Source organism: Thalassophryne amazonica, chromosome 13, assembly GCF_902500255.1.
Source record: "Thalassophryne amazonica chromosome 13, fThaAma1.1, whole genome shotgun sequence".
NCBI lineage: Eukaryota > Metazoa > Chordata > Actinopteri > Batrachoidiformes > Batrachoididae > Thalassophryne > Thalassophryne amazonica.
Genome location: NC_047115.1, coordinates 83,301,215 through 83,877,930, shown reverse-complemented (window position 1 = coordinate 83,877,930; position 576,716 = coordinate 83,301,215). Strand labels below are relative to the sequence as shown.

The following is a 576,716-nucleotide window of genomic DNA, read 5'->3' as shown; positions in this document are numbered from 1 at the left end:
GTGTTGGGCCAGCAGTACCTCCTCTTCGGGCGGCCCACACAACAGGACCCCCCCCTCAACATCAACCATCATCACCATAAAAGCCTGGGAGAATCATCAGAACCCTGCCGAGTTATCAGCTTACCCGTCAGGTAACCTACTGAGCCGCTTTGTGCCATTCGCACATTTATTGCCTCTGATTTTTGAAGTCGTAACCTTTGGTATACTCGCAGCTTGGAGCTGGGTTTGTGGAAGTTGGAGGGAGTTGGCGTTTCCACTCCTCACTTCTCTTATCTTTAAGTATACTGTTGGTACTGCACGTTTTCAGTGTTCCTGTTTTCTGGGAGTGGTGGAGTTTTCCCTCAGGAGAGGAACTGAACTGTTTGCTGACTGTTACTGTGTGTACACACACCCACCTCTAACCTGTGTCTGTTCCTGCCAGCAGTACCAGATCTGACAGCTGGGAGCAGTGGCCACCTGGGGACTCGGGATTTGGCGGCTCCGGTGTGTTGCAGGTCTCCATTGGTGGTGGAACCTTGTGGGTCCCGGCTCTTCTCTGGATAAGGCGTCTCCTATCCTCGGGCCTGCCCACACGTCACCTTCTTATGGAACTTTTGATTGACAGACTAAAGCAGTATTTGACCTGTAGTGCACATTTGCAATATTAAATTGTATTTATTGGCATCTCTATTGTCCGTTCATTTATGCCCCGTGTGGGTCCGTGTCTTACACTTTCCCAACAGGGAACAATGAATTAAATAGACTTATGTTTTAGCTCAGCCAAATCAGCAATCAGCTCATGGCAGGTAGACACGCCCATTAGTGAAACTTTTCAAGCAAAACTCAAGTCTATTTAATTTTGTCATTGAGTTTTATGATTCTACTTTATTTCTCTTATTTATTTTTTGGGATATTTGATTTTAAATATATAATTATAAATATAATTAATCATTCATTCAATGGGTCTCCTTGCATTATAGACAACAAAAATAGCCTTAAAATTAAAGTAATACAGTTTAGCAAAATTATTTCTGCACAACATATGGCAGTCTGAACCACCAGGTTGCTTTAGGTAGAAGAAACCATCTGGATGAATTATGAAAACTTTTGAAGAATAAACAAAATTGTCAGTTACCTTCAATTAAACATCTCTATGTTGCTGACAGGGATACGAGGTCTGTCCAAAAAGTATTGTACCTTTTTATTTTTTCAAAAACTATATGGATTTGAATCACGTGTGATTACATCAGCCAAGCTTGAACCTTCGTGCGCATGCGTGAGTTTTTCCACGCCTGTCGGTTGCGTCATTCGCCTGTGGGCAGGCTTTGAGTGAGCACTGGTCCACCCCTCCTGTCGGATTTCAGTCCATAATCCGCGTGACGCCGACAGAATCTTCACCGATATCCAACTGAATCTATCGAATGGTTTCCAACTGCCTGTCTCTAACAGTTTCTGAAAAAAATTTCATGGAGCAAAGCGGCAGTCTCTCAGCAAGTTCTCAGACAAAAGAAATCCGACGGGAGGGGTGGACCAGTGCTCACTCAAAGCCTGCCCACAGGCGAACGACGCAACCGACAGGCGTGGAAAAACTCACGCATGCGCACGAAGGTTCAAGCTTGGCTGATGTAATCACACGTAATTCAAATCCATATAGTTTTTGAAAAAAATAAAAAAGTACGATACTTTTTGGACAGACCTCGTATGAATCTTCAACATCCACTGACAAGCTGCCGTGACACTCCGCCACAGGAAATACACCTCTGTTGGAAGCCTTAATGACATGTTGGAACATGTCCAGCTGTTAAACAATTTCTCATATACTCACTCCACTGAAAGCCATCAAAAGCCGCCTGGATTTTACAAATGGTTATCAACACGGCGGTGTTTTTCCTGTGCCGCTGCACCGCGCTGGCTGCGTCCCAACGCGCGGACCCGTCCGCATGTCTTTCATTAAAAAAATCTCCTTTAACAGTGGAATATCTGGATAAAATGCTGAAACCGACTTCTTCTGAAACTTCTCTGTTCTCTCACGACGTCCTGGATCAATAGAGCCTGAAATGTGGAGGTTTTCAGCTTGAAACAGGCTGACGACGGCGCCTGAGAGCGCTGCGCGACGTCTCGCACCGTGGGAAGTCCTTAAAGCGACAGTATCACCTCAAAATCTCTCATCAGCTGTTAAAATTTTCACCGAAAACCAGTTTAATTTTTCGAACCGTGTCCACTTCGATGTGTCTCACAGGTTTAGAAAAAATTTTGATCAAACAAAGCGCCAGTCTCTTAGCAACTTCTCAGACAAAGGAATTCCGACGAGGGGCTGGACGACTCCTCCCACAAGGAGTGCTCACAGGCGAATGACGTCACCGACAGGCGTGGAAAAACTCATGCATGCGCACGAGGGTTCAAGCATGTCTGACGTAAAAACATATGAATGAAATCCATGTAGTTTTTGAAAAAAATAAAAAGGACCGTTACTTTATTGACAGCCCTCGTGTATATATATATATATACATACACACTGTATGTGTGTGCATGTGTGTAAAAAAAAAAAACAGTGTCATCATTTTATACTATGGCTGTTAGTGGTGGTTTGATCCTCTTTTTGTATTCAGTGATAATCCACATAAATTAAAATTTGAATGACGACACCAAATTGTTTAATCACAATTTTTGGATGAAAATACAAAAAATAAAATAAAAATCTGGTTCTATGGCTCAACTGATATGTAACACGTTATGTAGACTAATACAATGCTGATCTATTTTCTCTCAACACAAGATTATATTATGTTGACTTTAACACACAACTGCAGCTGAAATCTGGTTTACAGTGCATCCAGTAAGTATTCACTGCACTTGATGTTTTCCACATTTTGTTATGTTACAGCCTTATTCCAAAATGGATGAAATTATTATTTTTTTCCTCAAAATTCAACACACAATACCCCATGATGACGACCTGAAAAAAGTTTAAGATTTTTGCAAATTTATTAAAAATAAAAAAAGAAACCCCTAAGAAATCACAAGAACATAAGTATTCACAGCCTTTATCATGAAGCTCATAATTGAGCTCAGGTGCCTCCTGTTTCCACTGATCATCCTTGAGATGTTTTTACAGCTTAATTGGAGTCCACCTGGGGTAAATTCAGTAGATTGGACATGATTTGGAAAGACACACCTGTCTACCTATAAGGACCCACAGCTGACAGTCAGAGCACACACTAAGAAGTCAAAGAAATTATCTGTAGACCTCCGAGACAGGATTGTCTCGAGGCATAAATCTGGGGAAGGGTATAAAAACATTTCTGCTGCTTTAACGGTCCCAATGAGCACAGTGGCCTCTATCATCTGTAAATGGAAGAAGTTCAGATCCACCAGGACTCTTCCTAGAGCTGCCCACCCGTCTAAACTGAGTGATCTGGGGAGAAAGACCTTAGTCAGGGAGGTGACCACAAACCCAATGGTCACTCTGTCAGAGCTCCAGCATTCCTCTGTGGAGAGAGGAGAACCTTTCAGAAGGACAACCATCTCTACAGCAATCCACCAATCAGGCCTGTATGGAAGAGTTTTTTTATACTAGTGTCTTTGTTTGTTCTGTTTGATGTCTGTCGGCTGTGGCGCCTACTGATTTATCTCATTGCTCTCATTAATTTGTTAATATGTTGGCAGCAGAGAAATATGACCAAATGCTCTGCTTCATCTTCAGGTGAGGGCAATCAATTATGTCAATATTTAGACAGGTGTTTTACATGGAGATGCTGTCTGACGAAGGGCTCTTGCCCGAAACGTTACGTTTATTTTTTCTTAAATCAAATTTTTTTTGTATTGGAGCACTGTGGCTGTGCGGATCATTTGGATTCTCTCTTTGATATATTTTTTTGGTCCTGCACGCCTTTTTGTGTGTTTTGGATGTGCGTGTCTCCACTGTATCACCTGTATGGAGGAGTGGCCAGATGGAAGCCACTCTTTAGTAAAAGGCACATGACAGCCCACCTGGACTTTGCCAAAATGCACCTGAAGGACTCTCAGACCATGAGAAACAAAATTCTCTGGTCTGATGAGACAAAGATTGAACTCTCTGGCGTGAATGCCAGGCATCATGTTTGGAGGAAACCAGGCACCATCCCTACAGTGAAGCATGGTGGTGGCAGCATCGCGCTGTGGGGATGTTATTCAGTGGCAGGAACTGGGAGACTAGTCAGGATTGAGGGAAATATGAATGCAGCAATGTATAGAGACATCCTGGATGAAAACCTGCTGCAGAGTGCGCTTGACCTCAGACTGGACCAACGGTTCATCTCTCAGTAGGACAATGACCCTAAATACACAGCCAAGATATCAAAGGAGTGGCTTCAGGACAACTCTATGAATGTCCTCGAGTGGCCCAACCAGAGCCCAGACCCGAATCTGATTCAACATCTCTGAAGAGATCTGAAAATGGCTGTGCAATGACATTCATCATCCAACCAGATGAGGTTTGAGAGGCGCTGCAAAGAGGAATGCGCAAAACTGCCCAAAGATAGGTGCACCAAACTTCTTGCATCATTTTCAATAAGACTTGAGGCTGCAATTGCTGCCAAAGATGCATCCAAAAATATTGAGCAAAGGTTGTGAATCCTTATGTACATGTGATTTCTTTTTTTATTTGTTTGTTTGTTTTGTTTTGTTTTTTAATAAGGTTACAAAAGAAAAAAAATCATGTTGTCATTATGGGGTGTGGGTGGAATTTTGAGGGAAAAATTTATTTACTCCATTTTGTAATAAGGCTGTAACATAATAAAATGTGGACAAAGTGAAGTGCTGTGAATACTTTCCAGGTGCACTGTAACTGAATCTGCTTGAAAGTTCCCAGATGTCATTTCTGAAAGTTTTTTTTTTTTGAGATGTTAGAAAACAGTAATGCTTTTCCCAAAAGAACATTTCAATATTCGTCACACATTAGTAACGTAAAGGAAAATATTAAGTAATATATAAAATATTAAGTAATTCTTTGCAAAATAAACACGAGTGCCCAGTGTGAAAATGACAATTATCTTGGCTGGACACGAGCAATGACAGCTGCACTGCACTGTGCGCTGCTTTGCACCGGGTAAAACATAGGGCCCCTAAATGTTGTCTTCTCGCTTTTATCTTTAATTTCTGAATTGGCTTCACTGCATTTTGTTGCATGTTAATTCCTCCTGCACCCCTTAGAGAGAGTCTGTCTCACAGTTTGAGAACCATTGACCCTGAGGTCAATGGTTCTCAAACTAAGCTACATACTAAGTGACAGAGCAACATCCAATGTTAAACCTAATACCCTGCCTTGTATTGCAAAACTGGGATATTCTTTTTTACACTGGAACAGTTGTGACGGAGTATTGTCTTAAAAGAGAAAAATCCACTAAGTATTTATGAGTTATGATGCATCCATGGCAACAATTTGATTGATGAACACTGACTATCATCAAAAGGCATTACTCCAACAGTTTAACCAGGCTGACAATGCTGTACGCATCACAGTGGACCGCTCTCTCTACGTGCAAGCAGCCACCAGCACAGGGTGTCGCAACAGGAGGAAGGTGTTCTGAGAGTAAAACAATTCTTCAGAATTAGGGCACACATTACGTGACAGACGCCGAGGGGAAGCGTGAACTGATTACACAGGCAACAGAGCCGGTGAATAATTCAGTCATCTTCAGATTTTTAGCAGAAGGGCTGAGAGGGGAGGCAGTGCCACAAAACCCACCAACCCTCAGAGCCACGGGCTGCTATTGCTCCTGTTGTCATCATGCACGTGGAGCTTCCTGCTTGTGATCCCACCACCTAGAAAATGATACGTGTCATGCTGTACTTGAACATTGCATAGAAACTCGAGCTTACTCTCGGATGCACGGGAAAGCGGGCACTCTCTGGAAACCTGCCGGCTCTCGGCTTCATTCATGCCTTGCTGGGAGGTTGCTACAGAAAAGAACAAGGGAAATGACCGGGGGCGGGAGGCATTTTGGGTCCTGCCGCTCGTCTCTGCCCCCGCTGTGCACTCCTCTGCTCCTGGCTACAACAGAGGAGAGGTGAGAGGGTATCTATTGGCACAGCACAAACACGGCAGCAGCCACAAACACGGCGACTGTCACTGTGTGGCGATGTGGCGCTAGCAGCTGCCGGCTGACGAGCACACAGAGCCGCACATGCTCAGTTTGGAAGAGGATTCTGGCTCCTCTGGAGTTTCAGGATCAGGTTCAGGCTCGGGCTCAGCTGGCTCGTCGTCAGTGGCTCCACCTTCAGCCTCCCCATCGCCGTCCCCACTAGCGTCGTCGCCCCCTGCCTCCAACTGTCCCTCCTGACACTTTTTCAACCTGAGACATCGGCAGACAGATGGAGAAACACATGACACACAAGATAATAACAAACAAGCAGGGGCACTCAGAGACCTGTGCCTCACGTCCGACACTCATTCTTTGTGATTCAGTGATTACCATCATAGACGGTTCTGTGTGGCCTTAACTTTCACTCCTTTATGTACAGAATAAAACCACTTTAACCTTTACTAACCCACAACACTTCTTCCATGTTTAATCCATACTGTCTTCAAACTGTTTAAGTTAAACAGTGACCTTGAGTTTGACCTTGCAAGGCCACCTAAAGTCAAAGGTAATGTGACTAATAGAAATGTGATTTATGATTTCATAAATGTGTCCCACAGTAACCACAGGCATGTCTTTAACCAGCTGCTTGAAATAGACATTGTAAAGAGCCCCCAAATGTTGATCTTTCTCTGACTTTGACTTATAACAAACAGATTTTTCTCAAAATCACATCACTTTGTCATTTGCCGAACCTCAGTCATTCCACCAAGTTTGGTGCAAATGGGATCAAAACTCTAGGAGTTATTTTGTTCACTTACAGATGGATGAACAGGCTCAAAAACAACGCCTGTGCATGTGCTGTTGCACATGAGTGTAATGAGCCTTTGTCACATACAAGTGTATGCAGCTCACAGAAGAACAAAATAAGCAGCTGAAACCATGGAGGTGCCTGAGTCTGTGCTGAGCAGAACTCTACATATTACGTCCTTTCTTGATATGTATATGTCGCAGACGTGACGAGCAAAGCTCTTCAGCATCTCACCAGGTCATTTAGGTCCTTCAGACTTTTTTTTTTTTTTTTGAGTAAATGCTTTGGTGGAGCATGAGCATGGCTAAAACCTTTCAGGTTCTGGGGGTGCAGCATCTAACTCTTCTTTATAATGTCTATGTTTGTCTACCATCAGTTTGTGGACTGAAGAGATTTTTTGTGCCATTTCCAGTTTGTGCCTTCATCTACCATCAGTTTGTGTTTTTTTTTTTTTTTTACAGCTTTTTATGACAACGGTTTGTGGCTTTTTTCCCACTGCAGAGATTTTTGTGCCATTTCCGGTTTGTGCCTTCATCTACCATAGGCTTGTAAAAAAAAAAGACCTTTAATTAGAGCAATTGCATAAAATAAGACTTCAGTGAGACTGCAGTAGCAAGGCTTGGTCAATAATAAATGAGATGATAATTTAGAGCATGGCTGAGCAAATATTGCAGTTTTGGAGGAACATATTCCTTGAAATGTGAAACTTGCAGCCTTTGATGAAGAACTCTACGCATTTCCTGATGTATAAAACATTATATGTTTAATATTTAGTCATGGCAGGGTGGGTCTTCTGCCTACAGCATAATTTACATGGTAATTAAAGGCTGTGTTTAAAACAGCACAAGTGAGCTGACTCAGGCACACTGTGTGCGTTCTGGTTTGATTTGATATTAGAAGTAAATTGGTCATTTCTGGGCTTTTTCACTGTTGATTTAATTCACATTCTGCAACAGCAGACAGAAGCACTCAAACGTTCCTCATCTTCAGCGTTCCCTCGGTGCGTTTATGCAGCAGTGATGCCTGAGGACATTTTTTGGTCTTAGCTCTACTTTCCTGCACACTTTGCTCCAGTCAGCTTAAGTCAATCAATCAATCAATCAATCAATTTTTTTATATAGCGCCAAATCACAACAAACAGTTGCCCCAAGGCGCTTTATATTGTAAGGCAAGGCCATACAATAATTATGTAAAATGACAGTGACCAGTGTTGCCACAGTTACTTGATAAAGTAATCCAATTACTGATTACTCCTTGAAAAAGTAACTTAGTTACTTTACTGATTACTCAATTGTAAAAGTAACTAAGTTAGATTACTAGTTACTTTCCCCAGCTGCCGACAACAACCCTCTGCCACCTCAACATGACAATGATACCTGTTTTGACAAAACTCACTTTATAGTCACCCTTTCTTGACTTCAATGAAAATCAATACTTGTTTTATAAAAAGTAAAATAATCTCCTTGACCTCAGATTTAACTGTTGACAGCACTGTAACAGTAAAACCTGAAATTTCTAACCTACATTGTTTATAAATGTAACTATTAAATTCTAACATTTTTCTAACATTTAAATTCTCTATAAACATTTTACTTGTCAAAATTATTATTTTGCTGCTTTTTAGCAATCCTGTGAATCACTAAACCAGTATTTAGTTGTATAACCACAGTTTTTCATGATTTCTTCACATCTGTGAGGCATTAATTTTGTTGGTTTGGAACCAAGATTTTGCTCATTTACTAGTGTGCTTGGAGTCATTGTCTTGTTGAAACACCCATTTCAAGGGCATGTCCTCTTCAGCATAAGGCAACATGACCTCTTCAAGTATTCTGACATATCCAAACTGAACCATGATACCTGGTATGCGATATATAGGCCCAACACCATAGTAGGAGAAACATGCCCATATCATGATGCTTGCACCACCACGCTTCACTGTCTTCACTGTGAACTGTGGCTTGAATTCAAAGTTTGGGGGTTGTCTCACAAACTGTCTGCGGCCCTTGGACCCAAAAAGAACAATTTTACTCTCATCAGTCCACAAAATATTCCTCCATTTCTCGTTAGGTCAATTGATGTGTTCTTTGGCAAATTGTAACCTCTTCTGCACATGTCTTTTATTAACAGAGGGACTTTGCGGGGGATTATTACAAATAAATTAGCTTCACACAGGCATCTTCTAACTGTCGCAGCACTTACAGGTAACTCCAGACTGTCTTTGTTCATCCTGGAGCTGATCAATGGGTGAGCCGTTGCCATTCTGGTTATTCTTCTATCCATTTTGATGGTTGTTTTCCATTTTCTTCCATGTGTCTCTGTTTCTTTTGTCCATTTTAAAGTATTGGAGATCATTGTAGATGAACAGCCTATAATTTTTTTGCACCTGCGTATACGTTTTCCCCTCTACAATCAACTTTTTAATCAAACTATGCTGTTCTTCTGAACAATGTCTTGAATATCCCATTTTCCTCAGGCTTTCAAAGAGAAAAGCATGTTCAACAGGTGCTGGCTTCATCCTTAAATAGGGGACACCTGATTCACACCTGTTTGTTCCACAAAATTGACAAACTCACTGACTGAATGCCACACTACTATTATTGTGAACACCCCCTTTTCTATGTTTTTTTACTAACAGCCCAATTTCATAGCCTTAAGAGTGTGCATATCATGAATGCTTGATCTTGTTGGATTTGTGAGAATCTACTGAATCTACTGGTACCTTGTTTCCCATGTAACAATAAGAAATATACTCAAAACCTGGATGAATCTTTTTAGTCACATAGCACTACTATTATTCTGAACACTATAAATAATATAAAGCGCCTTGGGGCAACTGTTTGTTGTGATTTGGCGCTATATAAAAAAATTGATTGATTGATTGATTGAACACTACTGTAATATACAGGAGTAGGTTTTAAAACCTACGACTAAAAACCTATGACTGAGTTAAGTCAGCATAATGAAGCATGATGGCGAAAATAACATGGGAAATCCATTGACCATGACCTTTGACACGTTTTAGGGTCATTATCACCTGATGGCTGCAGTGGAGATATCGGCTGTGTCCCGTTTCAGTCGCTGCACGCTTCTAAGGCTGCAGTCGTTGGCCACCACATCATAAGTGCCATGATTAGGCTGTCACATTTCAAAGGCTGCATGAATCAGCTGATGTGCAGCCTTCTTTCCCCCAAAACAAAAGAAACAACACGTCTATCCTTCATGGCCCAAACTATCCCCTGAGTTACAATTTTTTTTTTTTTTTTGGTTAAGACCAAAATGGAGGGATGGAAATGGCTGTGGTGAATACCTACTTTAAGAAAAGGGAGGAGCACAGGGTAACATATAAGAGTGGAGGAAGGTGCACACAGGTGGACTACATTCTTTATAGGAGATGCAAGCTAAAAGAAATCACAGACTGTAAGGTGGTAGCAGGAGAGAGTGTCATTAGACAGCATAGGATGGTTGTTTGTAGGATGACTTTAGAGGTAAAGAAGAAGAAGAGAGTGAGAGCTCAACAAAGGATCAGATGGTGGAAGCTGAAGGAGGAAGACGTGTGAAATTTAGCGAGCAGGTGAGAGAAGCACTAGTTGGAGGGGAAGCAATTTTGGATAACTGGAAAAGTACTGCAGATGTGGTGAGGGAGACAGCTAGGGCAGTACTGGGTATGACATCTGGACAGTGGAAGGAAGACAAGGAGACTTGGTGGTGGAATGAAGAGGTCCAGGAAAGCATAATGAGAAAGAGGTTGGCGAAAACGTTTTGGGATAGTTGGAGAGATGAAGAAAGTAGACAGGAGTACAAGGAGATGCGGCGTAAGGTGAGAAGAGAAGTGGCAAAAGCAAAGGAAAAGGCATATTGTGAGCTGTACAAGAAGTTGAATAGTAAGGAAAGAGAAAAGGACTTGTACCGATTGGCCAGACAAAGGGACAGAGCTGGAAAGGATGTGCAGCAGGTTAGGGTGGTAAAAAATGCACATGGTAATGTGCTGACAAGTGAGGAGTGTGTGCTGAGAAGGTGGAGGGAATATTTTGAAGAGTTGATGAATAAAGAAAATGAGCGAGAGAAAAGGATGGATGATGTGGTGAGAGTAAATCAGGAAGTAAAAGAGATTAGCAAGGATGAAGTGAGGGCTGCTATGAAGAGGATGAAGAGTGGAAAGGCAGTTGGTCCAGATGACATTCCAATGGAGGCATGGAAATGTCTAGGAGAGATGGCAGTAGAGTTTCTAACCAGATTGTTTAATAAAATCTTGGAAAGTGAGAGGATGCGTGAGGAGTGGAGACGAAGTGCGCTGGTTCCTATTTTCAAGAACAAGGGTGATGTGCAGAGCTGCAGTAACTACAGAGGCATAAAGCTGATCAGCCACAGCATGAAGTTATGGGAAAGAGTAGTAGAAGCTAGGCTTAGAAAACAGGTGAAGATCTGTGAGCAGCAATATGGTTTCATGCCGAGAAAGAGCACTACAGATGCAATGTTTGCTCTGAGAATACTGTTGGAAAAGTACAGAGGAGGACAGAAAGAGTTACATTGTGTGTTTGTGGACTTAGAAAAAGCTTATGATAGGGTGCCAAGAGAAGAGTTGTGGCATTGTATGAGGAAGTCTGGAGTGGCAGAGAAGTACGTTAGGGTAGTGCAGGACATGTACAAGAATAGTGTGACAGCGGTGAGATGCGCAGTCGGAATGACAGACTCATTCAAGGTGGAGGTGGGATTACACCAAGGATCAGCTTTGAGTCCTTTCTTGTTTTCAGTGGTGATGGACAGGTTGACAGATGAGATCAGACAGGAGTCCCCATGGACTATGATGTTTGCAGATGACATTGTGATCTGTAGTGAGAGTAGAGAGCAAGTTGAGTCTAGTCTGGAGAAGTGGAGATATACTTTGGAGAGAAGGGGAATGAAAGTCAGTAGAAGCAAGACTGAGTACATGTGTGTGAATGAGAGGGAGCCCAGTGGATTAGTGCAGTTACAAGGAGTAGAAGTGGTGAAAGTAGATGAGTTTAAATATTTGGGGTCAACTGTTCAAAGTAATGGAGAGTGTGGTAGAGAGGTGAAGAAGAGAGTGCAGGCAGGGTGGAGTGGGTGGAGAAAGGTGGCAGGAGTGATTTGTGACTGAAGAATATCAGCAAGAGTAAAGGGGAAAGTTTACAAGACAGTAGTGAGACCAGCTATGTTGTATGGTTTAGAGACAGTGGCACTAACAAAAAGACAGGAGGCAGAGCTGGAGGTGGCAGAGCTGAAGATGTTGAGATTCTCTTTGGGAGTGACAAGAATGGACAAGATTAGGATGAACATATCAGAGGGACATCTCAGGTGGGACGGTTTGGAGACAAAGTCAGAGAGGCGAGATTGAGATGGTTTGGACATGTGCAGAGGAGGGACCCAGGGTATATAGGGAGAAGGATGCTGAGGATGGAGCCACCAGGCAGGAGGAGAAGAGGGAGACCAAAGAGGAGGTTCATGGATGTGCTGAGAGAGGACATGCAGGTGGTTGGTGTGAGAGAGGAAGATACAGAGGACAGGGTGAGATGGAAACGATTGATCTGCTGTGGCGACCCCTAACGGGAACAGCCGAAAGACAAAGAAGGTTAAGACCAAAATGGTTGGTAAATTTTTTAGGACTTTTAGGCTCCATATATATAATCATAAATACACTCAACAAAAATATAAACGCAACACTTTTGGTTTTGCTCCCATTTTGTATGAGATGAACTCAAAGATCTAAAACTTTTTCCACATACACAATATCACCATTTCCCTCAAATATTGTTCACAAACCAGTCTAAATCTGTGATAGTGAGCACTTCTCCTTTGCTGAGATAATCCATCCCACCTCACAGGTGTGCCATATCAAGATGCTGATTAGACACCATGATTAGTGCACAGGTGTGCCTTAGACTGCCCACAATAAAAGGCCACTCTGAAAGGTGCAGTTTTATCACACAGCACAATGCCACAGATGTCGCAAGATTTGAGGGAGCGTGCAATTGGCATGCTGACAGCAGGAATGTCAACCAGAGCTGTTGCTCGTGTATTGAATGTTCATTTCTCTACCATAAGCCGTCTCCAAAGGCGTTTCAGAGAATTTAGCAGTACATCCAACCAGCCTCACAACCGCAGACCACGGGTAACCACACCAGCCCAGGACCTCCATATCCAGCATGTTCACCTCCAAGATCGTCTGAGACCAGCCACTCGGACAGCTGCTGAAACAATCGGTTTGCATAACCAAAGAATTTCTGCACAAACTGTCAGAAACCGTCTCAGGGAAGCTCATCTGCATGCTCATCGTCCTCATCTGGGTCTCGACCTGACTCCAGTTGGTCGTCGTAACCGACTTGAGTGGGCAAATGCTCACATTCACTGGCGTTTGGCACGTTGGAGAGGTGTTCTCTTCACGGATGAATCCCGGTTCACACTATTCAGGGCAGATGGCAGACAGCGTGTGTGGCGTTGTGTGGGTGAGCGGTTTTCTGATGTCAATGTTGTGGATCGAGTGGCCCATGGTGGCGGTGGGGTTATGGTATGGGCAGGCGTCTGTTATGGACGAAGAACACAGATGCATTTTATTGATGGCATTTTGAATGCACAGAGATACCGTGACGAGATCCTGAGGCCCATTGTTGTGCCATACATCCAAGAACATCACCTCATGTTGCAGCAGGATAATGCACGGCCTCATGTTGCAAGGATCTGTACACAATTCTTGGAAGCTGAAAATGTCCCAGTTCTTGCATGGCCGGCATACTCACCGGACATGTCACCCATTGAGCATGTTTGGGATGTTCTGGACCGGCGTATACAACAGCGTGTACCAGTTCCTGCCAATATCCAGCAACTTCGCACAGCCATTGAAGTGGTGTGGACCAACATTCCACAGGCCACAATTGACAACCTGATCAACTCTATGCGAAGGAGATGTGTTGCACTGCATGAGGCAAATGGTGGTCACACCAGATACTGACTGGTATCCCCCCCAATAAAACAAAACTGCACCTTTCAGAGTGGCCTTTTATTGTGGACAGTCTAAGGCACACCTGTGCACTAATCATAGTGTCTAATCAGCATCTTGATATGGCACACCTGTGAGGTGGGATGGATTATCTCAGCAAAGGAGAAGTGCTCACTATCACAGATTTAGACTGGTTTGTGAACAATATTTGAGGGAAATGGTGATATTGTGTATGTCGAAAAAGTTTTAGATCTTTGAGTTCATCTCATACAAAATGGGAGCAAAACCAAAAGTGTTGCGTTTATATTTTTGTTGAGTGTATGTAACTTTATAAGTATAGTGCTTAAAAATTATTACTAACCTATGGGTTACATCCACTACACTAGCTTGGTGAACATGTCAAGGTTGCCATGCGACAGAGGGTAGGAGTGACCAAATCTAAAGACCCAACATGCAACATGGTCACTGGGCCAGACAGTCATAACAGTTTCTTCTGGCCTCTGCTGTGTCTGATGGGCTGAGGCCTGAAGAGTTTTGTGGGACACAGCCCTTAGAAGGGTGCAGAACCTGAACTGGGACCATTGTGAGTTTGCACTTGGTGACCTTTGACTCCAAGTGCACTTTCTCCAGTCACAGCTGTCATGTATCTCTGTCAGAGTGATCATGGGAGTTTTGGTGGCTTCCTTCACTTCTCATCGTTGTGCACAGACATTTTCTCCATGTAACTGTATCACACTGTGTCTTCCACTTTCTGTCCTGTATCAGATCCAAGTGATTAGAATTGGGCCAACAGGTCTTTTTTTTTTAAACTGATCTGTGTTGGCATAATTAAACCGAGTCACTACATAAGGGTGTGTTTCCTCTTGCTTTGTTCCATATGTGCAGTGCTGAGCAGCGAGTCAGTGCTGCTCTGTAATTAGAGTCATTGTGCATGTTTTAAAAGCACATGAGCACTCTCCTTTACTTTAAATACGCAACAAGTATTTTAGTCACATATAATCAACAGTGCACATGTGCCTCATTCCATTTCATGAACTCAGTGATGAACATGCAGTGGGAACATGCAGCACTCTGTCAGTCTTGCAGTGGTGCATGTTTTGCTTCTGATGCACATCCTTCTTACCGGCCAATTAGGCTGCACTTTCCAAATAAAAAAGGTTTTTCTTGTTGTGATGTCCATTTTCTTACGTATTGTTCACAATGACTGTGCAGATGTGATGCCCCCCCACACACACACACCAGATTAAAGGTCTACATTTGAAGAATTTTAAAGATTCTTTTAAACATAATAATAACAATAATAATAGTAACAATTTATTATTATTTTTTACATGTATTTTAACAACTAAGACATTGTTCAATCAATATGATTCAGATTGCCCTCGTTTTCCTAATACAATTCTGTCCTAAATGGAGCCACATAAAAAACACAACAAAAAATCTGTTTACTTAAATTTAATTAATAAACAAAATCAATAAGCAGCTTGAATTGAAGGTGCCATTTTTTCTTCATACATGGCAGAGCTGCCATGTAAACTGTTAATATATTTTAAGTCTGACCCAGGTTCTCTATCTTTTGCATTCTCAGAAAACATTTCTCATAAATGTGTGAAGTTTTGAGTCACTGGGAGCAACACAGAAATGTTGGTTTCTCAGAATGCAAAAAATGAAGCACCATGTTCCCACACTGTCTGTTGTCCTACACGTGACAGAACTCACTAATACTGCTTTCTTCCACCTCCGTAATATTGCAAACATTTGTCCAATCCTGTCTATGGCTGACACAGACACACTGATCCATGTCTTTGTCTCTTCTAAATTGGATTACCAGAGTTTGGTAAGGTTAGACCTTACGCATGTGAAGCAATGTGAGGTGACTTTCTTGTGATTTGGCACTATATAAATAAACTGAAATGAATTATGTCTGTGTTGCTCCTTCTAGTGTTCCTGACAAGTTCCTGTTGGTGTTTTCTTACTTCTCACGATTGAAGATCATGAACTCTTGCTGCACCACTTCAAGGCACTCCTGTAGGTAGTCATTCTCCTGCAAGCAGTCAACACACACAGAGGCAACACCCTGCACATTAACACCAACATCACCCTCAATATCTTTATCCAAAGGCCAGAAAACTATGTGTGTGTGTATATATATATATATATATATATATATATATATATATATATATACTACAGCCTTATTCCAAGATGGAATAAATTCATTTTAGCCATCAAACTTTTGCTCACAGTACCCCATAATGACAACATTAAATTTTTTTTTTTTTTTTTTGCAAATTTATTAAAACTAAACGTACATAAGTACGCGTACATAAGTATTCACACCCTTTGCTCAATACTTTGTTGAAGCACTTTTGGCAGCACCAAGCTGTTGATGAGTTGCAGACGTTTCTGTGTTTGGTGGCAAGGAGAGAATATCACCACACAGCAAACATTTCAGAGTGGCCTTTTATTGTGTTCAGCCTAAGGCACACTTGTGCAATAATCATGCTGTCTAAGCAGCATCTTGATATGCCACATCTCTGAGGTGGGATGGATTACTTCGCAAAGGAGAAGTGCTCACTAAAACAGATTTAGGACAGATTTGTGAATAATATTTAAGAGAAATAGTTATTTTGTGTATATAGTAAATATTTTAGATCTTTGGGTTTAGCAAAAACAATGTCGGACTCTATAGTTTTCTCTGGGCCCCTCCCCAATCGGACTGGGAGTGACATGTTTAGCCGCATGTTATCCTTGAATTGCTGGCTGTCTGAGTGGTGTCCAAAAAAAAAAAAAAAATGAGGTGGGCTTCATAGATAATTGGCAAAGCTTCTGGGGAAAACCTGGTCTTGTTAGGAGAGACGGCATCCATCCCACTTTGTATGGAGCAGCTCTCATTTCTAGAAATCTGGTCAATTTTCTTAAATCCTCCAAACTGTGACTATCCAGGGTTGGGACCAGGAAGCAGAGTTGTAATCTTACACACCTCTCTGCAGCTTCTCTCCCCCAGCCATCCCCCCAATACCCCATCCCGTAGAGACGGTGCCTGCTCCCAGACCACCAATAACCAGCAAAAATCTATTTAAGCATAAAAATTCAAAAAGAAAAAATAATATAGCACCTTCAACTGCACCACAGACTAAAACAGTTAAATGTGGTCTATTAAACATTAGATCTCTCTCTTCTAAGTCCCTGTTAGTAAATGATATAATAATTGATCAACATATTGATTTATTCTGCCTTACAGAAACCTGGTTACAGCAGGATGAATATGTTAGTTTAAATGAGTCAACACCCCCGAGTCACACTAACTGCCAGAATGTTCGTAGCACGGGCCGAGGTGGAGGATTAGCAGCAATCTTCCACTCCAGCTTATTAATTAATGAAAAACCCAGACAGAGCTTTATTTCATTTGAAAGCTTGTCTCTTAGTCTTGTCCATCCAAATTGGAAGTCCCAAAAAACAGTTTTATTTGTTGTTATCTATCGTCCACCTGGTCGTTACTGTGAGTTTCTCTGTGAATTTTCTGACCTTTTGTCTGACTTAGTGCTTAGCTCAGATAAGATAATTATAGTGGGTTATTTTAACATCCACACAGATGCTGAGAATGACAGCCTCAACACTGCATTTAATCTATTGTTAGACTCGATTGGCTTTGCTCAAAATGTAAATGAGTCAACCCACCACTTTAATCATATCTTAGATCTTGTTCTGACTTATGGTATGGAAATTGAAGACTTAACAGTATTCCCTGAAAACCCCCTTCTGTCTGATCATTTCTTAATAACATTTACATTTACTCTGATGGACAACCCAGCAGTGGGGAATAAGTTTCATTACAGTAGAAGTCTTTCAGAAAGCGCTATAACTAGGTTTAAGGATATAATTCCTTCTTTATGTTCTCCAATGCCATATACCAACACAGGGCAGAGTAGCTACCTAAACTCTGTGAGTGAGATAGATTATCTCGTCAATAGATTTATATCCTCATTGAGGACAACTTTGGATGCTGTAGCTCTTCTGAAAAAGAGAGCCTTAAATCAGAAGTGCCTGACTCCGTGGTATAACTCTCAAACTCGCAGCTTAAAACAGATAACCCGTAAGTTGGAGAGGAAATGGCGTGTCACTAATTTAGAAGATCTTCACTTAGCCTGGAAAAAGAGTTTGTTTGCACTATAAAAAAGCCCTTCGTAAAGCTAGGATATCTTACTACTCATCACTAATTGAAGAAAATAAGAACAACCCCAGGTTTCTTTTCAGCACTGCAGCCAGGCTGACTAAGAGTCAGAGCTCTATTGAGCTGAGTATTCCTTTAACTTTAACTAGTAATGACTTCATGACTTTCTTTGCTAATAAAATTTTAACTATTAGAGAAAAAATTACTCATAACCATCCCAAAGACATATGATTTTCTTTGGTTGCTTTCAGTGATGCCGGTATTTGGTTAGACTCTTTCTCTCCGATTGTTCTGTCTGAGTTATTTTCATTAGTTACTTCCTCCAAACCATCAACATGTCTATTAGACCCCATTCCTACCAGGCTGCTCAAGGAAGCCCTACCATTAATTAATGCTTCGATCTTAAATATGATCAATCTGTCTTTATTAGTTGGCTATGTACCACAGGCTTTTAAGGTGGCAGTAATTAAACCATTACTTAAAAAGCCATCACTTGACCCAGTGATCTTAGCTAATTATAGGCCAATCTCCAACCTTCCTTTTCTCTCAAAAATTCTTGAAAGGGTAGTTGTAAAACAGCTAACTGATCATCTGCAGAGGAATGGTCTATTTGAAGAGTTTCAGTCAGGTTTTAGAATTCATCATAGTACAGAAACAGCATTAGTGAAGGTTACAAATGATCTTCTTATGGCCTCGGACAGTGGACTCATCTCTGTGCTTGTTCTGTTAGACCTCAGTGCTACTTTTGATACTGTTGACCATAAAATTTTATTACAGAGATTAGAGCATGCCATAGGTATTAAAGGCACTGCGCTGCGGTGGTTTGAATCATATTTATCTAATAGATTAAAATTTGTTCATGTAAATGGGGAATCTTCTTAACAGACTAAGGTTAATTATGGAGTTCCACAAGGTTCTGTGCTAGGACCAATTTTATTCACTTTATACATGCTTCCCTTAGGCTGTATTATTAGACAGCATTGCTTAAATTTTCATTGTTACGCAGATGATACCCAGCTTTATCTATCCATGAAGCCAGAGGACACACACCAATTAGCTAAACTGCAGGATTGTCTTACAGACATAAAGACATGGATGACCTCTAATTTCCTGCTTTTAAACTCAGATAAAACTGAAGTTATTGTACTTGGCCCCACATACTGTGAGAAATCTTGGAGTCATTTTTGATCAGGATATGTCATTCAATGCGCATATTAAACAAATATGTAGGACTGCTTTTTTTCATGCTGGACTATTGTAATTCATTATTATCAGGTTGTCCTAAAAGTTCCCTGAAAAGCCTTCAGTTAATTCAAAATGCTGCAGCTAGAGTACTGACAGGGACTAGAAGGAGAGAGCATATCTCACCCATATTGGCCTCTCTTCATTGGCTTCCTGTTAATTCTAGAATAGAATTTAAAATTCTTCTTCTTACTTATAAGGTTTTGAATAATCAGGTTCCATCTTATCTTAGGGACCTCATAGTACCATATCACCCCAATAGAGCGCTTCGCTCTCAGACTGCAGGCTTACTTGTAGTTCCTAGGGTTTGTAAGAGTAGAATGGGAGGCAGAGCCTTCAGCTTTCAGGCTCCTCTCCTGTGGAACCAGCTCCCAATTCGGATCAGGGAGACAGACACCCTCTCAACTTTTAAGACTAGGCTTAAAACTTTCCTTTTTGCTAAAGCTTATAGTTAGGGCTGGATCAGGTGACCCTGAACCATCCCTTAGTTATGCTGCTATAGACTTAGACTGCTGGGGGGTTCCCATGATGCACTGAGTGTTTCTTTCTCTTTTTGCTCTGTATGCACCACTCTGCATTTAACCCTCCACAGCATGTCTTTTTCCTGGTTGTCTCCCTCAGCCCCAACCAGTCCCAGCAGAAGACTGCCCCTCCCTGAGCCTGGTTCTGCTGGAGGTTTCTTCCTGTTAAAAGGGAGTTTTTCCTTCCCACTGTCGCCAAGTGCTTGCTCACAGGGGGTCGTTTGACCGTTGGGGTTTTTCCGTAATTATTGTATGGCTTTGCCTTACAATATAAAGCGCCTTGGGGCAACTGTTTGTTGTGATTTGGCGCTATATAAATAAAATTGATTTGATTTAGCTCATGAAAAATGGGAGGGAAAATAAAAGTGTTGCATTTATATGTTTTTTATATATATATATATATATATATATATATCAATCAATTTTTTTATATAGTTTTATATATATTGTAAGGCAAGGCCATACAATAATTATGTAAAACCCCAACGGTCAAAACGACCCCCTGTGAGCAAGCACTTGGCTACAGTGGGAAGGAAAAACTCCCTTTTAACAGGAAGAAACCTCCAGCAGAACCAGGCTCAGGGAGGGGCAGTCTTCTGCTGGGACTGGTTGGGGCTGAGGGAGAGAACCAGGAAAAAGACATGCTGTGGAGGGGAGCAGAGATCAATCACTAATGATTAAATGCAGAGTGGTGCATACAGAGCAAAAAGAGAAAGAAACAGTGCATCATGGGAACCCCCCAGCAGTCTACGTCTATAGCAGCATAAGTAAGGGATGGTTCAGGGTCACCTGATCCAGCCCTAACTATAAGCTTTAGCAAAAAGGAAAGTTTTAAGCCTAATCTTAAAAGTAGAGAGGGTGTCTGTCTCCCTGATCTAATTGGGAGCTGGTTCCACAGGAGAGGAGCCTGAAAGCTGAAGGCTCTGCCTCCCATTCTACTCTTACAAACCCTAGGAACTACAAGTAAGCCTGCAGTCTGAGAGCGAAGCGCTCTATTGGGGTGATATGGTACTACGAGGTCCCTAAGATAAGATGGGACCTGATTATTCAAAACCTTATAAGTAAGAAGAAGAATTTAAATTCTATTCTAGAATTAACAGGAAGCCAATGAAGAGAGGCCAATATGGGTGAGATATGCTCTCTCCTTCTAGTCCCCGTTAGTACTCTAGCTGCAGCATTTTGAATTAACTGAAGGCTTTTTAGGGAACTTTTAGGACAACCTGATAATAATGAATTACAATAGTCCAGCCTAGAGGAAATAAATACATGAATTAGTTTTTCAGCATCACTCTGAGACAAGACCTTTCTAATTTTAGAGATATTGCGTAAATGCAAAAAAGCAGTCCTACATATTTGTTTAATATGCGCTTTGAATGACATATCCTGATCAAAAATGACTCCAAGATTTCTCACAGTATTACTAGAGGTCAGGGTAATGCCATCCAGAGTAAGGATCTGGTTAGACACCATATTTCTAAGATTTGTGGGGCCAAGTACAATAACTGCAGTTTTATGAGTTTAAAAGCAGGAAATTAGAAGTCATCCATGTCTTTATGTCTGTAAGACAATCCTGCAGTTTAGCTAATTGGTGTGTGTCCTCTGGCTTCATGGATAGATAAAGCTGGGTATCATCTGCGTAACAATGAAAATTTAAGCAATACCGTCTAATAATACTGCCTAAGGGAAGCATGTATAAAGTGAATAAAATTGGTCCTAGCACAGAACCTTGTGGAACTCCATAATTAACTTTAGTCTGTGAAGAAGATTCCCCATTTACATGAACAAATTGTAATCTATTAGACAAATATGATTCAAACCACCGCAGCGCAGTGCCTTTAATACCTATGGCATGCTCTAATCTCTGTAATAAAATTTTATGGTCAACAGTATCAAAAGCAGCACTGAGGTCTAACAGAACAAGCACAGACATGAGTCCACTGTCCGAGGCCATAAGAAGATCATTTGTAACCTTCACTAACACTGTTTCTGTACTATGATGAATTCTAAAACCTGACTGAAACTCTTCAAATAGACCATTCCTCTGCAGATGATCAGTATATATATATATATATATATATATATATGAGAAAGAGAGCATTCCTCATTTGTCTTTATTGCCTTTTTTAAATGCGCCATAAATTGTTTGTGAATCTTCCTCAAATTGGATGTTTGGGTTGACACAAAATAGAATCTCATATTGTGGAAGGGTTGCAGGCCATGACAGCAGCACTGAAGGCTTCATAATTTTTTAATCTATGTAATAATGCACTATCTGCACACAACAGCAGTCATGTACAGTATGCACTGCTTTCAAAACCCTGCAATTGTTAAACACATATCCTTTTGAGGGAAAGAATCAATGAACGAGAGACAATAACAGATATTTTAATAACACTAACAGATGGTACCAGTTTCTCATTAGATTGTCCAATGATACAGTTAATGACATTTCAGCCAAAAAAAAAAAGATGTAGCCAGTAGGAAATGTACTAAAATTCATAGTGGCCCACAGTACGCTGTGTTATAAGTTAAAAATTTGTTCCTTTTGCACCTTTTGGAAAATCTGTCTCAAAATGATCAAATTTCAGGTGAAACTCAACTTTCACACCAGGATCTGTGAAAATATGACCTCTGAATTATTGCACCAACAACAGGAAAACCACTTGGGGTCAATGGGCAAGATCTGTAATCCCCAAGTTGCTCCTGGTGTGAAGTTGATTGAGCCCTTACATGGTAGCACATAGACCATGTGAATGTGTGTGTGAAAGGGTGAATATAGGGTTAGGGTTTTTTAATCCTTTATCAGTAGATCAACAACAGTCTAGTTTGCAGTATGCAAACATTTAGTTTCGTCAACAAAATATAATGTGAGATTTCTATTTTATTAAAGAAAAGGCAACTTAGTGAACGTGCATGATGCCTGCAGCTAAAGTGTTTGAAAGTCTGTCTTATAGTCACTACTGAGCTGAGAACAGAAATAATTCACAACTGACAAAAAAGATGTTGAGATTCAGAGCACTCTGTGGCTAAAAATATGCATGTTAGATGGTGAGCTGCACAGCTCAATCCCTCCAGAAGCCGCTGCTCCCATGTAACGTGCATGTTGAAATAAGCAATCAGACACGCACAGAGTTGCTGTGTATCATCTGTGCGTTTGTGTCCTCTTCACTTCTGCTTTAAGCACGTACAGACAATATCTGTCTGACATCATTAGAGTCTGGTCTGATCAAGGACACAAACATCAGTTTGTCTGAGAAAAAATACTTTGTGACATGAAAAAGATAAAATTAGTTTTTTGTTGTTGTTGTTTTTTTGCCATCCAAGTGAATGCAGGGTATTTAGCTGATGGAGGGAGATCTTAAATTCCATCTTTGCTCTGAACCTTCTGAACAAACTGGAATGTTTGTTAAGGTGATGTGCTGCATGTAAACAGCTTCCTTTGCTGAACTTATAAAGTGCAGATTTTATGATTAATTAAAATGTAAATGTGATAGTGACTAACATGGATAGTCTGCAAAAGCCTTCACTTAGACACTTTGGACTAGTGCCTGGGTCTAGACTTAAACTTAGACTCGTTTTCATTGTCATTCAGTGAAAAACATCACAGATGCTGTCACAGAACAAAATATCGGTGCACAGCCTGAATAAATAAAAGCACAGAATAAAAGTCCAAGGTGTGTGACAATGATAGATAGGGTTTAACACACAAAACAAAACTTTCGATAACTGTCTCTGTATCTGCATATACACAACACAACACAACACAACACACACACACACACACACACACACACACACACACCACACACACACACACACACACACACACACACACACACACACACACACACACACACACACACACACACACACACACACACACACACACACACACACATCTTCAACTGCTTAGTCCAATTAAGGGTCACAGGGAGCCGGAGCCTATCCCAGCAGTCTTAGAGCTCGAGGCGGGGTACTCCCTGGACAGGACGCCAGTGTATTGCAGGGCCACATATAAACAAACAAACAAACTAACACATTCACACCTGCATGCACACCCACATACAATTTAAAGTTTCCAGTCTACCTAACCTGCATGTCTTTTGAAAGTGGGAGGAAGCCGGAGCACCCGGAGAGAACCCACGCAAACACAGGGAGAACACGCAAACTCCACACAGAAAAGCCACAGGTGGAAATCAAACCCATGACCTTCTCGCTGTGAGGAAACAGTGCTAACCACTAAGCCACCATGCTGCAATAGTTAAATAAAGGACAAAGGATATTGCACATATGAAGATGCTACAAGGATAAAGTTGCTACCAGATGCTGAGTTCTATATCCTATATTGCACAGTTCTCTCTAGTGATTTGCAGTTAACTGTCTTTTCCAATACACAGAACTAGTACTACTCTGCGCTGCTCGGCTCGACTCTATCCCTTTTTTTTGCTTTTCCATTCGGGATAGTACCTGGTACCTGGTGCTTTTTTTGGTTATCTACTCAGGAAAGGTTCCAAGCGAGTGGTGATCCTCACCCCATCTTTGTTTGTGAGTGTTGTTAGAAGGAAAGGTGATGTAATACCGTGGTAAACATACCACTGTCCCAGCTTTTTTGAAAGGTGTTGCAGGCATCCATTTCAAAATAAGCAAATATTTGCACAAAAACAACAAAGTTTATCAGTTTGAACATTAAATATCTTGTCTTTGTGGTGTATTCAATTGAATATAGGTTGAAGAGGATTTGCAAATCATTGTATTCTGTTTTTATTTACATTTTACACAACATCCCAATGTCACTGGAATTGGGGTTGTATTTGAAATGGCAATAAACAAATTAAAATATGTGAAATACTAAGGGGCCAAATACTTTTGGACTGAACTGTATGCTATTTACTCACGCTAATGCTATATATGGTTTAAATTTTCTTTAATATGGTCCATCAGTAGTCAAGCACACCTTATCAACAGAATAAGTAGCAGTATATTACTAGTAATATGGTAATTTCTAGAAAACTTGCATCACTGCAAAGACTGAAATATTATCAGAACCCTTTTGGATGATACAATAACCAGAGCAGATAATGGTCCCACTTACAGACTGTGAATCCTTGCTGTTGTCGCGTGACCGGTTCTTGGCCAGCCTTTTCTTCTTCTTGTGAAGTGGACGTGACTCCAGAATCATCTCCTCCAGCTCAAAGGTGGGGTCGCAGTGAAGGCGACCTTTCTGTTGGAGAGACATGATAAAAGACTTAGACACACACTGGATCATAAATCAGGTACAGTTAACAGCATAGGCGGTGGGGCTTACATGGGGGAGCAACACCCAATTTCCCCCGAATTTCAGAAACCCACAGAATTGTTTAAATTACCGCACACATTTGTATAAACAGTGGTGGCGCCAGGAAATTTTTGTTTGGGGGGGGGGGGGGGGGGGGGGGGGTAAAAGTTGGAGGGCCTCCACATTATGTCATCGAACTGAACAATATATAGTAAATTGCTTTATAAATACCAAGGTATATTTTTTAGTCAGTCGTGCTCCTTTAAAATGTGGTACCAATGCACACACATCACTTAGAATGATTGCAAGTTCAGTAACACATAGGTATACAAACATTGCACATAGGTATACACACTGAATTCATTGAAATAGTGCTCAAGACAATCCATGGAATCAACCTTACACAAATCGTCTATATCAAAGATTTATTGCCAATTTAACACAATTTGTGATCTGCTAACTCCACCATATTCTCATGCGTGCCACGAGCTCAGGAAGTGGACGCTCATTTTAACCAAACAACGATATGCAGCTTCTGTATATTCTGTGTTAGTGCACAGTTGCGGCCGATGTGCTTGATGAATTCCTGCACAAAAATAGTTCCCAGATAAATTGTGATATATTCCTGTGAGATAATAAGTATATCTCATTTAAATCAATTAAAAAATTTACCAGTAATAAAATTATAAAGATAAGTGAAGTTTATGGAGGGTGATTTACAAATATCCTTTGATTTGTACACGTGCTTTGTGATCCACAAACACAAATTTCTGATTTGTAACTTGTGTGTGGGTTTTTACAAATAAATGTTTATTTGCAAAACTGAAGATTCTGTTTGTGAAGGGTGATTCAGCATTGGTGGATCACCAAACACACATTTATCACTTTGCTCAGTTACGCAATATTGAGACATTCTCAGCACAAAACTGCAGTTGAGATCCACAAATATGAGTCGCTATTCACATTATTGGCAGAATTATTGGGGGGGCCTTGACTCAATATTGGGGCGGCGCTTAAGCCCCCCCAAGCTCCCCCTTGGCGCCGCCACTGTGTATAATAAAGACCAATTATGTTCGTTACAAATTAAAAGAAATTTAGCGAAACCATGTAGGCTAGTCTATTCTTTATTCACTGCGTTCATGCATACATTGTCTTATCCGGGCCATGAGCAGCTGGGTGCCGACGCGCGAAACCGTCCGCACGTCTTTCATTACAAAATCTCCTTTAACAGTGGAATGTCCGGATAAACTGCTGATCCCGACCTCTTCTGAAACTTCTCTGTTCTCTCACGACGTCCTGGGTCAACAGAGGCTTAAATTTGGAAGTTTTCAGCTCGAAACAGGCTGACGACGGCGGCTCGGAGCGCGGCGCCATCCGGCTCCGTGGGCAGTCCTTAAAGCGACAGTAACACTCCATAATCTCTCATCAGCCCTTAAAATTTTCACCGAAAACCAGCTGAATTTCTTGAATGATGTCCACTCGGATCTGCCTCACAGTTTCTGAAAAAATTTTGATAAAGCAAAGCGCCAGTCTCTCAGCACGTTTTCAGACAAAGGAATTCCGATGGGAGGGGTGGACCAGTGCTCACTCAAAGCCTGCCCACAGGTGAATGATGCAACCGACAGGCGTGAAAAAACTCTTGCATGCCCACGAGGGTTCAAGCTTGTCCGATGTAATCGCACGTGATTCAAATCCATATAGTTTTTGAAAAAAATAATAAGGTCGGATACTTTTCTAATAGACCTCGTATTATTTGACATGAGATGTGGTGTGAATAATACATCAACTGGAAAAGCTACACAAATAAGAATCTGGTGAAAATCTGTGTTACACTGGTACATGTAGGTTATATAGCAATAATTAGAAGAACATTCTGTCCTTTTCCTTTCGTCTGCCAAGTACATCCACAATAGTGTGAATGTCCACCCTGTTGGACTGACCTCTTTCAATGCACAGAAGCCCTAATGCTGAGAGCCTATCCTGGCCCATAGTAGACCTCGTAGGCTTTGAGCCTTTTCAAGCATGAGAAAGACCTCTTTGCCATGTCAGTGTAATGTGGCAATGTTTCACACAGGGAATTTGATTTGATTTAAAGTTTTCAATTTCACACCTTCCAGATTGTGAAAAATGGCAGGTTTAGCCATTACGATGTCTTGATCCACACTGTAGAAGTCAAACACTACCTTGAAGCAGACTTCTTATTCTTGGTATTTTTTAATATATAAAACTTTTTATTTTCCTCACCCCAAATGCAAAAATATCTCAACCCATCTGCCCAAACTTTAGCAGTTTCCTGAATCCGGGCGGTTGGAGTGTTGCAGTTGCTTCCCCTGCACCCCACCTCCCAAGCCTGTGGTTAATGGCAGCAAAGTACATGCTGACATGCACGTACACTTATGAACACACGTGTGCATGCACCCAGAAATACAGAGAACTTGCTCTGGAACTGCCTGAAGAAGCGGACGTGCTTTTGCATTTTTTAGTTACTCCACAAGCCCATTCCAAACTAACATGACGGACTGCCTGTGTGTGCATTAGGATGTATAGTACATGTGTGTTTATGTAGTACGTTGACAGTTGCTTCGTACTGACGTTAGGAACAAATCCAGCCACCATCTTCTTCTCATGCACGACATCCCAGTTGACATCAGTGAGGTAGGGAGACGTCTGCATGTCAGACAGGCTTGAGAAACGATGCTCTGGGTTCACGGTCAGCAGCTAAAAGAATGTCACACACAAACATACTGCTGTTTACAACAGAGATCAAAATAAGGCATTTACTCAGCAGCAGTTGACAGGATTAGAGTCAGGGCAGTACAGAAAGGAGGAGAAGGCTGACTCACTCATCAGCAGCTGATAAGACACTTAGCACTCACAATCCATGGCAAAATGTGATATACTAAAAGCATGAATGCATAGAAAAACAAACCTCATTAAGGTTCCCCCTGGATATACAATTTAACTGAATGGATTTCTTCAAACATGTCCTAAGTGCATTTTTTTTTTACAAAGCAAGGAATTTGCAACACAGCAATTCTAAACATCCTAGTTTTATTTTGGATGTTTATATTAGATGCTTGTATTATTTTACTTTACATACAGAAAGAAAATAATTTCACAAAAAAACAAAAATGACCAGGATCAAAATTATTAGCCCTCTTAACAGCTGACATTTTTGTTAGCACAAAACTTTGCAATGCTCAAAGCTTGGACACACAGTATAAAATATAGGAATTGAGCTGTCACTTGAAAAAGCATCAAAAGAAATCAGTTTAGACTTGAGAAAAAGAATTGCTGATGCTCACAGATCAGGAGAAGAACATAGAAAGTTATCACAGCTTTTCCAAATGTCAAGAACTGGAGTGAGGAGTATCATCAATAAATTCAGAGATCCACATAATACAGAACAATCTTGGCAGAGGTAGGAAACAAAACATTTCAAAGTCCCTGGAAAGAAAACTAGAGATGAGAGATGTGTCTCAAGACCTCAAAACAACTGCCAAGACACTAATGAATGACTTAGAATGTCAGTAAGTGTAGTCTTAAAGAAGACAATCACTAGAGCTCTGGACAGAATTAATCTTTTGTGTGGATATAATTAATTATTTGCCACAAGCAACTATTGAATTTGAAACAACAAAAAAGTTGTGTAATTTCCAACGGTAATTGAATGCAGCATCAGCGGCAGCAGGAGCTGCTGCGTGTGCTTATCATTTTGTATTAAATATAACAATATGAGTGTAGGAATAATAATCCAGTCATCTGTACATGTGGCAACGGGTAGATGAATCAAAATGATTATCTAAAGAGCTGTTCTGGAAGGAAGAATTCACGTTGTGGAAAAAATAACCGCACGTGAGTCAATGCGCGTGTTCACACGCACTGATTAATTTACTGCTCTGATATATTCAATTATCTTTACACTTATATTTATATTTATTCTCCCTTTTGACAGTTCTATCCATCCATCCATCCATTTTCTTCCGCTTTATCCGGAGTTGGGCAGCAGCTCAAGCAAAGCCGCCCAGACCTCCCGATCCACACACACCTCCCCTCCTCACCACACCCAGCTCCTCCGGGGGAACCCCAAGGCGTTCCCAAGCCAGCCGAGAGATGTAGTCCCTCCAGCGTGTCCTGGGTCTTCCCCGGGGCCTCCTCCCAATGGGACGTGCCCGGAACACCTCTCCAGCGAGGCGTCCAGGGGGCATCCGGAAAAGATGCCCGAGCCACCTCAACTAACTCCTTTCGACGTGGAGGAGCAGTGGCTCGACTCCGAGCTCCTCCTGAGTGACTGAGCTCCTCACCCTATCTCTAAGGGAGCGCCCAGCCACCCTGTGGAGGAAACTCATCTCGGCCGCTTGGTACCTTTTGACAGTTTTCTGTTATTAATCAATATATATGGCATAGAACATAATACAGTGATACAGCAGTGACCACAGCGCACTTTTTTAATTGGAGGAAGACGGAGTGCACAGCGTGTCGACAGACAGTGTGGATTCTGATAATAATGGAGATGATCCCTCTTCTGTTCTGGACGAGGAACCAGAGCAGGTGGTCCACCGACGTGCGCACAGATCTCCACAGATTCTGTTTGCAGTTTCTCCAGGACTCAGGCACTATGAGCTCCGTCCCGGCGCCGAGTCCTGGAACGCAGAGATACAGACACACTGCTCCAGCTGTGGCTCCAGGCACGTTTCGTCGAGATCCTGAGCTTTGGTTCTGTTAAGTTCCTCTTTCGTGCCTTTTGCGCTCTTGCTTCGCAGACTGTTCGGTGATAAAAGCTCTTTCGTCCACCTTTTCTCAACGAATTGTGACTTTTTTTTACTTTTTCCCTTTGTTCAGGAATTGTCGTGTGCCATGTGACTGGGCCATTAGTTTTATTGATAAGTGGCCTTTGTTTTGGGGCCACTGTGGCTTGCTGATGCCGGGCGGCCTTCACCCTACTGGGGAAGGTGCCGCCATCTTGTCTGCAAACATAGATAGAGCTCTATAGGAAGGGTAACATTAGGACTTTACAGCAGTCATGGAGCAGGTGATTAGAGACCTTGCAAGGCTTATGATGAATGCGGATGTGGAATCCATTAGCTTAGCGGGGAAATTAGTGCAGAAAATCCACAATGGTGATAGTGCAGTTTATGTGGCAGGGAGGGAAATTCATCCAGTTGAGACTGTGGCCTGTCTCCGCAGATGTGTTAAAGATGTGACTTGGCGCTACACAAATGAAAATAAACTGAAATTTAATTGAACCTCCTCCTCTCAGCCCATGTCCTGCCCCCTCCTCTCCATGCAACAGCAGTCTGTTTAAACCTTGCCTCCAACACACAGAACATGCAGTTACGGACGTTGGAGAATTTATTCTTTTTATCACAGCTCTGCTTTTCAGATTCTTTTGTTTATGTTCAACTTTGTATTGAGATTTGAGACCAAATGCAGTTGAGAGAGAGAGAGAGAGCAAGAGAGACAGAGCTGTGTGTGTCTGTTCACGCTGACACCACACAGGGAGAAGTTAGGAAGAACGTGCATGATTAGAGAATCGGGTTCATTTATCCTAAAATAGTCAATCAGAAAAAAACACTTCCACTGCTGCAGGATCATCACTGAAATCCATTGATTTTTCACCAGATTTCTTTCTAAATGCAGCTGAAAATTAACTTCATGTTGGGTAAGTGAGAGGCATGAAGCACGGGTATGACAGCACTGTTCACTCGCCAGTGTTGAGTGGGCAAGCGTTACTGTCGGACCCCTGTCATGTCATAATATGGCCTTTTGACAGCCCAATTGATGGAAATCCGTCATAGCGAGGGAGAACTTTAATCCCTGTATATATCATACATCCTTTTATATCATAAATCATCATCAATCCTTTCCATGACAGGGGTGGTGACAAAGTGGTTAGTATGCTTGGTTTCAGTGCGGAAGGCTCCAGGCTCAAACCCCACCCCCAACATATTTTTCCATGTAAAGTGGACTTACGTCAGGAAGGGCATCCGGCATAAAACTTATGGCAATTCAACATACAGATCCACCTCGGATTTGCCGTGGTGACCCCGAGTTCAAACAAGGGAATGGCCGAAAGGACTCACAATCATCAGTCTTTTCTATCCTTCTCTCCTGACAGTAATTAAACATTCCAAACTGTGAATAAAAAATGTTATTTGGTGGCTTGTGAAATGTGGTATTCTTGTGACTTTGGGCTGTTTAAACCAAAGTCAAAAATACTGTGTTCAGTTTGTATTCTTTGTTGGCCTACAACACGTCAGCTCAACGTCACACACAATAATTTATCAGACATGTTCTTTTGGCTGCTCCTATTTGCTTGAGATCACCACAACAGACAGATCCATAGACTGATTTTATGCTGGATGTCCTTCCTGACACAACTTGAGCCTTACGAGGAACATCCCTGACATGACACTGCCAAAATGCTTCCCAAAATGATTGGCTCTTTGTTTCAGATAACCTCACTGCTACTTATACCACCATCCTGCAGGGACAGGACTCTTTATAGGATGAAGGCGAGTTATTCCTACTGCTCTTCACTGATTTAACATTTTAAAGAAAACATTTGAATAACTGTGCTGCCACCAAACTTCATCAGGAAAGAAAATTCAATAAATGTAAATTCTTTACTCACTGAGTAACCTGTAGGGGGCACTGTTCATCAAATCAGCCACTCATCAGGTTTCAATTAAAGAAATGCAGCAGCGGTTACAGCAGATGAGTGCCACACATGAATGGAGTCATTTACTGCAGGAAGGAAAATTCATGCAGATGCTGGTGTGCTTCAGTGGACTCGTTTCACAGATCAACAATACTGTGAAGTGGCATTTATTTCTGCCTGTTTATTTTCTATGGTCCAAGGCTGATTCAGTTTTCGGCTGCAGCGTTGGTGAGGTCTGTGTCAGTGGAGTCCAAACATGGTCACTGATCAGCAGCAGAGCAGAAGACATAAGCTCTGTCCAGAACACTCAGTCAGACACGGAGCACATCCAGGCACACATGGTCTGCAAAAACTCAACTCATTTCAGCTCACACTCACTGAAGCTTTCTTTTAAAAATAAGCCGATTGTTCCAGCACTGGCACAAGAAAATAGCAAAAATATATATTTTTATTTGACTGAAGCATCCAACTGGCAGCTTTTTACATGCAAGAAAAAAAATGTTTCAAGCTTCAATGAGGGTAAATTACTCATATAACATTACCGGCAGCACACACGTGGGTGATGCACAGACTTTATCTCACCCACTTAAATCTCCTTGGGTGCTCCCCTCCTTCAGATTCCCATCTGTCATTTATCTTCTCCTTTGCCCTGAGGGTCTCCATCACCATTGCTACAGATCAGGTCCCTCGATCTGCATCCTCTGTCCCTGTGGCCATAGACCCTTTTACTTCAGTCTGTCCCTGCATTAAAGTCTTTTAGTTCAAAATAGAGCTAAAAAGTAATCACTGATGCAATAAAAAGTAGTATATAATACGAGACATGTATAGAATTGAAGACAACACAAAAGAGCATAAAAAACATATTTCCCAATATATAACTAAATTGATTCCAAAGAATGTAGTTTTCAAATGGCAAGAACCCTTTTTCAAATGGCAAAGGTGATTAAAAAAAAATTCAAATGCAGAGATGGAGACACCCCGCCTGGATTATACAAACTTTTTACAATGTCACAATCAATGCAATCAAGAAGGATTAGCACTCAGGAGGCGTTAAAAATGCTACAGAGCATGTCAGACTGTGAATCTGATGGTGGAAATGTGGGCGGCATTTCAGAATGAAAACTTCGTCATCAATTCTTCAGTGGGGATGCAACTGCTCTTGCACCAGTAAATCCTCCCCTCAAAGATGCACCAGGAGACAGGCGGCCAAGTATGTGATTGAGTAGGACAGTTCAAACTCAGAGGCTACATCACATGAGGAGGAAGACACAAAGTATGGCAACCCCCATCGTAGCAAAAAACAAAAACGTTACTGATTTGAGCATAACACCTGGATCCACAGAGAAGGCGAAAGATGGCACTGTTTGGTTCCACCACAATGTGACTATTCATGGAACTCCACAGACAGCATTCAGTGGATCTGGAGGACCAACAGAGTTTGCAAAATGCAAAATCACGACTTGTCTTCAAAGCTTCCTGTGTTTGGTGGTTATCAGCATGTTGTTTACGAGAGACTGCACAGTCCAGGAGGGCTGTAGAACAAACCCCAGCTGGCAGATGAGCATCTATGAGCTGATGGCGTTCCTTGCAATCCTTTTCCGAAGGGCTGCCAAGGGCTATGTTGGTGCCATGTGATTCATGTGGGCCAACAGATTCGGCAACCCAGATATCAAAGCCATAATGCCCCGTAACCTCTTTCTTGAAATAAAGCGGTACCTTCACTTCGAAAACAAGGACACCCGCAAGGAACGCTTACAAATGGACAAATTTGCAGCAATTTCCGACATCTGGCAGCAGTTTGTTCAGAAGTGTGTGTTGTCCTACATTCCAGGGCAGCATGTTACCGTGGATGAGCAAATATTTCCATCAAAGGTTCATTGTCCCTTTCTGTAGTACATTGCATCCAAGCCTGACAAGTCTGGAATCAAGTTTTGGATTGCAGCAGATCTGGACATGAAATACATGTGTAATGCCATCCCTTACTTGGGAAAAGATCCCACTCATCCAACGGGAGAGATGCTGTCACAGAATGCTGTTTTGAAGTTGATGGAACCATTTATGGACCAGGGAAGGACTGTAACTATGGACAATTTCTTTGGCCAACAGGCTTCTTCAACAAAAAAAAACTCTGCTTGGCACCATCAATAAAAATCATTGAGAACTACCAGCAACTGCCAAGGAAACCTCAGGCCGCCAGTTGTACTCAACACAGGTGTTCACGTCTGGAAGTGCCATGCTGACGGTGTGTGCAAAAAAAGAAAAAAAAAGACATCTGTCTGTCTTCTGAGCACCATGCATTAGAAAGTGGAAATTGTGGACACCCGAAAACAAAAACCGAACAATTTTGTTGATTACAACCATTTCAAATGCGGTGTTGACATCATGGACCAGAAATTACGTAACTACTCCATGCGTAGATGGCCCATGGCTGTGTTTTACAACCTGTTGGACATGGCTGCCACAAATGCACATGTTTCATACACAGCATGTATCAAAAGAAAGTCGGCAACTGTTCATCCTAGAGCTCGCCAAGGAACTTCAAAACAGACTTTTACAGGAAAAGGCACTAGGGGAACAGCGCAAACAGCAGCATTGTGAGATGACAGTTTCAGAAGAAAAAGACACAATGCCAGGTGTGCATAGACTGCAATAATAACAGAAGCACTGAACGTTGTGTACACTGCCGTACACCTGTGGCAAATGTAGGAAAGACGCACCTCGGGAACGTGGAAACTGCTAGTTATGACAACTGTTTGCGACATTTGTGTGCTTTGTATAGTCTTTGTATAGTAACAAACCTTTTCCTTGGGAGAAATAAAATTTTATTTTCTTCCTGACATTATACCTTCTGTTTGTTGTTATTGCAAGATGAATTTTTTTTTTGTTTGGGCGGGGGGGTGCTAATCCCAGTTCTATGACATTGTGAGCTTAGTACAGTAAATTGCCATTGTAATTGGTGTTTAGCATACAACCAAATTACCATTCATGAAGGATTTTCATCAGAAATACTTCTGCCCTTCTTAAAATGACAGGCAATTTTACAATAAGTGTTTTTTTTATGAGAAATAGAAAACATATCTTGGATCAAATGATAAAAATAGGGTAAAACTGTTTGTTGGCTAAATAAAATATAAAATGAAAAATGGTTACTCTTAGTACATGAAATAAGATATAACCTCAATGAAAATGACTGTAAAATGAATAATATTGTAGGGGCAGTGGTGGCAGACAAACTGAGAAGTCACCTCCAGCTGAAAAAAATACTTTTGCACTCAATCAGACACGACAGAGGAATGTGGCCTATTGTTTATTTTGAATGTGCCCAGACAGGTTCACTTGAGCTGCATGTTAATTCCTCTACAAATTTTAGCATATGGGCAGGAATTAACATGCTTTGCAGGGGCAGGCAGCAGAAACAAAAAATCTCTGGGCCTGCTAGTGTTAAATGTTCGCAGACAAGCAATGTGTAAATGCGACGCCATGTTTTGGATTCCACAGTGCAAAGATCATCGTGTTTGGTTGCTTTACAGTGGTTGGTGGTGGTGACGCTTGCATTGTTTGTTGTTTTTTTTTTTTTTTTACTTTTCCTTAAATTTGGCACAACTGTGTAGCTAGACATGACTGTTCTGTTTCACAAGATCCTGACTGTTGTGTTTAACAGAAAAGTGTGTGTGGGTCTTCCAGGAAAGAGAAGGGCAACTTCATTTACAGCTACTGTATATACATCCACTCACTCATCCCGACTCCAACACAAACTGCTCCGCCAGAGGCGGATCCAGCCTTTTATAGGGGCAGAGGCCCCTTCCTGACCAGCACAAACCAGGAGAGCTCCCGTGGTGAATACAATGGGCAACAGTTTATGAAAAAGATATCCAGCTGAGGGATGCACATCCTCTTCAACACCATCTGTGCACCAACCTTCGTTTATATAAAAGCATGTTCTGCCTCCTCACTTTTCCCCAGAAAGCTCCATTATGCAGTCCGCACACAGCAGCTGGAAGCTGGGAAGGTGCAGAGCACTGTCAGGGATATGTTCACTGAGCCAGGTTTCAGTGAAACACAGTGTGACGGATCTCCCAAAGTCTGAGTTTCTTCTGGTGAGGAGCAGCAATAATTCATCAATCTTGTTCGACAGACAGTGTATGTTGGCAAGGTAGAAATACAGGAGCGCAGTGCACAGCCCCCGCTGCCTGAGTTTCTCGAGTGCGCCTCCTCGCTTACCCAACCGGCGTTTTCTGAAAGCTCCAAGCAGAGCTGCTGCTCGAAAAAGTTCCAACAGATGTTCCAGTGTTTATGAGCTCTTCTATGGAGTCAGAGACCAGAGGTGGCAGGCAGAGTGCAAAAAAAAAAAAGAAAAAAAAGAAGCACAAAACACACAATGTAAGAGAGACCGCAGCACTGAGGCAGGCCATCTGTGGTGTCATCTTGGTGTGTTTCACTCACCATGTTGTCAGAGCACTAAACTCCCTCTCTCCCCCATTTCCCCTGCTGCCCCCTCACACAAACTCTTGATCCTGACCCCCCAGTCACTGACTTCTTAGTCCTGCCACCCACCTAACCCACCTGAACATAACTCCAAGGATTGCTTTGCACTACATGCACTTTAAATAAGTTTGAATAAGCTCATCAATGTCGAATCACTGCTCAATTTGCAAAAGACATACTGCTACCACCAGGTACCTCACTGACCACATTCTGCTGTTTACCGTATTTATATACAGTGGTCCCTCACTATAACGTGGTTCACCTTTCGTGGCCTCGCAGTTTCGCAGATTTTTTTAGTGCAATTTTGCATGCTGCTTCTTTTTTTTTTTTAACAGCGCATTGTGGTTTGCGTCCTTATCAGGCGGGCCGGTCGCGGCACTGGTCGGCATCACCACGATTGCTCTCACTGCCTCCGATGCGCTTACCGAGTCTGCAGGCTCGGTAAGTGCCGCAGCGGGCCACTCACACCGCCCCACTGTCTGCTGTGCAGAGTTGCAGCCAACTCTGGCAACAGGTCCAGAAACTACGCTTGCTGTTTTGATGCGGAGCGTTCGGGCAGCCCGCAAGGATAGACTTCTTGTGGAAAAACCCACAGCGCTGCATGGTCTCGGTAACCGCAGCCACAGAGCTCCATGGCCGCTGAGAGAGGTTTGTATCTTTTTAATGACTTGGATTCTTTGAGGGGCCCGCATCCGTACCCAGCAACGGTAACACCGGAGGCAGTGAGCGAAGAAAGAGCACGCTTGTGACCCAAGGATGCTCCTCATCAGCTGCAGGACTGCTTTGATAGGACTGACTGGAGAACCTTTAACTCAGAGTACTGGCCGACATCAAATACTCCACTAACACAGTCACCGCTGAGAAACACATCCGGGTGTGTGCCAACTAGAAGCCCTGGATGACAAGAGAAGTCAACACCCTGCCCAGTCACCCAGTCGATTGAGGACGCCATAGCCACAGTACTCCACAGTACACCTGGAGACACACGGGAGCTAAGCCAGGATCCTTTTCATAGACTACAGCTTGGCCTTCAACACCATCATCCCATTCAGACTGGTCTGCAAACTGTCCACCCTCGGTTTCTCTCACTCCATCTGCCTCTGGTTAAAAGACTTCCTGACTAGTCGCTCACAGGGAATAAGAGTGGGCCCCCACATCTTCTCAGCACTGAGCCTTCACACTGGCTCACAGCAAGAGTGTGTACTCAGCCCACTCCTCTATACTCTCTACACCCATGACTGCACCCCATCCACCCAAGCAAGAACACTGCTGAAATTTGCAGATGACACAACCGTGGTTGGACTAATCATGGGAGGAGATGAGTCCACATACAGACATGAGGTGAGGAGCTTAACTTCATGGTGCACTGCCAATAATCTAGCCCTGAACACCACAAAAATGAAACAAGTCATCATGGAAGGACAGACCCGAACCTCAGTCCATATTCATCAAGGGAGTCAGCGTGGAGAAGGTCTCAGTCTTCAAGTTTCTGGGAAAATTACCTGATGTGAAAAGTGAACACAACTGTGCTGATGAAAAGGCACAGCAGTGGCTCTACTTCTTAAGAATCCTCAAGATCTACAACATGGCAGAGAGGCTGCTGGTGTCCTTCCACCGGTGCTCCATACACAATGTACTGTCATACTGCATCTCTGTGTGATTTACCGGCTGCACTGCAGAAGAGGACACATCGCTCCAGACGGTCATCAACTCAGCCCAGAAAATCATCGGCTGTGCTCTCCTCTTCCGAGAGGAGCTCTACAAGTCCAGCTGTCTCAAGAAAACCAGCATCATCCTGAAAGACGCATCCCACCCTGCACACCACCTCTGTGAACTGCTACCTTCACGCAGACGCTACAGGACAATAAATGCGCGCACAGACTAAACAGACTAGACAGACTAGACACTGTCATAACTGAGGACCTGAAATAAACACCTCCCACTCAAAAGACAATCCGTCCAAGCTCGTCTAAAAGCTGCGGGTCTCCACATTGTAACATGAGATATTTACACAGAAAGATGATAGAAAGATTTTTGAACTTTTAATTAAATACATACCATAAATGCTTTTTTCCTCTGAAGTATTACACGTAAATATTGACGCGCACATCATTCAGCGTGCACGCACAGTGTCCCTGCTTCACACGGAGAACTGAGTAATTTTAACTTTTTCTTTTTCTAACTTTCATCGGGTGCAGCCAGGATCGAATGGAGTCTGTCGTTAAATGAGTCGTTAATGAGACGCTGTGAATTTTTTGACTTGCGCCAAGACAGAGAACCAGTTTGGAAGCTTCACTAACTGATCTGATGGCGCAAAGTGCCAGAGAGGGACTTTTCTTCACTAAACTGAACAGGTAAGACCTTATATTGACACCGTGTGTGAAATTACACCAAATGAGGAGCAAAACTTTTAGGAAATCAATTGACAGCATCAATTGATGTACAGTAGTGTTCAGAATAAATAATAGCAGTGCTATATGACTAAAAAGATTAATCCAGGTTTTGAGTATATTTCTTATTGTTACATGGGAAACAAGGTACCAGTTGATTCAGTAGATTCTCACAAATCCAACAAGACCAAGCATTCATGATATGCACACTCTTAAGGCTATGAAATTGGGCTATTAGTAAAAAAAAAGTAGAAAAGGGGATGTTCACAATAATAGTAGTGTGGCATTCAGTGAGTGAGTTCCTCAGTTTTGTGGAACAAACAGGTGTGAATCAGGTGTCATCTGCTGTTGACGGTACAAACTCAAAACTATTATGTTCAAACTGCTCTTTCAGCAATCCTGCGAATCACTAAACTGGTATTTAGTTGTATATCCACAGTTTTTCATGATTTCTTCACACCTGCGAGGCATTAATTTTGTTGGTTTGGAACCAAGATTTTGCTCATTTACTAGTGTGCTTGGGGTCATTGTCTTGTTGAAACACCCATTTCAAGGGCATGTCCTCTTCAGCATAAGGCAACATCCATCCATCCATCCATCCATCCATTTTCTTCCACTTTAAACGGAGTCGGGTCGCAGGGGCAGCAGCTCAAGCAAAGCTGCCCAGACCTCCCGATCCACACACACCTCCCCCAGCTCCTCCGGGGGAACCCCAAGGCGTTCCCAAGCCAGCCGAGAGATGTAGTCCCTCCAGCGTGTCCTGGGTCTTCCCCGGGGCCTCCTCCCAGTGGGACATGCCCGGAACACCTCTCCAGCGAGGCGTCCAGGGGGCATCCAGAAAAGATGCCAGAGCCACCTCAACTGACTCCTTTCGACGTGGAGGAGCAGCGGCTCGATTCCGAGCTCCTCCCGAGTGACCGAGCTCCTCACCCTATCTCTAAGGGAGCGCCCAGCTACCCTGTGGAGAAAACTCATGTCGGCCGCTTGTACTCGCGATCTCGTTCTTTCGGTCATGAGCCAAATCTCATGACCATAGGTGAGGATCGGAACGTAGATCGATCGGTAAATTGAGAGCTTTGCCCACCTACTCAGCTCTCTCTTCACCACGATGGTCCGATACAGCGACCGCATCACTGCAGATGCTGCACCGATCCGTCTATCGATCTCACGCTCCATCCGTCCCTCACTCGTGAACAAGACCCCGAGATACTTAAACTCCTCCACTTGAGGCAAGGACACTTCACCGACCTGAAGAGGGCAAAGCACCTTTTTCCGGTCGAGAACCATGGCCTTGGAGGTGCTGATTTTCATCCCGGACGCTTCACACTCGGCTGCAAACTGCCCCAGTGCACGCTGAAGGTCCTGATTTGACGAAGCCAACAGAACCACATTGTCCGCAAACAGCAGAGACGAGATTCTGTGGTTACCAAACCAGACCCCTCTACACCTTGACTGCGCCTAGAAATTCTGTCCATAAAAATAATGAACAGAACCGGTGACAAAGGGCAGCCCTGGCGGAGGCCAACGTGCACTGGAAACAGGTTTGACTTACTACCGGCAATGCGAACCAAGCTCCTGCTGTGGTTGTACAAGGACCGGATAGCCCTTAACAAAGGACCCCAGACGCCGTACTCCCGGAGCACTCCCCACAGGGTGCCCCGAGGGACACGGTCGAACGCCTTCTCCAGATCCACAAAACACATGTGGACTGGTTGGGCAAACTCCCATGAACACTCGAGCACCCGATGGAGCGTGTAGAGCTGGTCCAGTGTGCCGCGACCAGGACGAAAACCACACTGCTCCTCCTGAATCCGAGGTTCGACCATCGGTCGAATTCTCCTCTCCAGTACTCTGGAATAGACCTTACCGGGGAGGCTGAGGAGTGTGATCCCCCTATAGTTGGAACACACCCTCTGGTCCCCCTTCTTAAACAGAGGGACCACCACCCCGGTCTGCCAATCCAGAGGCACTGTCCCCGATCGCCATGCGATGTTGCAGAGGCGTGTCAGCCAAGACAGCCCCACAACATCCAGAGACTTAAGGTACTCAGGACGGACTTCATCCACCTCAGGAGCCTTGCCACCGAGGAGCTTTCTAACCACCTTGGTGACTTCAGCCTGGGTAATGGATGAGTCCGCCTCTGAGTCCCAAGTCTCTGCTTCCTCTTCAGAAGACGTGACGATGGGATTGAGGAGATCCTCGAAGTACTCCTTCCACCGCCCGACAACATCCCCAGTCAGGGTCAACAGCTTCCCACCCACACCATAAACAGTGCTGGTGGAGAGCTGCTTCCATCTCCTGAGGCGTTGGACGGTTTGCCAGAACCTCTTTGAGGCCGACCGATAGTCCTCCTCCATAGCCTCCCCGAACTCCTCCCAGACCCGAGTTTTTGCCTCTGCTGCGACCGCACGGGCTGCGGCATGCTTGGTCTGCTAGTACCTGTCAGCTGCCTGTGGGGTCCCACCTACCAACAAAGATAAGTAGGACTCCTTCTTCAGCTTGACGGCATCCCTTACTTCCGGTGTCCACCACTGGGATCGGGGATTGCCGCCGCGACAGGCACCAGAGATCTTGCGACCACAGCTACGAGCAGCCGCATCGACAATGGAGGTGGAGAACATGGTCCACTCGGACTCCATGTCTCCAACCTCCCCCGGGATCTGGGAGAAGCTCTCCTGGAGGTGGGAGTTGAAGACCTCACTGACAGAGGGTTCCGCCAGTCGTTCCCAGTAGACCCTCACGATACGTTTGGGCCTGCCAGGTCTGACCGGCTTCCTACCCTCCCAGCGGATCCAACTCACCACCAGGTGGTGATCAGTCGACAGCTCTGCCCCTCTCTTCACTCGAGTGTCCGAGACACGTGGCCAAAGGTCAGATGATATAACTACAAAGTCGATCATCGACCTCAGGCTCAGGGTGTCCTGGTGCCACGTGCACTTATGGACACCCTTGTGCTCGAACATGGTGTTTGTGATGGACAAACTGTAACTAGCACAGAAGTCCAACAACTGAACACCACTCGGGTTCAGATTGGGGAGGCCGTGCTTCCCGATCACCCCCCTCCAGGTCTCACTATCGCCGCCCACGTGGGCGTTGAAATCCCCCAGGAGAACAATGGAGTCCCCAGTCGGAGAGCTATCTAGGTCGGGTACTCCGCACTGCTGCTCGGCCCGTAGGCCAAGACAATGGTGAGAGACCTGTCCCCGACCCGAAGGCGTAGGGACGCGACCCTCTCGTTCACCGGAGTGAACTCCAACACTTGGCGACTGAGCTGGGGAGCAATAAGCAATGCAATAAGAATCTCCATGACCAGTAAAAGATCAAGGACCGAGACATCGCCCGGTATGGCGGAGCGGAGTCCCACCCTGGAGCCAGGCCTGGGGTTGGGGCTCGCGCGTGAGCGCCTGGTGGTCAGGCCTTAGCCCATGGGGCTCAGCCCGAAAGAGTGACGTGGGCCCGCCCTCCTGTGGGTTCACCACCTGCAGAGGGTGCCATGGGGGTCGGGTGCAGAGAGGATTGGGTGGCGGTCAAGGGCGGGTGGCCCGGTGGCCCGGTCCATGCTCACAGCCCCTGGCTGTTGGGATGTGGAATGTCACCAGGCAACATGACCTCTTCAAATATTTTGACATATCCAAACTGATCCATGATACCTGGTATGCGATATATAGGCCCAACACCATAGTAGGAGAAACATGCCCATATCATGATGCTTGCACCACCATGCTTCACTGTCTTCACGGTGAACTGTGGCTGGAATTCAGAGTTTGGGGGTCGTCTCACAAACTGTCTGCGGCCCTTGGACCCAAAAAGAACAATTTTACTCTCATCAGTCCACAAAATATTCCACCATTTCTCTTTAGGCCAGTTGATGTGTTCTTTGGCAAATTGTAACCTCTTCTGCACGTCTTTTATTAAACAGAGGGACTTTGCGGGGGATTCTTGCAAATAAAATAGCTTCACACAGGTGTTTTCTAACTGTCACAGCACTTACAGGTAACTCCAGACTGTCTTTGATCATCCTGGAGCTGATCAATGGGTGAGCCTTTGCTATTCTGGTTATTCTTCTATCCATTTTGATGGTTGTTTTCCATTTTCTTCCACGCGTTTGTTTTTTTTGTCCATTTTAAGGCATTGGAGATCACTGTAGATGAACAGCCTATACTTTTCCCTTCTCCAATCAAACTACGCTGTTCTTCTGAACAATGTCTTGAATGTCCCATTTTCCTCAGGCTTTCAAAGAGAAAAGCATGTTCAACAGGTGCTGGCTTCATCCTTAAATAGGGGACACCTGATTCACACCTGTTTGTTCCACAAAACTGAGGAACTCACTCACTGAATGCCACACTACTATTATTGTGAACATCCCCTTTTCTACTTTTTTTTGCTAATAGCCCAATTTCATAGCCTTAAGAGTGTGCATATCATGAATGCTTGGTCTTGTTGGATTTGTGAGAATCTACTGAACCTACTGGTACCTTGTTTCCCATGTAACAATAAGAAATATACTCAAAACCTGGATTAATCTTTTTAGTCACATAGCACTACTATTATTCTGAACACTACTGTATTTCCACTGATGAAAAAGCCTGTAAAAATTCACAAATTAGCTGCATCATTGTAAAAGTCGCAGTGTTCAAAGTGTGTGAAAAAAGTAGTGGCTTATTGTCCGGAAATTACGGTAAAGATAGATCCATCACAGTGCAATATTCAGTGCAATATGGCTTCAAAACAATTACGTATATTTTCTTTTCAAAGAACAGAATTTGCAAACACCAGTATTACAGCAGAAGAAAAGAAAGTGATCGAGAGCCCATGCGTTTCCTCTGTGGAACCTGCATTGACTGACACTGGCCAAAACATGTGAGCATAATTCCTGTTTGGTAAAGTCTATGTGGCAAAACATTTACAAATTGTGATTTGTGAAAAATAATCCATTTATTTGAATTTGAAAATGGCAATAATTACATGCAATCATGAAAATTACCTTCCTCAAGAGAGAAACCAGATCTTTGGGCCAAGCCGTGCTGTACTGCACGCTGACTGTACTGAAGAGCTGGATCAGGGACTCCACTGAGTTACTGGCATGGATCTCATAGGGCCTCTAGGGTACACATGATTTAAAAACAAAAACAGATGAGGAAGAGATGGGAGTGAATGAGTGAATGTCAGAATGAGAACTTGTTTCATTAGAATGGATACACTGACCAAAACACACCACTTCAGTGTTAAAATATTACTCCTGGCTCTACCTGCATGTGTAATGATCTAAAAAAATACATACGAGGGCTGTCCGTAAAGTATAGGTCCTTTTTATTTTTTTTCAAAAACTATATGGATTTCATTCATATGTTTTTACGTCAGACATGCTTGCACCCTCGTGCGCATGCGTGAGTTTTTCTATGCCTGTCGGTGACGTCATTAGCCTGTGAGCACTCCTTGTGGGAGGAGTCGTCCAGCCCCTCGTCGGAATTCCTTTGTCTGAGAAGTTGCTGAGAGACTGCCGCTTTGTTTGATCAAAATTTTTTCTAAACCTGTGAGACACATCGAAGTGGACATGGCTCGAAAAATTAAGCTGGTCTTCAGTGAAAATTTTAACAGCTGATGAGAGATTTTGAGGTGATTCTGTCGCTTTAAGGACTTTTCACGGTGCGAGACGTCGCGCAGCGCTCTCAGACGGCGTCATCAGCCTGTTTCAAGCTTAAAACCTCCACATTTCAGGCTCTGTTGATCCAGGACGTCGTGAGAGAACAGAGAAGTTTCAGAAGAAGTCGGTTTCAGCATTTTATCCGGATATTCCACTGTTAAAGGAGATTTTTTTAATGAAAGACGTGCGGGCGGATTGCAGCGTCGGCTCGCAGCCGCCGCGACGCTCCGCCACAGGAAAAACACCTCTGTTGGAAGCCTTGAGGACAAGTTGGAACATCTCCAGCTGATAAACAATTTCTCATATACTCACTCCACTGAAAGCCATCAAAAGCCAACTGGATTTTAACAAATGGTTATCAATCAACACGGAGGTGTTTTTCCTGTGCTGCCGCGCGTCGGCTGTGAGCCGACGCGCGGACCCGTCCGCACGTCTTTCATTAAAAAAATATCCTTTAACAGTGGAATATCCGGATAAAATGCTGAAACCGAATTCTTCTGAAACTTCTCTGTTCTCTCACGACGTCCTGGATTAATAGAGCCTGAAATGTGGAGGTTTTAAGCTTGAAACAGGCTGATGACGCCGCCTGAGAGCGCTGAGCGACGTCTCGCACCGTGAAAAGTCCTTAAAGCAACAGAATCACCTCAAAATCTCTCATCAGCTGTTAAAATTTTCACTGAAAACCAGCTTAATTTTTCAAACCATGTCCACTTCGATGTGTCTCACAGGTTTATAAAAAATTTTGATCAAACAAAGCGCCAGTCTCTCAGCAACTTCTCAGACAAAGGAATTCCGACGAGGGGCTGGATGACTCCTCCCACAAGGAGTGCTCACAGGCGAATGACGTCACCGACAGGCATGGAAAAACTCACGCATGCGCACGAGGGTGCAAGCATGTCTGACGTAAAAACATATGAATGAAATCCATATAGTTTTTGAAAAAAACAAAAAGGACCTATACGAGGTCTGTCCAAAAAGTATCAGACCTTTTTATTTTTTTCAAAAACCATATGGATTTGAATCATGTGTGCTTGCATGAGCCAACCTTGAACCTTCATGCGCATGCGTGATTTTTTTCACGCCCGTCGGTTGCATCATTCGCCTGTGAGCAGGCTTTGTGTGAGCACTGGTCCTCCCCCCTCGTTGGATTTTCATTACGAGGTGGAACGATTTGGAGCTTTGCTGCATCAAATTTTCCAGAAACTGTGAGAGACAGCCAGGTGGAAACCATTCGGAAGATTCAGACGGCTTTCGGTGACGATCCTATGGGCATCACACAGATTAAGGAGTGTTACAACCGGTTTAAAGACGGCGCACAATGGCGGAGGATGCGCCACGCTCCTAGCGGCCATCGACAGGCTGAAATGACCAGATCATTTCCAAAGTGAACGCTGTGTTGATCCGGGACGTCATCTGACTACCAGAGAAATTGCAGAAGAGGTGTACATCAGCACTTTTTCGGCGCATTCCACTGTTACAGGAGATTTTGTAATGAAAGACGTGCGGAAGTTGGAAGTCTCACAGGACATGTTGTGACATGTCCAGCTCTTACACAATTCCTCGGATACTCACTCGACTGAAAAGCCATCAAAAGCCGTTTGAATCTTCCGAATGGTTTCCACCTGGCTGTCTCTCACAGTTTCTGGAAAAATTTGATTCAGCGCTGCTCCAATCGTTCAGACATTTTCCTCAAAATGAAAATCCAACGAGGGGGGAGGACCAATGCTCACTCAAAGCCTACTCACAGGGGAATGACGCAACCGACAGGCGTGAAAAAACTCACGCATGCACACGAAGGTTCAAGGTTGGCTCATGCAAGCACACATGATTCAAATCCATAAGGTTTTTGAAAAAAATAAAAAGGTCTGATACTTTTTGGACAGACCTCGTACTTTACGGACAGCCCTCGTACGAGTCAAAGTATATGGTTGCAGACATACTTTTACATACACCCTGGCTAAAAACATTCAAACCAGATTTTCCACTACTGCAGACAATGAGTTCTGTTAACAATGTGTGCTACTGTAAGTTAAAATGTCTAATTTACTTCCATATAAAGTTATTTAAATATAACAGTAGCATTTCATATGAGTTGCACACTCAGATTTTTCATGGGTCAACAGTTTGCCAGCAATGGGTAACCTCTTCCCGAAATTGATGCAATTAATTTTTAACGCAAAGCCATCAAAATCGTCCAGTCGTATTACTGCCAGAGTCTTCAAATTCACAGGGAACATTCTAGAGACACAGACAGAGATGGCTAAAGATGGCTAACATTGACTTATTTTAAGAGGTTAAAAAGGCACATTGTTTCCTATTTTTATGCTATATATCATGCCAATCTGTTTCTCTGGAGTTATTTACAAGACATCTCATGGATGTTAGCATGGTGACATCACTGGCTGGTCTTGCTAACTGCTAACTGCACTTTGTTTGTATAAATACAACCTCTTTGTCATATATTATGCAAAAGCTAACAAGAAATAAACACTTCTAAAACTGAAAATGCTTTTTTGGAACCTGATAACACCCTCTGGAGTGATTTACAAAACATTTCATGGACATCAGAGTGCATATGCGTATCACACACGGTCAAAGCTAACTTCCACTCTTTTCAAAAGCTCATGTATGCGCACATGCATGCCCTCTTGCAGATGCTGTTAAAACAAAAATATTGTTTATGATTGATTGATTGAGTTTATTCTGCAACATTAATATAAACATACAGAGGTGAATGTATCAGTGATACAGGGATAACACAATAAAGCATAAACACTTATTTCCATTGTGGTCCTTGTGAAATTATCACAGACAAAATACAGGGTTGAATACGTACAAATTGTACATAAGACAATAGGATCTTAATAACACTGGTCAACACAAGTTTTTCAACCGATTTTGGGTAATTTGGGGTCACTGATCCAAACCTGGTGTTACTGTTTGCCAATCACATTGCATTTTTGAGATATAAAAACAATTTTTAAAAATACTTTTGCCGAAAGTTAAAAAAACGTATGCTGCGTATAAGCACCCATATATGGAGTAATGTTTGCAATGGAAGGCAGCTACTCCATTAAGAATGCATTTCCAAAACTACTTTTATGCTTGCACCCTTTTTGAGCATTGACCACAGAATACAAATACTAAATAAGTGAAATATATTGGAAAAAAATACAATCTGGAGCATTATGCTCATCACAGGTAAAGCACCACTGAAAAGCTAATTTTTTCATAGTTTTGTGTCTTTCTCACAGAAGAAAATTTGCAGCTTTAAACCAAAAGCATGCAAAAAATACACAAAAAGGTAACACTGTCACTTTAAAACGATCAGTAGGGTGGGCTATACAGAGAAACTTGACCTGTATCCCATGCCTCATGCATTACATCTTCTTCTTTGTCATCATCATAAGTGGATGAAGATGGTGAAGAAGTAAACTCATCGTCATCAATGTCTGGGAGCTTGTTGAAAATGGGTAAGGGCATTTCATCACTGTGGGGAACTGGTCGTATAGAAGATATAGTCTTTGAGGGGGTAAAGTGAAGCAACCACAGATATAACAGAAAATATCTGGGTGACTGCAACACTTCCTTCACTTGAACATGTTAACTATGTTAGCATAAAGAATAATCAGGGCAAAGTCTTCACAAATTCACAAAAACCACGGAGATCGCTGAACAAACCAGCAATCAAGCAACCTGCCCATGGTGCGATTGGCCCACAATGCAAAAATAAGAGTAACGCACAGTGACTTGGAGAAGTAACTTATTCTGATTACTGATTTGGAAAGATTAACGCATTAGATTACTCATTACTGAAAAAAGTGGTCAGGTTAGAGCAACGCGTTACAGGCATCACTGCCCATCAACAGGGCCATTCCATCTCAAGTCACCCAGAGGCTCCCAAGTCACCTGTCAGTACTATGGTGTCAGTTTGATATGTTATTCCTATTACAAAGTGTAGCAGAAAGCTGGGATCAAACAACCAACATCTTAAGCTTGCATTAAGATGAGGCCATTGAATTTCTTCAAAGAAAGATAAACTCCATACAGCAAGGCCTGGTATATCTCCAGGTGTCAAAGAGGAGACGCTCTAAACCATGCAAGCTTGGATCTGTCAACAAACCCCCACCACATTCAGGGTTTAAGATTACCCAAACAGCATTACACACGGAGCTGTGAATTCTTATCAGCACCCAAAATCAGATGCAACTCAATTCCCCTCTCACATAAAAAAACCTCCACAGAAAGAAACTTTCTTCACCAAAAGTCCTAAAAAGAGGTTTTTCACACTAGACTCAAAAGAAAACAGCTCACTGATCGACTGCCCGTGATCCACCGATTATGGCAAAGTTTCTTGGGTTGAAATTGACTAAATATTATGTTTTATTCATCTCTGCTAGATAAATACAAATCTAACCATGGAACAAGACTGACTCCTGTGGGACTATTTGGGAAGGACAGGTGATTGATTTCCTGCAAGACTCAAAATCCTAACCACATTTTAAAAAGGAAATTTCATTTTATTGTTGTAGCAAAAGAAGAAAGAAAAAAAAGAGAAAAGGAAACATGTCACTCTTTTCTATTTATGCATGAAAGTTTTATAACTGATGTGTTATACTCTGTTCATTGGGGAATGTTTACTTAGTGTGTTCTCTTTTATATATATATATATATATATATATATATATATATATATATATATATATATATATATATATATGTGTGTGTGTGTGTGTGTGTGTGTGTGTGTGTGTGTGTGTGTGTGTGTGTGGTATATAATTCCAGGTAAACCAGTTACAAGATTTATTCTACAGGACTTGGTTTGGTTTCAAAGCGGAATGATGGAGCCACACTGATTTATATCTATACAACTAGACAAAGGAAACTCCAGAAACTACGTTACCCAGAATTCCCTCTCTTACTCTTTTCTCTTACGCTCTTACCTCTTTTGCTTCTTTTCTTGTCCTTGAGTCTAAAGATGCGCCTAGCCGTCAGTAGTAAATTTATGACTCTTTGTTTAAAGCTACGTGCTACTTAAGACTCATTCTTGTTTGGCACACCGACAAGAATTTACTTTATTTTTCCAACAGATAACTTTTAAAACCTTTGTCAAGTTAAACGCGCCGGTGCATTTAACGTCCTTTTTTGAATTTTCAAATTAAAACCTTTTTTTTCTTCAAACTCCAAATTCCTTTCACGAACATTTTTCTTCTAAAGTCAGCTATTGTTGCATTGAATTCTGATTTGACCAAGCTTCCAAAAGACGACGACGAAAGACGAATTTCTGATTTTTGATAGAGAATAAAGATGCTCAAACCTTTATTCTGACAAGCCATACTCCAGAGCGCTGCAGAGAAAAACATCCAGGTCAGCTGAGACGTTCAACAGCGACTTGAACTGCCGCCGCAAAATCACAGCACAATAACAAAAATCATCCCCGCCACTGACGAAACCGAGCGGGTCGGACCAGCAGAGCCTCTTTGTCAAGGTCCCTGACGAAGCTGTGTGGCGGACTGAACCAGATGATTCCAGCATCGGACCTCATGGAGACCCGCTGCACTGCGCAAAGTAAGACCGGGCTATGTTGTCTGATAAACAGAGTGGCTTTATTTAACTCTATTCAAAATCATTAATCTTCTCTCAGGTTAATAATACCAAAGTAAATTACCTGTTAAATTAGGACGAATCTTACTCCTAAAACTCCCGCTACGAAACCCAATTATCTGAACATCATATAATCATTGCTCATTGAATGTCATCGTCATTAAATTGATCACCGTGATATGTCCTGTTATTTAACTCCTGCCAGAGTTAAATAAATATCTTAAACGTGTGAAGTTGTCTGTGATTTTGTATGGTTTTACAGAGGGTGTCGGATCTGACCTGCAGAGCTTATCCTTTAGAAACTGAGACTGATTAATTAAATTGAGACTAATCAATAAATGAATGCTTAAACTAAAAGTACCTATACTTTGAACTAGGTGGTGCCCTGAGGTAAAATTATCCACGAGTGATAATTTTCAATATTCCAAAACATTATTATATTCATCCTGTGGCTTTGTTCCCACAGTATATTGGTGCAAGCCCGTGTGAGGCGCACTTATCAGGTCTGAACCTCTGTGAGTCATACAGAAAATACAGTCAATTAAGTTGGAAGCGTATAGAGCAACTTAATCTGTCCTTATTCAACTGTGTGCATGTGCATGAGAGAGAAAGACAGAGAAAAAGAGGAAAAAAGAAAGCGCTGTGTTATTTTCACATGAGAAATTCATGTTTAATGTGAGGCCTCTGTGACAGTTAAATTCTGTGAGTTTCCAGATTTAAACTGGTCACCCGGATACATATTGCAAAATTGCGAGATTCCAATTATTGTAATCACTGTATTCGTGACTCCAAGGGACTAAAATTAGCTACTTAACAGTCACAAAACTTGTGAGTTAGTCAGCACATTGTGCTCAGATTTTCCAGCCACGGTTTGCGTGAGCTGAGATTTTGATGTTACACTGAGCCTATATTCCAGAAAAGATTGCCAGTGGTTGCTTCCCTGATGAGGAGACGTCCTGGTCAAAAGCTTGTTTGAGAGAAAAGGGAGGGGGACCCCCGGGTCCACCATCTTGTGTTTTAAAATCAACTTCAATCAACTTTTTTTTTTATATAGCGCCAAATCACAACAAACAGTTGCCCCAAGGCGCTTTATATTGTAAGGCAAGGCCATACAATAATTATGAAAAACCCCAACGGTCAAAACGACCCCCTGTGAGCAAGCACTTGGCTACAGTGGGAAGGAAAAACTCCCTTTTAACAGGAAGAAACCTCCAGCAGAACCAGGCTCAGGGAGGGGCAGTCTTCTGCTGAGACTGGTTGGGGCTGAGGGAAAGAACCAGGAAAAAGACATGCTGTGGAGGGGGGCAGAGATCGATCACTAATGATTAAATGCGGAGTGATGCATACAGAGCAAAAAGAGAAAGAAACAGTGCACCATGGGAACCCCCCCACAGTCTACGTCTAAAGCAGCATAACCAAGGGATAGTCCAGGGTCACCTGATCCAGCCCTAACTATAAGCCTTAGCGAAAAGGAAAGTTTTAAGCCTAATCTTAAAAGTAGAGAGGGTATCTGTCTCCCTGATCTGAATTGGGAGCTGGTTCCACAGGAGAGGAGCCTGAAAGCTGAAGGCTCTGCCTCCCATTCTACTCTTACAAACCCTAGGAACTACAAGTAAGCCTGCAGTCTGAGAGCGAAGCGCTCTAATGGGGTAATATGGTACTACGAGGTCCCTAAGATAAGATGGGACCTGATTATTCAAAACCTTATAAGTAAGAAGAAGAATTTTAAATTCTATTCTAGAATTAACAGGAAGCCAATGAAGAGAGGCCAACATGGGTGAGATATGCTCTCTCCTGCTAGTCCCCGTCAGTACTCTAGCTGCAGCATTTTGAATTAACTGAAGGCTTTTTAGGGAACTTTTAGGACAACCTGATAATAATGAATTACAATAGTCCAGCCTAGAGGAAATAAATGCATGAATTAGTTTTTCAGCATCACTCTGAGACAAGACCTTTCTGATTTTAGAGATATTGCGTAAATACAAAAAGGCAGTCCTACATATTTGTTTAATATGCGCTTTGAATGACATATCCTGATCAAAAATGACTCCAAGATTTCTCACAGTATCACTAGAGGTCAGGGAAATGCCATCCAGAGTAAAGATCTGGTTAGACACCATGCTTCTAAGATTTGTGGGGCCAAGTACAATAACTTCAGTTTTATCTGAGTTTAAAAGCAGGAAATTAGAGGTCATCCATGTCTTTATGTCTGTAAGACAATCCTGCAGTTTAGCTAATTGGTGTGTGTCCTCTGGCTTCATGGATAGATAAAGCTGGGTATCATCTGCGTAACAATGAAAATTTAAGCAATACCGTCTAATAATACTGCCTAAGGGAAGCATGTATAAAGTGAATAAAATTGGTCCTAGCACAGAACCTTGTGGAACTCCATAATTAACTTTAGTCTGTGAAGAAGATTCCCCATTTACATGAACAAACTGTAATCTATTAGACAAATATGATTCAAACCACCGCAGCGCAGTGCCTTTAATACCTATGACATGCTCTAATCTCTAAAAGTGCTGTATTGTTCCAAAGGACCGCCGCGTCCGCCATTTTGTGAAAAAAACAAGCACGTTTTTAAGAATTTATTGTTGAGTGGAAAAGTTTGAAGAGTAGGAGTTGCCTGCTTCAAACCCCCTCTGTGTGCGAATCACGTCACGACGCGCCGACATCACGACGTCATCAACAGCTTGACGCACTGCCGTCAAACTGCACTATGTCACACGCACGACGTAAACAGTCACCATCTTAGTACGCCAGCTCCGATCGGCTTAGCGGCCCATGAGCGGTGTTGAAAGTCTTAACAATTTGCTTCATTAAGCATTACTTGGTGAACCAAGCTGCTTCTAACGGTCACTAACTGCATGAAACCTGCATGTTAATCAGTTCGTGTAATTTCGTTCAATCGATTTCCGCTGTCGACACGACGCGCGACAGTAGGGGCCTGCTAACTGAGCGTTAACACGCACTAGCTTCTACAGCCGTGCTAACGGCCCCTTAACCCGGATTGAACACTAATCAGCCATCAGAAAGCCAGAGGCAATAGCGTGTTAACAGGCCATTAGCTGCTATCAAATGCAGAGGCTCCGATCATTGAATTAACCCAGGTGCTAACCACCGCAGCTAAGTGCCTGACCAGTTAGCCTAGCTAACTTTTCAAAAACTATATGGATTTCATTCATATGTTTTTACGTCAGACAAGCTTGAACCCTCGTGCGCATGCGTGAGTTTTTCCACGCCTGCCGGTTACGTCATTCGCCTGTGAGCACACCTTGGGAAGGAGTGGTCCCGCCCCGTCGTCTGATTTTCATTGTCTGGAAATGGCGGAATGAAAAGTACTTTTTTTCCATCAGAATTTTTTCAGAAGCTGTTAGAGACTGGCACCTGGAAACCATTCGAAAAATTTATCTGGCTTTCAGTGAAAATTTTACGGGCTTAACAGAGAATAAGGACCGTTTCGGCGTGTCAGAGGACAAGTTTGGACATGCCTATCTCGGCTTTCAATGCTTACCAGTACAGTAAGTATCAGAGAAATTGTGGAGAGCTGGACATGTCCAAACTTGTCCTCTGACACGCCGAAACGGAGGTGTTCCGTTGTCTCGCTTCCAAAGCGAATCGGTCTTTACGCGCAAAGCCTCCGCGTGACTTTCCATGACAAAATCTCTTGCTAAAAGTGAAATCTGCTGGAAAATGGCTGATGTCCAGCTCTTGTGATAAACAGAGAAAGAGCACACGACGGTCTTGTATCCACAGCGCCATCCATTTAGAAATGGTCCGGTGGCTTGTGCCGCGTCGTCGCAGCTCGGAGCGCGGTGTGCCGAGTGTCCTTAAAGGGGTCCTTAAAGCTGTAGTAATAGTCCTTATTCTCTGTGAAGCCCGTAAAATTTTCACCGAAAGCCAGATAAATTTTTCGAATGGTTTCCAGGTGCCAGTTTCTAACAGCTTCTGAAAAAATTCTGATGGAAAAAAAGTCCTTTTCATTCCGCCATTTCCAGACAATGAAAATCAGACGAAGGGGCGGGACCACTCCTTCCCAAGGTGTGCTCACAGGCGAATGATGTAACCAGCAGGCGTGGAAAAACTCACGCATGCGCACGAGGGTTCAAGCATGTCTGACGTAAAAACATATGAATGAAATCCATATAGTTTTTGAAAAAAATAAAAAGAACCGTTACTTTATTGACAGACCTCGTATTAACTGAAACATTTATTATCAAGTTTTATCTTGCATAATAATTTTTTTTTTTACTTTTAAGTCGCTTCACCAATTCTAATTGGAAAAATTAATATTTTATTCTACTGTCTTGATACTAATCAAGTACACACACATTTAATCTTGTTGTTTTCACAACTAGCTAATGAACTTTATAGTTTCAATCCTATTTAATTAGGATTAATCAGGAGATCATTTAAATAACAAAGAAAAAAATTTATTGTTTATAACACTCCTACCTCATTAAAAGAACACCTCCTTCAGGAGTGATTTCTTTTTAGAGTGAAAGTGCTGAAGCATTACCAAAGTGTAACCAATAGCAATTCTAAACAGAGAATATTGGTGTTACATCACAATAACTAAACAAAGAAAAGTTCTACTTGTGTGTACATAACACAACGAATAACACTCCTCAATATTTTCCTTTGCATTCGTGTGAATTCTCCACTGCTGGTTTCACCTGCAGTTAACTCAGTAATCCCTTTCACACTTCTGCAGCTGGATCATCAGTAAATATTTTTATTATCACTCATCTTATTTTGTTGTCAATTCTTTATTGTTTTGTTTCCGGTGGACTCTGTCTAATCGTCATCCCAGTAAGCCAACATGGCCACGCCCAGTGACAACAAACCAAGAACTTCTACCGACCTGGAAAGCCAAGGTCATAGCGACTCAGGTGAGCTTTTAGAAGAGGTCTTATCCGACCTGACCGCTGAAATATTGCCTGGCTACTTGCATGACATGCAACAAGCCACGAGCGAAGGTATGGTTGCTGAAATGTCTGAACTCAGTCAGACAACAAGTGTATGGTGAGCTTAAGACATTGAAGAGTCATGCTGGAAACCATGAAGACATTTTGGAGCTGAAGACTCGCGAGGTGCTGAGTCGTCTGACAAATGCACAAACTCTCTTAGACGATAATCGAGAACGAAATGAGCAGCTCAATGCTGAAGTGCAATCATTAAAGCGCGAACGACAATTAAACTCCCAACCACCGGGAGACCCTGAACAAAAAGTCATGTGGAAAAGCGGAACGCAAATGTTCACCACCACAGACCGCAAGGAAGTGCGCCCTGAACCCCTGTCAGGACCCATGTCACATCCTCAGGAGTTCAAACCTCCTTATCATGGGTATTGAGAGACACCGCCTCTCCTTCCCACTCAGATGCGTCCTACCACAGTCCTTAATGACAGAGAGCTGGACAAGATTGCATGGCTTATTAACCGTTTTGAGCCAACTCCAGGAGGCTCCCCCGACATGTGCGTATTTAAACGACATATGCTATTACCTCAGGGATTTCACTCACGCTAGCACATTACATCTACCTCATCAAGCCTTGGTTCCTCTTGCTTGCCTCTACTGGTGGTTGGCTCTCACTGCAGTATTGTATCACTTCCTGTTCCGGAGCACAGCGGTGTTTTTCTGTATCTGTTAGCTGTTTAATCTGCGCAGTTAGATTGATCTAGTTATCTAGATTACGATTTGTTTCCCAGTGTAATCTTTACGTGCCTTAACTAAAGCACTCCTTCTGCTGAATCACCTCTAAATTATTTACACATTATTCACTTTGCATGTTTTTAGGAATCCGCTAGCTTAGTGTAGCTACTAGCTCTTAGCCGATTTAGCATGGCGGCTTCTCCTGTCTCTCCCGCACTTTTCTGCTCTGGGTGTGAAATGTTTAGTTATTCCTCGGCCTCCTTTAGCAGTAACGGTACTTGTAATAAGTGTAGCTTATTCGTAGCTTTGGAGGCCAGGCTGGGCGAATTGAAGACTCGGCTCCGCACCGTGGAAAATTCTACAGCTAGCCAGGCCCCTGTAGTCGGTGCGGACCAAGGTAGCTTAGCCGCCGTTAGTTACCCCCTGGCAGATCCCGAGCAGCCGGGAAAGCAGGCTGACTGGGTGACTGTGAGGAGGAAGCGTAGCCCTAAACAGAAGCCCTGTGTACACCGCCAACCCGTTCACATCTCTAACCGTTTTTCCCCACTCGACGACACACCCGCCGAGGATCAAACTCTGGTTATTGGCGACTCTGTTTTGCGAAATGTGAAGTTAGCGACACCAGCAACCATAGTCAATTGTCTTCCGGGGGCCAGAGCAGGCGACATTGAAGGAAATTTGAAACTGCTGGCTAAGGCTAAGCGTAAATTTGGTAAGATTGTAGTTCACGTCGGCAGTAATGACACCCGGTTACGCCAATCGGAGGTCACTAAAATTAACATTAAATCGGTGTGTAACTTTGCAAAAACAATGTCGGACTCTGTAGTTTTCTCTGGGCCCCTCCCCAATCAGACCGGGAGTGACATGTTTAGCCGCATGTTCTCCTTGAATTGCTGGCTGTCTGAGTGGTGTCCAAAAAATGAGGTGGGCTTCATAGATAATTGGCAAAGCTTCTGGGGAAAACCTGGTCTTGTTAGGAGAGACGGCATCCATCCCACTTTGGATGGAGCAGCTCTCATTTCTAGAAATCTGGCCAATTTTCTTAAATCCTCCAAACCGTGACTATCCAGGGTTGGGACCAGGAAGCAGAGTTGTAGTCTTACACACCTCTCTGCAGCTTCTCTCCCCCTGCCATCCCCTCATTACCCCATCCCCTTAGAGACGGTGCCTGCTCCCAGACTACCAATAACCAGCAAAAATCTATTTAAGCATAAAAATTCAAAAAGAAAAAATAATATAGCACCTTCAACTGCACCACAGACTAAAACAGTTAAATGTGGTCTATTAAACATTATGTCTCTCTCTTCTAAGTCCCTGTTGGTAAATGATATAATAATTGATCAACATATTGATTTATTCTGCCTTACAGAAACCTGGTTACAGCAGGATGAATATGTTAGTTTAAATGAGTCAACACCCCCGAGTCACACTAACTGTCAGAATGCTCGTAGCACGGGCCGGGGTGGAGGATTAGCAGCAATCTTCCATTCCAGCTTATTAATTAATCAAAAACCCAGACAGAGCTTTAATTCATTTGAAAGCTTGACTCTTAGTCTTGTCCATCCAAATTGGAAGTCCCAAAAACCAGTTTTATTTGTTATTATCTATCGTCCACCTGGTCGTTACTGTGAGTTTCTCTGTGAATTTTCAGACCTTTTGTCTGACTTAGTGCTTAGCTCAGATAAGATAATTATAGTGGGCGATTTTAACATCCACACAGATGCTGAGAATGACAGCCTCAACACTGCATTTAATCTATTATTAGACTCTATTGGCTTTGCTCAAAAAGTAAATGAGTCCACCCACCACTTTAATCATATCTTAGATCTTGTTCTGACTTATGGTATGGAAATAGAAGACTTAACAGTATTCCCTGAAAACTCCCTTCTGTCTGATCATTTCTTAATAACATTTACATTTACTCTGATGGACTACCCAGCAGTGGGGAATAAGTTTCATTACACTAGAAGTCTTTCAGAAAGCGCTGTAACTAGGTTTAAGGATATGATTCCTTCTTTATGTTCTCTAATGCCATATACCAACACAGTGCAGAGTAGCTACCTAAACTCTGTAAGTGAGATAGAGTATCTCGTCAATAGTTTTACATCCTCATTGAAGACAACTTTGGATGCTGTAGCTCCTCTAAAAAAGAGAGCTTTAAATCAGAAGTGCCTGACTCCGTGGTATAACTCACAAACTCGTAGCTTAAAGCAGATAACCCGTAGGTTGGAGAGGAAATGGCGTCTCACTAATTTAGAAGATCTTCACTTAGCCTGGAAAAAGAGTCTGTTGCTCTATAAAAAAGCCCTCCGTAAAGCTAGGACATCTTTCTACTCATCACTAATTGAAGAAAATAAGAACAACCCCAGGTTTCTTTTCAGCACTGTAGCCAGGCTGACAAAGAGTCAGAGCTCTATTGAGCTGAGTATTCCATTAACTTTAACTAGTACATTAACTTTAACTAGTAATGACTTCATGACTTTCTTTGCTAACAAAATTTTAACTATTAGAGAAAAAATTACTCATAACCATCCCAAAGACGTATCGTTATCTTTGGCTGCTTTCAGTGATGCCGGTATTTGGTTAGACTCTTTCTCTCCGATTGTTCTGTCTGAGTTATTTTCATTAGTTACTTCATCCAAACCATCAACATGTTTATTAGACCCCATTCCTAGCAGGCTGCTCAAGGAAGCCCTACCATTATTTAATGCTTCGATCTTAAATATGATCAATCTATCTTTGTTAGTTGGCTATGTACCACAGGCTTTTAAGGTGGCAGTAATTAAACCATTACTTAAAAAGCCATCACTTGACCCAGCTATCTTAGCTAATTATAGGCCAATCTCCAACCTTCCTTTTCTCTCAAAAATTCTTGAAAGGGTAGTTGTAAAACAGCTAAATGATCATCTGCAGAGGAATGGTCTATTTGAAGAGTTTCAGTCAGGTTTTAGAATTCATCATAGTACAGAAACAGCATTAGTGAAGGTTACAAATGATCTTCTTATGGCCTCGGACAATGGACTCATCTCTGTGCTTGTTCTGTTAGACCTCAGTGCTGCTTTTGATACTGTTGACCATAAAATTTTATTACAGAGATTAGAGCATGCCATAGGTATTAAAGGCACTGCGCTGCGGTGGTTTGAATCATATTTGTCTAATAGATTACAATTTGTTCATGTAAATGGGGAATCTTCTTCACAGACTAAAGTTAATTATGGAGTTCCACAAGGTTCTGTGCTAGGACCAATTTTATTCACTTTATACATGCTTCCCTTAGGCAGTATTATTAGACGGTATTGCTTAAATTTTCATTGTTACGCAGATGATACCCAGCTTTATCTATCCATGAAGCCAGAGGACACACACCAATTAGCTAAACTGCAGGATTGTCTTACAGACATAAAGACATGGATGACCTCTAATTTCCTGCTTTTAAACTCAGATAAAACTGAAGTTATTGTACTTGGCCCCACAAATCTTAGAAACATGGTGTCTAACCAGATCCTTACTGTGGATGGCATTACCCTGACCTCTAGTAATACTGTGAGAAATCTTGGAGTCATTTTTGATCAGGATATGTCATTCAAAGCGCATATTAAACAAATATGTAGGACTGCTTTTTTGCATTTACGCAATATCTCTAAAATCAGCAAGGTCTTGTCTCAGAGTGATGCTGAAAAACTAATTCATGCATTTATTTCCTCTAGGCTGGACTATTGTAATTCATTATTATCAGGTTGTCCTAAAAGTTCCCTAAAAAGCCTTCAGTTAATTCAAAATGCTGCAGCTAGAGTACTGACGGGGACTAGAAGGAGCTTGCATATCTCACCCATATTGGCCTCTCTTCATTGGCTTCCTGTTAATTCTAGAATAGAATTTAAAATTCTTCTTCTTACTTATAAGGTTTTGAATAATCAGGTCCCATCTTATCTTAGGGACCTCGTAGTACCATATCACCCCAATAGAGCGCTTCGCTCTCAGACTGCAGGCTTACTTGTAGTTCCTAGGGTTTGTAAGAGTAGAATGGGAGGCAGAGCCTTCAGCTTTCAGGCTCCTCTCCTGTGGAACCAGCTCCCAATTCAGATCAGGGAGACAGACACCCTCTCTACTTTTAAGATTAGGCTTAAAACTTTCCTTTTTGCTAAAGCTTATAGTTAGGGCTGGATCAGGTGACCCTGAACCATCCCTTAGTTATGCTGCTATAGACGTAGACTGCTGGGGGGTTCCCATGATGCACTGTTTCTTTCTCTTTTTGCTCTGTATGCACCACTCTGCATTTAATCATTAGTGATCGATCTCTGCTCCCCTCCACAGCATGTCTTTTTCCTGGTTCTCTCCCTCAGCCCCAACCAGTCCCAGCAGAAGACTGCCCCTCCCTGAGCCTGGTTCTGCTGGAGGTTTCTTCCTGTTAAAAGGGAGTTTTTCCTTCCCACTGTAGCCAAGTGCTTGCTCACAGGGGGTCGTTTTGACCGTTGGGGTTTTACATAATTATTGTATGGCCTTGCCTTACAATATAAAGCGCCTTGGGGCAACTGTTTGTTGTGATTTGGCGCTATATAAATAAAATTGATTTGATTTGATCAAGTGGACTTCCAGCCGCGAGGTCAGCCGGTTCGTTGAGCGTCAACCCGCCGAGGTACGACAAGACTTTGCTAAACTTAGCTTAGCATTAGAAAAAGAATATTCGGATCACCCCGTTCGGACAGGCCTAGCTCCCGCTATGGCCATCAAACAAGGCAGGCGCGAACCGCCCCAACAATATTACAACAGGCTCCTCTCTACCTATTTCAACACCCGAAATGAACCAGGTAGGGAAGAGGACCTTAATTTTAAAACATTGTTCCTTGAGATCATCCACCCTAACAGGAGTCATCATCTGGGAATCCTGGGAGATCCCATTTAGGCTCCCATACAGTACCTGCGTGACCTTGCTTGACCTTGAAAGGTTTCGCGAAACAAATTAAGAGAGAGGGTAAATCCGAGGACAAAATGATCTTCAGCCTTGAAGCACCTAGGCCTACCCTCGAGCTTGAAGGCACCTCCGGGGGGTCATTTAATCCTCATACTGGCTCTGCCACTACCTCCTCTCGACAGACGAAACCATTTGTTAGAAGCCGACCCAAGGATCGAGGTGGACCACGAGCAAAACCGCAGTGGTCCCCACAAAACCAAAGTGACTTCGGAACCAGAGAGGGCTCCGAAAATCTGGGAAATAAGTTCAAACCCAGACATTGGGAGAAGCCCACCACATGGGAAGATCACCCCGATGACAGACGTGAGTACCCAGGTGACCGATCCCAAGGATGGCAGGGTTCTAGACACCCACATCAGGGACCACCTGGACACAACAATAAGAGCACTTGGAACCGAGACTCCAGAGAAAGAGATCGGTCTAAGCACTCAGGTAAGTATGTGGACTCAAGCCTCCACCAAGAAATCTGGAAGATCATGAAAGGCCTCCTCCTAGGAATCTGAGGACGAAAAGGCCAAAAAGAAAGCTAATGTGCTGTGTGTAAACCGCATAGCTCCAACCACCCACCCGGTGTCTTCACAAACTCTGCCAGAGGCGTCTGAGGAAGACCTATACCGGAGTGTAGACAACCCGTTAGCGTCACCATCCCAGGACCCACGTCCTGAGACACTGTACCTTTCAGATGGGGACCAAGAACCAGGAGAGACCAAGTCTGGTCCTCCCAGTGCCATCTTGATAGTCCAGGTTGATCAGGACAAAAGATCATGCGCTGATCCAGCGTCCGTTATAACTGGACAACCACCCGTAAGGAAATTCTTAAGCAACCTCTCTGAGAAGGGGATTGCAAAGAAATTTTATTTGTCCCTAATCCTGGAAAACGTACTAAGACACAAGACTCTTCTGGACACTGCTGCTGATGTCACCTTGATGTCTACCTCACTGTTTAAACAACTGCAGGTAGTGGCACAGCAGGCCAACAGAAACCTCAAACTATCGCCGTGTTCGTTGGAGATCCAGCCCTACACAAACAACCCGGCAACTTTGTCCTCAATGACTCTGGTCAACATCACTGTTGGACCCATGAGTCTGGTACAGATAGAACAAGTCGTAGCAGCAGCAGATGCCTTAAAGAATGATGAGGAACGACGACGTCTAAGAGACCTACTCTATAAATACCGACCGTCCTTTGCTAATGATTCATTGGAGTGTGGACTCACCCACATTCACTCCAAATGCACTGCCCACCTTCGTGCAACAGTACAAAATTCCTCTGGTATCCTATGAACGTGTACAGGAAATCATAGATGACCTATTAGAAAAAGGAATCATAAGACCGTGCAACAGCACCTATTCAGCCCCTGTATGGCCGGTAAGTGGAGACTTACCATCAATTACTGCAAACTCAACCAACAGGTGTTGCTATCTCGATGGCCGATGACTCGGTTAGAGCAGGAACTTCCTAAAGTAAAAGACGTAAAATACTTTTCCACGCTTGATGTGGCCTCCAGGTTCTGGACAATCCCTGTCCATGAAGACGATCAACACAAACTGGCATTCACCAACCGCCAGTACACATTCACCAGGTGCCCATTTGGCTATGCCAACTCACCTGCAGAATTTAACATCTTCTTGAACAAGGCATGCCCCGATGCAAACGAGCGAGGCACTCTTATCTATGTTGACAATGTCCTAATGCGAAACCCAACATTAGACACACATTTGGATGAGATAGACAACATCCTGAGCCAACTCACGAATGCTGGTGCAAAAATCTCACTTTCAAAGTGTCAATGATGTCGGACCAAGGTCAACTATGTGGGCCTCCTTTTCGGACCAGACGGAGTGCAACCACAAGTTGGACGAGTCCAAGGGATCACCAACATCAAAACGCCTACGAACCTAGCAGAACTGCACAGCTTTCTGGGAGTGTGCAACTACTCCCGCCAATTCATTGAAAACTATGCAGATCTGGCGAAACCACTGACAGACCTGCTCAAAACTGATACGCCGTTCCTATGGGGTGAACCCCAAGAACAGGCCACGCAGGCTCTGAAAGACAAACTCTGCTCAGTCCTATGCCTAGCACACCCTGATTGTAGCAAAGAATTCCACCTAGAGATGGGATTCTCCAATCAATGCCTAAGCGCGGAACTGTGCCAGATGTACGACAAAGATAGGCAGTCTGGGCCGTGAAACATTTTGCCAACTATCTGGGCGGACAAAAAGTCATTGAAGAAACCAATCATCAACCAGTGACATTCCTTAACAGTCAAAGACTGCGAGAAGTGAGTTTGTTACTACAAACTCATGAGTTGCCTCGTGGTTGATGGCACTGCAAAGCTCTGACATGGAGGTGCGGTATGCACAAGACTGCAAAACTCCCCTAGGCACAGGGTTAGCTGCTTGCCAGTGCTGCACCGAAGACACACCGGCTGCAAACCCGTTTAACGAAGACGTGTCACCACTCGACTCCCCTAATCACCACTACTTCGACCAAAATGCCTGCCAAGGCATGATCACTGTGTACGTGGACGGCTGCTCATTTCACCATGAAACAGTCGCCCGGGCAGGAGTGGGGGTCACGTGGATTGACAACACACCACATGAGCCACAAAAATTCCAGCTGGGACCACAGTCCTCTCAGTATGCCGAAATTGCGGGCATACTCATAACATGCCAGTTAGCTGTGGCGCAAAATGTCAAAACATATGCGCTATGCACAGATTCGAACTATGCACGCCTTAGCTTCTTGTACCATCTACCCTGCTGGAAACGCAATGGTTTCACACCCGGCCAAGACAAAGAATTTAATGACTTGGTTGACACACTAGCCAAGCAAGGCGCTCTGGACGGCACGCCGTGGGCATTCGATGAGGCACTTTTGTCCCACCCACGCTGTATCAGTGGTGACTCGTGCCAGGACTGCTGCCGCAGACCCTGCCACAGCTCCCATCCCCACAACAGCCTCGGTCGCTCCAGCTTTCTCCGACTCCGACCTGGCTTCACTCCAGGCTCTGGATCCGGCCATAAATAAAATGGTGCTACAGCTCACTGATCCTCAAGTTCACCCACTCCCTGAGGATGATTCTGCTTCCGTCCCTGACTTAAAACAGCTGTACCACGCCCGAAATAACCTACAAGTGCTCTGTGGCATCTTATTCTATGCTTCCGAGGATTCCTCTTCACCTGCGTTAGTGGTTCCTCGTAACCACCGAGGGGTGATGTTGATGCATGGGCACGATTCGGCATGCGCAGGTCACAGAGGAACAAAAGCAACATACAATGCGATATCACAGGTGGCATATTGGCCAAAAATTCAGAAGAATGTAAGCGATTACATCAAAGGCTGCTTGGTGTGTTACCAATTCCAACCTGTGAACCCGATTCACAGAGCTCCCTTACAAAAAAGAGGTATTTCCTTCCCTTGGTCATATCTACAAATCGACTGGGTAGGACCCCTCACGAAGTCTGCAAGAGGAAACAAATATTTCCTCACTGTCACATGTGACTTCACCAAATGGCTGGAATGTGTACCGGCTCCGAACGATACAGCCTTGATGACAGCCTATTTGTTGATGAATCACATCTTTTCACTATTTGGACTACCTATCCGCATAAACTCGGATAGAGGCACCCACTTCACCAGCGAAGTCATGCAACAGCTCTGGCAAGTGCTGGGGCTTAAAGGCGAACTTCCACATCAGCCCCCACCCTCAGTCATCAGGACAGGTGGAAAGGGCCAACCGAACTGTGGTGACTATCCTGCGCAAATATGTGGCAGACACCCACAGAGACTGAGATGTGAAACTTCCCCTGTCTTCATGGCCATCCGGGCGACCCCTCACAAATCGACGGGGTTCTCCCCTTTTCAAATGATGACAGTCCGTCAAATGACAGTCCCCCTCCACCTGCTGTACCAGCCAGGTGAGGCAAACATTGTGACAGCGTATACGGCTCAACAATACATGACTGACCTGACTGAACATCTGAAAGCCACACTTGAACAAAAGTGCAGAAGGTCGAAAAGCCTATTATGATCAGAAGGCATCCCACCATGAGATACAAGTGGGGGACAAGGTTTGGTACTACTCATTCGGGCAACCCAGCCAGAAAACAACCAGGTTAACTCGCAAGTTGCTACCTGTTGGACCGGACTGTATTTGGTGACTGACAAACTCTCCGCTGTCATATACCAAATCAAGGTCAGCAAGGGTCAAAGAGAACCAGTTTTCAAGTGGGTAAACCGCAACCAAATTAAGCCTCACAAAAACCCCATGGGATTCGCCGGGGACGTCACAGTCGCCGATAGAACTTAAAACAACTCATTAGGTTGAGAGCACGCAAAGAAGGAATATGAACACCTGCTGCGTCCCAAACAATCAAATCACACCGATCAAGACAAATTAAGAAAATAACTAACTTCCAACAGGACTAATAAAACAACTCAGGTGATCTCACCAGCACCACCGTAGTGGGAGTGAACCACCACGTGAATTCCGTCCTCAACATCAAAAAGAAAAAGAGGCGACAGCCTAACACTCTATTTAAGAATCAGTCAGATAGCTTAAACTCTGTGCTATAAGCCAAAAAAGAAAAAGAAAAATCTCTAACACTTTTAAGACAAATTTCTAACCATGTTTGTTGTGTTTGCCAGGATGACCTGGCTCGTGACCCTGCTGCTCCTCAGCGCAACCGTCGCCAACAGCTCCCCAGACGTGGCTGAATTCGGACCAGAATCGGGCATCGTCCTGAAGGACCAGCCCGGCTTATTTATAACAAACTGCCGCCTGCACACACAGAGGGTGTTCATCAGGCTCGACCCCACAGAAGTGTACAGGACCAACTTCACCAGCAGCACAGTGAACCTGGTCTCCTGGGCAGGCAGCCGGTGGACCAAGTCTGTCCTGAAGCATGCTGAGGCAGACATAGTCCACATGCTATGCCAGATGGAGAAGTTCATGGTAATGCAAGCAGAACTGAGTGGACTCAACAAAAGAGAGAAGAGGTTCATTGGAGGTCTGCTAATGGCAGCCTCAGCTGTAGGATCCCTCTTCAGTTTCGGCTTATCAGTAGTTAACACTGTTACACTATCAACGGTAAAGAGACACGTTAGGGAGCTCCAAGAGGTAATCCCTGAAATACAGGCTCAGCTTAATGTACAGAGAGAAGGTCTTGAGACCATCGGACAAACCGTACGAGACACCGTGGTAATCCTTAACACCCATACCAATGTGCTTAAAAAGACCGTGGGTGTAATTGACCAACTAACGTCAGTGTTGCAGGAAGACTATGCACACACACGGTGAATATGCTCATGGCAGACATGACCAGGGACATCGGATCTTCCATTGACAGCCTCGCCGTCGGTAAGATTCCACCCTACATTGTCCCTTTAACCTTGGTCCACCAACTTCTCGAGTGCGCAACCCATAGCCTAGTCACGCAGGCTACAAGCTCACCTTGCGTACGCATTGGGAAGCTCAATCCCAATCTTGTAGACCCAGAGGATCTGGAAATGACGTTTCTAATTAACTTGCCGATCGTCACTACTGAAAACATCTACAGGCTCAAAAGTGTCGTGAACGTAGGTCTCTGGCAAGGAGACAATCACCTTAAGATCCACACACGACCCGTAGTGGCTTTCAACAATGCTAATCCTGAACTATACTTGGTGCTGAATCTCAAAATGTGCACTGTCACAAAAGACATCCATTATTTGTGTCCCAGCAAACCGTTCATTCGAGATGACACTGCCGGCATCTGCGGTCTCAAAACACTTACTGGGACAAATCGCTGTCCAACGACCATCACGCCGTTCCGCCAAGTCACAGACACTCAGGTAGAGATAGTAGGACAACGCTGGTTAGTCAACACCCCTGAAAAATCAGCCCTACTAGTGTATGACTGTCATGACACGTCGACTCGTATCGAACTTCCGCGAAAAACCTTGTGAGTCATGGTACCCGAAAACGCCCTGCTCTGTATTGGTGAGGTATCTCTCTGCCACCTACATCCTGACCAATACGAAGGAGCCATTGAAGTGTCCGACTTTTACAACCAAACCGCTATTGAAACAGACCAACAGACCCTGGAGAAAATCCACTATGAGGGTTCTCAAGTCATCGACGTGGCCCCAATAGATAAAACTTTGAAAGAGATTCGAAATCAAGATGCCAGACCCTACCAAGCCCTATCGTATGCTTGGTCTACTCCTGACACACTGTTGTTTGTAGCCACCATCGTCGGTTACTTGACTACCCTCGGCTTAGCTCTGTGGGCGCGCAGATATGCCAATACCATTCAGAATGGTATAACCAGGTGTTCTCGAGACCTTGCCAGACTAGCCCGACAAAAACGACGTGCGGCCGAACCGTCCGAGGATATTGAAGCTAACCCAAATTTGGACCAAGAATCTGAAACCAACCAGGTATCCGAGCTACTAAATTTTGATTAGCCAAACCTGCCATGAATAATATAAATAAATAGGTAAATGTAGGATGTGGTACCATAGTCGGACCACTTTAGCATGTAGTAGTCACCCTAAGCCACTCTGCTAGTCTGACACTAACCCTCCTCAACCTCACCGCCAGTGGAAGACATCACCCACCGACCGTCACAGCCTTCCTCATCTTGGAGATTCAACGTTGGAGACCCAAAGTCGAATCGAGTGGGGGAATGTAGCGGAAAGCTGGGATCAAACAACCAACATTAAGATTAACTTGCATTAAGATGAGGCCATAGAATTTCTTCAAAGAAAGATAAACTCCATACAGCAAGGCCTGGTATATCTCCAGGTGTCAAAGAGGAGACGCTCTAAGCCATGCACAGCTTGGATCTGTCAACAAACCCCCACCACATTCAGGGTTTAAGATTACCCAAAGAGCATTCCACACAGAGCTGTGAATTCTTATCAGCACCCCAAACCAGATGCAACTCAACTCCCCTCTCACATAAAAAAACCTCCACAGAAAGACAGTTTCACCAAAAGTCCTAAAAAGAGGTTTTTCACACTAGACTCAAAAGAAAACAGCTCACTGATCGACTGCCCGTGATCCACCAATTATGGCAAAGTTTCTTGGGTTGAAATTGACTAAATATTATGTTTTATTCATCTTTGCTAGATAAATCCAAATCTAACCATGGAACAAGAGTGACCCCTGTGGGACGATTTGGGAAGGACAGGTGATTGATTTCCTGCAAGAGTCAAAATCCTAACCACAAAAGGAAATTTCATTGTATTGTTGTGGCAAAAGAACAAAGAAAAAAAAAGAGAAAAGGAAACATGTCACTGTTTTCTATTTATGCATGAAAGTTTTATAATTGATGTGTTATACTCTGTTCATTGGGGAATGTTTACTTAGTGTGTTCTCTTTTATATATATACGAGGTCTATTAGAAAAGTATCCGACCTTATTATTTTTTCAAAAACCATATGGATTTGAATCACGTGTGATTACATCAGACATGCTTGAACCCTCGTGGGCATGCGAGAGTTTTTTCACGCCTGTCGGTTACGTCATTCGCCTGTGGGCAGGCTTTGAGTGAGGAGTCGTCCACCCGCTCGTCGATTTTTTTCATTGTTTAGGAATGGCTCAGAGACTGTTGCTTTGTTTGATAAAAATGTTTTCAAAACTGTAAGGCACAACTGAGTGGACACCATTCAATAAATTCAGCTGGTTTTCGGTAAAAATTTTAACGGCTGATGAGAGATTTTGGTCTGGTAGTGTCGCTTTAAGGACGGTCCACGGCGCCTGACGGCGATCTGCGCTTTGAGGCGGCAGCGTCTCGCCGTTTCAAGTTGAAAACTTCCACATTTCAGGCTCTGTTGACGCAGTAAGTCGTCAGAGAACAGAGAACTTTCAGAAGAAGTCGGCATGCGGAGTTTATTCGGACATTCCATTGTTAACGGTCATTTTGTAATGAAAGAACGTGCGGGCAGAGTCGCATGTCGGGCTGGACCCGACCGCGGGGGGTCGCGGCAGGAAAAACACCTCCGTTGGAAATCTTAACGGGCAAGTTGGAACATGCCCAAGCTGTTAAACAATTTCTCAGTTACTCACTTGTTGAAAGCCATTAAAAGCCGCCTGAATTCTACAAATGGTTTTCAACATGGAGGTGTTTTTCCTGTCGTGGCGCACACAGATTTGCCGAGTCGTCACGGAAACGACTCGGCGAATTTGCGCGTACGTCTTTCATTAAAAAAATGTCCTTAAACAGTGGAATGTCCGCATAAATTCCTCATGCCAGCCTCTTCTCTGTTCTCTCACGATGTCCTGGGTGAATTAAGCCTTAAATTAGGATGTTTTCAGCTCGAAAAAGGCCGACGACAGCGCCTGGAAGCGCTGCAGGACGTCCCGCTCCGTGGGAAGTCCTTACACCGACAGAAACACCCCATAATTTCTCATCAGCCGTTAAACTTTTCACAGAAAACCATCTTAATTTCTCGAATAGTGTCCACTCGGATATTCCTCACAGGTCCAGAAAATTTTTTGATGAGACGTTCAACAGCGACTTGAGCTGCCGCCGCAAAATCACAGCACAATAACAGAAATCATCCCCGCCACTGACGAAACCGAGCGGGTCGGACTGGCAGAGCCTCTGTCAAGGTTCTGTCAAGGACGAAGCTGTGTGGCGGACAGAGCGTCGACTGAACCAGACGATTCCAGCATGGGACCTCACAGAAACCTGCTGCACTGCGCATAGTAAGACCAGGCTATGTTGTCAGATAAACAGAGTGGCTTTATTTAACTCTATTCAAAATCATTAATCTTCTCTCAGGTTAATAATACCAATGTAAATTACCTGTTAAATTAGGACAAATCTTACTCCTAAAACTCCCGCTATGAAACCCAATTATCTGAACATCATATAGCTCATTGAATGTCGTCATCATTAAATTGATCACTGTGATATGTCCTGTTATTTAACTCCTGCCAGAGTTAAATAAATATCTTAAACGTGTGAAGTTGTCTGCGATTTTTGTATAGTTTTACAGAGGGTGTCGGATCTGACAGATCTGCAGAGCTTATCCTTTAGAAACTGAGACTGATTAATTAAATTGAGACTAATCAATTAATGAATGCTTAAACTAAAAGTACCTATACTTTGAACTAGGTGGTGCCCCGAGGTAAAATTATCCACAAGTGATAATTTTCAATATTCCAAAACATTATTATATTCATCCTTTGTTCCTACAAAAGTTATGGTGAAATGCCAAATATTAGGTCTGTATCTTGCAAACATTTGAAGTTACAGCCTTTGGAAATTTTTGTGAATTTTTCACATAGTCAAAACAGTGTTTTTCTACCAACTTTGCATGTTAATAATGAGCACCCTATATGCCTCACAGCTTTGAAACTGCTCATGCCAGGCTAACTTCTGGTGTAGAGGTTGGAGATGTTGAGAGTTTTGGTTTGTCTAGTGTGATCTGCCTTCCACAAAGGCCTCAAAATGGTAGAAAACCCAAAATTGTACATGTTGTTCATATCTTGATTAGTTCAAAATCAAAGAAATATACCAGCTATGGCTATAGAACTTTTTGTATGATGGCTTGTTATATAATAGAACATATTTACACATTTAAATGATACAGCAGGTTGTTTTAACAAAATTTATAGTCATTGAAAATATTATAATTCTGAAAAAGTGTCAAAATATGCCGATTTTCTTCACCCCAGATGCCAATGTGGACAGTTGACTATTATATTCATATTTTTTACCATATGTTCTTACATATCTCAAGATGATATGCTGCAAATATGGTGTTGTTATTGAGCTTCCTTCATGTGATTTTGTCATCAAATCAGAATGTAGTCGCAGCATTATTTTTTTGACAGCATCATAATAAACATGCAATTTGAAAAAAAAAAACACCTTACAAACTATCTTACTCACACATACAACCCCTGGCAAAAATTATGGAATCACCGGCCTCGGAGGATGTTCATTCAGTTGTTTAATTTTGTAAAAAAAAAAAAAGCAGATCGCAGACATGACACAAAACTAAAGTCATTTCAAATGGCAACTTTCTGGCTTTAAGAAACACTATAAGAAATCAAGAAACAAAGATTGTGGCAGTCAGTAATGGTTACTTTTTTAGACCAAGCAGAGGAAAAAAATATGGAATCACTCAATTCTGAGGAAAAAATTATGGAATCACCCTGTAAATTTTCATCCCCAAAACTAACACCTGCATCATATCAGATCTGCTCGTTAGTCTGCATCTAAAAAGGAGTGAACACACCTTGGAGAGCTGTTGCACCAAGTGGACTGACATGAATCATGGCTCCAACACGAGAGATGTCAATTGAAACAAAGGAGAGGATTATCAAACTCTTAAAAAAGAGTAAATCATCACGCAATGTTGCAAAAGATGTTGGTTGTTCACAGTCAGCTGTGTCTAAACTCTGGACCAAATACAAACAACATGGGAAGGTTGTTAAAGGCAAACATACTGGTAGACCAAGGAAGACAAAGCGTCAAGACAGAAAACTTAAAGCAATAAGTCTCAAAAATCGAAAAATGTACAACAAAACAAATGAGGAACGAATGGGAGGAAACTGGAGTCAACGTCTGTGACCGAACTGTAAGAAACCGCCTAAAGGAAATGGGATTTACATACAGAAAAGCTAAACGAAAGGCATCATTAACACCTAAACAGAAAAAAACAAGGTTACAATGGGCTAAGGAAAAGCAATTGTGGACTGTGGATGACTGGATGAAAGTCATATTCAGTGATGAATCTCGAATCTGCATTGGGCAAGGTGATGATGCTGGAACTTTTGTTTGGTGCCATTCCAATGAGATTTATAAAGATGACTGCCTGAAGAGAACATGTAAATTTCCACAGTCATTGATGATATGGGGCTGCATGTCAGGTAAAGGCACTGGGGAGATGGCTGTCATTACATCATCAATAAATGCACAAGTTTATGTTGATATTTTGGACAATTGAAAGGATGTTTGGGGATGATGAAATCATTTTTCAAGATGATAATGCATCTTGCCATAGAGCAAAAACTGCAAAAACATTCCTTGCAAAAAGACACATAGGGTCAATGTCATGGCATAGGGTCAATGTCAATGAGCAGATCTGATTTGATGCAGGTGTTAATTTGAGGGATGAAAATTTACAGGGTGATTCCATAATTTATTCCTCAGAATTGAGTGATTCCATATTTTTTTCCTCTGCTTGGTCTAAAAAAGTAACCGTTACTGACTGCCACAATCTTTTTTTCTTGATTTCTTATAGTGTTTCTTAAAGCCAGAAAGTTGCCATTTGAAATGACTTTAGTTTTGTGTCATGTCTGTGATCTGCTTTTTTTCTACAAAATTAAACAACTGAATGAACATCCTCTGAGGCCGGTGATTCCATAATTTTTGCCAGGGGTTGTACATACATACATGATTATATAGATACATAGTTTGAATATCTTTCTTGTTAAGAATTGGTAAAACATCTCTTATTTGCCTTGAAAATTGATTTTGAGTGATCTATTTATTGTTTTAAACCAGAAACTACAATGTAGTCACAACAATATTTTTTGGGGGAATCATGATAACAAATATGAAAAATTCACAGAAATTTCCAAAGGCTGTAACTTCAATAGTTTTCAAGAAACCAACCTAATATTTGGCATTTCACCCAAACTTTGGAATGTGATGAATGGCTTACTCCTCCTAGGCTATAGTGATGCAGGAGGCTTAAGTTACACTTCTATTTTGATGCCACCAACTTCTTCATCAATTGCTTGCTTTTGATCCTAAGGATCTGTTGGACCTGTGCTTGCTCACAGGGGGTCGTTTTGACCGTTGGGGTTTTTCTGTAATTATTGTATGGCTTTTGCCTTACAATATAAAGCGCCTTGGGGCAACTGTTTGTTGTGATTTGGCGCTATATAAATAAAATTGATTTGATTTGATTTAAAACAAAACCTCAATTCCTGGTTGTTAATTTGGGCCTTCTTCCTCAATAATGCAACATCTATATTGTCCCAAGCTTGTAATTTTTTGTGTAATACATTGTACACTTGCTCATGGTGCTGTGAATATTTTCAAGACAGCGTCTGAGGGAGAACCCGACTTGAAGATCTAAAATTGTGCTCTGGAAGCCTTGGAATAATGCTATACACCCGCCCCCCACCCCCCTGCACTGTAAAAATAAACAAGACATTGGTTCTACAGTTTGATCTCTAAAATACAGACAAAGGTTCTCCAAGTAACTTAGGGGAGGTGATGGTCTAGTGGTTAAGCACTGGGCTTGAGACCAGAAGATCCTTGGTTCAAATCCCAGGCTGACCGGAAAAATCACTAAAGGCCCTTGGGCAAGGTCCTTAATCCCGCTTTGAGCATCTGATGCAGATGGGAAAGCGCTATATAAATGCAGTCCATTTACCATTTAACTTCAGGGCAATTCTATGGTAACGGAATTACATTATGAGCTAATCTGTCATGGTTAGATGCCATATGTCCAGATTTTGCTGCTGTTATAATTCCGTTACCATAGAATTGCCCTTCAGTTTATGCCACTTTGTCGTTCAGAAGCATTTACAAGTCATTCCTTCAATTTTCGAAATCTTCAGTGCTGTTTAAGAGACACACATCTTAATATATAAATAGCTGACCCACAGAAAATGTGACATAGTGAATACAAACTGAAACAAATCTTTCTGGTATGTATCTATACAGCAAGAAACGTGTGTGTGTGGGTATGTGGCTCATATATCTCTCTGACTGTTTATCAGATCGACCTCAGTTTTTGGATATGGCTTGTGCACGAAGATTTGAACATTATGGGGATTAATTTTCAAAACCTTTATTTTGAATAACATTGTTATATTCGTACTTCCAAGATGGCGTGGCTCGCTGATGTACCTGGTAGCAAAGTTAAACAACGTCAGATAGTTCATGTTGCTCAAACTGTTTCACAATAAAACATTTAATCCCAGCATCCCAGCAAATACTTTTGCTGTCAGTGTTCCTTGCAATGGAGTTTAATTTGACAACACTGAGGAGACATTAGCTAAAATCTGTTTTTTGAATAACACCTACAAATTTCCCACTATTTGTGCAATGTTCCAGTAAGTACATAACCTGAATACAATATTAGCTTTTCCCATAATTTGTACAATGTTTCATTAAGTACATAAGCGGAATAAAATCTCATATTCGCTGTAAGATCAAGTTTAAATAAACTGTGTTGATGTTCAGTAGGTGGGATACTGATTTCCTGTTTCAAATATTCTCAATGTTCTGGTTAATTTTGTCTGACTCTTCAAATTACCTGTTTAATACGAATCCTTTTATTTTCATATAATTGATAATAAAACTGATTTTTAAAAACAATATGAAATACTATATTCAAATAATAATATAACATAAGTGCACCTCTTTGTACATCCCACCTTCAAACACAGCCTCATACGACCATCCACGAGAAATCTACTTAAGCTCCCAATTTTCTATAGGAATACAAACTTCCTACAGGCCCTGCACTAGAAATTTTTAATACAAATAATTTGTGTGCAGTAGGAGAAAAATGACTTTGAATGTTTGTAGCAAAGGTGTATGTAAACCTATGTCTGTAAGTATAACCTTGTTGACAGAGGAAATTAATACATGTTCAGTGAAATAAGTAAAGAATGAAGAAGTAGTAGTAGTAATGCCTATACAGGCCTGGGGGCCCATAGTGCCAGTGCTTATCCCTGGATACACAGAAGTGAATAAAGGCAATAATAATAATAATAATAATAATAATAAACAGGCTTTACCCATCCACGCAGCACTTCAAAGGCAGTCACGCCAAGAGACCACCAGTCCACTTCAAAGGAGTATCCTGTCCCTCCATTTACAAAGGACTGGAAGATCTCTGGTGCTGACAACACACAGACACACAAATCACTCCTGAAGAAATGAACATTTTAACCATTGCAGGCGGACATGCAGTGAGAAATCATGTGTTTCCTATTCAAAATGAAAAGAAACTGGCTATTTCCCCCAGCTGTGCAATTACAGTAATTACATGACTGATTTTATTCCAAATTATTCCTCCAAGAAGCATGAGCTCTGTCATTTCAATAATATAATTCACTCAAAATGTGCTTTTCCACTGATATGGAAAAATCTGACTTTCATCAGGCTGATGCATCTTGTATCAGGTGTATCTGATTTGAACATTCATTTTCTATAAGCGTGTTGTCTCGTACTGACAGCTGCTGTACTCTCCACTGTGCTCCCTATTTTCTCTAGTTAGCTATGTAGCAAAAACAAACTGACCTTCTCAAGACACAATATATAGAATATTTTCAATTACCAAATAGTTTAATGTATTACTGAATGTAAAATATAGACACCATTTTTATTATAACAGCCAAGTAGCCTGTGTGTGCTTGCGTGTCTATGGCTTTGATCATGGAGAAACTGGGGAGAGCTGATGTTTGCCATTTGGTATGCTTATGTATTTTGGGTGAAGAATGAATGCTGTGAAAACAAAGTTGATAAGAGTAGTATTTTTCAGATATGAGCTAATAACATTGAACAATGGATGTGCTGCAGTTCTCCATGGGAGTTCTGGGTTTTTGGGTTTAAAATGTTGCTATTGTGGTTCATGTTAGTTTAACAGTGTTGTCAGTGTTAGTGATTTATTGTGTTTTTGTAGTTTAATTGGTTTAGTCAGTTTAGTTAAGTGTCATGTTGTCGTCACCATGAGTGAAAACTGAAGTGTGTTTGATGTTTTCACCACCGTCTCTGTTTGTGGGTATATAAAAATAAAGGCACCTGGTTGCGGCAGAATGCAGAAAAGACAAAAAGCTCTGCAAGCATGTGTGTGTGCAACTTCAATCATAGAAAAATTGGGGAAAGACATTTGCAGTATAGTTTTAGTATGCTTATATATTTTGGGTCATGGATAAATGCAATGAAAATGGAACATTGATAAGACTAATATTTTTGGAGAAACTATGGATATTATTTAACAACACAACAATGGATGTTGATAATTACATTCTGGACTCATAGGCCATTCTAGCGGGGGTGGGGGTGGTGGTAAATCATCTACAGTATATATTAAAAATGTGTGTCATTTTAATTATTAAGTTCAATGCAAATACATAATATGTAAATATGTTAAAAATACATGGATGAGACAAGAAAGTGAAATCACTTATTTCCATTGGGGTCCATTTAAAAATCAAATGACAAAATAGAAGTAATAATAAAATAATAATAATAACAAGAAGAATGATATAATAGTGTGTATGAACAAGAACTTAATTTATAAATGCATTAGGACAGTAAGTTAACATTTAACAATTACATAATAATAAGGAAATAAAAGGGTTGAGTTCTTCTAAAAACTGTTTAGGTCTAAGGTCCAAAAAACATTCTGGACTCACACGCCATTCTAACTCATTATAGAAACTGCATAATTTATTACCACCCTTGAAAATGTCAGGTACCTATTTTATAAACGCCACCAAATCTAGAGCCCGTGGATCCCCACAGGCAACGCACTAGTTCTTCTTGATCAGTGGTAAGTGCTATGGTACTCAAATGGCCAATGCCAAAATGCAATAGTTTTTTTTTTTCTTCCCAGCAGTATTTGCACAAAGCGAGTGCAAAGTGAACTTACCCATGTACGGCTTGGTTCCAGCTAAGGCTGTGGCTCTCTCACCATCCTTTATTATTGTGGCAATGTTGAAGTCTGTCAGGTGAGCATGACCTGAGGAAATGCAGCCATAAAACCCATTAAAATAATTAATCTTTTATATGAATGTGCGATCCTGTGATCACATAAGACAAGAAATTATAAAAACAAACTCAAAGCTGACACAAACAAGGACATAAAGCCTGTCTATTCCTTCAAAGTGGACCACGTGTTCTGGCACAGTTCAAGTCAGAGTTTCTCTGACTGTACTGGAGGAAGAAAAAATGATGTAAATACGTACATTGGTTACACGTGATTAGAATGTGTTTAAATGACAATTTTAAAGACAGCTGTTATTTTTGAGGCATTCGGAGCACATGCAACCAATGTGCATATTTAAGTCAATTTTCCATTTGTGTGTGTGTGTGTTCTGACTTTGTCATTGTTATGATGTTTTAGGAGCCTGTCATGACAGAACTACTACTACAGAACAACTACTTTCTATTGTACAAGACTTTGCTATTCATTCTGACCACAAGCACAGACACACAAGTACTCCACAGGTACAGAACATAAAGGCACATCATAATAGTAACATTTCTGTCATCCACCTCTTGCAATTAAATATGTTTCCATTTTATGGTAAAAACCTTCTGGCTGGTTGCCTCCTGATATCTGTGTTTTGTCACTTCCAGTATTATTTCAGCTGTGAGAACAGCAGAAAATCCAAGCAGAACAAATTAGAGAGAAATGACTTAGTTAAAACAAATGCTGGTTGCAAACTTTGGTACCATGGAAAGTCCTGACTTTAGGTGAAAGGTCATCACTAGGGCTGGAATGATTAGTCGAGTAACTCAAATAATTCGATTACAAAAAATGTTCTGTATCGAAGCTCCATTTAACATGGTAATACATATGCCAGGTCTGTGTGTGGTGCTGTAACATCTCCAGAAAAATACAGAAGACGACCAGCGCATGTGCATAAGCCGTGTAAGAGCTAATCAATGTAGCACCAAAAGCTACAGCTTTCCAATGTGACACACAGAGTGAAGTAAAGCCTTTTAAGAGAAAGAAGGTCCACGCTGATCATCTGAAATAGCTTATACTGCACATTTAAAGCAAAGCAGTGTGTTTCTCTATTTTTAAAAAACACATGGTTTGGTCCGCTGGCTGCTCTCCGCTCTACGTGGGGAGTGGCTATTGACCTGGCGGCCGGATACCCACAGTCGAAGTTTGCTATTCGCCCATTGGCCGGCTGTTGTCTCTCTCTGCCCGGTGTGAGGGGCTCAGCACTCCCTCACACCGGGCGAGTCACAGTTCCGTCCCCGGCCACACTGACAGTCTCTGAAAGAGATCATCTCAGCAGAAGTGCACTGAGTGTTTCACTTTTTAATTTTTGCTCTTTTGGGCAACACACACGGTCAACTAAAAAAAAACAAAAAAAAAACACAACAGTGACTGCGAGTCTTACATGTTCAACCTCCAGCTGAAATGCATCTGCTGAATCACAGAGAAAGAGGGATAAAAAAAATATCAAGCAGAGACCCAGTCCACCAAAACAAAAAAACACCGTGGTCAGCCAAATAGACTATTTGTGCCTTATTCAGCTGATGATCGGGCAAATAGACATTTTGACACGGCTTTACGTCCCTGGCTACCAGGCGAATAGACTTGGCCCTCTACTTGCACTTTAACTCAGGTTTTCATTGACAGGATGCAGAGCGGACTTCTCAGTTTGGCTTCTGTAGAAAAGCTGCACTCCAGAGCCCAGTTCTTCACAGACTGTGCTCACGTTCACGTGCAGCCTGACTGACTGAGGATTACACTGACCACCTGTGCTTATGGTCCGGTGTCAGGAGAGTGCTGAGCTCCTGACACTGGGAAAGATCCAAAACTTGTAAAGACGTGAAAAAATAAATAATTACCCAGGAAAACAGAAAGGGATACACTAAATATGACACTATGCATGATGGCGCAGCAACATTGTGCCACTGATTAAAGAGAGCCCTGGACTGTTGTTGATGTTTAAAAATGCAAAAGTATGTTTTATCCAATTACTCGATTAATCTCCACAATAATCGATAGAATACTTAATAAAATAATCGACAGCTGCAGCCCGGGTCATCACTATGTACCCAAGCTTTGCTGTGTGATAGTGAATCACCAGCACCCGATGGCATGCCCAGGATGTAGAAGACGGCAAGTAAAAGGTACGCACTTCATTACGTGTAATGGCATCATACACGTCAGTATGTTCAGTGACATAAGCGTTTCAACGCCACCTTATTGGCAAGACAATAAGGTGATGTCCAATGTTTAAGTCAATAGGCATCAACATCTGTAGACATCAGACTGTCTTCTATTGAAAGCCCTGTGACACAGAGTCTGGCAGTATAATGTGATGTAACCATTAAACCACCCAAGTGGTACACAATAAGTTGAATTCTAACTAAATTTCCAAGTTTGCAGTTAATTATGCAGAGTATTGCAATGTGCATCATTTCACAATGTATTACAATTAATTGTATCATAACACATATCCCGGTCCTTGCTAATGCAAGCCCTAATCTTCAGTCTGGTGCTTTGGTTTGCATTTATACCACAAGGGAACTGTACTACAGCGGACTTGGAATTTGAATCCTGACTTCTTAGATGGACCATGCACGTGTTCACACCTCCCAAATCAGACAGAACAAAGAGTAGATGTGGAAAGCCCCCTCATTGTCTATTGGGTCATTTTGGCTACAAATTTTAATTTCTGTTTCCAAGACACATGTGTCATCTGTAGTGGCTTGCAGCAAAAGATCTGATTATAAGACCGCTTTAAATAAAAGTTAAGTGCTTCACATTTATCCAAATGGAAAACTGCCTCTCTTTTCACCAGGAATATATTTATGTTGGTTTAGTTTTTGTTGTAAGGTTAAAAAAAAAAAAAATTCTATGTTTAAAAGTGGAATTTGAGAGCAACATTTGGTACTTCAACATGATGGCGAGAACATTTGAAATGAATGGAAATTTTATAACAGTGCAAACATCTTCAACATGTATTTGACAGTTCTGTAACTCCACGGATTGGAGCAGGCTCTCAGACTGTTTAGGCCATGTCATGTGCAAACTGCCAGGCAAAAAGGCAAGAATTTGGCATCCTTACCTTGCTCATCCAGGAGGATATTGTCTGGCTTGACATCTCTGAAAGAGAAATTTACAAAATAAATAAATAAAATGCATAATAACAGCACAGTTTGCACAGACACAAGCATTCGCTCTTCCAATGTGTCTGACTGAGGACATATGGTTGTAAGTTCTGTCAACTTCTCCCTTTTTGCTCAGGGTCGCCACAGCAGGTCTAATATGAATCTGCATGTTGATGTGGTACAGGTTTTACAGCGAATGCCATTCCTGACGCAACCACACATTAATATGTTGACAATGGGCACGGCTGGACTTGAACAGGGTACCTCATATTTTGGAAGTGAGTACACTAAACACTTGGCCACCACCAAGGGCATGTACTAAATGACAAAGACTGTCCTTTAATTCTCATTGAAATCACAAACACTGACTCCAAAACATATTCAGTGAAATGTTCATGTATCTATCCCCTGACTTGTCTGAAGAAAACTGGCAGTAAAACTAATTATGCAACCCATCATCTTGGCTTTTATATTTTTGCTTAATTTATATCAAGTTGTAGAGATATGCTTGAGTTTAAGGAAGATATTTTCAAAATTTTTATACTGAGAAGCATGATGTACTTTTTGTATTTGAAATGGCATAAACAAACTAAAATATGAGAAATACCAAGTGGCCCAATACTTTTTTGTTTTAGATCCCACTCTAAAACAAGGCAGCATCAGCCACGGTGGCATTGCATGTGCGTGATTCATTTGCACTTTGAATGCAGAGTAGTGTAGATCTCCGTCCACTCTACTCCCAGTGATTTTGAGCTGCCGCGGTGGTGGAGCACACTGTGTACTGGCTGCTTGTGACTGCTTTGGGCCGGCAGCACTCGCTCAGTGAGAACAGAGACTGTAGATCAATACGTACATTCACTTTTCAGTCACCAAACACCAGAAAAGTCTCCAACGATGCCAGGAAAAGTAACTAGATTTGGCGGCAGTCGCTTTTGACAATGTAAGGGTTTGGACAGCCGGCAGATTTAGCGAGAATTTTGCCAAGCTGACAACACTACCCTCGTCTTTCAGAAAGAGGGCATGTCCGAGATGTGACACACAGAGCAGTCTGGCATAGTGCGCGTATCTCACAGACCAAGTAGGCATCCTGATATGGATGTCTGTAACACATATCACAGAAGTGTAAAATTAGTCATTTTAGAAATAAATTTTGTTTATTCTTGGAGAATTAGAAATATGCACATTAACAGAATTATGGAATGTTTTTAATTTAAAACCTTCACTGCATTTAACAGTAACTAGTAGAAATGATGCTGATACAACATGGGCCCTTAAATAGTTAGTTTCAATAACTAGAAAGAAATTATACAGCAATATATAGGAAAAATATAAAACCTTGTTTCCAATATAAATACTTTCTGTCAGGGTTTGGATTTTTTTTTTTTTTTTTTTGCTATATGTTTGCTTTGTTCTGTTTAGTTAGATTTGTGTGATTTTGTTGCATGTGATTTCTCTTGCTGGGTTTTTCCTTCTTGGGCTTTGTCTTTCCCTCTCTTGTCTGCCTCTCTTTGTGCTTGGTGATGGGCAGTGCACACGGTTTGGCCACACCCCCATTCTGGTGCTTTCCACACACCTGTTCCTAATCTGTATCTTATCACCAGGGTGTATATAATCTTCAGTGGTTTGCACTGTTTCCTTGCCAGATCGTTGTGCCTTGTGCCATTGCTTCCAGCTGTGTTCCTTGTGTTTTCCTCACCTTGCCTGCTTCCTAGTGTTTTTTGACCTACTGCCTGTTTTTCGACCATGCCTTATTGCCTGATGTTCCTGATTTGTTTGTTGATTTTGGAATGCCTTTTTGTTTCAGATCCTGCACATTCCTTCAGTAAACTATCTTCAAATTCAGAGATATGAGTTTGAGTCCTGCATTTTTTGTGCAGACATCTCTGGTTACCAAGCCTGATACTTTCTCATCCAATATACACAATGCAGTATTCATAATACAGAATAAACAGCTCCTATCCAGATACAACTCTGCAGTAGCAAAACCCAGAGGGTTGATGCTATCCGTCCAGAAATGCTGAAGACTCTGGGTGTGGAGGGAATGTCTTGTATGAGAAGTTTCTTCGACATTGAGAGGAGGTCTCGAACATGAAAAAAGGAGTGGCAAACTGGGATGGTGGGCCACAGATTTTAAAAAAATGGGGACCAAAGAGTGTGTGGCAACTACAGGGGTATCACACTACCCAGCATGGTAAAGTCTACTCAAGGGTGCTAGAAAGGAAGGTTTGGCCAATAGTAGAACCTCAGATTGAAGCGGAACAATACAGGTTCAGTCCTGGCTGTGGAACAATTGACCAGCTCTTCACTCTCAGAAGGATCCTGGAGAGAGCCTGAGTGTATACTCATCCAGCCAACATGTGTTTTGTGGACTTGGAGAAGGCATATGAACAGGTACCCTGGGAGATGCTGTGGGAGGTGCTGCAGGAGTATGGACTGAGGGGGTCCCTTCTCAGGGCCATCCACTCTCTGTACTCACAAAGCAAGAGCTGTAGTCAGGCTCCTCAGCAATAAGTTGGACTTGTTTTGGGGGTTGGCCTCCGCAAGGGCTGTGCTTGTCACCAATTATGTTTGTGATATTCATGGACAGGGTATCAAGGTGTAGATGGTGGGGAGGATGGTCTTCAGTTTGAGGGGCTCAGGGTCTCAACACTGTTTGGTTTTTGCAGATGATGTGGTCCTGTTGGCTTTATCAGCCTGTGACCTTCAGCACTCAATGGGTCCATTCGCAGCCAAGTGTGAAGCGGCTGGGATGAGGATCAGCCCCTCTGAATCTGTGGCCATGGTTCTCAGCAAAGAAACTGATAGATTGCCTACTCCGGGTAGAGAATATGGTCTTGCTCCAAGTGAAGTTGCTCAAGTATCTTGGGGTCTTGTTCACGAGTGAGGGGACAATGGAGTGTGAGATTAGCCAGAGAATCATCACAGCAAGAATGGTGTCGCATTCACTCTACCGTACTGTTGTGATGAAGAGGGACTTGAGCCAAAAAGCAAAGCTCTCGACCTACCGGTCAATCTTTGTTCCTACTCTCACCTATGGTCATTAGGTGTCATGACCATAGGTGAGAGTCATGGCTGAAAGAACTATATCGCATGTACAAGTGACAGAAATAGGTTTCTTCAGGAGGATGGCTGGTGTCTTCCTTAGAGATAGGGTCAGAAGCTTGGTCATTTGTGAGGGGCTTGGAGAAGAGCCACTGCTCTTTCTCGTTGAAAGGAGCCAGCTGAGGTGGTTCGGGCATCTGGTAAGGATGCCCCCTGGGCGCCTCCCTATGCAGGTGTTCCTGGCATGTCCATCTGGGAGGAGACCCCAGGGAAGACCCAAGACTAGCTGGAAAGATTATATCTCCACACTGGCCTGGGAACACCTCAGGATCCCCCAGCCAGAGGTGGTTTATGTGGCCTGGGAAAGGAAAGTTTGGGGTCCCCTGCTGGAGCTGCTGCCCTACGTGTCCCGATCCCAGATAAGTGGTTGAAGATGAATGAGTGATGAGTGAGTATCCAGTTACAGTAGTGCAGGAATGTGCCTGTACAGTGTGAAGATTGTGTGAACATCAGATCTTCTTAATTTTGTTTTTTCTTTAAGCATAAACGTGCCCAATTTCCTTCCTTTGAACGGACAGAAATTAATCTGCAGAGAGGGCCACGGGCAAACAATAAATGTTGACCTTGTATGAATGACATACATATACTCAACAAAATATAAACGCAACACTTTTGGTTTTGCTCCCATTTTGTATGAGATGAACTCAAAGATCTAAAACTTTTTCCACATACACAATATCACCATTTCCCTCAAATATTGTTCACAAACCAGTCTAAATCTGTGATAGTGAGCACTTCTCCTTTGCTGAGATAATCCATCCCACCTCACAGGTGTGCCATACCAAGATGCTGATTAGACACCATGATTAGTGCACAGGTGTGCCTTAGACTGCCCACAATAAAAGGCCACTCTGAAAGGTGCAGTTTTATCACACAGCACAATGCCACAGATGTCGCAAGATTTGAGGGAGCGTGCAATTGGCATGCTGACAGCAGGAATGTCAACCAGAGCTGTTGCTCGTGTATTGAATGTTCATTTCTCTACCATAAGCCATCTCCAAAGGTGTTTCAGAGAATTTGGCAGTACATCCAACCAGCCTCACAACCGCAGACCACGTGTAACCACACCAGCCCAGGAGCTCCACATCCAGCATGTTCACCTCCAAGATCGTCTGAGACCAGCCACTCGGACAGCTGCTGAAACAATCGGTTTGCATAACCAAAGAATTTCTGCACAAACTGTCAGAAACCGTCTCAGGGAAGCTCATCTGCATGCTCGTCGTCCTCATCGGGGTCTTGACCTGACTCCCAGTTCGTTCGACTTGAGTGGGCAAATGCTCACATTCCCTGGCGTTTGGCACGTTGGAGAGGTGTTCTCTTCACGGATGAATCCCGGTTCACACTGTCCAGGGCAGATGGCAGACAGCGTGTGTGGCTTCGTGTGGGTGAGCGGTTTTCTGATGTCAATGTTGTGGATCGAGTGGCCCATGGTGGCGGTGGGGTTATGGTATGGGCAGGCGTCTGTTATGGACGAAGAACACATGTGCATTTTATTGATGGCATTTTGAATGCACAGAGATACCGTGACAGATCCTGAGGCCCATTGTTGTGCCATACATCCAAGAACATCACCTCATGTTGCAGCAGGATAATGCACGGCCTCATGTTGCAAGGATCTGTACACAATTCTTGGAAGCTGAAAAGGTCCCAGTTCTTGCATGGCCGGCATACTCACCGGACATGTCACCCATTGAGCATGTTTGGGATTCTCTGGACCGGTGTATAAGACAGCGTGTACCAGTTTCCTGCCAATATCCAGCAACTTCGCACAGCCATTGAAGAGGAGTGGACCAACATTCCACAGGCCACAATTGACAACCTGATCAACTCTATGCGAAGGAGATGTGTTGCACTGCATGAGGCAAATGGTGGTCACACCAGATACTGACTGGTACAACCCCCCAATAAAACAAAACTGCACCTTTCAGAGTGGCCTTTTATTTTGGACAGTCTAAGGCACACCTGTGCACTAATCATGGTGTCTAATCAGCATCTTGATATGGCACACCTGTGAGGTGGGATGGATTATCTCAGCAAAGGAGAAGTGCTCACTATCACAGATTAGACTGGTTTGTGAACAATATTTGAGGGAAATGGTGATATTGTGTATGTGGAATAAGTTTTAGATCTTTGAGTTCATCTCATACAAAATGGGAGCAAAACCAAAAGTGTTGCGTTTATATTTTTGTTTAGTGTACAATTAAATGCATCATATTTACACCAATGAATATTCTAAATCTAAAACCAATTTCAAAATAATAAATACACTGCCCTTTAACAGTAATTTAGTCATTTCCAGAGAGCTTGTTAATTGCCAAGACAGAGAGACAACAATGGGAGTGTGGCCTGCGGCCTCATATTGGGTTGCCCTGCTTAAACATGTCTGTGTGACCACTGAAAGACAAGGTTAAGAAGGTTGGCTGCACTGAGGTCATGTTTTTTTGTGCTTTAATTTTGTTGCATGTTAATTTGTGCTGTAGAACGCAACCGCCGTGAAACAAATCACAAAATATCACTGCTTTGTTTTCCTACATTTCAGGATTTGGAAATAAAGAGTAACACCTTATGACTGCTGGGATTGGATCCAGCCCCTGTGACCCTTAACTGGAGTAAGCAAGTTTAGAAAAAGAATTAATTATCGTTAAGAAATTTAGTTCATATCACAACTTCACCATTATAAATGTATACCCTCTCTGAATTATCTATACACATTGGTATACATTTATATCTAGATGTGCAGATTGGCCTTCTAAATTTGTTTTTTAAAACCTCAAAATTCCACCAAAAAAGCGAAAACAAACAACCAAACAAAACAAACAAAAACCCTCAACCAAAGTGTCTGTTACTTTCAGATCAAATTCTATGCATATCCAATGGTTCTAAATGGCTATTTTATAGAATATACAAAATCACCCATGAATTCATTTTATAGAGAGACCAGACATGCTGATCTAACTGGGACACAGCGCGTGAGGTAAGCTCTGTTTCTGGACAAGAACAAACTGCTCACAGTTGAGCATTTTTAAGAATTTGAGTGAACGATGAAGACAAAAGAAGCTTGTACCAGCTCACAGTTTATTTAGCAGGAGAAAAGGACAGAAAAGAACAAAGAAAGGAGAGGGGGATAAAGGGGAAGGTGCTGAAAAAGAGGAAAAGAGGAAAGGAACTCTCTACTTTTACTCTCCTTACAGGACTATTTTTACCTCTTTGGGCATGGTGGCAGCCAACTGTTGCTAGGATACCAGAGAGCCTTCATCCTCCAGTTGGTGCAACAGAATAATTGTAGACTATTCTCTCATCAAAACGTACAGAGTGGAACAAAACTGTGTCGATGGGAGAAGGCGGTGGATACCCAGTGATCAGATACCGCTGTGATGAGCAGGCTCAGGCAGAACAGTGGATGTTCAGAAGAGGGGTGAAAAAAGACCTTTAAAAACCATAAATAAATAACATTAGCAAGACTGGCTTCCTGCTGGAAGCTTTTAAATGTGCATCAGGCATCGACACTGCCGTAAAAATGTCACTGGACTCCCCATCGTATTCAGACCACGGTGAAGGCCCCTTCACACAGCCCGAATGAGCGAACCCTGAAACATCAAGCCAACATCGGGAGGGACACACAGTCAAATCAAAATCAAATCAAATCAATTTTATTTATTTAGCGCCAAATCACAACAAACATTTGCCCAAGGCGCTTTATATTGTAAGGCAAGGCCATACAATAATTAGGAAAAAACCCAACGGTCAAAACGACCCCTGTGAGCAAGCACTTGGCAACAGTGGGAAGGAAAAACTCCCTTTTAACAGGAAGAAACCTCCAGCAGAACCAGGCTCAGGGAGGGGCAGTCTTCTGCTGGGACTGGTTGGGGCTGAGGGAGAGAATCAGGAAAAAGACATGCTGTGGAGGGGAGCAGAGATCAATCACTAATGATTAAATGCAGAGTGGTGCATACAGAGCAAAAAGAGAAAGAAACACTCAGTGCATCATGGGAACCCCCCAGCAGTCTAAGTCTATAGCAGCATAACTAAGGGATGGTTCAGGGTCACTGATCCAGCCCTAACTATGCTTAGCAAGAAGGAAAGTTTTAAGCCTAATCTTAAAAGTAGAGAGGGTGTCTGTCTCCCTGATCTGAATTGGGAGCTGGTTCCACAGGAGAGGAGCCTGAAAGCTGAAGGCTCTGCCTCCCATTCTACTCTTACAAACCCTAGGAACTACAAGTAAGCCGCAGTCTGAGAGCGAAGCGCTCTATTGGGGTGATATGGTACTATGAGGTCCCTAAGATAAGATGGGACCTGATTATTCAAAACCTTATAAGTAAGAAGAAGAATTTTAAATTCTATTCTAGAATTAACAGGAAGCCAATGAAGAGAGGCCAATATGGGTGAGATATGTTCTCCTTCTAGTCCCTGTTAGTACCTAGCTGCAGCATTTTGAATTAACTGAAGGCTTTTCAGGGAACTTTTAGGACAACTGATAATATGAATTACAATAGTCCAGCCTAGAGGAAATAAATGCATGAATTAGTTTTTCAGCATCACTTTGAGACAAGACCTTTCTAATTTTAGAGAGTTGGGCAGGCATGAATGCACGTGCATACACGAACATAGTGCAAGCAGCTGAGCATGTAGCATCACATTGCGCGCTGTTGTGGAGAAAAAAAAAAATAAAACCACACATCATAAACAACACCACGATTTCCAACATGTAATCCCTCTTATCGAGTGGACAATACAAGTATGATCCCTCTTTCTTCTGTATATGACCCATGGTGATAGACCAGCTGGCGATATGAATGTCAAGCTCACACGTGGGTAACGTGACATTCATATCTCCAGCCGAGTGTACACTGGTCTGACGGTCCATTTTACCTGGCACACCCTGTCGGCTGTGCGGCTGCTGCAGCCCGTCATGACATATGTTTTTATGTATTTACATGTGAGGACAGCAGGCTCACACACGCAGGTCATGTCCTTCAAAACACTGTATCTGTTCTCCAGTTGTGACATCCAGGTCCAGAGATCTCAACAGCAGCGACTCGCGCGGACATGCCATCTGTTCGTTCAGCCCCAGAACAAAGTGTCACTCTCCTTTTTGTTGCTCTGTGATTCTATATTTTAGTTATTTGTTATGTAATTGTGTATGTAGTTGTTGTAGTAATTATTTATACCTGTGTGTGTTCTATGCATTTTGACTCAGTGTTCTATGCATTTTGACCCAAAATGCAAAAGCTCAGCTCCTCACAGCTGCTTGACTGCTGCAAAAAACTAATAGTTAGGAACTAACATTTATGATTTTAGCAGACTAAAAGTTAGCAGAACAAAATTTAGCGTAAGCTAATTGGTCTGCTGATGACTTTTGAAGTTAGCTGAAAAGCTAATCCACTATCAAAAAAGTTAGCTTCGCTAATTAGCGGTTAGCAGAATAGGGTACTGTGCCCACCTGGTAACACATTTATGAAATGAAGGTCAGCCCTGACACTCATTGTTCAAGAATGGGGTACCGTATTTCATTGATTAAAAGATCGGCCGTTTTTTTTTCAAACTGTACTCAGAACGGCACCTAAACGGGCAGGGCACAAATCAAGACCAGTGATTATTAACAAAATGCTGGCTGTTGCTGGCACTGTAATACAGTGTTAAGTTTACACATATCTTGGTGTGACTGCTTTAGATCAGAGCTCTCTGCCTGGCTGCGAACTCTCCTGGAGCCTGACGTGCACCTGCTAAAGGACTGAGACCACAAGAGCTGTGATTGTCACCTTTATTTTTCCACTTCTTCCTCTATCATTAAATTAAAAAGGAAATTGCAGTTCACCCGCTGATTACATTTCGACTGATGATAAAATACATTTTGCAGAATGGCTGCAAATACGACTAACTTTACAACAAGGAGTAAGAAAAGACGCTCAAATGACCCACAATTCATGGAGGAAAATTGTACGTAGCATATCATTGGTTTGAAGGTTGACGATTACATATAGAGGTGGAGCTCATTGAGGGAGAAATAAATCCAGCAATAGCCACTCTTCCTGTGGTAAATTATCAAGACGCGACAGAGAACTTTAAAAGGGTCATGTGCACATCAAGTCATTACTGGTCACAGAACTGGACAAGCATAAATCAGGCCTTAGGATTTTAAGGTACACTCTGCAGTAGACTTAGACAAAATGGATTTTGTCCTTTTATACATATAATGGATTTTGATTATAATGGATAAAATTCGCTGGCCCTTCTTGTCTTTCAACTGCTCCTGTTAGGGGTCACCACAGCAGATCACCTGCATGTCCTCCATCCCATCCTTAAATCTCCTCTTGGTCTCCTTCTCTCCTCCTGCTGGTGGCTCCATCCTCAGCATCCTTCTCCCTATATAACCTGGGTCCCTCCTCTGCAATGTCCAAAACATCTCAATCTAACCTGTCTGACTTCTGACTATCCACCTGAGCTGTCTTCTGACAGTTCATCCCTAATCTTGTCCATTCTTATAACTCCCAAAGAGAATCTCAAACATCTTCAGCTCTGCCACCTCCAGCTCTGCCTCCTGCCTTTTGTTAGTGCCACGTCTCTAAGCCATACAACATAGCGGTCTTACTGCCATCTTGTAAACTTTCTCCTTCACTCTTGCAGATATTCTTCAGTCACAAATCACCCTGCCACCTTTCTCCACCCATTAACCCTGTCTGCGCTCTCTCCTTCACCTCCTACCACACTCTCCATTACTTTGGACAGATGACCCCAGGTATTTAAACTCATCTACTGTCACACTTCTACTCCTGTAACCGCACACGACTACTCACCATGCTTCCTTTATTCACACACATGTACTCAGTATTGCTCCTACTGACTTTCAATCCCCTTCTCTCTAGAGTATATCTCCACCTTTCCAGGTGGACTCAACCTGCTCTACTCTCACTACAGATCACAATGTCATCTGCAAACATCATAGTCCATGGAGACGCCTGTCTGATCTCATCAGTCAACCTGTCCATCAACAACAAGAAAGGATTCAGAGCCGATTCTTGGTGTAATCCCACCTCCATCTTGAATGAGTCTATCATTCCTAATGCGCATCTCACCGCTGTCACTATTATTGTACATGTCCTGCACTACCTACATACTTCTCTGCCATTCCAGACTTAATCATGCAATACCACAACTCTTCTCTTGGCACCCTGTCATAAGCATTCTCTAAAACCTTACACACAATTTAACTCCTTCTGGCCTCAGCTATATTTCTCCATCAGTATATCAGAAAACACTGCGTCTGTTGTGCTGTTTCTCGGCATGAAACACATTGCTGCTCACAGATGTTCACCTGCTTTTTTCACCAACCTCTTTCTCCTTATGCTTTCCTGGACATCTTCATTCCACCATCAAGTCTCCTTTTTTCCTTCCTATCCTGATGTCACACCCAGTATCTTTCTTGCTGTCTCCCTCACACATTTGCAGTACTTTTCCAGTTGTCTAAAAACTGTTCCCCTCATCCATGCCTCTCTCACCTGCTTACTCAATTTCACACAACAGTCTTCCTCCTTTGGCTTCACATCTGATCCTTTGTTGAGTTCTCACTCTCTTCTTCTTCACTTCTAAAGTCATCCTACAAACCACCATCCTATGCTGTCTAGCGAGACTCTCTCCTGCACCAACCACCTGACAGTCTCAAATTCTTTTACCTTACATCTCTTCCACAGAATGTAGTCCACATGTGTGCACCTTCCTCCACTCTTTGTCACCCTGTGCTCCTCCTTTTCTTAAAGTAGGTATTCACCACAGCCATTTCCACCCTTTTTGCTAAATCAGCTACCATCTGTTTCTCACATTCCTGTCCTTGATACCATATCTACCCATTACTTCTTCCAACTCCCCTTCACCAACATGCCAACTGAAGTCCGCTCCAATCACAATTCTTTCATGCTTGGACAGACTCTCCACCACCTCCTCTAACTCAATCCAGAATCTTCTTTCTCCATCTCGCAACCGACCTGTGTCTCCCCTGAATCCATATATGCGAGTTTTACTGTAGCAACAAATCACAACATAAGTTGCCCCAAGGCGCTTCACAAAGGGAAGGCCTAACCTTACCCACCTCCTGAGCAAGCCACACTGGCAACAGTAATAAGGAAACGTTCACACTAGGCGTTGTTTGGTTACAGGAAGAAACCTCAAGCAGACTAGACTCAGATCAGTGACCATACTAACAATAACAATTTAACAAATTCCAAAGTACAGCAAAGGTTTATCAATCATGCAAGACAGAGAGGCTGCAGTTAGCATGCAGTTCCTCAAGTCAGGTGGTCATATTCACCAACTGTCCAAACAAACAGTAAAAACCCCTGTCCACATGTGTCTAAATAGGTTGCGGTTGGCTTCTCGATAGAAAAAAAACTGCAAATGGCAAACTCATGGGATAATCACCAACCCCACCGAAATCTATCTGCAAGCATACATGGTCATCCTGGAGCGCTTTGCTCACCATCTGGCGTATCAACATAATGAACAAAATTTGGATGGTTCAAAATTTTTAATGCCGGAAAACGATAACTGGGAAACCCAACTGGGCAGTCGGCAAGCTTAACTGGCCATCCGCAAGTCCTGGGAGCTCTGCTGCAAGCTGACGGCATTAGATTTGTTCCAAAACACTGATACAGATCTGTACCCAATCTGTGTCCTAAAGCGCAGCAGCAGGTGAAATATTCCATCCGTGAAGTGGTAAGGTCACTGCTAGTTTCAGCTCCACCCCTTTTTAAGGCTTCAGATGCTGCTTGCTTCCCCGATTTCTATATGGAGCTCACCTGAAAACTGACGGGATAGAACAGGCTTAGAGAACATGGACCCGTGACATGAACTGAGTAGGATCATCAGAGAGTACTGATTCTTAGGACATCACCGAACCCCACCAGAGTTCACCATGTCCAACACAACCCTGGTCTAAAGGCAGAGATTTTTGTTACCTCCATGTCACAATGTTAAATACATAATATGAGATATCTTTCTTAAGCAGGTTCACAGCACATGAACATTCTGATTGTACACACGTGGATGTATATTATGCCAAACTACAATGAAACTAAAGTAAATCCCATCGGTTTTCACTCGGGGTCACCACAGCAGATCAGAGGTGGATCTGCACGTTTTACACCAGATGCCCTTAATGACAGCACCTCCGTATACACAGAGAACGGGCAGGGGTGGGTACTGAACAAGAACCTTCTGCACTGAAAACAAGTGCACCTAACCACTTAAATCAGGTGAGGCCAAGTTCGGTCCTCAAGAGCTACCTTCCTGACACTCTTAGTTGTCTCCCTGCTCCAACACACCTGAATCCAATGAAAGGCTCATTAAAAGTCTGCTAATGGTCTTTATTGGATTATTGTGTGGAGCAGGGAGACAACTCGATGTCAGGAAGGTCTCTCGAGGACCGAACTTGGCCACCCCTGACTTAAATAAATATAAATAGAAAATGCAAATCTGTTTCCTTGACAAAACAAACAAACAAAAAAAAAACCCTGTCCTCCCATTTAAACAAAAATGCACAGATTCCACTGCTTGTGGATTATAAAGGTAATGACAGATGATGGTAATCAAGAAATTAAGGATAACCAGTGGTGGGCACAGTTCCGCTAATCCGCTAACCACTAATTATCAAAGATAATGTTTTCATTATGGGATTAGCTTTTCAAATAACTTTGAAAACAATCATGGACCAATTATCTTTTGATAAGTTTTGGTCCAATAATTTTTAGACCGCTACATATTTTTGCAGATGGTGGTAAACAAAGCTTAACACTTACCAGACATTTACAAAATCCATAATCAGTTAAGTACCTACCTGTTAAAAATGTTTTGTAGTAGATGCGCAGTTCTATCCTCTGCAAACAGAGGAGAGCTGGTTCCAGAAGAAACTGCTCTATCCTCTGCAGGCAAGGAGAGCTAACAAAAATAAACTAATTTCTTTTGACCCCATACTGATATGCTGGCAATATCACCCAAGTCATCCAGAGGCACAGGTTTAACTTATGGTTAAAATTTTAACCAAACTAATTTTGGATAGTTATTAATTAATGTCACTCTGAAGTTTTATAAAGTGAAAATATCAGATATATGTTTTAGTTTTAAAGTAATGCACTAATTTTGACGGTTTTCAGTGTGGACATGCTGTCGAGAAGTGCATTTATGGGTATCGCATTACATTCACGACAGAAGAAAGCATCTGAGACGCTCTGATCAGGCTCCACACGGACAACAGCATTAAACTCTTGTATATGTGCCTAAAACTCTTGTGAATATATCTAGGTTTATAGACATTATTGTGTTTGTATGCATCTTAAATGTAGCAGACATGGATTATCTGGAATTTTGTTATGGCAGTTTTCACCGTCTCTACTGCCATCTACTGGCCAGTCGTGTTCATGGCAGTATGAGCGTGTTAACGCCAGAAAATGGAAGTGTTCTATTTACTTTGACACTGGTTATATCAGATGGTTATTTAATTAAAACTTGACATTTTTTTTGCAAATGTACGGAGCCCGCCTGGGGACATGGTGTTAAATTTTTTTAGCCAGATTATTGCGTTCCCTCGCAATACCTTTTGCATCCCTCACAATATTATTGCTTCCCTTGCATACCTTTTGCGTTCCCTTGCTCAGATAGCTTAAACTCTGTGCTATAAGCAAAAAAGAAAGAAAAATCTCTAACACTTTTAAGACAAATTTCTAACCATGTTTGTTGTGTTTGCCAGGATGACCTGGCTCGTGACCCTGCTGCTCCTCAGCGCAACCGTCGCCAACAGCTCCCCAGACGTGGCTGAATTCGGACCAGAATCGGGCATCGTCCTGAAGGACCAGCCCGGCTTATTTATAACAAACTGCCGCCTGCACACACAGAGGGTGTTCATCAGGCTCGACCCCACAGAAGTGTACAGGACCAACTTCACCAGCAGCACAGTGAACCTGGTCTCCTGGGCAGGCAGCCGGTGGACCAAGTCTGTCCTGAAGCATGCTGAGGCAGACATAGTCCACATGCTATGCCAGATGGAGAAGTTCATGGTAATGCAAGCAGAACTGAGTGGACTCAACAAAAGAGAGAAGAGGTTCATTGGAGGTCTGCTAATGGCAGCCTCAGCTGTAGGATCCCTCTTCAGTTTCGGCTTATCAGTAGTTAACACTGTTACACTATCAACGGTAAAGAGACACGTTAGGGAGCTCCAAGAGGTAATCCCTGAAATACAGGCTCAGCTTAATGTACAGAGAGAAGGTCTTGAGACCATCGGACAAACCGTACGAGACACCGTGGTAATCCTTAACACCCATACCAATGTGCTTAAAAAGACCGTGGGTGTAATTGACCAACTAACGTCAGTGTTGCAGGAAGACTATGCACACACACGGTGAATATGCTCATGGCAGACATGACCAGGGACATCGGATCTTCCATTGACAGCCTCGCCGTCGGTAAGATTCCACCCTACATTGTCCCTTTAACCTTGGTCCACCAACTTCTCGAGTGCGCAACCCATAGCCTAGTCACGCAGGCTACAAGCTCACCTTGCGTACGCATTGGGAAGCTCAATCCCAATCTTGTAGACCCAGAGGATCTGGAAATGACGTTTCTAATTAACTTGCCGATCGTCACTACTGAAAACATCTACAGGCTCAAAAGTGTCGTGAACGTAGGTCTCTGGCAAGGAGACAATCACCTTAAGATCCACACACGACCCGTAGTGGCTTTCAACAATGCTAATCCTGAACTATACTTGGTGCTGAATCTCAAAATGTGCACTGTCACAAAAGACATCCATTATTTGTGTCCCAGCAAACCGTTCATTCGAGATGACACTGCCGGCATCTGCGGTCTCAAAACACTTACTGGGACAAATCGCTGCCACCGACCATCACGCCGGTTCCGCCAAGTCACAGACACTCAGGTAGAGATAGTATGACAACGTGGTTAGTCAACACCCCTGAAAAATCAGCCCTACATAGTGTATGACTGTCATGACACGTCGACTCGTATCGAACTCCCCGCGAAAAACCTTGTGAGTCATGGTACCCGAGAAACCGCCCTGCTCTGTATTGGTGAGGTATCTCTCTGCCACCTACATCCTGACCAATACGAAGGAGCCATTGAAAGTGTCCGACTTTTACAACCAAACCCGCTATTGAAACAGGACCAACAGACCCTGGAGAAATCCACTATGAGGGTTCTCAAGTCATCGACGTGGCCCAATAGATAAAACTTTGAAAGAGATCCGAAATCAAGATGCCAGACCCTACCAAGCCCTATCGTATGCTTGGTCTACTCCTGACACCTGTTGTTTTGTAGCCACCATCGTCGGTTACTTGACTACCCTCGGCTTAGCTCTGTGGGCGCGCAGATATGCAATACCATTCAGAATGGTATAACCAGGTGTTCTCGAGCCTTGCCAAGACTAGCCCGACAAAACCGACGTGCGGCCGAACCGTCCGAGGATATTGAAGCTAACCCAAATTGGACCAAGAATCTGAAACCAACCAGTATCCGAGCTACTAATTTTGATTAGCCAAACCTGCCATGAATAAATAAATAAATAGGTAAATGTATAGGATGTGGTACCATAGTCTGGACACTTTAGCATGTAGTAGTCACCCTAAGCCACTCTGCTAGTCTGACACTAACCCTCCTCAACTCACCGCCAGTGGAAGACATCACCCACCGACCGTCACAGCCTTCCTCATCTGGAGATTCAACGTTGGAGACCCAAAGTCGAATCGAGTGGGGGAATGATAGCGGAAAGCTGGGATCAAACAACCAACATTAAGATTAACTTGCATTAAGATGAGGGCCATAGAATTTCTTCAAAGAAAGATAAACTCCATACAGCAAGGCCTGGTATATCTCCAGGTGTCAAAGAGGAGACGCTCTAGCCATGCACAGCTTGGATCTGTCAACAAACCCCCACCACATTCAGGGTTTAAGATTACCCAAAGAGCATTCCACACAGAGCTGTGAATTCTATCAGCACCCCAAACCAGATGCACTCAACTCCCCTCTCACATAAAAAAACCTCCACAGAAAGACAGTTTCACCAAAAGTCCTAAAAAGAGGTTTTTCACACTAGACTCAAAGAAAACAGCTCACTGATCGACTGCCCGTGATCCACCAATTATGGCCAAGTTTCTTGGGTTGAAATTGACTAAATATTATGTTTTATTCATCTTTGCTAGATAAATCCAAATCTAACCATGGAACAAGAGTGACCCCTGTGGGACGATTTGGGAAGGACAGGTGATTGATTTCCTGCAAGAGGTCAAAATCCTAACCACAAAAGGAAATTTCATTGTATTGTTGTGGCAAAAGAACAAAGAAAAAAAAAGAGAAAAGGAAAACATGTCACTGTTTCTATTTATGCATGAAAGTTTTATAATTGATGTGTATACTCTGTTCATTGGGGAATGTTTACTTAGTGTGTTCTCTTTTATATATATACGAGGTCTATTAGAAAAGTATCCGACCTTATTATTTTTTTCAAAAACCATATGGATTTGAATCACGTGTGATTACATCAGACATGCTTGAACCCTCGTGGGCATGCAAGAGTTTTTTCACGCCTGTCGGTTAAGTCTTCGCCTGTGGGCAGGCTTTGAGTGAGGAGTCGTCCACCCGCGCGTCGATTTTTTTCATTGTTTAGGAATGGCTCAGAGACTGTTGCTTTGTTTGATAAAAATGTTTTCAAAAACTGTAAGGCACAACTGAGTGGACACCATTCAATAAATTCAGCTGGTTTTCGGTAAAAATTTTAACGGCTGATGAGAGATTTTGGTCTGGTAGTGTCGCTTTAAGACGGTCCACGGCGCCTGACGGCGATCTGCGCTTTGAGGCGGCAGCGTCTCGCCGTTTCAAGTTGAAAACTTCCACATTTCAGGCTCTGTTGACGCAGTAAGTCGTCAGAGAACAGAGAACTTTCAGAAGAAGTCGGCATGCGGAGTTTATTCGGACATTCCATTGTTAACGGTCCTTTTGTAATGAAAGAACGTGCGGGGCAGAGTCGCATGTCGGGCTGGACCCGACCGCGGGGGGTCGCGGCAGGAAAAACACCTCCGTTGGAAATCTTAACGGCAAGTTGGAACATGCCCAAGCTGTTAAACAATTTCTCAGTTACTCACTTGTTGAAAGCCATTAAAGCCGCCTGAATTCTACAAATGGTTTTCAACATGGAGGTGTTTTTCCTGTCGTGGCGCACACAGATTTGCCGAGTCGTCACGGAACGACTCGGCGAATTTGCGCGTACGTCTTTCATTAAAAAATGTCCTTAAACAGTGGAATGTCGCATAAATTCCTCATGCCAGCCTCTTCTCTGTTCTCTCACGATGTCCTGGGTGAATTAAGCCTTAAATTAGGATGTTTTCAGCTCGAAAAGGCCGACGACAGCGCCTGGAAGCGCTGCAGACGTCCCGCTCCGTGGGAAGTCCTTACACCGACAGAAACACCCCATAATTTCTCATCAGCCGTTAAACTTTTCACAGAAACCATCTTAATTTCTCGAATAGTGTCCACTAGGATATTCCTCACAGGTCCAGAAAATTTTTTTGATGAGCGTTCAACAGCGGACTTTGAGCTGCCGCCGCAAATCACAGCACAATAACAGAAATCATCCCCGCCACTGACGAAACCGAGCGGTCGGACTGCAGAGCCTCTGTCAAGGTTCTGTCAAGGACGAAGCTGTGTGGCGGACAGAGCGTCGACTGAACCAGACGATTCCAGCATGGGACCTCACAGAAACCTGCTGCACTGCGCATAGTAAGACCAGGCTATGTTGTCAGATAAACAGAGTGGCTTTATTTAACTCTATTCAAAATCATTAATCTTCTCTCAGGTTAATAATACCAATGTAAATTACCTGTTAAATTAGGACAAATCTTACTCCTAAAACTCCCGCTATGAAACCCAATTATCTGAACATCATATAGCTCATTGAATGTCGTCATCATTAAATTGATCACTGTGATATGTCCTGTTATTTAACTCCTGCCAGAGTTAAATAAATATCTTAAACGTGTGAAGTTGTCTGCGATTTTTGTATAGTTTTACAGAGGGTGTCGGATCTGACAGATCTGCAGAGCTTATCCTTTAGAACTGAGACTGATTAATTAAATTGAGACTAATCAATTAATGAATGCTTAAACTAAAGTACCTATACTTGAACTAGGTGGTGCCCCGAGGGTAAAATTATCCACAAGTGATAATTTTCAATATTCCAAAACATTATTATATTCATCCTTTGTTCCTACAAAAGTTATGGTGAATGCCAAATATTAGGTCTGTATCTTGCAAACATTTGAAGTTACAGCCTTTGGAAATTTTTTGTGAATTTTTCACATAGTCAAAACAGTGTTTTTCTACCAACTTTGCATGTTAATAATGAGCACCCTATATGCCTCACAGCTTTGAAAACTGCTCATGCCAGGCTAACTTCTGGTGTAGAGGTTGGAGATGTTGAGAGTTTTGGTTTTTCTAGTGTGATCTGCCTTCCACAAAGGCCTCAAAATGGTAGAAAACCCAAAATTGTACATGTTGTTCATATCTTGATTAGTTCAAAATCAAAGAAATATACCAGCTATGGCTATAGAACTTTTTGTATGATGGCTTGTTATATAATAGAACATATTACACATTAAATGATACAGCAGGTTGTTTTAACAAAATTTTATAGTCATTGAAAATATTATAATTCTGAAAAAGTGTCAAAATATGCCGATTTTCTTCACCCCAGATGCCAATGTGGACAGTTGACTATTATATTCATATTTTTTACCATATGTTCTTACATATCTCAAGATGATATGCTGCAAATATGGTGTTGTTATTGAGCTTCCTTCATGTGATTTTGTCATCAAATCAGAATGTAGTCGCAGCATTATTTTTTTGACAGCATCATAATAAACATGCAATTTGAAAAAAAAAACACCTTACAAACTATCTTACTCACACATACAACCCCTGGCAAAAATTATGGAATCACCGGCCTCGGAGGATGTTCATTCAGTTGTTTAATTTGTAAAAAAAAAAAAAGCAGATCGCAAACATGACACAAAACTAAAGTCATTTCAAATGGCAACTTTCTGGCTTTAAGAAACACTATAAGAAATCAAGAAACAAAGATTGTGGCAGTCAGTAATGGTTACTTTTTTAGACCAAGCAGAGGAAAAAAATATGGAATCACTCAATTCTGAGGAAAAAATTATGGAATCACCCTGTAAATTTTCATCCCCAAAACTAACACCTGCATCATATCAGATCTGCTCGTTAGTCTGCATCTAAAAAGGAGTGAACACACCTTGGAGAGCTGTTGCACCAAGTGGACTGACATGAATCATGGCTCCAACACGAGAGATGTCAATTGAACAAAGGAGAGGATTATCAAACTCTTAAAAAGAGTAAATCATCACGCAATGTTGCAAAAGATGTTGGTTGTTCACAGTCAGCTGTGTCTAAACTCTGGACCAAATACAAACAACATGGGAAGGTTGTTAAAGGCAAACATACTGGTAGACCAAGGAAGACAAAGCGTCAAGACAGAAAACTTAAAGCAATAAGTCTCAAAAATCGAAAAAATGTACAACAAAAACAAATGAGGAACGAATGGGAGGAAACTGGAGTCACGTCTGTGACCGAACTGTAAGAAACCGCCTAAAGGAAATGGGATTTACATACAGAAAAGCTAAACGAAGGCATCATTAACACCTAAACAGAAAAAAACAAGGTTACAATGGGCTAAGGAAAAGCAATTGTGGACTGTGGATGACTGGATGAAAGTCATATTCAGTGATGAATCTCGAATCTGCATTGGGCAAGGTGATGATGCTGGAACTTTTGTTTGGTGCCATTCCAATGAGATTTATAAAGATGACTGCCTGAAGAGAACATGTAAATTTCCACAGTCATTGATGATATGGGGCTGCATGTCAGGTAAAGGCACTGGGGAGATGGCTGTCATTACATCATCAATAAATGCACAAGTTTATGTTGATATTTTGGACAATTGAAAGGATGTTTGGGATGATGAAATCATTTTTCAAGATGATAATGCATCTTGCCATAGAGCAAAAACTGCAAAAAACATTCCTTGCAAAAAGACACATAGGGTCAATGTCATGGCATAGGGTCAATGTCAATGAGCAGATCTGATTTGATGCAGGTGTTAATTTGAGGGATGAAAATTTACAGGGTGATTCCATAATTTATTCCTCAGAATTGAGTGATTCCATATTTTTTCCTCTGCTTGGTCTAAAAAAGTAACCGTACTGACTGCCACAATCTTTTTTCTTGATTTCTTATAGTGTTTCTTAAAGCCAGAAAGTTGCCATTTGAAATGACTTTAGTTTTGTGTCATGTCTGTGATCTGCTTTTTTTCTACAAAATTAAACAACTGAATGAACATCCTCTGAGGCCGGTGATTCCATAATTTTTGCCAGGGGTTGTACATACATACATGATTATATAGATACATAGTTTGAATATCTTTCTTGTTAAGAATTGGTAAACATCTCTTATTTGCCTTGAAAATTGATTTTGAGTGATCTATTATTGTTTTAAACCAGAAACTACAATGTAGTCACAACAATATTTTTTGGGGGAATCATGATAACAAATATGAAAAATTCACAGAAATTTCCAAAGGCTGTAACTTCAATAGTTTTCAAGAAACCAACCTAATATTTGGCATTTCACCCAAACTTTGGAATGTGATGAATGGCTTACTCCTCCTAGGCTATAGTGATGCAGGAGGCTTAAGTTACACTTCTATTTTGATGCCACCAACTTCTTCATCAATTGCTTGCTTTTGATCCTAAGGATCTGTTGGACCTGTGCTTGCTCACAGGGGGTCGTTTTGACCGTTGGGGTTTTTCTGTAATTATTGTATGGCTTTTGCCTTACAATATAAAGCGCCTTGGGGCAACTGTTTGTTGTGATTTGGCGCTATATAAATAAAATTGATTTGATTTGATTTAAAACAAAACCTCAATTCCTGGTTGTTAATTTGGGCCTTCTTCCTCAATAATGCAACATCTATATTGTCCCAAGCTTGTAATTTTTTGTGTAATACATTGTACACTGCTCATGGTGCTGTGAATATTTTCAAGACAGCGTCTGAGGGAGAACCCGACTTGAAGATCTAAAATTGTGCTCTGGAAGCCTTGGAATAATGCTATACACCCGCCCCCCACCCCCCTGCACTGTAAAAATAAACAAGACATTGGTTCTACAGTTTGATCTCTAAATACAGACAAAGGTTCTCCAAGTAACTTAGGGGAGGTGATGGTCTAGTGGTTAAGCACTGGGCTTGAGACCAGAAGATCCTTGGTTCAAATCCCAGGCTGACCGGAAAAATCACTAAGGACCTTGCCCAAGGGCCTTAATCCCGCTTTGAGCATCTGATGCAGATGGGAAAGCGCTATATAAATGCAGTCCATTTACCATTTAACTTCAGGGCAATTCTATGGTAACGGAATTACATTATGAGCTAATCTGTCATGGTTAGATGCCATATGTCCAGATTTTGCTGCTGTTATAATTCCGTTACCATAGAATTGCCCTTCAGTTTATGCCACTTTGTCGTTCAGAAGCATTTACAAGTCATTCCTTCAATTTTCGAAATCTTCAGTGCTGTTTAAGAGACACACATCTTAATATATAAATAGCTGACCCACAGAAAATGTGACATAGTGAATACAAACTGAAACAAATCTTTCTGGTATGTATCTATACAGCAAGAAACGTGTGTGTGTGGGTATGTGGCTCATATATCTCTCTGACTGTTTATCAGATCGACCTCAGTTTTTGGATATGGCTTGTGCACGAAGATTTGAACATTATGGGGATTAATTTCAAAACCTTTATTTTGAATAACATTGTTATATTCGTACTTCCAAGATGGCGTGGCTCGCTGATGTACCTGGTAGCAAAGTTAAACAACGTCAGATAGTTCATGTTGCTCAAACTGTTTCACAATAAAACATTTAATCCCAGCATCCCAGCAAATACTTTTGCTGTCAGTGTTCCTTGCAATGGAGTTTAATTTGACAACACTGAGGAGACATTAGCTAAAATCTGTTTTTGAATAACACCTACAAATTTCCCACTATTTGTGCAATGTTCCAGTAAGTACATAACCTGAATACAATATTAGCTTTTCCCATAATTTGTACAATGTTTCATTAAGTACATAAGCGGAATAAAATCTCATATTCGCTGTAAGATCAAGTTTAAATAAACTGTGTTGATGTTCAGTAGGTGGGATACTGATTTCCTGTTTCAAATATTCTCAATGTTCTGGTTAATTTTGTCTGACTCTTCAAATTACCTGTTTAATACGAATCCTTTATTTTCATATAATTGATAATAAAACTGATTTTTAAAAACAATATGAAATACTATATTCAAATAATAATATAACATAAGTGCACCTCTTTGTACATCCCACCTTCAAACACAGCCTCATACGACCATCCACGAGAAATCTACTTAAGCTCCCAATTTTCTATAGGAATACAAACTTCCTACAGGCCCTGCACTAGAAATTTTTAATACAAATAATTTGTGTGCAGTAGGAGAAAAATGACTTTGAATGTTTGTAGCAAAGGTGTATGTAAACCTATGTCTGTAAGTATAACCTTGTTGACAGAGGAAATTAATACATGTTCAGTGAAATAAGTAAAGAATGAAGAAGTAGTAGTAGTAATGCCTATACAGGCCTGGGGGCCCATAGTGCCAGTGCTTATCCCTGGATACACAGAAGTGAATAAAGGCAATAATAATAATAATAATAATAATAAACAGGCTTTACCCATCCACGCAGCACTTCAAAGGCAGTCACGCCAAGAGACCACCAGTCCACTTCAAAGGAGTATCCTGTCCCTCCATTTACAAAGGACTGGAAGATCTCTGGTGCTGACAACACACAGACACACAAATCACTCCTGAAGAAATGAACATTTTAACCATTGCAGGCGGACATGCAGTGAGAAATCATGTGTTTCCTATTCAAAATGAAAAGAAACTGGCTATTTCCCCCAGCTGTGCAATTACAGTAATTACATGACTGATTTTATTCCAAATTATTCCTCCAAGAAGCATGAGCTCTGTCATTTCAATAATATAATTCACTCAAAATGTGCTTTTCCACTGATATGGAAAAATCTGACTTTCATCAGGCTGATGCATCTTGTATCAGGTGTATCTGATTGAACATTCATTTTCTATAAGCGTGTTGTCTCGTACTGACAGCTGCTGTACTCTCCACTGTGCTCCCTATTTTCTCTAGTTAGCTATGTAGCAAAAACAAACTGACCTTCTCAAGACACAATATATAGAATATTTTCAATTACCAAATAGTTTAATGTATTACTGAATGTAAAATATAGACACCATTTTATTATAACAGCCAAGTAGCCTGTGTGTGCTTGCGTGTCTATGGCTTTGATCATGGAGAAACTGGGGAGAGCTGATGTTTGCCATTTGGTATGCTTATGTATTTTGGGTGAAGAATGAATGCTGTGAAAACAAAGTTGATAAGAGTAGTATTTTTCAGATATGAGCTAATAACATTGAACAATGGATGTGCTGCAGTTCTCCATGGGAGTTCTGGGTTTTTGGGTTTAAAATGTTGCTATTGTGGTTCATGTTAGTTTAACAGTGTTGTCAGTGTTAGTGATTTATTGTGTTTTTGTAGTTTAATTGGTTTAGTCAGTTTAGTTAAGTGTCATGTTGTCGTCACCATGAGTGAAAACTGAAGTGTGTTTGATGTTTTCACCACCGTCTCTGTTTGTGGGTATATAAAAATAAAGGCACCTGGTTGCGGCAGAATGCAGAAAAGACAAAAAGCTCTGCAAGCATGTGTGTGTGCAACTTCAATCATAGAAAAATTGGGGGAAAGACATTTGCAGTATAGTTTTAGTATGCTTATATATTTTGGGTCATGGATAAATGCAATGAAAATGGAACATTGATAAGACTAATATTTTTGGAGAAACTATGGATATTATTTAACAACACAACAATGGATGTTGATAATTACATTCTGGACTCATAGGCCATTCTAGCGGGGGTGGGGGTGGTGGTAATCATCTACAGTATATATTAAAAATGTGTGTCATTTTAATTATTAAGTTCAATGCAAATACATAATATGTAAATATGTTAAAAATACATGGATGAGACAAGAAAGTGAAATCACTTATTTCCATTGGGGTCCATTTAAAAATCAAATGACAAAATAGAAGTAATAATAAAATAATAATAATAACAAGAAGAATGATATAATAGTGTGTATGAACAAGAACTTAATTTATAAATGCATTAGGACAGTAAGTTAACATTTAACAATTACATAATAATAAGGAAATAAAAGGGTTGAGTTCTTCTAAAAACTGTTTAGGTCTAAGGTCCAAAAAACATTCTGGACTCACACGCCATTCTAACTCATTATAGAAACTGCATAATTTATTACCACCCTTGAAAATGTCAGGTACCTATTTTATAAACGCCACCAAATCTAGAGCCCGTGGATCCCCACAGGCAACGCACTAGTTCTTCTTGATCAGTGGTAAGTGCTATGGTACTCAAATGGCCAATGCCAAAATGCAATAGTTTTTTTTTTCTTCCCAGCAGTATTTGCACAAAGCGAGTGCAAAGTGAACTTACCCATGTACGGCTTGGTTCCAGCTAAGGCTGTGGCTCTCTCACCATCCTTTATTATTGTGGCAATGTTGAAGTCTGTCAGGTGAGCATGACCTGAGGAAATGCAGCCATAAAACCCATTAAAATAATTAATCTTTTATATGAATGTGCGATCCTGTGATCACATAAGACAAGAAATTATAAAAACAAACTCAAAGCTGACACAAACAAGGACATAAAGCCTGTCTATTCCTTCAAAGTGGACCACGTGTTCTGGCACAGTTCAAGTCAGAGTTTCTCTGACTGTACTGGAGGAAGAAAAAATGATGTAAATACGTACATTGGTTACACGTGATTAGAATGTGTTTAAATGACAATTTTAAAGACAGCTGTTATTTTTGAGGCATTCGGAGCACATGCAACCAATGTGCATATTTAAGTCAATTTTCCATTTGTGTGTGTGTGTGTTCTGACTTTGTCATTGTTATGATGTTTTAGGAGCCTGTCATGACAGAACTACTACTACAGAACAACTACTTTCTATTGTACAAGACTTTGCTATTCATTCTGACCACAAGCACAGACACACAAGTACTCCACAGGTACAGAACATAAAGGCACATCATAATAGTAACATTTCTGTCATCCACCTCTTGCAATTAAATATGTTTCCATTTTATGGTAAAAACCTTCTGGCTGGTTGCCTCCTGATATCTGTGTTTTGTCACTTCCAGTATTATTTCAGCTGTGAGAACAGCAGAAAATCCAAGCAGAACAAATTAGAGAGAAATGACTTAGTTAAAACAATGCTGGTTGCAAACTTTGGTACCATGGAAAGTCCTGACTTTAGGTGAAAGGTCATCACTAGGGCTGGAATGATTAGTCGAGTAACTCAAATAATTCGATTACAAAAAATGTTCTGTATCGAAGCTCCATTTAACATGGTAATACATATGCCAGGTCTGTGTGTGGTGCTGTAACATCTCCAGAAAAATACAGAAGACGACCAGCGCATGTGCATAAGCCGTGTAAGAGCTAATCAATGTAGCACCAAAAGCTACAGCTTTCCAATGTGACACACAGAGTGAAGTAAAGCCTTTAAGAGAAAGAAGGTCCACGCTGATCATCTGAAATAGCTTATACTGCACATTTAAAGCAAAGCAGTGTGTTTCTCTATTTTTAAAAAACACATGGTTTGGTCCGCTGGCTGCTCTCCGCTCTACGTGGGGAGTGGCTATTGACCTGGCGGCCGGATACCCACAGTCGAAGTTTGCTATTCGCCCATTGGCCGGCTGTTGTCTCTCTCTGCCCGGTGTGAGGGGCTCAGCACTCCCTCACACCGGGCGAGTCACAGTTCCGTCCCCGGCCACACTGACAGTCTCTGAAAGAGATCATCTCAGCAGAAGTGCACTGAGTGTTTCACTTTTTAATTTTTGCTCTTTTGGGCAACACACACGGTCAACTAAAAAAAAAAAAAAAAAAACACAACAGTGACTGCGAGTCTTACATGTTCAACCTCCAGCTGAAATGCATCTGCTGAATCACAGAGAAAGAGGGATAAAAAAAATATCAAGCAGAGACCCAGTCCACCAAAACAAAAAAACACCGTGGTCAGCCAAATAGACTATTTGTGCCTTATTCAGCTGATGATCGGGCAAATAGACATTTTGACACGGCTTTACGTCCCTGGCTACCAGGCGAATAGACTTGGCCCTCTACTTGCACTTTAACTCAGGTTTTCATTGACAGGATGCAGAGCGGACTTCTCAGTTTGGCTTCTGTAGAAAAGCTGCACTCCAGAGCCCAGTTCTTCACAGACTGTGCTCACGTTCACGTGCAGCCTGACTGACTGAGGATTACACTGACCACCTGTGCTTATGGTCCGGTGTCAGGAGAGTGCTGAGCTCCTGACACTGGGAAAGATCCAAAACTTGTAAAGACGTGAAAAAATAAATAATTACCCAGGAAAACAGAAAGGGATACACTAAATATGACACTATGCATGATGGCGCAGCAACATTGTGCCACTGATTAAAGAGAGCCCTGGACTGTTGTTGATGTTTAAAAATGCAAAAGTATGTTTTATCCAATTACTCGATTAATCTCCACAATAATCGATAGAATACTTAATAAAATAATCGACAGCTGCAGCCCGGGTCATCACTATGTACCCAAGCTTTGCTGTGTGATAGTGAATCACCAGCACCCGATGGCATGCCCAGGATGTAGAAGACGGCAAGTAAAAGGTACGCACTTCATTACGTGTAATGGCATCATACACGTCAGTATGTTCAGTGACATAAGCGTTTCAACGCCACCTTATTGGCAAGACAATAAGGTGATGTCCAATGTTTAAGTCAATAGGCATCAACATCTGTAGACATCAGACTGTCTTCTATTGAAAGCCCTGTGACACAGAGTCTGGCAGTATAATGTGATGTAACCATTAAACCACCCAAGTGGTACACAATAAGTTGAATTCTTAACTAAATTTCCAAGTTTGCAGTTAATTATGCAGAGTATTGCAATGTGCATCATTTCACAATGTATTACAATTAATTGTATCATAACACATATCCCGGTCCTTGCTAATGCAAGCCCTAATCTTCAGTCTGGTGCTTTGGTTTGCATTTATACCACAAGGGAACTGTACTACAGCGGACTTGGAATTTGAATCCTGACTTCTTAGATGGACCATGCACGTGTTCACACCTCCCAAATCAGACAGAACAAAGAGTAGATGTGGAAGCCCCCTCATTGTCTATTGGGTCATTTTGGCTACAAATTTTAATTTCTGTTTCCAAGACACATGTGTCATCTGTAGTGGCTTGCAGCAAAAGATCTGATTATAAGACCGCTTTAAATAAAAGTTAAGTGCTTCACATTTATCCAAATGGAAAACTGCCTCTCTTTCACCAGGAATATATTTATGTTGGTTTAGTTTTTGTTGTAAGGTTAAAAAAAAAAAAAATTCTATGTTTAAAAGTGGAATTTGAGAGCAACATTTGGTACTTCAACATGATGGCGAGAACATTTGAAATGAATGGAAATTTTATAACAGTGCAAACATCTTCAACATGTATTTGACAGTTCTGTAACTCCACGGATTGGAGCAGGCTCTCAGACTGTTTAGGCCATGTCATGTGCAAACTGCCAGGCAAAAAGGCAAGAATTTGGCATCCTTACCTTGCTCATCCAGGAGGATATTGTCTGGCTTGACATCTCTGAAAGAGAAATTTACAAAATAAATAAATAAATGCATAATAACAGCACAGTTTGCACAGACACAAGCATTCGCTCTTCCAATGTGTCTGACTGAGGACATATGGTTGTAAGTTCTGTCAACTTCTCCCTTTTTGCTCAGGGTCGCCACAGCAGGTCTAATATGAATCTGCATGTTGATGTGGTACAGGTTTTACAGCGAATGCCATTCCTGACGCAACCACACATTAATATGTTGACAATGGGCACGGCTGGACTTGAACAGGGTACCTCATATTTTGGAAGTGAGTACACTAAACACTTGGCCACCACCAAGGGCATGTACTAAATGACAAAGACTGTCCTTTAATTCTCATTGAAATCACAAACACTGACTCCAAAACATATTCAGTGAAATGTTCATGTATCTATCCCCTGACTTGTCTGAAGAAAACTGGCAGTAAAACTAATTATGCAACCCATCATCTTGGCTTTTATATTTTTGCTTAATTTATATCAAGTTGTAGAGATATGCTTGAGTTTAAGGAAGATATTTTCAAAATTTTTTATACTGAGAAGCATGATGTACTTTTTGTATTTGAAATGGCATAAACAAACTAAAATATGAGAAATACCAAGTGGCCCAATACTTTTTTGTTTTAGATCCCACTCTAAAACAAGGCAGCATCAGCCACGGTGGCATTGCATGTGCGTGATTCATTTGCACTTTGAATGCAGAGTAGTGTAGATCTCCGTCCACTCTACTCCCAGTGATTTTGAGCTGCCGCGGTGGTGGAGCACACTGTGTACTGGCTGCTTGTGACTGCTTTGGGCCGGCAGCACTCGCTCAGTGAGAACAGAGACTGTAGATCAATACGTACATTCACTTTTCAGTCACCAAACACCAGAAAAGTCTCCAACGATGCCAGGAAAAGTAACTAGATTTGGCGGCAGTCGCTTTTGACAATGTAAGGGTTTGGACAGCCGGCAGATTTAGCGAGAATTTTGCCAAGCTGACAACACTACCCTCGTCTTTCAGAAAGAGGGCATGTCCGAGATGTGACACACAGAGCAGTCTGGCATAGTGCGCGTATCTCACAGACCAAGTAGGCATCCTGATATGGATGTCTGTAACACATATCACAGAAGTGTAAAATTAGTCATTTTAGAAATAAATTTTGTTTATTCTTGGAGAATTAGAAATATGCACATTAACAGAATTATGGAATGTTTTTAATTTAAAACCTTCACTGCATTTAACAGTAACTAGTAGAAATGATGCTGATACAACATGGGCCCTTAAATAGTTAGTTTCAATAACTAGAAAGAAATTATACAGCAATATATAGGAAAATATAAAACCTTGTTTCCAATATAAATACTTTCTGTCAGGGTTTGGATTTTTTTTTTTTTTTTTTTTGCTATATGTTTGCTTTGTTCTGTTTAGTTAGATTTGTGTGATTTTGTTGCATGTGATTTCTCTTGCTGGGTTTTTCCTTCTTGGGCTTTGTCTTTCCCTCTCTTGTCTGCCTCTCTTTGTGCTTGGTGATGGGCAGTGCACACGGTTTGGCCACACCCCCATTCTGGTGCTTTCCACACACCTGTTCCTAATCTGTATCTTATCACCAGGGTGTATATAATCTTCAGTGGTTTGCACTGTTTCCTTGCCAGATCGTTGTGCCTTGTGCCATTGCTTCCAGCTGTGTTCCTTGTGTTTTCCTCACCTTGCCTGCTTCCTAGTGTTTTTTGACCTACTGCCTGTTTTTCGACCATGCCTTATTGCCTGATGTTCCTGATTTGTTTGTTGATTTTGGAATGCCTTTTTGTTTCAGATCCTGCACATTCCTTCAGTAAACTATCTTCAAATTCAGAGATATGAGTTTGAGTCCTGCATTTTTTGTGCAGACATCTCTGGTTACCAAGCCTGATACTTTCTCATCCAATATACACAATGCAGTATTCATAATACAAAATAAACAGCTCCTATCCAGATACAACTCTGCAGTAGCAAAACCCAGAGGGTTGATGCTATCCGTCCAGAAATGCTGAAGACTCTGGGTGTGGAGGGAATGTCTTGTATGAGAAGTTTCTTCGACATTGAGAGGAGGTCTCGAACATGAAAAAAGGAGTGGCAAACTGGGATGGTGGGCCACAGATTTTAAAAAAATGGGGACCAAAGAGTGTGTGGCAACTACAGGGGTATCACACTACCCAGCATGGTAAAGTCTACTCAAGGGTGCTAGAAAGGAAGGTTTGGCCAATAGTAGAACCTCAGATTGAAGCGGAACAATACAGGTTCAGTCCTGGCTGTGGAACAATTGACCAGCTCTTCACTCTCAGAAGGATCCTGGAGAGAGCCTGAGTGTATACTCATCCAGCCAACATGTGTTTTGTGGACTTGGAGAAGGCATATGAACAGGTACCCTGGGAGATGCTGTGGGAGGTGCTGCAGGAGTATGGACTGAGGGGGTCCCTTCTCAGGGCCATCCACTCTCTGTACTCACAAAGCAAGAGCTGTAGTCAGGCTCCTCAGCAATAAGTTGGACTTGTTTTGGGGGTTGGCCTCCGCAAGGGCTGTGCTTGTCACCAATTATGTTTGTGATATTCATGGACAGGGTATCAAGGTGTAGATGGTGGGGAGGATGGTCTTCAGTTTGAGGGGCTCAGGGTCTCAACACTGTTTGGTTTTTGCAGATGATGTGGTCCTGTTGGCTTTATCAGCCTGTGACCTTCAGCACTCAATGGGTCCATTCGCAGCCAAGTGTGAAGCGGCTGGGATGAGGATCAGCCCCTCTGAATCTGTGGCCATGGTTCTCAGCAAAGAAACTGATAGATTGCCTACTCCGGGTAGAGAATATGGTCTTGCTCCAAGTGAAGTTGCTCAAGTATCTTGGGGTCTTGTTCACGAGTGAGGGGACAATGGAGTGTGAGATTAGCCAGAGAATCATCACAGCAAGAATGGTGTCGCATTCACTCTACCGTACTGTTGTGATGAAGAGGGACTTGAGCCAAAAAGCAAAGCTCTCGACCTACCGGTCAATCTTTGTTCCTACTCTCACCTATGGTCATTAGGTGTCATGACCATAGGTGAGAGTCATGGCTGAAAGAACTATATCGCATGTACAAGTGACAGAAATAGGTTTCTTCAGGAGGATGGCTGGTGTCTTCCTTAGAGATAGGGTCAGAAGCTTGGTCATTTGTGAGGGGCTTGGAGAAGAGCCACTGCTCTTTCTCGTTGAAAGGAGCCAGCTGAGGTGGTTCGGGCATCTGGTAAGGATGCCCCCTGGGCGCCTCCCTATGCAGGTGTTCCTGGCATGTCCATCTGGGAGGAGACCCCAGGGAAGACCCAAGACTAGCTGGAAAGATTATATCTCCACACTGGCCTGGGAACACCTCAGGATCCCCCAGCCAGAGGTGGTTTATGTGGCCTGGGAAAGGAAAGTTTGGGGTCCCCTGCTGGAGCTGCTGCCCTACGTGTCCCGATCCCAGATAAGTGGTTGAAGATGAATGAGTGATGAGTGAGTATCCAGTTACAGTAGTGCAGGAATGTGCCTGTACAGTGTGAAGATTGTGTGAACATCAGATCTTCTTAATTTTGTTTTTTCTTTAAGCATAAACGTGCCCAATTTCCTTCCTTTGAACGGACAGAAATTAATCTGCAGAGAGGGCCACGGGCAAACAATAAATGTTGACCTTGTATGAATGACATACATATACTCAACAAAAATATAAACGCAACACTTTTGGTTTTGCTCCCATTTTGTATGAGATGAACTCAAAGATCTAAAACTTTTTCCACATACACAATATCACCATTTCCCTCAAATATTGTTCACAAACCAGTCTAAATCTGTGATAGTGAGCACTTCTCCTTTGCTGAGATAATCCATCCCACCTCACAGGTGTGCCATACCAAGATGCTGATTAGACACCATGATTAGTGCACAGGTGTGCCTTAGACTGCCCACAATAAAAGGCCACTCTGAAAGGTGCAGTTTTATCACACAGCACAATGCCACAGATGTCGCAAGATTTGAGGGAGCGTGCAATTGGCATGCTGACAGCAGGAATGTCAACCAGAGCTGTTGCTCGTGTATTGAATGTTCATTTCTCTACCATAAGCCATCTCCAAAGGTGTTTCAGAGAATTTGGCAGTACATCCAACCAGCCTCACAACCGCAGACCACGTGTAACCACACCAGCCCAGGAGCTCCACATCCAGCATGTTCACCTCCAAGATCGTCTGAGACCAGCCACTCGGACAGCTGCTGAAACAATCGGTTTGCATAACCAAAGAATTTCTGCACAAACTGTCAGAAACCGTCTCAGGGAAGCTCATCTGCATGCTCGTCGTCCTCATCGGGGTCTTGACCTGACTCCAGTTCGTTCGACTTGAGTGGGCAAATGCTCACATTCCCTGGCGTTTGGCACGTTGGAGAGGTGTTCTCTTCACGGATGAATCCCGGTTCACACTGTCCAGGGCAGATGGCAGACAGCGTGTGTGGCTTCGTGTGGGTGAGCGGTTTTCTGATGTCAATGTTGTGGATCGAGTGGCCCATGGTGGCGGTGGGGTTATGGTATGGGCAGGCGTCTGTTATGGACGAAGAACACATGTGCATTTTATTGATGGCATTTTGAATGCACAGAGATACCGTGACGAGATCCTGAGGCCCATTGTTGTGCCATACATCCAAGAACATCACCTCATGTTGCAGCAGGATAATGCACGGCCTCATGTTGCAAGGATCTGTACACAATTCTTGGAAGCTGAAAAGGTCCCAGTTCTTGCATGGCCGGCATACTCACCGGACATGTCACCCATTGAGCATGTTTGGGATTCTCTGGACCGGTGTATAAGACAGCGTGTACCAGTTCCTGCCAATATCCAGCAACTTCGCACAGCCATTGAAGAGGAGTGGACCAACATTCCACAGGCCACAATTGACAACCTGATCAACTCTATGCGAAGGAGATGTGTTGCACTGCATGAGGCAAATGGTGGTCACACCAGATACTGACTGGTACAACCCCCCAATAAAACAAAACTGCACCTTTCAGAGTGGCCTTTTATTTTGGACAGTCTAAGGCACACCTGTGCACTAATCATGGTGTCTAATCAGCATCTTGATATGGCACACCTGTGAGGTGGGATGGATTATCTCAGCAAAGGAGAAGTGCTCACTATCACAGATTTAGACTGGTTTGTGAACAATATTTGAGGGAAATGGTGATATTGTGTATGTGGAATAAGTTTTAGATCTTTGAGTTCATCTCATACAAAATGGGAGCAAAACCAAAAGTGTTGCGTTTATATTTTTGTTTAGTGTACAATTAAATGCATCATATTTACACCAAATGAATATTCTAAATCTAAAACCAATTTCAAAATAATAAATACACTGCCCTTTAACAGTAATTTAGTCATTTCCAGAGAGCTTGTTAATTGCCAAGACAGAGAGACAACAATGGGAGTGTGGCCTGCGGCCTCATATTGGGTTGCCCTGCTTAAACATGTCTGTGTGACCACTGAAAGACAAGGTTAAGAAGGTTGTGCTGCACTGAGGTCATGTTTTTTGTGCTTTAATTTTGTTGCATGTTAATTTGTGCTGTAGAACGCAACCGCCGTGAAACAAATCACAAAATATCACTGCTTTGTTTTCCTACATTTCAGGATTTGGAAATAAAGAGTAACACCTTATGACTGCTGGGATTGGATCCAGCCCCTGTGACCCTTAACTGGAGTAAGCAAGTTTAGAAAAAGAATTAATTATCGTTAAGAAATTTAGTTCATATCACAACTTCACCATTATAAAATGTATACCCTCTCTGAATTATCTATACACATTGGTATACATTTATATCTAGATGTGCAGATTGGCCTTCTAAATTTGTTTTTTAAACCTCAAAATTCCACCAAAAAAGCGAAAACAAACAACCAAACAAACAAACAAAAACCCTCAACCAAAGTGTCTGTTACTTTCAGATCAAATTCTATGCATATCCAATGGTTCTAAATGGCTATTTTATAGAATATACAAAATCACCCATGAATTCATTTTATAGAGAGACCAGACATGCTGATCTAACTGGACACAGCGCGTGAGGTAAGCTCTGTTTCTGGACAAGAACAAACTGCTCACAGTTGAGCATTTTTAAGAATTTGAGTGAACGATGAAGACAAAAGAAGCTTGTACCAGCTCACAGTTTATTTAGCAGGAGAAAAGGACAGAAAAGAACAAAGAAAGGAGAGGGGGATAAAGGGGAAGGTGCTGAAAAAGAGGAAAGAGGAAAGGAACTCTCTACTTTTACTCTCCTTACAGGACTATTTTTACCTCTTTGGGCATGGTGGCAGCCAACTGTTGCTAGGATACCAGAGAGCCTTCATCCTCCAGTTGGTGCAACAGAATAATTGTAGACTATTCTCTCATCAAAAACGTACAGAGTGGAACAAAACTGTGTCGATGGGAGAAGGCGGTGGATACCCAGTGATCAGATTACCGCTGTGAGAGCAGGCTCAGGCAGAACAGTGGATGTTCAGAAGAGGGTGAAAAAGACCTTTAAAAACCATAAATAAATAACATTCAGCAAGAATGTCTTCCTGCTGGAAGCTTTTAAATGTGCATCAGGCATCGGACAACTGCAGTAAAAATGTCACTGGACTCCCATCGTATTCAGACCACGGTGAAGGCCCCTTCACACAGCCCGAATGAGCGAACCCTGAAAACATCAAGCCAACATCGGGAGGGACACACAGTCAAATCAAAATCAAATCAAATCAATTTTATTTATTTAGCGCCAAATCACAACAAACAGTTGCCCCAAGGCGCTTTATATTGTAAGGCAAGGCCATACAATAATTACGGAAAAACCCCAACGGTCAAAACGACCCCCTGTGAGCAAGCACTTGGCAACAGTGGGAAGGAAAAACTCCCTTTTAACAGGAAGAAACCTCCAGCAGAACCAGGCTCAGGGAGGGGCAGTCTTCTGCTGGGACTGGTTGGGGCTGAGGGAGAGAATCAGGAAAAAGACATGCTGTGGAGGGGAGCAGAGATCAATCACTAATGATTAAATGCAGAGTGGTGCATACAGAGCAAAAAGAGAAAGAAACACTCAGTGCATCATGGGAACCCCCCAGCAGTCTAAGTCTATAGCAGCATAACTAAGGGATGGTTCAGGGTCACCTGATCCAGCCCTAACTATAAGCTTTAGCAAGAAGGAAAGTTTTAAGCCTAATCTTAAAAGCAGAGAGGGTGTCTGTCTCCCTGATCTGAATTGGGAGCTGGTTCCACAGGAGAGGAGCCTGAAAGCTGAAGGCTCTGCCTCCCATTCTACTCTTACAAACCCTAGGAACTACAAGTAAGCCTGCAGTCTGAGAGCGAAGCGCTCTATTGGGGTGATATGGTACTATGAGGTCCCTAAGATAAGATGGGACCTGATTATTCAAAACCTTATAAGTAAGAAGAAGAATTTTAAATTCTATTCTAGAATTAACAGGAAGCCAATGAAGAGAGGCCAATATGGGTGAGATATGTTCTCTCCTTCTAGTCCCTGTTAGTACTCTAGCTGCAGCATTTTGAATTAACTGAAGGCTTTTCAGGGAACTTTTAGGACAACCTGATAATAATGAATTACAATAGTCCAGCCTAGAGGAAATAAATGCATGAATTAGTTTTTCAGCATCACTTTGAGACAAGACCTTTCTAATTTTAGAGAGTTGGGCAGGCATGAATGCACGTGCATACACGAACATAGTGCAAGCAGCTGAAGCATGTAGCATCACATTGCGCTGCTGTTGTGGAGAAAAAAAAAAAATAAAAACCACACATCATAAACAACACCACGATTTCCAACATGTAATCCCTCTTATCGAGTGGACAATACAAGTATGATCCCTCTGTTCTTCTGTATATGACCCATGGTGATAGACCAGCTGGCGATATGAATGTCAAGCTCACACGTGGGTAACGTGACATTCATATCTCCAGCCGAGTGTACACATGGTCTGACGGTCCATTTTACCTGGCACACCCTGTCGGCTGTGCGGCTGCTGCAGCCCGTCATGACATATGTTTTTATGTATTTACATGTGAGGACAGCAGGCTCACACACGCAGGTCATGTCCTTCAAAACACTGTATCTGTTCTCCAGTTGTGACATCCAGGTCCAGAGATCTCAACAGCAGCGACTCGCGCGGACATGCCCATCTGTTCGTTCAGCCCACAGAACAAAGTGTCACTCTCCTTTTTGTTGCTCTGTGATTCTATATTTTAGTTATTTGTTATGTAATTGTGTATGTAGTTGTTGTAGTAATTATTTATATACCTGTGTGTGTTCTATGCATTTTGACTCAGTGTTCTATGCATTTTGACCCAAAATGCAAAAGCTCAGCTCCTCACAGCTGCTTGACTGCTGCAAAAAACATAATAGTTAGGAACTAACATTTATGATTTTAGCAGACTAAAAGTTAGCAGAACAAAATTTAGCGTAAGCTAATTGGTCTGCTGATGACTTTTGAAGTTAGCTGAAAAGCTAATCCACTATCAAAAAAGTTAGCTTCGCTAATTAGCGGTTAGCAGAATAGTGGTACTGTGCCCACCACTGGTAACACATTTATGAAATGAAGGTCAGCCCTGACACTCATTGATTCAAGGAAAGTGGGTACCGTATTTCATTGATTAAAAGATCGGCCGTTTATTTTTTTCAAACTGTACTCAGACACGGCACCTAAACGAGGCAGGGCACAAATCAAGACCAGTGATTATTAACAAAATGCTGCTTGTTGCTGGCACTGTAATACAGTGTTAAGTTTTACACATATCCTTGGGTGTGACTGCTTTAGATCAGAGCTCTCTGCCTGGCTGCGAACTCTCCCTGGAGCCTGACGTGCACCTGCTAAAGGACTGAGACCACAAGAGCTGTGATTTGTCACCTTTATTTTTTCCACTTCTTCCTCTATCATTAAATTAAAAAGGAAATTGCAGTTCACCCGCTGATTACATTTCGACTGATGATAAAATACATTTTGCAGAATGGCTGCAAATACGACTAACTTTACAACAAGGAGTAAGAAAAAGACGCTCAAATGACCCACAATTCATGGAGGAAAATTGTACGTAGCATATCATTGGTTTGAAGGTTGACGATTACATATAGAGGTGGAGCTCATTGAGGGAGAAATAAATCCAGCAATAGCCACTCTTCCTGTGGTAAATTGCATCAAGACGCGACAGAGAACTTTAAAAGGGTCATGTGCACATCAATGTCATTAGATGGTCACAGAACTGGACAAGCATAAATCAGGCCTTAGGATTTTAAGGTACCACTCTGCAGTAGACTTAGACAAAATGGATTTTGTCCTTTTTATACATATAATGGATTTTGATTATAATGGATAAAATTCGCTGGCCCTTCTTTGTCTTTCAACTGCTCCTGTTAGGGGTCACCACAGCAGATCACCTGCATGTCCTCCATCCCACATCCTTAAATCTCCTCTTTGGTCTCCTTCTTCTCCTCCTGCCTGGTGGCTCCATCCTCAGCATCCTTCTCCCTATATAACCTGGGTCCCTCCTCTGCACATGTCCAAAACATCTCAATCTAACCTGTCTGACTTCTGACTATCCACCTGAGCTGTCCTTCTGACATGTTCATCCCTAATCTTGTCCATTCTTATAACTCCCAAAGAGAATCTCAACATCTTCAGCTCTGCCACCTCCAGCTCTGCCTCCTGCCTTTTTGTTAGTGCCACCGTCTCTAAGCCATACAACATAGCTGGTCTTACTGCCATCTTGTAAACTTTCTCCTTCACTCTTGCAGATATTCTTCAGTCACAAATCACTCCTGCCACCTTTCTCCACCCATTCCACCCTGTCTGCGCTCTCTCCTTCACCTCTCTACCACACTCTCCATTACTTTGGACAGATGACCCCAGGTATTTAAACTCATCTACTGTCACCACTTCTACTCCTTGTAACCGCACTACTCCACCATGCTTCCTTTCATTCACACACATGTACTCAGTATTGCTCCTACTGACTTTCAATCCCCTTCTCTCTAGAGTATATCTCCACCTTTCCAGGCTGGACTCAACCTGCTCTCTACTCTCACTACAGATCACAATGTCATCTGCAAACATCATAGTCCATGGAGACGCCTGTCTGATCTCATCAGTCAACCTGTCCATCAACAACAAGAAAGGATTCAGAGCCGATTCTTGGTGTAATCCCACCTCCATCTTGAATGAGTCTATCATTCCTAATGCGCATCTCACCGCTGTCACACTATTATTGTACATGTCCTGCACTACCTTCACATACTTCTCTGCCATTCCAGACTTAATCATGCAATACCACAACTCTTCTCTTGGCACCCTGTCATAAGCATTCTCTAAAACCTTACACACAATTTAACTCCTTCTGGCCTCAGCTATATTTCTCCATCAGTATACTCAGAGAAACACTGCGTCTGTTGTGCTGTTTCTCGGCATGAAACCACATTGCTGCTCACAGATGTTCACCTGCTTTTTTCACCAACCTCTTTCTCCTTATGCTTTCCTGGACATCTTCATTCCACCATCAAGTCTCCTTGTTTTCCTTCCACTATCCTGATGTCACACCCAGTATCTTTCTTGCTGTCTCCCTCACCACATTTGCAGTACTTTTCCAGTTGTCTAAAACTGTTCCCCTCCATCCAGTGCCTCTCTCACCTGCTTACTCAATTTCACACAACAGTCTTCCTCCTTTGGCTTCCACATCTGATCCTTTGTTGAGTTCTCACTCTCTTCTTCTTCACTTCTAAAGTCATCCTACAAACCACCATCCTATGCTGTCTAGCGAGACTCTCTCCTGCCACCACCTGACAGTCTCAAATTTCTTTTACCTTACATCTCTTCCACAGAATGTAGTCCACATGTGTGCACCTTCCTCCACTCTTATGTCACCCTGTGCTCCTCCCTTTTCTTAAAGTAGGTATTCACCACAGCCATTTCCACCCTTTTTGCTAAATCAGCTACCATCTGTTCTTCCACATTCCTGTCCTTGATACCATATCTACCCATTACTTCTTCATCAACTCCCCTTCACCAACATGCCAACTGAAGTCCGCTCCAATCACAATTCTTTCATGCTTGGACAGACTCTCCACCACCTCCTCTAACTCAATCCAGAAATCTTCTTTCTCCATCTCGCAACCGACCTGTGTCTCCACCTGAATCCATTATATGCGAGTTTTACTGTAGCAACAAATCACAACATAAGTTGCCCCAAGGCGCTTCACAAAGGGAAGGCCTAACCTTACCCACCTCCTGAGCAAGCACACTGGCAACAGTAATAAGGAAACGTTCACCTAGGCGTTGTTTTGGTTACAGGAAGAAACCTCAAGCAGACTAGACTCAGATCAGTGACCATACTAACAATAACAATTTAACAAATTCCAAAGTACAGCAAAGGTTTATCAATCATGCAAGACAGAGAGGCTGCAGTTAAGCATGCAGTTCCTCAAAGTCAGGTGGTCATATTCACCAACTGTCCAAACAAACAGTAAAAACCCCTGTCCACATGTGTCTAAATAGGTTGCGGTTGGCTTCTCGATAGAAAAAAACTGCAAAATGGCAAACTCATGGGATAATCACCAACCCCACCGAAATCTATCTGCAAGCATACATGGTCATCCTGGAGCGCTTTGCTCACCATCTGGCGTATCAACATAATTGGGAACAAAATTTTGGATGGTTCAAAATTTTTAATGCCGAAAGCGATAACTGGGAACCCAACTGGGCAGTCGGCAAGCTTAACTGGCCATCCGCAATGTCCTGGGAGCTCTGCTGCAAGCTGACGGCATTAGATTTGTTCCAAACACTGATACAGATCTGTACCCAATCTGTTGTCCTAAAGCGCAGCAAGCAGGTGAAATATTCCATCCCGTGAAGTGGTAAGGTCACTGCTAGTTTCAGCTCCACCCCTTTTTAAGGCTTCAGATGCTGCTTGCTTCCCGATTTCTATATGGAGCTCACCTGAAAACTGACGGGATAGAACAGGCTTAGAGAACATGGACCCGTGACATGAACATGAGTAGGATCATCAGAGAGTACTGATTCTTAGGACATCACCGAACCCCACCAGAGTTCACCATGTCCAACACAACCCTGGTCTAAAGGCAGAGATTTTTGTTACCTCCATGTCACAATGTTAAATACATAATATGAGATATCTTTCTTAAGCAGGTTCACAGCACATGAACATTCTGATTGTACACACGTGGATGTATATTAGTGCATCAAACTACAATGAAACTAAAGTAAATCCCATCGGTTTTCACTCGGGGTCACCACAGCAGATCAGAGGTGGATCTGCAAGTTTTACACCAGATGCCCTTAATGACGCACCTCCGTATTACACAGAGAACGGGCAGGGGTGGGTACTGAACAAAGAACCTTCTGCACTGAAAACAAGTGCACCTAACCACTTAAATCAGGTGAGGCCAAGTTCGGTCCTCAAGAGCTACCTTCCTGACACTCTTAGTTGTCTCCCTGCTCCAACACACCTGAATCCAATGAAAGGCTCATTAAAAGTCTGCTAATGAGTCTTTTATTGGATTATGGTGTGTTGGAGCAGGGAGACAACTAAGAGTGTCAGGAAGGTAGCTCTCGAGGACCGAACTTGGCCACCCCTGACTTAAATAAATATAAATAGAAAAATGCAAATCTGTTTCCTTGACAAAACAAACAAACAAAAAAACCCTGTCCTCCCATTTAAACAAAAATGCACCAGATTCCACTGCTTGTGGATTATAAAGGTAATGACAGATGATGGTTAATCAAGAAATTAAGGATAACCAGTGGTGGGCACAGTTCCGCTAATCCGCTAACCACTAATTATCAAAGATAATGTTTTCATTATGGGATTAGCTTTTCAAATAACTTTGAAAACAATCATTGGACCAATTATCTTTTGATAAGTTTTGGTCCAATAATTTTTAGACCGCTAACATATTTTTGCAGATGTGGTAAACAAAGCTTAACACTTACCAGACATTTACAAAATCCATAATCAGTTAAGTACCTACCTGTTAAAATGTTTTGTAGTAGATGCGCAGTTCTATCCTCTGCAAACAGAGGAGAGCTGGTTCCAGAAGAAACTGCTCTATCCTCTGCAGGCAAAGGAGAGCTAACAAAAATAAACTAATTTCTTTTGACCCCATACTGATATGCTGGCAATATCACCCAAGTCATCCAGAGGCACAGAGTTTTAACTTATGGTTAAAATTTTAACCAAACTAATTTTGGATAAGTTATTTAAATTAATGTCACATCTGAAGTTTTATAAAGTGAAAATATCAGATATATGTTTTAGTTTTAAAGTAATGCACTAATTTTGACGGTTTTCAGTGTGGACATGCTGTCGAGAAGTGCATTATGGGTATCTCAGTACATTCACGACAGAAGAAATGCATCTGAGACGCTCTGATCAGGCTCCACACGGACAACAGCATTAAACTCTTTGTATATTGTGCCTAAAACTCTTGTGAATATATTCTCTAGGTTTATAGACATTATTGTGTTTGTATGCATCTTAAATGTAGCAGACATGGATTATCTGGAATTTTGTTATGGCAAGTTTTCACCGTCTCTACTGCCATCTACTGGCCAGTCGTGTTCATGGCAGTATGAGCGTGTTAACGCCAGAAAATGGAAGTGTTCTATTTACTTTGACACTGGTTATATCAGATGGTTATTTAATTAAAACTTGACATTTTTTTGCAAATGTACGGAGCCCGCCTGGGGACATGGTGGTTAAATTTTTTTTAGCCCAGATTATTGCGTTCCCTCGCAATACCTTTTGCGATCCCTCACAATATTATTGCGTTCCCTTGCATTACCTTTTGCGTTCCCTTGCAATATTATTGCGTTCCCACGCAATAGTTTTTGCATTTCCTCGTAGTAACCTAATATCATATTAAAACTCATGCCTATCAGAGCACATAGTGATTGAAATCAGGTGGGGGGAGACTGAATGCATATGTGCATGCGCAGACACAGCAGACAGCAACAGGATTTACGAGAGGACAGTAAAAAAAGAAAACAAACGTTCATAAGGCACACTAACAGGTATTGCTACTTACTACTACTGTTGTATAAATAAACTATATTTCATACGGAGTCTTACAGCTGTGCAAGGTGTAGCAACTTACTCCCTCATCTGTTGTGAATCCTGTTGCTGTCTGCTGTGTGTGTGTGTGTCTGTGTGCGCGCGCGCACATATGCGTTCAGTCTCCCCCCACTTGATTCCACTCACTGTGTGCTCTGATACGCATAAGCTTTAAAATGATGATAATAGGTTATTATGATGGAACGCAATAATCTGGGCCCCCCCCAAAAAATTAACCACCATGTCCCCAGGCGTGGTCTGTACAAATGCCTTTTTCTTTTTACAAATAAAAGATGGCATATTTTACAAAACAAAAGCACATTTATATATGTAAAACCCCAACACACACCTCACATTAACGTGTTGGTTTTTTACATAGAATGAATGAGTCAACCAATCAGTGTTAGGGGAGGCTCATTTACCCAGAATCCCTTTCGTATCTATCCGTGTTTGTTACAAAACTTCAGAATTAGTGCATTATTTAACATAAAAAGATATGTACAAATGACACAATTGACATTAATGGAGTTATTCTATCGGTATTAATTTTATTTTTAAATCCAAACCATAAGGCAGCACTGCTTTATTTTCCAAGACCTCTGCCTTACAGCAACGTTGTTACTAAGTAGAAAGTTGAGCTTTTGCTGCTTCTCTGCTGCAAGTTGTGTTATAAACATGAGAATAATCTTTTTGAGCCACTGCAGTCTGCTTTTAGAAAATATCACTCCACAGAGACAGCACTTACTAAAGTAGTGAATGACCTTTTGCGAGCAATGGACTCAGATACCACTACAGTCTTGGTGCTGTTGGATCTTAGTGCTGCGTTTGATACTGTGGATCATCATATTTTACTCAATAGGGTGGAGAATCACTTTGGGATTACGGGAACTGCTCTTGCATGGTTGACGTCATATCTGTCCAGTCGTTCTTACTGTGTATTGTGTAATGGCACCTCCTCTGATCGTAGGGACAAAGTTTGGGGTTCCGCAAAGATCCATTTTAGGCTCACTGCTTTTTTCCCTTTATGTAGCACCCCTTGGGAATATACTGCGGCGCTTTGGGATTCCCTTTCATTGCTATGCTGATGACACTCAATTGTACATGCCAATAACTGCTGGTAATCTCATTCACATAAAATCTTTGGAAGATTGCCTTGTATCAGTAAGAAGTTGGATGTCTAGTAACTTCCTACTTTTAAATTCTGATAAGACTGAAGTTATGGTTCTTGGTCCAGTGAGGTATCGGCATCAATTTGATCAGCTAGCATTTAGCTTAGGTTTGTGTGTTATACATCATACGGATAAAGTGAGGAATCTTGGAGTAATTTTTGATCCTACGTTGTCCTTTGATCTCCACATTAGAGACATTACGAGGACTGCTTTCTTCCATTTGCGAAATATAGCGAAGATTCGTCCCATCCTGTCTATGGCTGATGCTGAGACTTTGATTCATGCATTTGTCTCTTCTAGATTTAACTATTGTAATGCTCTATTTTCTGGCTTACCACAGTCCAGGATTAGGGGTCTTCAACTGGTTCAAAACGGTGCTGCCAGACTTTTGACACAAAGCAGAAAGTTTGACCACATTACGCCCGTTTTGGCATTCTCCCGGCACACGTTCGGCAGTCTGATACTGTGGAGACTTTTAAGTCATGTTTAAAGACTTGTTTTCCCTGTTTTATCATTAGTGTTATGATGTGTTTTTATTCTTGTATTCTTTTATGGTCATCTTTTTATTGTGTTTTAAAATTTTAATTCAGTTTTTTTTGTTGTTGTTTTATGTTGTGTGAAGTGCCTTGAGACGAGTTCGTCGTTAACTGGCGCTATATAAATTAATAAATTTGAAATTTATTGCTGTTAAAAGCTCACCCTGCATCCCACAATAAAGTGGTATATCTCTTTTTTTCAGGACAACCTGTATTTTCAGAATATATATGCCATAGTAGTGTTTTATAAGTGTAATAAAGGTTTACAATCAGAAATAAGAAAAGAAAAAATAAAGCGAAAAATAATTTTCACACATTTATTCAAAACACACAGCAAACTATAATAAACAACTATTTTGACACTTTATAAAGGTAAGTTGGGGTCTTGTACAAAGACTGTACAAAAATAAACGTTCAATTTAAATTTATTTTATATTTATATATTATATATATTATATTTATATATTATATTCTATATTATTATTATTACATATATTATATATTATATTTATATTTATTTTATTTTTATATAGCACCAAATCACAACAGAGTTGCGTCAAAGCGCTTCACACAGGCAACGTCTAACCTTACCAACCCCAAGAGCAACAGTGGTAAGGAAAACTCCCTCTGAAGAAGAAACCTCAAGCAGACCAGACTCAAAGGGGTGACCCTCTGCTTGGGCCATGCTACAAACATAAATTACAGAACAATTCACAGACAAATATACAAGAAATGCTACTGGCGCACAGGACAGGAGGATCGCCAACACGAATACAACTTCCATCTCTGGATGGAGCTGCACCACATGCATCCACATTCTAAAATAAACTCAAATGCACATTTTGAACAATATATGGTCTGTGCGTTTTGTCTTTATGCCACATCTCAAAGCAATTTATGTCTGCTATTACATAAAGCTTACAACACAAACTTTTTACCTAAATGGAGTTTGACTCTCTTGAAATGTGTTTCAACATGTAAACAACCTCTCTTCACATTTTGAGGCCCTGTTAACACCCCCCCCCCCCCCATTCAAATGCGTAATTGGCACTTTACGAGTGAGAGCGAGAGAGGCTTATTCAACAATATTCCCTGGCCAACTGAGTGAATCATTTTTCTCAGTGACAATCTTTGTTCGACTACGTGAGGTTGTAAGAGACCCTCTTACGCTGATCTCCTTCATTCATATGCACAACGCTGCACTTTTACGTATGAGCCAGCAGCCAGGGGGCTATTCAGACAGCGTTCACATGCCACAGAGTAACACATTACACCTAGAAACGATCTTTGGGATACCATGTGAGACTGTTCTGCCCTACGATTGGATATTGGAAAACCATGTGATGGTGAACCAATTCCGATTGGACACTCACATTGCGTACATCATCACACAGCTTCTATGAATACAAAGATGGTGGATGGCTGGCTGAAAGTCCGCGGAGTTAACTTTTCAGCAAAACAAAGTACGTTTCTATCTTATATCATTAAAAAGTTATTTATAATTTAGTAAAACGTGTACCTAGCCGTCGTATATGATGGCGTTGGCCCCAGAGGGTTAAAACTCAACATCAGCTTGTTAGTAGTTGCAAGTGTACTGGAGACAATACTGGAAGTTATCGGTTAGCTGTAACTTCCGATAATTTTTTGGGTGGTTTATCGGTTTAGCTTTATAAAAGATAACTTTTCAATTAGCTGATTATCTGTTATCGAAGCTAACTTTTTGGTTAGCTGTGCCCACCACTGAGCATAACTCCTTTTGGCCTGCGCTTTACTTTTCACTCAGAATATAAACAGTTAAAAGGTGTTGGACACACCCCAAATGTACTTCTATTATGAACTATAGACTCTGTGCTATACTGTCAGGGCAGAAACCAAAAACAACAAAGAGTGCCTGAGAGAGATGTGTGATAAAGTTGATGAATGTGAGGAGCCGCATCAGTACCATACTGCCCCTTAAACTGTGTGTGTGTGTGTGTGTGTGTGTGTGTGTGTGTGTGTGTGTGGTGGTAGCCCACAGCCACAGGAAGCACCACAAGCCCAGTGCTCCTGCCATCCCAGGTGTAGACACATGTCGCAAGAGGGCAGGAGAATAGTGAGTCTGAGCAAGGTCAGGGCCCTAGCAAGGTCAGGGCCCTAGCAAGGCCAGGGCCCTATCTCAGTATAGGTCATCAAATACAGACCCTAAGTCTGACAACTGATAGATCTTCCTCAGATCTTCCCACCAGGGTAAACACCAGGCCCTGCCTCCAAGCATCATCACACTACCTGAGACTGAAGCACCGGAGCAGACATGCACTCATGACATTACGAGTAAAAATAAGTAACTTACCATTAAAGTACTTCAAAGCTACAGTATGCAGGATTTAGTGGCGTGGTTGCAGATTGCAGCCAACACAACACCACTTTCTCACCCTCAGTTTTCCAAGTGTATAGCACAACTACGGTGAACATCTGACACCAAGCTACTTCCAAAATTATGTCACCTTCTATGACTGCATTGAGAACACCATCAAGGGATTAGGTGAATTTAGATAGATATTTGAAAATTGCATTTATTTAAACTCAGTGATATATGGAAAATCCTCAAATGGCTAGCTTATTGAAACACTTTTGAGTGCATTCAAAAGAACAGCTGCTGATGGCCTGGTGTGTTACAAAGTGCTGTCAACATCCACATTTCACAGTTCATTTTACATCTGCCAGTGTAAAAACTGGACTATCTGTAGTTGCTTAGCTGCAACATTTCTGCTTTTGCATATTCTGAGAAATCTTTTTTTTTTTCTACTTTGTTCAAATTTGTTATTAAAGCATTGAGTCTGGTCAAATTGAGGCTTGATGAAAGGACTTAGTTTGTGATTTATTACTAGGCCTATAGAATTAAACTGATAGTGTGACGATCTTTATATTACTCGAAGAAGTGTGCAAGAATTTAGGAGTCCACATGAAACAGCAGCATCACAATTTAGACTGTGGCAGGCTCCCACAGTCTCCATAATTTATAGGAAACCCTAGACTGAGTTTAGAGGGGCAGACTGAATTACATGTCCAGGAGAAAACAGCCAACTTCAGCATCAGTTTTAAAACCTTTATCTTTCATCAGCATTCTTCATCTAACAAAAACCACAGTAATGTCAGCTTGAAATAGCAATCACTAACATTTGGGTGGGGGGGGTGGGGGTGGGGCAACCACTGTCTTCTCTTCTTTTTATCCAATCTTTCTGGACTTTGTGCTGCACCCCACAAAAGGCCAGAGTCAGTATGTCCTCTTTGGCCACTGTACCAACATGGTGGTCTCCATGGCAGTGGTGAAGGAAGTGGGAGTTCCCATGTAGATACATAATTTTTACACAATGTCCACAAAAATACACTGATTTGTTGTCGCAGATTTCTGTCAATAAACACCCCTAAATGCTATACTGTAACTTTAAATATAGTTACAACACATACAGTTGTGCTCATAGGTTTACATACCCTGACAGAATTTTTTACTTTTAGGCCATTTTTCAAAGAATATGAATGATAACACAAAACTTTTTGTTCACTCATGGATAGTGGTTGTGTGAAGCCATTTATTGTCAAACAATTTCGTTTACTCTTTTAAAATCATAATGACAACAGAAACTACCCAAATGACCCTAATCAAAAGTTTATATACTCCTGTTCTTAATTCTGTGTATTGCCCCCTTTAACATCAATGACAACTTGGAGTCTTTTGTAGTAGTTGTCAGTTGCTAGTAGTAGTAGTAGTTGCTGATGGTAAAGTTGTCCATTCTTCTTGGCAAAAAGCCTCCAGTTCCTGTAAATTCCTGGGCTGTCTTCCACGAACTGCATATTTGAGATCTCCCAGAGTGGCTCAATGATATTGAGGTCAGGAGACTGAGATGGCCACTCTAGAACCTTCACTTTATTGTGCTGTAGGCAATGACAAGTCAACTTGTCCTTGTGTTTTGGATCATTGACATTTTGGAACGTCCAAGTATGTCCCATACACAGATTCTGGGCTGATGAGTGCAAATTTTCCTCCAGTATTTTCTGATAACGTGCTGCATTCATCCTGCAATCAATTTTGACCAGGTTTCCTGTGCCTTTGTAGGTCACACACCCCCAAAACATCAGCGATCCACCTCTGTGTTTCACAGTAGGAATGGTGTACTTTTCACAATAGGCCTTGTTGTTCCAAATGTAATGTTTACAGTTGTGGGCAAAAAGTTCAGTTTTGGTCTCATCGCTCCAAATGACTTTGTTCTCTGTGCTGTTTGGTGTATTGTAAGTGGGATACTTTGTGGCATTTGCATAGTAATGGCTTTCTTCTGGGGACTCAACCATGCAGCCCATTTCTCTTCAAGTGCGTCCTTACATTTTGAAACAGCCACACCATTTTGCTTCAAAGAGTCCTCTATTTCAGCTGAAGGTGTTTGAGGGGTTTTCTTTGCATCCCAAATAATTTTCCTGGCAGTTGTTGCTGAAATTTCTGTTGGTCTACCTGACAGTGGTTTGGTTTCCCTCATTTTCCACTTCTGATTAGAAGAGAAGCTTGAATCTTCGACTGGACTGGGTTGCTTGATGCGAGGACATTTCGCTTCAAATCGCAGAAGCTTCCCCAGCTAAAATTCTTGCTCTGGTAGTCTGACGTCTGTCTGACCCTGACCCTGTAGCAGTCTGCCTCTCAGTAGGAGGCGTCTGGTTAGGTTTAAAACTCCAGCTTTTGTGGCTTCTGTTTGTTCTTCTTCTACCAGAGCAAGAATTTTAGCTGAGGAAGCTTCTGAGATTTGAAGCGAAACATCCTCGCATCAAGCAACTCAGTCCAGTCGAAGATTCAAGCTTCTCTACTATGGAAACCACCTGGACAACTGAGAGCCTACACAGAAACATTCTTGATTAGAGTTTGAAGATAGCTGACTGGCATTCTTAGGTCCTTGGATATCTTTTTATACCCCTTTCCTCTTTTATGAAGTTCCCGCAGACACTTTGGCAATTTTTTTTTTTTTTTTTGCTTTCCCCATGACTCAGAAACCAGAAATGTCATTGCAGCACTGGATGAAAGAGGGTCTGTCAGGAGCCTAGAAACTCACTGACCTTTCATACACACACACTGATTGCAAGCAAACAGATCACAGCTGAGGATGGTTACCTTTAGTAGCCATTCAAACCTGTTGTTTCAATTTGTGTGCATGTTATCAGGCCAAAATCACCAGGATATGTAAACTTTTGATCAGGGTCATTTGGTTAGTTTCTGTTGTCATTATGATTTAAAAAGAGTAAGCATAGTTGTTTGACAATAAATGGGTTCACTCAACCAATAACCATAAGTGAAAAAAGGTTTTTGTGTTATCATTCATATTCTCTGAAAAATGGCCAAAAAAGTACAAAAATTCTGCTAGAGTATGTAAACATATGAGCACAACGGTATATATGTGCAGGCTGCACTCAAAATTATTTGTATGAGACTATTAATGTACAAATGTGCTAGTTTTCCTTTTTATTACACTGTGTATGCCATAACTCATTTATTATTTCATTATAGTGTTTATTTATAATGAAGCACACTGACAGTGTTATATACAGAATACAGCAGGTGCAGGATATAGGACAGCATTTGCAAGCCTTACTGTACAGACAAATGTGTTTACAATCCCACACATACACACAAACACAGACACACAGAGTGTATTGTTGTTTGAAGGGAGACATAAAGCCCAAATGAGGTTCTGAACAAGGTTCAAACTGTTTCTCAGCCTGGACTGGACTGGGTTGCTTGACGCGAGGACGTTTTGCTTCAAATCGCAGATGCTTGCTCTGGTAGTCTGACTTCTGTCTTGACTCTTGTAGAGAAGAATAAACAGAAGCCAACAAAAGATGGAGGCTTTTTTTTTTTTTTTAAACTCCAGCTTTTTAGCACTTGGTCTCCAAATGATTGGCTTGCCTCTACTTGGCTCTCACTGCAGTATTGTATCACTTCCTGTTCCGAAGCACAGCAGCGCTTTGCTGTATCTGTTAGCTGTTTAATCTGCATAGTTAGATTGATCTAGATAACTAGATAACGGTGTAATCTTCACGTGCCTTAACTAAAGCACTCCCTCTGCTGAATCACCTCTAAATTATTTACACATTATTCACTTTGTGTGTTTTTAGGAATCCGCTAGCTTAGCGCAGCTACTAGCTCTTAGCCGGTTTAGCATGGCGGCTTCTCCTGTCTCTCCCGCACTTTTCTGCTCTGGGTGTGAAATGTTTAGTTATTCCTCGGCCTCCTTTAGCAGTAATGGTACTTGTAATAAGGTGTAGCTTATTTGTAGCTTTGGAGGCCAGGCTGGGCAAACTGGAGACTTGGCTCCACACCTTGGAAAATCCTACAGCTAGCCAGGCCCCTGCAGTTGGTGCGAACCAAGGTAGCTTAGCCGCCGTTAGTTGTCCCCCAGCAGATCCCAAGCAGCTGGGAAAGCAGGCCGGCTGGGTGACTGTGAGGAGGAAGCGTAGTCCTAAACAGAAGCCCCCTGTACACCACCAACACGTTCACATCGCTAACCGTTTTTCCCGACTCGGCGACACACCCGCCGAGGAACAAACTCTGGTTATTCGCGACTCTGTTTTGAAAAATATGAAGTTAGCGACACCAGCAACCATAGTTAATTGTCTTCCGGGGGCCAGCGCAGGTGACACTGAAGGAAATTTGAAACTGCTGGCTAAGGCTAAGCGTAAATTTGGTAAGATTGTAATTCACGTCGGCAGTAATGACACCCGGTTACGCCAATCGGAGGTCACTAAATTAACATTGAATCGGTGTGTAACTTTGCAAAAACAATGTCGGACTCTGTAGTTTTCGCTGGGCCCCTCCCAATCGGACCGGGAGTGACATATTTAGCCGCATGTTTCTCCTTGAATTGCTGGCTGTCCGAAGTGGTGTCCAAAAAAAGAGGTGGGCTTCATAGATAATTGGCAAAGCTTCTGGGGAAAACCTGGTCTTGTTAGGAGAGACGGCATCCATCCCACTTTGGATGGAGCAGCTCTCATTTCTAGAAATCTGGCCAATTTTATTAAACCCTCCAAACTGTGACTATCCAGGGTTGGGACCAGGAAGCAGAGTTGTACTCTTACACACCTCTCTGCAGCTTCTCTCCCCCTGCCATCCCCCCAATACCCCATCCCCGTAGAGACGGTGCCTGCTCCCAGACCACCAACAACCAGTAAAAATCTATTTAAGCATAAAAATTCAAAAAGAAATAATAATATAGCACCTACAACTGCACCACAGACTAAAACAGTTAAATGTGGTTTATTAAACATTAGGTCTCTCTCTTCTAAGTCCCTGTTAGTAAATGATATAATAATTGATCAACATATTGATTTATTCTGCCTTAAAGAACCTGGTTACAGCAGGATGAATATGTTAGTTTAAATGAGTCAACACCCTGAGTCACACTAATTGTCAGAATGCTCGTAGCACGGGCCGAGGGGGAGGATTAGCAGCAATCTTCCACTCCAGCTTATTAATTAATCAAAAACCCAGACAGAGCTTTAATTCATTTGAAAGCTTGACTCTTAGTCTTGTCCATCCAAATTGGAAGTCCCAAAACCAGTTTTATTTGTTGTTATCTGTCGTCCAACTGGTCGTTGCTGTGAGTTTCTCTGTGAATTTTCAGACCTTTTGTCTGACTTAGTACTTAGCTCAGATAAGATAATTATAGTGGGCGATTTTAACATCCACATAGATGCTGAGAATGACAGCCTCAACACTGCATTTAATCTATTATTAGACTCAACTGGCTTTGCTCAAAATGTAAATGAGTCCACCCACCACTTTAACCATACTTTAGATCTTGTTCTGAGTTATGGCATGGAAATTGAACACTTAACAGTATTCCCTGAAACCCCCTTCTGTCTGATCATTTCTTAATAACATTTACATTTACTTTAATGGATCTACCCAGCAGTGGGGAATAAGTTCTTACAGTAGAAGTCTTTCGGAAAGTGCTGTAACTAGGGTTTAAGCATATGATTCCTTCTTTGTTATGTTCTCCAATGCCATATACCAACACAGTGCAGAGTAGCTACCTAAACTCTGTGAGTGAGACAGATTATCTCGTCAATAGTTTTACATCCTCATAGAGCACAACTTTGGATGCTGTAGCTCCTCTAAAAAAGAGAGTCTTAAATCAGAAGTGCCTGACTCCGTGGTATAACTCACAAACTCGCAGCTTAAAGCAGATAACCCGTAAGTTGGAGAGGAAATGGCGTCTCACTAATTTAGAAGATCTTCACTTAGCCTGGAAAAAGAGTCTTTTGCTCTATAAAAAAGCCCTCCATAAAGCTAGGATATCTTACTACTCATCACTAATTGAAGAAAATAAGAACAACCCCAGGTTTCTTTTCAGCACTGTAGCCAGGCTGACAAAGAGTCAGAGCTCTATTGAGCCGAGTATTCCTTTAACTTTAACTAGTAATGACTTCATGACGTTCTTTCCTAATAAAATTTTAACTATTAGAGAAGAAATTACTCATAACCATCCAAAGACATATCGTTATCTTTGGCTGCTTTCAGTAACTGCTGGTATTTGGTTAGACTCTTCTCTCTGATTGTTCTGTCTGAGTTATTTTCATTAGTACTTCCTCCAAGAAGTAGAATTCACCATAGTACAGAAACAGCATTAGTGAAGGTTACAAATGATCTTCTTATGGCCTCAGACAGTGGACTAATCTCTGTGCTTGTCCTGTTAGACCTCAGTGCTGCTTTTGATACTGTTGACCATAAATTTTATTACAGAGATTAGAGCATGCCATAGGTATTAAAGGCACTGCGCTGCAGCGGTTTGAATTATATTATCTACAGATTATAATTTGTTCATGTAAATGGGGAGTCTTCTTCACAGACTAAGGTTAATTATGGAGTTCCACAAGGTTCTGTGCTAGGACTAATTTTATTCACTTTATACATGCTTCCCTTAGACAGTTTTATTAGAAGCATTGCTTAAATTTTCATTGTTACGCAGATGATACCCAGCTTATCTATCCATGAAGCCAGAGGACACACAACAATTAGTTAAACTGCAGGAATGTCTTACAGACAAAGACATGGATGACCTCTAATTTCCTGCTTTTAAATTCAGATAAAACTGAAGTTATTGTACTTGGCCCCACAAATCTTAGAAACATGGTGTCTAACCAGATCCTTACTCTGAATGGCATTACCCTGACCACTAGTAAGAAATGTGAGAAATCTTGGAGTCATTTTTGATCAGGATATGTCCTTCAATGCGCATATTAAGCAAATATGTAGGACTGCTTTTTTGCATTTGCGCAATATCTCTAAAATTAGAAAGGTCTTGTCTCAGAGTGATGCTGAAAAACTAATTCATGCATTTATTTCCTCTAGGCTGGACTATTGTAATTCATTATTATCAGGTTGTCCTAAAAGTTCCCTGAAAAGCCTTCAGTTAATTCAAAATGCTGCAGCTAGAGTACTGACAGGACTAGAAGGAGAGAGCATATTCACCCATATTGGCCTCTCTTCATTGGCTTCCTGTTAATTCTAGAATAGAATTTAAAATTCTTCTTCTTACTTATAAGGTTTTGAATAATCAGGTCCCATCTTATCTTAGTGACCTCATAGTACCATATCACCCCAATAGAGCGCTTCGCTCTCAGACTGCAGGCTTACTTGTAGTTCCTAGGGTTTTTAAGAGTAGAATGGGAGGCAGAGCCTTCAGCTTTCAGGCTCCTCTCCTGTGGAACCAGCTCCCAATTCAGATCAGGGAGACAGACACCGTCTCTACTTTTAAGATTAGGCTTAAAACTTTCCTTTTTGCTAAAGCTTATAGTTAGGGCTGGATCAGGTGACCCTGAACCACCCCTTAGTTATGCTGCTATAGACTTAGACTGCTGGGGGGTTCCCATGATGCACTGAGTGTTTCTTTCTCTTTTTGCTCCGTATGCACCACTCTGCATTTAATCATTACTGATTGATCTCTGCTCTCTTCCACAGCATGTCTTTTTCCCGGTTCTCTCCCTCAGCCCCAACCAGTCCCAGCAGAAGACTGCCCCTCCCTGAGCCTGGTTCTGCTGGAGGTTTCTTCCTGTTAAAAGGGAGTTTTTCCTTCCCACTGTCGCCAAGTGCTTGCTCACAGGGGGTCGTTTTGACCGTTGGGGTTTTTACGTAATTATTGTATAGCTTTGCCTTACAATATAAAGCGCCTTGGGGCAACTGTTTGTTGTGATTTGGCGCTATATAAATAAAACTGATTGATTGAATTGATTGATTCCACGCGTCTTTTTTTTTTTGTCCATTTTAAAGCATTAGAGATCGTTGTAGATTAACAGCCTTTAATTTTTTGCACCTGCGTATAAGTTTTCCCCTCTCCAATTAACTTTTTAATCAAACTACGCTGTTTTTCTGAACAATGTGTTGAGCATCCCATTTTCCTCAGGCTTTCAAAGAGAAAATCATGTCCAACAGGTGCTGGTTTCATCCTTAAATAGGGGACAACTGATTCACACCTGTTTGTTGCACAAAACTGACAAACTCACTGACTGAATGCCACACTACTATTATTGTGAACACCCCCTTTTCTACTTTTTTTTTTACTAATAGCCCAATTTCATAGCCTTAAGAGTGTGCATATCATGAATGCTTGGTCTTGTTGGATTTGTGAGAATCTACTGAATCTACTGGTACCTTGTTTCCCATGTAACAATAAGAAATATACTCAAAACCTGGATTAATCTTTTTTTTTTTCCACTCATGATTTTATTTATTTTTCAAATACAATACAAAACAAAATACAACACTCACATGAACATGAACATAAACACATTTGCCCGGGCGGCGTCTTGTCAATCAGTTTCCTGAATACTTAAGCCATTTTTCCCATTTTTTGTCCATTTGAGCTTCCTGTAGTCTCCGTCTGTATGTCAGTTTTTCCATTAAATATATGTCTTCCACTATCGATATCCATTAGTCCTTTGTTGGTATGTCTATTGTTCCCCAGTTCCTTGTTACTGCCTTCTTTGCAGCTATCAGCATCGTTTTGATTAAGTATTTGTCACTCTCATGTATAGTTCCTTCAGAAAATTACATAAATAAAAAAAACACAGGTTCCAGTGGTACCTTATATCCCAACACAGAGGTCAAAACATCCCAAACATCTTCCCAAAACTTACAAATTTTTGTACATTTCCAAAAAATATGTGAATGGTCTACATCAATATCTCCACACCCTCTCCAGCATTTTTGATGTTTTTTTTAACTGTTTGCTTTTGATTCTTGGAGTGATGAAGAACCTAATGAGGTTTTTCCAGGCAAACTCCCTCCATGTCCGAGAGCTAGTTGTTGTGTGGTGGACCTTCCGCATTTTTTGCCATTCTGTGTCCCCAATTTTTTATCTGTAACTCTTTTTCCCAATTACATTTCACTTTGTTAGTTGTATTTTTGTCTATGTTTGTTAAGGCTTTATATAATGATGTTATTATTTCAGATTAGTATCCCCATATGCTTTTGTCATAATTTCAACTAGCTCACACTCTTCCATGGAGGAGGCCGCCTGTATTTCAGTTTTATGGAAATTTCTCATTTGAAGATAACGAAAAAAGTCTTGTTTCTCCAGTTCAAATCTCTGCATTAGATGTTGAAAACTGTCCAGCTGCCCATTCTTCTCCAAAACACACCACGCTGTTATCCCTCTATATGTCCCACTGTTTATAATTCTTGTCATATAAAGCAGGTTTAAAGTTTACATCATATGCTATCCATTTAAGTTTTGATGCACTTTCTGATGTTTGTGTTGTTTGAGTATTATAAAGAGTGTATGTTTGGTTATAGGATCTAGATAAGTTTTATTTCTTCTCAAACATTCCTCTATCTCCAATGATACTTTGGATGGGCTGTTTTAATATTATTGTTTCAATATCTTTCCATTTTCCACAGTAATCTGTTTTTGCACCAATAATATAGATATTTTATTTGTGAAGCATAGTAATATTCTCTTAATTTTGGTAATGACATCCCCCCTTTTTCTTTGTGCAGCTGGAGAGTTTTATATTTAACCCTAAGTCTTTTACCCCCCCCAGATGAATCTGGAAATAATCCTGTCCCATGTTGTAAATTGCAATGTAGTGACCTCTACTGGTAATGCTTGGAATAGGAATAAAAATCTCAGCAAGATATTCATTTTTACAATCTTTTACAAGTTCGTGAGCTAAAATCTAAAGGTAATGTATTCCATCTTTTTATATCTTTCTGTATTTCCTCTTGCATTTTAGTATAGTTTTTATTGTTAAGTTCCCTAAGTTCTGTGTTACTTCTACCCCTAAGTATTGATAGCTTTAAGTTTTCAATTGAGTTTATATTTATTTTTTATGTGTTCAGAAGGAGTGTGGTTGAATTTAAGTATTTGAGTTTTTGATATGTTAATCTTGTATCCAGATAAATAACCATATCTTTCCATCATCTCTATCAATTTGGGAGGTGATGTATCTGGGTGCTCAAGGAAGGCTATAACATCATCTGCAGAAAGTCCAATTTTATGTTCCTCTCCATTTATCGTCGCTCCTTTCAATCAATCAATCAATTTTATTTATATAGCGCCAAATCACAACAAACAGTTGCCCCAAGGCGCTTTATATTGTAAGGCAAGGCCATACAATAAATACGTAAAAACCCCAATGGTCAAAACGACCCCTGTGAGCAAGCACTTGGCGACAGTGGGAGGAAAAACTCCCTTTTAACAGGAAGAAACCTCCAGCAGAACCAGGCTCAGGGAGGGGCAGTCTTCTACTGGGACTGGTTGGGGCTGAGGGAGAGAACCAGGAAAAAATCATGCTGTGGAGGGGAGCAGAGATCAGTCACTAATGATTAAATGCAGAGTGGTGCATACAGAGCAAAAAGAGAAAGAAACACTCAGTGCATCATGGGAACCCCCAGCAGTCTAAGTCTATAGCAGCATAACTAAGGGATGGCTCCTTTAATGTCTTGATTTTGTCGTATTGCTTTGTGCCATGGTTCTATAAAAATTGCGAAGAGGCTAGGTGAGAGGCAATACCCTTCTCGAGTAGACCTATGAAGAGTACTGTTCAGTAAGATCACTATTTATTTTTATTCTGGCTGTGGGGTCTTTGTACGAGTATGTTGTTTTAATAATATTATTGATTTGTTATTGAAACCCATCTCTTTAGTGTCAATATAAAAATTCCCAATTAACACGGTCAAATGCCTTTTCAGCATCTATGCTCGTAATAACTAAATTTTTATTTTTCCCTTTGTGCCCGTTCAGTTATGTGAAGAGTTCTAATGTTGTCATGCGTTTGTCTCCCGTGTATAAATCCTGTTTGATCTTCGTCTATTATTTCTGTTAGGAAAACATTAAGCCTTTTAGAGATGATAGATTTAAAAATTTTATAATCTATGTTGAGTACTGAGATAGGTCTGTAGTTTGTGCAGTACTCCTTATGTTTATGTTTACCTGGTTTAGGAATAACCGAGATGATTGCTTCTGACCATGAAGCCGGCATTTGTTTTTCTTTAGAGTCCAATTCAGAGCACTGTGGAGAATAGGCTTAAGTTCCTCTGTAAAGATCTTGTACCATTCCGCTGGAAAGCCATCGCTTCCAGGTGACTTATTATTTTTTAGTGCTTTATATCTTTTTAATCTCCTCTCTTGTGATATCAGCTGTCAATATATTATTTTGGTACAGTCCAATTGTTGGTAAATCTAGTCTGAAAGTAAAGTAAAATTGTCTGATCTCATCCTCATTCGCAACAGGGGGTTGTGAGTAAAGCTGTCTATAGAAATCTACAAAACTCTTTATATTTTCTGGGTTGTAGGTTAACTTCCCATTTTCTGGTTCTTAATCTTATCTATTGTGTTTAATGTCTGCCTTTTTTTTTATTTCGCATGGTTAACAGTTTGTGGCTCTGGGGTCCTGATTCGTAGTAACTTTGTTTATAAAACACGTGCATGTCCTCAATTAAAATAGTATTTATTAGCTTTTAGTTTCTTGGATCTGCAAGTAGATTTCTTTTCCTTATTTTTCAGAAACCTGTTGTTCGAGTTCCTTTAATCTTACTGAACAGTTTTTCATATGTCTGCATTTTCTTCTTTTTTACCATGATGTTTTGGAGATAATGCTCCTCGAAGCACCGCCTTCATCGCATCCCACACTACTATCGGTTCTACCTCTCCATTATTGTTTTGTTCAGTACTGATTAATTTCTTTTTTTGTTTCTTCTACTACTTTTTCGTTGTTAAAAATTCCCCACATTTAGTCGCCATACCATCTGTCTTTTGAAACTATTAATATTGATTTGTATGTATAGGGCATTGTGATCTGATATATCGGCACATCCAATTTTGCATTCCGTCACTCTAATACATCTAGTTTGTTAATCAGAAAATAGTCTATCCTTGAATGTACATCATGGCTTGCAGAGTAATGTGTATAATCTCTTTTAGTGGGTTAAGGGTTCTCCATATATCTATCATTCCCATTTCCTCTATTGATACTTTTAAATATTTCGTTAAATGTAATTTGTTTTTCCATGTGCTTGTTGTATTTAATTTAGGGTTTAAGATTATATTAAAGTCCCCCCACAAATCCGTATTCTCTCTGCCTCTGCTGCTACTTTCACTAAACAATGATTTGAAAAATTGCTTTATGCTTTCAGGGGGGGCATAAACATTTATTAATGTATATTACCTGATTTTCCAGCCTCCCTTTACTATTATATATCATCCCTCTTTCCCTTTTATCTCCTTATCTAAAATAAATTTGTTGAACTGGATATCCGCCAACCCCTCTTACGGCCTGATGACTGAGAACTGTAAAATGTATTCCTAAATCCTAATTTTTAATTTTTTCGTGTCCTGATTATCTAGGTGAGTTGCTTGGAGAAATGAAATTGTATTTTTCCTTTTTTCAATTTTGTTAGAATTTTTCCTCTCTTAATGGGAGTACTTAGACCATTCACATTCAGTTTAAGAATTCTTATATTGTTGTGCATATTAATTTATTAATTTCTATAAAGAATACAGTCCTGGGCAAATAAAACAAAACAGAACAGAACAAAGAACCAAATCACACAACTCCCTGAACAAGAACTTCCACTTGTGAGTGGATCCTAAACCACCCTCTTCCCTACTGGTGGGTGGGCTGTAAGTCCCTCATAACCTTGAGGGTCTGCCCCTAGACACCATAATACACCTTACAGATGGATTAGTATTGTGTCTAGAAAAGTCCACATCTTTCCCCAGAGTCTCTCAGTCGGCATTTTTGTTCTTTAAAAGGTCATCACACTCCCAACAAAATAAAAAAAAGAGATCTAATAGTCTGATAGGGCTGTTACTATAAAATTATTGAATCAACATTATAAAATATAATAACTAAAAAAAATCGTAACAGTCCCCCTTATTTCTTCTTCTATTAAGGTTACACACCTGACACTAGCATAGTCTTTTGAAGGTTTTTACCTTTTTCACTTTTTTGTATTGGGTATCCTCTCATACTTCCTCATTCTCTCCCGTGCGCATTGAGCCATCTCCCGGTTAGATCCCCCACTAACTCGCTGCCATCCCGTCGCTCGCTGGCCGCCGTCACCGCCGTCAGGTGGGGTACGGGGAGCCCTTTCGCTTTCATTGTGTGCGTTGCATCCTCTGCGCTGTCGTAGGTCTTGACGCCGTCACTCTAGTGGATGCGTATTCTGGTGAATGGGGTCTGGAATTTATGCCACGTTCTTTCAGTGTCTTCTTAATGCCCAGGTATGTACGCCGCTTTTTCACTGAGGGGTAGTCGTGATCAAACTGGATTAACCTTTACGCTATACGTATCTTTTTCTGCCACGCTTTCTTTAGAATCATTTCTTTCATTTCAAACTTTAAAAAGTTGACCACAATCATCCTCGGATTGTCACCTGGGTTGGGTTTGTATGGTGGCGTTCTGTGTGCGCGCTGTATTTGTAGCTCAGCTTCTTCGGGAATATCTAGTTCCTTTTTAAAAAGTTTATGCAAGTAGCCTGGGTACCGAGTCCCCCTCACTGCCTTCTGGTAATCCAAAGATGTGGATTTATTTCTTCGTGATCTTGCTTCAAGATCTGTTAGCTTGTCCTGCATATTGCGTGTGTGAGTTAGCAGCTTTTTGTATCAAGTCATTAGCATCCACGTTCATGTCCTCCAGCTCTGAGATGCGGGTTTGAGCCTCAATTAGGCTCGCTCTCTGTTCTTCCAGCTCTTTGTTGCTTGCTTTGAATTTTTGTTCCATTTCGAGTCCAAGCGTGCTCATTTCTTCTTTTATGTCAGCTTTCAGTTCCTCACCAAGTGTGCGTAATTCGGCCCGGAAAGTTGTTGGAAGTTTATCTATATTTTCGCTAATCTTGGCTAATGCTATTTGCCAGTCCTCCCTGCTCTTGTGCTGCTTCTTGCGCCATGTTGTCCTCATGTTCACCTTCATCTTGAACGTTAGGCTCGTTCTCCATTACTTTGTTTCTTAGACGTCCTTTTCGAGTACCACTCTTTCTCATCACTATTGTGGCAGATTTTTATCGAGTTCTTTTAGATTTGTGAGGTTTTAGTTCATCGACTGCAGAGAGCTCTCACTACACAACCTTCTCCCCCGCCATCTTCCTGGAAGTCCCCCTGGATTTGTTTTTTTTTTTAACTTTATTTTTATTTAGCTTTTTTTTTCCAGAAAAAAAGGCAACAAATTACAAACAGTAGCTAAGCAAAACACAATAACACGTATAAAACACTATTAAAAGCAACAAAGGTTGAGAGCGTATAAGTTCAGTACTAGAGGTAATGAGATCAATATATATAATTATTCTTACAAACCATACATCAAGAATGAAACAGGTTGTCACCTTGTGTTTTGAGATACATGTCCCATTTTTCCCAGAGAGCATCGTATTTGTCATTTTGGAGTCTTAAACTGAAAGTCATGCGTCCCATGCACTAGATGTTTGAGATAATTGTTACCCATTGGTCAATAGTAGGGGGTTCCCCACATAGCCATCACCTTGTTACAGCCTTTTTACATGCTGCCATAAATATTTTTAAGAGGTATCGATCACCTTTGGGTAAACTTAAGTCCATATACCCCAAATAAAAAGACAAACATGTGAATTCAGTATCATAACACAAGACTTCTCTGACAGCACCACGAACACTGTCCCAGAAAGATTTAAGAACAGGACATTCCCAAAATATGTGTGTGATCCGCTGCACAACAGCCAAATCCCCTCCAGCATTTAGCTTCTGTCCCAGTCTGTTCGGACTTTGCTTTGGAGTTATGAATATCTAATAGAATTTTTCCATGAGAAGTCCCTCCATGTTTGTGAAGCGGTAGTTGTGATTGGTGTGTTAATTATGTTTATCCTTTTTCAGGGGTAATTACAATCCCTAACTCTTTTTCCCATTTTGCCTTTACATAATCTGTTGAGTGGCCTCTTAATTCACCTATGCATCTGTATAACTCTCCAATAATCTTTCTAAACAATTTTGTATTGTAAGCCCTAATAACATTTGTGTTACACACTGATGGGTTTCTTGGTAAGAGTCTTTTAATGTTATTTTCAAAGTAATGACGTAGTTGGAGATACCTGTAAAAATCTTGTCATGCAAAGCCATATCTGTCTAACATGGTTTTAAAATCTAGAAGTTCCCCATTATTGAGTATGAGGCACAGTGCTGTGAGACCTTGTCTCTCCCACTGGGTAAAACCTCCACCCTCTACAGCAGGCTTAAAGTCTGGGTCATATATGGCCACGTTAAGATTCTGATTTCTTCTGAATGTTGAGCTGTTTACTATTGTAGACCAAATTTCCAAAGAACACCTTACCCACTGATTCTGGATATCATACTGTTTGGCAGTCAGTGGACATCCTAGCAGGCTCTGCAGAGGCCTATCTAACAGTGACAGCTCCATGGCTTTCTATTTTGAAACATATTCTTGATTACATCAAAGCTCAAGGTCTTATCTGAGGCTGCTAAATAATAATCTTTAAGGTTTGGTAAGCCCATCCCTCCACTATGTTTCGGCAGCTGCAGAGTTCTGTATCTCACTCTAAGGACGTTGCCATTCCAATGAACCGAGAAATCACCTTGTCTCATTCTCTATCAATCAATCAATTTTTTATATAGCGCCAAATCACAACAACAGTTGCCCCAAGGCGCTTATATTGTAAGGCAAGGCCATTCAATAATTATGTAAAACCCCAACGGTCAAAACGACCCCCTGTGAGCAAGCACTTGGCTACAGTGGGAAGGAAAAACTCCCTTTTAACAGGAAGAAACCTCCAGCAGAACCAGGCTCAGGGAGGGGCAGTCTTCTGCTAAATTCTTCTTCTTCTCTAAATTGTTTATCTGGGATATGAATGGGTAGGGACTGAAACAGGTAAAGCAACCTGGGCAAAATATTTGTTTTTATTGCCATTATTCTGTTACCCAGATCCAGGGGCAGAGGGGTCCATCTATCAAGATCATCTTTTATGTGTTTGTTAATATGGGTGTAATTTTCTCGATACAACTGAGATATATCTTTAGTTAATGTCACACCTAAATATTTAAGAGAGGCAGAGTCCCAATTAAACTTGTACTTATTTTTAAGATCTGGAGATGAAATAAAGTTAAGAACCAAAGCCTGTGTTTTATCAATATTGAGAGTGTAGCCTGATAAAGTGCCAAAAGTATGCAGCAGATCCATTAATCTAGGAACCCCAGACGCCGGGTTCTTGAGGCTGACTAGAACATCATCAGCATAAAGACATATTTTGTACTCTGTCCCTCTTATTATAATACCTTCTAAGTCTATATCTTGTCTAATGGCTTGAGCGAGTGGCTCAATAAACACGTTGAAGAGCACCGGGCTGACCGGGCAACCCTGGCGGCAGCCATGTTGCAAATATATTGTTCTGGAGAGGCCCCCATTTACTTTGATTCTGGCCATAGGAGATGTATATAATGTTCTGATGATATTTATAAACTTCTTATGGAAACCAAATTTTTCCATAACTTTGTAGAAGAACTGCCATCCCACAGAATCAAACGCTTTTTCAGCATCCATGCTCAGTAAAATTGCTCCACATTTTTCTTTGGTTATATGCTCAATGATATGCAAGGTCCTCCGTATATTGTCCTGAGTCTGTCTGCACTGGATGAAACCGGACTGGTCCCCATCGATCAGGAAGGGCATCATCTCTTCCATTCTTTTGGCAAGAACAGATGCAAAAATTTTATGGTCCTGGTTCAGGACACTAATGGTCTGTATGCTCCGCATTCTGTTAAGTCCTTACCCTCTTTTGGAATAACTGAAATTCTGGCCTCCTTCCAAGATGGGGGAGAACTCCCTCCTTCAGGGTGTAATTGAAACTCTTTTGTAATAATGGTATTAATTGCTCTCTAAGTGATTTGTACCTTTCTCCTGGGAATCCGTCAGTCCCTGGAGACTTACCGGACTTCAAGGAAGAAATTACCCTATCAATTTCTTCAGAAGATATTTCTTTAATTAATTTATTATTTTGCATTTTGCCAAGAGAGGGCAGGTCCAGCTGGTTCAGGAATTCTTCAACCTTGCAGGTGTTAAATGTTGTAGGTTGGGTGTATAAAGCCTGGTAATATTTCTCAAATGCTGTTTGTATTTCCTCTAATTTATATTTTAACTTTTTAGTAATGGGATCTTTAATTTTATAGATTGTATTTTGTGTTTTCTGTTTTCTCAGCCTCCACGCTAGTATCTTTGAGGCTTTAGAGCCTGATTCATGTCTGTTTTGTAAATCTTAACTTTTTCTCTACTTCGTCACAGTATAACTTATCAATTTCTTGTTTAATTGGTCTCATTTGCTGAAGTAATTGTGGATCCTTATTTTTGCTGTGCTGTTGTTCGAGCTCTAAAAGTATTTTTTGCAGTTCTAGGAGTCTTTGAGTTTTGATCTTTTTAACACAAGCAGTTTCTGATATAATTTTCCCCTCAAAACTGCCTTTGAAGCATCCCACAGTATGACCGGGTTCACATTTGCATTGTCATTATCCTCTAAGTACATTTTAAGTTCGTTGTTAATTTTTTCCCTGAACCCAGGGTTATTTAGCATACTAATTTAATCTCCATGTTGTTGTTTTATTTACACTAAGTGCAATTTTAAATAGATAGCAGAGTGATCTGATGTCCCTCTGACTTATTTCACATTCTTTTAACCTGTGCCTTTCAGAGTTATGCATGAATAAATAATCAATCCTTGAGTAGGCATTATGTCGATTTGAGTAAAATGTATACTGTCGAACCTAGTTATGAAAATCTCTCCAGACATCTATCAAACCAAGGTCTTGAACTCTTCTTTTAAACCATTTTTCAATATTGGTGGTTTTCCTTTTTTTGTTAGATGTGTCCATCTTTGGGTTTAAAACCATGTTGAAGTCACCTGCACAAATCAGAACTCCTGTCTGGAGTGCGAATAGTTCAAATATTTTTAAAGAACGTATTACTAGCTGGAGGTGCATAAACATTTAGCAAAGTCACCTCTTTATCATCTAACTTACCTTTCACCATTATGAACCTTCTTTGTCTTTGGTTTCTGACAGAGGCTCAAAATGAACAGAATTTGGTATCAGGATAGCTACACCCCTTTTGCGCCCTGTTTTAAATGATGAGAAAGGGTATGTCTAAAACCCATTTTCTTTATTTTCTCATGCTCCTGGCTTGTTAGGTGGGTCTCTTGCCAAAATATAATTTGTGTCTTCTCCCTCTTTACCATAGATATTATTTTACTCCTTTTTATAGGGCTAGTCAAGCCATTTACATTGAGAGAAACAACCTTAAATTCCTTGTTATGCATATATGTACCAGAGTCCTCTCAATCTTATGCTCCCAAACCCAAACAAAGAACAGTTTCTATGAACAATGAGCACAGAATGGCTGCAACAATAAAGAAATACAGTAAATAATAAAAACTGGGCTTCCATCAAAGAGGCGGTCCGTGGACCTCTTGTGTAGGGGATGTTTTGACCACTAAGTGGCAGGGCCCCCTCAAGTCATTTATGTGTGTGGCTGTCATTCAGACTCTGTAGACTGACTACCTCGTTCTTAAATAAAAATAGGCAGGATTAAATCAGTTAATCTCCTCCGTATGTTGATCGTGATCCATATAGACACTTTAAAGATGGGGGAGGGAAAAAAGGGAAAGAGAAAAAAAAAAATCTGCTCACTGTCCTGTTTCAGGTTACCAAATAGGAAAAAAGGATAACTTAACACTCCTCGTTGTCTGCGCCGATCTGTCTGTTAAATCCGCGGATCTTGTCTCGGACCCTTTGCTGGTATTCACCTCCGGTTCCACGCCGGCCGCTCTTCACCTTCTCCCAGCGGGGGCCCGGTCGCGGTGCTTCTCGCTCTCCCCCTCAGGTCTCGTTATCGGGAGGCCCCTTGTTCGTAGATCCCGGGTGGCTTGGTCCGCACTGTCATGTCATCCATCTTCGTCGGTGTCGGAATCTGATTCCCTCTTCTTTCAGAACTTTCTTGATCGGTGTGTATTCCCTCCTTTTTTCCATCACACCTGTTGCGTAGTCATGGTCGAAATACAACCTTTTCCCATCCAGGGTTATTTTTTTCCCCCCGCTGCGCTGATGATCTTCTCCTTAGTGATGTATTTCAGGAACCTGACTACCGTTGATCTTGGGGAACAGTGTCAGCAGGTTTAGGTCCACCTACTCTGTGTGCGCGTTCGATGCAGAGGTCATTCAGACCGATGCTCTCACCCAGTTCAGTTTTTATAAAGTTCTCCACAAAGCGGAGCATTGAGGTCCCCTCAGCTCCCTCCTTGATGCCGTAAATCTGAATATTGTTGCGGCATGAGTGTCCCTCAAGCTCCGTAATCTTTGCTTTTAGCTCCAGCTGGGTTTTCTGCATCTGGGTTAAAACCTCCTGCACCTCCACGCCAAAAGTTTCCACTTCTCCGATGCGCTGCTCGGCTTCGCCTAGTCTTTTTAAAGTGGTCTCTATTTTCCCCGCAGTTTCCCCCAACTTCTGATTAATATCCGTTAACTGTTTGGAAATATTGTTTTGTAGACCAGACATGGCTTTAACCATGGTTTCATTAATGATGTTGCGGATAGAGGCTAACGTTACCATTTATGCTAGCATAGCCCCGTCGCTGCCGCTTGTATCTTCGCCGTCACCTCCTTTTTTTTTTACTTCTTAATGCCATTCCAAGACCCCTTTCTTCTCCCCCTGACATTATTGACCAAAAGACACTTTGGTTGTAAAACTCCTGGATTTAAGGGGGTTAATGGTAGATCAGTCAGGAGTTGAAAATTTAGGCTGCCATCTCCGTCATTGCGCCACCGGAAGTCCAAGTCCCCCTGGATTAATCTTTTAGTCACATAGCACTACTTTTATTCTGAACACTACTGTGTAATATATATATATATATATATATATATATATATATATATATATATATATATATATATATATGATTGTGTAGATATGTATTTATGAAACTGTGTTTATGTGTGCATGCGTGTATATATTTCTTATTTTTTTAGTATAAGGGGTGGGTATTTCTAAGCTTTGCTTCTGCCTTCACCCTTTCAGCCACACAGGATCTTTGTAAAGTTGTTTTGTTATGAGTTTTATTTGTTGAATTGTGTGTCGAATAAACTCATTCATTCATTCATTTAACTGAAATTTCTGATCCAGACAACCAATGATTTAAAAAGGAAAATCATGAAAATTATCATGGGTGCCCAAACTTTTACATACAACTGTATCAAATTGCTTGAAAGTGATTTTACGACTACTTCACTAATGGTCTTAGTTTGGAAGTCATGAAAAGTGAAAACTATGTTAATTTCAATATACATCCCAGATGAGGTGCTTTGATTTCAATGGATGCACCAGCTCATTTCGGTTTGCGGTTATAACCCGTCACAATCAACCGTGTTCCCACAATGTCTGCAAAAAACAGGGATGTCCCATCCAGAACATGTAAAAAATATTATGAATCTGGTAGATACAGCAAAGGACAAGGTGTGTTCTCCAGGGATGTGCAGGGCATGTTTGAACTTTGGACATCTTCAAAATACATAAAGCAATGACAGGGGTAAATCAGGATGCAGTAAAAATTTAATAAGGACGCATTAACCACTGCACTGACATATTAACGACTTAATTAACCCCAGTAGGTACTTCAGTGATAGTCCAAATTCGGCATGGACATGCTCACACAGCAGCTGCATGGGGGCTGCTTTATGAATGAAGTATGCTGATTGCTGTCCATTCTGCTGTATGCAGAAGAATAAATAATAAAATTATTACAAGTGATTAAATCAATAAATAAATATTCTCTCCAACTTCTTCCTCCAAATCCAAGTTGCTGCAGAGCATGCACACGTAATTTTGATAAGTACAGGATAGCTGTAGTGAGAGTGGGGTACGCGAGTGAGTGATGTGACTGTTGTAAGACCATTGCAAGAATCAATTGCATATGTATTGGCGTGATAAGAAATTAGTCGGAACGTATTAGATGGATTAGGATCGTGCATGCTGGATTAGTGGTTAACACTGTTGCCTCACAGAAAGAAGCTCATCCGATCGATTCCCACCTGTGGCCTTTCTGTGTGGAGTTTGCATGTTCTCCCTGTGTTTGTGTGGGTTCTCTCTGGGTGCTCCAGCTTCCTTCCAAAGAAATGCAGGTTCATTGGATTGGAAACTTAAAAAATTGTCCGTACATGTACATGTGAATGCGATTGTTTGTCTATATGTGGCCCTGTGACAGACTGGCGTCCTGTCCAGGGTGTACCCGCCTCATGCCCTGTGACTGCTAGGATAGGCTCCAGCCCCTGTGACTCTTAATTGGAGTAAGTGGTTGAAGTTGAGTGTGTGTATGTTAGACATTGTCAGAACGTGGCAGGACCATAAGGATGGAGCAGAGACTTAAAAACGGCACATCCATCCAACATCGCAGCTGTGATTGACAAAATTTGCAGAATACACTGTCACCGTCTTCTTCTGAGTGTGACAAGGCCCTTACAAAGAAAATATTCACAATGATGATTAAGCTGAAGGGTGAAATTAAAATTTGTACCTATGAATGTTCTGGCTCTGCAGGTAGTCCAGTGCCAGTGTCATCTCACAGAGGTAGAGTTTGACGGCATCCTCATTGAACTGGACACTCTGCTGCAGGTGGTAGCGCAGATCTCCACCCAACAGAAGGTCCACCACCATAAACATGTCCTCCTCATCTTGGAATGAGTACCTACGACCAGGTGGGGAGGAGAGGGGAAAATGAGGGGAGGCGGGGAGGAGGATATTGGGCTCAGTTTGGCAAGGACACCTGCTGTGTGATCAAAGGCTAAGAACCACACAAACCTACAGTACAGAGCATACTGCATTGTGTGCATAGCTTGCAGTATCTAAAGTACGTAACATGCACAAAATGTGCACAGCAAGCATCTGCAAACATGCATGCACCTCTATATGAACTCACAAGGGCATGCACAGCAGGAAGACATAACAGCATGAGCGACTTCCCTCTGTCGTTAAAGTGTAGGTGACACGTAATGCCATGTTTTCATTAGTATTTAAGGCTAAAATTAAACAGCAGTTTGAAATTTATCCTTTCCTGGTGTGCAGTTCTTGAAGACATAAATATTCAGATTTTGAACTGAGCACCACTAAAAACCAAGAGCTTCCCTGTGTGCCGACATTGGACAAGAAGGAGAAGGAAGTGGGGTCCGGAACGATTATCTGAATTTTCCCATTAATTTATGGATTTTTACAGGCTACTGACGGCCCTGTGGTTGGGGTCAAAGCTGCACCATGTTTTCAGTGTCAGAACGGTTATTTTTCGCCGGCAGAATGGCAGGTGGAACACTTATATTGACGAGGGTGCACTTGCACGGAGTCCCTGGCTTCTCTGCTCCACACCGAGACAAACCTGAGGATCTTCAGAATATTTTATTGTTTTCTGTCTTATGGGATAATGTTGTTGCATGCAGACTGAGATGTTATGAGGCGCTGGGAGTCTTTTTCTTGCAGCGCAAATCCGCTCGTTAACAGAGCAGCTTTGCGCAAAGCAGTTTAATAACATGGCATGACACCGGATCGATCAGCTGCAATAACTGATTACAGCTGGTGCTGGAACCCGGCACCAAAGTGGCAACAAATGGACTTTTCTTCATTGTGGTCCCACAGGTACTGGCTGGTTTTTATTTTTTATTTATTCCACATAAGCGGTGTGATGTGGTGCACCTCACACTGTTCCTCCTCGAAAGACACCGTCTCTTGCAGGAACTTTCGCACCGGGATTGTGCACACCTGCCCGCTGGTGCGATGTTTCATGGTGCGCTAATTCGAACCGTTTTGCACTGTTTCATTGTATTTGACCAAACTTTGCACTGTGTGAAGTGGCCCTTAAAGAAAATCTCACTGAAAGGGACAGGTAAGAAGACTATATATTTACTTCTTTTGGGAATGGTTTAATATTTAATAATAACGTATTCAAGAAGGAAAACAATGTTTATTTTAAAAATAGCTGATATTTTCAACCCCTTGTGTCATTTTTCAGATTTGAAATTGTTTCTAAGAAAAAAAAAAATCCACTCTTCCTCATCACTTTTTTCTAATTTCACAGATTAAAACTATTTTTTTAATCAGTTGATTACAACCAAGTGCTGGCAAAAAAACAAAAACAAACAAAAAACAGTTTCACCTCACGCCACCCATGCCGAAATCGACTGTATTATTCATTTTTTTTTTTTTATAATCACCAATGTGTGTTCTGACCTCTGCCAATATCGCCACTGTTGTCAGACTGAAGGTTTTCCTATAAAGTTTATTGTCATCTAAATAAGGCTCTAAACCATAAATGTGTCCCCACAGCTGCTTCAGAAACACCTTCAGACTGAAAAAACCCCCAAAAACAAACAAACAAACAACAAACAAACAAAAAAAAAACAAAAGCTCCACACTAGAAAAAATGTCTTCCAGACTGGACTTTATAAAAAAAGCTCCACACTAGAAAAAAAAATTGTCCGAAAACAGCTTGACTTCCGCCATGTTTACAATAGTTATGGTCTTGAATCAGCAGTCCTGTTGTGGTGATGACTGTATGGTCACGGCTAAGGGCTGAACGTGGCTGAAATCGAGTGCAGGCTTCAGACAGCTGTAGTTCATCCTTCACCTGTGCACTTAGCCTCGACTTTTATTGTTCAGGATTTTTTAAAATATCAACATTTCATCATTTTTTAGTGATTTGTGCACATTTTTTGGTGTCACATACACATTAAATCAGCAGCCTTGAGGATTTGCTTGAGCTGGTCTGTGCATAAATGTGCACTTGCTGGCTGATAGCAAACATGCATATTCCCTGGTAACACTCACTACAAACACATGCTTACTGGAAGAAAAGTAAATGGAGAAAATCTGAGTGATGCCAGAAATGGCACCTCTGTGCCTGATGTGACTTAATTGAAGGCTGTTTTTGGGTTGTGAAGTATTTTGTCAATCAGGCTCACTAATCACACACATCAGGGTCAAATAATGCCTCACAACAATCTGAGTGGAGATATGTAACAATTTCTACCATGAACGCTGATCAAAACAAAACTCACAAGAGTGCTCTCAAACTGTTTTTGTACAAAGGAAAATAATTTCTCCTAAAGGAAAAATAAAGTCTGGAAAATATTCTAATAGGAGCCAAAAGGAACTTCGCCCTGGTGATTTCTTTGATTAAACTCTGATTAATGCAGTTGGAGCTTCACCAGTTCTTTATTTCCCCGATAAATCTTGATAGTGTTAGGGTTATTTCTTTTTTAAAGTTGCAGGTTCCTCTTTATTGTCAGTCGTGAACACTCAGGGAACACTGATCGGTCCTGTTCAGCTAAAGTTAGTTCCTGCCCGTCTTTGCTGATGAATGAAAATGATTCCATTCATCTACAGACTGTCATTCTGCTGTCACCACTAACTACTACTGGGCTCTCTCTTTGGGGCATTTTGAGTTTGTAGACTTTGTATGGATCTCACTGATGAAATGTCTTTGACTTTCATGTGAAAAGACAGCCCAGCAGTGCATCAGACTGATTAATTTTAAAAAAGTCATAGTGGTACATTAGATTACGAGCCATACTGCATACCTCCAAGTGAGAAGCAGAGAGAAGAGTGGTGATACAGCTGAGACCATAAATTCACACACACTGGCTAAAAACACATACTCAATTTCCAAAAGGTACATTAAAATAAGAAAAACAAAAAACAAAACATAAAATCAAACCTCACAGCCCTCAAAGCTTTATGCTTAGAGGAAAAGTATGTCTTAAATGTTGCCTTTAAAATCTCAACAGAAGTTGACTGTCTTATTTACAAGTGGCAACTGTTTCACAAAGTTGGTGGAACACACCTACCATGCCACTCATGAAGGCTCATTTTTGAATCACCCTTAGTATATCTCTTCACCTGAGAGCAATTTGCCATAGAGGCTCTACCAGAGCATTGCTCTCAAGATCCCTGGATTCACAACCCCTCCCCCCACTATGTTAGGTGTGGACTCTATGGCCATGAGGACTTTCCTGTAGGATTCTAAGGCAGTCAGCAGAGTCGGAGGGTGTCCAGTTGGTGACCTCAGAATGCTCACTGCTTTTTGCAAATTATTTCTCTTATCATCAGACAGTGACGTATGATGCTTACAGGCAAAGTTTAAGGCCAACTGTGAAGCCACTGGGATGAGGGTCATCACCACCAATCTGAGACCATGGTCCTTTTCTTGGAAAAGATAGCCCAGGAGAGAGTTACTGTTCCAAGTGGAGGAGTTCAATTCAAGAATCTCAGGGTTTCTTCACAATGAGGATAAAAGGAGTGTGAGATCAATAGATGGACTGGTGTGTATCTGATGACTGAAAATACTGAGCTGAAAGTGAGCCATAAAAATCCGACCCCCCAGGGACAGGAAGTGAAGTGATGCCAAAATGGATGTAATGTGGTCACATTTTCTACTTCCTGTCAAGAGTCTGGCAGCAACAATTTGAACCAATTGGAGACCCTTAATGCTGGACTGCAGTAAACCAGAAAATAGAACATTTGCAAATAGTCCAATCTAGAAGAAACAATGCTTGAGCCAGGTTTTTTGTTATCAATCGGAGTAGTGGGGCATGCTTATAGCCAGTATTCATGCTTATAGTCTAGAATAGTATCATGCCACATGAAGTGGAATACTTCTAGTTTTGAACTATGCCATTTTTGTTCTAGACCTCTAGACCTATGCTTGAGGCCACGTAAGTAATCACTGAACCAAAGTGAGTGTGTTTTTTGGTGGTGGTGGTGGGTGGTTTTAATGTAGTTGGAGCAATCATGTCAAGTGTGAATCCTAATACACCTCTAATGTCCTGAATGATTTGCAGAGAGGGTTAGAAGGCTTATTTATATGAATGTTGAAGTCACCAAAAAGCACAATGTTATCTTCATCTAAGAAATCAGAATATGTCAAATCAGAAGTCACCGTACATAGGCCATACAGTGACAAAATAACGGTTGATTTTTATTCTTTGACCCTGGCAATATTAGTATCCTGGGTAGAGCAGAGCAAGTGTCAAATGTTCAAGCACCTATATTTAGACCCACAACAGCAATAGCTAAACCCGATTTATGAATAAGAGCAACACTCCTGCCTTGCTTCGTAACACAGGGACAGACTAATGTGTACGCCAGTGGGCAGGCTTCATTTAAGGGGAGGGGACAGAAGTAGGTTTAAGCTAGGTTTCACATAAACCAATCATATCTACAGTAGTGTTCAGAATAATAGTAGTGCTATTGACTAAAAAGATTAATCCAGGTTTTGAGTATATTTCTTATTGTTACATGGGAAACGGTACCAGTAGATTCTCACAAATCCAACAAGGCCAAGCATTCACGATATGCCACACTCTTAAGGCTATGAAATTGTGCTATTACTAAAAAAAGTAGAAAGGGGGTGTTCACAATATAGTAGCATCTGCTGTTGATGCTACAAACTCAAAACATTTTTTTAGTAATCCTGTGAATCACTAAACTATATTTAGTTGTATAACCACAGTTTTTCATGATTGCTTGAATCTGTGAGGCATTAATTTTTGTTGGTTTGAACCAAGCTTTTGCTGGTTTACTAGTGTGCTTGGGGTCATTGTCCTGTTGAACACCTCTTCAGCATAAGCCACATGACCTCTTCAAGTATTTTGACATATCCAACTGATCCATGGATATACCTGGTATGATATTAGGCCCAACACCATAGTAGGAGAAACATGCCCATTTCATGATGCTTGCACCACCATGCTTCACTGTCTTCACTGTGAAATGTGGCTTGAATTCAGAGTTTGGGGTCGTCTCACAAACTGTCTGCGGCCCTTGGACCCAAAAAGCACAATTTCACTGTCATCAGTCCACAAAATATCCTCCATTTCTCTTTAGGCCAGTTGATGTTCTTGTTTGGCAATGTACACCTCTCTGCACATGTCTGCTGCTTTAGACGTAGACTGTGGGGGGGTTCCCATGATGCACTGTTTTTTCTCTTTTTGCTCCGTATGCATCACTCTGCATTTAATCATTAGTGATCGATCTCTGCCCCCTCCACAGCATGTCTTTTTCCTGGTTCTTTCCCTCAGCCCCAACCGTCTCACAGAAGACTGCCCCTCCCTGAGCCTGGTTCTGCTGGAGGTTTCTTCCTGTTAAAAGGAGTTTTTTCCTTCCCACTGTAGCCAAGTGCTTGCTCATAGGGGTCGTTTTGACCGTTGGGGTTTTTCATAATTATTGTATGGCCTTGCCTTACAATATAGAGCGCCTTGGGGCAACTGTTTGTTGTGATTTGGCGCTATATAAAAAAAAAGTTGATTGATTGATTGATTGATGTCTTTTATTTAACAGAGGGACTTTGCGGGGATTCTTTCAAATAAATTAGCTTCACACAGGCGTCTTCTAACACACAGCACACAGCAGTTACAGGTAACTCCCGACTGTCTTTGATCATCCTGGAGCTAATCAATGGTGAGCCTTTGCTATTCTGTTTATTCTTCTATCCATTTGATGGTTGTTTTTCCCTCTTCTTCCATGCATCTCTGGTTTTTTTGTCCATTTTTAAAGCATTGGAGATCATTGTAGATGAACAGTGTTAAGTTTTTGCACCTGCGTATAGGTTTTTTCCCCTCTCCAATCAACTTTTTAATCAAGTATGCTGTTCTTCTGAACAATGTCTTGAACATCCCACTTTCCTCAGGCTTTCAAAGAGAAAAGCATGTTCAACAGGTGCTGGCTTCATCCTTAAATAGAGAACACCTGATTCACATCTGTTTGTTCCACAAAACTGACAAACTCACTGACTGAATGCCACACTACTATTATTGTGAACACCCCCTTTTCCACTTTTTTTTTTTACTACTAGCCCAATTTCATAGCCTTAAGAGTTTGCATATCATGAATGCTTGGTCTTGTTGGATTTGTGAGAATCTACTGAATCTACTGGTACCTTGTTTCCCATGTAACAATAAGAAATATACCTCAAACCTGGATTAATCTTTTAGTCACATAGCACTAGGTGTCCCGATCAGGTTTTTTTTGCCCCGATCCGATTCCGAGTCATCTGATTTTGAGTATCTGCCGATACCGAGTCCCAATCCGATACTTTAAAAAACTGAATGAACAATGAACAAATGCTAAATATTAATAATTTCATTTTAATCACCTTATTTTATTATTTATCACTTAAACAGTGCACTTCTCCTTGAGGAAGCTTGAACAATCAAGTAATAATCTACCAGACTTAAAAAATGTACAAATTTCCATGTTATTTGTCTAAAAATAAATGTCCAAGGTTCCTTATGTTAAACAAGAAATTATCTAATCTGAAAAAAAAAACAGGTGGTTTTAATTTATAGAATGAAAGGTTCTAAAGAACCATTTGTTGATTTAGCTATTTTAATTACAAGTGTACTTAACTTTTTAAAACAGTATTCAGAAATTTTGAAGTAACAAACAACAAAAAAAAAATTCCAATGATTTTTCTTCAGAAAACTGCTCTATAAATGAGCAGTCCTGTCACACGTTAATGTTTTGTACAGATCAACGGTTTCTGCACCAATCCATTTTGTAGAGATCAGTGGTTTTCTTCATTGATCCATTCTGTACAGATCAGTGGTTTCTACACCGATCCATTTTGTATAGATCAGTGGTTTCTACCACTAGTCTTCCATGTTTTGGCCACGACGCGTCGTCCTATTGGACAACACAAAGGTACGTCACAGCTCAGAGTGTCGAAAGTTGGACTGGATTGAACTTTGACTGCGTCAGCCTGCTGAAAAGCGGCAATGCGTGCTCCCGTCAGAAGCGTCAGTTTGTTCGGCTTTTGACACGATGCTTCTGACACATCTAAAAAGCAACACGTCTCATTGATAATAATGCTTTTAGACTGATTTTTGACGCTTCTGACGCGTTCAGTGTGAAAGGCCCTTCAGGTCACCCAACAATGGAGATCTGTGGAAGGGGTTGGGTTCCAAACAAAGAAAGGTGTACCTCCATTGAGCAGTTTAGGACCATCACTGCTTAATGTCGAGGGGAAGATATTTTTCAGCATCCTTTCTGTCAGACTACCTCCTAAAGAACCAGTACATTGACCCATCAGTGCAAAAAGGGGGAGGGGGGATCCCAGGGGTTCCAGGGTGCCTTGAACACAGTAGTGTGGCAACAGAATTGATCAGAAAGGCTCAAGAGAGGAAAGGAGACCTGGCTGTACTATGGCTGGACCTAGCCAACACATATGGCTCCAAACCCCACAAGCTAGTGGAGGTGGCATTGGAGAGGCACCATGTCCTGTGCAACATCAAAGTCCTCTTCATGGATAATTATAACAGCTTTAATGTGAGGTTCACCTCTGGCACAGTAACATCTGAGCGGCACAGACTGGAGAAAGGGATTACTGGATGTACCATTTGTGATGCTCTTTGCACTTGCCATGAACATGCTGATCAAGTCTGCCGAGCTGGAGTGCAGAGGCCCCAAATCCAAGTCCAGAATCCGTCAGCCCCCATTAGAGCATATAGCCCCACTGATCACCTCAAAACATGCACAAAGACTGTCTTGAGCCTCCTGTGACCAACTCCATACCACTCTGGTGATCACAGGCTGCTGCCGGCAACTGCAGAAATGTAGAGTGGCTCTCAAATGGACCAGGTTATGGTCCGTTTTGCCAAGCGGGGGGAGGGATACATATTAGCTACATTGCGAGTCTTACTGTCTCTTAACAGTCCACAAACTGAAACTGGGAAGGGATGTTGAAAGTGTACCATGGTTAAAATCCCCAGAGACGGCCATGAAAGCACTGTGGTGTAGGGTCTGCAGCCTTGCTGTTGCAGAGGTGATGTATGTACTGCCTAAGTGCGTCTGCTGCCTCTGGAATGTAAACAATTAGGACAATGACGTGGGAAAACACTCGGCAAATAATGATGAAGACTCACTGCCAACAGTTCAATGTCTGGGTTACACATGCTTCTTCACCATAACTGGAGTGTGCAACACTTGTTCACGTAGGCAGTGACTCTGCCACCTCTCTTTTTGCCACTGTTGGTAGACCCTGGACAGGACACCAATCTATCACAGAGCCACATATAGACAAACAAACACACATTCACACCTGCACGCACACCTCTGGTCAATTTAAAGTTTGCAATTCACCTAATCTGCATGTCTTTGGAAGCAGGAGTGGGCACCCAGAGTGGGTTCTCTCTGGGTGCTCACTCTACACTGTACCACATTTATATATTTAATTTCAATTTTTACTGTTGGTGATAGTGCTGCACGTAAGACTGTTCTTACTGCTTTTTTACTCTGTATTGTCTGGAAGAGTGAGAGTAACAGAATTTAAATTGTCAATATGTCTGCGTATGCATTGCAGAATTGACAAATAAAGTTGACTTGAGATGTTTGCCACTCATTCAAGTGAATTCTCTGGTTTTGACAAAAGGTCGGTTTTGTGGTATGCACAATATGTATTATCATTAACATTCTAACACTGAAACAAGTGGTCTCAAATTTACTTAACATTCAGCAATATTTTTCACTCGGAAACTGTAAGTAAATTTAACTGTATATATTCTCTCTTTTTTTTCCCAGGGGTGGTGGCCAAGCAGTTAATTGTTCTCTTGTTTCCAGGACAGAAGCTTCCCAGTTCCAGACCACCCCCTACCTGTTCTCCAGGTAATGTGGGTTGTGGTAGTAAGGGCATATGGGATAAAATTTTTGTCAATTCAACATGCAGATCCACCTTGAATCTGCTGTTGTGACCCCAAGTGAAATAAGAGAAGCCAAAGGGACTTACTTATATTCTCTTGTTTTTAATCAGTAAAGGACAGTCGCTTGTCATTAGAAAATTTTCCTTCAAATTTATGCCAGATCAAATACAGGCTGCCAGAGCTGGTTTGATTTAAATCAGCTGATTTAAACTGCTGTAAAAAAAAAATAAAATCATCAATTTTTTTTTTTAAAAATCTGTACTTAAAACATCACCGAAAATGAAATCAGCACTATTAATTAATGGTACTTGTCCATGTTGTATGTGCACCTTTATGTTTTAACATGTCAATAAAGATTATAACTAATGATATTATTTCAGCAAAACAAATTATTAAATTATCAAATTATTGTCTTTACATTTTTTCAATTTAAAAAGACAATTTAAATCAATAAAGTCTATTTAAAGGACATGTTGCACTTTTTTTAACATCTCAGTTAGCAACACAGCATCAAAGTATTCATGATTGTAAGACTCTCCGGCGGCGTATGCGCTCATAATTCATGGTGTTTTTGTTATTGCTCTCCCTGATCGAGTTAACAGGTGCATTTCTGGAAAACATCTCACTCCCCAATTCTCGACGTGTGATGTACATATTAGCAAAACATAAACCTCCTGATGACTGACAGACAGAGCAAAATGACTGCAGTTATGTCTGATAGTGAAGCTCTGGAGCTTTTCGTTGAAATTGATGGTTCGGATTTACGGAGGAACAACACAGTTCACCCCGAACTTGTAACTTTTTCAGAGTCTGTCGGTTTACCGGAAAATCAAGAAAGTAGAAGCAGCTCTGATTGGTCCTTCCAGGCTGCCCTACATGATTGATTCGATTGGGAAGGCAGTGGCTGAGCATCTCGGGGTTAACCGCGAGCATGAATTGCGGCCCTGGAAACCCGCTATGACCTCTGTGAAGACCACCGATGCATTGAGACCACTCTGTTCTCAGAACTGTGGAATCTTTCAGGCGTCTGCTAATCTGGCTATTCATTTGGCTTCCCCAAATACAGCTGCACTTCAAGGTCGCTGTGATAAAACCTCCTCAGACCAACACTTAAACCTCGCTCCCTGGTCTTCCCCCCTCCCCTCAGCTTCTCCACTCTGTTAGAACTGTTCAGGACTGCTCAGACTGCGCAGGGCTGCTCCCTCCCCCTCCAGGATTGTCGGACAAGGCCATTGACGACGCCAAACAGCTGCCTCCGGAGTGTTCTGATAAACTGGTCCTTTCAAATTTCGGTTGTCGTCCTGTGTCCTTGTTTTTGTCTCTGTTATTATTGTTTTTCTGTGCTGATGGGATTTTTTTTCCTCATTGCTGCTGTGTAATGCAGCAGCTATGAGGGTTTTTTTTTTCCTCCTTTTCCCTCGTGTTTTGCTTTCATATATATGTTTTATGTACCGGGCCGGCCTATGTGTTGTGTGTTGTGTGTGTGTTGTTTGTTATGGGTCGGTGTTGGTTTGCTCAGCCCTGCTGTTGACCAGGCAGGGATGTACATCTGGAGCTGGTCCCCGGTGCCTAATGGCGACTTCTGCTCCTACTGGCAATTAGGATTGGGTTAAATGCAGTAGACACATTTCATTGTGCAGGGAACATGTTCATGTTCTATATTGTGCATATGACAATAAATTTCTTTGAATCTTGAATCTATATATATAATATATATATAATATATATATATATATATATATATATACACACACACGAGGTCTGTGAGAAAGTAACGGACCTTATTATTTCTTCAAAAACCAGATGGATTTGAATCACGTGTGATTACATCAGACATGCTTGAACCTCGTGGGCATGCAAGAGTTTTTTCACGCCTGTGTTAAGTCATTTGCCTGTGGGCAGTCTTTGAGTGAGGAGTGGCCCACCCTTTTGTCGATTTTTTCATTGTTTAGGAATGGCTTAGAGACTGCTGCTTTGTTTGATAAAATTTTTTCAAAACCTGTAAGGCACAACTGAGTGGACACCATTCGATAAATTCAGCTGGTTTTCAGTGAAAATTTTAACGGCTGATGAGAGATTTTGGAGTTTTACTGTCCGCTGTAAGGATGGCCCACAGCGCCTGATGGCGATCTGCGCTCCGAGGCCGCGTCGTCTCGCTGTTTTCAAGCTGAAAACTTCCTAATTTCAGGCTCTGTGGACCCAAGACGTCGTGAGATAACAGAGACTTCAGAAGAATTTGGGGTCAGGAGTTTATCCAGACATTCCACTGTTAAGGAGAGTTTGTAATGAAAGAACGTGCAGGCAGATTCGCATTGTCGGGCCGGACCCGACCGTGGGGGGTCGCCACAGGAAAAACACCTCCGTTGGAACCTTAACGGACAAGTTGGAACATGCCCAGGTTGTTAAACATTTCTCAGATACTCACTCACTTTGTTGAAAGTCATCAAAAGCCGCCCTGAATTTTACAAATGGTTTTTCAACACGGAGGTGTTTTTCATGTCGCAGCGCAGAAGGATTTGCCACGTCGTCACGGATCCGACTCGGCAAATTCGTCCGCACATTCTTTCATTACAAAATCTCCTTTAACAGTGGAATGTCCGGGTAAACTCCTGATGCCGGCTTCTTCTGAAACTTCTCTGGTCTCTGACGACGCCCTGGGTGAACAGAGCTTTAAATTAAAACCAGGCTGAATTTCTCGATAGTGTCCACACTGATATCCCTCACCGGTCCTGAAAAAATTTGATAAAGCAACACGCGCCGCTCTCCCTGCAGCGTCTCAGATAAAGAGATTCCGACGGGAGGGAGGCCACACCTCACTCAAAGCCTGCCCACAGGCGAATGACGTCACCGACAGGCATGACAAACTCACGCATGCGCATGAGGGTTCAAGCTTGTCTGACGTAAAAACATATGAATCAAATCCATTTATTTTTTGAAAAAAATAAAAAGGACCCGCTTTTTTTATCACAGACCTCGTATATATATATATATATAGATATAGTATATATATATATATATATATTATATATATATAATATACACCACACACACACACACACACACACACACACACACACACACACACACACCACACACACAGTGAGGAAAATAAGTAGTTGAAACACCCTCGATTTGCAAGCTCTCCCACTTAGAAATCACGGAGGGGTCTGAAATTTTCATCTTAGGTGCCACTGTGAGAGACATAATCTAAAAAAAAAAAAGTCCGGAAATCACAATGTAGGATTTTTTAATAATTTATTGTATGTTACTAGCTGCAAATAAGTATTTGAACACCTACCAACCAGCAAGAATTCTGGCTCTCACAGACCTGTTAATTTTTCTTTAAGAAGGCCCTCTTATTCTGCACTCTTTACCTGTATTAATTGCACCTGTTTGAACTTGTTACCTGTATAAAAGACACCTGTTCACACAATCAATCACACTCCAGCCTGTCCACCATATCAAAGACCAAAGAGCTGTAGGACACCAGGGACAACACTGTAGACCTGCACAAGGCTGGGATGGACTACCGGACAACAGGCAAGCAGCTTAATAAAAGACAACAACTGTCATGAGTATTTATTAGAAAATGGAAAAAAAAAACCAAGATGACTGTCCGATCTCCCCGCGGTCTGGATTCCATGCAAGATCTCACTTTGTGGGGTAAGATGATTCTGAGAAAGCTCATAACTACACAGAGGACCTGGTCAATGACCTGACGAGAGCTGGGACCACAGTCACAAAGATTACATTAGTAACACATGATGCTGTCATGGTTTAAAATCCTGCAGGGCAGCATGGTCCCCCTGCTCAAGCCAGCACAGATGTCCAGGCCCGTTGAAGTTCACCAGTGAACATCTGGATGAAGCATGGGACAAGGTCATGTGGTCAGATGAGACTAAAATAGAGCTTTTTTGGAATCAACTCCACTTACCATGTTTAGAGGATGAGAACAACCCCAAGAAAACCATCCCAACCGTGAAGCATGACAATGACCCCAAACACACAGCCAGGGCAACTAAGGAGAAGACTAGACTCAAACTGTTCTCTACTCTCACTACAGATCATAATGTCATCTACAAATATCATAGTCAATGGAGACTTTTGTCTGATATCATCTGTCAACCACCTTTGCATCACCTTTGCAAACAGATAGGACTTATACTTCAGCCCTTCTCTTGGCACCCTGTCATAAGCTTTCTCTAAATCCACAAACACAAATGTAACTCCATCTGGCCTTCTCTATATTTCAAAATCAGTACTATCAGAGCAAACACTGCATCTCTAGTGCTCTGTCTCAGCATGAAACAATATTGCTGCTCACAGATCTTCATCTGTTTTCTAAGCCTAGCCTCTACTACTCTTCCCATAAGTTATTGCTGTGGCTGATTATCTTAATGCCCCTGGAATTACTGCAGCTATGCACATCACCCACATCACCTCCTCAGGTATCCTCTCACTTTTTAAGGTTTTATTCAGTAATCTAGTTAGAAACTCCACTGCAAACTCTCCTAAACATTTCCATGCTTCCACGGGAATGTCATCTGGACCAACTGTCTTTCCACTCTTCATCCTCTTCATAGCTGCCCTAACTTCATCCTTACTAATCTCTTGCATTTCCTGATTTACTCTCTCCACATCATCCAGCCTTTTCCATCTCTCATTTTCTTCATTCATCAGCTCCTCAAAATATTCCCTTCACAACACACTCTCCTCACTTGTCAGCACTTTACCATCTGTTTCCTTTATCACCCTAACCTGCTGTGGATCCTTCCTAGCTCTGTCCCTATGTCTGGCCAATCGGTACAAGTCCTTGTTTTCCTTCTTTCCTGTTCAAGTTCATGTACAGTTTGCTACATGCCTTTTCCTTAGCTTTTGCAGCTTCTCTATTTGCCTTAACCCTCATCTCCCTGTGCTCCTTCCTGCTTTCTTCATCTCTTGGACTATCCCAATGGTTTTTCACCAACCTCTTTCTCCTTATGCTTTCCAAAACATCTTTATTCCACCACCACGTCACCTTGTCTTCCTTCCACTGTCCAGATGTCAGACCAGGACCAGTACCTTACTAGCTGTGTCCCTTACCACATCTTTAATACGTTTCCAGTTGTCCAAAACTGCTTCTTCTCCTCTATCCAGTGCCTGTCTCACCTGCTCACTGAATTTCACACAACAGTCTTCCTCCTTCAGCTCCCACCATCCAATGCTTTGTTGAGCTATCCTACAAACCACCATCCTATGCTGTCTAGCTACACAATCCTCTGCCACCACCTTTCAGTCTCCAATTTCCTTTAGCTTGGATCTCCTACAAAGAATCCTCAGTCCACCTGTGTGCACTGTGCACCTTTCTTCACTCTTATAGGTTACCCTGTGCTCTTCCCTTTGCTAAAGTAGGTGTTCACTACAGTCATCTCCATCCTTTTTGCAAAATCAACTATCATCTGCCCTTTCCAATAAGGGTGCATGTTATATCTGATCCGGTTTAACCTGTTTACAGTATAAATTTGGCCAACAGAAGAGATTTGGAATCCATCCATTTATCACAGTACGCCCACAGAATTTCAATCCATGAAAATCCTCTGTGAAACGTCTGTGTGTGAACCACTGCTGCAGAGGAGGGGAGAGATGTTGAGATGTGTTATAAATGGTCTCACATCACCAGACTCACCAGAGAACTGCTCAAGCGGGAGAGTTGATTACAAAAATGGAGTCTGTAATGGACACCAGCTGCTCTGCTGTCGTACCCGGAAGCGGGTTAAAGATAACTTCAGCTTGCGTTGCTAGGGATGTGTCGCGGCTCAATTTGTGTACAAGGTGTTCTATCTTAGAACCTAGGGAGGACATAGCAGCCTCTTGATGTTTGGCTAATTCGGTGAAACCAGCACCTAGCTTGGTTAAGTGTCCTCCTGCTGTGCCAGCTGTTGGTTGTGTGTGCGTACAGCCAGACGGAAACGATAGGAGTCCACCGCGTCCATTTCTGGCCAGATCTTTCTATCAGGCTCAGAGACACACTCGTGGTGGACACAAATGCAGGACTCACTTCAGATGATTGGCGTTCAAAGTTCTTTACTGGTAGGACAGGCGTGGGTCAGTACACAAGAAAGCAGTCGGACATAAAGGAGATAAACCTGGCGCTGTCTGCATTGCTGGTAAGTGGGCTAGCCTATGACAGCTAGTTTTTTTATTTGTTCACTAGGCTAATGGGCCTTTCACACTGAATATGTCAGACGCGTCAAATGCGTCAAAAAATGGTCTAAAAAGCATTATTTTCAATGAGACGCGTTGCTTTTTAGATGCGTCGGAAGTGTCGCGTCAAAAGCCGAGCTAAACAGACACTTCTGATGGGAGCGTGCATTGCCGTCTGTCGGCAGGCTGACGTATCAAAGTTCAAACCAATCCATCTTTCGATGCTCTGAGCCATGACGCACCTTTGCGTTGTCCGATAGGAATGACGTGTCGGGCCAAAACATGGAAGACTAGTGGCAGAAATCACTGATTTATACAAAATGGATCGGTGTAGAAACCACTGATCTGTACAAAATGGATCGGTGTAGAAACCACTGATCTGTACAAAACGGATTGGTACAGAAACCACTGATCTGTACAAAACAAACGTGTCACAGCACTGCTCATTTATGAGCAGTTTTCTGAAGAAAAATCCTTGGAAATGGTTTTTGTTGTTGTTTGTTACCTCAGAATTTCTGATTACTGTTAAAAAAAAGTTTAGAACACATGTAATTAAAATAGCTAAATAAATCAATAAATGGTTCTTTAGAAACCTTTCATCTGTAATTAAAACCACCTGTTATTTCAGATTAGATAATTTCTTGTTTAACATAAGGAATCTCTGACATTTATTTTTAGACAAAATAACATGGAAATTTGTACATTTTTTAAGTCTGGTAGATTATTACTTGATTGTTCAAGCTTCCTCAAGGAGAAGTGCACTGTTTAAGTGATAAATAATAAAATAAGGTGATTAAAATGAAATTATTAGTAGTTGGTAGATTATTTCTATCACATTTCAACCAGAAAAACAGAAACTGTAAATAAATACAAATGTTTATTATAAATGCAACAGGAAATAATTTAACAATGACTGCAGTGATTGTAAAGTAGGATTTCTGTGACATAAACCTCATCATGAATTTTTTTTATAGTCATTCCACTTGTAAAATATGTAACTGCCATTAATGTTGTTATCAGGACATAGTCATTTATAAAATATGAATTTGAGCACAATAAGTGGAGAGCTTCTACTTGTGCAAATGTCTTTTGACTTTGATTCGAGGACATTTTTAATGATCTGTTCATTTATTGTTAAAATATAAAATGAAAGAGCTTTTTAAAAAAATAATAGAGTTTTGCCCGTAATCTACAGATGTCTCTTAATCTTGAGTCCCGTTGGCTGGTGGATAGTGTAGTTTTAAAATGACTGGAATTGGTAAGTGGCATACTCTCCGGTATTAGTTGCATGGTTGTCTTCATACTATACTTTTGTGCCACTGATTTGGCCTACAGTGGTTCTGTCATAGGTTGAAAAGGTTTCTGCAAAGTAAAGCATCTACCATATTTTCATTATTGTATGTGAATTTTCTGGGAGCTAGCTTCTGTCCTTCTGCCTAGCTGCTGTTTTAATGTAACTTAACATATACTAATACTAGCTTGTTTATACTGGGTAGGCTTCCTTATGGACCACAAAGCCTACAGGTTCCACTCCCCCGTCTGGACCTGATGATGGACTGTCAACTTCAACAGAGCTTGTGGTAGGAGGCGTGAGGCTATGCAGCCAGTCCATGCTCATGTAGATCGTGTGTTCTGTTTTGTTTTTGTTTATGGATCTAAACTGTACACAAACAACGTTGGGGCATGCAGATTTTATGAAGGGTGAATCTTGCAGCTGCTGAATTTAGCAGTACAGGCTCATATCCGGTACTAAATAGAGGGAGGAAAAGTGAACTCTTGCAATATACTTAGTTGGGAGGCAATAATCTGCTCCTTATTATTGTTAATAGAACTTCCATCCATCCATCCATCCATCCATTTTCTTTCGCTTTATCTGGAGTCGGGTCGCGGGGGCAGCAGCTCAAGCAAAGCCGCCCAGACCTCTCGATCCACACGCACCTCCCCCAGCTCCTCCGGGGGAACCCCAAGGCATTCCCAAGCCAGCCGAGAGATATAGTCCCTCCAGCGTGTCTTGGGTCTTCCCTGGGGCCTCCTCCCAATGGGACGTGCCCAAATCAAATCAAATCAATTTTATTTATATAGCGCCAAATCACAACAATAATTATGTAAAACCCCAACGGTCAAAACGACCCCCTGTGAGCAAGCACTTGGCGACAGTGGGAAGGAAAAACTCCCTTTTAACAGGAAGAAACCTCCAGCAGAACCAGGCTCAGGGAGGGGCAGTCTTCTGCTGGGACTGGTTGGGGCTGAGGGAGAGAACCAGGAAAAAGACATGCTGTGAAGGGGAGCAGAGATCAATCACTAATGATTAAATGCAGACTGGGGCATACAGAGCAAAAAGAGAAAGAAACACTCAGTGCATCATGGGAACCCCCCAGCAGTCTAAGTCTATAGCAGCATAACTAAGGGATGGTTCAGGGTCACCTGATCCAGCCCTAACTATAAGCTTTAGCAAGAAGGAAAGTTTTAAGCCTAATCTTAAAAGTAGAGAGGGTGTCTGTCTCCGTAATCCGAATTGGGAGCTGGTTCCACAGGAGAGGAGCCTGAAAGCTGAAGGCTCTGCCTCCCATTCTACTCTTACAAACCCTAGGAACTACAAGTAAGCCTGCAGTCTGAGAACGAAGCGCTCTATTGGGGTGATATGGTACTATGAGGTCCCTAAGATAAGATGGGACCCGATTATTCAAAACCTTATAAGTAAGAAGAAGAATTTTAAATTCTATTCTAGAATTAACAGGAAGCCAATGAAGAGAGGCCAATATGGGTGAGATATGCTCTCTCCTTCTAGTCCCTATCAGTACTCTAGCTGCAGCATTTTGAATTAATTTAAAGCTTTTCAGGGAACTTTTAGGACAACCTGATAATAATGAATAACAATAGTCCAGCCTAGAGGAAATAAATGCATGAATTAGTTTTTCAGCATCACTCTGAGACAAGACCTTTCTAATTTTAGAGATATTGCGCAAATGCAAAAAAGCAGTCCTACATATTTGTTTAATATGCGCATTGAAGGACATATCCTGATCAAAAATGACTCCAAGATTTCTCACAGTATTACTAGAGGTCAGGGTAATGCCATCCAGAGTAAGGATCTGGTTAGACACCATGTTTCTAAGATTTGTGGGGCCAAGTACAATAACTTCAGTTTTATCTGAGTTTAAAAGCAGGAAATTAGAGGTCATCCATGTCTTTATGTCTGTAAGACAATCCTGCAGTATAGCTAATTGGTGTGTGTCCTCTGGCTTCATGGATAGATAAAGCTGGGTATCATCTGCGTAACAATGAAAATTTAAGCAATTCTGTCTAGTAATACTGCCTAAGGGAAGCATGTATAAAGTGAATAAAATTGGTCCTAGCACAGAACCTTGTGGAACTCCACAATGAACCTTAGTCTGTGAAGAAGATTCCCCATTTACATGAACAAATTGTAATCTATTAGATAAATATGATTCAAACCACCGCAGCGCAGTGCCTTTAATACCTATGGCCCAGAACACCTCTCCAGCGAGGCGTCCAGGGGGCATCCGGAAAAGATGCCAGAGCCACCTCAACTGACTCCTTTCGATGTGGAGGAGCAGCGGCTCGACTCCGAGCTCCTCCCGAGTGACCGAGCTCCTCACCCTATCTGTAAGGGAGCGGCCAGCCACCCTGTGCAGGAAACTCATCTCGGCCGCTTGTACTCGCGATCTCGTTCTTTCGGTCATGAGCCAAATCTCATGACCATAGGTGAGGAACGGAACGTAGATCGATCGGTAAATCGAGAGCTTTGCCCCCCTACTCAGCTCTCTCTTCACCATGACGGTCCGATACAGCGACCGCATCACTGCAGATGCTGCACCGATCCATCTATTGATCTCACGCTCCATCCGTCCCTCACTCGTGAACAAGACCCCAAGATACATAAACTCCTCCACTTGAGGCAAGGACACTCCACCGACATGAAGAGGGCATGGTTCCGGTCGAGAACCATGGCCTCGGATTTGGAGGTGCTGATTTTCATCCCGGACGCTTCACACTCGGCTGCAAACCGCCCCAGTGCACGCTGAAGGTCCTGATTTGACGAAGCCAACAGAACCACATCATCCGCAAACAGCAGAGACGAGATTCTGTGGTTCCCAAACCAGACCCCCTCTACACCCATGGCTGCGCCTAGAAATTTTGTCCATAAAAATAATGAACAGAACTTGTGACAAAGGGCAGCCCTGGCGGAGGCCAACGTGCACTGGAAACATGTTTGACTTACTACCGGCAATGCGAACCAAGCTCCTGCTGCGTCATACAGGGACCGGATAGCCCTTAGCACAGGACCCCGGACCCTGTACTCCTGGATCACTCCCCACAGGGTGCCCCGAGGGACACAGTCAAACGCCTTCTCCAGATCCACAAAACACATGTTAAGAGTTAACACAGTCACTTTTTTTTTTTTGAGTGACTGTGACTTAAAGTTGTCTTATTTTCTGTTAAACAATACACAGTAGCTTGCATATGATACTTTTAGCTGGATTTAAACATTGTTTATTCCTGGTTTATGACCTGATTAAATTTCTTTGTTAAATTAGGTTTTCAGATGCCAAAAAATAAATGTATCTGATCTTTGTATTTTTTAATCACTCTTTTAGATTTACTGTTGTATACTGTATTTTGCAATTGGTGCAAATTACTTACTTACATTCTGACACATTTCTCACATTTATAGTGGCAAATATAGAATATAAATGATCAGATGGAAAGTATAGATCTATTTGTTGTGATGGTGTTAGAAATGTTAATAACCAGGGGCGTATACGCATGGGGTTGATGACGGGCAAAAAACACAATCTACCCACTTCAAAAATGTAGACTACACCACTGAGGCAGAGGGTATCAAAAACACGACAAGGCATTCAGATCACACAGAAAACACTCAGAAGGAAGGCATGAGGCTCAACAATCTGGCGGGGAACTAGTGCAAGCAGTGAAGCTTAAATACACCCAGTTGATGAGCTGCAGATTAGAAACAGGTATGCAGAAAGCTCAGAACAGGGTGCACCACCCACCACCAAGAGCGGGACAGAATAGGGACAGAAACAGCCCAAGCAGGAAAACCGCAGCAAGATAAATCACATGCAACAAAATCAACCAAACCTAACTAAACATGCCAGAGCAGACATAATGCAAACAAAACCCCAAATCCTGACACTTTTATTGACATATTAAAACATAAAGGTCCACATACAAGATGTACATGTGCCATTAATTAATGGTACTGATTTCCTATCTCAGTGATTTTTTTAAGTACTGATTTCTAAAAAAAAAAAAATTATTTTTTATTTTTTTATTTTTATTTTACAGCAATTTAAAATCAGCTTATTTAAATTATACCAGCCCTGGTTCTTTCATAACTCCAGAAGAAGATTAAGGATACTTTACACATCCATCAAGGAGAGCATATCCAGTGACCCTATGAAAATAAGCAGACTTGAACAAATCTCAGGAGAAACTGGTATAATTATACCTCTGTATATCAGTGTGACCTTGCTTGTTTTACCATAGGGAACATCTCTCCTAAGCCTACATAGCACAAACTTTCCCATTTTAAAACAGAAGAAGCTATACAGAGAGAATAGTGGTGTAAGCGGTTAGTACGCTTATTTATGACTTACAGTGCACTCACGCTAGACCGGCCATCTCGTACACTTCCCAAGCATGACTGTTTTACACACCCACTCTCCCATTGGCCTGCACTCACACTGGATTCCAAGTTCCAGGCTTGAGCACGTTTACGTCAACATAACGTGACATTTGTTTGGAGAAAGAGTCGCTCCCACATGGGGCTCAAGCTCTCGCCATCAAACCACCATGGCAACAGTCCTAAAAACAAACAAAGCAAAAAATATTCCACAAAAAACAGCCCAACACCAGAACTCAAAGAAGGCGAAAAATCAAAAGTGCTCACAGGCAGCAAAATATGACTCCCATAATACAATAATGGAGTACATTATTGAAAAGTTACTGACTCTGTGAATTATTTAATGATGTTTTTCAGTCTTGATGGCCTTTCATATGCCTAACATGATAAATTATGCAATACAGGTTCATCAGTCAGTTGTGCTGCATGCATGACAATATTTTTATGGAGGCAGCAGATGAGATTGTATTTTGCAGCTTTACTCACTATGATTCATGTTCATCAATAAAGTACCAAACCAGACCAGATTTCAATCATTATTGGGCAATTCTATGGTAACGGAATTACAATCTGAGCTAATCTGTCATGGTTAGATGCCGTATGTCCAGATTTTGCTGCTGTTGTAATTCCATTACCATAGAATTGCCCTATTGAATGAACTGAAGAGTGTGCTATTCCAGTAGTAATAATATTATAACATTAGTCATAATTGTTCAATGAAACAGTCGTGTTGGTGACGTGATGTCTGAGATCAGTGCTCGAACAGGGTTAACGATTACACTGCACGTGTACTGTCCCCAAGTCCACCTGAACTGTGCCTGAGGTCACCTCTGCAAGTGATGAGATGAGATATACTTTACTGATCTCACAGTGGAGAAATTATGTTTACACTCCAGTTACCTCAGACAGCAATTAGTCCACAATTATTACTTGTTTACCGTAATAATGGCACACATCAGAATTAAGGACAGCACATACACATTTGACATTGTTTATGTGCACTAAATTTTAAGAAGTCCGTTATCCGAATTGAGGCAAGTGGGTGAAGGTCACGCAGCAACCCTGAGTTGCACCACCGTCAGCTTGGGGGGGGAACGGGGACCAGCAGCAGCTAAAACCGTGCCGCCCCCGCAGAAGGGAAGGGGGGTGACGTGAGCAGATGCCAGAGTGGGGGTGTGTGATGGGGGGTAGGAGGGGGGCGGGGAGAGGGAGTGGAGCATGCTTCAGTCCTATGATAAACAGTTTAGAAAGGAGCCAAATAATCACCAAGGACTGAAGACATTCCTCTGGAGGAAAACAGTCAGGCAATTTGTCCTTCAGGCTTGATAAGCCTGCCGTGCTGTGGTGTGAGCAGTGAAAAACACTTTATACAGTTCCACTTGAATAACCAAAATCATGACAGACAAGCGAGGGGCCATGGTTCTTGATGCCGCCGTCTTGCCAATTTTCCGATAGATCAGGGCAGCACATAAGCCAGAAAGTACCAGCCCTGCTACCATAAGACCAAGTATGAATAAATCCTCGACATCCTCAACGGAGAAAGGCGCCAAGCATGCAATACGCCAAGACCCCCAGGAGTCGAGAACATAGCCCGCAGGATGCGGTCCATCTGGGCAGGTAGGATCCCCTGGTCCTGACCTTCTTGTGGAAAAGATGGTGTCAATAGCATTCAGAAACCAGCTGATCAATTCCATGGTTAATCCAATAGTAGTCCAATAGAACCAGTATCAATATAATTTGAGGAATTCACAGTCTGGTGAAGTAGGACCTTGAAGGTTAAAGCAGAGAGCAGAGATAAGGGTGGAGGAGATGCGACCGCCCTCGTCGGAGTCCCAAGATACTGTGGGTCCACGGTTAAGAGTGCTGTGCCCAGTCTCTCCTTAAACATACTAGATTTTCTTTTTTGGGGGGGGGGGGGCATGCACTGTACAGCTAGCCTAGTGTGAATACACTTAAATACAACATTTACATAAACTGTATGTACGAGGGCTGTCAATAAAGTATAGGTCCTTTTTATTTTTTTCAAAAACTATATGGATTTCATTCATATGTTTTTACGTCAGACATGCTTGAACCCTCATGCACATGCGTGAGTTTTTCCATGCCTGTCGGTGACGTCATTCGCCTGTGAGCACTCCTTGTGGGAGGAGTCGTCCAGCCCCTCGTCGGAATTCCTTTGTCTGAGAAGTTGCTGAGAGACTGGCGCTTTGTTTTATCAAAATTTTTTCTAAACCTGTGAGGCACATCGAAGTGGACACGGTTCGAAAAATTAAGCTGGTTTTCAGTGAAAATTTTAACGGCTGATGAGAGATTTTGAGGTGATACTGTCGCTTTAAGGACTTCCCACGGTGCGAGACATCGCGCAGCGCTCCCAGGCGCTGTCGTCAGCCTGTTTCAAGCTGCAAACCTCCACATTTCATTTGATCCAGGACGTCATGAGAGAACAGAGAAGTTTCAGAAGAAGTCGGCTTCAGCATTTTATCTGGATATTCCACTGTTAAAGGAGATTTTTTTAATGAAAGACGTGCGGACGGGTCCGCGCGTCGGGACGCAGCCGGCGCGGCGGCACAGGAAAAACACCTCCGTGTTGATAACCATTTGTAAAATCCAGGAGGCTTTTGATGGCTTTCAGTGGAGTGAGTATATGAGAAATTGTTTAACAGCTGGACATGTTCCAACTTGTCCTTAAGGCTTCCAACAGAGGTGTTTTTCCTGTGGCAGAGCGTCGCAGCGGCTGCGAGCCGACGCTGCAATCCGTCCGCATCCAAGGTGGATCTGCATGTTGAATTGGCACAAATTTTACGCCGGATGCCCTTCCTGACGCAACTCCACATTACATGGAGAAATGTGGTAGGGGTGGGATTCGAACTGGGAACCTTAATAATAATAATCATCATGTGATTCTATCAAGACCTGAGACACAACAGGGCTGGACACAAATGTTGGACTCAAACTCAGCTGCTTAGGGAGGACATCACAGTCTTGATGTTTAGCTAGTTCACTAAAGCCCACACATAGTGTGGACAGCTTGTCCTCTTGTTGCGGCAGCTGCTGACTGTGTGTGCGCACTGTCATATGAAATGGGTCAGAGTCCACTGCATCCATGCCAGATTGTTCTATCAGGCCTTGAGACAAGATAGGGGTAGACACAAGTGCTGGACTCAAACTCAGGTGATTGGCATTCAAAATTCTTTACTGAAAAAAATGTGTGGTCCAGTACACAAAAAGCAGTCAGCTAATAGCAAATGTAAGCAAAGCATCAGGCAAAAACAACAACAACAACAAAAAACAGGCAGGGGGCTCAAAAAACAGGGCTCAGCAGTCGAGACAGAAAACACAGAAGACAGGCTGGAAGCGAAGGCAACAAGGCAGAATGATCTTGTGGGGTAGAAGGAGGAAAGAGAGAATTAAATACAGAGAGTAATGAGCTGGTGATGAGGAACAGACGTGAAGGAAAAATTCAGAGCAGGGGCGTGGAAAGCAGAAGGGAACCACCCACCAACAAGCACCCAAGTGACATACAAGAAAATGCATTAACCAAAAATCCCAAGTGGAAAAATAACAATCATCACACAAAGACATCAAAAATACACATCCAGACAACAGAAATACCAATCCTGAGAGTACCCCCCTCCCCCCCAAGAGCCAATTACCGACAGCACCCAGTAGCAGCAGGATGCACCGAGTGAAAGTCCTGGATGACAGCAGGATACAAAACTAAGCGAGAAGGAATCCAGGAACATTCTTCAGGACTGTAGCCCTTCCAGTCAACCAGAAACTGTACACCCCGACCCCGGCGCTGAGAAGCCCGGAGCCACTGGATGGAGAAAACCAGACCACCACTGACGAACCGGGCGGGAGGCAGAGGCTTGGCTGGAGGAAAAGCGGGCTAGACTTCACAGGCTTGATGTGACTAACATGAAAAGATGGGTGAACTCACATAGCTCTCAAGAGTGTTAGGCAAACGCTGACCAGATTAAACACCTTGGCAATAGGTAAGGGTCCAACGAACCTGGGAGCAAGCTTCTTATGAGACCCTTGAAGAGGCAAGTCCCATGTAGATAGCCACACCGACTGTCCTTTGGCATAGGCAGGAACAGATGATCTTTTGCCATCAGCGGCAACCTTGTAGGTGGCGGGCGGGTGGAGGAGAACTTGATGGGAACACTCCCAGGTTCTCTTACAATTCCGAGTAAGGGCCAGGGAGGATGGCATTGAGGAGTCACAGTCTGAAGAAGTAAATAGAGCAGGTTGGAATCCATACACAACATGGAAGGGAGAGAACCCAGTCGAAGCAGACAGTAGACTGTTATGTGCTACATCAATCCAACTTAACTGGGAGGAACATGTGGTTGGGTGCTGCAAAGCCAGGATGCGAAACCCCTTTTCCAGCTCTTGATTCAGTCGTTCTGCCTGTCCATTAGATTGTAGGTGGTAGCCTGAGGTAAGACTAGCCAAGGCGCCGAACAACAGAATTCCTTCCAGACGCTGGAAATGAACTGTGGTCCTCGGTCTGAGACAATGTCCTGCGGGAAGCCATATAATTTTGAAAACATTAGTAACAAGGCCTTGGCCGTTTCCTTGTCAGAGGGGAGCTTACGAAGAGTGATATAATGGACCATATTTGACAGTCTATCTACAACAGTTAACACTACTGTGTTGCCCTTGGAAATGGGAAGGTCAATCACTAAGTCCACTGCTAAGTGGGTCCACAGCTGTTTAGGTACATGTAAAGGAAGAAGCTGCCTTTGGAGCCTCTGGGTGGAGGATTTGTGAGTCGCACAAACCGGGCATGCTTTAACATACTTTTAATTGTCAGCGTGCATCTGAGGCCACCAAAACTGACAGCTATTGACAGCTATATTCGTCTAACTCGGGCGAATAGCTGTCATTTTGGGAGACTGGGCATGGACGTCGGGCCTCTTGAAAATGCATACCGCCCTCCAAAAGCATGTTATTGTATTAGTGTGATGGCCTGTGAAAAGAAACTGTTCCTGTGTCTGGTTGTTTTGACGTACAGAGCTCAGTAACATTGACAGAGGAGAGGAGTTTAAACAGAGTATGTCCAGGGTGTGAGAGGTCTGCAGAGATGTTATCAGCTCGCTTCCTGGCCCTCATCTGGTATAAGTCTTGGATAGAGGGCAGGCTGACTCTGATGATTTTTTTTCTACAGACCTGACAGTTTGTTGAAGTCTGTGCCTGTCATGTTTGGAGGCAGAGGGAAATCAAACAGAGATGGAGATACACAGGGAAGACTGGATGATGGATGTGTAGAAGATGATGAGCAGCTCCTGAGGCAGGTTGAACTTCCTGAGCAGTCGGAGAAAGTACATCCTCTGCTGTGCCTGTTTCCTGATTGAGTCTATGTGGGCGGTCCACTTCAGGTCTTGGAAGATGGTGGATCCTAGGAATCAGAAAGTGTCCACAGTAGGCACAGTGTTGTCGAGGATGGATAGGAGGGGTAGTGATGGTGGGTTCCTCCTGAAGTCTACTATCATCTCCACAGTCTTGAGTGGGTTTAGCTCCAGGTTGTTCTGGCCATGCCAGAGAACCAAGTGTTCCCCCTCCTTTCTGTATGCAGCCTCACCACCATCCTGGATGAGTCCAATGATGGTGGTGTCATTTGCAAACTTCAGGAGTTTAACAGTGGTGCAGTCGTTTGTGTAGAGAAGAAAAGTGGGGAGTGCACACAACCTGAGGAGCGCCAGCGCTGATTGTCCGTGTGCTGGATGTGATGTTCCACAGCCTCACCAGCTGTGCCCTGTCCATCAGGAAGGTGGAGATCCACTGAAAGGTGTGAGCTGGCACAGAGAGGTTCTGCGATGTGTTGACTCCTCCCACTTTTGCACACGGGACACAAACTCAGGATCTACGGCATGGGAGGAGGACCAGAAGGCCAAAACCCAGGCTCTGGCTCTGTGGTCAGAGAATCCTATTAGCAGTTGGGGAGTGAGGTTTACTGACTACTATTGCACAGCGCTTCCTGCTGGCCTCCATCACACGAGCATATCATATGTTAACGAGGTCAAATATCACCATGTTACAATGGCTAAAAGAAAGACTGGATCCACTTTTTGATCTCGATCTGCAGCAATATTTAATACATTCTTTGTTGCTCGAAGTTTCACTCTTGCACCAAGTTTCATGAAAACTGGCCTGGTAGCATTTGTGCAATATTGTTGATAGACAGGCAGACACGTGGAACCAAAAATATTGCTTCTTTGAAGGGACAGTGCAAATTCATGTACATCACCATACAGTGAAGTAAACAAGCCAGATTATAGCCATCAGCTAATTTCCATTTGTTGTCCCACAGCATGTTTTTTGATTGTGGATGTTATGGTTGGAACCATTTTACACAAGGACTGGACCAGAGGATGTAGACAACGATGACACAAAAGAGCAGTTAAAGATACAATGTGCTTTAATGATCCAGGGTGACGGTGAAAAGACAAAGTGACCAGGCAATCCCATGTGACTAAATTCCAAAAATACCACAAATGACTGGGAGAGAATAACTGAAGAAGAAATAAGCAAAACACAGTTGCAAAAACCACAACAGGGTGCAAATATTTATGAACAGCATGGATTGCTGTAGATGAACGGGACAAGTGACTGAACAGAAGACTGACACAATCCACTGCCAGTGAGGAGGCAGACAGGTGAGACTTGAATACAAAAGACAGAAACGCTGGTACAAGGGAGGAAAGTAAAACCCGAACATGAAATGCTAAACCAAAACATAACTTGCCCAAAACCGTGAACACAACTAGAAACAAAGAGACAACATGATGTAAAAATCACAGAGTTTGCATAACATTCAGTGCCCAAAAACCCGACCCCGTTAACGTCATAAGTGCACACAGAGAAATAAAAGCGGGGCATGAACTGGGACCAAGTACACATGAGGAACATCTGAAAATCTACTTGAAAAGCAAAAGACAGAATAGAAACAATAACTAAGGAGGACAGTAGTCCTCCTTAGTTATTGTTTATCCTCACTAATTTAGAAGATCTTCACTTAGCCTGGAAAAAGAGTCTGTTGCTCTATAAAAAAGCCCTCCGTAAAGCTAGGACATCTTACTACTCATCACTAATTGAAGAAAATAAGAACAACCCCAGGTTTCTTTTCAGCACTGTAGCCAGGCTGACAAAGTGTCAGAGCTCTATTGAGCCGAGTATTCCTTTAACTTTAACTAGTAATGACTTCATGACTTTCTTTGCTAATAAAATTTTAACTATTAGAGAAAAAATTACTCATAACCATCCCAAAGACATGTCGTTCTCTTTGGCTGCTTTCAGTGATGCCAGTATTTCGTTAGACTCTTTCTCTCCGATTGTTCTGTCTGAGTTATTTTCATTAGTTACTTCCTCCATACCATCAACATGTCTATTAGACCCCATTCCTACCAGGCTGCTCAAGGAAGCCCTACCATTAATTAATGCTTCGATCTTAAATATGATCAATCTGTCTTTGTTAGTTGGCTATGTACCACAAGCTTTTAAGGTGGCAGTAATTAAACCATTACTTAAAAAGCCATCACTTGACCCAGCTATCTTAGCTAATTATAGGCCAATCTCCAACCTTCCTTTTCTCTCAAAAATTCTTGAAAGGGAAGTTGTAAAACAGCTAACTGATCATCTCCAGAGGAATGGTCTATTTGAAGAGTTTCAGTCAGGGTTTAGAATTCATCATAGTACAGAAACAGCATTAGTGAAGGTTACAAATGATCTTATTATGGCCTCAGACAGTGGACTCATCTCTGTGCTTGTTCTGTTAGACCTCAGTGCTGCTTTTGATACTGTTGACCATAAAAATTTATTACAGAGATTAGAGCATGCCATAGGTATTAAAGGCACTGCGCTGAGGTGGTTTGAATCATATTTATCTAATAGATTACAATTTGTTCATGTAAATAGGGAAACTTCTTCACAGACTAAGGTTAATTATAGAGTTCCACAAGGTTCTGTGCTAGGACCAATTTTATTCACTTTATACATGCTTCCCTTAGGCAGTATTATTAGACAACATTGCTTAAATTTTCATTGTTACGCAGATGATACTCAGCTTTATCTATCTATGAAGCCAGAGGACACACAACAATTAACTAAACTGCAGGATTGTCTTACAGACATAAAGACATGGATGACCTCTAATTTCCTGCTTTTAAACTCAGATAAAACTGAAGTTATTGTACTTGGCCCCACAAATCTTAGAAACATGGTGTCTAACCAGATCCTTACTCTGGATGGCATTATCCTGACCTCTAGTAATACTGTGAGAAATCTTGAAGTCATTTTTGATCAGGATATGTCATTCAATGCGCATATTAAACAAATATGTAGGACTGCTTTTTTGCATTTACGCAATATCTCTAAAATTAGAAAGGTCTTGTCTCAGAGTGATGCTGAAAAACTAATTCATGCATTTATTTCCTCTAGGCTGGACTATTGTAATTCATTATTATCAGGTTGTCCTAAAAGTTCCCTGAAAAGCCTTCAGTTAATTCAAAATGCTGCAGCTAGAGTACTAACGGGGACTAGAAGGAGAGAGCATATCTCACCCATATTGGCCTCTCTTCATTGGCTTCCTGTTAATTCTAGAATAGAATTTAAAATTCTTCTTCTTACTTATAAGGTTTTGAATAATCAGGTCCCATCTTATCTTAGGGACCTCATAGTACCATATCACCCCAACAGAGCGCTTCACTCTCAGACTGCAGGCTTACTTGTAGTTCCTAGGGTTTGTAAGAGTAGAATGGGAGGCAGAGCCTTCAGCTTTCAGGCTCCTCTCCTCTGGAACCAGCTCCCAATTCGGATCAGGGAGACAGACACCCTCTCTACTTTTAAGATTAGGCTTAAAACTTTCCTTTTTGCTAAAGCTTATAGTTAGGGCTGGATCAGGTGACCCTGAACCATCCCTTAGTTATGCTGCTATAGACTTAGACTGCTGGGGGGTTCCCATGATGCACTGAGTGTTTCTTTCTCTTTTTGCTCTGTATGCACCACTCTGCATTTAATTATTAGTGACTGATCTCTGCTCCCCTCCACAGCATGTCTTTTTCCTGGTTCTCTCCCTCAGCCCCAACCAGTCCCAGCAGAAGACTGCCCCTCCCTGAGCCTGGTTCTGCTGGACGTTTCTTCCTGTTAAAAGGGAGTTTTTCCTTCCCACTGTCACGAAGTGCTTGCTCACAGGGGGTCGTTTTGACAGTTGGGGTTTTTCCGTAATTATTGTATGGCTTTGCCTTACAATATGAAGCGCCTTGGGGTAACTGTTTGTTGTGATCTGGCACTATATAAATAAAATTGATTTGATTTGAACTGATTTGACAGAGGGCGGGGCCAACATAAGGACAGGAACATGGGCAACTGACATAACAGGGAGACAGGAAGAGGACAACACACACACACACACACACACACACTAATAAATAAATAAATAATAGTAATAAAAAATAGTAATAAAAAAAGTAGAAAATGGGGTGTTCACAATAATAGTAGTGTGGCATTCAGTCAGTGAGATCGTCAATTTTGTGGAACAAACAGGTGTGAATCAGGTGTCCCCTATTTAAGGATGAAGCCAGCACCTGTTGAACATGCTTTTCTCTTTGAAAGCCTGAGGAAAATGGGACGTTCAAGACATTGTTCAGAAGAACAGCATAGTTTGATTAAAAAGTTGATTGGAGAGGGGAAAACTTATACGCAGGTGCAAAAAATTATAGGCTGTTCATCTACAATGATCTCCAGTGCTTTAAAATCGTCAAAAAAAAACAGAGACGCGTGGAAGAAAACGGAAAACAACCATCAAAATGGATAGAAGAATAACCAGAATGGCAAAGGCTCACCCATTGATCAGCTCCAGGATGATCAAAGACAGTCTGGAGTTACCTGTAAGTGCTGTGACAGTTAGAAGACGCCTGTTTGAAGCTAATTTATTTGTAAGAATCCCCCGCAAAGTCCCTCTGTTAAATAAAAGATGTGCAGAAGAGGTTACAATTTGCCAAAGAACATATCAACTGGCCTAAAGAGAAATGGAGGAATATTTTGTGGACTGATGAGAGTAAAACTGTTCTTTTTGGGTCCAAAGGCCACAGACAGTTTGTGAGACGACCCCCAAACTCTGAATTCAAGCCACAATTCACAGTGAAGACAGTGAAGCATGGTGGTCCTTAAGGCTTCCAACGGAGGTGGAAGCCTTAAGGACAAGTTGGAACATGTCCTGCTGTTAATGTCTCAGATACTCACTCAACTGAAAGCCACCAAAAGCCGCCTGGATTTTACAAATGGTTATCAACACGGAGGTGTTTTTCCTGACGTGCCAATCCGTCTGCACGTCTTTCATTAAAAAAATCTCCTTTAACAGTGGAATGTCCGGATAAACTGCTGATTCCGACCTCTTCTGAAACCTTCTGAAACCTCTTCTGAGACGTCCTGGGTCTACAGAGGCTTAAATTTGGAGGTTTTCATCTTTAAACAGGATGACAACGTCGCCTTGGAGCGCTGCGCGACGTCCCGCTCCGTGGGAAGTCCTTACAGTATAGAAACAATCCAAAATCTCTCATCAGCCGTTAAAATTTTCACAGAAAACCAGCTGAATTTCTCGAATAGTGTCCACTTGGATGTGCCTCACAGTTTCTGAAAAAATTTTGATCAAGCACAGTGCCAGTCTCTCAGCAACTTCTCAGACAATGAAAATCCGCCGAGGGGGCTGGACCACTCCTTCCACAATGCGTGCTCACAGGCAAATGACGTCACCGACAGGCGTGAAAAAACTCACACATGGGTGATTCTTAGACTACGGGCACTTATGTCCTTTGATCATATTGTATGAAAAACAGAAAAAAGGGGAAATTTCACACTTTTATAGTTATCTTAACAATGAAAGTGTGTTACGAAATTTGTTCTTGTAGTCTATGATGACTTTTTCACCTTTTTTCAGCATCATTATATGCAAATATTGCCGTTTTGTGCTTGTCCCACACCCAGACTTTTGATCTTCAATGATAAAAATGAATGGTAAAGAAACGTTTTTTCTAATGTTTTAAAATATCTCTGAATAAAATATCAGTAATATAATCAAAACATAATTGGGGTATTCAATGTCATACAACTGTTGTGATTTTTTTAAACAAAATGTAGTTGTCCCACACTATTGCCGTAATTTCCACCACAACACTGTAATGTCCCTTTAAACAGTTTGTATGAAAGATTGTTTGGGTAGTTTCTATGGAGATAAACAGTGACATCAGAGCACATGTATATAGCGCCAAATCACAACAAACAGTTGCCCCAAGGCGCTTTATATTGTAAGGCAATGGTGTGGTGGAAATTACATTTACAAGGCCAATAGTGCCCATTGTTAAAGAATCACCCACATGCGCACGAGGGTTCAAGCTTGGCTGATGTAATCACACGTGATTCAAATCCATATAGTTTTTAAAAAAATAAAACTGTCGGTTTCTTTTCTAATAGACCTCGTGTATATACACACACACACGGACTGGGACATGCAGAAGGCAGCCACATGCACTCTCAATTGCGCGCGCGCACACACACACACACCCACCCAAGCAGGGACTGGGACACGCAGAAGGTAGCCATATGCAGACTCACACACACACACACACACACACACACACCAAATGCAGGACGAGGGAAGACAGGTGCAACACATACAGAAACTCGGCAAGCAGCAGGAAGGCAGACGGGAGTGCCCGGAGGAAACCCGTGGAGACACGAGCAGAACATGCAAACTCCATGCAGAAAGGATGTGAAGCGATCCCACAACCTTCTTGCCATGAGACATCAGTGCTAACCGCTAAGCTCCCATGCTGCCTAATCGCTGACTGCAGCAAAGAAATAACCACGTGCCATGAAGGGACAACACTGTGCAGGTTTTTATTCTCACCAAACAACTTAGCAGGTGGTCGTAATAATGAGTTCTTCAATGCAAAAAAAGTGGGGCTCATGAGTGAAATAAACTGGTAGTATTTGATTACAAAACCTGAAGAACATTCACAGTCACCTTTGTATCCTTATTCATTCCTGGTAAAGACAAGAGAAATAATTACAGAAGGTAGATTCACTGGAATTATCTGTATGCGTGTGACAGTTTGACCTGCAATGTACTTCTTAAGTAATCACTGAAGTCTGCAAAAGAGACACACGTTATTTGAGCTTTCTAGTCAGTGTATTTGTGATGGAACCTCAAGTTCAGTAACCAAAAATAAAAACTGAATCCATAGCAACACACCTTTTTGTGTCCACCCAGCATAGCAGGTAGGTACCTATAACTATCACATTTATTAATGGCGCTATAAATGACATTTTAAACAGGAATATAGCAATCAACATCTACATTCTATGTAATGATGTAGTAGCATAGTGTGTCCTGCACAGGGAATAAATAAAGTACGAGGTCTATTAGAAAAGTATCCGACCTTATTATTTTTTTCAAAAACCATATGGATTTGAATCACGTGTGATTACATCAGACATGCTTGAACCCACGTGGGCATGCGAGAGTTTTTTCACGCCTGTCGGTTACGTCATTCGCCTGTGGGCAGTCTTTGAGTGAGGAGTGGCCCACCCTCTCGTGGTTTTTTTCATTGTTTAGGAATGGCTCAGAGGCTGCTGCTTTGTTTGATCAAAATTTTTTCAAAACTGTAAGGCACAACTGAGTGGACACCATTCGATAAAACTTCCACATTTCAGGCTCTGTTGACCCAGGAAGTCGTCAGAGAACAGAGAACTTTCAGAAGAAGTCAGCATGAGGAGTTTATGCGGACATTCCATTGTTAACGGACATTTTGTAATGAAAGAACGTGCGGGCAGAGTCGCGGTCGCAACAGGAAAAACACCTCCGTTGGAAACCTTAACGGGCAAGTTGGAACATGCCCAAGCTGTTAAACAATTTCTCATTTACTCACTTGTTGAAAGCCATCAAAAGCCGCCTGAATTTTACAAATGGTTTTCAACACGGAGGTGTTATTCCTGTCGCGGCGCACACGGATTCATTGAGTCGTCACGGAAACGACTCGGCGAATTTGCGCGCACGTCTTTCATTAAAAAATGTCCTTAAACAGTGGAATGTCCGCATAAAGTCCTCATGCCGGCCTCTTTTGAATCTTCTCTGTTCTCTCACGACGTCCTGGGTGAATGAAGCCTTAAATTAGGATGTTTTCAGGTCGAAACACTTGTGAAAAAACTCACGCATGCGCACGAGGGTTCAAGCATGATTGGTGGAATCGCACGTCATTCAAATCCATATAGTTAAAAAAAATAAAAGAGTCGGTTTATTATCTAATAGACCATGTATGTGTGGGTGGTAATCTAAGCTTTTCTGTTGCTTGTTTTCATTGCTGCACACTATCTGCATGCTATGACACCTTAATGCATGGGCTAACCTGGACTACAGCCCCAGGGCCTCCACCATGGTGGGCCTCTTACAAATTATAATAATTAATAATTAGGGGTGTTGAAAAAAATCGATTTATCAGAATCACAATTCTTATCCTTAAAACGCTATATCCATCCAATATTAATGTGTTTTTCAAATTTAAACATTATGTATCACTCATATAAAACATCAAATATTCAATATCATATTATGATATATTAAGTTTGCATCAAATTTAACTTTAAATTAAATTGGCTCAAGTTGTGGTTCATACAATAGATAAACTACATTACAAATCACAACTCAAAAATCTACAGCCAATTCTGAACATACAAAATAATAAGTAGATCCAACACCTATTACATTTCAAAAGACTTGCATCCGTACAGCTTCGTGGAAAACTAATACCTTTATTCATAGATAGACACTGCCTTTTTCAAATATAAAACGACATGATCTTGGACACACTTTGCTTTCAAGGGATCATTTCTCACACCACCTTTCTAAGCACACTGTAGCACAATTAAGTACCTTGTGAAATCAGCAGCTTTATGTGCTGACTTAATTTAGAATCAAAAATTGTTTTAAACAAACTTTGATTTTTAATTGTATAGTGACCCCATGAATTGGAATCGAATTGTGATATACTGAAAGAATCACACCCGTATTAATCAAGATAATAATGACTGGAACACTTCTCTCTGTATTGAACACATCACGCCTCTCTGTTCTTTATCTTGGGATGTATTTGAGTGTATAGCCTATTTCTTATTTTCACTGAATTGTTTCATGGCAAAGCTGGTGAATTTCCTGAATGAAATAGCTTATTGAAGTGATGAAATGATACGCTACATCTCTGTGTTGTGTGCATCATCTTCTTCGTCTGACATTAAGTAAATGGCACAGAACCAAAGATTACCATGAGCTGACTGAAGTTATGCATCAACTGTGTAACATTCAAAAGTGTAGCCTTTATTCCCGTGTACAGTATGTGCTCACGTATATATACAGTGGCTTGCAAAAGTATTCATATCCATTGGTATTTCACACATTTTAATCTGTGTTTATGGCAAATACAAAAAGTAAATTAGGCATCTCAATATAAAATTTATAAATCATCTTTCTTAGATTTAAACTGAAAGCAAATCTCTACAACTTGATATAAATTAATTAAAAATATAAAAGTCAAGATGATGGGTTGCATAAGTAATCAGCCTCTTTGGTATAATACCTGTAAATAATCAGGTTATATCAGGTCTGGTTGACAGGTTTGGCTGGATGCAAATGCAGGATTCAGACATCAAGCTCTGTAAGTAAAAGCAGTTTACTGAAGCAGTAAACGGGGTCCGGTACACAGTAAGGCAGTCCAACAAGAGTAACAAAACCAAAAACATCAGGCAAAAGTGTGGTCGATACAGGCAGGTAGTCGTAACACACGTGAGGCAAGCAGGTCGAGAACACACAAAACAGAGATGGAGAGAAGGCACAAGGCGCATCAATCTGGCGAGGGAGTAAATGAGGAACTTATATACACCCAGGTGATGAGGTGCAGATTGAGAGCAGGTGTGCCTGGAATGCACCAGAATGAGGGTGTGGCCAGAGAGAGGGAAACACCCACCACCAAGAGCCAGCAAAGACAGACAAGAGAGAAAGGGACAGACAGACCCAAACATGAAAGACCCCAGCAAGAGAATAAACAAAGCAGAAAGTAACTGAAAAAACAAATCAAAGCAAAGAAATAAAAGCAAACCAAACTCAAATCATGACAGTTTAATTGCTGGTTTTCTTCAGACACGTCAGGGGATGGATACAGTTCTCAACAATTGAGTGACTGTGCAAGAAAGAGAGGAAATGATCGGCTTCTGTGGCTGTGACTAGAGAAATTGTGCATAGTGCATGTTTTGCATTTTGTATCCCCAGTTAAACAGCTTCATGATGAAGTGGTACAGGAGAGGGTTTTCTTTCACCAAAACATGAAATCTAGGCTTGCATCTCAGATGTACCTTCTGGCAAATTGTAGCTGAACTTTCAGGTCTTCTTTTTCCTAAAACCCTCCTCTGCACCACTTCATCATGAAGCTGGGGACAAAAAATGCAAAACATGCACTATGCACAATTTCTCCAATCACAGCCAAAAAAGCCTGTAACTTTGTCTGGGGTCTTGGTGGCTTTCCTCATTCTTCTCCATCTTGCACAGTCACTCAATTTTGAGAACTGTCTCCTTCACACAGATTTACCACAGAGTAGCATACTGTTTGTATTTCTTCATGCCTCATGTAAATAAAGTTCAAGACATATTTGGTGACTTGGAAATGTTTATGTATCCATCCCCTGAGTTGTATGAAGAAAACTGGCAATTAAACTGATTATTTCCAGGTATTATACCAAAGGGGCTGATTACTTATACAACCCATCATCTTGGCTTTTATATTTTTAATTAATTTATATCAAGTTGTAGAGATTTACTTTGAGTTTAAGGAAGATAATTTTACAAATTTTATACTGAGAAGGCTGATTTATTTTTGTATTTGAAATGCCATAAACAAATAAAAATGCATGAAATACCAAGGGATATGAATACTTTTTGCAAGCCACTGTATGTATATACCAGCCCAGTCACACTTTTGTCATGATGCCGTCACGAGATGTGGCACATTTTCATAACGCAATCAAGTTTAGTCCACTATTTGTAACCCTATCCCTAAACATAACCACCCCCCCCACCATCACAAATTAATATTGTGATACCATCACGAAAATGTGATACATTTCATGATGGTAAGATGAACTAATTGATTACATGACTTTTCATGAGCTATCACAAAATTCACAGACGAATTCACAGTCTTTGCCTTTGTTCCGTCCATGTCCACCTCCCGCTCCAACCATCTATGCACGGTCTTCCACCTCTCTCTTGATAATTTTCACCATATTAAACATGCAGCTCAACAGACCGAAACTTGCAGAAAATCTATGTCCGGGTACTTTCAGTGACTATATTACTGAGATTCTGATTGGCTGAAAGTTTGCTGTTGTAGAAAAAGTAACCAATGACACTGCATGTTTTGCTTGCAGTTTTGGCAGTGCTATTATGGTACCCATGCATATGAGGAAATGTTTAACTCGCATGGATGACCCCGCTGCACCAGTCCCCCAAAATTTTCTCAACAAATTTACATCGATTTCAGAAATGGTCCAGAACACAGAAAAAAGTCAGAAATCTGCAGAGAATTCTCATTCCTGAAAACCGCACATCTTGTTGAAGTCATTTTGAAGGTCAATCAATCAATCAATCAATTTTTTTATATAGCGCCAAATCACAACAAACAGTTGCCCCAAGGCGCTTTATATTGTAAGGCACGGCCATACAATAATTATGTAAAACCCCAACGGTCAAAACGACCCCCTGTGAGCAAGCACTTGGCTACAGTGGGAAGGAAAAACTCCCTTTTAACAGGAAGAAACCTCCAGCAGAACCAGGCTCAGGGAGGGGCAGTCTTCTGCTGGGACTGGTTGGGGCTGAGGGAGAGAACCAGGAAAAAGACATGCTGTGGAGGGGAGCAGAGATCGATCACTAATGATTAAATGCAGAGTGGTGCATACAGAGCAAAAAGAGAAAGAAACAGTGCATCATGGGAACCCCCCAGCAGTCCCCCAGCAGGGATGGTTCAGGGTCACCTGATCCAGCCCTAACTATAAGCTTTAGCAAAAAGGAAAGTTTTAAGCCTAATCTTAAAAGTAGAGAGGGTGTCTGTCTCCCTGATTTGAATTGGGAGCTGGTTCCACAGGAGAGGAGCCTGAAAGCTGAAGGCTCTGCCTCCCATTCTACTCTTACAAACCCTAGGAACTACAAGTAAGCCTGCAGTCTGAGAGCGAAGCGCTCTATTGGGGTGATATGGTACTACGAGGTCCCTAAGATAAGATGGGACCTGATTATTCAAACCTTATAAGTAAGAAGAAGAATTTTAAATTCTATTCTAGAATTAACAGGAAGCCAATGAAGAGAGGCCAATATGGGTGAGATATGCTCTCTCCTTCTAGTCCCCGTCAGTACTCTAGCTGCAGCATTTTGAATTAACTGAAGGCTTTTTAGGGAACTTTTAGGACAACCTGATAATAATGAATTACAATAGTCCAGCCTAGAGGAAATAAATGCATGAATTAGTTTTTCAGCATCACTCTGAGACAAGACCTTTCTGATTTTAGAGATATTGCGTAAATGCAAAAAAGCAGTCCTACATATTTGATTAATATGCGCTTTGAATGACATATCCTGATCAAAAATGACTCCAAGATTTCTCACAGTATTACTAGAGGTCAGGGTAATGCCATCCAGAGTAAGGATCTGGTTAGACATCATGTTTCTAAGATTTGTGGGGCCAAGTACAATAACTTCAGTTTTATCTGAGTTTAAAAGCAGGAAATTAGAGGTCATCCATGTCTTTATGTCTGTAAGACAGTCCTGCAGTTTAGCTAATTGGTGTGTGTCCTCTGGCTTCATGGATAGATAAAGCTGGGTATCATCTGCGTAACAATGAAAATTTAAGCAATACCGTCTAATAATACTGCCTAAGGGAAGCATATATAAAGTGAATAAAATTGGTCCTAGCACAGAACCTTGAGGAACTCCATAATTAACTTTAGTCTGTGAAGAAGATTCCCCATTTACATGAACAAATTGTAATCTATTAGACAAATATGATTCAAACCACTGCAGCGCAGTGCCTTTAATACCTATGGCATGCTCTAATCTCTGTAATAAAATTTTATGGTCAACAGTATCAAAAGCAGCACTGAGGTCTAACAGAACAAGCACAGAGATGAGTCCACTGTCCGAGGCCATAAGAAGATCATTTGTAACCTTCACTAATGCTGTTTCTGTACTATGATGAATTCTAAAACCTGACTGAAACTCTTCAAATAGACCATTCCTCTGCAGATGATCAGTTAGCTGTTTTACAACTACCCTTTCAAGAATTTTTGAGAGAAAAGGAAGGTTGGAGATTGGCCTATAATTAGCTAAGATAGCTGGGTCAAGTGATGGCTTTTTAAGTAATGGTTTACTGCCACCTTAAAAAGCCTGTGGTACATAGCCAACTAACAAAGATAGATTGATCATATCCAAGATCGAAGCATTAAACAATGGTAGGGCTTCCTTGAGCAGCCTGGTAGGAATGGGGTCTAATAAACATGTTGATGGTTTGGATGAAGTAACTAATGAAAATAACTCAGACAGAACAATCGGAGAGAAAGAGTCTAACCAAATACCGGCATCACTGAAAGCAGCCAAAGATAACGATACGTCTTTGGGATGGTTATGAGTAATTTTTTCTCTAATAGTTAAAATTTTGTTAGCAAAGAAAGTCATGAAGTCATTACTAGTTAAAGTTAATGGAATACTCAGCTCAATAGAGCTCTGACTCTTTGTCAGCCTGGCTACAGTGCTGAAAAGAAACCTGGGGTTGTTCTTATTTTCTTCAATTAGTGATGAGTAGAAAGATGTCCTAGCTTTACGGAGGGCTTTTTTTATAGAGCAACAGACTCTTTTTCCAGGCTAAGTGAAGATCTTCTAAATTAGTGAGACGCCATTTCCTCTCCCACTTACGGGTTATCTGCTTTAAGCTACGAGTTTGTGAGTTATACCACGGAGTCAGACACTTCTGATTTAAAGCTCTCTTTTTCAGAGGAGCTACAGCATCCAAAGTTGTCTTCAATGAGGATGTAAAACTATTGACGAGATACTCTATCTCCCTTACAGAGTTTAGGTAGCTACTCTGCACTGTGTTGTTATATGGCATTAGAGAACATAAAGAAGGAATCATATCCTTAAACCTAGTTACAGCGCTTTCTGAAAGACTTCTAGTGTAATGAAACTTATTCCCTACTGCTGGGTAGTCCATCAGAGTAAATGTAAATGTTATTAAGAAATGATCAGACAAAAGGGAGTTTTCAGGGAATACTGATAAGTCTTCTATTTCCATACCATAAGTCAGAACAAGATCTAAGATATGATTAAAGTGGTGGGTGGACTCATTTACTTTTTGAGCAAAGCCAATAGAGTCTAATAATAGATTAAATGCAGTGTTGAGGCTGTCATTCTCAGCATCTGTGTGGATGTTAAAATCGCCCACTATAATTATCTTATCTGAGCTAAGCACTAAGTCAGACAAAAGGTCTGAAAATTCACAGAGAAACTCACAGTAACGACCAGGTGGACGATAGATAATAACAAATAAAACTGGTTTTTGGGACTTCCAATTTGGATGGACAAGACTAAGAGACAAGCTTTCAAATGAATTAAAGCTCTGTCTGGGTTTTTGATTAATTAATAAGCTGGAATGGAAGATTGCTGCTAATCCTCCGCCCCGGCCCATGCTACGAGCATTCTGACAGTTAGTGTGACTCGGGGGTGTTGACTCATTTAAACTAACATATTCATCCTGCTGTAACCAGGTTTCTGTTAGGCAGAATAAATCAATATGTTGATCAATTATTATATCATTTACCAACAGGGACTTAGAAGAGAGAGACCTAATGTTTAATAGACCACATTTAACTGTTTTAGTCTGTGGTGCAGTTGAAGGTGCTATATTATTTTTTCTTTTTGAATTTTTATGCTTAAATAGATTTTTGCTGGTTATTGGTAGTCTGGGAGCAGGCACCGTCTCTACGGGGATGGGGTAATGAGGGGATGGCAGGGGGAGAGAAGCTGCAGAGAGGTGTGTAAGACTACAACTCTGCTTCCTGGTCCCAACCCTGGATAGTCACGGTTTGGAGGATTTAAGAAAATTGGCCAGATTTCTAGAAATGAGAGCTGCTCCATCCAAAGTGGGATGGATGCCGTCTCTCCTAACAAGACCAGGTTTTCCCCAGAAGCTTTGCCAATTATCTATGAAGCCCACCTCATTTTTTGGACACCACTCAGACAGCCAGCAATTCAAGGAGAACATGCGGCTAAACATGTCACTCCCGGTCCGATTGGGGAGGGGCCCAGAGAAAACTACAGAGTCCGACATTGTTTTTGCAAAGTTACACACCGATTTAATGTTAATTTTAGTGACCTCCGATTGGCGTAACCGGGTGTCATTACTGCCGACGTGAATTACAATCTTACCAAATTTACGCTTAGCCTTAGCCAGCAGTTTCAAATTTCCTTCAATGTCGCCTGCTCTGGCCCCCGGAAGACAATTGACTATGGTTGCTGGTGTCGCTAACTTCACATTTCTCAAAACAGAGTCGCCAATAACCAGAGTTTGATCCTCGGCGGGTGTGTCGTCGAGTGGGGAAAAACGGTTAGAAATGTGAACGGGTTGGCGGTGTACACGGGGCTTCTGTTTAGGGCTACGCTTCCTCCTCACAGTCACCCAGTCAGCCTGCTTTCCCGGCTGCTCGGGATCTGCCAGGGGGGAGCTAACGGCGGCTAAGCTACCTTGGTCCGCACCGACTACAGGGGCCTGGCTAGCTGTAGAATTTTCCACGGTGCGGAGCCGAGTCTCCAATTCGCCCAGCCTGGCCTCCAAAGCTACGAATAAGCTACACTTATTACAAGTACCGTTACTGCTAAAGGAGGCCGAGGAATAACTAAACATTTCACACCCAGAGCAGAAAAGTGCGGGAGAGACAGGAGAAGCCGCCATGCTAAATCGGCTAAGAGCTAGTAGCTACGCTAAGCTAGCGGATTCCTAAAAACACGCAAAGTGAATAATGTGTAAATAATTTAGAGGTGATTCAGCAGAAGTAGTGCTTTAGTTAAGGCACGTAAAGATTACACTGGGAAACAAATCGTAACCTAGATAACTAGATCAATCTAACTGCGCAGATTAAACAGCTAACAGATACAGAAAAACACCGCTGTGCTCCGGAACAGGAAGTGATACAATACCGCAGTGAGAGCCAACCACCAGTAGAGGCAAGCAAGAGGATTAAGCTGAAACAGCTGTGTGGTGGTCACAGGAATCAATGTAAAGATGAAATGTAAAGATAAAATGTGAGGCCCCTTATCACAGGCACCTACATCAGATTTGTTTTTGTAGACATTTGGGAAGAGTCACATGAGATTCTAATCTTATACTCCTGCAGTGCATTACGACAAGCTAAAAAGTAAGGACGTCAAGATGATCTGTGGTTCAAATTTACTTTAACTGAATACTGCTACAACCCCTGGCAAAAATTATGCTATCACTGGCCTCGGAGGATGTTCATTCAGTTGTTTAATTTTGTAGAAAAAAAGCAGATCACAGACATGACACAAAACTAAAGTCATTTCAAATGGCAACTTTCTGGCTTTAAGAAACACTATAAGAAATCAGGAAAAAAAATTGTGGCAGTCAGTAACGGTTACTTTTTTAGACCAAGCAGAGGGAAAAAAAAAATATGGAATCACTCAATTCTGAGGAAAAAATTATGGAATCATGAAAAACAAAAGAACGCTCCAAGACATCACTAGTATTTTGTTGCACCACCTCTGGCTTTTATAACAGCTTGCAGTCTCTGAGGCATGGACTTAATGAGTGACAAACAGTACTCTTCATCAATCTGGCTCCAACTTTCTCTGATTGCTGTTGCCAGATCAGCTTTGCAGGTTGGAGCCTTGCCATGGACCATTTTCTTCAACTTCCACCAAAGATTTTAAATTGGATTAAGATCTGGACTATTTGCAGGACATGACATTGATCCTATGTGTCTTTTTGCAAGGAATGTTTTCACAGTTTTTGCTCTATGGCAAGATGCATTATCATCTTGAAAAATGATTTCATCATCCCCAAACATCCTTTCAATTGATGGGATAAGAAAAGTGTCCAAAATATCAACGTAAACCTGTGCATTTACTGATGATGTAATGACAGCCATCTCCCCAGTGCCTTTACCTGACATGCAGCCCCATATCATCAATGACTGTGGAAATTTACATGTTCTCTTCAGGCAGTCATCTTTATAAATCTCATTGGAATGGCACCAAACAAAAGTTCCAGCATCATCACCTTGCCCAATGCAGATTTGAGATTCATCACTGAATATGACTTTCATCCAGTCACCCACAGTCCACGATTGCTTTTCCTTAGCCCATTGTAATCTTGTTTTTTTCTGTTTAGGTGTTAATGATGGCTTTCGTTTAGCTTTTCTGTAAGTAAATCCCATTTCCTTTAGGCGGTTTCTTACAGTTCAGTCACAGACGTTGACTCCAGTTTCCTCCCATTCGTTCCTCATTTGTTTTGTTGTGCATTTTCGATTTTTGAGACATATTGCTTTAAGTTTTCTGTCTTGACGCTTTGATGTCTTCCTTGGTCTACCAGTATGTTTGCCTTTAACAACCTTCCCATGTTGTTTGTATTTGGTCCAGAGTTTAGACACAGCTGACTGTGAACAACCAACATCTTTTGCAACATTGCGTGATGATTTACCCTCTTAAGAGTTTGATAATCCTCTCCTTTGTTTCAACTGACATCTCTCGTGTTGGAGCCATGATTCATGTCAGTCCACTAGGTGCAACAGCTGGTGTGATCACTCCTTTTTAGATGCAGACTAACGAGCAGATCTGATTTGATGCAGGTGTTAGTTTTGGGGATGAAAATTTACAGGGTGATTCCATAATTTATTCCTCAGAATTGAGTGATTCCATATTTTTTTCCCTCTGCTTGGTCTAAAAAAGTAACCGTTACTGACTGCCACAATTTTTTTCCTGATTTCTTATAGTGTTTCTTAAAGCCAGAAAGTTGCCATTTGAAATGACTTTAGTTTTGTGTCATGTCTGTGATCTGCTTTTTTTCTACAAAATTAAACAACTGAATGAACATCCTCCGAGGCCGGTGATTCCATAATTTTTGCCAGGGGTTGTACATGTCCAGAGCAATAAATATATACAGTATGCATCACCAATGCTCTTGGTGTCAAACCCCAACATGAGCTTCTATCAATGTCACATGCAAGCCTTTCTGTTTTTCTCTGTAAGTCTCAATGGAAGCTTCTCCACCATGGTGGCTACTTCTAGAGTTGGGATGACTAATGAAAAACATCAGTCAACTAGTCAGCGACTAAATTTCACATTGAACGAATTAAGCCAATTTCAAATCTTCATGGTGAAACTCAAATATGACATTTATTTTAACAAATATAATCACAAAATGACAAATGCAACAACAACAAAAAAAAACAGCATTAGCATGAAGACAATATCTGCATTCATTTACTAGGTATAGACAACCCATTTAAGCTGACTAATTCACCTGCCGAGGTTCACACACTTTCTTCACTGAGTGAAGGGGAGTGGTGTCAGGGTTAAATGTACTTAATAAATGGCTTTCGACTAGTCGACTAATAAAAAATAATTGACTAGTCAGATGTTTACTAGTAGTAGTCGACAATTATGACTAGTTGTCCCATCCCTAGTTTCTTCCAAGTATTCTCTCTGTGATCATTATTGTGTGCAATGTCAGCTTGATCCTCCACAGATTCATTTACCTGCACTTTTTCAATTGATGGAAAAGACTATCAAACACAGGTGCACTGTGATGCTCAAAGCACAGATCTTCCATCAATCTCATTTTGTGTGATTTTCATAATGAAAAATCAACAGAGTTTATCGGGTGGTGATTTATACTGTGCATCAAGGATGCTATATTTAAAACTCTGAGCAGCAGGAACCCACACACACTGTAAGGGCATGGACAAGACTGGGCTGCTGCAGTCACAATACTGTGAGAGGAAGGTTAGCTGGCTGGAAGGAGTACAAGGAACAGGCTGAAGTAATCAGGCCATAATGATAAATGAGTCAAGGGAGGCACGGAGGAGAGACGGAAATACAGGGACAGAGGAAGAGAACAGTTTGGAGCAAAACAGGAGAGGCATAGAGAGAAAGAAGAGGTTGTTGGCTAAACTTGGTCTGCAAAGTTTCATTGGCCTACATAAAGTTGATGATGGAGATAGACTGGCTGGAAGTGGTTACATGACTCAGTCACAAGACAAGAAAACTTGCTCCTCTGAGGATTTCTGCAACAATGACGTGAGCCAATGCTGTCTCACTCAATGGCCTTCAGCCGGTCACCCAATGACACATCACTTCCACTAGCCTGCTTTTAACTAGGTGCACTTTAAAGATCATGACCTACAAAAAAACTTCTGAAAAATAAAATGTTGGACAGTTTCCATAAAAAGTTATACAAAACCATATAACCCACAAACTGGATGCTACACCATCATCTCCTGCAGATGGACGGATGCCAGGATAACCCGCATAAGCCATAGCTGCACAATGCTATATTTGAAATAGATTCCTGCAATTTTAGAAATGAACCAGTATTTTTTCTGGTATGAAAATGATTTAAAGTGCCTCCCTCCATACAGGGAGGGCTCCTTATAAATGCTGACTTGAGTTGTCGAGGCCTATTTGTTCCGCTGTCTCACAAGGCCTCAATCCATTCAGGCCTGATTCCTAATGCAGGCTGAACAGGACACAGCACATCCATCGTCACCATTCATCATACTCGGTCAGTTTCGCCCACTTTCTTGTTCTACAGGGGAAAAAGGGGGGGGGGGGGGGTCGATGAAGAGCTGAATGAAAGCATCATCTACAGTTCAAGCAGATGACTCACCCAAGGTTTAGTTGCAAAACTTTTCAAATCCTTGAAGGTGATCTCTGGAGACCTTATTTAATGCTGTATGTTTGACAGCAGTCTGGCAACAGTTCTGACTTCTCTGATCTGTTTTGAGACGCACTGTAGCACCTTCCGCTTGGACACAATTCACTGTTGCTTCTCTTGCCCCTTATGGAAGATGGGTGTATGAGAGTGATATGTTGTTATGTAATGCCTCAGGCATAACCCTGCCATTATAATATTAATAAAGTATCATGTTGTTGCCCAGGGATCAAATTCACTGCGACAATCCAATGGCCCAGTCACACGGCGATTCCTGAATGAAGGGAAAAAAAATTAAAAAGTCACATTTCATTGAGAAAAGGTGGACGAAAGAGTTTTATCACCGAACAGCCTGCAAAGCAAGAGCGCAAAAGGGACGAAAGAGGAACTAAACAAAACCGAAGTTAATGTTGATCTCAATGCTTTAAATGAAATGCGCCTGGAGCCACAGCTGGAGCAGTGTGTGTCTGCATCTCTGAGTTTCAGGACTCGGCGCTGGGACTGAGCTCAAAGAGCCTGAGTCCTGGAGAAACCGCAAACAGAAGCTGTGGAGATCTGTGTGCACGCCGGTGGAACCACCTGCTCTGGTTCCTCATCCAGAACAAAGAGGGATCATCTCCATCCTCACTGTCTGATGACATGCTGCATGCTCTGTCTTACTACAATTAAAAAAAATGGTGGTGGATTGCTGTATCACTGTATTACATTCTTAAGCTATATACTATATTGATTTATTACAGAAAACTGTCAAAAGGGAAATAAATATAAGTGTAAAGATGACTGAATATATAAGAGCAGCAAACTGATCAGTCTGTCTGAACGTCGAACACTGACTCCCCATGTGCGGTTATTTCACGAGCTACAGCTGATCCACAACATGAATTCTGCCTTCCAGAACAGCTCTTTATATAATCTTTTGAATTATCTACCTGTTGCCACATGTACAGAAGGGCTGGATTGTCATCCCTACACTCATATTATTATATTTAATAAAAAATAATAAGCGCATGCAGGAGCTGCTACTGTCGCTGCATTCAAGTACCGTAGGAAATTACACAACTTTTTTGTTGTTTCAAAGTCAGCAGTTGCTTGTGGAAAAATAATTATAATAATTGTATCCATTCAAAAGATTACTTCTGGTCTATATAAGGTGCCTGAGCCCATTGAAGCTGACCCCCCACACAGATAAAAAAAAAAAAATCCAAGCAAACAGGCTGAGTTTGCACTGTAATTTCCGATGGTACATGAATGCGGTGTCAGCGCCAGCGCTCACAAACCGGCTTCTGCACTGTATGAAAACATTCAGCTGGTCGAACGCAGTTAAACTAATAGCTAAAGTTACAAAAACTAAGCAAACGATAAAAAAACATCAAGAACAACAGCAAAACGAAATACTGATGAATTGAGGTTTTTCGTTGCCCTTCCTTCAAATTTTTCAACAGTTTAAAAATCCCGATAAAGCACCAGTTGCAGGAACGAAGCTGTGCGAAAGTTTAAACGATGCCAATGAAAGTCAACGAAAGTCCAGATTTCTTATTTCATTTGGGCTTTGTTGCCCTTCTTTAAGTGCCGTGTGACTGGGCCATAAAACGATGTACACTGTCCATGCCTACAGATTTGAGTAGTGACCCTCACCCAAAAATCACTTAATATAAATGAAAGGGAAAGAAGAAATCAGCATCATCTCACGTGTCACAAATCCTGACAGGGATTTGTGTGAGAGCTAATTTTTCCTCTTTCAAAGTAATCCATTCAGCGTACTTCCACTCCTACACACCATATCGATGCAGCAAGGGAATGGTCACAGCAATTACTGTGGGCTGCAGGCGCGACTTCCACCCGGCTCAGCGCAGGCTTTACCCAGCTGATGGGACTCAGTGTGCGCTTTCACAGAGCCGTGCAAACTCAAATCTGAATTCAGAATGTCACTATGAAAACAAAACCTGCTTTTAGATAAGAGAGAATCCCAGCCTGGCTGTTGGTAGGAAGAGAACCTCATGAATCCTCTTACTGTGCACATCTCTTTACCGACAAAACAAATCAATGCCAAATACTTTCTTGGTACTTCCGTGTGCTCTCCTCCTCTCGACTTTCTTCCATCTCTGTGATTGCAGGAATCATTACCTTCTCTGACAGCTGTTTGTTGTGTTTGCCTGTATTCTCTCTGACTGTCTCCTTCAGCCCCCCAACACTGTATCAGTAAAAACCACAGCTATAAAGCTGCGTCAAAACTGTCAGGAATGGAGAGTTGCTTTTAGTTTTTTTGCTTTTGTTAACAGGTAGTTTCCAAAAACCCTCAGGTGCTCCACTGCACATTTATTAATAATACTCTAAAGTGGCTCAACACCAAACACCAGCAATACAAATGGTCTGTCCAGACAGAATCAGTGAGAACAGCATACACACCGTGTACCAATTAGGTTTGGAGCTGTTCTGCAGTAAGAGTGACAGGAAGGATGAAGCAGGTTTTTCATCAGGCTCATCTCATTACCAGCCCGAATGAGACGCCACCTCAACCAGCAGCCAAATGAAGCTGACAGTGTATGTGATACATACACGTGTAATAACAAACCATTCTGTCATGCACATATGCTCAAGAAAAGTTGGCATAAATTTGGGCAGAAGTAACTATCTGAGGCTCCATAAATTGATTTCCTTCTCATTGTGTTCTCTCTGCAGCTTCAAAAATATGTTTGCTGGAATTATGCTATTTTTGAGTGAACGTTCGACCTAAACAAACTTTAGTTCATTAAGATGGCCTTCAGAATTAATCATGTATGAATGCAATGACATTATAATAGAATAGAATCAATCCAAACAGTTATGTTCAGCTAGTTTAGATCTCCAATTGTTGATATTCTAGATTATTATAGATATCTATTCTCTCAGGTGTCAATACTACCATGAACCTGCCCAGGTTCAACATCTGTGTGTGCAGTACAAATAGACCTGTAAAGTAGCAGCTGTGCACAGACAGCATCAAATAACTGTTTATATTAGCTGTCTCTCAGGTCACACACTGTATTCAGTGTGATGGAAAGAGCAACCAGCTGGAGGGATGTTTGCTCGTTCTCTGTGCTTTGATGCTGTGTCCGCCATACACATTTGACATGTTTCCGATGTTTTCAGGACACTTAATCAAATGAACTCTGAGCTTGATGGAATATCTGGATAAAAAGATTTATGACCAGTTTGCAACTGCAAAGATGACTAGCATGACACCAGGAGTAGCATGCATGGACTGTACTTGCAAGTTGAAATGGCTAAGGCATTCTGATAGTAGGCTAAATATGCCAAAAAGGGCTGGGTGGATGCACAAGTGCATAAACAATATTACATTTGAGGAAAGGCCCATCACGTTCCAGCTAACCCACAAATGGGTGAAGAGGTGGAGATACGAACACGCCACCAAGTTTAAATTACGTAACTTAGAGCTAACACATTAACCTCTTGGTTCAGTTTTTTATTTTTATTTTTTTTTTTATTTAAGGAACTGGCTATGATTTTCATAATGTTTGCTTGGGTGCAGGTATTGAAAAATTCAGACATCTTATTTCCTCAGTAATTGCAGATTAACTGGATCTAATGTCATTAAGTTTCCAATGACTGCTAAAAGTGCTAACCTCGCTAACATATCCCATTAAATAACACAAAAGATTACCTCAAAGGAATGAACAGACAAGATTCTCCACAAGAACTAGCAGCCACTGCTAGCAGCCAGGCTCTGATAACAGTGCTCCAAAGCCCTTTAACACCGGCCTTGCATGCAGTTGCACTGTGATGCATATGGAGTATGCTGGAAAATTGCGCAGCTTTTGGCACAGTTTGCATGTGGTTGTGTTCGAGTCTTGCTTTCAGTTGCTTACTGCCACGTATGTATTCCTCGCGCTATTATTCTGCCACTCCTGTGGAAATGCGCTCCATTCTCAAAATGTTACATGAACGGCAGTCATGTTACACACGGGGAGAGAGGTAGGGGGAGAGAGAGAAACACCTTGCGCACGAGGGGAGAGTGCTACAGACTGACACAATGGATTTTATACATTGGAAAAAGTCGAAAGACATTATTTCCAGGAGTTAATGGACTTTATTAACATGTCACAATCGTGAGAGAACTGAAGGAGGTGAAAGTGCCTGAAGTGACCGCTGGCAACCACGTGCACATTTCATGCATGAGAAATGGACGGTGGACATGTCCCCTCACTGGCCAACCATCCAGGAGGAGTTAACATGGACGTGGAAATGTCATCTCGCTGGTGATTTGTCCATGAGCAGGAGTTAATGGACTTTATTTAACTTGCTGCAATCGTAAGAGAACTGGAGGAGGTGAAAAAAACCAAAGCAAAACAAAGCGGAGAGTATGTGGTGGTCGCACGTGGTCCCCCGTGAGAAGTGGACGGTGTACATGTCCTCCTGTTTGCGATTTGTCTGTGAGCAGGAGTTAATGGACTTTACTTAACTTGCCGCAATTGTGAGAGAACTGGAGGAGATGAAACAAAAGTGAAGCAAAGCAAAGCTGCAACTGGCGGTCGTGCACGCAATTTGCCTTGAGAAGTGAACAGTGGACATGGAAATGTCTTCCTGCCTGAGATCTGTCCGTGAGGACTGAACGTGAACATGTCATCTGAATGTGGAAGCTTGGCTTACCTCTTCTTCCGTCGTTTTGAAGCTTCACTGCCAGCAAAGTCCAGCGGGATGAATAAAATCTATCAATCCAGGTTTGTACTGATAAAAGGATTTGTCGCCCTGGCGTATAGAATTGCGGAGGCTTAGTGTACAGTAGCACAGTGTTGTGTAGATTTACAAACAGTTGCAGTGTGTTGTGTAGACTTGCTTAAAAACGGCATACTTTCTGCGTCCAGTGCTCTACGCTGAAAAAATTAAACGTTTAATTTCTTGCATCCTCCTCGTGTAGCCCTCAGCACACTGCTGTGTAGGGAGAAAAAACCGGCATACAGCTGCTTAAACTCAGGGTAGAGCTGCTTAAATCAGTGTAGAAGGTACGCCGCAATACACAATTCTACGTTGGCCGTGGTGTGATGGGGCTTAAAGCCTCATTTCCACCAAGCGGTCTGGATCGGTATGGCAAGGCATGGTATGGGTCAAAATAGTTCTGTTTCATTTGGCTTATGTTTCTTCAACCAACAGTACCTTTTATCTGGTAAGCTGAGCATATAGACGTCAACATGCACATCACTGAGAGTGTGTACACTGCTGCGTGGCCTTGCCCCTCCACACAGAGTCCACACAGTATAATTTAATATTTTTTAATTTTATTTTATTTTGTCTTGAAGTATTAATGGGATTTATTTCACCATGATTAAAATTCTGAAGAGATGTTGATGGGAAACTATGAGCTCGTGCAGAAATTATATCAACAGATGGCTCTAAAATCACAAAATGTGCAAAGTGCCAACCATGAGACTGTCAAAAAGACAAAGAAGATACAGTAGTGTTCAAAATAATAGTAGTACCGTGTCACTAAAAGATTAATCCAGGTGTTGAGTATATTTCTTACTGTTACATGGGAAACAAGGTACCAGTACATTCAGTAGATTCCACAAATCCAGACCAACATTCATGATATGCACACTCTGAAGGCTATGAGATTGGGCTATTAGTAAACAAGTAGAAAAGGGGGTTGTTCCACAATAATAGTAGTGTGGCTATTCAGTTAGTGAGTTCGTCAATTTTGTGGAAAAAACAGGTGTGAACAGCAGGTGTCCCCTATTTAGGATGAAGCCAGCACCTTTTGAACATGCTTTTCTCTTTGAAAACCTGAGGAAAATGGGAAGTTCAAGACATAGTTCAGAAGAACAGTGTAGTTTGATTAAAAAGTTGATGGAGAGGGGAAAACTTATACCAGGTGCAAAAAATTATAGGCTTGTTCATCTACAACGATCTCCAATGCTTAAAATGGACAAAAAAAACAGAGACAGCGTGGAAGAAAACAACCATGAAAATGGATAGAAGAATAACCAGAATGGCAAAGGCTCACCCATTGATCAGCTCCAGGATGATCAAAGACGTCTGGAGTTACACCTGTAAGTGCTGTGACAGTTAGAAGACACCTGTGTGAAGCTAATTTAAATAAAACACGTGCAGAATAGGTTACAATTTGCCAAAGAACACATCAACTGGCCTAAAGAGAAATGGAGGAATATTTTGTGGACTGATGAGAGTAAAATTGTTCTTTTTGGGTCCAAGGGCTGCAGGCAGTTTGTGAGATGACCCCCAAACTCTGAATTCAAGCCACAGTTCACAGTGAAGACAGTGAATCATGGTGGTGCAAGCATCATGATATGGGCATGTTTCTCCTACTATGGTGTTGGGCCTATATATCACATACCAGGTATCATGGATCAGTTTGGATATGTCAAAATAGTTGAAGAGGTCATGTTGCCTTATGCTGAAGAGGACATGCCCTTGAAATGGGTGTTTCAACAAGACAATGACCCCAAGCACACTAGTAAATGAGCAAAATCTTGGTTCCAAACCAACAAAATTAATGCCTCGCAGATGTGAAGAAATCATGAAAAACTGTGGTTATACAACTAAATACTAGTTTAATGATTCACAGGATTGCTAAAAAAGCAGTTTGAACATAATAGTTTTGAGTTTGTAGCGTCAACAGCAGATGCTACTATTATTGTGAACACCCCCTTTTCTACTTTTTTTTTTTTTTTACTAATAGCCCAGTTTCATAGCCTTAAGAGTGTGCATATCATGAATGCTTGGTCTCGTTGGATTTGTGAGAATCTACTGGTACCTTGTTTCCCATGTAACAATAAGAAATATACTCAAAACCTGGATTAATTTTTTTAGTCACATAGCACTACTATTATTCTGAACACTACTGTATTTAGTCTTTGTCAAGAGATGATTTAACTCTGTCTGGTAGTGTCCTGGTTCCCAATATGGGGTCCAGTCCCCTGCCAGGAATGATGGCGGTGGCATAGTTTGGGGGTCTTGTGGCTAAGGGGTTAAGGCGTGTCCACATGCCACAGAATGTGGTTTGCAGTGTCTCCAGGTTTGGATCCCAGCTTGGGAGACCTTTGCTGCATGTCATTCCCCATCTTTCTCTCTCAGTACCGCTATAATAAAGGCTGAAAAATGTCCAAAGCTCATATTTACTGGATGAACCAAAAGATAATAATAATAATAATAATAATACTTAAATAAGCAAATTTTTGTTCACTTTATTCTTTGGGGTTGCACACATGGGTTTGGGGGGTGGGGGTTGCAGCCATTGAAGCAGGGTACAAGTAGGGTGTGTGTGTGTGTGAGTGTGTGGGGGGGGGGGGGGGGGCGCTTAAAGTAAAAATGGATGGAGAAAATAACCTCAGCTATGATAAAGTTGTCAAAAGTAACAATCCTGGTGTCGCAGACTGAACGGGCCCCCCTAAAAATTGGTCTGCCCTGCCTCCACTGTGCATGCCATGTCATTTCAGAGCTCTGTCGCTCGTCTAAGACAGAGTCTCTTCACCCAAAGCGATTAAATGGATTAATGGGATTTTTAACCATCAGAAGACAAGATAAAACCTCTTAAATTATCCTAAAGTCAGCTTTAAGCAGAAACGAGGCTGTTTTAAGCAGACACGAGGCAATATTTGGTGACGCTTTGAAATGACGGACACGCAGTGAATGCATCAGCTAGCAGCCCGTGTAGCTGTGGCGCTCTGATCTCTTCCTCCATCTTTCATGATGAAATAATGCTGAATTTATGTGGAAATGATTGCTGTACAAAAGCTTCCGATATCTGTCGCTGAGACAGATAATGGAGTGCAGCTTTAAGAAAAAACGAGGTGATAATCGGTGAACCGCGGCTGACGACGCATGCGCAGTGAAGGGAGCGTGGATCGTTCGGTCTACCACCGGTGTTCAAAGGCTTTGGTATTTCTGAAACCTATGAGATATTGTATCATCTTTGTATGCTATCTTTTGAAATCGTCAGGCTTTTGTTTAAGCAGCTGTGTGAAATCAACAGAGGAAGCAGAAGGATGCGATATGGAACATCTCCATTCCATAAATAGCTGCAATGATACAATTTGTTGTCCTTGTCACTAAGAAAAGAAGAGAGCAGAGCAGCTCAGCACATGGAAAAGTAGAACACAGAAGGCTTTGGCAGCCACACACTCCTGCAGGGACTCATAGTACAAAAATACACAGTCCTACTACTGTATGCTCATTAAAATGCCCTCACTTTATCCTAGTACACAGGCTTTTTCAGCAGACAAATGCATTTATCAGGTTAAGCTTGAATCATTTGCAAGTTAATTTGGAAATTAGCCATGAGCTTCTTGTAATAAGAAGGTATTGGATGATATCTATACATTAATAATCTATCATGGTACAGTTGTGCTCAAACGTTTACATACCGAAGAATTTTTGCTTTTTTGGCCATTTTTAAGAGAATATGAATGACAACACAAAAACTTTTTTTTCACTCATGGTTAGTGGTTGGGTGAAGCCATTTATTGTCAAACAACTGTTTCCTCTTTTTAAATCACCAGTCATCCATCTTCATGATGAAGTGGTATAGAGGAGGATTTTCTTAAAAAGAAGACCTGAAAGTTTAGCTATAAATTGCCAGAAGGTACATCTGAGATGCAAGCCTGGATTTGATCTGTTTTGGTGAAAGAAAATCCTTCTCTATCTCTACTCCACTATGAAGCTAAGAGTAGTGATGCAAAATGCAAAGCTTGCACTGTGCACAATTTCTCCAATCACAGCCACATAAGCCCATAACTTCTCCTGGGTTGTTTGGGTGTCTTGGTGGCTTTCCTCACTCTTCTCCTTCTTGCACAGTCACTCAGTTTTTGAGAACTGTCTACTCCATGCAGATAGAATAGAATAGAATAGAATAGAATAGAATAATTCTTTATTGTCCACCGATGTGGAAAATGGTCTTTGGCTCACCAGCACAAAAAAGACAACACTAAAATACAAACAGTCATACAAACACACGAATACAACAACGATACATAAAATACATAGAAGTACAGGAAGAAGTAGAATAAGACCTACAACCCCTGGCAAAAATTATGGAATCACCGGCCTCGGAGGATGTTCATTCAGTTGTTTAATTTTGTAGAAAAAAAGCAGATCACAGACATGACACAAAACTAAAGTCATTTCAAATGGCAACTTTCTGGCTTTAAGAAACACTATAAGAAATCAAGAAAAAAATATTATGGCAGTCAGTAACGGTTACTTTTTTTTAGACCAAGCAGAGGAAAAAAATATGGAATCACTCAATTCTGAGGAAAAAATTATGCAATCACCCTGTAAATTTTCATCCTCAAAGCTAACACCTGCATCAAATCAGATCTGCTCGTTGACATTGACCCTGTGCCATGACATTGACCCTACATGTCTTCTTGCAAGGAATGTTTTCACAGTTTTTGCTCTATGGCAAGATGCATTATCATCTTGAAAAATGATTTCATCATCCCCAAACATCGTTTCAATTGTCCAAAATATCAATGTAAACTTGTGCATTTATTGATGATGTAATGACAGCCATCTCCCCAGTGCCTTTACCTGACATGCAACCCCATATCATCAATGACTGTGGAAATTTACATGTTCTCTTCAGGCAGTCATCTTTATAAATCTCATTGGAACGGCACCAAACAAAAGATCCAGCATCATCACCTTGCCCAATGCAGATTCGAGATTCATCACTGAATATGACTTTCATCCAGTCATCCACAGTCCACGATTGCTTTTCCTTAGCCCATTGTAACCTTGTTTTTTTTTCTGTTTAGGTGTTAATGATGGCTTTCGTTTAGCTTTTCTGTAAGTAAATCCCATTTCCATTAGGCGGTTTCTTACAGTTCGGTCATAGACGTTGACTCCAGTTTCCTCCCATTTGTTCCTCATTTGTTTTGTTGTGCATTTTTCAATTTTTGAGACATATTGCTTTACGTTTTCTGTCTTGACGCTTTGATGTCTTCCTTGGTCTACCAGTATGTTTGCCTTTAACAACCTTCTCATGTTGTTTGTATTTGGTCCAGAGTTTAGACACAGCTGACTGTGAACAACCAACATCTTTACTCTCTTTTAAGAGTTTGATAATCCTCTCCTTTGTTTCAATTGACATATCTCGTGTTGGAGCCATGATTCATGTCAGTCCACTTGGTGCAACAGCTCTCCAAGGTGTGTTCACTCCTTTTTAGATGCAGACTAACGAGCAGATCTGATATGATGCAGGTGTTAGTTTTGGGGATGAAAATTTACAGGGTGATTCCATAATTTTTTCCTCAGAATTGAGTGATTCCATATTTTTTTTCCTCTGCTTGGTCTAAAAAAGTAACCGTTACTGACTGCCATAATATTTTTTTCTTGATTTCTTATAGTGTTTCTTAAAGCCAGATAGTTGCCATTTGAAATTACTTTAGTTTTGTGTCATGTCTGTGATCTGCTTTTTTTCTACAAAATTAAACAACTGAATGAACATCCTCCGAGGCCGGTGATTCCATAATTTTTGCCAGGGGTTGTAGTAAGATAAATAAAACATAAAGAAAGATCTAATAAAATCAAATAAAACAGAAGTAAAGCAGTTCAGGTTTTTTATTTTTTATTTTTTTGTGGAGTGGTTACTTTTTTGAGTTCATTATGGTGACGGCATTTGGTATAAAAGATTTTTTAAAAGAACCTTTGGCCAGAGAAGCTCTGTAGCACCTCCCAGACTTCAAGAGCTCAAACTGACAGGACAGAGGATGAGAGCTGTCTGCTAGGACTCTCTGAGCTTTCCTCCTCATCCTGTCAGTGTAAATGTGGGCCAGAGGCTTCTGGGGTTTTCCCACAATTTTCCCCACCATTTTTACAATTCTATTTAATTTGTCCTTACATTTTACAACTCAAGATTTACCATAAAGTGCCATGCTGCTTGTATTTCTTTGTAAGTAATGTAAATAAAGTCCAAGACATATTCAGTGGCAGGTTTACCATCAGAGAGCCTCGTCTACAACCACCACAAAAGATTCCAAGCTGTCATTGATGTTAAAGGGGGCAACACACAGTATTAAGAACAGGTGAATGTAAAATTTTGATCAGGGTCATTTGGGTAGTTTTTGTTGTCATTATGATTTCAAAAGAGGAAACACAGTTGTTTGACAATAAATGGCTTCACCCAACCACTAACAATGAGTGAAAAAAGTTTTTGTGTTGTCATTCATATTCTCTTAAAAATGACCAAAAAAAGCAAAAATTCTGCCAGGGTATGTAAACGTTTGAGCACAACTGTATGCGAGAATAAAAAAAACTCTGGTGGCAATAAATCAGAAGATAGGCAAGTGCAATATCATTTCACCAATTACAGAGGAGTAAGTGCTTTGTCTAATATGGCGTGAATGCTGTGCCAGGTCCCCAATTACATTTAGAGATGTGTCCCACTTGGAGATGAGCGGTGAGTAATGAAAGCAGCTTCTATTCACCCACATATCAGACTCAAGGGAAGAGTAAGGTCACTTTAAACCAAAGCAATTACCAAATGCATGTGGAATGAGCTTAGAGTCTAAATTAATATCCTAAAATATCTCTCTAGAGTAAATTCTTCATAACTTAATTGCTCTTTTGTGGAAGAATTTTCAGTATATTCAGGTAACCCAAACTAAACACTTTTTTTTTTTAAATCGCTGAATGCCAAATGTGGAAAAAAAAATACATGCAACAGGCAAATGATTATATCAACAAACACTGGCTGAGTTTGAAGGCTGCAGGCATTGAGTGAGCATGCTATTTGAGACAGAGAAGGTCTCTTGATAAATACACAAAAAGCACAGACAGATAAAGCAGACACAGGCGGTGCCGACAACATTTAAAGTGAAAAATATGGGATAGTCACCAGAGGTTTACTAAAAAAACATGTTCAATTTCTTGAAGGATCTCAAGCTCTCTAAAGACATTTCGGACCTCATCTCGCTCTATACACTGCTGTTTGTTCATGTACTTCATGGCATACATCTTCTCGGTGTCCCTCTTTTGCACAATGCATACCTGCAGCAAGAGAGAACACAAAGAGAAATAAAGTGTCACATTTAGTATAAAATAAGATATTTTCAAGAAAAAATAATCTGCATTGTTTACACTTTATACATCATTAATTTTCTAAACCCGGTTATTCCAATTAAGGGTCACGGGGGGCTGGAGCCTATCTTAGAGGTAATTGGGTGGAAGCGGGATACGCCCTGGACAGGCCACCAGCCCACTGGAGAAACTAATGAAATTCTGAAGAGGGTTTTTTTTAATGCTAAACACAACTTGACAGAGTGGGGAAACTAGCAGAAGATTCCATCCATCCATCCATCCATTTTCTTCTGCTTCATCTGGAGTCACGCAAAGCCGCCCAGACCTCCCTATCCACACATACCTCCCCCAGCTCCTCCGGGGGAACCCCGAGGCGTTCCCAAGCCAGCTGAGAGAATATTCCCTCCAGCGTGTCCTGGGTCTTCCCCGGGGCCTCCTCCCGATGGGAAGTGCCCGGAACACCTCTCCCGCGAGGCATCCAGGGGGCATCCGGAAAAGATGTCCGAGCCACCTCAGCTGGCTCCTTTCGATGTGGAGGAGCAGCGGCTCGACTCCGATATCCTCCCAAGTGACCGAGCTCCTCACCCTATCTCTAAGGGAGCACCGAGCCACCCTGTGGAGGGCACTCATCTTGGCCGCTTGTACTCGTGATCTTGATCTTTCGGTCATGAGCCAAATCTCATGACCATAGGTGAGGGTTGGAATGTAGATCGATCAGTAAATCGAGAGCTTTGCCCCCCTGCTCAGCTCTCTCTTCACCACAGCGGTCCGATACAGCGACCGCATCACTGCAGACGCTGCACTGATCTGTCTATTGATCTCACGCTCCAGCCATCCCTCACTCGTGAATAAGACCCTGAGATACTTAAACTCCTCCACTTGAGGCAAGGACACCCCACCGACCTGAAGAGGGGAAGGCACCTTTTTCTGATTGAGAACTATGGCCTCGGATTTGCAGGTGCTGATTTTCATCCCAGACGCTTCACACTCGGCTGCAAACTGCCCCAGTGAACGCTGAAGGTCCTGATTTGATGAAGCCAACAGAACCACATTGTCCACAAACAGCAGAGATGAGATTCTGTGGTTCCCAAACCAGACCCCCTCTACACCCTGGCTGCGCCTAAAAATTCTATCCATGAAGATAATGAACAGAACCGGTGACAAAGGAAAGCCCTGGCGGAGGCCAACATGCACTGGAAACAGGTTTGACTTACTACCGGCAATGTGAACCAAGCTCCTGCTGCGGTCGTACAGGGTCCGGATAGCCCTTTGCAAAGGACCCCGGACCCCGTACTCCCGGAGCACCGCCCACAGGGTGCCTTGAGGGACACGACTGAACGCTTTCTCCAGATCCATAAAGCACATGTGGACTGGTTGGGCGAACTCCCATGAACCCTCGAGCACCCGATGGAGGGTGTAGAGCTGGCCCAGTGTGCCGCGACCAGGATGAAAACCACACTGCTCCTCCTGCATCTGAGGTTCGACTATCAGTCAAATTCTCCTCGCCAGTACTCTGGAATAGGCCTTACGGGGGAGGCTGAGGAGTGTGATCCCACTGTAGTTGGAACACACCCTCCGGTCCCCCTTCTTAAACAGAGGGACCACCACCCTGGTGTGCCAATCCAGAGGCACTGTCCCCGACCTCCATGCAATGTTGCAGAGGCGTGTCAACCAAGACAGTCCCACAACATCCAGAGACTTAAGGTACTCAGGATGGATTTCATCCACCCCAGGAGCCTTTCCACCAAGGAGCTTTCTGACCACCTTGGTGACTTCGGCCTCGGTGATGGATGAGTCCGCCTCCGAGTCCCCAGTCTTTGCGTCCTCTTCGGAAGATGTGAAGATGGGATTGAGGAGATCCTGAAAGTATTCCTTCCACCGCCCAACAATATCCCCAGTCAGGGTCAACAGCTCCCCACCCACACCATAGACAGTGTTGGCAGAGAGCTGCTTCAACCTCCTGAGGCATCAGACGGTTTGCCAGAATTTCTTTGAGGCCAACCGATAGTCCTCCTCCATGGCCTCCCGAACTCCTCCTAGACCTGAGTTTTTGCCTCTGTGACCGCACAAGCTGCCGCACACTTGGCCTTCCGGTACCTGTCAGCTGCCTCCGGGGTCCCACTTACCAACAAAGACAAGTAGGACTCCTTCAGCTTGACAGCATCCTTTAATTCTGGCGCCCACCACTGGGTTCAGGGATTGCCGCCACGACAGGCACCAGAGACCTTGTGACCACAGCTACGAGCGGCTGTATTGCCAATGGAGGTGAGAACATGGTCCACTCGGACTCCATGTCTCCAACCTCCTCCGGGATATGGAAGAAGCTCTCCCGGAGGTGGGAGTTGAAGACCTCACCGACAGAGGGTTCTGCCAGTTGTTCTAAGCAAACCCTCACGATACGTTTGGGCCTGTCAGGTCTGAGCAGCTTCCTCCCCTCCCAGCGGATCCAACTCACCACCAGGTGGTGATCGGTCGACAGCTCAGCCCCTCTCTTCATCCGAGTGTCCAAGACACGTGGCCGAAGGTCAGATGATACGACTACAAAGTCGATCATCGACCTCTGGCTCAGGGTGTCCTGGTGCCAGGACACTCTCCCTTGAACTGCCACCTTATCGTGGTGGGGGAGATTGTGTACCCAGATGATCCTAGGAGCTATGTTGTCGGGGGCTTCGTTTCCCCTGGTAGGGTCTCCCATGGCAAACAGGTCCTAGGTGACAAGTCAGACTAAGGGCAGTTCAGAAGCTCCTATGACCAGTGCGATATCAAGGACCAAGACGTTGCCCGGTATGGTGGAGCCGGGGCCCCACCCTGGAGCAAGGCCCGTGGTTGGGGCTTGCATGTGAGTGCCTGGTGGTCGGGCCTTAGCCCACGGGGCCTGGCCGGCTGAGCCCAAAAGAGCGATGTGGGCTTGCCCTCCTGTGGGTTCACCACCTGCAGAGAGGGCCATGGGGGTCCGGTGCAGAGAGGACTGGATGGCAGTGGAAGGCGGGTGGCCCGGCAGCCTGGTCTGCACTCACAGCCTCTGGCTGTTGGGACATGGAACATCACCTCACTGGGGGGGAAGGAGCCTGAGCTTGTGCGGCAGGTTGAGAGGTATCGACTAGAGATAGTCGTGCTCACCTCCATGCACAGCTTGGGCTCTGGTACCCAACTCCTGAAGAGGAGCTGGGTGCTCCACTTCTCTGGCGCTCAGTCACCATGTGTTGGAGTTCATCCCAGTGAACAAGAGGGTCGTGTCCCTAGGCCTTTGGGTCGGGGACAGGTCTTTCACTGTTGTCTCGGCCTACGGGCCGAGTGGCAGTGCAGAGTACCCAACCTTCTTGGAGTCCCTGGGAGGGGTACTAGATAGTGCTCTGACTGGGGACTCCATTGTTCTTCTGGGGGACTTCAGCGCCCACATGGGCGGTGACAGTGAGACCTGGAGGGGGGGTGTTCGGGAAGCATGGCCTCCCCAATCTGAACCCGAGTGGTGTTCAGTTGTTGGACTTCTGTGCTAGCCACAGTTTGTCCATCACAAACACCATGTTCGAGCACAAGGGTGTCCATAAGTGGCAGAAGATTCACTAATGAAAATAAGTTGCACACAGTAAATGTTGCAGTGTTAACACTGTGCATATACTCTCATTCAAAGTACTGTTAACACTGTCAGTGTTAAATCAACTGTACTACAGTGTTACAAGTTTATCAATAATTCCAGAGTTGATTTGCATTATGGTAGAGTTAATTTAGTACTACTCTGAATGAGACCAAATGCTCCAAAATTTACTGTGTGGCATATCCTAATCTTTAAAAACAAACAAAAAAAAATGTAAAAACCCTTAACTTTTAAAACATGGACATTTGTGCAAACCACCTCATTATTTATTCATTACAAGTGTTTTGTCAGGAAGCAACTGTGAAAAAGTTAAGAACCAGACCGGAAGCAAGAAAGTTTTTAAATACATTATTTGTTAAACAGCTAAAAAACAAGTGTAAATCCAGCCTTTGAGGCAAATGTGAAGAAGAAAAGATTGAAAACCAGTTGCATGTTGTGTTATTGTTGAGCTAGAACACAATTTACAGATGTTTCAAATACAAAATTAAACAAATACAAAACACCTATCATCACAAATTACTAATACTAACTATATACTATCTATACTAAGGCTATACTACAACCCCAATTCCAATTAAGTTGGGACGTTGTGTGAAATGTAAATAAAAACAGAATACAATTATTTGCAAATCCTCTTCAACCTATATTCAATTGAATACACCACAAACACAAGATATTTAATGTTCAAACTGAGAAACTTTATTGTTTTTGTGCAAATATTTGCTCATTTTGAAATGGATGCCTGCAACACAAAAAAGCTGGGACAGTGGTATGTTTACCACTGTGTTACATCACCTTTCCTTCTAACAACACTCAATAAGCGTTTGGGAACTGAGGACACTAATTGTTGAAGCTTTGTAGGCGGAATTCTTTCCCATTCTTGCTTGATGTACGACGTCAGTTGTTCAACAGTCTGGGGTCTCTGTTGTATTTTGCGCTTCATAATGCGCCACACATTTTCAATGGGCGACAGGTCTCGACTGCAGGCAGACCAGTCTAGTACCCTCACTGTTTTACTACAAAGCCACGCTGTTGTAACACGTGCAGAATGTGCTTTGGCATTGTCTTGCTGAAATAAGCAGGGACGTCCCTGAAAAAGATGTTGCTTGGATGGCAGCATGTGTTGCTCCCCCATACCATCACAGATGCTGGTGTTTTAACTCTGCGCTGTGAACAATCTGGATGATCTTTTTCCTGTTTTGTCCAGAGGACACGACATCCATGATTTCCAAAAACGTGAACATGTTAAACTTAATCCAGGTCACCTTCAATGCCAAACCTCCTACTGTACTTGATTTGTGCTGTTCAGATGCAGTTTTTTATTGACAGAGTGCATATGTAAGATGTTTACACTTATTGCACTTTTCTTTTCTTTCTATTATTTGACATTTGAAAACCTTGATCTGTTGCTACTACATGTATTTAATCTGTGCTGATCAGCTGCACATTGTTTTATTGATAGTGTGAATGTTTACACTTATTGCACTTTTATTTCATATAGTTGACATTTTTAAAACCTTGATCTGTTGCTGGCACAAGAGCCAGTGTACTTAATTTGAGCTGATCAAATGAAGCAGCCCTTTATATTTAATTTGGACAGGAGCAGTGTTACAGAGGTATACCCTTGATTTCATATTTGACACTTAAAATCTTTATTGATAGTGTGGATGTTTACACTTATTGCACATTTCTTTTATTTAATATATTTGACATTTAAAAACCTTGATCTGTTGCAGGTACAAGAGCCAGTGTACTTAATTTGGGTTGATGAGATGAAGCAGCCCTTTGGATTATGTTATTTGGAGGGGGGCAGTGTTACAGAGGTTTACCCTTGATTTCATATTTGACACTTAAAAGCTTTATTGATAGAGTGAATGTTTACACTTATTGCACATTTCTTTTATTTCATATATTTGACATTTAAAAAACTTGATCTGTTGCTGGTACAAGAGCCAGTGTACTTAATTTGAGCTGATCAAATGAAGCAGCCCTTTGTATTTAATTTGGACAGGGGCAGTGTTAGAGAAGTCTTCCCATTATGTGTATCTGTCTTGGATTTAAAAAATATTGACAGTCAATTTGAAACCCTTATAGTTGCATATTTGTTTTCAGGATGGAATTTTTCCTGTTTACAGAATTTCCTGTTTTTCTGACTTTCTTTTCTGACCTTATACTTGACTGAAGTTGTCATTTGGGGCATGCATGCATACATTCATACATGAACCTGCCCTTAAAGAGGAATTTACTGCAGCCTCATATAAAATCAATAATCATGATAATAATAATATTAAAGCAAATAGAGCTCTGGTATCCGAATAGTATCGTATCTGCAAGATATCCAAATTCAGGTATTGGGATTGAATTAGAAGTGAAAAAATGTGGCTCGTGCATCCCTGATTTTTGGGGACTGTGTGGTGGTTCTCCTTTGGTGTGGACCACTACCAACAGCTGGTAAAAGTGCTAACGCCATTAGCATAGAACATTAAATCCAGGAGGATTTTCACTCAGCTTGAATAATGCAGCAGAGACGTCTCAGATGATCCATAACGAGGATTCACCACACAAGCCATATTATTCCAGGTGTCTGTAAGAAAATACTCCAAATGACAGACACAGCCTTCACAACAGCTACAAGGTCCATCGAGTGAGAGGCAGAGCCGCTCAGCTCAGCCACTGTCACACCCACAATTATACAGACCTTTATGGCTTAAAACACCTTAAATTATGTTTATTTCTGCTCTAAAGTTGACATGAACTCATATGTGAATGTGAACTATTTTAGAACCACCCTCAAGCAGCCAGTCAAGGAACCACAAACTTTTGTACTTCCGGATGGGCTTCATCTGAGGCCACTGAAGTTTACTGCTTGGGGCAGAGCCACCAAGATGTGTCAAAAGGGCAAAGCGCCCCTTGTTAGAATAAAGGTCCACTCATGTACAGCCGGTACATTCTGAGTGCCAGCTCAAAGCCCAGATAAATGAGGAGGGTAGAAGGAAGCAGGGCCTTAACTGTAAATTTTGTCAAATCTCGATCACACAGAGTGTGCAGGCTGTATACTCTGAGTGCCGGTCCCACGGCCACAAAATTAAGTAAGGCTGCATCAGGAAAGGGATCCAGCATGAAAAAACAAAACAAAAACAAGGGTCACAAATCAAATCAAATTCCAATACCGGATAGGTCGAGTCCCGAGTTAACAATGACCGCCACCGGTGCCATTGTCCACCTGGGTGTCACTGGAAATCGGGTTACTGCTGGGTGAAGAAGAAGAAGAAGAAAAAGAGGAGGAGAATGTGCCCAGAGACACAGGAAGAAGAGGAAAACTCAGAGTTGCATATATGACAGCTGGAGGACAGACTCATGCCTGGCCATGTGCCGGCAAGAAGCATGCTGTGCCATGACCAAAGAGGACAAACAGCTGTGTCTGTTTTGGGTTTTTATGTTTATTTTTTGGGTTTTTTTGCATTCTTTCAGGCTTTCTGGCCTCCGCATTCACTCAATACACACGCTGTATTGCACATCCAGGTACTTTGTGTCCTTTTTGTCCTCTTTGGTAATGGTGTCCGTGCCCCCATGTAGGAATGGCAGCATTATGTTAGCAGTTTAGGGAGTGTTCACACCAGCTTTCATACATGTAACTCTATGGGAAAACTAAAAGGGTTAAAGTGAGAGCCGGAACTTTGAATGTTAGCAGTGTGAAAGGGAGAGAATTAGCTGATATGATGGAGAGGAGAAGGGTTGACATACTGTGTGTGCGCAAGAGACCAAGTGGAAGGAAAGTAAGGGCAGGAACACTGGACCTGGGTTCAAGTTGAATCAAGTGGATGGGAGAAGAAATGGTGTCGGGGTAATTTTAAAGGAAGAACATATCAAGATTGTGTTGGAGGTTAAGAGGCATTGAATAAAGGTGAAATGATTTTAGACAACTGGAAAAGTACTGCAGATGTGGTGAGGGAGACAGCTAGGAAGGTGCTGGGTGTGACATCTGGACAGTGGAAGGAAGACAAGGACATGGATGTGTAACAAAGATGTCCAGGAAAATATAAAGAGAAAGAGATTGGTGAAGAAGAATTGGGCTAATCGGAGAGATGAAGAAAGTAGACAGGAGTATACAAGGAGATGCAGAGTGAGGTGAAAAGAGAAGTGTAAAAGGCATATAGTGAGCTGTACATGAAGTTAAACACTAGGGAAGGAGAAAAAGACATACCAATTGGCCAGACAAAGGGACAGAGCTGGAAAGGATGTGCAGCAGGTTGGGGTGATAAAAATGAAGATGGTGATGTGTTGTCAAGTGAGAAGTTTGTGTTGAGAAGGAAGTGGGCATATTTTGAGGAGTTGATGACTTGAGAGAGATGGGTGATGCCGAGAGAGTAAATCAGGATGTGCAAGGATGAAGTGAGGGCAGCTATGAAGAGGATGAAGAGTGGAAAGGCAGTTGGTCAAGATGACATTCCAGTGGAGGCATGGAAACATCTAGAAGAGGTGGCAGTGGAGTTTCTATCCAGATTGTTTAATAAATCTTGGAAAGTGAGAGGATGTCTGAGGAGTGGAGTAGTGTGTTGGTTCCATCTGTTTTAATAACAAGGGTGATGTGCTGAGCTGAAGTAATTACAGAGGCATAAAGTTGATAAAGCCTGGGTCCCACCGAATAATGAAGGATGAATAATGAGCCACGCAGCATGTTTTCTTTGCTACTAGAGGGTTTCTTCAACTATCGTGGGAGTTTCGTGGCTCTTATGCCGCGCTCACACCGGGCGCGATCAGACGCTACAAATTCGCGGGGGTTGTGTGGCAACGGACGCGCCTCCTTCGCCCGGTGTGTCGCTCTGCTTGGATGGACTTTCGCTGTTGTGAAAAGCTCCCAATACAGAGAGTATCATGTTTTGCTGCAGGAGCTGCGTCTGGATGACCCAGTTTGAGGACCAACTGTCCCGTTCACGCGCGCACATGTAAACAACAAAAAAAAAAAACTCGGCTGCACTTCCCCCAGAAAACTCCGTCATAATTGTGTTTAGAAACCAGTCACCATTTGTTTTATTATACATCTGTGTAGTTAATTAATAAAATATTCTCCACACAGATGATTTACTCGCGCGCGCACGTAAAAAAAAAAAGAAAAAAAAGAAAGAAAGAAACTCAGCGGCTTGCTGTGAGGCTGCTCCTCACTCTTTCCAAAAAAAAACTGTCATAATTGTCTTTAGAAATCAGTCACCATTTGCTTTATTATACATCTGTGTAGTTAATAAGTAAAATAATCTCCATGGACGATTCCCTCGCACGCGCACGTAAAATAAAAAGAAACTCCGCTCCCCCCTGCTGTGGTGCTGCTCGCTCCAAAAACTCTCTCATAATTGTGAAATAAAGGACAAAAGAGATATAAGTCCTGCTCACAGGCTGCTACCAGAGACAGGACATGTTCACATCTTCAGTCAAACTCCAGACATCTCCATGTCACTACATATCCAGTCCCTGATTGGTCATCGCGGCACGAAGAGACGAAAAAGTTCAGATTTTTCGAACTTGGGGAGGAGGGCAACACGACGTGACACGACGCAATATCGCGCTACAAACGCGCAAAATGCTCAAAATCACTTCACTCGCGTCACTTCACTCACGTCCATCGCATAGCGCTGCGCGGTTTGGCGCCAAAACGCGCCATTACATAGGAATTACATGGCAACCTGTGGCTGCAGTCTCTCATGTCGTGCCCAGTGTGAACGCAGCATCAGAGGCATTATCTTCAGTTAACGAGGCTCCTCTCTGTACGTGGCACTAATTTCAAGAAGTTCAAAATTTGTGTATGAGTTACTGTGACGACTTAGAGGCATTTGCGTGGTGCTTACGAGTCTGATAAAAGCCCATTATCTGTGCGCTTGGCAGCTACGCAGGACCTGAGAGGCTGTTTTTGGAGCGGCTGTCCTCTTGCGCACACAATTCCACCTGCTCTGTACGCTGGACGCTGTATATAAAATCATTATTTTGTAGCGGATTAATCATTTTCTGCCAAACCTTGGATGCTGAAAACAACTCTAATCACTTCTGGAATCACAGAGGACTGTTTCATCTGGACACGTTTTTCCTCTCTTTCCTGCTCCATATGGAATGTGTTTGGAACAGCTTAAGGTAACTATTTTTAATGCTTTCATAGCTTGATAAAACAGTTCCTAGCTGGAAAAATATGTCTATAGTTGATTTTATATCTTGTTAATGGATCACGAGCTCCCGCTGTGTGTGCGCACTGACGCAGTGACTCATCACGCTCCAAAGCATTTAGGCAGAATGCCAGCTCACGAAAGAGTGATTTTTCAGTCAATATTGGACGAACACAAAGTTAAAATTTGGATGACTGCGTGAAAGTCAGCAGAGCTGTGCAGCAACACAGAAGGAGAGAGTGCAAAAGAGCGATTTTGTAAACATAACACAAAGTTAAAAGTTGTATCACGGTGACTTGTAAGCTTCAGACTATATATATATATATACACACGAGGTCTGTTAGAAAAGTATCCGACCTTTTTATTTTTTCAAAAACCATATGGATTTGAATCATGTGTGATTGCATCAGACAAGCTTGAAGCTTCGTGCGGAACTCCTCCGCACGTCTATCTTAATGTGCTGATGTCCACATCTTTTCACAATTCCTGTGCTAGTCAGACGACATACCAGATCAAGACAGCGTCCAGTTTAGAAATGAACGGCACATTCCACTGTTACAGGAGTTTTTTTCATGGAAAGAAAAGTGGAGGGACGCGCCACGGAGCCGTTCATTACGAGGCACAAAACCACCTCCATGTTGGTCTCACAGGACGGCTTTCAGGTGGATTTCAGATGGATTCCGGTTGCTTTTCAGTCGTGTGATTATCCGATTGTGATTGTGCATGAGCTGGACATGCCCGAACATGTCCTGGAAGGCTTCATCACGGCGTTGCTTTGCACCATGCAGCTCCACCGTGACGTGCAGAACTCCTCTGCACGTCTGTCTTAATGTGCTGATGTCCACGTCTTTTCACAATTCCTGTGCTAGTCAGATGACATACCGGATCAAGACAGTGTCCAGTTTAGAAATGAACGGCACATTCCACTGTTACAGGAGTTTTTGTCATGGAAAGAGGAGCGGAATTCCGCGCATTGCGGTGGAGCTGCATGGCGCAAAGCAACGCCGTGATGAAGCCTTCCAGGACATGTTCGGGCATGTCCAGCTCATGCACAATCACAATCGGATAATCACATGACTGAACCATCCCTTAGTTATGCTGCTATAGACGTAGACTGCTGGGGGGTTCCCATGATGCATTGTTTCTTTCTCTTTTTGCTCTGTATGCACCACTCTGCATTTAATCATTAGTGATTGATCTCTGCTCCCCTCCACAGCATGTCTTTTTCCTGGTTCTCTCCCTCAGCCCCAACCAGTCCCAGCAGAAGACTGCCCCTCCCTGAGCCTGGTTCTGCTGGAGGTTTCTTCCTGTTAAAAGGGAGGTTTTCCTTCCCACTGTAGCCAAGTGCTTGCTCACAGGGGGTCGTTTTGACCGTTGGGGTTTTACATAATTATTGTATGGCCTTGCCTTACAATATAAAGCGCCTTGGGGCAACTGTTTGTTGTGATTTGGCGCTATATAAAAAAATTGATTGAATTGAATTGAAAAGCAACCGGAATCCATCTGAAATCCACCTGAAAGCCGTCCTGTGAGACCAACACGGAGGTGGTTTTGTGCCGCGTAATGAACGGCTCCGTGGCGCGTTCCTCCGCTTTTCTTTCCATGAAAAAAACTCCTGTAACAGTGGAATGTGCCGAAAAAGTGCTGATGTCCACGACTTCTGCCTTTTTGTGAAAGTCAGAGGAGGTCCCGGATCAACAAAGCCTTCACGTTGGAAATGATCTGGTTGTTTCAGTGGGGTCTGAGCCTGTCGTTCGGCGCTGGGAGTGCGCCGCGCTCTCAGCAGTTGTGGGCCATCCTTAAAGCGGCAGTAACACTCCTTAATCTGTATAATCCCCATAAAATCATTCTTGAAAGCCATGTTTCTGTGTAGGCTCTCAGTTGTCCAGGTGGTTTCCATAGTAGAGAAGCTTGAATCTTCGACTGGACTGGGTTGCTTGACAGAGGACGTTTCGCTTCAAATCGCAGAAGCTTCCTCAGCTAAAATTCTTGCTCTGGTGGTCTGACTTCTGTCTTGACTCTTGTAGAGAAGAATAATCAAGAAGTCACAAAAGCTGGAGTTTTAAACCTAACCAGACCCCCCCTACCGAGAGGCAGACTGTTATAGGCTAGTGACTAAACAATAGCTCTAATTAGCACCTATTGTGCGCTAGTTAGCAACCTCCTAATGACAGGGCAGCTGTCCCTCCTAATGATGGGACGGACCCTCTCCTAATGGCTCCCTTGACGACTCTGCTGATGACGTGAATGACTCATTACCATGAACAAAAGACTGAAACTGCTTTGACCTGAGTACCCCATTGTAAACAGGGGATAAAGCGTGTCTCAGACCCCCTCCCCGGTTAAGGCTGGGTTTCAAACGTTTCACAAAGAATGCCTCCTTGACCCCTCTCTCAAACCATTTCTTCTCTCTGGCTAATATTTTAACTTCCTTGTCCTCAAATGTGTGGTTAGTGACTTTAAGGTGGAGATGAACTGCAGAATGAGATCCACTGGCGCCCTCTCTGCGGTTCTGGTATAGCCTTTTGTGTAAAGGTTGCTTAGTCTCACCTATGTAGCGAACACTACATTTGAAGCGAAATGTCCTCGCGTCAAGCAACCCAGTCCAGTCGAAGATTCAAGCTTCTCTACCCTGAAAGCCATATTAATTTTCCGAACGATGTCCACCTGGAGGTCTCTCACAGTTTCTGGAAAAAAATTGATGCAGCAAAGCTCCAAATCGACATTTATTCGCAATAAAAAAACGACACGAGGGGTGGACCAGTGCTCACACAAAGCCTGCTCACAGGTGAATGACGCAAGCGACAGGTGTGAAAAAACTCACGCATGCGCACGAAGGTTCAAGCTTGGCTGATGCAAGTGCACATGATTCAAATCCATATAGTTTTTGAAAAAATAAAAAGGTCGGATACTTTTCTCACAGACCTCGAGGTCTGTGAGAAAAGTATCTTTTTATTTTCCGTCGTCAGATTTTCATTGTCAGGGAAATGGCTGAGCAATTGGAGCAGCGCTGAATCAAATTTTTCCAGAAACTGTGAAAGACAGCCAGGTGGAAACCATTAGGAAGATTCAGACGGCTTTCGGTGAGGATACTCTGGGCGTCACACAGATTAAGGAGCATTACAACTGGATTAACCACAGCCCACAGCGGCGGAGGGCGCGCCGCGCTCCGAGCGGCCATCGACAGGCTGAAACGACCAGATCATTTCCAAAGTGAACGCTGTGTTGATCCGGGACGTTGTCTTACTACCAGAGAAATTGCAGAAGAGGTGGACATCAGTACTTTTGCGGCACATTCCACTGTTACAGGAGATTTTGTAATGAAAGACGTGCGGAGGAATTCGCGGGTCGGGACGGAGCCGCAGTGGCGCACAACAATGAACAATAATGGCCCATCTGAACTTTCTCTTCCACCTAGGCACTTGCAAAAGCAGCTGGTCAGCTGACTTGAGAGACCGACTAGGTGCATAAGGCTGAAGAAGCCCAGAGAGGTACAATGGAGACCCTGGAGGGACTTAAAAACGAACATAAGAATTTTAGAATGGACCCTAAAATGAACCAACAACCAGTGAAGTGTGGCCAGGACAGGAGTCATATGCTCCTGTCAAAAGCTGCACCACAGCATTCTGGACCAACTGCAGACATGAGAGAAGTGTCTGATTTACTCCCACATAGTGCAAATTGCAGTAATCCAGATGAGATGATACAAAGGCATGAATAACCAACTTGAAATATTGGCTGGAAAGAAAAGATTTCAGTGTTGCCAAATGCCACAAAGGATAAAAACCAGATTTCACCACTGCTGCAATTTGACTGTCCAATTTAAGATCACCATCCATCTTAAAACCAAGATTACGAATAACTGGTTTAAAATATGCTTCCAGGGGTCCCAAATTGACAGAGGAGTGCTCACAAAGACTACTAGGTCCAAAAATCACCACCTCTGTTTTCATTTAAATTTAGAAAATTCAGGGCAAGCCAGGCTTTAATATCTTCTAAACATGCCAGGAGCCGTTTCAATGACTGACCATCCCTGTGAGTCACAGGTAAATAAATCTAGCAATCATCTGCATAGCAGTGGAAAACAATCCCATGTCTTCTAAAAATAGTCCCCCGAGGCCCCAAAATGGGACACGATATGACAAAGGGACTACAAAACCACCAACATTCACAGAAAATGCCCTGTCTTTCAGATAGGACCAGAACCACTAAATGCGGCAACAAGCCATTCGAGGCTGGATGGGGCTCAAATAACAGGTCAGTCGTGGCTCATTAGAGACTGATACCTGGCACATGCAAGGTACTTAGAGGCACATAGAGGCTTCTTTGTCATGGATACGTGATAGATTTATACTTGGATCATTAGTCTGTTGGGACAGTATGCCTCATGGCTAATTTGCTACTTTGCTAACTTCATATAATACTTCATATAAAACTTCAGATCTCCTTATATCTCCTTATACCTTATATCTCTCTATTTGCTCTTGCTTGCCTCTACTGGTGGTTGGCTCTCACTGCGGTATTGTATCACTTCCTGTTCCGGAGCACAGCGGTGTTTTGCTGTATCTGTTAGCTGTTTAATCTGCGCAGTTAGATTGATCTAGTTATCTAGATTACGATTTGCTTCCCAGTGTAATCTTTACGTGCCTTAACTAAAGCACTCCTTCTGCTGAATCACCTCTAAATTATTTACACATTATTCACTTTGCGTGTTTTTAGGAATCCGCTAGCTTAGCGTAGCTACTAGCTCATAGCCGATTTAGCATGGCGGCTTCTCTGTCTCTCCCGCACTTTTCTGCTCTGGGTGTGAAATGTTTAGTTATTCCTTCGGCCTCCTTTAGCAGTAACGGTACTTGTAATAAGTGTAGCTTATTCGTAGCTTTGGAGGCCAGGCTGGGCGAATTGGAGACTCGGCTCCGCACCGTGGAAAATTCTACAGCTAGCCAGGCCCCTGTAGTCGGTGCGGACCAAGGTAGCTTAGCCGCCGTTAGTTACCCCCTGGCAGATCCCGAGCAGCAGGCCGAAAGCAGGCCGACTGGGTGACTGTGAGGAGGAAGCGTAGCCCTAAACAGAAGCCCCGTGTACATCACCCAACCCGTCACATCTCTAACCGTTTTTTCCCCACTCGACGACACACCCGCCGAGGATCAAACTCTGGTTATTGGCGACTCTGTTTTGAGAAATGTGAAGTTAGCGACACCAGCAACCATAGTCAATTGTCTTCCGGGGGCCAGAGCAGGCGACATTGAAGGAAATTTGAAACTGCTGGCTAAGGCTAAGCGTAAATTTGGTAAGATTGTAATTCATGTCGGCAGTAATAACACCCGGTTACGCCGGGGTCACTAAAATTAACATTAAATCGGTGTGTAACTTTGCAAAAACAATGTCGGACTCTGTAGTTTTCTCTGGGCCCCTCCCCAATCAGACAGGGAGTGACATGTTTAGCCGCATGTTCTCCTTGAATTGCTGGCTGTCTGAGTGGTGTCCAAAAAATGAGGAGGGCTTCATAGATAATTGGCAAAGCTTCTGGGGAAAACCTGGTCTTGTTAGGAGAGACGGCATCCATCCCACTTTGGATGGAGCAGCTCTCATTTCTAGAAATCTGGCCAATTTTCTTAAATCCTCCAAACCGTGACTATCCAGGGTTGGGACCAGGAAGCAGAGTTGTAGTCTTACACACCTCTCTGCAGCTTCTCTCCCCCTGCCATCCCCTCATTACCCCATCCCCGTAGATGACGGTGCCTGCTCCCAGACTACCCAATAACCAGCAAAATCTATTTAAGCATAAAATTCAAAAGAAAATAATATAGCACCTTCAACTGCACCACAGACTAAAACAGTTAAATGTGGTCTATTAAACATTAGGTCTCTCTCTTCTAAGTCCCTGTTGGTAAATGATATAATAATTGATCAACATATTGATTTATTCTGCCTCACAGAAACCTGGTTACAGCAGGATGAATATGTTAGTTTAAATGAGTCAACACCCCCCGGAGTCACACTAACTGTCAGAATGCTCGTAGCACGGGCCGGGGCGGAGGATAGCAGCAATCTTCCATTCCAGCTTATTAATTAATCAAAAACCCAGACAGAGCTTTAATTCATTTGAAAGCTTGACTCTTAGTCTTGTCCTTCCAAATTGGAAGTCCCAAAAACCAGTTTTATTTGTTATTATCTATCGTCCACCTGGTCGTTACTGTGAGTTTCTCTGTGAATTTTCAGACCTTTTGTCTGACTTAGTGCTTAGCTCAGATAAGATAATTATAGTGGGCGAATTTAACATCCACACAGATGCTGAGACTGACAGCCTCAACACTGCATTTAATCTATTATTAGACTCTATTGGCTTTGCTCAAAAAGTAAATGAGTCCACCCACCACTTTAATCATATCTTAGATCTTGTTCTGACTTATGGTATGGAAATAGAAGACTTAACAGTATTCCCTGAAAACTCCCTTCTGTCTGATCATTTCTTAATAACATTTACATTTACTCTGATGGACTACCCAGCAGTGGGAATAAGTTCATTACACTAGAAGTCTTTCAGAAAGCGCTGTAACTAGGTTTAAGGGATATGATTCCTTCTTTATGTTCTCTAATGCCATATACCAACACAGTGCAGAGTAGCTACCTAAACTCTATAAGTGAGATAGGTATCTCGTCAATAGTTTACATCCTCATTGAAGACAACTTTGGATGCTGTAGCTCCTCTGAAAAGAGGCTTTAAATCAGAAGTGCCTGACTCCGTGGTATAACGCACAAACTCGTAGCTTAAAGCAGATAACCCGTAAGTTGGAGAGGAAATGGCGTCTCACTAATTTAGAAGATCTTCACTTAGCCTGGAAAAAGAGTCTGTTGCTCTATAAAAAGCCCTCCATAAAGCTAGGACATCTTTCTACTCATCACTAATTGAAGAAAATAAGAACAACCCCAGGTTTCTTTTCAGCACTGTAGCCAGGCTGACAAAGAGTCAGAGCTCTATTGAGCTGAGTATTCCATTAACTTTAACTAGTAATGACTTCATGACTTTCTTTGCTAACAAAATTTTAACTATTAGAGAAAAAATGACTCATAACCATCCCAAAGACGTATCATTATCTTTGGCTGCTTTCAGTGATGCCGGTATTTGGTTAGACTCTTTCTCTCAGATTGTTCTGTCTGAGTTATTTTCATTAGTTACTTCATCCAAACCATCAACATGTTTATTAGACCCCATTCCTACCAGGCTGCTCAAGGAAGCCCTACCATTATTTAATGCTTCGATCTTAAATATGATCAATCTATCTTTGTTAGTTGGCTATGTACCACAGGCTTTTAAGGTGGCAGTAATTAAACCATTACTTAAAAAGCCATCACTTGACCCAGCTATCTTAGCTAATTATAGGCCAATCTCCAACCTTCCTTTTCTCTCAAAAATTCTTGAAAGGGTAGTTGTAAAACAGCTAACTGATCATCTGCAGAGGAATGGTCTATTTGAAGAGTTTCAGTCAGGTTTTAGAATTCATCATAGTACAGAAACAGCATTAGTGAAGGTTACAAATGATCTTCTTATGGCCTCGGACAGTGGGCTCATCTCTGTGCTTGTTCTGTTAGACCTCAGTGCTGCTTTTGATACTGTTGACCATAAATTTTATTACAGAGATTAGAGCATGCCATAGGTATTAAAGGCACTGCGCTGCGGTGGTTTGAATCATATTTGTCTAATAGATTACAATTTGTTCATGTAAATGGGGAATCTTCTTCACAGACTAAAGTTAATTATGGAGTTCCACAAGGTTCTGTGCTAGGACCAATTTTATTCACTTTATACATGCTTCCCTTAGGCAGTATTATTAGACGGTATTGCTTAAATTTTCATTGTTACGCAAATGATACCCAGCTTTATCTATCCATGAAGCCAGAGGACACACACCAATTAGCTAAACTGCAGGATTGTCTTACAGACATAAAGACATGGATGACCTCTAATTTCCTGCTTTTAAACTCAGATAAAACTGAAGTTATTGTACTTGGCCCCACAAATCTTAGAAACATGGTGTCTAACCAGATCCTTACTCTGGATGGCATTACTCTGACCTCTAGTAATACTGTGAGAAATCTTGGAGTCATTTTTGATCAGGATATGTCATTCAAAGCGTATATTAAACAAATATGTAGGACTGCTTTTTGCATTTACGCAATATATGTGATGTATACTGTTCTGCTACACGCTACACAGACAGAACACAGTTTTGCTTTTACACATACTGTTTAACGTAATGTGAGCAGCACTCACTGTGGATAAAGGTCAAAATGTATCATCTTTCAACCAATCACATAACTTAACTGATCCACATTGAGGGGAACAGCCCGCCAATCTGGGGCAGAGCTGGAGTGCAGGGAGATGAGGCAGGCAGAGTGTGTGTGTGTGTGTGTTCAGGCTGGGTATCGATTTAAATTTCAAAAAACAATTCAAGTCTGATTCTTAAAATTCAGAATTGATTATTCCGATTCAATTCAATTTGATCCGATTTGATTTGGGTTAGTGTTATTAAAACAGTTTTTGAACTGTTACCTAATTGTCTAGTTATGCAACATATTAATACTAGTATTATATTGGCATTTGACAGCAAATTAATGAAGTATTGGTAGTTAATAATGATGGCTATAAGACTGATGGCACAGACCAATCACCCTCCCAGTATGATAGAGCATTATTTTTATTTTACAAACATGCTTTAGGGCAGAATTACTGAACAGATCCAGGGCAGCCAAAAGAGGGCACCAGAGGGACCTGGTTCATTGCACCTGACAAGTACATTTCTACACGCTTCCATGTTTTTGCCTGATGCTGTATTTCTTTTGGCTTTAAAGTAAGGCTGTAACAAAGACTAAAAAAAAAAAAACTATGGCTTTACTTCACAAAATGTGGACCCCAAAATGCAGGCAACAGTGTTTCAGAGATGCATAAATTTAAAAATTTTGCGGGGGCAAATGGTAATCGCATCTGCAGCACTGGCTGTGTGGCACGCTGCAAGAGAACTTCTCCCACAGCCATGCAGTGAGTGCTGGTGAACAAGACTGACTGAAAAGTAAGTCCACACCAGACAACCTTCATGCATGGTCCCACAGAAAAGGCACATTATGAGGAAAAAAAACACTAATGTGTGAATTAAACGGTGGATGATTCGCTTGTCTTGGCTGCAACAGACAAGAGTCCTGGTCATCATGATTGACACCTTTAAATAACTTTGACAGAGGTTGATGAATAAATTGTGTACCTGCTTCTAAATCAGAACCAACAGGTCCGGAATCAGTGTAAAGAAATGATCATTTTCGCACCCCCGGAAACAGCATAATGGCCCAACTATAGCATCATTTCTTAAAATCGGCGAATCGATCTTTTCAACCCAGCACTAATTTTCAATATGGCCACCATGACAGCCCTATTTGAAAAGTAACCGTTACTGACTGCCATAATATTTTTTCTTGATTTCTTATAGTGTTTCTTAAAGCCAGATAGTTGCCATTTGAAATTACTTTAGTTTTGTGTCATGTCTGTGATCTGCTTTTTTTCTACAAAATTAAACAACTGAATGAACATCCTCCGAGGCCGGTGATTCCATAATTTTTGCCAGGGGTTGTAGTAGATAAATAACATAAAGAAAGATCTAATAAAATCAAATAAAACAGAAGTAAGCAGTTCAGTTTGTTTATTTTTTTTATTTTTTTTGGAGTGGTTACTTTTTTGAGTTCATTATGGTGACGGCATTTGGTATAAAAGATTTTTTAAAAGAACCTTTGGCCAGAGAAGCTCTGTAGCACCTCCCAGACTTCAAGAGCTCAAACTGACAGGACAGATGAGAGCTGTCTGCTAGGACTCTCTGAGCTTTCCTCCTCATCCTGTCAGTGTAAATGTGGGCAGGGCTTCTGGGGTTTTCCCACAATTTTCCCCACCATTTTTACAATTCTATTTAATTTGTCCTTACATTTTACAACTCAAGATTTACCATAAAGTGCCATGCTGCTTGTATTTCTTTGTAAGTAATGTAAATAAAGTCCAAGACATATTCAGTGGCAGGTTTACCATCAAGAGCCTCGTCTACAACCACCACAAAAGATTCCAAGCTGTCATTGATGTTAAAGGGGGCAACACAGTATTAAGAACAGTGAATGTAAAATTTTGATCAGGGTCATTTGGGTAGTTTTTGTTGTCATTATGTTCAAAAGAGGAAACACAGTTGTTTGACAATAAATGGCTTCACCCAACCACTAACAATGAGTGAAAAAAGTTTTGTGTTGTCATTCATATTCTCTTAAAATGACCAAAAAAAGCAAAAATTCTGCCAGGGTATGTAAACGTTTGAGCACAACTGTATGCGAGAATAAAAAAACTCTGGTGGCAATAAATCAGAAGATAGGCAGTGCAATATCATTTCACCAATTACAGAGGAGTAAGTGCTTTGTCTAATATGGCGTGAATGCTGTGCCAGTCCCCAATTACATTTAGAGATGTCTCACTTGGAGATGAGCGGTGAGTAATGAAAGCAGCTTCTATTCACCCACATATCAGACTCAAGGGAAGAGTAGGTCACTTTAAACCAAAGCAATTACCAAATGCATGTGGAATGAGCTTAGAGTCTAAATTAATATCCTAAATCTCTCTAGAGTAAATTCTTCATAACTTAATTGCTCTTTTGTGGAAGAATTTTCAGTATATTCAGGTAACCCAAACTAAACACTTTTTTTTTTTTAAATCGCTGAATGCCAAATGTGGAAAAAAAAAATACATGCAACAGGCAAATGATTATATCAACAACACTGGCTGAGTTTGAAGGCTGCAGGCATTGAGTGAGCATGCTATTTGAGACAGAGAAGGTCTCTTGATAATACACAAAAAGCAGACAGATAAAGCAGACACAGGCGGTGCCGACAACATTTAAAGTGAAAAATATGGGATAGTCACCAGAGGTTTACTAAAAAAACATGTTCAATTTCTTGAAGGATCTCAAGCTCTCTAAAGACATTTCGGACCTCATCTCGCTCTATACACTGCTGTTTGTTCATGTACTTCATGGCATACATCTTCTCGGTGTCCCTCTTTTGCACAATGCATACCTGCAGCAAGAGAGAACACAAAGAGAAATAAAGTGTCACATTTAGTATAAAATAAGATATTTTCAAGAAAAAATAATCTGCATTGTTTACACTTTATACATCATTTTTTCTAAACCCGGTTATTCCAATTAAGGGTCACGGGGGGCTGGAGCCTATCTTAGAGGTAATTGGGTGGAAGCGGGATACGCCCTGGACAGGCCACCACCCACTGGAGAAACTAATGAAATTCTGAAGAGGGTTTTTTTTAATGCTAAACACAACTTGACAGAGTGGGGAAACTAGCAGAAGATTCCATCCATCCATCCATCCATTTTCTTCTGCTTCATCTGGAGTCACGCAAAGCCGCCCAGACCTCCCTATCCACACATACCTCCCCCAGCTCCTCCGGGGGAACCCCGAGGCGTTCCCAAGCCAGCTGAGAGAATATTCCCTCCAGCGTGTCCTGGGTCTTCCCCGGGGCCTCCTCCCGATGGGAAGTGCCCGGAACACCTCTCCCGCGAGGCATCCAGGGGGCATCCGGAAAAGATGTCCGAGCCACCTCAGCTGGCTCCTTTCGATGTGGAGGAGCAGCGGCTCGACTCCGATATCCTCCCAAGTGACCGAGCTCCTCACCCTATCTCTAAGGGAGCACCGAGCCACCCTGTGGAGGGCACTCATCTTGGCCGCTTGTACTCGTGATCTTGATCTTTCGGTCATGAGCCAAATCTCATGACCATAGGTGAGGGTTGGAATGTAGATCGATCAGTAAATCGAGAGCTTTGCCCCCCTGCTCAGCTCTCTCTTCACCACAGCGGTCCGATACAGCGACCGCATCACTGCAGACGCTGCACTGATCTGTCTATTGATCTCACGCTCCAGCCATCCCTCACTCGTGAATAAGACCCTGAGATACTTAAACTCCTCCACTTGAGGCAAGGACACCCCACCGACCTGAAGAGGGGAAGGCACCTTTTTCTGATTGAGAACTATGGCCTCGGATTTGCAGGTGCTGATTTTCATCCCAGACGCTTCACACTCGGCTGCAAACTGCCCCAGTGAACGCTGAAGGTCCTGATTTGATGAAGCCAACAGAACCACATTGTCCACAAACAGCAGAGATGAGATTCTGTGGTTCCCAAACCAGACCCCCTCTACACCCTGGCTGCGCCTAAAAATTCTATCCATGAAGATAATGAACAGAACCGGTGACAAAGGAAAGCCCTGGCGGAGGCCAACACACTGGAAACAGGTTTGACTTACTACCGGCAATGTGAACCAAGCTCCTGCTGCGGTCGTACAGGGTCCGGATAGCCCTTTGCAAAGGACCCCGGACCCCGTACTCCCGGAGCACCGCCCACAGGGTGCCTTGAGGGACACGACTGAACGCTTTCTCCAGATCCATAAAGCACATGTGGACTGGTTGGGCGAACTCCCATGAACCCTCGAGCACCCGATGGAGGGTGTAGAGCTGGCCCAGTGTGCCGCGACCAGGATGAAAACCACACTGCTCCTCCTGCATCTGAGGTTCGACTATCAGTCAAATTCTCCTCGCCAGTACTCTGGAATAGGCCTTACGGGGGAGGCTGAGGAGTGTGATCCCACTGTAGTTGGAACACCCCTCCGGTCCCCCTTCTTAAACAGAGGGACCACCACCCTGGTGTGCCAATCCAGAGGCACTGTCCCCGACCTCCATGCAATGTTGCAGAGGCGTGTCAACCAAGACAGTCCCACAACATCCAGAGACTTAAGGTACTCAGGATGGATTTCATCCACCCCAGGAGCCTTTCCACCAAGGAGCTTTCTGACCACCTTGGTGACTTCGGCCTCGGTGATGGATGAGTCCGCCTCCGAGTCCCCAGTCTTTGCGTCCTCTTCGGAAGATGTGAAGATGGGATTGAGGAGATCCTGAAAGTATTCCTTCCACCGCCCAACAATATCCCCAGTCAGGGTCAACAGCTCCCCACCCACACCATAGACAGTGTTGGCAGAGAGCTGCTTCAACCTCCTGAGGCATCAGACGGTTTGCCAGAATTTCTTTGAGGCCAACCGATAGTCCTCCTCCATGGCCTCCCGAACTCCTCCTAGACCTGAGTTTTTGCCTCTGTGACCGCACAAGCTGCCGCACACTTGGCCTTCCGGTACCTGTCAGCTGCCTCCGGGGTCCCACTTACCAACAAAGACAAGTAGGACTCCTTCAGCTTGACAGCATCCTTTAATTCTGGCGCCCACCACTGGGTTCAGGGATTGCCGCCACGACAGGCACCAGAGACCTTGTGACCACAGCTACGAGCGGCTGTATTGCCAATGGAGGTGAGAACATGGTCCACTCGGACTCCATGTCTCCAACCTCCTCCGGGATATGGAAGAAGCTCTCCCGGAGGTGGGAGTTGAAGACCTCACCGACAGAGGGTTCTGCCAGTTGTTCTAAGCAAACCCTCCACGATACGTTTTGGGCCTGTCAGGTCTGAGCAGCTTCCTCCCCTCCCAGCGGATCCAACTCACCACCAGGTGGTGATCGGTCGACAGCTCAGCCCCTCTCTTCATCCGAGTGTCCAAGACACGTGGCCGAAGGTCAGATGATACGACTACAAAGTCGATCATCGACCTCTGGCTCAGGGTGTCCTGGTGCCAGGACACTCTCCCTTGAACTGCCACCTTATCGTGGTGGGGGAGATTGTGTACCCAGATGATCCTAGGAGCTATGTTGTCGGGGGCTTCGTTTCCCCTGGTAGGGTCTCCCATGGCAAACAGGTCCTAGGTGACAAGTCAGACTAAGGGCAGTTCAGAAGCTCCTATGACCAGTGCGATATCAAGGACCAAGACGTTGCCCGGTATGGTGGAGCCGGGGGCCCCACCCTGGAGCAAGGCCCGTGGTTGGGGGCTTGCATGTGAGTGCCTGGTGTCGGGGCCTTAGCCCACGGGGCCTGGCCGGCTGAGCCCAAAAGAGCGATGTGGGCTTGCCCTCCTGTGGGTTCACCACCTGCAGAGAGGGCCTGGGGGTCCGGTGCAGAGAGGACTGGATGGCAGTGGAAGGCGGGTGGCCCGGCAGCCTGGTCTGCACTCACAGCCTCTGGCTGTTGGGACATGGAACATCACCTCACTGGGGGGAAGGAGCCTGAGCTTGTGCGGCAGGTTGAGAGGTATCGACTAGAGATAGTCGTGCTCACCTCCATGCACAGCTTGGGCTCTGGTACCCACACTCCTGAAGAGGAGCTGGGTGCTCCACTTCTCTGGCGCTCAGTCACCATGTGTTGGAGTTCATCCCAGTGAACAAGAGGGTCGTGTCCCTAGGCCTTTGGGTCGGGGAGCAGGTCTTTCACTGTTGTCTCGGCCTACGGGCCGAGTGGCAGTGCAGAGTACCCAACCTTCTTGGAGTCCCTGGGAGGGGTACTAGATAGTGCTCTGACTGGGGGACTCCATTGTTCTTCTGGGGGACTTCAGCGCCCACATGGGCGGTGACAGTGAGACCTGGAGGGGGGGGTGTTCGGGAAGCATGGCCTCCCCAATCTGAACCCGAGTGGTGTTCAGTTGTTGGACTTCTGTGCTAGCCACAGTTTGTCCATCACAAACCATGTTCGAGCACAAGGGTGTCCATAAGTGGCAGAAGATTCACTAATGAAAATAAGTTGCACACAGTAAATGTTGCAGTGTTAACACTGTGCATATACTCTCATTCAAAGTACTGTTAACACTGTCAGTGTTAAATCAACTGTACTACAGTGTTACAAGTTTATCAATAATTCCAGAGTTGATTTGCATTATGGTAGAGTTAATTTAGTACTACTCTGAATGAGCCCAAATGCTCCAAAATTTACTGTGTGGCATATCCTAATCTTAAAAACAAACAAAAAAAAATGTTAAAAACCCTTAACTTTTAAAACATGGACATTTGTGCAAACCACCTCATTATTTATTCATTACAAGTGTTTGTCAGGAAGCAACTGTGAAAAAGTTAAGAACCAGACCGGAAGCAAGAAAAGTTTTTTAAATACATTATTTGTTAAACAGCTAAAAAACAAGTGTAATCCAGCCTTTGAGGCAAATGTGAAGAAGAAAAGAATTGAAAACCAGTTGCATGTTGTGTATTGTGAGCTAGAACACAATTTACAGATGTTTCAAATACAAAATTAAACAAATACAAACCACCTATCATCACAAATTACTAATACTAACTATATACTATCTATACTAAGGCTATACTACAACCCCAATTCCAATTAAGTTGGGACGTTGTGTGAAATGTAAATAAAAACAGAATACAATTATTTGCAACTCTCTTCAACCTATATTCAATTGAATACACCACAAACACAAGATATTTAATGTTCAAACTGAGAAACTTTATTGTTTTGTGCAAATATTTGCTCATTTTGAAATGGATGCCTGCAACACAAAAAGCTGGGACAGTGGTATGTTTACCACTGTGTTACATCACCTTTCCTTCTAACAACACTCATAAGCGTTTGGGAACTGAGGACACTAATTGTTGAAGCTTTGTAGGCGGAATTCTTTCCCATTCTTGCTTGATGTACGACGTCAGTTGTTCAACAGTCTGTGGTCTCTGTTGTATTTTGCGCTTCATAATGCGCCACACATTTTCAATGGGCGAAGGTCTCGACTGCAGGCAGACCAGTCTAGTACCCTCACTGTTTTACTACAAAGCCACGCTGTTGTAACACGTGCAGAATGTGCTTTGGCATTGTCTTGCTGAAATAAGCAGGGACGTCCCTGAAAAAGATGTTGCTTGGATGGCAGCATGTGTTGCTCCCCCATACCATCACAGATGCTGGTGTTTTAACTCTGCGCTGTGAACAATCTGGATGATCTTTTTCCCTGTTTTGTCCAGAGGACACGACATCCATGATTTCCAAAACGTGAACATGTTAAACTTAATCCAGGTCACCTTCAATGCCAAACCTCCTACTGTACTTGATTTGTGCTGTTCAGATGCAGTTTTTTTATTGACAGAGTGCATATGTAAGATGTTTACACTTATTGCACTTTTCTTTTCTTTCTATTATTTGACATTTGAAAACCCTTGATCTGTTTGCTACTACATGTATTTAATCTGTGCTGATCAGCTGCACATTGTTTTATTGATAGTGTGAATGTTTACACTTATTGCACTTTTATTTCATATAGTTGACATTTTTAAAACCTTGATCTGTTGCTGGCCAAGAGCCAGTGTACTTAATTTGAGCTGATCAAATGAAGCAGCCCTTTATATTTAATTTGGCAGGAGCAGTGTTTACAGAGGTATACCCTTGATTTCATATTTGACACTTAAAATCTTTATTGATAGTGTGGATGTTACACTTATTGCACATTTCTTTTATTTAATATATTTGACATTTAAAAACCCTTGATCTGTTGCAGGTACAAGAGCCAGTGTACTTAATTTGGGTTGATGAGATGAAGCAGCCCTTTGGATATGTTATTTGGAGGGGGCAGTGTTACAGAGGTTTACCCTTGATTTCATATTTGACACTTAAAAGCTTTATTGATAGAGTGAATGTTTACACTTATTGCACATTTCTTTTATTTCATAATTTGACATTTAAAAACTTGATCTGTTGCTGGTACAAGAGCCAGTGTACTAATTTGAGCTGATCAAATGAAGCAGCCCTTTGTATTTAATTTGGACAGGGGCAGTGTTAGAGAAGTCTTCCCATTATGTGTATCTGTCTTGGATTTAAAAAATATTGACAGTCAATTTGAAACCCTTATAGTTGCATATTTGTTTTCAGGATGGAATTTTTCCTGTTTACAGAATTTCCTGTTTTTCTGACTTTCTTTTCTGACCTTATACTTGACTGAAGTTGTCATTTGGGGCATGCATGCATACATTCATACATGAACCTGCCCTTAAGAGGAATTTACTGCAGCCTCATATAAATCAATAATCATGATAATAATAATATTAAAGCAAATAGAGCTCTGGTATCCGAATAGTATCGTATCTGCAAGATATCCAAATTCAGGTATTGGGATTGGATTAGAAGTGAAAAAATGTGGCTCGTGCATCCCTGATTTTTGGGGACTGTGTGGTGGTTCTCCTTTGGTGTGGACCACTACCAACAGCTGGTAAAAGTGCTAACGCCATTAGCATAGAACATTAAATCCAGGAGGATTTTCACTCAGCTTGAATAATGCAGCAGAGACGTCTCAGATGATCCATAACGAGGATTCACCACACAAGCCATATATTCCAGGTGTCTGTAAGAAAATACTCCAAATGACAGACACAGCCTCACAACAGCTACAAGGTCCATCGAGTGAGAGGCAGAGCCGCTCAGCTCAGCACTGTCACACCCACAATTATACAGACCTTTATGGCTTAAAACACCTTAAATTATGTTTATTTCTGCTCTAAAGTTGACATGAACTCATATGTGAATGTGAACTATTTTAGAACACCCTCAAGCAGCCAGTCAAGGAACCACAAACTTTTGTACTTCCGGATGGGCTTCATCTGAGGCCACTGAAGTTTACTGCTTGGGGCAGAGCCACCAAGATGTGTCAAAAGGGCAAAGCGCCCCTTGTTAGAATAAAGGTCCACTCATGTACAGCCGGTACATTCTGAGTGCCAGCTCCAAAGCCCAGATAAATGAGGAGGGTAGAAGGAAGCAGGGCCTTAACTGTAAATTTTGTCAAATCTCGATCACACAGAGTGTGCAGGCTGTATACTCTGAGTGCCGGTCCCACGGCCACAAAATTAAGTAAGGCTGCATCAGGAAAGGGATCCAGCATGAAAAAACAAAACAAAAACAAGGGTCACAAATCAAATCAAATTCCAATACCGGATAGGTCGAGTCCCGAGTTAACAATGACCGCCACCGGTGCCATTGTCCACCTGGGTGTCACTGGAAATCGGGTTACTGCTGGGTGAAGAAGAAGAAGAAGAAAAAGAGGAGGAGAATGTGCCCAGAGACACAGGAAGAAGAGGAAAACTCAGAGTTGCATATATGACAGCTGGAGGACAGACTCATGCCTGGCCATGTGCCGGCAAGAAGCATGCTGTGCCATGACCAAAGAGGACAAACAGCTGTGTCTGTTTTGGTTTTTATGTTTATTTTTGGGTTTTTTGCATTCTTTCAGGCTTTCTGGCCTCCGCATTCACTCAATACACACGCTGTATTGCACATCCAGGTACTTTGTGTCCTTTTTGTCCTCTTTGGTAATGGTGTCCGTGCCCCCATGTAGGAATGGCAGCATTATGTTAGCAGTTTAGGGAGTGTTCACACCAGCTTTCATACATGTAACTCTATGGGAAAACTAAAAGGGTTAAAGTGAGAGCCGGAACTTTGAATGTTAGCAGTGTGAAAGGGAGAGAATTAGCTGATATGATGGAGAGGAGAAGGGTTGACATACTGTGTGTGCGCAAGAGACCAAGTGGAAGGAAAGTAAGGGGCAGGACACTGGACCTGGGTTCAAGTTGAATCAAGTGGATGGGAGAAGAAATGGTGTCGGTGGTAATTTTAAAGGAAGAAACATATCAAGATTGTGTTGGAGGTTAAGAGGCATTGATAAAGGTGAAATGATTTTAGACACTGGTAAAAGTACTGCAGATGTGGTGAGGAGACAGCTAGGAAGGTGCTGGGTGTGACATCTGGACAGTGGAAGGAAGACAAGGACATGGATGTGTAACAAAGATGTCCAGGAAAATATAAGAGAAAGAGATTGGTGAAGAAGAATTGGGCTAATCGGAGAGATGAAGAAAGTAGACAGGAGTATACAAGGAGATGCAGAGTGAGGTGAAAAGAGAAGTGTAAAAGGCATATAGTGAGCTGTACATGAAGTAAACACTAGGGAAGGAGAAAAGACATACCAATTGGCCAGACAAAGGGACAGAGCTGGAAAGGATGTGCAGCAGGTTGGGGTGATAAAAATGAAGATGGTGATGTGTTGTCAAGTGAGAAGTTTGTGTTGAGAAGGAAGTGGGCATATTTGAGGAGTGATGACTTGGAGGAGATGGGTGATGCGAGAGAGTAAATCAGGATGTGCAAGGATGAAGTGAGGGCAGCTATGAAGAGGATGAGAGTGGAAAGGCAGTTGGTCAAGATGGACATTCCAGTGGAGGCATGGAAACATCTAGAAGAGGTGGCAGTGGAGTTTCTATCCAGATTGTTTAATAAATCTTGGAAAGTGAGAGGATGTCTGAGGAGTGGAGTAGTGTGTTGGTTCCATCTGTTTTAATAACAAGGGTGATGTGCGAGCTGAAGTAATTACAGAGGCATAAAGTTGATAAAGCCTGGGTCCCACCGAATAATGAAGGATGAATAATGAGCCACGCAGCATGTTTTCTTTGCTACTAGAGGGTTTCTTCAACTATCGTGGGAGTTTCGTGGCTCTTATGCCGCGCCTCACACCGGGCGCGATCAGACGCTACAAATTCGCGGGGGTTGTGTGGCAACGGACGCGCCTCCTTCGCCCGGTGTGTCGCTCTGCTTGGATGGACTTTCGCTGTTGTGAAAAGCTCCCAATACAGAGAGTATCATGTTTTGCTGCAGGAGCTGCGTCTGGATGACCCAGTTTGAGGACCAACTGTCCCGTTCACGCGCGCACATGTAAACAACAAAAAAAAAAACTCGGCTGCACTTCCCCCAGAAAACTCCGTCATAATTGTGTTTAGAAACCAGTCACCATTTGTTTTATTATACATCTGTGTAGTTAATTAATAAAATATTCTCCACACAGATGATTTACTCGCGCGCGCACGTAAAAAAAAAAGAAAAAAAAGAAAGAAAGAAACTCAGCGGCTTGCTGTGAGGCTGCTCCTCACTCTTTCCAAAAAAAAACTGTCATAATTGTCTTTAGAAATCAGTCACCATTTGCTTTATTATACATCTGTGTAGTTAATAAGTAAAATAATCTCCATGGACGATTCCCTCGCACGCGCACGTAAAATAAAAAGAAACTCCGCTCCCCCCCTGCTGTGGTGCTGCTCGCTCCAAAAACTCTCTCATAATTGTGAAATAAAGGACAAAAGAGATATAAGTCCTGCTCACAGGCTGCTACCAGAGACAGGACATGTTCACATCTTCAGTCAAACTCCAGACATCTCCATGTCACTACATATCCAGTCCCTGATTGGTCATCGCGGCACGAAGAGACGAAAAGTTCAGATTTTTCGAACTTGGGAGGAGGGCAACACGACGTGACACGACGCAATATCGCGCTACAAACGCGCAAAATGCTCAAATCACTTCACTCGCGTCACTTCACTCACGTCCATCGCATAGCGCTGCGCGGTTTGGCGCCAAAACGCGCCATTACATAGGAATTACATGGCAACCTGTGGCTGCAGTCTCTCATGTCGTGCCCAGTGTGAACGCAGCATCAGAGGCATTATCTTCAGTTAACGAGGCTCCTCTCTGTACGTGGCACTAATTTCAAGAAGTTCAAAATTTGTGTATGAGTTACTGTGACGACTTAGAGGCATTTGCGTGGTGCTTACGAGTCTGATAAAAGCCCATTATCTGTGCGCTTGGCAGCTACGCAGGACCTGAGAGGCTGTTTTTGGAGCGGCTGTCCTCTTGCGCACACAATTCCACCTGCTCTGTACGCTGGACGCTGTATATAAATCATTATTTTGTAGCGGATTAATCATTTCCTGCCAAACCTTGGATGCTGAAAACAACTCTAATCACTTCTGGAATCACAGAGGACTGTTTCATCTGGACACGTTTTTCCTCTCTTTCCTGCTCCATATGGAATGTGTTTGGAACAGCTTAAGGTAACTATTTTTAATGCTTTCATAGCTTGATAAAACAGTTCCTAGCTGGAAAAATATGTCTATAGTTGATTTTATATCTTGTTAATGGATCACGAGCTCCCGCTGTGTGTGCGCACTGACGCAGTGACTCATCACGCTCCAAAGCATTTAGGCAGAATGCCAGCTCACGAAAGAGTGATTTTTCAGTCAATATTGGACGAACACAAAGTTAAAATTTGGATGACTGCGTGAAAGTCAGCAGAGCTGTGCAGCAACACAGAAGGAGAGAGTGCAAAAGAGCGATTTTGTAAACATAACACAAAGTTAAAAGTTGTATCACGGTGACTTGTAAGCTTCAGACTATATATATATATATATACACACGAGGTCTGTTAGAAAAGTATCCGACCTTTTTATTTTTTCAAAAACCATATGGATTTGAATCATGTGTGATTGCATCAGACAAGCTTGAAGCTTCGTGCGGAACTCCTCCGCACGTCTATCTTAATGTGCTGATGTCCACATCTTTTCACAATTCCTGTGCTAGTCAGACGACATACCAGATCAAGACAGCGTCCAGTTTAGAAATGAACGGCACATTACACTGTTACAGGAGTTTTTTTCATGGAAAGAAAAGTGGAGGGACGCGCCACGGAGCCGTTCATTACGAGGCACAAAACCACCTCCATGTTGGTCTCACAGGACGGCTTTCAGGTGGATTTCAGATGGATTCCGGTTGCTTTTCAGTCGTGTGATTATCCGATTGTGATTGTGCATGAGCTGGACATGCCCGAACATGTCCTGGAAGGCTTCATCACGGCGTGCTTTGCACCATGCAGCTCCACCGTGACGTGCAGAACTCCTCTGCACGTCTGTCTTAATGTGCTGATGTCCACGTCTTTTCACAATTCCTGTGCTAGTCAGATGACATACCGGATCAAGACAGTGTCCAGTTTAGAAATGAACGGCACATTCCACTGTTACAGGAGTTTTTGTCATGGAAAGAGGAGCGGAATTCCGCGCATTGCGGTGGAGCTGCATGGCGCAAAGCAACGCCGTGATGAAGCCTTCCAGGACATGTTCGGGCATGTCCAGCTCATGCACAATCACAATCGGATAATCACATGACTGAACCATCCCTTAGTTATGCTGCTATAGACGTAGACTGCTGGGGGGTTCCCATGATGCATTGTTTCTTTCTCTTTTTGCTCTGTATGCACCACTCTGCATTTAATCATTAGTGATGATCTCTGCCCCCCTCCACAGCATGTCTTTTTCCTGGTTCTCTCCCTCAGCCCCAACCAGTCCCAGCAGAAGACTGCCCCTCCCTGAGCCTGGTTCTGCTGGAGGTTTCTTCCTGTTAAAAGGGAGGTTTTCCTTCCCACTGTAGCCAAGTGCTTGCTCACAGGGGGTCGTTTTGACCGTGGGGTTTTACATAATTATTGTATGGCCTTGCCTTACAATATAAAGCGCCTTGGGGCAACTGTTTGTTGTGATTTGGCGCTATATAAAAAATTGATTGAATTGAATTGAAAGCAACCGGAATCCATCTGAAATCCACCTGAAAGCCGTCCTGTGAGACCAACACGGAGGTGGTTTTGTGCCGCGTAATGAACGGCTCCGTGGCGCGTTCCTCCGCTTTTCTTTCCATGAAAAAAACTCCTGTAACAGTGGAATGTGCCGAAAAAGTGCTGATGTCCACGACTTCTGCCTTTTTGTGAAGTCAGAGGAGGTCCCGATCAACAAAGCCTTCACGTTGGAAATGATCTGGTTGTTTCAGTGGGGTCTGAGCCTGTCGTTCGGCGCTGGGAGTGCGCCGCGCTCTCAGCAGTTGTGGGCCATCCTTAAAGCGGCAGTAACACTCCTTAATCTGTATAATCCCCATAAAATCATTCTTGAAAGCCATGTTTCTGTGTAGGCTCTCAGTTGTCCAGGTGGTTTCCATAGTAGAGAAGCTTGAATCTTCGACTGGACTGGGTTGCTTGACAGAGGACATTTCGCTTCAAATCGCAGAAGCTTCCTCAGCTAAAATTCTTGCTCTGGTGGTCTGACTTCTGTCTTGACTCTTGTAGAGAAGAATAATCAAGAAGTCACAAAAGCTGGAGTTTTAAACCTAACCAGACCCCCCTACCGAGAGGCAGACTGTTATAGGCTAGTGACTAAACAATAGCTCTAATTAGCACCTATTGTGCGCTAGTTAGCAACCTCCTAATGACAGGGCAGCTGTCCCTCCTAATGATGGGACGGACCCTCTCCTAATGGCTCCCTTGACGACTCTGCTGATGACGTGAATGACTCATTACCATGAACAAAAGACTGAAACTGCTTTGACCTGAGTACCCCATTGTAAACAGGGATAAAGCGTGTCTCAGACCCCCTCCCCGGTTAAGGCTGGGTTTCAAACGTTTCACAAAGAATGCCTCCTTGACCCCTCTCTCAAACCATTTCTTCTCTCTGGCTAATATTTTAACTTCCTTGTCCTCAAATGTGTGGTTAGTGACTTTAAGGTGGAGATGAACTGCAGAATGAGATCCACTGGCGCCCTCTCTGCGGTTCTGGTATAGCCTTTTGTGTAAAGGTTGCTTAGTCTCACCTATGTAGCGAACACTACATTTGAAGCGAAATGTCCTCGCGTCAAGCAACCCAGTCCAGTCGAAGATTCAAGCTTCTCTACCCTGAAAGCCATATTAATTTTTCCGAACGATGTCCACCTGGAGGTCTCTCACAGTTTCTGGAAAAAAATTGATGCAGCAAAGCTCCAAATCGACATTTATTCGCAATAAAAAACGACACGAGGGGTGGACCAGTGCTCACACAAAGCCTGCTCACAGGTGAATGACGCAAGCGACAGGTGTGAAAAAACTCACGCATGCGCACGAAGGTTCAAGCTTGGCTGATGCAAGTGCACATGATTCAATCCATATAGTTTTTGAAAAATAAAAAGGTCGGATACTTTTCTCACAGACCTCGAGGTCTGTGAGAAAAGTATCTTTTTATTTTCCGTCGTCAGATTTTCATTGTCAGGGAAATGGCTGAGCAATTGGAGCAGCGCTGAATCAAATTTTTCCAGAAACTGTGAAAGACAGCCAGGTGGAAACCATTAGGAAGATTCAGACGGCTTTCGGTGAGGATACTCTGGGCGTCACACAGATTAAGGAGCATTACAACTGGATTAACCACAGCCCACAGCGGCGGAGGGCGCGCCGCGCTCCGAGCGGCCATCGACAGGCTGAAACGACCAGATCATTTCCAAAGTGAACGCTGTGTTGATCCGGGACGTTGTCTTACTACCAGAGAAATTGCAGAAGAGGTGGGACATCAGTACTTTTGCGGCACATTCCACTGTTACAGGAGATTTTGTAATGAAAGACGTGCGGAGGAATTCGCGGGTCGGGACGGAGCCGCAGTGGCGCACAACAATGAACAATAATGGCCCATCTGAACTTTCTCTTCCACCTAGGCACTTGCAAAAGCAGCTGGTCAGCTGACTTGAGAGACCGACTAGGTGCATAAGGCTGAAGAAGCCCAGAGAGGTACAATGGAGACCCTGGAGGGACTTAAAAACGAACATAAGAATTTTAGAATGGACCCTAAACTGAACCAACAACCAGTGAAGTGTGGCCAGGACAGGAGTCATATGCTCCTGTCAAAAGCTGCACCACAGCATTCTGGACCAACTGCAGACATGAGAGAAGTGTCTGATTTACTCCCACATAGTGCAAATTGCAGTAATCCAGATGAGATGATACAAAGGCATGAATAACCACTTGAAATATTGGCTGGAAAGAAAAGATTTCAGTGTTGCCAAATGCCACAAAGGATAAAAACCAGATTTCACCACTGCTGCAATTTGACTGTCCAATTTAAGATCACCATCCATCTTAAAACCAAGATTACGAATAACTGGTTTAAAATATGCTTCCAGGGGTCCCAAATTGACAGAGGAGTGCTCACAAAGACTACTAGGTCCAAAAATCACCACCTCTGTTTTCATTTAAATTTAGAAAATTCAGGGCAAGCCAGGCTTTAATATCTTCTAAACATGCCAGGAGCCGTTTTCAATGACTGACCATCCCTGTGAGTCACAGGTAAATAAATCTAGCAATCATCTGCATAGCAGTGGAAAACAATCCCATGTCTTCTAAAAATAGTCCCCCGAGGCCCCAAAATGGGACACGATATGACAAAGGGACTACAAAACCACCAACATTCACAGAAAATGCCCTGTCTTTCAGATAGGACCAGAACCACTAAATGCGGCAACAAGCCATTCGAGGCTGGATGGGGCTCAAATAACAGGTCAGTCGTGGCTCATTAGAGACTGATACCTGGCACATGCAAGGTACTTAGAGGCACATAGAGGCTTCTTGTCATGGATACGTGATAGATTTATACTTGGATCATTAGTCTGTTGGGACAGTATGCCTCATGGCTAATTTGCTACTTTGCTAACTTCATATAATACTTCATATAAAACTTCAGATCTCCTTATATCTCCTTATACCTATATCTCTCTATTTGCTCTTGCTTGCCTCTACTGGTGGTTGGCTCTCACTGCGGTATTGTATCACTTCCTGTTCCGGAGCACAGCGGTGTTTTGCTGTATCTGTTAGCTGTTTAATCTGCGCAGTTAGATTGATCTAGTTATCTAGATTACGATTTGCTTCCCAGTGTAATCTTTACGTGCCTTAACTAAAGCACTCCTTCTGCTGAATCACCTCTAAATTATTTACACATTATTCACTTTGCGTGTTTTTAGGAATCCGCTAGCTTAGCGTAGCTACTAGCTCATAGCCGATTTAGCATGGCGGCTTCTCCTGTCTCTCCCGCACTTTTCTGCTCTGGGTGTGAAATGTTTAGTTATTCCTCGGCCTCCTTTAGCAGTAACGGTACTTGTAATAAGTGTAGCTTATTCGTAGCTTTGGAGGCCAGGCTGGGCGAATTGGAGACTCGGCTCCGCACCGTGGAAAATTCTACAGCTAGCCAGGCCCCTGTAGTCGGTGCGGACCAAGGTAGCTTAGCCGCCGTTAGTTACCCCCTGGCAGATCCCGAGCAGCCGGGAAAGCAGGCCGACTGGGTGACTGTGAGGAGGAAGCGTAGCCCTAAACAGAAGCCCCGTGTACATCACCAACCCGTTCACATCTCTAACCGTTTTTCCCCACTCGACGACACACCCGCCGAGGATCAAACTCTGGTTATTGGCGACTCTGTTTTGAGAAATGTGAAGTTAGCGACACCAGCAACCATAGTCAATTGTCTTCCGGGGGCCAGAGCAGGCGACATTGAAGGAAATTTGAAACTGCTGGCTAAGGCTAAGCGTAAATTTGGTAAGATTGTAATTCATGTCGGCAGTAATAACACCCGGTTACGCCGGGGTCACTAAAATTAACATTAAATCGGTGTGTAACTTTGCAAAAACAATGTCGGACTCTGTAGTTTTCTCTGGGCCCCTCCCCAATCAGACAGGGAGTGACATGTTTAGCCGCATGTTCTCCTTGAATTGCTGGCTGTCTGAGTGGTGTCCAAAAAATGAGGAGGGCTTCATAGATAATTGGCCAAAGCTTCTGGGGAAAACCTGGTCTTGTTAGGAGAGACGGCATCCATCCCACTTTGGATGGAGCAGCTCTCATTTCTAGAAATCTGGCCAATTTTCTTAAATCCTCCAAACCGTGACTATCCAGGGTTGGGACCAGGAAGCAGAGTTGTAGTCTTACACACCTCTCTGCAGCTTCTCTCCCCCTGCCATCCCCTCATTACCCCATCCCCGTAGAGACGGTGCCTGCTCCCAGACTACCAATAACCAGCAAAAATCTATTTAAGCATAAAAATTCAAAAAGAAAAAATAATATAGCACCTTCAACTGCCCACAGACTAAAACAGTTAAATGTGGTCTATTAAACATTAGGTCTCTCTCTTCTAAGTCCCTGTTGGTAAATGATATAATAATTGATCAACATATTGATTTATTCTGCCTCACAGAAACCTGGTTACAGCAGGATGAATATGTTGTTTAAATGAGTCAACACCCCCGAGTCACACTAACTGTCAGAATGCTCGTAGCACGGGCCGGGGCGGAGGATTAGCAGCAATCTTCCATTCCAGCTTATTAATTAATCAAAAACCCCAGACAGAGCTTTAATTCATTTGAAAGCTTGACTCTTAGTCTTGTCCTTCCAAATTGGAAGTCCCAAAACCAGTTTTATTTTGTTATTATCTATCGTCCACCTGGTCGTTACTGTGAGTTTCTCTGTGAATTTTCAGACCTTTTGTCTGACTTAGTGCTTAGCTCAGATAAGATAATTATAGTGGGCGAATTTAACATCCACACAGATGCTGAGACTGACAGCCTCAACACTGCATTTAATCTATTATTAGACTCTATTGGCTTTGCTCAAAAAGTAAATGAGTCCACCCACCACTTTAATCATATCTTAGATCTTGTTCTGACTTATGGTATGGAAATAGAAGACTTAACAGTATTCCCTGAAAACTCCCTTCTGTCTGATCATTTCTTAATAACATTTACATTTACTCTGATGGACTACCCAGCAGTGGGGAATAAGTTTCATTACACTAGAAGTCTTTCAGAAAGCGCTGTAACTAGGTTTAAGGATATGATTCCTTCTTTATGTTCTCTAATGCCATATACCAACACAGTGCAGAGTAGCTACCTAAACTCTATAAGTGAGATAGAGTATCTCGTCAATAGTTTTACATCCTCATTGAAGACAACTTTGGATGCTGTAGCTCCTCTGAAAAAGAGAGCTTTAAATCAGAAGTGCCTGACTCCGTGGTATAACGCACAAACTCGTAGCTTAAAGCAGATAACCCGTAAGTTGGAGAGGAAATGGCGTCTCACTAATTTAGAAGATCTTCACTTAGCCTGGAAAAAGAGTCTGTTGCTCTATAAAAAAGCCCTCCATAAAGCTAGGACATCTTTCTACTCATCACTAATTGAAGAAAATAAGAACAACCCCAGGTTTCTTTTCAGCACTGTAGCCAGGCTGACAAAGAGTCAGAGCTCTATTGAGCTGAGTATTCCATTAACTTTAACTAGTAATGACTTCATGACTTTCTTTGCTAACAAAATTTTAACTATTAGAGAAAAAATGACTCATAACCATCCCAAAGACGTATCATTATCTTTGGCTGCTTTCAGTGATGCCGGTATTTGGTTAGACTCTTTCTCTCAGATTGTTCTGTCTGAGTTATTTTCATTAGTTACTTCATCCAAACCCATCAACATGTTTATTAGACCCCATTCCTACCAGGCTGCTCAAGGAAGCCCTACCATTATTTAATGCTTCGATCTTAAATATGATCAATCTATCTTTGTTAGTTGGCTATGTACCACAGGCTTTTAAGGTGGCAGTAATTAAACCATTACTTAAAAAGCCATCACTTGACCCAGCTATCTTAGCTAATTATAGGCCAATCTCCAACCTTCCTTTTCTCTCAAAAATTCTTGAAAGGGTAGTTGTAAAACAGCTAACTGATCATCTGCAGAGGAATGGTCTATTTGAAGAGTTTCAGTCAGGTTTTAGAATTCATCATAGTACAGAAACAGCATTAGTGAAGGTTACAAATGATCTTCTTATGGCCTCGGACAGTGGGCTCATCTCTGTGCTTGTTCTGTTAGACCTCAGTGCTGCTTTTGATACTGTTGACCATAAAATTTTATTACAGAGATTAGAGCATGCCATAGGTATTAAAGGCACTGCGCTGCGGTGGTTTGAATCATATTTGTCTAATAGATTACAATTTGTTCATGTAAATGGGGAATCTTCTTCACAGACTAAAGTTAATTATGGAGTTCCACAAGGTTCTGTGCTAGGACCAATTTTATTCACTTTATACATGCTTCCCTTAGGCAGTATTATTAGACGGTATTGCTTAAATTTTCATTGTTACGCAAATGATACCCAGCTTTATCTATCCATGAAGCCAGAGGACACACACCAATTAGCTAAACTGCAGGATTGTCTTACAGACATAAAGACATGGATGACCTCTAATTTCCTGCTTTTAAACTCAGATAAAACTGAAGTTATTGTACTTGGCCCCACAAATCTTAGAAACATGGTGTCTAACCAGATCCTTACTCTGGATGGCATTACTCTGACCTCTAGTAATACTGTGAGAAATCTTGGAGTCATTTTTGATCAGGATATGTCATTCAAAGCGTATATTAAACAAATATGTAGGACTGCTTTTTTGCATTTACGCAATATATGTGATGTATACTGTTCTGCTACACGCTACACAGACAGAACACAGTTTTGCTTTTACACATACTGTTTAACGTAATGTGAGCAGCACTCACTGTGGATAAAGGTCAAAATGTATCATCTTTCAACCAATCACATAACTTAACTGATCCACATTGAGGGGAACAGCCCGCCAATCTGGGGCAGAGCTGGAGTGCAGGGAGATGAGGCAGGCAGAGTGTGTGTGTGTGTGTGTGTTCAGGCTGGGTATCGATTTAAATTTCAAAAAACAATTCAAGTCTGATTCTTAAAATTCAGAATTGATTATTCCGATTCAATTCAATTTGATCCGATTTGATTTGGGTTAGTGTTATTAAAACAGTTTTTGAACTGTTACCTAATTGTCTAGTTATGCAACATATTAATACTAGTATTATATTGGCATTTGACAGCAAATTAATGAAGTATTGGTAGTTAATAATGATGGCTATAAGACTGATGGCACAGACCAATCACCCTCCCAGTATGATAGAGCATTATTTTTATTTTACAAACATGCTTTAGGGCAGAATTACTGAACAGATCCAGGGCAGCCAAAGAGGGCACCAGAGGGACCTGGTTCATTGCACCTGACAAGTACATTTCTACACGCTTCCATGTTTTTGCCTGATGCTGTATTTCTTTTGGCTTTAAAGTAAGGCTGTAACAAAGACTAAAAAAAAAAAACTATGGCTTTACTTCACAAAATGTGGACCCCAAAATGCAGGCAACAGTGTTTCAGAGATGCATAAATTTAAAAATTTTGCGGGGGCAAATGGTAATCGCATCTGCAGCACTGGCTGTGTGGCACGCTGCAAGAGAACTTCTCCCACAGCCATGCAGTGAGTGCTGGTGAACAAGACTGACTGAAAAGTAAGTCCACACCAGACAACCTTCATGCATGGTCCCACAGAAAAGGCACATTATGAGGAAAAAAAACACTAATGTGTGAATTAAACGGTGGATGATTCGCTTGTCTTGGCTGCAACAGACAAGAGTCCTGGTCATCATGATTGACACCTTTAAATAACTTTGACAGAGGTTGATGAATAAATTGTGTACCTGCTTCTAAATCAGAACCAACAGGTCCGGAATCAGTGTAAAGAAATGATCATTTTCGCACCCCCGGAAACAGCATAATGGCCCAACTATAGCATCATTTCTTAAAATCGGCGAATCGATCTTTTCAACCCAGCACTAATTTTCAATATGGCCACCATGACAGCCCTATTTGAAATCAGATCGCAATATCTCAAACAAACTCTGGTGTCCTCATGGAAGATGTTCTAAGTGACAACTGGAAAAGTGGGTGTGATTACAGTCATTATCGTGGTCAAAATTGAAAATATCACAAAACCCATCAGATATGTATTTGGGCTTGCTGATTGCTAAACATGCTGCCAATTCAGCTTGTCCTGCTACATAAATGACTGACAAATGCTATATATAAGATTTTCAAGATGGCTGCCATGGTGGCTATATCTGAAAATGAATTGGAACGCCTCAACAAACTTTGGTGTCCTCATGAATATGAACACGCACAAGTTTCAGCTTCATTGCTCCAGCAGTTTTGGAGAAGATGTTTACACATGTTGCTATTGCCGATGGACAGACGAGCCACGGCATAAGCCAACTGGACCTTCGGTCCAGGTGAGCAAAGAATGAAATAAAGTATACACAAATGGAAAATACAAAAATTTATTACAAAATTTTTATTCTGGTTTTCTTCCTGCCCAGATTTGCTGGCAGACTTTAGGAAGACTGTTACGGCATTCAGGTGCAGCAGGGACATCAGACAAGGTTGGATCTGATGGGATATCAAATGCTTCACCTCAGGGAGCTGTAGCGGAAGACTGCTGATTCCATAAATGATCCACCTATGTGATTTGACATTTTGCTTGCAGATCTATGCACTTGCCAGAAAACCTCTCAGTTCTGAGTCCGCTATGAAAATAGCAATGTGCCAGATGGGTGCTCACTTGTATCTTAAAGAGAATGACAAGTGACAATCTGACTGGTTCATGTTATTTTTAGACACACCCATGATTCATTATTTGACCTGAAACCCTCCCTTTGCACAATCTGCTCAGACATACCTGAAATGTACTTCCTGCATGTATTTTAGACCATGCACCATAGACTGTCCAGCCACAGTCCTATGATCATATAGGATGGTTTTGTCCTAAATGCAAAACCAAAGGTGGATGAAGACAAGAAGAAATATATTACTGTGTAAAACAGTCTGGACTTAATTATGCTCATGGTTTCCCCTCAAGCATGGAGCACCAATAAGTGCCAAGTCTGACTGTACTGTCTTTCCTGTGTCTGAATCATTTCCAGTGTCTGTCACTTTCATTTATTCATCATCACTGAAATTGTTCAAATTCAGCTTCCACCTGCTCTTTGTTTTAATATGTGTAGAGAACTGGACTAACTCTAATTTTAAAAAGTTGATTACCACAAGAATATACTGTTAATTGGCATTAAAAAGACAGAAAAACAAACATAAAACCACATTCAATAACAAGATCATTTCTATTTAGATTTTTTAAAACCTTCACATTGATCCTCTGGACATTTAAGCCCACTTGCTGTTGTCAAATCAGACCCAATTTTCTTCTGCTCTCTGTCAGACTAGCCTGAGTCTCACAGGAACCGGAACTCATAGAAAGTCAGAGTTCAGGGTGCTGAGAGAAAGTCAAGGCCACATAATGTCACATTAAATGCTGCAGAGCTACACAACATGAACGATTTTTGTATTCATTTTCATGACCATCAGCATTTTGAACCAGTTTTGGAACATTGTTCACTGTAAATGTGGACTCCATTTTTCGTTATGTCAAAACAACATAATACCATATTCCGCTGTGTACAGCTCAGAGATGGAACACAGGTTTACTCCTCATCAGAAGATGATTTACTGTTAAATGTTCGACAGCAACACTATATGGGTTGCAACAGAAAAGGCATTTGAACGTGATACACACACACACACACACACACACACACACCACACACACACACACACACACACACACACACACACACACACACACACACACACACACACACACACACACACACACACACACACACACACACACACACACACACACACACACACCACTGCTACCAACATGAGATTTCTGGGATCCTCAAGAGCTGGTCAGTAGGGTGAATTGGTGACTTGAAAACAGGATGTATTCATATAGTTATAGACCATATCAGCAAATCAATGCATTAAATCAGTTTATTACAGACGGGAAACAGTAACAACTATGAAGGGAGAGGTGTGAGGCAGGATGTTTAGCAAGCTATCTACATATGAATAGAGACATTTTCACAGAGATTAAATTCAGTGAAAATGGGAGATTCTGGTTATTGCATTGAGATTCTGGTTTGGGTCTCAGGGACTGAGAGAGTCATTGCTGCTGAGACCGGTTCTCTCTAAACCTAATGGATCCTTAAGTGTCCCTAATTAATTATGAAGCATTATCAAGAAAAATACAAATGTCCAGAATCGAGAAATGCACCGCTTCATTTCTGGCTAGGTTTTCACAGTTACGTAAATACTATTTTAGGACCACCTGATTGTTTATGGAAATGTTGTGCCAGAGATGAAGGTCATTCTGTCTCAGAAATGGCAGGGTAAATGAGTTCTTTAATGGTGCCACATATCTACACTTGTAATTTCTGTTGTATCTGGGGAATGAGATGGCAAATAAAACTGGTAATTATTCTACAAGTATAACAAGCTCAAATTCACCTTGGATTCACTTCTTATCTATGACCAGTCAAATTTTGTAATCCGTTGAACAAGAACAGATGTTTCTTGGGGCCCTTCCTCCTCAAATTCATTTTCATACAATTAGGGGCATTCAGATTTGATGAAGATTTGATGTTATATCTTTTATATCATCTTTGTTTGATTGGTGTTTTATATGTAATAGCTAGACTGTTTCTTGCAATGATTTATAAACTACAAAAATAAATAAATAAATAAAAGCATCTGAATAATTTTGCAGACAGCCTGTCTGTCTTCATATCAGGGATGAGGAGCCTTCATTTTATTTATTTATTTTAATTTATGTTCAGCAGGAAGGTAAATGATGTAAAAGACAAAACAAAACAAATCCGTTTTTAAAAGATTTCCAAACAGTTCATTTATGTGTTAATTTAGAAAATGATTTCTATCACTGTTACAAGATTAATTTTGTTTGATACTCTGCTGACAGTCTGACTAAATTCAAGGATGAGTTTCCTTTCCTACATCTATTGTCAAATTAAAATATCATTAGCAAGCCTGTGAGTGGTTTACTTAGCTTTGATGATTTGTTTGTTTGTGTGAAATCATTCGAATAAAATTGTTGAAGAAACTGATCCATGATAATGAACTGGACAAACATTCAAACCAGCAATTAAATTATGCCAACAATGTCATTTTTAAGTCTTCAATATGTTAGTAGTACAGAAGAAAAACACAGATGCAGCTCAGACTATTTTTTTCTATAAAAGTTGGTATGAATCCTGCAACAGTCTTAGAAATTAGGTCTGCTCTATTTGTTTATGGTGGATATAGCCAACAGCGGCTCAGCCATATGGGGTGTCAAACCAGTGCATTCTGAGTGCCAGTCCCAAGCCCAGGAAAATGAGGAGAATAAATCTCAATTTCAATTTATTCAATTTATAAAGCGCCAACTCATGACAACGTTGCCCCAAGGTGCTTCAGACAAAACAATTCAAAAACAATTCAATAAAAAGCACAATTTTAAGAACAAAAAAGCACACTAAAGGAATAAAAATTAAAAGATTAAAAAGGATGCTAACACAATATGCTAACCATAGGTCTGAGAAAAGAAATGTGTCTTAAGTGGAGGTGATAGTCTAGAGGTTAAGCGTTGGGCTTCAGAGCAGAGGATCCTCGGTTCAAATCCCAGCCTGACCAGAAAATCACTAAGGGCCCTTGGGTAAGGTCCTTAATCCCCTAGTTGCCCCCGGTGTGTAGTTGGCGCCTTGCATGGTAGCAGCCTCACATCGGGGTGAATGTGAGGCATTTGATGTGTAAAGCGCTTTGAGCGTCTGATGCAGATGGAAAAGCGCTATAGAAATGCAGTCCATTTATCATTTCTTAAGTCTCATCTTGAATGTCTCCACAGAATCTTATCGACACTGGGAGACCATTCCATAAGACAGGGGCATGAAAGGAGAAGGCTCTTTGACCCACAAACTTGTTCTTCGCCCTTGAAACACAAAGTAGTCCTGCATCCTGTGAATGCAAAAAACCTGGGCCAGTACATAGGGTTTAATGAAATCAGCTAGGTAGGTCTGTGTCAGTCCATGAACAATTTTATAGGCCAATAACAGCACCTTAAAATCTGATCTCACAGAGACAGGTAGCCAATGCCAGAACAGGTGTAATGTGGTCAAACTTTCTGCTTCATGTCAATAGTCTGGCAGCAGCATTCTGAACCAATTTGACACCCAGGGTGCTTTGTCTTAATTAAACAGTCGGATTCCCATGGGTAGAAGTAGAAACAATGTACACCATAAATTTTGTCAAATCTCAACCACATTGAGTGCACAAGCCACTGCATTTGGAGTGCCGGTCCCAAGCCTGGACAAATGACTGGCTGCATCAGGAAGTGTATCCAGTGGAAATTTTGCCAAACCAAACATGCAGATCACAAATTGAATTTCAATCGTAGATTGATCAAGCTTCAGATTCAATGTCCACCACTGGTGTTTTCCAACAGGATGCCAGTGAAACTGTACTACTGTTTGGCAAAGTAGAAGTACGAGGTCTCTTAGATAATAAACCGACCCTTTTATTTTTATTTTTAACTATATGGATTTGAATGACATGTGATTACACCAATCATGCTTGAACCCTCGTGCGCATGCGTGAGTTTTTTCACGCGTGTCGGTGACGTCATTTCCCTGTGGGCAGGCCTTGAGTGAGATGTGGTCCCGCCCTCTCGGCTGAATTCCTTTGTTTCACACGCTGCTCGAGACGGCGCGCGTTGCTTTATCAAAATTTTTTCTGGACCTGTGAGGAATATCCGAGTGGACACTATTCGAGAAATTAAGGTGGTTTTCTGTGAAAAGTTTAACGGCTGATGAGAGATTATGGGGTGTTTCTGTCGGTGTAAGGACTTCCCACGGAGCGGGACGTCCTGCAGCGCTTCCAGGCGCTGTCGTCGGCCTGTTTCGAGCTGAAAACATCCTAATTTAAGGCTTAATTCACCCAGGACATCGTGAGAGAACAGAGAAGATTCAGAAGAGGCCGGCATGAGGAATTTATGCGGACATTCCACTGTTTAAGGACATTTTTTTAATGAAGACGTACGCGCAAATTCGCCGAGTCGTTTCCGTGACGACTCGGCAAATCTGTGTGCGCCGCGACAGGAAAAACACCTCCGTGTTGAAAACCATTTGTAGAATTCAGGCGGCTTTTAATGGCTTTCAACAAGTGAGTAACTGAGAAATTGTTTAACAGCTTGGGCATGTTCCAACTTGCCCGTTAAGATTTCCAACGGAGGTGTTTTTCCTGCCGCGACCCCCCACGGTCGGGTCCAGCCCGACATGCGACTCTGCCCGCACGTTCTTTCATTACAAAATGACCGTTAACAATGGAATGTCCGAATAAACTCCTCATGCCGACTTCTTCTGAAAGTTCTCTGTTCTCTGACGACTTACTGCGTCAACAGAGCCTGAAATGTGGAAGTTTTCAACTTGAAACGGCGAGACGCTGCCGCCTCGAAGCGCAGATCGCCGTCAGGCGCCGTGGACCGTCCTTAAAGCGACACTACCAGACCAAAATCTCTCATCAGCCGTTAAAATTTTTTACCGAAAACCAGCTGAATTTATTGAATGGTGTCCACTCAGTTGTGCCTTACAGTTTTGAAAAATTTTTTATCAAACAAAGCAACAGTCTCTGAGCCATTCCTAAACAATGAAAAAAATCGACGAGCGGGTGGACGACTCCTCACTCAAAGACTGCCCACAGGCGAATGACGTAACCAACAGGCGTGAAAAAACTCTCGCATGCCCACGAGGGTTCAAGCATGTCTGATGTAATCACACGTGATTCAAATCCATATGGTTTTTGAAAAAAATAATAAGGTCGGATACTTTTCTAATAGACCTCGTACATGTGGAGAACGTTTTCTGGAAAAAACAGGACTGGATGAAATTTAGAAGTGTGGAAATAAGTCAGGACTCTGAATGCTGGCAGTATATCCGGTAAAGGAACAAAACTCACTGATATGATAGAGAGGAGAAAGATAGATATATCATGTTTACAAGACACCAAGTGGAAGAGAAGTAAGATCAGAAGCATCCAAAATGGGTTTAAAATTGTATTTTGTGGACAGGAGAAGAAAAGATGTTGGGGTCATTCTAAAGAAATGGTAAATGGACAACACTGATATAGCACTTCTCCATCTGAAGCAGAGGTTTAAAGCACTTTACAATGATACCTCACATTCTCACACACACCAGTGTCAATCTGCGGCCATATAAGGCACTCAACTGTACACCAGGAGCAACGTCTGGGTTAAGGACTTTGGCCAAGGACCATTCATGGTTTTATGGTGTAATGGATTGTCTGAAATCAAACCTACCACTTTAACCTCCAGACAATCACCTCTCCAGGTAGAAGGAAAAGAACATTAAGGGTGTTTTGGAGGTTACCCAAGTGTCTGAGAGGATGATGAATGTGAAGTTGGAAATTGAACAGTTGATGATGTGCATATGACCCACAGGTAGGTTGCGAAATGAAGGAGAAAGAAGATTTCTGGAGTACGTTAGATGAGGTGGTAGAGAGAGTACCCAAAGATGAAAGAGTGGTCATTGGAATGGCTTTCAATGGGCATGTTGGTGAAGGGAATAAAGGTGATGAGGAAATAATGGGCAGAGAAGCAAAATCAGGTCAAAAATTTCTCAGCGAAGTTTTACATAACAGACCCTAACCTTGACAGAAAGCCAACATTTACTGATTTTGATAATATCTCATTAAGTACACTACCAGTCAGCATCAGAATAAAACACCACAGGAAGTGATCAAAACGTGAACTGTGACACTGGGTTTGTGATTGTCATGGATCAACACTAAGATCCCGGCTTTCAATGCCATACTACAGCAGTACTTCTCTATGTTATGAGTTTGGAATTGTTCATGTGTCTATCCTCTAACTGGATGTGATATTAAAGAGTATACATTTTCTACTCATTTATTTTCTACTTTGGAGCTTCTATTTTCAGTATAGCCTGTCAAAAGTATTTCTTTTTCACTGCATCATAACAGTAATCACTACTTCTCAACTTAGGCTCCATTTACTTTCAAAAACCAGTAACTATCCATTTTAGGCTTGCACACGATCATTTTTCAAACCCCAAACCAGTGATTTTTTATACGACTTCCAGAATGCGTAAATCTGAAAACCCCGTAGAAAGACCAAGCTTTTCCTAAACTGTGCAGGAACACTGACCGTTGCTGTGAAATCATTTTTTATGAGTTACAGCAGTCAATAATGGGAGGTGGTTTACTTCTGTAGAATGATTAGTGGTAAACATTGCTTTGTATAACTCACAAGAAGCATTTTTACTGACAAGACATCACCTCCTGTCATGCTTCTGTCCAGTGGTCCCTGGTGAGATGAGCGGAGCTGCCATATGAATCAAGAACAGGTTTTGTGGATACAGCCTGGATGCATCACAGCACGGTAGGACAGTTTTGTGAATGAAAGGGTGGTTTCTTTAGAATTGCAAGAGAACTTTCGAATGCCCAGCAGCCCTTTGCAAAAGTGAGCTGCTTCTTCCTCACACTGAAGGGAAGATGACATGGATGAGATCCTAAATCAGTATGGCTAAATAATTTACCTGCACTTTCTAATTCCTGTCTGATGAATGAATACTATACTGTACATCCAAACGTACCATTCATATCAGATCCTTGAAATGATATATCAAAGACAGTTTTGTGCAGCTACTTGGTGAACAAGACTGGGCTAAGTTTTTTGTTAATAACAGTGTGAACCAAGCATGGCAAATCATCCTAAATATTCAAATATTCCTCAAAACCTTAGATAGACCAACACCCATAGACATTATACAGAGTAGACGCTGCATCGACCCCTGCTGCTTACTGGTGATGACGAGCCGTGGGGACCGGTCATCCGACCCGCTCCACTCAGTGCTGTTTGGCAGCACAATGAAGACTCAGCGCATTTAATGCATCAACTTCTTCTTTGTCCTTCGGCTCTTCCCGTTAGGGGTTGCCACAGCAGATCAATTGTTTACATCTCACCCTGTCCTCTGTATCTTCCTCTGTCACACCAACCACTTGCATGTCCTCCCTCAGCACATCCATAAACCTCCTCTTTGGCCTCCCTCTTCTCCTCCTGCCTGGTGGCTCCATCATCAGCATCCTTCTCCCTATACACCCTGGGTCCCTCCTCTGCACATGTCCAAACCATCTCAATCTCGCCTCTCTGACTTTGCCTCCAAACCGTCCCACCTTAGCTGTCCCTCTGATATGTTCATTCCTAATCTTGTCCATTCTCGTCACCCCCAAAGAGAATCTCAACATCTTCAGCTCTGCCACCTGTCTTTTTGTTAGTGCCACCGTCTCTAAACCGTACAATGTAGCTGGTCTCACTACTGTCTTGTAAACTTCCCCTTCACTCTTGCTGATATTCTTCAGTCACAAATCACTCCTGCCACCTTTCTTCACCCACTCCACCCTGCCTGCACTCTCTTCTTCACCTCTCAACCACACTCTCCATTACTTTGAACAGTTGATCCCAAATATTTAAACTCATCTACTTTCACCATTTCTACTCCTAGTAACTGCACTATTCCACTGGGCTCCCTCTCATTCAAACACATGTACTCAGTCTTGCTTCTACTGACTTTCATTCCCCTCCTCTCCAGAATATATCTCCACCTCTCCAGACTAGACTCAACTTGCTCTCTACTCTCACTACAGATCACAATGTCATCTGCAAATATCATAGTCCATGGAGACTCCTGTCTGATCTCATTCGTCAACCTGTCCATCACCACTGCGAACAAGAAAGGACTCAGAGCTGATCCTTGGTGTAATCCCACCTCCACCTTGACTGCGTCTGTCATTCCCACTGTGCATCTCACCGCTGTCACGTATTCTTGTAAATGTCCTGCACTACCCTAACATACTTCTCTGCCACTCCAGACTTCCTCATACAATACCACAGCTCTTCTCTTGGCACCCTGTTATATGCTTTTTCTAAGTCCACAAACACACAATGTAACTCTTTCTGGCCTTCTCTGTACTTCTCCAACAGCATTCTCAGAGCAAATACTGCATTTGTCGTGCTCTTTCTTGGCATGAAGCCATATTGTTGCTGACAGATCTTCACCTGTTTTCTAAGCCTAGCTTCTACTACGTACTCTTCCCCATAACTTTATGCTGTGCTGATCAACTTTATGCCTCTGTAGTTACTGCAGCTCTGCACATCACCCTTGTTCTTACAAACCAGCAAACTTCATCTCCACTCCTCAGGCATCTTTTCACTTTCCAAGATTTTATTAAACAATCTGGTTAGAAACTCTACTGCCATCTCCCCTAGACATTTCCATGCCTGCACTGGAATGTCATCTTGACCAACTACCTTTCCACTATTCATCCTCTTCATAGCAGCCCTCACTTCTTCCTTACTAATCTCTTGTACTTCCTGGCTTACTTTCACCACATCATCCAGCCTTTTCTCTCGCTCATTTTCTTCAATCATCAGCTCTTCAAAATATTCCTTCCACCGTCTCAGCACACACTCCTCACTTGTCAGCACATTACCATCTGCATCTTTTACCACCCTAACCTGCTGCACATACTTTCCAGCTCTGTCCCTTTGTCTGGCCGATTGGTACAAGTCCTTTTCTCCTTCCTTACTATTCAACTTCTTGTACAGCTCGCAATATGCCTTTTCCTTTGCTTTTGCCACTTCTCTTTTCCCCTTACGCTGCATCTCCTTGTACTCCTGTCTACTTTCTTCATCTCTCCGACTATCCCAAAACTTTTTCGCCAACCTCTTTCTCCTTATGCTTTCCTGGACCTCTTCATTCCACCACCAAGTCTCCTTGTCTTCCTTCCACTGTCCAGATGTCACACCCAGTATGGTCCTAGCTGTCTCTCTCACCACATCTGCAATACTTTTCCAACTGTCCAAAATTGTTTCCTCTCCAACCTGTGCTTCTCTCACCTGCTCACTAAATTTCACACAACAGTCTTCCTCCTTCAGCTTCCACCATCTGATCCTTTGTTAAGCTCTCCCTCTTGATCTTCTTTACCTCTAAAGTCATCCTACAAACAACCATCCTATGCTGTCTAACAACACTCTCTCCTGCCACCACCTTACAGTCTCTGATTTCTTTCAGCTTGCATCTCCTATAAAGGATGTAGTCCACCTGTGTGCACCTTCCTCCACTCTTATGTCACTCTGTGCTCCTTCCTTTGCTTAAAGTAGATATTCACCACAGCCATTTCCATCCTTTTTGCAAAATCAACTAGCATCTGTCCTTCCCCATTCCTATCCTTGATACCATATCTACCCATTATTTCCTCATCACCTCGGTTCCCTTCACCAACATGCCCATTGAAGTCCGCCTCTATCACCACTCTTTCATGCTTGAGCATACTCTCCACCACCTCATCTAACACACTCCAGAAATCTTCTTTCTCCTTCATCTCACAGCCTACCTGTGGGGCATATGCACTGATGATATTCATCATCACCCCTTCAATTTCCAACTTCACACTCATCACCCTGTCAGACACTCGCTTAACCTCCAACACACTTATAACATACTCTTCCTTTCAAATTACCCCAACACCATTTCTCTTCCTGTCCTCACCATGGTACAACTTGAACCCACTGCCGATGCTCCTGCTCTTACTTCCCTTCCACTTGGTCTCTTGCACACACAATATGTCTACCTTTCTCCTCTCCATCATATCAGCCAGCAATCTCCCTTTACCAGTCATACTACCAACATTCAAAGTCCCCACTCTCATTTCCACCTTTCTAGTTTTCTTCTTCTCCCGCTGTTTGTGGAAACATTCTCCTCCTCTTCTTCATCATCATATTCGCCCAGCAGTAGCCCAATTTCCACCGGCACCCTGTTGGGCAACAGCACTGGTGGCAGACGTTATCTCGGGCCTCAACCGATCTGGTATGGAAATTCGATTCTTAGTCTGCATAGTTGGGTTGGCTTGTTTTACGCCGGATGCCCTTACTGACGCAACCCTCCTCATTTCTCCAAGCTTGCTACCGGCACTCAGAATGTACAACCCATGGCAATAATTATGGAATCACCGGCCTCGGAGGATGTTCATTCAGTTGTTTAATTTTGTAGAAAAAAGCAGATCACAGACATGACACAAAACTAAAGTCATTTCAAATGGCAACTTTCTGGCTTTAACACTGTAAGAAATCAGGAAAAATAATTGTGGCAGTCAGTAACGGTTACTTTTTTAGACCAAGCAGAGGGAAAAAAATGGACTCACTCAATTCTGAGGAATAAATTATGGAATCACCCTGTAAATTTTCATTCCCAAAACTAACACCTGCATCAAATCAGATCTGCTCGTTAGTCTGCATCTAAAAAGGAGTGATCACACCTTGGAGAGCTGTTGCACCAAGTGGACTGACATGAATAATGGCTCCAACACGAGAGATGTCAATTGAAACAAAGGAGAGGATTATCAAACTCTTAAAAGAGGGTAAATCATCACGCAATGTTGCAAAAGATGTTGGTTGTTCACAGTCAGCTGTGTCTAAACTCTGGACCAAATACAAGCAACATGGGAAGGTTGTTAAAGGCAAACATACTAGTAGACCAAGGAAGACATCAAAGCGTCAAGACAGAAAACTTAAAGCAACATGTCTCAAAAATTGAAAATGCACAACAAAACAAATGAGGAACGAATGGGAGGAAACTGGAGTCAACGCCTGTGACCGAACTGTAAGAAACTGCCTAAAGGAAATGGGATTTACATACAGAAAAGCTAAACGAAAGCCATCATTAACACCTAAACAGAAAAAAACAAGGTTACAATGGACAAAGGAAAAGCAATCATGGACTGTGGATGACTGGATTAAAGTCGAATGGATGAATCTCGAATCTGCATTGGGCAAGGTGATGATGCTGGAACTTTTGTTTGGTGCCGTTCCAATGAGATTTCCAATGAGGCGTGGAAAAACTCACGCATAAGCACGAGGGTTCAAGCATGTCTGACGTAAAAACATATGAATGAAATCCATATAGTTTTTGAAAAAAATAAAAAGGACCGTTACTTTATTGACAGACCTTGTATAAAGATGACTGCCTGAAGAGAACATGTAAAGTTCCACAGTCATTGATGATATGGGGCTGCATGTCAGGTAAAGGCACTGGGGAGATGGCTGTCATTTCATCATCAATAAATGCACAAGTTTACATTGATATTTTGGACACTTTTCTTATCCCATCAATTGAAAGGATGTTTGGGGATGATGAAATCATTTTTCAAGATGATAATGCATCTTGCCATAGAGCAAAAACTGTGAAGACATTCCTTGCAAAAAGACACATAGGGTCAATGTCATGGCCTGCAAATAGTCCAGATCTTAATCCAATTGAAAATCTTTCAAATCAAATTAAAGGCAAAGCCATACAATAATTACGGAAAAACCCCAATGGTCAAAACGTCCCCCTGTGAGCAAGCACTTGGCGACAGTGGGAAGGAAAAATTCCCTTTTAACAGGAAGAAACCTCCAGCAGAACCAGGCTCAGGATGGGACAGTCTTCTGCTGGGACTGGTTGGGGCTGAGGAAGAGAACCAGGAAAAAGACATGCTGTGGAGGGGAGCAGAGATCAATCACTAATGATTAAATGCAGAGTGGTGCATACAGAGCAAAAAGAGGTGAATAAAAAGAAACACTCAGTGCATCATGGGAACCCCCCAGCAGTCTAAGTCTATAGCAGAATAACTAAGGGATGGTTCAGGGTCACCTGATCCAGCCCTAACTATAAGCTTTAGCAAAAAGGAAAGTTTTAAGCCTAATCTTAAAAGTAGAGAAGGTGTCTGTCTCCCTGATCCGAATTGGGAGCTGGTTCCACAGGAGAGGAGCCTGAAAGCTGAAGGCTCTGCCTCCCATTCTACTCTTAAAAACCCTAGGAACTACAAGTATGCCTGCAGTCTGAGAGGGAAGCGCTCTATTGGGGTGATATGGTACTAAGAGGTCCCTGAGATAAGATGGGACCTGATTATTCAAAACCTTATAAGTAAGAAGAAGAATTTTAAATTCTATTCTAGAATTAACAGGAAGCCAATGAAGAGAGGCCAATATGGGTGAAATATGCTCTCTCTTTCTAGTCCCCGTCAGTACTCTAGCTGCAGCATTTTGAATTAACTGAAGGCTTTTCAGGGAACTTTTAGGACAACCTGATAATAATGAATTACAATAGTCCAGCCTAGAGGAAATAAATGCATGAATTAGTTTTTCAGCATCACTCTGAGACAAGACCTTTCTAATTTTAGAGATATTGCGCAAATGCAAAAAAGCAGTCCTACATATTTGCTTAATATGCGCATTGAAGGACATATCCTGATCAAAAATGACTCCAAGATTTCTCACAGTATTACTAGAGGTCAGGGTAATGCCATCCAGAGTAAGGATCTGGTTAGACACCATGTTTCTAAGATTTGTGGGGCCAAGTACAATAACCAGTTTTATCTGAGTTTAAAAGCAGGAAATTAGAGGTCATCCATGTCTTTATGTCTGTAAGACATTCCTGCAGTTTAACTAATTGGTGTGTGTCCTCTGTCTTCATGGATAGATAAAGCTGGGTATCAATGAAAATTTAAGCAATGCTGTCTAATAATACTGCCTAAGGGAAGCATGTATAAAGTGAATAAAATTGGTCCTAGCACAGAACCTTGTGGAACTCCATAATTAACCTTAGTCTGTGAAGAAGATTGCCCACTTACATGAACAAATTGTAATCTATTAGATAAATATGATTCAAACCACTGCAGCGCAGTGCCTTTAATACCTATGGCAGCCTGGTAGGAATGGCGTCTAACATGTTGATGGTTTGGAAGAAGTAACTAATGAAAATAACTCAGAACAATCAGAGAGAAAGAGTCTAACCAAATACCGGCATCACTGAAAGCAGCCAAAGATAACGATATGTCTTTGGGATGGTTATGAGTAATTTTTTCTCTAATAGTTAAAATTTTATTAGCAAAGAAAGTCATGAAGTCATTACTAGTTAAAGTTAAAGGAATACTCGGCTCAATAGAGCTCTGACTCTTTGTCAGCTACAGTGCTGAAAAGAAACCTGGGGTTGTTCTTATTTTCTTCAATAAGTGATGAGTAGTAAGATGTCCTAGCTTTACTGAGGGCTTTTTTATAGAGCAACAGACTCTTTTTCCAGGCTAAGTGAAGATCTTCTAAATTAGTGAGACGCCATTTCCTCTCCAACTTACGGGTTATCTGCTTTAAGCTGTGAGTTTGTGAGTTATACCACGGAGTCAGGCACTTCTGATTTAAAGCTCTCTTTTTCAGAGGAGCTACAGCATCCAAAGTTGTCCTCAATGAGGATGTAAAACTATTGACGAGATAATCGATCTCACTCACAGAGTTTAGGTAGCTACTCTGCCCTGTGTTGGTATATGGCATTGGAGAACATAAAGAAGGAATCATATCCTTAAAACCTTTGGTAGAAGTTGAAGAAAATGGTCCATGACAAGGCTCCAACCTGCAAAGCTGATCTGGCAACAGCAATCAGAGAAAGTTGGAGCCAGATTGATGAAGAGTACTGTTTGTCACTCATTAAGTCCATGCCTCAGAGACTGCAAGCTGTTATAAAAGCCAGAGGTGGTGCAACAAAATACTAGTGATGTGTTAGAGCGTTCTTTTGTTTTTCATGATTCCATAATTTTTTCCTCAGAATTGAGTGATTCCATATTTTTTTCCTCTGCTTGGTCTAAAAAAGTAACCGTTACTGACTGCCACAATTTTTTTTCCTGATTTCTTATAGTGTTTCTTAAAGCCAGAAAGTTGCCATTTGAAATGACTTTAGTTTTGTGTCATGTCTGTGATCTGCTTTTTTTCTACAAAATTAAACAACTGAATGAACATCCTCCGAGGCCAGTGATTCCATAATTTTTGCCAGGGGTTGTACTGGCTGCACACCCCATGTGGCTGAGTTGCAACTGTCTGAATACTACACTGATTTTCACACTTTTTCTGCAAATGTCACACATGTAGCTATGATACAGGAGAAATGGTTTGGTGTATTTTAGCATTCATAGTGGGATTAACAGAAATAGAATATTCTGATATTGAGGTGCAGTCTGAAGACTAAAGCTGCGTTCACACCGACGCAAGCGACTGCAGCCACAGGTTGCCATGTAATCCCTATGTAAGGACGTGTTTTTGGTGCCAAATCGTGCAGCGCAATGCGATGGACGCGAGTGAAGCGATGCGAGTGAAGCGATTTTGAGCGTTTTGCGCGTTTGTGGCGCGATATTGCGTCACGTCACATCGTGTTGCCCTCCTCCCCAAGTTCAAAAATCTGAACTTTTTCGTCTGTTCGCGCCGCGATGACCAATCAGGGACTGAATATGTAGTGACGTGGAGATGTCTGGAGTTTGACTGAAGATGTGAACATGTCCCGTATCTGGTAGCAGCCTGTGATCAGGACTTATGTCTCTTTTGTCCTTTATTTCACAATCATGACAGAGTTTTTGGAGCGAACAGCAGCACCACAGCAGCGGGGAGCGGAGTTTCTTTTTCTTTTTATTTTACGTGTGCGCGCGAATTGTCCTGGAGATTATTTTACTTATTAACTACACAGCTGTATAATAAAGCAAATGGTGACTGGTTTCTAAACACAATTATGACAGTTTTTGGAGTGAGCAGCAGCCCTACTTGCAGCAGCGGGAGCGGAGCTTTTTCCTTTTCTTTTTTTCATTTTACGTGCGCGCGCGAGCGAATCGTCTGTAGAGAATATTTTATTAATTAACTACACAGATGTATAATAAAACCAATGGTGACTGGTTTCTAAACACAATTATGACAGAGTTTTTTGGAGGAAGAGCCAGCTGCAGCAAGCAGCGGAGTTTCTTTTTTTTTTTTTTTTTATTGTTTACATGTGCGCGCGTGAACGGGACAGTTGATCCTCAAACTGGCTCCCGCAGAGGTGGAAGGACCGCTGAAAATGTCCGTCACCCAGACACAGCTCCTGCAGCAAATAATACTCTCTGTATTGGGAGCTTTCCACAGCAACTCGCTCCGTGTGATCAAGGTCCGTCATGTTAGCTTGACTGACAACCGGAGCCGGTGAGCAGAATGGAAGCTTCTCCTATTTGATGATGCACCGGGGCGAATTTTCGCAGCGAAAGTCCACCCAAGCAGAGCAACACACCGGGCGAAAGAGGCACGTCCGTCGCCTCGCGACCCACGTGAATTTGTAGCGTCTGATCGCGCCCGGTGTGAACGCGGCTTAACGGACGGCAGTCTGTGAACATCTACATATTTGGTCCCATTCACTCGGCTGTCCCGAGCACATGTTCAAAACACTCTTGGCGCCATCGAGATGCGACGCACATCTGACAGCGGTCTATATGCAGTTTTTGCATCATCTGATCGCAATCTACATATTCTGACGGCATCAAAACAGCATCTGAAACGATCTGATCGTGGTTGATTGAGTTCTGAGATTGATCACTGGACCCTGGTCAGGGAGGGCAAAGGAAATGTTGATATGTAATAGCATGTATGTGGCAGCATTCATCATGTACAGCAGGTGTGAAGAGCGCGCAATTAAACTTAAAGTACCATGTGCCGCTGCACCTCTCCATGGTCTCATGCGCAGTAATGCATCATAACACACGTCAGGCAATGGATGTCACCGCTGTAATATACATATTATTACCTGATCACCATCTAAACTCTGTAGAAGGGGTGACATGGAACTTTATCGCCAGGCCATGACAGGATTATTAAACATGAAACTCACTTCCAGCACGGAACCAGGAAAGCGCAGAGCACACAGGAACCAAACCACAGCCTGTTGTAAAAACCTGTCACCCGGCTGCTGTGCTGCAAATAACCATGCAAAAATTAAAACCCATGTGATAATTCAACCGACATCACGGTGTACAAAGTTGTGTTGTGCTCCTGAAGTGAGCAGAAAAGAAAAAAGAAATTCAAGTTTACTGGAAAGTCTGTGTCTGATGCATGGAGTGACTCTGCTGCAAACTTTCAGAAAAGGTGTCCAGCGGCGCACGTGCACCCCGCACTCCGCACTCGCGCAGGGCTGGAATGATCACACAGCTCAGTGGACACCTCTGCTGAAAGCTTGCTGGCAGTGGGTCAAGCAGTCACACCATGTGTCAGACGTAGCTTTGACACACATGGCATCAGTCTGGTCCATACATTGGTTGTACTCCTGTGTCCAGTACCAGCAGGGACTGTGCAAAGGGAGGTCCCACTCCGGTCCTATGTTTGCTGTCCAGACGTTTGGACATCGGGCAGTCTTCAGCGCCTTTTATGGCCATCTGATGGCAGTCTGTGTCATCTACCTGTTGTCCACATACACTTTGGATGCCATCGCGCAGGTGTGGAGGAGGTAATCTGGATGCGTTCTGACACGGCTGTGTCTGATTATGGCAATTTTTGTCATTTCGGAGTGGTTCCTGCACATTCTTGCTATGTGTGACAGGGACTTCACATTCTCTGACCGCTGCGCTCTGTGCCTCATCACTTTTTCACTTGCTCTTCCTGCAGCCAGGGTAAAAAATAAGTAAATAAAAATATAGCTGGCCAAACTCCTGTGATGAAGCTAAGGTCTGCATGTTTCTCTGGCAGTGATGATGCTCTAAAAAGAACCTGTGCTGGCAGACTTTACCTGCCATTCATTTCACATCCTCAGGCACAAGGTGTATATAAAATCTGCATCTTTTTTTTTTTTTTTTGCATTTTTTTTAATCGACCGATGATGTTAAATTGAACCGTTTTACAGGTAACACTCAATTTGCGACCGTAAAATCCAGCATGAACATCCGCAAATCAGACACAACAGGGTTATTCCCTAATTGGATTTTTCTGCTCCAGTGTTGTTCTTCCTTTGCTGGCTCCACATTTTTGTTCACACCTGTTGTTTGCTCTTGCGTTCAGTTAAGCTAAGCAAACAATCACCTATATGGCCAAAGGAACTCATGTTTCTAAATTGGTATTCCTCTGACATATCATTGAATTTGAGAAAGTTTTTCATCACAAATATTCAACTCCTTATGAATTAAGCTAAATGTGATATTTTAGTCAGATTTTTGTTTGGAGTCGTGCAGTGCCCTGTGGAATCATTGTACAAGTGACCTTCCAAAATAACATCACACAGTCATCCAGCCAATGGGGAAAAAGGCTTGACACAGCATCTCAGTGGAATGTGTACTCTCAGGCTCCACCGATGGGTCACATATAAAATATCAGCAGAATATTTAGTGCAAATTCAAAGTCAGATATTTGCCTGCAGTAAGAAATTCAGTCAGAATTTAGTATAAAACACTCTTAACACAAAACGTTCTTTAAAATGTTTTGCAGCATATGTTTAATTCACAGAACCTTTCAACATGACCTTTAACCCTTATTTCCTGTTAATTATGCAATTTTTAATGTTGATTTGCTGTCTTAATGTACTTAGAAATTGCTTGGGTTCTTGTTATCATATACACATCATTATTATTATTATTATTATTATTATTATATTATTATTATTATTATCATCAGCAGCAGCATTATTATGATAATGTAACCCTGCCTCCAATTTGCTAAATAAGTGAAAATGATTATATAAATTTTTTTATTGTTAGTTTTTTTTTATTATTTCTATTTCGTCATTTGAGTTTTAAATGAATGACAACGGAAAGAGGTGTGTTCACTTTCTTGTGTCAGCCATGTATTTTAAACGCATTTACAATTATATTATGCACTTACATTGAACTTACAGAATAAAATCATGGACACAGTCACTCACGCTTTTAATATTAAGATGATTTACCGCCCCGTGCTGGAATGACATGTTAGTCCAGAATGTAATTAGCAGTGTTAGCTAATATCCTAAGTTTCTCCAAAAATATTAATCCTAGCAATGTTCTGTTTTGGTGCCATTCATCCTTCATCCAAAATGTCACGGTGAATTTCCAAAATTATTGATCCCCAGTGTTTCTTTTTTCTTTTATTGCTGAGTATGTAAAATGTAGCATTGCCTGTTACTTATAGTCAGTGCTCTCTGTTGGTTTAACCTGGAGTCTGATTGTTTGAAAGTAGCTTGTGTGTTGTCACAAAAATGCTGTGTAGTTTTGAAATAGTGTTCATCTATTCCGCATAATGTGTCAGCTTTTCACATCAAAACCCATCTTTTTTCTTATCTTAGCTTCATAGTGGAGTAGAGCGGAGAAACATATAACATGAGCTGATGCTTCACCCTACCCCTTTTCGGACATGTTGGGTACACAGTAGGAACTTTTTTGTTGTTGTCTTTACTGATCTATCTTGTAATTGTTGTTGTATCAAATGTTCGAAAGAAACAGTTTTCATCATCTTCATCAACATTTTCTTTCACCAAAACAGATCAATCCAGGCTTGCATCTCAGTTGTACCTTCTGGCAATTTGTAGCTAAACTTACAGGTTTTCTTTTAAGAAAATCCTCCTCTATACCACTTCATCATGAAGCTGTGTAACTGGTGATACAAAATGCAAAATTTGCACTGTGCACAATTTCTCCACTCACAGCCTCATAAGCCTATAACTTCTTCTGGGTTGTCTGAGTGTTTTGGTGGCTTACCTCACTCTTCTCCTTCTTGCACAGTCACTCAGTTTTGAGAACTGTCCACTCCATGCAGATTTACCATAGAGTGTCATACTGTTGTATTTCTTCGTAATTGATGTGATGTAAATAAAGTCCAAGACATGTTCAGTGGCAGTTTTACCATCAGAGAGCCTCGTCCATAACTACCACAAAAGACTCCAAGCTGTCATTGATGTTAAAGGAGCAACACAAGCTTTTAAGAACAGGTGTATGTAAACTTTTGATCAGGGTCATTTGGGTAGTTTCTGTTATCATTAGATTAAAAAAGAGTAAACACAGTTCTTTGACAAAAAAATGGCTTCACGCAACCTCTAACCATGAGGGGAAAAAAGTTTATCATTCAAATTCTCTGAAAAATGGCCAAAAAAAAAGTGCCAGAGTATGTGAACTTTTGAGCACAAGAGTATATTTTGTGTGCACACATTACCTTTTCGAGGGCTCAAAAAATGTGGCTTTGTGGCATCTCTCACTGAAGCTGTGTATCGACTACAGAGGAAAGAACCTGTGCTGTACTGCAGCGCTCCCACTCTTCATTTGCTGCATGGATAGAAGCATACGTCGGAACATGTACACCATGTTCCACAACTCTTACATGACAGTACACTCTTGCTTTTTGTCTGTGTATCAGTGATATGGCAGTACTGCATTATTTATGGATAATTGGTTCAGTTGTGTTTGAGTAATGGTAATAATAGTCTAACAAACAGACATGGCTGAAAACATTACCTACTTGCCTGTAGTAACTACACTATCCTTCAGTAGTGCTTTCTAAGGGATTATTTCTCTTTCATTGTGCTTAAGTCTATCTATGTGTCTTATTATGCAGATTTAGATGTTGAATAGGAAATCCTGAAATATTCATGAATTTACCTTCATGCTTCCTATAATGACCTTCTGTTGCATTGAAACTTGAGTTTACACAAGTAGCTATTCCCATCAGATGACACTGAAACACCACACTTATTCTGTAATTGGTGCTAGTATTGCCTCATTAGGGATCCCGGATGCTTATGCAGCATATGGGTGAATGATTGTAGTGACTTTGTTTAGAATGAAGGATGTCTGGATGCGTTGTTCAATCATACGACTGTGTTTCTCTGCTTGCCAGATGCCCCTGGCTGAACCAGCAGAGATTAACTCCAGGAAACAGCCTGCTGGGCTCCTCGTTATTAGTGTTCTTCTCCTTTCTTAGCACTGATTAAATAATGACTGTGCTGCAAAAAAACAAAGTTAGTTTCATACTTCAGAGCTTAAAACTATTAAAACTGCAGCCGTCTTGTTGTGAAGCGGTTGAGGTTTCATCAGGCGCCTGTCTTTGTGGATTATTTGATGAGATAGACAGGTGCTCTCAGCTCTAGCATTCTTCATGTGCATAGTCCTTTCTTTTAATATGTCCATGTGAAAAGCCTCGCCCATCTAACAGTGCCCAGACAGAAATCAATAGGTCCTGTCTGCACAGACTTTATGCACGTCTGTCCATGTGACCACCTCTAAAAGGTTCTCTGTCGGGAAGATAAACAGGTGCTGTGTGTGCGGCTGTCGGTCAGAGATTACAGCTGACGTTATGACAGCATTTCAGCCAGGGCCAGGTTGTCATCCGTCTCACTGCAGGAAGAGAATCTACAGCCAAGTATAAACGCCAGACACAGGCCATGCGAAAGACCGTTTTCCCTTTCAGTGGTATTTGCTCCACAGTTACCGCTTTGCCTTTGTCTTTCTACGCCACAGAAAGTTGAAAGTTTAAACTTGCCACATCTGCAAGGACAGACCAGAAGCTAAAAGATGGACAGTTAGTGATGAATTGTTTGGGTGCAGGGACACCTCACTTTGCATCAGCTCAAATATTGCGACTTGCATGACATCACAGAGAAATACTAAAAAACATTTTTACTTCCGTGCTGCTGCATGTTTGCACAGCATATGGCTGATGCAGAGAAAGGAATTATGGGTATTCAAATGATGTAGAGGCTTTTTGACAAGTTGATGTGCATCCTCCCATGTCTCTGCAGAGTGCCATGTTTGCTGCATGTTGAAAGAAATGTATTGGTTGAATTTACCACCATAGACAGGTGACAGGTTTGCACTGCAACAGAATAATGAGCAGAAGGAAGTTTACATTAAACAACAGACTTTATGTGAAGTGGACAAACCTTCCATGACATCACACTTAGACTTTCTGAGGGGCAGTTTTGAAGCTCAAGTAGGGCAGCTCCAAATATTGCCATCTTGGCTGTGCCTGACTGTGCCCAGCTCCCAGCCAATGGGTAAATAGGGAAAGAAGGTGGGCGTGGGCAAGACCAGCACGACCTGAGCTGGATGAATTAAGCACGAACACTCCCTCCATCACGCATAAAGAAAACAAATGAAGGTAAGGTTAACAAGCTAACTTTGGTTCAGGTGATAACGTACATATTTTTGGCCTGGGTGGTGGCTTTCATAATGGATGCTTTGGGTGCAAGTAATAAAAGGTTAAGGTATTACTTGCATATAACATCAGTAAGTGCTGCACCATCATTGGACCTAATATTATCAACTACCTGCTAATTAGTGGTCATCTTCTGGTAATGCTGCTAACATAAATTAATTCACTCAAAATAAAATTGGGCCTACAACTAACAATTATTTTTGTCATCAGTTTTATGATTGATTAATCAAAACCCTATCCACAAGGGAAGTGCCGCCAGTACATTCTGAGTGCTGGTTGCAAGACCAGATAAATGAGTACTGTTGCCGTATAAAATCAAATTTCAATACAGATCAGTCAAGACCCGGGTTAACAGTGACTGCTGTTGTCCAACAAGTTGCCAGTGGAAAATGGGCCGCTGTTGCATGAAGAAGAAGAGGTGGAGAACATGTCTGAAGGTAGCGCGAGGGGAAGTAAGGAAAAAGTAAGCGGTGTGAATACTTTTCAGATGCACCATACAGGGCACTCCAGTCTGATGCAGGAGTTCCTCAGAGTGTTCCTTCAAGTGCCCGATTACCTCCTGAGTTGAGGTCAATAGAGTCACAGTCTTACTGCAGACAGCTTGATTGGGTCCCCTTGTTACCCTCCTGAGATGCCTCATGGTCTGCCAGAAGCACCTTGGTGCTGACCTTAAGTCCTTCTCCATGGTTGCTCTGAAGTCCTCCCACACCTGCTGCTTTGCCTCCCCCACAGCAGACGCTGCCACGCTTCAGGTCTGTCATTACCTTGCAACTGCCTCCAGAGTCCTCTGAAATAACATATCCCAGAAAAACTCTTTCTTCAGTCGGGCGGCTTCCCTGACCATCAGGTTTCCACCATGGTGCTCGAGTGTTGCCGCCCCTTGAGGTACCTTAGACCTTCAGGCCACAGCTCTCTGCTGCAGCTTCAGCAATGGAAGCTTTGAACATTGCCCATTTTGGTTCAATGCCCCAACCTCCACAGGGATGCCACAAAAGCTCCGCCGGGCTCCTCCAGACATTCCCAGTTCACCCGCACTATCAGCTTGGGCTTGCCATTTCTGTCCAAAGTCCTCCCCCACCCTCTGATCCAACTCACCACCAGATGGTGATCAGTTGACAGCTCTGCCCCTCTCTTCACCCAAGTGTCCAGAACATGTGGCCTCAGATGACATGATATGATTGCAAAATTGATTGACTTTCAGCCTAGGGTGCCCTGGTACCATGTACACTTATGAACATCCTTATGCCCGAACATGGTGTTCATTATGGATAGCTCATGAGTAGCACAGAAATCCAAAAACAAACAACTGCTCGGTTTACATCAGGGAGGCCGTTCCTCCCAATCTCACCTCTACAGGTGTCTCTGTTATTGCCCACGTGTGCGTAGAAGTCCCCCAGCAGAACAATGGAGACCCCCACTGAAGCCTCATACAGGACTCCATTCAGGAATTCCGAGAAGGCCCAATACTCCGAAGGATTTGGACAGGGACATCATTTTGCCTTTGACATGTTCAGAGAAGGGCAGAGCTGTCAACTGTTCACCATCTGGTGGTGAGTTGGATAAGAGGGTGGGGGAGGACTTTGGACAGACCTGGCAAGCCCAAATGGATAGTGCAGGTGAACTGGGAATATCTGGATGAGCCCACTGTCCGACAGATCTTCAACTCACACCTTCAGCGGAGCTGTTCTCGCATCCCTGTGGTGGTTGGGTCATTGAACCAGAATGGGTAATGTTCAAAGCTTCCATCGCTGAAGATACAGCGGGGAGCTGTGGTCTGAAGGTCTTAGGTGCCTCAAGGGGTGGCACCCCTCAAACACTGTGGTGGATACCGGTGGTCAGGGAAGCAGTCCGACTGTAGAAGGAGTCTTTCCGGAATATGTTATGTCAGTGGATTCTGGAGGCAGTTGCAAGACACCGACAGGTCCAGCGCACAGCAGCCTCTGCTGTGGGGGAGGCAAAGCAACAGGTGTGAGGGGAGGAGGAGGAGCAACCATGGAGAAGGACTTTCGGTTGGCACCAAGGTGCTTCTGGCAGACTGTGAGGGGGACTGTTGACCTCAAATGAGGATGTAATCCAGCGCTGGAAGGAACACTTTGAGAAACTCCTGCATCAGATCAGAGTGCCCTCTATACTAGGGGCAGAGCTGGAAGCTGATGGAGGATTTTCATCCATTTCCCTGGTTGACGTCACTGAGGTAGTCAAACAACTCTGCAGTGGCAAGGCCCCGGGGATGATGAGACCTGTCCAGAAATGCTGAAGGCTCTGGATGTGAAGGAACTGTCTTGGCTGAGACGTCTCTTCAACATTGCATTGAGGTCTGGGACAGTGCCTAAGGAGTGGCAAACTGGGGTAGTGGTCCCATATTTAAAAAGGGGACCAGAGAGTGTGTGCCAATGACACTACTGAGCCTCCATGGTCAAGTCTACGCCAGTGTGCTGGAAAGGAAGGTTTGGCCGATAGTCAAACCGCTGATTGAAGAGGAACAATGCAGGTTCCGTCCTGATCATGGAACAACTGACCAGCTCTTCACTCTCACAAGGGTCCTGGAGGGGGCCTGGGAGTATGCCCATCCAGTGTACATGTGTTTTGTGGACTTGGAGAAGGCGTATGACCGGATACCCCGAGAGATACTGTGGGAGGTCCTGCAGGATTATGGAGTGAGGGGGTTCCTTTTCAGGGCCATCCAATCTCTGTGCACACAAAGCAAGAGCTGTGTTCTGGTGCTCGGCAGTAAGTCGACTTGTTTCCAGCTGGGGTTGGCCTAAGCCAGGACTTGTCACTAATCCTGACTGTGATAGTCATGGACAGGACATCGAGGCGTAGTCAGGGGGAGGAGGGTTTCTAGTTTGGTTGTCGCAGGGTCTCGTCACTGCTTTTTTCAGATGATGTGGTCATGTTGGCTTCATCAGCCTGTGACCTCCAACACTTACTGAATTGGTTCACAGCTGAGTATGAAGCAGCTGGGATGAGAATCAGCACCTCTAAATCTGAGGCATGGTCCTCAGCAGAAAACTGATGGATTGCCTACTCCGGGTAGGGAATGTGGTCTTGCCCCAAGTGAAGGCGTTCAAGTACCTCAGGGTCTTGTTCACAAGTGAGGGGACAATTGAGCACGAGATTTGCCGGAGAACCGGCACAGCAGGGGCAGTGTTGCATTTGCTCTGCTGTACTGTTGTGATGAAAAGGGAGCTGAGCCAATGCATGCTATGAAGTAATATGAGAAATAAGACCATGTGTGTAACTCATTTTTAACTGTATTTACATCTACTGATCAATCTTCATTCCTACTCTCACCTATGGTCATGAGGGTTAGGTCATGTCTGAAAGAACTACAACCCCTAGCAATAATTATGGAATCACCGGCCTCGGAGGATGTTCATTCAGTTGTTTAATTTTGTAGAAAAAAAGCAGATCACAGACATGACACAAAACTAAAGTCATTTCAAATGGCAACTTTCTGGCTTTAAGAAACACTATAAGAAATCAGGAAAAATAATTGTGGCAGTCAGTAACGGTTACTTATTAAACCAAGCAGAGGGAAAAAAAATATGGACTCACTCAATTCTGAGGAATAAATTATGGAATCACCCTGTAAATTTTCATCCCCAAAACTAACACCTGCATCAAATCAGATCTGCTTGTTACTGTGCATCTAAAAAGGAGTGATCACAGCTTGGAGAGCTGTTGCACCAAGCGGACTGACATGAATCATGGCTCCAACATGAGAGATGTCAATTGAAATAAAGGAGAGGATTATCAAACTCTTAAAAGAGGGTAAATCATCACGCAATGTTGCAAAAGATGTTGGTTGTTCACAGTCAGCTGTGTCTAAACTCTGGACCAAATACAAATAACATGGGAAGGTTGTTAAAGGCAAACATACTGGTAGACCAAGGAAGACATCAAAGGGTCAAGACAGAAAACTTAAAGCAATATGTCTCAAAAATCGAAAATGCACAACAAAACAAATGAGGAACAAATGGGAGGAAACTGGAGTCAACGTCTGTGACCGAACTGTAAGAAACCGCCTAAAGGAAATGGAAATTACATACAGAAAAGCTAAATGAAAGCCATCATTAACACCTAAACAGAAAAAAAACAAGGTTACAATGGGCTAAGGAAAAGCAATCGTGGACTGTGGATGACTGGATGAAAGTCATATTCAGTGATGAATCTCGAATCTGCATTGGGCAAGGTGATGATGCTGGATCTTTTGTTTGGTGCCGTTCCAATGAGATTTATAAAGATGACTGCCTGAAGAGAACATGTAAATTTCCACAGTCATTGATGATATGGGGCTGCATGTCAGGTAAAGGCACTAGGGAGATGGCTGTCATTACATCATCAATAAATGCACATGTTTACGCTGATATTTTGGACACTTTTCTTATCCCATCAATTGAAAGGATGTTTGGGGATGATGAAATCTATGGCAAGATGATAATGCATCTTGCCATAGAGCAAAAACTGTGAAAACATTCCTTGCAAAAGACACATAGGGTCAATGTCATGGCCTGCAAATAGTCCAGATCTTAATCCAATTGAAAATCTTTGGTGGAAGCTGAAGAAAATGGTCCATCTCCACACTGGGCTGGGAATGCTGGATCCCCCAGTCAGAGGTGGTCAATGTGGTCTGGGAAAGGGAAGTCTGGGGTCCCCTACTAGAGCCCCTGTGACCCGAACCCAGAAAAGTGGTTGAAGATGAGTGAGTGATGTTCGGAGTCTAATTGTTTAATATGTAGATTTTACTGATTTGAAGTTATTTTCATGATACTGAGTATGTTTTGTAATAAACATAACCTTTGTTTGACTAGTTTAATCTGAACACACTTATCACATGCTGTGTTGTCACATGCCGCACCTCCTCACATGGCACTGTCCACCACCACAAGCTCATTCTCAAGTTGTGAGAAGCCTAAAGCATCCTCAAACTGGCTAGTTTTCCTCTTGATGAGTATTCCTGCCACCCAGTGCCACCCACGTAGGTCAATCCCCGATTCCATGACCTTACCTAACGCCATATCCATAAAAGCACTGAACAAAATTAAGAGACAAGACAGATTCTTTATGAATGTCAGAATTCAGTGAAGCAAGTCCCAGACACTTAATCCACTCCACATATCACTCAGAGCACCTGTGTAGCAGCTTGCCTATGATGTCCAAAATCATATTGGTGGATCCTGTGAATCCTCAGTGCATCCCACAGAGCACACAATCAACCAAATCAAACTCTATAAAAATCAATGTAGCCTGTCAATCTTTGAGCTTGTGTTCAACTTGGGTTTCAAGCCAGACTGCTCACATTCACAGGTGGCACTGTTAATTCATGTCAGCACATTCTGCAAATTATTTCAACTTGGTGTTGAAGCTACTCAGTCATAAGAAACACACCCTCTCTTCTTCCTTTGTGGGCTACTGTTTTCATCTCATCCTCTCTCATTTTATACTTCTGTGTAATCCCACTCAGACAACACGCAATCCAGTATTGACCTATTACATGACAATTTGTTTTTAACTGGATGACAAAGACAGACAAACATGAGAACAGCCTGAAAAACTGTGCACCTTACACCAATTAAACATAACTGGTCTTGGTGTGGGCCTTGGTGTGACTGAGTCTGACACACCAAGTTGCACAATGTTTTAACTCAAATCTACAATGCTGAAGATGGAATCCATCATCCCCTCATATTAACTAGGTTTGGTGCTTTTTGCAGTAAACGTGATTTAACGTATTGACTAGCACTACCTGAAAAAGAGCTGAATGTCTGGATAAATGCACACTTTTCTCACACAAAAACACACTCTCTGCTAATGCTGCATTTAGTCAAGAGTGCTTTGAGAGGCAAGCAAGGAAAAAAGGTTTTTAGTCTCTGATGAACACGTCATCCAGGGAGAAGAAGCTGTAATTTCTTCTTTATCTTGGCTCACTCCACCAAAGTCTTCTTCACAGCGGACACTGTCAGCCTCGAGGAAATGAAAGTGTTTACTAAGCTTGGCAATCCATTTGCAAAGCTCCAGGATGCACCATTATGGCTGGCATGGCCATTAACAAGCACAGTTGTGGAACAGACCATCACTGTAGCCTCTTTCACACATGCACTCCAACCGTGAACATGTCTAGAGATTACCTGGAGGAGCTGCATGTGAGAACACAACCAAAAGAGTTGGACAGGACATGAAACAGACTTTTACCTGCCGGCTCCCGAGCGCTGTCCAATTGAGCCATGTGTGAAGAAAACAGGTTACCGTTAGGTGGATGCACAGTGAACATGAGGGTGTATTGGTGATGTGCTTAACATGTGTGAACCCATAATAACACAAACATCTGAGTGTGAAGAAGAGGGGCTACTTCCACAGAAATGACTAACTGGAGAAAACACAAGTCTCAAGAACCTCCAGACACCGAAATCAGACAAATTCAAAAAATGGTGACATTTCTGCAGCGTACGTATAGCATTATATCCTTCCTCCTGCATGCTCTACAAGGCATCAACCCTCACCAAAACTAAGAGTATTTCCAGTGGGTAAGTGTGTGTCTGACACAAACATTCTACTACTGTGTCTTACATGTGTGAAAGGAAAGCTCTGGACACTGTCTGCTGAGCTTTGCTGCATCCACAACCACACAGAAATGCCATTGTCAGAAACCACCCAGGCACAGACAACCAGTCCATCCTCACATTTCTGAAAGTGAAAGATGGGCATTACTTTGGCCTTTTCCAGCTACTGGGGTCACAGCACAGTGGGAGTGAGTGGGATCATCACAGAAAAAACATGCCACATGGCCAAAATGTCAAAGCTAATGCTCCCTCATTTGACACAAACTTATTCTAGAGGTACTCAAGCTTCCTCCTAGAGGGACCTACAATGACCTAAGGTCACTGGTTAGGGTCCAACTCTCACAACCATATAGCAAGACAGGTAATACCAGGTCCCAAAAGACATGGCCTTTCATTCTACTGCAAGGATATTGTGACCTCATGACTCTATAAGCTCTCCCCAGGTGTCTGTCAATCTCTGATTCTCTCTACAAGTTCAGCACTTTTACCACATACAGATACACTTCTGATGGCCGAGTCCAGGAAGTCATTAAAAGCCTGGATCTCAGTATTGATCCAGGACCATCACAAACCCAAACTCTGATTTCTCATGCAGCTTCTCATGCACAGCTGCCTTGGGGCAAAATGACGTAAGCGTGGCTGCCATTCTGCGCCTACGGCCATTCTTATCGCCTGCTAGACAGATAGCTTATACAGCAATGCTATTGTCTCAGCCACACATTACCACTGAAAGATACAACACCTTGAATCCCGCCACGCTCCTACCTACTGAGACAGATGGTGAACCGCATGATTGCTTGGCAGACACAGAGAAACAACAATTACCTCAACCAGACTTAACAGACGAACCATTTACAGATGGACTACATTACTTTGTGGATGGCTCATGTTTCAAAGATCAGAAAGGACAGACATTAACAGGCTATGCTGTTGTTCAATTACCAAATACTGTTATTGAAGCAAAACAGACTGATCATTTTAAATCAGCCCAAGCTGCAGAACTCATTGCATTAACCAGAGCTTGTATCTTGGCTAAAGGACAGAAAGTGACAGTCTATAAAGATAGTCAATATGCATTTTCAACAATTTGGTTCTTTGCAAAACAATGGCAACAAAGAGGTATGATAACCTCTACAGGGAAACCAGTGACACATGCAGGCTTACTCATAAATTTGCTAGAAGCAGTGACATTACCATCACACCTGGCATTATGTAATGTCCAGCCCACACCAGAGGCACAGATTTTGTCTCCAGAGGAAACCGTCTCGCAGACAAAATAGCGAAAGAAGCAGCAGCTGGTCGATATGGCACTTCTTCTATTTACACAGCTCAGACAGACAATGAACCATTAATAGACTCTGACCTTTTACTGGATATGCAAAAACAAGCACCAACACAGGAATGAAATCTGTGGTTGAAAAATGGGGCAACTCCAAACCCTAAAGGACTTTATTGTGTACATAACAAACCCATCCTACCCAAAAGCTTATTCAAAGCAGCTGCAATTGCGACACATGGGTTAACGCATGTGTCGACAGGGGGGATGGTATATATGGTAGCCAACATTTTACTACCTATGGATTTAATTTATATTCAAAAAATTTTTGTAAAGCCTGTGTTACCTGATTGAAACACAACCCACAGGGAAATATAAGACCCCGGAGAGGGCAATTCCCAAAACCACAGTATCCTTTTCAAATTGTTCATATGGACTTTATTGAACTAAATCGATGTGGACCTTATCAATACTGTCTAGTATAATTGATGCTTTTTCAAATGGGTTAGAAATCGTTCCATCACAAAAGCAGATGCTTTACCAGTAGCAAAAGCACTGTGTAAGACAATTATTTCGTATTATGGAATACCAGAGACATTCTACAGTGATAATGGAACACATTTTGTAAATGAAGTTGTACAAAGAGTAGCAGAACACATGAAAATTAAGTTAAAACATCACTGAGCTTACCACCCACAAAGTGCAGGATTAGTGGAAAGGACAAATGGCACAATAAAAACAAGATTAAGGAATGTATGGAAGAGACAAAACGAACCTGGATTGAATGTTTGGACCTAGTAAAATTGTATATGAGAATAACACCATATTGACATATGTGGTAGTGCCAAGGACCTCCACAGAGAAGAATGGCAGCACCAGAGGAGGAGATCGATATACCCAGATGTGTTGCCACATGATCACATGTGGGGCTCGGATGTACCGGAGGACCAAAAATTGTGGGTCTGTAGGAGATAAAATAGCACATTCACTGTTCCCCTGGATAGGAGTGGTAAAAAAAATTCATTAATGATTGAAATTCTGAATTATCGATTGGGTCTGTTCATGAATCAATCAATCAATCAATTTTTTTTTAATATAGCGCCCAAATCACAACAAACAGTTGCCCCAAGGTGCTTTATATTGTAAGGCAAGGCCATATAATAATTATGTAAAACCCCAACGGTCAAAACGACCCCCTGTGAGCAAGTACTTGGCTACAGTGGGAAGGAAAAAACTCCCTTTAACAGGAAGAAACCTCCAGCAGAACCAGGCTCAGGGAGGGGCAGTCTTCTGCTGGGACTGGTTGGGGCTGAGGGAGAGAACCAGGAAAAAGACATGCTGTGGAGGGGAGCGAATGAATGAATGAATGAATGTGACTGAGAAAATAGTAGCAGCTCAAATACTGAAATAGATGCTTTACGTACCATGGTGATGCAAAATCGCATGGTTTTAGACTTGCTTACTGGTTCACAGGGAGGAGTTTGTGTTCTGCTGAACACAACATGCTGTACTTTCATCCCAGACTCCATTCATTCAGTGGATGTGCAGGACGCATTGGAAGAGCTGAATAAACTTCGTGATGCAATGCATAAAGACACTCTAGCCGTGAGCCGTGGGATCCCTGGTCTTGGTTGACTTCAGGACCATGGTGGCAGTTACTATTGAAAATAATGACACCAGTTATTGTAGTCCTAATTCTGATTGGACTTTGCATGTGTTGTGTGATCCCTTGTATCAAAACAATGGTTGGCAAAATGGTCTCAAATACATTTGTACAGTGTAATCTGGCTTTCCAACAAACTATGCCAAAATATCAAGCATTGAAACAGTCAGACCTTAGTGGAGAAATCTATAATGACTGTGTTGAGAATTATGATGATATTGAAAAGCCCACAACTCCAGTTTAAGCTTGAACTATTGACGTGATGAGTTAACACACTCTTAGCCTATGAAGCTTTAGCTGAAATGTAATAAGACAAGTGGTTAAAGTGGACAAATTTTCTATTAAAGTGTGTTTTGGACATGACAAACTTATGTAAATAAACGATAAACAGGGAGGATTATGTCAAGGATTTATATAGTTCATGCTTATATTATCATTTATTTTATATAGTTTATGCTTATATTATCATTTATTTTATATAGTCATGCTTATATTATCATTTATTTATTTTATGACTACGTGTACTTTTCCGCTTTGTGAGAAGAGGAGGTTTTAAAAAGAAAGACTTGTTGTCTGCATTCTCCATGACTGAGCAAACTATTTTTCATTTTGCCAGGTTTCAAGATGGCGCCGTTGTATGTGGCCTGCCGTCGGCACTCGCTTCTTTTAGTGTCGTTTTATTGTTTTTACACTTTGTTGCATGGAATGTGTCACCGCTCCTGGTGTATGATCGCCAGACTCTTATCAGCGTTCGGGCTTCGCTGGAGAATTTCGCTGTTTCTGGCTCGGGCGGACGGCCAGGGACGCGGCTGCCCCCGCCGCCTGTCTTAGCGTCCGTACCAGACTTTCTACGCCGGCCACTTGGCGTGTTGCCTCGGCGTCTGCGTCGCAGAGGACGTGGGAAGAGAGGAGGAGTCCGTGTTCGGCTCAGAGTGTGCCTGGCTGTTTCCTGCAAACATGCTCCACAACAATTCATAGCCGGATTCTTCAACCATATGACGGCTACAACGTGCGGCGTTCTCTGACTTTTCGCTATCGGTGGCTCCCGGCCGGTTGTCCAGGGTGCCGGGTCTCCACTTCCGCGTCGCCGTCCTGTGAGGAGCTGCAGTCGTGGCTGCGTGCAGGAGAACCTGCGCCCGCTCGGTCGTGTCTCCCAGCAGACTGACGTGCGCTCAGTCCGTGGGCATCGTCAACACAAGGTCACTCACAAGTAAGATTTTCATTTTGAATGACTTTTTCTCCAGTCGTGATCTGGACTTTCTCCTGTTAACGGAGACCTGGTTGAAACCAGGTGAAAATAGTGCCTTTTTCTGAGCTCCTCCCCCCCGGCTCTCGTTTTTTCAGCTCCCCGCGAGCATCAGGTCGAGGCGGTGGTGTGGCCACGGTTTTAAAGACAGTTTAAAAAATGCCGATTTTTATCTTCTAATGTCTACTCCACTTTTGAACTTCAGTTGTTTGTGATGGAGTTCTACTGTCCTGTCTACTGTCCTGTTGTTTATCGTCCACCAAAATTTAATAAGGATTTTATTCAGGAGTTTTCTGAGTTTCTGGCAGATTTTATCCTAAAATATGACAAATTTTGGTCTGTGGTGATTTAAATATTCATATCTGTAGTCCTTCTAATCAGCTGGCTGATGATTTTTAAAGCCTCCTGAACTCTTTTGGTCTAACACAAGTTGTGGATGGACCAACACATAATCTTGGACACACCTTGGACCTGGTTATTTCTTTTGGGCTCTCAGTTTCACTTAAGGACATATCAGACATTGCTATTTCAGATCACTTTCCTGTTATTTTTGAATTTATTGCTCCTCCATCTGCTAGTAAGCCACTTGTTCCTGTCTCTCGCCGCCGTTTGGTCACCTCCTCGACAGCGGGGGACTTTGCTGCTGCCTTCATGGACTCTCAGTTTTATGCCATGAATGGACTGGTTTCTCCATTACTCCCAGATAACATCCTCTCTTCTTTCCACTCTACATGCACAGTCATTTTGGACTCTGTTGCACCGATGCGCTGCAAATCCAGGAAATCAAAATCCGACCCCTGGTTAAATGCTACGACCCGTGCCCTCAGGCAACGCTGCAGACGGGCGGAGAGGAAAATGGAAAAAGGACAAACTGCAGGTGTCTCTGGGTTTTCTGAGGGACAGTCTAACTGACTATCAGAAGGCTGTGAAGGAGGCAAAAGCACAATATCTGTCTCATATTATTTCGAGCAGTTGTCATCGTCCCAGTGTGTTATTTCAGACTATAAACTCAGTTGTAAATCCACACACCTCTGTTTTGTTGGACGCTACAACCACAACCTGTGAGGAGTTTCTTCAGTTTTTTATTGATAAGGTTTCATCAGTCAGACAGAACGCTGATCAGAACTGTAATGTTGAGCTGTTTGCTCCTCGTGCACATTCTGCTGTGCTCGAACAGTTTGAGCCCATTTCTTTTGCATCTCTCGCTGATGTTGTAAAACACATAAAATCTACAAGTTGTCCTTTTGATGTTGTTCCAGCTAAGGTGCTGAAGGAGGCTTTTAATACTGTTGGGGCGGGTCTCCTAACTTTTATCAATGCTTGCCTTAGATCAGGGTCTGTTCCAGCTGCTTTTAAACATGCATGTGGTTCGACCTCTTCTTAAAAAACCTCACCTGGACTCATCAGTTTTATCCAATTTTAGACCTGTCTCTCATCTGCCATTTCTATCTAAGGTTTTAGAAAGGTTGTCTTTTTACAGTTACAATCATTTTTAGAAGACAATCTCATCCTTGAAAAATTCCAGTCTGGGTTTAGATCGCGACACAGCACTGAGTCAGCACTTTTAAAAGTTCATAATGATATTACTCTGTCGGTGGATGCAGGGAATCCTGCTGTGCTGGTTCTGTTGGACCTCACAGCAGCCTTTGATACTGTGGATCACACAGTACTTGTTTCCCGGTTGGAACATTTTATTGGCATTCATGGTATTGCACTTGAGTGGTTTAGATCATATTTGGCTGAAAGGAGCTTTCTGTCATGATTGGGGACCTTTCCTCATCAACTGCTCCTCTGTGCTGTGGAGTGCCGCAGGGATCTGTCCTTGGGCCGATTCTATTTTCTTTGTACATTCTGCCATTGGGGTCAATTATAACCCAGCACAATTTGTCCTTTCATTGTTATGCAGATGATCTGCAAATCTATCTGTCTTGAGGACTATGGGGAGTTGATGCTTTGTCATCATTATTTAATTGTATTCGTGATGTAAAGCAGTGGCTGTCCCGAAACTCCCTTTACCTGAATGATGGTTAAAACTGAGATCATGGTGTTTGAGCGCACTGGCATACCAAATGTGGTAACACCCAATTTTGGTGCTTTGGCTAACTATGTAAAACCAGCTGTCAAGAATTTGGGAGTGATATTGACAGCTGTTTGAGGTTCGATCAACAGATAAATTCTGTTGTCAAGCTAGTTTTTTCCAACTTCGCCTCTTGGCTAAAATAAAGCCTTTCTCAGTAGACGTGATCTTGAGACAGCCATTCATGCTTTCATCCGCTCCAGACTTGATTATTGTAATGCACTTTATGCGGGCATTAATCAGTCGTCTCTTGCGCGTCTCCAGTTGGTGCAGAATGCTGCTGCTCGTCTTTTGACAAACACCTTCTAGACGGAGCTATTGCGCCCATCCTAACTCACTCCACTGGCTTCCAGTTCGTTTTAGAATTGATTTTAAAATTTTAATGTTTGTTTTTAAAGCTATTTATGGCCTTGCACCTCCCTACTTGTCTGAAATTTTAACTTTGCGCACCTACAGTAGGACGTTAAGGGCGTCTGGCCAGCTTTACTTAGATGTTCCAAGGTCAAGATATAAACGCTGGGGTGATCATGCTTTCGCGGTAGCTGGCCCCAGACTGTGGAATGAGCTACCTCTTGAGTTACGTACTATTCCTGACCTAGCACTTTTTAAATCTAAGTTAAAGACTTATTTATTTAAACTGGCTTTTAACACTTAAAGGGAGGTGACATGTTCTGTTATTTTTATGTTTTTTTTTATGTGTTGTTTTAAAATTTATTTTATATGTGTTTTATTTTGTAAATTTGTGTTTTTAATGTTAAGCACTTTGGACACCAGTTGGTGCTGTAAAGCGCTTTATAAATAAATGTTGATTGATTGATTGATAAGTGCCTCATCCTGCTTTGGACGAGCCACAAGGCTCACGTCGCAGGAATGGAAGGTTCCAGCCGTCACCTTGCCTTGATATCTCCCTCTTGCAGACTTGACTCATGTGTAACCTCTCCCCGACTGTCCTTGTTTGTTTTTTCTCATGTTGAAGAACTAAATAAAGCTGGGCCAGAGGAGGGGATTTTAGGAGAGTTTTGGAGCTGAGCACTTACAAGATGCTTCTTATTCTCCTCCCCTGCGCAGAGCATAAAATATATATATTTGTCTCTCTCTGACTGGTTTCTTTACAGTGTCTGTGCTCTCATTTCTTTAAAACAGGGTGCAAACCCAACACCTGCCCAATCCCGGACCTAAATCCAACTGAGAACTTGTGGGGTGACATCAAAAAAGCTGTTTCTGAAGCAAAACCAAGAAATGTGAAAGAACTGTGGAATGTTGTTAAAGAATCTTGGAGTGGAATAACAGCTGAAAGGTGCCACAAGTTGGTAGACTCCATGCCTCGCAGATGTGATGGAATCATGAAAAACTGTGGTTATACAACTAAATACTAGTTTACTGATTAACAGGATTGCTAAAAAAGCAGTTTGAACATAACAGTTTTGAGTTTGTAGCGTCAACAGCAGGTGCTACTATTATTGTGAACACCCCCTTTTCTACTTTTCTTTTTTTTTACTAATAGCCCAATTTCATAGCCTTAAGAGTGTGCATACCATGAATGCTTGGTCTTGCTGGATTTGTGAGAATCTACTGAATCTACTGGTACCTTGTTTCCCATGTAACAATAAGAAATATACTCAAAACCTGGATTAATCTTTTAGTCACATAGCACTACTATTATTCTGAACACTACTGTACATGCATATAGGGGCGAAACCTTCCCAATGTACCTTCCTTGTTCATTAGTTGAATCCATGGCCTTGCACCGCCTTACCTCAGTGACATTTTGACCCCTCACCAGCCGAGCAGAGCCTTGCGCTCTTCAGACCAACACCTGCTGGTAGTTCCAAGGTCGAGGTATAGACAGTGGGGCAATCCTGCCTTTGCCGTGGCAGGTCCTAGACTCTGGAAATCTCTTCCTCTGGAGTTACGCTCCATCTCATCCCTGCCCCTGTTCAAAGCCAGGCTGAAAACGTATTTGTTTCAATTGGCCTTTGACACACACGTCAGGCAATGGATGTCACCGCTGTAATATCATATTATTACCTGATCACCATCTAAACTCTGTAGAAGGGTGACATGGAACTTTATCGCCAGGCCATGACAGGATATTAAACATGAAACTCACTTCCAGCACGGAACCAGGAAAGCGCAGAGCACACAGGAACCAAACCACAGCCTGTTGTAAAAACCTGTCACCCGGCTGCTGTGCTGCAAATAACCATGCAAAAATTAAAACCCATGTGATAATTCAACCGACATCACGGTGTACAAAGTTGTGTTGTGCTCCTGAAGTGAGCAGAAAAGAAAAAAGAAATTCAAGTTTACTGGAAAGTCTGTGTCTGATGCATGGAGTGACTCTGCCTGCAAACTTTCAGAAAAGGTGTCCAGCGGCGCACGTGCACCCCGCACTCCGCACTCGCGCAGGGCTGGAATGATCACACAGCTCAGTGGACACCTCTGCTGAAAGCTTGCTGGCAGTGGGTCAAGCAGTCACACCATGTGTCAGACGTAGCTTTGACACACATGGCATCAGTCTGGTCCATACATTGGTTGTACTCCTGTGTCCAGTACCAGCAGGGGACTGTGCAAAGGGAGGTCCCACTCCGGTCCTATGTTTGCTGTCCAGACGTTTGGACATCGGGCAGTCTTCAGCGCCTTTTATGGCCATCTGATGGCAGTCTGTGTCATCTACCTGTTGTCCACATACACTTTGGATGCCATCGCGCAGGTGTGGAGGAGGTAATCTGGATGCGTTCTGACACGGCTGTGTCTGATTATGGCAATTTTTGTCATTTCGGAGTGGTTCCTGCACATTCTTGCTATGTGTGACAGGGACTTCACATTCTCTGACCGCTGCGCTCTGTGCTCATCACTTTTTCACTTGCTCTTCCTGCAGCCAGGTTAAAAATAAGTAAATAAAAATATAGCTGGCCAAAACTCCTGTGATGAAGCTAAGGTCTGCATGTTTCTCTGGCAGTGATGATGCTCTAAAAGAACCTGTGCTGGCAGACTTTACCTGCCATTCATTTCACATCCTCAGGCACAAGGTGTATATAAAATCTGCATCTTTTTTTTTTTTTTTTGCATTTTTTTTAATCGACCGATGATGTTAAATTGAACCGTTTACAGGTAACACTCAATTTGCGACCGTAAAATCCAGCATGAACATCCGCAAATCAGACACAACAGGGTTATTCCCTAATTGGATTTTTCTGCTCCAGTGTTGTTCTTCCTTTGCTGGCTCCACATTTTGTTCACACCTGTTGTTTGCTCTTGCGTTCAGTTAAGCTAAGCAAACAATCACCTATATGGCCAAAGGAACTCATGTTTCTAAATTGGTATTCCTCTGACATATCATGAATTGAGAAAGTTTTTCATCACAAATATTCAACTCCTTATGAATTAAGCTAAATGTGATATTTTAGTCAGATTTTTGTTTGGAGTCGTGCAGTGCCCTGTGGAATCATTGTACAAGTGACCTTCCAAAATAACATCACACAGTCATCCAGCCAATGGGGAAAAAGGCTTGACACAGCATCTCAGTGGAATGTGTACTCTCAGGCTCCACGATGGGTCACATATAAATATCAGCAGAATATTTAGTGCAAATTCAAGTCAGATATTTGCCTGCAGTAAGAAATTCAGTCAGATTAGTATAAAACACTCTTAACACAAAACGTTCTTTAAAATGTTTTGCAGCATTATGTTTAATTCACAGAACCTTTCAACATGACCTTTAACCCTTATTTCCTGTTATTATGCAATTTTTAATGTTGATTTGCTGTCTTAATGTACTTAGAAATTGCTTGGGTTCTTGTTATCATATACACATCATTATTATTATTATTATTATTATTATTATTCTATTATTATTATCATCAGCAGCAGCATTATTATGATAATGTAACCCTGCCTCCATTTGCTAAATAAGTGAAAATGACTTATATAAATTTTTTTATTGTTAGTTTTTTTTTATTATTTCTATTTCGTCATTTGAGTTTTAAATGAATGACAACGGAAAGAGGTGTGTTCACTTTCTTGTGTCAGCATGTATTTTAAACGCATTTACCATTATATTATGCACTTACATTGAACTACAGAATAAAATCATGGACACAGTCACTCACGCTTTTAATATTAAGATGATTTACCGCCCCGTGCTGGAATGACATGTTAGTCCAGAAGTAATTAGCAGTGTTAGCTAATATCCTAAGTTTCTCCAAAAATATTAATCCTAGCAATGTTCTGTTTTGGTGCCATTCATCCTTCATCCAAAATGTCACGGTGAATTTCCAAAATTATTGATCCCCAGTGTTTCTTTTTCTTTATTGCTGAGTATGTAAAATGTAGCATTGCCTGTACTTATAGTCAGTGCTCTCTGTTGGTTTAACCTGGAGTCTGATTGTTTGAAAGTAGCTTGTGTGTTGTCACAAAATGCTGTGTAGTTTTGAAATAGTGTTCATCTATTCCGCATAATGTGTCAGCTTTTCACATCAACAACCCATCTTTTTTCTTATCTTAGCTTCATAGTGGAGTAGAGCGGAGAAACATATAACATGAGCTGATGCTTCACCCTACCCCTTTTCGGACATGTTGGGTACACAGTAGGAACTTTTTTGTTGTTGTCTTTACTGATCTATCTTGTAATTGTTGTTGTATCAAATGTTCGAAAGAAACAGTTTTCATCATCTTCATCAACATTTTCTTTCACCAAAACAGATCAATCCAGGCTTGCATCTCAGTTGTACCTTCTGGCAATTTGTAGCTAAACTTACAGGTTTTCTTTTAAGAAAATCCTCCTCTATACCACTTCATCATGAAGCTGTGTAACTGGTGATACAAAATGCAAAATTTGCACTGTGCACAATTTCTCCACTCACAGCCTCATAAGCCTATAACTTCTTCTGGGTTGTCTGAGTGTTTTGGTGGCTTACCTCACTCTTCTCCTTCTTGCACAGTCACTCAGTTTTGAGAACTGTCCACTCCATGCAGATTTACCATAGAGTGTCATACTGTTGTATTTCTTCGTAATTGATGTGATGTAAATAAAGTCCAAGACATGTTCAGTGGCAGTTTTACCATCAGAGAGCCTCGTCCATAACTACCACAAAAGACTCCCAAGCTGTCATTGATGTTAAAGGAGCAACACAAGCTTTTAAGAACAGGTGTATGTAAACTTTGATCAGGGTCATTTGGGTAGTTCTGTTATCATTAGATTAAAAAGAGTAAACACAGTTCTTTGACAAAAAAAATGGCTTCACGCAACCTCTAACCATGAGGGGAAAAAAAGTTTATCATTCAAATTCTCTGAAAAATGGCCAAAAAAAAAGTGCCAGAGTATGTGAACTTTTGAGCACAAGAGTATATTTTGTGTGCACACATTACCTTTTCGAGGGCTCAAAAAATGTGGCTTTGTGGCATCTCTCACTGAAGCTGTGTATCGACTACAGAGGAAAGAACCTGTGCTGTACTGCAGCGCTCCCACTCTTCATTTGCTGCATGGATAGAAGCATACGTCGGAACATGTACACCATGTTCCACAACTCTTACATGACAGTACACTCTTGCTTTTTGTCTGTGTATCAGTGATATGGCAGTACTGCATTATTTATGGATAATTGGTTCAGTTGTGTTTGAGTAATGGTAATAATAGTCTAACAAACAGACATGGCTGAAAACATTACTACTTGCCTGTAGTAACTACACTATCCTTCAGTAGTGCTTTCTAAGGGATTATTTCTCTTTCATTGTGCTTAAGTCTATCTATGTGTCTTATTATGCAGATTTAGATGTTGAATAGGAAATCCTGAAATATTCATGAATTTACCTTCATGCTTCCTATATGACCTTCTGTTGCATTGAAACTTGAGTTTACACAAGTAGCTATTCCCATCAGATGACACTGAAACACCACACTTATTCTGTAATTGGTGCTAGTATTGCCTCATTAGGGATCCCGGATGCTTATGCAGCATATGGGTGAATGATTGTAGTGACTTTGTTTAGAATGAAGGATGTCTGGATGCGTTGTTCAATCATACGACTGTGTTTCTCTGCTTGCCAGATGCCCCTGGCTGAACCAGCAGAGATTAACTCCAGGAAACAGCCTGCTGGGCTCCTCGTTATTAGTGTTCTTCTCCTTTCTTAGCACTGATTAAATAATGACTGTGCTGCAAAAAAAAACAAAGTTAGTTTCATACTTCAGAGCTTAAAACTATTAAACTGCAGCCGTCTTGTTGTGAAGCGTTGAGGTTTCATCAGGCGCCTGTCTTTGTGGATTATTTGATGAGATAGACAGGTGCTCTCAGCTCTAGCATTCTTCATGTGCATAGTCCTTTCTTTTAATATGTCCATGTGAAAAGCCTCGCCCATCTAACAGTGCCCAGACAGAAATCAATAGGTCCTGTCTGCACAGACTTTATGCACGTCTGTCCATGTGGACCACCTCTAAAAGGTTCTCTGTCGGGAAGATAAACAGGTTGCTGTGTGTGCGGCTGTCGGTCAGAGATTACAGCTGACGTTATGACAGCATTCAGCCAGGGCCAGGTTGTCATCCGTCTCACTGCAGGAAGAGAATCTACAGCCAAGTATAAAACGCCAGACACAGGCCATGCGAAAGACCGTTTTCCCCTTTCAGTGGTATTTGCTCCACAGTTACCGGCTTTGCCTTTGTCTTTCTACGCCACAGAAAGTTGAAAGTTTAAACTTGCCACATCTGCAAGGACAGACCAGAAGCTAAAAGATGGACAGTTTAGTGATGAATTGTTTGGGTGCAGGGACACCTCCTTTGCAATCAGCTCAAATATTGCGACTTGCATGGACATCACAGAGAAATACTAAAAAACATTTTTACCTTCCGTGCTGCTGCATGTTTGCACAGCATATGGCTGATGCAGAGAAAGGAATTATGGGTATTCAAATGATGTAGAGGCTTTTGACAAGTTGATGTGCATCCTCCATGTCTCTGCAGAGTGCCATGTTTGCTGCATGTTGAAAGAAATGTATTGGTTGAATTTACCACCATAGACAGGTGACAGGTTTGCACTGCAACAGAATAATGAGCAGAAGGAAGTTTACATTAAACAACAGACTTTATGTGAAGTGGACAAACCTTCCATGACATCACACTTAGACTTTCTGAGGGCAGTTTTGAAGCTCAAGTAGGGCAGCTCCAAATATTGCCATCTTGGCTGTGCCTGACTGTGCCCAGCTCCCAGCCAATGGGTTAAATAGGGAAAGAAGGTGGGCGTGGGCAAGACCAGCACGACCTGAGCTGGATGATTAAGCACGAACACTCCCTCCATCACGCATAAAGAAAACAAATGAAGGTAAGGTTAACAAGCTAACTTTGGTTCAGGTGATAACGTACATATTTTTGGCCTGGGTGGTGGCTTTCATAATGGATGCTTTGGGTGCAAGTAATAAAAGGTATTACTTGCATATAACATCAGTAAGTGCTGCACCATCATTGGACCTAATATTATCAACTACCTGCTAATTAGTGGTCATCTTCTGGTAATGCTGCTAACATAAATTAATTCACTCAAAATAAATTGGGCCTACAACTAACAATTATTTTTGTCATCAGTTTTATGATTGATTAATCAAAACCCTATCCACAAGGGGAGTGCCGCCAGTACATTCTGAGTGCTGGTTGCAAGACCAGATAAATGAGTACTGTTGCCGTATAAAATCAAATTTCAATACAGATCAGTCAAGACCCGGGTTAACAGTGACTGCTGTTGTCCAACAAGTTGCCAGTGGAAAATGGGCCGCTGTTGCATGAAGAAGAAGAGGTGGAGAACATGTCTGAAGGTAGCGCGAGGGGAAGTAAGGAAAAAGTAAGCGGTGTGAATACTTTTCAGATGCACCATACAGGGCACTCCAGTCTGATGCAGGAGTTCCTCAGAGTGTTCCTTCAAGTGCCCGATTACCTCCTGAGTTGAGGTCAATAGAGTCACAGTCTTACTGCAGACAGCTTGATTGGGTCCCCTTGTTACCCTCCTGAGATGCCTCATGGTCTGCCAGAAGCACCTTGGTGCTGACCTTAAGTCCTTCTCCATGGTTGCTCTGAAGTCCTCCCACACCTGCTGCTTTGCCTCCCCCACAGCAGACGCTGCCACGCTTCAGGTCTGTCATTACCTTGCAAACTGCCTCCAGAGTCCTCTGAAATAACATATCCCAGAAAAACTCTTTCTTCAGTCGGGCGGCTTCCCTGACCATCAGGTTTCCACCATGGTGCTCGAGTGTTGCCGCCCCTTGAGGTACCTTAGACCTTCAGGCCACAGCTCTCTGCTGCAGCTTCAGCAATGGAAGCTTTGAACATTGCCCATTTTGGTTCAATGCCCCAACCTCCACAGGGATGCCACAAAAGCTCCGCCGGGCTCCTCCAGACATTCCCAGTTCACCCGCACTATCAGCTTGGGCTTGCCATTTCTGTCCAAAGTCCTCCCCCACCCTCTGATCCAACTCACCACCAGATGGTGATCAGTTGACAGCTCTGCCCCTCTCTTCACCCAAGTGTCCAGAACATGTGGCCTCAGATGACATGATATGATTGCAAATTGATTGACTTTCAGCCTAGGGTGCCCTGGTACCATGTACACTTATGAACATCCTTATGCCCGAACATGGTGTTCATTATGGATAGCTCATGAGTAGCACAGAAATCCAAAAACAAACAACTGCTCGGTTTACATCAGGGAGGCCGTTCCTCCCAATCTCACCTCTACAGGTGTCTCTGTTATTGCCCACGTGTGCGTAGAAGTCCCCCAGCAGAACAATGGAGACCCCCACTGAAGCCTCATACAGGACTCCATTCAGGAATTCCGAGAAGGCCCAATACTCCGAAGGATTTGGACAGGGACATCATTTTGCCTTTGACATGTTCAGAGAAGGGCAGAGCTGTCAACTGTTCACCATCTGGTGGTGAGTTGGATAAGAGGGTGGGGGAGGACTTTGGACAGACCTGGCAAGCCCAAATGGATAGTGCAGGTGAACTGGGAATATCTGGATGAGCCCACTGTCCGACAGATCTTCAACTCACACCTTCAGCGGAGCTGTTCTCGCATCCCTGTGGTGGTTGGGTCATTGAACCAGAATGGGTAATGTTCAAAGCTTCCATCGCTGAAGATACAGCGGGGAGCTGTGGTCTGAAGGTCTTAGGTGCCTCAAGGGGTGGCACCCCTCAAACACTGTGGTGGATACCGGTGGTCAGGGAAGCAGTCCGACTGTAGAAGGAGTCTTTCCGGAATATGTTATGTCAGTGGATTCTGGAGGCAGTTGCAAGACACCGACAGGTCCAGCGCACAGCAGCCTCTGCTGTGGGGGAGGCAAAGCAACAGGTGTGAGGGGAGGAGGAGGAGCAACCATGGAGAAGGACTTTCGGTTGGCACCAAGGTGCTTCTGGCAGACTGTGAGGGGGACTGTTGACCTCAAATGAGGATGTAATCCAGCGCTGGAAGGAACACTTTGAGAAACTCCTGCATCAGATCAGAGTGCCCTCTATACTAGGGGCAGAGCTGGAAGCTGATGGAGGATTTTCATCCATTTCCCTGGTTGACGTCACTGAGGTAGTCAAACAACTCTGCAGTGGCAAGGCCCCGGGGATGATGAGACCTGTCCAGAAATGCTGAAGGCTCTGGATGTGAAGGAACTGTCTTGGCTGAGACGTCTCTTCAACATTGCGTTGAGGTCTGGGACAGTGCCTAAGGAGTGGCAAACTGGGGTAGTGGTCCCATATTTAAAAAGGGGACCAGAGAGTGTGTGCCAATGACACTACTGAGCCTCCATGGTCAAGTCTACGCCAGTGTGCTGGAAAGGAAGGTTTGGCCGATAGTCAAACCGCTGATTGAAGAGGAACAATGCAGGTTCCGTCCTGATCATGGAACAACTGACCAGCTCTTCACTCTCACAAGGGTCCTGGAGGGGGCCTGGGAGTATGCCCATCCAGTGTACATGTGTTTTGTGGACTTGGAGAAGGCGTATGACCGGATACCCCGAGAGATACTGTGGGAGGTCCTGCAGGATTATGGAGTGAGGGGGTTCCTTTTCAGGGCCATCCAATCTCTGTGCACACAAAGCAAGAGCTGTGTTCTGGTGCTCGGCAGTAAGTCGACTTGTTTCCAGCTGGGGTTGGCCTAAGCCAGGACTTGTCACTAATCCTGACTGTGATAGTCATGGACAGGACATCGAGGCGTAGTCAGGGGGAGGAGGGTTTCTAGTTTGGTTGTCGCAGGGTCTCGTCACTGCTTTTTTCAGATGATGTGGTCATGTTGGCTTCATCAGCCTGTGACCTCCAACACTTACTGAATTGGTTCACAGCTGAGTATGAAGCAGCTGGGATGAGAATCAGCACCTCTAAATCTGAGGCATGGTCCTCAGCAGAAAACTGATGGATTGCCTACTCCGGGTAGGGAATGTGGTCTTGCCCCAAGTGAAGGCGTTCAAGTACCTCAGGGTCTTGTTCACAAGTGAGGGGACAATTGAGCACGAGATTTGCCGGAGAACCGGCACAGCAGGGGCAGTGTTGCATTTGCTCTGCTGTACTGTTGTGATGAAAAGGGAGCTGAGCCAATGCATGCTATGAAGTAATATGAGAAATAAGACCATGTGTGTAACTCATTTTTAACTGTATTTACATCTACTGATCAATCTTCATTCCTACTCTCACCTATGGTCATGAGGGTTAGGTCATGTCTGAAAGAACTACAACCCCTAGCAATAATTATGGAATCACCGGCCTCGGAGGATGTTCATTCAGTTGTTTAATTTTGTAGAAAAAAAGCAGATCACAGACATGACACAAAACTAAAGTCATTTCAAATGGCAACTTTCTGGCTTTAAGAAACACTATAAGAAATCAGGAAAAATAATTGTGGCAGTCAGTAACGGTTACTTATTAAACCAAGCAGAGGGAAAAAAAATATGGACTCACTCAATTCTGAGGAATAAATTATGGAATCACCCTGTAAATTTTCATCCCCAAAACTAACACCTGCATCAAATCAGATCTGCTTGTTACTGTGCATCTAAAAAGGAGTGATCACAGCTTGGAGAGCTGTTGCACCAAGCGGACTGACATGAATCATGGCTCCAACATGAGAGATGTCAATTGAAATAAAGGAGAGGATTATCAAACTCTTAAAAGAGGGTAAATCATCACGCAATGTTGCAAAAGATGTTGGTTGTTCACAGTCAGCTGTGTCTAAACTCTGGACCAAATACAAATAACATGGGAAGGTTGTTAAAGGCAAACATACTGGTAGACCAAGGAAGACATCAAAGGGTCAAGACAGAAAACTTAAAGCAATATGTCTCAAAAATCGAAAATGCACAACAAAACAAATGAGGAACAAATGGGAGGAAACTGGAGTCAACGTCTGTGACCGAACTGTAAGAAACCGCCTAAAGGAAATGGAAATTACATACAGAAAAGCTAAATGAAAGCCATCATTAACACCTAAACAGAAAAAAACAAGGTTACAATGGGCTAAGGAAAGCAATCGTGGACTGTGGATGACTGGATGAAAGTCATATTCAGTGATGAATCTCGAATCTGCATTGGGCAAGGTGATGATGCTGGATCTTTTGTTTGGTGCCGTTCCAATGAGATTTATAAAGATGACTGCCTGAAGAGAACATGTAAATTTCCACAGTCATTGATGATATGGGGCTGCATGTCAGGTAAAGGCACTAGGGAGATGGCTGTCATTACATCATCAATAAATGCACATGTTTACGCTGATATTTTGGACACTTTTCTTATCCCATCAATTGAAAGGATGTTTGGGGATGATGAAATCTATGGCAAGATGATAATGCATCTTGCCATAGAGCAAAAACTGTGAAAACATTCCTTGCAAAAAGACACATAGGATCAATGTCATGGCCTGCAAATAGTCCAGATCTTAATCCAATTGAAAATCTTTGGTGGAAGCTGAAGAAAATGGTCCATCTCCACACTGGGCTGGGAATGCTGGATCCCCCAGTCAGAGGTGGTCAATGTGGTCTGGGAAAGGGAAGTCTGGGGTCCCCTACTAGAGCCCCTGTGACCCGAACCCAGAAAAGTGGTTGAAGATGAGTGAGTGATGTTCGGAGTCTAATTGTTTAATATGTAGATTTTTACTGATTTGAAGTTATTTTCATGATACTGAGTATGTTTTGTAATAAACATAACCTTTGTTTGACTAGTTTAATCTGAACACACTTATCACATGCTGTGTTGTCACATGCCGCACCTCCTCACATGGCACTGTCCACCACCACAAGCTCATTCTCAAGTTGTGAGAAGCCTAAAGCATCCTCAAACTGGCTAGTTTTCCTCTTGATGAGTATTCCTGCCACCCAGTGCCACCCACGTAGGTCAATCCCCGATTCCATGACCTTACCTAACGCCATATCCATAAAAGCACTGAACAAAATTAAGAGACAAGACAGATTCTTTATGAATGTCAGAATTCAGTGAAGCAAGTCCCAGACACTTAATCCACTCCACATATCACTCAGAGCACCTGTGTAGCAGCTTGCCTATGATGTCCAAAATCATATTGGTGGATCCTGTGAATCCTCAGTGCATCCCACAGAGCACACAATCAACCAAATCAAACTCTATAAAAATCAATGTAGCCTGTCAATCTTTGAGCTTGTGTTCAACTTGGGTTTCAAGCCAGACTGCTCACATTCACAGGTGGCACTGTTAATTCATGTCAGCACATTCTGCAAATTATTTCAACTTGGTGTTGAAGCTACTCAGTCATAAGAAACACACCCTCTCTTCTTCCTTTGTGGGCTACTGTTTTCATCTCATCCTCTCTCATTTTATACTTCTGTGTAATCCCACTCAGACAACACGCAATCCAGTATTGACCTATTACATGACAATTTGTTTTTAACTGGATGACAAAGACAGACAAACATGAGAACAGCCTGAAAAACTGTGCACCTTACACCAATTAAACATAACTGGTCTTGGTGTGGGCCTTGGTGTGACTGAGTCTGACACACCAAGTTGCACAATGTTTTAACTCAAATCTACAATGCTGAAGATGGAATCCATCATCCCCTCATATTAACTAGGTTTGGTGCTTTTTGCAGTAAACGTGATTTAACGTATTGACTAGCACTACCTGAAAAAGAGCTGAATGTCTGGATAAATGCACACTTTTCTCACACAAAAAACACACTCTCTGCTAATGCTGCATTTAGTCAAGAGTGCTTTGAGAGGCAAGCAAGGAAAAAAGGTTTTTAGTCTCTGATGAACACGTCATCCAGGGAGAAGAAGCTGTAATTTCTTCTTTATCTTGGCTCACTCCACCAAAAGTCTTCTTCACAGCGGACACTGTCAGCCTCGAGGAAATGAAAGTGTTTACTAAGCTTGGCAATCCATTTGCAAAGCTCCAGGATGCACCATTATGGCTGGCATGGCCATTAACAAGCACAGTTGTGGAACAGACCATCACTGTAGCCTCTTTCACACATGCACTCCAACCGTGAACATGTCTAGAGATTACCTGGAGGAGCTGCATGTGAGAACACAACCAAAAGAGTTGGACAGGACATGAAACAGACTTTTACCTGCCGGCTCCCGAGCGCTGTCCAATTGAGCCCATGTGTGAAGAAAACAGGTTACCGTTAGGTGGATGCACAGTGAACATGAGGGTGTATTGGTGATGTGCTTAACATGTGTGAACCCATAATAACACAAACATCTGAGTGTGAAGAAGAGGGGCTACTTCCACAGAAATGACTAACTGGAGAAAACACAAGTCTCAAGAACCTCCAGACACCGAAATCAGACAAATTCAAAAAATGGTGACATTTCTGCAGCGTACGTATAGCATTATATCCTTCCTCCTGCATGCTCTACAAGGCATCAACCCTCACCAAAACTAAGAGTATTTCCAGTGGGTAAGTGTGTGTCTGACACAAACATTCTACTACTGTGTCTTACATGTGTGAAAGGAAAGCTCTGGACACTGTCTGCTGAGCTTTGCTGCATCCACAACCACACAGAAATGCCATTGTCAGAAACCACCCAGGCACAGACAACCAGTCCATCCTCACATTTCTGAAAGTGAAAGATGGGCATTACTTTGGCCTTTTCCAGCTACTGGGGTCACAGCACAGTGGGAGTGAGTGGGATCATCACAGAAAAACATGCCACATGGCCAAAATGTCAAAGCTAATGCTCCCTCATTTGACACAAACTTATTCTAGAGGTACTCAAGCTTCCTCCTAGAGGGACCTACAATGACCTAAGGTCACTGGTTAGGGTCCAACTCTCACAACCATATAGCAAGACAGGTAATACCAGGTCCCAAAAGACATGGCCTTTCATTCTACTGCAAGGATATTGTGACCTCATGACTCTATAAGCTCTCCCCAGGTGTCTGTCAATCTCTGATTCTCTCTACAAGTTCAGCACTTTTACCACATACAGATACACTTCTGATGGCCGAGTCCAGGAAGTCATTAAAAGCCTGGATCTCAGTATTGATCCAGGACCATCACAAACCCAAACTCTGATTTCTCATGCAGCTTCTCATGCACAGCTGCCTTGGGGCAAAATGACGTAAGCGTGGCTGCCATTCTGCGCCTACGGCCATTCTTATCGCCTGCTAGACAGATAGCTTATACAGCAATGCTATTGTCTCAGCCACACATTACCACTGAAAGATACAACACCTTGAATCCCGCCACGCTCCTACCTACTGAGACAGATGGTGAACCGCATGATTGCTTGGCAGACACAGAGAAACAACAATTACCTCAACCAGACTTAACAGACGAACCATTTACAGATGGACTACATTACTTTGTGGATGGCTCATGTTTCAAAGATCAGAAAGGACAGACATTAACAGGCTATGCTGTTGTTCAATTACCAAATACTGTTATTGAAGCAAAACAGACTGATCATTTTAAATCAGCCCAAGCTGCAGAACTCATTGCATTAACCAGAGCTTGTATCTTGGCTAAAGGACAGAAAGTGACAGTCTATAAAGATAGTCAATATGCATTTTCAACAATTTGGTTCTTTGCAAAACAATGGCAACAAAGAGGTATGATAACCTCTACAGGGAAACCAGTGACACATGCAGGCTTACTCATAAATTTGCTAGAAGCAGTGACATTACCATCACACCTGGCATTATGTAAATGTCCAGCCCACACCAGAGGCACAGATTTTGTCTCCAGAGGAAACCGTCTCGCAGACAAAATAGCGAAAGAAGCAGCAGCTGGTCGATATGGCACTTCTTCTATTTACACAGCTCAGACAGACAATGAACCATTAATAGACTCTGACCTTTTACTGGATATGCAAAAACAAGCACCAACACAGGAATGAAATCTGTGGTTGAAAAATGGGGCAACTCCAAACCCTAAAGGACTTTATTGTGTACATAACAAACCCATCCTACCCAAAAGCTTATTCAAAGCAGCTGCAATTGCGACACATGGGTTAACGCATGTGTCGACAGGGGGGATGGTATATATGGTAGACCAACATTTTACTACCTATGGATTTAATTTATATTCAAAAAATTTTTGTAAAGCCTGTGTTACCTGATTGAAACACAACCCACAGGGAAATATAAGACCCCGGAGAGGGCAATTCCCAAAACCACAGTATCCTTTTCAAATTGTTCATATGGACTTTATTGAACTAAATCGATGTGGACCTTATCAATACTGTCTAGTATTAATTGATGCTTTTTCAAAATGGGTAGAAATCGTTCCATCACAAAAAGCAGATGCTTTACCAGTAGCAAAAGCACTGTGTAAGACAATTATTTCGTATTATGGAATACCAGAGACATTCTACAGTGATAATGGAACACATTTTGTAAATGAAGTTGTACAAAGAGTAGCAGAACACATGAAAATTAAGTTAAAACATCACTGAGCTTACCACCCACAAAGTGCAGGATTAGTGGAAAGGACAAATGGCACAATAAAAACAAGATTAAGGAAATGTATGGAAGAGACAAAACGAACCTGGATTGAATGTTTGGACCTAGTAAAATTGTATATGAGAATAACACCATATTGACATATGTGGTAGTGCCAAGGACCTCCACAGAGAAGAATGGCAGCACCAGACGGAGGAGATCGATATACCCAGATGTGTTGCCACATGATCACATGTGGGGCTCGGATGTACCGGAGGACCAAAAATTGTGGTCTGTAGGAGATAAAATAGCACATTCACTGTTCCCCTGGATAGGAGTGGTAAAAAAAATTCATTAATGATTGAAATTCTGAATTATCGATTGGGTCTGTTCATGAATCAATCAATCAATCAATTTTTTTTTAATATAGCGCCAAATCACAACAAACAGTTGCCCCAAGGTGCTTTATATTGTAAGGCAAGGCCATATAATAATTATGTAAAACCCCAACGGTCAAAACGACCCCCTGTGAGCAAGTACTTGGCTACAGTGGGAAGGAAAAACTCCCTTTTAACAGGAAGAAACCTCCAGCAGAACCAGGCTCAGGGAGGGGCAGTCTTCTGCTGGGACTGGTTGGGGCTGAGGGAGAGAACCAGGAAAAAGACATGCTGTGGAGGGGAGCAGAATGAATGAATGAATGAATGTGACTGAGAAAATAGTAGCAGCTCAAAATACTGAAATAGATGCTTTACGTACCATGGTGATGCAAAATCGCATGGTTTTAGACTTGCTTACTGGTTCACAGGGAGGAGTTTGTGTTCTGCTGAACACAACATGCTGTACTTTCATCCCAGACTCCATTCATTCAGTGGATGTGCAGGACGCATTGGAAGAGCTGAATAAACTTCGTGATGCAATGCATAAAGACACTCTAGCCGTGAGCCTGTGGGATCCCTGGTCTTGGTTGACTTCAGGACCATGGTGGCAGTTACTATTGAAAATAATGACACCAGTTATTGTAGTCCTAATTCTGATTGGACTTTGCATGTGTTGTGTGATCCCTTGTATCAAAACAATGGTTGGCAAAATGGTCTCAAATACATTTGTACAGTGTAATCTGGCTTTCCAACAAACTATGCCAAAATATCAAGCATTGAAACAGTCAGACCTTAGTGGAGAAATCTATAATGACTGTGTTGAGAATTATGATGATATTGAAAAGCCCACAACTCCAGTTTAAGCTTGAACTATTGACGTGATGAGTTAACACACTCTTAGCCTATGAAGCTTTAGCTGAAAATGTAATAAGACAAGTGGTTAAAGTGGACAAATTTTCTATTAAAGTGTGTTTTGGACATGACAAACTTATGTAAATAAACGATAAACAGGGAGGATTATGTCAAGGATTTTATATAGTTCATGCTTATATTATCATTTATTTTATATAGTTTATGCTTATATTATCATTTATTTTATATAGTTCATGCTTATATTATCATTTATTTTATTTTATGACTACGTGTACTTTTCCGCTTTGTGAGAAGAGGAGGTTTTAAAAAGAAAGACTTGTTGTCTGCATTCTCCATGACTGAGCAAACTATTTTTCATTTTGCCAGGTTTCAAGATGGCGCCGTTGTATGTGGCCTGCCGTCGGCACTCGCTTCTTTTAGTGTCGTTTTTATTGTTTTTACACTTTGTTGCATGGAATGTGTCACCGCTCCTGGTGTATGATCGCCAGACTCTTATCAGCGTTCGGGCTTCGCTGGAGAATTTCGCTGTTTCTGGCTCGGGCGGACGGCCAGGGACGCGGCTGCCCCCGCCGCCTGTCTTAGCGTCCGTACCAGACTTTCTACGCCGGCCACTTGGCGTGTTGCCTCGGCGTCTGCGTCGCAGAGGACGTGGGAAGAGAGGAGGAGTCCGTGTTCGGCTCAGAGTGTGCCTGGCTGTTTCCTGCAAACATGCTCCACAACAATTCATAGCCGGATTCTTCACACCATATGACGGCTACAACGTGCGGCGTTCTCTGACTTTTCGCTATCGGTGGCTCCGGCCGGTTGTCCAGGGTGCCGGGTCTCCACTTCCGCGTCGCCGTCCTGTGAGGAGCTGCAGTCGTGGCTGCGTGCAGGAGAACCTGCGCCCGCTCGGTCGTGTCTCCCAGCAGACTGACGTGCGCTCAGTCCGTGTGGCACTCGTCAACACAAGGTCACTCACAAGTAAGATTTTCATTTTGAATGACTTTTTCTCCAGTCGTGATCTGGACTTTCTCCTGTTAACGGAGACCTGGTTGAAACCAGGTGAAAATAGTGCCTTTTCTGAGCTCCTCCCCCCCGGCTACTCGTTTTTCAGCTCCCCGCGAGCATCAGGTCGAGGCGGTGGTGTGGCCACGGTTTTTAAAGACAGTTTTAAAATGCCGATTTTTATCTTCTAATGTCTACTCCACTTTTGAACTTCAGTTGTTTGTGATGGAGTTCTACTGTCCTGTCTACTGTCCTGTTGTTTATCGTCCACCAAAATTTAATAAGGATTTTATTCAGGAGTTTTCTGAGTTTCTGGCAGATTTTATCCTAAAATATGACAAATTTTTGGTCTGTGGTGATTTAAATATTCATATCTGTAGTCCTTCTAATCAGCTGGCTGATGATTTTAAAAGCCTCCTGAACTCTTTTGGTCTAACACAAGTTGTGGATGGACCAACACATAATCTTGGACACACCTTGGACCTGGTTATTTCTTTTGGGCTCTCAGTTTCACTTAAGGACATATCAGACATTGCTATTTCAGATCACTTTCCTGTTATTTTTGAATTTATTGCTCCTCCATCTGCTAGTAAGCCACTTGTTCCTGTCTCTCGCCGCCGTTTGGTCACCTCCTCGACAGCGGGGGACTTTGCTGCTGCCTTCATGGACTCTCAGTTTTATGCCATGAATGGACTGGTTTCTCCATTACTCCCAGATAACATCCTCTCTTCTTTCCACTCTACATGCACAGTCATTTTGGACTCTGTTGCACCGATGCGCTGCAAATCCAGGAAATCAAAATCCGACCCCTGGTTAAATGCTACGACCCGTGCCCTCAGGCAACGCTGCAGACGGGCGGAGAGAAAATGGAAAAAGGACAAACTGCAGGTGTCTCTGGGTTTTCTGAGGGACAGTCTAACTGACTATCAGAAGGCTGTGAAGGAGGCAAAAGCACAATATCTGTCTCATATTATTTCGAGCAGTTGTCATCGTCCCAGTGTGTTATTTCAGACTATAAACTCAGTTGTAAATCCACACACCTCTGTTTTGTTGGACGCTACAACCACAACCTGTGAGGAGTTTCTTCAGTTTTTTATTGATAAGGTTTCATCAGTCAGACAGAACGCTGATCAGAACTGTAATGTTGAGCTGTTTGCTCCTCGTGCACATTCTGCTGTGCTCGAACAGTTTGAGCCCATTTCTTTTGCATCTCTCGCTGATGTTGTAAAACACATAAAATCTACAAGTTGTCCTTTTGATGTTGTTCCAGCTAAGGTGCTGAAGGAGGCTTTTAATACTGTTGGGGCGGGTCTCCTAACTTTTATCAATGCTTGCCTTAGATCAGGGTCTGTTCCAGCTGCTTTTAAACATGCTGTGGTTCGACCTCTTCTTAAAAAACCTCACAAGGACTCATCAGTTTTATCCAATTTTAGACCTGTCTCTCATCTGCCATTTCTATCTAAGGTTTTAGAAAAGGTTGTCTTTTTACAGTTACAATCATTTTTAGAAGACAATCTCATCCTTGAAAAATTCCAGTCTGGGTTTAGATCGCGACACAGCACTGAGTCAGCACTTTTAAAAGTTCATAATGATATTACTCTGTCGGTGGATGCAGGGAATCCTGCTGTGCTGGTTCTGTTGGACCTCACAGCAGCCTTTGATACTGTGGATCACACAGTACTTGTTTCCCGGTTGGAACATTTTATTGGCATTCATGGTATTGCACTTGAGTGGTTTAGATCATATTTGGCTGAAAGGAGCTTTTCTGTCATGATTGGGGACCTTTCCTCATCAACTGCTCCTCTGTGCTGTGGAGTGCCGCAGGGATCTGTCCTTGGGCCGATTCTATTTTCTTTGTACATTCTGCCATTGGGGTCAATTATAACCCAGCACAATTTGTCCTTTCATTGTTATGCAGATGATCTGCAAATCTATCTGTCTGTGAGGACTAATGGGAGTGATGCTTTGTCATCATTATTTAATTGTATTCGTGATGTAAAGCAGTGGCTGTCCCGAAACTTCCTTTACCTGAATGATGGTAAAACTGAGATCATGGTGTTTGAGCGCACTGGCATACCAAATGTGGTAACACCAAATTTTGGTGCTTTGGCTAACTATGTAAAACCAGCTGTCAAGAATTTGGGAGTGATATTTGACAGCTGTTTGAGGTTCGATCAACAGATAAATTCTGTTGTCAAAGCTAGTTTTTTCCAACTTCGCCTCTTGGCTAAAATAAAGCACTTTCTCAGTAGACGTGATCTTGAGACAGCCATTCATGCTTTCATCAGCTCCAGACTTGATTATTGTAATGCACTTTATGCGGGCATTAATCAGTCGTCTCTTGCGCGTCTCCAGTTGGTGCAGAATGCTGCTGCTCGTCTTTTGACAAACACTTCTAGACGTGAGCATATTGCGCCCATCCTATACTCACTCCACTGGCTTCCAGTTCGTTTTAGAATTGATTTTAAAATTTTAATGTTTGTTTTTAAAGCTATTTATGGCCTTGCACCTCCCTACTTGTCTGAAATTTTAACTTTGCGCACCTACAGTAGGACGTTAAGGGCGTCTGGCCAGCTTTACTTAGATGTTCCAAGGTCAAGATATAAACGCTGGGGTGATCATGCTTTCGCGGTAGCTGGCCCCAGACTGTGGAATGAGCTACCTCTTGAGTTACGTACTATTCCTGACCTAGCACTTTTTAAATCTAAGTTAAAGACTTATTTATTTAAACTGGCTTTTAACACTTAATGGGGAGGTGACATGTTCTGTTATTTTTATGTTTTTTTTTATGTGTTGTTTTAAAATGTTATTTTATATGTGTTTTATTTTGTAAATTTGTGTTTTTAATGTTAAGCACTTTGGACACCAGTTGGTGCTGTAAAGCGCTTTATAAATAAATGTTGATTGATTGATTGATAAGTGCCTCATCCTGCTTTGGACGAGCCACAAGGCTCACGTCGCAGGAATGGAAGGTTCCAGCCGTCACCTTGCCTTGATATCTCCCTCTTGCAGACTTGACTCATGTGTAACCTCTCCCCGACTGTCCTTGTTTGTTTTTTCTCATGTTGAAGAACTAAATAAAGCTGGGCCAGAGGAGGGGATTTTAGGAGAGTTTTGGAGCTGAGCACTTACAAGATGCTTCTTATTCTCCTCCCCTGCGCAGAGCATAAAATATATATATTTGTCTCTCTCTGACTGGTTTCTTTACAGTGTCTGTGCTCTCATTTCTTTAAAACAGGGTGCAAACCCAACACCTGCCCAATCCCCGGACCTAAATCCAACTGAGAACTTGTGGGGTGACATCAAAAAAGCTGTTTCTGAAGCAAAACCAAGAAATGTGAAAGAACTGTGGAATGTTGTTAAAGAATCTTGGAGTGGAATAACAGCTGAAAGGTGCCACAAGTTGGTAGACTCCATGCCTCGCAGATGTGATGGAATCATGAAAAACTGTGGTTATACAACTAAATACTAGTTTACTGATTAACAGGATTGCTAAAAAAGCAGTTTGAACATAACAGTTTTGAGTTTGTAGCGTCAACAGCAGGTGCTACTATTATTGTGAACACCCCCTTTTCTACTTTTCTTTTTTTTTACTAATAGCCCAATTTCATAGCCTTAAGAGTGTGCATACCATGAATGCTTGGTCTTGCTGGATTTGTGAGAATCTACTGAATCTACTGGTACCTTGTTTCCCATGTAACAATAAGAAATATACTCAAAACCTGGATTAATCTTTTTAGTCACATAGCACTACTATTATTCTGAACACTACTGTACATGCATATAGGGGCGAAACCTTCCCAATGTACCTTCCTTGTTCATTAGTTCAATCCATGGCCTTGCACCGCCTTACCTCAGTGACATTTTGACCCCTCACCAGCCGAGCAGAGCCTTGCGCTCTTCAGACCAACACCTGCTGGTAGTTCCAAGGTCGAGGTATAGACAGTGGGGCAATCCTGCCTTTGCCGTGGCAGGTCCTAGACTCTGGAAATCTCTTCCTCTGGAGTTACGCTCCATCTCATCCCTGCCCCTGTTCAAAGCCAGGCTGAAAACGTATTTGTTTCAATTGGCCTTTGACACATAGAGCTGTGACTCCCTGGAAACTGACAACTGTAATATATTTTAGATATATATGTTTTATCTTATGGTTGTTTTTAACTGTGTGCAGCACTTTGATCAACTTTGATTGTTGTAAAGTGCTTTAGAAATAAAACTTGATTGATTGATTGGTTGAATGTAGTTGGTGTGTAGTGACATTGACACGATGGAGTTTGATGCGGAATAGTTCAGAATCCTTGCTCTGGTTGACTCTAGCTTGCCTCTACTGGTGGTTGGCTCTCACTGCGGTATTGTATCACTTCCTGTTCCAGAGCACAGCTGTGTTTTTCTGTATCTGTTAGCTGTTTAATCTGCGCAGTTAGATTGATCTAGTTATCTAGATTACGATTTGTTTCCCAGTGTAATCTTTACGTGCCTTAACTTAAGCACTCCTTCTGCTGAATCACCTCTAAATTATTCACTTTGCGTGTTTTTAGGAATCCGCTAGGTTAGCGTAGCTGCTAGCTCTTAGCCGATTTAGCATGGCGGCTTCTCCTGTCTCTCCCACACTTTTCTGCTCTGGGTGTGAAATGTTTAGTTATTCCTCGGCCTCCTTTAGCAGTAATGGTACTTGTAATAAGTGTAGCTTATTCGTAGCTTTGGAGGCCAGGCTGGGCGAATTGGAGACTCGGCTCCGCACCGTGGAAAATTCTACAGCTAGCCAGGCCCCTGTAGTCGGTGCGGACCAAGGTAGCTTAGCCGCCGTTACTTCCCCCCTGGCAGATCCCAAGCAGGCTGACTGGGTGACTGTGAGGAGGAAGCGTAGTTCTAAATAGAAGCCCCGTGTACACCGCCAACCCGTTCACATTTCTAACCGTTTTTCCCCACTCGACGACACACCCGCCGAGGATCAAACTCTGGTTATTGGCGACTCTATTTTGAGAAATGTGAAGTTAGCGACACCAGCAACCATAGTCAATTGTCTTCCGGGGGCCAGAGCAGGCGACATTGAAGGAAATTTGAAACTGCTGGCTAAGGCTAAGCGTAAATTTGGTAAGATTGTAATTCACGTCGGCAGTAATGACACCCGGTTACGCCAATTGGAGGTCAATAAAATTAACATTAAATCGGTGTGTAACTTTGCAAAAACAATGTCGGACTCTGTAGTTTTCTCTGGGCCCCTCCCCAATCGGACCGGGAGTGACATGTTTAGCCGCCTGTTCTCCTTGAATTGCTGGCTGTCTGAGTGGTGTCCAAAAAATGAGGTGGGCTTCATAGATAATTGGCAAAGCTTCTGGGGAAAACCTGGTCTTGTTAGGAGAGACGGCATCCATCCCACTTTGGATGGAGCAGCTCTCATTTCTAGAAATCTGGCCAATTTTCTTAAATCCTCCAAACCGTGACTATCCAGGGTTGGGACCAGGAAGCAGAGTTGTAGTCTTACACACCTCTCTGCAGCTTCTCTCCCCCTGCCATCCCCTCATTACCCATCCCCGTAGAGACGGTGCCTGCTCCCAGAACACCAACAACCAGCAAAAATCTATTTAAGCATAAAAATTCAAAAAGAAAAAATAATATAGCACCTTCAACTGCACCACAGACTAAAACAGTTAAATGTGGTCTATTAAACATTAGGTCTCTCTCTTCTAAGTCCCTGTTGGTAAATGATATAATAATTGATCAACATATTGATTTATTCTGCCTAACAGAAACCTGGTTACAGCAGGATGAATATGTTAGTTTAAAATCTCTAAAATCAGAAAGGTCTTGTCTCAGAGTGATGCTGAAAAACTAATTCATGCATTTATTTCCTCTAGGCTGGACTATTGTAATTCATTATTATCAGGTTGTCCTAAAAGTTCCCTAAAAAGCCTTCAGTTAATTCAAAATGCTGCAGCTAGAGTACTGACGGGGACTAGAAGGAGAGAGCATATCTCACCCATACAATGTGATTTTCTGGATTTTTTTTTTTTTTTTTTTTTTTTTTTTTTTTAGATTCTGTCTCTCACAGTTGAAGTGTACCTACAATAAAAATTACAGACCTCTCCATTCTTTGTAGGTGGGAAAACCTGCAAAACTGACAGGGGGTTAAATACTTATTTTCCCCACTGTATATAGATGAGAGAAAAAGGACCTAAAAGTGTCATTTATTTTGTCAGGGCCCTGAGAAATTACTGATTCGTCTGTTATTTGAATAATTTGGTTTGATGCCGCCTTTGCCATCAACTAATGAGCTAAGAGGCGTCCAGCTCTATCTCCATGCTCATACATCAGTCCCCGAGCGCGGAGAAGAAGCTGTTCAACCTCTGAAGTTGAGAGAAGGTCCAGTTCTGTTCTAATTTGTATCCTTTCTTTATTTAAATCTGGTGTATATGTAGAAGGGAGAGTATTATCTAGATTGTAATGGCATCTTCTAATTCCCTCTGTCTAGCTCTACATGTTTTCTTTGCATGAGAGGTGAACAAAATAATTTTACCCCTAATGTAAGCTTTGAGGGTATCCCATAATAAAGACAGGGAGGTCTCCTCCTTTCTATTAGTCTCACAGGAAAAAAACTGAGTCAGTAATGCTTTTACAGAAGTTAACATCAGCCAGCAAGAGAGGATCAAGCCTCCAGTGTCTAAATCTCTTTGCCTTCATGCTAAATTGAAGGTCTAGAATTACTGTGGCATGGTCTGACACTGTTATGGGTAAGTACTGGGTAGATACAATAGTTGGGATTAGTTTTTTATCTATTAAAAAATAATCTATTCTAGAGAATAAACAGTGCACATGAGAGAAGAAGGAATATTGTTTTGCAGAGAGACACAAAAGACGCCAGGGATCTACAAGTCCATACTGACTCATGAATGTAGAAAACATCTGGGACATTTACATTGCAGTTAACGAAGATCATGGACTAGACATGTCCAAGGATGTGTTTATCACACAGTTCATATCCCCTCCCATTATCAGTAAATGCGAGTCTAAATTTGGAATGGCAGTGAACAATGAACTTACAAAATTATGATCATCCCAATTGGGTGCATAGACAGACAATAATATAACCGGCTTTTCATACAGTGTGCCAGTGACAATTATGTAATGACCGTTTGAGTCTGTTATTTCTTTATCCTTAATAAAATTGACATTTTTCCTGATTAATATGGCTGTGCCCCTTGTTTTAAGATTGAATTTGGAGTGCAAAATTTTTATACATAATTTTCTTATGTCAGAGTTACACAGGTGTGTCTCCTGAAGTAACACTATGTCTGCATTGAGGTCTTTTATATGTGTCAAAATTTTAGTGCGTTTGATCGCAGCATTTAGCCCACCAGTGTTTAATGAGATGATCCTCACAGTCCGTCCGCCAGCAGCACCCCCCACGGTTACGTTGGTCATATTCCAGTCTCAAACAGCAGAGTTGCCTGATCAGTCTCAAGGAGCGAGCGGCGAGATGTAATTTTCTGAGCAGATTCAGCGCAATAAACAATGAAAGTACACACAGCACACGTAAGAAACATACACTCAACAAAAACATAAACGCAACACTTTTGGTTTTGCTCCCATTTTGTATGAGATGAACTCAAAGATCTAAAACTTTTTCCACATACACAATATCACCATTTCCCTCAAATGTTGTTCACAAACCAGTCTAAATCTGTGACAGTGAGCACTTCTCCTTTGCTGAGATAATCCATCCCACCTCACAGGTGTGCCATATCAAGATGCTGATTAGACACCATGATTAATGCACAGGTGTGCCTTAGACTGCCCACAATAAAAGGCCACTCTGAAAGGTGCAGGTTTGTTTTATTGGGGGGGGATACCAGTCAGTATCTGGTGTGACCACCATTTGCCTCATGCAGTGCAACACATCTCCTTCGCATAGAGTTGATCAGGTTGTCAATTGTGGCCTGTGGAATGTTGGTCCACTCCTCTTCAATGGCTGTGCGAAGGTGCTGGATATTGGCAGGAACTGGTACACGCTGTCGTATACGCCGGTCCAGAGCATCCCAAACATGCTCAATGGGTGACATGCCCGGTGAGTATGCCGGCCATGCAAGAACTGGGACATTTTCAGCTTCCAAGAATTGTGTACAGATCCTTGCAACATGGGGCCGTGCATTATCCTGCTGCAACATGAGGTGATGTACTTGGATGTATGGCACAACAATGGGCCTCAGGATCTCGTCACGGTATCTCTGTGCATTCAAAATGCCATCAATAAAATGCACCTGTGTTCTTCATCCATAACAGATGGCTGCCCATACCATAACCCCACCGCCACCATGGGCCACTCGATCCACAACATTGACATCAGAAAACCGCTCACCCACATGACGTCACACACGCTGCTGCCATCTGCCCTGAACAGTGTGAACCGGGATTCATCCGTGAAGAGAACACCTCTCCAACGTGCCAAACGCCAGCCAATGTGAGCATTTGCCCACTCAAGTCGGTTACGACGACGAACTGGAGTCAGGTAGAGACCCCGATGAGGACGACGAGCATGCAGATGAGCTTCCCTGAGACGGTTTCTGACAGTTTGTGCAGAAATTCTTTGGTTATGGAAACCGATTGTTTCAGCAGCTGTCTGAGTGGCTGGTCTCAGACGATCTTGGAGGTAAACATGCTGGATGTGGAGGTCCTGGCCTGGTGTGGTTACACGTGGTCTGCGGTTGTGAGGCTGGTTGGATGTACTGCCAAATTCTCTGAAATGCCTTGGGAGACGGCTTATGGTAGAGAAATGAACATTCAATACACGAGCAACAGCTCTGGTTGACATTCCTGCTGTCAGCATGCCAATTGCACGCTCCCTCAAATCTTGCAACATCTGTGGCATTGTGCTGTGTGATAAAACTGCACCTTTCAGAGTAGCCTTTTAATGTGGGCAGTCTAAGGCACACCTGTGCACTAATCATGGTGTCTCATCAGCATCTTGATATGGCACACCTGTGAGGTGGGATGGATTATCTCAGCAAAGGAGAAGTGCTCACTAGCACAGATTTAGACTGGTTTGTGAACAATATTTGAGGGAAATGGTGATATTGTGTATGTGGAAAAAGTTTTAGATCTTTGAGTTCATCTCATACAAAATGGGAGCAAAACCAAAAGTGTTGCATTTATATTTTTGTTGAGTGTAAAAAGTAAAGTGAGGATAGTCTTTCCCTCCCCTTCCACCCCTCCCATCTATCAAACCAACACAAACATGAACTTGTATACTTCCCTTTTTTCCACATCTATCTTCTTTTTTACTTTCTCAGCTCTTGCAGCTTTTACTAGCAAGATAGAACCCCTATGTTATTAAGTTTGACTTTTGTACATTTTGGCTTGTAGCCCAGCATCATTTTACAAAATATCATATGATCCGATATAATGCCTGAAATCAAACACAGTGTTGAATAAGTAAAGCTATAAAAATGACCGTATCAGAAGGTGCTAAATACTAAATAGTCCTGTGGTTAATTGAAGGAAGGAAAAGAAAGAGAAAAAAGGAAAAAAAAAATGAGACACACACTGTCATTGAAAGTGTAACTCTAATGCATATGAGATAATATTATAATATAATACATACTGTAATAAGAAGATCACTGAGCGAGCAATGCAGTTGACTTTAAAATACCATTTGCCGCAATGGAACTGAGGCTTGAAAAAACACAGCTGGCGATAACAGACCACGGCCAGTGAATTGATACGCTGAAATTGCATGCTGAGCCACAGGATCAACAAATTCAAGCACTCGAGGAGAAGTGTGCAGCATTAGCCGATAGCAATAGTAAGCTAACAGCTAAAACCATCGATCTCGAGAGCTGCAGCCGCAGGAATAATATCAGGATAATTGGCCTTCCAGAATCCTTCGAGGGATCCAGGGCCACAACTTTCTTTGCTGACCTCCTGGTGGAAGTACTTGGTAACCAGACTCTACAGTCCCTGCCAGAACTGGATCGGGCTCACAGGACATTGACCGCCAAACGTCAACGAGGCGTGCGTCCCAGGCCGGTGATTCTATGAGTCTACAGCTACCAGATGAAGGAACTGATCATCCACAAGGCTCGTAAAAGATGAGGGAGTTTAAGTTACCAGGGTTCATCAATCCGGATTTTTGAAGATTACACACCAGAAGTCACGATGGAGCAGGCTAAATATCGGTCGGTGATGGCGGATCTCTACAAACTCTCTTTACGGCCGGCCCTTCTCTACCCAGCCCATTTGCAAGACATATTCAGTGACTTGGACATGTTCATGTATCCATCCTCTGACTTGTCTGAAGAAAACTGGCAATTAAACTGATTATTTACAAGTATTACAAACCCAATTCCAATGAAGTTGGGACATTGTGCAAAATGTAAATAAAAACAGAATACAATGATTTGCAAATCCTCTTCAGCCTATATTCAACTGAATACACCACAAAGACAAGATATTTAATGTTCAAACTGATAAATGTTTTTGTTTTTGTGCAAATATTTGCTCATTTTGAAAAGGATGCCTGCAACATGTTTCAAAAAAGCTGGGACAGTGGTATGTTTACCACTGTGTTACATCACCTTTCCTTCTAACAACACTCAATAAGCATTTGGGAACTGAGGACACTAATTGCTGAAGCTTTGTAGGTGGAATTCTTTCCCATTCTTGCTTGATGTACGAGTTCAGTTGTCCAACAGTCTCCATTGTCGTATTTTGCGCTTCACAATGCACCACTCATTTTCAATGGGCGACAGGTCTGGACTGCAGGCAGGCCAGTCTAGTGCCCGCACTATTTTACTAAGAAGCCACACTGTTGTAACGTGCAGAATGTGGCTTGGCATTGTCTTGCTGAAATAAGCAGGGACGTTCCTGAAAAAGATGTTGCTTGGATGGCAGCATGTGTTGCTCCAAAACCTGGATGTACCTTACAGCATTGATCGTGCCATCACAGATGTGTAAGTTGCCCATGCCATGGGCACTAGCACACCCCCATATCATCACAGATGATGGCTTTTGAACTTTGTGCTTTTAACAGTCTGGATGGTCTTTTATCGCTTTTGTCCGAGGGACACAACATCCATGATTTCCAAAAACAGTTTGAAATGTGGACTCATCAGACCACAGCACACTTTTCCACTTTGCATCTGTCCATTTGAAATGAGCTCGGGCCCAGAGAAGGCGATGGCGTTTCTGGATGATGTTGATGTATGGCTTTCACTTTGCATGGTAGACTTTTTACTTGCACTTGTAATGTAGCGATGAACTGTGTTAACTGACAGTGGGTTTCTGAAGTGTTCCTGAGCCCAGGTGGTAAGATCCTTTACACAATGATGTCGGTTTTTAATGCAGTGCCGCCTGAGGGATCGAAGGTCACGGGCATTCAATCTTGGTTTTCGGCCTTGCCGCTTACGCGCAGAAAGCTCTCCAGATTCTCTGAATCTTCTGATTATATTATGGACTGTAGATGATGGAAACCCTAAATTCCTTGTAACTGAACGTTGAGAAACATTGTTCTTAAACTGTTGGACTATTTTTTGATGCAGTTGTTCACAAAGTCGTGATCCTCACCCCATCTTTGCTTGTGAACAGCTGAGCCTTTTGGGGATGTTTTGTTTACTTTTTATTTACGTACTGGTAACATACACAAATAAGTACCATAGATGCTTTTTCCCCCAAACAGAGCTGGTTAAAAAAATAAAAAACACAAACTGTAACTGCTTTTTTCTGAACAGTGCCTGTAACATTGCTGGTTAAAAAATATAAAAATATACCTGTTGATTAATATTTTCATCTTCCTCCTGCACACAAAAAGCACTTATTCAGTGTCTTGAACAGCCTCAGAATTACTTTGTCACACACTTCCTCAATGTCTCTTTCATTGTCACTCTCAATCTCACAGGCCACTTGGCTATTAATATATAGATATCAAACAGCAAAAGACAGCTCTCCCCAGTTTGTCTGTAATGTTTGTCCGAATTTATACCACAATATGAATTTTAGGTTATATCGTCCAGCCCGAACACACACACACACATATTTATATATATATATATATATATATATATACGAGGTCTGTCCATAAAGTATAGGTCCTTTTTATTTTTTTCAAAAACTATATGGATTTCATTCATATGTTTTTATGTCAGACATGCTTGAACCCTCGTGCGCATGCGTGAGTTTTTCCACGCCTGTCGGTGACGTCATTCACCTGTGAGCACTCCTTGTGGGAGGAGTCGTCCAGCCCCTCGTCGGAATTCCTTTGTCTGAGAAGTTGCTGAGAGACTGGCGCTTTGTTTGATCAAAATTTTTTCTAAACCTGTGAGACACATCGAAGTGGACATGGTTTGAATAATTAAGCTGGTTTTCAGTGAAAATTTTAACGGCTGATGAGAGATTTTGAGGTGACACTGTCGCTTTAAGGACTTCCCAGAGTGCGAGACGTCGCGCAGCGCTCTCAGGCGGCGTCATCAGCCTGTTTCAAGCTTAAAACCTCCACATTTCAGGCTCTATTGATCCAGGACGTCGTGAGAGAACAGAGAAGTTTCAGAAGAAGTCGGTTTCAGCATTTTATCCGGATATTCCACTGTTAAAGGAGATTTTTTTAATGAAAGACGTGCGGACGGGTCCGCGCGTCGGCTCGCAGCCGCTGCAACGCTCTGCCACAGGAAAAACACCTCTGTTGGAAGCCTTAAGGACAAGTTGGAACATGTCCAGCTGTTAAACAATTTCTCATATACTCACTCCACTGAAAGCCATCAAAAGCCTCCTGGATTTTACAAATGGTTATCAACACGGAGGTGTTTTTCCTGTGCCGCCGCACCGCGTCGGCTGCGTCCCGACGCCCGGACCCGTCCGCACGTCTTTCATTAAAAAAAATCTCCTTTAACAGTGGAATATCCGGATAAAATGCTGAAACCGACTTCTTCTGAAACTTCTCTGTTCTCTCATGACGTCCTGGATCAATAGAGCCTGAAATGTGGAGGTTTTAAGCTTGAAACAGGCTGATGACGGTGCCTGGGACCGCTGAGCGACGTCTCGCACTGTGGGAAGTCCTTAAAGCGACAGTGTCACCTCAAAATCACTCATCAGCCGTTAAAATTTTCACTGAAAACCAGCTTAATTTTTCGAACCATGTCCACTTCGATGTGTCTCACAGGTTTAGAAAAAATTTTGATCAAACAAAGCGCCAGTCTCTCAGCAACTTCTCAGACAAAGGAATTCCGACGAGGGGCTGGACGACTCCTCCCACAAGGAGTGCTCACAGGCGAATGACGTCACCGACAGGCGTGGAAAAACTCACGCATGCGCACGAGGGTTCAAGCATGTCTGACGTAAAAACATATGAATGAAATCCATATAGTTTTTGAAAAAAATTTAAAGGACCTATACTTTATGGACAGCCCTCATGTATATATATATATATATATATATATATATATATATATATATATACACACACATACATACAGTGGTCCCTCGCCATAATGTGGTTCACCTTTCGCGGCCTCGCAGTTTCGCGGATTTTTTAGTCCAATTTTGCATGCTTTTTTTTTTTTTTTACAGCGCATTGTGTTCTGCGTCCTCATCCAGCAGGATGGTCGTGGCACAGGTCGGCATCACCGCGAAGGGAGAGCACACGTATTGTGTTCTGTGTGTCTGTTTATAAGAATCTTCTTACCCAAAAGAAAAAAGAGCGCCAGCAACTACCCATAACTGTGTTCTTCACTCGGAAAAAGACACCTGCACCAAGGTGTCACTCAGTGGAAAAAGACGCAACAGCGGAGCAGCGCCAGGACAAAGAGGCGCGGTCAGAGGAACTGTGAAATACTGGTCAGTCACTATTAATAATTTCTATGTGTCCAACCTCGTAGATTGATCGTTAAAATAAAATTCGTTAGTTCTAAAAGCCATCATAATTATTTATAGGAAAATGTTCTATTTTTATTTCTCAAACAAATGTTTGGGCATGAAAACAGGTTTCGATCTTTGGTTTCATTCTATAATACTGGACTTATTTTTCTACCAAGGTTTGAACTTTGAGAGGATTTACACAGGAGAGAAACGTGAGAAAACATTAATGCCTTTTGAGAAAAGTGTATAAAGAGTGTAGTGAGGGGTTTTACAGCCTTAAAACGTCTATAATAATTGTAAAAAATAACGCTGACTACTTTGCGGATTTTGCCTATTGCGGGTTATTTTTAGAATGTAACTCCCGCGATAAACAAGGGACCACTGTGTGTGTACATATTATATATATATATATATATATATATATATATATATATATATATATATATATATATATATATATATATATATATATATATATATATATAAACACCTGAGTGGATCCTTGTCATTTGATTGGTGCTTTGTATGCCATGTGACGGATTATTCATCCCATTTGTGTTGCATTGCATTTAGCATGCAAATATGGTTCCATTTACCGTGCCAATTTGGTTCCATACATTTTGTACCATTGCATGCTGCAAACACCGCCCACACACACACACACACACTATGGGGGCAGCGTTTAGCTAAACACAGTGGAGTTTGTTTTGATGACGGACGATGATTTGAACAAACTAGTTGACGGTGCTAATTCTTCTAACACACCCACAAAAACAAATCCACTATGCCATAAACCACCTGGAGGCATGAATAGCTGTTAGGATGAAAAGGTGGACTCATTTCTGATGCGAATTTCTGGCTGTACACAAAGTCTTTTTTGTTTGTTTGTTTTTTGGAAGTATGACGGATTGTCTGTTTTTCCAAGTTGACTGACAACCATTTTGGACTCCTATTTAAAGCTGTTGATGTCAAAGCACCACACCAAAATCTAAGTCCCTTTTCTGTTGTTTATAAATTAATATATCAAATGACAAGCATCCATTTTAGCCGTTATATAAAACAATTAATGAATGCTTTTACATTCTTTAAATAGAACAAATATTTAATTCGGTGGAACGTACCATTCTCAACTATCACACTATGACATAATCATCTATCTTGTCTTTTTAGATTTTTGGATATATTTTGAAACGTTTGTGTTACTTAGATTTTGGACTCAGTTTGCATCTGTTTATCCCAGCCACCTTTGTGTTTTGGAGAAATAAAAACCTGTTTTTGCACTTAACCCTTTGTTGTTTCATTCACTGTTTGTGAGTGAGTGAGTGAGTGACAGGCAGACAGATAGACAGACAGACAGACAGATAGATTCACATATACACTTGCACCCAAGAAAAAAAAGGAGTAACCTAAAGGGAAAATAAAAAGCAAAAATAGCAAGACAGCAAAGTGCACCAGACTTACACAAAGAGTTTGTGTGAGGTTGAGATGGATGTTCCCAAATCAAAGTAGCTGAAAGAAATCTGAAAATAACCTGCACAAATTGAAAGGCCCAAACTTCCAAGGTGTGCATGTAAAGCTGTCCACACCCACAAATTAAAGATTTAATCTCCTATATTACCATGTTCTTGTTGGGACACCTCTATTTGAAGCTGTGTCGATTGATTTTATGCATAATCTTCCACAGACACCTCCATGATGATTAACAAACAGCACTTTAGGGTGTCGAAGAACAGACTGCTGGCCCCACTGACTGTATTGGCACTTGCACCTTGCCCAGTATTTGACAGCCTTTGAGAACACGCCAATTTCATCATTTGCAGTGGCTATACTGCAGCCTGAAAAGGAAAAATAGATAAATAAATAATTTTGAAAAAGTCACTCTCCATGGAGCTGTGCAATATAATGCTAAATGATAAATGTGTAGGTGGAACACAGCTCTCTGGTTTCTGTGATATTCCCCAGGGACGAATGGTTAAAATTCTAATGAATACAAAAAGGCATTTACTGTTTTTATTTATGGAAACAATAGATGCTAATGGATAAGTTTGTATTTTAAAAACATTTCTAGTTTTCAAAGTCAAAGCACAGATGTATTTTCAGTCCTCTCAGACCCACGGTGCAGAGCAAGAATAAAGACTGCTATTAAGCTAAGTAAAAAATTTACCTTGAATACTTCTGATTTACAAAATAAAAACAACAACATAAAACAGTACAAACAGTACAGGCAGTGCAAGTATAACAGTGTGATGCTGTAGTGCAAATGGCAGTGTACTAATGTAGACAGTATGACATTAAATACGATGCAATGGATAACAGTAAAATACAGTATAAAAGTATAATCCAGTGGTGCAAGTGGCAGTATACTGATGTAGACAGTATAACATTATAGCATTAAATACAATAGTGCAATGGCTATATACTAATGTACCAGTATCAGTATAGGCAGTCCTGATGTGAACGCAATAGTGCAATGTGGGAGGATAAAGTGAGGTGTGCAGACCTTGGGTTGGTGAGTGCGTGGGCAGGCAGAATCAGTGGTGGGGAGTCACGGGTGGGCGAGTGGGGGCAGAGCAGGGAGGGAGTTGAGCATCCTGACTGCCTTGTGGAAGAAACTGTCTTTGAGCCTGCTGGTTTTGGCCCGGAGACTCTGCAGTCTCCTCCCCGATGGCAGAAGGGTAAAAGACTGTGAGTTGGGTGGGTGGGGTCACCTGCGATCCTGTTGGCTTTGCAGGTGACGCGGGTGTGGTAGGTGTCCAGCAGAGAGGGGAGAGGGACACCAATGATCTTCCCAGCTGCTTTCACAGTGCACTGCAGGGTCTTGCGGCAGGATACGGTGCAGGCACTGTACCACACAGTGATGCTGCTGGTCAGGATGCTCTCCATGGCTCCAAGCAACCCAGTCCAGTCGAAGATTCAAGCTTCTCTACTATGGAAACCACCTGGACAACTGAGAGCCTACACAGAAACTCCATGGTACCCCTGTAGAGGGAGTACATGATGGGGGTAGGGGCTCTTGCTTTCCTCAGTTTACGCAGAAAGTAGAGTCGCTGTTGGGCTTTTTTGGCCACATATGTGGTGTTGATGTTCCAGGACAGGTCTTGGGAAATGTGTACACCCAGGAACTTTGTGCTGCTTACCCGTTTCACTTCAGCGCCATTGATGGTTAGTGGAGCATGCTGAGCGGGCTCTCTCTTGAAGTCCACGACAATCTCCGTCTTCTCCACATTCAGGTGGAGATTGTTGTCCATGCACCACGTGGCCAGGCAGCTCACCTCACTCCTGTAGCTTGTCTCATCGTTGTTGTTGATGAGACCCACCACAGTTGTGTCATCTGCAAACATGATGAAGATGTTGGAGCTGGATGTAGGTGTGCAGTCGTGGGTCAGCAGAATGAAGAGGAGAGGGCTCAGCACACATCCTTGGGGAGCTCCTGTGTTCAGCATGATGGTGCTGGAGGTGTTGCTGCTGACCCGAACTGCCTGTGGTCTCCCCATCAGAAAGTCCACCAGCCAGTTGCCCAGGGAGTTGAGAAATTTCCACGTCCGCTGAAGTTAGGTCCGTGATTTTGTCCGTATTTCTGCAGATGTCGAGCAGAAACTCCCGGGAATAAGTGTGCCTTGAGATGTGAGGGTGCAACAAGTACAGTGATGAACAGACACACACTCTAAACATAAAAAAACACGAAACCACCATTGTGTTGGGAGTGAGAGGAGCCGCTGCTTGTGCACGCGCAGCCATGTTGCATTATCCATTAGTTTTGTTAGCAGTACTGAGCAGATAAGGAACTGGCCTGCCAGTATGTAGACCTGGTTAAGAATCCTACTTGTGCTTCCTGTCTGCGTCTTTGGACAAGAGACTTAATCTACATTGTCTGAATCCACCCAGTTGTAAATTGGTACCGGCCTTGGCTGGGGAAGTACCATATTTTCCTTATGTGTGCACCGAATATCAAAAATCTGTAAAAATGACCGACGATGTTGTCCTTGACCGTCGGAATATCGGACCATTTCCCGCTGACACAGGGACGTAATATGTAAAGTACGCACGCTGGCAGCGTAGAGTACGTACGCTGCCAGCGTACGTACTTTACATATTACGTAATGTTCTCTGATTGTTTTATCGCTGCCAGCGTACAAAACAATCAGAGAACATTACGTAATACAAAATGGATGAAATTCTACACACAATACCCAATAATGACAATGTGAGAAAGATTTTTTTTTTCTTTTGCAAATGTATTGCAAATAAAAAACTAAGAAATCAAAGAAATCACATGTACATAATTATTCACAGCCTTTGCCATGAAATTCAAAATTGAGCTCAGGTGCATCCTGATTCCACTGTTCATCCTTGAGATGTTTCTACAGCTTACTTGGAGTGCACCTGGGGTAACGTCAGCTGATTGGACCTTCCGGAAGGACAACAATGTCTGCAGCAATCCACTAATCAGGCCTGTATTGTAGAGTGACCAGACGGAAGCCACTTCTTAGTAAAAGGAACATGGCAGCAAGCCTGGAATTTGCTAAAAGGCACCTGAATGACTCTCAGCCAATGACAAAACTTCTCTGGTCTGATGAGACAGAGACTGAACTCTTTGACGTGACTGCCGGCTTCATGTTTGGAGGAAACCAGGCACCATCCCTACAGTAAAGCATGGTGGTGGCAGCATCATGCTGTGGGGATGTTTTTCAGCAACAGGAACTGGGAGACTAGTCAGGATTGAGGGAAAGATGAACGCAGCAATGTACAGAGACATCCTAGATGAAAACCTACTCCAGAGCGCTCTTGACCTCAGACAGGGGTGACAGTTCCTCTTTCAGCAGGACAATGACCCTAAGAAGATAAGATATTAAAGGAGTGGCTTCAGGACAACTCTGTGAATGTCCTTGAGTGGCCCAGCCAGAGCCCAGATCTGAATCTGATTGAAGATCTCTGGAGAGATCTGAAAATGGCTGTTCACCAACGCTCCCCATCCAGCCTGATGGAGCTTGAAAAGTGCTGCAGAGAGGAATGGACAAAACTGCCCAAAGACAGGTGCGCCAAGCTTGTGGCATCATATTCAAGAAAACCTGAGGCTGTAATTGCTGCCAAAAGTGCATTAACAAAGTACTGAGTAAAGGGTGTGAATACTTACGTACAGGTGATTTCTTAGTTTTTTCTGTTTTTTTTTTTTATAAAGATGCAAAAAAAAATTTAAAGCATTTTCATTCATGAATATACTACATTTTGGAATAAGGCTGCAACAGAACAAAATGTAGAAAAAGTGAAGCGCTGTGAATACTTTCCGGATGCACCGTGCCACAACCACTAGCTGTGCTCCTGTATGACCTCTGAACTTCCTTCTTTTCCCCACTAACTGCCTCCATGAATACTCCCTCGTCTGTCCAGAAGCTTACCTGCCCCTTTGGCTTTTGCCATTAAGGAGCTGTCATGAAAATGCTGCTGAAAATACAAGACTTTAAATGAGTTGAAGAATAATGGGGGGAAAAAAGAAGCAGAAGCTGCTCTCCCAAAGAGATGATCACTGTTTATGCGCTCTCCAGTGTTTGCACATGCACAGTGCGAGAGACGCTTGTAGCGCTTCAGCAGCGTGGAACCCTCACGACAGCCGACCAGAATATCAAACAGGTTTGAATTTCATCCGACCATACGACTGGCGATCGGGAGGTGGTTGTGAGAGGTTAAACGCAGCTTGTTTCTCCATGTACTCGTATACTACACGATGCAGGATGCGTGATTAAGCTGAAACTAGGCGTGACCCAAAAAGTTCTTGCACGAGTGAAAAATCGCCAAAACTCGCACAGTGTCAGCCCAGCTTTAGGAATCAAGTCTCTTCACAGCTCTCATCCTGGTACAAAACATGAAATGCTGTGAAAAGACAATCTGCAGACTGCTGAGCTGAGATGATGAAGGCAAAGATGTGTATGGAGAAGGAGGCTGACGGAGAACTGGGGTGGGCAAAGGTGCAATGCACAGACAAGGACACACGCAATGCAAGACAAAATGGATTAAAGATAGACTGTAACTGGAATGATGCAATTATCTTTACTCTAGCGCTGTGTATGGCTATCCACGTCTGCACCCAGCATTCTACAAATGAGCTATTTCCTTCACTGCTGTGGGAAAGAAATACTTAAATTCAATTTCTCTTTATCCCACCTGGTAAAGAACAGCTGCACCAACAGCAGTAGTCCACTGAAAATACAAATAACGATAATCAGTGTACTGTGTGTGAGCCAACAGTCAGAACGTGGTGGAACGTGTCTTTTTCAGCACTGCCAAATGTATTCACACAGCCTGCATTTGGTGTAATTAACTGTGCATTTGCCTTTCAACTAGTGCTTCACCTAATACTGGGTGAAGGTACCATGAACTATTCTACGTATTAACTGCCCAAGAAAAAGGAAGACAAATAGTAAACATCCTACTCAGATCCAGGTACTATATCAGAACCTTTACATTAAAGCAGGGGTTTGAATACCTACGAGCACCTGTCACAACAGTCAGGCTCCGTTGCAGAATATATATATATATAAACCGTGCATTAACTGAAAAGCTTACGTAAAGGTGTGAAATACAGATTTATTGCCACAGTGACTTGTTTTTAAACTATTAAGTGCATAAATTTTATTCACTTTAGACATGCTTCCCTTAGGTAGTATTATTAGACGGTATTGCTTAAATTTTCATTGTTACGCAGATGATACCCAGCTTTATCTATCCATAAAGCCAGAGGACACACACCAATTAGCTAAACTGCAGGATTGTCTTACAGACATAAAGACATGGATGACCTCTAATTTCCTGCTTTTAAACTCAGATAAAACTGAAGTTATTGTACTTGGCCCCACAAATCTTAGAAACATGGTGTCTAACCAGATCCTTACTCTGGATGGCATTGCCCTGGTCTCTAGTAATACTGTGAGAAATCTTGGAGTAATTTTTGATCAGGATATGTCATTCAAAACGCATATTAAACAAATATGTAGGACTGCTTTTTTGCATTTACGCAATATCTCTAAAATTAGAAAGGTCTTGTCTCAGAGTGATGCTGAAAAACTAATTCATGCATTTATTTCCTCTAGGCTGGACTATTGTAATTCATTATTATCAGGTTGTCCTAAAAGTTCCCTAAAAAGCCTTCAGTTAATTCAAAATGCTGCAGCTAGAGTACTGACGGGGACTAGAAGGAGAGAGCATATCTCACCCATATTGGCCTCTCTTCATTGGCTTCCTGTTAATTCTAGAATAGAATTTAAAATTCTTCTTCTTACTTATAAGGTTTTGAATAATCAGGTCCCATCTTATCTTAGGGACCTCGTAGTACCATATCACCCCAATAGAGCGCTTCGCTCTCAGACTGCAGGCTTACTTGTAGTTCCTAGGGTTTGTAAGAGTAGAATGGGAGGCAGAGCCTTCAGCTTTCAGGCTCCTCTCCTGTGGAACCAGCTCCCAATTCAGATCAGGGAGACAGACACCCTCTCTACTTTTAAGATTAGGCTTAAAACTTTCCTTTTTGCTAAAGCTTATAGTTAGGGCTGGATCGGGTGACCCTGAACCATCCCTTAGTTATGCTGCTATAGACGTAGACTGCTGGTGGGTTCCCATGATGCACTGTTTCTTTCTCTTTTTGCTCTGTATGCACCACTCTGCATTTAATCATTAGTGATCGATCTCTGCTCCCCTCCACAGCATGTCTTTTTCCTGGTTCTCTCCCTCAGCCCCAACCAGTCCCAGCAGAAGACTGCCCCTCCCTGAGCCTGGTTCTGCTGGAGGTTTCTTCCTGTTAAAAGGGAGTTTTTCCTTCCCACTGTAGCCAAGTGCTTGCTCACAGGGGGTCGTTTTGACCGTTGGGGTTTTACATAATTATTGTATGGCCTTGCCTTACAATATAAAGCGCCTTGGGGCAACTGTTTGTTGTGATTTGGCGCTATATAAAAAAATTGATTGATTGATTGATTGATAAATCTCAATGCAGAGGTACAGTGAAATCAAGCTGCAGTATTTTGTGGCATATAAGTTGCAGGGTTTGTTTTTTTTGTTTTTTTACTAGCTTGGGAAGTCTTGCTATTTATAGTACGGTGTGGCTTATATACAAAAAAAATCACAGATTCATAATTAACCCTTTAGATTCTGGGGGCGACGGGTTTTAGCTGTGCTAATGCTCCCCAGAACCATTTTCTGCAGTAAATATTCAAGGAGAGATAGGAAGGATGGAGGCAGCTGTTTACAAATTAGTATATATATATATATATATATATATATATATATATATATATATATATATATATATACACACACTCAACAAAAATATAAATGCAACACTTTTGGTTTTGGTCCCATTTAGTATGAGATGAACTCAAAGATCTAAAACTTTTTCCACATACACAATATCACCATTTCCCTCAAATATTGTTCACAAACCAGTCTAAATCTGTCAGTGAGCACTTCTCCTTTGCTGAGATAATCCATCCCACCTCACAGGTGTGCCATACCAAGATGCTGATTAGACACCATGATTAGTGCACAGGTGTGCCTTAGACTGTCCACAATAAAAGGCCACTCTGAAAGGTGCAGTTTTGTTTTATTAGGGGGGGATACCAGTCAGTATCTGGTGTGACCACCATTTGCCTCATGCAGTGCAACACATCTCCTTTGCATAGAGTTGATCAGGTTGTCAATTGTGGCCTGTAGAATGTTGGTCCACTCCTCTTCAATGGCTGTGCGAAGTTGCTGGATATTGGCAGGAACTGGTACACGCTGTCGTATACGCAGGTCCAGAGCATCCCAAACATGCTCAATGGGTGACATGTCCGGTGAGTATGCCGGCCATGCAAGAACTGGGACATTTTCAGCTTCCAAGAATTGTGTACAGATCCTTGCAACATGGGGCCGTGCATTATCCTGCTGCAACATGAGGTGATGTTCTTGGATGTATGGCACAACAATGGGCCTCAGGATCTCGTCACGGTATCTCTGTGCATTCAAAATGCCATCAATAAAATGCACCTGTGTTCTTCATCCATAACAGACGCCTGCCCATACCATAACCCCACCGCCACCATGGGCCACTTGATCCACAACATTGACATCAGAAAACCGCTCACCCACACGCCGCTACACACGCTGTCTGCCATCTGCCCTGAACACTGTGAACCGGGATTCATCCGTGAAGAGAACACCTCTCCAACGTGCCAAACGCCAGCGAATGTGAGCATTTGCCCATTCAAGTCGGTTACAACGACGAACTGGAGTCAGGTCGAGACCCCGATGAGGACGACGAGCATGCAGATGAGCTTCCCTGAGATGGTTTCTGACAGTTTGTGCAGAAATTCTTTGGTTATGCAAACCGATCGTTTCAGCAGCTGTCCGAGTGGCTGGTCTCTTGGAGGACATGCTGGATGTGGAGGTCCTGGGCTGGTGTGGTTACACGTGGTCTGCGGTTGTGAGGCTGGTTGGATGTACTGCCAAATTCTCTGAAACGCCTTTGGAGACGGCTTATGGTAGAGAAATGAACATTCAATACACGAGCAACAGCTCTGGTTGACATTCCTGCTGTCAGCATGCCAATTGCACGCTCCCTCAAATCTTGCGACATCTGTGGCATTGTGCTGTGTGATAAAACTGCACCTTTCAGAGTGGCCTTTTATTGTGGGCAGTCTAAGGCACACCTGTGCACTAATCATGGTGTCTAATCAGCATCTTGATATGGCACACCTGTGAGGTGGGATGGATTATCTCAGCAAAGGAGAAGTGCTCACTATCACAGATTTAGAGTGGTTTGTGAACAATATTTGAGGGAAATGGTGATATTGTGTATGTGGAAAAAGTTTTAGATCTTTGAGTTCATCTCATACAAAATGGGAGCAAAACCAAAAGTGTTGCGTTTATATTTTTGTTGAGTGTATAACGACCATCATGTGAAACTTGTAGAACTTGGAAGTACTGAAGTTTACAACACATGCGAAGCTTTGTGAAGTCCAAGCAGTGTTAGACAGCAGCACAAAATAAGTAAAACCAGCAGGATGCAGTTGTGTTGCAGTGTATTTATTTATTTATTACTTAGTTTGTCCAAATTGGCTTAGACTTATTTGACATATTTTTAACACTGCTTTCTGACCACTGCAGGAATTCATGTGAATGTGAAAACATGAGTTATTCTTCTTCAAAATACTGTGTGTTTAGTCTGGTACTAAATGTGACATCGTGACATCTCTGCAGGCACAGCTGAGGAAGCTGAAAACCCACAGCGCTGAGTAATCATCAACAGCAGGACTACAGCATGAGGCCCCAGTGGGCCAAATAGCACAAACACAATAACGTCAAACAAGGACAAACTTTACCATGACATTTCTCTGGACATTTGTCTCTGAGTGCATTTTATCTTAGAAGACAATAATAAAATTGCAATTCTACATGAAGCCACAACCTTTAAATGGAAATGAGTCATGACAATTTGTTTAAAACTTAAAAAGCAGTCAGCTTTTCACTATTCACCATCATCAAAAGAGGTAACATTCCTGGCTGTTTGTTTGTTGTTTACTTTGCTATTACTTCCACCAAGAAAGTAATAAAATCATCAGCGTTTATCATTTAGTTATTTGTCTGTCTGTTAGCAGGATTACGTCAAAACGTCTGCATGGACTTTGACAAAATGTTCACCACAGATACATGGAAGAACCCATTAAATTTTGGAGGTGATTCGGATCCGGATTCTGGATCAAGTTTCACCTTATATAAGCTTTGAAGGATTGCTTTTACAAGAATTACATCAAAACTACTGAACAGATATTGACAAAATTTTCAACACACATACATATTAGGCCATGGAAGACTCCATTAAATTTTGGAGGTGTTCCGGATCAGGATTGGCGGACGTCAGAAATCTCTGATTGCTCTTGTTTAGTATTTACATTTACTCTAACTACTGTGATAATTTATATAAAACTTTTTGGAGATGTTGGGGCTAGATGATGCACAACCTACAATCATCAACCTGTAATTAAATTTAGCTTGGGCAGTGTGTGTATTGTGTTGTGTAAAGCCCAGTGAGATGTGACACTGAGATATCCAAATAAAGCTGACTTTAATTAAAATGTGCAAAAGCAAACAATATGTTTTTGGAGCTGGACAAATATCTCTCCATTAAAGAAGGTCTTTATAATACCTTAGAACATAATAATAATAATAATAATAATAATAATAATAATAATAATTTATTAATTTATATAGCGCCAAATCACGAGTAATCACCTCAAGGCGCTTCACAAGCATTTAAAAGCAGAATAAAATGAAATAAGATTAAAATACAATAAAAAAATTTAACCATAGAAAATTAAAAGAAGTAAAATAAATAAAATGTATAAAAAAAAAAGACACACAATAAAACACTAATGATAAAACAGGGAGAAGAGATGTGTCTTCAACCTGGCTTTAAAAGTCTCCACAGAGTCCGACTGTCGTATTTGTGCAGGCAGATCATTCCACAGAGCTGCAGCGCGGTGATAAAAAGCTCTGTAACCCGCTGACCTTTTCTTCACCCTCGGGACACACAATAGTCCTGCACCCTGTGAACGCAACGCAGAGCCCTTGCCGGCACATAGGACTCAACCAGGCCAGCCAGATAGGGGGGTGCCAGTCCGTGAACAATTTTATAGGCCAATAGTAATACCTTAAAATCCAATCTCAAGGAGACCGGAAGCCAGTGAAGGGATTCCAGAACCGGCGTAATTTGATCAAACCTTCTGCTTTGCGTCAGAAGTCTGGCAGCAGCATTTTGAACCAGCTGAAGACCCCTGATGCTGGACCGTGGTAAACCAGAAAAAGCATTAAAATAGTCCAATCTAGAAGAGACAAATGCATGAATCAGAGTCTCAGTATCAGCCATAGCCATTTCTTAAATGAAAGAAAGCAGTCCTTGTAATGTCCCTAATGTGGAGGTCAAAGGACAACGCAGGAGCAAAAATTACCCCAAGGTTCCTCACTTTGTCAGTATGATGTATAACACATACATTATAGCTCCAATCAGTAACACACTGTGTTTTTTCAAGATTCTGAACTCTGATACTCAAAAACATTTTCACACAACTTGGTGAAAATAGAAAAGACACTTAACATATGCAGCAGATTTTTATAAAGCAGATACATTTTAAATAACACTGAGGGGGAAAGGGGGGGGACTTGACATAGGACTGGACTGTAACGAGTGCTTTGATAGTTATTCAGTGTGGTTATGTTTATTTTAGCACTCATCGTTTGGGCCGTCCTGCTTTAGACTCAAAAGCAAGGTCCTGCACACAGCACATTCCCATCTTACTGCAGATTTACATTAAATCATAAGGGATGTGTCAGTTTGAAGGAACAAAACAATATGTAAAATTAACATGAATTCATATGGTAATATATTCAGGATTGGGAAATGACAACAATATAACTGGGAAACATGTTTTTGACAAGACCGATATGGAAAGAGCAAAATAGGAAGAAAAGGTCTCCGCAGACAGACTAAAGAATGATGAACTATGAGCTGTATTTGAAATTTAAAACACTGAGTAATCTTCTCCAGAGCCAAAGTCCAAAGATTAACACAGAGACCCAAACACTGAACTCATTACTGATGAGTCACATGCAGATATTCATTATGAATTCAAAACAGTTCATCTAACAAATGATCTACAAGCTATTTAAACCAACAATGGGCACCACTGATGACATGACATCTGGGTCTAGGTTGAAAAGAACCACAAGCAGTAATTTAGCTTGACAATAAGCACAACACACACACTGAGATTTCTTCTGTGCTCTATTCAGCAGAACCACTCAACATAATGACATGTGCAGAAACTGTATTGTGCTGCTCTGTAATTAACTGGAGCCGTGAAGTCAAAACTGCCAACAGGTCAGCTGGCAGGAGATGAAAAGTAAAGTGACGCTACTCCAAAGGTGCTCAGATCTATTTATTTGTATTATTACAACATTGTATTATTTGTCTTTTAAGGACAAGGACAGTAGTACTAAAATATAATATGTAAAATGCAATTTTTATTTATTTATTTATTTTGTGATATGCTTATAAGAGAAATATAAAGAAAAAGCATAGCACACTCAAAATATTGATGTCCTGCCACTGTTTTATTTCATAATAACGTTTCGGCCAAAGGCCTTCGTCAGACTGCAGCTTCAGTTGGACCAAGTTACTATTTCTGCATATGCACCTCAGCAGAGGATCTTGGTGTGCATTTTTTACCTATTTATTATGCTTATAAGAGAAGCCACAAAACAAATCTGAATCCGGCAAATAAAAACACAGCTTACAGTACCTTTCCAAAGCTCCCCTTCCCAATGGCACGCAATATCTGGAAGTGGTCAAAGTTCACTGTGGAAGAAAATAGAAAAGAGACATTAAGCATTAACGTGACCTGCGTTTCTCAATAAAGATCATAATACCGTTGTGACAAAGTTGTTTCTCTTAGTACGTTAAGGCCAGGTCAATTTTTCCACCCCAGAGAATGGGAAGGTATTTACCCATATTGGTAAAATGACAAAACTATAATCCATCCATGTCACATGGATTAGAATACATTGATATCCGGATATGGATCACTTCCTAAATTTAATGGAGTCTTCCATGGCCTAATATGTATCTGTGGTGAAAATCTGTGAAGTAGTTTTGACGTAATCCTTCAAAGACTATATAAAGTGAAACTTGATCTAGAATCAGGATCCTGATCCAGATCACCTCCAAAATTTAATGGGTTATTCTATGTCCTAATATCTATCTTTCGTCAAAATCCGTTGGCGGACGTAATTATATTGTTGCTTAAACTGTATTAGAAAGGGTCATGAAATTACATGGAAATGGAGCCACACTTGACTGTATTCCAGTCTCAGGTTTGTAAATATATAAATCTGCAATGTATGAAGGTTTGTGTCATTTTCTTTTTTAAATGCACTTTTGAACACGAAATGCTGGTTTCAGCCAGAAAAAAACCCAACCACGTCATAACTGATAAACCTACTATAATGTGGACTGAGGAAGGTTAAATGGACTGCAATTATATAGCGCTTTTCCATCAGCATCAGATGCTCAAAGCGCTTTACAAATAATGCCTCACATTCACCCCAACTGAAGAACCTCTTCTTGGTCATCTGTGTGAATGATTTAGATGTCGTGTGTGTGTGTGTGTGTGCGCGCGCGCATGCCCCACAGGCAGATGTAAACACAGCAGGCATGATGTTGACTCATGTAACTCATCCTTAAAAGTCAACCCCTGACGCTCATATGTTGATCAAGGGAGAGAGCACATGCTGTTCTCCACCAGGCCGGCCCTATGCCAGCTGACCTATGTGTTTGCCGCCATGCTGAATGCACCGGTAAATCCCACAACTATATAGAGCTGCCAGGGAAAACGCACTCAGCGAGGTTTGGCCATTTTGTCTGTAAGATTGTCTGTAAGACTAATCCTGTGTGGATTCTCCCTGCTCAGTCATTTGAAAATGGATAATCCTCTCAATATGACACAGCACTGACTGCACAGGAACACAATTATACGTAACATGAACAGTGCTATATGTGAATTATTAAAAAGGATAAGTCATATATATATATATATATATATATATATATATATATATATATATATATATACACGAGGTCTATTAGAAAAGTATCCAACCTTATTATTTTTTTCAAAAACCATATGGATTTGAATCACGTGTGATTACATCAGACATGCTTGAACCCTCGTGGGCATGCGAGAGTTTTTTCACGCCTGTCGGTTACGTCATTCGCCTGTGGGCAGTCTTTGAGTGAGGAGTCGTCCACCCGCTCGTCGATTTTTTTCATTGTTTAGGAATGGCTCAGAGACTGTTGCTTTGTTTGATAAAATTTTTTTTCAAAACTGTAAGGCACAACTGAGTGGACACCATTCAATAAATTCAGCTGGTTTTCGGTAAAAATTTTAACGGCTGATGAGAGATTTTGGTCTGGTAGTGTCGCTTTAAGGACGGTTCACGGCGCCTGACGGCAATCTGCGCTTCGAGGCGGCAGCGTCTCACCGTTTCAAGTTGAAAACTTCCACATTTCAGGCTCTGTTGACGCAGTAAGTCGTCAGAGAACAGAGAACTTTCAGAAGAAGTCGGCATGAGGAGTTTATTCGGACATTCCATTGTTAACGGTCATTTTGTAATGAAAGAACGTGCGGGCAGAGTCGCATGTCGGGCTGGACCCGACCGCGGGGGGTCGCGGCAGGAAAAACACCTCCGTTGGAAATCTTAACGGGCAAGTTGGAACATGCCCAAGCTGTTAAACAATTTCTCAGTTACTCACTTGTTGAAAGCCATTAAAAGCCGCGTGAATTCTACAAATGGTTTTCAACACGGAGGTGTTTTTCCTGTCGCGGCGCACACAGATTTGCCGAGTCGTCACGGAAATGACTCGGCGAATTTGCGCGTATGTCTTTCATTAAAAAAATGTCCTTAAACAGTGGAATGTCCGCATAAATTCCTCATGCCGGCCTCTTCTGAATCTTCTCTGTTCTCTCACGATGTCCTGGGTGAATTAAGCCTTAAATTAGGATGTTTTCAGCTCGAAACAGGGCGACGACAGCGCCTACGTGGTCTCTTAGATAATAAACCGACCCTTTTATTTTTTTTTTTTAACTATATGGATTTGAATGACATGCGATTACACCAATCATGCTTGAACCCTCGTGCGCATGCGTGAGTTTTTTCACGCGTGTCGGTGACGTCATTTCCCTGTGGGCAGGCCTTGAGTGAGATGTGGTCCCGCCCTCTTGGCTGAATTCATTTGTTTCACACGCTGCTCGAGACGGCGCGCGTTGCTTTATCAACATTTTTTCTGGACCTGTGAGGAATATCCGAGTGGACACTATTCGAGAAATTAAGCTGGTTTTGTGAAAAGTTTAACGGCTGATGAGAGATTATGGGGTGTTTCTGTCGGTGTAAGGACTTCCCACGCAGCGGGACATCGTGCAGCACTTCCAGGCGCCGTCGTCGGCCTGTTTCGACCTGAAAACATCCTAATTTAAGGCTTAATTCACCCAGGACATCGTGAGAGAACAGAGAAGATTCAGAAGAGGCCAGCATGAGGACTTTATGCGGACATTCCACTGTTTAAGGACATTTTTTAATGAAAGACATGCGCGCAAATTCCCCGAGTCGTTTCCGTGACGACTCGGCAAATCTGTGTGCGCCGCGACAGGAAAAACACCTCCGTGTTGAAAACCATTTGTAAAATTCAGGCGGCTTTTGATGGCTTTCAACAAGTGAGTAACTGAGAAATTGTTTAACAGCTTGGGCATGTTCCAACTTGCCCGTTAAGGTTTCCAACGGAGGTGTTTTTCCTGTTGTGACCGCGACTCTGCCCGCACGTTCTTTCATTACAAAATGTCCGTTAACAATGGAATGTCCGAATAAACTCCTCATGCTGACTTCTTCTGAAAGTTCTCTGTTCTCTGACGACTTCCTGGATCAACAGAGCCTGAAATGTGGAAGTTTTCAACTTGAAACGGTGAGACGCTGCCACCTCGAAGTGCAGATCGCCATCAGGCGCCGTGGGCCGTCCTTACGGCGACAGTTACAGACCAAAATCTCTCATCAGCCGTTAAAATTTTTACCGAAAACCAGCTGAATTTATCGAATGGTGTCCACTCAGTTGTGCCTTACAGTTTTGAAAAAATTTTGATCAAACAAAGCAGCAGCCTCTGAGCCATTCCTAAACAGTGAAAAAACGATGAGAGGGTGGGCCACTCCTCACTCAAAGACTGCCCACAGGCGAATGACGTAACCGACAGGCGTGAAAAAACTCTTGCATGCCCACGAGGGTTCAAGCATGTCTGATGTAATCACACGTGATTCAAATCCATATGGTTTGAAAAAAATAATAAGGTCGGATACTTTTCTAATAGACCTCGTATATATATATATGAGTCATTAGTACAGATGCAAATAGCAATGCACTTCCCTCAGGGTCACTGTGAGCAAAAGCAGCCTGTACCAACAACTAAACCAGCGTGTAGCTTAATCATTTTCCAGACAGACTGTGGAGGGAACAACTATTTTTCAGTTATACAGTGACAGATTTGACAGGATTGTATGTTATTTTTATTTGTTTTTCCTGCATGGGGGGCTGATGCATGTTCCTACAACACAAAAGGAATCGCAGGGCGTTTCCCTGTGACAAGACTTTTTTCGCAAAATTTCTACTTTAATATTTGGTGCTGTTTTACACACACACACACTTCACTGAAAAGTGAATATGGAATATGGTATTTTTTTCACTAAGCACATAAGACAAACTATGCGGTGAAACAAAGAAATCCCACAGCAGTTAATGTATAAAAGGAGCATCGCCAAAAGGCTGAGCTGTTCACAAGCACAGATGGGGTGAGGATCACCACTTTGTGATCAACAGCGTGAAAAAATAGTCCAACAGTTTAAGAACAATGTTTCTCAACATTCAACTACAAGGAATTTAGGGATTCCATCATCTACAGTCCATAATATAATCAGAAGATTTAGAGAATCTGGAGAACTTTCTACACATAAGTGGCAAGGCCTCAGGCGGCACTGCATTAAAAACCGACAACATTGTGTAAAGGATCTTACCACGTGGGCTCAGGAACACTTCAGAAAACCATTGTCAGTTAACACAGTTCATCGCTACATCTACAAGTGCAAGTTAAAACTCTACCATGCAAACCAAAAGCCATACATCAACAACATCCAGAAATGCCGCGACCTTCTCTGAGCTCAAGCTCATTTGAAATGGACAGACACAGAGTGGAAAAGTTTTCAAATTGTTTTTGGAAATCATGGATGTCGCATGCTCTGGACAAAAGGGGAAAAAGACCATCCAGATTGTTACCAGCGCAAAGTTCAAAAGCCAGCATCTGTGATGGTATAGGGGTGTGTTCATGCACATGGCATGGGCAACTTACACATATCTGTGATGGCACCATCAATGCTGAAAAGTACATCCAGGTTTTGGAGCAAGACATGCTGCTATCCAAGCAACGTCTTTTTCAGGGTCATCCCTCCTTATTCCTACAAGACAATGCCAAGCCGCATTCTGCAAGTGCTACAACAGCGTGGCTTCGTAGTAAAAGAGTGCGGGTACTAGTCTGGCCTGCCTGCAGTCCAGACCTGTCGCTCATTGAAGATGAGTGCTGCCAATGAGGCAGACAGCCCTCCATTTGAGTGAGTGTGCAGTACATGTGGCTGCAAGTAAAAACCAGAGCAATGTCCCCTACAATCAATGGTCATGATGAGGGATGTCACAATTTGATTAAATCAGATAGGAATCAGTTAGATGAAGGCATTTTTTTGATTGAACAGTACCTGAAGACTGAGTCGCCAAATAAGCGCACGTTCACTCTGCTACGCTATGTAAAGTGCAGTGCAGTGCCAGCGCACCAAACAAAGCCATGGCTGCTGCTTCACTACCAATCTATGGTGCACATTTTAAAAGCACCTTAACACTCTCGATTGCTTTAAATGGACAAGAAGACTATTTTATTAACACAGATCATCAACAGTGAGTGAATCTCACTCTGTTTCAAATGATATGCAAAGCGATCAATGGTGCTCAGTGCTGCAGTTTTAAAAACAAATTTCACTCTACTTGAAATGTGCACCAAGTCTGTTTCTGACAGGAGGTGCATGTGATAGGCCAATCAGGTAATGATTTCCAAAAAAATTAATTTTTCACATCGTGGTGGCAATTTTTATCCTGCTTAGAGAGACAATACAGTCATGTATTACATGTATACAGTCATGTATACAGTAGAGTTCTACCTTAGAATTGCAATGTATTATAGAAAACATACCTTACTGAACTTTCATGTAGCCAAAGCAGCAAGAGGTTCAAAAGCCCACCTTTCCCATTCAAGTAAAGTTACACTTTTGATGGAATTTTAAAGACTTTTTTTTTTACGTATTGCTACTACTGCTACAACAACAACTAATTATTTTGAACAACTACGAGGTCTGTTAGAAAAGTATCCGACCTTTTTATTTTTTTCAAAAACCTGATGGATTTGAATCACGTGTGCTTGCATGAACCAACCTTGAACCTTCGTGCGCATGCGTGATTTTTTTCACGCCTGTCGGTTGCGTCATTTACTTGTAAGCAGCCTTTGCGTGAGGATGGCTGGAGTCTCTCTGCGTTTTTTCTTTGCAAGGAAATGGCGGAACGACTGGAGCAGCGCAACTGCATCAAATTTTGCCAGAAACTGGGCAATAGCCAGGTGGAAACCATTCGGATTATTCAGACGGCTTTCGGTGACGATCCTCTGGGCATCACACAGATTAAGGAGCAGTACAACCGGTTTAAAGATGGCCGCACAACGGTGGAGAGTGCGCCGCGCTCCGGGCGGCATCAACACGCTGAAACAACCGGATCATTTCCAAAGTGAACGCTGTGATGATGTGGGACCATCGTGTGATTATCCAAGAAATTGTAGAAGAGGCGGACATCAGCACTTTTTCGGCACATTCCACTGTGAAAGAAGATTTTGCCGTGAAAAGAGTGCCAGCGAAATTCATCAGCACGAAGCTGATGGTGCAGCAAATGCACCTCTGTGTTGAAGTCTCACAGGACATGTTGAAACATGCCCAGCTCGTCAACCATTCGGAAGATTCAGACGGCTTTTGGTGGTTTTTCAGTCATGTGACTAGCCGAGAAATTGTGGACAAGCTGGACATGTCAGGGCATGTCCTGTGACGCTTCATCACGGAGGCGCTGTTGCTGCGCCATCAGCTTCGTGCCGATGAATTCCGCCAATTCTGTACTAAGTGGAACCGATGAGCCATATTTTAAAGTAGAAATACATTCAATTAATTTTAATAAAAGTAAATGAATACTCACATAAATAAGTAGCTTGGATTAAAAGTTTTTTACTGCATGGCACAGCTTTTAAGGTGACAAGCATATACAATGGCTTGATGTTATTTGCATTCTGCTCTGTGCAAGTGTAATAGCTTGGAAAATACAAGTATCAGTTACCAGGTCTCTGTAATAACCAAAGAGAATCTCAAAACCAGCCCAAGACAGGAAAAAGAAGAAGAACAAAAACACAAAAGAAACCTCAATATTAAAACTTGAAGAAAAGAAAAAGCTGAAGTGGTCACAGGCAGCAGTATAATATATAATGCTCCCACACCAAAAATAATGAATTGGTGGCTTACACTGAGTCATTTTCTGGTCTTGAATTATGTAATACGTGCTTTGTACAAAGCATTAAACATAATATAAGTAACATGACAAATTCATGCAACACCAATACCAGCTGTATGAGATGGCATTAGAAACAAAGGTGTGCAGCTCAATGAGAACGTACGCACGTTCTCTACACAATATCACCCATTTAGAAAAGTGCAGACCACTGGGAATTTTTTAAAGATATTGTATAGAGTGATTTATTTAATACCAAGTTAAGTGAAATTAATCTCAAGAAAACAATAACTAAAACATATTTCACACAAAAAGAAATTCCTCTTACATCTGATACACAGAGAGCTCAATAAATACTCAACACCAACTGAGAATTAAAACGGCCGAGGTCACAGTATTGCAGAGATTCCTTGAAGAATGAGTCATTGCATTCAGGGAAAACAAAAGTAGCTCCACCACATTTCGCTGTCATTCAGAGCTGCTCTTTAGATTCAGTAGCAAAACAGGCTTGGCCGTTATCTCATTCTAAGAGATTCAATCGTGCAGACAAAGCACTTCTGTAACCACAGCTTAAGCATCAGATGATGCCTCCGCTACCCATGTGCCAGGCAAGAATTATGTGGGAGGCTTTATAAGTCTTTGATGTCACTAAAGCTGATGGTCACAGCTTACCACTAACTTAAATCACAAAACACTTGCAAAGTTGGTAAAGGAGTCTATAGCAGCACAAGTATTTTCTAATTCAGTACAGCTTCAACAAGCACAGTCTGAAATCTTTACCTGTGTGAGTCATCATTCACCATCATTTCCAATGTTTCTCTGTTGTCTGAAAAATTGTCTTTTGAAATAGATGGGATATCATTTCTAACTTAAAATGGTGCCTTTATTAAGTCAAATAAGTCAAATAGAAAGCGCATGCATTTGTACACCAAAGAAAAAACCTTCAACAGTGTACCCACCCTCAGTTAGAAAAACTGTAATTACCTTTATGTGATTTTCTGGTCAATATTTGCAAAAACAATCTTAGATACATACTCTCAATTATTGATATGGTCATTTGTGCATTTTTCAGGGAAAGTGGTGCTTGAGAGAAAGCAGTAGGTGGGTGGTAAGTAAAGTTGGATAGAAAGTTGTCTGCAGTCACTGAATTTGGTTCCAACAATCGCTGAGTGCTGCTCAGAACACTTTGACCAAAGCAAAAAACACTGCACACAGTGTAGTACTCATGAACAGTGAGAAAATATCTTTCTCACTTTCTAGGATGGAAGCTGACGACACACTGGGGCCATGTGCTGAGAGCGCTCCACAGGGGTTCTCATTGGATGGCTGAGTGCTGTGGATATTAGTATTTCAATAGAGGCCATTTCAAATGCTGTGCAAAGTGAGAGTTTGGGTCAATGTGTGCACTCATTTATTTGATACTGACTGAAAAACTATACAACCCCAGTTGCAATGAAGTTGGGACGGTGTGTAAAATGTAAATAAAAACAGAATACAATGATTTGCAAATCCTCTTCAACCTATATTCAATTGAATACATCACAAAGACAAGATATTTAATGTTTAATGTGCAAATATTTGCTCATTTTGAAATGGATGCCTGCAACATGTTTCAAAAAAGCTGGGACAGTGGTATGTTTACAACTGTGTTACATCACCTTTCCTTGTAACAACACTTAATAAGCATTTGGGAACTGGGGACACAAATTGTTGAAGCTTTGTAGGTGGAATTCTTTCCCATTCTTGTTTGATGTACGACTTCAGTTGTTCAACATTCCGGGGTCTCTGTTGTCATATTTTGTGCTTCATAATGCACCACACATTTTCAATGGGCGACAGGTCTGGACTGCAGGCAGAGCAGTCTAGTACCCACACTCTTCTACTACGAACCCACACTGCTGTAGCACATGCAGAATGTGGCTTGGCATTGTCTTGCTGAAATAAGCAGGGACATCCCTGAAAAAAGACACTGCTTGGATGGCAGCATGTGTTGCTCCAAAACATTCAGCATTGATGGTGCCATCACAGATGTGTAAGTTGCCCATGCCATGGGCACTAACACACCCCCATACCATCACAGATGCTGGTTTTTGAACTTTGCACTGGTAACAATCTGGATGGTCTTTATCCTCTTTTGACCGGAGGATACAACGTCCATGATTTCCAAAAACAATTTGAAATGTGGACTCATCAGACCACAGCACACCTTTCCACTTTGCGTCTGTCCATTTCGGGGCCAGAGAAGGTGGCGGCATTTCTGGATGTTGTTGATGTATGGCTTTCGCTATGCATGGTAGAGTTTTTACTTGCACTTGTAGATGTAGCAATGAACTGTGTTAACTGACAATGGTTTTCTGAAGTGTTCCTGAGCCCACGCAGTATGATCCTTTACACAATGATGTCAGTTTTTAATGCAGTGCCGCTTGAGGGATCAAAGGTCACAGGCATTCAATGTTGGTTTTCGGCCTTGCCACTTACGTTCATTTGCCATACATGGCAAATGAACTTACATATATGGCTTTATCACAGCCACTCTCTAGGTATAAACTGACGGAAAAAGCATGCGGTGCAGCTGCAACTTCATCACTGCAAGGTTTCATGACAAGAACAGAATGGGGGAAAAACTGTTTTTGAGCTATATTTGACACACAACAGGAAAAGAAATATCTCGCGATTAATCTACAAATAAACAAAATAGTTATGTGATGTATTGCTCATTTGTGGTGGAAAAGATATCACTGTGTTTATGTTCACCTTCTGTCAGTATTTTTGAGGTTCACCTGGCAGCCAGACTGAAAGCAAACTCATTCTGTAGTTTCATAGTGTTAAAGAATCCAAAAGGATGATGTACTGAGCATCATGACTGACCACCTGAAATTGTCTCCACTGCTGTTTTCATACAAATATGTGCTAAGTAACATATTGCGGTTGAGTATACACTGCCCTCCAAAAGTACTGAAACACTTGGTGTTTCACACATTTTAATTTGTTTATGCCTAATCAAATACAAAAAACAAAAAATACAAGAAATGAAAATTTCTAAAATTATCTTCCTTAAACCCAAACTCAAAGCACATCTCTACAACTTGATATAAATTAATTAAAAACATAAAAGCCAAGATGATGAGTTGCATAATTAATGGAAGGGTTTGGTATAATACCTGTAAATAATTAGTTTTATTGACAGTTTTCTTCAGACAAGTCAGGGGATGGATATGCGAACATTTCCAAGTCACTGAATATGTCTTGGACTTTATATCAGTTATGAAGAAATACAAACAGTATGGCACTTTATGGTAAATCTGTATGGAGTAGACAATTCTCAAAAACTGAGTGACTGTGCAAGAAGGAGAAGAGTGAAGAAAACCACCAAGACACTCAGACAACCCAGAAGAAATTATAGACTTCTCTGGCTGTGATTGGAGAAATTGTGCACAGTGCAAGCTTTGCATTTTGCATCACCAGTTATACAGCTTCATGGTTGATGTTACAGAGCTCTGTACATCAACAACTAGACACAGGAACAGTTTCTTTCCACAGGCCATCACATTGATGAACAATTTACCCTGCCAAAAAAAGCTCACTTATTCATATACCTCATGTACAACCTCAGTCTCGTTGTCTGTTTCTCCTTTACACATTTTCTATTGCACATTTTTATTGTGAATTATTTAGTGTTTATTTATACATGCCTGTACAGGGAGAGTACAGCACAACCCGGAGTCAAATTCCTTGTATCCTTTGATACTTGGCAAATAAAGGCTATTCTGACTTTCTGTTAGAATAACATACTTGAACCATGGACAAGCCTTAAAATTTACAGTCTGACAAATCTGTCCAGCAGAGTCACAGTACAATTTAAAGAGCAGATGTCTGAAAGTAGTAGAAAGAGCCTCTAAAAGTGCTTTGTGCTACAAAAACCACTAGTTAGCAGCACAGATTAAAAACTGTTGTCTGCTAACACATTGAATTACCTCATGTTACCTTGATATCATGTTATCGATTGGTAACTAGGGCTCTGAATCTTTCATTATTACACGATTTGATTCAATTCAGATTTTGATTCATGGGGGATTGGATTCAAAATCAACTTTCAATTTAAAACAATTTCAAATTAATTCAGTACAAAGAGCTACTAATTTCAGGAGCTATTCAAGTGTGCTGCAGTGTGCAAAGAAAGATAGTGTGGCAAACTATACCATGAAAGCAAAGTTTGTCTAAGATTATATAGTCTTAAATTTGTATTTTATATATATATATATATATATATATATATATATATATATAAAATCATAAAAGGCTCCAATCTGTCACTGATGTTAAAGGGGGCAATACATGGTATTAAGAACAGTAAACCTTTGATCAGGGTCATTTAAGGGTGCACAATATATCCATTTTAAATGGTACATGGTATAAATTTGGACCCCACTGACTAACCGTGATAACGCCCGCTGAGTTTTTCAATCCAGGAAAACTAGTCTGTGAAGCGTCTGTGAACCACTGCTCCTTTACTGCGGAGGGGAGGGAGGGTGTACTGAGCTAAGGTGCGTCTCTCACTGAGACGAGGAGTGTTACTTTGCAGTTCTGTCGCTGAACACTGCAAAGCCAAGGCAGCAACGTGCAATATTTGCAAAGCTGTTTATTTATCGCTCCATTTTGATAAAACTAGTGCATCATATTTGAAAGATCTTAAGCAAAAATTTATTATTACATTATATTGAATTTGAAATGGTAACAGATACAAAATTTCTTGGTGTTTATATTGATGATAAATGAAGCCAGAAAACACATTAATTATGTTCAATCTAAAATGTCAAAAGTCATTGCAATTCTTCCTCTCCCAACATTCTTTGTCCATTTTGTATCATACATTACTTGTTCCATATATGATGTATTGTGTTGAGGTTTGGGGAAATACATATAGACCTAATACTAATCCAATATTTCTGTTGCAAAAGACAGCTGTAAGAACTATCAGTAACAAGCCATATGAGCCAATAAATCTGTTATTTGCATGTTTACAAATTTTAAAATTCTGGGACTTGGCTGATTACATCACAATGCAAATGATGTATAAAGTCAAAAGTAAACTTCTGCCTCAACATGTCCAAGATCTGTTTAAAATGAGGGACTCCAGCTACAATTTGAGAGAGACATTATTATTTGAGAAATTAAAGATCCAAACTACTGTAAAAAGTCCTTGTGTTTCAGTTAAAGGTGTTAATATTTGGCAAAATTGTCCTGATAATATTAAATTACTTGGTACCTTAGTTGTCTTTAAAAGGCTTTACCAAAATAATATACTTACCCATTATAGTTTGAATAATTAGGTTTACCATTCTTGTTGTGCTTGGGTTTGTGCACTGTTGCTCGTTTTGTTGTGTTTTGAAATTCTGGTGCAATGACTGAGTTGTATTGTTTGTGCACAGTTGGTTTGTATTGTTGTTATGAGTATGTACATTTATATATGTATACATTATTTTTTATGATATAAGGGGAGGGTATTTACAAGCTATGCTTCTGCCTTCACCCTTTCGGCCACACGGGTTCATTGTACGTTGTACTTTTTATGAGTTTTGTTAATGTCTGTCTTGTTATTCTGTGTGCTGAATAAATTAAATTCATTCATTCATTTCAGCGGACACTCCAGGTGGGGGCAGACAGCTCCGTAATGACCTGAATCAAACATTTAGGAAAGCATCACATTAAATAATGCAAGGATTTTTTTTAACCAGAGAAGAAAGACAAAATCAGCCAGGGAACAACAATTTACCCAGACTGAGTTCAAATATGAGTAAATTAAGTATTTTTATTCTTTTTTTTTTTTTTTTTTTTTTTTTTTGGTTTTGTGTTGAGTTTTGTAAATGGGGAAATGCTCTGAAAACACTTCATGTATTCAGGGCAGGTATGCCAACTTTTGTTCAAGAGATGAAACTTCAGCCACTGACCCAACAATAAATAAATGTATTTAATTCTTTCACCAAAACATCAAATCTAGGCTTGCATCTTAGATGTACCTTCTGGCAAATCGTTGCTGTAGATTTGAGATATGCACAATAAATGTTCTCAAAATTACTTTATATTTATTTGTTTTTTTTGTTGTCATTTTTTCTTTTTTTTAATCAATTTACCATTGCTAAGGGACCAATTCAGAAAAACATCATTTTTACACTTAAGTTTATATTGTGATATATACCCTGAAGGGATTCGATTTATACAGCAATATGAATTTTAGGTGATTTCTTCCAGCCCTAGGGTCATTTGGGTAGTTTCTGTTGTCATTATGATTTAAGAAGAGTAAACAGTTGTTTGACAATAAATGGCTTCACCCAACCACTAACCCTGAGTGGAAAAAAAGTTTTTGTATCATTCATATTGACTGGCCAAAATATCAAATATTCTACCAGGGTATGTAAACTTTGGAGTACAGCTGTATTTGGATTGACATTAATGTTCTTGCAGTGTGTCCTATGCAATGATGTTATCTTGAACAATCCAATTATCAGATCATACTCTGAACTGGCATATACTCATTATTAAATACCCTTTCATGTGACATATCAAGGTAAGACTATAAAAACATTGTGACATAAAATCACCCACTTTCCTAAATACACCATGGAAAACACCAACTTGCCATGACTCCTGAGTTCCAGAGACACAATCTTTCAAAGCAATTATGTCATGATCTGACTTTTTATATTATGCTTTGTTCCATTTAGTTCTGCTTAGTTTAGTTTGATTTGGATTTCTGTGTGTGTGATTTCTGTTGTTGGGTTTTGCTTGGGCTTTGTCTTTCCCTATCTCTCTTGTCTGTCTCTCTTGGTCCATGGTGGTGGACGGTGCACACTGTCTGGGCCACACCCTGTTCTGGAGCTTTCCACACACCCGTTTCTAATCTGCAGCTCATCACCTGGGTGTATTTAAGCTTCACTGTTTGCATTACTTCTCCGCCTTGTGCCTTCGCTTCCAGCTCTGTATTCCGTGTTTTCGAGTCCATGCTGTGTTTTGACCACCTGCCTGTTTGTTTGACCACGTCTACTGTCTGATGATTTTGTTTTGTTTGCTGATTTTGGACTGCCTTGCTGTGTACCAGACCCCACTGATTCATTCAATAAACAATCTTAAAAACCAGAGCTTTGTTGTTGAGTCCAGTATTTGTGTCCAGGCGTCTCTGTCCACCAAACGCAAAAAATTATCTTCATCTTGACTGCCTTTTATTATTATGTAAGATGAAACACCACTAGCACACAGAACAAGAATCAATAGGCAACTTGAATGTCAATCCTGGCTTTTAATATATATTGAACATATTAAAAGCCAGAAACAGTAATGGAATGGAATGTTTATCACACAAAGATAACATCAACATATTTGATATATCAATTCAAGGTTTTGCCCTACTACTATCCATGCCTACTGGCTGACCATATATGAACTTTTAACAAGTACAAAATAATGAAAGGAAGCCAAGAACTGCTACAGGCAGCTCTCCCTTTTATTCCCATGTTATGGCATGTAATAAGCAAAATGTACAAAGCTCCTTATAATAACTGATATATGATGACTGAACGCGTAGTTAATGTCAAAACAGCAGCAGCATTATTTTACTTTGAGCGACAAGTTAGTGCAACGTACTGATTGTCAGCAAGCTAAGAGAGTTTTGTCAGTTTTCCTAAAACGGACTTGTGGGATCATTTTTGTTGTTCTTTTTTCCAACTCTAATCATATTAATACATCATAATACATAATTTTAAATACTCTGTTCAACTTAAACAATTGCTTCATTTATAAGAAATTCTTTCTTGGAAGGAAAACAGTTTCGGAAAGTCATCTAGTACCTAAGAACAAATCCTGACAATTTCATGCATCTAGCATGAATAGTTCAAAAGTAATGACTTACTGAACTTAACATCTTTTTCCGTGCCACTCATTTTTGCAGTAAAATCAATGTCACACCCTATTTTTAAAGCCCCAATAACTCAAAATGAATAAAGATATGAGGTTGAAATTTTATATGATGTTTAGTGGGAGTTGTAACATTATTTTGTCAAAGTATTAAAAAAAAATTGTAGATGGTCAGTCCAGAACATTTTCTGAAATCTGGTGATCTGAGGTGGATTTGTCCTTACGTAATGCCACCTGCAGTAGATGTCTGGGCTGGTAATGCATTAAATCTTACATAATTATAACCAGTTAATCTCACTATATGCCCTCATAAGTTGGAGATGTACAAGAAGATAGCATTGTTTTTGAGTTATGTTAAACTACAGGGGGTGGACTCATCTATCTATCCACCTGTCTACTCATCCATTCATCTTTCCACTCTTTTCCAAAGCCTAGGAATATTTTCATAGGGGAAAAAGAAGAAGTAAGCCTTAAGCAGGCCCTGGGGGTGGGGGGGTTTGGTGTGGGAGTAGGGAGTACTGGATTCGCTCCAACTTGCGATCGCTCCAACTTGCGATCTGTTCTCTATATGACCAAAGTAGGAGCTGTATCCACAATCTCAGCATTACATCAGACTTGTTTTCAGTGGGAGTTAGACTCTGCCAGGATTACCTCTTGTCACCAATCCTGTCTGTGATGTTCACGGACAGGATTTTAAGGCGTACTCAGGGACTGAAGGATGTCTAGTTTGGTAACGTCAAAAAATATTTTATCCATCTTTTGGTGTTCAGGCTTGAAGCTCAGAATCAAATTTAAATCAGATATGCGCATTAACTAGATTTTTACTGGCACTAGTCTGACTCAAGGTGCCTTGATATATTATTATATTATATTATATATTTATATGTATACTGTTAATCATAATAAACAAATCCATCCATCCATCCATCCATCCATCTATTTTCTTCCGCTTTATCCAGAGTCGGGTCGCGGGGGCAGCAGCTCAAGCAAAGCCGCCCAGACCTCCCGATCCACACACACCTCCCCCAGCTCCTCTGGGGGAACCCCAAGGCGTTCCCATGCCAGCCAAGAGATGTAGTCCCTCCAGCATGTCCTGAGTCTTCCCTGGGACCTCCTCCCAATGGGACGTGCCCGGAACACCTCTCCAGCGAGGCGTCCAGGGGGCATCCGGAAAAGATGCCTGAGCCACCTCAACTTGTTGGGTGGGCCACTGAAGAGCAGGTACTGCTGGCCCACCACCACTAGAGGGCGCCCTGCCTGGAGTGCAGGCTCCAGGCACCGGAGGGCGCTGCCGCCTTACGGGAGCAGCCAGGATGACAGCTGTCACCCATCACTGGAGACAGCTGATCCCAATCAATAAGGAGGTATATCAGCAGGACGGCATCTCCACCTCATTTGCCGAGATATCGCCTTACCAAAGAGGTAACGAACTCAGCCAGCTGTATTATTCTGAGAATTAATACTGTGTTGCTTGTGCTTAGGTCAGCTGAAGACCGTATTGGACGAAGTAGGATAAGTACTCACCTTCCTACATTTCTTGATTGTTGTTGACGAGAGGTGGAGGTGGACTCTCCACTCTCCGTGTTGCTGGGTGCAGCCGCATCCACACCTGACTGTTTCTGTTTCCTGCCAGCAGTACCGGATCCGATGAGTGGAGGCAGTGGCCACCTGGGAATTCGGGACTTGGCGGCTCCAGTATTCCCGGGGTTCGGTGGCAGAGGAAATCGGGTTGGTTCCGGTTCGACTTGGACAGACGTCTCCTATCGTCGAGCCTGCACACACGACACCGTTGTAATAAGACTCAATCTCCATATTGTAATCGGTTGTATTTGTTGTGCCTTTTTCACAACAGTAAAAACAGTGTTATTTGATTCCTCCATTGTCCGTTCATTTGCGCCCCCTGTTGTGGGTCCGTGTTCCTACACTTTCACAACAGGATATCTCGGCCAACGTCATGGATCCCGAGGGGCGTCAACCGGCTGTTGAACGGCCAATGGAAGAACAGGACGCGCAGACGTCCGCAGGAGGGGTAATCGGTGAGTTGCAGCGGATCCTCACCGCTTTCACGACTCGGTTAGATTTAATGACCGAGCAGAACGTCCTCCTGAACCGCAGGGTGGAGGCTCTCGCCGCGCAGGTGGAAGCGCGCCCTCCGGGCGCCGCTGCGGCTCTCCCTCCCGTACACCCTGTACGTAACGTAGACGTTCCACTGGTTGTTCAACGACCCCTCCCACCTTCCCCGGAAGCAGACATAAGCCCCCCAGAGCCGTACGGAGGCTGTGTGGAGACGTGCGCGGATTTCCTTATGCAGTGTTCGCTCGTCTTCGCACAGCGTCCAGTTATGTACGCGACTGATGCTAGCAAGGTAGCTTATGTAATAAACCTGCTTCGCAGCGAGGCACGCGCTTGGGCTACAGCGCTCTGGGAGCAAAAGTCACGGCTCCTTCAGACATATGATGGGTTTGTGTGGGAGCTCAGAACCGTGTTAGATCACCCCAATAGAGGAGAAACCGCTTCAACTGTGCTACTGTCGATGAGACAGGGGCGTCGGAGCGCAGCTGCCTATGCAGTCGACTTCCGCATCGCGGCTGCGAGGTCCGGCTGGAATAGCGCTGCCCTCCGCGCCGCCTTTGTAAACGGACTGTCATTGGTTCTTAAGGAGCACCTGGTGGCTAAGGACGAACCGCGGGATTTAGATGGGCTCATCGATCTTGTCATACGGTTAGACAACCGGTTAGAAGAACGTCGGCGGGAACGAGACGAAGGGCGTGGCCGGGCACACGCCGTCCCTCTCCCTTCCGGTTCCAACCGCGCTCCGCCTTCCCCACGCTCCACGGCCCCTGCGCTCCGTGGGGCCACAGCTCCCCCTGCTGACGAAGCTATGGACACGAGTAGGGCAACATTTAGGGCACCAGACGCACAGAGGAGACGGGCCCACGGAGCTTGTTTTGTTTGTGGTGCGATAGAGCACCACATGAGGGACTGCCCCGAGCGGTTCAACTCCAACGCCCCGCCCCTAGAGACTGGGCTAGGGGTGGGCCGAGACATTCACGTGGGACACACCCACATTGCCACACGACTCCCAGTCACGATCCTTTATGAGGACTCAACCCTGAAGGCCCCAGCACTGGTGGACACGGGCTCTGAGGGGAATCTGTTGGACAGTAGATGGGCCAGGGAGATAGGGCTCCCTCTGGTGGCGCTTACCTCGCCGGTACAGGTTCGGGCACTAGATGGCTCCCTACTCCCTCCGATCATGCATAAGACACCACCTGTAACTCTGGTGGTGTCAGGAAATCACCGGGAGGTGATCGAGTTTTTTGTGACTCAGGCCACCTCCCGTGTGGTTTTAGGTTTTCCCTGGATGTTGAAGCACAATCCCCGGATTGATTGGCCGTCCGGGGTAGTGGTTCAGTGGAGCGAGACCTGCCATCGGGTGTGTCTAGGTTCCTCGGTTCCTCCCGGCTCCCAAGCTAAGGAGGAGGTCAGAGTCCCGCCCAATCTGGGGACGGTGCCGGTGGAGTACCACGACCTTGTCGACGTGTTCAGCAAGGATCTGGCTCTCACTCTTCCCCCCCACCGTCCGTATGATTGTGCCATTGATTTGGTTCCGGGCAGTGAGTTCCCGTCCAGTAGGCTCTACAACCTCTCACGGCCTGAGCGCGAATCAATGGAGACCTACATCCGGGACTCGTTAGCTGCCAGGTTGATCCGGAATTCCACCTCCCCGATGGGCGCAGGTTTCTTTTTTGTGGGCAAAAAAGATGGCGGACTTCGTCCATGCATTGATTATAGGGGGTTGAACGAGATCACGGTTCGCAACCGATACCCGTTGCCCCTGTTGGATTCAGTGTTCACACCCCTGCATGGAGCCCAGATTTTCACCAAGCTCGATCTTAGAAATGCGTACCACCTGGTTCGGATCCGGAAGGGAGACGAGTGGAAGACGGCATTTAACACCCCCTTAGGTCACTTTGAGTACCTGGTCATGCCGTTCGGTCTCACAAACGCTCCCGTGACTTTCCAAGCGTTGGTTAACGATGTCTTGCGGGATTTCCTGCACCGGTTCGTCTTCGTATATCTAGACGATATACTCATCTTTTCTCCGGACCCTGAGACCCATGTCCAGCATGTACGTCAGGTCCTGCAGCGGTTGTTGGAGAACCGGCTGTTTGTGAAGGGCGAGAAGTGTGAGTTCCACCGCACGTCTTTGTCCTTCTTGGGGTTCATTATATCCTCCAACTCCGTCGCTCCTGATCCAGCCAAGGTTGCAGCGGTGAGAGACTGGCCCCAACCCACAAGCCGTAGGAAGTTGCAACAGTTCCTAGGCTTTGCTAATTTCTACAGGAGGTTCATCAAGGGCTACAGTCAGGTAGTTAGCCCCCTGACAGCCCTGACCTCACCAAAAGTCCCCTTCACCTGGTCGGATCGTTGCGAAGCCGCGTTCAAGGAGTTGAAACGGCGCTTCTCGTCTGCACCTGTTCTGGTGCAGCCCGATCCTAGTCGCCAGTTAGTGGTTGAAGTGGACGCCTCGGACTCAGGGATAGGAGCTGTGCTGTCCCACAGCGGGAAGACCGATAAGGTCCTTCACCCGTGTGCCTATTTTTCCCGCAGGTTGACCCCAGCCGAACGGAACTATGACGTCGGCAATCGAGAGCTCCTTGCGGTGAAAGAGGCTCTTGAGGAGTGGAGACATCTGTTGGAGGGAACGTCCGTACCATTCACGGTTTTCACTGACCACCGGAACCTGGAGTATATCAGGACCGCCAAGTGGCTGAATCCCAGGCAAGCCCGCTGGTCACTGTTCTTCGGCCGTTTTGACTTCCGGATCACCTACCGTCCCGGGACCAAAAATCAAAGATCGGATGCTTTGTCCCGGGTACATGAAGATGAGGTCAAAACGGAGTCGTCGGATCCCCCGGATCCCATCATCCCGGAGTCCGCTATCGTGGCCGCCCTCACCTGGGACGTGGAGAAGACCGTCCGGGAGGACCTGACACGAGACCCGGACCCCGGAACCGGACCGAAGAACAAACTCTACGTCCCACCAGAAGCCAGGGCTGCAGTTCTGGACTTCTGTCACGGTTCGAAGCTCTCCTGTCATCCTGGGGTGCGAAGAACCATGGCAGTCGTCCGGCAGCGCTTCTGGTGGGCGTCCCTGGAGGCCGACGTCCGGGGTTACATCCAGGCCTGTACCACCTGCGCCAGGGGCAAGGCCGACCACCGCAAGACATCGGGATTGCTACAGCCGCTGCCCGTGCCTCATCGCCCCTGGTCTCACATCGGCCTGGATTTTGTCACGGGTCTCCCACCGTCCCAGGGAAACACCGTCATCCTCACGATAGTGGACCGATTCTCCAAGGCGGCCCACTTCGTGGCCCTCCCGAAGCTACCAACGGCCCAGGAGACAGCGGACCTCCTAGTCCACCACGTCGTCCGTCTGCATGGGATACCATCAGACATCGTCTCCGATCGCGGTCCCCAGTTCCCCTCGCATGTTTGGAGGAGCTTTTGCCGGGAACTGGGGGCCACGGTCAGTCTCTCATCCAGGTATCACCCCCAGACCAACGGACAAGCAGAACGGGCCAACCAGGAGATGGAGCAGACCCTACGCTGTGTGACAGCCGCGCACCCGACGGCCTGGAGTACCCACCTGGCCTGGATCGAGTACGCCCACAACAGCCAAGTGTCATCAGCCACCGGCCTCTCCCCTTTCGAGGTGTGCTTGGGGTATCAACCCCCGTTGTTTCCGGTGGTTGAGGGGGAGGTCGGTGTGCCCTCGGTCCAGGCCCACCTACGGAAGTGCCGTCGGGTGTGGCGTACTGCCCGTTCTGCTTTGTTAAGGGCCCGGACGAGGGCGAAGAACCATGCAGACCGGCGGCGGGCCCCGGCTCCCACGTATCGTCCTGGGCAGGAAGTGTGGTTGTCCACCAAGGACATTCCCCTTCAAGTGGACTCCCCAAAACTGCAAGAACGATACATCGGCCCGTATAAGATACTCAAGGTCATCAATCCCGCCGCAGTGAGGCTCCAGCTTCCGGCCTCACTGCGGATTCATCCAGTATTCCACGTCTCCAGGATTAAACCCCATCACACCTCACCCCTCTGCACTCCGGGTCCGGCGCCACCTCCTGCCCGGATCATCGACGGAGAGCCGGCTTGGACCGTGCGCCGGCTCCTCGACGTCCGACGGATGGGCCGGGGTTTTCAGTATCTGGTGGACTGGGAGGGGTACGGCCCCGAAGAACGCTCCTGGGTGAAGAAGGGCTTCATCCTGGACCCGGCCCTCCTGGCCGACTTCTACCGTCGTCACCCTGACAAACCCGGTCGTGCGCCAGGAGGCGCCCGTTGAGGGGGGGGTCCTGTTGTGTGGGCCCCTGAAGAGGAGGTACTGCTGGCCCACCACCACTAGAGGGCGCCCTGCCTGGAGTGCGGGCTCCAGGCACCGGAGGGCGCTGCCGCCTTACGGGAGCAGCCAGGATGACAGCTGTCACCCATCACTGGAGACAGCTGATCCCAATCAATAAGGAGGTATATCAGCAGGACGGCATCTCCACCTCATTTGCCGAGATATCGCCTTACCAAAGCGGTAACGAACTCAGCCAGCTGTATTATTCTGAGAATTAATACTGTGTTGCTTGTGCTTAGGTCAGCTGAAGACCGTATTGGACGAAGTAGGATAAGTACTCACCTTCCTACATTTCTTGATTGTTGTTGACGAGAGGTGGAGGTGGACTCTCCACTCTCCGTGTTGCTGGGTGCAGCCGCATCCACACCCGACTGTTTCTGTTTCCTGCCAGCAGTACCGGATCCGACGAGCGGAGGCAGTGGCCACCTGGGAATTCGGGACTTGGCGGCTCCAGTATTCCCGGGGTTCGGTGGCAGAGGAAATCGGGTTGGTTCCGGTTCGACTTGGACAGACGTCTCCTATCGTCGAGCCTGCCCACACGACACCGCTGTAATAAGACTCAATCTCCATATTGTAATCGGTTGTATTTGTTGTGCCTTTTTCACAACAGTAAAAACAGTGTTATTTGATTCCTCCATTGTCCATTCATTTGCGCCCCCTGTTGTGGGTCTGTGTTCCTACACTTTCACAACACAACTGACTCCTTTCAACATGGAGGAGCAGCGGCTCGACTTCGAGCTCCTCCCGAGTGACCGAGCTCCTCACCCTATCTCTAAGGGAGCGCCCAGCCACCCTGCGGAGGAAACTCATCTCGGCCGCTTCTACTCGCGATCTCGTTCTTTCGGTCATGAGCCAAATCTCATGACCATAGGTGAGGATCAGAACGTAGATCGATCGGTAAATCGAGAGCTTTGCCCACCTACTCAGCTCTCTCTTCACCACGATGGTCCAATACAGCGACTGCATCACTGCAGATGCTGCACCGATCCGTCTATCGATCTCACGCTCCATCCGTACCTCACTCGTGAACAAGACCCCGAGATACTTAAACTCCTCCACTTGAGGCAAGGACACTCCACCGACCTGAAGAGGGCAAAGCACCTTTTTCCGGTCGAGAACCATGGCCTTGGATTTGCAGGTGCTGATTTTCATCCCGGACGCTTCACACTCGGCTGCAAACCGCCCCAGTGCACGCTGAAGGTCCTGATTTGACGAAGCCAACAGAACCACATCGTCCGCAAACAGCAGAGACGAGATTCTGTGGTTCCCAAACCAGAATAAACAAATCCGCAAACAGCAGAGATGAGATTCTGTGGTTCCCAAACCAGAATAAACAAATCGCATATTTAAAAAAAAATCTTCATCATGTCCTTCCTCACATCCACAGCCTTTCTACAGAAACACAAACAACATGTGTAATTTCTCTTATGAAAAGTTTTAAACTTTCGAAGTATACAGAACATGCTGACAACACAAAAAGTCCTATAATTCTATAAATTCAGAGAGTGGTGCAACATTTATATAGTCTTTTTTCAGAATGAAATATTAATTTAATGTATTTTTTATGATATTACTTATAAATCACCATCATAGTCTCTGCTGCCAGCACATGTAGGGATGGGTGAGGGGAAGCAATTAATCACAGGCCAGACTACAAATTATGACATGATTCAATGCAAAGATGCCAGATGTTTGCCACTTCTCACACACACACACACACACAAACACAAACACACACACACACACAGGGTGTCCCAAAAAATATGCAAAATTTTATCAGCAAAGAAAATGGTCAACGCATATGTCTAGGAAATAAATTTATGGCTGGACAGAAAGCTGAAAGATTGAAGTTTTTCATACCAATGTCAATATTGGCCCTGCACTCTTGGTCTGGTGCCAAAACTCAATAATTTTTGTTCGCTGTAGTATGGTTAATCTTAGCATTTTCCTGAGTCTTGCTTGGCATCAACATAAACTTCAGGGTCTCTGCAAGTAAAAAAGAAACATAAGTGATTAAGTTTGTAGCATTTAAGGGTCAAACCGAGTGTTTTAAATGTTGTATATATTTTTGGGACACCCTATATACATACAACCCCTGGCAAAAATTATGGAATCACCGGCCTCAGAGGATGTTCATTTAGTTTTTTAATTTTGTAGAAAAAAAGCAGATCACAGACATGACACAAAACTAAAGTCATTTCAAATGGCAACTTTATGGCTTTAAGAAACACTATAAGAAATCAAGAAAAAAAGATTGTGGCAGTCAGTAACGGTTACTTTTTTAGACCAAGCAGAGGAAAAAAATATGGAATCACTCAATTCTGAGGAAAAAATTATGGAATCACCCTGTAAATTTTCATCCCCCAAATTAACACCTGCATCAAATCAGATCTGCTCATTGACATTGACCCTATGCCATGACATTGACCCTATGTGTCTTTTTGCAAGGAATGTTTTTGCAGCTTTTGCTCTATGGCAAGATGCATTATCATCTTGAAAAATGATTTCATCATCCCCAAACATCCTTTCAATTGTCCAAAATATCAACATAAACTTGTGCATTTATTGATGATGTAATGACAGCCATCTCCCCAGTGCCTTTACCTGACATGCAGCCCCATATCATCAATGACTGTGGAAATTTACATGTTCTCTTCAGGCAGTCATCTTTATAAATCTCATTGGAAAGGCACCAAACAAAAGTTCCAGCATCATCACCTTGCCCAATGCAGAGTCGAGATTCATCACTGAATATGACTTTCATCCAGTCATCCACAGTCCACAATTGCTTTTCCTTAGCCCATTGTAACCTTGTTTTTTTCTGTTTAGGTGTTAATGATGCCTTTCGTTTAGCTTTTCTGTATGTAAATCCCATTTCCTTTAGGCGGTTTCTTACAGTTCGGTCACAGACGCTGACTCCAGTTTCCTCCCATTCGTTCCTCATTTGTTTTGTTGTACATTTTTCAATTTTTGAGACATATTGCTTTAAGTTTTCTGTCTTGACGCTTTGATGTCTTCCTTGGTCTACCAGTATGTTTGCCTTTAACAACCTTCCCATGTTGTTTGTATTTGGTCCAGAGTTTAGACACAGCTGACTGTGAACAACCAACATCTTTTGCAACATTGCGTGATGATTTACTCTCTTTTAAGAGTTTGATAATCCTCTCCTTTGTTTCAATTGACATCTCTCGTGTTGGAGCCATGATTCATGTGAGTCCACTTGGTGCAACAGCTCTCCAAGGTGTGGTCACTCCTTTATAGATGCAGACTAACGAGCAGATCTGATATGATGCAGGTGTTAGTTTTGGGGATGAAAATTTACAGGGTGATTCCATAATTTTTTTCCTCAGAATTGAGTGATTCCATATTTTTTTCCTCTGCTTGGTCTAAAAAAGTAACCGTTACTGACTGCCACAATCTTTTTTTCTTGATTTCTTGTAGTGTTTCTTAAAGCCAGAAAGTTGCCATTTGAAATGACTTTAGTTTTGTGTCATGTCTGTGATCTGCTTTTTTTCTACAAAATTAAACAACTGAATGAACATCCTCCGAGGCCGGTGATTCCATAATTTTTGCCAGGGGTTGTATATAGACAGCAGTTGGACAGTATTGTTTTGCAGAGTTTAAACTATAGCACCAGACCAGAAGTACTTTATTTTTTCTTTTTCTTTTTAAATGGCACCAAGGAAAAATTGCTATCAGCACATCCACAGCACATGGATTTGCTTCATGTTCAATTATATAACAGCTGAGTAGATCCTTGTCATTTGATTGGTGGGTTGTATTTCACATGACATGGATTATTTATTATTATGATTATTATTAATCATACCATTTGCCATTGTATTTCACTGACCGTGCAATAGTTCTTTTTTGCATGCAATTTTGGAGCTATATGAAATGTAGCTCCCCAATCACACTACCAGGTGCGGCATTTAGCTAAACATAGCAGAGTTTGTTTTACTGGTGGATGACGATTTGAAGGGGCTAATTGATGCTGCTAATTCTTCTAACACACACACACACACACACACAAAAACAAATCCATTACGCTGTAAATTCTCTGGAGGCATGAAGAGCTGTTAGGATGAAAAACTGGACAAATTTCTGATGTCATTTTTCGCTGGACTGAGGAACTACATGAAGTCAGTGCATGGCATCACAAACTACATTGTCGCAATTATTTTTGAACTACTTAAACTGTTTTTCCAAGTTGCTTGAGAACAATCTTGAGCTCCAATTTAAAGTTCATGTTGTTCCAGCTTTCACCTCATGAAATATTTGTACCATTGAACTCATAAATACTCATTATTTATATATTGTTATGCACCATTTCAGATACACAATTTGTTTCACATAAATATAACTCGCTTAAGCACAGAACAATTTGTAAATAAGTTTATTTATTGGGAAGAGCAGTCTTGTTTGAGGGCAGGTGCTAAAGGGGTAAAATATGAAGCATGATGTAATTGCTCCACTTCCAGTGATAGAAACATGGCACTTTCTCTGAGTTTTTGGCCAAATTATAAGCAAACACGCAAAGTGAAAATGCAAAGAAAAAGTGACAATGCAGTGGAAAGTGGACATGTGTTGCGGTTTGTTGATGACCCAGAGCTCAAACGTGTCAAGGCGGTTTTGCAGGCGAGAGAACAGAGCTACTCTGGTTAGCTGTGTAGGCTGACACAACCTCTCCATTTACCTCATCTTCACTTCTCCACTAGGAACCGAAAACAAACTGCACTTTTCGCGACTGCTTCGGTGATTGCAGCCAAAAACAAAACAGTACACCATTTTCCCGTTAGAACTGACGCTGTTTGTGGGTAGAGACTAATCCCTGGACAGAATGTGGGAGTGTCAGCACAAACCATTTGGAGGATAGGGGTTTCAGCGGAAATCATCTTAAACCGGCACGTCATAAACCAGCAAGTCCGCTAGGTGACAGCAAGTATGCTTTTAAGTTTATGGGCTGAATGGTTTGTGCTGAAACTCCCACTCTCTGCCTGGGATTCTCTGCTGTGTTCGTGCAGGCTGTGGTCATGTGGTCAAATCCTGTGATATCCCGTAGGGGTTCAAATGAGACTGTGCTGCCCTACTGAAACAGGTGCACCAAAATCATCATGGTGACATAATTTTCTGTAACGATACAAGCTGACGGTCACAAAAGCATTTCAACTCAGGTTAGCATTGTGCACGCTGGTGGACTTTGATAATCATTTTCATTCATTCATTTTTTTTTTTTATATAGCGCCAAATCACAACAAACAGTTGCCCCAAGGCGCTTTATATTGTAAGGCAAGGCCATACAATAATTATGTAAAACCCCAACGGTCAAAACGACCCCCTGTGAGCAAGCACTTGGCTACAGTGGGAAGGAAAAACTCCCTTTTAACATGAAGAAACCTCCAGCAGAACCAGGCTCAGGGAGGGGCAGTCTTCTGCTGGGACTGGTTGGGGCTGAGGGAGAGAACCAGGAAAAAGACATGCTGTGGAGGGGAGCAGAGATCAATCACTAATGATTAAATGCAGAGTGGTGCATACAGAGCAAAAAGAGAAAGAAACAGTGCATCATGGGAACCCCCCAGCAGTCTACGTCTATAGCAGCATAACTAAGGGATGGTTCAGGGTCACCTGATCCAGCCCTAACTATAAGCTTTAGCAAAAAGGAAAGTTTAAGAAATAAGAAATAATGGAATAATGTTCACAAACAGCAACTTCAGAATGACCCACAAATACTTATATATCTACTCAGTGACACAAGACATAAATAAGAAAAAAAAAAAAAATCAATGCACAAGTTTGGCAAAATGTCGCTTTCCTGCTGGGACTGGTGATGAGATGCCAAGTTGCAGTATGCAAAGTTTCTCCATTTACAGCCACAGAGGCCTATAGCTACTTCAGCGCTGACACGTTTGTCAACAGTTACTCAAAATGTAAAATGTCACATTGGTGCCCACAATGGAATTTCCAATGTCACATCATTAAAATCCACCACTGATCTGGCCTTCATTTAATTCACAAAACATAATGGCAGCCTGTGACTTGATGAACCCCCAACAGGCCAGTGAAAAAAAGTAGTGATAGAGTAACTTTTTTTTTTTTTGGAAGTGATTTAACACACCATTAATCAGATTATTATATTTTTATTGTTTTATCTAATGAGAGCTCATCTTACAGCAGTGCACTGTTAAAAAAGTCTGCATCAGACACAAGACGTCACACTATGACATCTGTTAGATTTTGATTTCTATCAACATGAGAAAGTAGAAAATGACCCTCCACCTACTCCGACCTCAAATATAATTTTGCAGACATTTTTCAGACATGGTTTTTTTGGGAAACTATCTCACCATTTGCACAATCACTTATGTCAAGATTCCTCAGTAAGTCCTGTTTCACAGCAGACATCTGTGTTGTTGAAGGCAAAGTGTCATTTTAAAAGCAGTATTATACTTTGATGTGCTAAGTTTTGTAAATTGGCCACTGTGCAGCTCCTGAATCAAAGTTAATAAGTCATGCACCAAGACCCACATTTGGTCTGGTCTCTGTGTACAAATTATTTTGATTTTTTTTAGTGCGATTCAAAATTGTGTAAAATTTAAGTAAACATCAAAACAAAAATCACAATAAAAGTATTGTAGCCCTCATACCAGCAACACTTGCAATCAGAACATAGTAAAGTGATGAATATAAAAACAAACAAAAAAAAACTGGTGCTCAGACCAACATGGGCAGGCGAAAAATGATGACTGATGAAAAGCCTATGTCCAATGTAATTATCGAAAAGTCATTTAAAAATATTAAATGTCAAACACATTTTGTCACAACAAAGCAGTCCTATTGTGGGGAACATATATATATTAATAGCCAAGTGGCTTCTGCGTACATGTATGCGAGCGTGCATGCATGCATACATGCATGAATATGGCTTCGATCACAGAGAAACTGGGGATAGCTGACATTTGCTGTTTGGTATGCTTATGTATTTTGGATCAAGGATGAATGCTGGGAAAACAAAAAGTTGATAGGACAAATATTTTTGGAGAAATTGGAGATATTAGCTAACAACAGTGAACAATGGACGTTGATAATTAAATTCTGGACTCACACGCCATTGCAGCAGGGGGCAGTAAATTGTCTATAAATTAAAAGGCAAGTGGCCTTTGTGTATGAGTATGCATGCGTGTGTATAACTTCAATCACAGAGAAACTGGAGAGAGCTGACATTTGCTCTACATATGTACAGGGATGGGTACCGAATTCTGTACTTTTTTGGTACCGACCGAATTCCGTCGGTACTACCAGGTATCTGTTCATGTAAAATCAAACGGAACCATGTTTTGGTACTTAAACGCACCATTATGCTTGAGAGAGTGGGAGAGTGGACAATTTTACATGCTGAACATGAACGCAGCACGCACAGCGTAATGATGTCAGAAGCGGCAGCTGCTGCTTCATAAACAAAGCAGCATGGCTGCCAGAAAGCGCTGAAAAATATGGCTCCACTTTTCTAAATGTGACACACATTACGTTCGCAGCAATATTCGTGATGCAAAATGCAAGGCCAGAGGTGGAAACACATCTAATCTGAGGAAGCACCTGGTTAAGCACAAGATATTTCTCAGCACTGAAGAGAGCACAATTTTTGACTGCCTGCGAGTCAGATCAGCTACTGAATTCGGTGCCACTAGCGACTCGTCGTCTGCAGCCAGCATCGCTGGAGAAGATACGCTTGTTGAAACATTTAGTGATGGCAGCAGCGACAACGACTATTCAAGTGAGACAACCACTTTATCATCATTGTCTGCTGCAGGTAAGAAATGCTAAAGCCCCTTTCACACCGGGCCCACTTCGAATTGCGTCGCGTGGCGTCGTGGATGCAACCTAGTGCTGAGACGATGTAGCTCAACGCCACAACACCGCGACGGATGCAAAGGATGAAAGTGAATCGGACACCAAAAATTAGACATGTTTAATTTTTTCTGCGTCCTGTGCTCAACGCAGAAAAGAAGTGGCTTCAATGCAAGTCAGGGCAAAGCAATGGTACTCAACGTGACTGGAAGCCACACCCTCACAATACAACGTTACCCGACGCCAATTTATGATTCCTGCTGTGTTCCATTGTTCCTGAAATATAAATCAGGCAGGATTGTTTTTATACCATGTACACAATGCAGTAAAACTACACACTCAAAAGAGCACAGAAAAAAAGCTGATTGCAGCCTGACTGCAGCTGCAGCTACTCGCTCCTTAAATTCTCTCACAATTGTTTTTGAATAAAGACCAAAGTCCTGCTCACAGACTGATTGCCAGAGACAGGACATGTCCACAAAATACAGCATAACTCCAGACATCTCCACATTTTCTCATGGACAGTTCGTTTGCGCACGTGTGCAGCTCATGGTCAGAGAGGTTAAACTATGACAGAACTCAGAGCGCGGTAAACACATAGGATGTTCATATACCTTTACTATTTCAGACATTTAAATTATTTTAAATACTTCTAATTTCCACAATATTAACATTCTTACTATTCTAACTATTTTATGTTGTGTCAAAGGCCTTGATGAACATTCTCTAATTCTGGATGTGAGAACCAGATGGAACAGCCTCTTCCTGATGGTGGAAAGGTTTATAGAACAGTACCCTGCCATCCTGGCTGCTTCAAGGGAACCACACATCAAGAAGGCAATGGACAGAGACAGGTATAGATAAAAATTATATTAAAAGAAAGCAATATAAGTTATAATAAATGAGAAAAAAATAATTACACTTCTGCTGACAAACATGCGGTATAATTTTGAACTTTGGATTTTATTCCTACATTAGAACGAGTGTCAGATGATGACATTAGCAAGTGTGAGGACTTTGTAGATACCATGAGGGTCCTTTACACGTCCACAATTGCAGTCTCATCTGATACGAGTGCCACTGCTGGGCAAATCCTCCCTATACTGGACAAACTGAAGACAAAGTCTGAGGTGAAACATGATGATTCTCCATTCAAGAGAGCCATCAAGGAGAAGGTCTGGGGAGACCTCTCCCATTGTTACTTGGTGTGTAGTTAATCAATACTTTCAACTGATTGATCATTTTGTCAACTTAAACTTAATGGTGCAATTATCCACATATAATAATTTGTTAACCAAATTTTACTTTTAATGTTGACAGGAGGAAACAAACAAAGAGCTTTGACAATTCCTGGAGGAGGCCACTGGTCTGGATCCTTGATTCAGAGGGAAGATTCATGATGAGGCTGTTTGGACCCACCTACAGAATGCAGCTATAGCCCTCTGAAGTGGAGACAAGGTTTGTTAATTATGTAGACCACTGGGTTATGTTCTAATCAGTGATGCCGGTAACGCGTTACTTAGTAACGCGTTACTCTAATCTGACCACTTTTTTTAGTAACGAGTAATCTAACGCGTTAATCTTTCCAAATCAGTAATCAGATTAAAGTTACTTCTCCATGTCACTGTGCGTTACTATTATTTTTCATTGTGGGTCGATAACAGCATTAAACTTGGTCTGTGGGCAGGAGGTCGGGGTTCGACTGAACGTCCCACTTTAAGCGAGCTGTGAGCTTTTAATCCGCGGTTTTTTGCAGCTGCTCGACTCGTCCTCACCTCTTAAAGCGCGGTGATCAGCACACCTGCACTGAACTTTACAAAGACATTTTTATACTTTTTTTCCTCCTTTATTTAGAATTCTGAGCTGAGCCGCTCTGTATCTGGTCGTTAAAAACAGCTGATCCTCCGCGACGTGTCAACAACTAACACTATTTTCCACTCAAATGCACCTAAACTCTCTTTGAGGACCACATGATGTGAAAACGCAATAAAACTTTCTTACCTGTAAATCTGGTCATGTTTTCTGCATAAATAAATGTTATCCATTCTTTGTGCTCAAACGCCAAAGCAGGGGCGAATCTAGATGGAATGGGGGCGTGGGGCAAGGATGTGCCCCCTCCCCCACAACACCCCTAGATTAAAGGTGCAATTTTGAAACCGTTTTTTACTACAACTAATATTGCTTAAAATAATAATAATTTCGACAAGTAAAATGTTTAGAGAGAATTTAAATGTTAGAAAAATGTTAGAATTTAATAGTTACCTTTATAAACAATGTAGGCTCGAAATTGCAAGTTTTACTGTTACAGTGCTGTCAACAGTTAAATATGAGGTCAAGAAAGACGTCTTTATTTTACTTTTTATAAAACAAGTATTTATTTTCATTGAAGTCAAGAAAGGGCGACTATAAAGTGAGTTTTGGCAAAACAGGTATTGTCATGTTGAGGTGGCAGAGGGTTGTTGTCGGCAGCTGGGAAAAGTAACTAAAAAAGTAACTAGTAATCTAACTTAGTTACTTTTACAATTGAGTAATCAGTAAAGTAACTAAGTTACTTTTACAATTGAGTAATCAGTAAAGTAACTAAGTTACTTTTTCAAAGTAACTGTGGCAACACTGGTTCTAATACAATCAAAGTATTTTAAATACTTGTTATATATGTTTTATTTAAAGGTTGGTGAGGTGACTGAGCAGGAGAAGGGAAGAACAAATAAACAGCATGCGGAAGAGGAGCTAAGGTCAGAAGAAGATATGGTAGCGACACCTGTCAAAAGTAAAAAAAAAAAAAAACCTGTCAACTCTTGGAGCGCTTTCTGAGGATGAGGACCGGGCACTGCTTTCACAGACTGAAGCAGAAACCAGCACACCATCATTAGCTGAAAAGGCCAAGAATGAGCTACAGATCTACAAGAGCATCCCGGTGGTCCTCAGCTCAGTCCATCCCCTCTTGTGGTGGTGGCGGCAGAAGAGGGATCACATGCCAACACCGGCCAGCCTAAACAAAAAATATCTCTGTGTTCAAGCCTCGTCAGCTGCTTCAGAGCGGGTTTTCTCCACAGCAGGGGACACAGTTAATGTGGAGCGGGCTCGGCTCTTGCCCAAAAAAGTTGATATGCTTGAAAAAACTGCACAAGGAACAATGAAACACTATAAATGTAGTTCATTGAAAAAAAGTTTGCCTCACTTTTATTTTTAGTTTGTTGCACTTTAATTTATAGAAAGTACAATTTTATTTATTTTTAGTCTATCCTGTTTTGGTTTTAATTTGTGCATTTTAAAGAAAAACACTGCATAGGTGTAGTTAGAAAATTGTGAAACAATTGCCTTGTTACAAGACAATTTCATGTTGTTTTGACATATTTGTTAACGTTTATTCTTTCAGAAATAAATCTGTTAAATTGTAATTTGTTGAGATTTTCCTTCAAACACAACGCATAAAAGTACCGAAAATTGGTACCACTGCATACCTGTATCGATTCCCAGGGACCGGGTATGGATTCAAATGTGAAAGGTACTCATCCCTATGTATGTATGACATACACTTATGTATTTTGGATCAAGGATGATGTGTGTATGTGTATGCATGCGTGCATGCACGTATGCATGATTTTATTTAGTAAGTTCAGTGTAAGAACACAATACGAGGTCTATTAGATAATAAACCGACCCTTTTATTTTTTTTTTAACTATATGGATTTGAATGACGTGCAATTACACCAATCATGCTTGAACCCTCGTGCGCATGCGTGAGTTTTTTTCACGCGTGTCGGTGACGTCATTTCCCTGTGGGCAGGCCTTGAGTGAGATGTGGTCCAGCCCTCTCGGCTGAATTCCTTTGGTTCACACGCTGCTCGAGATGGCGCGCATTGCTTCATCAAAATTTTTTCTGGACCTGTGAGGAATATCCGAGTGGACACTATTCGAGCAATTAAGCTGGTTTTCGGTGAAAAGTTTAACGGTTGATGAGAGATTATAGGGTGTTTCTGTCGGTGTAAGGACTTCCCACGCAGCGGGACGTCGTGCAGCGCTTCCAGGCGCCGTCGTCGGCCTGTTTCGACCTGAAAACATCCTAATTTAAGGCTTAATTCACCCAGGACGTCGTGAGAGAACAGAGACGATTCAGAAAAGGCCAGCATGAGGACTTTATGCAGACATTCCACTGTTTAAGGACATAATGAAAGACGTGCGCGCAAATTCGCCGAGTTGTTTCCGTGACGACTCGGCAAATCTGTGTGCGCCGCGACAGGAAAAACACCTCCGTGTTGAAAACCATTTGTAAAATTCAGGCGGCTTTTGATAGCTTTCAACAAGTGAGTAACTGAGAAATTGTTTAACAGCTTGGGCATGTTCCAACTTGCCCGTTAAAATTTTTACTGAAAACCAGCTGAATTTATCGAATGGTGTCCACTCAGTTGTGCCTTACAGTTTTGAAAAAAATTTGATCAAACAAAGCAGCAGTCTCTGAGCCATTCCTAAACAATGAAAAAAATCGACGAGAGGGTGGGCCACTCCTCACTCAAAGACTGCCCACAGGCGAATGATGCAACCGACAGGCGTGAAAAAACTCTTGCATGCCCACGAGGGTTCAAGCATGTCTGATGTAATCACACGTGATTCAAATCCATATGGTTTTTGAAAAAAATAATAAGGTCGGATACTTTTCTAATAGACCTCGTATAATTATAAATATGTTAAAAATACATGGACGACACAAGAAAATGAAAACACTTATTTCCATTGTGGTCCACTTAAAAATCAAATGACAAAATAGAAGTAATAATAATAACAATAATAATAGTACTGTGTATATGACAACAAGAACCTAAACAATTTATAAATACATTTAAGACAGTAAGTTAACATTTAAAAAAATTACATAACGCAGTTCTGTTCTGTCAGTTTGATATGTTATTCATATTACAATGGTGAAATGCCAAATATTAGGTCTGTATCTTGCAAACATTTGAAGTTACAGCTTTTGGAAATTTTAATGAATTTTTCACATATCATGAAAACTGTTTTCTACCAAATTTGCACGTTAATAATGACCTCCGTATATGCCTCATAGGTTTGAAACTGCTCATGCCAGGCTAGCATTTGGTGTAGAAATGGGAAATTGTGGCAGTTTTGGTGTATCTAGTGTGAACTGCCTTCCACAAAGGCCTCAAAATGATAGAAAACCCCAAATTGTACACGTCATTTGTATCTTTGATTAGTTCAAAATCAAAGAAATATACCAACTATGGCTATAGAACCTTTTGTATAATGGTTTGTGATATAATGTAACATATCTACACATTTAAATGATATACCTGGTTGTTTTAACAAAATTTATAGTTGTTGAAAAAAATGCTAATTTTAAAAGAGTGTCGAAATATACCAATCTTCGTCACTCCAGATGCCAATGTGGACAGTTGACTATCATATTCATATTTTTACCATGTATTCTTATTCTTACATATCTTAAGATATGTATATCATTAAGGTACTTCATTTAAATGTATAGACCCATGCATACAGGCTATCGCTCAATTCAAAAATAAAAAAAACTAAGAAATCACATGTACATAAGTATTCACAGCCTTTGCAACGAAGCTCAGAATTGAGCTCCAGTGCCTCCTGTTTCCAATGATCATGCTTGAGATGTTTCTACAGCTTAACTGGGGAAGGGTACAGAAACATTTGATGCTTTGAAGGTCCCAATGAGCACATTATCCATAAATGGAAGAAGTTTGGATCCATTAGGACTCTTCCTAGAGCTGCCTGCCCCTCTAAACTGAGTGATCAGGGGAGAAGGACCTGAGGTGACCAAGAACCCGATGGTCACTCTGTCAGAGCTCCACCATTCCTCTGTGGAGAGATGAGAACCTTCCAGAAGGACAACCATCTCTGCAGCAATCCAGTAATCAAGCCTGTATGCTAGAGTGGCCAGACGGAAGTAAAAGGCACATGGCAGCCCACTTGGCTTTGGCAAAAGGCACGTGAAAGACTCTCAGACCATGAGTCTGGTCTGATTAAAAAATAAATAAAATAAAACTTTTTCATGTTGTCATGGTGGGGTGCTGTGAGTAGAATTTTAAGGGGAAAAAAATGAACTCCATTTTGGAACTAGAAGCACTCGGAGAGCACAAACCTCCGCCAAGGCCATAGGGTCACTGATGTCACATGGAATACTGTTTGGCAAAGAGACTTATTCCATGTCGTTTCACGCATCTACCATCATGTTTCAGATTCAGTGGTTAACCCTCTGGGGTCCGAGGGCATTTTTTGGGCAGTTCACTCGCCTGGCATAAATGTTTTATTATTGCCGTTAACAGCTCTTCCTGCATCCCACAATCAAGTTTTATGTCTCTTTTTTCAGGACAACCTGTACTTTCAAACTATATATGCTATAGTTGTGTTTTATAAGTGTAATAAAGGTTTACAATCAGAAATAAGAAAGGAAAAAGTAAAGCGGAAAATAATTTTCCACACACATTTATTCAAAACACACAGCAAACTATAATAAACTAGTAACACATCACTCCTAAAAACAATCTTTGGTGTGTCACGTGAGGTGAATCTGCCCTATAACTGGATTTTGGAAAATCATGTGACAGTGAACCAATTCCGACTGGACACTCACATTGCACACGTCATCACAGCTTCTCTGAGGAGTACAAAGATGGTGGACGGTGGCTCAAAAGTCTGCGGAGTTAACTTTTCAGCAAAAACAGTTTCTATCTCATATCATTAAAAAGTTATTTATAATTTAGTAAAGCTTGGTCTCAGCCGTCATATACGACGGGGTCGGCCCCAGAGGGTTAAACCCTTAGATCTTCAGAAAATGTATTTATAAAGAGAAACTGCATGAACTACACAAGTTTTTTTTTCTAATAACAAGTTTATTCAGTGAGGAGAAACAAATGCTAAATTATTGTTGTGTTGTAACTTAATTTTTGTTCAGCCTTTGTGACCCGTCTTCATGAAGTTAGATGCAAAATGTTGAAATTGGTACTATCCTGCAATGATAAAAAATCCTTAGAAAAAAAATACTGGATCTGGATCGTGTTCCGGATCATTACCAAAATTTAATGACTTCTAAGTTAGGCCAAGATACACCCCTGGTAAAAATTTCATTGAAATGCGTTATATCCTTGTATAATGAGTTGGAGTGGCAAGTGAGTCCAGAATATTTTTAGAACTTTAGACCTCAACAATTTTTAGAAGAACTCAATTGGTTGCTGGCATTGTGTGTTTGCCGCTACTTCTGTTTTTCTCCGGTTTTCTCCGTTGTAACTTAATTTTTAGTGGCTTGAGTGTATTTTTTTTCTTTGGGTATGTACTTGATGTAGTTCTTGGTGCTTCAGTGTACGTTTTTAACAACTTTGATTGTTTAGTGCCTTTTTGCACTGCATGACGCCGCACTTCACTCCCTCAACTAGCATAATGCAAAGCTACTCTGCAGCTGAGCTGTGGAGCCTGAACAACAATAATGTCCCTCGGGATATCGTTGCTATCAGAGAGCTTGGTTTTTCTCCTCTGGCCTCGCTGCATCCACAGAGGCTCCAGGAGAAAGTTTGCATTCCATCGGACTGGGTTGTCTGTGCCAGTTACTTGGTCAGCTGAGCGCATTAGCGCTCGGCGCTCACGTCACAGCGCTGCAGCTTCTGAGACTTGTAGTTGTTTTGAAACAAGGTTCGGTCAGATCGGCACACAGAAATGATCACACAGACTGCATTTTGCTAGAACAAACAGGCGTATATTTATTCCCCACAAAAGCAGTTACATCAAACAAGTGGTTGCAGCACATAAAATATCTCTTTCTCTCTTACCGTGACGCCTTTAAGGTGGAGAGCCAACACCTTTGGCAGAGTGCGCTTGTCAACCGGCTGGGCGTTCTCACGTAACCCGCAGCAGACTCTATCGGAGCATGGCTCTGCCCCCTCTTTTCTAGTGTGTGCGCGAAGGGAGGGTGAGTGGCCATCTCAAACTCCCTGGCGCACATAATTCCTTTAATCAACAGGCATCTGAAAGCTATTTCCTCTTGCAAAAACATAATAACCCCAGCTCTTCACTCCCAGTTCAGAATGACCCCAGCATGCTTCACTCCCAGTCGTTAGTGGCAAATTCGTGCAATCAGTGTAATAATAACAAGTACATCATTAGGGTTATGTTAAGACAGGGGCAAAACAACATAATCTTTTCTCCACACAGTAGTCCTGATGTGACGACAGTGGTTTCTGACAATCTCCAGGTGCTGAATGGAAAATGTGGAGTGGATTTTAAGCTACTTAAGCCTGTTCAAGGATGTCAGTCTTAATGCTCTAATTATGGATCATCAATTGATATGACTGGGTTATGTGAATCTGAATGATGCCTGCCCACCGGCGTACATATTTAGTCATGTGTCTCGTAGTGTGAAGCAAGGCAGGGGTGTTGCTTTTATTTATAAATCTAGATTTACCTTGTTGGCTATTGGGGGTCATAAATATAATTCGCTTGAGCATCTGATTCTTCGCTCTGCTCATGATGCTACGTATTGCCCAACTATGATCGTCTTCTTCTTGTTGGCGATTTTAATATCCATGTCTGCTGCCCTGACAAGCCCATGGTGGAGGATTTTTTTAAACTTATTGGACTCTTAATTTGAAGCAGTGGGTGTGTGGCCCCACACAGCAACATGGACATACATTAGACTTGTTTTTTTTCCCCATGGTCTGCTTGTGTCAAACTTAGAAATCGGTGACTTTGTTTTTTCTGATCATGCACCAGTCTTTTTTATGGCCCAGTCACAAGGCACTTAACGAAGGGTGACAAAGCCCTGATGAAACAAGAAATCTGGACTTTCAATGACTGTCGCTGGCATAGTTTAACCTTCGTACAGCTTCGTTCCTGCAGCTGGCACTTCGTCAGGATTTTTAAACTGTTGAAAAATTTGAACGAAGGGCAACAAAAACCTCAGTTCGTCTGTGTTTTTAATCGTTTGTGCAGTTTTTGTAACGTTATTGTTTAATTTGACTTCGCTGGAGCAGCTGAACGTTTTCACACAGTGCAGAAGCCGGTTTGTGAGCGCTGACGCTGCTGCTGCGTTCATGTACCGTCGGAAATTACAGGGCAAACTCAGCCTGCTTGCTTGGATTTTTTTATCTGTGTGGGGGGGCAGCTTCAATGGGCTCAGGCACATTACATAGGCCAGAATCAATCTTTTGTGTGGATATAATTAATTATTTTGCCACAAGCAACTGTTGAATTTGAAACAACGAAAAAGTTGTTTAATTTCCGACGGTACTTGAATGCAACATCAGCGGCAGTAGGAGCTGCTCCGTGCGCTTATTATTTTGTATTAAATATAACAATATGAGTGTAGGAATGATAATCCAGTCCTTCTGTACATGTGGCAACAGGTAGATGAATCAAAATGATGATATAAAGAGCTGTTCTGGAAGGAAGAATTCACGTTGTGGATCAGTGATCAGCTGGTGGAAATAACCGCACATGTGAGTCAATGCGCGCGTTCACACGCACTGATCAATTTACTGCTCTGATATATTCAATCATCTTTACACTTATATTTATTCTCCCTTTTGACAGTTTTCTGTTATAAATCAATATATATGGCTTAGAACATAATACAGCAGTGACCACAGAACACTTTTTTTCTTTTCTTTTTTTTTTTTTATAAATTGGAGCACGACGGAGCGCACAGAGTGTCAACAGACAGTGTGGATTCTGATGATGATGGAGATGGTCCCTCTTTTGTTCTGGACAAGGAACCAGAGCAGGTGGTCCATCAGCATGCACACAGATCTCCACAGATTCTGTTTGCAGTTTCTCCAGGACTCAGGCGCTATGAGCTCCGTCCCAGCGCCGAGTGGCTCCAGGCGTATTTCGTCAAGATCGTGAGCTTCGGTTTTGTTAAGTTCCTCTTTCGTCCCTTTTGCGCTCTTGCTTCACAGACTGTTCGGTGATAAAAGCTCTTTCGTCCACCTTTTCTCAACGAATTGTGACTTTTTTACTTTTTCCCTTCGTTCAGGAATCGTCGTGTGCCATGTGACTGGGCCATCAGTGTTGAACTCTCTTGTGTACCTGAGAAGTGCTGCGCATCTGTCAGACTCCATCGGGCTTTTAACCCCCTCACTGCCGAACATTTTTCTGCTGCCTTCTCTACTGCCTGTGTGCTCCCCGTTTCACCCGCGGCTGATACGGAGGAGCTGTGCTGTCGGTTTAACTCCTCCTGCCTTTCTATAATGGACTCTGTGGCTCCTCTAAAACCCAGGCGGTCTAAGTCTAGATCTGAACCCTGGCTTAATGAGAGAACCCGTGCTGCTAGATGGGAATGTCGCAGAGCTGAACGCAGGTGGAAGAAGGACAAGCTGCAGGCTTCATTTCTAATTTTAAAGAACCATTGGGGCCACTATCAAAGCACTATCAAAGAGTCCAAAAGAGAGTATTTGTCACACACTGTAACGGAAAACTAAAAGAACCCTTGTGTATTGTTCAGAACAATTGACCTTAGGCAGAAGGTTAGAGGTTTGGAACAGAAATGGCGTAGTTACAAATTAGAGGTGTTCCACCTTGAGTGGTGTGATGCTACTTGTAGATTATAAGCATGCACTAGTAGCTACAAAGCCGGCCTATTACTCTGATTTGATCAATAAAAACAAGCATAACTAAGTTTTTGCTTGACACAGTAGCATTTCTCATTCATGGGCAGCCACCTGTTATTCACTCTCCCTTTTCAGCACAGGACTTCTTGGATTATTTCGAGAAGAAAATTTAAGATATTAGGTTGATCATATCTCAGCATGCCATGGTCCAACCACCGCATCCTGCTACGGAGGTGGATGCTACCACTGAGGTGTTACCGACATTTACAGATTTTGATGGTATTTCACTAGGCGCACTAACGAAGCTTGTGATGTCTACAAAAAGTTTTAGGCCCCCTGCTTTTTTCCCCTTTATGTAGCACCCCTTAGGAATATACTGCGGCGTTTTGAGATACGGTATTTCCAGATTACTGCAAGTTGTACCCAGCTTGTCCACATTCACCTACTTTTACACAAGAGCATCCCCAACATACATCAATGAAATCAGATTACATTCACAATTTATCCCAATATCACAACTTTTTAAAAGATGTTTACAACTTTCCCAATTGCTCACAGTGTACTACAGTGCCATGTTTACAACAGATAATACTGCAGATAACACAGATTTTTAGGCCCCAAATGGGAATCACATTTTTGCCCCACACCAAAAACAAACAGAATCAAGGATCAAAAATCAGTAATGCAAGCTGCCCTGAATGTTATCTTGTGTGCTCTCCACAACATTTTAGCGAATGATAGGGTGGGGCTCCCTGTCATCTCGTGCCTGTGCATGCCTCTGCATTAATTCAGCCCTGGTTCAGGTGATTGAGTCGATCCAAACGCTACTTTAGTCACAGCACGTGCACAGCTTTTTACTCACACATTCTGTGAAGATTATTTATTTAAATCGCAGCCTTTCAGTGTTATATAATCACACAAGCTTGATTACAACATGATTATCATTCATTGGGCTACTTTGGTGCCTCCACCGTCACTTTGTGCCCTTTGCACAATGCGTGATGCGTGTGATGGGAACAGCAGCTCTGATCCACAAATTATGTAATCAATAAATCTATTACCTATGCATTTGATTGACATTTTTCTTTTTCTTGCTCTGCTTTGTACCACAATGGATCCACAAACTGAACAACTTGAAACGGACCATCTGAATCTGACATACCGGTAAACAGATGCAGAAAACAGCCATGCTGAATGTACAGATATCAACTAAATCTTGACAAACAAGGAGGGCTGTTATTGGGCAGAAAAGAGGAGATGCAATGTTGGCCCTCTGCACACTGAGAATTCACTAAAGCAGACTGTATCCTACATCTAAAGGCAGTTTAAAAAAGAAAGATAGAGAAACAAAGCAAGAAACAAGCAAGATAAGAACACTTCAGAGGATAATTGTGCACTGCAGCAGGGGGATTCTTGCATGCACGGCACTGTCACAAAGGAATATCATCTGGACTGTGTGAAAACCTCTGAGGTTACCATGGAAATGTGTGCCTTTGTGTGTGTGGGCCTGTGTGCATGTTGCGTTACAGTGATGCCACATCATCTCGTAGTCTGTGCGCTGGCATAATTAATGTGCTGTGATTCACAAACCCCTCGGCCTGCATTAACACGCTGTGTATTAGGGCCCCTTCACACATAGTACGAATAAGTACAACTCAGGGCGACTCACGGCAAAACAGCTCGTATGAGTGAACCACGAAAAAAATCGAGGCGATGGGCAGGCGTGCATGATCCCGGTGCACACGACGGTGCCTTTCGAGCAGGAAAACAGTGTGAGCAGCTGCACCACATCACACCACTGATGTGGAGAACAATAAAATAAAAATCAGCTGTATAATTAGTGAATATCAGTGGGTTGATATAAATAATACATAAAAGGGGATGCTATACAGAACCCCGTGGTTAAATAACCCTGATTAAAAAAAAAATGTCACTCCCGGGATTCAAACCCATAAGCTCTGATTACCAGACAGAAACGTTACCACTGTGCTACATCGCTGGCCTCTAATCAGTGTGGAAAAATGCCTGAAATCAACAAAGACATGGAGGACTTGCGCTGTGTGCAGCCACTGCAGCCAAATGCAAAGGTGAAAGATGTTTTATATATTTCCACGTGAGGACAGCAAGCAGACACGTGCAACTCACGGAGGAATGTTGTCCGTTCATGTCCTTCCAAACACGGAACGTGTTCTCAAGCTGAGACATCCAGGAGCAGAGATCTTTACAGTCACGGCTATAAGCAGGCACACCACCCCCTGTCCATTTAGTGCTCAGACCAACGTGTCTGTGTTATGTGGTCATTCATTTTCATTATTTGTTATGTAATTGCATATATAGGTATTGCTGTAATTATTTATACACCTGTCCTGGCGGTGGTTTCTGTGTTTGTAATGTGTGCACTGAGCTGTGATCCAGCTGTCAGTGTGCTGTGATCAGCTGACAGACCCCTCCCCGTGCAGTGTGTGATCAGACATAGTGGACCGGCCCCCATGTGATCAGATCTATACATACATATAAAGCATTTTATGCAAATGTGTTGGGGAGAGACACACGCACACATGTGCAAGACACATGCACCACGTGTGTGCATTTTGCAACTCCACACTCGTGGGGGCACTTAGACAAATTTCACATCCAGCTCGACAGTGATTGTCTGCTGACTGTTTTCGTGATGACAGTGCGAATGCCCACACATTTTCTAAGTGCCAAACGAGTTGTGTTAGCTGGAACGTGGCCGACATCTGCCGCGAGAGGGTTCAATGTACTCGCATAGCACACGCTCTGCCTTTCAGCCACTGGTGTGCGCAAATAGTTGTAGCAACAGATGTACAAGGTGTTGGAGGCAGCTACGACTTTACACATTTTGCATACGATTCCTGCTTCATCTGCACTTCATGCACAATTAAACCAAATTCGCAGTATGTGCGAAGGGGCCCTTAGGGATGTTCCAGGGTAATACTGCCAGTGGGCCAAAGGTCCACTCATCATAAAAGCAATGGTCGTTTTCCAACAAAGTACAGGACAAGAATGCATGTGCAACTAGTCTTGGTGCATGTTGTAAATCATGAATGATTGCAATATTTGTGTACCGTATTTTCCGGAGTATAAACTGCACTGGAGTATAAGTTGCATTGGTCCAAATATGTCTCTAAGAGAAAACGTACATAAGTCGTAAGAGAGTATAGGTCACATTTATCACTTCATGCAAGAAGAAGCAAAATTGATTAAATCAGTGTAACATTAATTTATTTATTTTGTTGGTTCTGAAGTCTCCTCCCTGAAGCAAGGCATCACACCAATAATTTTGGATGATAAGCAGGGTTAATAATCCTGCTTTGTGACTGAGGGGGCAGTCGCCCCGTCACCTCCCCATCTCCCGCCATCTGAAGGCACGGCACAGCGGGCCCACTTCGTGGGGGGTTTCTCCCTCTGGATGGGCTCTTTTCATGGATCCTCTCAGCTACGGACCACCAGGACCCCAATTTGTGATCAGACAAGACTGTCTTGTTTGAGTCTCAGAGAGCTGTGTGCACCACTGATGTCCCTCTCCTGATCCAAGAAGAGACCCCTGTTTAATTATAATGAGATTTCTTAGAAAACAAATGAGTGTTGTCCATTCAATATGGCTGCACTTCTTTGAATGGTACGTTCCACCTCTTAACTCATAGAAATATTATTGCCATTGCACTCATAAAAATTCCTTATTTGTATACTGACAAATCAATCAGAACAGGACAGCCTGAGTTTAATTATATGACCAGATCCAGTCTATTCAACACAGCAGATTTAATGATACGTCTTCTGAGGAAATCAATGCGGAGAAACCGCAGTCTGCACCTCCAGGTACGTCTCAATTTCAAAACAGGAAAGGCATTGTGGCAAACTACCTGCAGTCTACAGTTATATCTGCAGTCAGATAAGTCATACGTAGTTTGTTTATTGGTATATTCTCGAGTAAAAGTTAGACTTTTCATTGTCCAGGCAATTAAAAACCAGTTTTACCACAAAATCATTCAAGTGGCAGACAAGAAAAATTAATTAACAAATCCTTTCTTCAAACTTAATTCTGCTCCCAGTACTCATCACATATTAGTTCTAACTGATTGCATTTCATTTGGCTGAAAAAGAAATTAAAATTTGCTGACAGCTGCAGCTGTACCATAATAAATTCTGACAACACCAATACTGCATTTTGATATACTTCTTGTTAACTAATGTGTTATCTTCTAATAATAAATAAAATAAATTTTTACTCTACAACCAAATGCTGATCATCAGCAAACTAAATAGTTCATCTATGCATAAGACTGATTATTGTAACGAGATTTATAGAGATGAAATAAAAATGTGCTTGAAGAAGAAATGCTAACAAACCAAAACAACAAACACACAATAGCTTGTGAACACATACCTTCCTTGCGCTAGATTATCTTTCTGTATGCAGCATTGCACAAAGTATGAGCCGGTATGATGTTTCAAGTGCACAATAACCTCAGGCTATATACTTATAGCTGGCATGAGGTCACCACCAACACCATTTCCTTTCTATGATTCACCTTCAAACTCCAACTGCTGAAGAATTTTAACCCTCTTATGGTTAAAGTAACTGTTACCACCATCATTGAAACTGTCAGTTATCTGCAGTGGGAGGTCTATTTAAAAAATACTGGGCAGTAACATTTTGGTGAAGAACTGGACCATGCTCCAGGGTGAAAATGTCACACTAACCTTTGGACTGTTCACAGAGGGATACATTAGGGATCTATTTAGAGAGTGGCAGAAGCTGGTGGGAGGAACGGTAGTGGAAGCATACACAAAGAAGAGCTGAAACACAAAGAAAAGACATTTAAGATGGTATAATGTGCAATATGAGTGAAAAATAGATTTAGCTTTTGGGGATTTTTGGAGTCTTTATCATCAGCCACACAGGAAAGGACTGCACAAAGAACCAAATCAAATCGAATCAATTTTATTTATATAGCGCCAAATCACAACAAACAGTTGCCCCAAGGCGCTTTATATTGTAAGGCAAAACCCATACAATAATTACAGAAAAACCCCAACGGTCAAAATGACCCCCTGTGCGCAAGCACTTGGCGACAGTGGGAAGTTCTTGTTCTTTACACCATTGTTCTGGTGTAAAGAACAATGCATCTTTACACCAGGGCCTCATTTATAAATGCGTAAATAGAAAGAGCATGCTCACTCCTTTCCTACACATAAACTGGGATTAGCTGGAAGAATGTGCTATGAGAATGTGCATACCTCATGCACACTTCAGACTGGGCAGCCTCACATTTTTCAGAAAAGGTTGAACCTGATTTGATGATGTGGAAAAGAAAAAAAAAGGTCAAACAAATTAAAGTAAAACATATCATGAAAATATTTTGGTTCATGTACATGCATCTATATAATATGTATAATTTTCTATTCAGAAGCTACAGTCTCTCATATTATTATCACAATTATGTTGTTCTAAATACAACCACTGGCAAAAATTATGGAATCACCGGCCTCGGAGGATGTTCATTCTGTTGTTTAATTTTGTAGAAAAAAAAGCAGATCACAGACATGACACAAAACTAAAGTCATTTCAAATGGCAACTTTCTGGCTTTAAGAAACACTATAAGAAATAAAGAAAAAAAGACTGTGGCAGTCAGTAACGGTTACTTTTTTAGACCAAGCAGAGGAAAAAAAATATGGAATCACTCAATTCTGAGGAATAAATTATGGAATCACCCTGTAAATTTCCATCCCCAAAACTAACACCTGCATCAAATCACATCTGCTCGTTGACATTAACCCTGTGTCATGAAATTGACCCTATGTGTCTTTTTGCAAGGAATGTTTTCACAGTTTTTGCTCTATGGCAAGATGCATTATCTTCTTGAAAAATGATTTCATCATCCTTAAACATCAGAAAAGTGTCCAAAATATCAACGTAAACTTGTGCATGTATTGATGATGTAATGACAGCCATCTCCCCAGTGCCTTTACATGACATGCAGCCCCATATCATCAATGACTGTGGAAATTTACATGTTGTCTTCAGGCAGTCATCTTTATAAATCTCATTGGAATGGCACCAAACAAAAGTTCCAGCATCATCACCTTGCCCAATGCAGATTCGAGATTCATCACTGAATATGACTTTCATCCAGTCATCCACAGTCCACGATTGCTTTTCTTTAGCCCATTGTATCCTTGTTTTTTTCTGTTTAGGTGTTAATGATGGCTTTCGTTTAGCTTTTCTGTATGTAAATCCCATTTCCTTTAGGCGGTTTCTTACAGTTCGGTCACAGACGTTGACTCCAGTTTCCTCCCATTCGTTCCTCATTTGTTTTGTTGTGCATTTTCAATTTTTGAGACATATTGCTTTAAGTTTTCTGTCTTGAAGCTTTGATGTCTTCCTTGGTCTACCAGTATGTTTGCCTTTAACAACCTTCCCATGTTGTTTGTATTTGGTCCAGAGTTTAGACACAGCTGACTGTGAACAACCAACATCTTTTGCAACAGTGCATGATGATTTACCCTCTTATAAGAGTTTGATAATCCTCTCCTTTGTTTCAACTGACATCTCTCGTGTTGGAGCCATGATTCATGTCAGTCCACTTGGTGCAACAGCTCTCCAAGGTGTGGTCACTCCTTTTTAGATGCAGACTAACAAGCAGATGTGATTTGATGCAGGTGTTAGTTTTGGGGATGAAAATTTACAGGGTGATTCCATAATTTATTCCTCAGAATTGAGTGAGTCCATATTTTTTTCCTCTGCTTGGTCTAAAAAAGTAACCGTTACTGACTGCCACAATCTTTTTTTCTTGATTTCTTATAGTGTTTCTTAAAGCCAGAAAGTTGCCATTTGAATTGACTTTAGTTTTGTGTCATGTCTGTGATCTGCTTTTTTCTACAAAATGAAACAACTGAATGAACATCCTCCGAGGCCGGTGATTCCATAATTTTTGCCAGGGGTTGTAGTTACAACCGTGCAAACTGGTCATGCATAAGGATGCCTGCTCCGGCACTGTTGGAGGACACGACCACAGTGACTAATACGAGGAAGAGTGTTTAGAGGTTCAATCAATCAAAGTTAATTTATATAGCCCTTCCCACAGCCCAGAGAGTGACCAAAGTGCTTCACAGTCAGATAAAAAACAAGAGAATAACTTAAGACAATGAGAGAAGAAATTAAAATCAAATTAAGAAACAGACATCAATAGAAATATACATCCAAAATGTTTGCAGATAAGAACTGAATAACATGTCAGAGCACTGCTGGTTGTTCAAAAGCCATTCTAAAAAGGAAGTTTTTTAATTTAGATTTAACAAAACCCAGGTCTATCAGGCTGGATGGTCAGGAATTGCTGGACACAAATGCACGGCTCGAACAAACAACTCTGGTTTTAAGAAGGTTTTACTGTAGTGGATTTCAGAGGTCGGTACACGAGTAGGCAGTCAAAGAAAAGCAGCAGTAAAGAAAATCATCAGGCAAAAAGGCGAGGTCAATGCAACAGGCTGGAGGTCAGGAACACACAAGGAGGAAGGCAGGACTATGGAACACAGGTACAGAGCAGGAATGAAGGCACAAGGCACAACAAACTGGCAAGGAAGTAACACACCCAGTGAGCGTATATAACCCCAGGTGATAATTAGTAAATCAGAAACAAGCGTGCATGGAAAGCACCAGAACCAGGGTGTGGCAAGAGAGAGGGAAACACCCACCATAAAGAACCAAAAGAAAGACAAGAGAAGCAGAGACAGACAGACCTAAGCAGAAAAACCCAGGAAGAGAATAAACAAACAAAAACCAATGAGATATGGAAAAAAACAGATCAAAAGAAAGAAATAAGAACAGATAACCGAACAAAAAACCCTGACAAGGTCAAGCTGTTCCAGTTTTCTGTCTCATGATAGTTGGCTCGCTTTAGGCTTCCAAAGGCTGTTCTCTGTGATCTGAGTGATTAAATACAGTTTTATGTAAACGTTGGGCATCCCTGATGATTTCCATGATTTTCTTTTATAAATCATTGGTTGTTTGGATCACCAGTTTCAGTTAAATATATCATATAGCAGACAAAGACACTGATATTTGAGAAGTGAAATGAAGTTTATAGGATTTACAGAAAGTGTGCAACAATTCTTTAAACAAAATTTGGCAGAAGCATAAATCTGGGCACCCCAACAGAAAAAATACATCAATATTTAGTAGATCCTCCATTTGCAGAAATAACAGCCTCTAAATGCTTCCTATAGCTTCCAATGGGAGTCTGCTTAAAATCACACCACATATTTTCAATAATATTCAGGTCTAGGGACTGAGATGGCCATTCCAGAATGTTGTACTTGTTCCTCTGCATGAATGCCTTAGTAGATTTTGAGCAGTGTTTAAGGTCGTCTTGTTGAAAGATCCAGCAACTTCAACTTTGTTACTGATTCATGAACATTGTTCTCAAGAATCTGATGATATTGACTGGAATCCATGTGACCCTCAACTTTAACAAGATTCCCAGTACCTGCACTGGCCACACAGCCACACAGCATGATGGAACCACCTCCAAATTTTACTGTAGGTAGCAAATGTTTTTCTTGGAATGGTGTGTTCTTTTTCAGCCATGCACACCACCCCTTGTTATGTCCAAATAACTCAATTTTAGCTTCATCAGTCCACAGCACATTATTCCAAAATGAAGCTGGCTTGTCCAAATGTCCTTTAGCATACCTCAAGCAACTCTGTTTGTGGCATGTAAGCAGAAAAAGCTTCCTCTGCATTACAACATGTTTTTGTGCAGGGTGCACTGTACAGTTGAACAATGCACAGAGACACTATCTGCAGCAAGATCATGTTGTCAGTCTTTGGAGCAGGTCTGTGGGTTGACTATGACTGTTCTCACCATCCTTCACTTCAGCTTATCTGAGTTTTTCTTGGCCTGCCACTTTGGGCCTGAACTAGTACTGTGCCTGCGGTCTTCCATTTCCTCACTATGTTCCTCACAGTGGAAACTGACAGCTGAAATCTCTGAGATAGCTTTTTGTATCCTTCCCCTAAACCATGATGTTGAACAATCTTTTTTTTTTCAGGTCATTTGAGAGTTGTTTAGAGGCTCCCATGTTACCACTCATTAGAAGAGATGCAAAGAGGAGAAACACTTGCAAATGGTCACCTTAAATACCCTTTTTCATGATTAGATTCACCTGTGTAAGGAGGTCAAGGGTCAATGAGCTTACCAAACCAAATTTGTATTCCAATAATTAGTGCAAAATGTATTCAAATCAATAAAATGACAAGGGTGCCCAAATTTATGCACCTGCCCAATTTAGTTTAAATAATTATTGCACACGTTCTGTAAATACTACAAACCTCATTTCACTTCTCAAATATCAGTGTGTTCATCTGCTATATGCTATATTTAACTGAAATAACTAATATTTTTACTCTTACAGTTCTACAGTAAGTGGAACTGAGGAGCTATATTAAAGAACGTGTTTACTTGATGTAAAAAAATAAAATAAAACAAAGGAGCAGCTTGGAATGAAGACGTTTCTGAAAGCATGGCAGAGCTGTAAAACTATCAAGCATGCACACTGGAAAGATTTTAATGTGCTCACAATGTACAAGTATTGTAACGATAGACATAAAGATAACTAAATAGATAGACACCCAATCATGGCCAAAGATGGGAGTGGAAATCCAGCTCCTGCACATGGGTACAACTTCATATTTTAAATAATAAAATAACTTCGTTATTTTTAGGGGAGGCATTTTTTTTCTTCTAACCATTTTATTCAGTTTTATATATTGTGTTTTTTTATGCATTGTATTTTTGCTCCAGTGTTGTCTGACAGTCAGTGATGAAAGTGGGCCATGGGGAAAAAATAACCACAGAAAACCCCTGGCAGGGGGTGTGGGGGTTCACCCCAGAAAACTTTAAAATCTCAGATGCATTCTGGTGCACTTTCTGGTCTATTTACTCACAAAAAAATCTCCAATTTTTTTTTTTTTTTTGGGTGGGTCAGGTTGATTTTTCCACTACAGTCTTTTCACACAAACATACATTGTGGCTAACAAACGTAAGCAGTAAAGGAAATTACAATTCAAAGAACTCAAAAATAATGAATCTCATTATTATTATTATTATTATTATTATTATTATTAAAATGGCTATGACGCTATGCACGCTCTGACTGGCTGATTTCCAGTCTGATATTTTTCCATATCAGACCTTTACCATGACAATCGGCCCGGATCATGTATCACATTCGTTACAAACCAGAAAGCTAAAAACACAATGAGAAAAACCAAGTCTGACATGAACACAGTCCATAAATATCTAAATAGCATCAGGAAAAAACACAGATTGAAAGCGTACCAGCTAATGACTGGACCATCTGTTAGCAAGTTCTTCAGGGAGGTGAAGCAAACAGGTCCGACTACGAGCCAAAAACTGTCAGCAGCGTTCATATTCGGGTGATAGCGTACGTTCGCATGTTGATACATATAATACCGATATAATAAACTAATTATTAACCTCATTTGCTCGGTTAATAATAGGGCTGCAGCTATAATATATTTTTGAAATAGAGTATTCTAGCAATTATTTAATCAATTAATTGAGTAACTGGATAAAAGTACTTTTGCGCTATTAAACAACATCAAAAATTCAGTGCTCTCCCTAAGCAATGGCACAACGTCACTGTACCATTAAGCAGCTTGTCAAATTTAATGTATCTCTTTCTCTTTTCCTGGGTAATTATTTATTTTTTCACATTTTTAGAAGTTTTGGATATTTCCCGGTGTGAGGAACTCAGAATTGCCCTGACACCAGACCATGAGCACAGGCGGTTGGTGGGCTCTGGAGTGCAGCTTTTCCATAAAAGCCACACTGATAAATCTGATCTGCACCCTGTCAATGAAAATGCTGATCGAATCTGAATAAAGGCAGTTGTGGAATAAACCTGATTGACTTAAAGTGCATACAGAGTGGAGAGCAGCCAGGGAAATCATGCGTTTTTTTTAAAATACACAAACACACTGCTTTAAATGTGCATTAAGTCTATGTCATATGATTAGCGTGGATCCTCTTTCTTTTAAAAGGCTTTACTTTACTTTGTGTGTCACACTGGAAAGAGCACTGTAGCCTCTTGTGCTACACTGATTAGCTCTTACGTGGCTTATGCGCATGCTCTAGTCTTCTGTTTTTTTTTTTCTGGGGACGTTACAGTGCCACACACAGGCCTGGCATATGTACTACAACATTAAACAGGCTTTGAGGCACAGAATTTGCCTCAAACATTTTTGTAATTGAATTATTTGAGTTACTAAACCTTGACTTACTTCTGAGTTTTCTTAATTTTGGCAGGAGTGTTGATAATCTTACTTTATAAATTCTTGGCCACCTTATCTACAGGTGTTGTCATGGCTCAGTGTGGCGTGGCAAAGCAGGAGGCAGGGCACACAATGCAGACTCGCAGACAGAAGTAGAGGTAATAAAAGGCTTCATTAAAAATAGGCAAAGGTCAGGTTCATGGCATGGCAGAGATCAGACAATACAAGCAATAGTGCAGCAGATAAGAGAATATTTAGAGCGGAATCCTGCAAATGGTGATAAAAGCATCAAATTCGGCAGAAATACTCCTCAGACAATCCGCTTTTGAAAAAAACGACTGGCCACTTGAATTTTCAGTTGCCGTTCAGGTAGAGGTCAACTGAAGAATTACACAGGAGTCAAAATTAAAATATTCTCCAATCATACTGAGACCTATGCCACATTATTTGCCTGATCATAAAGATTCCAAAAAGGTATGGTTTGGACAGTCTGTAACTGAATTCTATGGAGTTATGGGATAAAAACAGCAAGAATGGTGATCAGTGGTGGTGGTCAGTGTCGGTTTATACAGGGGTCAAAAGTTAAAGCTGCTCCAATTTTGGAAAAAGTGATGCAAATTACTAGTTGAGTTAACACAGTTTTAAAAAGGAATAGTTTTGACCATGTATCATCCTTACTTATCACATTATGGGGTAACATATGTCACATGTCATAGAATCCAATAGACGTAGACTTGTTTGACCTTTACTTTGGAGACCAAGCATTCAACACTGTCAAAACTATTCCATTTATTAATCCTATTAGCTCAACCAATAATTTGCATCACCTTTTACCAAAATTGGAGCAACTTTAACTTTTGACCCCTGTACAAAATGAAACTGACCTTTGTCACCATTTTTACTGTTTTTATCCCGTAACTCCATAGACTTCTGTCACAGATAGTCCAAACTATACCTTTTTGTAATCTTTATGATCAGGCAAATAATGTGGCATAGGTCTCAATATGATTGGAGCATCTTTTAATTCTGACCTCTGTGTAATTCTTCAATTGACCCCTACCTGACCACCAATTGAAAAGTCAAGTGGCCAATCGTTTTTTTCAAAAGAATAGTGTCTAAGGGGTATTTCTGCCGAATTTGATGCTTTTATCACCATTTGCATGATTGTTTCAGTTATCTGCTGCACTACAAGGTCAAACTGAGGCAAACAAGACTGTGGCAAAAGGCAAGGATGTGAAAGGACTTCAACAAACTGGCAGGGGACAAAGAGACAGTGAGGGCTTAAATACTGAGGTAGTAATCAAGGTGTGATGAGAAGCAGGTGTGGGGAAGGTTCAGGAAGGGGTGTGGCCAGACAGGAGAACTAAGTGCAAGTTATACCACCCACAACCAACAAAGATAAAAAAAAATCCTGCAGATGAACTGAAAACCATAGACAAAGTAAAGTACTCATATGACAGGAACCAAAAAATAAAGAGCAGAAACTAAACTAGAACAGAACTCACCCACATGGCTAAAGTATAAAGTACGTGACTGAATTCTATGGAGTTACGGGATATAAAGAGCAAGAATGGTGGCAAAGGTCAGTTTCATTTTGTACAGGGGTCAAAACTTAACGTTGCTCCAATTTTGGTAAAAAGTGATGCAAATTATTGGTTGAGCCAATAGGATTAATAAATGGAATAATTTTGACAGTGTTGAATGCGTGGTCTCCAAAGTAAAGGTCAAACAAGGTCTATGTCTATTGGATTCTATGACATGTGACATATCCCGTAACGTGATAAGTAATCAAGGTGTGATGAGAAGCAGGTGCGGGGAAGGTTGAGGAAGGGGTGTGGCCAGACAGGAGAGCTAAGTGCAAGTTACACCACCCACAACCAACAAAGATAAAAAAAAAAAAAAAATCCTGCAGATGAACTGAAAACCATAGACAAAGTAAAGTACTCATATGACCAGAACCAGAAAATAAAGAGCACAAACTTAACCAGACCAGAACTCACCACGTGGCTAAAGTATAAAGGGAAATACAACCAATGACTACAGTGAAAGGCAGAGTGAAAAATAAGAAAATAAAACCCAATACTAAACGAGAACTCACAATGAATGAATGAATGAATGAATGAATTTATTTATTTGGCACACAGATGAACAATAATAAAGGCAAAACACATAACACAAAACACATAAAAAGAACAACGTACAGAGAACCCATGTGGCTGAAAGGGTGAAGGCAGAGGCAAAGCTTATAAATACCCTCTCCTTATATCATAAAAAATAAAGGATGTATACACAGGCATGCACATAACTGGTACTCATGGTGCTGCGTCTGCTAAAAATAAATTATGTATAGCAGAAAATACAAGGAAAGTGCTTCATAAGAGGAAAGCAATTACAGATTGTAGGAAAAGTGTTTCCCTTTGCTGTGCATCAATGATGTTTAGCACACACGAGCACGGTGAGTACCAGTTATGTGCACCCCTGTGTATACATATATACAGTGGAAGTACATACATACATACATTACATTACATACATTATCGGAAGTACACTTCCGATAATCCGATAACAGATAATTATCGAAGATAATGTTTTCATTATCGGATTATCTTTTTTGATAAATTTAAAAACCATCATCGGACTAATTATCTTCCGATGAATTACCGTCCGATAACTTTAAGACTGATAACGTACTAAACTAAGCTGAACAGTGAAAACTGTTCAGCTGTTGAGACCTGTTAAAGCTGTTGAGACCTACCTGTTAAAAGTTTCCTAATAGGCATGTTGTTCTACCCTCTGCAAACAGAAACCACTCTATCGTCTGTAAGCAAAGGAGAAGTGGTGACCAAAAAAAAAGTCATTTCCTTTAACACCATACTAATATAACCACAATGTCACCAAGTCATCCAGAGGCATACATGTTTAACTTATGGTTCAAATTTTAACCACTCATTTTAGACAAGTTATTTAAAATTATTGTCATGTCTGAATTTTATAAGTGAACATATCAGATATATGTTTCGTTTTAAAGTAATGTACTAATTTTTAAGGTTTTGTTGAGCACATGCTGTGCCAGGCAGCAATGCATTATGGTAGCATAAGGTAATCTCAGATGTTCACGACAGGACAAATGCATTTCAGACACTCTGTTTCAGGGTCCACAGATAACAGCATTAAACTCTAGTGCCTAAAACTCTCGTGAATATATTCTCTGGGTTTATAGACGTTAGTGTATTTGCGTTTGTTAAATTCTACGCATCTTAAATGTAGCAGACACGGATTATCTGGAATTTTGTTTGACATTTTTCAAGGCCGCTACTGCCATCTACTGGCCAGGAGTGTTCATGGCAGTATTAAACGTCTGGGTACCTGGCTGCTCTCAAAGTGTTGGTATTTTCCATTGTCCAGGCGCTTTTTGTGTGCATATATTTGTTAACTTTGTATTCTAAAACTACGGTTAGAAGTAATTCCGACTCCTTATCGGTCCACACGAACAAGGTTGGCGCCATGTTTTTAGTTTTTGTGGAAGTGACGACAAGAGAATAAGGCTCCTGATTGGATAGAATTTTAATCAGTACCGCCACCCAAAGGTTTGGCAGACTAATTACAACACATTTATACGGTTCGATGTGGATGGATTTTTTTTTTAAACAACGTAGTGTGGATGACGTTTTTTCCCCAAACTGAAAGGGTAAGATATTCGGTTTTACAAACACCCGACAACGTGTGTACATGGCCTTATGTCTGTGAAAGGCACTATATAAATAAATTTACTTACTTACTTACTAATATTGAGTTCACGTTTTACAACATCATAAAAGTTTTAAAACATGCAATTGCGATGACACTTCCAGGGCTCCGTAAAAATGCCTGTTTTTACAAATAAAAATGGAATATTTTACAAAAGCACATTTATCTTTAAACCAACACACGACACACGTCACATTAACGTGTTGGTTTACATAATGGATTACTGAACCAATCACTGTTTAGCACGTTTACCCAGAATGCTTTGCGGTCTGTGTTTGTTTCAAAACCTCAGAATTAGTGCCTTATTCAACATTAAAAGATATATGTTATATTTTAACTTTGTACAAATGACAGAATTGACATTAATGGAGTTATTCTATCAGTATTTTCAAAAAACCATAAGTTAGTATAACTTTATTTTTCAAGACCTCCGCCTGACCAGAGTGTTGAAATTGATAGGGAGCTGGCCTTATGGCTGCTCACGGTGTGCCTCTGTGGTGGGAGCGCTGTTGTAAACAAGAGGGGTAAACAGCAGGGGCAGAATGTTGAAAGAAAAATGATTATGATTAGTAAAGAGTTGATTTCGTGGGTGCTCTCAGGATTTGTCTGTGCTGTTTCCTGCAGGGGGCAGCATGGTCAAACATTCTTGCTTATTCTTTAGGTCTTTAACCGCTTTTGATGCTTTCAAAAGCGATCGTGTTAAAAATCAATTTCAGCTCTTTAGTAATTGCAAATGTCCCATAGACAACATCGGAATTTATTGGTTATCGATTATCTGTAACTTCCGATACATTTTTGGGTGGTTTATCGGTTTATCTTTATCAAAGATAACGTTTCAGTTATCTTATTATCTGTTATCGAAGTTAATTTTTTGGTTATCGGTGCCCACCACTGCATATATACTCATAACAACAATACAAAAAAAATGTGCATGAACAATGTAACTTAATAAATCACTAAAATTTCAAAACACAACTAAACAAGCAATAGTGCACTAATCCGAGCACAATGACAAAATTGGTAAACCTAATCCTCGAACTATAACAGGCAAGTATAAAAATAAAAACCAGCTGTATAATTAGTGAATATCACTGGGTTAATAAATATGTGCTTCACCGGACCGTGAATTCTTCAAACTACAATTCAATGCCCAACTCATTAATCATGACGGACATTCTCACACTGCGTTAACCCTTGAACTCAGACGCAAGCAGGATAACATCCCGGAGCAAGTGTCCGCCTTGCAAAGGACAATTTCAGAGACCACAGAATACTCAAACTGGATTTGGCTGCTCAGACAAGCTGCAAATGTGTTTTCTCTGCTCAGCCCTAAACATGGCAGGCTTATCAGCCTCCGAAGGTCAAAACACCCTGCTATTTTCCTCCAGAAGAATTTCTATGGCCTTGGTGAACCATTCGACTGCCTCTCTTATCTTTTGTCCTCCCCTACAGTCTGACGTTGTCAAGGCAACTCAGACATTATGCACACACTGAAACTGATACAAACTCATCAACCTAAACTCATCTCATCTGCATACGACGATGCATGCCCCAACTCCCCACCCCACCCCTACCACTCCCCTTTGCCTCCCCCCTGCCATTCCTACCCCCTCTGGAGGCCGTGTGGCTTTGAGAGCGTCCTTCACCTCTCTCCCAAACTCTCGGCTGCGTGGGAGACACTGCTGTGCCACCCACTTTCATTGCCTCAATCCCGATGACAGACTGCCTTAAAGTTTAGCGTACATAAACAATCAAATGTATATGTATGGGTGTTCTAATTCTGATGTGTACCATTATTACATGCAACTTGTAATAAATGTGGATTAATTGTATTTTTGTCTGAGGTGATTCTGTGGGAAGAAATTTCGTTGCACTTGTGTAATAACAATAAATTATCTATCTATTATACATAAAAGGGGACGCAACACAGAACCCCGTGGTTAAAAAACAAAACAAAAAAAAATGCCACTCACGGGGTTCGAACCTGCACGTTCTGATTGCCAGATGGAAACTTTACCACTGCACGACAATCACTGTCTTGTAACAGGAGCGTGAAATGGCCATAACCCCAATCCCAATGAAGTTGGGATGTTGTGTAAAATGTAAATAAAAACAGAATACAATGATTTGCAAATCCCCTTCAAAATATATTCAATTGAATACACCAGTGATTTTCAACCTTTTTTGAGCCGCGGCACCCTTTTTATATTTACAAAATCCTGCGGCACACCACCAACCAAAATAATATTATAATGCTATTACCTCTGGTTTTGCGCAAAACCCAATTATCGCAATAGAAAATCGATACAGAAAACACCGCATTTCGAAAATCCTCAAGCATTTTGCGCTCTGATCTCAAGTAGGGCTGTCACGATTAGGAATTTCTGGAGACGATTAATTGTCAGACAAATAATTGCGATTGACGAATATATTGTCTATTTTTTTTTTCTTTTTTTCCCCTTCTTTATATTCTACTATTGTAGTATAATTACACAACTCTGGAAGAACGTTTGGCTTCTGTGAGTGGAGAAACCTGGAATGGTGCAACATTTTTATTTTTATCTTCATTTTACATACAGTCGCAACTTTTTCTGATTTGTGGTTGTTTCTGTTGCATTTCTGAAATTGTTTCTCCTCATCAGTCACGTTTTGTGCTTAAACACTGCATTAAGCTCAAGATTGAACAAATAAATACCTTTGGAAAATAACAGCTGTTAAAGTTCAGAGTTCTCACCTGCTTTTTGTGATCTCTGCGTCTGAACATTGTTTTTTTTGTGGCTCAGTTCATTCATATATTCTCATTTTTTAAATATGTTTTTAAAGATATTTGACCATTTATTTCATCTCATGATCTCATAAATTCAGCATACGACGCGCACATGGTGTGAACAGGACGGTAACGGCAGAATCACACCTTTAGAGAAAGTTCAGAGAGAAGTAAAGGCAGCTTCATGTTTCCGTTCACTTGGGTTAAAATCCTCTCTCTGCTCCGCGCTCGCTGCGCACTGAACGTGTCGCGCCTGCATTCAGGAATCTCCCTGACCCACCCCCTCCCTCGCAGTCTGCAGCCTGTTAACTCCACGCGCGCGCACACACACAGGCACAGACACACACACCGACAGCTCCGCATTTTAGACGGCTTTTGAAGGAGACGGCACTGTTTTAATCGGCCGTCAGCCTCCTTGTTATTGTCCCGCCTTAAGACGAGAGCGAGGCTGCAGCACAGTGATGTCAGATTCTGAGTCATTTTATGCTTTATGAATAAAATAAATAATTCACGGTAATTGCGAATATGAAAAATACCCACAGCACCCCTGACGATCGATCACGGCACCCTAGGGTGCCGCGGCACCCCGGTTGAGAAGCACTGGAATACACCAGAAAGACAAGATAGTTAATGTTCAAACTGATAAACTTTATTGTTTTTGTGTAAATATTTGCTAATTTTGAAATGGATGCCTGCAACACATTTCAAAAAAGCTGGGACAGTGGTGTGTTTACCACTGTTACATCACCTTTCCTTCTAACAACACGAAACAAGCGTTTGGGAACTGAGGACACTAACTGGTGAAGCTTTGTAAGTGGAATTCTTCTCCATTCTTGCTTGATGTACAACTTTAGTACGGGGTCTCCATTGTCATATTTTGCGCTTCATAATGCGCCACACATTTTCAGTGGGCGACAGGCAGGTCAGTCTAGTACCCACACTCTTTTACTACGAAGCCACGCTGTTGTAACACATGCAGAATGTGGCTTGGCATTGTCTTGCTGAAATAAGCAGGGATGTTACTGAAAAAGACATTGCTTGGATGGCAGCATGTTTTGCTCCAAAACCTGGATGTACCTTTCAGCACTGATGGTGCCATCACAGATGTGTAAGCTGCCCATGCCATGGCCACTAACACACCTCCATACCATCACAGATGCTGGCTTTTGAACTTTGCGCTGGTAACAATCTGGAACCTTGTGGAATTATGGAGTTCCACAAGGTTCTGTGCTAGGACCAATTTTATTCACTTTATACATGCTTCCCTTAGGCAGTATTATTAGACGGTATTGCTTAAATTTTCATTGTTACGCAGATGATACCCAGCTTTACCTATCCATGAAGCCAGAGGACACACACCAATTAGCTAAACTGCAGGATTGTCTTACAGACATAAAGACATGGATGACCTCTAATTTCCTGCTTTTAAACTCAGATAAAACTGAAGTTATTGTACTTGGCCCCACAAATCTTAGAAACATGGTGTCTAACCAGATCCTTACTCTGGATGGCATTACCCTGACCTCTAGTAATACTGTGAGAAATCTTGGAGTCATTTTTGATCAGGATATGTCATTCAAAGCGCATATTAAACAAATATGTAGGACTGCTTTTTTGCATTTACGCAATATCTCTAAAATCAGAAAGGTCTTGTCTCAGAGTGATGCTGACAAACTAATTCATGCATTTATTTCCTCTAGGCTGGACTATTGTAATTCATTATTATCAGGTTGTCCTAAAAGTTCCCTAAAAAGCCTTCAGTTAATTCAAAATGCTGCAGCTAGAGTACTAACGGGGACTAGAAGGAGAGAGCATATCTCACCCATATTGGCCTCTCTTCATTGGCTTCCTGTTAATTCTAGAATAGAATTTAAAATTCTTCTTCTTACTTATAAGGTTTTGAATAATCAGGTCCCATCTTATCTTAGGGACCTCGTAGTACCATATCACCCCAATAGAGCGCTTCGCTCTCAGACTGCAGGCTTACTTGTAGTTCCTAGGGTTTGTAAGAGTAGAATGGGAGGCAGAGCCTTCAGCTTTCAGGCTCCTCTCCTGTGGAACCAGCTCCCAATTCAGATCAGGGAGACAGACACCCTCTCTACTTTTAAGATTAGGCTTAAAACTTTCCTTTTTGCTAAAGCTTATAGTTAGGGCTGGATCAGGTGACCCTGAACCATCCCTTAGTTATGCTGCTATAGACGTAGACTGCTGGGGGGTTCCCATGATGCACTGTTTCTTTCTCTTTTTGCTCTGTATGCACCACTCTGCATTTAATCATTAGTGATCGATCTCTGCTCCCCTCCACAGCATGTCTTTTTCCTGGTTCTCTCCCTCAGCCCCAACCAGTCCTAGCAGAAGACTGCCCCTCCCTGAGCCTGGTTCTGCTGGAGGTTTCTTCCTGTTAAAAGGGAGTTTTTCCTTCCCACTGTAGCCAAGTGCTTGCTCACAGGGGGTCGTTTTGACCGTTGGGGTTTTACATAATTATTGCCTTACAATATAAAGCGCCTTGGGGCAACTGTTTGTTGTGATTTGGCGCTATATAAAAAAATTGATTGATTGATAGTCTTTTTCCTCTTTTATCGGGAGGACACGACATCCATGATGTCCAAAAACAATTTGAAATGTGGACTCATCACACCACAGCAATTTTCCACTTTGCGTTCGTCCATTTCAAATGAGCTTGGGACCAGAGAAGGCGGCGGCATTTCTGAATGTTGTTGATGTATGGCTTTCGCTTTGCATGGTAGAGTTTAACTTGCACTTGTAGATGTAGCGACGAACTGAGTTAACTGACAATGGTTTTCTGAAGTGTTCCTGAGCTCATGCGGTACGATCCTTTACACAATGATGTTTTTTAATGCAGTGCCGCCTAAGGGATCGAAGGTCACGGGCATTCAGTGTTGGTTTACGGCCTTGCCGCTTATGTGTAGAAAGTTCTCCAGATTCTCTGAATCTTCTGATTATATTATGGACTGTAGATGATAGAATCCCTAAATTCCTTTCAATTGAACGTTGAGAAACATTGTTCTGTTGGACTATTTTTTCATGCAGTTGTTCACAAAGTGGTGATCCTCGCCCCATCTTTGCTTGTGAACGGCTGAGCCTTTTGGGAATGCTCTTTATATACCCAATCATGACCCTCACCTGTTTCTAATTAACTCATTCACCTGTGGAATGTTCCAAACAGGTGTTCTTTGAGCATTCATCAACTTTCCCAGTCTTTTGTTGCCCCGTCCCAGCTTTTTTAAAACGTGTTGCAAGCATCCATTTCAAAATGAGGAAATATTTGCAAAAAAAAAAATAGTTTGTCAGTTTAACATTAAATATCTTGTCTTTGTGGTGTATTCAATTGAATATAGGTTGAAGAGGATTTTCAAATCATTGTATATATATATATATATATATATATATATATATATATTTTTTTTTTTACATTTTACACAATGTCCCAACTTCACTGGAAGTGGGGTTGTAAAACATAAGCACATTTGTCCATCTGAGTGAAAACAAACATTAAAAAGAAAATTACATCTGTTGCTTTGACAGAGCAAGCTGGAGTCCAGATATGGTCTTATGTCCCATATGTCATGGGAAACTACAATAAACAGTTTCAAAGCCAAGGCTTGCTTACAACAGGAAAATTTCTACATGTACCATCACAGAATCATGGGATTTCATGAATGTTGAATTGCTATAGCTAAGCAAGAATACAGAATATGACCCCTTTAATATTATGAATATCAGCTCCTTTGTAAAGAGTTCCAGCGACACGGTCAACACAGACAAAAAGTCAAGATGCCAGTCTGGTACTCCTGATGGGGACCAGGAAAAGTCCAGCACAGTCAAACTAGACAGATAAGTGTGTTTTACTGTTTCCATTAGCTACCTAGACTCAGGCCGCCTTCCACAGTCTCAGTTTATAATGTCATAGTTCCAGAATAAGCCAAAAACAATATACACCTCATAATGACATAAAAAAAGATCTCCAACACAGTGCCTCAGCAAAATGTTTCTCACTCAGTCATTTAGCCACCTTCAGCTCCACCTCTGCTGTAGAAGGTTCACACTCGTAAAAACGTGGAAATTAATTAATTAATTACCTCCACTTTAGGAGGTAATTAATGTTGTCGCCCAGTTTGTTTGACTGTTTGTGAACAGCCTGTAACCCACAATTTTTCACATATCGTTATGAAATTTTTACAGGGCACTCATATCCTGATAGGCAAGAACTGATTCAGTGTTCAAAGTTCACAGGTCAAAGTCAGGAAATATCCCTAACATTGAAGATATTTTCAAAATTGTATAACTATCAAAAGATTGAATTTCTTTCATATGTGAGAATATTATGAAGGATGGCTTCCTTTATTAACTGGCAAAGTTTGATCTGGTGTCACCGACCAAATGGCCCCCCCTAAAAACAGGTCTGCCTTACCTTCAAAGCGCATGCGTCATCAGCCGCAGTTCACCAATTAGCACATCGTTTAAAACTTAAAACTGCACTCCAGTCATCTCAGCAACAGATATCTGAAGCTTTTGTATAACAATCATTTCCACATAAATTAAGCATAAGACGAAGGAAGCGATCCGAGCACCACAGCTACACGAGCTGCTAGCTGCTGCGTTCACTGCTCATCCTTCAAAGAAGAGCCGCGCTGCAGAAATGGTTGATTACAGACCCTGCGGGGGTTCTGTTATCAACTTGATATGATCATTTTCCCAACAAACATCCCCCAAAACAACGGCCGCTCTGAAGGACCGATAAGGAAATTGTTAAGCAAAAAGGCTATTGATGTCAGTGGATCGAATCATTTCTTAACGATACCTGAAAAGAACCGGTTCTCGATACCCAACCCTGGACACATGGATTCCAGTCAATATCAGCAGATTCTTGAGAACAATGTTCATGAATCAGTGACTGTTGAAGTTGCGCTGGCGCTGGATCTTTCAACAAAACGACTCTAAACACTACTCAAAATCTACTAAGGCATTCATGCAGAGGAACAAGTACAACATTCTGGAATGGCCATCTCAGTCCTCAGACCTGAATATTATTGAAAATCTGTGGTGTGATTTTAAGTGGGCTGTCTGTGCTCGGAAACCAACAAACCTGAGATGTTTTGTAAAGAAGAATGGTCCAAAATAGCTTCAACCAGAATCCAGACTCTCACTGGAAGCTATGGGAAGTGTTTACCATCTGTTATTTCTGCAAGAGGAGGAGCTATAAAATATTGATGTATTTTTTCTGTTGGGGTGCCCAAATTTATGCACCTGCCTAATTTTGTTTAAAGAATTATTGCACACTTTCTGTAAATACTATAAACTTCATTTCACTTCTCAAATATCACTGTATGTCTGCTATATTTTCTTTCTTTCAAGCATTTATTGTCATTGCCACTAAGAACAACGAAATTAATCAATTCAATCAATCAATTTTTTTATATAGCGCCAAATCACAACAAACAGTTGCCCCAAGGCGCTTTATATTGTAAGGCAAGGCCATACAATAATTATGTAAAACCCCAACGGTCAAAACGACCCCCTGTGAGCAAGCACTTGGCTACAGTGGGAAGGAAAAACTCCCTTTAACAGGAAGAAACCTCCAGCAGAACCAGGCTCAGGGAGGGGCAGTCTTCTGCTGGGACTGGTTGGGGCTGAGGGAGAGAACCAGGAAAAAGACATGCTGTGGAGGGGAGCAGAGATCGATCACTAATGATTAAATGCAGAGTGGTGCATACAGAGCAAAAAGACAAAGAAACAGTGCGTCATGGGAACCCCCCAGCAGTCTACGTCTATAGCAGTATAACTAAGGGATGGTTCAGGGTCACCTGATCCAGCCCTAACTATAAGCTTTAGCAAAAAGGAAAGTTTTAAGCCTAATCTTAAAAGTAGAGAGGGTGTCTGTCTCCCTGATCTGAATTGGGAGCTGGTTCCACAGGAGAGGAGCCTGAAAGCTGAAGGCTCTGCCTCCCATTCTACTCTTACAAACCCTAGGAACTACAAGTAAGCCTGCAGTCTGAGAGCGAAGCGCTCTATTGGGTGATATGGTACTACGAGGTCCCTAAGATAAGATGGGACCTGATTATTCAAAACCTTATAAGTAAGAAGAAGAATTTTAAATTCTATTCTAGAATTAACAGGAAGCCAAAGAAGAGAGGCCAATATGGGTGAGATATGCTCTCTCCTTCTAGTCCCCGTCAGTACTCTAGCTGCAGCATTTTGAATTAACTGAAGGCTTTTTAGGGAACTTTTAGGACAACCTGATAATGAATTACAATAGTCCAGCCTAGAGGAAATAAATGCATGAATTAGTTTTTCAGCATCACTCTGAGACAAGACCTTTCTGATTTTAGAGATATTGCGTAAATGCAAAAAAGCAGTCCTACATATTTGTTTAATATGCGCTTTGAATGACATATCCTGATCAAAAATGACTCCAAGATTTCTCACAGTATTACTAGAGGTCAGGGTAATGCCATCCAGAGTAAGGATCTGGTTAGACACCATGTTTCTAAGATTTGTGGGGCCAAGTACAATAACTTCAGTTTTATCTGAGTTTAAAAGCAGGAAATTAGAGGTCATCCATGTCTTTATGTCTGTAAGACAATCCTGCAGTTTAGCTAATTGGTGTGTGTCCTCTGGCTTCATGGATAGATAAAGCTGGGTATCATCTGCGTAACAATGAAAATTTAAGCAATACCGTCTAATAATACTGCCTAAGGGAAGCATGTATAAAGTGAATAAAATTGGTCCTAGCACAGAACCTTGTGGAACTCCATAATTAACTTTAGTCTGTGAAGAAGATTCCCCATTTACATGAACAAATTGTAATCTATTAGACAAATATGATTCAAACCACCGCAGCGCAGTGCCTTTAATACCTATGGCATGCTCTAATCTCTGTAATAAAATTTTATGGTCAACAGTATCAAAAGCAGCACTGAGGTCTAACAGAACAAGCACAGAGATGAGTCCACTGTCCGAGGCCATAAGAAGATCATTTGTAACCTTCACTAATGCTGTTTCTGTACTATGATGAATTCTAAAACCTGACTGAAACTCTTCAAATAGACCATTCCTCTGCAGATGATCAGTTAGCTGTTTTACAACTACCCTTTCAAGACTTTTTGAGAGAAAAGGAAGGTTGGAGATTGGCCTATAATTAGCTAAGATAGCTGGGTCAAGTGATGGCTTTTAAGTAATGGTTTAATTACTGCCACCTTAAAAGCCTGTGGTACATAGCCAACTAACAAAGATAGATTGATCATATTTAAGATCGAAGCATTAAATAATGGTAGGGCTTCCTTGAGCAGCCTGGTAGGAATGGGGTCTAATAAACATGTTGATGGTTTGGATGAAGTAACTAATGAAAATAACTCAGACAGAACAATCGGAGAGAAAGAGTCTAACCAAATACCGGCATCACTGAAAGCAGCCAAGATAACGATATGTCTTTGGGATGGTTATGAGTAATTTTTTCTCTAATAGTTAAAATTTTGTTAGCAAAGAAAGTCATGAAGTCATTACTAGTTAAAGTTAATGGAATACTCAGCTCAATAGAGCTCTGACTCTTTGTCAGCCTGGCTACAGTGCTGAAAAGAAACCTGGGGTTGTTCTTATTTTCTTCAATTAGTGATGAGTAGAAAGATGTCCTAGCTTTACGGAGGGCTTTTTTATAGAGCAACAGACTCTTTTTCCAGGCTAAGTGAAGATCTTCTAAATTAGTGAGACGCCATTTCCTCTCCAACTTACGGGTTATCTGCTTTAAGCTACGAGTTTGAGAGTTATACCACGGAGTCAGACACTTCTGATTTAAAGCTCTCTTTTTCAGAGGAGCTACAGCATCCAAAGTTGTCTTCAATGAGGATGTAAAACTATTGACGAGATACTCTATCTCCCTTACAGAGTTTAGGTAGCTACTCTGCACTGTGTTGGTATATGGCATTAGAGAACATAAAGAAGGAATCATATCCTTAAACCTAGTTACAGCGCTTTCTGAAAGACTTCTAGTGTAATGAAACTTATTCCCCACTGCTGGGTAGTCCATCAAAGTAAATGTAAATGTTAAGAAATGATCAGACAGAAGGGAGTTTTCAGGGAATACTGTTAAGTCTTCTATTTCCATACCATAAGTCAGAACAAGATCTAAGATATGATTAAAGTGGTGGGTGGACTCATTTACTTTTTGAGCAAAGCCAATAGAGTCTAATAATAGATTAAATGCAGTGTTGAGGCTGTCATTCTCAGCATCTGTGTGGATGTTAAAATCGCCCACTATAATTATCTTATCTGAGCTAAGCACTAAGTCAGACAAAAGGTCTGAAAATTCACAGAGAAACTCACAGTAACGACCAGCTGGACGATAGATAATAACAAATAAAACTGGTTTTTGGGACTTCCGATTTGGATGGACAAGACTAAGAGACAAGCTTTCAAATGAATTAAAGCTCTGTCTGGGTTTTTGATTAATTAATAAGCTGGAATGGAAGATTGCTGCTAATCCTCCGCCCCGGCCCGTGCTACGAGCATTCTGACAGTTAGTGTGACTCGGGGGTGTTGACTCATTTAAACTAACATATTCATCCTGCTGTAACCAGGTTTCTGTTAGGCAGAATAAATCAATATGTTGATCAATTATTATATCATTTACCAACAGGGACTTAGAAGAGAGAGACCTAATGTTTAATAGACCACATTAACTGTTTTAGTCTGTGGTGCAGTTGAAGGTGCTATATTTTTTCTTTTTGAATTTTTATGCTTAAATAGATTTTTGCTGGTTATTGGTAGTCTGGGAGCAGGCACCGTCTCTACGGGGATGGGGTAATGAGGGGATGGCAGGGGGAGAGAAGCTGCAGAGAGGTGTGTAAGACTACAACTCTGCTTCCTGGTCCCAACCCTGGATAGTCACGGTTTGGAGGATTTAAGAAAATTGGCCAGATTTCTAGAAATGAGAGCTGCTCCATCCAAAGTGGGATGGATGCCGTCTCTCCTAACAAGACCAGGTTTTCCCCAGAAGCTTTGCCAATTATCTATGAAGCCCACCTCATTTTTTGGACACCACTCAGACAGCCAGCAATTCAAGGAGAACATGCGGCTAAACATGTCACTCCCGGTCCGATTGGGGAGGGGCCCAGAGAAAACTACAGAGTCCGACATTGTTTTTGCAAAGTTACACACCGATTTAATGTTAATTTTAGTGACCTCCGATTGGCGTAACCGGGTGTCATTACTGCCGACGTGAATTACAATCTTACCAAATTTACGCTTAGCCTTAGCCAGCAGTTTCAAATTTCCTTCAATGTCGCCTGCTCTGGCCCCCGGAAGACAATTGACTATGTTTTCTCAAAACAGAGTCGCCAATAACCAGAGTTTGATCCTCGGCGGGTGTGTCGTCGAGTGGGGAAAAACGGTTAGAGATGTGAACGGGTTGGCGGTGTACACGGGGCTTCTGTTTAGGGCTACGCTTCCTCCTCACAGTCACCCAGTCGGCCTGCTTTCCCGGCTGCTCGGGATCTGCCAGGGGGGGAACTAACGGCGGCTAAGCTACCTTGGTCCGCACCGACTACAGGGGCCTGGCTAGCTGTAGAATTTTCCACGGTGCGGAGCCGAGTCTCCAATTCGCCCAGCCTGGCCTCCAAAGCTACGAATAAGCTACACTTATTACAAGTACCATTACTGCTAAAGGAGGCCGAGGAATAACTAAACATTTCACACCCAGAGCAGAAAAGTGCAGGAGAGACAGGAGAAGCCGCCATGCTAAATCGGCTAAGAGCTAGTAGCTACGCTAAGCTAGCGGATTCCTAAAAACACGCAAAGTGAATAATGTGTAAATAATTTAGAGGTGATTCAGCAGAAGGAGTGCTTTAGTTAAGGCACGTAAAGATTACACTGGGAAACAAATCGTAATCTAGATAACTAGATCAATCTAACTGTGCAGATTAAACAGCTAACAGATACAGAAAAACACCGCTGTGCTCCGGAACAGGAAGTGATACAATACCGCAGTGAGAGCCAACCACCAAATGCAGTGTTGTTCTTCACATCTGCTGCGTCTGGAGCATCCACATGCGTAGTTAAAAAGTGCAACCAGTGCAATAAATAACCCCTAAATACCCCATGTAAACATTTATAACATCAGCACAGTGACATGATATATTTAACTGAAATTGCTGATCCAAACAATCAATTTTTAAAGGAAAATGAATGTTTACATACAGACACATACACATACACACACCCTGCATTCACACCTATGACGGTCCAGAGTCATGCATAATTATTAGGGATGCACCAATACCACAGAGTATGAGTACATACATTTTTTACGAGTACGTACATTTCTTTTTCAATTCCAATCATGTTTACATATGCATATGTACTTATATATTTATTTATATATATATATATATATATATATTTATTTATATATATATATATATATATATAAGTACATATGCATATACGAGGTCTGTCAAAGCAACGGTCCTTTTTATTTTTTTCAAAAACTATATGGATTTCATTCATATGTTTTTACGTCAGACATGCTTTAACCCTCGTGCGCATGCGTGAGTTTTTCCACGCCTGTCGGTGACGTCATTCGCCTGTGAGCACTCCTTGTGGGAGGAGTCGTCCAGCCCCTCGTCGGAATTCCTTTGTCTGAGAAGTTGCTGAGACACTGGCGCGTTGTTTGATCAAAATTTTTTCTAAACCTGTGAGACACATCGAAGTGGACACGGTTCGAAAAATTAAGCTGGTTTTCAGTGAAAATTTTAACGGCTGATGAGAGATTTTGAGGTGATTCTGTCGCTTTAAAGACTTTTCACGGTGCGAGACGTCGCGCTGCGCTCTCAGGCGGCGTCATCAGCCTGTTCAAGCTGAAAACCTCCACATTTCAGGCTCTATTGATCCAGGACGTCGTGAGAGAACAGAGAAGTTTCAGAAGAAGTCGGTTTCAGCATTTTATCCGGATATTCCACTGTTAAAGGAGATTTTTTTAATGAAAGACGTGTGGACGGGTCCGCGCGTCGGGACGCAGCCGACGCGGTGCGGCGGCACAGGAAAAACACCTCCGTGTTGATAACCATTTGTAAAATCCAGGCGGCTTTTGATGGCTTTCAGTGGAGTGAGTATATGAGAAATTGTTCAACAGCAGGACATGTTCCAACTTGTCCTTAAGGCTTTCAACTGAGGTGTTTTTCCTGTGGCGGAGCGTCGCGCGGACCCGTCCGCACATCTTTCATTAAAAAAATCTCCTTTAACAGTGGAATATCCGGATAAAATGCTGAAACCGACTTCTTCTGAAACTTCTCTGTTCTCTCACGACGTCCTGGATCAACAGAGCCTGAAATGTGGAGGTTTTCAGCTTGAACAGGCTGACGACGGCGGCTGAGAGCGCTGAGCGACGTCTCGCACCGTGGGAAGTCCTTAAAGCGATAGAATCACCTCAAAATCTCTCAGCCGTTAAAATTTTCACTGAAAACCAGCTTAATTTTTCGAACCGTGTCCACTTCGATGTGTCTCACAGGTTTAGAAAAAATTTTGATCAAACAACGCGCCAGTCTCTCAGCAACTTCTCAGACAAAGGAATTCCGACGAGGGGCTGGACGACTCCTCCCACAAGGAGTGCTCACAGGCGAATGACGTCACCGACAGGCGTGGCAAAACTCACGCATGCGCACGAGGGTTCAAGCATGTCTGACGTAAAAACATATGAATGAAATCCATATAGTTTTTGAAAAAAATAAAAAGGACCGTTACTTTATTGACAGCCCTACTATATACATATGCATATATATATATATATATATATATATATATATATATATATATATATATATATATATATATATATTTATTTATTTATTCTATTTCTACCTCATTTTCTTATTTTATTGTACTGTTACAAGTATTATTATTATTGCTTATCCTTGCACACGCTGCTTGATGCACAGTTTCCCCTACTTGCACCCATCTTCTGTGTTTTTTTATTAATTAATTTTTTTTTTTTTTTATTTCTCCTCTGTGAGATCAATAGTCTTATCTTATCTTACATTTGAGTACTTTTTAATACTGACTACTGATACGAATACTTAATGATACCATTACAGTTTTATGATTACTTTGAAAACATGTTTTATTCATCAGTTCTTTACTTTCTAACTGCTACCAATATCATTTGCTTTGTTTTTATTTTAAAACATTTCACTTAAATCGTGTAACTTTCACTTTTTTGACTACAACAACTTGTCGTTTAACATTAACCAAGTGTTTCTTAACAAACATGACACTGCCAGACATCTCACTCAAATGTAACCTGTGGACTTCAGCGCTACAAAATACACCACAGCACAGCAGGAGCAGAACTGAAACTGTCCATCACTAAGTTTATTTATGCTCGTACTGTATGTTTGTGAGGAAGAAAATGTGAGAGGCTGTGTGACACTGAGCTAAACAGTCTTTCACTCTCCACACTATTTTTATAACGTTTAATTAAATATGTACAGGTAACATACACAAATACATACCATAAATGTTTTTCCCCCAAAGGTGGAACACGTAATATTGATGAGCACGGTGTCAGACACACACACACGCACACACGGTGTTGCGTGGCATCTCCGCTCCACACGGAGGCAAAACGGAGTAACTTTAACATTATTTTACTTTTCTTTCTTTTTATTTGTGGATCATAATTTCACTGCATGCAGACAGAATCGCCTGTTGCTTGTGGTAACTGAGACATTAACGAGGCACAGTGACTCTTTAAACTTTTTGCGCAAAGTGGAGGGGAAAGGAAACTCGGAACGCAGTGCCACAGACATCCAACAAACGGATTACACCTTTAGCGGACCGAGCCAGTCTCCCGGCCTGGACAGCCACAACAAGGGCTGAATCTCACCAACCTGATGGATAACTTCCGCTGCTGAAACCGTTATCTGAGTTCTGACAGCGCAACTGGCAAGTGCTGAAGTCACAGAGGAACTTTTTTCAGCAACGACAAGGAATTAAAGTATTTTCAGATGTTTTCCAAACTCAGGAGGCTGTATGTGGATAAAATTTTTCTTCAGGACCATGTGATGATGAATTCCACTGAAGAGAACAGGTAAGACTTACCGTATTTTCCGGACTGTAAGTCGCACTTTTTTACATGTTTTGGCCGGGGGTGCGACCTATACTCCGGTGCGACTTATAAATGAAGGATCTCGGTAGGATCTCAATTAATTTACTGTAACAAAACAATTTTACGTGACAGAGTCGATCTATGTTTTAAAATGGCCACCGGAAAAGGAAATGCAATGCATCATGGGCACTGTAGTATGACAGCCGTCCTATAGGTCACGCTGGTCGCAATAACCAATCAGAGAACAGAACGTTGGATGCGTATTCCTCACCTCACCCACAGCGTGTGAAGCTGACGAACACGGTGCTTGCTGTTATTCCGGCATGGCGAACAAAACAGCTTCAACCCTTGGATATCAGTGTGAGCAGTGTTTAAGTTGACGCAGAGAGCTGCGTGGGAGCACTGGGTGAGCGACAGCGGAGGATTAGCGTGTGCACTTGGAAGGAGCTGGCGTCGATGATTGTGAAAAGCGTTTGAAGCAGACAAACACGGCGTTTATTCCGGGACGGCTAACAAAACAGCTTCAACCCTTGGATATCAGTGTGAGCAGAGTTGACGCTGAGAGCTGCATGGGAGCACTGAGCGACGGTGGAGGATTAGCGTCTGCACTTGGAAGGAGCTGGATCGACACCGCTGGGTGGTCTTGAGCCGCGCAGGTAGGTGCTGCGTGGTTCGGCTCGCAATGTGGTCCGTAAAATACAAACATATCTGTAGGTAAAATGCAGCTCACGAGAGGGCACTCAAGGCTTGTGTGACTGTTTCTGCGACTTCTGAATACCATAGAAAAATAAAAATTTCAACGTTACTGATAACTTAACAAGACAACGGAGAAGGCCCGAAAAAATGCCACCAAAAACAAAATCATACTCTGCAGATTACAAGTTACGACTGGTGAATTATGCATCCGAAAACGGTAGCCGTCACAATATTATCATTTGAACTTTTCATGTTAACATGCCTGTATGTCCATGGGACTTATAGTCCAGTGCAACTTATTTATGGTTTATTTTTCTTTATAATGGATAAAGTGGCTGGTGCGACTTATACTCCGGTGCGACTTATTTATGGTTTATTTTTCTTTATAATGGATAAAGTGGCTGGTGCGACTTATACGCCGGTGCGACTTATAGTCCGAAAAATACGGTAATATTTACTCTGTGTGTGAATTTATTCCGCACGAGGACTGCAGCTTTCAGCCAATCAATGGACGGCATTGATGGACATATTTCAACTTATGAGTAAATTACATGAAAGCCTGTAAAAATCCATAAATTAGCCACATCATTGTTTAAGCCGCAGTGTTCAAAAAGTATGAAAAACATAGTGGCTTATAGTCTGGAAAGAAGTTTTATGATTACAAGCAGGGCTGCCACGACTAGTCACGACTACGTTGAGTATTGTATTTTTGTACTGAGTATTAATTTATTAGTCGACGAGTCGTTTATTTTAATTAAGTCTTTGTTTTTCTCTCAATTCATAGTCTTAGGCAGCGAGCCGTCCTGCAGTCATTTGGACGTTCAAATTTTGGGAAAGATGGCCGATTAAAACAGTGGCCGTCTTGTTCAAAGCCGTTTAAAATGCGCAGTTTACCGACGGAGCTGTCGGTGTGTGTGTGTGTGTGTGTGTGCATGTGCCGCGCGCGGAGTCAACTAGCTGCAGACTGCGAGCGAGGGAACCATCAGTGCACTTGAGACAGCGAGCGCGTAGCAGTGAGAGAGGATTTTAACCCGAGAGAACATGCAAAAAACAAAAAAAAACAAAAACAAAACACACACACACACACACACACACACACAAGAAAACCAAACCATGGAGCTGCCTTTACTTCTCTTTCCACTTTCTCTACCCGCGTGGTTCTGATGGCACTGTCCTGTTCACACCATGTGCGCATCGTATACTCAATTTATGAGATCATGAGATGAAATAAACAGTCAAATATCCTTAAAAAATGAGAATATATAAATGAACTGAGCAAAAATTATGCATACATGGGTTAAAAATAAAACCCGGATGTGGAGAAGCTGATGTTCAGAGGCACAGATCACAAAATGCAGGTGAGAACTCTGAACTTTAACAGCTGTTATTTTCCAAAGGTATGTATTTATTCAATCTTAAGCTTAATGCAGAGTTCAAGCACAAAACGTGACTGATGAGGAGAAAGAAAAATGACTTTTAAAAATTACTTCATCACACTAAATGAACTGGAGTCAGAATAAAAATACAAGCTGCTGATTGTTGTTATACGTTTTATTCATTTCAAAGTGAGTTACCTCTTATTTTATTCTGATTTATTTATACAAAAAATAGGGGGACCCAAATCAACCTGCATTGCTCTGTTCAGTTTATATCAAAGTTTTCCTGCACAATTCTGTGTATTTTTTCCTTCTTTATAAGAGTTTGGTGTTTGCATTTGCTCCACAAAGTTTTAAAACACAATAAATGTTCACACTTTTCTTTAAAACAGTTCTGTAATTTCAGAAATGCAACAGAAACAACCACAAATCAGAAAAAAGTTGGGACTATATGTAAAATTTAGATGAAAATAAAAATGTTGCACTATTCCCAGTTTCTCCACTCACAGAAGCCAAACGTTCTTCCAGAGTTGTGTCTTGGTAGCTTCCCTCACTTGTCTTCTTCCAGCATGGACATTTAGTTTTTGAAAACTGCCGACCTGACACAGAGTTACTATAAAGTACCACACTGTTTGTATTTCTGAATAATTGATGTAAATGAAGTCTAAGAAACTGATTTGGAAATGTTCATGTTTTCATCCCGACATTTCTCAGAAAATGCTGCAGGTCTTAATTTTCAGTGCCAGACATCAGCTAACAAAGAACATGTTTCATAAATAACAAAAACAGACACAAACAGGTGAATTATTCTTTATTTGTGAGGGAATAGATGGCACCCATCCTGGCAAGCCATCTGCCTCGCTCACTTACTGTTATGTTTGCTTATACTATTGCTTTTGCTTTTTTTTTACTTTTTTACACCTATTCGAGAAGTGTGCGCTACTGGTTTGTGATCGCCAAACTGTCATCAAAATTAAAGCTTCATCTGAGGCTTTATAGTCTGATCGTTCATTGTTTGTTCAGCAAACACTTCCTCCTGTGCTGATGGACGTTCCTCATCACCTGCGCTGACTGTACCCGCCGGTGTTCTGGATACCGGCACAGAACATCAACACCGGCTGTCTTGTCTACCTCCCCGAAGAAAGTGCATTAGAAAATATGGAGAAAGCACTGGTGCTCGTCAGACTCAAAGCTTACTTTTTAGCCTTTTCAACTGATTCACGCCTTGGATTTAGACTTTCTGCCCAGCATTTGATTTGGCGGTGGATTCGCCCCCATTTTCCTGGAGTTGTCGCCCCTGCTTGTAGCGATGGCTGGACCTTCTGCTCATGCTTTGCTGTCAGCTTTAGGCCAGCGCCATCACAGTGGTGTTCACCACGGCAACCTCCGCCAGCTGAGACGCACTGTGTCATCAGCCGGCCCTTGAGCCCTGCTAAACACAAGGTCAGTGGCAAATAAAACTTTTCTTATTAAATCACTTTTTCACCTCCTGCAAACTGGATATTATGTGTGACGGAAACGTGGATCCATGCTGGTGACCATGTGCAGTTTTCTGAACTCCTTCCTCCTGCCTGTTCGTTCTTTAGTTCCCCCCTGCTCCATGGGCGGTGGCGGCAGCGTAGCATCTGTGTTTAAAGTCGAACTTCAGTGCCATTTGTCTCAGCCTGTGACAAGTTACAGCAGCCTTGAGCTGCAGCTTTTTGCACTTAATCTGCCATTTCCCATCGTCCACCAAAATTTAATAAGGACTTGTAAATAACTTTCTGTCCGGGATCGTGGTGAAATATGATCATATTTTAATCTCTGGTGATTTTAATATACATGTCTGTTGTGAATCCCGTCCTCTGATCAAGGACCTTTTAGACCTGATTGCATCCTTTAATTTTACCCAGTGCATGTCTGACGCGACTCATGAAAATGGTCACATTTTTGATCTTGTGTTGTCTTATGGTTTATCTGTCTCTAATTCTTCATTCTATAACAAGTAATTATATTGTTTTTACAGTCTTTTTAAGCCAACTAAAGTACCAGATAATTTAATGCTATCAGAAGAGTTATTTCAATTTTGTACACATTTTACGGAAATACAGTGACTTTTTACAGTAGTTTGGGTCTTTAATTTGTCAAAAACGAATGTTCCTCTCAAATTATAGCTGGACTCCCTCATTTTAAACAAATCCTGCAAACCATACACCCCGAGGCCGAATATGGTTTTCTTCAGGGTGTTTAAAGCCATGTTCATTGGTGAACAACTTGATAACTGATAATATCTCGTATAGCTTTCTTTTGTAATAAAAATATTGTATTTGGATTTGTTTTATATGCGTTTCCCAAAACCTTAATGCAATAGATCACATATGGGACAAGTGTTGGGAGAGGAAGTCTTGTGCTTTATACAGAATTGCAATGGCTTTTGAGATTTTAGATTTAACACAATTAATATGGGATTTCCAGCTTAATTTATCATCAATAGAAACTCCAAGATATTTGTTTTCAGTTACAATTTCAATTTCAGCATCATTTAGTACTAAATCTGTACTTAAATTCCTGGGGTTATTTCTGAATATAATACACGAGCTATACACCAAGAGCTGTCCCAAATGATCCCCACTACCAAACACAGTTGTATCATTGGCAAACAAAATTCAACTCACTGTCTTAGAAACCAAACATATACCATTAATAAATAACAAAAACAACAACAGCCCAAGGACTGAACCCTGGGGCACCCCACATGTAATCTTCAAAAATTCTGAATTTATCCCACCAATATGAACACACTGATACTTGTTGTGTAAATAGCTAGCTATCCAATCATGGACTAATCCTCTAATACCATACTTCTGGAACTTATCTAACAGTAAAGAGTGATCTATAGTATCAAATGCTTTCTGTAAATCAAAGAAAACCCCTACAGTGTATTGCTTATTTCTCAACTGCTTTTGTAATTTGTTCAACAAAATCAATTAAAGCCAGTGAAGTAGTACGATTTTTTCTAAATCCATTGCTGTTCACTAAGTATATGATGTTTAGTTATGAAATCGTTTATCCTTTTTACAAATATCTGTTGCAGAATTTTTGAAAATTGTGGTAATAGTGAGATTGGCCTGTGGGTTGAAAAGACATGTTTGTCACCAGATTTGAACAGTGGTATCACTTTAGCTATTTTCATTTTGGAAGGACATTTCCCAGTCATTAGTGACAAATTACAAATATAAGTTAAAGGTTTAACAATACAATCAACAATATTCTTTATCAAAACCATATCAAAGTTGTAACTGTTAATTGATTTTCCTTTTAATTTATCAACAATTTCATTTTCATTTGTTTCTTTAATATATATTGAATCCAAAATTGTGTTAATTGTTTACCATTGCCCAAAGAACACATTTTCGAGGATACAATTGAATTTGATAAGTTTTTACCCACATTAACAAAATAGACGATGAAATGATCTGCAATAACTTTATGATTGTGTTACAATTTGTGTAAAAATAAGATGGATAATCTTTAAAATGAAATTATTAAAAAGAAAACAGTTGTTAAAGATTTCATGCGCCTTTAATATTGGTTTTATTTTTCCAAGAAGTCGTTATAGTATGCTTCTTACAAGACTGAGGTCCACTGGCACCCTCTCTGCAGTGCTGGTATAGCCTTTTGTGTAAAGGTTGCTTCGTTTCACCTATGTAGTGTTCGTTACAGTTTTCCTGACATCTGATAGAATACACTACATTGCTCTGTTTGTAACTAGGGATCATGTCCTTAGGGTGAACTAATTTCTGTCTCAAGGTGTTAACTGGTTTAAAGTAAACTGGGATTTTGTGCTGTCTGAAGATCCTCTGTAGATTTTCCCCTACTCCTGCTAAATAAGGGAGAGACACTCTTCTTCTTGTCTCCGTCTCCTGTCTATCTGGTCTCTTTGTTCTCTGGGACTTCTGCACTTTGTCCAGGGACCATCGTGGGTACCCACATACTGTGAGGGCTTTCCAGACACGTTGTTCTTTCGCCATTCCCTCAGCAGTTGTGGGCACCTGTAGGGCTCTGTGTTGAAGCGTCCTGATCACCCCGAGCTTGTGTTCAAGGGGGTGGTTTGAGCCAAAGAGCAGATATTGGTCAGTGTGAGTTGGTTTTCTGTAAACCCCTGTCTGGAGCTGCCTGTTCTCTCCAATTGTAACATCACAGTCCAAGAAGGCTAAATGGTTGTTTCTGGCATCCTCACATGTGAACTTGATATTGGCGTCCACCGAGTTGATGTGTTCTGTAAAGTCCTCAACTTGCTGTTGCTTGATTTTAACCCATGTGTCATGAACATATCTGAACCAGTCACTGGGAGAGATGCCCGTGAAAGACGTCAAGGCTGTCTTCTCCACTCGCTCCATGTACAGATTGGCCACAATGGGGGAACCGGAGACCCCATCGCACAACCATGAATCTGTCTGTAGTAATTCCCCCTAAACAGGAAATACGTGGTGTTGAGACAGATCTCCAAGAGTTGGCAGATGTGGTCTGGTGTGAGTTTGGTCCTTTCAAGTAGAGACACATCCTCTAGCAGTCTCTGCCTCACAGCTGAGACGGCCTCAGCAGTGGGGATGCAGGTGAACAACAATGTCACATCAAATGACATCTGCCTTCAGCTGTAGGTCCTTGATCTTGTTCACAAAATCTTGTGTGTTCTCCACATGGTGGTCTGAGTTACCCACTAGAGGAGCCAAAATCCACTTGAGGTACTTGGCCAAATTGTACGTGATGGAATCTGTGCTACATACAATAGGCCTGAGTGGCACGTCCTGTCTGTGGATTTTGAGCAGTCCATAGATGCACAGAGTGGCGTCCCCAGGGTACAGTCTGTAGTATGTCTGCCTGTCGATGAGTCCCTCTTTCTCCAGGTTTTGGAGGTAGCTAATGATTTTCTTCTTATAGCCGCTCATGGGGTCTCTCTTCAGACGTTCGTATGTGTTGGAGTCACTGAGCAAGTTGTTGATCTTGGCCTCATAGTCCGATGTGTTCAGGACCACCGTGCATCTGCCTTTATCCGCTGGCAGGATAAGGATGCTTTGGTCCTTTTGCAGTGCTGACAAAGCTTTCCATTCTTCTCCTGTGATACTGGACAGAGGAGGCTTAGCACTGTTCAGCACTGCTGTGACTCTTAGTCGGAGGTCCCCAGCTTCTGACTCTCACAAACTGTTATGTTTAATGGCTGACTCTACTGCAGTGATGTAATCTACTGTCGGAATATGTTTAGGGGTCACTGAGAAATTTAGTCCTTTAGCGAGCACATCCTTTTCTGTCTGTGTAAGAACCCTGTTGGAGAGATTCTTTACCCAATTTTCCCTGTTGTCACTAATTTGTCTGGGTGTATCTTTAAAAATACTCCCACTGAAAGTACGCCTTTTCTGCACTAAAAGGTTGTGAAACTTCCTGATTTGCCGCTCCTTACTTTTTAAATGCTCAGCCATTTGAATTTTAACTATGAACTTTGTGATCTTATTATGGGCCTCTTCCCCCACTAAAGTTTCTAACATTTTGTGCAGACTATCCAGATTATTTTGGAGGTCTAATATTTTAAAATGAAGCCTTCTAATTCTAAGACCCAAAATCCTCCTAAGGTAACTGTGCTGGATCTTTTCTGCTGTGTGACCTGCTTCTAGTGCCTTTTGCTTCATGCATTTGGGAATAATACTGTTTTGTTTGCATCTCAGGTTAAATCTTAAGTGGTTTCTAAAGTTAGCTATCTTTTACAAACTATCTTTTATCTTTTTTATCTTTTACAAACAGCTTATACAGAAGGTTTTTCTTTTGACATGCCTTCTGGAGTCCCTTTGTGACCCAAGGTTTATCAACTTTTTCACTTATTACCAATTTTTGACGCAAAAGGGCAATGTTTATCATACAAGTTGGAAATAATAGAAATAAATAATTCAAATGTTTTTAACTCCACATGCACGGAGATCTTGGACTGTGTGGCTCCTCTTAGGGCAAGGAGCTCTAAACCACATTCACATCCATGGTTACATGAGTCAATGCGCGCACCTAAATGCACATGTAGATGGACTGAGACAAAATGGAAAAAAGATCATCTCATTGTATCTTGACAAATTCCTTATGGCTGTATGTTTGCTTTTCAGGGAGTTGTCAAAGCTGACAAAGCAACCTATTTCTCTACTTTAGTCAGAAATAATTGCCAGAAGTCTCAGGCCCTGTACAATGTTTTGAACTCCCTTATCAATCCCAGTGATGCCTCGCCTCTTGTGACACCACTTACACTTCGTAACAATTTATTTTTTTAATCACAAAATTGTCTGCCCTTAGACCAGCTCATTTAGGCATTAGGGCCATCACACACTCCGATTTTCTCTGCGCTCTGCTACTCTCAATCAGTTCAAGCCTTTGTCCTCCCAACTTTCTGAAGTAGTAAGTCATCTGCATCCTACAAATTGTTCTTTTGAAATCATTCCTCCTCGCCTCCTCAGAAAAGTTTATGATTCAGTGGGAGCCACTATTTTGTTGATGGTCAACACCAGTCTTAGCTCTGGCTGTGTGCCTTTAGCTTTTAAATATGCTGTGGTGAACCTTTAATTAAAAGAAAAATGTGATCCTTCCATCCTTTCAAATTTTAGGCCTATATCTCAATGTTTATGTGTAGGCTCTCAGTTGTCCAGGTGGATTCCATAGTAGAGAAGCTTGAATCTTCGACTGGACTGGGTTGCTTGATGCGAGGACGTTTCGCTTCAAATCACAGAAGCTTCCTCAGCTAAAATTCTTGCTCTGCTAGTCTGACTTCTGTCTTGACTATTGTAGAGAAGAATAAACAGAAGCCAAAAAAGCTGGAGTTTTAAACCTAACCAGACCCCTCCTACCGAGAGACAGACTGCTATAGGTGAGTGACTAAACAATAGCTCTAATTAGCAACTATTGTGCTCTAGTTAGCACCCTCCTAATGACAGGGCAGCTGTTCCTCCTAATGATGGGACGGACACCTCTCCTGATCAATCAATCAATCAATCAATTTTATTTATATAGCGCCAAATCACAACAAACAGTTGCCCCAAGGCGCTTTATATTGTAAGGCAAGGCCATACAATAATTACGTAAAAAACCCCAACGGTCAAAACGACCCCCTGTGAGCAAGCACTTGGCGACAGTGGGAAGGAAAAAACTCCCTTTTAACAGGAAGAAACCTCCAGCAGAACCAGGCTCAGGGAGGGGCAGTCTTCTGCTGGGACTGGTTGGGGCTGAGGGAGAGAACCAGGAAAAAGACATGCTGTGGAGGGGAGCAGAGATCAATCACTAATGATTAAATGCAGAGTGGTGCATACAGAGCAAAAAGAGAAAGAAACACTCAGTGCATCATGGGAACCCCCCAGCAGTCTAAGTCTATAGCAGCATAACTAAGGGATGGTTCAGGGTCACCTGATCCAGCCCTAACTATAAGCTTTAGCAAAAAGGAAAGTTTTAAGCCTAATCTTAAAAGTAGAGAGGGTGTCTTTCTCCCTGATCTGAATTGGGAGCTGGTTCCACAGGAGAGGAGCCTGAAAGCTGAAGGCTCTGCCTCCCATTCTACTCTTACAAACCCTAGGAACTACAAGTAAGCCAGCAGTCTGAGAGCGAAGCGCTCTATTGGGGTGATATGGTACTATGAGGTCCCTGAGATAAGATGGGACCTGATTATTCAAAACCTTATAAGTAAGAAGAAGAATTTTAAATTCTATTCTAGAATTAACAGGAAGCCAATGAAGAGAGGCCAATATGGGTGAGATATGCTCTCTCCTAGTCCCCGTCAGTACTCTAGCTGCAGCATTTTGAATTAACTGAAGGCTTTTCAGGGAACTTTTAGGACAACCTGATAATAATGAATTACAATAGTCCAGCCTAGAGGAAATAAATGCATGAATTAGTTTTTCAGCATCACTCTGAGACAAGACCTTTCTAATTTAGAGATATTGCGTAAATGCAAAAAAGCAGTCTTACATATTTGTTTAATATGCGCTTTGAATGACATATCCTGATCAAAAATGACTCCAAGATTTCTCACAGTATTACTAGAGGTCAGGTTAATGCCATCCAGAGTAAGGATCTGGTTAGACACCATGTTTCTAAGATTTGTGGGGCCAAGTACAATAACTTCAGTTTTATCTGAGTTTAAAAGCAGGAAATTAGAGGTCATCCATGTCCTTATGTCTGTAAGACAATCCTGCAGTTTAGCTAATTGGTGTGTGTCCTCTGGCTTCATGGATAGATAAAGCTGGGTATCATCTGCGTAACAATGAAAATTTAAGCAATGCCGTCTAATAATACTGCCTAAGGGAAGCATGTATAAAGTGAATAAAATTGGTCCTAGCACAGAACCTTGTGGAACTCCATAATTAACCTTAGTCTGTGAAGAAGATTCCCCATTTACATGAACAAATTGTAATCTATTAGATAAATATGATTCAAACCACCGCAGCGCAGTGCCTTTAATACCTATGGCATGCTCTAATCTCTGTAATAAAATTTTATGGTCAACAGTATCAAAAGCAGCACTGAGGTCTAACAGAACAAGCACAGAGATGAGTCCACTGTCTGAGGCCATAAGAAGATCATTTGTAACCTTCACTAATGCTGTTTCTGTACTATGATGAATTCTAAAACCTGACTGAAACTCTTCAAGTGAATGACTCATTACCATGAACAAAAGACTGAAACTGCTTTGACCTGAGTACACCATTGTAAACAGGGGACAAAGCATGTCTCAGACCCCCTCCCCGGTTCAGGCTGGGTTTCAACTGTTTCACATAGAATGCCTCCTTGACCCCTCTCTCAAACCATTTCTTCTCTCTGACTAAGGTTCTATCTTAGCTAGTTAGAACTAAATTAGAACCTAGTTAGAACTAAGTTTATATATACACGCAACAAAAATATAAACGCAACACTTTTGGTTTTGCTCCCATTTTGTATGAGATGAACTCAAAGATCTAAAACTTTTTCCACATACACAATATCACCATTTCTCTCAAATATTGTTCACAAACCAGTCTAAATCTGTGATACTGAGCATTTCTCCTTTGCTGAGATAATCCATCCCACCTCACAGGTGTGCCATACCAAGATGCTGATTAGACACAATGATTAGTGCACAGGTGTGCCTTAGACTGTCCACAATAAAAGGCCACTCTGAAAGGTGCAGTTTTATCACACAGCACAATGCCACAGATGTCGCAAGATTTGAGGGAGCGTGCAGTTGGCATGCTGACAGCAGGAATGTCAACCAGAGCTGTTGCTCGTGTATTGAATGTTCATGTCTCTACCATAAGCCGTCTCCAAAGTTGTTTCAGAGAATTTGGCAGTACATCCAACCAGCCTCACAACCGCAGACCACGTGTAACCACACCAGCCCAGGACCTCCACATCCAGCATGTTCACCTCCAAGATCGTCTGAGACCAGCCACTCGGACAGCTGCTGAAACAATCAGTTTGCATAACCAAAGAATTTCTGCATAAACTGTCAGAAACGTCTCAGGGAAGCTCATCTGCATGCTCGTCGTCCTCATCGGGTCTCGACCTGACTCCAGTTCGTCGTCGTAACCGACTTGAGTGGGCAAATGCTCACATTCTCTGGCGTTTGGCACATTGGAGAGGTGTTCTCTTCACGGATGATGTGAAGGAGATGTGTTGCACTGCATGAGGCAAATGGTGGTCACACCAGATACTGACTGGTATCCCCCCCCCCCAATAAAACAAAACTGCACCTTTCAGAGTGGCCTTTTATTGTGGGCAATCTAAGGCACACCTGTGCACTAATCATGGTGTCTAATCAACATCTTGGTATGGCACACCTGTGAGGTGGGATGGATTATCTCAGCAAAGGAGAAGTGCTCAGTATCACAGATTTAGACTGGTTTGTGAACAATATTTGAGGGAAATGGTGATATTGTGTATGTGGAAAAAGTTTTAGATCTTTGAGTTCATCTCATACAAAATGGGAGCAAAACCAAAAGTGTTGCATTTATATTTTTGTTGAGTATATATATATATATATATATATATACACACACACACACACACACACACACACACAACCCCTGGCAATAATTATGGAATCACCAGCCTTGGAGGATGTTCATTCAGTTGTTTAATTTTGTAGAAAAAAAGCAGATCACAGACATGACACAAAACTAAAGTCATTTCAAATGGCAACTTTCTGGCTTTAAGAAACACTATAAGAAATCAAGAAAAAAAAATTGTGGCAGTCAGTAACGGTTACTTTTTTAGACCAAGCAGACGGAAAAAAATATGGACTCACTCAATTCTGAGGAATAAATTATGGAATCACCCTGTAAATTTTCATCCCCAAAACTAACACCTGCATCAAATCAGATCTGCTTGTTAGCCTGCATCTAAAAAGGAGTGATCACACCTTGGAGAGCTGTTGCACCAAGTGGACTGACATGAATCATGGCTCCAACAAGAGAGAAGTCAAGTGAAACAAAGGAGAGGATTATCAAACTCTTAAAAGAGGGTAAATCATCATGCAATGTTGCAAAAGATGTTGGTTGTTCACAGTCAGCTGTGTCAAAGCTCTGGACCAAATACAAACAACATGGGAAGGTTGTTAAAGGCAAACATACTGGTAGATCAAGGAAGACATCAAAGTGTCAAGACAGAAAACTTAAAGCAATATGTCTCAAAAATCGAAAATGCACAACAAAACAAATGAGGAACGAATGGGAGGAAACTGGAGTCAACGTCTGTGACCGAACTGTAAGAAAACACCTAAAGCCGTGGTACAACCCACCGTACTTGCACATGCGTGCAGTCTACTTGCAAAAACGTGGGATAAATTTGGAGATCCATATGTCATACGTACTGCCTCAGTATGAATTTAGGAGCACGCAGACACGCCATAGAGGTTTTAGTGCATGCAGAACTTTCGCTGCGGTCAGGCTGCGGATTCACCAGCAGTACAGATGACGCACGTTGTGAGCACTGCCTCAGTACGGATTCAAAGCAGCACATTTCCATTTAATTACTATTGAATTAATCAAATCCGTACATAGGCTGTAAGGATTACGGCACTCACCACATACTATGGAGGCCGACAGATTTGCATGCACGACACAGCTTCTCACTTGAACTTGGACTTTATTTCCAAACGTCAGCAACACACACTCCACAGCTTCAGTCTGTTAACTAGCTGTAACTTTTTGAGGCAAGTAAACACTCGTACAACTGACCAATGCAGGCTGGACATGCTCATGCATCGCCGACGCCGAAAACACCTGCCGCTCCGGTCCCGCTCATAAAAAAGAAAAGCGACCCCACACACACACTGCTTTATTGTCAACTCTCTTTATCGTTACACTCCTAGAGACGTACATTGAACGTACTCCCTCCCTCCACTTGCTACTGCCTCCGTACGTTTTCACAAAAACGTAGTATAGGATTTTCCAATGTGCGGAGCAGAGTCTCCAATTCGCCCAGCCTGGCCTCCAAAGCTACGAATAAGCTACACTTATTACAAGTACCATTACTGCTAAAGGAGGCCGAGGAATAACTAAACATTTCACACCCAGAGCAGAAAAGTGCGGGAGAGACAGGAGAAGCCGCCATGCTAAACCGGCTAAGAGCTAGTAGCTGCGCTAAGCTAGCGGATTCCTAAAAACACACAAAGTGAATAATGTGTAATAATTTAGAGGTGATTCAGCAGAGGGAGTGCTTTAGTTAAGGCACGTGAAGATTACACTGTGAAACAAATCATTATCTAGTTAACTAGATCAATCTAACTGCGCAGATTAAACAGCTAACAGATACAGCAAAACACCGCTGTGCTCCGGAACAGGAAGTGATACAATACCGCAGTGAGAGCCAACACCAGTAGAGGCAGTGTACTGACTGATATCCACTGCTGCACACTGTTGAAGGCCAAAACTGTTTTTTTTTTTCAACTTCCTTCTTGCATTTACTACTACAGGCGCACACACACACACACACACACAACCACACACACACACACACACACACACACACACACACACACACACACACACACAACACACACACACACACACACACACACACACACACACACACACACACACACACACAAAGACAACTCCTGCAGCCATATCAATTCTGGCCCAATCCATCACATTTTGATCAGACCTGTCAATGAAGGTTCTCGGTTATCCAGGTAGGAGGCATCTAGAAGTTTACACTACAGCAAGTGGACATGTTGTTGGTCTTCATAATGTTTCGGCGCTCACCCAAGTGAGTTCTTTAGTTTTGAAGGTGAAGAGAAATGTGGCCTAGTTCTCTCCTCTCTGCAGCTCTTAGTTGAAGCAGACACAGGACACGTTGTGTTCTGGCCCAGATACACCACAATTCTGTTTGCCCTCACAGGTATTTAGAACAAGCACCATTTCTGTATATTCAGCTCACCAGTCAGGTGCACATTCACATGACGCCCCACTCAAACCCAATTTCAAAACCCTCTACACGACACCATTTTCTGTCATTTAATATAAACTGAACTGCTCACTGGTCATTGGTAGGACTACGAATTGGTAAAATTTTATCAACATCGACAGCATTACCAGTTTTGCTTTTCTGTCAAATTCGTTATTGATTTCCTCAGACACATTTGATCAATTCTTTTGTGTGGAAAAAATGTAGGCCACAGGTTTTCAATGTCACTGCAGCACTCTGACAGATGCAGTTTGACATATCATGTCTTAAGTCAGAACACACACCATTTTGTAGCGTGGAACTGTCTCTGTACACCACTTGAAATGAAACAATATGCTTGTAGTGAAAACTTATACAATTAATTCAAGGGTTTTATCAAAAATAAATAAATCACAATCATCTCAGAATAATCATAATAGTATATTATACAAATCATAAACAAACATGAGTGCAATGGTAAGAATATCTGCATTAGCTGAAAGATGGAACAAACCATTCAATGAGGCATCAGGGGAGTAGAACGGAATGTGCCATTCCAACAGCCAGCGAATGAGAATATTCTTTCCATTTTATGAAAGGAAAACATTCATTACCTGTTTTATGTGACGCCTCAGTAGATCCGGATCATTTGATACTTTACCTTAAAATTAGACAGGTGTGACAGTGGAGGACAGTGGGACCCAGCAGTTCACTCTGCCCCGCAGGCCTCGCTGACACACAGCTGACTTCATTGCAGCGGCTCTCGCTGCAATAAACAGTTCAGAGGTGTGTGTGGAAACACACGACTGCCAGCTTCAATCCAGAAAGGAGGAAAAAACAGAAAGCACCACAGAACTTCCCCAACTCTTCACCTGACAGGGCTTCAACAGCTGCTAAAGATGTCCCTGCAAACACTGTGGCTACTGAATTTAGCTTCCTCGTATCATGGAAGCATTTTTACAAGAAGCTAATGGAGCCGTGCAACCTTGGTGAATTTACATGTCGAGTGTGTCACATTGTCAGGAAGCAGATATGTTCATGTCATTTTTTGCAAGTCCAAGTCAAGTCTCAACTCGGAAAACAATCACTTCTTGTTTTATGTGACACCTCAGTAGATCTGGGCCATTTGATATTTTACTTAAAATTAGACAGGTGAGGGGCAAGGTCAAGTCAAGTCTCATCTTTTGTCAAAATTCCATGTCACATCTATGGCCATCTGGTCTGTTTCTAAAGCCCCTTTCACATTGGTGTATTCATAGAGCTGCGTATTGCAGCGTTGTGTTTCATTTAAATACGCTCAAAATGCAAGCGTACTCAGCCTTTTTCCGTGTTTGTAGATCTGCACACAGTTGCGTGTAGCTCTTGTCGCTATTTAAACCCAGTTCACTCCTGTTGGCTGTGCAGAACACATCACTGCACTTGGAAAACAGTGGACTGTATCATGAGGGTTTTACAGTTTCATTACTACCACATGTGTAGCCAAAGCTGCTATTTTCTGCCTCTGTGGAAGTGCACTCTGTTCTCTGCTGCACGGTGTGATGCAGGTCAGAAACAGGTCATTTAATCCATCCATCCATCCATTTTCTTCCGCTTTATCCGGAGTCGGGTCGCGGGGGCAGCAGCTTAAGCAAAGCCGCCCAGACCTCCCGATCCACACACACCTCCCCCAGCTCCTCCAGGGGAACCCCAAGGCGTTCCCAAGCCAGCCGAGAGATGTAGTCCCTCCAGCATGTCCTGGGTCTTCCCCGGGGCCTCCTCCCAGTGGGACATGCCCGGAACACCTCTCCAGCGAGGCGTCCAGGGGGCATCCAGAAAAGATGCCCGAGCCACCTCAACTGACTCCTTTCGACGTGGAGGAGCAGCGGCTCGACTCCGAGCTCCTCCCAAGTGACCGAGCTCCTCACCCTATCTCTAAGGGAGCGCCCAGCCACCCTGTGGAGGAAACTCATCTCGGCCGCTTGTACTCGCGATCTCGTTCTTTCAGTCATGAGCCAAATCTCATGACCATAGGTGAGGATTGGAACGTAGATCGATTGGTAAATCGAGAGCTTTGCTCCCCTACTCAGCTCTCTCTTCACCACGACGGTCCGATACAGCGACCGCATCACTGCAGATGCTGCACTGATCCGTCTATTGATCTCACGCTCCATCCGTCCCTCACTCGTGAACAAGACCCCGAGATACTTAAACTCCTCCACTTGAGGCAAGGACACTCCACCGACCTGAAGAGGACAAAGCACCTTTTTCCGGTCGAGAACCATAGCCTCGGATTTGGAGGTGCTGATTTTCATCCCGAACGCTTCACACTCGGCTGCAAACCGCCCCCACGTCATTTAACGTATTATTATTATTTTTTATTATTTTTTGTCTTGGTGGATCATTTTCATTTGTACAGATGCTGCTGAGTCTGGCTGTGGTAAAGGCTGCTGTGAATGAAGCGCTGTGACTCTAAACTTTAAAAAATCCGGTTGCTCCGATCAGGTCTGCTGATTTGATCAGACTTGATCGATTAGAGCGTCTGATGATCCCACCGTCATCCAGCGAAGGCACTTTTATTTAAAGTCACAGGTTGATCAGACACACAACAGAGACAGAGAGAGCTTGTGACTGACCTGCTGTTTCTGGATTTCTGAGTTGAGGTTCAATTCCCTGTTCTGAACACACAGGCGCTGTGGGCTGTGTGTGATCATGTTCTCAGCTGATTCCTCTGAATGCAGCACTCAGTTTTTGGTTGTGTACAGGAGCGCTGTGTTGCACAGACTTGCATGCAGTAACGCTGTGCTGCGCAGTCCTGCTTAAAACTGTGTACAGCGCTCTACGCCGAAGAAAATTAAACATGTTTAATTTCTTCCGTCCTACATGCGTAGCCCTCAACATACTGCTGCGTAGGGAGCAAAAACTCGACGTAGAGCTGCTAAAAGTGGGCGGAGAGCTGGTCAACTTGGAGTAGACAATACGCCACAATGAGCAGCTCTACGAATATGCCAATGTGAAAGGAAATTAACGCTCACAGTCACTATCACCAATATCACACTCATAACGATCACCACCCGTCATCATCATCACACTGACCTATCAGCCCCATCATCATCACCAGTCATCATTATCATCACACTCACCATCAGCCCCATCATCATCACCGTCATCATTATCATCACACTCACCATCAGCCTCATCATCATCACCCGTTCATCATTATCATCACACTCACCATCAGCCCCATCATTATCACCCGTCATCATTATCACACACTCACCGTCAGCCCCATCATCACCCGTCATCATTATCAATCAATCAATCAATCAATCAATTTTTTATATAGCGCCAAATCACAACAAACAGTTGCCCCAAGGCGCTTCACATTGTAAGGCAAGGCCATACAATAATTATGTAAAACCCCAACGGTCAAAACGACCCCCTGTGAGCAAGCACTTGGCTACAGTGGGAAGGAAAAAACTCCCTTTTAACAGGAAGAACCTCCAGCAGAACCAGGCCTCAGGGAGGGGCAGTCTTCTGCTGGGACTGGTTGGGGCTGAGGGAGGAGAACCAGGAAAAAGACATGCTGTGGAGGGGAGCAGAGATCGATCACTAATGATTAAATGCAGAGTGGTGCATACAGAGCAAAAGAGAAGAAGCAGTGCATCATGGGGACCCCCCAGCAGTCTACGTCTATAGCAGCATAACTAAGGGATGGGTCAGGGTCACCTGATCCAGCCCTAACTATAAGCCTTTAGCAAAAAGCTTATCATCACACTTACCATTATCATCGCCCGTCATCATTACAATCACCATCATCATCACCCGTCATTCATTATCATCACACTACCATCAGCCCATTATCATCAACCATCATCATATCATCACACTCACCATCAGCCCCATTATTATCACCCGTCATCATTATCATCACACTCACCGTCAGCCCCATCAATCATCACCTGTCATCATTACAATCACCATCATCATCATCCATCATCATCATCATCACACTTACCATCAGCCCCATCATCATCACCACCCGTCATCATTATCATCACACTCACCATCAGCCCCCATTATCACCCATCACCATCCATCACACCCGTCATTCATTATCATCACACTACCATCAGCCCCATTATCATCAACCATCATCATATCATCACACTCACCATCAGCCCCATTATCATCAACCATCATCATATCATCACACTCACCATCAGCCCCATCATCATCACCCGTCATCATTACAATCACCATCATCACCTGTCATCATTATCATCACACTCACCATCCAACCCCCTCATCACACTCACCATCATCATCACCCGTCATCATATCATCACACTCACCATCAGCCCCATCATCACCCATCATCATTATTATCACACTCACATATCATCACCCGTCATCATATCATCACCCTCACCATTAGCCCCATCATCATCACCTGTCCTCATTATCATCACACTTACCATCAGCCCCATCATCATCACCACACGTCATCATCATCACACATCACAACACCCATCACCGTCATCATCACACTCACCATCACCATCACCCATCATCATTATCATCACACTCACCATCACCCGTCATTCATTATCATCACACTCACCATCAGCCCCCATTATCATCAACCATCATCATATCATCACACTCACCATCAGCCCATCCATCATCACCCGTCATCATACCATCACACTCACCATCAGCCCCATCATCATCACCCGTATATCATATCATCACACTCACCATCACCCGTCATTCATTATCATCACACTCACCATCAGCCCCATCATCATCACCCATCATCATTATCATCACACTCACCATCATCACAATCACCATTATCATCACCCGTCATCGTTATCATCACACTCACAATCAGCCCCATCATCACCCGTCATCATTATCATCACACATCATTATCACACTCACCATCAATCACCTGTCATCATTACAATCACCATCATCATCACCGTCATCATTACAATCACCATCAACATCATCACCCATCATCATTACGATCACCATCATCATGACGTTCTGAATGTTATGATGAACTTCTTCTTCACCCAAAGCAGTCACATGATATAAAGGCATACTCTAACTGGCTACTGGTTCCTCCCATTTCAGCTCAAGAAGAACAGAGAACAAATTCCATTGTATTTATTCATCTATGTGCAATGACAATAAATGTCATTATTATTATTATTATTAGTTCTGCTCCCAGAGTCAGCAGCGGAGTTTATCATTTAAATGGTTGGATTACATCTTTATTTTATGGTTCTAACAATTGGAGTTCTGCTGAGACTAGGAAGAGCGCAGCTTTTCAAGTGTTGCTCCCAACCCCAATCGGGCTTGGACCCCTAAATATAGTCTGTGTCACAAGGCCAGGCAGCAGTGGAATGTAAGCAGCTTTTTCATGAAAACAATGCATTAAGCTGCCTCTGCATGCCCAGGAATATGATGGTCAGAATTTGTAGCTTCACCAAACTGAGCAGATTGATTCATAATGAAGCATTTAAAGGTTTTATAGCCTCAAAATGTGAACATAGCCGATCTGACAACGTTCTACGGTTTTCTCTGGCTCGCATTTCATTTTTACTTACCAATAATAACATTATAGTACAGAAAGCTCTCTTGGACTCCCCTGTCAGCAAAGCAATATGAAGCAATGCTTCATAAGAGTCAGACTGGGCTAATGCACACTGCAGGTATTGATCTGCAAATCATTTTCACTGCAGCAGACAGACTTGACGGAGAGCATTATAAATTGACAGAAATCAATCTGTAAACGGAAATCTTGCACCCATAAGTCTAAGTGGTCAATTTTGAGTCGGTGTAGTCCCATTCACCCACGCATTTGCTGACCACTGATGCCGTTCATAAGTTTCGAACCTGAAGTCCAAGCCAAGTCTCAAGTCACTGTTTATGTGACTTAAGTGAAAATCTATTCCAAGTCTCAAACTCGAGTTCCCTTCAGCTTAATGCTGACAAATTATACTGTATTTGTTGTCTTTCTGCTGCCTGATTGTTTTTTTCCTCTCTCTGTTTGAGGTGCGGCTCCATCCAGAGGTGGGAGTGGGTGTCTTTTCTTTAGACCCTCCCGTCCTGTGCACCAGCATGGACTCCCAAGCAGAGGTCAACCATTTGAGTCTGGTCTGCTTGAGGTTTCTTCCTCAAATGATCAGAGGGAATCAGAGAGTTTTTCCTTACCACTGTCATCTGTGTGCTTGCTCTTGGGGTTGGAAAGGTTAGAATTAACTTGTGTGAGGCGCCTTGAGGCAACTTTGTTGTGATTTGGTTCTATATGAAAAAATGAATTGAATTGAAGTGCAACCGTAAGAAACAGATGGGAGAAAAATGCATGGATAGTGCCAAAATGCATGTTCCTGACATCAACCATGCAATGAGACATATTATGAATGCCATGTGACACCAATCAAATGACAAGGATATATTCAGGTGTCAACATAACACAGTTATTAGTTATGGGAAAGAGTAGTAGAAGCTAGGCTTAGAAAACAGGTAATGATCTGGGAGCATAGATAGAGCTCTACAGGGAGGATAACATTAGGAATCTACAGCAGGCCACGGAGCAGGTGATTATAGACCCTGCAAGGCTTATGACAAATGTGGGTGTGGAATTCATTAGCTTAGTGGGGAATTTAGTGCAAAAAATCCACTATGGTGATAGTGCAGTTTATGTGCCAGGGAGGTAATTTCAACAAGTTGAGACTGTGGCCTGCTTCTGTAGCCGTGTCCATAAAAATAAGAGGGATATGCTTTCCAAACTTAATACCCATTACTATATTGGATGATGTTGAAATTGAGGATGGCCCAGTGGTTGTTCCAGCAACAGCAAAGATTTTGTGTCTGCTACCTACAACACACGTGGAATGTCTCAAACCTAAACCTACTTCTAGGCATCTTATATATGCTACTCTGGAACCACCCCTAAACCCAAACAGTTCAACTGTCAACCCCACTGAGGTCCTTAGACTGGGTCTCATTAACATAAGATCACTGTCCTCAAAATCACTGTTGATTAATGATCTAATTATTGATCATCACTTAGATATGACTGGGCTATGAAACCTGGCTTAAACCTACAGCTGTCCTCCCCTTAAATGAGGCCTGCCCACCAGCATATACATTTAATCACGTCCCTCGTGATGCGACGCAAGGCGGGGTGTTGCTCTTATTTATAAATCTAGGTTTAGCTTATTAGCTGTTGGGGGTTACAAATATAACTCATTTGAGCATCTGATTCTCTGCTCTGCTCAGGATATTACACATTGCCAAGGTCAGAAGAATAAAAATCAGTCCATATTCTCAATTCTTAGATGAATTTGGTGCGTTCATCTCTAACTTGTCAACTAGTGTAGATAACATTCTGATCACTGGTGACTTTAACATTCAAATAAATAAGCCTTCTGATCCCCTCTGCAAATCATTTATGGAAATTGCGGATGCATTAGGATTTCGGCAATGCATTCGGGATTTGACGCACATTAGTGGAAATACCCTGGATCTGGTTCTCGCACATGGTATTGCTGTCACGAACATTGACATCATGCCTCTTACATCAGTGGTGTCTGATCACTCACTTATTAAGTTTACAGTTTCACTGCTGTGTTTAGTGGAACAACAACCTTATATATCATTACGGCGATGCATCAACTCCTCAACTAAGACTGAACTCAAAGTTAGACTGCCTGATGTCTTAGCTTCACATTTGACAAATGCCCAGTCAATAGACAGACTTGTGGATAGTTTAAACTCAGTACTCAAAACTACACTTGATATGATTGCACCACCTGTGTTAAAACCACATTCCCCCAAATCACAGTCACCTTGGTTCAATGATTATCTGCATGACCTCAAACATAAAGCAAGAGGTCTAGAATGGAAATGGCATCGTTTAAAATTGGAAGTATTTCACCTTGCGTGGTGTGATGCTATCTTAGACTAAGCATGCATTATTGGCTACAAAGCGGACCTACTATTCTAATTTGATCAACAAAAACAAGCATAACTCAAAGTTCTTGTTCGATACAGTGGCAACACTTATGCATGGACAACCACCTGTAGTTCGCTCTCCTTTTACAGCACAAGATTTCCTGGATTACTTTGAGAAGAAAATATAAGACATCAGGTTAAACATATCCCGGCATGCCTTAACCCAGCCACTACACCCTGCTATTGAGGTGGGCGCCACGACTGAGGTATTACAGATTTACAGAATTTGATAGTATCTCACTAGGCATGCTGACAAAACTCGTAATGTCAACAAAAAGCACCTTTATTTGATCCTATACCAACAAAACTGTTTAAGGACCTGTGGCCCACTCTTGGGCCAACTGTGTTGGAAATTATTAATCTTTCTTTAACTTCTGGATCTGTTCCTAAATGTTTCAAATCTGCAGTGATTAAACCATTACTTAAAACCTAATCTTGACCCAAGAGTATTGAAAAACTATCGGCCGTTATCAATCTATCATTTTTCTCTAAAATTCTGGAAAAAGTGGTGTCACGGCAGCTCGTAGACTATCGTAATGAGAATAATCTCTTTGAGTCACTGCAGTCTGCTTTTAGAAAATATCATTCCACAGAGATGCCTCTCACTAAAGTGGTGAATGATCAAACACCACTACGGTTCTGTTGCTGTTAGATCTCAGTGCTGCATTTGATACAGTGGATCATTATATTCTACTTGATAGGCTGGAAAATCATTTTGGGATTACTGGGAGTGCCCTTCCATGGCTGACGTCATACTTGACCAGTCGTTCTCACTGTTTTGTACAGTAACACTACCTCTAACCTTAGTGACATGAAATTTGGGGTTCCACAGGGGTCTGTCTTAGGCCCCCTGCTTTTCTCCCTTTATATAGCCCTCCCTTGGGCACATATTGCAGCATTTTGGGGTTACCTTTCACTGCTATACAGATGATACTCAGTTATACATGCCGAAAACTGCTGGTAATCTCGTTCACATAAAATCCTTAGAAGATTGCCTTGCAGCAGTGAGAAGTTGGATGTCTAGAAACTTCCTACTTTTAAACTCTGATAAGACTGATGAAGAAATGATGGTTCTTGGTCCAGTGAGACATCAGCATCAAATTGACCACTAAGGCCAAGGTGTGGTCAAATGACCAATCTACCTCTAAAGTCCACGGATAGTCAAATGACTTCAAGATCCCCTGTGAAGAGCTACTTCTGTTATGTAAACACGGAAGTCTCAGAACACCTCAGGGAGGGGCTGACTTGGCTAGCCACATTCTTGTGTTTGCATATTTGCTGTCTGTGTGCCTGCTTAGCTGAAAGGGCTGCTGATATGTGCTTAGGTGGATAAATAACTTTACCCTGGGGGGGAGATGAAATTTTGTTTTCTGAATTGTATTGAAATGTACCAAAAAACACCAAAAGAAAACTTCCTGGGGGACAGATGAAATTTTGTTTTCTGGATTTTATTGAAATGTACCATAATGTACCAAAAAAAACACACCAGAAAACCAAAATATATACAATAGGTACAGGTTAGAGTCACTCACAATGACTAACAGTCCCCACACTGTTATTATGTCATTATGTCCAAATGATGACAGCAAGCAGACACACATGCGTCACAGTGGGCAGTTGTTAGTCCATGTCTATCCAAACACAGTACATGTTGTCCAGCTGGGACATCCAGAACGACAGATCTTTCAGCCGCTGTGGTGCACAAATAGTTGTAGCAATAGGTGTACTACGCAGCTGTAATTTTACACGTTTTGCACACAACTCCTGCTTCATATGCAGCCCTTTCAGCTAAGCAGGCAAGTGACTCCAAGATCCCCTGTGGAGAGCTACTTCTGTTATGTAAACAAGGAAGTCTCAGAACACACAGACAGCAAATATGCAAACACAAGAATGTGGCTAGCCAAGTCAGCTAGCCAGGGTCATTTGACTCTCCATGGGCTTTATGCAAACACAAAAATGTGGCTAGCCAAGGTCATTTGACTCTCCGTGGGCTTTACAGGTAGAAGAGAAAAGCTTGGACCTCCGAGTGTTAACGCTCAGCCTCGGCTCGTGTGTCATACATCACACTGACAAAGTGAGGAACCTTGGGGTAATTTTTGATCCTTCATTGTCCTTTGGCCTCCACATTAGAAATATTCTAGGACTGCTTTCTTCCACCTGCGAAATATAGCAAAGACTCATCCCATCCTGTCTATGGCTGATGCTGAGACCCTGATCCATGCATTTATCTCTTCTAGATTGGACTACTGCAATGTTCTATTTTCTGGTTTACCGCAGTCTAGCATTAGGGGTCTCCAATTGGTTCAAAATGCTGCAGCCAGACTTTTGACACGAAGCAGAAAGTACAACCACATTACACCCATTTTGGCATTCCTTCACTGGCTTCCTGTCCCAGTAAGATCAGATTTTAAGGTTCTGCTACTAACCTATAAAATGGACTGGCACCTCCCTACCAAGCTGACCTAATTAAACCTTACGTACTGGCCCGGGCTTTACGTTGTCAGGGTGCAGGACTACTTTGTGTCCCTAAGGTGAATAAGAAGTCTGCGGGTCACAGAGCTTTCTCTTATCGTGCCACTGTTCTGTGGAATGATCTCCCTGCATCAATAAAACAGTCAGATTCTGTGGAGATTTTCAAGTCCAGACTTAAGACGCACTTATTTTCCCTTTCATATGGCTAGCATACTGGTACTGTTTAGTTTTACACTTTTTACTCTTTTAATTCATTTATTAGTAATTGGAACGGGCTGCGTCCTCAACTTTACCTAAATTCTGGGTCTTTATTGAAGTTTAGGGCTAGTGGCCGGCGATCACCTTAGTATTTCTCTGTTTTTCTTGTTGTTTAATGCTGGCAAATTATACAGTATTTTTTTTATCTTTCTGATGCCTGATTCTGTTTTTTTCTCTGTTTAAGGTGCAGCTCCATCCAGAGATGGGAGTTATATTCGTGTTGGCGATCCTCCTGTCCTGTGCGCCAATAGCATTTCTTGTATATTCGTCCGTGAATTGTTCTGTGAATTGTTCTGTAATTTATGTTTGTAGCATGGCACAAGCAGAGGGTCACCCCTTTGAGTTTGGTCTGCTTGAGGTTTCTTCCTCAGAGGGAGTTTTTCATTACCACTGTTGCTCTGGGGGTTGGTAAGGTTAGACCTTACCTGTGTGAAGCGCTTTGAGGCAACTCTGTTGTGATCTGGTGCTATATAAATGAAAATAAATTGAAATTGAATTGAAATTGGAGCAGCAATATGGTTTCATGCTGAGAAAAAGCACTACAGACGCAATGTTTGCTCTGAGAATACTGATGCCAGGAGTTAAATAAGGGGTCACCAACCCTGTTCATGGAGATCACTTGCCCTGCATGTTTACCATGTCTACCTACTCAAGTCAAACCTGATTTTTAAAAGTGGTGTTTTCCAGCTCTTGATTGGCTGAGCAAACCTGATAGAGTTAACTGCCTGGGAGTGGAACAGGGAGAGTTAGAAAACATGCAGAGCAGGTGCCCTCCAGGAACAGGGTTGGTGACAATTAAGTTACATTGTGTATTTGTGCATTTAGAGAACGTTTATGACAGGGTGCCAAGAGAAGAATTGTGGTATTGTATGAGGACGTCTAGAGTGGCAGAGAAATATGTGAGGGTAGTGCAGGACATGTACAATGATAGTGTGACAGTGGTGAGATGCGCAGTAGTGACAGCTTCATTCAAGGTGGAGGTGGAATTACACCAAGGATCAGCTCTGAGTCCTTTCTTGTTCGCAGTGGTGATGGACAGGTTGATGGATGAGATCAGACAGGAGTCCCCATGGACTATGATGTTTGCAGATGACACTGTGATCTGTAGTGACAGCAGAGAGCAGGTTGAGTCTAGCCTGGAAGTGTGGAGATATGCTCTGGAGAGAAGGCAAATGAAAGTCAGTAGGTACAAGACTGAGTACATGTGTGCGAATGAGAGGGAGCCCGGTGGAATAGTGCAATTAAAAGGAGTAGAAGTGGTTAAAGTAGATGAGTTTAAATACTTGGGGTCAACTGTCCAAAGTAATGGAGAGTGTGTTAGAGAGGTGAAGAAGAGCGTGCAGGCAGGGTGGAGTGGGTGGAGAAAGGTCGCAGGAGTGATTTGTGACCGAAGAATATCAGCAAGAGTGAAGGGGAAAGTTTACAAGACACTAGTGACACAGCTATGTTGTACAGTTAGCTGGGCTGCACTAACAAAAGACAGGTGGTAGAGCTGAAGATGTTGCGATTCTCTTTGGAAGTGACGAGAATGGACAGGATTAGGAATGAAACATATCAGAGGGACAGTTTGGAGACAAAGTCAGAGAGGGGAGATTGAGATGGTTTGGACATGTGCACTCAGGGACCCAGAGTATACAGGGAGAAGGATGCTGAGGGGAGCCACCAGGCAGGAGGAGAAGAGGGAGGCCAAAGAGGATGTTTATGATGTGCTGAGGGAGGACATGCAGGTGTTGGTGTGACAGAGGAAGATACAGAGGACAGGGTGAGATGGAAACGACTGATCTGCTGTGGCGACCCCTAACAGAAGCAGCAGCAAGAAGAATAATTACATTGTAAAAGCTTAGTTAGAGAAGTGTAGTACAGTAATAGTGGTACTATGCTGCAGTGGAATTAACTGCAGGCTGTTATCCAGCAAAAAGGACAAACAACTGACTATTAGCATCAGGGGAAATCATTTTAACCCTGGTAGTTTTGGTTTTTGTGAAATAGTTTGTTTCTGTGTGCAGGGTTAAAAAAAAGTAAGCAACCAAAATAAAACTATGTTGTTTAGAAATGCTGTGTTCAACATTCTTGGTCAGTTAAAAAAAAAATTTAACTTGGGAATTTTCTTAAGAAAAAGTGCATTAGAAATATGGAGAAAGCACTGGTGCTCGTCAGACTCAAAGCTTACTTTTTAGCCTTTTCAACTGATTCACGCCTTGGATTTAGACTTTCTGCCCAGCATTTGATTTGGCGGTGGATTCGCCCCCATTTTCCTGGAGTTGTCGCCCCTGCTTGTAGCGATGGCTGGACCTTCTGCTCATGCTTTGCTGTCAGCTTTAGGCCAGCGCCATCACAGTGGTGTTCACCACGGCAACCTCCGCCAGCTGAGACGCACTGTCATCAGCCGGCCCTTGAGCCCTGCTAAACACAAGGTCAGTGGCAAATAAAACTTTTTATTAAATCACTTTTTCACCTCCTGCAAACTGGATATTATGTGTGACGGAAACGTGGATCCATGCTGGTGACCATGTGCAGTTTTCTGAACTCCTTCCTCCTGCCTGTTCGTTCTTTAGTTCCCCCCTGCTCCATGGGCGGTGGCGGCAGCGTAGCATCTGTGTTTAAAGTCGAACTTCAGTGCCATTTGTCTCAGCCTGTGACAAGTTACAGCAGCCTTGAGCTGCAGCTTTTTGCACTTAATCTGCCATTTCCCATCGTCCACCAAAATTTAATAAGGACTTGTAAATAACTTTCTGTCCGGGATCGTGGTGAAATATGATCATATTTTAATCTCTGGTGATTTTAATATACATGTCTGTTGTGAATCCCGTCCTCTGATCAAGGACCTTTTAGACCTGATTGCATCCTTTAATTTTACCCAGTGCATGTCTGACGCGACTCATGAAAATGGTCACATTTTTGATCTTGTGTTGTCTTATGGTTTATCTGTCTCTAATTCTTCATTCTATAACAAGTAATTATATTGTTTTTACAGTCTTTTTAAGCCAACTAAAGTACCAGATAATTTAATGCTATCAGAAGAGTTATTTCAATTTTGTACACATTTTACGGAAATACAGTGACTTTTTACAGTAGTTTGGGTCTTTAATTTGTCAAAAACGAATGTTCCTCTCAAATTATAGCTGGACTCCCTCATTTTAAACAAATCCTGCAAACCATACACCCGAGGCCGAATATGGTTTTCTTCAGGGTGTTTAAAGCCATGTTCATTGGTGAACAACTTGATAACTGATAATATCTCGTATAGCTTTCTTTTGTAATAAAAATATTGTATTTGGATTTGTTTTATATGCATTTCCCAAAACCTTAATGCAATAGATCACATATGGGACAAGTGTTGGGAGAGGAAGTCTTGTGCTTTATACAGAATTGCAATGGCTTTTGAGATTTTAGATTTAACACAATTAATATGGGATTTCCAGCTTAATTTATCATCAATAGAAACTCCAAGATATTTGTTTTCAGTTACAATTTCAATTTCAGCATCATTTAGTACTAAATCTGTACTTAAATTCCTGGGGTTATTTCTGAATATAATACACGAGCTATACACCAAGAGCTGTCCCAAATGATCCCCACTACCAAACACAGTTGTATCATTGGCAAACAAAATTCAACTCACTGTCTTAGAAACCAAACATATACCATTAATAAATAACAAAACAACAACAGCCCAAGGACTGAACCCTGGGGCACCCCACATGTAATCTTCAAAATTCTGAATTTATCCCACCAATATGAACACACTGATACTTGTTGTGTAAATAGCTAGCTATCCAATCATGGACTAATCCTCTAATACCATACTTCTGGAACTTATCTAACAGTAAAGAGTGATCTATAGTATCAAATGCTTTCTGTAAATCAAAGAAAACCCCTACAGTGTATTGCTTATTTCTCAACTGCTTTTGTAATTTGTTCAACAAAATCAATTAAAGCCAGTGAAGTAGTACGATTTTTTCTAAATCCATTGCTGTTCACTAAGTATATGATGTTTAGTTATGAAATCGTTTATCCTTTTTACAAATATCTGTTGCAGAATTTTGAAAATTGTGGTAATAGTGAGATTGGCCTGTGGGTTGAAAAGACATGTTTGTCACCAGATTTGAACAGTGGTATCACTTTAGCTATTTTCATTTTGGAAGGACATTTCCCAGTCATTAGTGACAAATTACAAATATAAGTTAAAGGTTTAACAATACAATCAACAATATTCTTTATCAAAACCATATCAAAGTTGTAACTGTTAATTGATTTTCCTTTTAATTTATCAACAATTTCATTTTCATTTGTTTCTTTAATAATATTGAATCCAAAATTGTGTTAATTGTTTACCATTGCCCAAAGAACACATTTTCGAGGATACAATTGAATTTGATAAGTTTTACCCACATTAACAAAATAGACGATGAAATGATCTGCAATAACTTTATGATGTGTGTACATATTTGTGTAAAAATAAGATGGATAATCTTTAAAATGAAATTATTAAAAAGAAAAACAGTTGTTAAGATTTCATGCGCCTTATATTGGTTTTATTTTCCAAGAAGTCTTATAGTATGCTTCGTACAAGACTGAGGTCCACTGGCACCCTCTCTGCAGTGCTGGTATAGCCTTTTGTGTAAAGGTTGCTTCGGTTCACCTATGTATGTTCGTTACGTTTTCCTGACATCTGATAGAATACACTACATTGCTCTGTTGTAACTAGGGATCATGTCCTTAGGGGTGAACTAATTTTCTGTCTCAAGGTGTTAACTGGTTTAAAGTAAACTGGGATTTTGTGCTGTCTGAAGATCCTCTGTAGATTTTCCCCTACTCCTGCTAAATAAGGGAGAGACACTCTTCTTCTTGTCTCCGTCTCCTGTCTATCTGGTCTCTTGTTCTCTGGGACTTCTGCACTTTGTCCAGGGACCATCGTGGGTACCCACATACTGTGAGGGCTTTCCAGACACGTGTTCTTTCGCCATTCCTCAGCAGTTGTGGGCACCTGTGGGCCTGTGTTGAAGCGTCCTGATCACCCCGAGCTTGTGTTCAAGGGGGTGGTTTGAGCCAAAGAGCAGATATTGGTCAGTGTGAGTTGGTTTTCTGTAAACCCTGTCTGGAGCTGCCTGTTCTCTCCAATTGTAACATCACAGTCCAAGAAGGCTAAATGGTTGTTTCTGGCATCCTCACATGTGAACTTGATATTGGCGTCCACCGAGTTGATGTGTTCTGTAAAGTCCTCAACTTGCTGTTGCTTGATTTTAGCCCATGTGTCATGAACATATCTGAACCAGTCACTGGGAGAGATGCCCGTGAAAGACGTCAAGGCTGTCTTCTCCACTCGCTCCATGTACAGATTGGCCACAATGGGGGAACCGGAGACCCCATCGCACAACCATGAATCTGTCTGTAGTAATTCCCCCTAAACAGGAAATACGTGGTGTTGAGACAGATCTCCAAGAGTTGGCAGATGTGGTCTGGTGTGAGTTGGTCCTTTCAAGTAGAGACACATCCTCTAGCAGTCTCTGCCTCACAGGCTGAGACGGCCTCAGCAGTGGGGATGCAGGTGAACACAATGTCACATCAAATGACATCTGCCTTCAGCTGTAGGTCCTTGATCTTGTTCACAAAATCTTGTGTGTTCTCCACATGGTGGTCTGAGTTACCCACTAGAGGAGCCAAAATCCACTTGAGGTACTTGGCCAAATTGTACGTGATGGAATCTGTGCTACATACAATAGGCCTGAGTGGCACGTCCTGTCTGTGGATTTTGAGCAGTCCATAGATGCACAGAGTGGCGTCCCCAGGGTACAGTCTGTAGTATGTCTGCCTGTCGATGAGTCCCTCTTTCTCCAGGTTTGGAGGTAGCTAATGATTTTCTTCTTATAGCCGCTCATGGGGTCTCTCTTCAGACGTTCGTATGTGTTGGAGTCACTGAGCAAGTTGTTGATCTTGGCCTCATAGTCCGATGTGTTCAGGACCACCGTGCATCTGCCTTTATCCGCTGGCAGGATAAGGATGCTTTGGTCCTTTTGCAGTGCTGACAAAGCTTTCCATTCTTCTCCTGTGATACTGGACAGAGGAGGCTTAGCACTGTTCAGCACTGCTGTGACTCTTAGTCGGGAGGTCCCAGCTTCTGACTCTCACAAACTGTTATGTTTAATGGCTGACTCTACTGCAGTGATGTAATCTACTGTCGGAATATGTTTAGGGGTCACTGAGAAATTTAGTCCTTTAGCGAGCACATCCTTTTCTGTCTGTGTAAGAACCCTGTTGGAGAGATTCTTTACCCAATTTTCCCTGTTGTCACTAATTTGTCTGGGTGTATCTTTAAAAATACTCCCACTGAAAGTACGCCTTTTCTGCACTAAAAGGTTGTGAAACTTCCTGATTTGCCGCTCCTTACTTTTTAAATGCTCAGCCATTTGAATTTTAACTATGAACTTTGTGATCTTATTATGGGCCTCTTCCCCCACTAAAGTTTCTAACATTTTGTGCAGACTATCCAGATTATTTTGGAGGTCTAATATTTTAAAATGAAGCCTTCTAATTCTAAGACCCAAAATCCTCCTAAGGTAACTGTGCTGGATCTTTTCTGCTGTGTGACCTGCTTCTAGTGCCTTTTGCTTCATGCATTTGGGAATAATACTGTTTTGTTTGCATCTCAGGTTAAATCTTAAGTGGTTTCTAAAGTTAGCTATCTTTTACAAACTATCTTTTATCTTTTTTATCTTTTACAAACAGCTTATACAGAAGGTTTTTCTTTTGACATGCCTTCTGGAGTCCCTTTGTGACCCAAGGTTTATCAACTTTTTCACTTATTACCAATTTTTGACGCAAAAGGGCAATGTTTATCATACAAGTTGGAAATAATAGAAATAAATAATTCAAATGTTTTTAACTCCACATGCACGGAGATCTTGGACTGTGTGGCTCCTCTTAGGGCAAGGAGCTCTAAACCACATTCACATCCATGGTTACATGAGTCAATGCGCGCACCTAAATGCACATGTAGATGGACTGAGACAAAATGGAAAAAAGATCATCTCATTGTATCTTGACAAATTCCTTATGGCTGTATGTTTGCTTTTCAGGGAGTTGTCAAAGCTGACAAAGCAACCTATTTCTCTACTTTAGTCAGAAATAATTGCCAGAAGTCTCAGGCCCTGTACAATGTTTTGAACTCCCTTATCAATCCCAGTGATGCCTCGCCTCTTGTGACACCACTTACACTTCGTAACAATTTATTTTTTTAATCACAAAATTGTCTGCCCTTAGACCAGCTCATTTAGGCATTAGGGCCATCACACACTCCGATTTTCTCTGCGCTCTGCTACTCTCAATCAGTTCAAGCCTTTGTCCTCCCAACTTTCTGAAGTAGTAAGTCATCTGCATCCTACAAATTGTTCTTTTGAAATCATTCCTCCTCGCCTCCTCAGAAAAGTTTATGATTCAGTGGGAGCCACTATTTTGTTGATGGTCAACACCAGTCTTAGCTCTGGCTGTGTGCCTTTAGCTTTTAAATATGCTGTGGTGAACCTTCAATTAAAAGAAAAATGTGATCCTTCCATCCTTTCAAATTTTAGGCCTATATCTCAATGTTTATGTGTAGGCTCTCAGTTGTCCAGGTGGATTCCATAGTAGAGAAGCTTGAATCTTCGACTGGACTGGGTTGCTTGATGCGAGGACGTTTCGCTTCAAATCACAGAAGCTTCCTCAGCTAAAATTCTTGCTCTGCTAGTCTGACTTCTGTCTTGACTATTGTAGAGAAGAATAAACAGAAGCCAAAAAAGCTGGAGTTTTAAACCTAACCAGACCCCTCCTACCGAGAGACAGACTGCTATAGGTGAGTGACTAAACAATAGCTCTAATTAGCAACTATTGTGCTCTAGTTAGCACCCTCCTAATGACAGGGCAGCTGTTCCTCCTAATGATGGGACGGACACCTCTCCTGATCAATCAATCAATCAATCAATTTTATTTATATAGCGCCAATCACAACAAACAGTTGCCCCAAGGCGCTTTATATTGTAAGGCAAGGCCATACAATAATTACGTAAAAACCCCAACGGTCAAAACGACCCCCCTGTGAGCAAGCACTTGGCGACAGTGGGAAGGAAAAACTCCCTTTTAAACAGGAAGAAACCTCCAGCAGAACCAGGCTCGGAGGGGCAGTCTCTGCTGGGACTGGTTGGGGCTGAGGGAGAGAACCAGTGAAAAAAGACATGCTGTGGAGGGGAGCAGAGATCAATCACTAATGATTAAATGCAGAGTGGTGCATACAGAGCAAAAAGAGAAAGAAACACTCAGTGCATCATGGGAACCCCCCAGCAGTCTAAGTCTATAGCAGCATAACTAAGGGATGGTTCAGGGTCACCTGATCCAGCCCTAACTATAAGCTTTAGCAAAAAGGAAAGTTTTAAGCCTAATCTTAAAAGTAGAGAGGGTGTCTTTCTCCCTGATCTGAATTGGGAGCTGGTTCCACAGGAGAGGAGCCGAAAGCTGAAGGCTCTGCCTCCCATCTACGTCTTACAAACCCTAGGAACTACAAGTAAGCCAGCAGTCTGAGAGCGAAGCGCTCTATTGGGGTGATATGGTACTATGAGGTCCCTGAGATAAGATGGGACCTGATTATTCAAAACCTTATAAGTAAGAAGAAGAATTTAAATTCTATTCTAGAATTAACAGGAAGCCAATGAAGAGAGGCCATATGGGTGAGATATGCTCTCTCCTAGTCCCCGTCAGTACTCTAGCTGCAGCATTTTGAATAACTGAAGGCTTTTCAGGGAACTTTTAGGACAACCTGATAATAATGAATTACAATAGTCCAGCCTAGAGGAAATAAATGCATGAATTAGTTTTTCAGCATCACTCTGAGACAAGACCTTTCTAATTTAGAGATATTGCGTAAATGCAAAAAAGCAGTCTTACATATTTGTTTAATATGCGCTTTGAATGACATATCCTGATCAAAAATGACTCCAAGATTTCTCACAGTATTACTAGAGGTCAGGTTAATGCCATCCAGAGTAAGGATCTGGTTGACAACCAATGTTTCTAAGATTTGTGGGGCCAAGTACAATAACTTCAGTTTTATCTGAGTTTTAAAAGCAGGAAATTAGAGGTCATCCATGTCCTTATGTCTGTAAGACAATCCTGCAGTTTAGCTAATTGGTGTGTGTCCTCTGGCTTCATGGATAGATAAAGCGGGGTATCATCTGCGTAACAATGAAAGATTTAGCATGCCGTCTAATAATACTGCCTAAGGGAAGCATGTATAAAGTGAATAAAATTGGTCCTAGCACAGAACCTTGTGGAACTCCATAATTAACCTTAGTCTGTGAAGAAGATTCCCCATTTACATGAACAAATTGTAATCTATTATAGTAAATATGATTCAAACCACCGCAGCGCATGCCTTTAATACCTATGCATGCGCTAATCTCTGTAATAAAATTTTATGGTCAACAGTATCAAAAGCAGCACTGAGGTCTAACAGAACAAGCACAGAGATGAGGTCCACTGTCTGAGGCCATAAGAAGATCATTTGTAACCTTCACTAATGCTGTTTCTGTACTATGATGAATTCTAAAACCTGACTGAAACTCTTCAAGTGAATGACTCATTACCATGAACAAAAGACTGAAACTGCTTTGACCTGAGTACACCATTGTAAACAGGGGACAAAGCATGTCTCAGACCCCCCTCCCCGGTTCAGGCTGGGTTTCAAACTGTTTCACATAGAATGCCTCCTTGACCCCTCTCTCAAAACCATTTCTTCTCTCTGACTAAGGTTCTATCTTAGCTAGTTAGAACTAATTAGAACCTAGTTAGAACTAAGTTTATATATACACGCAACAAAAATATAAACGCAACACTTTTGGTTTTGCTCCCATTTTGTATGAGATGAACTCAAAGATCTAAAACTTTTTCCACATATACAATATCACCATTTCTCTCAAATATTGTTCACAAACCAGTCTAAATCTGTGATACTGAGCACTTCTCCTTTGCTGAGATAATCCATCCCACCTCACAGGTGTGCCATACCAAGATGCTGATTAGACACAATGATTAGTGCACAGGTGTGCCTTAGACTGTCCACAATAAAAGGCCACTCTGAAAGGTGCAGTTTTATCACACAGCACAATGCCACAGATGTCGCAAGATTTGAGGGAGCGTGCAGTTGGCATGCTGACAGCAGGAATGTCAACCAGAGCTGTTGCTCGTGTATTGAATGTTCATGTCTCTACCATAAGCCGTCTCCAAAGTTGTTTCAGAGAATTTGGCAGTACATCCAACCAGCCTCACAACCGCAGACCACGTGTAACCACACCAGCCCAGGACCTCCACATCCAGCAGGTTCACCTCCAAGAATCGTCTGAGACCAGCCACTCGGACAGCTGCTGAAACAATCAGTTTGCATAACCAAAGAATTTCTGCATAAACTGTCAGAAACGTCTCAGGGAAGCTCATCTGCATGCTCGTCGTCCTCATCGGGGTCTCGACCTGACTCCAGTTCGTCGTCGTAACCGACTTGAGTGGGCAAATGCTCACATTCTCTGGCGTTTGGCACATTGGAGAGGTGTTCTCTTCACGGATGATGCGAAGGAGATGTGTTGCACTGCATGAGGCAAATGGGTGGTCACACCAGATACTGACTGGTATCCCCCCCCCCCAATAAAACAAAACTGCACCTTTCAGAGTGGCCTTTTATTGTGGGCAATCTAAGGCACACCTGTGCACTAATCATGGTGTCTAATCAACATCTTGGTATGGCACACCTGTGAGGTGGGATGGATTAGCTCAGCAAAGGAGAAGTGCTCAGTATCACAGATTTAGACTGGTTTGTGAACAATATTTGAGGGAAATGGTGATATTGTGTATGTGGAAAAAGTTTTAGATCTTTGAGTTCATCTCATACAAAATGGGAGCAAAACCAAAAGTGTTGCATTTATATTTTTGTTGAGTATATATATATATATATATATATACACACACACACACACACACACACACACAACCCCTGGCAATAATTATGGAATCACCAGCCTTGGAGGATGTTCATTCAGTTGTTTAATTTTGTAGAAAAAAAGCAGATCACAGACATGACACAAAACTAAAGTCATTTCAAATGGCAACTTTCTGGCTTTAGAAACACTATAAGAAATCAAGAAAAAAAAATTGTGGCAGTCAGTAACGGTTACTTTTTTAGACCAAGCAGACGGAAAAAAATATGGACTCACTCAATTCTGAGGAATAAATTATGGAATCACCCTGTAAATTTTCATCCCCAAAACTAACACCTGCATCAAATCAGATCTGCTTGTTAGCCTGCATCTAAAAAGGAGTGATCACACCTTGGAGAGCTGTTGCACCAAGTGGACTGACATGAATCATGGCTCCAACAAGAGAGAAGTCAAGTGAAACAAAGGAGAGGATTATCAAACTCTTAAAAGAGGGTAAATCATCATGCAATGTTGCAAAAGATGTTGGTTGTTCACAGTCAGCTGTGTCAAAGCTCTGGACCAAATACAAACAACATGGGAAGGTTGTTAAAGGCAAACATACTGGTAGATCAAGGAAGACATCAAAGTGTCAAGACAGAAAACTTAAAGCAATATGTCTCAAAAATCGAAAATGCACAACAAAACAAATGAGGAACGAATGGGAGGAAACTGGAGTCAACGTCTGTGACCGAACTGTAAGAAAACACCTAAAGCCGTGGTACAACCCACCGTACTTGCACATGCGTGCAGTCTACTTGCAAAAAACGTGGGATAAATTTGGAGATCCATATGTCATACGTACTGCCTCAGTATGAATTTAGGAGCACGCAGACACGCCATAGAGGTTTTAGTGCATGCAGAACTTTCGCTGCGGTCAGGCTGCGGATTCACCAGCAGTACAGATGACGCACGTTGTGAGCACTGCCTCAGTACGGATTCAAAGCAGCACATTTCCATTTAATTACTATTGAATTAATCAAATCCGTACATAGGCTGTAAGGATTACGGCACTCACCACATACTATGGAGGCCGACAGATTTGCATGCACGACACAGCTTCTCACTTGAACTTGGACTTTATTTCCAAACGTCAGCAACACACACTCCACAGCTTCAGTCTGTTAACTAGCTGTAACTTTTTGAGGCAAGTAAACACTCGTACAACTGACCAATGCAGGCTGGACATGCTCATGCATCGCCGACGCCGAAAAACACCTGCCGCTCCGGTCCCGCTCATAAAAAAGAAAAGCGACCCCACACACACACTGCTTTATTGTCAACTCTCTTTATCGTTACACTCCTAGAGACGTACATTGAACGTACTCCCTCCCTCCACTTGCTACTGCCTCCGTACGTTTTCACAAAAACGTAGTATAGGATTTTCCAATGTGCGGAGCAGAGTCTCCAATTCGCCCAGCCTGGCCTCCAAAGCTACGAATAAGCTACACTTATTACAAGTACCATTACTGCTAAAGGAGGCCGAGGAATAACTAAACATTTCACACCCAGAGCAGAAAAGTGCGGGAGAGACAGGAGAAGCCGCCATGCTAAACCGGCTAAGAGCTAGTAGCTGCGCTAAGCTAGCGGATTCCTAAAAACACACAAAGTGAATAATGTGTAAATAATTTAGAGGTGATTCAGCAGAGGGAGTGCTTTAGTTAAGGCACGTGAAGATTACACTGTGAAACAAATCATTATCTAGTTAACTAGATCAATCTAACTGCGCAGATTAAACAGCTAACAGATACAGCAAAACACCGCTGTGCTCCGGAACAGGAAGTGATACAATACCGCAGTGAGAGCCAACCACCAGTAGAGGCAGTGTACTGACTGATATCCACTGCTGCACACTGTTGAAGGCCAAAACTGTTTTTTTTTTCAACTTCCTTCTTGCATTTACTACTACAGGCCACACACACACCACACACACACACACACACACACACACACACACACACACACACACACACACACACACACACACACACACACACACACACACACACACACACACACACACACACACACACACACACAAGACAACTCCTGCAGCCATATCAATTCTGGCCCAATCCATCACATTTTGATCAGACCTGTCAATGAAGGTTCTCAGTTATCCAGGTAGGAGGCATCTAGAAGTTTACACTACAGCAAGTGGACATGTTGTTGGTCTTCATAATGTTTCGGCGCTCACCCAAGTGAGTTCTTTAGTTTTGAAGGTGAAGAGAAATGTGGCCTAGTTCTCTCCTCTCTGCAGCTCTTAGTTGAAGCAGACACAGGACACGTTGTGTTCTGGCCCAGATACACCACAATTCTGTTTGCCCTCACAGGTATTTAGAACAAGCACCATTTCTGTATATTCAGCTCACCAGTCAGGTGCACATTCACATGACGCCCCACTCAAACCCAATTTCAAAACCCTCTACACGACACCATTTTCTGTCATTTAATATAAACTGAACTGCTCACTGGTCATTGGTAGGACTACGAATTGGTAAAATTTTATCAACATCGACAGCATTACCAGTTTTGCTTTCTGTCAAATTCGTTATTGATTTCCTCAGACACATTTGATCAATTCTTTTGTGTGGAAAAAATGTAGGCCACAGGTTTTCAATGTCACTGCAGCACTCTGACAGATGCAGTTTGACATATCATGTCTTAAGTCAGAACACACACCATTTTGTAGCGTGGAACTGTCTCTGTACACCACTTGAAATGAAACAATATGCTTGTAGTGAAAACTTATACAATTAATTCAAGGGTTTTATCAAAAATAAATAAATCACAATCATCTCAGAATAATCATAATAGTATATTATACAAATCATAAACAAACATGAGTGCAATGGTAAGAATATCTGCATTAGCTGAAAGATGGAACAAACCATTCAATGAGGCATCAGGGGAGTAGAACGGAATGTGCCATTCCAACAGCCAGCGAATGAGAATATTCTTTCCATTTTATGAAAGGAAAACATTCATTACCTGTTTTATGTGACGCCTCAGTAGATCCGGATCATTTGATACTTTACCTTAAAATTAGACAGGTGTGACAGTGGAGGACAGTGGGACCCAGCAGTTCACTCTGCCCCGCAGGCCTCGCTGACACACAGCTGACTTCATTGCAGCGGCTCTCGCTGCCAATAAACAGTTCAGAGGTGTGTGTGGAAACACACGACTGCCAGCTTCAATCCAGAAAGGAGGAAAAACAGAAAGCACCACAAGAACTTCCCCAACTCTTCACCTGACAGGGCTTCAACAGCTGCTAAAGATGTCCCTGCAAACACTGTGGCTACTGAATTTAGCTTCCTCGTATCATGGAAGCATTTTTACAAGAAGCTAATGGAGCCGTGCAACCTTGGTGAATTTACATGTCGAGTGTGTCACATTGTCAGGAAGCAGATATGTTCATGTCATTTTTTGCAAGTCCAAGTCAAGTCTCAACTCGGAAAACAATCACTTCTTGTTTTATGTGACACCTCAGTAGATCTGGGCCATTTGATATTTTACTTAAAATTAGACAGGTGAGGGGCAAGGTCAAGTCAAGTCTCATCTTTTGTCAAAATTCCAAGTCACATCTATGGCCATCTGGTCTGTTTCTAAAGCCCCTTTCACATTGGTGTATTCATAGAGCTGCGTATTGCAGCGTTGTGTTTCATTTAAATACGCTCAAAATGCAAGCGTACTCAGCCTTTTTCCGTGTTTGTAGATCTGCACACAGTTGCGTGTAGCTCTTGTCGCTATTTAAACCCAGTTCACTCCTGTTGGCTGTGCAGAACACATCACTGCACTTGGAAAACAGTGGACTGTATCATGAGGGTTTTACAGTTTCATTACTACCACATGTGTAGCCAAAGCTGCTATTTTCTGCCTCTGTGGAAGTGCACTCTGTTCTCTGCTGCACGGTGTGATGCAGGTCAGAAACAGGTCATTTAATCCATCCATCCATCCATTTTCTTCCGCTTTATCCGGAGTCGGGTCGCGGGGGCAGCAGCTTAAGCAAAGCCGCCCAGACCTCCCGATCCACACACACCTCCCCCAGCTCCTCCAGGGGAACCCCAAGGCGTTCCCAAGCCAGCCGAGAGATGTAGTCCCTCCAGCATGTCCTGGGTCTTCCCCGGGGCCTCCTCCCAGTGGGACATGCCCGGAACACCTCTCCAGCGAGGCGTCCAGGGGGCATCCAGAAAAGATGCCCGAGCCACCTCAACTGACTCCTTTCGACGTGGAGGAGCAGCGGCTCGACTCCGAGCTCCTCCCAAGTGACCGAGCTCCTCACCCTATCTCTAAGGGAGCGCCCAGCCACCCTGTGGAGGAAACTCATCTCGGCCGCTTGTACTCGCGATCTCGTTCTTTCAGTCATGAGCCAAATCTCATGACCATAGGTGAGGATTGGAACGTAGATCGATTGGTAAATCGAGAGCTTTGCTCCCCTACTCAGCTCTCTCTTCACCACGACGGTCCGATACAGCGACCGCATCACTGCAGATGCTGCACTGATCCGTCTATTGATCTCACGCTCCATCCGTCCCTCACTCGTGAACAAGACCCCGAGATACTTAAACTCCTCCACTTGAGGCAAGGACACTCCACCGACCTGAAGAGGACAAAGCACCTTTTTCCGGTCGAGAACCATAGCCTCGGATTTGGAGGTGCTGATTTTCATCCCGAACGCTTCACACTCGGCTGCAAACCGCCCCACGTCATTTAACGTTATTATTATTATTTTTTATTATTTTTTGTCTTGGTGGATCATTTTCATTTGTACAGATGCTGCTGAGTCTGGCTGTGGTAAAGGCTGCTGTGAATGAAGCGCTGTGACTCTAAACTTTAAAAAATCCGGTTGCTCCGATCAGGTCTGCTGATTTGATCAGACTTGATCGATTAGAGCGTCTGATGATCCCACCGTCATCCAGCGAAGGCACTTTTATTTTAAAGTCACAGGTTTGATCAGACACACAACAGAGACAGAGAGAGCTTGTGACTGACCTGCTGTTTCTGGATTTCTGAGTTGAGGTTCAATTCCCTGTTCTGAACACACAGGCGCTGTGGGCTGTGTGTGATCATGTTCTCAGCTGATTCCTCTGAATGCAGCACTCAGTTTTTGGTTGTGTACAGGAGCGCTGTGTTGCACAGACTTGCATGCAGTAACGCTGTGCTGCGCAGTCCTGCTTAAAACTGTGTACAGCGCTCTACGCCGAAGAAAATTAAACATGTTTAATTTCTTCCGTCCTACATGCGTAGCCCTCAACATACTGCTGCGTAGGGAGCAAAAACTCGACGTAGAGCTGCTAAAAGTGGGCGGAGAGCTGGTCAACTTGGAGTAGACAATACGCCACAATGAGCAGCTCTACGAATATGCCAATGTGAAAGGAAATTAACGCTCACAGTCACTATCACCAATATCACACTCATAACGATCACCACCCGTCATCATCATCACACTGACCTATCAGCCCCATCATCATCACCAGTCATCATTATCATCACACTCACCATCAGCCCCATCATCATCACCCGTCATCATTATCATCACACTCACCATCAGCCTCATCATCATCACCCGTCATCATTATCATCACACTCACCATCAGCCCCATCATTATCACCCGTCATCATTATCACACACTCACCGTCAGCCCCATCATCACCCGTCATCATTATCAATCAATCAATCAATCAATCAATTTTTTTATATAGCGCCAAATCACAACAAACAGTTGCCCCAAGGCGCTTCACATTGTAAGGCAAGGCCATACAATAATTATGTAAAACCCCAACGGTCAAAACGACCCCCTGTGAGCAAGCACTTGGCTACAGTGGGAAGGAAAAACTCCCTTTTAACAGGAAGAAACCTCCAGCAGAACCAGGCTCAGGGAGGGGCAGTCTTCTGCTGGGACTGGTTGGGGCTGAGGGAGAGAACCAGGAAAAAGACATGCTGTGGAGGGGAGCAGAGATCGATCACTAATGATTAAATGCAGAGTGGTGCATACAGAGCAAAAAGAGAAAGAAACAGTGCATCATGGGAACCCCCCAGCAGTCTACGTCTATAGCAGCATAACTAAGGGATGGTTCAGGGTCACCTGATCCAGCCCTAACTATAAGCTTTAGCAAAAAGCTTTATCATCACACTTACCATTATCATCGCCCGTCATCATTACAATCACCATCATCATCACCCGTCATTCATTATCATCACACTACCATCAGCCCCATTATCATCAACCATCATCATATCATCACACTCACCATCAGCCCCATTATTATCACCCGTCATCATTATCATCACACTCACCGTCAGCCCCATCATCATCACCTGTCATCATTACAATCACCATCATCATCATCCATCATCATCATCATCACACTTACCATCAGCCCCATCATCATCACCACCCGTCATCATTATCATCACACTCACCATCAGCCCCATTATCACCCATCACCATCATCATCACCCGTCATTCATTATCATCACACTACCATCAGCCCCATTATCATCAACCATCATCATATCATCACACTCACCATCAGCCCCATTATCATCAACCATCATCATATCATCACACTCACCATCAGCCCCATCATCATCACCCGTCATCATTACAATCACCATCATCACCTGTCATCATTATCATCACACTCACCATCAACCCCATCATCACAATCACCATCATCATCACCCGTCATCATTATCATCACACTCACCATCAGCCCCATCATCACCCATCATCATTATTATCACACTCACCATTATCATCACCCGTCATCATATCATCACCCTCACCATTAGCCCCATCATCATCACCTGTCATCATTATCATCACACTTACCATCAGCCCCATCATCATCACCACACGTCATCATCATCACACTCACCATCACCATCACCCGTCATCATCACACTCACCATCACCATCACCCATCATCATTATCATCACACTCACCATCACCCGTCATTCATTATCATCACACTCACCATCAGCCCCATTATCATCAACCATCATCATATCATCACACTCACCATCAGCCCCATCATCATCACCCGTCATCATACCATCACACTCACCATCAGCCCCATCATCATCACCCGTTATCATATCATCACACTCACCATCACCCGTCATTCATTATCATCACACTCACCATCAGCCCCATCATCATCACCCATCATCATTATCATCACACTCACCATCATCACAATCACCATTATCATCACCCGTCATCGTTATCATCACACTCACAATCAGCCCCATCATCACCCGTCATCATTATCATCACACGTCATCATTATCACACTCACCATCATCATCACCTGTCATCATTACAATCACCATCATCATCACCCGTCATCATTACAATCACCATCAACATCATCACCCATCATCATTACGATCACCATCATCATGACGTTCTGAATGTTATGATGAACTTCTTCTTCACCCAAAGCAGTCACATGATATAAAGGCATACTCTAACTGGCTACTGGTTCCTCCCATTTCAGCTCAAGGAAGAACAGAGAACAAATTCCATTGTATTTATTCATCTATGTGCAATGACAATAAATGTCATTATTATTATTATTATTAGTTCTGCTCCCAGAGTCAGCAGCGGAGTTTATCATTTAAATGGTTGGATTACATCTTTATTTTATGTTCTAAACAATGGAGTTCTGCTGAGACTAGGAAGAGCGCAGCTTTTCAAGTGTTGCTCCCAACCCCAATCGGGCTTGGACCCCTAAATATAGTCTGTGTCACAAGGCCAGGCAGCAGTGGAATGTAAGCAGCTTTTTCATGAAAACAATGCATTAAGCTGCCTCTGCATGCCCAGGAATATGATGGTCAGAATTTGTAGCTTCACCAAACTGAGCAGATTGATTCATAATGAAGCATTTAAAGGTTTTATAGCCTCAAAATGTGAACATAGCCGATCTGACAACGTTCTACGGGTTTTCTCTGGCTCGCATTTCATTTTTACTTACCAATAATAACATTATAGTACAGAAAGCTCTCTTGGACTCCCCTGTCAGCAAAGCAATATGAAGCAATGCTTCATAAGAGTCAGACTGGGCTAATGCACACTGCAGGTATTGAGCTGCAAATCATTTTCTACTGCAGCAGACAGACTTGACGGAGAGCAATTATAAATTGACAGAAATCAATCTGTAAACGGAAATCTTGCACCCATAAGTCTAAGTGGTCAATTTTGAGTCGGTGTAGTCCATTCACCCACGCATTTGCTGACCACTGATGCCGTTCATAAGTTTCGAACCTGAAGTCCAAGCCAAGTCTCAAGTCACTGTTTATGTGACTTAAGTGAAAATCTATTCCAAGTCTCAAACTCGAGTTCCCTTCAGCTTAATGCTGACAAATTATACTGTATTTGTTGTCTTTCTGCTGCCTGATTGTTTTTTTCCTCTCTCTGTTTGAGGTGCGGCTCCATCCAGAGGTGGGAGTGGGTGTCTTCTTCTTTAGACCTCCCGTCCTGTGCACCAGCATGGACTCCCAAGCAGAGGTCAACCATTTGAGTCTGGTCTGCTTGAGGTTTCTTCCTCAAATGATCAGAGGGAATCAGAGAGTTTTTCCTTACCACTGTCATCTGTGTGCTTGCTCTTGGGGTTGGAAAGGTTAGAATTAACTTGTGTGAGGCGCCTTGAGGCAACTTTGTTGTGATTTGGTTCTATATGAAAAAAATGAATTGAATTGAAGTGCAACCGTAAGAAACAGATGGGAGAAAAATGCATGGATAGTGCCAAAAATGCATGTTCCTGACATCAACCATGCAATGAGACATATTATGAATGCCATGTGACACCAATCAAATGACAAGGATATATTCAGGTGTCAACATAACACAGTTATTAGTTATGGGAAAGAGTAGTAGAAGCTAGGCTTAGAAAACAGGTAATGATCTGGGAGCATAGATAGAGCTCTACAGGGAGGATAACATTAGGAATCTACAGCAGGCCACGGAGCAGGTGATTATAGACCCTGCAAGGCTTATGACAAATGTGGGTGTGGAATTCATTAGCTTAGTGGGGAATTTAGTGCAAAAAATCCACTATGGTGATAGTGCAGTTTATGTGCCAGGGAGGTAATTTCAACAAGTTGAGACTGTGGCCTGCTTCTGTAGCCGTGTCCATAAAAATAAGAGGGATATGCTTTCCAAACTTAATACCCATTACTATATTGGATGATGTTGAAATTGAGGATGGCCCAGTGGTTGTTCCAGCAACAGCAAAGATTTTGTGTCTGCTACCTACAACACACGTGGAATGTCTCAAACCTAAACCTACTTCTAGGCATCTTATATATGCTACTCTGGAACCACCCCTAAACCCAAACAGTTCAACTGTCAACCCCACTGAGGTCCTTAGACTGGGTCTCATTAACATAAGATCACTGTCCTCAAAATCACTGTTGATTAATGATCTAATTATTGATCATCACTTAGATATGACTGGGCTATGAAACCTGGCTTAAACCTACAGCTGTCCTCCCCTTAAATGAGGCCTGCCCACCAGCATATACATTTAATCACGTCCCTCGTGATGCGACGCAAGGCGGGGGTGTTGCTCTTATTTATAAATCTAGGTTTAGCTTATTAGCTGTTGGGGGTTACAAATATAACTCATTTGAGCATCTGATTCTCTGCTCTGCTCAGGATATTACACATTGCCAAGGTCAGAAGAATAAAAATCAGTCCATATTCTCAATTCTTAGATGAATTTGGTGCGTTCATCTCTAACTTGTCAACTAGTGTAGATAACATTCTGATCACTGGTGACTTTAACATTCAAATAAATAAGCCTTCTGATCCCCTCTGCAAATCATTTATGGAAATTGCGGATGCATTAGGATTTCGGCAATGCATTCGGGATTTGACGCACATTAGTGGAAATACCCTGGATCTGGTTCTCGCACATGGTATTGCTGTCACGAACATTGACATCATGCCTCTTACATCAGTGGTGTCTGATCACTCACTTATTAAGTTTACAGTTTCACTGCTGTGTTTAGTGGAACAACAACCTTATATATCATTACGGCGATGCATCAACTCCTCAACTAAGACTGAACTCAAAGTTAGACTGCCTGATGTCTTAGCTTCACATTTGACAAATGCCCAGTCAATAGACAGACTTGTGGATAGTTTAAACTCAGTACTCAAAACTACACTTGATATGATTGCACCACCTGTGTTAAAACCACATTCCCCCAAATCACAGTCACCTTGGTTCAATGATTATCTGCATGACCTCAAACATAAAGCAAGAGGTCTAGAATGGAAATGGCATCGTTTAAAATTGGAAGTATTTCACCTTGCGTGGTGTGATGCTATCTTAGACTATAAGCATGCATTATTGGCTACAAAGCGGACCTACTATTCTAATTTGATCAACAAAAACAAGCATAACTCAAAGTTCTTGTTCGATACAGTGGCAACACTTATGCATGGACAACCACCTGTAGTTCGCTCTCCTTTTACAGCACAAGATTTCCTGGATTACTTTGAGAAGAAAATATAAGACATCAGGTTAAACATATCCCGGCATGCCTTAACCCAGCCACTACACCCTGCTATTGAGGTGGGCGCCACGACTGAGGTATTACAGATTTACAGAATTTGATAGTATCTCACTAGGCATGCTGACAAAACTCGTAATGTCAACAAAAAGCACAACCTATTTATTTGATCCTATACCAACAAAACTGTTTAAGGACCTGTGGCCCACTCTTGGGCCAACTGTGTTGGAAATTATTAATCTTTCTTTAACTTCTGGATCTGTTCCTAAATGTTTCAAATCTGCAGTGATTAAACCATTACTTAAGAAACCTAATCTTGACCCAAGAGTATTGAAAAACTATCGGCCGTTATCAATCTATCATTTTTCTCTAAAATTCTGGAAAAAGTGGTGTCACGGCAGCTCGTAGACTATCGTAATGAGAATAATCTCTTTGAGTCACTGCAGTCTGCTTTTAGAAAATATCATTCCACAGAGATGCCTCTCACTAAAGTGGTGAATGATCAAACACCACTACGGTTCTGTTGCTGTTAGATCTCAGTGCTGCATTTGATACAGTGGATCATTATATTCTACTTGATAGGCTGGAAAATCATTTTGGGATTACTGGGAGTGCCCTTCCATGGCTGACGTCATACTTGACCAGTCGTTCTCACTGTTTTGTACAGTAACACTACCTCTAACCTTAGTGACATGAAATTTGGGGTTCCACAGGGGTCTGTCTTAGGCCCCCTGCTTTTCTCCCTTTATATAGCCCTCCCTTGGGCACATATTGCAGCATTTTGGGGTTACCTTTCACTGCTATACAGATGATACTCAGTTATACATGCCGAAAACTGCTGGTAATCTCGTTCACATAAAATCCTTAGAAGATTGCCTTGCAGCAGTGAGAAGTTGGATGTCTAGAAACTTCCTACTTTTAAACTCTGATAAGACTGATGAAGAAATGATGGTTCTTGGTCCAGTGAGACATCAGCATCAAATTGACCACTCAGAAGGCCAAGGTGTGGTCAAATGACCAATCTACCTCTAAAGTCCACGGATAGTCAAATGACTTCAAGATCCCCTGTGAAGAGCTACTTCTGTTATGTAAACACGGAAGTCTCAGAACACCTCAGGGGAGGGGCTGACTTGGCTAGCCACATTCTTGTGTTTGCATATTTGCTGTCTGTGTGCCTGCTTAGCTGAAAGGGCTGCTGATATGTGCTTAGGTGGATAAATAACTTTACCCTGGGGGGGAGATGAAATTTTGTTTTCTGAATTGTATTGAAATGTACCAAAAAACACACCAAAAGAAAACTTCCTGGGGGACAGATGAAATTTTGTTTTCTGGATTTTATTGAAATGTACCATAATGTACCAAAAAAACACACCAGAAAACCAAAATATATACAATAGGTACAGGTTAGAGTCACTCACAATGACTAACAGTCCCCACACTGTTATTATGTCATTATGTCCAAATGATGACAGCAAGCAGACACACATGCGTCACAGTGGGCAGTTGTTAGTCCATGTCTATCCAAACACAGTACATGTTGTCCAGCTGGGACATCCAGAACGACAGATCTTTCAGCCGCTGTGGTGCACAAATAGTTGTAGCAATAGGTGTACTACGCAGCTGTAATTTTACACGTTTTGCACACAACTCCTGCTTCATATGCAGCCCTTTCAGCTAAGCAGGCAAGTGACTCCAAGATCCCCTGTGGAGAGCTACTTCTGTTATGTAAACAAGGAAGTCTCAGAACACACAGACAGCAAATATGCAAACACAAGAATGTGGCTAGCCAAGTCAGCTAGCCAGGGTCATTTGACTCTCCATGGGCTTTATGCAAACACAAAAATGTGGCTAGCCAAGGTCATTTGACTCTCCGTGGGCTTTACAGGTAGAAGAGAAAAGCTTGGACCTCCGAGTGTTAACGCTCAGCCTCGGCTCGTGTGTCATACATCACACTGACAAAGTGAGGAACCTTGGGGTAATTTTTGATCCTTCATTGTCCTTTGGCCTCCACATTAGAAATATTCTAGGACTGCTTTCTTCCACCTGCGAAATATAGCAAAGACTCATCCCATCCTGTCTATGGCTGATGCTGAGACCCTGATCCATGCATTTATCTCTTCTAGATTGGACTACTGCAATGTTCTATTTTCTGGTTTACCGCAGTCTAGCATTAGGGGTCTCCAATTGGTTCAAAATGCTGCAGCCAGACTTTTGACACGAAGCAGAAAGTACAACCACATTACACCCATTTTGGCATTCCTTCACTGGCTTCCTGTCCCAGTAAGATCAGATTTTAAGGTTCTGCTACTAACCTATAAAATGGACTGGCACCTCCCTACCAAGCTGACCTAATTAAACCTTACGTACTGGCCCGGGCTTTACGTTGTCAGGGTGCAGGACTACTTTGTGTCCCTAAGGTGAATAAGAAGTCTGCGGGTCACAGAGCTTTCTCTTATCGTGCCACTGTTCTGTGGAATGATCTCCCTGCATCAATAAAACAGTCAGATTCTGTGGAGATTTTCAAGTCCAGACTTAAGACGCACTTATTTTCCCTTTCATATGGCTAGCATACTGGTACTGTTTAGTTTTACACTTTTTACTCTTTTAATTCATTTATTAGTAATTGGAACGGGCTGCGTCCTCAACTTTACCTAAATTCTGGGTCTTTATTGAAGTTTAGGGCTAGTGGCCGGCGATCACCTTAGTATTTCTCTGTTTTTCTTGTTGTTTAATGCTGGCAAATTATACAGTATTTTTTTTATCTTTCTGATGCCTGATTCTGTTTTTTTCTCTGTTTAAGGTGCAGCTCCATCCAGAGATGGGAGTTATATTCGTGTTGGCGATCCTCCTGTCCTGTGCGCCAATAGCATTTCTTGTATATTCGTCCGTGAATTGTTCTGTGAATTGTTCTGTAATTTATGTTTGTAGCATGGCACAAGCAGAGGGTCACCCCTTTGAGTTTGGTCTGCTTGAGGTTTCTTCCTCAGAGGGAGTTTTTCATTACCACTGTTGCTCTGGGGGTTGGTAAGGTTAGACCTTACCTGTGTGAAGCGCTTTGAGGCAACTCTGTTGTGATCTGGTGCTATATAAATGAAAATAAATTGAAATTGAATTGAAATTGGAGCAGCAATATGGTTTCATGCTGAGAAAAAGCACTACAGACGCAATGTTTGCTCTGAGAATACTGATGCCAGGAGTTAAATAAGGGGTCACCAACCCTGTTCATGGAGATCACTTGCCCTGCATGTTTACCATGTCTACCTACTCAAGTCAAACCTGATTTTTTAAAAGTGGTGTTTTCCAGCTCTTGATTGGCTGAGCAAACCTGATAGAGTTAACTGCCTGGGAGTGGAACAGGGAGAGTTAGAAAACATGCAGAGCAGGTGCCCTCCAGGAACAGGGTTGGTGACAATTAAGTTACATTGTGTATTTGTGCATTTAGAGAACGTTTATGACAGGGTGCCAAGAGAAGAATTGTGGTATTGTATGAGGACGTCTAGAGTGGCAGAGAAATATGTGAGGGTAGTGCAGGACATGTACAATGATAGTGTGACAGTGGTGAGATGCGCAGTAGTGACAGCTTCATTCAAGGTGGAGGTGGAATTACACCAAGGATCAGCTCTGAGTCCTTTCTTGTTCGCAGTGGTGATGGACAGGTTGATGGATGAGATCAGACAGGAGTCCCCATGGACTATGATGTTTGCAGATGACACTGTGATCTGTAGTGACAGCAGAGAGCAGGTTGAGTCTAGCCTGGAAGTGTGGAGATATGCTCTGGAGAGAAGGCAAATGAAAGTCAGTAGGTACAAGACTGAGTACATGTGTGCGAATGAGAGGGAGCCCGGTGGAATAGTGCAATTAAAAGGAGTAGAAGTGGTTAAAGTAGATGAGTTTAAATACTTGGGGTCAACTGTCCAAAGTAATGGAGAGTGTGTTAGAGAGGTGAAGAAGAGCGTGCAGGCAGGGTGGAGTGGGTGGAGAAAGGTCGCAGGAGTGATTTGTGACCGAAGAATATCAGCAAGAGTGAAGGGGAAAGTTTACAAGACACTAGTGAGACCAGCTATGTTGTACAGCTTAGAGGCGGTGGCACTAACAAAAAGACAGGTGGTAGAGCTGAAGATGTTGCGATTCTCTTTGGAAGTGACGAGAATGGACAGGATTAGGAATGAACATATCAGAGGGACAGTTTGGAGACAAAGTCAGAGAGGGGAGATTGAGATGGTTTGGACATGTGCACTCAGGGACCCAGAGTATACAGGGAGAAGGATGCTGAGGATGGAGCCACCAGGCAGGAGGAGAAGAGGGAGGCCAAAGAGGATGTTTATGGATGTGCTGAGGGAGGACATGCAGGTGTTTGGTGTGACAGAGGAAGATACAGAGGACAGGGTGAGATGGAAACGACTGATCTGCTGTGGCGACCCCTAACAGAAGCAGCCGAAAGAAGAAGTAATTACATTGTAAAAGCTTAGTTAGAGAAGTGTAGTACAGTAATAGTGGTACTATGCTGCAGTGGAATTAACTGCAGGCTGTTATCCAGCAAAAAGGACAAACAACTGACTATTAGCATCAGGGGAAAATCATTTTAACCCTGGTAGTTTTTGGTTTTTGTGAAATAGTTTGTTTCTGTGTGCAAGGGTTAAAAAAAAGTAAGCAACCAAAATAAAACTATGTTGTTTAGAAATGCTGTGTTCAACATTCTTTGGTCAGTTAAAAAAAAAAATTTAACTTGGGAATTTTCTTAAGAAAACATTTCATTTCATAGGAGTGCTAATAAGTTTCCCCTCATCTTTATAACTGACCACAGTGACTGACAAGAAACTGTCAGCCTGGTCACAGAGTCTGGCTGACAAGCAGACGCAGCTGCCGACAGAAGACAGGCTGTCAGCTCTGCGTGCGCGCGCCAGTGTTGCCACAGTTACTTTGAAAAAGTAATCCAATTACTGATTACTGATTACTCCGTGAAAAAGTAACTTAGTTACTTTACTGATTACTCAATTGTAAAAGTAACTAAGTTAGATTACTAGTTACTTTTTTAGTTACTTTCCCCAGCTGCCGACAACAACCCACGTCAACATGACAATGATACCTGTTTTGCCAAAACTCACTTTATAGTCACCCTTTCTTGACTTCAAATACTTGTTTTATAAAAAGTAAAATAAAGACCTCTTTCTTGACCTCATATTTAACTGTTGACAGCACTGTAACAGTAAAACTTGCAATTTCAAACCTACATTGTTTATAAATGTAACTATTAAATTCTAACATTTTTCTAACATTTAAATTCTCTCTAAACATTTTACTTGTCAAAATTATTATTATTTTAAGCAATATTAGTAGTTGTAGTAAAAAAACGGCTTCAAAACTGGACTTTTAATCTAGGGCTGTTGTGGGGGGGGCACATCCCTGCCCCACGCCCCCATTCCATCTGGATTCGCCCCTGCTTTGGCGTTTGAGCACAAAGAATGGATAACATTTATTTATGCAGAAAACATGACCAGATTTACAGGTAAGAAAGTTTTATTGCGTTTTCACATCATGTGGTCCTCAGAAAGACAGTTTAGGTGCATTAACACTTTTAATAGTGTTAGTTGTTGATGCGTCGCGGAGGATCAGCTGTTTTTAACGAGACGATACAGAGCGGCTTGGCTCAGAATTCTAAATAAAGGAGGGGAAAAAGTATAAAAATGTCTTTGTAAAGCTCAGTGCAGGTGTGCTGATCACCGCGCTTTAAGAGGTGAGGACGAGTCGAGCAGCTGCAAAAAAAACGCGGATGAAAAGCTCACAGCTCACTGAAAGTGGGCAGTTCAGTCGAACCCCGACCCCCTGCTCACGGACCAAGTTTAATGCTGCGTTACCGGCATCACTGGCGCGCGCACACACACACACACACTCAAAATTATTTACCAAAACTAAAAGTAAAATACCAGATGTTGATGCTTTCTCTGGTCACCAACACCGACCTGGAGAACACAAGGCCCACTGATGCCTCAAGTGTCTTGTCCAAAGACAGAAACAGCTTCAGCAATATTGTTTCTCACATTCAAGCCAATAACACAGATCGAGTTAACTATATGAGACACACACAAACACACACACACACACACACACACAAAAAATGAGGATGAGAAAGAGAGACTGACAGACAGTATACACAGAAGCACACATGGGGTTAACAGAATTCTGCACATGCTGCAGTAGAAAAGATTGATTATTCACAGAGGTGCATCTGTTTTTTCACAGTAATTAAATCCAAACTCCCTAATCCTAAAACATAGTTTAGGGATAACGGAGAAATCTGATTACTGATCAACTGCATGTAAACATGAGTTTAACAGTAACCCGGGGATTTCAGTCCGTATTAGCAGAACTACAGATTATCTGATTTAACTTGATTTCATCCAAGAGTCTTTTTTCATGTGTGCATGTACAGGAAAACACAATAAGAGTGACAAATACTGTGGCAACACAAGGTAAGTTCAAAACTACACAGACATACAGTGTAATGGGTCACAGGATAGTCCAATTACACAAACAGCAGAATCACCACCCGTCCCTTTCATTCTGTTCCTTTAGATATAATCTCCCAACCAAATTAAATTACCAGTTGAAAAAAATAATTAAAAAAATCCATGCTGTTGTAATTACAAAACCAAATCAATGAATCAATCAATTTTTTTATATAGCGCCAAATCACAACAAACAGTTGCCCCAAGGCGCTTTATATTGTAAGGCAAGGCCATACAATAATTATGTAAAACCCCAACGGTCAAAATGACCCCCTGTGAGCAAGCACTTGGCTACAGTGGGAAGGAAAAACTCCCTTTTAACAGGAAGAAACCTCCAGCAGAACCAGGCTCAGGGAGGGGCAGTCCTCTGCTGGGACTGGTTGGGGCTGAGGGAGAGAACCAGGAAAAAGACATGCTGTGGAGGGGAGCAGAGATCGATCACTAATGATTAAATGCAGTGGTGCATACAGAGCAAAAAGAGAAAGAAACAGTGCATCATGGGAACCCCCCAGCAGTCTACGTCTATAGCAGCATAACTAAGGGATGGTTCAGGGTCACCTGATCCAGCCCTAACTATAAGCTTTAGCAAAAAGGAAAGTTTTAAGCCTAATCTTAAAAGTAGAGAGGGTGTCTGTCTCCCTGATCTGAATTGGGAGCTGGTTCCACAGGAGAGGAGCCTGAAAGCTGAAGGCTCTGCCTCCCATTCTACTCTTACAAACCCTAGGAACTACAAGTAAGCCTGCAGTCTGAGAGCGAAGCGCTCTATTGGGGCAGCATCTTTGCCATACAACAGATACATGTGGAAAGAAATTTTTCAATAAACTAATAAATTAATAGATGTTCTTGTCAACTGAACAATGAAGTTTTTGCAAGCAATAGGTGCCAAGGTACATTGTGGCAAACAAATTTCAGGTGAAGGATTTGACAGTTGTGACCACTGGTGACCTTGAAAAGTAGGTCAAGGTCACCAGCCTTCGAACCCATGCGAAGTACTCCTCCAAGACATGTACCCACCAAATATGACGTTTTTGTGATCAATAGGTGCCAAGCTACATTGCGGCGAACAAATTAGGGCCGGCCAGACGGACGGACGGACAGGTGGAAGGACGTACAATCCGGATGCTATATGCCCCGCCTCGCAGCGCAAGCACCGCGCGGGACATAAAAAAGACCATCACCACATCAACACCACATAATACTGCTAAATACCACCACAAGACCAACTGAATTCAAAATAAAGTGTTGTGAAATGCCACCAGTTATAATATAAATAATAAAATTCATAGCCAATGAATACACCTGTACAGTATTTAGTACAGTGCTTTAATTTTCCCTCAAAATATTTTATTTCACTGTTGCCTCACAGCGAGAAGGTCATGGGTTCAATTCCTGCCTGTGGCCTTTCTGTGTGGAGTTTGCATGTTCTCCCCGTGTTTGCGTGGGTTTCCTCCGGGTGCTCCTGTTTCCTCCCACATCCAAAGACACGTGGGTTAGGTGGATTGGAATCTTTAAATTGTCCGTAGGTGTGCGAGTGGGTGTGACTGTGTTTGTTTGTCTGTTTGTGGGCCTGCAACAGACTGGCATCCTGTCCAGGGTGTACTCCACCTCATGCTCTATGACTGCTGGGATAGGCTCCAGCCCCCCGCGAACCTTGACTGGACTAAGCGATTGAAGATGAGTGAGTGTGTGTGAGTGAATATTTTATTTCACAAACTATATCCTGTCATTTCTGAATGGATTATCAATCAAAAAGTAAAAACTGAAGGAAATCAATTGAAAGACCTGAAAGAAATTTCTGAAGGAAGTATTTTAGCCATAAGGTCAAGTGAGAGGGGGAAGTGTTGGCTTTTTAAATACTTGAAAGGCACTGGACTCATGGAGAGGATTTAGTACTGTTATAACAGACTGATGCAGAAGGTGGCAGCAGTGCAACATTAAGGATGCTGGCTGCCATTAAACACCATAGAAGAAGAGAGGGTGGACTTGATTTAATCAAAGGGTCACATTTTGAGAGGAGCATGTTTCGTGTCAAAATAAAGCCATAATATACAGTTGTATGTAAAGGTTTGGGAACCCCTGATGATTTCCATGATTTTCCTTTATAAATCTTTGGTTGTTTGGATCAGCAATTTCAGTTAAATATGTCATACAGCAGACAAACACAGATATTTGATAACTGGTCTTACATCTTGTCCACTTGGTGTCTTGTACACAAAGTGCATGCACCGTTCTCCTTCCTATCACATCAGCTGGCTCTATCACCTTTACCATATTCCCAGCATTCCAAGTTCCAAATCTCAATAGATTTCCTTGCTGACACAATCATACTCATTTATCCGGGCTTCAGACTGACACTCATAATGCACTGGCTAGTGCATCCTATGTGTCATACTCAGCAACAGGGCCAACTACACCTACTCACTAAGGTAACTAACATTTTCTGTGTGTATGTGTGTGAATCATTCCTTAGCTAGGAGTGAATGTTCTGAAATGTTCAGACTGAAAGTCTGAAGCATTCAGAGTATTCTCAGAATGTCTGTGTATGCAGATCTATGCTGCATCTGTTGTCGACTTTGAGCAAATGAAAGCTGCTCAAAGAAAAACATACAGTGGTATGTGAAAGTTTGGGTACCCCTGATGATTTCCATAATTTTCCTTTATAAATCATTGGTTGTTTGGATCAGCAATTTCAGTTAAATATATCATACAGCAGACGAACACACTGATATCTGAGAAGTGAAATGAAGTTTCTAGGATTTACAGAAAATGTGTAATAATTCTTTAAACAAAATTAGGCAGGTGCATAAATTTGGACACCCCAACAGAAAAAAAAAAAAAAAAAAAAAATCCATCAATATTTAGTTGAACCTCCTTTTGCAGAAATAGCCTCTAAACACTTCCTATAGCTTCCAATGAGAGTCTGGATTCTGGCTGAAGGTATTTTGGACCATTCTTCTTGACAAAACATCGCAGGTTTGTTGGTTTCAGAGCATGGAGAGCCCACTTAAAATCACACCACAGATTTTCAATAATACTCAGGTCTGGGGACTGAGATGGACATTCCAGAACATTGTACTTGTTCCTCTGCATGAATGCCTTAGTAGATTTTAAGCAGTGTTTAGAGTCATTGTCTTGTTGAAAGACCCAGCCCCGGTGCAATTTCAACTTTGTCACTGATTCATGAACACTGTTCTCAAGAATCTGATGATATTGACTGGAATCCATGTGAACCTCAACTTTAACAACATTCCCAGTACCTGCACTGGCCACACAGCCCCACAGCATGATGGAACCACTTCCAAATTTTACAGTAGGTAACAAGTGTTTTTCTTGGAATGCTGTGTCCAAATAACTCAATTTTAGTTTCATTAGTCCACAGCACCTTATTCCAAAATGAAGCTGGCCTGCCAAATGTGCTTTAGCATACCTCTAGCGACTCTGTTTGTGGCGTGTACACAGAAAAAGCTTCCTCTGCATTACAGCATCGTACAGCATCTCCTTATGCAAAGTGCGCTGTATGGTTGAGCAATGCACAGAGACACTATCTGCAGCAAGATCATGTTGTAGGTCTTTGGAGCAGGTCTGTGGGTTGACTATGACTGTTCTCACCATCCTTCGCTTCAACTTATCTGAGATTTTTCTTGGCCTGCCACTTCGGGCCTTAACTAGTACTGTGCCTGTGGTCTTCCTTTTCCTCACTATGTTCCTCACAATGGAAACTGACAGCTGAAATCTCTGAGATTGCTTTTTATATCCTTACCCTGAACAATGATGTTGAACAATCTTCATTTTCAGGTCATTTGAGAGTTGTTTAGAGGCTGCCATGTTGCCAGTGATTAGAAGAGATGCAAAGAGGAGAAACATTTGCAAATGGGCACTTTAAATACCCTTTCTCGTGATTGGATTAAACTGTGTAACGAGGTCCAGGGTCAATGAGCTTACCAAACCAATTTTGTGTTCCAGTAATTAGTGCTAAATGTATTCAAATCAATAAAATGACAAGGCTGCCCAAATTTATACACCTGCCCAATTTTGTTTAAATAATTATTGCACACTTTCTATAAATACTAGAAACTTCAATTCACTTCTCAAATATCACTGTGTTCGTCTGCTGTATGATATATTTAACTGAAATTTCTGACCCAGACAAACAATGATTTATAAAGAAAAATCATGAAAATTATCATCAGGGGTGCCCAAACCTTTGCATACTATATATATATATATATATATATATATATATATATATATATATATATATATATATATATATATATATATATATATATATATATATATATATATATACATACATACATACATACATACATACACACACACACACACACATTTAGTTAAGTTAGTGGTTCTATATGATGAAATTAATGGAAACAAATTTTTATTTGATTTTGCTTTGAGCTAATTTATTTTATTTATTTCAATCATCAAACTCATGCAATAACAGAAAATAAATGAATAAATAGAGAAAATCAAACAAAAAAAGGAAAATACTGAATATACTGAAAAAAACATGTGGCTGAATGAAAAAGGTCAAGGCTGAAACTATGTAGCTTTGAAATGCCCGTGCCAATATTAAAAATAAAATTTTCTGTCAGATTATGAACAGTAATATGAAAACCATCACAATAAATCACCGGTACTGGTGCACTTCAATTTCTTTTACCATTTTGAATACTTTAGTGAACATTGTAACCACTTAAGATAGATTTTTTTTTTTTGTATATTACATTCTTTTAAAATGATTTATATTGGTGCTCTATTTGAGCTCCAGCTGTCAACTTCCACAAATCCACTCCACACATTGATATGCGCGTCCTTCTCTTATGAGTTCAACTATTCTTTTTGAAGTTCAATTCTCCTCTCAAATTATAGCCACCTTCCCTTTCCATAAATAGATTTTGTATATTTTTCAGCAGTAAATTTTTTCTGGCTTTGTACATGATTTTTAATGTTTTAAATTTTACCAAATCCATAAAATTCAAGATGTTTGATTTTAGAAATAGTGGGCTGGTATGTTCTCTATATCCCACTTTATTTATTATCCTTATTGCTCTTTTCTGTAGTATGCATAGTGGCTGCAGGGTGCTTTTGTAGTTGTTTCCCCATACGTCCACACAGTAAGAATAATAAACAGTAGAGTATGTATAAGGCTTTATAGTCCAGTATGTATGTGTGTATTGTTTATAATCAGGTTTGCTTGAACATTCATGGAATTTCTTCCAAACATCATCATCTTTGTTTTCTCTAAATTCAAGGATAATTTGCTTTTGTTGAACCATAATTTTACTTTATTCATTTCTGTCGTGATCAACTCCAAAATCTGCTGCAAGCTCTCCCCAGAACAAAAAAAAATGTTTGTATCATCTGCAAACAATACAAATGTCAATAACTTTGAAACATTACACATATCATTTATGTATAAAATAAACAGCTCAGGTCCTAATATTGACTCTTGTGGTACCCCACAAGTGATATGCATGTAGTGTGATTAAGGCTCACTCATTTGTACATTTTGTTTCCTGTTTCCCAGATAGCTCCTCAGCCAGCTCAACCCGATCCCTCTGATACCATACCTTTCCATTTTGTCTAATAATATATTATTATCGCCAGTGTCAAAAGGTTAAATCAAGAAATACAGCCAGAACAAGTTTTCTGTTGTCAACATAATTTGTGATTTTCTCTATTCGTTGCATGAATGCCAATGATGTTTTGATGAACTCCGCTTCTTATCCCCCCTCAAAGCCATTAAAATATGTTAATCGTGAGTCACTTTTGTGTGGATTAAAGGGTCCACCACATTGAGTTTAGCTACTGTATGTCCACCATGTAGAGTTTATTTATGCCCAGCGATCAAGGATCCAGTGACCAATTTCATATTTACTTACTTTAAGACTCAATAAAATGTTGTTGACATAGAAAACCTGTAAAGCCTACTTGTAGCATGCAGAAAATTCACAGGAGGTATCGATAAGGGAATCAATAAGGAATCGGATTGATAAGCGGAATCGATAATGGTATCAATATCGATAAAATGCGATAATCTGCAATTTACGTATGATCTGACAAGTCGACTAAACGCAAAAATAATCATTGACTATCAAAATAGTAATTTGTGGCATCTCTAATCAACACCACACACTACAATTTATGATGGCCTTTAAATAAAATGTATATAAGCAGTATTCAGCACAGTGTTCAAAATAATAGCAGTCTAACAATATGAATCAGATCAATCATGGCTTTTTGTAGGAATTATATTACGACATGGCAAATAATTTATTAGTAGGTGTCGTAAAGCAACAGAAAACCAACAGATTAATTGAAAGGAGTGTGTTAGTTCAGTTAGTGAGATCATTCATCCTATGAAAAACAGGTGTCAAACAGGTGGCCGTTATTCAAGGACAAAGGTAGCAAATATTGTACATGCTGTTCTTGTGCATTTCTTTCCCTGAACATCTGAGTAAAATGGGTCATTCCAGATATTTTTCATAAGAACAGTGTACTTTGATTAAGAAGTTGATTGGAAGGGGGAAAACAGAGAAGTGCAGAAAATGATAGACTGCTCAGCTAAAATGATCTCAAATGCTTTCAAATGGAAACAAAACCAGAAAGATGTGCAATAAAACTGAAAATCACCATTCAGATTAATCAAGGAATAGCCAGAATGGCATAGACTGAGACAATGATCAGCTACAGACTGATCAAAGAAGGTCTAAAGTGACCTGTGAGTACTGTAACAATTAGAGGATGCCTATGTGAAGTCATGCTATGGACAAGAAGCCCTCACAAAGTCCCACTGTTGGAAAAAGGACAAGTGCTGAAGAGGTTACAATTTACCAAAGAACACAGTGACTGACCTAAAAGAGAAATGGCACAACCATCTGTGGACTGATGAAAGCAAGATTGTTCTTTTTGGGTTGAGGGGCCAAGGACAGTTTTTCAGACGCCCCCAAAAACTGAATTCAAGCCACAGTACACTGTGAAGACAATGAATCATGGTGCAGTAAGCATCATGATATGGGTATGTTTCTCATACTATGGAGTCAGGCCTATTTATCACAGACCAGGGATCATGGGTCAGTTTGAAGACATCAAAATACTTGAAGAGGTCATGGTGCCTTATGCTAAAGAGGAAACACCCTTGAAATGGGAATTTCAACAAGACAACGACCCCAAACACACACTGTAAAAAATGACTGTTTTTACAGGGAAACACTGGCAGCTGTGGTTACCAGGGAATTCCTGTAAAAAATGCAGCAGCACAGTAGATAACATTACAGACATGATGGAGATTTTATGAGTTATCATTTATTTAATTAATCATTGCCTGCTTACATGATATTCAAGGTAATCAAAAGTAGTCTGAGTTAAGTTTCTGCTTCTTGTGAAATGAACTGTATCAACTATCTGTTATCTGTGTGATGTGGGAGTGAAACCAGCCACAAGACTGAAAGAATATGTGTCTTAGCTGACTTGTTAAAGGATTCTACATTTATTATTGTCTGAATTATATTCTTTTATACTTCATTTACTCATTTAATCATAATTATGTACCCATTCATATATGCTGCATTTAAGCTAAATGATTGCTCAGCCATAGTGATGAACTAAAAGCTGCTTCAGGACTCTGTTGACATCGAAACTTAACTGCTTACTCCCTTCCTTCGGTGAAAGAAACGAGCATGTTTCACAGGAAACCGTAACTCACAAGCAACCGTTCACCCCTCCCTTCCCCAAACACAATGTACCCTGATGCTACGTTGTATTGTTTATGATTTTTTTCTTTTCTAATAAAAGAGCAAAGTGCCGGAGGGGCGGCGGAGAGGAGCAGGAGAAGCAAGGTTGGTCTTAGGTTTGTACGCGCTCTACAAAGCTTCTCCCCTTTGCACAAAGCTCACAAAAGAGATCTCTGTCTAACAGTTGTCTTCTTTATGTGTGATTGTGCTTTGAGAAACTGTGTTTTGCAGGATACGATCTCAGGCACAGTTTAAGTGCCAGGTCCAGTTAGGGCGACGGACCTGACAAGACATAATATGTAAATGGATTTACAGTGAATGAACCATGGCTGACTCATTAAAAAAACTGTTAGATCTACAAACAAGAGCTCTCTTTTTTTGTACATTTAACTGCTGTATTGTTTAACAGGAATTCCCTGGTAACCACAGCTGCCAGTGTTTCCCTGTAAAAACAACAGTCTTTTTTTTTTTTTTTACAGTGCACCATCACGTGAGCAGCAGCTTGGTTCCAGAACAAGATTAACATTATGGAGTGGACGGCCCAATCCCAGGACATTAATCCAATAGAAAATGTGAGGGGTGACCTCAAAAATGGTGTTTCTGAGTAAAAACCAAGAAATGCAGAGGAATTGTGTAATGTAGACCAGTCTTCCTGGGCTGGAATACCTGTTCATAGGTGCCTCAAGTAAATCAACTCCATGCAACACAGATGTGAAGCAGTTCTCAGAAACAGTGGTCATACAACTAAATACCAGTTCAGTGATTCACAGGAGTGATTCACATCTTCAAGCATTTTTCACTTTACGCAGTAACTGTGTGAGTTTGTAAAGAAAAATGCAGATACCTATTTTTAACTGCATAACGTTCCTTTCTTCCCACTTTCTGTAATGTAATAAATTTGATAAATTTTTCTTCATGTTTTTATTTGTAATAGAATGTACAGTGTTCCCAATGCATTTGTGTGTATAGAAATAAAAGCTATTATAAGGACTTTGAGATTTACTCACATTTTTAAACCCACAGTAAATATATTGATACACTGATACATATTGAGTAGGACGTCCATTGTCTTGTACTGAGTTTTGAGGAACAATACAGAGCACTACATGCAACTAAGACTTTATAGAATCTATACGTACACAGTCAGCCATTCACATTTTATTGCAGATACCAATACATTTGACATAGGAACAGTACTGGGACTATTGAAAAATGCACTTTAATTGGTTTCTACGGGCAATAATAGCTGGGCTGACTGTTAAACATGAGGATGGCATTCAGTGGACCACAGTCCTCACTTTGAACGAACACACACACACACACACACACACACACACACACACACACAAATGCACTGTGTAATGGGATTAAATACTAATGTTTACATATGTCAGTCTGTCAACCAGCTTGTGTTGACTTTGTGATTCGTGATCCCAGTCACTCTCCTCTCCAATCCATCCAACGTAAAGCTTGAGCTTAGTGAAAATGTACTTACAGTTTCATTTATGTTTCCCGTAGGAATAGTCGAGGCAAGAGCGCTGTTCTCATCTGCCTGTCACAAATCTAGTTCAGTCACTAACACAAGGGAACAATGCTAAATGCAAGCAGGAGCAGAAAGCAACAAAATATCCTCCTCAAAGAACTACTCGACCAGCGCACCAATAATAAAACCACTCTGGCAAAGTGCACACAGATAATAGTTTTGCTTGATTTATCATAATTTTCTTTCAGTTAAGCATTGGTCTGTGACAGATTTGTGATTAAAAACCTCAACTCAGGACTCAAGACATCACAAGGTGTTAAGTGCAATTAGAAGAATAAAACTAGATGTGCATAGGTGTGATTGGCAAAGGACAAAAAAACCAACATCCAGGAGTCAGCAAGACCTCATTTACAACCTTCTTTAGGTGAGAAATGTGGCAAGAAAAGGGGTTGGGATTAAACTGATGTGGTTTCCAGCGCACATAGGTATCCCAACAAAGAAGAAGGTGGATAGGTTGACCAAAAAAGCTATGAAAAATGAAAATAGACATCAGTATCAATCTGTCCAAAGCAGAGGGCAAAGTGTATCACATGGAGGGAAATTAAGTTACAATAGCAAAAATGCCGGGAGAAGGAGACTAAGGGTAGGCATTTATTTTCAATAGCAAGAGTGATAGATTCAGTAAATAGTTGTAGAAGAAACCGGTGGAAAGGCAAGAATGCAGTCACTACTGCTGGAGTGAGAATTGGTCATATTTTCTTGAACAGTATTCTTTTCCTTCTAGGAAAGCATCAGGATGGACTATTTTTGGAATGTCCACAGCCAGAGACACTGCAGCATATCTCTTGTACTGTAATAAATATTACAGAGAACAGCAAGAGCTTCTCTCAGTATGTAGAAGAACAGGGCTGAAAGAAGTTTCTGTAGGAAGTATTTTAGACATAGGGTCAAGTGGGAGGGGGGAGTGTTGTTTTTTTTAAATACTTGAAAGACACTGGACTTCATGGAGAGCAGTTATCGTACTGCTATAACAGACTGATGCAGAAGGTGGCAGCAATGCAACAATAATAATAAATTTTTTTTTGCCTCCTTGCTCTCGGCCGAGACGGTCGCATTTTTCTCTTCTCCCTCCCTCCTTATCTTTCCTGCTTCTATGGCGTGTTGTCTGTGAGGCTGCCAGCTTTGCTCTTCTGGAAACAGCAAAAATGGATCTGTTAAAGTGGTCTCTGAACGCGGGAGCGGAGGACCCAACCTGTCCTGCCGGGACACGTGATGGGTTACGTGATGGACAGTTGGAGGAAATGGCAGGTCATGTGCCTTTACACACCGTCTGTGGAGGACGTCGAAGATGTGTATATATTTGGCATGGTGGTGACCGGGTTCCTGCTGTGTGGAGTGGGCATAGCGCTGGTTTACCAGAAAATTAAGAAAGTGGAAGTGGCAATAATTGGCCCGTCCAGGCTGCCCCACATGATTGATTCGATTGGAAGGGCAGTGTCAGCTCAGTCGGCGGGTGTTAACCGCACATTGGATACCATCTCCAGAAGAATGGCTGCGCTGGAAAACCGCATTGATCGTCAGTAATGACCACATCTCCTCTCCTAATTCAGATGTATTGAAAGCCACTCTGTCTCAGACTGTGGAATCTTTCAGGCGTCTGCTAATCTGGATTTTCATTCGGTTTCCCAAAACACAGCTGCACTTCAAGGCCGCTGTGATAAAAACCTCCTGGAGAAGAACAATGCTCATGCCTCACTCCCCTGGTCTCCCCCGCCCTCAGCTTCTCCAGCTCTGACGCTGACTGTGGACAATGGACTGTTCAGGGCTGGGCCCCTCCTCCCTCCAGAATGGACGAACAAGGCCGTTGATGGCGCCTAAAGGTGGCCTCCGGGTGTTCTGTCTGATAACTGGACTCTTACAAATCTCGGTCGTCGTCTCTCATCCTGTTGTTGTGTGTGATCATTGTTCATTGTGCTGATGGAGTTTTTTTTCCTGCATTGCTGCTGCATGATTCAATGCAGCAGCAATGAAGGTTTTTCTTTCCCAAGTTTTACCTTGTGTGTGCTTTTTATATGTGTTCATGTATGTGTAACACACGGCTTATGTGTGTTGTGTGTTCGTCTGTCGTCATGAGGCCGGTCATGGTTTGCTCAGCCCTGCTGTTGACCTACGGCAGGATATACATCTGGAGCTGGTCCCTGGGTGCCTAAAGGCGACTTCTGCTCCTAACTGGCAATTAGGATGGGTTAAATGCAGTAAACACATTTCATTGTGCAGGGAACATGTTCCTTTGTGCATATGACAATAAAATTCTTTTGAATCCTTTGAATCAGGATGCCAGCTACCCTTAAACACTATAGAATAAGACGGTGCACTTGATTTATTGAAAGGGGCCAGTTCTGAGGACGGAGCACTTTTCTGCATTTAGAAAATGTGACAAGAAACCTCCACAAAACAAAGAAAATGATTTAATTTACTCATACTTGGAGTCACTCCAGGTAAATCGTCATACCCATTGATTGTGCGGCTAAGGCTAAACTAATGTTGGCTGATAAATGGTGGTGCACTAACGTCATTTTGGGTTTTCACGTATCCCATAATTCCTTGTGTGCCAGAGAGTCGCTGCAGTCAAAACAACAAAGAATCCACATGACAATTGTAAATGAATATTATACTACAAAAATGTAATTTTTTTATGCTTTTCATCACGTTAATAAGAGACTGCATGCATGATATCCCGAAAACTTGCTAAAACAATTATAACAAATAATCCGTGTCTGCTACGTTTAATCTGTGTGGAATTTAATAAGCGCAAACCGAATTTCAGACATATTATATATATTAGTCTGGAACAAAGAGGGCAAACAGTGTTGTAAAGAACAATAATCAAGACGTTAAAGAGCAAACTTCACTTTCTCCCAGAACAACAGGAAGTGAATGTAGCTCACAGCAGCTCCCACTGAAAATAACGGAGAAACAGCCTGTGATTCTCGCATGTTTACATAAAACAAATGCAATAACAATGTCTATAAACACAGAGAATATATTCATGAGAGTTTTAGGCATAATATAAAAATAGTTTTATGTTACGATGTTAATGGTGTTGTCCGTGTGGAGTAGTTAAAGTGCAGCGTGATCAGAGCGTCTCAATGCAGTTCTCAATGTTACTCTCTCCGAGGTTTTGCCGGATTTGAAACCTGAAAAGCCTCAATGATTTATTTTCAAATACTCACATCAGACAAATTTGCACAAGCTCCATTGCTCAAACTGGGTTTGAGCATGTGTTTGAGCATGTATCCAAAAGAGGAATTTCAGATCGAGGACAGACCACCGTCTCTTGCTGACCAGGTCTATGGGCGTCTCTGGCTCCGCCCTGCCGCACTCCAGATAGTCGCTGAAAAAAAAGCTCCTCCCAGCAGGGTGATATGTAGGGGTGTCGGGAAAAAAAACCAAAACAAACAAAAAAAAAATCGATTTGCGTCCAAATCACGATTCTTATTACGATTCTGAATCAATCCAAAATGTCCAAGAATCGATTTTTAAAAAGCATTTTTTAAACATTTTCTTGCTTACTCGCTGCACCGTCTTTGCTGAAGGCAAATGTTTGGGTGCATTTTGGATTTTATAATTTGCTGCATAAGAAGGAGCTTGACATGACTTATGCAGCGTGCAAGATCTGCACAATGAAAGTCAAGTACTTCGGAAACAGTTAAAATCCGCAAGCCCACATGCTACGTCATCACCTGGAGCTAAAAGAGGGGAGCAGCGGTCTCTGCCGACTACTGACCAGCGCTTCACTAAACTGCCAGCCAACTCCGAACGAGCAAAGCAGATAAGTACATTTACATCTAGAATCACTGCATTTTCTTAAACATAAACATTTTTTAAGTAATATAACTATTTCTCAGAGCTCTTTGAATCGAAAATCGATTCTGAATTGAATCGTCACCCCAAGAATCGGAATTGAATTGAATTGTGAGTTGTACAATTCACATCCCTAGTGATATAGGTCACTTGTTTTTCTGTTTTTTTGTTTGTTTGCTCCTAAATTTGTGGTTATCACTCGCATACTATGTGCACTTCACCAACACCACCACCTCCCACCCCCCCAAAAAACAGATTTACACAATTTACAAGAGTCTCATTTTCATGTCGGGAAAGCCGGAATTCTGGATTTTATCCACAAGAATCACACCCCCCAGATATGAGAAGGAAAATAAAGATTAAAGAATTTGCAAATGTGCGACAAGAGAGAATTCCAATCCCAATTTGTATCAGTAATTGTGTTCCTTTCTTCTCCGTACAGAAATGGGTACACATACACACACAAAACACAAACCAGTGACTTTTTTCATAATGTTGTCACCACACAATCAAGCAGCTCCAGCTGATCTCTTTGAAAACAGCTTTACACTGCCACCACAACTGTCATCACCTGCACAAACACAGTCGTACAAGACTTGAAGTACAGACAGAAAAGTGCAGGTACAGCAAGAAATGCTTCAGTGAAACAACACTCAAATAAGGAAAAATGATTCACACCGTTTAGATGTACATGTCAAATGACAAAGCAAGACAAAACAACAAGCCAGTCAGCACTGTTGTCCATTTTTGTCAGTCAATGCCAGTATCAGGACGCAGGAGGGGAAACAACTGTTTCCTCTTAGCAACTCATTTACCCCAGTCATTAATACTAAAAAGTGTATGTTAAATCTGTCTGGAGTAAGCAGTTCTCAAAAAATTACTAGTCACAATTACGTTGACTATAAAAACTTGTGCAAAAAGGCAACTAGTGAGGGAAGCCACCAAGACACCCATGACAATTCTGAAAGTGCTAACAGGTTTCTGTTTCATTTTGATCACTTAATTTTAACTGTGGTAAAGTACAAAGGTAACTGTATAAAAATAAATAAGTCAAAGTCCAAAGGTTATATACCTGACTGTATTTCACAAGTTCTCAAAGCTTAATTATTAAAGCTCTACGAGGTCTAATTTAATATATATTTTTAGCAACTCAAAGTACAAAAATTCATGGAATTGCTGCCTGATGTAGCAATTTTCACTTTGCATATCAGTAATCGCACATCCGAGCTATACCAAATCAAAGCTTATTGAGCAGTCTAACAGTCTGTTTGCTACAATTTTTCTAATTTTGGTGACATTTAAGTGGTAAGCTTCGATGGCCTCAGATGAAGCCCTCACAAGAAGAAGGAATATTTACAGTTCCTTGACTGGTCACTTGAGGCTGGCTCCAATACAGAGCAACTTTCCATTCAACTGTTAAAATGAACATGGTTTCAGCCTGGTGCAAAAAAAAAAAAAAAATGGTTTGGGTCTTACTTTCAGATCCCATAAAATTCTGTATAATTGGGTGTGTGGCTGCACTGAGTAACAGCGGCTGAGCGTCTCTACCTCTGAGTGTGAACGTAACTCAGAGTCCGCTCGCCCGCTGGCTGTTGTGGACGCTGTGTCTGTCATTATGAACACCTGTAATAATACAGCTTGTTGTGTGGTGAGACATCCTACCTAATCATCCTAAGACGTCCCTGCTGCAATATTCACTCTGAGTGAAACTTCTGCATTTAATGTTGTATGATAACAGTGCTAGCACTTTGGGAAGCTACAGGTAGCCTGAGCCGGTGTCGCAGACCGAACGGTCCCCCCTAGAAATCGATTTGCCCTGCTTTCACTGTGAATACGTCATTTCAGATTGTCAGTATCGATTTACTGTTTATCATTTCTGCTTAAAACTGACTTTAGAATGATTTAAAAGGTTTTAATTTGTCATCTGATGGCTAATAATCACATTATTCTCTTTGATCGCTTTGCGTGTAGAGAGTCAGTCTCAGCGTCAGTCTCAAACGAGCTGCTGTGGTCCTAAATGACTCATACGCAGTGAAGGCAGGGCGGACAAATTTTTAGGGGGGACCGTTCGGTCTGTGAGACCGGTATGTGCCTTTAATGCACGATTACTGAGAAAATAGGCAGTTCATTTCATTTTATGTCCTCACCAAGCAAAACCATTCCAAGAACCACTACAGAGTCCCCAAAAATATGATTTACTAAACACCCAGAGGTTAGACTGATAGTTTAGGTGGTTCATACTCAAAGAGAGTGGTATGTTCACATTTCTTTCATCACACTGAGCCACCCATGCTCCACCCTTTATACATTAATGAGTTCATTGTGATGTAGCTAATGTGGTGACGCCCAAACACAGACCTCATATTGGCTGTTTGTGGTACACCTCGCCGGTTCTTACTGCAATACTGTTCCTCACAAAGTACAAAGTCAAACTATTTCGCACTTTTAAATGTATTCAAAGTCACAGTGGAAAAACAGACCTGGATTCTCAAGAACTTCTCTCATGCAGGAGATCCATCTGTTCAGAACCCTGAACAATGGACAAAAACAGGTTTTATAAGGCACAACATGGGCATAAAAAAGACGGACCTTATTTCCCAAAATCCTTCCCTTATTGGTCCCCGTGGGGATTCAGGGTAGGTCCCGCCCCCTACCCATACCCCATGCGATAACAGGACATACATATCAATTAAAATTGCAAACTGAATCTCTTTGTTGTGAGTGGTAAAACCGACTCAACCCAGATTGACATGCACACTCAAACAAATAACAGATGAAAAGTATATCAAACTAAAGATACAATCATTCATTCATTCATTCATCTTCTACCACTTAGTCCATTTAAGGGTCGCGGGGGGCTGGAGCCTATCCCAGCAGCCATAGAGCGCGAGGCGGGGTACACCCAGGACAGGACGCCAGTCTGTCGCAGGGCCACAAGCAAACAAACACAGACACACCCACACACACACCTACAGACAATTTAAAGATTCCAATCCACCTAACCCGCATGTCTTTGGATGTGGGAGGAAACCGGAGCACCCGGAGGAAACCCACGCAAACACGGGGAGAACATGCAAACTCCACACAGAAAGGCCACTGGAATTGAACTCATGACCTCGCTGTGAGGCAACAGTGCTAACCACTAATCCACCGTGCCGCCGGATACAATCATTGGAAGTAAAATAATTACTTAATACCAAAACAAATAGCAAAGAAAACAAAATAATAGTTAAACACACAAATGTATCTAACAGTATCTATAGAAAAGCTGTGGGTGATGTCACGCAGGCTTTGTCCACTGTACTGTATATACAGCCCACTGTTCAATCACATTTGTTAAACATGCATATTGTTTATTCTAATCCAATTACATTTTTTTTCCATGAATCTGATTGGTTAACTGTGTGAGATTTCAGACCATATAATATCGGGGTAACGGTGGCAAAATATTCGACCATTTCACATTTGGATGTATGACTCCATGCCCTGACCGGTGACGAGATGTCATTCCTGTCGAATATCATTCCTGTCCTCCGTGCAACTGCGCACACATGCGCAGTATTGTCGGGACACAGAACTGTCGATTTATGCGATGAGACGCTCAATTCGAAAGTCACGTACCAACGCCGCCGAAATGGGTTAATTTACCATACGAAAGTATTGATGTGAATTCTGATACAGAATTACCATTTCACATTTGATGGATTTTCACATTTGATGGATTACTCTGTGCCCTGATCACTGTTGGAGTGACGCTCCCTCAGCTCAATGGTAAGCCTGGCCGAGCAAATTACCCACAAAAAAATAAGCCATGTAAACGATGGAATTGAATTAGAATAGGAATAACCCCCTTGTGTCTGATGATTTGCGAACATTCATGCTGTTCTACAGTCACAAACAGCCATTTTATGGCTCTGTAATGTGTCACCGTAAAACTCCTAAAGCTCTGTTGATGACCGTATAACCACCATGAACATCTGCAAATCATCAGACACAACAGGGTTATTCCCTCTTTTTTGTTTTAATGAAGGAAAATGATCATTGCTGGATAGACTACAGTGTTTCCCTTAGGACTGCTTTGCTGGACTGGTGATCACATGGATGCTTAGGATGAAAAAAAAAAAGACAGCAATTGAAAGTCATGGTAAATTAAAAGACAAACTATTCGCAGCGAAGGGGGCGGGGGTCTGGGGGGGTTTGCCCCCCCTTGGAAATTTTAAGAATTTAAGTGCCCTGTGGTGCATTATTTAGATTAAATTTGGACTTGAAACAGCTGTTAAATTTCTCTTGTGATCTCATGCAGTATGGCATGTTGTACCATCCTGTAGGAGTATATACAGAATATAACAACACAATAGTTTACAAATATAGCTAACTCATGCAAAAAACGTTATTGATTTAGTTTGTTTTTGATTGGGCTCAAAGACTAGGCAATTAAAATCTCAACATTCAAAGAACTAGTTAACTTCATAATGCTTTCAGACTAGAGACTAGAAAATTGCTTTCAGACTAGATAAAGATGCATAACAACATAATACCTATGAGATTCTGCTTAGGATCAATTCACTTTTGTATGCCATCACAGATGACATTACCATGTATACATACTATTATAGTAAATACATATACACTCAGCCTATTTGTCTGCTCTGCACACTGACATCTAATCAGTCATTCTATACCTACAGTGTCACATTTTCTTCTTACAGAACTACATAAACTCAGTATAAACACATCAACCAATGTTCCACATCCTGGTTTCTCTCCTGTGTAAAATCATATTTGAATATCACACTGACTAAATTAATATGGATGTACAAAACATGAATATCAATCTAAAACAGCTACTATGCTGGCTTCTCTCCTGTGTATAATCACATCATATTACACACAAATTTGCTGTGAATCCAGCACTATTGTTTGGTTGTCTGCACAGCAAATGTTCCTGATTGGGACAAACAAATATATCTTTAAATATAAAGAAACACTAAACAGTTTATATATATATATATATATATATATATATATATATATATATATATATATATATATATATATATATATAAATAAAAAGAAAAAAGTTATTTCAAGTTGAGATTTTGTGGTGTCTGAAAAAAGCTGTAGCTTTATTTGGTAAAAATAAAAAAGACTGAACCATTTACAAATTAAAGCGTTCACTCAGATCAACTGTGCTAAAATCAGTGTATTCAATATGGGAAATGCTATGAATATTTTTATGGTCTGTATTTTGTAATATTACATTGAATAAATAATACATAATGTTACAAGTAATATAGATGAATAATAAAGAAAACACATTAAACTGTACACATCACATACACGCGGCCTACAACCAACCATACACATTTCTTGGGTTTCAAACAGATAAATAGCATGCATCAGTGCTTTACAGGTAGTTGATATACTACACATAAACTATAGCCTACCTATGATAATGTCGTCTTTTTTCTAATTTACAGGTTACCGCTGCAGAGATAGCCCATGTCTACCACGCTGTAATGCATGCTTTAAGCTATAACTCAGCTGACTGTGCACTAAAGCTGACTCTGCGAACGCTGAATGACTCCAGCATCACAAAGAAGATGTCCTGTGGGAGGACAAAAGCCAAGGCAGTTGTCACCGATGTCCTCTCTCCCAAGGCAACAGAAGAGGTGATCAAAACACTGAAAAGTGGTGGAAATTCGCTCCCATTCTCTCTCCACACCGATGCTTCCAATAAGGGAAATCGGAAGATGTTTCCCTTGGCCGTGCAGTTTTTTACGCCAAAGAATGGGGTCGTCAACAAGGTGTTAGATTTTTTTGAAAATCCAGATGAGTCTGCAGAGGGAATAGTAAAAACAATACGAAGTTCTCTTCAAAACATGGGTCTATCCCTAGATGATGTTTCTGCATTCAATGCTGACAATGCAAATGTCAATTATGGCATCCACAACTCTGTGTTCACAAAATTGAGAGAGGTCAACAGTGAGATCCTTCGTGGCAACTGCCATGCACATATCGTCCATAACACGGTGAAAAAAGCCCTGGACAAGCTCTCAATTGATGTGGAAAATATTGTCCTAAAGATATATAGCTTCTTTTCCACCTCTGCCAAAAGGAGAGAGTCCCTGAAAGAGTTTTGTGAATTCTGTGACATTGAGTTCCATGAAATCCTGCGCCATGTTGTGACAAGATGGCTGTCACTCAACCCTGCAATCACCCGCCTGCTGCAGAACTGGGTCCCGCTGAAGTCCTATCTCATCAGCATTGGTGAGGAGTGTCCAAAGCACCTGAAAGACCTGCTGAAGTTGACAGAAGATGCTGTAGATGAGGAAGAGGCCGACACTGTGGAAGTGTACCTTCTCTTCTGCAACAACGTGCTGTCTATGTTTGAAGAAGTGGTAAAAAACCTGGAGAAGAATGCGACTACATCTGTTGATCTCTATTCCATCATGGACTCTTTCTTGAAAAAACTAGTTCAGAGAAGAAATGATGCCTTTTACGGGTACCTAACAAGACAGAAGCTCCAGCGTCTTCCGCCATCTGCTGCTGAAGTTGCCAGGCAGGAGTTTACAGCCTTCTTAAACACTGCCATCAGTTATGTGGAGAAGTGGTTTGACTTCTCTGAGGAAAACTGGCTCTTCCACCTGCAGCCCCTCTCGCTGGCATCTGGGAAGATCTCCTTTCATGACATTGAGAACATCAGCGAGCGGCTTCATCTGGTTGGCAGGTAAGAATGAAGCCATTGCCAATTTAGTGATAAACCATATTTTATTATTGTTGATTATTATAAATAAATAAATTATAATTTATACAATTGGACACAATCATAAACTTACTGTACACTATATACACATATTATCTTTTGCACAACTTACAAATTCAAACAGTTCATATGAATGGGTAAAAAAAACTACATAGTTAATACTGTATAAAATATACATTATTAATAATACAAATGTATTATGTACCACTTATGACTCAGGTCACCTTCTTATCTCTATTGGCAGACTGAACATCTCTATGGATCAGGTTTATGATGAGTGTGTGACTGCAAACAGCCTTCTGGAACACCTCACTACAGCACCCCAGGAGAAGGAAAGTGGCAGTCCAAGGGAACAGCAGAGCGATGGATGCAAGTTCTTCAGGCAGCTGACATCCCCAACATCCAGGCAGTTTGTCCTCAGCATTCCGCCGTCCACTGGATTTGTGGAGAGGATTTTCTCTTTCATGAAGAATAAGTGGACTGATGTGCGTAACAAATGTTCTACTGAATTAATTAGAAGCGAGCTTATTGTCGGTCTAAATTATGAAATGACTTGTTCAGAGTTTTACTCTGTAGCACTGAAAGACAACTCCTGACTGCAGCAAGGGCTCAAAAGAAATACAAATGGAAAAAATAGGCTGTCTCCACTCTCCACATGAAGTGACATCAGGCTTTTGGTGTCTAAGTTTATTCTTTTGTAGCCTACTATAACTGTAACCTACAGTCATGGCACGAGTATTGTTTACTTTTTCAGATTTTTTTTTTATTTTTTGCACTTTTTATTACACTAAATGTGTAAATGTGCACTGTTACACTGTTTTGCACTGTTACATTGTTTGGATGAAGCAATTTTTCCATTGTTTTTTGTTAATTTATACAATTTTAAGTTAAGCAATAACACTACAGAGAGATTTATTTTTAAATAATTTTTTATGCTTTGAAGCAGGAAAGAATGCTCATCAAGGATCAAGGAAATTTTATTGTCATATGCACAGAACAGAAGAACTTTCCTGCACAATGAAATGTGGCTACTGCATTTAACCCATCCCATTTGCCAGTAGGAGCAGAGGTCGCCATTAGGCGCCCGGGGACCAGCTCCAGATGTACATCCCTGCCTTGGTCAACAGCAGGGCTGAGCAAACCAACACCGACCCATAACAAACAACACACATAACACACAACACATAGGCCGGCCCGGTACATAAAACATATATATGAAGCAAAACACGAAGGAAAAGGAGAAGAAAAAAAAAAACCCTCATAGCCGCTGCATTACACAGCGGCAATGAGGAAAAAAAAATCCCATCAGCACAAAAAAACAATAATCACAGAGACAAAACAAGGACACAGGACGACAACCGAGATTTGAAAGGACCAGTTTATCAGAACACTCCGGAAGGCAGCCAGTTTCGGCGCCGTCGACGGCCTTGTTCGACAGTCTGGGGGGGGAAGGGAACAGCCCTGCGCAGGCTGAGAAAGTCCTGGACAGTCCACAGTTCACGTCAGGGCTGGAGAAGCTGAGGGGAGGGGGGAAGACCAGGGAGCGAGGCATAAGACTGTTGTTCTCATATTGTATTTGTGAGTGAAAATTTATTTTGCACTAAAAATAAACTGGTAAATAATAATTTGTTTTCAACGTGTTCATGTCAGAACAAATGCATGTATGCATCTACTTAAATTCAGGGTCAAGTCAATAGTCAAATGGTTAAAAATCATTTCACACACACGCTGGGAAGGGTGAAGGCAATGGTCGGATCGGTCGGTCGGCCCTGCCAGTGAGGTGTCCCTTATTTATTTTTCAGAGAGTTGGCAACCCTAACGTTAGCTGATCATTAAACCTTCACAGCAGTGCAAATGTCACGTTTTATTTTAATATTATTCTCACCTCAAAAAATCTGCAGCATTAAACTCCGTTGGGCAAACTGGGACTTCGCATATATCCAAAAAGTGGGAGATTTCAGACTGAGTGGGTCTGCTCCATGCCCCCCGGCTGCCTGCCTCAGTCTGCCCAGGAATGACGCCACAATCGATATCCCACCAAGTCGTCAGTCCTCCCTCGGTCGGCGTCACTCCAAAAACTAGCTGAAAAAAGCTTCTCCCAGCAGGGTGATGGGAGAATTGTTCTACTGCTGTTTTTAAAGCTTTTTTGTGATTCAGATGACCCAAATTCAAGATGACAATCGCTGAACTTTTATCAAGTTGTGGAAACAGCCAGAGTGTGACAGAGAATCTGCGGTGGTAAAGTCGCTGCGATTTTTAACCCATCAAAATGCATGTCGTCTTCACGTTGCGGATTCCAAGATGGCCGCCTCCATCTCCAGTAAACACACCACTATTTTATGATAAATTTCTCAGCGATTTGGAGTTTTTCCATTAAAATACCATTTCACGGATTTGAGGAAATAAAAATTAATGTTTTGCTAGTTCTTTTAGATGGTGAATAATCCATCCAAAAACGGCGAATAAGCATCCCTGTGATCAGACCCAAACGATGCCACCGCCCAACACCACCTCACTGATGCTCACAGACCTCCATCTGACCGCTGACGTTATAACATTCAAAACTCAAATATTATTTTGAGCAAAAGGGTGACAGAAAAACTCCCTTATACAGTAACATGTGGTGCAGACTATTTTGCTTTGAGGTAAACTCTTCTCCATGTCTTGTGGCAAGTGGAGCCTGGACCTCGTGTTTCCTTTGTCAACATGGCTTTCTCTCCACCAAGAAACAATGATTGGTGAAGAAACAGGAAGACGTTGTTGTATATACTGTGCACCACTGAAGCCAGTTAACAGCTTCAGAGTTCTCATGGTTGTCTTACTGAGAATGACCAGCTCCACAGATGTACCACACTGTGTCACACTCTACTTCTTAATGACCCCAGGAGATGTGCAGCACTCAGCAATCAACTCTAGGCTGACTTATCAAAAATTGAGGCAATAAAACACATCCAGAAAAGAGCTCCACAACAAGTGGTCCAATTACTTTTGGTGACTAAAAATGGGGAACCACTGGAAGTGCTTATGCCATATAGTTAGTCTGGCTATAATTACCTTCAAACAAAGCTGCTATTTCTATTTTTTTTATTTGATTTCACCTCTAATATACTGTGACAGAATAATACAAACCTGTCCAAATATACAGTATATACACTGAACAAAAATATAAATGCAACACTTTTGTTTTTCATCCCATTTTCATGAGATGAACTCAAAGACCTAAAACGCTTTCTATTTACACAAAAGAACTTTTCTCTCAAATATTGTTCACAAATCTGTTAGTGCACATAGTGAACACGTGTTAGTAATACATCCCACAGATGTGGCACATCAAGATGTTGATTAAACAGCACAATTAATGCACAGGTGTGCCTTAGGCTGGCCACAATAAAAGGCCACTCTGAAATGTTCAGTGTACAATATTTGAGAGAATTAGGTGTTTTGTGTATATAGAAGATATTTTAAATCTTTGTGTTCAGCAGAGAGAAAACTGACCCACCTTTCGTCAAAAAAGTGACAGCTGCCAATCAAAATCGGCCACGTCACTAAGCCCCGCCCCCTCTATGACGTCATAGCCAATCAGAATCGATGACGTCACTATGTCCCGCCCCTAAGCCCCTCCCCTAGTCCCGCCTCCAAGCCCCGCCCCTTATGACGTCACAGCCAATCATAATCGATGACGTCATTATGCCCCGCCCCTAAGCCCCGCCCCTGATCCCGCCTCCGAGCCCCCGCCCCTTATGACGTCACATCCAATCAGAGTCGATGACGTCAGTATGCCCCGCCCCTAAGCCCCGCCCCCAGCTCCTCCCCTAGTTCCGCCCCTGGCTCCTCCCCTAGCCCCACCCCCAAGCTCCTCCCCTAACCCCGGCCAAGCACCGCCTCCAAGCCATACCTCCCCTCCCACCCAGGGTCTAATATTTTAATGTCATTTTATTTCATGAATTAAAGAACGATTAAAAATACCTAGATCTTTTTAATGTATTAAAGAATTAACTAATTCTGAAATAATTAAACATAAATCACTGTCTATTATTTAATGACCCTTTAATATCTTTAATTCTTAAATTATTACGTTTCCTTTTCTGTTTTTTAATTCGTAAATTAAAGAAGGGGAACAAATACCCGTCTCTCTCGGCTGTAAGTCTTTGCAGCAAGACGGTCAAATACCCACGCATAGAGCCGCTCGCGGAAACATGACCCTGTGTGTGTGTGTGTGTGTGTGTGTGTGTGTGTGTGTGTGTGTGTGTGTGTGTGTGTGTGTGTGTGTGTGTGTGTGTGGCGGGACACCCGCTGAGCGGAGATGCTGCCCCGAGGTGATGAACCCGAAGAACAATAAACAATGCTCCTTATCACTCACGCCAGATGATGTTTTCTTTTAAGATATTAGCCGATCGATCATGGGGCGCGGGACACCCGCTGAGCGGAGATGCTGCCCCGAGCCCGAACAATAAACAATGCTCCTTATCACTTACGTCCCTGGGAACGAGTCAGCGAGCATTTCCACTACGACCGGTGAAGAGTGAAGATGCCTGGACCCCCAGCTATGGGTATAAAATAGAATAAATTTGCGGAAAAAATCCTGGAAAACCATGTTGTTTAATTAAGTTTTCTTGTCTTCGAGCAGAGTGCGAAAACCGCATCAGCTTTCAGGGTAAGTGATTTAAGTAATCTGTTTGATAGAAATGAGTGTTTTTAAATGATGCACGCCGTCTGAAACTGTTTTTTTTTATTTTTTTTAGACAAAACCACGCAGACGGTCCAGAGCGCGTTCGGACCCGTCCTCGGTAATATATTTGAAATAGTACAGAATATCCGCTTGCGAGGGTGATGCTTTGTATTCATTTATTTATGTTAATTCTAGAAATCAAGTCAGAGCCCCCTGAAGAAGTTCGAAGGCTGGAAGCCCCGACTTCACCACGCAGATGTAAGTACAGCGATCGAGATTAAATCACGATTAAAACTCTGGAATAACCCGATTTTTTCTGTCACAGCCCATGGAGAAGCGGGTCAGTGGGAGAGACCCGTAAAACGATCCGCGGATGTACACGGTAAGGAGTCGGAGTTTATGTATTTATTTATTTTAAATATTTAATAACTAACGATTTTCTCTTTTTTCAGCACGCGGTGGAGGGAGACCGTCTATTTTCCACAGAGACGCAAGGCTCGAAGATATTCTGAGCTGGGATTAACCTCATCACGCAACTTTCTTGAAAATGTGTAGTCTGTTTTTATTTTTTTATTTTTTCTCTTATTCCGGTGGAACGGGAGAATTCATTTTGAAGAGGTATATTAACTGAATTTCTTGAGGTAGATTCTTCCTGCTACAGATTTTAAAAGATGGAAGGAGAGAATTCACATCGGGAAAATAACTTCGGACGTGTATTGGATTTAAACGCTTCAATATTCGACTCAGCGGGGAGCGCTCCTGGAGCAGATGGTCCATTACCCGAGGCGTTAAATTCGCCGCCTCAAAATAACATCGAGTCCGGAGAGAGACTTTTAAGCCGTGTTCGTTTAACACCGTTAAATGAGGCTCTTAACAATTTAGCGGCTGAACGAGAATCGGAAGAAATTAACCCCTACATCATTTCTGCGATTACCGCTATAAATTCGACGGTCCAGTCTGATACTGAAGAGCCCCCTGACCCCCCGCACACCTCACCTCCAGACGAGTCCGGTCCCGCGGCGTTGAACCAGGTACGTCTGACTCCGTTAAATAACGCCGTAAACCTCCTCGCGTGTGAAGTTAATCCTCACGTCCAATCCGCGGTGGATGAATTAAATCAAACGCCTAACGACGCTCGCGCTTTTTCACCTTTAAGAAGTCCCTCCCCGCGCAATGCGCGCGGAGAAGAGATTTTAAACAGAGCTCGTTTAACCCCGATAAACGCGGCGATCTCTGTTTTGATGGAAGACGGAGATGATGCACGACCGGGACCCAGCCGACACTCTCCCATGACGGGTGGTGGGGCTGCTAACGTCATCAGGAGACCTGCTTTTAACAATATCGAAATCAGGCTGCCTCTCAATTTCCAGCGCGCCGACGAAATTCCCGACTACGCGGAATTTTACCGTAACGTCGTTGGGGCTCTTCATAACTCGGTCGAAAAGGCTTTAACACACGCCAGGGCCGGGGACTTTATCCAAATGGAGATTCGTGGGGACTCAGTCTACAACGAGGCCGCTTTGATCAGCTCATATAACGACGCTGGCGATGTGACGGGCTTCCAAAATCTGTTAGAACGATTGATACAATCAAATTCCAACGTTTTAGCCGACGAGTCTCTGGAATTAGTGGTTCAAGTCATCCGCAACCAGAACGGCGCGGGGAAGCGCAGAATAGATGACCTCCTCCATCACGAGGTTCTGAGGAAAAAATCCAAATGCCTTAATATCGTGTATAATCCTGACAACAGTTTATGTTTCGCGATAAACCTCGTTCAGTTATTGAATCCTCATCTGAGTACGCACGAGGCGGAGCAGCGCGGACTGGCGTTACAAAATAGCGTCGGATTAACGGAAGCTACGCCGGTATCTTTAGAGCAGGTGGGAAAATTTGAAAACGCTCTGGGTTGTAAAATTGTGGTGTTTTTCAGAGCCGAAGGGGAGAGAAAGCTGACAAAATTCCAGACAGGAATACCGGCGCAGCAGAAAACTCTTTTCGTTTTTCTGTTTAATAATCATTTTTACGGAATCATCGATTTAAAGAGATTTTTGGGAGTGAAATATGTATGTAAGTTTTGCTTTGAGGGGTACAATAACCACGCCTCCCATAATTGTCCGTCATATTGTAAAATTTGTGAATCCACGCAGTGTTATGAGAAAAATAACCCTGTATTCTGCAGCGAATGTAACAAGGAGTGTCGCTCTCCCACCTGTTACAGCCTGCATAAACAGCCGAAGTATCGTCCTTCCGCCGGTAAGTTCGTTAATGTGTGTGATAACAGAAAAAAATGCTCTCGATGTAAACGTGAGTATTACATAGCGTTTTCTAAAAACAGCGCTCCGCACGTGTGTAAGCAGAAGAGGTGTCATATATGCGGCGAGGCTCTCCAGGAGCCGAGCGAGGGTCACCTCTGCTATATGACCCCGCTCAAAGCTGAAGAGACGCATTCAGAGAAATATGTTTTTTATGATTTGAAACGTATGTCGATAATAACGGGGAACACGTACCGTTTTACGTCAGCGCTGTAACAAAGACGGGTGATTTTTGGAGCGCATGGGGGACAGACTGCGTAGCCCGCTTCTTTAAACATTTTAGAACGAGAAAATTCAAAGAATACGTGTTCATCGCTCACAACTCAAAAGGTTTTGACGGCTATTTGCTTCTAAAGTATTTAGTCCAGCAGGGCGTAACCCCCGCTGTGATTATGACCGGTGTAAACTATTACTCATGACAGACGCCGCCTTTAAACAGAAATATATAGATTCGTTATCTTTCCTTACAATGCGCTTATCTCAGATGCCTAAAGCCCTGGGGATCCGGCTGAAAGACGAAATCATCCGCAAAGGTTACTTTCCGCACCTGTTCAGTTCAGAAAAAAATCTGAACTATGTCGGTCCGTACCCTGACTCAGCGGCTTACGGGGTCGCAAATATGTCAGAGGGAGAAAGAGAGGAATTTAAACGCGTGGTACGTGCGGAAAAAAAAACGCAATTTTCGATTTAAAGCCGAGGCCGTTATGTATTGTGATAACGACACAAAAATCTTGGCTGCAGCCTGCTCCAAATTTATGTCTGAATTCATCGCTGAAACACTCGTGGATCCTTTTACCTGCGTTACAATCGCCTCGGCGTGTATGAAAGTCTTCCAAACTAACTTTCTTGCTCCAAAAACGCTGGCGATCCCCTCCGCCGACAATTATAGAACGAGGCATAAAAAATATTCGGACGTGGCCGTGCAATGGTTAGAATGGGTTGCTGAGACGCAAAACATTATCATCGATCATGCTCTAAACAGGGGCGAGAAAAAAATAGGAGGTTATTATGTTGATGGGTATGCTCAGATTGACGGCCGGATAAAAGTGTGGGAGTTTCTCGATGTTTTTACCACGGGTGTGCAAGGTGTTTTACACAGCATGAAATAAACCCTCTCACAAACACCTCATTTGGAGAGCTCCACGCAGCGTGTCAGAAAAAAATAGCCTTTCTGCGGGCTATGCCGGGCGTCACCCTCAACGTAATTTGGGAGCATCAATGGCTTGAAATGAGGCTGAGGGATGAGAGCGTTCGGTGTTTCCTCGCCCCACAGGGGGTTACCGCCGCCCCTCGAACCTCGCGACGCTTTATACGGCGGTCGGACTTGCGCGGGCCCGTCTGAGGTACACGGCTGAGCAAGGTGAGACGGTCTATTACGTCGACGTGACCCTCGCTGTATCCTTACGTTAACGTAAATTTCACATATCCCACGGGGCATCCGGAAATTATAGAGAGAAATTTCAGAGACCCCAGGACTTATTTCGGGCTCATCAAAGCCATCGTGTACCCGCCCCAGGGGCTAAAATTCCCCGTCCTCCCACACAGAACTCCTCACGGTAAACTGGTGTTTACTCTGTGTCGCACCTGCGCTGATGAAAATAATCAAGCTGCAGCGTGCACACACAGTCAGCAGCAGAGAGCTCTGTCTGGGACTTGGACGACCCCGGAATTCCACAAAGCTCTGGATACAGGCTATGCTGTAGCTAAGATTTTGAAGTCTGGCATTTTGAGGAAAAAAGTGATAAAATCTTTGAGGGGTACATAAACACCTTCTTAAAACACAAGCAGGAAGCCTCTGGTTTCCCTCCCGAATTTGATAAGACTCCGAGAGCAGAGAAAAATACATCACGGACTACTGGCTGAATCAGAAGATTCGTTTAGACCCAGAAAAAATCAGTCACAATCCGGCAAAACGTCAGATGGCTAAGATCTGCCTCAACTCCTTCTGGGGGAAATTCGCCCAGAGGGCAAATCTGACGCAGACCGCGCTCGTTAAAAATGCTGACGATCTGTTCAGGTATCTGTTTTCTGAAGAGTACGAGGTCACATATCTAACATTCCTCAGCAGTCAGGCGGCTATGGTTCAATGGAGGTACGGCCCGCGGCACGTCAGCCGACCGGGTAAAACCGTCAATATTTTCATCGCGGCGTTTACAACGGCGTACGCGCGTTTGACCTTGTACGGTTTTATGGAGGCTGTGGCAAATCCTGACAGGATTCTGTATTATGATACCGATAGCCTGATTTACGTTTGTAGGCGGGGTGAAACCCCGCTGCCTACCGGTAATTATCTGGGGCAGCTCACCGACGAGTTGAACGGCGACGTCATCACAGAGTTTGCAGCGGCGGGACCTAAAAGTTACACATATAAAACCGCACGAGGTAAAACGGTCATGCGTGTGAAGGGGATCACTCAAACCCACGAAAGCTGTCAGAAAATAAACTTTGACAGCGTCAAAGATCTGGTCGAGGGTTATATAAAAGATCCCGCCCTCGCTGCATCTATCATAACGCCGCAGCAGGGAATTAAACGTCATAAAAGCAGTTTCAGTTTGACAAACGTGTCATTTCAAAAATCCTTCAGGGTGGTGTATGACAAGCGGCGTCTTTTAAAGGACGGGGAAACCGAACCGTTCGGATTTTGAAACATGTCTCACTCTGGAAATACGGTGGAGATTGACCCCAGACTTCAGCTCCCATTCTCCTGTCTCATCGTTGGACCGAGTGGTTCGGGAAAGACTGTGTTTGTGAAAACATTGCTGGAAAATTGTAGCCACGCTATGAGACATGTGCCTGACAACATTGTATGGCTGTATACGTCTGAACAACCTCTGTATTCTGAACTGAAGAATAAAAATATTAAATTTGTAAGAGGACTCCCTGACTCATTTCTGGACGACAGCCTTTTCCCTGAAGGTCAGAGCCATCTGGTTATTTTGGACGATCTCATCTTTCAAGCAACGGATCATCCTGAAGTTGTAAGAATTTTCACCCAGTACAGACATCACCGGAATATGAGCGTCATCATGATCACACAGAACGTGTTTCATAAAGGGAAATACAGTCGAACCATCAGTTTGAATTGTAATTATATGGTGCTGTTTAAAAATCCCAGAGACAAGTTACAGATGAACATTCTGGCTCAGCAAATGTTTCCCGGCAGAAAACAATTTTTTTTGGAGGCACTTGATGATGCTACGAGCGTACCTTACGGGTATTTATTACTGGATTGCACGCAGGAGTGTCCAGATCAGTTCAGACTGAGATCGGGATTACTCCCGCACGAGTGGCCCACAGTTTATTTACAGAAAGATAAACGGATATGAGCTCTCTTTTAAAAAGGAACGCCCCCGCTCTTAAAGCGCTAATCAGAGCCGGGGCGAGGGAGCGTCACCACAGCCTGAAGACCTGCAGGGCGGAGCTTCTGAAAACTTTATCCGAGATCGCTTTGAATATATTAAAGGGGAATATCGCCTTGAGCGACTCTCAATTCCGGGCCTTGAAAAAACGAAAAAGAGTTTTACGTCTTCTGGCCGACAGAAAAACCAGTTATAAAAAGAAGCGGGGAGCGCTGATTCAGACGGGCGGCTTTCTCCTGCCTCTGCTCGCCGCGGCCCTGCCCGTTATAACGAGTCTAATAGTACCCAGAGGATAATGGCGTTCAAAGCGGCGCAAAAGATGTTTTTACTCACTCCACAGCAGATGCTTCAACTCAGTCATTCCGTTCCGCCGAGCGGAAATAACATCAGACAAACGGCGGAAAATGATTTAGACTCGCGAATGCGTGGTATACTGGAAGAACGTACTCACTCTCCTTATGAAAAAATTAAAAAGTATGAGGCTCTGCTGCAGCGCTATTTAACCCTGATCAAGCAGGGGGAACTCGAATCACGCGTTTCACCCCCGCAAGAGACTCGCGTCGCTAAGCAACCTGAGGAGGAGGGGGTGGAGGAGGAGGAGGAGGAGGATGAGACTGTCACAGAGGTCCTGAAGAATATCCCCTCCAGAGAGCGTAGAAACGCTGAATATATTATGAGGAAATTATCGAAGGGTGATACGCGCTGGAGTCCGTCGGGGGAATTTATTTACAAGGGGAAAGTCGTGAGGGGGTCTCACGCCATAGATCTTATGAAACATCTCGGATCCTCGTTCAAGAAATCAAGCCCTCCTACAGGCTGGGTGAAGTTCCTCATATTTTACAGGAGCGGAACATCCCGGTGGCGTGCGTATCAAACCCGCAAGCCCGCGAGCAGCTTCAGAAGCTTAAAAAAGGCCGGAGCAGCTCGCCGGATGAATCCCTTCTTTTAACCGATTCGCCGGCCAGGAAGAAACTTAAGAAAAAAAAAAGACTTCCAACGCTGGGAAGGTTTCTCACCATAAAAGGAGGGTATCGAATTAAAAACTGACTGGATATTATGATCAAGATTCTTTAAAATACATCGCAGTCAGTCACGTTTTTGTATATTGTTACTAATAAAACACAGACTGAAACTCATCTCCGGCCTTCATCACTTTTATTCGGTATACGGTTTAAAAAACAACTTTCAACACTTCTCTACTTAATAACAACGATGCAAAAACATTAAAGGTATGATCGGGTGTGCATTTTCTACACATTCGGAACATTTTTCACAAAAACACATAAAAAAAAATCAAAGGTCAAAGGTCAAAGCTTCTTTCTACGTTTAAAAACGGGGGTTTACATCATGCAAACGCGATAAAACTTTAAAGGTATGATCGGAAGGCCGCTCTCACACATCCACCCCGTTTCAGGCGAAAAAAACATAAAAAAAATTTAGGATCAAAGATTAACACTTCTTTCTGTACTTAATAACAATGTTTTAAAGCGTGCAAACGCGATAAAACTTTAAAGGTATGTTCGGAAGGCCGCTCTCACACATCCACCCCGTTTTCAGGCGAAAAAAAACACATAAAAAAAATCAAAGGTCAAAGGTCAAAGCTTCTTTCTACGTTTAAAAACGGGGGTTTACATTATGCAAACGCGTTAAAACTTTAAAGGTATGTTCGGAAGGCCGCTCTCACACATCCACCCCCGTTTTCAGGCGAAAAAAAAAACACATACAAAAAATCAAAGGTCAAAGGTCAAAGCTTCTTTCTACGTTTAAAAACGGAGGCTTACATTATGCAAACGCGTTAAAACTTTAAAGGTATGATCGGAAGGCCGCTCTCACACATCCACCCCGTTTTCAGGCAAAAAAAAACACATACAAAAAATCAAAGGTCAAAGGTCAAAGCTTCTTTCTACGTTTAAAAACGGAGGTTTACATTATGCAAACGCGTTAAAACTTTAAAGGTATGATCGGAAGGCCGCTCTCACACATCCACCCCGTTTTCAGGCGAAAAAAAAACACATACAAAAAATCAAAGGTCAAAGGTCAAAGCTTCTTTCTACGTTTAAAAACGGGGGTTTACATTATGCAAACGCGTTAAAACTTTAAAGGTATGATCGGAAGGCCGCTCTCACACATCCACCCCGTTTTCAGGCGAAAAAAACACATACAAAAATCAAAGGTCAAAGGTCAAGGCTTCTTTCTACATTTAAAAAACGGGGGTTTAAATTTTCCAAACGCAATAAAACTTTAAAGGTATGATCGGGAGAGCGTTCTAAGACGGGGGTTACATTTTCACACGGAAAAACATAAAAAAAATAGGAACGCCGGTTAACACAAGCCGTGACAATATTTAAACTCATGCAGAGGCCCTGCTAGCTGGTTACAGGAGGTATTGCAGCTTTTCTTAAGGCAATAACGATATCTTTTCACAAAATCAGAAACCAAATCATCGTTCGCGATAGTATTTTCGGAGTATAAAGACACCACGTCCCGGTACGACTTCCCACTGGCTCTGTTATACAGATAATACACGCAGTGTTGTCCGCATACGTCGGATAACTCGTGCTGAAGCTGCTTGTTGTGATACAGAATGTTTTTAACATCTGGGAGATTCTCCAGATATTGCAGGATGCTTTTAGGGTAGTAATCAAAGTCAGGGCTGAGGCCGAACGAGTCAAAAAATGTGGCTCGACCATTTTTTTCAACGGTGAGCGCTAACCAGTGTTCTCCCGGTAAATGTCTAGGGTGGGTGTTTACAATGAAATATACGGGAGGGCCCGGCTTGATCCGGAATAACTCGTCAGACGCAAAAACACCGGCAAACAGGTCTCCTATTAAGCCCCTCATAACTGCGTCCAATTCCAGGGTGTTCATCAGTAAAAATCCACAAGGACCTGTCGCTTGGAATTAATCTCCAGGAGAGAATCATAACACGCGTACACTATCAGCGTGGTGGTATGCGGAGTCGCGACTCTGAATCTCATTTCAAGTCGCAGGGTGCCTGTGGAGACGGGGCTCAGAGCGCCGCTGTCCTCCTCCGGGTTTAAATTGAAGACGTACAGCGCGTAGCCGCGCGCAAAAATCCTCCCGGTCTATACAGAGAGGCTGGTCTTTGAGGTGTCGTCCGGTCGCGGTGTAGAGATTGTAAAACTCCCTGACAGAGAGTTCGTTGTTAAATTCAGGCTGGAAAGCTTTAGGCCGGCAGCTGTCTCCCGTTTTGACTGAGTGCGAGGTACTCCAGGTCATAGTGTGCAAATTCAAACGGGGACAGATCTCTTCTCCCACTGAATGCATTGTGATTCACCATACCCAGAACCACATATTTGGGCATGGTTCCTAAAAACAGGTTCTCCTGGTTGCATATCCTGGAATGGCTGGGGATCACGTAAGTCTTAACGTTGATTCGTGATAACGGGTACACGGCGTTCCCTTTCATGAGAGCCGCGGAGTGGCCCAATCTCACTGCAGGGGATACGGTGACTTTCTTAACGAATAGGGATGCGCCCAGAATTTTCAGCTTGAAAGTGGAGGCCGCCAGCCCCATCAGGCAGAAAGCATCGCTGGCTCGAATTAATTTAACTCTTAGATCAATGTTATTCAGAAGAAGCCTCTCGCAGAAAAATATGTCCGCGTGCAGCGGACCCTGAACTTGAAATTCACGCGATTCGGCGCTAAAGCGCGCTCTGCTCACGAGGCCTTTATTCGGGCCCGCGTCATCCACAGCGGTCGAATTGTGCTGACCCGGGGTGTCCTTGTAAAACAAACCGCCCGTGAACTGCGATTTCAATGAAGCGGGGGAAAAGTTCAGCAGCGTCTCAATCATTGCCCTGTACGGGTGCGTCGCGCTGGACTGGGAAATCAGCCGGTCACCCAGAGTCACGTCGACTTGTGAGAAAATCGTATTGAGAGGATAATTTATGACGCCCACGCGGGCGTCATTAGCCAGGTCAGTCCCGTCGGCGTTTGTAATTTTCATTCGCAGATAAAGCAGCGTATTATTGAGGTCTAAATACCTCTCACCGTCTCCGGGGATAAAAAACTCGATAGGGCCCATGTCCGTCAGGGCTGATAACGGGCTGACTTCAACGTATTGGCTTTGCTCGATGGACAGCTGGGTCCCGGGGACGGCGAATAAATCCAATTCGCTCATGGTGCATTCGGGGGAATTATTTCGCAAAAGAGACATTGTTTAAGAGAAAATATCCCCGGACAACCTCCTCTTCTTATGCTTCCTTCGAACTGTTCTGCTTTTTCCGGGGGTCTTTCGCTTTTTAACTGTTTTGACCCGTTTCCCCGGGGGGCGTTTCCGGGGCCTTCTTGAGAGCACCATGATCCCGGACCCCCGCTGCTGCTCGGGCTCCTGACTCCGTCCGGCCCTCTCAACAACGCGGCTCACTACGTCGGAAGCGATGCTTCGGGCTGCGTTTTTCAGGTGAGGTTTGGCGATCGTGTATCCTTGTTTAATCAGCGGCGACACAAATTTGAACAGTTTCGAAAATATGTTCCCGAGCCCGCGCCCGTACATAACAGGAGCGCCGTGGAAGCCGTGAAGGCCATTCCCGACTTGATTTTCATAGTAAGGCACAAATCTATAAATGTCGGCTTTGTGCGCTGCCCCAGCCATTTTTTTTTTATCCCGCCGGTTTAAAATGTAATGTCACAACCACTTTACCGTATCTGAAATCCACCGTTTGATCTTGATCGCTTTTGATTTCGATGCGTATTGTCTCAATATGTCTTTTGGAGACCGGGATGTAATAAGCGGGGTTGAATTTCTTTGTAATTATTTCCCCGAAACGACCTCCAATTTCGAACGCTCGGAGGAGAGGAGCAAAAGCGTCACCCACCGCCTGAGGCTGTACACGTCTGTATAACAGAACAGGTGATACATCCCTGCTTTTATATCGGGGTAGCGGGGACAGCTCGTGACCCCGGGTCCGCATCTCAGCCATTGATTAGGGTGCATCCCCAGCATGTACGCCGTCGGGGCTTCAAAATATACCTGGCTGGTACCGTCTCCTTCCCACAGAAACTTTTTCTGGATATCGTCATATTTTAAAGTCAGATTCGGATCTATAGTCTTCAAACGAGGGTTTATCAGCCCTGCAATAACCTCAAAGTTATCATAATATCCCGTGTCAAAATATCGCGAGTGAACGGCGAGTTTGTTCTTGCCCGTAATTTTCATCACCTGGAACGTACAGGAAGGCTTTTCCGGGATATTTAACCAGGTGTGCGGATAACAAATTTCCGTCAGCGCCACATCCCAGTCACCCTCTAGATCCAGGTGTCGAGCCAAGTCCACCTGGTAGCATGAAATTGTGTTGTCCGGGAATACTTTTAGGCTGGCGTTTGAAGGCAGAGTCATATAAAATCCGTGTTTCAGATCCCGATCCATTTCTCATATGTCGGTTGAAGATGGAAGTTCTCATATTTATACGGCCATCAGCTGGTCCGCGGGAACCCAGGAGTTAAATTTCTCGGGCCAATTTTTCCATCTGACAAATACAAATTTCTTTCCCTTGGTAAAACGTTCACGAATAATTTCTTGAACCTGATACGGTCTGTCTTTTGCTATTTAACCTTCTGCAATTCCGGTTCATAGAATGAGCCTTCAATGATCTCACCGTCATAATCTTTCAATTTATAAACGGGCGGCGTACGTTGTATACATTCTGACACCGTGAACATTTCATCCGTAAAACTTTGTTCATATTTTTTATCAAAAACTCCCCTGAGCTTGGAGACCCTGACTATATCTCCGACCTTATATTTACACTTCACAGGCCTCCTGCGTAGGGTGGATGCCCCATACAAATTTTGAAACACTTGATCGACATTTCGATCATTAACCTCATTCGGCCTCATCTTAATGCTTTATGATAACTCTCGTTATAAGCCGTGAGTAAAGACGGTAGGACGTCGATGTATCTTCTCGTGTTTTTAGCAGTAAAATATCTCCACATTCTCGTCTTTAGCGTGCGATTAAACCTCTCGACAACCGAGGCTTTCAGATCACTTGCGGTGGCAAAATGTAGAATCCGGTGTTTTTTCATTAAATCCTTGAACGATTTGTTAAAAAACTCTTTCCCGGCATCAGTCTGCATCTTCAGAGGCACCCCGCTCTGCTTTAAGAGTGAGGCAAAGGCCTGTGAGACTTCGCGCCCTTGCTTTGACTTCAGAGGTCTGGCATACGCTTTTTTTGAGAAGATATCGATAACGGTCAGCAGGTACTTGTACCCGTCGTTAAAATCTGATAACCCCTGCATGTCGCATAAATCCGCCTGAAATTGGTTAAGCGGGTTTGTGACAAATACTCTATTTCTTGGAAAATGCGTCCTGGCAGGTTTGTGTAATGTGTATGCATCTTCCCCCGACAGGAAATCTCTGATATGCTTCATACGAATTTTAGAGCTGTGTTGATCATGCAGAGCCCTGCGTAAACGCTCCGGCCCTCCAAAACTCCCCGGATTTACCGGACTATAATATACATCCTTCATTAAACCCTCATCACCCATCTTTTAAGACGGATCTCTTCAGAATGATGAACCGGATAGTCCTTTTGCATTTTATATGTTTTAGCGACCATAAATATTAGTCTTTTGTTTTAAATTGAACTCTGATTCAGCACCGCGGAGAGCGCTCACAGAGCAGCCTCGAGCTTTTAATAAGACCGTGTTAAAACCCCTCATTAATTCATACGAGCACCTTTTTTCCACCAAAACCTCGTTTGTATGACTCTGTCTTGCAATATGAAGCGCCTTGAGGCAAACTGTTTTGTTGTGGTTTTGGCACTATATAAATTTGATTTGTAAAACATTTCACCCTTTTTCAACAATATTATAGGAAAGAACACAGGCCGTATAAGGTTTAGAATATATGCTTTATTACATTCATTAAAGTCACGCACAGAGAAAAAAGCAATTGTTCATGTTTATTAAACACAACATGTGTGAAGGAAAAAAGTATACGTTTTAAATAGGAGCTCTTGGAAACGTTAAATTGAACTCTGATTCAGCACCGCGGAGAGCGCTCACAGAGCAGCCTCGAGCTTTTAATGAGACCGTGTTAAAACCCCTCATTAATTCATACGAGCACCTTTTTTCCACCAAAACCTCGTTTGTATGACTCTGTCTTGCAATATGAAAAACATTTCACCCTTTTTCAACAATATTATAGGAAAGAACACAGGCCGTATAAGGTTTAGAATATGTGCTTTATTACATTCATTAAAGTCACACACAGAGAAAAAAGCAATTGTTCATGTTTATTAAACACAGCATACGTGAAGGAAAAAAGCATACGTTCACGTACAAAACTGGAAAACTCTCAGTAATACATCTCCCCCGCATTTACGGTTTATTTCAGTATTCAGCTGTAAAAGTGTAGGAACAATCTCCCCTCTGGACACCCCCATCTGTTTCACCCGGCACGCTATCACATCCACAAACAGAGTGTATAATGTAAGCAGATGCATCGTATTACACCGTGTAAAATCGTCAGTGGTCAAAACAGAGATTTTCAGTAATACGTTGTACAGAGATTTTTCAGATGAATGGAGAGCCGCGCTGTAGATATGATCTGTCCAGACTCCGGGCCCGGGGCGACGTCTGATAACGTCGAAAACCCTCTCCATAGCGCATAAAGGCGGGGCGTCTGGGATCTCCAGCCTGCGAATGACTACCCGCTCCAGCTTATACGAGAGTCCACGTATAATATAAACTTCCCGCAAGCTTTGAAAGAGAATCATCACACAATTACCCATGACTGTAAAACAATATAATGATATTTAAAAAAAAAAAAAAAAAAAAAAAAAAAAAAAAAAAAAAAAAAAAAAAAAAAAAAAAAAAACAGGTTTTTCTTCAGTCGTCTGGGTTATAGACGGCTACCATCCCCTCCAGGTCGAGATCTGCGTCTTCACCGAAACATGTGTACAGTTCGTTGATCTTTGCTTCAAAAGTATCAGTGTATTTCAGCTCAGTGAGGATGTTTTCTACCACCCCCTGAACCCTCGCAGCCGATGGGTTGAGGAAGCGCTGGGCTAGGAGCTTTACCACAGCCGGGATGAAGGTCGGTCTCCAGAGTCTCACCATTAATCTCTCAAAATGTCCGGTAAAGAAATATTCATTTAACGGGTCCAGGCACTCGTGCTGGCGCTGGCTGGGGTGATCGATCTCACACCCGTAACAGAGTTTTTGTCTGTAACTTTTGATCACAGCCAAAAGTAAGTGTGCCACGCCGACTTTCACCGTTTTCAGGAATTCCTCTGACAGGAACCCGTCAGGCCGGTCAGATGCGAAAGATGTGGCGTATTTCTCAGCCGGCTCGAGGTCTTGTACCTCCCGCGGACTCGCGGCCTCCGTGACAGCGGGAAGAGACCCCACGCCTCCCGGGCTGGAAAGCGCGTGAGAAGGATGGATCTCGCCCCAGACCGCCTCGAGCTGAACTCCCCACGGGCTCTCGTACCCACCGCGGGTCCGTGAAGCCTGGCTCAGGGAGGGCCGGTCTCTTCCACAGTCGAGCGCGCAGTCACAAGCGATGTCGTCGGCCGCTGCAATGGGAGAGGTTGAGGAGCTCATGCTGGTTCGTCGTCCGATGCTTGAATGAGATGTGGTCCCCTGGTTTTTATAGAAATCCCCGTGCATGCGGGGAGGAGCTACGTCAGAGTTTTTTTTATTTTTTTTTTTTTTTTATTTTATTTTTTATTTTATTTTTTATTTATTTTTTTTAAGTAAAAAGAGGGGCCAAGTTTTTTCGGACTTCGATAACGTCCCTCCAGGCCAGGCACCTTGTAAAGAGGCCCGTAATCCTGTCGTTGCAGGTGTTGAACATCTCATGCCAGCTCTCAGCCGCAGCTGTGACGCTTCTGACGTGGCCGCTGGCACTAACCCGCTCCAACTTAATTTCACCCTCAGAGACAGTGTCAGGAGGTCCACGCTGGAATATCACCCTATAGCGAGGCCCCTGGGCGCTGAGCCAGGTGAGTTGGAAGCGTGTTTTCTTCTTTTCCGGCGTCCGATCTCCTGGAGGTTCAGGGTTGACCGTGTCGCGAATCATCGAGCCCGCCGCCGCGGAGAAGACACCCCAATCGGCGGAAGTAAGCGCCACCCGTGGGGTTCCTCGAGTGGCAGTCTCACCCTCGCCAGAGTGAAGAAACTTACTTGGGCATAATACGGGTCGAACGTGTAAGTTAAAACGTTCGTGCCCCTCCAGGCTGTACGTCAGATCTTCCTCCGGTATCGGCTGGCTCAGACGGCTGACGTACATTCTCGCTTTTTTTGGGGCAAGCGAGCCTTCTGTTGTCATGGTGATGTTAACCGGGGTCTCGCAGATGTAGCGGAGGATCGGAGTTCGTCTCGCCATGGTGAATGCTGTATGTCACTCTATCGTCGAAAGGGGATTTTTAAACCCTTCTTCGTCCGCGGGGCGTAATTCCTTACCTTTGCTCTAAAAACACCGTTTGGCGTAAGTGATAAGGAGCATTGTTTATTGTTCGGGCTCGGGGCAGCATCTCCGCTCAGCGGGTGTCCCGCGCCCCATGATCGATCGGCTAATATCTTAAAAGAAAACATCATCTGGCGTGAGTGATAAGGAGCATTGTTTATTGTTCTTCGGGTTCATCACCTCGGGGCAGCATCTCCGCTCAGCGGGTGTCCCGCCACACACACACACACACACACACACACACACACACACACACACACACACACACACACACACACACACACACACAGGGTCATGTTTCCGCGAGCGGCTCTATGCGTGGGTATTTGACCGTCTTGCTGCAAAGACTTACAGCCGAGAGAGACGGGTATTTGTTCCCCTTCTTTAATTTACGAATTAAAAAACAGAAAAGGAAACGTAATAATTTAAGAATTAAAGATATTAAAGGGTCATTAAATAATAGACAGTGATTTATGTTTAATTATTTCAGAATTAGTTAATTCTTTAATACATTAAAAAGATCTAGGTATTTTTAATCGTTCTTTAATTCATGAAATAAAATGACATTAAAATATTAGACCCTGGGTGGGAGGGGAGGTATGGCTTGGAGGCGGTGCTTGGCCGGGGTTAGGGGAGGAGCTTGGGGGTGGGGCTAGGGGAGGAGCCAGGGGCGGAACTAGGGGAGGAGCTGGGGGCGGGGCTTAGGGGCGGGGCATACTGACGTCATCGACTCTGATTGGATGTGACGTCATAAGGGGCGGGGGCTCGGAGGCGGGATCAGGGGCGGGGCTTAGGGGCGGGGCATAATGACGTCATCGATTATGATTGGCTGTGACGTCATAAGGGGCGGGGCTTGGAGGCGGGACTAGGGGAGGGGCTTAGGGGCGGGACATAGTGACGTCATCGATTCTGATTGGCTATGACGTCATAGAGGGGGCGGGGCTTAGTGACGTGGCCGATTTTGATTGGCAGCTGTCACTTTTTTGACGAAAGGTGGGTCAGTTTTCTCTCTTTCAGCTCATGAAAAATGGGAGCAAAAACAAAAGTGTTGCGTCTATATTTTTGTTCAGTGTATCAACTGAACTTTGTCATAAAGCTTCATTTGCTTGTGGATGAATGCAAGCAGCATGTTATTTCAATATCAGCTAGAGTAGAAAACAGGCCACAGAAATGTTGAGGATCATGCAGTGACACTTGAACAGTGACGCAAACACAGTCACATTACTCCTGTCCTGTGCTTCAGAATTGATTTTAAACTTTTGTTTGTTTTTAAAGCTATACACGGACTTGCACCTTCTTACATGTGTGAGCTGTTAGCTGCACACACACCAACAAGTACTTTGCGGTCCTCCAGGCAACACCAGCTGGAGGTCCCCAGGACCAAGAGCAAACAGTCGGGAGACCGATCATTTGCGGTGGCTGGGCCTAGACTTTGGAACTCATTGCCCATTGAGTTGCGCTCGATAAGTACTCTATCTCTGTTCAAAGCTAAACTAAAAACCTATTTGTTTAGAGTTGCTTTTAGTACATAGTTTTATTGTGGTTGTTCATTTGTTGTTGATTTTATGCATTGATGTGAAGCACTTTGGTTCAGTAGTCACTGCTGTAAAGGGCTATACAAATAAAGTTTGATTTGATTTTGATTTGATGTAACCAGTCTGTTAACTTTGTAACCAGTGAGAGCTGACGGATGGATCAGACAAAGACGGGCATCTATTCATCCTTAGAGCTCTACTTATTTTACACTGACACAAGTGATAAGCATTTTGAAATTAGGTTTGGCAGTATTGAGGAATACTACACCATGAATTATTTCATACTGAACAATTCCACCCATGCTCCAGGATCAGATTATAAGACCACAACAGCATTCCCCACTGATTGGGTTACTTTTAGGCCTAATTACCACAACCCTCCACTGTGGCAAGAAAGCAGTCGCTACAGGCAGTCACACAGCTTAATAAAGGGAATGAGAAAAAAAAAAACAGTTGACAACAGAGGTGATAAAGAGTGAGCACCTCAGTATTCAGTGGAAATAACCAGCAATCTATCTTTGCAGCTATTTTTGTTCTCAGCAAATCTGCTTTCATCACTTGCTACACTTATAATCGATAAAAAGAGCACTCACACACACCCCAAGACATTTGGCTGGCAGAACTAAATTTTATTGTCCACAGAAATGGAAATCTGCCCTTGGCTAACAGAGACAATCAGTCCATACAACAACATGACACAAGAACCTGACAACACAATTTGTAATGGCATCTTCTGCAAGCAATCATTCTGAATGCTCTGTAAATAATGCAGAGTAAAAACAACAAGTACACCATGTTCACTGCTCATGTAAAGTAGGAATCTGCCAATTCTCCACATCCAAGAATCCTGGAACACATTCACAGCAAATGCCCTTGTTCAAAAACAATAAATACGTAAGTATGTGCTGTTCCAAGATCAGATGAGAACATGAGATACTCTTTGTTTGGGACCTGGCTAATGGTTAAACTACACAATCATTCCAGCCAGCTCCAACTGCATTAAACTATGCAGATTGAAACTAATTTAGTAGGTCTTGTAGTAGTTGAGTAGGGCTGCATATTATTGAATAATTTATAAATTGGTTTGGAATTTATTTATGAGTCATTTTGTCTCAAATACTGTACAGTATAATGAGGAAGACCCACCTCTAGCTAATGGCCCAGTCACATGGCATAAGACGATTCCTGATAAAGGGAAAAAAGTAAAAAAGTCACAATTCATTGAGAAAAAGGTGGACGAAAGAGCTTTATCACCGAACAGCCTGCGGAGCAAGAGCGCAAAAGGGACAAAAGAGGAACTAAACGGAACCGAAGCTAACATTGATCTTGATGCTTTAAACGAAACGTGCTTGGAGCCACTGCTGGCGCAGTGTGTGTCTGCATCTCTGAGTTCCAGGACTCGGTGCTGGGATGGAGCTCGTAGCGCCTGAGTCCATTAGAAACTGCAAAGAAAAGCTGTGGAGATCTGTGCGCACGTCGGTGGACCCACCTGCTCTGGTTCCTCATCCAGAACAAGAGAGATCATTTCCTTCATCATCAGAATCCACAGTGTCTGTCGACACACTGGGTGCTCCATCTTGCTCCAGTTAAAATTAAAAAAAAAGATAGTGTGCCGTGGTGGATTGCTGTAACAATGTATTGTGTTACTAAGACATACATATTGATTTGTAACAGACAACTGCCAGAAAGAGGAATAAATATAAGTGTACAGACGACTGAATATATCACAGCAGTAAATTGATCAGTCTGTGTGAATGCCGCGCATCAACTCCCTATGTGCGGTGATTTCCACCAGCTGCCACACTGATCCACAACATGAATTCTGCCTTCCAGAACAGCTCTTTATATAATCATCTGAATCATCTACCCGTTGTCACATGTACAGAAGGGCTTGATTGTCATTCCTACACTCATAGTTATATTTAATGTAAAAAAATAAATAAATAAGTGCACGCAGGAGCTGCTGCTGCTGCTGCATTCAAGTACTGTCGGAAATTACACAACTTTTTTGTTGTTTCAAATTCAGCAGTTGCTTGTGGCAAAATAAATCATTGTATCCACACAAAAGATTAATTCTTGCCTGTATAAGGTGCCTGAGCCCAGTGAAGCTGACCCCCACCCAGATTAAAAAAATCCAAGCAAACAGGCTGAGTTTGCCCTGTAATTTCCAATGGTGCATGAACGCAGTGGCAGCAACCGGATTCTGTACTGTGTAAAAACATTCAGCCAGTCAAGCAAAGTTAAACTAAATGCAAACATTACAAAAACTAAGTAAACAATAAAAAAAAGTCGAGAACGTCGAAATACGGACAAATTGAGGTTTTCGTTGCCATTCATTCAAATTGGTGGTCATTGTGGCACGGGAAAGGGAAGTCTGGGGTCACCTGCTGGAGCTGTTGCCCCTGTGAGCGAGTTTAAAAATCCTGACAAAGCACCAGCTGCAGGAACGAAGCTGACCAAAGGTTAAACGATGCCAAAGAAAGTCAACAAAATCCATATTTCTTGTTTCGTTAGGGCTTCGTTGCCCTTCATTAAGTGTTGGGTGTCTGGGCCATAAGGCCCACTCAGACCAAGATGCAGCTGTTTGGGACAACTGCATCTTCATCAGTCGCATGACTGTGGTACCAGCAACTGTGTGTCATACATACAACCCCAATTCCAATGACGCTGGGATGTTGTATAAAATGTAAATAAAAACAGAGTACAATGATTTGCAAATCCTCTTCAACCTATATTCAATTTAATACACAACAAAGACAAGATATTTAATGTTCAAATATGTTGCAATGTTGCAAATATTTGCTCGTTTTGAAATGGATGCCTGCAACACGTTTCAAAAAAGCTGGAACAGTGGTATGTTTACCACTGTGTTACATCACCTTTCCTTCTAACAACACTCAAGTGTTTGGGACCTGAGGACACTAACTGTTGAAGCTTTGTAGGTGGAATTCTTTCCCATTCTTGCTTGATGTACGACTTCAGATGTTCAACAGTCCAGGGTCTCCATTGTCGTATTTTGCGCTTCATAATGCGCCACACATTTTCAATGGGCAACAGGTCTGGACTGCAAGCAGATCAGTCTAGAACCCACACTCTTACTACGAAGCCACGCTGTTGTAACACGTGCAGAATGCAGCTTGGCATCGTCTTACTGAAATAAGCAGGGATGTCCCTGAAAAAGACGTTGCTTGGATTGCAGCATGTGTTGCTCCAAAACCTGGATGTACCTTTCAGCATTGATGGTACCATCACAGATGTGTAAGTTGCCCATGCCATGGGCACTAACACACCCCCATACTATCACAGATGCTGGCTTTTGAACTTTGCGCTGGTAACAATCTGGATGGTCTTTTTCCTATTTTGTCCAGAGGACACAACGCCCATGATTTCCAAAAACAATTTGAAATGTGGACTCATCAGACCACAGCACACTTTTCCACTTTGCAGCTGTCCATTTCAAATGAACTCGGGCCCAGAGAAGGCGGCGGCGTTTCTGGATGTTGTTGATGTATGGCTTTTGCTTTGCATGGTAGAGTTTTAACTTGCACTTGTAGATGTAGTGGCAAACTGTGTTAACTGACAATGGTTTTCTCAAGTGTTCCTGAGCCCACGCGGTAAGATCCTTTACACAATGATGTCGGTTTTTAATGCAGTGCTGCCTGAGGGATCGAAGGTCACGGGCATTCAATGTTGGTTTTCGGCCTTGCCGCTTATGTGTAGAAAGTTCTCCAGATTCTCTGAATCTTCTGATTATGGACTGTAGATGATGGAATCCCTAAATTCCTTTCAACTGAACATTGAGAAACATTGTTCTGTTGGACTATTTTTTCACGCAGTTGTTCACAAAGTGGTGTTCCTTGCCCCATCTTTGCTTGTGAACGTCTGAGCCTTTTGGGGATGTTCCTTTTACTCGACAGGCTGGAGAATCATTTTGGGAGTATTGGAACTGCCTTTGTGTGGTTGATGTCATATCTGTTCAGTTGTACTCACTGTGTTTTGGACAATAGCACTACCTCTAATCTTAGGGACATGAAGTTTGGGGTTCCACAGGGACCCATTTTAGGCCTCCCGCTTTCTCCCTTTAAAGTAGCACCCCTTGGGAATATACTATGTGTAGGGATATATAGTATATTCTATGGGATAAAATAATTTACATTTTAAATGCACTTTAAAAAGAGATCAACCGAGTACCGATTAAAATATATCTCAGTTCTTAAGAAATACAATTTTATTGTACTATTGCGATTCAATAAAAACAGTGATTTTTCTGTTTTTTATGAAAATTGCTTAAAAGACAATTAAATAAATTTTGTGATTACACATTGTAAAAAGCAAAATATTTCATGAGTTTTTTTCCTCGTCGCCTCCGTGTCTTACCTGTGATGACGTCATCAGTGCACACTGGTCTTTACTGAGCTCCTGTAAATGCACCACATGACCCACATTATTTGTTCTGCATGGGGAATTGTTTTTTTTTTTTATTTCATTAATTTTACACATGCACAAATTTTGTTTTTAAATACATACTAATCGCATGACAGATCAATTTTAGAGTTTACAATATCTGAGTTTATAGTACGAGAGTTGCTCACAAACCGGAACGGATTTGGCACCTTCTGGCATTAAACAGGCAAGTTACTTGTGATGAAGACATTTTATTGAAATATGAGGAAGGGTGGGCGAACGCAATATTGGTTGCACAATCATGCATCCGCCAACCCCTTTTCAGGCACAATTTTGCATGGAATACCCAATGTGGATACAGTATATCATAAAGCATATTTACAAAAGTAACGCACTTGACATGTTTAGCCGCATGTTCTCCTTGAATTGCTGGCTGTCTGAGTGGTGTCCAAAAAATGAGGTGGGCTTCATTGATAATTGGCAAAGCTTCTGGGGAAAACCTGGTCTTGTTAGGAGAGACGGCATCCATCCCACTTTAGAGGGAGCAGCTCTCATTTCTAGAAATCTGGCCAATTTTTTGGGATCCTCCAAACTGTGACTGTCTAGCGTTGGGACCAGGAGGCAGAGCTGTGGTCTTATACACCTCTCTGCAGCTTCTCTCCCCCTGCCATCCCCTCGTTGCCCCATCCCCATAGAGACGGTGCCTGCTCCCAGACCACCAATAACTAGCAAAAATCTATTTAAGCATAAAAATTCAAAAAGAAAAAATAATATAGCACCTTCAATTGCACCACAGACTAAAACAGTTAAATGTGGTCTATTAAACATTAGGTCTCTTTCTTCTAAGTCCCTGTTGGTAAATGATATAATAATTGATCAACGTATTGATTTATTCTGCCTAACAGAAACTTGGTTACAGCAGGATGAATATGTTAGTTTAAATGAGTCAACACCCCCGAGTCACACTAACTGTCAGAATGCTCGTAGCACGGGCCGGGGCGGAGGATTAGCAGCAATCTTCCATTCCAGCTTATTAATTAATCAAAAACCTAGACAGAGCTTTAATTCATTTGAAAGCTTGTATCTTAGTCTTGTCCATCCAAATTGGAAGTCCCAAAAACCAGTTTTATTTGTTATTATCTATCGTCCACCTGGTCGTTACTGTGAGTTTCTCTGTGAATTTTCAGACCTTTTGTCTGACTTAGTGCTTAGCTCAGATAAGATAATTATAGTGGGCGACTTTAACATCCACACAGATGCTGAGAATGACAGCCTCAACACTGCATTTAATCTATTATTAGACTCTATCGGCTTTGCTCAAAAAGTAAATGAGTCCACCCACCACTTTAATCATATTTTAGATCTTGTTCTGACTTATGGTATGGAAATAGAAGACTTAACAGTATTCCCTGAAAACTCCCTTTTGTCTGATCATTTTTTAATAACATTTACATTTACCCTGATGGACTACCCTGCAGTGGGGAATAAGTTTCATTACACTAGAAGTCTTTCAGAAAGCGCTGTAACTAGGTTTAAGGATATGATTCCTTCTTTATGTTCTCTAATGTCATATACCAACACAGAGCAGAGTAGCTACCTAAACTCTGTAAGGGAGTTAGAGTATCTTGTCAATAGTTTTACATCCTCATTGAAGACAACTTTGGATGCTGTAGCTCCTCTGAAAAAGAGAGCTTTAAATCAGAAGTGTCTGACTCCGTGGTATAACTCACAAACTCGTAGCTTAAAGCAGATAACCCGTAAGTTGGAGAGGAAATGGCGTCTCACTAATTTAGAAGATCTTCACTTAGCCTGGAAAAAGAGTTTGTTGCTCTATAAGAAAGCCCTTCGTGAAGCTAGGACATCTTTCTACTCATCACTAATTGAAGAAAATAAGAACAACCCAGGTTTCTTTTCAGCACTGTAGCCAGGCTGACAAAGAGTCAGAGCTCTATTGAGCTGAGTATTCCATTAACTTTAACTAGTAATGACTTCATGACTTTCTTTGCTAACAAAATTTTGACTATTAGAGAAAAAATTACTCATAACCATCCCAAAGATGTATCGTTATCTTTGGCTGCTTTCAGTGATGCCGGTATTTGGTTAGACTCTTTCTCTCCGATTGTTCTGTCTGAGTTATTTTCATTAGTTACTTCATCCAAACCATCAACATGCTTATTAGACCCCATTCCTGCCAGGCTGCTCAAGGAAGTCCTACCATTATTTAATGCTTCAATCTTAAATATGATCAATCTATCTTTGTTAGTTGGTTATGTACCACAGGCCTTTAAGGTGGCAGTAATTAAACCATTACTTAAAAAGCCATCACTTGACCCAGCTATCTTAGCTAATTATAGGCCAATCTCCAACCTTCCTTTTCTCTCAAAGATTCTTGAGAGGGTAGTTGTAAAACAGCTAACTGATCACCTGCAGAGGAATGGTCTATTTGAAGAGTTTCAGTCAGGTTTTAGAATTCATCATAGTACAGAAACAGCATTAGTGAAGGTTACAAATGATCTTCTTATGGCTTCGGACAGTGGACTTATCTCTGTGCTTGTTCTGTTGGACCTCAGTGCTGCTTTTGATACTGTTGACCATAAAATTTTATTACAGAGATTAGAGCATGTCATAGGTATTAAAGGCATTGCGCTGCGGTGGTTTGAATCATATTTGTCTAATAGATTACAGTTTGTTCATGTAAATGGGGAATCTTCTTCACAGACTAAAGTTAATTATGGAGTTCCACAAGGTTCTGTGCTAGGACCAATTTTATTCACTTTATACATGCTTCCCTTGGGCAGTATTATTAGACGGTATTGCTTAAATTTTCATTGTTACGCAGATGATACCCAGCTTTATCTATCCATGAAGCCAGAGGATACGCACCAATTAGCTAAACTGCAGGATTGTCTTACAGACATAAAGACATGGATGACCTCTAATTTCCTGCTTTTAAACTCAGATAAAACTGAAGTTATTGTACTTGGCCCCACAAATCTTAGAAGCATGGTGTCTAACCAGATCGTTACTCTGGATGGCATTTCCCTGATCTCTGGTAATACTGTGAGAAATCTTGGAGTTATTTTTGATCAGGATATGTCATTCAAAGCGCATATTAAACAAATATGTAGGACTGCCTTTTTGCATTTACGCAATATCTCTAAAATCAGAAAGGTTTTGTCTCAGAGTGATGCTGAAAAACTAATTCATGCATTTGTTTCCTCTAGGCTGGACTATTGTAATTCATTATTATCAGGTTGTCCTAAAAGTTCCCTAAAAAGCCTTCAGTTGGTTCAGAATGCTGCAGCTAGAGTACTGACGGGGACTAGCAGGAGAGAGCATATCTCACCCGTGTTGGCCTCCCTTCATTGGCTTCCTGTTAATGCTAGAATAGAATTTAAAATTCTTCTTCTTACTTATAAGGTTTTGAATAATCAGGTCCCATCTTATCTTAGGGACCTCATAGTACCATATTACCCCATTAGAGCGCTTCGCTCTCAGACTGCGGGCTTACTTGTAGTTCCTAGGGTTTGTAAGAGTAGAATGGGAGGCAGAGCCTTCAGCTTTCAGGCTCCTCTCCTGTGGAACCAGCTCCCAATTCAGATCAGGGAGACAGATACCCTCTCTACTTTTAAGATTAGGCTTAAAACTTTCCTTTTCGCTAAGGCTTATAGTTAGGGCTGGATCGGGTGACCCTGGACCATCCCTTGGTTATGTTGCTTTAGACGTAGACTGTGTTTCATAATTATTGTATGGCCTTGCCTTGCAATGTGGAGCGCCTTGGGGCAACTGTTTGTTGTGATTTGGCGCTATACAAGAAAAAAGTTGATTGATTGATTGACATTATCTGTTTTTTTTTTCATGAGCATCATACTACATATTTGGTAATTAAATAAGTAAAATGCTTTTTGTAGTGCCATGGCAAATCAGACAAGCTGTCTTTCTTGATATCTTGGATTAACGCTTGGATAACAAGTTTATTGTTGCCTCTGAGCCAAGCAACCAAGTGTTCCCTCATCACACTCAGCCAGACTGCCAGCATCGGTCCAGCCTGCGTTTCACTGGTAAATGGACGGCGATGTGACCTCACGTAGTTCTCACATTAGGTCTACAACAAATAGATCCCATCCTCTGCTGAACAAAAGCAGTACAACATTCTTTCCACCAGGGCAATATGGAACTGAACTTGAATAACATTGACTCTAGACTTTAAAAATGTATTTTATTATCAATTCCCATTATTATTCCCACCCTACTTCATATTCATGTATTAAATTTTCAGCATATTTTCAGCATCACCTGGAAGAAAAAATCTCAAAATAAGTGCATATTTAAATAATCCTAGATTCAAGCTTTCATTTGTACTTTCAATGATAATGTTGAAATAACAGAATATGACATGACAGTAGGACCTGGAATGATTTTCCTTTTAATTGTAAACTAAATTATGCATTGACTCATAACAATTAAACTCCATGAACTTCATGAAGACTGAAAAGACAGTTAAAGCATTTTCAAAAACCACAGTTAAAGCGTGTAGAATATTTTGAAAATCAGGGTAAAATATCAATAACATACCTTAGAGTAAAAAAGTCACTTAATTCTTGTGTAAATTCCTGTAAATCAATTCAATGCCACGTCTTTTTTCTAATGAAAGAAAGTGTATATTAATAAAAAGTCACTTATATTCTTGTGTAAATTCTTGTAAATCCATTCAAAGCTACGTCTTTTTTTTTTCCAATGAAAGAAAGTCTACATTAAAAAAAAGTCACAAACTTGTCCTTATTAAATGTTTTCACAGTCTTTCTCGCCATCTTCTCTCTGTCCGACGTCACTCCGTGATACAGACATGCCGCAAAATTCTTCTTTTAAAAACTTGATAGTTCTAAAAGTATGTAATGTCCACATGCTACTTTTGGTTTACGAACAGCGTCTTGGAGCAACTAGGCACACAGCGTTGCTGTAGCAACCAATCAATCCCGCTTTACGACAACTGTCCTAACAGCCATGTTTTGACTGAGGCATTTTCCTCTGTGAAGTTCCGCGGACCCTGATGTGTATAACTGATACACATCAGTGTCCACGGACTTCTAAAACTTGCACGATGTTGTAAAAAAGAAAAAAAAAACTATGCGATAGGCATTTTAAAAACTCAGTGACGATCATGATTACAGAGTAAAACACCTACACCCCCACCCCCCTCCCCATGATGAAATCCATCCATCCATCCATTTTCTTCCGCTTTATCCGGAGTCGGGTCGGGGGGGCAGCAGCTCAAGCAAAGCCGCCCAGACCTCCCGATCCACACACACCTCCCCCAGCTCCTCCGGGGGAACCCCAAGGCGTTCCCAAGCCAGCCGAGAGATGTAGTCCCTCCAGCATGTCCTGGATCTTCCCCGGGGCCTCCTCCCAATGGGACGTGCCCGGAACACCTCTCCAGCGAGGCGTCCAGGGGGCATCTGGAAAAGATGCCCGAGCCACCTCAACTGACTCCTTTCGATGTGGAGGAGCAGCGGCTCTACTCCGAGCTCCTCCCGAGTGACCGAGCTCCTCACCCGATCTCTAAGGGAGCGCTCAGCCACCCTGCGGAGGAAACTCATCTCGGCCGCTTGTACTCGCGATCTCGTTCTTTTGGTCATGAGCCAAATCTCATGACCATAGGTGAGGATCAGAACATAGATCGGTCGGTAAATCGAGAGCTTTGCCCCCCTACTCAGCTCTCTCTTCACCACGACGGTTCGATACAGCGACCGCATCATTGCAGACGCTGCACCGATCCGTCTATCGATCTCACGCTCCATCCGTCCCTCACTCGTGAACAAGACCCTGAGATACTTAAACTCCTCCACTTGAGGCAAGGACACTCCACCGACCTGAAGAGGGCAAGCACCTTTTTCCGGTCGAGAACCATGGCCTCGGATTTGGGGGTGCTGTTTTTCATCCTGGACGCTTCACACTCGGCTGCAATCCGCCCCAGTGCACGCTGAAGGTCCAGACTTGATGAAGCCAACAGAACCACATCGTCCGCAAACAGCAGAGACGAGATTCTGTGGTTCACAAACCAGACCCCCTCTACACCCTGGCTGCGCCTAGAAATTCTGTCCATAAAAATACACAAATCTGCAAATCTGTGGAGTTTTCACAGCCTTGGAATTCTTCATTTGTGTGCTCCCATTTTGATCACTAAAGCAGATCTATGGCAATGAAATAGTTTCAAAACACACACACACTAATCATAAACCTGTGTGGATTACCGTAATATCCATGAGCACAAACCATCCTCACAAATGCTTGTTTTCATAGAGCACAGAACAGTATGTACAAATGGAAAGCAGATCCACGTGCGCACAACTGAAATTTCATGTGGGCAAGGCTGTGACGAGTGCGAGCATCACCGATTGATTGGTTGAAAACTGGGTGATATGAGGTGTGAACGTGTTTTCACTCACTTTAAACAAGTTAAAATGCAGTTGCAAGTTTGACATGTCACCAAGCACAAATTTGTTTTTTTTTTCCCCCCAATGGGTGACTTGTTCAGTTGAAGCTTGAAAAAAGGGCAATCTGTACAACTGTGGAACTTCAATTTTAGAACTTAATGTTGTTCTTAAACAAAATCAATTTTCCCATAAAAAAAAAAAAAAAAAAAAAAAAAACTGGATTAATCCATTCATGGCCCTAAAAATAACAGTGTTTTTACCTTTTTAAACAGCATTTCATCCATAAAAGGCAGCGAATAAAATAAAAAATATACATAATATCTTACAGAAAATACTGTCCAGTAATTAGAATAAAATAGACCATTTAATTTCACCTTACCTGTACAGAAGAGACTTGATGTCAGTTCGTCCATCACCTCCCTCTGCTGCTATTTCTGAAGATGTTCTAGTTCCTCTGTAGACAGCTCTGTGGTTGCCAGCTAACTGCTTTTGATTTATCCAGACACAAAGATGCTTCAAAATGATCTTTCTTCACCTCTATTGTGGTTCTCACAGCTTTCCTCTCCGGTTTTACACCTTTGCCTTCTTTCACTGACCCCATAATGACTTCTTTACAGGCAACACTAACAAAAAAAGGAAAATCCAATGTGCATATTCCACAGTTCTGTTGAGCGTGCGTGTTCACACAGCAATGGCTGCAGTGCAAGGTCTCATTTTGATTGGTCACTGGCCTCAAAATTTTTGTTGAATAATGATCTAATTATGGAACACCACTTAGATAACATTGGTTTATGTGAAACCTGGCTTAAACCTACTGCTGTCCTCCCTTAACTGAGGCCTGCCCATCAGCATATACATTTTGTCACGTCCCAAGTGATACGAAATGAGGCAGAGATGTTGCTCTAATTTATGAATCTCAGTTTAATTTACTAACTGTTGGAGGTCCAAAATAGAATTCATTTGAACATCTGATTCTCCACTCTGCCCAGGATACTACGTATATATTGTTTCTACCCAATCTAGAGCCTGCATATGGCGTCAGATCGGTGCCAAAACCACAGTCACATAAAAAAAATGCATTCTGGTGTATTATATTGTTTCACACACATAGATATTAACTGCACACATGCAAATTATCTCTGCGCACATGCACAAACTCAGAGGAAACTACTCCTGAAGCAAGGGAAAAGGTGCTGTGAGCGAGAAGGAATATGTGATCAGCACGCTCCCGCCCTCTTGAAGTTGATTTCTGCTAAAGCTTTGGTCCCACCAAATAATAAAGCCATGAATAATAATAATAATGGATTTGTCAGTGATTTGAATAATGAGCCATGTATAAATCTATCACATATCCGCTATGAAGAAGCCTCTCAGTACCTCACATGTGCCAGGTATCAGCCTCTAATGAGCCATGACCAACCTGTCATTTGAGCCACATCCAGCCTCAAATGGCTTGTGTCACCTCATATGATCCACGTCAAGCTACATATGATCCATGTAGCACCATGTAACGCAACGCTGGTGCACGTTTAGGCATGGGTTTGGTCCAAGCCTCCAGCCCTCCCACACTTGTCCCTTTAAAGTGTGGATTTTCAATTCACAGCATCCATTCAAGATGTTGTCACATTTTTTTTTAAACACAGTCCAAAAAAAGATGCTCCTGCACAGTCCAGGCCGGTGTGCACATTCATGCGCCGGACTGCAGTTCACCTGTGTTCCAGAGTCATTAAATGCAGCAGTTCTGTGCGTTCTCCCAGCTCTTTGTGACCAAAAAAGACATCACAATGAGGTGTCCACTTTAATTACATACACCTGCAACTGTGTGGATCCCCCCCCCCCCCAAAAAAAAACACCTGGACAGTCACCTCTATGCTTCTTCTCACTGGCTTTATTTCTTCCGCAGCTTACAGCCATTTTGACACCAGTGATCCAACATTTAACTTTGTGGTCGTCCATTATTGTCTACAAAATTGCTCTTTTGCGCACTTGCATTCTGCATAAATACTCATCTTAAGTGTGATATAAGAAGGAATTAACATGCAACTGTTTTACCAAGCTATTGCAATATAAGCATTACAAATAATTACCTTTTAGGCTGTTCCAAATATGTTCTCCACCTCAGCGCACGAGACAGAGAGGAAAAACGCTCCAAATAAAACAGTCATCTGTGATCCCAGAAGAGATCAGAGGTGTTTTCAACATCCAAACTGACAGAAAATGATTCATCAGCTCCAAAATAATAATTTTATATACAGCGTCTGCGCACAAAGCAGGTGGGATTGTAGTGCGCATAAGGGCTTAGCCAAAATAGCCTGTCCTGTGCTCATAGCCTCCAGGTACTCGGATAATGGGCTTTTAACAGCCTCGTCCTTACCACAAACATGCCTCTAACATCCTTGTAGTACCTTGTACACAAACTGCCCCACGCTGTTGTTGCTAAATTTTGAACTTCTTAAAATTAGCGCCACACTCAGAGATGAGTCTTGTTAGCCAAATATTCTGCCTCTAAGAGATACTATTCTCCTACATTTGTTGACTAACTGGACTCGTACCAAAAAAAACATGCAACATGACTCATTCTTCATTATTCGCTGGAACTACGGCTTCACACGCAAGGGATTCCTGCTCTCGCTCAAAAATTGGGGAAGGGTTTTGGCACTCTACGGGAGGGAACAAGGGATTGGTACTAGCTCTGCTGTGATTGGTCATTACTGAAGAGCAAGGTTTGATTGACCTCCTCTCCGACAGAGAAGTCCGTGTGCTAAAACGGAAACAACAGTGTTAACCGATTATCGCCTTGTTTCTACTTAAAACTGCACTCCAGTCATCATCTATTTCAATGACAGATGTCTGAAGCTTCTGTACAACAATCATTTCCACATAAATTCAGCATTATTTAATAATAAATTACAGAAAGTCCTAAAAATCACCCGAGATTAATGAAACCCAGTGCATCTTAGTCAGACATGCTACACCCAAACCGTTCAAAGGGAATAATGTGATTATTAACCATCAGATGGCAAAGTAAAACCCTTTAAATCACATGCAAACCATTATGCCACCAGCTCCCTGAAGGAGACAATGCTGTCTCCTTTTTTTTTTCTTATAATTTATTTATTTATGAATCAAATACCTTTCTGTTAATTACAACCCCAATTCCAATGAAGTTGGGACGTTGTGTAAAATGTAAATAAAAACAGAATACAATGATCTGCAAATCTTCTTCAACCTATACTGAATACACAACAAAGACAAGATATGTAATGTTCGATAGACTTTTTTGTTTTTGTGCAAATATTTGCTCATTTTGGTGTAAAAGGAGCATCCCCAAAAGGCTCAGCCGTTCACAAGCAAAGATGGGGCGAGGATCACCATTTTGTGAAGCTAAATGGTCCAACTGATGGTTTTCAAAGTTATCTGAAAAGCTAATCCACTCATGAAAAAGTCAGCTGTGCTAATTAGTGGTTAGCGGAACTGTGCCCACTGGTAACTAGTCACCCTACTTCATCATTCTGTGGCCCAAAATATGTGCTCATCCATTAACTAGCACATTCATCAACATCATTAATGAGTATGGAAGTACCATACCTTGTCAGATGTTTTAATCCCAAGTGACATACACTATGACAAGAAAACAAAATTCACAGCAACTTATAGCAAACATAAGTTTGACATGAACACACCAACAAGAGTTAACTGGATCTGAACCCCTGATTCCTTGGTTGAAAGAAAACCACTAAGTTCCAAATGCAACAATGCAACAACACAGCTAGATTGGTATATTAACAGTAAATTGTACAGTGATGCTGCTGGACAGAAATCTTCAGTGGTCTCAAACTACTGATACTTCACTTTAGATATCTACCAGTTCATAATTACTCTTAAAGGTTTTTGGCACATTTAATGTGCTGAAGACTTTTGCACAGCAATGTAAATGTTGGCAGTTCTGGGGTGTGCAGCCAGTACATTCTGAGTGCCGGTCCCAAGCCCGGATAAATGAGTAGGGTTAGGGTTGAGACTGAGATGGTTTGGACATGTGCAGAGGAGGGACCCAGGGTATATCGGGAGAAGTATGCTGAGGATGGAGCCACCAGGCAGGAGAAGAGAAAGGCCAAAGAGGTTTATGGATGTAGTGAGGGAGGACATGCAGGTGATTGGTGTGACAGAGGAAAATACAGAGGACAGGGAGAGATGGAAACAATTGATCTGCTGTGGTGACCCCCAACAGGAGCAGCCGAAAGAAGAAGAATGTAAATGTTGGCAGTTCAACACTGTTGCTGACAAGCCTCCCTTAGGTCATCCTGAAACAGAATCTACACTCAACAAAGGCTGTTTTGTGATTTAATGGGGTTAGGCCTCACATTGGTGGTAAAAATGTGTGTTTACATCACGTACACAGCCTGTAGGCAAAGGCATGAAAATTAGTATCTTTTTCCTCCTGCAAAACCTAAGGAAACATGGCACTACCTTTATCAGAAAATGCCTGCATAAATGCTTTGAAATAGGAACTATTTGAAGAGTTAATTGCATAATTAAAAGAAGATTATTGTAATACATGAAAGTAATGTTAATTTATGATATCTTGTTGCTGCATGGAAAATAAGCCTCTTTGGAAGTGCACCAACTAATCTCTGCAATGAAACTATTATGACAAAAATCCAATGTTATTCCACAGCTATCATCAAGTTGCTCCCCAAGTTACAGGAAAAACTTGAGGAAAGTGGGTCACTTCACTGCAGGGATGTGGTCATATGGCCTGAGCCTCTTCTTACATACAAGGATAACCCAATTAAGCTTACTCCATTTTTGTCAATGGCGGTCAAGAAAAGTAACTAGCACAAATTCAGATTAATACAGAAAAGGACAACACAGACAAAGGCCCACATTAGTGTATTAATATTTACAGAGGTGCACTTGGACAGATGTGTTTGTTTACAGCTGTTGTGACTGAGAAAAACCCAAAGTGTCATGAATGAATCTCTCATGGCTGAGATGATGCATTTCACCCATTTATTTACATATTGTGAGGACAGAGCATACCTCATATTTTATGGCCAAATCTAGACAATTCTCATGTTATAATATCATTATCAAGCAGGTGGTACTTAAGTGGTGTGTAAACAGGGCTGTACTTAGTGATTTTTTTTGTGTTTATTATAATTATGCTTTATTCATTTAACTGATTATTCTGTTAAATAAAACAAAATCAAAGTGCTTAGCAGCAGATTAAATTACAGACCAATGATGCACATAGACACAGACTGTTGGGTTTCCAAAGCTGAAAGTTATTCATTTCCATCATGTGGCCACCAAGAGGAGCTCAACATGATTTGACTACATGGAGGCATATCATGCAACAAACACTGTACTGATTCACACCTCAAACTGCCACCTACTTGAACAAAGAATCTGCACATTCTACAACAATTGCATTGCTTTTTTCATGATTCCTCTCCCTTTCAGTTTTACAGATGCAATAACCAATGTACTTGAAGATAAAGGTAACATTATGGTCTGTAGTCTCATATGTTCTTGCTGCTGAGTGTCCGGGTCATTACCACATGACAGGGCATTGAAAAAGAAGATGTACATCCTATACAAATGCCAGATGCCAGTCAGACAGACACAGGTTACTTCCCCAGCTGAGGCTTGTACCCATTTACAGATGGGTGGACTGACACTATGTAGATTAAGTGTCTTGTCCAAGGACACAAAGAGGTAGCATGAGCTGGATTCAAACACAGGTCTACTTAATGGCAGGCCAGCTCCACTCATTCACCTGTTCCACATATGGAAACAAGGGTGCAACATTTACGTAGGGCGGTAACAAAGTGCATTGATACGTATAACCAAAATATTTGCTGCCATTGAAAGGAATTCAAAATGCCAAACATTATTATATGTTGGTTGGACTGTCAGCAGAACAACCAACCAACCAGAGAACAACCAAGATAATAAGTTTTATTTGTTATCAGTTAGTGGAAATTAGCAAAGGATGTAGTCGACAACCACAGTAAAATCTGGCCACCACAACAAAGCTACCCATCACTGAAAAGCACACGGTCACAAGTAAAGCATTTCAGAAGATATAATCATGAATGTGCATGTCTTTGTGAAGGCTTTTTATGTTTGGATTTGCCGATGGAGATTCACCAAAAAAAAAAAAAAAACAACATTCCCCACACAACAGTGAATATCTGAATTTGTGCAAAACATACACCATACTGCAATTATGCCAACTGATACAAAAGAGCCATACAGCATATTCCGGTGATCAATAAGGTGTTTTTTGTTTCTTTATTGGTCAACATGGATTTCAGCCAATCATCGACCATTATGCCATCTAAGCACGGGCATTTGAAGTGATGTCAGAGTAGATGACTGACTGAAGTTTCCACCATTCATCTGTCACGATATAATTTAAGTGCAGACATATGATAACTACAGCAGCGGTGGTGGCCGAGTAGTCAGTGCACTTGATTTCAGTGCAGAAGGCTCCCAGTTCAAATCCCACCTGGGGACCCTGAGTGAAAAACAAGGGAACAGCTGTAGTTAACATGATAACTACATCGTGACTGTGGCGAGTGGCATCTTAGTGAAATACTAATATCAGCAGTACTTTTTGCAGCCTATGCTGATTTTTGCAAAGTATTTGATTCTGTTCCTCAGTCTCCTCTCTGAGACATCCTGAACATTCACAGGATTTCTAACAAGGTGCTGGATGTTCCAGCTGCCCTTTGCACAAGCACTGTGAGTGCTAAAGCAAAGCAAGAGCAGAATCTTCAACTTCTTCCCAGTGAACCCTGGAGGTCATCAGACGCACTGTGGTTCTGACACGGGCTGGGTGCTAGGGTAGAGTGAGGAAATTTACTGGCCTTAACTTTTGGGAGGAAGCTGTGATCTTTGTGGAATCAATGTAGAGTGAGGTGTCTGAGTTTGCCATTATCCTGAATCAAGAGTAGATCTAGTCATTCAGTGACTTCCTGGTCATCAAAAGTGTATCTGTATGCTGTGAAGTTCTCAAATTTGTAGAAAGAATTATTAACCTCTCCAGTGACATTTATGTCAGCATCTGAGGTTGAGAGATGGCTGGGAAGAGCTTATAGAGTCATCAGGTTGCTGAACAGAAGTGATTGGTGATGATGCCTTTGCAGAATAAGAAAGTCGTTACAGTCCTGGTGGTCACTGTCTTACTGTATGGTTGGGAGACTTGGATGCCAAACAGTAATCTAAGGTGGAGATCAACTGTAAAGGAGATTTAGGTATCTCTTTGGTGCTCCTCGACTTTGGATGATACCACTCGAATGAATGTGTCAAATGAACAGTTACAAGGGAAGACTCGGGTGAAGAGTGCTATTCACAGGGTGAGAAAATGTTAGCTACAACATGTTGGCCATGTCAAGCTTTTCTCTGGGCATGACACAGTGCGCAGGTGCCCGTAGAGGACCCAAGCAAATGAAAAAGGCAGAGTACACTCATATTACACACAGCTGTGGCATTTTGAGAAGTGTGTATGGACCAGCTGTCTGCCCTGGGTTGTGCACACGGCACCTTCACATGCTCCCAGATGCGACGCAAGGTTTGGAGAGCTCTGCTACTCACAGGATTAGATGGTATATTTGGCTTACTTCAGCAATCATATGACCTTCTCTGTAAATTACATATTGGTGAGGCATCCATCGCAAGTCTCTCAGTATAAACTGTTGGGAGAGCAGCTGGAATGTGATAAGTGGAAGTCTGACCCTGGAGCAACAACCATTTAGTGTTGACAGATTATTGTCTTTACTACATAAAAAAGTAAACATTACTTGTACATATACATATATATATATACATATATATACATACATATACATATATATACATACATATACATACATATATATATATATATATATATATATATATAAAACCCCTGGCAATAATTATGGAATCACCGGCCTCAGAGGATGTTCATTCAGTTGTCAAATTTTGTAGAAAAAAATTTTGTAGAAAAAAAGCAGATCACAGACATGACACAAAACTAAAGTCATTTCAAATGGCAACTTTCTGGCTTTAAGAAACACTATAAGAAATCAGGAAAAATAATTGTGGCAGTCAGCAATGGTTACTTTTTAGACCAAGCAGAGGGAAAAAAAATATGGACTCACTCAATTCTGAGGAATAAATTATGGAATCACCCTGTAAATTTTCATCCCCAAAACAAACACCTGCATCAAATCAGATCTGCTCGTTAGTCTGCAACTAAAAAGGAGTGGTCACACCTTGGAGAGCTGTTGCACCAAGTGGACTGACATGAATCATGTCTCCAACATGAGAGATGTCAACTGAAACAAAGGAGATGATTATCAAACTCTTAAAAGAGGGTAAATCATCACACAATGTTGCAAATTATGTTGGTTGTTCACAGTCAGCTGTGTCTAAACTCAGGACCAAATACAAACAACATGGGAAGGTTGTTAAAGGCAAACATACTGGTAGACCAAGGAAGACATCAAAGCATCAAGACAGAAAACTTAAAGCAATATGTCTCAAAAATCAAAAATGCACAACAAAACAAATGAGGAACGAATGGGAGGAAACTGGAGTCAACGTCTGTGACCAAACTGTAAGAAACCGCCTAAAGGAACTGGGATTAACATACAGAAAAGCTAAACGAAAGCCATCATTAACTCCTAAACAGAAAAAAACAAGGTTACAATGGGCTAAGGAAAAGCAATCGTGGACTGGATGAAAGTCATATTCAGTGATGAATCTCGAATCTGCATTGGGCAAGGTGATGATGCTGGAACTTTTGTTTGGTGCCTTTCCAATGAGATTTATAAAGATGACTGCCTGAAGAGAACATGTAAATTTCCACAGTCATTGATGATATGGGGCTGCATGTCAGGTAAAGGCACTGGGGAGATGGCTGTCATTAAATCATCAATAAATGCACAAGTTTACGTTAATATTTTGGACACTTTTCTTATCCCATCAATTGAAAGGATGTTTGGGGATGATGAAATCATTTTTCAAGAAGATAATGCATCTTGCCATAGAGCAAAAACTGTGAAAACATTCCTTGCAAAAAGACACATAGGGTCAATGTCATGGCCTGCAAATAGTCCGGATCTTAATCCAATTGAAAATCTTTGGTGGAAGTTGAAGAAAATGGTCCATGACAAGGCTCCAACCTACAAAGCTAATCTGGCAACAGCAATCAGAGAAAGTTGGAGCCAGATTGATGAAGAGTACTGTTTGTCACTCAATAAGTCCATGCCTCAAAGACTGCAAGCTGTTATAAAAGCCAGACGTGGTGCAACAAATACTAGTGATGTGTTGAAGCGTTCTTCTGTTTTTCATGATTCCATAATTTTTTCCTCAGAATTGAGTGATTCCATATTTTTTTCCCTCTGCTTGGTCTAAAAAAGTAACCGTTACTGACTGCCACAATTTTTTTTCCTGATTTCTTATAGTGTTTCTTAAAGCCAGAAAGCTGCCATTTGAAATGACTTTAGTTTTGTGGCATGTCTGTGATCTGCTTTTTTTCTACAAAATTAAACAACTGAATGAACATCCTCCGAGGCCGGTGATTCCATAATTTTTGCCAGAGGCTGTATATATATATATATATATATATATATATATATATATATATATATATATATATATATATATATATATATATATATATATATATATATATATATATATATATATATATATATATATATATATATATATATATATATCTGATCATGTGCAGCCGATGTACATATTTAAAGCTGTGCGGCCTTTCAAATTTCACAAAACTGACAAAATGTAGTTTCTACCGAAATCCAAACATTATAATGTAGGTTTATTTTTGTAACATGTTGCAAAATTACAGCTCATTTTAATGAAGAGAACATACTTATCCAGGGGGGAATTCCAGAGCAAATATTTTATTTTCTTTCTTATGCTGTCGTACAGGTAAACTTCAGGCGGTAGCACATGCGCATATGTGTTTTACGTTTTGTGATTACTTGTGACCTGACCCACTTGCTCAGTCCACATTTCTGGAGTGTAAGATGTCTTGAAAATCATTTCAGAGGAATTAACTGGTTTCAAAAACAGTGTCGTTAGACTTAGAAGTGTTTATTTCTCACTAACTTTTGCAAAATATATGAGAAGATTTATAGAGAAATAAATTGTTTCAGAGCGTTTTCCGCCATCTTGGTTTATTTTTTGGGTGAGCAGTCAGCTGAAGTCACTTTCTTTATGCTGATTGGCAGTTGCCATGTCCTTACCAGCATCTTTTACACAGACGTGCCATAGGAAGCCCTCACATGACCTATGGCATCACTACCAAATGTAAGACATGCATTGCTTGAATTTCTCCCCTTCAGGGGAAGAAATTCTAATGGGGTGATGGCCAGGCGGGTAAGTGTGCCTGTTTCCAGTGTGGAAGGCTCCTGCTTCAAATCAACTTGCAGATTCCGAGTGAAAACCATGAAGCAGCTGAAGGGACTTAAGAGGAGAAATTCTAAATTGGTGCAGGAGAGCATGGATTTTGATCATATTGGCAATATCATATTAGGAATCCCTTATTTAAATGCCAATGAATAAGATTATTGTGGTGCCAAAGAATATTCCTTGTACAACTTGAATCTTTAAAAACCCAGAGGCTGTGCAACTTTAAATCATGTACAGATTAGGACTAATTTATTAGCCCACCATATGAAATTTGTCATTTTTGAAAAAAATATTCACAAGTACTTTTTTAACAGAGTAAGGAATTTTCAAGACAGCATTTCAAAACATCCTAGTTTCATTTTGGATGCTTATATATAATATATAAAAGGTGCCCTGACACTTGCACAACTTTGATCCATGCACTTGCATGCACATCGTCATGACAACCCCACCCGCTGTGTTCCCAGCTGGACACATCGCTTTGTTCCACCGGCTGCCACGCGCTCTGGACGCTGCATATATAAGATAATTATTTCTTAGCAGATTAATCATTTTCTCTGCAAGTTGGCTGCTGAAAACAGCTCTAATCGCTTCCTGAATCACAAAGGACCGCTCCAGCTGAATTACAGGGATGTGCCTTTCTGGCTAGTCGGGGAAATTTCTACAGCCTCTTTTCACATAATAGCAGGTTACCAGCCCACAGCCATCTTTAGCATTTTGCTTGAAAAAGTGTCATAATTTCAGCTGCAAGTGGAGTTTGACAAATGTGAGAGTGCTGCGCATGTAAGTCATGTAAGTCAGCAAGACCCTTGCACCTATGAAGGTTGCGCTCGACATTCGTTAGAATGTCACGTGGCATTCCAGCGGCACTCACGTGAGGACATTTTCACCGCAAGTCTGTGCAATACTCAGCTGACATTTGGGCGACAGGTGCTAACACGTCATTAGTACCAATTCAATGAGATATAAACTGAGAATTTGTTGTGAATTTGTGGCAAAATGTGCAAATTAGAGACAAAGTCTCATTTGGTATCTCCAACTACTCCCCAAAAGTCACTTCCCATTTTGTTTTTGGCATGATGCCTTCTCAAGTCATAGCTCAAATCCAAACTGAAGTTCATATACGGTGTATAAATTGGAAGATAACCCTCAGTTTTAACTTCATTTTACAAGGTCTGAGCATTACACAGTTAAAGCACACCATTGCACAACAGTGGTTTTTAGTGTGTTTCAACAAAAAGGTCACTTCTTAATTCAATTCAATTTCAATTTTTGTTTTTTTATATAGCGCCAAATCACAACAAACAGTTGCCCCAAGGCGCTCTATATTGTAAGGCAAGGCCATACAACAATTATGTAAAACCCCAACGGTCAAAACGACCACCTGTGAGCAAGCACTTGGCTACAGTGGGAAGGAAAAACTCCCTTTTAACAGGAAGAAACCTCCAGCAGAACCAGGCTCAGGGAGGGGCAGTCTTCTGCTGGGACTGGTTGGGGCTGAGGGAGAGAACCAGGAAAAAGACATGCTGTGGAGGGGAGCAGAGATCGATCACTAATGATTAAATGCAGAGTGGTGCATACAGAGCAAAAAGAGAAAGAAACAGTGCATCATGGGAACCCCCCAGCAGTCTACGTCTATAGCAGCATAACTAAGGGATGGTTCAGGGTCACCTGATCCAGCCCTAACTATAAGCTTTAGCAAAAAGGAAAGTTTTAAGCCTAATCTTAAAAGTAGAGAGGGTGTCTGTCTCCCTGATCTGAATTGGGAGCTGGTTCCACAGGAGAGGAGCCTGAAAGCTGAAGGCTCTGCCTCCCATTCTACTCTTACAAACCCTAGGAACTACAAGTAAGCCTGCAGTCTGAGAGCGAAGCGCTCTATTGGGGTGATATGCTACTACGAGGTCCCTAAGATAAGATGGGACCTGATTATTCAAAACCTTATAAGTAAGAAGGAGAATTTTAAATTCTATTCTAGAATTAACAGGAAGCCAATGAAGACAGGCCAATATGGGTGAGATATGCTCTCTCCTTCTAGTCCCCGTTAGTACTCTAGCTGCAGCATTTTGAATTAACTGAAGGCTTTTTAGGGAACTTTTAGGACAACCTGATAATAATGAATTACAATAGTCCAGCCTAGAGGAAATAAATGCATGAATTAGTTTTTCAGCATCACTCTGAGACAAGACCTTTCTAATTTTAGAGATATTGCGTAAATGCAAAAAAGCAGTCCTACATATTTAATATGCGCACTGAATGACATATCCTGATCAAAAATGACTCCAAGATTTCTCACAGTATTACTAGAGGTCAGGGTAATGCCATCCAGAGTAAGGATCTGGTTAGACACCATGTTTCTAAGATTTGTGGGGCCAAGTACAATAACTTCAGTTTTATCTGAGTTTAAAAGCAGGAAATTAGAGGTCATCCATGTCTTTATGTCTGTAAGACAATCCTGCAGTTTAGCTAATTGGTGTGTGTCCTCTGGCTTCATGGATAGATAAAGCTGGGTATCATCTGCGTGACAATGAAAATTTAAGCAATACCGTCTAATAATACTGCCTAAGGGAAGCATGTATAAAGTGAATAAAATTGGTCCTAGCACAGAACCTTGTGGAACTCCATAATTAACTTTAGTCTGTGAAGATGATTCCCCATTTACATGAACAAATTGTAATCTATTAGACAAATATGATTCAAACCACCGCAGCGCAGTGCCTTTAATACCTACGGCATGCTCTAATCTCTGTAATAAAATTTTATGGTCAACAGTATCAAAAGCAGCACTGAGGTCTAACAGAACAAGCACAGAGATGAGTCCACTGTCCGAGGCCATAAGAAGATCATTTGTAACCTTCACTAATGCTGTTTCTGTACTATGATGAATTCTAAAACCTGACTGAAACTCTTCAAATAGACCATTCCTCTGCAGATGATCAGTTAGCTGTTTTACAACTACCCTTTCAAGAATTTTTGAGAGAAAAGGAAGGTTGGAGATTGGCCTATAATTAGGGCTTAAGGGGGCTAATAATTTGGACCCTGGAAGTTTTTTGTTTTGTTTTGTTTTTTTTGGGGGGGGGGGGGGGGGTGAAATAATTTTGTTTCCTTGTAAAAGTAAAATAATGTCAGCATCCAAAATAAAACTAGAATGTGTAGAAACGGTGTGTTGGAAATTCCTCTGTCTGTTAAATTTGGAAATTTTTGAAGATTACTTTTGTCCTTATCTGTAAATTCAACAGCCCTTTTCCAGTGCAACTGGGTAACAATTACAAAAAATAACAATAATAAATTGAGACTTTTGTTTGTTTTTCTATTCATTTGTTCATTTTTAAAGCGATTTCTGCAGCTTGGTGAGGTTCTTTCATGCCTAAATAAAAGTCTTCCATTTGGCTGCTGTTTGAACAGGAACGTTGGGACATTTTAATTCAGATTTAGTTAAAGGGGCGGCTCAAACTGCATTACCTAACAGATATATAACATTGCATTTAAAAAATAAAGAAATGAAAACAACAACTCTGCTTAAACTCCACAGTAAAAAAGTAATAATAATTAATTTTATAAAATCACAACCAAGAAGTCAACCATTGACCAAGCGTTGATCATTTCATTACACCATTCATTAAGAACAACCAATCAGCTGTTTAGAAACAGAAGCGGTGAAGGGTTTTTTTTTTTTTTTTTTTTTTTTTTTTTTTTTGGAATATTTTTATGGAAGTCACGCTTTACTTTAAGCCACTTACCATCTTCCTTTTCATCGAAAACTGGTCTTTTTGAAGAACTATTGGCTCCCATCCTCTTCTTCCACTTGCCCCAGTGAAACATTGATGCTCAGATAGCATTCCTCGCCTTTGGAAGAGAAACTACAGCTGTGTGTCGGACTCCCTCCTCAAAAAGCACAAGTAACAAGAAGCCAACATATTTCAGCCCGCGCCGCCTCCTTTATCCCTCCGGACGGAATTCTTTCAACTCTTTAATAGCCAACAGAGCTCAAGTGCGACAAAATAATGTCGCGGCCAGGCTGCGCCGGTCTGTCACCGCTGGACGGCGAAAGAAGCGCTCAGTAAACGTTCCTACAGCCTTCCGGGAGCCTGACGGAGAGATTTGTGTTTGTCGGCGCCCGGAGTAAGCGCTGCGTCAAGTGCGTCAGAGTTACGCTCAACCCAACAGGAAGTCCAGCCGTTTTACCTGAAAAATAAAAGCTTGGCCAACCTGAATCGAGCCGCAGCAGCACGACTGAAGACGAACAGCTCAGAGGCTCGTTGCTGCGGTGAGACTGTAAGTCAGTTAGTTAATATTGGAACACAAAATGGTCCAGTTCAGCACATTTATTTCAGACTTTTCCTTTGCAAATATGACGTTGTTTTTGAAGTAGCAACCGGATGCTGTACTAATAGATGGTGACTAAATGACAGTTTTGAGAGTAGTGACCGCTCTGACTGAAGCGAACAAAGGATGATTTTGTGTGCGGACAGTCGCTTAATTGTATTCATCGCAAATTAACTTCTGTTTAATTAACCCAAAATCTCATTGCAAACCGGATGGGTGGTTGTTCGACCAAATCGTGTAACCTGATTTGAAATGTAGAATTTAAATAAATTGGCAAGGTGAGGTTTTTGTTAAAGTCACAGTTTACAACATGCTGTGAAGATGAATTCAAACTAAGACATGCAAGTTGATTCCTGCTGAAGTACATAGAGACCTGTTCAGTCTGACAGTGCACATACACAGCATGCCCCCCGACCCCCCCAAAAAATTGCACAGTCATTTTTATGATAACAAGAAGGTGCACAATCTCCTCCCACCTCCAACACTGCAAAAAGATAGTGAGGCAACTCTGCACAAAACAGTAAGTTATCATAACTTAATTAATTATACAACATAAAAGTGGCAAATATATACAATCTGACTCCATTCAGATGGAAAAAAGATATATTTTCAGTAAAAAATGATGTTGAGGCAGGTTTAACACAAAGAGTGAGAAAGATAATAATTTGGTTAATGTGATGATGCCTGGAGAGAATTTGAACATAAACTGCTTTGATTAACTGGATAGGGGGGAGGCTTTAAAAATACACCTTTGTTTTTTCTTGAAAAAGTACATGTAACAATTTTCAGAGGCAATAAACTCATACATACAAACATGCATTAAGACACACATGCACACACACAGGATAAACACATTCACACACACACACACAGGCTCTTGGTCGATGCACACATTAAATGAACCTTTACAACATTTTTTTTTAATCAGTTAACCACAACCAGTACAGATCCATGTACACAGGTACCATCACACACACTAAAACAAACAAACACATACACACGTACATGAAAATGATGAAGTCGGCTTCCATCCATGGAAGCCATGTGGGATGGAAGCCGTGTGGGATGTCATATTCTGTTATTTCAACATAATCATTGATGGTTCAAATGAAAGGTTGAATACAGGGTCATTTAAATATGCACTAATTTTGAGACTTTTTGTTCCAGGAGATGCGGAAAATGTATCATTACATTAAAAAAAATAATTATTATTATTTGGTTTCTGGGATCCCATGGGGCCCAAGACTCCGGCTCCTGGGGGCCTATGCCCCCCAGACCCCTGCAAATTTTCCTCGGATTTCACAATTTTCATTTCACAGCCCTGGTACTGCCCCAGTGTTCAGATTTTTTGGAAAGAATGTGGTTGCATTAAGAGAGGAGAGGGATATGAAAAAGGTGGTGCATATGAATGAAATGCTGAAAATTCCAGTATGTCATAATTTTTTTTTAGAATGCATCTATCCACTTGAAAAGCCATTTTGGTTTAAATAAGACATGGAGGAATGTTTGGACAAAAATATTGAGGACCATTGTGTCAAAATCAAGGTTTTGGTTGATTGATATGGAATTGCCCATAGTGCTTTTCTTAACATAGTTGCCTTGTCCTTGTTGAGAGGTGTTGGCACATATGAAGTAAGTGACCATTATATTTGTTCCTTGCAGGAGGCTTGAAGAAAAACTCCTTGACAAGTCACATCACCCGTAAAGATGTTGAGAAGGCCGTGTCTAAGTGGCTCATAGGTGCTCGGGATCGGGGGGTAATAGTCAGGCCCGACAGGCAACACCTCAATGAAGACTTCAGGCTTCACTCTCACTTGAGGTGGACAGTAACCAAGTCTGTCTGTGACACTTTGTGTTGACCTTGTAGAGACATTACAGGACATTCACGTCTCTCATGTTCTCAGCCTTTGAAAATGAGTAATACCTCATATGGACCGCAGTTTGCACAGAGGGAATAAAGAGCAAGATTGGAAGATTCAAGTAGGATAAACAGAACGTATACAGGGGCTTGCAAAAGTATTCACACCCTTTGGTATTTCACACATTTTAGTTTGTTTATGGCATTTCAAATACAAAATGTAAATTAGGCTTGTCAATATAAAATTTCTAAATTATCTTCCTTAGACTCAAACTGAAAGTAAATCTCTACAACTTGACATAAATTAATTAAAAATATAAAAGCCAAGATGATGGGTTGTATAAGTAATCAGCCCCTTCGGTCTAATACTTGTAAATAATCATATTAATTGCCAGTTTTTTCAGACAAGTCAGGGGATAGATACATGAACATTACTAAGGGGTATGAATACTTTAGCAAGCCACTGTACGTGTTCTGTTTTTCCTACTTGAATCGTCCAATCTTGCTCTTTATTCCCACGCAAAACAAACGTAATTTTTGTTGCACTTCAAATGTTTCTTCTGAAAAATGAACATGTTCAAATGTTACTGTCCCTGTTGGTTGTTTCTGTTATTATTAAATAGTGTATGCAGAAGAAATGTTTTCAAAAGTATTTGGTTTGTTTTTTCATCTGTCTGTGAACAAGATTACAAAAATATAATTGGCCATAACTTTGGAACTGTGATCATAGGGCCTTCCAACTTGGCCCATATTACTCCTCATAGGTGTTTCATGTGTGACAAGTTTTGTGGGAGATTTAAGTGCATTTGGCTCAGATTTGACTAAAAATGAAACCTTTTCAAATTCCACTGCTTGGAGATGCCTTGGCTTAATCAGAATCTTAATCAGAATACCAATATTGACTGCTAAGTTAATAGTCCATTTGTTATAATGTAATTGATGTTTCCATGTCAGTATAACATATTTATCAACACTGGAACTCCCAAGGACCTGCCAAATGGCAGTTATACCTTTAAATCCCAAGGTGCTGCCAAATGGCAGCTGCACTCCCTGGATTTACATCTCAACGACCCCCTTTCATGAGCTAATACACAGTAGCACCTTATTCAGCTTGCACATTTGTCCTCTTTGTGTCAGCAAAAATAAAAAATAGTTTCAGTTACATTTGTAAGAAGTAACTCTAAAGACAGAACCCAAGTACATAAGAAAAAACAGATGTTTAGTTATAAAGAATAAAATAAACTTTTCAACTTTATCAGATTCTTTGACCATAAAGACATACCCATAGCTTTAGGAATGATATTTGTACCACTATTACTTCAATAGTTATTATGCTAATGTTTTGTTATTTCTATATTCTTATTATTTCTATTGTTACCAGGTGACATTTGACCTAGTTTGTCTGAACGCACCTGGCACTGCCACATCTCCTTTCTGTGAACTTGTTACAAAAAACACAACACTTAGTAGAAGAAATTTAGATTCAAGATTCAAAGCTTTATTGTCATATGCACAGTACTTTGCTGCCCACACTGGATGTCCAAAATATCTTATATGCTCTGTGCTATAAAGCTTAGCCATCTCTGCGTCTCTCAGTCAACAGAGTGAGTATGTGTTGTGAGCTGGCTTTCCAGCACTTGCACATTCTGATCTAATGGCCCCCATGTACATAACAAAATGTGGCCTAATGAGATGTAAAGTACCCCAGTGCTGCCATTTGGCAGCGCTTGGTAGATAGAGGAGTAGTGTAAAAATGCTGGTAATAGCAGTGTTAATTTGTAATTTTCAAGTGGAAACTCTAAATGACCTTGACCTGGTATTTGCAAATGAGCTTGTAGCAAACACCCCATAATGTGTGTTTAACCAAAGGTCAATATAATTTTGTACTGCACCAGTATGACATTGAAAAATGTGACTACTCTGTTGGCAGAGGTTGTTGCGTTCTCTGAGCACAGCCCTAGCTTGTTTAAAGAACTGTATGTGACAAAAATAGATTTGTTAAGCCCATAATTATAATAATTACCCCTATGGGTGTAATCAGGGGCCCATAATCAGCCTGCATGGGGCCCACACTAGGTGGGCTCCAGATGGGAGAAACCTGAGTTGCCCATGCGGGTTTTAGGTAGGGCCCATGGGAAGCCCATAATCAGACTGCATGGGGCCCACCTAACGTGGGCTCCAGATGGGAGAAACCTGAGTTGCCCATGCGGGTTTTAGGTAGGGCCCATGGGAAGCCCATAATCAGACTGCATGGGGCCCACCTAACGTGGGCTCCAGATGGGAGAAACCTGGGTTGCCCACGTGGGTTTTAGGTAGGGCCCATGTGAAGCCCACAGGGGGCCACTATGAAAGCCCCGGACAAAACTGACTGGGACCCAGGTGGGCATCCCGGGTGGGGTCCACTCACCAACCCATATGGGCCCCGCATGTGTGTGTTGACAGGGTTGGGATCTGAAGGGAATCTGTAGATCTTGGACCCCTTGTTATGTCCAGTTGTGCATCCAAATGCACAACAACCCGGCATTTTCAGTGAATAAATAACTCGATATACAAGCAGATAGCTTGACAACGGATGCAACTTTGGCCCCAACAATGCACCACGTGTCACATGACCGTTTTTTTCTGGCTCGTCATGTCGCTACTGTCTGTACAAGGGACTCTTGCCCCATGTAGAGCGCCTTGATTGGAGAGTGGCGACAACTCAGAACATGATGCCATTTTGGGTCTAACTGTGCTGAACTACTGAATTAAACTTTAATGTTTTTAACATTTTTTACATACAACAACACATCCAGGTACAGGTGCTATCAAAATAAATATAAAAATAGTTAAGCTATCAAATTTACATAAATTTACAATTCACAGTGATTTATTTAATTAATTTAAAGCCTGATTTATGTAGCTGCTGCTCTTTAACTCCGTGTCATGCAAAGTTCTCTGTCCCTGGATTATGCTTTATTCTGGACTAATTTGACCCTCAACAAGCTTTTCTTTGTATAATCATCACCTCCAAATCAAAGTTAAGCTGTACAATTTCCTCTTTTACCGACTTCATGGTGTAACTGTGATGCTGACGTTTCTGATCCATTTATCAGTGTGTGCGCTATATAATATGATGGCAGACGAAGGATTAAAAGCAGAAGGTGTCAAATCACAGCCTTTTGTGTTTAACAGGTGCACGTCAGGCTGCGGGTCCGAGTCTGAACACCGTTTGAAAAACTAAATGGTCTGACTTTTAATCATAGAAAACTTTCCACAAATCGGCGAGTGTCAGAGCTGAACTTTAATTTGTACCTCTGCACGTCCAGACTGCTCGGAGATTTTAATGGAAATACATTATGATCGGATGGGACATTTTGTCCAATGTGAGCGAAAAATCTGCTGTATAATATGGTGTTTATTACATGGAAAACAATACAAAAACTTTGGGACTTTTTTGTCCGGTGACTGTGAATATCTGGTTTATACGACAACGGTTTAGTTGAGTTTTACTGTACATGAGGCTGAACAATAAATTTACCTTGCAAAGCTGTGATGATGATGTTGTCTTCCACCCCACACGGCTGAATTTATTTTCCCAAATTTTTCTTCTGTACAGATCTGAAGGGAATCTATACATCTTGAAGCCCTTGCTGTGACTATTTGTGAATCCAAACTCACAACAACCTGACATTTTCAGCAAATAAATAAATAAAATAGCTGGATTTACATGCAGACACATTAACAGCCAAAGCTATTTTTTCCCCAAGATGGCACCATGAGTCACGTGACTGATTTTTTCGACTCATCATGTCCCACTCTCTCGAATAAAGACACTCTAGCCCCATGCGCCCCTCTCCTTTCCACTTCTCACTGCTTCTGTGGACCTTCTCAGCAAGCTGCAGGGGGCGCCAATTTGACAATTCCCCACACAGTGATATGCCACATAATGGAAAACCACGTTGCAATGCAGATGATTTTTTTTCTTGTAAGTGCTTGTGCCGCACCCCATGTGTCATGAAAAAATGCCGCCCCGGGCCGCTGTTTGGTTCACCCATACCAAAAACCGCATGCGCGTACGTGGGGCATGCACACTAACATCCATGAGATGTTTTGTAACTCACTTCAGAGATGTTATCTGGTTTCAAAAACAGCATTTTTAGAATTAAAAGTATTTATTTCTCACTTACTTTTTAAAAAATATATGAGAAACTTATTCCATTTCTGCATAAATAAGCCTTTTCAGAGCATTTTCCAAAATGTTGGATTATTTTGTTCAAGACAGCAGCAAGCTGTCATCACCGTGCATCTCTCCTCTGACTGGCTGCTGCCATGTGCTTCCCAGTATCCCTCTCGCAAGTCTGGTGAAGCCCCCATATGGTCTATGACATTGCTATCATAGACTGTATAGGTTGCTACCATAAGTAGCTCAAAGTCATCTGTTCTTTTGAAATGTTACCCTTCAGGTGAACTATTTATTATTTTTTTCTTTACGTCAGTTTTGATCATTGTCATGGTTCATTGTGGCTTGGCCCTGAAGGTTGTAGGAAGCATATGCAGACTCACAGACACAGGTGTAGGATTAAGAATAATGGCTTTATCTGGTAAGCAGACATGTTCGGTACACAGGATATCAGTCAACATAGTGGAGGTACAGGCAGGTAGCAAGCTGAGGCAGAGTCCAAAAACAAGCAAAGTTCCAAATACACAGCATCAAGGAGTTTACAGGGCTGAGGCAGAGGCAAAGTCAAAAAAACGCTCAGAGTTCAGGGACAAGACGAGGTGGAGGTCAATAACACAAGCAAGGTCAGAAGTACAACAAGGCAAAACAGGAATATGGCATGAGGCTGGATAGTGCAAAAATATAACAATCTGGCGAGGGACTGTGAGACTGTGAGGGCTTAAATACTAGTGGAAGAATCAGGGTGTGAAATGAGGAACAGGTGTGCAGAATGTGCTGGAAGGGGGCGTGGCCGGGGAAGACAAAGGTAAGTGCAAGAGGGTGCATTAAGACAAAAGCAAAGTGAACGGGGGCAAGATAATTAAGTGACAGAAAACTCAACGGTGCAAAACGTGACGTGCTTGACTAACCACAATAAACGTGAACAAAACAAAGGGGCAAAACTAAGAACTAAGGTGGCGAGTCCAAGAGTGGAAAACCACAAAACTAATGATAATAACTAAAGTGAGAGGATGTGACACAGGCAAGTGAATACAATAAGCAAAACAAACTATTGACTGAATAGGAAATAAATGAACAAAAACAAAACTACAACCCCTGGCAAAAATTATGGAATCACCGGCCTCGGAGGATGTTCATTCAGTTGTTTAATTTTGTAGAAAAAAAGCAGATCACAGACATGACACAAAACTAAAGTCATTTCAAATGGCAACTTTCTGGCTTTAAGAAACACTATAAGAAATCAAGAAAAAAAGATTGTGGCAGTCAGTAACGGTTACTTTTTTAGACCAAGCAGAGGAAAAAAATATGGAATCACTCAATTCTGAGGAAAAAATTATGGAATCACCCTGTAAATTTTCATCCCCAAAACTAACACCTGCATCATATCAGATCTGCTCGTTAGTCTGCATCTAAAAAGGAGTGATCACACCTTGGAGAGCTGTTGTACCAAGTGGACTGACATGAATCATGGCTCCAACACGAGAGATGTCAATTGAAACAAAGGAGAGGATTATCAAACTTAAAAGAGGGTAAATCATCACGCAATGTTGCAAAAGATGTTGGTTGTTCACAGTCAGCTGTGTCTAAACTCTGGACCAAATACAAACAACATGGGAAGGTTGTTAAAGGCAAACATACTGGTAAACCAAGGAAGACATCAAAGTGTCAAGACAGAAAACTTAAAGCAATATGTCTCAAAAATCAAAAAAATGCTCAACAAAACAAATGAGGAACGAATGGGAGGAAACTGGAGTCAACGTCTGTGACCGAACTGTAAGAAACCGCCTAAAGGAAATGGGATTTACATACAGAAAAGCTAAACAAAAGCCATCATTAACACCTAAACAGAAAAAAAACAAGGTTACAATGGGCTAAGGAAAAGCAATCGTGGACTGTGGATGACTGGATGAAAGTCATATTCAGTGATGAATCTCGAATCTGCATTGGGCAAGGTGATGATGCTGGAACTTTTGTTTGGTGCCGTTCCAATGAGATTTATAAAGATGACTGCCTGAAGAGAACATGTAAATTTCCACAGTCATTGATGATATGGGGCTGCATGTCAGGTATGATGATAGCAAGATGATGATAATGCATCTTGCCATAGAGCAAAAACTGTGAAAACATTCCTTGCAAAAAGACACATAGGGTCAATGTCATGGCATAGGGTTAATGTCAACGAGCAGATCTGATTTGATGCAGGTGTTAGTTTGGGGGATGAAAATTTATAGGGTGATTCCATAATTTTTTCCTCAGAATTGAGTGATTCCATATTTTTTTCCTCTGCTTGGTCTAAAAAAGTAACTGTTACTGACTGTCACAATCTTTTTTTCTTGATTTCTTATAGTGTTTCTTAAAGCCAGAAAGTTGCCATTTGAAATGACTTTAGTTTTGTGTCATGTCTGTGATCTGCTTTTTTTCTACTAAATTAAACAACTGAATGAACATCCTCCGAGGCCGGTGATTCCATAATTTTTGCCAGGGGTTGTAGAGACTACAGAATACAGGTAATGCAATGAATGACTAAACCACAAATAAATGACAAACAGAGAATTATGCTGGCAACAAAAGCATTACACAAAGTAAATAAACTAACAGACCCAAACCAAAAATCCTCAGCGGAAGCCTAGATTCAAATGAGGGGAAAACCCAGACATGAACCACGGGCTGGGGCAGAACCTGACAATCATATTGCCAATGTCATATTAGGAATCCCCTATTTAAAGACTAATAAATTATAGTGATGCCAAAGAAAATTCTTTTCATGATTTAAATCTTAAAAAATTGAAAGGCCGTACAGCTTTAAGGAATACATCGTCCATTATATTTGATTTGATTTTTTTTTTTTAACTCAGCAAAGAAGGTTATGTTTTCTCACAGTTTGTATGTTTGATTTTCACCAGAATTATTCAAAAACATGAGCATTAACTTTCATGAAACTTGTTGGAGCAGTGTGGCATGGGCCAAACAAAGAGCCCATTAAATATTGGTGTCACTCTGTATCCCCAGGCAGTTCAAGGAATTATTTTAAATTTTTTTGTCAACATTGCTAATAGGCCATAAGGTAAACCAAGAAAAAGTGGCTAGAAAATGATTTTCGTTCTCATGTTGTGGGTACTACTTCTTAAATGCATTTTTGTATAGACTATACCCTTATGGACTTTGGGTTGAATGTTCTCCATAATATATCGTGCAGTTTTTTTTGTCACAAGCCATAAATCTATAAAAGTATAAATTTAAAAACAAAAATTGTATGGTGCTAGTTTTATGTGTTTTATTGATCAACATTCACTTTAGCAACACAAAATCTCTCACAAACTGGCATTTATATATGTATGATTTTCGACAAGTCTTGATGAGCTATCACAATGAAGTGTGCATTTAGACCATGAAATCTTGCAAATTTGTGGAAGCACGCTTATATTGCACATGGTGAATTTTGACACACATGCACACACACACACACACACGCACACACGAAAATGTCTCTAATCATCCCCATCACTGTCAGAAACATCATTGCATGTAGCTATATATTCTGTTTCCTTCTGAACATTCACACAGTGCTGGCACCTACACAAATCAATCAATCAATCAATCAATTTTTTTTTTATATAGCGCCAAATCACAACAAACAGTTGCCCCAAGGCGCTTTATATTGTAAGGCAAGGCCATACAATAATTATGTAAAACCCCAACGGTCAAAACGGTCAAAACGATCAAAACGTTTTGCAAAAAAAACAGCTTGCTTAACAAATCAGTGCAAGACAGTCATGCTGACATTCAGGAACATCTGTCTGTATCACATTTGCCCTGCTTGCAACTGCAGTGGAATAACTGCAACACACTTCCAGGAGCAGGCTTGTTAGTCATCCAGGTCACCGTTAACTCCCATCCTCAATGCCATCCATTACCAGTGGGTGAGGAAGCACACATATAATACCTTTCAGACAATGTCTCATTATTGCTGCTTGGTAGTTTGCCCTTTTGCACTGTTGGTATAGAGCATCACATGTTGGAGGCATAGATAGTTCTGGCAAAGCAGAAGATGCCATGCAGAATTCTTTGTATCTCGCATTGTTCACATTTTCAGCAGATGACTGGCCGTACAGGTCGCACACATATTTGCAAAGTACTTCAAAGGTGGACTGCTCCAGGTTAAAACTTCTACCCAGATTTGTAAATGGCATGAGGTATTCCTCTTTCTCACAGATCTTGTAGCTGTCATCATAGGCCGGCTCATTTCTGAAACAAACACACACACACACACACACACACACACACACACACACACACACACACACACACACACACACACACACACACACACACACACACACACACACACACACACACACACACACACACACATTTAAATAAGGCAAAAAAGTTGTGCATCAAACATTGTGTCTATAGACAATATATGAAGATATGTGTAGTCTGAGCAAATTATTACACTGACCACATTATATTATATCTCATGTTTCTTCTTCTGTGGTCCCAGTAACTGTTGCAGTGGACTTTGTCAAGAACCTGGTGTACTGACAGTAAGAGGACTTGTGATATTGAACTTGCCACGCAGTCTTTATCTTTAAAATGTAAAAGAATCCCAGTGTCTTCCTTCATCTCTGCAGCTTTTTGCAACAGACCTTTAATGAATGAAGATAATTACATTTACATAATTACATGTATTTGTGTGTATATACAGTATGCACACACACACACACACACACACACACACACACACACACACACACACACACACACACACACACACACACACACACACACACACACACACACACACACACATACTACAGCTAATTTTCAACTCTTGTCTCTAGGTGGGCTTTAAAATGAATACAACATGCAAAATTCCAATCCTGTAAAAACACAGTATACTGTACAGGTACTCTATATGATAAGTACAACCGAGCCTACAGAATTATTTTCAAAATTATCACAACTCTAAATAAAATAGAATAAACTTACAGTCACACACAAACACTATATATCAGTAAGTCAATGTGTAAGAAAGAGGCAGACAGATTTTTTTAACACTGATAACATCTGTGCCAGTGAATGATGATCCTTTGTACGTTTGCTTGACACAGTGATGTATTTATCTACTTTCTTGCATATGATGCTCAACGCAGGCAGAGCAGGACCAGTCCGTTTCCGTCCGGACCTCTAACCTTAACATATATGCTCTCATAAGTGCACCCCGATCATAAAAAGGTCTCCAAATTGATAGTTGTAACACAAACTTTAAATTGGTGCCTTTAGACTGCACAACTTAATATCTTTATTTGGTAGACACATCTTTATAATCCATTTATTGACCTTGATGTCCACCTTAACCAGAAATCTGTGTCACACATCTTTATAATCCATTTATTGACCTTGGTGTCCACCTTAACCAGAAATCTGTGTCACATGTAGCGTGCACAAGCAGCTTTGTCAGAAGGCTGCATGCAGTATGTGCATGTACCCAGCAAGGTATTCAGCAGAGAAGCCAAAAAGGCATTGGAACATAGAAAATAACCCACTCAGCCCCCTGAGGCTTGAGGTTATATTGTGATGGGGATGTGAAGGTTTCAGACAAATTCAACGCTATAATGCACTGCTTAAGGGTCAAGCACACCCTCTGGAGTCGAATGATGCTACAACCCTGACAGCAGAGCCAAGCAACCGCAGGCAACCAGTGACAGCCTGCCAGCAGGAACATAGTCACTCCCTCTGCAACAAACCATCAAGGGAAGGTCAGACTCAGCACCCCACTTATTGGCTCAGGAGGTGGTCAGCTTGCTTAACAAATAAGCAATCAGAATAGTGGACCAATGTACACCGAACAGTGACTTCTACTCCAAGTATTTTCAGCTTTCCGCCTTTCTGGACCCCAGGAGGTAAATGTGAATGTGCATCTGTGAACAGGAAGGTCAGCATAATGGAAAAAATTAAAACGTTATTCATTATGTTACCTGATCATTAAAAAGAGATGTTTTGAACATTTAAATATATTCAAAAGAGTTTGAAAAAACAACATGTAGCTTCAAGGACTTTAACAGCATATACGAGGTCTGTTAGAAAAATATCGTACCTTTTTATTTTTTTCAAAAACTATATGGATTTGATTCATATGTTTTATGTCAGCCAAGCTTGAACCTTCGTGCACATGCGTGAGTTTTTCCACGCCTGTCGGTTGCGTCATTTGCCTGTGGGCAGGCTTTGAGTGAGCACTGGTCCACCCCTCTCGTCGTTGTTTCATTGCGAGGAAATGGCGGAATGATTTGGGCTTTTTTTCCATCAGAATTTTTTCAGAAACTGTTAGAGACAGGCAGCTGGAAACCATTCGAAAAATTTATCTGGCTTTCGGTGAAAATTTTACGGGCTTCACAGAGAATAAGGAGTGTTACTACAGCTTTAAGGACGGCCCACAATGGTGCACGGCGCACGGCGCCGCGCTCCGAGCCACCATCGAGAGGCAGAAACCACCACATCTGTTATATGGCTGGGGGGGCCTGGCTGCCGGTTTGTTTCTGTCTTTTGGTTTTCCTCCCAGGTGGCGTGCGTTTGGCTGTGTTGCTGAGGCTGTCAGGACCTCACCCTGATCACCTGCGACTCGTCAGGACTCACAGCTGTGGTGCATCTGGATGGATTGGAACATGTTGGCATTTAAGACTGGAGTGCACAGTGTGTATTTGCCAGAGACTCGACCTTGTGACCAGACGGGTGAGATCGTCGTCTCGGGAGCCATCTCATCAGCAGCGGATGCTGAGAACGTCCAGGTTTGATGCACAGTCTGTGAAAGAGGAGGGGGTGAGGTTTCACGCTCGTCAGCACACTTCCTGAGGTACGTTAGATTTTGTGACTAACAGTTATACAGTCAGTAAATGTGGTGTCCCTCACACCTTATTGTATTGAGCTGTTTGTTAGTCATGTATCAGCTTCCACTGCAGTGGAGTTTTGTGAACTGGATGTTCCATGCCTGCAGGTTGGGAAGCTGATCAGTAATCAAGCCAGGAAGTGTTTGCTGTTTGTACACCTTTAAGTGTTCTCTCTGTGTGTAGAGTGTGGACTCACATAATGGTTCCTTCTTTCACAGACTCGGTTGTTGCGGCCACCTGGGGGGTGTCGGCGGGGTCCTTGGGTCCGAAACAGCTTCTGGCTCCGGACCGTTAGCGCTGCTGGGAGCGCACCACGCCAGGCCGCACCTTTTTGTTATTATATTATCACTGTTATGTATTAAATTCAGTTAGCCTTTGTACCGTGCTCTGCTTATTTCATACTGGGTCCTTCAAACGCTGGTCGGTTCTCCGGGCTGCGTCCGACACATAACAACATCATTTCTAAATGGATGGCTGTATGGAGCCGGGACCGTCGTGTGCAATTTCTCTGGTTATCACAAGAGCTGGACATCAGCCATTTCCAGCAGATTTCACTTTTAACAAGAGATTTTGTCATGGAAAGCTGCGCGGAGGCTTCGCGCGTCACGACCGATTCGCTGATGAAGCGAGACAAAGGAACACCTCCATTTCGGAGTGTTAGAGGACAAGTTGGGACATGCCCAGCTCTCCACAATTTCTCTTATACTCACTCGACTGGTAAGTACTGAAAGCCGAGATAGGCATGTCCCAACTTGTCCTCTAACACTCTAAACTAAAATCTCTTGTTAAAAGTGAAATCTGCCGGAAAATGGCTGATGTCTAGCTCTTGTGATAACCAGAGAAATTGCACATGACGGTCCCGGCTCCACACAGCCATCCGTTTAGAAATGATGTGGTGGTTTCTGCCTCTTGATGGCGGCTCGGAGCGCGGTGCGCCGTGCGCCATTGTGGGGCATCCTTAAAGCTGTAGTAACACTCCTTATTCTCTGTGAAGCCCATAAAATTTTCACCGAAAGCCAGATACATTTTTCGAATGGTTTCCAGCTGAAGAGCCATGGAACTTACATGGAGAATGTTTGCCACCTGCTGAACCCATTGGTACGCCCTACCGGCCAGCGGTGACCTTCACGTGTGCGTTAAGTGATAACTTATTGTAGCAACTGCAGAAACAAAAACAAACAAATAAAGGAATTATCCAAAAAATTTAATTGTGGCTGCCAGTTAGTGATTGTGAGCTCAAAAAGGACAAGAAACCTTTCAGTTAGACATGCTTATCAGAGGCACCTGCTGGACAGTTTGAGAATGAACATCCATATCAAATTAGGATTTCTTTTAAAGGTTCCACTCAGTGCAGGTGTGTGTCTGTGTGTACGTGTGTGTGTTGTGTGTGTGTGAGAAAGAGATGTGACAAATTTATCTGATAAGTACTTTGAGCTTTTAAACATAATTAAACATTTGTTAAGTCCCAAAATCAGGTCACAGAATTTAATTGGTTTCATATTTTGCACCTGTTCATGATGCTCATTAGAGGTGGGCGTTACTGGGAATTTTGGTATTGATCTGATACCAAGTAAATACAGGCCCAGTATCGCAGATATCGATACCGATACTTTTTCATATTTAAGCTTCATAGATCCAAAGGATCCAAAAGACCTAGGATAGTATTTCGCCAAACATTGTGACAACAAAATACTTTATTATCACAGTCAACATTTTTCTTTAAAAACATATCACTCTACACAACTTAAAACAAAATCTCCTGAGGTAGAGGGCTGACAAACCACAATACAACAAAATTAATACACCACAACAAATACTTTAAACAATTTCAAACTTATTCTGTTTTTCAAGTCGAACAATACAATAAAATAATACAAAAAATAAGGAATTTCTTCCCTTTAGTGCACTTCTCTACATTGTTTCTTAAATAAAGAGTGTAAAAAATAGAACTTAAAGCAGATTAAAACAATCTTCTGAGGTTAGAGAGCTGACAAACCACAACAGAGAAAAACTAACACACCACAACAAATATTGTAAACAGTTTCAAACTTTTTTTTTTCCAAGTCGAACAATACAAGAAAATAATACAAAGAATAAGGAATTTCCTCCCTTCAGTGCACTTAAACAAAATAAAAACATTAAGTGAAAATTAAATAAAGTATAAATAAAGAAAGAAAGCGTGCTGCTCTTACAGACAGAGTAGACTTTGATGAATCTGCGTGCGCAGCAGTCAGTGCGTGTGGGAGAGAAAAAAGCTTGAATATCGATCTTTTTACACGAGGATCGTTCAATATCAATATCAGCGTTGGTATTGATAAAATTGATATTAGGAAAGATCCGCCCATCTCTCATGCTCATTTTTCTTGTTTGACGTTGCTGAGGATTTAATTGGGACATGTTTTCAAAGATTTTCAAATACTCTACCTATTTTTTAACTGAACATGGGCGTTTGGAAGCTCCCAAATATATAAATATATAAATAAACGATTTGTACATGGGTCAGCAATGCGGTTCGCTATGTTTGTACCTTGAGAGTTGTCGTACTTCAAGTTATCCTGTTGCCATAGTTACGAAGAAGCGAACCAGTAAAGTGGGCATATTTTCCAACTTCGTGTTTTCTTCTCCAGTCACAACCCAGCTATACATTTATTAATTCAAAGGTGGGTTTTACAGCGCAGATGTGATTATTAATATAGGCGGCAGCAATGTGAGAGAGTTGATGTTTTATGACCGAAGTGGTGGTGATCACACGCACGACTAGTGCGAAAACTTGTAAAAGTGACACTAACCTGATAATTATTATTCTCATTCATAGTGGAAAGGAGGAAATAAAAATACATTTGACGACGGGTTTATGTACATCATTTCTGCAATGTTGCGTCCAGAAAAGGAGGATCCTGACCTGCAGCTAAGTCTTTCCTCTGACAAGAGTGATGATAAACCACAGATCCACCACACGTTCATGCCCAAGGGTCCTGTGCTAAAGGATTCCACTGAATATTGTCCTTCAGAAACTTTGTTTATGATCAGAATACAGCTGAAGCGTGTTCCACCAAATATTCTGACAAATAGGACACTAAAGGTCAGTTTAGATTTCACTGTATTGCATTCATCAGCCTGCTTATGCTACAGTGGTCTTCAATCAGATAATCTCTCATCCAACCCCTACATCAACAAGAGTATATATTGTAAAGAGTAGATAGTGTATTATTCTGCAAATTGCTGCTCACTATGTTTCATTGTATTGTCTGCAGCATTTGTATCTTGAAGGAAATCAGATATCCAGTCTGCCAGAGTCCCTGTTCACAAGCTTGCCCAGGCTGCTTTGGCTGGACCTCAGAAATAACAAAATTACATCCCTTCCTGCAGAAATTGGCTTGCATAGGTAAGCAGTTCATATAGTTGCTCTTGAAAACGCATCTTGATTGCTATTCCAATCCCCAAAGCCGTGGATATGTGCTTCTGTGTCACATTTCTGAATAGATTTTAAGAGAGCTCTATCAGCATAAAATGTAATACTTTCTTTTACTAGACTATCATGCACAGAGGAATTCTTAGATGTTTTACTTCAATGTGTTGTTTTATAGTTTTTTGAGTATGCATCTACAGACATAGAATTGTGAGACTTTAATGTGAAACACCAACAATATTTAACTGTAAAAGAAAGGTAAGGACTGGTTGCAAACTACAGTGCGTTTAAAGGATATTCGAAAGTAGCGGGCACTTAGAGTGCATACCTGCACTAACACCCAGTCCTTTGACTGCCCCGTGTCTGTGCAACACCAAAACTGATTTAGTTTTTTTTTTTTTTTTTTTTTGCGGGGGTCACTACAACCTGAGGAGTTGATCCCAGCAGTTTTCGCTTCTGGTGTCAAGCGCCCGGTCCTGCTGGGTGTGTCCTGGTCCAGGGACAGTGACAGGTGTGGAGTTAGACTGGGACGGTCCACTTGTCAAACTCACAGAGGACAGAAACCTCCCCCTTCGGTAAATGGCTCAACAAACAACACTAGTTCCTAACCTCAAGAAGGTAGACAATGATCTACAACCTTATTTTTATCCATATGAGCCATCCTCTGAGCTCAAAAATAATACTGACCTGAACGAGCAGACGGTGGAGAAACTGAAGCTTAGGGACTGTCTACAAAGTGCAAAAACAAGACATCAGAAAAATATTCAATAAATTCAGGTGTGGTGTCACCAAATTCACTGTACACATCAGTGGTCTCCTGCTAGTTATACTACAGCACTCAGTTTGGAAAAATGTCATTATGAAAACTTTGGAGAATTTTTTATTGATTAAATTTTCAATAGCGTCATTGTTAAAAGGTGTAGTCACACAAAAGCCACAGCACACATCAGTGGGGTCCTGCTGGTTATACTACAGCACTCAGTTTGGAAAAATGTGCAAAAATTGAATTTTAGTGATTTTTATCATTAAAATAAGTCATAAAATGAGCAATAAAATTCACTAATTCACTAAAATTCTATTTTTGTGCTGTAGTATAACCAGCAGGAGACCACTGTGTTCAGTGAATTCGGTGACACCACACCTGAATTTATTGAATATTTTCTGGTGGCTCTTTTCGTTTTTGCACTTTATCAACGGTCTCTGCGCTTCTGTTTCTCTGCCGCCTGCTCGTACAGGTCAGTGTTATTTTTCCAGCTCAGAAAACAGTTCATATGGATAAAAAATAAGGTTGTAGCTCCTTGTTTACCTTCCTGAGTTAGAAACTAGTCTTGTTTGTTTTTCTGCAACGTTTCTCTTAAGATTATTGAGCCGTTTACCAGAGGGGGAGCTTTCTGTCCTCTGTGAGTTTGACAGGTAGACCGTCCCAGTCAAACTCCTCACCTGACACTGTCCCTGGCACGGGACACACCCAGCTGAGCTGGGCACTTGACACCATCGAGAGCTGCTGGGATCACCTCCTCGGGCTGCAGTGACCCCCGCAGGAAAAAAAAATCATTTTTGCTGTGACAGGGTTTGCGATCAAGATTTCCTGCAGTAATTGAGCCATAAACTGAAATCCATAAACTACTTAAACTGAAAAAATATATATACGGTGAGGAAAATAAGTATTTGAACACCCTGCGATTTTGCAGGTTCTCCCACTTAGAAATCATGGAGGGGTCTGAAATTTTCATCTTAGGTGCATGTCCACTGTGAGAGACATAATCTAAAAAAAAAAAATCCGGAAATCACAATGTATGATTTTTTAATAATTTATTTGTATGTTACTGCTGCAAATAAGTATTTGAACACCTGTGAAAATCAATGTTAATATTTTGTACAGTAGCCTTTGTTTGCAATTACAGAGGTCAAACGTTTCCTGTAGTTTTTCACCATGTTTTCACACACTGCAGCAGGGATTTTGGTCCACTCTTCCATGCAGATCTTCTCTAGATCTTTCAGGTTTGGCATTTCAGGTCCCTCCAAAGATTTTCTATTGAGTTCAGGTCTGGAGACTGGCCAGGCCACTCCAGGACCTTGAAATGCTTCTTACGGAGCCCCCCCTTAGTTGCCCTGGCTGTGTGTTTGGGGTCATTGTCATGCTGAAAGACCCATCCACAACCCATCTTCAACACACTTACTGAGGGAAGGAGGTTGTTTGCCAAAATCTCGCAATACATGACCCCATCCAGTCTCCCTTCAATACGGTGCAGTCGTCCTGTCCCCTTTGCAGAAGAGCACTCCCAGAGTATGATGTTTCCACCCCCATGCTTCACGGTTGGGATGGTTTTCTTGGGGTTGTTCTCATCCTCTAAACATGGTAAGTGGAGTTGATTCCAAAAAGCACTATTCTGGTCTTATCTGACCACATGACCTTCTCCCATGCCTCCTCTGGATCATCCAGATGGTCACTGGTGAACTTCAAACGGGCCTGGACATGTGCTGGCTTGAGCAGGGGGACCATGCTGCCCTGCAGGGTTTTAAACCATGACAGCATCATGTGTTACTAATGTAATCTTTGTGACTGTGGTCCCAGCTCTCTTCAGGTCATTAACCAGGTCCTCCGGTGTAGTTCTGAGCTTTCTCAGAATCATCCTTACCCCACAAAGTGAGATCTTGCATGGAATCCCAGACCGAGGGAGATTGACAGTCATCTTGTGTTTCTTCCACTTTCTAATAAATCAAATCAAATCAATTTTATTTATATAGCGCCAAATCACAACAAACAGTTGCCCCAAGGCACTTTATATTGTAAGGCAAAAGCCATACAATAACCCCAATGGTCAAAACGACCCCCTATGAGCAAGCACTTGGCGACAGTGGGAAGGAAAAACTCCCTTTTAACAGGAAGAAACCTCCAGCAGAACCAGGCTCAGGGAGGGGCAGTCTTCTGCTGGGACTGGTTGGGGCTGAGGGGAGAGAATCAGGAAAAAGACATGCTGTGGAAGAGAGCAGAGATCAATCACTAATGATTAAAAGCAGAGTGGTGCATACAGAGCAAAAAGAGGTGAATAAAAAGAAAGACTGGGTGCATCATGGGAAATCCCCCAGCAGTCTAAGTCTATAGCAGCATAACTAAGGGATGGTTCAGGGTCACTTGATCCAGCCCTAACTATAAGCTTTTTCAAAAAGGAAATAAATAATCATAACAGTTGTTGTCTTCTACCAAGCTGCTTGCCTGTTGTCCTGTAGTGCATCCCAGCCTTGTGCAGGTCTACAGTTTTGTCCCTGGTGTCCTCTTTGGTCTTGGCTATGGTGGACAGGTTGGAGTGTGATTGATTGAGTGTGTGAACAGGTGTCTTTTATACAGGTAACAAGTTCAAACAGGTGCAATTAATACAGGTAAAGAGTGCAGAATAAGAGGGCTTCTTAAAGAAAAACTAACAGGTCTGTGAGAGCCAGAATTCTTGCTGGTTGGTAGGGGTTCAAATACTTATTTGCAGCAGTAGCATACAAATAAATTATTTAAAAAATCATACATTGTGATTTCCGGATTTTTTTTTTTTTTTTTTTTAGATTATGTCTCTCACAGTGGACATGCGCCTAAGATGAAAATTTCAGACCCCTCCATGATTTCTAAATGGGAGAACTTGCAAAACCGCAGGGTGTTCATATACTTATTTTCCTCACTGTATATATCATGAATGATATTCATGTTTTGCAAGACCCCCATTCACGTTTTGTGAGACTTGCGTTCATATTTTGAGAGATATTTTTTCAGTATTCACATTTTGCAGTTAACGGTTTATGGATAATTCACGATTTGCAGCTGATTCACGTTTTGGGGGTTAATACCCTTCACCCTATCCCTCCGTGATATTTCATAGAAACCCATTTGTAACATTTTGTATGTTGATGATAATCAAATACCAGTGTCCTCATTAGGCCACCTAAAAAAAAAAAAACACCATTAGTTTATCATTCCCACCCACATGCCGAAATTAGCCTGTATCAACTTTCTAAAAAAAAACGTATTTTGGCAAATTTTTTGACAGCAGTACAGCTGGTGCAAGAACTGGTGTCACTGACTGAACTGTTCCCCCTAAAAATCGGTCGCTCCTGCCTTCATTGCGCCTTCAAAGTGCATGCATCATTTCGGCACGTCAGCAGCAATTCACCAATTATTGCCTCATTTCTGCTTAAAACGGCTTTGTTTCTGCTTAAAACTGACCTTTAGAAAGATTTAAGAGGTTTTACTTTGTCATCTGATGGTTATTAATCACATTATTTACTTTGATCACTTTGGGTGTAGAGAGTCAGACTCAGAAAGTCAGACTCAGATGTGCTTGCTGTGGCGCTCTGATCGCTCCCCCTTGTTTTATTATGAAATGATGCTGAATTTATGTGGAAACGATTGTTGTACAAAAGCTTCAGATATCTGTTGCTGAGATAGATGATGACTGGAGTGCAGTTTTTTAAGCAGAAACAAGGCGATAATTGGTGACTTGCTGCTGACATTCACAAATGGCGCATACGCAGTGAAGGGGGGGGGGGGGGATTTTAGGGTGGACCATTCAGTCGGCGACACCGGCAAGTCCTCTAGGTGATTAAGTTAAATCTTTACAGTCATGTAACACTTTCAAATTTGGTTCCTGTAGATGTCTGAGAACTCTACTGCTAGAAGGGAATCTTATCTCAGCACTTCCACGAGAGCTGGGTGAGTGATGTTTACTCAATTCCACCAGCGGCCAATTCCTCTGCTATTCAAAATAACAAGATGTCTTTGGTTTTTAACAAGCCCCACCGACGGCATGCTTATAGCAGCATTACATGCACTATTAGGAAGAGGGTGCATTAAGACATGTAAAGTAAGCGCTTGCTTCTCTTCCTGTGAATTGCTGTGCAACGGCTGTCAGCTAAGTTTTTCTTTGTGTGTGTGTGTGTGTGTTTACTTTCAGGAAATGTAATGAGCCTCAAAGCCCTCAATCTAAGGTACTGCCCAATCGTTTTCCCTCCTCGTGATGTTCTGCAACAGGGACTACAGGCCATCCTACAGTATCTGAGGGCTGCTATTGCAGAGGGACCAGTGAGTGTAAGAGCGTCTCTTCCAGGTGATTGAAAGGCAGCACATTCTTAGTTTTAAACAGTGCCATGACAGTTGATGGGATACACACGTCTCTTAAATGAATCTCAGCCATTTGCACTTTTTGTGAAACAAAAATGCTAGCCACAAAAATAGCACCTTGTCCTGGTACTATTTCACTGGTGTGACTTCAGTTCCCTTGGAGACGGTGTGTGCCTCTCAGCTGACTCCTCCTACTGTATTCAGTCTCTGTAATATTTTTAGCCAGATGAAAATGATCAATAACCTATGAGCTCGAAACAGACACTCTGTGTCAGTGAGTACTGTCAGGTCCCTCCAGAGCACACTGCTCCTACACACTGAATGGAACCAAACCCTCAGACAACCATATTATCCTCCCGCCTACAAGGTTACTAACAAAGACACAGCACTTGTGCAGAGTAAAGCCCCTTTCACACCGGGCCCACTTCGAGTTGCATTGTGCGGCATCAAGACGACGCCACGTGGAAGCAACCCAGTGCCGAAACTATGTAGCTCAACGCCACAACAGAGCAAGGGACACAGACGACGAAGCAAATCGGATGCCAAAAATTAAAAATGTTAAATTTTTTTGCGTCCTGTACTCAATGCAGAAATTAAGTGCTTTCAACGCAAGTCAGAGCAATGCGACAGTACTCAACGTGACTGGAAGCCACACCCTCACAATACAACGTTACCCAACGCCAATTTATGAATCCTGCTGTGTTCCATTGTTCCCGCAGTATAAAGCACGCAGGATTGTTTTTATACCATGTACACAATGCAGCTAAACTACATGCTCAAAAAGATACATACTACATATTATTATCAAGTATTTTCAGCTTTGCGATCATAAAATATTTAGTTTTTTTGTGTTCTAATGAGCCAACATGTTGAGCAACAGTTACATTGACCTAGTAATATTTAATGCTACCAAAATGTCCTGGCTACTTGTTGTTTTCTAAAAATCCAATATGCTTGGTCAGAAAAATCCTGTAATTAACTTGTACATTTGACATGTTTTTTTTTTTTTAATCAACCACTCTGGGCTTATATAGAACAAATGATTATATGTGTATTGGCTGCCCACACATAATAGTTGCAGAGGTTTTGTTTTCACCCCTGTTTGTCTCTTTGTGAACAGCCTGTATCCCAGAATTTTTTCTTTTTTTTTTTTTTTTTTACAGAAAATTCATACCCTGATAGGCAAGAACTGATTCAGTTTTCAAAGTCATAGGTCAAAGTCAGGAAAAATCTTGGAAAAATCCCTATCCTTTAGCATTGAATGAATTTTCAAGAATTCATAACTCTGTGAAACAAGATTGAATTTCTTTCATATTTTTGAGTAGGATTGTATTCTTTGTCTACTGAGAAAGTTTTGTCTGGTGTTGCAGACTGAACGGTCCCCCCACAAAAATCCCCCCCCGCCTTCACTGCGCATGTGTCATTTCATGTGTCAGTAGTGATTCCACTGGTTATCGCCTCGTTTCTGCTTAAAACTGACTTGAGAATGATTTAAGAGGTTTTACTTTGTCATCTGATGGTTAATAATCACATTATCAGAATCAGAATAGAATCAGAATCGCCTTTATTGTCATTGTAATTTACATTGCAACGAGATTTGAGTGCACCTCCAAAAAGGTGCTTTCCATGGTGCGAGTAATTTTTAGCCAAATAAAAGACAGTGAAATTTAACGGCGAATTTTTCAGAGTATATGTACAACTAATATAGACATAAGGTAAAATAAAATAAAATAAAATGTGGACCAAGTAAAATGTAAAACGAGAATTATATACAACTGTGGAATCATATTGCATGGGAATATTGCACATGGTTTACAGATATTGCACAAGAAACTTGAAGGTGCAGATTAGAGTGATTTGTTATTGTTCAGTGCAGTGATCGCTCTGGGGAGAAAGCTGTCTGTTTGTCCTACTTTTGATTGACCTATACCGTCTGCCGGAGGGTAGTAGGTCAAACAGGTGGTTGCTGGGGTGGGATGTGTCTTTGCTGATGCTGGCAGCTCTGCTGAGGTAGCGAGAGCTGGCAATGTCTTCCAGGCTGGGCAGAGAGCAGCCAGTGATCCCCTGGGCCGTTTTGATCACCCTCTGCAACGCTCTCCTGTCTGTTGCTGAGCACCCCCCGTACCACACTGTGATGCAGTACGTCAGGATGCTCTCGATGGTGGCTCTGTAGAACAACACCAGCAGCTTCTCCTCCAGACTGGTTCTCCTGAGCACCCTCAGGAAGTGGAGACGAGTCCCCTCTGAGTCCCTTTGCTCTTGGGTATAGAGAGTCAAACTCAGAGAGTCAGTCTCAGATGCTCTGCTGACTGCTCCTATTGAGTTCAGGTCTGGAGACTGGCTAGACCACTCCAGGACCTTGAAATGCTTCTTACGGAGCCCCTCCTTAGTTGCCCTGGCTGTGTGTTTTGGCTCATTGTCATGCTGAAAGACCCATCCACAACCCATCTTCAATGCTCTTACTGAGGGAAGGAGGTTGTTTGCAAAAATCTCACGATACATGACCCAAACATACTCCCTTCAATATGGTGCAGTCGTCCTGTCCCCTTTGCAGAAAGTACTCCCAAAAGTGATGTTTCCTCCCCCATGCTTCAGAGTTAGGACTATGTTCTTCGGGTTGTTCTCATCCTCCAGACAGCACAAATGGAGTTGAAACCAAAAAGCTCTATTTTGGTCTCATCTGACCACATGACCTTCAGCCATGCCTCCTCTGGATCATCCAGATGGTCACTGGTGAACTTCAAACAGGCCTGTACCTGTGCTAGCTTGAGCAGTGGGATCTTACGTGCCCTGCAGGATTTTAAACCATGATGGCATAGTGTGTTACTAATGTAATCTTTGTGATTGTGGTTCCAGCTCTCTTCAGGTCATTGACCAGGTCCTCCCGTGTAGTTCTTGGCTTTCTCAGAATCATCCTTACCCCACAAAGTGAGATCTTGCATGGAGCCCCAGATTGAGGACGATTGACAGTCATCTTGTGTTTGTTCCATTTTCTAATAATTGTGCCAACAGTTGTTGACTTCTCACCAAGCTCCTTGTCTCTTGTCCTGTAGTCCATCCCAAGCTTGTGCTGGTCTACAGTTTTGTCCTTGATGTCCTTTGACAGCTCTTTGGTCTTGGGCATGGCGGATATGTTGAAGTGTGATTGACTGAGTGTGTGAACAGGTGTCTTTTATACAGGTAACAAGTTCAAACAGGTGCCATTAATACACGTAAAGAGTGCAGAATAGGAGGGCTTCTTAAAGAAAACCTAACAGGTCTGTGAGAGCCAGAATTCTTGCTGGTTGGTGATCGAATACTCATTTCATACAATAAAATGCAAATTAATCATTTAAAAATCATACAATGTGATTTTCTGATTTTGTTTTTTTTTTAGATTCTGTCTCTCACAGTTGATGTGTACCTACAATAAAAACTACAGACCTCTCCATTCTTTGTAGATGGGAAAACTTGCAAAATTGACAGTGGATCAAATACTTATTTGCCTTTGTGTAGTTCTAGCTGTTTTGGTTGATTTGTTGGCAGAGCTGCCAGAGGTGGAGAAGCTCCAGTTGTCAGAGCTGGTAGGATCCAGTACAGAGGAGTTGGCCGACGAGGATGAGCTGCAGAGGTTCAGGGAACTGAAACGCAAAATTATTCTCTTGGACAGAACTGAGCTGGGTCCCTCGCCAGCAAAGGAATACACAAACCCAAAGTGTCACTTTCTTCCTATCATCAAGAGGTAAGTAAATGTATTTATGTTCACAGTGTAAATTTCAGAAAAGATAGGCTCTTGTTTTGTAAAAAAAAATAGAACAATGGCTTTGACCTCTGCTGTATGTTGTAGAGCAGGTAACTCAGTGGATAAGAAGGTGACCTGCCAATATGTAGACATGAGTTTGAAAACCACTCATGCTACCTGTCTGTGTCCTTGAACAAGTCACTTAATCTACTTTTAATATACATTTTATTTATTTCAAGCCACCCAGCTGTGAATGAGTACCGGCCTTGGCTGGGGAAGTAACCTGTGTCAGACTGGCGGCCCATCCAGGGGGAGTTGTAGGCTTTCCTCTGCATGACGTGACTGAATCCATAGATAGGCACCAGCACTAAAGAGCCTCAAGGCCTACATAGGACTTACTTCTGCTGTATGTGGGTCATCTAAATATCTTTACTCGTAGAAGACAAACTTTTGGCTGTGTCTTAATGATCTATGGTACGTGGTGTAATGCACATAGTTCAAATGCACTGAGGTCATGTCTAACTCCACATTGCAATTTACACCGTGTGAAATCCAAGTGTAAAATAAGGCCTGTATCTTACTTTACATCGGCTAAAAGGGCTTGTCTTATGCCTGGTTCACTCGGCAGGATAATTAGGCCAGTATTGGCCCTGATCTTCCCCTTCCGACAATCTTAAGGACGCCCCGACAATCGTGATGACACCAAAGATAATCTTATCAGATATTTCTGCCGTGTGTGATGTGTTAAGAGCGCTCTGATCTGCTCGGAAGGACGTCAGGGTGCTCTGATCGCAAATCGGGGATATTCAACATGTTGGATTGTCTTGGCCTGGTATTGCAGCACGTGTTGTGTCCTCCGATCACAAACGAGCATGCAGCCTGCTGAATGTGACATGCAGCCAATCAGAAAGCGAGGGTGACGGACGTACGGAGCGGAAAATAAAATCAAAACAGCTGTTATGGCTTAATAAAAAGTCCAGTGGTCACCACTCCTTTAAAGAACGCCTTTTCTTTTTCTTTTTGTGTCATTTTTTTCCCTCTGTTTTAAATATTCAATCAATCAATCAATTTTATTTATATAGCGCCAAATCACAACAAACAGTTGCCCCAAGGCGCTTTATATTGTAAGGCAAGGCCATACAAAAATTACGTAAAAACCCCAACGGTCAAAACGACCCCCTGTGAGCAAGCACCTGGCGACAGTGGGAAGGAAAAACTCCCTTTTTGTTGGGGAAAGTGTAGTGACACGGACCCACAACAGGGGGCGCAAATGAACGGACAGTGAAAGAGTCAAATATGAACACTTTACTGTTGTGAATGAGCACAACACAGAGGAATGTGAAATTTTACAGTCAGTCACAAGGGTGGCCACTGTCTTCGAAGGTCGGATCTGGTACTGCTGGCAGGGAGCAGAGACAATAAGATATGGGTGTGTGCACACCCAGTAGCAACAACGGTGGGAATGCCACCTCAACCTCTAACACACACTCGTGCAGCTCCTGTCTACCCACTTATCTGGTAGAGGTGTGCAGCGGAGCCGTTGCTGGACACACCGAACGCCGGTCTCACAGACACGGAACACCACAGGAAAACGGCTGCAAAAAAGAGTTCAGACTGATACACAGTTCACTTTTCAAGGCTGAGAATACTACCTGAACGGTTTGACGATATCTCGGTCGATGAGGTGGAGATGACGTCCGGGTTTTATGGAGTGAGATGATGAAGCATGAATGAGTGACAGCTGTCAGGAGATATGAGTGACAACTGTCACCCCCGGCTGTGTCCGTGGCGGCAGCGCCCTCTCGTGACTGAAGCCCGCACTTCAGGCAGGGCGCCCTCTGGTGGTGGGCCAGCAGTACCTCCTCTTCTGGCGGCCCACACAACACTTTTAACAGGAAGAAACCTCCAGCAGAACCAGGCTCAGGGAGGGGCAGTCTTCTGCTGGGACTGGTTGGGGCTGAGGGAGAGAACCAGGAAAAAAGACATGCTGTGGAGGGGAGCAGAGATCAATCACTAATGATTAAATGCAGAGTGGTGCATACAGAGCAAAAAGAGAAAGAAACACTCAGTGCATCATGGGAACCCCCAGCAGTCTAAGTCTATAGCAGCGTAACTAAGGGATGGTTCAGGGTCACCTGATCTAGCCCTAACTATAAGCTTTAGCAAAAAGGAAAGTTTTAAGCCTAATCTTAAAAGTAGAGAGGGTGTCTGTCTCCCTGATCTGAATTGGGAGCTAGTTCCACAGGACAGGAGCCTGAAAGCTGAGGCTCTGCCTCCCATTCTACTCTTACAAACCCTAGGAACTACAAGTAAGCCTGCAGTCTGAGAGCAAAGCGCTCTATTGGGGTGATATGGTACTATGAGGTCCCTAAGATAAGATGGGACCTGATTATTCAAAACCTTATAAGTAAGAAGAAGAATTTTAAATTCTATTCTAGAATTAACAGGAAGCCAATGAAGAGAGGCCAATATGGGTAAGATATGCTCTCTCCTTCTAGTCCCCGTTAGTACTCTAACTGCAGCATTTTGAATTAACTGAAGGCTTTTCAGGGAACTTTTAGGACAACCTGATAATAATGAATTACAGTAGTCCAGCCTAGAGGAAATAAATGCATGAATTAGTTTTTCAGCATCACTCTGAGACAAGACCTTTCTAATTTTAGAGATATTGCGTAAATGCAAAAAGCAGTCCTACATATTTGTTTAATATGCGCATTGAATGACATATCCTGATCAAAATGACTCCAAGATTTCTCACAGTATACTAGAAGTCAGGGTAATGCCATCCAGAGTAAGGATCTGGTTAGACACCATGTTTCTAAGATTTGTGGGGCCAAGTACAATAACTTCAGTTTTATCTGAGTTAAAAGCAGGAAATTAGAGGTCATCCATATCTTTATGTCTGTAAGACAATCCTGCAGTTTAACTAATTGGTGTGTGTCCTCTGGCTTCATGGATAGATAAAGCTGGGTATCATCTGCGTGACAATGAAAATTTAAGCAATGCCCGTCTAATAATACTGCCTAAGGGAAGCATGTATAAGTGAATAAAATGGTCCTAGCACAGAACCTTGTGGAACTCCATAATTAACCTTAGTCTGTGAAGAAGATTCCCAATTTACATGAACAAATTGTAATCTATTAGATAAATATGATTCAAACCACCGCAGCGCACTTGCCTTTAATACCTATGGCATGCTCTAATCTCTGTAATAAAATTTTATGGTCAACAGTATCAAAAGCAGCACTGAGGTCTAACAGAACAAGCACAGAGATGAGTCCACTGTCTGAGGCCATAAGAAGATCATTTGTAACCTTCACTAATGCTGTTTCTGTACTATGATGCATTCTAAAACCTGACTGAAATTCTTCAAATAGACATTCCTCTGCAGATGATCAGTTAGCTGTTTTACAACTACCCTTTCAAGAATTTTGAGAGAAAAGGGAAGGTTGGAGATTGGCCTATAATTAGCTAAGATAGCTGGGTCAAGTGATGGCTTTTTAAGTAATGGTTTAATTACTGCACCTTAAAAGCCTGTGGTACATAGCCAACTAATAAAGATAGACTGATCAAATTTAAGATCGAAGCATTAAATAATGTAGGGCTTCCTTGAGCAGCCTGTAGGAATGGGGTCTAATAGACATGTTGATGGTTTGGAGGAAGTAACTAATGAAAATAACTCAGACAGAACAATCGGAGAGAAAGAGTCTAACCAAATACCGGCATCACTGAAAGCAGCCAAGATAACGATACGTCTTTGGGATGGTTATGAGTAATTTTTTTCTCTAATAGTTAAAATTTATTAGCAAAGAAAGTCATGAAGTCATTACTAGTTAAGTTAAAGGAATACCCGGCTCAATATAGCTCTGGACTCTTTGTCAGCCTGGCTACAGTGCTGAAAAGAAACCTGGGGTTGTTCTTATTTTCTTCAATTAGTGATGAGTAGTAAGATGTCCTAGCTTACGGAGGGCTTTTTTATAGAGCAAACAGACTCTTTTTCCAGGCTAAGTGAAGATCTTCTAAATTAGTGAGACGCCATTTCCTCTCCAGCTTACGGGTTATCTGCTTTAAGCTGCGAGTTTGTGAGTTATACCACGGAGTCAGGCACTTCTGATTTAAAGGTCTCCTTTTCAGAGGAGCTACAGCATCCAAAGTTGTCTTCAGTGAGGATGTAAAACTATTGATGAGATACTCTATCTCACTTACAGAGTTTAGGTAGCTACTCTGCACTGTGTTGGTATATGGCATTGGAGAACATAAAGAAGGAATCATATCCTTAAACCTAGTTACAGTGCTTTCTGAAAGACTTCTAGTGTAATGAAACTTATTCCCCACTGCTGGGTAGTCCATCAGAGTAAATGTAAATGTTATTAAGAAATGATCAGACAGAAGGGAGTTTTCAGGGAATACTGTTAAGTCTTCAATTTCCATACCATAATTCAGAACAAGATCTAAGATATGATTAAAGTGGTGGGTGGACTCATATACATTTTGAGCAAAGCCAATTGAGTCTAATAATAGATTAAATGCAGTGTTGAGGCTGTCATTCTCAGCATCTGTGTGGATGTTAAAATCGCCCACTATAATTATCTTATCTGAGCTAAGCACTAAGTCAGACAAAAGGTCTGAAAATTCACAGAGAAACTCACAGTAACGACCAGGTGGACGATAGATAATAACAAATAAAACTGGTTTTTGGGACTTCCAATTTGGATGGACAAGACTAAGAGTCAAGCTTTCAAATGAATTAAATCTCTGTCTGGGTTTTTGATTAATTAAAAAGCTGGAATGGAAGATTGCTGCTAATCCTCCGCCTTGGCCCGTGCTACAAGCCGTTCTGGCAGATAGTGTGACTCGGGGTGTTGACTCATTTAAACTAACATATTCATCCTGCTGTAACCAGCTTTCTGTAAGGCAGAATAAATCAATATGTTGATCAATTATTATATCATTTACTAACAGGGACTTAGAAGAGACAGACCTAATGTTTAATAGACCACATTTAACTGTTTTAGTCTGTGGTGCAGTTGAAGGTGCTATATTATTTTTTCTTTTTGAATTTTTATGCTTAAATAGATTTTTGCTGGTTATTGGTGGTCTGGGAGCAGGCACCGTCTCTACGGGGATGGGGTAATGAGGGATGGCAGGGGGGAGAAGCTGCAGAGAGGTGTGTAAGACTACAACTCTGCTTCCTGGTCCCAACCCTGGATAGTCACGGTTTGGAGGATTTAAGAAAATTGGCCAGATTTCTAGAAATGAGAGCTGCTCCATCCAAAGTGGGATGGATGCCGTCTCTCCTAACAAGACCAGGTTTTCCCCAGAAGCTTTGCCAATTATCTATGAAGCCCACCTCATTTTTTGGACACCACTCAGACAGCCAGCAATTCAAGGAGAACATGCGGCTAAACATGTCACTCCCGGTCCGATTGGGGAGGGGCCCAGAGAAAACTACAGAGTCCGACATTGTTTTTGCAAAGTTACACACCGATTGAATGTTAATTTTAGTGACCTCCGATTGGCGTAACCGGGTGTCATTACTGCTGACGTGAATTACAATCTTACCAAATTTACGCTTAGCCTTAGCCAGCAGTTTCAAATTTCCTTCAATGTCGCCTGCTCTGGCCCCCGGAAGACAATTGACTATGGTTGCTGGTGTCGCTAACTTCACATTTCTCAAAACAGAGTCGCCAATAACCAGAGTTTGATCCTCGGCGGGTGTGTCGTTGAGTGGGGAAAAACGGTTAGAAATGTGAACGGGTTGCCGGTGTACACGGGGCTTCTGTTTAGGGCTACGCTTCCTCCTCACAGTCACCCAGTCGGCCTGCTTTCCCGGCTGCTCGGGATCTGCCAGAGGGAAACTAACGGTGGCTAAGCTACCTTGGTCCGCACCAACTACAGGGGCCTGGCTAGCTGTAGAATTTTCCACGGTCCGGAGCCGAGTCTCCAATTCGCCCAGCCTGGCCTCCAAAGCTACGAATAAGCTACACTTATTACAAGTACCATTACTGCTAAAGGAGGCCGAGGAATAACTAAACATTTCACACCCAGAGCACAAAAGTGCGGGAGAGACAGGAGAAGCCACCATGCTAAACCGGCTAAGAGCTAGTAGCTGCACGCTAAGCTAGCGGATGCCTAAAAACACACAACGTGAATAATGTGTAAATAATTTAGAGGTGATTCAGCAGAGGGAGTGCTTTAGTTAAGGCACGTGAAGATTACACTGTGAAACAATCGTTATCTAGGTAACTAGATCAATCTAACTGCGCAGATTAAACAGCTAACAGATACAGCAAAACACCACTGTGCTCCGGAACAGGAAGTGATACAATACCGCAGTGAGAGCCAACCACCAGTAGAGGCAAGAGAACGCAGTGGCAAGAGGTCCACAAAGTATCTCTGTTTGTTTACTCTGAAGTCACATTTAATCTCGAGAGATTTTGCGAGATTTCCTGTCTGACGTGGGAATGTTCGTGTGTGAAATCTGTTCATGTGTAGTGTTTGTCTTTACCGTGTGGCTGCACACCACACACTGTACGAACAAACCTGTTAGAGCTATGATTTTTTTATCTTCACGTGTGTGGTCTCTCAGGTTTTGGAAACCTACAGATAATTTTAAAATCCTGCCATGTGAACCAGGCTTTAGTCACCTCCTTAGTCATGGGCGTGTTTGGGCACAAGAAACAATCCAATCGCAGTGTGACCTGGCATTCTCTTTAACAAACAAGTGCAACAGTTACTAGCACATTGCTGAGATATTGACACCCATCGGATCACAAAAAGTGTGCAAGTGGAAGTAGCAGGCAAAAACGACAACACAAAAACTTCTGTCAAAGTACCACCAAACACTGGATGCCATGTCAAGTATAGTTTGTGCTATATTGCAGTGCCTTGTAAAAAGCAAAAAAGATGACATTTTTGCTGGTCCTTGGTGTAACCACTTGGTGTTGCCACATGATAGCAGTACGCAAGACGAAGCCTCATTTTTCGACCAACATAATTATGTGTGACAGTGTAGCTTAGTGGCTTAGTATTGGTGCCTCACAGTGAGAAGGTTGATTCCCACCTGTGGCCTTTCTGTGTGGAGTTTGCATGTCCTCCCTGTTTTGTGTGGGTTTCCTCCGGGTGCTCCGGCTTCCTCCCACATCCAAGGACATGCAGGTTAGGTGAATTGGAAACTTTAAATTGTCTGTAGGTGTGCGTGCGGTGAAAATTTTACGGGCTTCACAGAGAATAAGGATGTTCTACAGCTTTAAGGACGGCCCACAATGGTGCACGGCGCACGGCGCCGCGCTCCGAGCCACCATCGAGAGGCAGAAACCACCACATCTGTTATATGGCTGGGGGGGCCTGGCTGCCGGTTTGTTTCTGTCTTTTGGTTTTCCTCCCAGGTGCGTGCGTTTGGCTGTGTTGCTGAGGCTGTCAGGACCTCACCCTGATCACCTGCGACTCGTCAGGACTCACAGCTGTGGTGCATCTGGATGGATTGGAACATGTTGGCATTTAAGACTGGAGTGCACAGTGTGTATTTGCCAGAGACTCGACCTTGTGACCAGACGGGTGAGATCGTCGTCTCGGGAGCCATCTCATCAGCAGCGGATGCTGAGAACGTCCAGGTTTGATGCACAGTCTGTGAAAGAGGAGGGGGTGAGGTTTCACGCTCGTCAGCACACTTCCTGAGGTACGTTAGATTTTGTGACTAACAGTTATACAGTCAGTAAATGTGGTGTCCCTCACACCTTATTGTATTGAGCTGTTTGTTAGTCATGTATCAGCTTCCACTGCAGTGGAGTTTTGTGAACTGGATGTTCCATGCCTGCAGGTTGGGAAGCTGATCAGTAATCAAGCCAGGAAGTGTTTGCTGTTTGTACACCTTTAAGTGTTCTCTCTGTGTGTAGAGTGTGGACTCACATAATGGTTCCTTCTTTCACAGACTCGGTTGTTGCGGCCACCTGGGGGGTGTCGGCGGGGTCCTTGGGTCCGAAACAGCTTCTGGCTCCGGACCGTTAGCGCTGCTGGGAGCGCACCACGCCAGGCCGCACCTTTTTGTTATTATATCACTGTTATTAAATTCAGTTAGCCTTTGTACCGTGCTCTGCTTATTTCATACTGGGTCCTTCAAACGCTGGTCGGTTCTCCGGGCTGCGTCCGACACATAACAACATCATTTCTAAATGGATGGCTGTATGGAGCCGGGACCGTCGTGTGCAATTTCTCTGGTTATCACAAGAGCTGGACATCAGCCATTTCCAGCAGATTTCACTTTTAACAAGAGATTTTGTCATGGAAAGCTGCGCGGAGGCTTCGCGCGTCACGACCGATTCGCTGATGAAGCGAGACAAAGGAACACCTCCATTTCGGAGTGTTAGAGGACAAGTTGGGACATGCCCAGCTCTCCACAATTTCTCTTATACTCACTCGACTGGTAAGTACTGAAAGCCGAGATAGGCATGTCCCAACTTGTCCTCTAACACTCTAAACTAAAATCTCTTGTTAAAAGTGAAATCTGCCGGAAAATGGCTGATGTCTAGCTCTTGTGATAACCAGAGAAATTGCACATGACGGTCCCGGCTCCACACAGCCATCCGTTTAGAAATGATGTGGTGGTTTCTGCCTCTTGATGGCGGCTCGGAGCGCGGTGCGCCGTGCGCCATTGTGGGGCATCCTTAAAGCTGTAGTAACACTCCTTATTCTCTGTGAAGCCCATAAAATTTTCACCGAAAGCCAGATACATTTTTCGAATGGTTTCCAGCTGAAGAGCCATGGAACTTACATGGAGAATGTTTGCCACCTGCTGAACCCATTGGTACGCCCTACCGGCCAGCGGTGACCTTCACGTGTGCGTTAAGTGATAACTTATTGTAGCAACTGCAGAAACAAAAACAAACAAATAGGAATTATCCAAAAAATTTAATTGTGGCTGCCAGTTAGTGATTGTGAGCTCAAAAAGGACAAGAAACCTTTCAGTTAGACATGCTTATCAGAGGCACCTGCTGGACAGTTTGAGAATGAACATCCATATCAAATTAGGATTTCTTTTAAAGGTTCCCTCAGTGCAGGTGTGTGTCCTGTGTGTACGTGTGTGTGTTGTGTGTGTGAGAAAGAGATGTGACAAATTTATCTGATAAGTACTTTGAGCTTTAAACATAATTAAACATTTGTTAAGTCCCAAAATCAGGTCACAGAATTTAATTGGTTTTCATATTTTGCACCTGTTCATGATGCTCATTAGAGGTGGGCGTTACTGGGAATTTTGGTATTGATCTGATACCAAGTAAATACAGGCCCAGTATCGCAGATATCGATACCGATACTTTTCATATTTAAGCTTCATAGATCCAAAGGATCCAAAAGACCTAGGATAGTATTTCGCCAAACATTGTGACAACAAATACTTTATTATCACAGTCAACATTTTTCTTTAAAAACATATCACTCTACACAACTTAAAACAAAATCTCCTGAGGTAGAGGGCTGACAACACAATACAACAAAATTAATACACCACAACAAATACTTTAAACAATTTCAAACTTATTCTGTTTTTCAAGTCGAACAATACAATAAAATAATACAAAAAATAAGGAATTTCTTCCCTTTAGTGCACTTCTCTACATTGTTTCTTAAATAAAGAGTGTAAAAAATAGAACTTAAAGCGATTAAACAATCTTCTGAGGTTAGAGAGCTGACAAACCACAACAGAGAAAAACTAACACACCACAACAAATATTGTAACAGTTTCAAACTTTTTTTTTCCAAGTCGAACATACAAGAAAATAATACAAAGATAAGGAATTTCCTCCCTTCAGTGCACTTAAACAAAATAAAAACATTAAGTGAAAATTAAATAAAGTATAAATAAAGAAGAAAGCGTGCTGCTCTTACAGACAGAGTAGACTTTGATGAATCTGCGTGCGCAGCAGTCAGTGCGTGTGGGAGAGAAAAAAGCTTGAATATCGATCTTTTTACACGAGGATCGTTCAATATCAATATCAGCGTTGGTATTGAGAAATTGATATTAGGAAAGATCCGCCCATCTCTCATGGCTCATTTTTCTTGTTTGACGGTTGCTGAGGATTAATTGAGACATGTTTTCAAAAGATTTTCAAATACTCTACCTATTTTTTAACTGAACATGGGCGTTTGGAAGCTCCCAAATATATAAGATATAAATAAACGATTTGTACATGGGTCAGCAATGCCGTTCGCTATGTTTGTACCTTGAGAGTTGTCGTACTTCAAGTTATCCTGTTGCCATAGTTACGAAGAAGCGAACCAGTAAAGTGGGCATATTTTCCAACTTCGTGGTTTCTTCTCCAGTCCAACCCAGCTATACATTTATTAATTCAAGGGGGGTTTTACAGCGCAGATGTGATTATTAATATAGGCGGCAGCATGTGAGAGAGTTGATGTTTTATGACCGAAGTGGTGGTGATCACACGCACGACTAGTGCGAAAACTTGTAAAAGTGACACTAACCTGATAATTATTATTCTCATTCATAGTGGAAAGGAGGAAAATAAAAATACATTTGACGACGGGTTTATGTACATCATTTCTGCAATGTTGCGTCCAGAAAAGGAGGATCCTGACCTGCAGCTAAGTCTTTCCTCTGACAAGAGTGATGATAACCACAGATCCACCACACGTTCATGCCCAGGGTCCTGTGCTAAAGGATTCCACTGAATATTGTCCTTCAGAAACTTTGTTTATGATCAGAATACAGCTGAAGCGTGTTTCCACCAAATATTCTGACAAATAGACACTAAAGGTCAGTTTTAGATTCACTGTATTGCATTCATCAGCCTGCTTATGCTACAGTGGTCTTCAATCAGATAATCTCTCATCCAACCCCTACATCAACAAGAGTATATATTGTAAAGAGTAGATAGTGTATTATTCTGCAAATTGCTGCTCACTATGTTTCATTGTATTGTCCTGCAGCATTTGTAGCTTGAAGGAAATCAGATATCCAGTCTGCCAGAGTCCCTGTTCACAAGCTTGCCCAGGCTGCTTTGGCTGGACCTCAGAAATAACAAAATTACATCCCTTCCTGCAGAAAATTGGCTTGCATAGGTAAGCAGTTCATATAGGTTGCTCTTGAAAAACGCATCTTGATTGCTATTCCAATCCCCAAAGCCGTGGATATGTGCTTCTGTGTCACATTTCTGAATAGATTTTAAGAGAGCTCTATCAGCAGAAAATGTAATACTTTCTTTTACTAGACTATCATGCACAGAGGGAATTCTTAGATGTTTTACTTCAATGTGTGGTTTTAATAGTTTTTTGAGTATGCATCTACAGACATAGAATTGTGAGACTTTAATGTGAAACACCAACAATATTAACTGTAAAAGAAAGGTAAGGACTGGTTGCAAACTACAGTGCGTTTAAAGGATATTCGAAAGTAGCGGGCACTTAGAGTGCATACCTGCACTAACACCCAGTCCTTTGACTGCCCCGTGTCTGTGCAACACCAAAACTGATTTAGTTTTTTTTTTTTTTTTTTTTGCGGGGGTCACTACAACCTGAGGAGTTGATCCCAGCAGTTTTCGCTTCTGGTGTCAAGCGCCCGGTCCTGCTGGGTGTGTCCTGGTCCAGGGACAGTGACAGGTGTGGAGTTAGACTGGGACGGTCCACTTGTCAAACTCACAGAGGACAGAACCTCCCCCTTCGGTAAATGGCTCAACAAACAACACTAGTTCCTAACCTCAAGAAGGTAGACAATGATCTACAACCTTATTTTTATCCATATGAGCCATCCTCTGAGCTCAAAAATAATACTGACCTGAACGAGCAGACGGTGGAGAAACTGAAGCTTAGGGACTGTCCTACAAAGTGCAAAAACAAGACATCAGAAAAATATTCAATAAATTCAGGTGTGGTGTCACCAAATTCACTGTACACATCAGTGGTCTCCTGCTAGTTATACTACAGCACTCAGTTGGAAAAATGTCATTATGAAAACTTTGGAGAATTTTTTATTGATTAAATTTTCAATAGCGTCATTGTTAAAAGGTGTAGTCACACAAAAGCCACAGCACACATCAGTGGGGTCCTGCTGGTTATACTACAGCACTCAGTTTTGGAAAAATGTGCAAAAATTGAATTTTAGTGATTTTTATCATTAAAAATAAGTCATAAAATGAGCAATAAAATTCACTAATTCACTAAAATTCTATTTTTGTGCTGTAGTATAACCAGCAGGAGACCACTGTGTTCAGTGAATTCGGTGACACCACACCTGAATTTATTGAATATTTTCTGGTGGCTCTTTTCGTTTTTGCACTTTATCAACGGTCCTCTGCGCTTCTGTTTCTCTGCCGCCTGCTCGTACAGGTCAGTGGTTATTTTTCCAGCTCAGAAAACAGTTCATATGGATAAAAAATAAGGTTGTAGCTCCTTGTTTACCTTCCTGAGTTAGAAACTAGTCTTGTTTGTTTTTCTGCAACGTTTCTCTTAAGATTATTGAGCCGTTTACCAGAGGGGGAGCTTTCTGTCCTCTGTGAGTTGACAGGTAGACCGTCCCAGTCAAACTCCTCACCTGACACTGTCCCTGGCACGGGACACACCCAGCTGAGCTGGGCACTTGACACCATCGAGAGCTGCTGGGATCACCTCCTCGGGCTGCAGTGACCCCCGCAGGAAAAAAAAAATCATTTTTGCTGTGACAGGGTTTGCGATCAAGATTTCCTGCAGTAATTGAGCCATAAACTGAAATCCATAAACTACTTAAACTGAAAAAATATATATACGGTGAGGAAAATAAGTATTTGACACCCTGCGATTTTGCAGGTTCTCCCACTTAGAAATCATGGAGGGGTCTGAAATTTTCATCTTAGGTGCATGTCCACTGTGAGAGACATAATCTAAAAAAAAAAAAATCCGGAAATCACAATGTATGATTTTTTAATAATTTATTTGTATGTTACTGCTGCAAATAAGTATTTGAACACCTGTGAAAATCAATGTTAATATTTTGTACAGTAGCCTTTGTTTGCAATTACAGAGGTCAAGACGTTTCCTGTAGTTTTTCACCATGTGTTTCACACACTGCAGCAGGGATTTTGGTCCACTCTTCCATGCAGATCTTCTCTAGATCTTTCAGGTTTGGCATTTCAGGTCCCTCCAAAGATTTCTATTGAGTTCAGGTCTGGAGACTGGCCAGGCCACTCCAGGACCTTGAAATGCTTCTTACGGAGCCCCCCCCTTAGTTGCCCTGGCTGTGTGTTTGGGGTCATTGTCATGCTGAAAGGACCCATCCACAACCCATCTTCAACACACTTACTGGAGGGAAGGAGGTTGTTTGCCAAAATCTCGCAATACTGACCCCATCCAGTCTCCCTTCAATACGGTGCAGTCGTCCTGTCCCCTTGCAGAAGAGCACTCCCAGAGTATGATGTTTCCACCCCCATGCTTCACGGTTGGGATGGTTTCTTGGGGTTGTTCTCATCCTCTAAACATGGTAAGTGGAGTTGATTCCAAAAAGCACTATTCTGGTCTTATCTGACCACATGACCTTCTCCCATGCCTCCTCTGGATCATCCAGATGGTCACTGGTGAACTTCAAACGGGCCTGGACAGGTGCTGGCTTGAGCAGGGGGACCATGCTGCCCTGCAGGGTTTTAAAACCATGACAGCATCATGTGTTACTAATGTAATCTTTGTGACTGTGGTCCCAGCTCTCTTCAGGTCATTAACCAGGTCCTCCGGTGTAGTTCTGAGCTTTCTCAGAATCATCCTTACCCCACAAAGTGAGATCTTGCATGGAATCCCAGACCGAGGGAGATTGACAGTCATCTTGTGTTTCTTCCACTTTCTAATAAATCAAATCAAATCATTTTATTTATATAGCGCCAAATCACAACAAACAGTTGCCCAAGGCACTTTATATTGTAAGGCAAAAGCCATACAATAACCCCAATGGTCAAAACGACCCCCTATGAGCAAGCACTTGGCGACAGTGGGAAGGAAAAACTCCCTTTTAACAGGAAGAAACCTCCAGCAGAACCAGGCTCAGGGAGGGGCAGTCTTCTGCTGGGACTGGTTTGGGGCTGAGGGGAGAGAATCAGGAAAAAGACATGCTGTGGAAGAGAGCAGAGATCAATCACTAATGATTAAAAGCAGAGTGGTGCATACAGAGCAAAAAGAGGTGAATAAAAAGAAAGACTGGGTGCATCATGGGAAATCCCCCAGCAGTCTAAGTCTATAGCAGCATAACTAAGGGATGGTTCAGGGTCACTTGATCCAGCCCTAACTATAAGCTTTTCAAAAAGGAAATAAATAATCATAACAGTTGTTGTCTTCTACCAAGCTGCTTGCCTGTTGTCCTGTAGTGCATCCCAGCCTTGTGCAGGTCTACAGTTTTGTCCCTGGGTGTCCTCTTTGGTCTTGGCTATGGTGGACAGGTTGGAGTGTGATTGATTGAGTGTGTGAACAGGTGTCTTTTATACAGGTAACAAGTTCAAACAGGTGCAATTAATACAGGTAAAGAGTGCAGAATAAGAGGGCTTCTTAAAGAAAAACTAACAGGTCTGTGAGAGCCAGAATTCTTGCTGGTTGGTAGGGGTTCAAATACTTATTTGCAGCAGTAGCATACAAATAAATTATTTAAAAAATCATACATTGTGATTTCCGGATTTTTTTTTTTTTTTTTTAGATTATGTCTCTCACAGTGGACATGCGCCTAAGATGAAAATTTCAGACCCCTCCATGATTTCTAAATGGGAGAACTTGCAAAACCGCAGGGTGTTCATATACTTATTTTCCTCACTGTATATATCATGAATGATATTCATGTTTGCAAGACCCCCATTCACGTTTTGTGAGACTTGCGTTCATATTTGAGAGATATTTTTCAGTATTCACATTTTGCAGTTAAACGGTTTATGGATAATTCACGATTTGCAGCTGATTCACGTTTTGGGGGTTATACCCTTCACCCTATCCCTCCGTGATATTTCATAGAAACCCATTTGTAACATTTTGTATGTTGATGATAATCAAATACCAGTGTCCTCATTAGCCACCTAAAAAAAAAAAACACCATTAGTTGATCATTCCCACCCACATGCCGAAATTAGCCTGTATCAACTTTCTAAAAAAAAACGTATTTTGGCAAATTTTTTGACAGCAGTACAGCTGGTGCAAGAACTGGTGTCACTGACTGAACTGTTCCCCCTAAAAATCGGTCGCTCCTGCCTTCATTGCGCCTTCAAAGTGCATGCATCATTTCGGCACGTCAGCAGCAATTCACCAATTATTGCCTCATTTCTGCTTAAAACGGCTTTGTTTTCTGCTTAAAACTGACCTTTAGAAAGATTTAAGAGGTTTACTTTGTCATCTGATGGTTATTAATCACATTAGTTACTTTGATCACTTTGGGTGTAGAGAGTCAGACTCAGAAAGTCAGACTCAGATGTGCTTGCTGTGGCGCTCTGATCGCTCCCCTTGTTTTATTATGAAATGATGCTGAATTTATGTGGAAAACGATTGTTGTACAAAAGCTTCAGATATCTGTTGCTGAGATAGATGATGACTGGAGTGCAGTTTTTTAAGCAGAAACAAGGCGATAATTGGTGACTTGCTGCTGACATTCACAAATGGCGCATACGCAGTGAAGGGGGGGGGGGGGGGGGATTTTAGGGTGGACCATTCAGTCGGCGGACACCGGCAAGTCCTCTAGGTGATTAAGTTAAATCTTTACAGTCATGTAACACTTTCAAATTTGGTTCCTGTAGATGTCTGAGAACTCTACTGCTAGAAGGGAATCTTATCTCAGCACTTCCACGAGAGCTGGGTGAGTGATGTTTACTCAATTCCACCAGCGGCCAATTCCTCTGCTATTCAAAATAACAAGATGTCTTTGGTTTTAACAAGCCCCACCGACGGCATGCTTATAGCAGCATTACATGCACTATTAGGAAGAGGGTGCATTAAGACATGTAAAGTAAGCGCTTGCTTCTCTTCCTGTGAATTGCTGTGCAACGGCTGTCAGCTAAGTTTTCTTTGTGTGTGTGTGTGTGTGTTTACTTTCAGGAAATGTAATGAGCCTCAAAGCCCTCAATCTAAGGTACTGCCCAATCGTTTTCCCTCCTCGTGATGTTCTGCAACAGGGACTACAGGCCATCCTACAGTATCTGAGGGCTGCTATTGCAGAGGGACCAGTGAGTGTAAGAGCGTCTCTTCCAGGTGATTGAAAGGCAGCACATTCTTAGTTTTAAACAGTGCCATGACAGTTGATGGGATACACACGTCTCTTAAATGAATCTCAGCCATTTGCACTTTTTGTGAAACAAAAATGCTAGCCACAAAAATAGCACCTTGTCCTGGTACTATTTCACTGGTGTGACTTCAGTTCCCTTGGAGACGGTGTGTGCCTCTCAGCTGACTCCTCCTACTGTATTCAGTCTCTGTAATATTTTTAGCCAGATGAAAATGATCAATAACCTATGAGCTCGAAACAGACACTCTGTGTCAGTGAGTACTGTCAGGTCCCTCCAGAGCACACTGCTCCTACACACTGAATGGAACCAAACCCTCAGACAACCATATTATCCTCCCGCCTACAAGGTTACTAACAAAGACACAGCACTTGTGCAGAGTAAAGCCCCTTTCACACCGGGCCCACTTCGAGTTGCATTGTGCGGCATCAAGACGACGCCACGTGGAAGCAACCCAGTGCCGAAACTATGTAGCTCAACGCCACAACAGAGCAAGGGACACAGACGACGAAGCAAATCGGATGCCAAAAATTAAAAATGTTAAATTTTTTTGCGTCCTGTACTCAATGCAGAAATTAAGTGCTTTCAACGCAAGTCAGAGCAATGCGACAGTACTCAACGTGACTGGAAGCCACACCCTCACAATACAACGTTACCCAACGCCAATTTATGAATCCTGCTGTGTTCCATTGTTCCCGCAGTATAAAGCACGCAGGATTGTTTTTATACCATGTACACAATGCAGCTAAACTACATGCTCAAAAAGATACATACTACATATTATTATCAAGTATTTTCAGCTTTGCGATCATAAAATATTTAGTTTTTTTGTGTTCTAATGAGCCAACATGTTGAGCAACAGTTACATTGACCTAGTAATATTTAATGCTACCAAAATGTCCTGGCTACTTGTTGTTTCTAAAAATCCAATATGCTTGGTCAGAAAAATCCTGTAATTAACTTGTACATTTGACATGTTTTTTTTTTTTTAATCAACCACTCTGGGCTTATATAGAACAAATGATTATATGTGTATTGGCTGCCCACACATAATAGTTGCAGAGGTTTTGTTTTCACCCCTGTTTGTCTCTTTGTGAACAGCCTGTATCCCAGAATTTTTTCTTTTTTTTTTTTTTTTTACAGAAAATTCATACCCTGATAGGCAAGAACTGATTCAGTTTTCAAAGTCATAGGTCAAAGTCAGGAAAAATCTTGGAAAAATCCCTATCCTTTAGCATTGAATGAATTTTCAAGAATTCATAACTCTGTGAAACAAGATTGAATTTCTTTCATATTTTTGAGTAGGATTGTATTCTTTGTCTACTGAGAAAGTTTTGTCTGGTGTTGCAGACTGAACGGTCCCCCCACAAAAATCCCCCCCCGCCTTCACTGCGCATGTGTCATTTCATGTGTCAGTAGTGATTCCACTGGTTATCGCCTCGTTTCTGCTTAAAACTGACTTGAGAATGATTTAAGAGGTTTTACTTTGTCATCTGATGGTTAATAATCACATTATCAGAATCAGAATAGAATCAGAATCGCCTTTATTGTCATTGTAATTTACATTGCAACGAGATTTGAGTGCACCTCCAAAAAGGTGCTTTCCATGGTGCGAGTATTTTTAGCCAAATAAAAGACAGTGAATTTAACGGCGAATTTTTCAGAGTATATGTACAACTAATATAGACATAAGGTAAAATAAAATAAAATAAATGTGGACCAAGTAAAATGTAAAACGAGAATTATATACAACTGTGGAATCATATTGCATGGGAATATTGCACATGGTTTACAGATATTGCACAAGAAACTTGAAGGTGCAGATTAGAGTGATTTGTTATTGTTCAGTGCAGTGATCGCTCTGGGGAGAAAGCTGTCTGTTTGTCCTACTTTGATTGACCTATACCGTCTGCCGGAGGGTAGTAGGTCAAACAGGTGGTTGCTGGGGTGGGATGTGTCTTTGCTGATGCTGGCAGCTCTGCTGAGGTAGCGAGAGCTGGCAATGTCTTCCAGGCTGGGCAGAGAGCAGCCAGTGATCCCCTGGGCCGTTTTGATCACCCTCTGCAACGCTCTCCTGTCTGTTGCTGAGCACCCCCCGTACCACACTGTGATGCAGTACGTCAGGATGCTCTCGATGGTGGCTCTGTAGAACAACACCAGCAGCTTCTCCTCCAGACTGGTTCTCCTGAGCACCCTCAGGAAGTGGAGACGAGTCCCCTCTGAGTCCCTTTGCTCTTGGGTATAGAGAGTCAAACTCAGAGAGTCAGTCTCAGATGCTCTGCTGACTGCTCCTATTGAGTTCAGGTCTGGAGACTGGCTAGACCACTCCAGGACCTTGAAATGCTTCTTACGGAGCCCCTCCTTAGTTGCCCTGGCTGTGTGTTTGGCTCATTGTCATGCTGAAAGACCCATCCACAACCCATCTTCAATGCTCTTACTGAGGGAAGGAGGTTGTTTGCAAAAATCTCACGATACATGACCCAAACATACTCCCTTCAATATGGTGCAGTCGTCCTGTCCCCTTTGCAGAAAGTACTCCCAAAAGTGATGTTTCCTCCCCCATGCTTCAGAGTTAGGACTATGTTCTTCGGGTTGTTCTCATCCTCCAGACAGCACAAATGGAGTTGAAACCAAAAAGCTCTATTTTGGTCTCATCTGACCACATGACCTTCAGCCATGCCTCCTCTGGATCATCCAGATGGTCACTGGTGAACTTCAAACAGGCCTGTACCTGTGCTAGCTTGAGCAGTGGGATCTTACGTGCCCTGCAGGATTTTAAACCATGATGGCATAGTGTGTTACTAATGTAATCTTTGTGATTGTGGTTCCAGCTCTCTTCAGGTCATTGACCAGGTCCTCCCGTGTAGTTCTTGGCTTTCTCAGAATCATCCTTACCCCACAAAGTGAGATCTTGCATGGAGCCCCAGATTGAGGACGATTGACAGTCATCTTGTGTTTGTTCCATTTTCTAATAATTGTGCCAACAGTTGTTGACTTCTCACCAAGCTCCTTGTCTCTTGTCCTGTAGTCCATCCCAAGCTTGTGCTGGTCTACAGTTTTGTCCTTGATGTCCTTTGACAGCTCTTTGGTCTTGGGCATGGCGGATATGTTGAAGTGTGATTGACTGAGTGTGTGAACAGGTGTCTTTTATACAGGTAACAAGTTCAAACAGGTGCCATTAATACACGTAAAGAGTGCAGAATAGGAGGGCTTCTTAAAGAAAACCTAACAGGTCTGTGAGAGCCAGAATTCTTGCTGGTTGGTGATCGAATACTCATTTCATACAATAAAATGCAAATTAATCATTTAAAAATCATACAATGTGATTTTCTGATTTTGTTTTTTTTTTAGATTCTGTCTCTCACAGTTGATGTGTACCTACAATAAAACTACAGACCTCTCCATTCTTTGTAGATGGGAAAACTTGCAAAATTGACAGTGGATCAAATACTTATTTGCCTTTGTGTAGTTCTAGCTGTTTTGGTTGATTTGTTGGCAGAGCTGCCAGAGGTGGAGAAGCTCCAGTTGTCAGAGCTGGTAGGATCCAGTACAGAGGAGTTGGCCGACGAGGATGAGCTGCAGAGGTTCAGGGAACTGAAACGCAAAATTATTCTCTTGGACAGAACTGAGCTGGGTCCCTCGCCAGCAAAGGAATACACAAACCCAAAGTGTCACTTTCTTCCTATCATCAAGAGGTAAGTAAATGTATTTATGTTCACAGTGTAAATTTCAGAAAAGATAGGCTCTTGTTTTGTAAAAAAAATAGAACAATGGCTTTGACCTCTGCTGTATGTTGTAGAGCAGGTAACTCAGTGGATAAGAAGGTGACCTGCCAATATGTAGACATGAGTTTGAAAACCACTCATGCTACCTGTCTGTGTCCTTGAACAAGTCACTTAATCTACTTTTAATATACATTTTATTTATTTCAAGCCACCCAGCTGTGAATGAGTACCGGCCTTGGCTGGGGAAGTAACCTGTGTCAGACTGGCGGCCCATCCAGGGGGAGTTGTAGGCTTTCCTCTGCATGACGTGACTGAATCCATAGATAGGCACCAGCACTAAAGAGCCTCAAGGCCTACATAGGACTTACTTCTGCTGTATGTGGGTCATCTAAATATCTTTACTCGTAGAAGACAAACTTTTGGCTGTGTCTTAATGATCTATGGTACGTGGTGTAATGCACATAGTTCAAATGCACTGAGGTCATGTCTAACTCCACATTGCAATTTACACCGTGTGAAATCCAAGTGTAAAATAAGGCCTGTATCTTACTTTACATCGGCTAAAAGGGCTTGTCTTATGCCTGGTTCACTCGGCAGGATAATTAGGCCAGTATTGGCCCTGATCTTCCCCTTCCGACAATCTTAAGGACGCCCCGACAATCGTGATGACACCAAAGATAATCTTATCAGATATTTCTGCCGTGTGTGATGTGTTAAGAGCGCTCTGATCTGCTCGGAAGGACGTCAGGGTGCTCTGATCGCAAATCGGGGATATTCAACATGTTGGATTGTCTTGGCCTGGTATTGCAGCACGTGTTGTGTCCTCCGATCACAAACGAGCATGCAGCCTGCTGAATGTGACATGCAGCCAATCAGAAAGCGAGGTGACGGACGTACGGAGCGGAAAATAAAATCAAAACAGCTGTTATGGCTTAATAAAAAGTCCAGTGGTCACCACTCCTTTAAAGAACGCCTTTTCTTTTTCTTTTTGTGTCATTTTTTTCCCTCTGTTTTAAATATTCAATCAATCAATCAATTTATTTATATAGCGCCAAATCACAACAAACAGTTGCCCCAAGGCGCTTTATATTGTAAGGCAAGGCCATACAAAAATTACGTAAAAACCCCAACGGTCAAAACGACCCCCTGTGAGCAAGCACCTGGCGACAGTGGGAAGGAAAAACTCCCTTTTTGTTGGGGAAAGTGTAGTGACACGGACCCACAACAGGGGGCGCAAATGAACGGACAGTGAAAGAGTCAAATATGAACACTTTACTGTTGTGAATGAGCACAACACAGAGGAATGTGAAATTTTACAGTCAGTCACAAGGGTGGCCACTGTCTTCGAAGGTCGGATCTGGTACTGCTGGCAGGGAGCAGAGACAATAAGATATGGGTGTGTGCACACCCAGTAGCAACAACGGTGGGAATGCCACCTCAACCTCTAACACACACTCGTGCAGCTCCTGTCTACCCACTTATCTGGTAGAGGTGTGCAGCGGAGCCGTTGCTGGACACACCGAACGCCGGTCTCACAGACACGGAACACCACAGGAAAACGGCTGCAAAAAAGAGTTCAGACTGATACACAGTTCACTTTTCAAGGCTGAGAATACTACCTGAACGGTTTGACGATATCTCGGTCGATGAGGTGGAGATGACGTCCGGGTTTTATGGAGTGAGATGATGAAGCATGAATGAGTGACAGCTGTCAGGAGATAATGAGTGACAACTGTCACCCCCGGCTGTGTCCGTGGCGGCAGCGCCCTCTCGTGACTGAAGCCCGCACTTCAGGCAGGGCGCCCTCTGGTGGTGGGCCAGCAGTACCTCCTCTTCTGGCGGCCCACACAACACTTTTAACAGGAAGAAACCTCCAGCAGAACCAGGCTCAGGGAGGGGCAGTCTTCTGCTGGGACTGGTTGGGGCTGAGGGAGAGAACCAGGAAAAAGACATGCTGTGGAGGGGAGCAGAGATCAATCACTAATGATTAAATGCAGAGTGGTGCATACAGAGCAAAAAGAGAAAGAAACACTCAGTGCATCATGGGAACCCCCAGCAGTCTAAGTCTATAGCAGCGTAACTAAGGGATGGTTCAGGGTCACCTGATCTAGCCCTAACTATAAGCTTTAGCAAAAAGGAAAGTTTTAAGCCTAATCTTAAAAGTAGAGAGGGTGTCTGTCTCCCTGATCTGAATTGGGAGCTAGTTCCACAGGACAGGAGCCTGAAAGCTGAAGGCTCTGCCTCCCATTCTACTCTTACAAACCCTAGGAACTACAAGTAAGCCTGCAGTCTGAGAGCGAAGCGCTCTATTGGGGTGATATGGTACTATGAGGTCCCTAAGATAAGATGGGACCTGATTATTCAAAACCTTATAAGTAAGAAGAAGAATTTTAAATTCTATTCTAGAATTAACAGGAAGCCAATGAAGAGAGGCCAATATGGGTAAGATATGCTCTCTCCTTCTAGTCCCCGTTAGTACTCTAACTGCAGCATTTTGAATTAACTGAAGGCTTTTCAGGGAACTTTTAGGACAACCTGATAATAATGAATTACAGTAGTCCAGCCTAGAGGAAATAAATGCATGAATTAGTTTTTCAGCATCACTCTGAGACAAGACCTTTCTAATTTTAGAGATATTGCGTAAATGCAAAAAAGCAGTCCTACATATTTGTTTAATATGCGCATTGAATGACATATCCTGATCAAAAATGACTCCAAGATTTCTCACAGTATTACTAGAAGTCAGGGTAATGCCATCCAGAGTAAGGATCTGGTTAGACACCATGTTTCTAAGATTTGTGGGGCCAAGTACAATAACTTCAGTTTTATCTGAGTTTAAAAGCAGGAAATTAGAGGTCATCCATGTCTTTATGTCTGTAAGACAATCCTGCAGTTTAACTAATTGGTGTGTGTCCTCTGGCTTCATGGATAGATAAAGCTGGGTATCATCTGCGTGACAATGAAAATTTAAGCAATGCCGTCTAATAATACTGCCTAAGGGAAGCATGTATAAAGTGAATAAAATTGGTCCTAGCACAGAACCTTGTGGAACTCCATAATTAACCTTAGTCTGTGAAGAAGATTCCCCATTTACATGAACAAATTGTAATCTATTAGATAAATATGATTCAAACCACCGCAGCGCAGTGCCTTTAATACCTATGGCATGCTCTAATCTCTGTAATAAAATTTTATGGTCAACAGTATCAAAAGCAGCACTGAGGTCTAACAGAACAAGCACAGAGATGAGTCCACTGTCTGAGGCCATAAGAAGATCATTTGTAACCTTCACTAATGCTGTTTCTGTACTATGATGAATTCTAAACCCTGACTGAAATTCTTCAAATAGACATTCCTCTGCAGATGATCAGTTAGCTGTTTTACAACTACCCTTTCAAGAATTTTTGAGAGAAAAGGAAGGTTGGAGATTGGCCTATAATTAGCTAAGATAGCTGGGTCAAGTGATGGCTTTTTAAGTAATGGTTTAATTACTGCCACCTTAAAAGCCTGTGGTACATAGCCAACTAATAAAGATAGACTGATCAAATTTAAGATCGAAGCATTAAATAATGGTAGGGCTTCCTTGAGCAGCCTGGTAGGAATGGGGTCTAATAGACATGTTGATGGTTTGGAGGAAGTAACTAATGAAAATAACTCAGACAGAACAATCGGAGAGAAAGAGTCTAACCAAATACCGGCATCACTGAAAGCAGCCAAAGATAACGATACGTCTTTGGGATGGTTATGAGTAATTTTTTCTCTAATAGTTAAAATTTTATTAGCAAAGAAAGTCATGAAGTCATTACTAGTTAAAGTTAAAGGAATACCCGGCTCAATAGAGCTCTGACTCTTTGTCAGCCTGGCTACAGTGCTGAAAAGAAACCTGGGGTTGTTCTTATTTTCTTCAATTAGTGATGAGTAGTAAGATGTCCTAGCTTTACGGAGGGCTTTTTTATAGAGCAACAGACTCTTTTTCCAGGCTAAGTGAAGATCTTCTAAATTAGTGAGACGCCATTTCCTCTCCAGCTTACGGGTTATCTGCTTTAAGCTGCGAGTTTGTGAGTTATACCACGGAGTCAGGCACTTCTGATTTAAAGGTCTCCTTTTCAGAGGAGCTACAGCATCCAAAGTTGTCTTCAGTGAGGATGTAAAACTATTGATGAGATACTCTATCTCACTTACAGAGTTTAGGTAGCTACTCTGCACTGTGTTGGTATATGGCATTGGAGAACATAAAGAAGGAATCATATCCTTAAACCTAGTTACAGTGCTTTCTGAAAGACTTCTAGTGTAATGAAACTTATTCCCCACTGCTGGGTAGTCCATCAGAGTAAATGTAAATGTTATTAAGAAATGATCAGACAGAAGGGAGTTTTCAGGGAATACTGTTAAGTCTTCAATTTCCATACCATAATTCAGAACAAGATCTAAGATATGATTAAAGTGGTGGGTGGACTCATATACATTTTGAGCAAAGCCAATTGAGTCTAATAATAGATTAAATGCAGTGTTGAGGCTGTCATTCTCAGCATCTGTGTGGATGTTAAAATCGCCCACTATAATTATCTTATCTGAGCTAAGCACTAAGTCAGACAAAAGGTCTGAAAATTCACAGAGAAACTCACAGTAACGACCAGGTGGACGATAGATAATAACAAATAAAACTGGTTTTTGGGACTTCCAATTTGGATGGACAAGACTAAGAGTCAAGCTTTCAAATGAATTAAATCTCTGTCTGGGTTTTTGATTAATTAAAAAGCTGGAATGGAAGATTGCTGCTAATCCTCCGCCTTGGCCCGTGCTACAAGCCGTTCTGGCAGATAGTGTGACTCGGGGGTGTTGACTCATTTAAACTAACATATTCATCCTGCTGTAACCAGCTTTCTGTAAGGCAGAATAAATCAATATGTTGATCAATTATTATATCATTTACTAACAGGGACTTAGAAGAGACAGACCTAATGTTTAATAGACCACATTTAACTGTTTTAGTCTGTGGTGCAGTTGAAGGTGCTATATTATTTTTTCTTTTTGAATTTTTATGCTTAAATAGATTTTTGCTGGTTATTGGTGGTCTGGGAGCAGGCACCGTCTCTACGGGGATGGGGTAATGAGGGGATGGCAGGGGGAGAGAAGCTGCAGAGAGGTGTGTAAGACTACAACTCTGCTTCCTGGTCCCAACCCTGGATAGTCACGGTTTGGAGGATTTAAGAAAATTGGCCAGATTTCTAGAAATGAGAGCTGCTCCATCCAAAGTGGGATGGATGCCGTCTCTCCTAACAAGACCAGGTTTTCCCCAGAAGCTTTGCCAATTATCTATGAAGCCCACCTCATTTTTTGGACACCACTCAGACAGCCAGCAATTCAAGGAGAACATGCGGCTAAACATGTCACTCCCGGTCCGATTGGGGAGGGGCCCAGAGAAAACTACAGAGTCCGACATTGTTTTTGCAAAGTTACACACCGATTGAATGTTAATTTTAGTGACCTCCGATTGGCGTAACCGGGTGTCATTACTGCTGACGTGAATTACAATCTTACCAAATTTACGCTTAGCCTTAGCCAGCAGTTTCAAATTTCCTTCAATGTCGCCTGCTCTGGCCCCCGGAAGACAATTGACTATGGTTGCTGGTGTCGCTAACTTCACATTTCTCAAAACAGAGTCGCCAATAACCAGAGTTTGATCCTCGGCGGGTGTGTCGTTGAGTGGGGAAAAACGGTTAGAAATGTGAACGGGTTGCCGGTGTACACGGGGCTTCTGTTTAGGGCTACGCTTCCTCCTCACAGTCACCCAGTCGGCCTGCTTTCCCGGCTGCTCGGGATCTGCCAGAGGGAAACTAACGGTGGCTAAGCTACCTTGGTCCGCACCAACTACAGGGGCCTGGCTAGCTGTAGAATTTTCCACGGTCCGGAGCCGAGTCTCCAATTCGCCCAGCCTGGCCTCCAAAGCTACGAATAAGCTACACTTATTACAAGTACCATTACTGCTAAAGGAGGCCGAGGAATAACTAAACATTTCACACCCAGAGCACAAAAGTGCGGGAGAGACAGGAGAAGCCACCATGCTAAACCGGCTAAGAGCTAGTAGCTGCACGCTAAGCTAGCGGATGCCTAAAAACACACAACGTGAATAATGTGTAAATAATTTAGAGGTGATTCAGCAGAGGGAGTGCTTTAGTTAAGGCACGTGAAGATTACACTGTGAAACAAATCGTTATCTAGGTAACTAGATCAATCTAACTGCGCAGATTAAACAGCTAACAGATACAGCAAAACACCACTGTGCTCCGGAACAGGAAGTGATACAATACCGCAGTGAGAGCCAACCACCAGTAGAGGCAAGAGAACGCAGTGGCAAGAGGTCCACAAAGTATCTCTGTTTGTTTACTCTGAAGTCACATTTAATCTCGAGAGATTTTGCGAGATTTCCTGTCTGACGTGGGAATGTTCATGTGTGAAATCTGTTCATGTGTAGTGTGTTGTCTTTACCGTGTGGCTGCACACCACACACTGTACGAACAAACCTGTTAGAGCTATGATTTTTTTATCTTCACGTGTGTGGTCTCTCAGGTTTTGGAAACCTACAGATAATTTTAAAATCCTGCCATGTGAACCAGGCTTTAGTCACCTCCTTAGTCATGGGCGTGTTTTGGGCACAACAAGAAACAATCCAATCGCAGTGTGACCTGGCATTCTCTTTAACAAACAAGTGCAACAGTTACTAGCACATTGCTGAGATATTGACACCCATCGGATCACAAAAAGTGTGCAAGTGGAAGTAGCAGGCAAAAACGACAACACAAAAACTTCTGTCAAAGTACCACCAAACACTGGATGCCATGTCAAGTATAGTTTGTGCTATATTGCAGTGCCTTGTAAAAAGCAAAAAAGATGACATTTTTGCTGGTCCTTGGTGTAACCACTTGGTGTTGCCACATGATAGCAGTACGCAAGACGAAGCCTCATTTTTCGACCAACATAATTATGTGTGACAGTGTAGCTTAGTGGCTTAGTATTGGTGCCTCACAGTGAGAAGGTTGATTCCCACCTGTGGCCTTTCTGTGTGGAGTTTGCATGTCCTCCCTGTGTTTGTGTGGGTTTCCTCCGGGTGCTCCGGCTTCCTCCCACATCCAAGGACATGCAGGTTAGGTGAATTGGAAACTTTAAATTGTCTGTAGGTGTGCGTGCGGGTTTGTATGTGTTTGTCTGTCTATATGTTGTCCTGCGGCAGACTAGCGTTCTGTCCAGCGTGTACCCTGCCTCACGACCCATGACTGCTTGGATAAGCTCCAGTCCACCCGTGAACCTTAATTGGTGTAAGCGGGTATAGAAAATGGATGGATGAATGGATGGACAGACGGACAGACGGAGGACGGATGGACGGACGGATGGATGGATGGACATCTATGGGTGCACAAATGAGCGCAAGTAGGTTAGTATTTAATGAATGCAGGCACGGGAAATGAAACACACACCTGCGTGGGCACTGTGCGCTACTTTGCACCTGCTGGAAGATAACGGCTTCTTGAGTCTTTTTCGTTGTCGGTGACAAAGGGATGTCCTCAGCATAAAATTAGTTGTGTTAAAAGACTGTCACAGACATAAATTAGCCACGGTTACATATGATCACAGTGGTTTGTATGTAGTATAGAGAGAAAGTAAAGAGACTTAGCTTTTTACCAATGCTAAATTTGTGGGTACAGACCAAATCTACACACCACTGAACCCCTTTTACAGGTCAGATGTGGGAGCATGTGCTGGTGCCACATGCTGCCGTAGGTCTCCACATTCAGCACACTAAGGAACCACTTTAGGTCCTGAAACAGGTCCATCCCCATCTCGTGATAGGAACCATCTATCAGCTTCTGGGGTCCTCAGCACTGAGACATCTGGGTGCTGGATCATTCCTGCTGAAACGCACATGTCCAAAATGTCATAGCTGACACTCCCTCGCAGTCCAAATGATACTCCTCACCCCAGTCTCCCTAAATAACTCTTTGTTTGACATAGTCATTCTAGCAATACCTAAGGAACCTCTGAAGAGACTTAGTGTCAAACGCATCTACATAGTCAACCCTTTAGGTTTGTGGTTATTGTCCCAGTCTCACAACCACACAGTAAGACTGAAAGTACCAGGAGCCGAAAGATCTGGAGCTTTGTTCTTCTGCATTCCCAAACAACTCTGTACAGTGACCTCGTGACTCCATAAGCTCTTAGCAGGAGACTTTTGATCTCAAAGGCCGAGGGGCCAGAGACGTGAATGTCACTGCCGAGATTAGTGAATTTCTCTACAAGTTTAACACTATTGCCATGTACTGATACACTTATAATGGATGAATCCAGGAAGTCACTGAAAGCCTGGATCTTGGTCTTGATCCAGGACAGTCACAATGTCAGACACTATAACGCCTCACCCAGCTTCTCAAGTGCTGCATTCAGGGTGTCTCGATGCCAAAAACAGTGAACCTTTCCTTTTCCAAAGCGCCTACATTTCCTGGGCATTAGTCATAACTTTCTTACTGTGATACCTTTTTATTTGAGCCAAATATGCAGGGTGTTAGATCTTGAAATTAAAACTGGATTTCAAAGACATTTTCTGTTTTGTATATTTAAATTATGAGTTTGGTGACAAATTTTTTCAACAGTTTGATGAAGAGATTGTCATCGATTCTAGAACACTGATTCCAGAGGCTCAAATGAGCAGTCACAACTTCAGTGCTGCGTAATTTGTTGCTCCTGCCACTCATTTTGTACTCTGTGTTGGGCACCAAATATCATTTGGCCATTGATTATGAGACACGTCTTCAAATGTATAAGAAACTGAAAGTGTTATTATCTATATGTGTGTTGACAAAGCCTTTCTTTTGTTTCAGTCTTACTTTTTGATCCAAAACCAGAAATTTTATAGAGGGCAAAGTACTATATATGATTGATTTGATATGATATGATATGATATATATATATATATATATATATATGTTCTCCACTCAGATTGCAATAGCCAGTCACAGATTACCCTTTCTGTCCATCATTTACCTGTATTTTGGCATGCTTGGCGCCATGTTGGATCCAAAAGGATCCAAAAAGGCTAAGACCAAAAGTTATATTGGATCGGTTGCCACTGACCAATAGCGTTAGAGCTTACTGCCAACAGCTAGCCAATCAGAGCGCGGCATACGAAGGTCAGGAACTAGCTGACAGACGCTGGTTGAAAAATGGCAATAAACATGTCAATGGCAATGGCAACAAACATGTCAACAACAGCAGAAAATCATCTGCCAGCGAGGTTTGCTGAGTCGTCCAACATAGAGAAATATTGGATGAAGAAAAGTTATATTGGACGAGGCGTAGTCCAATGTAACTTTTCTTCATCCAATATTTCTCTATGTTAGACTCCTTACCATCCATTATTTGTATAGTATATATATATATATATATATATATATATATATATATATATATATATATATATATATATATATATATATATATATACGAGGTCTATTAGAAAAGTATCCGACCTTATTATTTTTTTTCACAAACCATATGGATTTGAATCACATGTGATTGCGTCAGACAAGCTTGAACCCTCGTGCGCATGCGTGAGTTTTTCCACGCCTGTCGGTTGCGTCATTTGCCTGTGAGCAGGCTTTGAGTGAGGAGTGGTCCACCCCCTCGGCGGATTTTCATTGTCAGGAAATGGCGGAATGATTTGGGCTTTTTTTCCATCAGAAAGTTTTCAGAAACTGTTAGAGACAGGCAGCTGGAAACCATTAGAAAAATTTATCTGGCTTTCAGTGAAAATTTTACAGGCTTCACAGAGAATAAAGACTGTTACTACAGCTTTAAGGACAGCTTTAAGGACACTCGGCGCGCCGCGCTCCGTGCCGCCATCGAGAGCTACAAACTACCGGATCATTTCTAAACGGATGGCTCTGTGGAGCCGGACCGTCGTGTGCACTTTCTCTGGTTATCACAAGAGCTGGACATCAACCATTTTCCGGCAGATTTCACTTTTAACAAGAGATTTTGTCATGGAAAGCCGAGCGGAGGCTTCGTGCGTCATGACCGATTTGCTGATGGAGCGAGACAAAGGAACACCTCCGTTTTGGTCTCACAGGACGGCTTTGAGATGGCGTTCAGACAGCTGTCGGTGGTTTTTCCATCGAGTGATTATCCGGGAAATTGTGGATGTGCCTGGACATGCCAGAACATGTCCCGTGAGGCTTCATCACGGCGTTGCTGTGCGCCAACCGGCACCGCCGCGACGCGCGAAGCCTCCGCTCCTCTTTCCATGACAAAAACTCCTGTAACAGTGGAATGTGCCGTTCATTTCCAAACTAGTCGCTCTGTTTTATCCGGGACGTCGTCTGACTAGCACAGGAATTGTGAAAAGACGTGGACATCAGCACTTTTTCGGCACATTGAGACAGACGTGCGGAGGAATTCCGCGCGTCGCGGCGGTGCCGCATGGCGCAAAGCAACGCCATGATGAAGCCTCACAGGACATGTTCTGGCATGTCCAGGCACATCCACAATTTCCCGGATAATCACTCGATGGAAAAACCACCGACAGCTGTCTGAACACCATCTCAAAGCCGTCCTGTGAGACCAAAACGGAGGTGTTCCTTTGTCTCGCTCCATCAGCAAATCGGTTGTGATGCGCAAAGCCTCCGCTCGGCTTTCCATGACAAAATCTCTTGTTAAAAGTGAAATCTGCCGGAAAATGGTTGATGTCCAGCTCTTGTGATAACCAGAGAAAGTGCACACGATGGTCCGGCTCCACAGAGCCATCTGTTTAGAAATGATCCGGTGGTTTGTGGCTCTCGATGGCGGCACAGAGCGCGGCGCGCCGAGCGTCCTTAAAGCCATCCTTAAAGCTGTAGTAACAGTCCTTATTCTCTGTGATGCCCGTAAAATTTTCACAGAAAGCCAGATAAATTTTTTGAATGGTTTCCAGGTGCCAGTCTCTAACAGTTTCTGAAAAAATTCTGATGGAAAAAAAGCCCAAATCATTCCGCCATTTCCTGACAATGAAAATTCGCCGAGGGGGTGGATCACTCCTCACTCAAAGCCTGCTCACAGGCGAATGACGCAACCGACAGGCGTGGAAAAACTCATGCATGCGCACGAGGGTTCAAGCTTGTCTGACGCAATCAAACGTGATTCAAATCCATATGGTTTTTGAAAAAAATAATAAGGTCGGATACTTTTCTAATAGACCACGTATATATATATATATATATATGTTAGACTCCTTACCATCCATTATTTGTATTATATATATATATATATATATATATATATAGATGCGCGTGTGTGTGTGTGTGTAAAGAATGGAATTTTACCACGGAGAAGGCCAAGTGAGATGTCAGGAGAGCAATAAAAAGAGCATTTTGTTTCTATTTGTTCATCAGAAAAACAGAGACTACCAAGGCCAGCATAATGCCTCCACTCCCCTTATCTGACACCCAGCACCAGAAGAAGCCAGACGAATGGAGGCACAGTGCAACGAAAGCAATTGAAAAATTCAAGTGAGTTGAATTAAGTTCACCATAAAGGTGATCGTCTCTCCGACTTCATTTTGACTACTTATGTTGACTTCATTTTGACTACTTATGTTGCTGTTGAATGGATGAAATGTATCCTCATAATCAGAGAATTGTTTTCTCTCACTGCCATTTGCTGAAGTGCCAGACAATGAGCCATCAGCATGTAACATTTAAAAACGAACTGAAATCTGTTTATTTTGATGAGCACGTATTACAGTACAAGCTTATCTGTTTCTCTCACAGAGTGAAAGAAGCTCTGCAGCAGTGGTGTAGAAATGCCCAAAAGACAGAGGGGCTGCAAATGCAGGTGTGGAGGCAGAAGCACCATGAAAAACAAAGAAGCCAAAAGGTTTGTGTGGAATAATAAATCACCTGAATTCCACATGAGATAATTTCCCTCGTCTCTCAATTTACTTAATGTCCACAAACTAGCCACAAGGGAGCAGTAGAGCACCATGTCAGAGTCACCAGATAGAAAATGCAAGACAACCCTTTTTTTGTGTGATTCTCATAGACTTTTGAGGTAGTAGCACTTTAAACCTGCTGGATGCTGCTGTGCTCTGCATCAGCAGCAGGCTGATGTGCACATCTAGGCATGCATACAGTTTGCATATTGCAGCTGCATGGATTTGAGTAATTTTTTTTAGCATTAGTTTTGTGTACACAACTGAAAATACGAGTCCAGAACAGCAACATATATCTAAATATTTCATTTTGCGCAATTAAATAAAAAAGGCAATTATTTTGCATGCACTGGCAACAGTATATTCTTGTTTATACAAAGGTTTTGAACTCCAACAGAATACCTTTTTTCCTTTAAGAAAATAAAAACAAATCCTCCCTTTGTTACAGGAAGCAGAATCAAAAGCACACCCTGCAGATTCAAAAATTGTTCCTGCTCTGATGTGCATCTCTTGTGAAAGCAAGTGCCTTGGATTCAGGTGAATGCCCACTTAATGTTACTAGTATATAAATACTGAGGACAATTTCTTGATATTCAGTTGCTCCCGCTTCTAAAAGCTTACACATCCTACATCTCCCAGACTTCATCTGCATGAGAATATTCCCTTGCCCTCCTTTGTAATTCCCGTGAAAAACTCATATTCATGACACTGGTGTGTACCTGTGATCTCTACAAGATTGTTCCTGCTGTGTCTGGGGTTTACAGCCAGAGATGCAAGTAAACTAGAGACACCTAGTGGACAAAAGGTGATTGTACACCCATCGTACGTGTCAGCTGTTTTCTTTGTTCTTGTGCAACATGCCTTCTGAAACAGACTGTGGCTTCTGTTTCATCAAGCTGATTAGAGTTTTCTCTTTTCATTCACAGTATATTTAATGGCTACCAAGAAAACAAGCTGGTACATTTCACTGATTGCTGAGGTCAGATAAAAATTGGCCAAGGCAAAATGTGTCACCTCACTGTCAGGATATCTGTGTATCCCTTGACCTGTGTGACCTTACAGAACCCCCTGTGGCCTCGAGCAGCACATCCACACCCATGTTGAGGATGCAGGATCAACGCAGAAATCCCAGTAGCACAATCGCTGAGCAGATTTCAGCTGCAGAGCGAGATATCAAAGAGGTCCATCCTGTATACCTCATTATATCAGTCCACGTAATAACACACATATATGGATCAGCTAAGTTGTTGATATTATTTGTTTGTTTGTTGTCTTCCTTTTTCTATGTGACAGATCAAGAAGTTACAGGCTTGGCTGGAAGAGATGAAAAAATACTGAACTTGATAAAATTTAATTCATAATGTGGCTTCTTGCTTTTCTTTGTTCAATTTGACTTTGTCATATATGCAAGCATTTTCTTTCTGTAATTTATTAGTCCTTGAAATATGAGTATACAAAAATGGGAGTATAGTTTATTTTCTGTGTGAAATTGTCTTTTTTTTTCTGCTGCTAAGGAACAGTGTTGAATTGGTAATCAACTGTCTTTTGTGGTCATGATATTTAAAGAGAAATATGTACTTTGAAATTCATGGAGAGGTGATTTTTGGGGCAGCAAAGATTTGATTAAATTTCAGTGGTTGTCTACAAAAATATTTTTACCTTTGTCTTTATTTAACATTCATGTGTTGTGACTTAGCAAAGATTTGTTATAGAGGTGAGAGAATTACAATTGTTCTCAATTGTGTTGTACTGGTGTTTGTCACTGTAATGACATTACACACTCTTAAGTATGAAAAATCAATCAGACTGTAAGTGGATTCATTTCAGATACACGTTTAAAAATAAAGTGGCTCAATTATTAACACTAACCCTATCAACTAAAATCCTAATCAATCAAAAGTACACTTTAAATATTTTGTCAAAGCCAAGTGCATGTTTGTTAAACTATAATTCATATATTTTTCAAATGTCTTAACTGGAATTTGTGTATCTTGAATGACACCCTAATAATACCTAAACATGAGCATCTCTTCGGGGCACAAAATTAAATGATAATTTCATAACTGTACATAAGACGGACTCAAATCATAATTTATTTTCAGATTTGCCCTGACCCCATTTCAGTTTATATCAATCATAGGATTAAAATTAATAGGTATTTCATTACCAGAATGAATAATCAAATATCACCTTTGATGACAGTGTGAATAATTATTGTTTAATTTGGTGGCTGTGTACTTCGATTCAACACTGTGCAGCTCTGTCTTTTACTAAACGACCGTGGATTGTACATGTTTAATTTAATAAATGTCACAGTGGACTTGAGGGGCATTCCTGGGATAAGTCCATAATAATGAGTCAAAGGCAGAGAAAGGGTAGGCCTTCACACATTTTTACTCCTCCAGCACAGAGAGCGTGATGTCAGCGGTGGCACTGCTGATGGCGTCATTTTATGCCCCGGTGTAGCCTCTTTCGATAGACAAGGGGAGACGGATCTGTGGCCGACGCGACCGTGGCTCCCTTGGCCGGGATCGAGCACCGCCGAGCCGGACACCTCACCCCGGGAAACATGGAGGCTGTGGCCGAGGAGCTGCGGGCCGGCTCTCGGGTACCTGTCACTATTGATCAAATAGTTAACGACACACTGGTGGTGACGCTGACCTACCGAGAAAGGAACTACACGGGGATTTTACTTGATTGCAACAAAAAGTAAGTAGTATTTTTGATAGTTACCGACATATGTGAAATTAACTTGCTAAGCACAGCTAATGGCTAATGTAGCTTTGATGCTAAGAAGTCAGGCTGGCTAGTCGGCAAGCTAACTGGGCCCCCATACAGAAGAACCGTAGCTTATTGTAGCTGGCCGGCTAGCAGAGCTAACTTGATATCCTGCCTACACTTTTTTGTATATAATGTTGTGATAAAATGCATTTTGTAACAGTGATGAGGCGCTATGTGTTAAATTAATGGCGCAGTAAAAACGAGTGATTAGTTCTCCTGAACAATGGCTAATGTCAACGGGTTCATCTGTAGCTTATTGTTAGCCTAACCAAATTCAAAACAGGTAAAACGTATCTATTAAAATAACAGGCCTTGGCCGAACAAGACTCTCCCAGTAAATTGTTTTGTATTTATTCAAATAAATGCAATGCATTGCACTCTGTATGTTAAGAATGTTTCAATTCTCATACTGTTAAGTGCAGTTTTTTTTTTAATTAAAAATGGCATTTTATCATAATTTAAAAAGTTTGCACCATGGAAATTAAACACAAACTGTATGATTTCATATAGCGTAACAGCAGAGTTTTGTTTTTTTTTTCCCCAGGGTAAACCCAGGTTGTAATAAGGCCCAACTGCTTTTGTGCTTGACAGAGATTTTTATTCTCACTAAGCAAGGAGAGCTCATCACGTTAAATGTCCTCTGTATTTTAACAGGTATCAGCATCATGTCTTATCTTATTGAATCCCTGTGTCACATGTCGAAGCCGTGTGTTGCTCCTTGATACTGTGTACCTTAAAAGCCACTGGCTTTAGACTATTTATAGACTTGCAGAATCAGAATCTGACCAGCTTTACCCCCTTAGTATGCTTAGATGGTTTTTCATCTGAGCTCAAGCTGTCCTGAAAATAACCCACCCAAATGGGAAAAAGTAGGCCTTGAATTACTTCA

The 576,716-nt window shown here is 42.0% G+C and overlaps 4 protein-coding genes and 1 long non-coding RNA gene across 6 annotated transcripts in view; 3 read left to right on the top strand and 2 right to left on the bottom strand.

Moving 5' to 3' along the window:
* Positions 1 to 1,116, top strand: part of LOC117522785 — a 21,327-nt gene extending 20,211 nt beyond the window's left edge. The window contains exon 4 of the long non-coding RNA XR_004564332.1: positions 987 to 1,116. This is a non-coding gene — a long non-coding RNA (uncharacterized LOC117522785). The remainder of the gene's footprint in view (positions 1 to 986) is intronic.
* A 14,657-nt stretch (positions 1,117 to 15,773) lies between these two features.
* LOC117522784 (serine/threonine-protein kinase 32C-like) lies at positions 15,774 to 205,153 on the bottom strand. The gene is made up of 9 exons (XM_034184171.1): positions 205,006 to 205,153; positions 147,110 to 147,280; positions 107,200 to 107,237; positions 104,038 to 104,127; positions 102,182 to 102,285; positions 43,534 to 43,650; positions 27,606 to 27,731; positions 24,831 to 24,959; positions 15,774 to 15,845 (listed from the first exon to the last, which is right to left on the bottom strand). Exons 1-9 carry the CDS (start codon positions 205,122 to 205,124, stop codon positions 15,774 to 15,776), a joined length of 966 nt encoding a protein of 321 aa, XP_034040062.1. The 5' UTR covers positions 205,125 to 205,153.
* Positions 205,154 to 225,870: 20,717 nt separating this feature from the next.
* Positions 225,871 to 515,765, bottom strand: LOC117522783 (serine/threonine-protein kinase 32C-like). The gene is made up of 3 exons (XM_034184170.1): positions 515,419 to 515,765; positions 325,391 to 325,446; positions 225,871 to 226,028 (listed from the first exon to the last, which is right to left on the bottom strand). The coding sequence occupies exons 1-3, from the start codon at positions 515,498 to 515,500 to the stop codon at positions 225,873 to 225,875; spliced, it is 294 nt and encodes a 97-aa protein (XP_034040061.1). The 5' UTR covers positions 515,501 to 515,765; the 3' UTR covers positions 225,871 to 225,872.
* A 15,946-nt stretch (positions 515,766 to 531,711) lies between these two features.
* LOC117522990 (leucine-rich repeat-containing protein 40-like) lies at positions 531,712 to 573,668 on the top strand. The gene is given in 14 exon segments (XM_034184408.1): positions 531,712 to 531,993; positions 532,166 to 532,296; positions 536,958 to 537,016; positions 537,258 to 537,410; positions 540,950 to 541,145; positions 541,251 to 541,275; positions 552,096 to 552,200; positions 552,202 to 552,218; positions 556,883 to 556,941; positions 557,181 to 557,333; positions 560,865 to 561,060; positions 572,508 to 572,624; positions 572,886 to 572,991; positions 573,495 to 573,668. Coding segments are annotated over 14 exon segments (1,638 nt in total). The 5' UTR covers positions 531,712 to 531,765; the 3' UTR covers positions 573,588 to 573,668.
* A 1,551-nt stretch (positions 573,669 to 575,219) lies between these two features.
* The window catches only part of pwwp2b (PWWP domain containing 2B), a 37,710-nt gene continuing 36,213 nt past the window's right edge, over positions 575,220 to 576,716 (top strand). The window contains exon 1 of one of the 2 annotated variants that reach the window (XM_034184692.1): positions 575,220 to 575,755. In XM_034184692.1, the coding sequence (XP_034040583.1) occupies positions 575,616 to 575,755 (140 nt within the window). In that variant the 5' untranslated portion in view covers positions 575,220 to 575,615. The remainder of the gene's footprint in view (positions 575,756 to 576,716) is intronic. The other variant, XM_034184693.1, reaches the window with a different exon arrangement.

Bases quoted from the DNA above. Each gene is read 5' to 3' on its own strand.
- LOC117522783 (XM_034184170.1), bottom strand. From the start codon at position 515,500: ATGTTTCACTGGGGCAAGTGGAAGAAGAGGATGGGAGCCAATAGTTCT. The intron at 325,447-515,418 runs GTAAGTGGCTTA...TTTCTTCCACAG, and splicing joins TTTCGATGAAAAGGAAGATG to TGAACTTTGACCACTTCCAG. The intron at 226,029-325,390 runs GTACTGTAAGCT...CTCTTGCTGCAG, and splicing joins GGAAGGGGAGCTTTGGAAAG to GTATGCATTGTGCAAAAGAG.
- LOC117522784 (XM_034184171.1), bottom strand. From the start codon at position 205,124: ATGTATGCCATGAAGTACATGAACAAACAGCAGTGTATAGAGCGAGAT. The intron at 107,238-147,109 runs GTACAAATTTTA...TTTCTCTTTCAG, and splicing joins CAGAGCCAGAACATTCATAG to AGATGTCAAGCCAGACAATA. The intron at 24,960-27,605 runs GTCAGTACGAAG...TCTCTCCAACAG, and splicing joins TGGCTGGATTTGTTCCTAAC to AAAGGTCGCCTTCACTGCGA.